The sequence below is a fragment of the Chelonia mydas genome, chromosome 9 (assembly GCF_015237465.2).
Source record: "Chelonia mydas isolate rCheMyd1 chromosome 9, rCheMyd1.pri.v2, whole genome shotgun sequence".
NCBI lineage: Eukaryota > Metazoa > Chordata > Testudines > Cheloniidae > Chelonia > Chelonia mydas.
Genome location: NC_057855.1, coordinates 35,461,271 through 35,935,736, shown reverse-complemented (window position 1 = coordinate 35,935,736; position 474,466 = coordinate 35,461,271). Strand labels below are relative to the sequence as shown.

The 474,466-nt window shown below is 41.3% G+C and overlaps 3 protein-coding genes and 1 long non-coding RNA gene across 56 annotated transcripts; 1 reads left to right on the top strand and 3 right to left on the bottom strand.

The window, feature by feature from the left end:
• Window positions 1–33,157: 33,157 nt before the first annotated feature.
• Window positions 33,158–63,223, top strand: LOC102948195 (guanylate cyclase soluble subunit beta-2). 2 transcript variants are annotated; one of them, XM_043522888.1, is made up of 17 exons: window positions 33,158–33,585; window positions 35,436–35,509; window positions 36,518–36,612; window positions 37,840–38,000; window positions 38,393–38,492; window positions 40,319–40,539; window positions 41,411–41,522; window positions 43,515–43,618; window positions 46,154–46,370; window positions 48,630–48,950; window positions 49,730–49,878; window positions 55,159–55,305; window positions 55,577–55,731; window positions 56,907–57,121; window positions 57,207–57,329; window positions 58,345–58,522; window positions 59,853–60,293. In XM_043522888.1, the coding sequence occupies exons 1-16, from the start codon at window positions 33,583–33,585 to the stop codon at window positions 58,494–58,496; spliced, it is 2,349 nt and encodes a 782-aa protein (XP_043378823.1). In that variant the 5' UTR covers window positions 33,158–33,582; the 3' UTR covers window positions 58,497–58,522; window positions 59,853–60,293. The 2 variants fall into 2 exon arrangements, with proteins under 2 accessions (XP_043378823.1, XP_037764914.1); XM_037908986.2 differs by lacking the exon at window positions 59,853–60,293 and adding an exon at window positions 61,514–63,223 and having other exon boundaries at window positions 33,169–33,585.
• Window positions 63,224–64,446: 1,223 nt separating this feature from the next.
• LOC114019134 (putative coiled-coil domain-containing protein 195) lies at window positions 64,447–93,755 on the bottom strand. Of its 3 annotated transcripts, XR_006283957.1 has the most exons (5): window positions 93,560–93,755; window positions 75,551–75,722; window positions 73,434–73,457; window positions 72,964–73,090; window positions 70,731–70,856 (listed from the first exon to the last, which is right to left on the bottom strand). XR_006283957.1 is itself a non-coding variant. In XM_027820672.3 (3 exons), the coding sequence occupies exons 1-3, from the start codon at window positions 72,611–72,613 to the stop codon at window positions 65,362–65,364; spliced, it is 654 nt and encodes a 217-aa protein (XP_027676473.2). In that variant the 5' UTR covers window positions 72,614–72,810; the 3' UTR covers window positions 64,447–65,361. The 3 variants fall into 3 exon arrangements, 1 of the variants encoding a protein (XP_027676473.2); XM_027820672.3 differs by lacking the exons at window positions 72,964–73,090; window positions 73,434–73,457; window positions 75,551–75,722; window positions 93,560–93,755 and adding exons at window positions 64,447–65,494; window positions 72,349–72,810 and having other exon boundaries at window positions 70,601–70,856; XR_006283958.1 differs by lacking the exons at window positions 73,434–73,457; window positions 75,551–75,722.
• A 20,180-nt stretch (window positions 93,756–113,935) lies between these two features.
• On the bottom strand, window positions 113,936–361,220 carry DOCK10 (dedicator of cytokinesis 10). 50 transcript variants are annotated; one of them, XM_037908361.2, is made up of 59 exons: window positions 316,143–316,366; window positions 266,777–266,896; window positions 258,060–258,149; window positions 248,192–248,274; window positions 238,515–238,587; window positions 238,083–238,211; window positions 237,655–237,789; window positions 228,890–229,073; window positions 226,309–226,394; window positions 224,908–224,991; window positions 223,240–223,395; window positions 220,827–221,048; window positions 217,856–217,978; window positions 216,022–216,104; window positions 208,604–208,726; window positions 207,386–207,487; window positions 206,983–207,062; window positions 200,861–201,048; window positions 200,216–200,281; window positions 198,487–198,579; window positions 196,603–196,726; window positions 196,300–196,421; window positions 195,475–195,561; window positions 194,763–194,855; window positions 192,840–192,958; window positions 190,336–190,405; window positions 185,920–186,033; window positions 184,377–184,448; window positions 184,101–184,247; window positions 178,404–178,487; window positions 175,331–175,427; window positions 173,386–173,430; window positions 172,666–172,841; window positions 172,433–172,549; window positions 171,005–171,116; window positions 170,054–170,175; window positions 169,852–169,966; window positions 169,073–169,139; window positions 168,272–168,319; window positions 167,294–167,395; window positions 163,953–164,077; window positions 162,000–162,112; window positions 160,611–160,748; window positions 158,618–158,800; window positions 157,894–158,004; window positions 153,602–153,817; window positions 152,769–152,826; window positions 152,318–152,416; window positions 149,433–149,539; window positions 148,082–148,204; window positions 146,222–146,335; window positions 145,501–145,506; window positions 135,334–135,480; window positions 133,679–133,889; window positions 130,431–130,621; window positions 129,117–129,217; window positions 128,662–128,800; window positions 126,543–126,618; window positions 113,936–123,523 (listed from the first exon to the last, which is right to left on the bottom strand). In XM_037908361.2, exons 1-59 carry the CDS (start codon window positions 316,302–316,304, stop codon window positions 123,456–123,458), a joined length of 6,741 nt encoding a protein of 2,246 aa, XP_037764289.1. In that variant the 5' UTR covers window positions 316,305–316,366; the 3' UTR covers window positions 113,936–123,455. The 50 variants fall into 50 exon arrangements, with proteins under 50 accessions (XP_037764289.1, XP_043379032.1, XP_043379033.1 ...); XM_043523097.1 differs by having other exon boundaries at window positions 170,054–170,163; XM_043523098.1 differs by having other exon boundaries at window positions 170,054–170,148.
• Window positions 361,221–453,280: 92,060 nt separating this feature from the next.
• LOC122461860 lies at window positions 453,281–461,497 on the bottom strand. Its single transcript, XR_006284078.1, has 4 exons — window positions 461,281–461,497; window positions 460,844–460,941; window positions 459,647–459,792; window positions 453,281–459,511 (listed from the first exon to the last, which is right to left on the bottom strand). It is a non-coding gene; the product is annotated as an uncharacterized LOC122461860 (long non-coding RNA).
• Window positions 461,498–474,466: the final 12,969 nt, after the last annotated feature.

Genomic DNA, 474,466 nt, shown 5'->3' with positions numbered 1-474,466 from the left:
TGCCCCAAAATAGAGGATAATGCACTATTCCAAAGTTCTGAGCAGATCAGTGAAGTACTCATATTTAGACTGTTAACTGGTTACTGCGGTTTGAATAATAATTTGTATCTACTGAAGAGACACTAAGATGGGTTATGTAACACACGCAAGGTTAAAGAAAACAGTCGATCACCTGATTTTGAAATGTTGGCAGTGTTCCCAGGAAAGAAAGTCTCTTTCTGAAAAATTTAGAAGCTTGAAGGTGACAAAACATGCTATGCAGAGTTTAGTGAGCATATCAGGAAACTGAGTAACATTAAAAAAGCTCTGCTACATATTTTATGGGCCCAGAGCAGGATAAAAGAGTGTACTGGAATGCACATATGAGGAATATAGTAAGTGGCAGTTATAGACTCAGAAGCTGTATCTGCTTCTCCGTAAAGAAGAAGAAGAAGAAGATTTAAATCCAAGTGGAAGCAAAATTATCACAGATTAATGAGGCAGAGAGAATTTAATCCAAACAAGGAAAAAATTAATTCAGAACAGTATCCCTACAAATTTAACTTGCTAGAATAGGGGTGGGCAAACTACGCGGCCCGTCAGGGCTTTGGATCTGGCCTGCGGGATTGCCAGCCCCTCGCCACTCCCAGAAGCAGTCGGCACCACGTCCCTGCGGCCTCTGGGGACGGGAGGCAGAAGGCTCCGTGCAGTGCCCTCACCTGCAGGCACTGCCCCCCGCAGCTCCCATTGGCCGGGAACGGGGAGGTACCCATAGGCGAGGGCAGCATGTGGAGCCCTCTGCCGCACCCCACACCCCTCCTGCACCCCAGCCCCCTGCCCTGAGCCCCCTCCCACACTCCGCACTGCTCCTGCACCCCCACCTCCTGCCCTGAGCCCCTTCCTGCACACTGCACCCCTCCCACCCCGCACTCCCTCCCGCACCCCTACCCTGAGCCCCCTCCTGCACACTGCACCCCAACCCCCACCCCAGCCCCACATTCATGGCCCTGCATTCAATTTTCCCACCCAGATGTGGCCCTTGGGCCAAAAAGTTTGCCCACCCCGTGCTAGAAGTTACCAACATTGCCCCAGATACTTCTGTAACAATGTAGAAATTCAAATTCAAAGCAAACATACAAGTATTTAAAGGGACATTATTGACTTTAAAAAAAAAAAGACCACACTCCTTTTGAAATTATATTTATTTGCTATTGTTATACGCAACTCCTAGGATTACTGTAAATGAATAAGATTAGTGAAAATATTTCTCTTTTTTTTAGAATTTGATTTCAATGGAAGTTAGGATCCTAAATACTTCTTTGAATCTGGGCCAGAGCTATCAATCTGGTAAACATTTATACACATGCATAACTTAATGTAAGTATTCCTATTGACTTCGATGGAAGTATTCAAGTGTTTAAAGTTTGATGTGTACCTAAGCTTTTTCAGAATTGGGAGGGGGTCTTATTTTCCTGTTTGTTTAAATGTAGTAACAGGGAAGAAAAGCATTTACAAAAAGAAAGAATTGTGATTGTAAAACCCCAACAATTTGTTGGGGGATTAAAGAGTAGGTATGTCTAAAATTTATTCTGATTTATTTGTTTAATTGTGATTAGATTTCAAGTGAATAGTGTCCCTTTAAATATAACAAATCCTGTGAACCAGATAATATTACAAATTGTATCCTGAAACATTGGACTGCTCATGACTGTGCACTATAGAAATGGTTTATCCTAATTTTTTGGACTTTGAGATGTGCTCAAAGGGATCAGTTCCTGCAATATAAAAATGGAGATCTGTCAGCCTATCAACTACAGAGATACATCCATGTTAGCAGCAGCACAAATGAATTGCTCTCCAGCAGCATCAACAAAAGACTATTAAAATAGCTAGCCAATAACAACATACGAACATGGGAACCAAATCTGATTTCTGATGGTGAGCACCTGGAGAAAAAAAAAAGAGTAAAGATATTTGCTTGCTTATAAAATTTTACTGGTCTATATTTAAATATGCTACAAAACAGAAGTGATGGTAAAACACATGACATAATTTAAATCCATGTATCAAACCATCAGTTTCAAAATAAAAAATAAACAAAATGCAGAAAAGCTTTCAGGTAAGAAAAAGGAGTGTGACTAAGATGCAGTCTCACCCCTACTTTGTCAAGTTATCTATCAATGACCTAACTTCACTGGTGTAAACCACTAGTGTAGTCAGGGTTTCCATCAGTGCAGCATGGTCTCTACTGGTGCAGTTTATTCCAGTTACTCCCTTAAAACATTATGCATCATTTTGTGCTGTACAAGTCAACCCAATACAAACGTCAGTCTTGCAGAACGAGATCTGCACCATGTTCTGATCAATTCCAGGTGGACTGTTGCCAGTCAGCGTTCATGGGGTGAAAGGCAAAGATCATGAGGATGCTGTAATTAGGACATCACATAAGTGGCTCTGAACAGGTTTAACCAGACAAAGCATATTAATAATAAACGCTAAGGCTGTACAACCTACACTACCTTCCCTTTCAGTTCTAGACTCACTTGAAAAAGTAATATAAATAAATAGCCCTTAATGGACTAGGTCTACTCTAGCTCCAGGAACCACTTCTCATTCCAAGATCCAAGATGGGATTTGCAGTCGCCTGGTACAATATGGCTGCAAATACACTAGCAAAGGGAGAACCTGTAATTCACTACCATTGCCGTTCCACTGGTGGTAACAGTGGTGGAAGCTGTTGTGTAGATAGGATTCAGCTGTTTGTTGTTTTTAACAGAACACGGTATAAATGTCTGAGTCCTCACTGCATTACCGTCTCCACCAGAGATGGAGCTGCTGTGCTGATGAATGACAGATCCTCAATTTGCAACTGTTGATAGACTAGCATATTTTGGCCCTGTTTTCCAGCAATGGTACTTTTGCACAAGTGCTAGTATAGAGAAATCTTACCCACTTTCACCATTGCGTCATGAAGATTTGGTCAGAGCAAGTCTTCTACGCTAAGACCATAGCAGAAGAATTAATGCCCATGTTACAGCAATTGCTACCACCAACACTGTAAGGTGCACTGATGGTAGCAATGGTATAAGTGCTAATGTAGAGGGGGCTTTGGCATTTTTACCTCTTTATTTGACTCAATAAAGAATTAAAAGGATGGTACTATAATTAATGCCATGGGTTTATGGAAAATAGATTCTATCAAACTAATTTGATATCTTTCTTTGATGAGATTGCAAGTTTGGTTGATAAAGGCAATAGTGCTGATGTAATATACTTAGACATCTATAAGACGTTTGACTTGGTACCACATGACATTTTGATTAAAAAAATATATATATAAAATTAACCTGGCATTCTTTAAATGGATTAAAAGCTTACTAATAGATAGCTCTCAAAAGGTAATTCTAAATGGGAAATTATCATTGAGTTGATGTGTTTCCAGTGGGGATTGGTTCTTGGCCCTAGTGTAATTAACATTTTTATCAACAACCTGGAAGAAAACATAAAATTACTGATAAAGTTTTCAGAGAACACAGAATTTAGAAGAGTGGTAAATAATAAAGAGGACAGATCACTTGATACCTATAAGCAGGATGTGAGCAAGCAAAGTGTGTTTTAATACAGCTAAATGTAAATGTAAATATCCAGGAACAAAGAATGTAGCCATACCTACAGGATGAGGGACTCTATCCTGGAAGCAGTGACTCTGGCCTTGTCTACCCTGACACTTTACAGCGCTGCAACTTCCTCGCTCAGGGTTGTGAAAAAACATCCCTCTGAGTGCTGCAAGTTTCAGTGCTGTAAAGTGGCAGTGTAGACAGTGCACTAGCGCTGGGAGCCGTGCTCCCAGCAGTGGTAGCTACTCCCCTCATGGAGGTGTTTTTTTTATAGCGCTGGGAATGCCACAACTACACAGCCATGTTAAAGCACTGCCACGGCAGCACTTTAACGTTGCTGGTGAAGACATGCCCTCTGAAAAAGATTTGGGCGTCATTGTGTATAATCAGTTGAAAATGAGCTCCCAGCGTAATGCTATGGCCAAAAACAGCTAATGCAGTTCTGGGATGCATAAACAGGGGAATTGCGAGTGGAAGTGGAGAGATTGTTTTACCTCTGTGTTTGGCAGTGGTGGGACCACTGCTGGAAAACTGTGTCTGGTTCTGGGGCCCACCATTGAAAATTACATTGATAAATTGGAGAGCATTCAGAGAAGAACCATAAGAAAGATTAGAGACTTAGCAAACATGCCTGATAGTGATAGACTCAAGGAGCTTAATCTATTTAGTTTAACAAAGAGAAGGGTAAGGGGTGACTTGGTCACAATTTATAAGTACCTTCATGGGGAACAAATATTTGATAATGGGCTCTCTGCTAGACTGAAGAAAGGTATAACATGTTCCAATGGTTGAAAGTTGAAGGTAGACAAATTCAGACTGGAAATAAGGAGTAAATTTTTAACAGTGACAGTAATTAACTATTGGGACAATATGCCAGAAAATTCCAGTGTGTAGAATAGGAATAGTTGATTTAGTTGGGGTTGGTCCTGCTTTGAGCAGAGGGTTGGACTAGATGATCTCCTGAGGTCTCTTCCTACCCTAAACTTCTATGATTCTATGAATAGTATTAAATAATACAGTCAAAACAGATTTCAATATGCATCATATTTATTTCAGAAGCAGTTGCTACTTCTCAGGAATAAACTTTACTTCAAAAATATACCTTAATTACAATTTAATGTTGTAGAGCAACTATGAATATCACATTAATCCATGGGGGTGCTGGACCTCGCAGACCTGTGGCCTTCCTCCAATTGCTCACTATATTCCAAAGTAGCATTGCATGATCTTTGGCCACGTGTCCGGGATGGACAAAAACACCCTAGCACACTCTGCTCTCAAACTCCATTGATATATGAAGGGGTGCACATCTTTACCCTATGTGGTGTCATCTGTGGGGGCTGTCCCAAAGATATGTGGATTTTCAGGATTAAGCCAGATCAGGGAACTTCAATCTACGATGCCATCAACTGTGGTCACTCTGGCCGCTGCAATGGCCCTCAGTAGACTATGCATATTTGATGATGATGGGTGATGGAGTGTTTTTTGGAAACGGCCAGCAGCCAGGGTGATATGGGTAAAATCCCAGCCAAGCAACTAGTTCACTGTGTAATACTAGGTCACAATGACCAAGTCATTGACCTACAGGTCCATGTACCTCACTGAAGCCTAATTGATTAAAAAAAGAAACAAACAAACAAACCAAGATTTTACAGAACGTCTGATAGTCAATCTCACCTCAGTTTTCCTGATGATATCAATTACTGAAAAGGGGCAAAAGTACGAAAAGTGTGCTCACTAAGAACATTAAGTAGGGAGACCTAAAATGACGAAAAATGTGCTTCATAGCTCACACCGTAAATTATCCATTTTTATACCTTATAGTGCATCAGAGCTGTTTTTCACATTCACTTGGCAATAGGTATTTCTGATTACTTTTCTTTGTGCTATACAAGCATTGGTCAATAAACCAACTATAGACGAAAGCACAGACAAATAGATAAGCCTTTGGTTGTAACATTAGCCAAGACTCTATATATCTAAGTCCCAAATTTTTAGAATTACGTGAGCATAATTTGCAGATGCAGTTGTACTGATTGTACATTCCAGTTACCAGATGGACATCTAACTGGTACTTTCATGCAAAATTACTACCGTTGTCCATGTAATTATGCGTGTATAGTGTGTGTGTACATTTTTTGTGAGCTTATTAATAAGGACATTGAATTGGCAGTGAATTCTAAAGACGAAGAGTATGTTTTGCAAGGCGCTATATACCAAATATTAAAATCAGCACCTTGAAGGTTTTCAGAAGTTCTAATTTAGCTAAGTTCAGTAATTGATCAGGGATATAGGAAACCAACAAGTCTCAAAGGCATCAATTGTGTGAGTCTTCATATAACTTTAGAATTTCAATACATCAATAGACCAGAAGCCAGATTCCTTGTAATTGAGTCAGAAATTATTTGTAATTCAAAGAAAGCCTGCATTGAAATTCCAGATACATTTTTCTTGGGGAACAGTGAAGGGGGAGAAAGAAGCTCTTTCAGATGTTTCATTTTTTCCCTTTTCCAGTGCTTCCAGGAAATATAAGCATTATATTTTACCCTACACAAAGAATAAATCATATACTTTCAGTGTGACTGACTTATTTTACACTCAAGGAAACAACAAAACAAGAAAGCACAGAAGTAATGTCCTCAGAGATGGCACAGCATGTTAGTCCTCTGTAAAATACTTTGTCTCTCCCACAAAATGCTTATTGTTTCTTGAGAGAGCATGCTTTTAGAAATGTAAAGATGCAGTATACAGAAGACAAGCTCGTAACAGTTACACAGCTCTATATATTAGAATAACATTCATCTTGTAGGTTTCAGAGTAGAAGCCGTGTTAGTCTGTATTCGCAAAAAGAAAAGGAGTACTTGGGGCACCTTAGAGACTAACAAATTTATTTGAGCATAAGCTTTCATGAGCTACAGCTCACTGCATCGGATGCATTCAGTGGAAAATACAGTGGGGAGATTTATGTACATAGAGAACATGAAACAATGGGTGTTACCATACACACTGTAACGAGAGTGATCACTTAAGGTGAGCTATTACCAGCAGGAGAGCTGGGGGGGAAAAAGCCTTTTGTAGTGATAATCAAGGTGGGCCACTTCCAGCAGTTGACAAGAACGTCTGAGGAACAGTGGGGGGTGAGGGGGGGGGAAAATAAACATGGGGAAATAGTTTTACTTTGTGTAATGACCCATCCACTCCCAGTCTCTATTCAAGCCTAAGTTAATTGTATCCAGTTTGCAAATTAATTCCAATTCAGCAATCTCTCATTGGAGTCTGTTTTTGAAGTTTTTTTGTTGAAGAATTGCCACTTTTAGGTCTGTAATCGAGTGACCAGAGAGATTGAAGTGTTCTCCGACTGGTTTTTGAATGTTATAATTCTTGACGTCTGATTTGTGTCCATTTATTCTTTTACGTAGAGACTGTCCAGTTTGACCAATGTACGTGGCAGAGGGGCATTGCTGGCACATATCACATTGGTAGATGTGCAGGTGAATGAGCCTCTGATAGTGTGGCTGATGTGATTAGGCCCTGTGATGGTGTCCCCTGAATAGATATGTGGACACAGTTGGCAACGGGCTTTGTTGTAAGGATAGGTTCCTGGGTTAGTGGTTCTGTTGTGTGGTCTGTGATCGCTGGTGAGTATTTGTTTCAGGTTGGGAGGCTGTCTGTAAGCAAGGACTGGCCTGTCTCCCAAGATCTGTGAGAGTGATGGGTCGTCCTTCAGGATAGGTTGTAGATCCTTGATGATGCGTTGGAGAGGTTTTAGTTGGGGGCTGAAGGTGATGGCTAGTGGTGTTCTGTTATTTTCTTTGTTGGGCCTGTCCTGTAGTAGGTGACTTCTGGGTACTCTTCTGGCTCTGTCAATCTGTTTCTTCACTTCAGCAGGTGGGTATTGTCGTTGTAAGAATGCTTGATAGAGACCTTGTAGGTGTTTGTCTGTCTGAGGGGTTGGAGCAAATGTGGTTGTATCGCAGAGCTTGGCTGTAGACAATGGATCATGTGGTGTGGTCTGGATGAAAGCTGGAGGCATGTAGGTAGGAATAGCGGTCAGTAGGTTTCCGGTATAGGGTGGTGTTTATGTGACCATCGCTTATTAGCACCGTAGTGTCCAGGAAGTGGATCTCTTGTGTGGACTGGTCCAGGCTGAGGTTGATGGTAGGATAGAAATTGTTGAAATCATGGTGGAATTCCTCAAGGGCTTCTTTTCCATGGGTCCAGATGATGAAGATGTCATCAATGTAGCGCAAGCAGAGTAGGGGCATTAGGGGACAAGAGCTGAGGAAGCGTTGTTCTAAGTCAGCCATAAAAATGTTGGCATACTGTGGGGCCATGCGTGTACCCATAGCAGTGCCGCTGATTTGAAGGTGTACATTGTCCCCAAATGTGAAATAATACAAATACATCTTGTAGTTTTCTGGCTTTCCCTGTAGCTAATATCCTGTTTTTAATGGTATTTGCCCGTCTTATTCTTTAGTAAGGGTCAGTTTTGATTGTTTCCTCTATGTGCCTCTAAATAATTACTCTTTAATAGACAGTAAAAACTACTGTTGCTTGGTTGACATTTCTTTTCAGATCACTAGTCTTTCCTGTTTCTTAGCCTTTAAGTACTGACTACATTTCATCACCATATTCTGCCCATGTTTTGAAATCAGTGAGAGGCACATCTCAGGGCTAATTTGGCTCTTGTATTTTATTCTGAAGTAACAATTCACTTATCTGGCTAGTGAATTTTGTTTTGATGCCCTTAGTTTTGCTTTATTCACATGAATCAGTTGACTCTTCAGTCACTACTTTGATTTGGAATACTGTTAGAAACCCTAAGGATTTTATTAATACAGTTTATATGCAATTTGGAACAATTCCTCAGATGAGCTGCATTTCACTTGGCACACTGTAAACTTTTATTTCCATTGATTAAAACTCATCCATGCTATTCATTAATTTGGGTCAATGTAACTTCTGACATCAAAATAAGGGTAGCATGAATATGCAAAAAAAGGTCATATTCTAGTGAGGATGGGGATTAATTATGTTAATTCAAGATGTGCAAAAAGATTTTAATTAATCTTTTTGCATACGATTACTCCTTTTCAGTTCATTCTAACTGAACCATAGCCAATTGGTGTGGAAGTGCCTGCAAACCCCCAAATTATATACTTCCATCATTTCCCTGTTTCTGGTTCCTCTAAACCAGGAGCTATAACATTTCTTTTGGCTCTGATATACAGAGTAGCAGATATATTATGTCTACATATTACAAATAGGTCATCTTTAATTTGCCTAGGTAAAGAGTGGTTTAGGGCTCAAACCTGCATCCACTGATGTCACTGAGCAGACACTCCCACTGGTTTCAATCTGTGCAGAAAAAAAACATGAATCACATCTGTGGACCATGAAATCAGATGAGCTTCTGTGGACCATGAAATCAGATGAGCTGGATTAAAGCAATCTAGGGCTCTAGGTACACCATGACACAGGGCTGCCTGTGGTCCTGCACTTGAAATGGCAGTGGTAGGGGGGCCTCTCTTCACCTCCCAGAGAGGCACATGGAGTGGCATGGATCCCTCTTGCTCCCCACAACCACCAGCAAGGGTCTCACCTTTCTACTGAAAAGGCAGGAATAGCAACACAGAAAACCTCAGTCTATTCCACAGCAGCCAGGGAGTATCTGCTTGGGTATGAGCCTACGACATTCTTCCCCTTCTGTCACACACAGAGTCCTCTATGCCAGTAAGTCTTGGAGTTAGCACCCCATTAAGATGAATGAGGCAATTTACACCTCTCAGACCTATAGTTTCAGGCTGTTTGCAGACTCAGGCAGACATGGCTAGAACAGCTATGACCAAGTCATGTTTTCAAGCTGACCCCCAACTATGAGTGCTAGAAACCATTTTTTTTTTTAAATTGAAGCTTAGATTCTGATCTAGTCACGTGGCTCCAGAAACTGAAACACTAATACCTAAGCCTTAATATGGTCCCAGAAGTAAATATAGGGACATGTGATAGCCAGAAGTCCACATTTCCATCAAAGAATATCTGTGGAAAATAAGACAGTCCTCCTTTTAACTTTTGCAGTGAAACTAGTAGGTAGTACTTGTAGGAATATTTCTGTGCCATGAAGTAAATATTCGTGGCACTGGATTATGCAAATATGTGGGCCAATACTTAGAAAAAACCAATCTTAAAGTTAAGCTCCCAAAGTTATAATTAGGCTCTGAGATAAGTTTGGTCTGATTTTCCGAAGCACTGACCACCAGTCACCACTGGAATCAATCTGATTTTGTGCAGCCTCCATTCCCAGACTGTGTGCTTGGCCCTTTTGAAAAGTCAGACCTAAGTTATTCGTAAACCTGACTTTACGCCTCCATTTAAAAAAAAATCTTTGCCGTTGTGTCCAAGAAACATGGTACTGTCAGGACTGAACAAAGTAAGTACAGCTCTTATCATGACAAACTCAATGGGTAAGCAGCAGGTAACAAAATACTGAGAGGCCAGTTTTCAAACTCAGACATGCAGCACGGTATCCAATCATATTCAAAAAACATCTCCAGCTCCTTTCTGCACTATTTTGCAGTCCTGGTATTGAGTTTAGCAGCCTTTTTTTTTTTTTTTTAATTCCATTTGCTCTTTATATAAGGAGCTTCTGTCTGAACCTCTTATTAATTAGTAGCCTCTTCAACATCTCCAGTGACATCTGGTATTGCATTCATTATCACCTATTGGACAGTTTTACTACTGTAACTCTAATACTCTGGCTTTCTAATAAAAATAAATAAATAAATAAATAAACCAAACAAACACCACCACACCTTTCCTCCTAACCTCACCAACTCCTTTTTTGCCTTAAATTAAACAAGCATCTTGAAGAAAGTCCAATATAATTATCTTAATGAGCCCAGTCTGAGGATGGGGACTACAAAAAACAATCAGCTAGAGGCAGCTTCCAGCAAGTAATGAAAAGAAAAAGAAAAAAAAAAAAAAGCACACTTGCAGAGTTTTGCTCAGCTTTGACCAGACTACTCTGAGTGATTTTGAGGTCATGCTCCTAAAACTTTGCACAATGCTTTAACAATACAGAAGTATTAATGGAATAAATCAGAAATGGAAGTTTCCAGCTAAAGCAAACCATGACTAAAAGTCCTGTTAGAGGGGGGAAAAAATTATGATGGCGCATATCAACATTGTACTAATTTAAAAGAAAATACATTGAGGCCAGTTGGTAAATCCAGGATAAGAATTAAAATCTAAAGAACAATAAATGTATCAGTTTAAACTGGAAGCAGTTAATGTTGGTTCCTGCATATTGCGGTCATTCATAGACTGGTTTAGACAATAGATCTTATAAAAGTTATAGGCTCTTCTTTATAAACCTTAGCGTGAGGAGTGTTAAGGGCAACACCCACACATATGGATAAAGCCAGAACAGATGTTTACACCTACAAGATCTAGGTTTCAGCTTCATCACTGTGCACAGAGTTTTGAAAATCAGTTGTAATATACTATATGCATGGTCTACAAGTCACCTTTCTGCTCCCTATGTTTTTGCCTATCTGAGGGGCCTGCCTGGCTGTTCTAATTTATTTTCTGGCTGAAAAAAGTGCCCTATAGGCCATCCACTGGCCTATCATAGCAAGAGTGTATGATGCCCCAGCCATGCACCTCCTTCTCCTCCCTACCCCTGACATGTTCCTTAAGTGAGTGCTCTGTTTCTGCATGTCTATATTAATAGATAATTGCCAGAAGATACTCCTTAAGAACATGAAACACAACTTCTGAGTTTTGCTTGCTCAATAAAACTTGTGCTCTGCAAGTGGCTTCCTCTCCACAGACCCCCGGACAGCCCAAGTACACAGAGGGCAGAAAGGTGACTTACAGCCACCTTGGGTTCCCTGTTTCCCTTGCATCAAGCATAGGAACACAAAGTAACAGATAATTGGGTCCTATGTGGATTACAAGCCCAAGTTTGTCCATTTCAGAAAAGGGTGTTTTTTCACTTTTTTGGCCTGAAAAGGGCCTGGGAGGTTCAGACGGAATCTTTAGTAGATGCCATTTGGTCATTTTATATTTTGTACATATGTTTTGGAAGCTGGTCATGAGTGCACTTTAATCTATACTTGTAAGGCCCTAGAGAAGTTATAGAGTCTGGCCTTGACTGCCTGTGCATTGATGTATAAAGAACTGGTGTTTTTCTCTTTATTATATGGATGCTGCTGCAGGTCAGGGCTGGATACTACTAGCTTAAGGTATGTGTACCTGCAAGAGCAGTGACTGCAGTTCAGTTACTGAAGCTTTCAGAGAGTTACTAGTAAAAGACATAATTTAGGGTCTGTCACTGTAATGGACAGATTAAAGGTGTTGGTACTATAGATTTGGGGTTAGCCTTATCAAACTTTTTTCAGTAATTGCACACTTGCTTTCAGCAAGTAGCAAAGTTAGAAGCACACCAGCTAGCCTATACATGTCACAGGACAACAGAGTTTCCACTGAGTCATCTTACACAATCCAGCAAGCAGTTGGACAAAACAGCAAAGCAGCTGATGGACAGGTTGGGGCAAGCCTCCTGTCTCTTAACTCTGTTTAATGGCTCTGTTGCTCAATTCTAAAGTCCCACCATAATCTTTATGCTTGTATGCAGCTGTTTTAATAAAGTAGGGTGTCCTGAAGCCAGAGTACAGGTCTGGTGCCCAGGAACTCCTGAATTACACTCTTGACCTGCCTCCATCACCCTATGCTCCCTTCAGTAGGAGACACTACATCTCATTTTCCCCCTCCTGAAAATAGAAATACCACCATTTACCAGGCTCAAAGGGGTGTTTTGTGCACTATTTAATATTTGTACAATGCTTCAAAGATATTCTGTACAGAATAGCCAAGAACTAGTTTTTACTTTATACAATGTCTCATAAAAAGTGCTAATTTTTAAACAAATCAGTCATCCGTTTTTCCACAATTACTGTTATTTAATGTCACTGGTAAGAGGTCAGACATCCTAAATACTTTAAGTTTTGTCAACGCCATGAAGTTGCACCATGTTAGAACATGTTAACTAACTCAATGTCAAATGGCCAATGTTAAGGACACATGTACAAAAATATGTAAAAACAATAAGGCCAAAGAAGACTCTCCTGGATGCCAGAAATCTGAAGCAGAAGAGGAAAGGTTAGTAAAAGAGCAAATACCTGTAGTGATCCTTCAGGCATGATAGTAGTTCCATTACATTCTATACAAGATTACACACAAAAACCTATATTAAGAAGATACTGAAGTTGCAAAGTCAAGCACTCAAAAGTCAAGAAATGCCAGAATTAAGGTTGCCTGTGCAACCTTAGTTCAGCTTCTTTGTTCATATTCGTTAGGGTACAGTCTTCCAGCCTCCTTTCTCTTCAGCTTCTAATCCCCATCCCCTCGTCCCACTCTACTCCCTCCACCATTGCCATCCATCACACCCCTCAGGTCTGTTTCCTATCCTCTTTCCATTTGACAGAAACCGCTGCGTGCACAGAAGAAACAATCTCCCTTTTTTCAGTTCCGGTACACAGCACCACAGTGGCCTGCAGCAGCAGCTGGGATCACCAATTGTAGAGCAAGTCCTGCTCAGCCTTGCAACAATGGGCTGGAGCATGCCCAGTGCGGATGGAATCTTCAGAAAATTTAACTGCCATATTTTGAGCATGTGCAAACTAAAATTTTTCAAAGGTTGATAACTTCGCAAAATTTGGGTGGATGAACACGGAACAGCATAAGGCACATCCCCAACTGCAGAGTGACCCTCTCTGCCAAATTTAGAGTCCCTGCTACAAAATGGGGGGACTAGAGCTACTCAACTAAACAGTTTAAAGGTTGTTGGGTTTTTTTAAAAAACATGGACAAGTCACAATTTCCCCAATCTCATTCTCAAACAGCAGAGCCATTTTTGCTGGAACTTTTCGAGGGAAGTTCAGCCTTAGACTAACACCTGGTATGGAAAATATCAGTCTACATTTTTTAAAGTTTGGCAAAGCTATCAACAACTGAAAATAGGGTATTTATAAGGGAAGTATTGGGCAACCTTATACGTTGGCAACACTGGAAGTGATGCCTACAATAATATTTATACCTAATATCCCATATCCATATTTTAAATCTTTTGCTGTTTCCACATGATCCATACAGGTTTTTAGCTGGTAGGTAAGTTTGGCCACCCCTGGACTATACCATCAATCTCAGCTAAAGATCCAGTTCTACAAATCCCTACTTGCACAAGTACTCAGGTGAGCAAAAACTACTCATATGAGGAAAGACATGTGGAATCAGGCTCTAAATTAGTTCACAACTAAGAACCACATTTTCAAAAGGGAAACTTCCCTGGAATTGAGCAAATATTGTTCTTAAAGGTGCTGCAGATGCAAGCAACTTTCTCTGAGTCACAGAATCTTTTATCTTTTGTTGTCAGGATTGTCAGATGCCTTAGTCTCCCTGCTTATCAGTAATCTCCCTCTCACTCATGGGGCAGTTTAATTTATCCCTCAAGCTAAATTAGGAAAACCACACCCCTTACAGAGCAATTTAAAATCCAGAAAAACAATCTCTCCTACCAGCGATTCAGCACCCTGTTTGTTTCCCTCTCTGGGCCACAGCCCTTCTTCACAAGTGTAAACAATTCTCTCTTTTGATGCAGTGGGCGGAAAGGGGCTCTCCTGTCTCTGAAGTCCCAGCTGTGGATCCCCCAAATAGAAAGTGCTCAGTTCACATTCAAAGCCCTCTTGACTCATGTTGTCAACTGCCTCTTCCTCCACTCTGCTAGTCTCTGAACTTCCTTCCTCGAGTTTGGCTACTTCTGGTTCATTAGCCACTCTTCCTTAGTATTACAAAACCCTTTATTAGCCCACCTAGTTCTATCCACTTGAAGGCTTTGTGACAATGTCCACAGAAAATCCCTTTCTCCTTGAGGTTCCTTATCTTCAGTCCATCTGCTCTATGCCTCCCTTGTATCACCTTCACAGGCTTCCACCCAGGACTGTTCAGCAGGTTATACCTCTTCCCTGGTCTCTCATTTACTGGAGAGAAGGGAGATATGTACAGCTGCCCTCTCCCAGTATGCATTGCTGCCAAGCCTACAATTCCTTCCAGTCTTTCCTGGGGATTCTGGGAGGTGTAGTTCTTGATCAGGACTAAAATTGGGAATAGGCTGTGGTGGGCCTATAACCCCCCCTTAGAGGGAAAATATACACTGATACAGCCTTCAGAAAGAGAAATCAGACCTCAGCCCATTAAAAAATGTATCCTAAAATGTGTTGCTCTAAGACACTGTGTCCTATTAAAATCTCAATATTTTATTAACGTCCAGCAAGCTGTAATATTAATTGCATAGATACTGCAGTAGCAATGAGAAAGACTGTTGTTATGTCATAGCAACTATCTTACAGATGTATCACAACATGCGCTACAGGTTTAATGCTATAGTAACAGAACCAAATAAAAAACATATAGGGTAAGATTCTTTTACCTTTATTTCACAAATTGTCCCATCAAAATCAATGGGACCCCTTGGCGAGAAAGGCACTGCTCAATATGAGCCAGGGTGTCTGGCTCAAATAATATAGTTACATAATTATTTGAGAACATTAAGTATATTCCATAATAAAATTTCAAAGTAGTACTGGGACAGGGAAATTAAGAAGCACAAATGAGGGAGAAAAGAAAAATGAAAATTAAATTTAGAAAATCAAGTGAGAGCCAGTGAGTTGTAGATCAACAGGAAGGCTGTTTCAGAAGGCAGGGGCTGCCAAGGAGAAGGCTCTCATGCCACCAGTGGTGCAAGACTGAAGAGAGGGGCATGTGCTGGATTCTGAAATGGCAAGTTTGAGTGCACAAAAGAAGCAGGAGTAGAACAATGACAAGAGGGAACTAAAGACACTGCAGTATCACTGGCTGAACTGCAGTCAAGGAGCAAGAAATAAATGCATTCATTAAAGATTTACAACTTAATGGTCACACAAGTAATTAAGATGCAAAATATGAGATTTGTTTCCATGTCATAAGTACAAAGACGACTGATACTTAACACTCTGCAGTATAGGGTAACTGGATTATCATTTTAACAAGTGACACAGCATTTTCTAATGTTATTCAGGCTAAATTACGGTAACCCACAAATGCTGAGACTACTATTAATTTTGCATTATTAGTGACATGCTGTACATTGCTCTGAGTACTTGAACTGTGAGCATGCTTGGGAATTTCAAGAGATCTCTTTGAATTACATAGCGTATTATGTATAGAATCAATAGATACTAGAAGAGCCATCAGCAGCGATTCGAAAATGTACCTCTTTCTTAAATTAAGAAAAGATAAGCTGGGGAGAAGAGAAATATGCTAAATGCCCATAAAATCTAAGCCTGTTTATCAGCACAGCGTGCATGGACTAATAGTAAATTATTTTATCATCTGACATGAATAAAATAGGTCTAGAGGTCGTGGTTGCCTTTTGAAAGTAGCAATGAAAAATGAGGAATTAAGAAACATTGTCTTGAAATTGTCAAACTTTGCTGTTTTGAGATCAATAAAAATATAAGAACAAGATCAGGGATTTGTAATTGATTTTTTTATATATGTCTCTGTACCGCATTGTGCTAATGATGACATTTATCCCAACTCTTACTCCATTGAAGTCTGTCTGTGAGTTGCAGCAGAAATGAATTTGACCCATGGAGTCAAAATGTATTTATGATTTTTCATAGCCTATTAAAATTATTTTTGTAGACAGAACTGAGACATTTAATTTAGTGGACAATCAGAGGTCAAAATACAATAATTATTAATTTTTCTACCTAAAATAATTGTGGATTTTGGATGAACAGCTGTAGCATGTATTCCGTAAGTGAAGCAACAAGAGTCAGAAACCATAGAGGATATGCCCATAGAAATATTCCCCAGGGTTTATTACACAGGGATCTTGCACAGAGAATGTACACAGAGGGTCTGATTATCCACTTGGCTATACCTGCTTTACATCAGGGTAGCTCTATTGACTTTCCTGCCACATAGAAGAATCAGGGCCAGGAAGTGCAGAAGGAATCTTGCACGAGGAGATTAAATACATAGGCACTGTGCATGGAGGCACGGGGAAAGAAAAAAGGAAGGGAGTGATGACAGAAAGCATCAAGCTGGATGAGCAAATCATTAGGTTTTGTATTCTATCATCATTCATTATGGTAAAGGGCACTTATGAGTGGATTTTGTGTCTGTGATGGTAAATTGTTATGACAATGTTGCAAGTCTGAGTTAATACTGTCAACACGCTCCTCCAAATCCCACTTAAATTAACAGTTAAGCAAAGGGCTTGGGTTTTTTAAAGCTTGCATTTGTCCACATTCTATCCTGGTGTAAGCTGGTGCCACTCCATTGAAGACAATGGAGTTAGTCTACTTACATAATGGCTAAATTTTCCCCAGTATCTTTAGTGAAGGATGGTTACAAAGTTCAGGAGTCAAGGTGCTGGGTTTTTGAAAATACATATAAAAAATGTAGCTATTTAAACTGTGCAGAACAACACATCTTCAGTATTTTTATTTTACTAATGATCTAAGCTATATAAAGTGTCTTGATGGTCTGATCAGACCAGAAAACTACCAACATACATCTCTACATTACTCCTTGATTTTTCTGCCTTTGGTAGAGAGGAATTATTTTTCTTTTCAAGTAGCCTTAAACATTACAGTGAATTTAGATTCAGGAGAAATGTGAATGTGTGGTGTCTGAAGTGCTGGCATTAGATTGTGCTGGGAACAGAATGTGGTAGAAAAAGGACAGCATGCTATGGGTCTTTGACTGGAGCAATGGCTGGAAATCATTTGGAGAAAGTATTCTGTTACTGCTATGATATTTTGGGCTCCAGACTGAAATGTTTAGAATGTGAACTGTTCAGACAGTTGAGTGTTTTGGGAAGTGGCCCTACACCATGGCAACTAACGTATAGTTTTTCATTGCTGCTGCATCATTACACAAGAGAAAGAAAAGAGGATGTGAAAAAAGAAAAGTATATGCACATACAGACAGACAGACATATCCACAGGCAGGCAGGCAGGCAGAAAGATAAACATATCCGCTAGTTCCATGCACATATCTCCCACCATGTAACATTAAGTCCTACATGGCTATATGTTGTATTTGTATCTTTCATTTAACTGGCAAATGCATATAAACTCCTGCAGACAGATAATTTCTTTTGCCTAGCCATCTAAGCCTTGGTCTACACAAGGAGTTGAGGTCGAGTTTAGCAGCATTAAATCGATTTAACCCTGCACCCGTCCACACGACGAAGCCCTTATTTTCGACTTAGGGTATGTCTACAGTACGAAATTAGGTCAAATTTATAGAAGTCGGTTTTCTAGAAAGCGGTTTTATACAGTTGCTTGTGTGTGTCCCCACACAAGTGCTCTAAGTGCATGTAGTCGGCAGAGTGTGTCCACAGTACCGAGGCAACCGTCGACTTCCGGAGCGTTGTACAGTGGGTGGCTATCCCACAGTTCCCGCAGTCTCCGCCGCTGATTTGAATTCCGGGTAGAAATCCCAGAAACCATTTAGTGCCCAATGATGGGGCTAAAACGTTGTTGCAGGTGGTTCTGGGTACATATTTTCAGGCCCCGTTCCCTCCCTCCCTCCGTGAAAGCAAGGGCAGACAATCGTTTTGCACCTTTTTTCTTGAGTTACCTGTGCAGACGCCATACCATGGCAAGCATGGAGCCCGCTCAGCTAACCGTTACCGTATGTCTCCTGGGTGCTGGCAGATGTGGTACTGCATTGCTACATAGCAGCAGTTAATTGCCTTTTGGCAGCAGACAGTGCAGTATGACTGGTAGCCATCATCGACGTAGTCCTGGGTGCTCTTTTAATCAGGTGACTGGGCAAACATGGGAGTGACTCACCCAGGTCATTTCCCTTGTTTCGTCTCATGGTGATTCAGTCCTACTGGCAATGCGCTGTCTTTTAACCTCCAGCCAACAGAAGATGATGGCTAGTCATCATACTGCACCGTCTTCTGCCGAGCACCCAGGAGATGATGATGGCTAGTGGTCGTACTGCACAGTGTGCTGCCAGCAAGTTGTATAAAGATAGATGAAGTGGCTCAAAACAAGAAATAGATCAGATTTGTTTTCTATTCATTTTCTCCTCCCTCCCTCCTTCCTTCTGTGAAATCAACGGCCCGCTAAACCCAGTTTTGAGTTCTATCCTTGAGGTTTTGAGTTCTATCCTTGAGGGAGCCATTCAGTTTCTCGCAAAGCCACCCCCTTTGTTGATTTTAATTCCCTGTAAGCCAACCCTGTAAGCCATGTTGTCAGTCGCCCCTCCCTCCGTCAGGGCAATGGCAGACAGTTCCACGCCTTTTTTCTGTGCAGACGCCATACCACGGCAAGCATGGAGCCTGATCAGATCACTTTGGCAATTAAAAGCACATTAAACACCACGTGCATTATCCAGCAGTATATGCAGCACCAGAACCTGGCAAAGCAAAACCGGGCGAGTAGGCGACGTCAGCGCAGTGATGAGGACATGGACACAGACTTCTCTCAAAGCACGGGCACTGGCAACGTGGTGCTAATGGGGCAGGTTCATGCGTTGGAACGCCGATTCTGGGCTCGGGAAACAAGCACAGACTGGTGGGACCGCATAGTGTTGCAGGTCTGGGACGATTCCCAGGGGTTGCGAAACTTTCGCATGCACAAGGGCACTTTCATGGAACTTTGTGACTTGCTTTCCCCTGCCCTGAGGCACAAGAATACCAAGATGAGAGCAGCCCTCACAGTTGAGAAGCGAGTGGCAATAGCCCTGTGGAAGCTTGCAACGTCAGACAGCTACCGGTCAGTCAGGAATCAATTTGGAGTGGGCAAATCTACTGTCGGGGCTGCTGTGATGCAAGTAGCCAACGCAATCAAAGATCTGCTGATATCAAGGGTAGTGACCCTGGGAAATGTGCAGGTCATAGTGGATGGCTTTGCTGCAATGGGATTCCCTAACTGTGGTGGGGCCATAGACGGAACCTATATCCCTATCTTGGCACCGGAGCACCAAGCCAGCGAGTACATAAACCACAAGGAGTACTTTTCAATAGTGCTGCAAGCACTGGTGAATCACAAGGGACGTTTCACCAACATCAACGTGGGATGGCCAGGAAAGGTACATGACGCTCGCATCTTCAGGAACTCTGGTCTGTTTCAAAAGCTGCAGGAAGGGACTTTATTCCCAGACCAGAAAATAACCCTTGGGGATGTTTAAATGCCTATATGTATCCTTGGGGACCCAGCCTACCCCTTAATGCCATGGCTCATGAAGCCATACACAGGCAGCCTGGACAGTAGTCAGGAGCTGTTCAACTACAGGCTGAGCAAGTGCAGAATGGTGGTAGAATGTAAATTTGGACGTTTAAAAACGCACTGGCGCAGTTTACTGACTCGGTTAGACCTCAGCGAAACCAATATTCCCACTGTTATTACTGCTTGCTGTGTGCTCCACAATATCTGTGAGAGTAAGGGGGAGACGTTTATGGCGGGGTGGGAGGTTGAGGCAAATCGCCTGGCCACTGGTTACGCACAGCCAGACACCAGGGTGGTTAGAAGAGCACAGGAGGGCGCGGTGCGCATCAGAGAAGCTTTGAAAACCAGTTTCATGACTGGACAGGCTACGGTGTGAAAGTTCTGTTTGTTTCTCCTTGATGAAACCCACCGCCCTTGGTTCACTCTGCTTCCCTGTAAGCTAACCACCCTCCCCTCCTCCCTTTGATCACCACTTGCAGAGGCAATAAAGTCATTGTTGCTTCACATTCATGCATTCTTTACTTATTCATCACACAAATAGGGGGATAACTACCAAGGTAGCCCAGGAGGCATGGTGGAGGAGAGAAGCACCAGGAGGAGTGGTGGAGGAGGGAAGGACAAGGCCACACAGCACTTCAAAAGTTTAAAAGTTTAAAACTTATTGAATGCCAGCCTTCTGCTGCTGGGGCATCTGGGTGAGGAGGCTATGGAACTTGAGGGGGAGGGCAGTTGGTTACACAGGGGCTGTAGCGGCGGTCTGTGCTCCAGCTGCCTTTCCTGCAGCTCAACCATACGCTGGAGCATATTAGTTTGATCCTCCAGCAGCCTCAGCATTGAATCCTGCCTCCTCTCATCACGCTGCTGCCACCTTTTAGCTTCAGCCGTCTCTTCAGCCCGCCACTTACTCTCTTCAGCCCGCTAGCTCTCCTCCCGGTCATATTGTGCTCTCCTGCACTCTGACATTGTCTGCCTCCACGCATTCGTCTATGCTATGTCAGTGTGGGAGGACAGCATGAGCTCAGAGAACATTTCATCATGAGTGCGTTTTTTTCACCTTCTAATCTTCACTAGCCTCTGGGAAGGAGAAGATCCCATGATCATTGAAACACATGCAGCTGGTGGAGAAAAAAAAAAGAGGAAGTGGTATTTAAAAAAACACATTTTCTAGAACAATGGCTACACTCTTTCATGGTAAACCTTGCTGTTAACATTACATACACGGCACATGTGCTTTTGTTCCAAGGTCGCATTTTGCCTCCCCCCACCATGTGGCTAGCCCCTCACCCCCCCCACCCCCGGCTAACAGCGGGGAACATTTCTGTTGAGCTACAGGCAAACAGCCCAGCAGGAACGGGCACCTCTGAATGTCCCCTTAAGAAAAGCACCCTATGTCAACCAGGTGACCATGAATGATATCACTCTCCTGAGGATAACACAGAGAGATAAAGAACGGATGTTGTTAGAATGCCAGCAAACATACACTGCAATGCTTTGTTCTACAATGATTCCCAAGTATGTGCTACTGGCCTGGTGTGGTAAAGTGTCCTACCATGGTGGGTGGAATAAGGCTGCCCTCCCCAGAAACCTTTTGCAAAGGCTTTGGGAGTACATCCAGGAGAGCCGCAAATGCCAGGGCAAATGAATCATTAAACATGCTTGCTTTTAAACCATTTATAGTATTTTAAAAGGTATACTCACCAGAGGTCCCTTCTCTGCCTGGCAGGTCCGGGAGGCAGCCTTGGGTGGGTTCGGGGGGGACTATATAAAGTGTCTTGATGGTCTGATCAGACCAGAAAACTACCAACATACATCTCTATATTACTCCTTGATTTCTCTGCCTTTGGTAGAGAGGAATTATTTTTCTGTTCAAGTAGCCTTAAACATTACAGTGAATTTAGTGATGAGAGGAGGCAGGATTCAATGCTGAGGCTGCTGGAGGATCAAACTAATATGCTCCAGTATATGGTTGAGCTGCAGGAAAGGCAGCTGGAGCACAGATCACCACTACAGCTCCTGTGTAACCAGCCACCCTCCTCCCCAAGTTCCATAGCCTCCTCACTCAGATGCCCCAGAACGTGGTTGGGGGGCCTCCAGCCACCCAGCCACTCTACCCCAGAGGATTGCCCAAGCAACAGAAGGCTGGCATTCAATAAGTTTTAAACTTTTGAAGTGCTGTGTGGCCTTGTCCTTCCCTCCTCCACCACCCCTCCTGGTGCTTCTCTCCTCCACCATGCCTCCTGGGCTACCTTGGTAGTTATCCCCCTATTTGTGTGATGAATGAGTAAAGAATGCATGAATGTGAAGCAACAATGACTTTATTGCCTCTGCAAGCGGTGATCAAAGGGAGGAGGAGAGGGTAGTTAGCTTACAGGGAAGTAGAGTGAACCTAGGGGCGGTGGGTTTCATCAAAGAGAAACAAACAGAACTTTCACACCGTAGCCTGTCCAGTCATGAAACTGGTTTTCAAAGCTTCTCTGATGCGCACCGTGCCCTCCTGTGCTCTTCTAACCGCCCTGGTGTCTGGCTGTGCGTAACCAGTGGCCAGGAGATTTGCCTCAACCTCCCACCCCGCCATAAATGTCTCCCCCTTACTCTCACAGATATTGTGAAGCACACAGCAAGCAGTAATAACAGTGGGAATATTGGTTTCGCTGAGGTCTAACCAAGTCAGTAAACTGCGCCAGCGCGCTTTTAAATGTCCAAATGCACATTCTACCACCATTCTGCACTTGCTCAGCCTGTAGTTGAACAGCTCCTGACTACTGTCCAGGCTGCCTGTGTATGGCTTCATGAGCCATGGCATTAAGGGGTAGGCTGGGTCCCCAAGGATACATATAGGCATTTCAACATCCCCAAGGGTTATTTTCTGGTCTGGGAATAAAGTCCCTTCCTGCAGCTTTTGAAACAGACCAGAGTTCCTGAAGATGCGAGCGTCATGTACCTTTCCCGGCCATCCCACGTTGATGCTGGTGAAACGTCCCTTGTGATCCACCAGTGCTTGCAGCACTATTGAAAAGTACTCCTTGTGGTTTATGTACTAGCTGGCTTGGTGCTCCGGTGCCAAGATAGGGATATAGGTTCCGTCTATGGCCCCACCACAGTTAGGGAATCCCATTGCAGCAAAGCCATCCACTATGACCTGCACATTTCCCAGGGTCATTACCCTTGATATCAGCAGATCTTTGATTGCATTGGCTACTTGCATCACAGCAGCCCCGACAGTAGATTTGCCCACTCCAAATTGATTCCTGACTGACCGGTAGCTGTCTGACGTTGCAAGCTTCCACAGAGCTATTGCCACTCGCTTCTCAACTGTGAGGGCTGCTCTCATCTTGGTATTCTTGCGCCTCAGGGCAGGGGAAAGCAAGTCACAAAGTTCCATGAAAGTGCCCTTACGCATGCGAAAGTTTCGCAACCCCTGGGAATCGTCCCAGACCTGCAACACTATGCGGTCCCACCAGTCTGTGCTTGTTTCCTGAGCCCAGAATCGGCGTTCCAACGCATGAACCTGCCCCATTAGCACCACGTTGCCAGTGCCCGTGCTTTGAGAGAAGTCTGTGTCCATGTCCTCATCACTCTCATCACCGCGCTGATGTTGCCTACTCGCCCGGTTTTGCTTTGCCAGGTTCTGGTGCTGCATATACTGCTGGATAATGCGTGTGGTGTTTAATGTGCTCCTAATTGCCAAAGTGATCTGATCGGGCTCAATGCTTGCCGTGGTATGGCATCTGCACAGAAAAAAGGCGCGGAACGATTGTCTGCTATTGCTCTGACAGAGGAAGGGCGACTGACGACATGGCTTACAGGGTTGGCTTACAGGGAATTAAAATCAACAAAGGGGGTGGCTTTGCAAGAAACTAATGGCCCCCTCAAGGATAGAACTCAAAACCTCAAGGATAGAACTCAAAACTGGTTTTAGCAGGCCATTGATTTCATGGCGGGAAGGAGGAGAAAATGAATACAAAACAAATCTGGTCTATTTCTTGTTTTGAGCCACTTCATCTATCTTTATACAACTTGCTGGCAGCAGACTGTGCAGTATGACCGTTAGCCATCGTCATCTCCTGGGTGCTCGGCAGAAGACGGTGCAGTATGACTGCTGGCCATCGTCTTCTGCTGGCTGCAGATTAAAAGCCAGTGCACTGCCGGTAGGACTGAATCGCCATGAAACGAAACTTAAAAGGGAAATGATTTGGCTGAATCACTCCCTTGTTTGCCCAGGCGCCCCTGACCTCATCGAGGTCGGTTAAAAGAGCACCCTGGACTATGTCAACGACGGCTACCAGTCATGCTGCACTGTCTGCTGCCAAAAGGCCATAAACTGTTGCTGTGTAGCAATGCAGTACCACGTCTGCCAGTACCCAGAAGACATACAGTGACGGTTAGCTGAGCAGGCTCCATGCTTGCCGTGGTATGGCGTCTGCACAGGTAACTCAAGAAAAAAGGCGCAAAACGATTGTCTGCCCTTGTTTTCACGGAGGGAGGGAGGGAAGGGGGTCCTGACAATGTGTACCCAGAACCACTCGCAACAATGTTTTAGCCCCATCAGGCACTGGGATTTTTACCCAGAATTCAAATGGGCGGCAGAGACTGCGGGAACTGTGGGATAGCTACCCACAGTGCAATGCTCCGGAAGTCAATGATTGCCTCGGTACTGTGGACACACTCTGCCGACTATATGCACTTAGAGCATTTGTGTGGGGACACACACAATCAACTGTATAAAAATGCTTTCTACAAAACCGACTTCTATAAATTCAACCTAATTTTGTAGTGTAGACAGTCTCCAGCATGTTGTTCATTTCCAGAAGAGTAGCAGTATAACATAAAGTGCCTTGAGAAATTGGCTCTTGATACAACTCCTTGGCTGGGAGCATATAAACAACTTTGGGCTACAACTTCCCACTTTTCAGCCATATAATGCCCGCATATAATGGATTTTATATCACCAGGCAAAAGAACTATATATCTGCCTCACAGAGTTTTTGGAGGGTGGCAGAATCCCAGAGGAGTAAAAGTATAGCTGGGGCTGCTGTTATCCCTTCCAATTATCAATCATTGTAATTCCTAGGGGAGAGATGTAGATGGGTCTTAGAAAGAATAGGTTTCTTAAGGCCAAATCCTCATCCCAGTGTTTAGTACAAGTAGCTGGACTGGCCTCAGGGACAAGGGGAAGCCATTCTTACTCAAAGTCCCCTGCTAAGGGACTGCAGAGCCTGCATCAATCAAAGTGTCCCTGGGCTCTCCCAACATAACCCAGCCCTCATGGGACAAAAGCAGAAAATCTGCACAGCTACCAACCGTGCCCCAGCCCACCTACCCCACTTGTGCTGCCACATCAGAAGCCCTCTAAAGCTAGGCTTAATGAAATGGAGGAGGTACATCCCTCCTGTGGAGATCTCCTGGATCCAGCCTCTCCCTTCTGCTGCAGAACTACACCAGTTCCACTGGCTGCACGGAGGTTGGAATTGCCCTTTAATGCTGACACGCTAACTACAGGGGCCTGCAAGGGTAGAAAACTGAAAACGTAAAGGTAAAATATTAGACAAATGCATTTTTGCATACTCAAACTGTAACTAATTTTACATTTGCCACAACAGCTTTTTGAATTACATAAACTAAATTAAATATTTTCACGGGCTTAAGTGATGCTTAATTAATAAAGATGAGCAAAATGGTTCAAATAGAATAGGAACCAAACCTAGAATCCTGAACATCCCTTGTTGAATCCAGACCTTTATTTAGATTCAGATTGGTTCAGATATCAGCAAATATCCCTTCAACCTGTCTCAATGCCTTTCTCTGCTTCTGTTACTTCTATCTGATCCCCAATCCACTTGCTGGCCACTCCCCTTTTTCCTGACACAATCCCCAAACCACTACCTACCACTGATGTTTCCTCTTGTGTGCCTTTGAAGATTAATGGGGACTAGCAGGTTTAACAGCCTCTCTGCTTGGCCCTGGGCTTTCACTCACAGCAAACTTTCTGGCACTCTGGGTTCTTACCTGTTTGTTGTTCTCCAGGATGCATAGTGATCCTTTGAAGCCAAAGAGGGTACAAAATTGAGCAAGACCTGTTGGGCCTCATGAATATTCAAAGAAAGAGGGGTTGGGGTAGAACTGAACAGGGGCACATGCTGAGAAGTTTGTTGAAGGGCTGGGGAGGATGTTAGGGACTAGGAAAAGGGATTGGGTGAAGGGAGGCTGCTCCTGGATTAGAGAGGCATGAATAGTAAATAAACAGACTTGTGAAGATATTTGCTAATAAAAATGCCACATTTACTTTGTAAAGATTCATGAGGTTATTATAATTATTTAATGTAGCATCTAGAGGCCCCTGTCAGAATCAGGATTCCTTTGTGCTAGGTACTGTATGTACACAGAGGGAGAAACAGTGCCTGTCCCAAACAGGCAATCTTAATGCCTGTACAATCTACATAGACCAGACAGACAAAGTGTGAGAGAAAGGGGCTATTTTTAGCTGAATAGTATAGGTGAGGAGCAAAGGCACAGACAAATTAAATATTTGATCAACTGACATGTATGTGTGAAAATATTTGCATATCTCCAAACTTGTATAAATTTTGTCACTAATGATCCCATGTCTGAAAAATGACACTCAAAGTGGATTGATTAGTCACTGTTCTGTATTTGCTATTCATGACTTTTCATTCTCCTCTTTAAAAAGTTTCAATCATCCATTTAGGGAACAGAAATAATACCATGTGATCAATCTAGGTAATCACGAACAATGGACACTAGTGAATAGTCAAATGACCCATTTGCAAACAAACCATGATCTGAAAATTGTTCATCTAAACTATACATGTGACTAACAAATACATCTGAAGAAAATTTGAATAAATTCACAAACAGTTCACTAACCCAAGAAGGGCTCAGTTCATAATTAGTGAAAAATTCAGCTCTCACATGAGTGTGTTTGTGAAATGAGTTATGCTCAGATAAGTATTTGAATTTTCAGTAGCTCACCTGAATTGAACCTCCAAACTTTTCCAAGGTTTATCTAGCATACTGATTAACTCTTTGAAAGTCACTTTACTATTTCTTTAATTTCTTGCAGATAACCTACAAAAGAAACTAAGGAAAGTACTTTCTTTTCCAAATCCTTATGATCTTTCTTCTCAATGTCCCGTGACCCAGGAATCTGACACTGAAATTTTGAATATGTGATGAAGACTAAAAATTCAAGTTTACAATTTAAAATTAGCAGCATGTGAATCTTTAAATGATGTGGGGTTAATTTCTTACATGTGTATTTTGTAACCTTGGTTTCATGATTCATCACTTCTAAAGTCAATTATTTACATTTATATACAGCATAATAAACAGCAGGATTATGTGGGTAAAATTGGAACTGAAATCAGGGACATAGCTCATAATGAGTTACAGTTGAGAAATACATGGATGGGTGGAAACCTCATACTGGAATCATGTCGCTCATGAACTCAGAACGAAATTATTTTTAGTTGTTTTGTAGGAGTGATTAAGCAATCAAATCTGGTATGCAAATTGTATGCCCATCCCATAAGGTAACTAACAATTATAATATCCAACCTTGCCCATTTTAAGGCAGATTGGAATTTCTATACAAAAACAAATATTTCAAATAAGAACAAATGCTACAACATGTAAATTCTGTCAAAACAAATGCTGCTCATGCTATAAATAATTGTAATGGTGGGATAAATTGGTTTCTAGATGCTAACAGTCCTTTGCTGGGTTGCTATTTAAGAAAAATGGATAATGTAGAAATAAAACAAAAACACTGAAAAATATAGAGGGGATTTTTTTAAAGAAATATTTAAAATTGAGGGAAACTCAAATCAGCTTTTCCAGGTGAAAGTTCTTTTTAAAAGAAAGGCAATTTACAGCTGCAAAGTGTTACAGAAGCAATAGCAACAAAATGGATCCCATTTGGGCCTCAATACAGTCTTTAAAAGAGTGAGCACAATTTTGGCCAGAATTGTTTACACAAAAATGTACATTGCTAGATTTCTCATGTGCAAAATAATTGTATTTGAGCATGCAAAATGGTAAATAGGTGACTGAAGCCATGATTTATGTGTACAAGTGTAGTTTATACACATAAAACAATTTTGCAGAAATCTAGGCAATAGAAATGTAGTGGACTTGAAAGTGGAGAGGACAGAGGAGGACTGATGTGGTCTCATTCCTTGGAATAATAGAATTATTTGAGTGTGGCTGATTCTGGATTCCCTAGAAGTTGGGAGCTGGAAATTAGGAAGGCCGTAATTTTGGTAGGGTCTGACTCATTAAAAATGGGATTCAGGCAGTGTTCTGCTTATGGGCAAGGAAGAAGAATTGTAAATTTGATATCAAAGAGGAGTCCAAGATTTCTTGCCTTGGGACTATGGTTAATATTAGACATAAGTCAAACAAATCTTTTTCTGCAGGGGAAGAATTTTAGATCTTGAGGCATTCTTGTCTAAATATACAAAACTCTGGAATCCACAGATCAGGCATCCTAAATGTGGTTCATTCCAAATTTTATTAATTAATTAATATTCATTCTTATTTTCTAATAGTCTTCTTCTTTGTACGGTTTAAAAAAAACAGCAGTGTTAGATATCAAGTCTAGGTTGGCAATCCAATTAATAGCTTCAGATGACAGAGTGGATCGCAGATATACTACTGGAATATGTTCATTTGGGACATTGCCTGATGAGATATTCTGTACTTTGAGGTCCATTTCTTCAGTCACAAATATGATTGTGTCTCAGTTCCCTTAATGGACAAAGTAGGTGCATCTGCCATGTGATATGTGGATGCTATTCAAAGTGAACGATATTTTCTGTCGGAGTGAAAAGCCACTGGATTTTTCAGATTTTTCCTTGATGAGGTGTTTCTTTGGGATGTTGGCATCCTTCCACTTTTCTGCCATTGATCTGTTCGGTGAAGTTGCAGACTTAACAGCAATAGACATAATTTTCTGAAAGTGTCACAACGTACTAGACATTTTTCAAAATGAAAAGAAAACATGGTCTGTGCCCCAAGGAGCTTGCAACCTAAAAACAGAAAAAGAAGAGCAGGTGAAAGGGGCAGAACTTATTAGGAGAGTGTTCAAGATGGTGCTTAGCCACATCTTGTTCATGTATCATTCTATTTGTCATAGTTCTTGCATCCACTTCTCCAAACAATGAATAAATAAGGCTCAATTATTCCTCAAACTGGTCAATGTAAGTCAGCTAGTTTCCCTGTAGGGTGTCCAAGTGATAGTGGATCTTCGTGCGGGACTTGAGTGTAGAGATGATAGAGGCCTTGTGGATGAACTCAAGAAAGGCATTTCATGCTTAGAGGTGGTGTGGAAGAAGGCATAGAGATGTGTATGTTATAAGCTGACAAATGGGTAGTTAAGGCTAGCATCATTACCGGGGTTGAGAAAGGACAAGGGAAGGGCACAATTATGCAGGATTTTAAAGACATTGACAAGAAACTTGATACGTGAAGCAGAGCATGTGTGTGTGTGTGGACCAGATGTGTGAGAGGAGGGAGTGGTATGGTTGGAATGGTTGGCAAGGAAGGTAGAGCTGGCTGGAACATTTTCAACCAACACCCTCCTCCCACCCCCCCTCCCCCCATTGAAATATCATGTTGTTTCATCAAAGCCAAAACATTTTTTTTTTTGGACATGTATTGATTTTGATGAATTTTTCACTGGGAAGGTTTCTGCAGTGCAGGGTGGACTCCCCAGTCACTTCCTTCCAGAGAGACAGAGAAAGCTGGAGAAAGAGAAACCCAAATCGAAAACCTGATTAAAAATAGATGTTTAGACACAATTTCATTTTCTGAAAACATTTAAAAGATGTTGGTTTTGTTCCAGCGCAGAATGAAAACAAATTTTGGAACCTCAGAGGTTGTAATGAATTGTTGTTCTCCAGCCAGCTCTACAGGAGGGTGAATTGTTGTCAGGAAGGACTAATTAAAAATGGAGTCAGAAGTTGAGTATTTGACCCAAATCACAAGAGCCTACATTAATTGTTCTGGTAGAGTGTCCCACCTAGACTTTAACCACTCATTCTAATATAAGATATAAGGGTTGGTTACAGTGTTTTATGGGAATAATGTACTACTGGGTTTGTGCTTGTATTAGCAGAACTGGATTTTTCAGAATTTTGCACTATGACACTATTCTCTTTACTGAAAGGCTTTAGTGATGGTGACATAGTCATTGCATAATACACACATATTCATCCATTCGGTTGGTGGTAATGTATTCATTCATCTTGTTGTTTTAAAATTAGACTGATTTTTTTTACACTGAAAGTTATGGAGGCCCAGCTCCTGAAAGGCATTTAGGTGCTTAACTCTCATTAAAATTAATTGGAGTTTCTGTGAGAATCTAGGCTCAAATTCATATTTGAGCAGCTGACTAGAAGTGGTCTGATTTTCACAAAGTATTGAGCAGCTGCTGTCCTATTGATTTTAATGGGATTTGAGGGTGCTCAGTGGTTCTGAAAATCAGATTACTTTTAAGTAGAGGCTCAGAATGGATTTAAGAGCATGATTTTAGGCACCCAGATGCCAGATCTCAATATTATAGTCATGTTCCTCTGAGCATAACAGGACCTAAGGCATATAAAGGGATGCATTTTAACCGTAAAAATTCTTAATATATTTTTGGTCTTTATTTACCTCGAATATATTCATTCCTCTGAGTAGTCAAGAATCTGCTAATAATCCTAGAGCAATACACGTTGTGTTGCTCCCTTGCAGTGCGCTTCTAAATTTAAAATTGGGAAGGGACGCCCTCTAGAGGTCAAATTACAAAGAAGTTGATGAAGTGAGCTGCAGCTCAGGAAAGCTTATGCTCAAATAAATTGGTTAGTCTCTAAGGTGCCAGAAGTACTCCTTTTCTTTTTGCGAATAATAGAAACTGACTCTCTTGGCTGGAATAGTGTAGTAAGACTGATGTTTTAAAACATCAGGTCGGAGGAGTTTTACTTCATTTGAATTACTTTGCGAAACAGGAAAGGAGCAACCACTGAACTGAATACATAATGTCAGCAAAAAGTAATTTTTATGCTTTTAAAAGACCAGTTACAAAAGGGAAACTCTCAAGTTCACTGCCAGATATGCTGCTGCTCTAGGGTTCTGCCTCACTGATACGCTTGTATTCTTCGTAGCTGAATGCAGCTTTATAAACCCCCTTCATTAGGTTGAAATTACTGTTAGAAAAATCTCTTCTCCTTTTGCTGGCTATTTACTTTGAACGCAAGAACCCTCAGCGTTCATGTAGAACAAAATATAATGGCCAAATTTAATATCACTGAAGCTTCACCAGAGCTGAATTTGGCCCAGCTGGTTGAATTTAACTTCTTCCTAATTCTAACCTGTTTTTTATTTGTTATACATAACGCCTACATCGAACGTACGACCAATGTAACCCCAGAGACCAGCTATGTATAATGCTCTCACTTTGGTTTTTGTATTTACATTAAAATGTTATTGATTTCCGTTTTACAGCAATTTCATGGTGTGCTCTAACTGCCAAGGTTTTGTTTCACAACTCAGTTACAACACAGTGGGCATTTTTAAGGACTTAGGACAGAGATGCGATGTTTGCCTTGATAGTAATGTTTGTGATTAAAAGAATAACGGGAGTATCCGCTAGATCTGTTGTGTCACGACACTGGAACGTCGTGTCACACTTACCTGAGCGTGATCATTCCCAGATGCTTAGCAGCAAACTAGCAACCCCTTTTTAGAACCTTAAACAACTGAAATGAATCAGTTACATGGTGCTCCGTCCTGGGGCCTTTATGGAAGGTAGCTGGCTCTCAGCTAGTAGTACCGACATCTACAGACTAGGGATCTAGGGCTCAGCGATCAAGAGGCAAGGCAGCTCTTGTGAAGTAAAAGCGTGAAAGGCAAGGCATGAAATTGACTGAAAAACTGCTTGAGCGCACAAAACTCGGATCGCCTCTGTACCTCTCACAGGGGAGCTCAGTATAGATGTTCTCAGAAAGAACAGGAGGACTTGAGGCACCTTAGAGACTAACAAATTTATTTGAGCAAAAGCTTTCCTGAGCTACAGCTCACTTCATCGGATGGATTCGTTCTAGCTCTTACACTGATTAACAGCCTTCTATTACAGGTCGATGTTTAAATAAATATTTGATGGTGCACCAGGAAATGTGGCATGTGTGTATAAATGCTACAGGAACCCTTAGAATCATAGAATAGCAGAGTTGGAGGGGACCTCAGGAGGTCATCTAGTCCAACCCCCTGCTCAAAGCAGGACCAATCCCCAATTTTTGCCCCAGATCCCTAAATGGCCCCGTCAAGGATTGAACTCACAATCACAACCCTGAGTTTAGCAGGCCAATGCTCAAACCACTGAGCTATCCCTCACACCCCCATGTAACTGCAGCAATAAGTCCAATGCAGAAGCTTTAAATTATATTTTTTTTCCTAACTAAATCTGAGTATCCTTTGAATGAAAACACACTGTGAATGTTTTTGATACAATACTTGGCTTATTAATGACAATTACCTATGAGTCATTAAAAAAGCGTTGCAAGCCCGGTGATCTTCTTAGCTATGTTAATCAAACCATGCGGATTTTAGCTTGTAATTTAGGATTTCAGTAAGGGTGTTTGCCAGAATTTGCGATAAGATACCTTCGATCAGGAAAACAAAAACATCACTGGAAAAACTCCATCGTAATGGGGCCTTCGTTTGCATTTTACTGGCTTACTTGTCATTCCTGCAAGGGCTGGTAAATTTCCTTTTCTGCCTAATTAATTGCTGTACAAGCGGCTCGGAAGGCCAGGAAAAACAAAGCCCTTTTTAGAGAGCAAGGCGCAGTGAAGAAGCCTGCCGAAGCCTGCCGTCTTCCACGCTTCCGTGTTTGCTTTGAAGCAGAAGTGTGGGTTTTCTATGGGGTCGGCTTGGCGCCCCGGCAGTGCCCACTCCACTTGCGGAAGCCTCGTACACATGCCGCAGGTGAAACGAATTAGCTCGGGACAGGGGCAGAGGGAGTCGCGCCCCTGTGAGCTCGGCTCTGTTCTCCGGCAGCCGCAGTCAGGGCTGGCAGATTCGGGGCTCCCCCTCCCCAGGCTTCGCTGGGCACGGCGGAATGGGCACTTGGCGGCAGGGCTGAATGACCGGGGCTCGCTCCGGAGCAGCGAGGAGTTCAGCACCCGCGCCCCTTGGACAGCGACCTGGGCTCCCCAGCGCCGCCCAGCGCAGCGCCAAGCGATCGGCACCCACCCAGCCCCGGCTGCGGAGGGGCAGCAAGCCCGAAAAGCTGCGGATGGGCGTTTGCGGGGGAGGGAGACAGGCGCTGCAGCTCCAGCATGAGCCGGCTCCTCCGGCCCGGACCGCTGGGGGGAGATGATCGCCGCCTTGCTGCGGATGGCCAGCGGCTCCTGACTGCCCGTGGGGAGGATGGAGACTCCAGACCCGTCGCGGTGCCTGATTCACCGGGGACGGGGTTGCTGAGGCTTTGCTAGGGGCCGGCTGCCCGCCCATGGGCCACGACTTAAAGCCTTTCTCTCTGCTTGTGCGGAGCAGGGGAACCGCTGAGGACCCCGAGGTACCATGGAGACGGGGCAGCCCTCTCTGTCCTGGGGGATTTCGCCTCTTTAAACGAGGGGCCCGGCTCTGGTGAGATCAGCGGGATCCAGCGCTGCGCCTTCGGTGCCAGGATGGTGAGTGGCGCTTGGGTCCCTTTCCACCCCCGGCCCCACTGGGGGATTCCCCGCCAGCAGCCAGCCTGCCCTGTGCCTGGCGGGGAAGCTTAGGGGGTGTCTGTGGAAGGGCAGATCTGGCATTTCGCCTCTCGCGGTACAGCCCGGAGCGCAGGAACAGCTCTGGAAGTGGCTAAAGATCCCCTATCCCACCTACAGGCCAGATTTAACCGAAATCAAAAGAAAGGCTCCTCGTCACTGCAGTGCCCGAAGGGACCTGGAGCTAGAGCGTAATTGCGGGGTCAACCACTGTTCTAGACAAACCCTGCCCTGTAATAGTCCCATCACTACCCGGCACTTTCAGAGCGCGGTGGGGGCTTAAACTTGGCGCACAAGAGCTCGTGAGTGGGGGAGAAGGCAATTTCTGATAGGAATTTAAGGATGACAGAAATGCAGCGTTGGACCTAGAATCATAGCATATCAGGGTTGGAAGGGACCTCAGGAGGTCATCTAGTCCAACCCCCTGCTCAAAGCCGGACCGAGGATTGAACTGGCAACCCTGGGTTTAGCAGGCCAATGCTCAAACCACTGAGCTATGAATAGAGAGATGGTGTAACCCACCTGTCACAGACAGACATTTAGAGCAGGTCCCTCGAAAAGAGTGATGGATACTTTATTAAGGTTAGAAAGTTATTCATTGGCCAAGATGCAAATGTCTGCCTGGATGTGGCGTGGATTGCACATTAACCACTGATAGACAACATAACTCTTATGGGGAATAGTGTCAATCAAACAGAATAGCTTCTATGGATTTACAAGTTTTCTTGCCCTGAATTTATGTGACTAACTTTGACAGGTTAACATATATATATATATTCTTTAAACATGTGTTTCCATGACAAGCCCTATTCTGATCATTCTGGTGAATATCGTGCATTTTATCAAATCCCAGAAATGATGCTTCTTTCCATTGACCTGCACAGCAGCAATGCAGTATCCCACTGCTCTGTCAAGTACCTGCAGCAAGTAAAATTCCCATTGACTTCTCTGCAGGTTTTGCCTGCTGTATAATGATAATACTGAAGAAATGCAGGATCAGGCCTTCATTGTGAAAATTTAAAAATGTGGCAGAAATGCTTACTGAGGACTTTCCTTTTCTTCTAAGTAAATTCTGATATTAAAATAGTGATTTTAATCATTTTAAGCAGTGGGGTTGGAGGGCCGACTGGGCTCTGCAGTCCCCATTCTCACACCAACTCACCATGGGCCTACACCAAACCCCATTCCTCTCACAGTTGGGTTTAACATTAACATCAGTGGGCTTTGGATCATGCCCATGTGAATTTGGGTAAGTCTCCAATTTGCAAAAGCTACCCCTAACTTCAGGTAAGTATTGCTGTAATGATACTATTTATCTGTATAACTTAATGTTTACTCGCCTTTTTAATCCACTGTCACCTCCATTTTATAGGTACCCAGATAAACACATACACAATAATTGAGACAACAGTGGGGCTAATCTTGCTTTCTGTTACACTGATTTAAATCTGCACTAACTCCTTTCACTCCATGGGAGTGAATCTGGATTGACATCAGTGTATCAGAACAGATTTTAGCCTGCTTTTGCCTGTTTCCTAATCTATAAAACAGGACTAAGAATTTTTTTTACCCTAAATTTTTTTTTTAAATGTACGGATAAATAATACACAACTTTGTAAAGGACTTGGTTGAAAGGAACTAAATGAGTGCAAAGTGTTATTTCTCTATTTTGTATTATATTATAACAGTGGAATTTAAAATATTATGGGCTTGCATGATTCAAGGGCACTTTTGTAAATAATTTTTCCATATTCCTATATTTATTTTTGCAGTATGGATTTATAAACACATGCCTGAAGTTTTTGGTGGTTGAAAAATATGGTGAAGAAACGTGGGAAAAATTAAGGTAACTCATTCCTATGGAATTTAATAAATTAAGAGAAAGTATAAAAAGGAATATAGTACCACAGAATACCAATCTCTCACTGTTGAATGAATGCTGAAGTATTCATTATTCAGTAAGCAATCATTAAAAATACCTATTAAATCAAAGTCAAGGCTTTTACACTGCAACATTTTATCCTAGGATATTAATTACCTCATGTGTTAGACCAAATAATGAAGGATGACGTTTTGTCTGAGGGACATGTGTGCAATAGACACACTGGCTCATTGTATCATTATTGAAAAGTAATTATGCTGAATAGAAGCCACCCTTATTTTGAAATCAATTTCATCTAGGAGCCTCAGGGGAAAGTAATTAAATGTAATAGAAAACATTGATTTTGCTCTCTCTCTCTCTCTCTCTCTCTCTTTAACTTGAAAAGCTTTATGAAATTTTACATAATATAAAGAAATAAAAATAAAGCAAATGTAGATACGAAGAGGCACAGGGCCTGATCCAAAGCCCATTGGAACCAATGGAAAGATTCCCATTGACTCAAATAGGTTTTGGTTCAGGCCCACAGGGAACCAGGAATGTATCAGAATGTGCCACAATGTACAGTAAACCAATGAAACAAAAGCAAAAGCAATACTGTCATCTGTACAGTGCCTAACACAATGGGGCACTGATACGAGGTTGGGGTTCATAGGAACTACCATAATGAATAATATGATTAGCCTTGTACAGCATACATCCTGATTCAGCCAATCACTTAGGCATGTACTTAAGTCTCACCAATGTCAATGTGACCTCTCACATGAGCAAAGGTTGCAGGTTTGAGCCCTAAGTTTAGATTCTGTCCTCAACAGGTACTCATCTATCCAGTTAACATTAATGAAGGGAAGGGTCATTCTCAGGTACCACAGTGAGGGGTGCAAATAGGAGAACTGTGATTAAGGGATGCCAGCTGGGTCTTAAACGTATTCTGTTTAGAATGATATTGCAACATGAATCTCATTTTTGTTTCAGAATCCAGGCAGGAGTTCAGGACACATTTCTGACTTTTGAAGTTTACAAAGATGAGATCACAATGCAGCTAATTGACAAAGCCTGCAAAATGTTAGGTATGTCAATGCAATACAAAACAATACCTGGGCCCAAGCCTCTGAGGTCTTGTGCCCCATATAAGTCAATGGAAGTTTTCCAAATGAGTTCAACAGGAGTGTAACTGGGCTTTCTATAAACCAGGGACTAAGCTGATCTTGGGTTATACCTGCTTATACTGGAGCAGGGTCGGAGTTGGGAAGTCCATCCAGAAGGCAGTTGCACCAACCTCATGATAAAAAGTGCTTGGAGCAGGCCACTGTTTGGAGCTCCCAAAATGGGTAATGTTAGTTAGGATTAATTGACCAGACACCCTCCACTAGTGTGGGGTCCTACAGGGCCCTGAACTCTGTTTAAGACCATCCTCCCCATCTACCCTTTTGGGGGAAGGCAATAGTGAAAACATTGCCTGCTCTTCTCCCAAGAAGATGGCTGCAGCCCCAGGGCTCAGGGAGGTGCAGTTTTCATCTCCAGGCACCAATGGGGAGAACAGAGTCAGAGAACAGTATTAAGAATTAATATTGAAAACATTAGAATTTCAGACATGTACTGGAGATGGCTTTTTTGTTTTCTATTTTAGACAATGGGACAGCTAGAGAAAATACATGTTTTTCCATTTGTAACAGTCATATAACTTTTTTTTGCAACTTTTCTTTAAAAATAATATACAATAAAGATGCGTAATACATAGCCATGGCTTTTGCTGCTAGTTGGAGATCAATACATTTCAAAAGACTGACCAAATTAGACTTGTGGGTTGGGATATTTGGGTGTAGCATGGTTGCTTTGCACTATGTTGCCATAAAGCCAACCTAGTAAGCAATGGATGGAAGAACAACTCAGTGAAAGGAGGATATTCTAGTGGCATAGGGGCTCCTATGTCCCTTTCCTGTTACATATGGGGTCATGGCTGAAGGAAAGGGGGCAAGATGGGATGCCCCTACACTACCCTGATCCCCCATCTGTGGTTTCAGCTTCTTGGGGCTAACAGCTAGTGAGCTAGAGCTGGTCTCAGGATGCTCCCAGTTAAGCCCAGGAATGCACACAAGACCCCAGGGTAGAGAGAGTACAAAGGAGAGCTTTGTACTTTCACCCTCCCTGATCTCTGCTGTGTGTTACACACACATTTCTTAACATTCACTATCTTTTTTACAAACATTTTGCATTTATTGTTAGTCCATTTCTCAGCATTGTTCGAACTCTCACGTCTGTCATGTTAATTAATTAAGGTATCTTTATTTTGCCAGATGTCCCCCCTGATATGGTTCTGAAGCAGTTTGGAGAGTTTTTCTTTGAATTTTGCAAACGGTCAGGCTATGACCATATGCTGAGAACTTTGGGTGGAAATCTCTACGAGTTCATCGAGAACTTGGATGCATTACATAGCTACCTGTCTCTTTCTTATCAGGCAAGTTTAAGTAAGAACTACTGAGCAGATATGGATGTACCCTGCCAGGGTTTACATACCAACGTGTCAACAAAATACTGTGCTACAACCATCCCTCTTGTGCACTGAAATTAATTATTCTGATGCACTAGTGGGGAAAGAAGTCAGCTATTCTAAGTTATCCTTAATACTAGACGTAAAGTTATTCAATACTTTGAATCAAATAAAAGGTATAGTTTCCTTCTAACATAAAGATCTTTCATTTCTGATAAATGCAAATGAAATGAGATCAGCGTTATAAAGTATAACTATTTATTTTGATAAGATACAAGGTGCTTTTATAGAGCTTGCTATTGCACTAGTTCCTTATGATAGAGGATATTTAACTATTTAACTATTATTATTATTTTCAGGAGATGAATGCACCTTCTTTTAGGGTAGAAAAGAATGAAGATGGGTCAATGCATTTACATTACTACTCAGATAGAAGAGGTCTCTGCCATATTGTTCCAGGTAATAATGCAGTTGAGCTAGTAATGCATTACATCTACAGACTCATACATTTGCAGCTATTCTTTGCTTAGTTTTCACAAGGATGAGAATTGACAGCCCGACAGAATCTTGATTGACTTCTAAATATTTTACTGTTATGGTTTAATTTGCAGAGATGCTGAGCATCTGCAACTTTCATTGACTTCAGTGGGATTTGGGGTGCTCAGCAATTCTGCAACAGCAGTCCATTAATGTCTGTCCTGTCATAGCAGTTCTAAAACATACAGATTTTTATGATGGAAGAAGTTGAAACTGCTGATATGCATTATGGAGTCCACCTATGTGCTAGTTGTCAATATCTCATAACCCTAAAATCATTAAAATGGAGTATAAAGGACACTTAATCTGAGGAGAGATGTTAAAAATAGATCATGGAGACATCCTGCAATGAATATCCAGGCAAAACTGCCATTGGACTCAATTCAGCACTAGGCTCTCCATTATCATTTGCAAGAATCTATATCTTCACTCAGAAACTGATCCATGTGAACATTGAGAGAATCACTATATTTCACAATTTGTGCTATGATTAAATAGATCCCTACTCGTAACCTCTAGATGATTAAGCCCCTTCAAAGGAACTTGTAATCTCAAATGGGAATCAAAGCTTCTCCCTTTATGAATACCCATTGCCTTTTGATATTTCAGAATGTATAGCGATTTGAGACTTCACCAGTCTCTAGAAATTCAGAATAATTTTTCAGATCATTGTCACTGTATAATACTGCACTCAGCTACCACATATTACTAAGTACAAATGGAAGCAATAATAATGCATGTTGATGCAATGTCTTATTTCAAGAGAGAAAATTCCCCTTGAGTACATAATCAAGGTCAGACTGTGTAAAATGTTATTCAAAATAAAAAGGAAGAATCATAGCAAAACTTTATAATCTGTCTAAATATACATATTAGAAAATAGCTGCAGTGTGTTTTACAAAGGAAAACATTTTGTACATGCATGACAATCAGCTAGATTGAGACTAATCCGCACAGGAGGGTAAGACGAGTAAAGCCTCAAAGCACCCCTCAACCTAGCAATACAGGACATGTTTGGATCTTGAATCTAGGCATGGAGTGAAAGGGGGGTGGGAGACCAGGGCCTTCTAGCCCAATACTACTCTCCTGGGCCCATATGGGCGAGGATGAGGCAGGCTGATTGAGGCGAGGCGATGGGGAGGCTACCTCCATGGCCCAGCCAGCAGAGTGCAGTGTCTGAAAACGAGCCAAAGCAGAAAATGATGCAAACTACCACTCTTTCCCCGCCACTCCCCACATCAAATGGGAGCTCTGCAGGGATTCCGAATCGGAGAGGTGTCTCTGAGTCACAATTCCTCCTCAGCGCTCTGCTTAGGGTAGTGCAGCTACAAACCCCTTTTTACTTATGGCTCCGTCTAAAGGCTCAATTCAGTCCTTAGAGAATTTTTCAGATTCTACAGATCTTCTGAACTAACTTTGTTTGCTATGTTGATAGTTAAATATGTCTCATAACATCCCAACGTGTACGTCGCATCAAAGCTTAGTGTAAATCGCCCTTGTGCTATATAAAATTACTGGGGGTAGGCTGATTTACACCAGCTGAGGATTTAGCCCAAAATGTACACATTGGTGTACCTAGTCTTATTGATTCATCATGTCATCTTGCGCTTCTGATTTTTTATATATAAACACTCAAAACTGCATAAGTTAGGTATAAATGCTAGAATTAGTACACAGCATTGCACAGATATTTGTTACAATGGAAGGTTTTAGTTCGCTACAGAAATTTGTCTTTTATTCCCTTTCAGGAATCATTGGTGCAGCAGCCCTGGATTTTTTCAACACTGAAATTTCAATGGAAATAGTCAATCAAACAGAGGAGGAAGAAAGAACTGGGAAAAAAGAACATATAGTTTTCCTTGTCACTCAAAAACCTGTATTTTCATACAAAAAGAGAAATAAATTCTCTTCCTCACCACAATACATTGCTGACTCTGGAAGGCAAATTGAGAAACAACTGAATAAAGAGGTATTTTGAAGTTCCTCCTATAAATAAATGTCAGGGAAATAAATATCTTTCATTAATATATATTGTACCTGGGATTTTTTTACCCAAAATACGTTAGATGAATCTGCTGTTACCATTTAAGGTTCCCATCCTGCAAGTTACTTCATGTAGACAGATCCCACTGACTCCACAGAATAATATGCAGGACTGGGTCCTGCAGGTCCAATCTGCAATTTACTGAATGCCTTCAGCTCCCATTAAAATCTGTAGGAAATCAAATATTTCAATAAGAAGTAAGGATGGCTAATCACTGCACAGTTTCAGGCCCTGAGCCTCTGGGAACTAACTTAGGAAGTTTGACATGATTTATTTGCAGTTATTTGTTTAGTCTGGTATAAAAATATAAATGTAGGTACCAAGCTTTCAAAAGCTGCCTCTAAGCTTGCAGTGTGCGTACCCTCATGTGCATACCCACATTTTTGGGCATGTATTTCTGAGTTCCTAAATTTGGATTGCACAAATGGAATTTGCACATGGACATCAGGTAGATGCTAAGTATCTGATTTGGACATTTGTACAAATCTGTTACTGTCTGGGTGTGCAACATCTTGTACACCACAGACAACTGTATGTTGAACTACCAAATTTGCATGTCTCAGTTTAAGTTCAAAGGCTGGGGTCAAGGAATTTTGAAAATTTGGCCCTTTATATTTTTTTATCTCCATTAAAGTATTTTTCTTTGGGTCAGATCCTCAGCTAGTGTAAATTAGCATAGCTTCTTTGAAGTTAGTGGGCCTATACTGATTTACACCTGATGAGGATTTGGCCCTCAGAGCTAGAGTTTTAAGAACTGAAAAAAGAGTTGAATGTTCAGATTGGGTTTATTCCACAGGATATTGAAAAAAACCTGAATAAGATTAGAGACAGAACAAGCCTTGTTTCTATTTGTCCTGCCAAGAAAAATCACTGGGAAACAATCAGAGGAATCGTTACACTAGGAAGAGGTAAGAGGGAGATCATTCAAAGGGAATCTGACATCATCTATTAATACTGTTAATTTAGTATTCTATAAGCCGTACATAACTTCACTTCCATTACTACTCACCAATCATATTTTCCCTGTATCCTTTCAGTAGAATATCGTATTCCATCAAAGTTGTGGACAAAGAAACATGCTTACTGACAGCACATTCTCAAGTGCAGCAGGTTGTGTTAAAGTGTCTCATCTTTAGAGTGTGTTTATACATGAAAAGTGCTTCTGTAAAAACAGCAACATGGAGTTCCATGTTTAATTACAATGATTTCCAGATCAAGTAGTCTCAGTTTATAAATAATAAAATAAAATAAAAGGTTTTCTAGCTGCCAGCTTTGTGAGCTCAGCCTGAGATCTGATTCAAACTGGGTTATTTCCTTTTCAAAGATCAGGAACTGTATTGGTGCTGTGGGTCAAATTATACCCTCTGCTACAGCTATGCAAGTATAATGCTGTCTGATTAATGCCCTAGGTGACACCTGTGTATCAATAGGTATCAGTAAGTTCTCTCAAGGGTAGCTGATTGAATTCTGTTGGTGATCCACAAAGATTAGAATCCAGTTCACTTTCCCACAGCTGTTTTGGTTCAATAGGGCTAATAGGAGTGAAAACTGATGTCTGAATCTAGCATCAACCTAGACTCTAAATATACAGAACGAGCAGATCTGCTGAGTACAAAATTGCCATTTATCACTTTTTGAAGTAGAACTGCATTTTAAAAATCAAAGAAATTAATTCCTTGTGTTAACTTGTAACAGCTCGTCAATTGTTGGAGTTTCCAAGGGTCTGATTTTCAAAGATGCTGAGCTCCCACTGACTTCAACTAGAGCTGCAGAACCTCAACTCTTCTGAAAATTAGGCCTTGCATTCTTAATCTAGCCCCCTTCTCTCCATAGTCACCGGAGAACTTGCTACCTTTGTTCCTCTGGTCCTAATGACAGACATTTGAAAATAGATCACTTGAAATAATCAGCAGTCTGATAGTTATGGGTTACTGGAGAATGCTTAGCTATAAACCATGCAGTAATAATCATGCATTTCCCCACTCTCAGAGATTGTTTATTGTTATATGGGTAAAATAGTCAAAACTGCTTAAAGGTACACCTACACTGCAATTAAACACCCACAGCTGGGGGGCTGTTTAATTGCATTGGAGATGTACCTTTATGTAGAAAATAGATGGGTCGCTGCAGCCCGATCCTGAACATCTGCACCACAATTAAACGGCCCCTCAGCCCGAGCCCGACAAGCCTGAGTCAGCTGACAAGGGCTAGCCGCAGGTGTTTAATCACAGTGTAGACATACCCTAAGTGACTGAGGTGCCTAAGACCTGTTGAAAATCAACAAGACTTGGGCATGTGTTTTATGTAGGCACTTTTGACATTTTAATCTACATGCTTTGTGCTCAGCATGTAATATGAAAACATCACCTTTCTGGTTGCAAGCTGCTACCTTTCCACAGACAAAGCAACTGCTTTCAGAAAAAGCTCAAGGAATGTTTCACACACACTCCTTTTGTTCTCCATTACTTGGACCAGATTTCTGCACATAAGGGACAGCAAACTGTGTCCCTAAACCTTTCCACTGTGAGTGTCCATAAGCAGCTGGCAGACTATATTGAACACCTTTGTTATATACCCTTTGGTGTGAATATCGCAGTGGCAATTGCTATAGTATCTGAAATATTAACAGAGCCACACTGGTACCCATCTATTTTCTGCATAATTTCACACACATAAAAATTCATATTTTTCTGGGTTTAAAGACCTAAACTTTTTCATCCAGATAAAATTGAAATGGATGAGCCGCTTTATATTTATCTACGGCATACCACACCTAGAATTTGCACATATCTATACTCACACATTATTCATATTGATTTACCTTATTGTTTCATATCATCCTGTTAATTATTTTTCTGAGCTGCAATATGATCAAAAGCTTCAGATTTATCTTACTGCAGGTAAACTTCTGAGAGGATTTGATCCTGCTTATCCTACAACCCTCTGGATCGATACAAAAACATTTTGCAATGGACTTCCTTTCCATATTGTTTTTGATGAAGAGGTAAGGCAAGTACCTGGTAAGTAAGTTTTACACACACAAGCCATATAGGCCCAGATTCACAAAGGGATTTAGGCATTGCAATGCTGAGCAATGACAGGGTTGCGTCCTACGCCCCATCCCACTCATAGAGATAGGTGCCCATCTCTGCTAGCAATCCATGAACTGTGTTAAGATAGGTTTTCCTCTATCTCACTCCTGTGTGTGGCCTGATCCAGTAGATGTGCTCAGAGGCCATCTAGCGCCACACAAAATGGCCAGGGAGTGTGTGTGTGGGAGGAGAACCTCCTTATAACCGTAAGGCCAGGGCTCACCCGGTGCACTAACCACTAGGCTATGGAGTGATTCTCACTCTGTCTCTGACCCAGTTAATATTTAATTATTTAACTAAAGTGCAACAACTTCAGTAGGAGAGATTGAGGGAGCCCTACATCAGATTATCACATAGCCCTGTGGTTAGTGCTGAAAGGTAGCAGATACCTGATCAAATCCCTTCTTCTCATCAGTCGGAGGGGGGACTTGAAGTGGGGTCTCCTGCATTGCAAGGGGATTCACTGAGATTTCTGAGTGTGAAGTGGCTGCACACATGCTAACATGGTGCATCATTCTCAGTCACTCAATCATCAAACACCCATTAGTTTCCTGGATTCTCCAACATCTTTCCCTATCTCCTGGACTCCCTAGCAAAGTGACCTCTCCCCTGACAGCCCAGCACTCGCATCTGACTTCCCTTTTACATCCCCCACTCACAATCTCCTGTTCACCCAGTGACTTCAGTGGAGCCTGGCTGATCAGTGAGACTCTGCATGCAGCAAAGGGCTCCTCTTCTAGGAAAACCCAGACACACAGCCACGTGACTGGCACACCACCCCATCCTCTGGGAAGAGGAACCCAGCTTCTTTTCACTCCTAACGGCAGGACTCTGAGCCATTTCTCTTTCACAAACGTATTGCCACAAGGGGACTGGTATGAGCAGCTTTTCCGTTCCCACTGACTGCCGCGATTATGTGCTGGGGAACTCTCCTAGATTTGCTAATTTCCCTTATCTTGGTCCCCGGCAAGCTCCTCAATTTTCTACTCTCATGCTCTGCAGAGAATGTTGGCTTCACATAGGAGATGGATGGATGAGAGAGAGAAAGAGAGCATGTGGGTGGGTAGGGTAAGCAAAGCAAATAACTTAGCCACTTATGGGATGTGTTCCTGCAACTGGGCTAGATACAGAGGTTTCAAAATGTTGATGGGACCCACTTCATAATGTAGTAAATGGTGAATGAAAATCAGGGGTTTTAAGCCTTTTAAGGCATCTTATCAACACCACTGCAACCAGATTCTTTGTGCAGAATAAGATCTTGCTCCCATCAGTTGGGGCAGGTCCTCAGCTGGGGTGCACTTAACATAGTTATGGAAAGTGAATTGCTTGTTGAGGAGAAAGTCCCAGGCCCTGCTGAAATTAGGGTCATATTATCATCAGTTTCAAAGACAGCTCTTAAACCCCTAAAAACTGATCAAAGATACGGCCAAAGAAAGTAACCATAGGTCAATGGTGCCCCTTACAAAGTTAGTATTTGCCAACACATTTGCCACCACAGTTATTTTCTATTCTGAGTGTAGGTCAATACTGTGATATCTCTCAGATCTCCCTTTGTGGTAGCTCCTGGCAAAGGCTGACTGGTTAATTTGTTTTTGTAATTATAGTATTTAACTATAATGAGTGGTATATCTTTTAAAAAGGTTCTAGAAATACCCATCCCAAATGCTGAATGTCCCTTACAAAATTTAAGATTATAACAATCATTTTGAAAATCACAGAAAACAGCTTAAGTCTGCTGCCACTACCATAGCCACCACAATGTGAAACCATGGCCATATGAGGAACAGAAAAGAGATCACAGCATGGCAGATTATAGAAACAAACATAATATAATCCTCTTTAATGTTAGAATTCATTTTTCTCCAAAGTCACCATGACATTGCTATACACCCTAGGGAGCCAGGAATTGTGGGGAGACAAGGAAGGAGCTTAATGAGTCTTAGAAAAAATGGTTCATATAGCAGAATGGAGCTGAACTGAACTGATCACTCAGTGCTTTCTCATTACTAATCATTGATGTTCTACTGCATAGCATTGAGGGGAAAATGACTTGATTCTCCTCTCACTTGCACTGGTTTTTAGCTGCACTGGGATTGATTGAGTTGCACAGGACTTACACTGGTGTAAGCAAGACAAAGATCAGACTCATTACTTGAATATAATTGATATTTCGCTGAAGATTAAAGTTTGGAATCTTAGCAAAACATATACACGTGTATGATTATAACACTTTTTCCTAGTTCTATGTTATGTTATTCTATAAGACAGAAGCAATGCGGAGGAATGAGCCATGTACCTGAGCCATGAGATGGTTGACTGTTTGGCTCTGTGTGAAGCTAAGTCCATTTGAAAACAGTGATCATATATTGCAAATGGTGGTTCAGATGACTGGTAGCTGATCCCAAAGAGGACCTGAAATGTAACCTGTGGCCCATGTTGTTTTTAAGCTCAGAGTAAAGCAATCTGGTGTGAGCATTCAAAAGATTGTCCCTGGCCTTCAGACCATGGGCATTCGCCTGGATCATTACTTCAGTATCGTGCACCCAGAAGTGACATTCACCATCTCTAGCGTTCAGAAGTTTATCAACAGTCAATTTGTTTTCCGGACTAGGAGAGAGATGATGCCAGAGTCATGGAAACAACGTCCAATGCTAGAGCTGAGAGGTACATAATTTTTTCAATGAACATAAATGGCTCTTGCTAAATCAAGAATAACTGTAGAGTTGAATTGGCTGATTTCTCCTCCCTCCCTGCATTAGACAAATAAATGGCCAGCTGTTTGTATAGTATAGGAAAGATGAGTGATACTTTAATACACTCATGCCTGCCCCTCCCTCTGCAGGTATTGTGGGTTTTCTGGCAACAGAACAAATGAGATTCCATTTGTGGAAGGCTGGGGTATTGGGGATGCATAGAAGTGCTCACCCCAAAGCACGGAACCCATCTTTTTAGGGGCTTCCTGAGTTCTTGGGGCAAAGTAGATAGTGAGCAGGGGCAGAATGAGAAGGTAGCTCCCTACACAAACTCTCTGGTCCTTCTCCTTTGTTGTGTATGTGGTAGGATGATAAAACAGAAGCTATTTTAGCCATTAAGTTAAGGCAATCTCTGCTGAGTAGTTCTGCTGCCACTCCATGGCCCCTCCCACTTGTCCCAGTGGATATCCCCAGCACACAGCCAAGACCATCCCCTTCATTGGTAGTCTGGCGTGTGCAAGACCAGGCCCAGCGACCTAAGTTCTGCTCTCAGTACCACCTGCAAGGGAGCTGGAACAATTTGTATAGTGAGGGTATAGGCACCGACTCCGTGGGTGCTCCAGCCCTGGAGCACCCATGGAAAAAAATTACGCTGGCAGCCAGCTTCCCCCCCTCCAGTGCCTCCTGCCCACTGGCAGCCCCACTGAGCCACTCCTCCCTCTCCCTCCCACTGCCTCCTGCCCACTGCAATCAAAGAATAGTCAGTTTCGCTTTTGTTTATAATCATTTATACTTTCTGATTCTCATTTCTATCTTTCTTCTTTACTTAAAAATACAGAACAGTTTAAATTATTGTGACAAAGAAATCACTTTATTTGATTGGTTTTCCTTCAAAGAGAATGGTATTGAGTGGCGCTTTGATTGGTCCATTTAGTTGCAACAAAGTGTATATTTAAAAGGAAAGGAAAAAATGTGTTTTTGCCCTCACTTTGCTTCTTTAAGATATAAACAAGAAGGCCTGAAAAATGTGTTTGCTCACGTTTTGTCTTAGAAGTATCATGCATGTTAAATCTGGTCTTACATTGTTTTGCTGGAGATCTTTTGGAAGGTTTCAGAAGTGTATTGGGAGTTTGAGTAAAAAAGATGTTAACAAAACAAGGAGTTCTAAACAGTCAGAGTGAAAATTACATTTCCTCCGAGTTATTTACATTGAATTTCTATGGTATCTGTTATGTCATAAGCCTGTTAGTTCTCCAGTTCTCCATACAATTTTTCTAGAAAAACACAATAGATAAGACTTGATTTTCTAACACAGAAAGCAAGCAGAATAAGAAAGAAAGAAAGAAAGAAAGAAAGAAAGAAAGAAAGAAAAATCTACCTATCCTTCAGGCATTCTTTATATATCATAAAGAAGCAAAAAAGAGCACAATCTCAATTTTCCCCCTTACAAGTCACCATTAAAACTCAATAATTCTCTCCTGTGCCTACAGACGAAGTAAAAACATATAGCATATCAAGCATACTGTCAAAGGGTCAGAAACTCTCATAGGAAAGGTGGTCATATGCCGTTAGACTGGGTTTCAGAAAATCTGGGTTCAATGCCTGACTCTACCATAGACCTTCTGGGTGAAAATCCAGGCTCCGCTGAAGTCAATGGGAGTTTTGACAGGCATGTTGTAAGCAATGACTAAGGGAGGAGAGTGGTTTCTAGTATAGAGAAGTAGAATGGGTCAGGATTAGCCACCTTCGGTTGCAAAAAGCCACTGTTTCCTACACAGCACAGCACAGCACAGCGTCCGTCATAGTCTGACAGAAACTCTAGGACCTGAGGGTATGTCTGCACTGCAATTAGACACCAGCGGCTGGCCCATGCCAGCTGACTCTGGTGTGCGGGGCTCGGGCTACGGGGCTGTTGAAGTGCAGTGCAGATATTCCAGCTCGGGCTGTAGCCTGAGCTCTGGGACCCTCCCACCTTGCAGGATCCTAGAGCCCAGAGTCCAGCCCAAGCCCAGACATCTACACTACAATTAAACAGCCCCACAGTGAGAGCCCAAGTCAGCTGGCACGGGCCAGTCAAAGGTTTTTAATTGCAGTGCAGACAAACCCTGACAGTCCCCAAGGTGACATACACCTAAAGATAAGCCATTGTCCTAAGGGCTAAGAATCCCATACTACTAAAACTAGGCTGTTGAAAGTCCTCACTTTCTTTTCCAATTCCTGTTCTAAACAGGCCAGATGATCTGGATGGAGTCTCTGCAGTGCATGCTCTATCTCTGCTCACCTTTACTGCGCACTTTGCATGAGTTGGAAGAGAGACAGATGCACATTGCAGACATAGCACCTCATGACGTTACCAGGGATTTGATTCTTCTCAACCAGCAAAGGCTGGCTGAGATGGAGCTCTCCAACCAGCTGGAGAGGAAGAAAGAAGAACTGCGGATACTCTCAAAGCACCTGGAGGAAGAGAAGAAAAAGACCGAAGCTCTGCTCTATGCTATGCTTCCAAAGCACGTGGCCAACCAGCTAAAAGAGGGGAAACGAGTTGAGGCAGGTGAATGAATAGGATATGTGTATTTAAAAACGCAGCCCTGTCCTTAATACTAGGTTTGGGAACTGTGCTGTTATCCAGAGCTGGCTCCAGGGATGTGCAAACTATGTAGACTCAATGATACCCCCTTTCTGGTGGCTGCCCATTCAGCAAGCACAATGCCAGTGCTCCGAGTGGCACCAGTAAAACGGGCTTTGTTCTGACCTCGGCAGAAGGTGGGAGGTGTGAGTGTGGCTGGAGAGCTTCAGGAAAAAGACAGAGTGGAAGAGAGGAGGCGATTGAACAAATTGACTGTACTTCTACAATGCTGTTGTTCCTCTAAAAAAATGTGTAAGCCCAGCACTGGCCGGATTTAGGAAAGCATTTTTATTCTTATTTAGGACAGCATTTAAGCATATGCTTAAATTCCATTGAAGTAAATGGGCCTTAAGCACAGGCTTAAAGTTAAGCGTTTGCTTAAGTGCTGCCTTGAGTAGGGATAGACTAAAAATGTGCGTAAGTGCTTTGCTGAATCAGGCCCAGGTGCTTAAATGTCTGTAGACAGCTTCCTGGGTTGTCTAGGATGTGCTGCAGTTCTTACATTTGATACTTTATTAAATCAGATCCTCCCTTACCAATATGGATCTTAAATGAATCATCTTATTTGCTAAAAATTTGGTTAGAAAAGCAATCTCAGCAAACAAGTCTTGCGTGTGCATAGCAGTCACAGCTACTGATTGGTCCAGCTCATCAGAATTATTTATAAATGGAAGGAGTGCTAACACAGACCTTTCTGTTCACAGGAGAGTTTAAAGAATGCACCATATTGTTCAGCGATGTTGTGACCTTTACTAACATTTGTGCCCAGTGTGAGCCTATTCAGATAGTCCTCATGTTAAATTCAATGTATCTACGATTTGACAGACTAACCACAGTGCATGATGTCTACAAGGTAATTACTTATTTTAAAAGGCTGCAGCTATTTTCATGAAACTGATTTTTGGGAATTGCAAAGGGTTTCAATAAAGCATGCAATACTGGAGTTTATGGTGGCCTTGAAGGGGTCAGGAAACTAAAGGAATTTAAGTTGTTAATAACTGTTGCTGCTGCTTCAGTGTTGCTATAGTTAATTAAAACAATTATATTTTTTTCCACAGTTGTGTAATGAAACATGCAGAGACTGTAATTAAATGTGCTAAAAAGATTCAAACATGAATGGAACCAGGCCTTCCTAGTTTTCTTGACTTCATTTAGCTCATTCTGAACCCACCATTCCCCTTTTGGAGCTATTCAGAGTGGCAGATTTTAATCTCTTTTGTCCTTCACCTGGTACTCCAGCAGTCATTCACTCCTTATTTTGCCATCACTGGGGTAACAACAGTTGATCTCTTTTTACCTCAGAAAAGCCTACCTATAAACCCAAGGTGATAGGACACTTACTATATCACCTTCTGATACCAGTCCAAAGTGGTAAAAACTAGTTGGATTGCCTGTTTTGGATAGCTTGGATCATTCACCTTATGCCCTACCTGGCTTAGATCATTGTCCTGGACATGCAGAAAGAAAGACAAAATGCAAGGGATGTGGCTTAATTAGGCCACAACTTTATACTTAACTCATCTGGGAACTAACTGTAACTCATACAGTGCAAGTCATGATTACGTCCTTAATTGGTTCTACCTGGTGGAGGGCTGCCATCTGCTTCCCCTCACCCAGCTGGTCCTAGGCTGTTGCTGGGACTCCACTGCACTCCCCTCTAATGAGAGTACAGGGGCTGGGAAAAGGGGGTCATCTCTTTGCTGTATCAGGTGTTAGGACCCTCACGCCTGTTTTGCAGCTTCTTTAGGGAATGTCTTCCCCTAAGTCTACTTCCAACTCTTCTTTCTCAGGGAACCAGTCCCCTATGGAATGAATACCTGCATTGGATACCTGCCACCTGTTGAGTTGTGACCACTTGAACCTTACCCCACTGGTCCCTGAGCTGCTGTGGGGAAGGCAAAAAATCTCACCCCACCCTGGCCAGCCTGATGGTGAGGGAAAAATTCCCACCCAGTCCCAAAAAAGGCAACTGATGCAATGCTCACAATAGCCCAAAGAACTCAGTTGTACACTAATCCTAGTGGAGGCTGGGCTCAGGCTCAAGGGCAGAATTTATATACCCTCCCTCAGGTGCACGGGGCCAATGACTTAGCTGAGCTCCACTGGCCTGCCCACCAGGAGCCAATACCAGTCCAGACAAAGCCATTCCTGTGGCTGGGGGCTGCAGTGTCTTTTTAAGTATCCTCTTTTTCTGGCAGTAACATTATCAGCTAGATCCAATTAACAACTTAGAGATGAAACTTTCATCAAAATGGAACGTGGGTATTTTCTCTCTAGTCTGCTTTTAAGGGCCAGATCGTGGCTGGCATAATCGGCTTGGCTCCATGGACTTCTGAAGTCTGAACATCTGGCCTGAAATTTATATCCCTCCCCCTACAGTTGCAAATATTTATGCAAGTAGAGCCAAATCTTAAAGTCCTTACTCATTCCTTACTCAGGCAAAACTCCCAGTTAAACCCATGGGAGCTTGAGGGAAGAGTAGGTTACAGTTTCAAGGTTCCCAGGAGGGAATGAATTCTTGAAACTGATCAAAGGCACTTACCTAGCCCGAACTAATAAATGTCGGAAGTTATGAAAAAATCCAATTAAAGAAAATCTCTTGGCACAGCATAAATATAATTAGAATATCTATTTGCATTAGTGACTTTGGCTGTTTTTTTTTTAAATTTACTATAGTAAATAATAACTGGCATTATCATTAAGTGGACTACCTTGATGGGAGCTATCTATAGCTACACAGTTTTCATGCCTAGCACACGATATTGTTTTAAGTGGTTATGTTAATGGGCAGCTCATTAGGAATTTAGTGCTTGCTATATTACTGGCGTTCAGGAAAAAACCACCAGTAAATCCAATTTAAGCTAATCATTCATGTAATGATAATGAATGAAACACTGAAACGTCCTAAGAGTTGTTTAGAGAATTTCTTCACAGCATAACGGCTTTGTACAATGAATTTAATACTTTTGGGATTTCTGTGGTTCAAACAACCTTCTTATATTCCTGGCATGGGCTCTCCATAATTTGTTTCCAGGGCCAAATCCTGAAGTACTTTCTTAAGCACAACTTCCACTCACTACAATGGGATCTATGCCTGAGTAAGGACTACAGACTTTGTCCATAATAGAGACTATGGGAAATCCATAGGTTGCAGAAAGACAGTCTGGTCCTTTTGTAAAGAAGGTTATGACAGACCAGCACCACACAGGCTGCTTCACACTGCAATTTAATGTATTCCTAACATTTGGATTGTTTTTCTAAACTATCATTTGACTAGTTTAATAGTAAGTGTCACTGAAGAATAGCCCCTCATTTACATTTCCCCCTAAAATATCCTTTTAAAATTCAATTTGTGAATTAGCCAGCCATCTATGAATCGTCATTGCTCCAATAACTGCATTGGTCGTTGGGGCACCATCATTGATGAGCAATCAACCAATTGTCTCCACCCCGATGATTGTGTCAGTGCTTGAGTCTCTGTGAAGTCCATTCCTGTCCACTCTTTTATGTTGTCAATCCATTTCTTCTATCTACCTCTTCTTCTCTTCCTCTGTACTGTCCTTTGGAGGATGATCTTGGATAGGCCAGATGATCTTGTTACATGGCTGTACCACTTCAGCTTGCGCTTCTTCCTGGTCATCAAGAGATCTTCATGTGACCCCGAGCATTGAGTGATGATGTTGCGGACCTCTTCATTAGTGACGTGGTCAAAGCAGGAGATGCCCAGGATTTTACAGAAGTATCTCATCTCTAGTACCTGTATTTTCAATTCAAGTTCTGCCATAAGGGTCCATGTCTCGCATGCATACAGAAAAATGGAGATGACCAATGCATGCAGCAGTTTCAGTTTGGATTCTAGGGGGATGTTCTTATTCCTCCAAATTGGCTTTAGCTTTGCCACTTCTGCTGTTGTTTGCGCAGTTCTTGCCAGAATTTCTGCTTTGGATCCTTCATCAGTGATAATTGCCCCCAAATACTTGAACTGTTTCACTGTCTCCAGCTCTTGTCCACTGACAGTGATAGGTGAGCTGATCCCATCACATTTGTTCATCATCAGCTTGTTTTCTCTGTACTGATTTCCATGCCGTATTTTGCAGAGGTTTCATCCAATTGTTTCACAAGGTTGGCAAGTTCATCTTTGCTGCCTGCCAGGCCATCAATGTCAACAGCATACTGAAGATTTGCGATTGTTCGCCCCCCAATGCTGACTGTGCATATGTGATATTCTAGGAGATCAGTCATTATGCGCTCCAAGTAGATGTTCAACAGCGTGGGCAAAAGAAGGCAGCCTTACCAGACTCCAACAGTGATGCGAAACCACTGTCCTATTGTGCCATTGACGAGAACTGCACTGCTGGCCTTGGCATACAGTTGTTTAATGATAAGAATAAGCTTACGACCAACATTGTACTTCTTCATGGTTGCCCAGAGAGCTTTGTGACCTACCCTGTCAAATGCCTTCTTGAAGTCAACAAAGACGTGGTAGATGTCCTGCTGGTGTCGTAAGTACTTCTCACATAGAACACGAAGGTTGAAAATCTGTTCTGTGGTACTTCTTCCAGCATGAAAGCCAGCCTGTTCTTCAGCAATGATATTCTCCACTTGTGGCTTCAATCTGTTCAATATGACTTTCAACATCACTTTGCTGGGATGGCTAATTAAGCTTATGGTCTGGTAATTTTGACACAATTGCAGGTTGCCTTTCTTTGGCAGAGTGACGATTAGTGACTGTGTCCATGTGGAAGACCACTCACCGGTCTGCCAGATCTTGTAGCAGATCTTGGTGAGTACATCTATTACTATTTCTCCTATGAATTTCATCAGTTCGGCTGGGATGTTGTCAATACCTGTTTCCTTTCTGTTCTTGAGTGATTTCACCGCTGTCTCCACTTCTTCATGCAGTATTGGAAAATCATCCTCTTCTGTTGAATCTGGGCTGTCTAAGACTCTAGGATCTCCATTTGTCTGGTGGTTGTATAGATCAGAGCAGTAGTTTGTCCACCTGTTGATGATGTCCCTTTCTTCTGGAAGACTGTTCCCTTCTTTGTCTTGAATTGCATTAGCTTTGGTCCATCTTTTCTTCATCAGATCTTTTAGAACCTGGAAGGCTCGTTTGCTACTTTCATTATTGATACACTTTTCAATTTTAGAGCATTGTTTTTCAATCCATATCTCCTTGGCCACCTTCATTCCTTTCTTGATCTTTCTGCCAATCGCTCTGTACTTATCAGCTCCCTCAGTGCTGTTCTTGTCTCTCTTAAGTTCTCTTCTAATGTCACACATCTGTAGTATTTCATTTGTGACCCAGGGTTTTGTCTTCTTATGGTGTTTCCCAAGGATGTTCATTGCTGCCTCATTCATTACCGTGTTGAAATTGTTGGTCATTGTTTCTACATCTTCCTCTAGAGCAAGCAGTGGGGCAAATTTTCCGCCAATCATTGCTTGGAATGACTCTGCAATGTTTCGGTCTCTGAGTCTTTCTAAGTCAAAGTTGGTTCTGGTGAACTGTGGCATGACGATTTTCCTTAGAGGCAGCCAAAAATTTAGCATCACAAGGTCGTGATCACTTCCAATATCAGCACCGGGGAAGCTCCTTGTTTTAGCTCTGTTAATCCCAGAACAAAATCAGTTTTGCACCATGATGTAGTCGATCTGGCTGTGATATAGACCATTAGGTGCATGCGATGTTGATCATCTGGATGCTTTATGTGCTCCTAATGTGTTTGCAAGAACCAGATTGTTATAGCTGGCAAACTCCAAAAGTCTCAATCCTCTCCTATTGGTTACCGCATTACAGAAAGAGCCACAATAATCTCGCCAATCTACCTGTGTGTCAGTACCCACTTTAGCATTTCAATCTCCCTGTACAATCAGGATATCTTTCTTGTGTACCTTATAGATGATGTCGTGCAGCTGATTGTAAAAACCTTCAATTTGCAATTTGTCTGTTATAGGGGCATATACTTCTACCACTGTGATATTAAACGGTACTGCCTTTAGATGGATGGAAATAAGCTTGCTGGACATTGGGCGGCATCCTAATAGTGAATTCTTGATATCTTTATGCACAAGAAATCCTATGCTGAATTAGAAGTATTTAGAAGACTCATCTGTGTTTCCCTAAATATTAAAGGTGGAGACAATAGGCGATGCCTACATGGTGGTAGGAGGTGTCCCTGTGCCTGTATCTACTCATGCTGAGCGAGTTGCCAACTTTGCCCTGGGAATAATCATAGCAGCCAAAGAAGTGAAGAATCCGGTTTCTGGAAATCCTATCCAAGTGAGTCAGTACCACAGAGATGTACATATTTCCAAGTGCTATTCGGGTGAAAGCGTTGTTGTGTGGTAAATGCACTGGTCTGGGACTCAACAGAACTGTGTTCTGTTCCTTTGTGACCTTGGGCAAGTCCCCTAGAGCCACATTTTAATAAGTTGCCTGATTTTTCAGAGGTGCGCCCCACTATATTAGGATTAATGGATAGATGGCTGTTTAACATTTTAAACGTACATTAAATAGGTGATATTCTGGGTTTCTTTGTGTCTTTGTAAAGATTAGAGTTGGAATCCACACAGGTCCTGTCCTGGCTGGAGTAGTTGGAGAAAAGATGCCTCGTTATTGCTTGTTTGGAGACACCGTGAATATAGCTTCCCGGATGGAGAGTCATGGGATTCCAAGTAAAATTCACCTTAGCCCCACTACCTATTAGTGAGTAGCTACAGTAATGCTCCTTCTTCTTTACAGCTTTGCTGGAAAATTTTGCATTGGGTTTTAGATGTAAATCCCATTGTCTTCCATAACTTACTCAGTTTTAACAAATATTTCATTACAATAATCAGTTCTTGTAAAACAGTTTTATTTGTCAAAATTATTTTGAGGCAATTACATGAGGGTGAAATTTACAGTCCCTGCACAAAGACAGATTACTCTGATTCTACATTTTAGAGTAAAATATTTCAAAAATATTTTTCCATATCTCATGTGAAAACATACTACATAATGGTGTGATATAAAGGCTCATTAGATCATCTAGGCTGACCTGCTTAAAATAAGCCATAGAATTTCATCCATTTATCCCTGTACTGGGCCGATAACTTGTGATATAACGGTTTTATTGGGATTTATTTAGCATGAGCTATATAAACCACTGTATTTTTTCCACCCATGAGGAATACAGCTTTCTCAATGCCAATAAAACCTTTACACTACACCTCCATGTTGTTTATAAAATCAGAGCTTTTGTTCACCTAAAGAATGACTTAATTGACCCCTTTCCCTAGTTTTTGCTCTCTATTTTCTAAAAATAAAAGACTGAACTCTGTTCATCCAAGTCTGAAGCATAATGATAATTTCTGGTATGTAATAGATGAAGTTTGCCATCAGAAATACTTAGTTAAACGACATTAGGGAAGAAGAATTAGTCCAACTCATGATATGGACAATTTCATATCACCCTATACCCGCTCTATATAAAGCTCTAATTGGCAGGTAAATCCCGCCTCAATCACTCATGTATATTTTACTCTGGCTTCATGGACAGTAAGAACCCTACATATCAAGTGAGAATTTGATTTTGTTAAACTTTATTAAAGTCTGAGACAAAGTCGATTAAATTCATTGACTCCAGTGGGCTTTGGATCACACACTTTGTGTATAAATACATAAGCAAATGAAGCCTTGTTCTGAATACAAAAACCAGCTTCAGAGCAAAATCCTTCTCTCAGTTATTTGTAGGGAACCACAACTGGACTATCCTGGTCTCTCTACCTGTTTTAGTTTAATTGCTGGTATACACCATGTTATTCTGAGAGGAGAAGGCTCAGAAGCTGATAATTTTTGATCTGTATAAGCCCCTTTTAATGTAATTGTTATTGTTGTTCTAGCTGCCTAAAGGACAAAAATTTTGAGATGACCGAAAGAGGAGAGATTGAAGTGAAGGGCAAAGGGAAAATGTATACGTATTTCCTGATTAGAAACAGGACTGCAACTGAGAATGAGATCATGGGAAACCCAATAAAGGAATCAGATTCTGACCATGGATCTGTTCAGTCCTTTCATGAGTCCAGGATCAAAATGATACAAAGTTCATGTCAGCAAGGTAGAGTTGGCATAACAGAAAACCAATTCTTTCCACAGTCTTTTAATTCCAGTTAAAGTAAATATTTGTTCCCATCTTTCCTCAGCTATGCAGCTCAGTTCAGACCAGTATCAGCCTCCAACCATAGCAATGAAATACATTGATGGTCTTACAGAAACACAAGCCAGTTACAAAGGAAGAAGTCAAGAAAGATTTATGGATTTAACAGGTATTTTCTTTGTTACTGAATATTCAAATAGCGGAATTAGAAAGCATTTGAGACTTGATCCTGCAAACTGACTATATTACTCATGTGAACAGTCATTGCTTACATACAGATGCATTATATCAATGGGACTCCTCACATCAGTGGCTGCTTAAGGCTAACCATCCTGCACATTGTTTGGGGCTGACCATAGCCATCTTCACAGTAATCCCAGGCTTCAGGGATGGGCTAGGAAGAAAGAAGGTCACAATGAGACTATTATTACTACCATTATCTTTAAGATTTTGAAGGCCCAATGAAGTTGTTTCTTGGATCCCGTGCAGTGGTCAAAGCCGAGTGAAGCGGGAAAGGGTGTTCTCACTGCACCAGCCAAGGAGGAGGGGGAGCGGCTAACCCAAACCATACAGACGAAAGGGCTCTGTGGGGGTGCATGAGTCATCTTTGCCAGAGACGGGATGGGGAGCTCTGATTCCCACCCCAACCTTCTGTAACTTTATCCGTTGGTCCCATCTCCTCAGTCTCTTTTGACCCAAATGCACTCAGGATTAATTCCTCAAACATGGGGGTCTTCTGCAAATCAGGTGCCCCCATTAATTGTGCATTCCCTAAGTACTGGAAACTGGCTTGTTTGTGTTTTTCCTGGTTATGAGTGGTAAGGTTAATTAATGGTAAGGTCAAATATTATGCCTTAAGGAACAAGCCAATCACCTGTGGTTAGGAAGGATTTATTCCCTCATGTACAGTGTTGCACAGTTTATCAGATGCTTCCTGTGAAGTTGCAGGTCCTGGCCAATGCTGGAAGCAGAATATCAGATTTGATGAATCCTGCAATCCTATGTACAGAACAAAAATATTTTATGGCTCTTAAACAGACTTAAAAAAATACATCTCCCTTTACCTCTGCTCCGCTCATGTGTAACCAGTAATATAACATTCACACCCCTTGGATAGGCCTCACACACCTACCGGTCCATCTATGGTAATTAAGAGCTCACGCAGAAGGAACATTTCTTTACAGGCAAAACACATGACTTTGAAAGCTACGGATGTCTCCATGGTGACCAGCAGCCAGGCAGTGATCCTTATCTACCCAACCAGGAAAGAATCAAATCAGCACCTGAAGAACCACAGAACAGAAATGTCAGATCCAATTTTTGCAATTTAATTTAAGCTGCTGACTTTTAAAGTTAAACGGGGTAAGTACATTACAATCTACTTCATTTTGCTATCTGGGTACTGATTTTGTATAGCAATTAGTACAGGGGTTTTGTAAAAATGACATTTCTTCAGTACTTGCAAAAAATACAAAACTATGGAGGATCTCACAATTTTTTTTATTATGGTATTTACATAATTTAATTGTAGTATATAAACATGAGATGACGCAAGATGCCTTGGACATGGGGTGCTCCACAGCAAGCGACATATTTCTCCTACTTTCCTTCCCCTTGTACCAATTATGTTCACGTTCTTGGGTTCCCATCCAGTGGTCAAAGTACATTGAGACAGGAAAGGTTGGACTCATGTGACTAGTGACATCCCTGCTCTAATGAGCATTCATAATAAAAGAAAAATGCCCTGAAGTGACAACTGTCTTGACTCCAATAGAACTGACCACTCGCCTGAGCAAGGTGAGCAGAATTTGGCCCACATCCTAACTTTGATTCCAGTTTAATAACTGACATGTTCTCTGCAGGGGAATATATCATGTCCTGATAGCAGAGATGGACTTGGATTTAATAAAATCAGTATTTCCATTTCAAAATAAAGATGGTTTTTGCTTTTTAGTATTTATGGGCCACACATCAGTTTATAGTTTTTATACCTGCATTTGTGCTGCACTTAGAAGACCTTAAAAGGAAACGCACTGCTGAATATAAAAGCATTTTGATCCCAGTTCACCCCGTGCAGAGGGCCAGTACAAGGTCTATGCACCACTTGAGTCCTCTAAGTCAGGTTTAAGTGGGATATAAGTGGATTTCAATTTATTTCTGAGCATCCCTCCCCACCTAAACAAGATAAATAAAGATCTGGAGCCCAGCAATGGGGCATGACTTTGCTCCAGACAAGCAGTTCTTTACTTTCACATCCCTAATGCAGAAAATGAGATTCAGGCTCGCTAGATGATTTACCTCCACTCTAATGTACCCTCAGACTACATTTGATCAACAATGGCAGGTAGAAATGACAGGCACAGTTGCCAAAAAAGGATTTGTGACCTATGACATAGAAAGGAGCCATGATGGACATACTGACTGTGAACAAGATAGTGCATGGCAAAAATTTTCCTCTTATTGCACTGCAGCCATCCTAGTGTGGATGTAACACACCAGCCCCCGGTCAGGGGGTTGGCTTTAGACTCCACCCCCAAATTGATTTAAGGTCTGCAACTGTGGATTCCTTAACTACATAATGTGTGAACATGAATACACGTTGATGCACTTTGAGCAAGTAGTCACCAGGGTGGATAATGTGGCTACTGTGCTGACATTCTCCGGGGCATCAAAGTTCCATCTCTGTATATAGGTGCATCAGAGGCAAATGTTCAGATCTCTTTTAAATACCGAAGAAGAATGTGAGACTTCTGTAAGGAATCTTTCCTCTGAAGAAGACCCAAAGGGAAGTAATGTTATTTCACCAAGTTAAATGTTTCTGTTAATATGTAATAAAGTAATATGACTTGTCTGGCCACGTGCCCTAGCACATTAACATTTTAGACACTACACCTGAGCACTGTGGGACAGTCAGAATTGAACTCTGTTTTATTACTGGTATGTTTTTAAGCACGGCCCCCCCTGTTCTCTGAGAACTGTGTATTGTTTTGGTGATGGCCACACCTGCTATAGGTTACAGACCTAAGTTTTGCAAAAAGAAAAGGAGTACTTGTGGCACCTTAGAGACTAACCAATTTATTTGAGCATAAGCTTTCGTGAGCTACAGCTCACTTTCTCAGATGCATAAAGTGGAAAATACAGTGAGGAGATTTATATACACACAGACCATGAAAAAATGGGTGTTTATCATGTTTTATCATGTATATAAATACATGTTTATCATGTTTATACATGTTTATCATGTATATAAATATAAATATCTAACGTGCCACAAGTACTCCTTTTCTTTTTGCGAATACAGACTAACACGGCTGCTACTCTGAGACCTAAGTTTTGTTATTGTAAAACTGGGCAATCTTTGGTGGTGGGTTGTTCCTTAGATCTGTGACATCTGCATTCCAGGCTACATCTTACTAAACCCCTTCTCACTCTGGATACCCTGGAGCCCTTTACTTTCCACACTGAGTATGGACAAACTGTGCTCGTGTATTTATATACAAATCTGTCAAGAGACCTAGGGCCTGACTCTTTCCTCATTCACACTGACTCTCAATCTGAGGGACTGGCAGTGAAATCAGTGGTGTCTTGTCGGTGTAAGAGGACAACCTGTCCTGAAAGCATTTATCTGCCCTACTAGACAATTAATTAGCCTTTCTCAAAGAGTCACATATGGTGGAACAGTGTTCTGTGTTCTTGCCACTTTTCCCAATTTGGACCGGACAGCTGTAAGATTTGCTAACCATTCTGGGTCCCCAGTGGTCCTGGGCAATTGGGAGTGAAACTCCTTTTGCTGGCAATGTTCCACTCTGGCCACTAGAAACAAGGGATCCTAAGGCTGCGGCAGTCAGCAGCTGCCTCTCGTTGTTCCTCAGCTGTCTTGACAGCTCCCCTTGCTCCGAGTGCCTCACTGGAGAAAGAAGAGGATGCACTCTCCCCAATCCCCGTAACATCAGGGCCTTTACAGCTGGAACAATGTCAGGCCCCCTGGCATAGGAAAGGAGGCCATAGAGGGACAGAAGAGGAATGAGAGATCCCACAGGCAGCTATCCCAGAAGGAGAAGGGGCAGATCCTCTAGTAGGGAGTGGAGAGAAGGGAGGGCAGCTTAATAGGAAGAGCAAGAGAGAGCGGGTTGGCAGGGGAGAGAGAAAGAGAACCCAGCACAGCTGGCAGAGAAGAAAGTGGGAAGACATCACAGGTGCCCGAGAAAGAGAGAGAAGAAAGAAAGGGGGTGGAGGAAGAGATATCCCAAAAGAGATGAGAGTTAGGGGAGCAGGCTACCTTGCTCTCCCTGGTGGATCTCCACCAAAAAGATGCCTTCATGCTGTGTAGCCCTTTAAAAATCTTTTTTCCAGGTAACCAGCTATCAGTCATCTCCTTGCTAGGAGGTGTGAGTATGCAAGGCTCAGCGCTGGGCAGAGTATGGGGCTCCACTCTGGAAGGGAATCAGCACTTGAATGGCTGAATAATGTCATTTGCCCCTTCTCCAGTTTGGAAGCTCACACAACTGCATCACGCATGAAGACCTCTCTAGACCAGCAGTCAGTAAGGCAAATTTGATTTATACTAGGTCATTTTCCACTGAAAACACTGTGAATGTTTAAGATGTGAAATATTTTAAATGCTAGTAACTAGTCCAATTCTAAGCGCTATTGAATAATTTATTCCAGGGGTTCTCAAACTGTGGGTTGGAACCCCAAAGTGGGTTGCAACCCTGTTTTAATGGGGTCCCCAGGGCTGGTATTAGACTTGCAGGGGCCTTGGGGCAGCGGGGCTGGACTCAGGCTTCGGTCCCCCTTTTTGGGGTCATGTAGTAATTTTTGTTGTCGGAAGGGCGTCACGATGCAATGGAGTTTGAGAACCGCTGATTTATTCTGTTAAGTTTTATTTCATGCTCTGTGTGTGTGTGTGTCTGTGTATTTTAAATGTACATGGGCAATGGCTTCAGTATGTACTCTCTTATACAAAGTCCTTCTAATGTCTCCCATACGGAGATCCATCCAAGATATCCTATGGGCACCTGGTTTTTAAAAATAAATTATGGCTGCACATCATCAGTTGTTCTTAAAGCAACAAATACCACTAAAGATGTTGAAATAAAGGGGACTAGACACACAACATAAATAGTTTGGGTTTTACTTCACTATTCATGACTTTTTACAAACACTATGGGAAGTTAGTGCAGGTTTGCGCTCCTAAATCAACTAAGTGCTTTTGAAAATCCCACCCATAGGGTCTTACAAAAGAATCAAAACTTCTTGCTAAAAAAGAACCTGGGCTAAAATTTTCAAAAGCACCTAGAGGAGTTAGGCACCTTAGACATTTTTTACCCATAATTAACAATGTAATTTCAAGTAGAACTGGGGAAAACAGTCCCAAACTCTCAAAACCTTCCCATTTTTCAGTAACTTTTTCATTGGTTCTGTTCCCCCCACCCCACTTCTTATGAACATTGAAGCAATAAAATTTTACTTACAAAAATATACAAGGAAATTTAATTTTTAGGTTGCAGCCATATTATTTATTACTTCTACTGTGATCAGAGCCCCATTGTGCTAGGGAATGAACATACACCTAGCAGGAGACAGTCTCGGCTCCAGCGACCTTACAATCTAAATAGACATGTCAGAAAAGGGGTGAGAGAAAAGAAATCTGATTGCCACTTTACAGATAGGAAACCAAGGCACAGAGAGATTTTCAAATTGTGTAAGGGATTTGGATGCCCAATTCTCATTAAACCTGGGATATTCAAAGGAGTCTAAGGATGTTAGATCACAAGGATACAATTTTCAAAAATATCTAAGTGACATAGGAGTCTAAATCCCAGTTTCAAAAGCAACACAGACAGTGACTTTCATAAACAAACATTTTAATTTAGATTCCACATTAAAAGAAAAAAATATTTCTAATTGATTCAGGGAAAAAAAATCAGAAAACCAGTGAAACATTTCAACTGAAACAAACATTTTATTTTGTTTTTAATTTATTTGTGCAAAATAGTACCTATTTTCAAGCAGCCTAACTGAGTTGTTTTAAAAGCCTCACCCTACATTTTCAAGTAACTTATATTTAAATATGCAGGAAAAGGGAACACTCAAATAAATAATAATAAAAAAAACATTGTAGAAGCAGAAACCGATATTGATCTAAAGAAGTCAAAGTTGAACTGCTCAAAATAATTAGGCAAAAGATTTGCAATAGTTACGTGAAACTCTTGCCAGAAATACAGCCCCTTTCAAAGGGCTGGTGACTAAAGCTTAGTAAATAATTCACAGTGTATAGTTTGTTTGATGAATTTAGACTTTTTCCATTTATATTTGATGAGTAGCCCATGGTTCTTGCAGATATATTCATTATTCAAAATCATTTGCCAAATAATTTATACAACTAATTCTTAGTTTTTAGCTCATCCACATGGAAATCACTGTCTACATGCAAGATCTGACATTTAAAATTCAAGCTGTGTTGGTTAGCTTTGGTTGAGCCCATTGGTCATGAGGCATTGCTAGTGTTCTGTGGCTCTGATTCAGGAAAGCACTTAAGCATGTCCTAAAGTCTCACTGATTAGGGATGCTTTCCACAATCCAAGCCTGACTGGATGTACACTTAGAATCTAGTTTCTGGTGAGAGAAAGCTTATGTTTGCAAATATAAAAAGTCACTTTCGGCAAATATTTTCTAAAATTAGCTGTTCATTGGGCTGTCCTGCCAATAAACTTATTTGCAGGCATGTTCACAAATCATGAACAAATGGAGCCAAAAGGAAATCAGTTTTTTCTTAGAGTGACTATCTATGGAAACAGTTTTTGAGCTGTTCACCCAGTTCTACTGGCAACATTACAAAGCATTACTGGATCCAGATTGAACATGAAAAACAACATGAGCAGTGAGATCACACAATCTCATCTCAGTGAGAATATAAAAGATTTTTTTCTAAAAACAACAAACTAAACTTTAAAATTTCAGAAATGAGACATGGTGAGAAACTTTTTTACAAGAACACATTTAGCTGAATGTAAATTGATGGAGTAAACTCTCAGTCATTGCTCTAAAAATATTCAGATAAATATGTTGTTTAAGTGCAGTCAGTTGGAATAAATCCCTTCTGTAGCCACATACTATATTAATCATGTGTATAAACACCTCCTCTTTGTGCTTATGGTTAGTGATATGCATACACCTGGACAGTGTATAGAGAAATAGGATTGTATGTGCAATATTCCAGTCTGTAAATATTTGCAGCCAAATTAAACAATGTTTTGGCAATGTCTGTTTCTTTAAATAACTGGAGCGGGTAAATAGTTCACAATAAATAATTTACTTGATGAGTTTTTCCTCTTTTCCTTGTCATGAATTGTCCCCACTTTTCCTTTTCCTCACATTTTCTCTGTATTTGAAGTTATTTGCTAAATATTTTCAGCAAATAATTCTTGATCTGGAGCTTGTTCACAAATAATTCACTACAAGCGTTTGATATTCAGAATTCCAATCAAAACAGCTGAACACATGGTATGTTTCTGGTTGCTGAACAGATGAGCATAACTTAGAATCAGGCTCTTGATGGCATTTTCATAGTAAGATCTGTCATGGTTTCTATTCTCTCAATAGTCCCTTCATGCAATTTTAGGTGAACATTCTTGCCAGTACCTCATGCGCTAGAATATTCACAGAAAATGAGTAGAAAAGGGATATTGACAGTCAAGGTGAATGCCTATAAATATTCAAATGACTGTTAACATATTATTCTCAACACAGAAGCCCAGCTATATTTCTATTATAAGGTTTTACAGAAAACACAGAAAAACTCGCAGGTCCTTTAATTGTTTCTATTTTGTGATTTCAAATATATATTTTTCTAGCAATGGGAACAACAACAAAACATAAGAAATTGTGTTGCGTGGTAACAGTAACACTGCAACATATGCTATTTAAAAGTAGTTCTTGAGGTATGTGGATCTTGCAAAAATATACTTGGTGGTGGTATATTGTTACCAAGGGATTTCAACATAGTATATAGGCTTCTGACAGGTTTTGTCATGGCTTCCATTTTCTTGCTAAACAACAGGCCAGTGACCTGGAACACAGTCTTAGTGATTCTCCGAAGGCATCCTGCCAAAGCACTTTGCAGAAACATAACCTGACACGCAGCTATCATTAAGGCTAGTTTATCTCAAGAATCAATGGGCCTTTAAAAATTCACCAGCTCACATATCCTTTTCAATAATGGTGCTTAACTGTTTTGTGTCCTGATTTTGTGGGCATTTGAAAGAACCTTGATTTTCGGAATAAGATGACATGTCCATTGGTAACAGGAACCTAACCGCCTTTACTTTACCCCTAGAAGAAAATGAGAAAGAATTATGAGTTGCTATAAATGTACAGGGTGTGCAGAAAACAGTGAGAAAAGGGAAAATTCCCCAAGACTACATACCACTTGTATGTCTACAAAACGTATACAGACTTAGTGAACAAATGATTGCATCATCTGTCAGGTGTGTCCTCCCCATACCTGTGTGTGCTCATATACCTGCATATTCTTTCAATGGTCTTATACTTGTGCACAGAAAGGTCCAACTATTGAAAGTGTGCAAGCAGCTATAAAATGTTTTAAGGTAAACAGACAGTTGCATCTTCCAACTATGTATGTGCATCCTCAATTTTGCTCACACAAGTGAATACCTGGTAAAAATTAAAACATATCCCTTCAAATGTTCAGAAATCAGAAATCTGGAGAATAAATGATCAAATTATCTCTCTCCCTGCCCCCCACTCCTTTGCTGTAAATGCCACTTTTCCTCTGTCCTTCAAGCCAACAGGAGAAAAGAAAATCATGAAAACGGTGAAATATTTTTTCTCCAATAGTTATTGCAGGATAAAATATGCCCCAGAGCAGACGACCTTAACAATTCTTTTTGCTCTACTTAAATTCACCAAAGCCTTGCATTATGGGTGAAATTAATCTCTATGGAGATTAACCATCAGGCCTATGCACTGCTTAAGTCCTACTTATGTCTTCAACATAGGACTTAAGTGGTGTATGGTCATTGTGTGGACCCTATGCATAGACCTGAATGTTACCCTAATGGGTAACCCTTTAAGTGGTGCAAAAGGTCTCATGTGGACCTTCTGTACTCAGGTCAATTTTATGAGTTAAAGAGTAATTTTGACCATACAAGCTACATTCCATTTCCGTGTGTATAAAGCACATGGCTATTATTTGTAAGCTAAAGTGATCTTTCAACTTGTGTATTAACCACCTTCCTGTAACTTGTACACAGATGGAGAATACATATCATGGCAAGATGAATGCTAAGGGCTAGGGACCGTGCCATTTAGGCATTTCGCTGTACACGGAATGCTGTGTAGGTGCTGCTTGATCACAGTTTGTACCACAGGATGTACAATCACTCCCCCAGCCTCTGGAGTGCAGGGCAGTATGCAGACCACGCTGTCCTTTAGCATAAGCCTTCTCTTCCTGCTCTGCCCTTCCCCACCCGCTTTGGAGCAGTGTACACATAGGATTGGACCTCAAGTCAAGGTTTGCTTCTGCAGTTTAATAAAAGGAACCATGTTTATAACCTGCTCCATGTGTGGCACGTTGCTGCAAGTCAGTGGAAATTCTGCCCATGGCGTGCAGGCAGAGTGGCGCCTGTGAATGATTCTAAACAGGCTTTTGTATACTTTGTAGTTTTGCTATAAATCCAAGAGCCAGGAGAATCAATAAAACATCTTCTAATGAGTCTTTTGCTTTTTTACAGTAACCTCTCATATTTGCTTTGCAAAATGTTTATTTTCCAGTACTGAGTGTAAAGTGTTTTGAGATCTGTGGATCAAAAGCTCTATATACATGCAAAATATTAATGTTTAGTCACAGTATTATTAATTTCTACAACTACTTTAAGAAATTGCCACACCAGATAAAACAAAGTCTAGTCCTCCCCAGTCCAGCATCTTGTCTCTGACCATACTTTCAGAGGAAGGTGCAAGAAACCCCCATAGTGAACAATGAATGGAATTGCTTGTAAAAATGATGTATAATTAGCCTGTGGAACTCATTGCCACAAAATATCATTGATACTAAGAGTGTACTAGGATTACAGAAAGTATTAGACATTTACGTGGGTAATGGGAACATCCAGTCATGGCAAAAACATTTAAAAAAATAAGTGACAAAGCTTTGTGATTCAGGGCATAAGCCAATCACCATACTAATGGGGGTTGTGAAGAAACTTCCTCATAAATTAAGATAATCCATAATTGTGTTGGGGTACAGTTAAAGACTTAGGCCTAGCTGAATAAGCCTGTAGGGAGCCAGGGTGGCTCCCCTCCGAACCAGAGGGTAAAGAGCCACCCTCTGGGCCTGAGTGGTCGGGGCCAGGCCAAGCTTCCGCCAATCCCCGGAAGGGGAAGGGTGGGGCAGGAAGTACAAAGGGCGGGACCCTCTGCCCAGTGAGGAGAGCACCAGGGAGGGAGACAGACACAGGCGGCTGGCTGCTCCCTCGCGATCCTGCTGCTGACCCAGGCGAAGCCCTGGGCAAGGAGGAGCCTTACCGGGGGGAAGGCCTGTGGCAACCAGGGCTGCCGGCCGCTGAATACCCGGAGGAACCGGGGCTGCCCGCAGCGGATTATCCGGAGGAACCGGGGCTGCCCGCAGCGGATTATCCGGAGGAACCGGGGCTGCCCGCAGCGGATTATCCGGAGGAGATGGAGGTTCCGGAGCTGCCCTCAGCGGAATACCCGGAGGAGATGGAGGGACCGGAGCGACCCGCCTGAGAGAGACCGGGTAGGAAGTAGCCCAGGGGCCCAACTACACCGTGGGGTGGGTGTGTTTGGTCAGCGGGTGCGGATTGCCCCACTGACCCAGCGGCGGGACCTTCGCCTCCCGCCACTGTCAGGGCCCTGGGCTGGAACGCAGTGGAGTTGGGTGGGCCTGCGTTCCCCTACCCCGGCGCTCCCCTGCCGGCGCTCCCCTGCCCGAGGGGCGCGCTACTGACTCGTGCCGGCGCTCCCCTGCCCGAGGGGCGCGCTACTGACTCGTGCCGGCGCTCCCCTGCCCGAGGGGCGCGCTACTGACTCGTGCCGGCGCTCCCCTGCCCGAGGGGCGCGCTACTGACTCGTGCCGGCGCTCCCCTGCCCGAGGGGCGCGCTACTGACTCGTGCCGGCGCTCCCCTGCCCGAGGGGTGCGCTACTGACTCATGCCGGCGCTCCCCTGCCCGCTAATTCCCCAACGCCCGGGAGGTGGGGCCGAGGCCTGCCACGGAGACCATTGCTCTCCATCGCCCCTAGGGGCTCGGAGGACCGACCGACACCTGTCACAAAGCCCCTCAAAATGCAACAGGCAAAATTGCTGACAAGGCTTTCTAATAATTTACAAAACATAAGTGCTAACTTTGAGCAAAAGTCCCCAAAAACATATGTTTGAAAAAAATAATAATATGCTGACATTAGGGCACGCTGTTCCCCATAAATTTCCTATTCAAATAAAAAAAATACTTCAGGATGCTTCATGGGCACTGAACAATGATACTAAACGATGGACAATTGCTGAATGGTAAAAATGAAGGCTACATTTTGTTAGTTTAGTTACTAGTTCATGACAATGTATGTTGCATGGTAAAAGGATAATTGAGTTGTGCTGTTTGATTTGTAATAACATAGAATGGAGAATGAAAAACAAATTATGAAAGTTTGGGTAAATGTATAATTGGGTATGTGGAATGATAGATGACAGAATGGGATAAATTAATATATACAAACCAAATGGACAAGTGCCCAAACTGGAGAACACCGGCCCAGAGATAGAATTGACCATCATGAAGTAGAGATCCTCACTGTCCCCTGGAACTCAGTAACTTGGGCCCCTACCTGTTCCGTCTTATCTTATTGTCTGTCATAGGTATATGATCAGAAACAGTAAGTGACACTGACTTTGTCAGAACATTTATAAATAAAGGCTAAAAATTGATTAAGCCTAAATTGGGTGGACTCATGCCTCAGTTTCCCATTTTACAATTGTTTCCTGCGCCTTCTTCTGAAGCAGCTAGCACAGGCTACTGATCGGAGATAGGATACTATATTAGCTGGACCATTGCTCTGAGCTGGTATGGAAGTTCCTGTGTTCTCAAAAGCAGTAATAAAATAGTCAATACTACTACTTTGACTAACAAGTAGTTATATAGCAATTTTCAACCATGGATCCCAAAGCATTTGTTAGGAAATATATATTTTTGATCTGTTACCTTTTCACTTTCATCAAATGTTCCTTTTTTTCTTGGATTATGAGAAAAGGTAAATATCTTCTCTATGCCATTCATTGTTTTGTGCACCTCTTTCATGTACCCACTTGTTCATATCCTCTGTAAACTAAATAGCCCCATGGTGAACAGTTCAAAAGCACTTAAAAGTCCTGTTGAAAAGAGCCTAAGACCCAACTGACTTTCAGTGAGACTTAGGTTGAAATCAATAGGAGGTAGATGCCTAGGCACTTTTGAAAATCTCACTGGGTGCTAGGTGCATCTTTAGGTATGTAAATACCTTTAAAAATTTGGCCCTAAGTGACATTTTAAAATGGGACTTATGCACTTTTGTATATTTTACCCCCAGTCTTCTTCAGCCTTTCATACACAAGACTTTCTGTGCTTGTAGGCATTTTTGTTACTCACCTCCGGACTCCTTCTAGTTCTACTATTAATTTTTTTAGCATAGGGTGACCAAAACTGAACATCTTATTCTAGCTGAATGCAAATCACCAGTTTATATAATGACATTATAATATTTCCAGTATTATTTTCTACTGTACACTTTAGATATCCTAACTACTTTTGTGTACATTTTTCATTGCTGCCTTATATTGGAGAGGTTTTCACTGAGCAGTGGACAGTGACACCCAAGACTTGTTTCTGAGCAATTATAGTTCATTTAGTACCTAGCAAAGTGTACAAGTAGGCTTCCCAAGGTGCAAAGTCAACCTATAATGCTTCAAGTGACAGGAAAGAATCAAATTACAGTAAAAAACCTAAATCAACTGTGAAATGTATTAATCAAACTTTCAACAAGTTAATCCGGATCTCCTTAATGTCCTTATGCTTTTCATTCAAATAGAAAAGTGTAGCTTAGCTTGCCAGAACAACACACCAATCTATAAAACTCCCATTGATTTCTCCCAATGGGGCCAGAATTTCATTTTTTTTTTTTTTTTTTTTTGTAATTGTTAGTTAGGCGTCAGTCCTGCATTGAAACCAATATGAGTTTTGCCATTGACTGCACTGAGAACAGGCTTAGGCCCCTTATCTGAGACAGAATTTTCCCCTGTGCCTCACATACATTTCACAAGTTATCCTCATAATAAAGAGCTTTGAATTCAAAGTACCCACATTTATTATCAAATCAAGCGGAAGTAACACTGCTAAGCAACCTACACTTTAAAGGTAAATATTACCTACCTGCACTTATAAACATGCTCTTGAAAAGATCTCTTTTTGCTAGAATTATTGCTGGAGAAGCAATCCGCTGGAATTTTTGCAGATCCTTTTTCTTCTTCGTTGGTTATCACCGAGGAGCCCGCTGGTGGTTTGACAATTCCCTGCACCTCCAGGATTCTGTTACTTGGATGTCTTTTCTCAGCTTTGTGGTGTTTGTGGCCAGAAAAAGATTGCACAGAGGAAGAGATGGAATAACGCCTAACAATCATTCTATTACCTGTGTAGCAGACACAAAATCATAGAGGTAAAACCAAATTAAATAGACGCATCTGCTTCATAGACTTTTATTATGTGGAAACTAAAAACCAATAGCAAAATTATTAAGTCCTACATGCTAAGAAAATATATTTGAGGAAGATTTTCCTAAGCAGAAGTGGCAGTTAGGGGCACTTGGCCATGGAGAGTTATGTGCTATTTTGCTTTCGAAAGATCCCTTCCTGTATTTTGAGTGTAAAGCCAATGACCAATAAAAGCCTAAAAGATATTTACATATGGCCTGAGTGTGAAATCCTTACTCATAATGCTGGGTCGCTGGGACTGCTGGAGTCAGTAGGACCACTGATATGAGTAACTGGTCATCAGTAGGAGTAAGGGGTTCAGAATCTGGCCTAGAGACACACAGCTGTTTAAGCACTAGAGCAGGCCATGAGCCCTTATGCTTGGAACGACGATGCCATCTGATTGTGTTTAAATTTTATGAACAAAGTTTAAGATTTATTTTCAACATTAACAATATTTGTGGGGGGATGGGGACCAAAGGGGTTAAACACACTCTTCCTTGAAAACACCCCTCACCTCCAAGAAATATAGATATGGGAAAGCAAGATAGCTGGAAAACTTCTTGCTCACCAGTTCACCCATCTGAAAGAGTCGCTAACTATTCCCAAGCTATTTCCCAAATTTGTACTCATTTAAGGGCCTGATCCAAAGCCTTTTGAAATACATAGGAGACTTTCCATTGAGTTCAATGGGCTTTGGATCAGACTGTATGTTATTCAATTCCATGCAGTCACCAACTGTACTTAAATACATTAATACCCTTTGACCGCACCACCTACACCACACCTTTCCATCAATTTATCTCCTTATAGTCTTTTTATGTATGTTCTTCCTAACTTAAACCTATGCTCTCAAGAGGCACTTCATCATGGGTATGGATCTTAGCCTCCATCAGGTTGTCAACAAACCCTACTAGATGGCAACCTCTGAAAGGGGTCAAAAACATGTGGAAAATGTGGTGACACAATTATGATTAATTATTTGTATTATTTATTTATACCCAGTCACGGATTAGGGCCCCATTGGACTAAGTACCATGCAAACATATAATAAAAAGACGATAGGCCTTAATTGGACATTTTTGTACAAAGACCTGCAAACCCCAAGCATAAATGTGTACAGTATCCAGTTCTCCACATTTGTATGTCAACAAATGTACTGTCTTTTGCATTAAATCCTGCTCAGTTAACTCACACAGGTGAGTACTTGGGCAGTCACTGAAGGGCTCAAAGTTAAGTCCATGTTTAAGTGCTTTACTAGATTGGGTCCTTGATGAAGGCCAGAGGGCTTCACCCACGTTGGCGAAGTACATAACAAGGGCAGTTTGCCATTCTCTGTCGGTATATAACAACAGTGCAGCACTTTGTGATCCCTGAATGAAAACTAAGTGCAAAGTAATACTATCAATAGTAATCGTGACTCTTCAGTACCTTTCTGTTCCTGCAGTGCCAGAGCTGAGCTGGCTGAGACATTCCTACGCAGGGCCACTGGAGAAGTGACCCTCTCTTCCCCTGAATCAGTGAGGCTTCTGGCTTCCCCATTTCCACCTTGTCCTCTTGCTCCTTCTTCCCGGTTAGTTGCCCTCTGTCCGCTGAATTTCAGTTCCACCCGAAGGGCCCTATTTTCTCTCTCCAGCTTGTTGATCTCCGAGTGCATTTCCTGGATGACCTGAATAAGCTGCGTGTTTCCCTCCATGACCCTCTCCCTGCGGCAGGTCCCCAGCTCCTCCCCAGGCAGCTAAGGCAAGTGCTGCTTGTGCAGAGGAGAAACCATTAATCCAGTGTGGCGGGCTCATCCTGCACTTAAATACATGTGAACAATAGGATCCCTCTTTGCCATCTTTCACCACGAGGAGAGCTTGGATTAAGCTGTCAAACTCTTCAGAGAGCCCAAATGATTTATTCATTCAGGGTTTCATTTTTCAGGACTGAGCTTTTCATTTCGGCATTTACTTTTACACAAGTCAATTACATTTCCATATTGCAGCATTATTAGAAAAACTTATGGGTAAGATCCAAACAAGCATTCCTTTCCCTTCTACTTACCTCAAGCCATCATTTTAGGTTTTCCGCCAAGAGGGGGTGTTTCTCAAGCAGGTACCCTGGAGCTCTGTTTCCTCATCTGGTTCCTAAGGGCCACTGAATGCTTCAGATACAGACAGGAGGGGTTTGTCTGTGCATCAAAACAATTAATCTCTTCAGTGCCATGTGGTGAATTATTTATTTCTGCTTTCAGCATTTGGCAATCTCTTACTTCTCAGAGGTTACCACTTGGAATTAAAACAATAAAACAAACAAAATGTTCCCAACTCAAAGTACCAAGAGCTGTGATAAAACAGTAGGCAAACTAAAGTTATTCCTGAGAGAATAGTCTGTTATTTCATTACCCCCTCACTACTCCTTATTGTTTGCTTTGGGAAGTTTGCCTGAACAAAGCATGGGAAATGTAAGGAGAGAGAGCAAACATGAATCTTGCAGTAGAAAAGAAACACAATCCTTTGAGCTGCTTTCATTACCTGGTCCTGAAAGATGTTTCTCTGCTGGAAATAAAAAGAAAGAACCTCATAAAGCACACTGTGAAACATCCATTTTCCTTCCCTACATTTACATTAATATTTAAACATTAGAGAACTGCCAAACCTGCATGAAAACATTTAAAAATCCTTCTGCTCTGATATAATTCTGCATCTCCTCTAATTTTTATAACTAAGGAACGTTTGAAGGAAAATAAGATATTTGGGCCAGATGCAACCTGCTGCTTAAGTTGACTAACCAATGTGCTGGAACTAGGCCGAGTAATGGGTATAAGTGTTTGTGTTGTACCTGAAGTCTACCAAGCATGCAGAATTTTTCCAGGATCTGGAACCACATACATGATGGTTTTGACAAGTTTTCTCCAAGAGTTTATTTGTTCTAGAATTTTCTACCTTGCACAGAGCTGGCAAAGCTCCAACTGCTTGTAAAGGCAACATTTGCTCCTGCAACAAACCAGGCTTCATGAATACAGGAACCATATTCCTCAGTGAGGCTGGACCCATAATGTTCAGCAGTAAGAGAACAAGCCCTTACCAGCTGGGCTAAGAAGATGCCAATCAACTCTCAGATTGTAAATTTGTTAGGGCAACCACACCCTCTATGCTCAGGGAATCCAGCTCTGGCCAGCCAAGCTGACTTTCAGTGAAAAACAACCTTAACAGACCACAGAATCTGACCCTGTTGTATATAATGCACCCCCCTTGTTCCAGCTAGAAAAACATAGCTGTGTGTTTTTCACTGAATCACCATTGAACAGCTAAAAGCCATTGAACTCAAAGGATAGAGATGTTCAAACTTGAACTAGTTTTCAAAGCCGCCCAAAACAGTTCCAGAGATTCCAAGAACATTGAACTGCACAAAATTTTACCCACTTTCAATCAAAGTCACAGCTCGCTCTTCTAGAAGTGAATAGCTAAATAACACAGATTGCGAAGTCTTGGCATCTGGATGAAATTTAATATCTTCACAAAAAACTCACTCGATTTAACCAATAGGAAGGTCTTTGGTGTGTTCTGTATGGGTTAGTGAAGTGTATGAATTTCTTACAAAGTAGATTTGTAAAAGAAAGGACATGAGGAAAATGTACAAATCTTACAATAGAACTTCATTAAAAATCCAGGATAAATTAAATTTTTATTCTGAATGGCACAGAGATGACTTGAAAGTATATAATATCCCTGCATGCTTATAGCTATAGATGAGAGAGCATGTGTGTGTGCGTGCGTGCACACGTGCGTGTGTAACTGTTGCTGGTAGCCACTGTGGCGCACAAGTAAAGGAAGCGGTTTTGTAGATATAGAGTGTACATTATAAAAGTTGGACAATATTAGAAAATGACATCCACACTGCTACTGGAATAATGAAACAGCTTTTATAGCTGTTTGGCTTGCCAACCTCGTTCTCTTGCTTTTCTAAGGATTAGACAGGCCACATGGGCACTTTGCTGTTCCAATAAAACCAAATTGTGCTGTAAATCGGTCTTTTCCTTGAATGAACTTGAGTGTTTTATATGACAAACCGCAGCCACAAAGATGCAGGCACCGTGACCATCAGTAAGGACGAAACCCAGAAGCTTCAGAACAAAAAGGAAAAGGCTTGATATCACTTGAACTAAAGGAGCAACTCCATTAGAGATGAGCAAGCAGCAGGTTTTATCCTTAACTGGGCCCAGCCACTTGAAGGAAACATGATCAAATGCAAAAAAAAAGCCAGTATACAACATTTACATAGTTTGTATGATTATAGACAAAGCGGTAGCATTGCCTACAGTCAATGAGATCCAAAGACAAACTTCAGTGGAATTCCTCAAAATTCTAAAGCTAATTGAAATCAAAGTAGTTTCATTGTGACCTTGTGCTCCTCCCATCTGTTTATTGCAACCAACTGCTGCATCTGTCTTATTCTCAGATTCTACATTCTTTGGGGCAGGAGTTGTCTTTTTGTTATGTGCTTGTGCAGTGGGGTTCTGATCCATGAATGGGGCCTCTAGGTGTTACTACATACATATAATTTTAAAAAGTCCTTTTAGAAAACTATTAGATGGGAGCATTGTCTGTGTGCCCAGGGTCTAACAGAATAGCAGCAACATTGCACTTACCAGAAGGACCTTGGTTTGATAACTAGATTTAGCTTTTTTCTCCGTAGACCACGCTTCAAGCTTGGGATTACTGTGAAAATGGATGTGCTCAATCCCCAGCAACATCCAGCATGGTTAGCCTGAACCAGCCACTGATGTGAACACTCCCATTGGTATCATGCATCTTCTGTTCCTGTGAAAAAACAAAATTATCCAAGTTATGAGCCTTTGAAAAATCTTAGTTCGCACATGCTCAGTAGAGACTTGTTAGAATTTGGCAGCTAAATTCTCTGAAGATTCTGTCTTCACTGAGCATACTCAAGTGGCTGAGCAGGACTTTCCCTGCCATTTCTGCTCTAGGCATCTTGGGACCTTGAATGAAGAATTGTTCAAGGTTAATCCTAAATTAGCAGCATCTGTCCTGGCCCCCCTATTTACATCAGTCTGGGAAAGGGGAAAAATGCCAGATGAGTGGACCAATGGGGTTATAGTGAAGATACCAAAGAAAGGAACTCTCAGTGATTGTAATAACTGGCGTGGTATCACACTTTTGTCTGTCCCAAGCAAAGTATTGTGTAAGATCATAGTCCAGCATATATCAGAGGCAGTTGATAGCATTCTCAGAAAAGAGCAAGCTGGTTTTTGGAAAAGGCATGGATGCACAGACCAGATCTTTACTCTACAAAACATAATAGAACAGTGCTTAGAATGGCAATAGCAACTCTACATAAATTTCATAGACTTTGAGAAGGCTTTCGATAGTATTCACAGGACCAGCCTATGGCACATTCTGCAGGCATATATAACTCCTTTCCGTATAATCAACATCATTGAAAGCTTCTATTGCAACTTTACATGCAGTGTTGATCACAGTGAGCTCAGTTTTGAAGTCAAAACAGGAATACATCAGGGGTGTGTCAGGTCTGCAATCCTCTTCAACATTGCCATCAACTGGGTAATGCGGTGTACAACAGAAGACATGCCAAGAGGCATTAAATGGACACTCTTCTCATCCCTTGAATACCTGGACTTCGCAGATGATCTCACTCTCCTTTCACATACCCAACACCATAGACAAGAAAAAACAACAACTCGACTCAACGCATTCAGCCAGCAAATTGGACTGAAAATCAACCACAATAAGACAGATATCATGACCTTTAATGTCGCCACACTATCACCAGTACAGATAGAGGATCATGTTCTCACCAATGTAGAAACATTCACATACTTGGGCAGCACCATCAGCCAGGAACGTGGAACAAGCCAGGACATCTGGAACAAAATCAAGAAAGCCAGGAACACCTTCAGGAGCTTAAATGCAGTCTGCAAATCATCAAAATACAACACCAAAACCAAACTCAAGATTTATCAGAACTGTTTACTTTCAACACTACTTTATAGTGCAGAATGCTGGGGAATAGAAGAGTATGACATGTCCAAACTGTCTTAATTCCATACAACCTGCCTCAGAAAATTCTCCATACCTTTTGGCCAAGAACAATCTCAAAACAAGATCTATTGACACAGTGCAGCCAAGAGGATCTAAGTACCATCATTGCTGGGAGGCATTGGAGATGGATCAGTCATGTACTTTGGATGGAAACTGATGCCATTGACAGAGCAGCAATAAGATGGACACCTGAAGGCAAGCGAAAACGAGGCTGCCCGAAAACAACATGGCAAAGAGCTGTGGAATCCAAGCTGAAAAATCCATTGAAAGACTTGCCAGAAATAGACAGGAGTGGAGGAGCTTTGTCACTGCCCTAAATGCCAGAGGCGTAATAGGAACATGATGATGATGATGATGCATCTTGGGACCACTGTTACAGCAACGACCAAAACTGAAAGCAGGGAGACTGCCTCTCCTGTGTTCTCAATGCTCTTCTTGCAGGTGCCCAACTAATGTGAGGGAGGAGGATTCAGCCTGAGTTGAAGGGAGTGTTGGACTGGAGGTAAGGGGAGTTAATTGGGACAAGGAGCCTGGAGGTGAGGGAAGATGGTGATTGGGAGCTGGGGAGAGGGAAGGAGCTGGGATGGGGAGCCAAAGTGGGGTCAGACTGAGTTTGGATGCAGTGTCAGGAGCAAGACAAGGAGTCTGGAATGAGAGGACAGTATGTGATCATGTGATAAAAGACTATCATAATGTGTACAGTAACAGAGGGTGGGAGGGAATGTTCATCTGTACAGGCAACCTTAATTCTGGTGCTTCCTAATTTTTGAGTGCTTGACTTTGTAACTTCAATAATGTTCTTTTAATGTAAGTGGGTAGTATATGTAATATTGCAGACATTGCCTCAGATAGTGTCTTTAATACAGGGAAATGTTTTAGAGTTGTTGCATAAGGAAGGCTATTATGTTGGGAGACTGAATTTACAACCCTTTGCAGGAATTCTCTGGATAGAAATTGTTATTTAAAAGGGCTGAATTTGAAGAATACCAAATGTTTCAGACTGGAGAACCAATATAAAAGTTAATGAGATTTGAAGGCAGTGCTCCAGAATGTGGTAGTATTTCAGACAGTGGTTATAGCTGTCAACTTGCATGTACAATTATAATTATTTTAGTACAACAGACTATACATTTAGAAAGAATAGTGAGATTCTAGTGTAATACACACCTTTAAAACTAGAGTCCATACTCCCAATCATTGTAACTTGAACTTGGAATGACACATGACACTGCTCACCATGACAAATACTTATCTGTCATACAAGATTGCATCTGGCTTTGAACAATGTTCATCTGTGAGAATGCTTTCTCACATAAATAAGTGCATCATTTCTATAATGCAAGGATTTGACAGGCAAGACTTTTCAGCAAGGTTGAGAGTGCTTTAATGGCTATTGATGGAAGGAAACAATATCCAGTCCACTAAATTTTGTCTTTCACTGCAGTTCCTAATAGCTTTTACTAGCTGTGTTCTCTCCAAAGCTGAAGGAAGCAGACTGCTGATGGTGTAAGCATCTTCCTGAAGGAATGAAATTCACCGCACCTCTTCAGAAACTTGAAAGTGAATCTTTTCTTCATATGTGAGAGGGACATGCCCATCCATATCTAGGTGTTTTTCTTTTCACAACTGGTGTTGCTCAGCATAATACAAACTGCCCCTAGCAAGCCGTTCCTCCCAGAACTGAAGTTTCATTTGAAATGCATGCACAAGATCAAATGCAACTTCAATAACCGGCCTTGTCCTGCATCAAAATGATCAGCAGAGTTAATTGCCAGCTAACATCTATAGGACAAACAAGAGCTCTAACTTTGCAGAGATCAGCATTTTCTCATGACATATCCATAGGATTTGTATGTATTCAAACCTTCTCTTTAGCATATCTGTATCCTCCAGAAGCACATAATACATTTACATAGTGATACACTCATCTGTGATATAGAATCTGCACTCTCCGGTATTTCTTGTAGCCTGCTAATTGTCTAGTTTTTCAGTGCAACAATTTAATTAAAATATATGTAATTCTTCATGAGTGTGAAGAAAAACTTAGGAATGTCACCCAATGCCTTGTTGTTTTTCAGAGCCTGAAGTAGTGTGATGTGACTTTCACTCATTCAGCCCAGTGAGTTGTTAACTCTGAAGCCTAATATGGACAATTTCTATGTCAACCGTCTTAACTATTTAGTGCTGATTACTTGGCATAAAGATACAACTAATAAGCATACTCAGTGTGGATGAATGTCACATGAGTTAGAGATGAAGAAGACTTAGACAGTAGTGTATGACCAGAAGTACCAATGCTAATTCTGATTTCTGCATGTTTATGGAAGGTAGGATATTGTCAATAGTGGGTGTATAGGAAAGCAGAAAACTTCTGTGTATGGTAGACAGATTCAAGGATTTTAGTATCCACAAACGAGCTTATTGAAGATTTATTCTGCAATTAACTCTGCAAGGTTCACTACATTCTCAAAGCTCTATTGTCAGCAAGGCTGAGGCCACTTCTTGAGTTGCAACATCTGGCAAATGATTATTTTAGGGGTACTTAAAATATTGCATTGTGCAGTGGCAGCATTTGTTTTTTTCCAGATCCCCATTGTTAAATGGGAGAGATGGGTAGAACACCTGCTCCCCTGAAAGCTGTTCCCCAGAACATTTTATGGAAGAGCATGGGCACTTTTGCTGGACCCTTTGAAGACTACACCTTGGAAAGTAGGCCATTCAGATGCCTCCTGAAGACCCTACAAAAGGGCCAGATGGCCATCCTGACAGTAGATGAAAGGAGAGCTGCAGGCACAGGCAGTGAAGGGTTTAGAGTCTCTTGTGAGAAGAGAGATAAGGGGAGGGAGATATGCAGCAAATCTGGGACGTGGATGCAATTTCACCCATGATTCAATCTGAAACCAGATGTAATTTTGTTTCTGAAAAGGGCTTTTTCCCTCACAGTCTTCACTTTTGCCATTTCCAAGAACACATCAAGCCTGTTTGCACTGGTTTCTCTTTTATAAAGTTTCCACACATTTTAGGCATTGTAAGTTACATTCTCCCCTACTTGCCAGGTGGCATTATCCTACAGCTGAACTGAGCTTTCAGAAATACTGACACTCATTTCAACATTGATTCGAGCCTCAAAATGATCATGAACCTCGACACGTGTTCCTGAAGAGTTTGTGTACTTTGGCGAAAGTTTATCAAACAGTTGAACCTGACAAATGCTAGTGTCCCTCCCCTAAGCTGTCCCCTCCCCCACCCTTTCAACCCAAAAAGCAAGAGACCCCCCTCCCCTCCTTCTTTGTAATGTTAGCTTATAAGCCTTGAGTTCATTTAATTTAAGCCTTTAACTGAACCGCTGGGAAAAGTCTCTTTTTTACCGTCTTGCAATGAGACCTAAGAGACTGAGTGTTGTGTCTTCTCTGAGGGCTTAAAGCACCTTTAAGCAAAAGCATCAGAAGTAATGCAGCTAAAGGCCAAGGGTGCTATATGCCAACAGCACAGTGCCTTGCCAATCACTCTGTAGAAATTGTTTGAAATAGATTTTCAGTTCTATGTGTATGTGTTTCTGAGACACACATCATAGAATCGTAAGACTGGAAGGGACCTCGAGAGATCTAGTTCAGTCCCCTGCACTCATATTATATCCACTCACTTATATCCACTCAGAGAAACTCTCATTAAGGCTAACTACAGGCTTCCCTTGCTGCTTACACAGAACACTGAAACTACTTTGGATGTGACAAATGGCAAATTCTGCCTTGTCTAAGCATCTGCACTGGCAGGAGGGAAAGGTGCAAAAACCTCTTTCTCTTTCCCTGCAGTGCACCAGTAAAAGCCAGGAAACATCTTGACTCAACATTGGCTTGAGGCGCTAACGGGCCTGATCCAAAGCTCACCTAAGCTATTGACTTCTATGGACTTTGGACCAGGTCCAAAGCTAACCAGCTAATAAGCCTAGCAGTGCCCCCAGGGAGTCTGGACAGCTGGCCTGGGTTTGTGGTCAGGGTACCCAATCCTGTCACCTGATGGCATCCACAGGCACTGGGCAAAGTGCATATGTCTCCTTTCTGAAGTTTCAGTGAACTCCTACAAAGACATTCTGCATTGAACAGGCAGAATGGCTCTGAGAAGACAACCTCTGCCCAGCTGATCCAGGTCTACTCTTATAGCTCTGCAGAAAAGATAAGGCACAATTTTTATCTTCCATGCAGAAAATAAGGTGGGGAGACTTGCCCCTTTCACAAGGCCATGATTCTTCCTGGGTGCTTGACTCTGGTCTCCTTTACCCCAGTGCAAATCAGGGGTAACTCCACTCAGTCAGTGGAATAATACCAATGCATGTGAAAGAAGAGAAAAACATCAGTCCCTAAATAAGGATCATTCATGCTAAAGGGATTCCATACAGCCAAATGGACTGAATTAAATTAAATTCCTTTTCTTGCCATTAGCGGGACTAGTTTAGAATCCTACTGCTTAGTTAGGAAAGTTATTATTTTCTTCCGAGCCTCTCTCTGATGTGAAGGGAAATGTCTCTTCTATAGCATTTTGAATTCACCACTCATAAAACCTACATTGTCTGATTCTTTGGTATGTTGTTTCCCTCACTTAAAAATCACACGGTTGCTGAATAGCTTAAGTAGTTAAAGAAAATTCGCACAATATTTGGTGATAATTATTGCTTTTTAATATAAGGTTCAAGTTCATAACCTCTAGTCTTATGACAGTAGCAAAAATTTAAATAATACATTGAAAATACCTTCAACTGAGTGAATATTTAAGCCCTTCTAACAAGAAAGTTTCCTGGTTTAATATAAAATGATTCTGGAGTATAAATTATTTATAGATTAATTGAGGGGTTATAAATGGCAGAATAAAAAAACAGAATAGCAAAATCTCACATTTAGGTAGCAGGATCTGCAAGGTGCAGAAACCCACTCTATTGCTGTCAATCCAGTAACAACATTTTTCTATCTGCATTAAATTATGAGAATTAAGTTGTCAACACTTAATAGTTTTCTATTTTTATTAACTGAGAGGAGATGACCAGGAGTACCTATGGGGCCCAGTTCTGCCACCTTTTTATCAAGCAGCCTCTACTCACAAAAGTCAGTGCTACTTGACATAAATCAGCTCTGATTTATTCTGCTAGGACACAAGAATGCCCAGCTAACACCCCCTCTGCTCTGGGAGTGTCCTCTACACTGGGTAGGTGAAGGGCTGAGACTGGATGGCACACAGCTGCTATAGGCACCCAAGCACTGGACACCATAAAGGGCCAGAACCACCGACTTTACAAATGGTTTGTACCACCAGCTGTATCATGGTCAAGAATTTGGTCCACATTGCTAATCATCCTCCTTGTACAGGTAAATCTGTAACACAAACCAGACCTCCTTTATGGCTTGCTACTGCTCACACTGAGGTCAGTGGCAAAATTCCCATTCAATAGGATCAGGACTGGGCCCTTAGTGTCCCCACATGTGTAACAGGAGGAAGATAGAATACATCTTTGTTTAACTTCACACAGGTGGGCCTTTGGAGCAGATGAGTAACTGCTTAACAGTATTCTATGAGAACCCTGATAGCCACTGGAAACCTCAACTCCATCCATCTGCAGACATGTCAACAGAACATTATGGCCAAGTGAATCAAGGACTACTGATAGATCTCCCAGACACTTAACCCTTGTCCATCACCATAAGAAGATCATTGACAAGAGTTCTCTGCTGCTGCAATGTTCATAATAACTAGAGCTAGTTGAAAAATTCAATTGATTTTTCATGGGATATTTTGGCAGTGGGTTGTCAAAAAACTGTAAAGCCAAACATTGAAATTATTTTGGATTTTGGTAGTCAGAAGAAAAAAATGGTTTTTATTTGTTGAAAACTGAAAGCGTTTCAGTTGAATCCACCTCTTTTGAATACCAGACTTGTGCCCCATTCACTAGACCCTCCTTTCACTAGACCCTCCTTTCCACTAGAAACTTTTTGGTCAGCTGCAATAAGGCCCTTTCCCTAAAAGGAAGACTAAAAGATGGTGAGACTTGCAGTTTTAATAGATGGATTTCTGAGCAGAGGCTTCATACCAGGTGTTTGAAGGAAACTAGAAGTAGGCATTGACAGTCTCAGTTAAAATATTAAAATGCAGATGAAAAGTTATGAAAATTCAAGAATAAATAAATAAATAGCTTTAAGTGCCATATTATTAATGAAACAGATATATTGCTTTTGGAGTAGGGTCCAACTGTAACCCATGTTAACCAGAAAAAAGCAGAGTAGACGTTTCAAATTAGGCAAGTACACATGCTGTTCAGTGTAGGTTTTGTGTATAAGAAAAAACAGCTAAAGGAGTTGGGCCAAATTCTGCTCTGAGTTACCTGGGTGCAACCCCAATGACATCACATCATGTCTGTGGGAAGGATGGGCTAGTGAATGGGGCACTAGGCTGGTACTCAAAAACCTGCGTTCAACTCTTAGCTCAGCCACAGATTCCCTCTGTGACCTTGGGCAAGTCACTTAATCCACCCTGTTGCTCAGCTCCCCATCTGTTAAATGGGGATGAATTTTTCTTCCCTCAGAGAGTATTGATTTTTCTATTGGTAATGATTTTTGAGGCCCTTGGATGCTATAGTAATAACGCCATACAAGTAGAAAGATGTAACAGAGAAGAATGTGGCCTATTATGTGTTTTGTGAAGAGTTTTGAGCATTGATGTGAAGTATATGTTACTTAATGCATTGTATTATAAATTGTTCTGTTGGTGCAGACCCATCTGAATCCATCTACAATTTGTATATAAAACAAAAACAAACTTCCTAAATGATTACTGAAGTGTTTGTAGATGTTCTTTTTTGTAGGCCAAGAGTACCACTGAAATGATGTATAAACTCACTCTGGATATGCTGCCATACAGATTTATGCAATAGTAGCTCTACCCAGCTGTCTAGAACTTTACATTCTTCATCTGAGATGATGTGTTGATTTAGTATTTCTTCTATAAACAGTCAGGCAGAAATGTGGCTAAAAGCATATATGGAGCAAGTTCAGCTATGCACCAGACCGATCTCCCTCACTCAAGTTCTTCCACATCGATAAGGGACAGTTCTGAGAAAATTCCTGCTCTACATAAAAAGAGTGATGAACTTTCTAGGGCCTGTAAGGCCAAGCCCATGCAAAGGGTTGGTGTGGGGTCACACTGCCCCATGGGCAGCAATCAGAGATACTCTGCCTCAGGGACAGAGAACACCTGTATAAACTCCTTGGCATGTTGGAATCTGCCTACTACTACACTTCTTTATAGGATGCAGGGAGGACAGCTCTGCCTGTTCCTTACACTGGCTGCTCAAGGTTGGGGAGAAGGCCATTTGTACCTTCCCTTCAACACACTACACTGTATCAGGGCCTGGGAGTCTCATTCTGCACCCGTTGAAATCAATGAGAATTTTGCCATTGACTTCAGTGGGAGTAGGTGCCTTACTGGCCAGTTTCTGCATTGTTCTCGTAAGGTGCTGTATCTAATGGAGAATTTCTATATATTGACTTAACACCTCCAGTGAACTACCATATAATTGGGGCACTCATGGAGGATATTTAAGTTGACAGGGTGTTTGCTACTTTATTTAATTTGACTATAGAGTAATCTATTTCCCTCTCAATGTGATATGCCTGGGGTAATCAGATTGTAATTTACCCTGGCAGGAGTAACAACATTTTGCAAAGCACTTTACACACTTTGATTAAGTCCTACAATATGCCCGAGAGGGAGACACACTTTATAAGCATTTCATGTGAGGGTAAATTGAGACAGAAGGCCAAACAGTGACCCTTAAATAGAACTAAGGGCCCCACTCCAAGTCCTCTGTTGTCTTAGCCCACCAGTGCTGGTGTGTGTAAAATGCCTGCAGTTGGATGTTTTATGCAAGGTCTTGCTAAATATAATACAAAAGAGTCAGTCTCCCAATAAGTAAAAATCTCACTGTAAATTGTTTATACTGTGAATAGAAATTGAATGTTGTCACATTCTTAAAGATGTTTTCTGATTGCCGGAGCTCTTGGATCGTGATTTCCCAGCTGAATTAGATCACCTAGTGCATCAGTAAGATCAATCTAAGAATGTAATTGAAAGCCCTATGTTGGCACTGTATCATTGACATTTCAGTATGGAACAGCAACATGACAGCAAAATGGATAGGAGAGAGGACATTGACAGCAGGCGTCAATGGGCTACTGACATGATAAGCAGCAATTGGAGTGGAATCTGAAGGAATTGCAGGGACAGACCATGTGTAAAAATTAAGCTGCCGTTTGTATAACCAGCATGAGAGAATATAAGGCTGGCTGCTTTTTTATGCTTGAAAGAAAACTTGTATAAAAGCAGTCATTAATGAAATTACCCAACTGTGGGAAGTGTTTATGATTTTTATTTATCTTTAGCGCTGTTCACCTAAAAGGGCAGCTGTAGAAATGACGTTTCTAGGGTCAAAAGATCTACCAGGATTAATTTGTATTTGAATAAGACTAATTTAAATGTTGTTACATATCTTAAAATGTACAATGGCAGGTGAGCCTGCTCCCAAAATTTAGGTTCACTAAGATCAATAGAACTATTTATAATAATAAAGTGGTTATTATTAGAACATTTTTGTTGGGATTTCAACTCTTTTTCCTATTTTACTGAATCCATCTATCTGATACCTCTCATGGCATCTGAACACCTTTGCTACCTAAATATTACAATTCTGTGTTAGTATATAGATGTAGAAAATGAAACTGATTAGAAACTGACTAACATATTTTCATTTTCCAGGGTGAGTGAAATGCAAAAAGTAAATTATATTTTTAGTGTTGTCAGCTTTAAGAGTAGCAGATGAAGGCTGTTTTGTTTTTAAATGGGTGCTATTTAGCCTGACAGAGTCTATTTAACAATGCTTTTTATAAAAAAAAATTGACTAAACTAGATTTTTCTTGATTTTCTTTTATGTGTAGTTAACTTCCATATATGTACAAATCATCCATCAAGTCCGGTGATAGGGGAGCTCCATTTTTAGTGCAGTATGAACAATGACCTAGCCTCTTAACTCCGGGGGGGAGCCTGTGCCATAACAGCATCCCAATGAAAGAGGACAAGGGGCTGACTGGTATCTGGTAGTGAGTTTCACCTGATCTGATCAGTTTGGTGTACCCTATCTCACTAATGTCATAACCTGCATCTAAAGGGTGTCATGTAAGATACCAGTAGAAAGCTAATAACATAGTGATCATTAATATTATTGGCTGTAGTATGTGTGGAGGACAAATTCAAAATTACAAACATTTTGGGAATTATGTTCTGAAAGAGCATCTCCCAGGTGGGGCTGGAGTTACCCCACCCTAGACAAAGGAAAGTGGGTTCTGCCACCTTGATGGTACTTTCGAGATGCATTAAGAGATTATGGCAATGCCTTTACATAAAAACAATCGAGCTAACAAGGGGAGGGGATAACCACTCAGCATCATGGCAAGGGGAGGAGATTGCAGGAACAGATCAATTCACTTCCATTTTATAAAACACCAGCAAGGGAAGAAACCAGCATGGAACTTTCTTCACCACCAGATTCCATGTCTCCTTCCTCGTAGCTTGAATGACATACTTTGGGGGTAACCTTCAGAAGAATCTATTTCAAAGATTCACTGGACTATAAAATGGAGGGGTGAAGAAACCCATGCTATCTTTCACCTGAGAAGACAAAGGAATGGAGCACTTTGGACTTTGTGGGAGATCCTGACCAGATAGGTGGGCAGCCATCTTGCTGGAAGGTAGATTGGTAAGGAAACTACCTTGAACAAAGGCTGTAGCTTGTTGTATTAAGTTTTAGCCATTAGAAAGGGTTTTCTGGTCTGGACCCCCTTGGCTCATTGACTCAAAGTCTCCCAGGGGTCAGAGTTAATTCTGGGTCCTTGTTTTTGAGTGGCACTCCCCTGCCCCAGCCAATCAGGTTTGTACGGGGAAAAAGGAAGGAGGAAAGAAGGGAGAAAGGAAGGGGAAGGTGCTCTCTATCCGGCCCTACACGTGTTTAATTTTAAGATTGTAAACAGTCCCGCTGAAGTCAATGGGATTACTCAGGTGCTTAAAGGTAAGCAAGCACTTAAGTGCTGTGCTTAACTGGGGCCTAATCCACAACTGATCAAGGGAGTTATTCTCGCCTAGCACCGCGGTCACAGAGAGCAGTATTTGACTCCAATTCTTTCAGTTCATCGCTGGGCTATTTGCTATGGTAAATTTTTGTTGTGCTGAGAACTGAATATGGCCATGGGAGATTTGATTATGGGTTGCTGTGGTTGCTATTCAGAGAATGGTAGTGGCGCGGGCCGAGGGACATACTGGCCGCTGCTTCCCGCAGCCCCCATTGGCTGGGCACAGTGAACTGTGGCCAGTGGGAGCCACAATGGGCCAAACTTGCGGACGCGGCAGGTAAACAAACCGGCCCGGCCCACCAGGGGCTTTCCCTGAACAAGCGGAGTCCCATGTTTGGGAAACACTGTCATAGCAGATCCCATCTTCCAGGAAAAAGACATGCACTTCAATATTTTACAGCGTTTGGGCTTTTTTCTTATTGGGTATTTATATCTCCCTGGTATTTGAGCACTGTATCAAATTAGTGCAGCAGCAAAGGTTGTACAGTTAAGAATAACACTACCTCTCCACTCTTGAGATTCTCTAAGCAATGTTGGGAAATGCAACATACAACCTGTTAGTATCTACATTAGGTTCCAAAGATCAGCACTGCATTTCTAACCTCAGCTTAAGTCTCTAATACCTTCTTGGAGACTATATGGTGAGCTAGGCCCTGTGACACTCTCCCTTCAAAATTCATTTGACTCCCTAGAACTTTGTCATCTGCTAAAGTAATTTTTCTAATACCTATAACATATGCTTGGAGGGAGATTCTCCTTACCTAGTATTCTGCCAAAATAAGGTCATCCTTCCAAACCTGCCCTAAGCTTTTTCCTTATAGTAATGTCAACGTTCTGTATTCTCCCCTTCATTTCTCCTCTCACCTAAAGGCTGAGAAGGAATAATTGTGAGCAGATCCAAACCATTTGGCCTAAAAATGTGTCACTTAGCTCACTGCCATGACTCCCAAAGAAAGTTGGAAGTCATCTACATTTGTGCCCATTTGCCAGAGCAGATCCTATGTGCAAGAAGTCTCTGAGCTGGCTAACCTCCTTTACGTGAAGAAGATGAGAACCCACTCCACAAAGGTGATGCCCGGTTTGTAAGACAATCTGGAGAGAAAGGTATATTGAAGAGCTTCTGTATATAAAGCTGTCCCTCCTGCTTCATTCTCCTTATGTTTTACAGTCATATGTCATCATCTCACCTGCAATGTCCCTTATAACTGCCTTCTGCTGCTGTCTTCTTCTCACCTAGCATTTTAGGGCATTGATATTCAGAATCCCTCAGTCTATAAAAGTGGCAACCAACTTACATGGCAATAAATTCTTACTTACTGTGTCCTGTGAATTAGTTCCACCAATATGATACTCTCCAAAGAGCATATGCAAATCTCTTGTTAGGGAAGTCAGACAAGACTAACCTGTTCTTTGAGCTATGGGAGGAATAATCTCGGAAGTCTGCAAGAAACAAAGTGCAAGGAGGAAGCTAAAAACCCTGAATATTGATTGTCTGTCACTCACCACCTAACTGACAAGAGAGACCACAGACTGTACTGGTGGATCCAAGCCATAGAATAGTAAACATTCATTGCTAAGACTCAAAGTGAGAACTGTTGTGACTGTACTTCTAAATGTCATTAGAATACAGCTCATATACATATTCAGATGTGTCATGATATCCTTCAAGCATATCATTTGTTAATCATATTAGTGCAACACTCTGTTCACACAGTAAATAATTCAGTAAATGCAGGGCATGTGCCACTAGCTCTCAAGCCAGCTGTTGTCATTCCTCGATTAATTAAACTGCCCAGGAGTCTATTGCACTTGGAAAGTTAGTAACCTATTTGTAAATCTCCTCTCACCAAAAGCTACAGAAATCAGTGGAGGCAGCTTAGTCATTTAGCAACATTTTCATCAAATGAATAATTTACATCTTGTATATGTTGGAATCCTAATTATGAAACATTACTAAGAGTCTTGAATGTGTTCTGATTCTGCTTTCTTTTGTAGAGCTGGTTGAAGACATTCAGATGGAATATAGTCCACTGAAATATGCACTTCCATCAAAATCTGATTACTTTACAAAATAGGGTAGATTTCACCAAAATTTCATTTTCAAAAACCATGGGGAAAATTACAAAGTAATGGTGCAATTTTTAAAATGGCTTATTTTGAATTTTTTACAATTTTGCATTACACATTAAAAAGCTGAAATTGAAACAAAATGTTTCAATCCATCCAAAATGATTTGGTTTTTGGTGGCATTTTCCTTCACAGAGAATTTCAAAATTTCCTGCCTTTGTTCCAATCCGGACTGAAGCCAAATTTCAAAATCTTGAAATCCTTCATGCAACAGAATTTCCATCCTCCACACACCTCTGTTCAGTTGGTTTTGTTAAAATAGAGCACTGCACTGCTCAGACTGAGCAGATTTAAGAATGCTGCCTACACATTGTTGCAGTTCTCCCACACTTATTCACACATCATGACATAAAATAGTTTTGTTGATTTCAGAGGGACCATTCGTGGACCAAGATACTGTTGGATAAGAGTAGCACTGGGAGAATTAAGCTCTATTGTTGGTAAACCTGAATTCGTCAATGATTTCATTTGCATTTTTTGGTGGAGCGACTCAGTGAAGGAATGCTCTTTTTTCCTCTTCTCTTCTGACACTGATTTGGGTTTTATCCTTGAAACCAGTGGGCCAAACTTTCCAGCCTGCCTCACTCCCTTTTGCCACTGAGGTGATGCACAGAGATCAGAAGCTTCCCCATAGTCTCTGGGGATATGACCTGAGATGTAGAGTGAGTAGAGCTGGCTTCTTGGCCTCCCTCCCCACCCCATTTCAGGGCTAATGTTAGGGCAAAGCAGGGCAGGCTGGGAGAACAGCCAGAGCACATAATGCTTCAGCCACTTCCAGCTGGCAGATGGGCCCTAGAGTACTATAGCCACCTGGTGCAGTTTAGAACATCCCCTAGGCTGCCCTAAAATGCTCCAGAGCTGGGGCTGGAGGCAAGGCAGAGAATGAGTCCATCATAACTGGCTCAGAGATAATTCTCCCTCTGCTGCACCCAAGGTAAACTGGATGCAGCAGGAAGTCTGGCCCATTATCTTTATGCTGATCCCCAGATTTACTGTCTGAGTGAGGATTCAGCTACTATTACTTTCAAGATGTGTTTCACTAATGCTCAAAACACTGTTTGTTATGGTGCTAAACATGGAGACTGTATTACAGAAAATGTGTCCTAAAATGGCTGTGAATTAGTGATGAGCCTGAACCAACCCTTTTGCTTCCCTCAGTCGGCATGCCCTACACACTGGGCAAGTTTGATTCCAGATCTGAACCTTCCCATAAGTTCCTACCTTTACAATGTGTTAATCCCTACATCCGCATACCCTGGGAACAGTTAGATTTGGATCCAAACACTGAGATTGAGCTCTGTCATTCCTATAGCATAGAGGACCCAATGTAATTTCAGCTGTCAATGGGCATGAAATATTTTTGGCACTGATTTTAGATTACATGCTCTTTGGGGCAAGGATTGTGCCTTCCTCTGTATTTGGAAATCACCAGGCACATATCGCGCGCTATTGCAAAACCAAAAACAATATATAAAGAAAAATGCTAAACAAGATTAGATTTCCACTTACACTCTGGGTTTTATTAGCTCTCGCAGCTGCCAATGCAACATATTTACTATCAGCACAAATCTTATTTCTCCTCATCCCAAGGGGAACATTCTTCACTGGCAAAAGCTACATCATTTCACAGATATGTTTACCTACAGGAATGTACTTTGAATTACTGGAGAAATTATTGCCGTTCAGCTCTGTGTATCTTATCAGCCCAAGAGCCAGCAGTTTCAATAGTTCTTGGTGCTTCAATGCCATCCTTTTGTTCACTAGTCTCTGCTGCAATTATGAAAGAAACATTTTGTGAAGTTCTTATTGTCTCCAGCATTTTTAGCTTCTATTGTTTCTGTTGTCTGCTAATGGGTCAGAACAGCATTGAGAAAATAATGTCTAAAATATAGAAACCATAAAATAAGCAGTTGAACTTATAACCCCTTAATAGCTTCAGAACATTTACAGCAGACCTGCTTTGTTATTGACGTCTAATAGAAAAATGGTACAATGCTTAGTGATTACTGAACATGTAAATAAATGTTCATACATTACTGTTCTGCATACCGAGCCTTAAGACTCAAACTAGACTCAATTAGACAGAGATTAACATGAAGTCTATCTAAGGAGAAGAAACACTTGATCTTCCTTCTATTGCTCTCTGGCTGTATCTACGTTAAATTTTCTTAGGAAATCTCTTCTGTTGGATGTCCAATAGGTGTTATTTCCGAGTGCTTGAATTGGGAGGAGTGGCTAGAGTATTTGCCATATCCACCTTTCTTACCACTGCCAGGCAAGAAAGGTAACAGCTGAGATGCAGAAGGAATTGAGAAACTTGGAATAGCCATCATTTCTTTTTCCCCTGTGAGTAATTTATACCACCCTCAAAATAGCATGCTTCTGTTAGTGATAGGGTCTCTTCAGGTTGTGTACAATGCTTTCCTCAACGGGCAAAGACAAATTGGGAAGACTAGTTTAGGTGTGGTGAACGGGTGATGAGATGGTCAAAAACTGAGGCATTTACTTGTTGCTTACAGTCAAACAGATGGGGAAGTAACTCATCAGAACACAGGAAAGGAGGAGAGCACATTTCCAAATGACTGATTATTAAATGATAATACTCGGAAAGTGTTTCCTGTTAAATTAGCTGTTATAATAAGTGTATCCTGGGGTGGCAAATTCTTCATCCTTTGCACTGGATTTTACTGATCCCAAGGTACAGTTATTAGCCCATAGACAGGAATCACACTAAAGTTATCTGAATTATAAATTTTGTTTATTGTTCTTTGGTGCTTTCATATGCTCCTGCCCAAAATCTTACTCAGACTTCTGCTGAATAAGTCTTTCCACCTTTACCTTCCCATTTTAACGGGGAATCTTCTATAGTGGACTCCTAAAAAGGGCACTACCATATAGAGGAGGACTCCTATAACAAGACATGGGATACCTCCAGGGGAAGATCATTGGAGTTCTCCATAGGATACCATGAGATGAAGAGCTGTAGAGCCATATGAGGGACTCTCCCTGATGTAACTATCAACTTCAGTGCAGTTACATCAGGGATGAATTTGGCTTCTTTGAAGTGAAGCCAATTCTTTTATAATCATGGCTACTCCTAATTGGGGCAGATAAGTAAGTGTCTTGAGAGCAGATTGAGTTGCTCACTCTCCATCAGAACTGGCTCTTATTTTAGTCATGCTAATTTTTACTTTTTAAACAAAGTTAACCCCTCTAGAAACTCTGTTCTCCCTCAACCTGTGACATGTTGCATTTTTAACTCTCTTGGTTCAGAGTTCATTTTTTCACTGTGATTAGTCCATTGAGGGCTGACAGATGTGACTGTTTATATGATGGTTAGTACACCACTGCAAAAAATCCTTTGTATGTGTATTGAGCTTCTAGAGAACTGATAGATACAAATCAAATCCATGCCAATTTTTTGTTTATTTTTTGAATATTTGTGACAGACCATCCATCTTAAAGTTTCAGCCTTATATGTTAGGTTCAGTAGAAGTGTTCCTTTGAACTGGCTGGAGATATTAATTTAAAAAAAAAACCCAAAGAATGAAGTAAAAACTTATATGAAACTTGATATTTTCAGTACATATATGGCCTAATTTTTCAAACCTAAGATCCAAAAAATATATGGTCACAGAAAATATATGTGGCTGAATTTACACCCATTTGCAGTCAGGAATTTGTGCATGTAAATATTTGGTGTTTCTGGTATTTTGCAGGTTTTGCACACAGATACATGTGTAAGTGCAGTTGTTGTGGATTCAAATTTTGAACATTTGGCCCATGAAGATATGTACAAATTCAATGAAAATCAATGCCACAAGCACACACATACACCAGTCACTGCTGATGCAGTTTGTCATCACATTCCTCCATTTGGAAATTATCCAGAACAATCCCTATTCACATCAACCTTGTGTTGCCAAAGTAACATCTCTCTAGTGAACATTAAGACATAATTACCTTGTAAGGAACGATTCCTATTAAACATTAAATGTATTTTCCTCTAATTGAAATTAAAGCCTTTTGGTTGTGGTTGGGTGTCACTGAAGATGTGATTAAATATAAAATATGTATAACTCTTAACTCCTTTAGGGGTGTTGAGATAGCACCAACTCAGGAACAAGCATAAATAATTTCTCTTTAGCTCCATAAAGCTTCTTTCAGGGTTATCAGTTTGTTTTGTTCTGATGCAGCTGATATCTTTCTTCTGATCAAGGGTTTCTCCTGCACTGACTACATTTACAAAGCTATGAAAAAAACAGGAAACTAGAATCCTTTACTCACCCTCTATCTTGTTCTTCCTGGGGTAGAGACTTGTATATTGCCTTCTTCAAAGATGTGACACTCCCCAAAGACTGCCAATATGCAGCATTCTTCACTTTCTGGCTTAAAGTGCCTCCCCCGATTGACAGAGGCAGGAGTTTCTGTTTCTTCATTGGAATCAGGGACGTACCCCACCCAATAGATAAATTATTTGTTTTTAATGTCCTGTTTCTTAGGCCAGACAGACCAATTCCATCTCCCTAACTTTCAGGTTACTCCACTTATGGGGATGTAGTAACTACTGAAGTCTGGATAGCACCAGCAGGGGTGTGAGTAGAGACATAGGTACGAGGTAGTGAGCGTTGATGTGGGAGAAAAGAATGCCTTGCTTCCTTGAGCAGCTGTGCAATGACCTGCTGCAAAGAGCTTGTAGAAGTTTTCACTGGCATTCAGTAACAGCCATCCTGTTTCTTATAAATTGGCCGGCTTCTCAGCATGACATGAAGCCTGCGTGGCTTAGAAGGCCGTAGATATTTTCATCTGGATAGGACCTTGATGGGGCAGATGGTATCAGAAAAAAGGAAGGCAGAGGCTTTAATAAGCTCTGCCGGGCAGCGATTATAGATCTAGGCTTTAAAAAAGATGTTTCTGTTTTTTGGCATTGATCAAAGGCATTCAGGGAGTGAGGAGAAATGAAAGCACTAATGGAATCTAAAATGAGATGAAATACATGGTCACACATTCTCATTTTCCCTCTTATAAAATTGTTACCATATATAATGCATGAAAGGGTGATCTGGAACACTATCACCATCCACATGGAATAACTGCTGCCTTTTCACAGATGACTGATTAAAGATTTGAAACCAGAATGACTTTAATTGAATGGGCTAAATTGTACCCAGTCTATTTCTATATGTGACCTACAAAGACTTACTTAGTTAAAAAGTGCCCCCCGAAAAACCCAAAGCAAATTAATATAGACATATTAACTAAGGAAACTACTGAGGGATGCAGAGATATAACATGTTTTGTATCAGCATTTGAGATGTAATTGGAGGTTGAACAGTTTGATATTTTATTCATGTCACACACTGATTGTTGCCTCCTGTGATTTGAGGCTGGCCTGCTGGGACGCACCTGTCTTGTCCACGGGGGGGCTAGTTTTGATGGTTCACACTTGGGACCTGCTAGAAGTAGAGGGCTACAAGGCAGAGAATGGCTCCTTGACAGAGTGTAATTGTTTTCAAAAGATTCTTTAAATTCTTATGCCATGGTGGGGGCAGGGTGTATGGGGGAAGAAGGAGGAAGGCACAGAGATTATCATTGTCTGAACACAGCTGCTTACTTCCTTCACAGTGCAGACTAATGGGATCTCACTATTTGTGCTCAGTCTCTGGTGCCCTGACTCCCTTTTCACCTCTGGCAACAATTGCAGGTGTTGGTGATTACTTTTAAAGCTCTCAATAGTCTGGGGCCATGAACCTAAATTTTTCAGAGCGACTAGTGATTTTGAGCACCTTGATATTTAGGTGACCAGTAGGGCAAACTTTTAAAAGGTCTGATTTTTACAGGGAGGGTGCTCTGCATTTTCTGAAAATCTGGCCCCTTTAAGATGCATCAAATTGAGCACCCAAAATTAGGGCTGGCTACAAGATAAAAGTTATGTTTCATTACAAAAAATGTGAGTTTTTTGAAATGCGTATTTGTTCTGCAGCAGAACAAAACCAACACCTTTCAGAATTATTTTATCAAAAACACGAGAGAGAGAGAGAGAGAGAGAGAGAGAGAGACACCCGCTCCAGAATAGCTAATAACCCTGTGGTTAGGGCACTCCTGTGGGATATAGAAAACCCACATCCTAGTCAGTCTCTCTCTGGGGCCCAATAGAACAGCTCCAATAGGAGAGAGAGAGACTGACTCAAAGCCAGGACTTGAACCTAGGTTTCCCACATCCCAGGTGAATGCCCTAATCACTGAGCTATTGGGTAAAGAGTCAATTGCTTTCTCTTTATTCCCCCAACCCTCCTCATCCTCAGACCATTGAAACTGACACAGTTCCATGAAAGTTTCACTTTCAACAAATTGCTGTTTTCCGACCCAAAATATTTCACAGAAGAATTCCCGACCAGCTCTACCCAAAACCAACAGACTTGTTTAAACGTAGAGGTTGTCTACACTGCACTGCAGTTTGGACTATGTGGGTATGAATAACAGTGTGCACCAAAGTGTAAATGCAAGGCAGTGTGGGTTTTTGGCTGGGGGAATGTTCCTTTCACACAGCATCCAGCCATAGTGCCATAAAGGAGGGATTGCAGGGAACAGTGCACGGACCCTGGATAGGCCCATGATCCATGCAGGTTTTAAGGGCTGAAGCCTCTGGCAGTTCTGTGGGAATAAGCCCTGCCATTCCTCTTCCCTACTCTGCATGGGAGGATTCCTTTTCAGGGAAAGTCCCCAACAACGTGACCCCAGATGCTTAGACTACTGGAAACAGGTAGCATTCCCACCTATTCTGAAGAAAACACATGCACTGGCTAGAGTCCAAGCTTACTCCCTTCCCGGGGTTTGCCTTCATGAATAGAACAACAAAACAACCTGCAACTCAAACTTTCTCTCAAGATTAGCTGTTACTAGGGTCTCCCAATTCTGGACAGTAGCTAATAAGATCCGCCAGATTTGACTTCAGAATGAGTCAGCAAAAATAATTTATGGGGGCTTCAAGGACAAGAAAAATAACCTTTGCTGGATGCAGGACTGTAGAACTGAGGCTTCAGCATCAGGGAACTAGAGTTGCGTCCTGGTAGCTCTCTCCTGCCCTGGACAGATCTCAGCTTAGAAGAAAATCTCATCCTTTATGGTATATATCTTCAGTTAATGAGAGTTAAAAAAGATTGATGCCCAATCCAACTTTTATAGAAGCCAAGCTTTTCACTGACTTCAGTTGGGGTTAGAAAGCACATACAAGCCTCTGAAGAATAAAAGGGAAATATAAAATGAATACTCACCCGCTGGAAGAGAGAAGCAGCAGACACTTACAAAATGGCTACGTTAGGGCTGCAGCTGCTTGCCTTTGCCAAGTATAAATGGCAAGCTGCAGAAATGCATATTGAGAGAAAACTTCTATAAACATAGGTAAATGTGACAGACAAGAGAGGCAACAGGGAACAGGCAGTTATAAAGGAAGGACTTTCAAGGGAAGGGAGTTGTGTCTGGTATATTACTACTATATTAGCTTATTACTGGTGCTTTTTACTGAATCATTTGTCTGTGTTTGGACGCATAGTACTGTACTGGCTCTTCTCACTAAACATCCTATAATGTAGAGCTAATAAAAATCAGTTAAGCATCAAGCAAGAGGTTATATTTAACGGAGCTGAATTTGATCTTTGTCAAAGTTAGGGGGATATAGATGTGGTGTTTTGTTTTGGACTCTCTGGAAAAGAGCCCTGAGCTACAATATTCACTCTGGGCTTGGTCCACACTTCCTGACATGAAGCTGAATTCAATTCTGTAACTCAGCCCTATTTTGTAATTGTTATTTAAAGTGCCTTCAGGGGACAAAATAAACTCCCAGGGTCTGATTCTGGCCCCTCAGACCCTATACATTGCTTCAGTGGTATATAAGGGCCATAAAGGTGCCACAACTGTCTGGTGGAGAATTCCCCTGGCACAGTAGCTGTGTGGGGCCACCCTACGTAGCCCTGCTCTGCTCCACTGGCAGGTTGTGGTGTAGGGCTACGAATGGAAGGGAAAGTCTCCGTAGTGCTACAGAGATTCTGGGCTGTAGAACAGTCCCCGAGGCAGTCTGATGAAGACTTCTGTAAATTAGACCATACTCTAAGCCAGTGGCGGGCAACCTGTGGCCCCTTCAGGGTAATTTGCTGGCGGGCCACGAGACTGTTTGTTTACATTGACCGTCCATAGGCATGGCCGCCTGCAACTCCCAGTGACCACGGTTCGCCGTTGCCAGCACGACCCTGTAGACAGTCAATGTAAACGAGCGGTCTCACAGCCCACCAGTGGATTACCCTGACGGGTTGCCCACCACTGCTCTAAGCACTATTTTAATTTATGCAGGGGGTTGCATTGATCTGCACCTCCTTAATCTATTCCCAAGTCTTTTATTCTTCATTTCGGAGTAAGAATAATTTGTAATGCATTCACTTTGGGAAATGGATAAACACAGCTCACAGGGGGGAGACTGGCTGTAACGCTTGGGCAGGCTGAATTTCAATCATCACGCAATGCATCTGACTCACTCTCTGAGAGAACCTTTTACCAGTGATTGTGGATTTCCATATTCATGGCCCAACATTCTCATTTATAACAGGACAGGCTTCTCTGGGAAAATTCAGATGAAAGTTTTCACATTAAAAATTCCTTTGTGGTTCTGTAGCACTTTTTATCTCAGGCTCTCAAGGCTTTTTACACATGTTGGACCTGATTCTGATCTCGCTCGTGTGGGGTTAAATGATCCTTTGGACTTCAGTGGAATCGGTCCTGAGCTACATTGTTTTAAATGAAAGAACAGGTTAAGGACTATTTAGAAAAGCTAGACATGCACAAGTCCATGGGTCCAGATCTAATGCATCCGAGGGTGTTAAGGGAATTGATGAGCCATTGGCCGTTATCTTTGAAAACTCATGGCGATTGGGGGAGGTCCCAGACAATTGGAAAAAGGCAAATATAGTGCCCATCTTTAAAAAAGGGAAGAAGGAGAACCCAGGGAACTACAGCCTCATCTCAGTCCCCGGAAAAATAATGGAGCAGGTCCTCAAGGAAACCATTTTGAAGCTCTTGGAAGAGAGGAAGGTGATCAGGAACAGTCAACATGGATTCACCAAGGGCAAATCATGCCTGACCAACCTGATTGCCTTCTATGATGAGATAACTGGCTCTGAGGATATGGGGAAAGCAGTAGATGTGCTATATCTGGACTTTAGCAAAGCTTTTGATACAGTCTCCCACAGTATTCTTGCCAGCAAGTTAAAAAGGTATGAATTGGATGAATGGACTATAAGGTGGATAGAAAGCTGGCTAGATTGTCGGTCTCAATGGGTAGTGATCAATAGCTCAATGTTTAGTTGGCAGCCGGTATCAAGGGGAGTGCCCCAGGGGTCGGTCCTGGGGTTGGTTTTGTTCAACATCTTTATTAATGATCTGGATGATGGGATGGATTGCACCCTCAGCAAGTCTGCAGATGACACTAAGCTGGGGGGAGAGGCAGATACACTGGAGGGTAGGAATAGGGTCCAAAGTGACCTAGACAAATTGGAGGATTGGGCCAAAAGAAAACTGATGAAGTTCAACAAGGACAAATGCAGAGTCCTGCACTTAGGATGGAAAAATCCCATGCACTGCAACACAGGGCTGTCCTTACCCATACGCAAAGCACGCAGCTGCGTAGGGCAACAGGCAAATTTCCTGGTGCCCTGCACAGCTGCGTGCTGCTCCAGCCCCTGCTCCGGCTCTTCCCCATGGCCCCTGCCCCAGCTCCGCCCCACCCATTCCCCGCCCCAGCCCCACCTCTTCCCGCCCCTGCTCTGCCCCAACCCCGCCCCCACTCCCCATAGGACTGCAGCCAGGCTGGACCCTGCACTCACTGCATGGTAAGTGGAGCGACTGGGCCCCAGCCTGTTCCGCTCCCCTGACTCCCAGCCCTGCTCCTGGTGAGTGCTGGGGGGCGGCTCCTCCCTCCCCCCAAGCCTGGGAGCTAGGGGAGCAGAGCACCCTGGGGCCCCAGGTGTCCACGGGCGGAAGGGGGAGCTGTGTGGGGCCCCAGGTCTCTGCGGGATGGTGGGGGGGGCTGGCCCCAGGCCGCCTTGGGGGACGGGGGCTGGCCACTTCCTGTGGGAAATGGAGTGACCTGGCCCCAACCTGCTCCATTCCCCTGCCTCCCAGGCTTGGGGGGAGGGGAGAACCGCCCCCCAGCACTCGCCGGTGGCACAGCTGGGAGCTAGGGGAGCGGAGCAGACTGGGGCCTGGTCACTCCACTTCCCACAGGAAGTGGCCAGCCCTTGTCCCCCACGGAGGCCTGGGGCGGGGCCCCACACAGCACCCCCTGCTACCCCTGACGGAGGCCTGGGGCCACCCCCCCCCAACTCCTCCCTGTGGAGGCCTGGGGGGCTGCATTGGGCACCAAAATAGCTAGGGACAGCCCTGCCGCTACAGGCTGGAGACCAACTAGCTATGCAGCAGTTCTGCAGAAAAGGACCTGGGGATTACAGTGGATGAGAAGCCTGATATGAGTCAGCAGTGCCCTTGTTGCCAATGTAAGCGGGGGAATAGTCCCGCTATTGTGGGGAACTTTCCTGGCTTCTGTACTACCCCGGTGAAGTGGGCTAGCGAAAGGATCTGAGTCCTCACTCCCACTTCCTTTACCCAGTGGCCTCCCTGCCCTTGAGGACTCCCCTTCCACTCTCCTGTCTGGCAGAGTCCTCGTAACCCCAACAAGGCTGGGCCCAGGATTCCTGGGGGGCTTCACCCCCAACCCTGCTGTGGTCACCTAGGACAGGGGCTAGGGTGTCCCCACTCTGGGGTACTCTCTCTGCACTGGGCCCCCCTCGATCTCCCCAGCTGCTCACCGCACCCAGCTCCAGTCTCTGCACTGCTGCTGCTCTGCCTCCAGCTCCCTGGGCTGCTTTTCTGGCCCCTCTGCCTCTGGTTGCTACAGCTCTGCTCCCAGAACAGGTCTGCTCTGCAGGCTGCTTCTGTGACTCTGCTCCCAGTACTGACCTGCTTCCTGGGCTGCTTTTCTGGCCCCTCTGGCTCTGGTTGCTGCAGCTCTCCTCCCAGGGCAAGTCTGCTCTCTGGGCTGTGCCTCTGGCTTTGGGGCTGCAGCTCTGCTCCCAGGACAGGGTCTGCTCTCTCTGGGCTGCTTTTCTGGTCCCTCTGGATCTGGCACAGCTCCGCTCCCCAGCTCACCTCGGTCCCCTGCTTTCTCCTTAGCTTGGCCCCACTCTGTCTGACCCAGGCAATTCCTGCTCACACGGAGGTCAGGACCTCCCTGGCCTCCTGACTCCCTGATTAGCCTGCCCGCCCTGTCATTCAGGCTTACCTGGAGCATTGGCCTCTCCCCATTGTTCCTGGGGGCTGTCAGTCTCAGGGTCCTGATTCCCCATCGACCCTTCCCCCTTTTTAGTACTGGGAGCTAGCAACTAAAACACCCCCACTGAATGTTAGTAAGGGGGCAACAGTCCCCTTACACCAAGAAGGCTAACGCCATATTGGGCTGCACTAGTAGGAGCACTGCCAGCAGATTGAGGGAAGTGTTTATTCCCCTCTATTCAGTACTGGTGAGGCCACATCTGGAATATTGCGTCCAGTTTTGGGCCCCCCACTACAGAAATGATGTGGACAAATTGGAGAGAGTCCAGCAGAGGGTAACAAAAATGATCAGGGGGCTGGGGCACATGAATTATGAGGAGAGGCTGAAGGAACTGGGCTTGTTTAGTCTGCAGAAGAGAAGAGTGAAGGGGGATTTGATAGCCGCCTTCAACTACCTGAAGGGGGGTTCCAAAGAGGATGGAGCTCGGCTGTTCTCAGTGGTGGCAGATGGCAGAACAATGAACAATGGTCTCAATTTGCCTTGGGGCGGTCTAGGTTGGATATTAGGAAACACTATTTCACTAGGAGGGTGGTGAAGCACTGGAATGGGTTACCTAGGGCGGTGGTGGAATCTCCTTTCTTTGAGGTTTTTAAGGCCCAGTTTGACAAGCCCTGGCTGGGATGATTTAGTTGGTGTTGGTCCTGCTTTGATCAGGGGGTTGTACTAGATGACCTCCTGAGGTCTCTTCCAATCCTAATCTTCTATGAAATGAGATCAGGATCAGGACTCATTCATTTCACCTTACAACCCTCTTGTGGGATAGAAGAATTATTATTATATCCAGTACACAGATTGATAAACTGAGGTGCCATTTAATCTCCCTGCACAAGGACACAAAGGGCTTGTCTATAAGATGCATTAGCCTGCACTAGAGTGGTACAAATTCTAGTGCACACTAAGTGGCCTGTGGGAACTCAGCTGGTGCACTAAAAGTTCCCTAGAGTGCATTAATGTAGCCTGTTTGAAACAGGACTACACTATTATGCACTAGGGACCTTTTAATGTGCGCCAGAAGGACCTACACAGGCCAGTTAGTGCATAACATGCTAGAGTGCACAAGAATTTACACCTCCCTGGAGCAGGCTAATGCACCATCTAGACCAGAGGTGAGCAAACTACAGCTCGCAGGCCACATCCAGCCCGCGGGACCGTCCTGCCCAGCCCCTGAGCTCCCGGCTGGGGAGGCTAGCCCCGTCCCCTCCCCGCTGTTCCCCTGCGCGGATTGCACCGGTCCACCTCCCAGGCTTTCCAATAAGCCTGTCCCGCTGTTCTGAGAGGCCTGGTAAGGGGGTGGGGGGATGGATAAGGGGCAGGAGGTCCCAGGAGGCAGTCAGGGGTCAGGGGCAGTTGGATGGGGCGGAGGTTCGGGTGCGGTCAGGAGACAGGGAGCAGGGGGGGTTGGATAGGGGTGCGGTCCTGGGATGGGGGGACAGGGAGTGGGGGTGTGTGGATGGGGGTGGAGTCCTGGGGGGGGGCGGTCAGGGGACAAGGAGTGTGGGGGGGTGAATGGGTCAGGGGTTCTGAGGGGGGTAGTCAGGGAGCGGAAAGTGGGAAAGGGTGGATGGGGGCAGGGGCCAGGCTGTTTGGGGAGGCACAGCCTTCCCTACCCAGTCCTCCATACCGTTTCGCAACCCCAGTGTGGCCCTCGGGCCAAAAAGTTTGCCCACCCCTGATCTAGACAGTTCCCCAGGGAATCATTGGCAGAACTGGGAATAGAACCCAGGGGTGTGATACTCCTCTCACACTGGAGTACATCAGAATAACTCTGTTAAAGTCAATGGGGTCACACCGGTTTAAAAGCGATGTCAGAAAGGGGAGAAGGTGGCCACTGAAATCTGGACTACAGTCCCATGCTGTAGCCACTTGACAACATTTCCTGTATTGTTATTACAACGCCTTTAATGGAGCTAACTTTCCACTGATGCCAATGGAATGTCAATTAATTTTGGCAGCACAGCAAGTGCATTGGCAGGTAAATAAGAAAGGGGTTAAAATATTTAATCCATGAATGTTCAATGGCAGCCTCTCAACAGTGAGTAACGGAGAAAAGCATCTGCTTCCTATTCAGCCCTTTGAGACGGGTACGTCAAGCCAGATCATTAATAACATTAGAGTCTTAAAGCCCTATCAGCTCTGGCTCAGAACTCATTTAGAAAGATAAAATGCATAGAATATCTTTATTATCTTGCGTCCCCTATGACAGATAGAAAGGATGGAAAGCAGCCCACGGAGAATGCAGAATGTAACAGTATGCTCCAGCCTCAATGCTTTATGACACCCGCCTTCCTGCATGCTCATTTTACATCTTAGGTGCTGACAGTTGGCCTAGGAAGGATTAGAAGCAATCATACTATGTTGCAGTCAGACCAGTTTAGGTTAGTTTTGTTGTCTGAGGCTTCCTCTTGTATATCGTATGCTTCTGCTTTCCCTCTCCTGTCTTCTTCATGGAAGCCAGATCTTTTGAGATTCCACAGTCACTTGGATGAGTGGAAACTCAAATGGCCATTTGACCATACAGCAAAGGACTCTTTGATTCTTTTCTTTGATCTGACTTTGGTGCTTGTGAAAGGTGCTGGCCTGACTGTTCCGCAGCCTGAAGCCCTCTCTTTACCCAAAGCCCCAAGACAGTGGAAGCAGGGCCCCTAATACACTCCCCTCAGATGTGCTTCAGTTGTTAGCTGGAGGGAACTATATGTCAGGAGGGAAGGCTGTATTTTTTTCTTACTGTTCCTTTATTGACATTTTTATTACAACTTTCAAGGGAATAAGGCAACTTCGAAGAAGACGTCTTCAGTGGAGGAACCAAGATAAAAGAAAACAAGACTTTGTAGCAGAAGTTGGGCCTGATCCTACTCTCATCAAATTCAGTTGGGCAGGATGAAGGCTTTGGTTTTCAAACTAATGATGCCAGGGACAATTTCAGTGGGATTTTTGCTTGAGTAAAGTCCAAGTGAATAAAGAACATGGTATAGATATTAATGATGTCAGTGCATTGGTGGAGGTGGTGAAAACAACTGATAGGAGTCAAATTATTTTAACATAGGAAATATAGATTAAAAACAGGAATTGTATAGAGAACTAGTAAATAATTATTACAAGGCAGCGATAAACTGGATGATGTGCTCTTACAAGCATTCATTAATCCATCTGAAAGAAAGGGATACACAACACGTGTAGGCAAGGCGGTTCCGAAGGAAAAATCAAAACTAGATCATTATTACTATTTATTAGTTGTATGGTTGTAGTACCCAGAAGCTCAAGCCATGGACTTGGGCTGCATTTTGCTAGGTGCTGTACAAACACAGAACAAAAAGACAGTCCCTGCCCCAAAGAGCTTCACCTTCTAATCCAACCTGATTTGCTTCTGTCCCTAGCTAGTTCTTCTAAACATTACAATCGTCCTCTCTTCCACCTCAAAATCCAGCTATTAATACGACACATGCTTATCTTCTCCATTCTCCAGTTATTGTGTGGAACTCACTGCTTCAGGATTGAGAGCTTAGTGAGATTCCAAAAAGGATCAGGCATTTATACAGATAACAAGAATATCAAGTTATCACAGTGAAAATTAAAACAATTAACAATGGTTTTATAAGGGCATGAGCCAACTTCTAACTAATTGAGGGTTAGGGAGAAACTTTTCCTTGGGGGGAAGGGTTATCCCACAACTGTATACAGCCGGGTTTCTTGCACCTTCCTTGGAAGTTGCCAGTATATGCCAGTATCAGAGGCAAGTTAGAGGACTAGCTAGGCTCCTGGTTTGATCCACTATGGAAATTCCTGTGTCTTATGTTCCTATGCTATTGTTTTTGTTTTTATTGTTTCTCCCCTCGTTTGTCTGCAATCTATCTAGAACATAAAGGTTTTTGAGGCAAGGCCCTTGTCTTATCTATCTGAAAAGCAATTAGCATATCATTGCCATGATATAACTAATTATATAAAAATATGTTAAAAGAATGTGAAGATTGCAAAGTCAAGTACTCAAAAGTTAGGAAATGCCAGGATTAAGCTTGCCTGTGCAACCTTAATTCAGCCCCCTTATGCAGATGTCTTTTGATACAGTCTTTAATTACATGATCACATCCTATTTTTTCCTAAATTCTGAACAGCCTCTGTCTCACCTCTCCTAAAATCTGGCTAAGTTCATGATGGGGTTTTAGCTCCTGTGCAGTTGTGTGGGGCTTGCTGCTTTCTTTCAAATGTGCATTCCTGGGCATTCCCTAGGGCACGAGTGTGCAACAGACGGAGAGGCCCCATAGTATTCTGAGAACTTGAGAGCCAGCCAGGCCTGCAGCTGCTGCCTTACAGCAAGCCAGACATGGCCCTGAATCGCAACATGAGCCACCTCAGGAACCTCCCTCTAGAGGAAGAATGGTCCAATGGTTAGGATGCTCGCCGGAGAGCAGGGTGTTCTGGCCACTGACAGCCTGTATGGCGCCGGACAGATCCTCAAGTCTTTCTGTGCCTCGCTTCCTCAGCTGTCAAATGAGGCTGGCCATGCTTTCCATCTCAAGGGAGTGTTCTCAGCATATGTTTATCGCAGACTGTGAGGCGCTCAGATACTATGGTGTTGAGGACCGTATAACTACCTAAGATAGATTGCTAGGGGTTCCTCTGGATATAAATCTGGATGGTATTTGACTCCATTGTTTTGCTAGCCCTTGGGAAAAGTCAGGCTTTTTCAGCATCCAGCAGTTCAAAACTATAACAAAAAGGTTGTCAAGGGGCCAGATTTGGCAGGTGAGCAGAGTCGGGGGCAGGGAGGGGTGTTAGGAGAGAAAAAAAACCAAGGATGTAGTTGGGAATCTGGTTAGACTGTGAGAAGAATGAGACAAGAAAAAAGAGTGAGGGGGCAAAGCAAAGTGTAATCTCAATAGGGCTGGTGAGCCGCCAGATTTTGCAGCCTTTATCCATATGTAATCTTGGAACACACTGAGCTTCACCTGCTACCAATATATCTGGAGTGAACCTCTGTACTGCCTATAGGAATTCCTTTATAATCCTACAGTAATTAATTACCCAAACTTTAACTATTGTACCGGAAGGCAATGCATAAGATTTCTTTGTCACTGAATCATTATTCTTGTGGGAAGTTACTGGAAAATCAAGAAGGCTGTTATGGATTTCCTTCTCGTCCAGTGCTTGTGCTCCTGATAGTGTGAGAAGGGCATTTTGAAAAAGACACTGTGCAAGAAGTCTGTGTTGGTGAAATGAAGTGTGAGCCTTAATGGTGACCTGATATGCAATCCTACTCACAGTGGGCCAGATTCCGATCCCTTTATTGCAATCCATCCCAAACAATTGGGCAGGTAGTTGCACTGCCCCAGGTGGAGAACAAGGGCTGAATTTTGAATCTCAAAGTTCCTGCTTCTCCCTTGCTCTGCAGGGGAATTAAACTGCACCAAACATTTCCCTTGTGCCGGGGAAGCAGAGCCAAGCTCCACCCACTCCCTCACCCACCTGCATCTAAAAAATGGGGGATAGGTTTGCTATAGTTTTGTGGTGCTGGATGTTGAAAAAGCCAGGGGTGCAGGCCAAAGTAGGTTAACAAGAAGCTGCTTCAAAAGCTGCCCACATCAATATGCAAAGCAAGTGCCATGCCCTGGGTTAAATATAGTTCCTCATTCCTCCCATAGAAATCCATCAATTTTACACATTCCCTCCCCAAAAATCAATCACTCCTCCTCCCCACAAATCCTTCCAATCCATCCCACAGAGCCAACACCTGTCCATCCACCATGCTCCCATCCCTCAGTACCTCAACAAGACTCCTCTGGGTAGATTCCTTCCTGATGGCTGTTCCTCACACCAACAATGGTGGTGTGCGGGTTGTCCTGGTCTGTTGAGGTTCATGGTGACATGCAAGTCATCCTGCAGTCTCTGGCGGCGCAGTGATTGTATGAAGGGGAGTGGCTCCGTTCAGGTGGTAGTATGAGGAAGGGGTCCTCTTTGGTGTTTGAGCTGGAGGGGTTTCCCATGTTGGCTGGAGCGGTCTCTCTCCCCTTGTTTGTGTATTCGTATCTCTCTCTCTCTAGACTGATGAGGGTCAGGGGAGTGAGTCTCTTAAGGCTCTCACCCAGTGCCAGCTCTTCAGACTCAGGGCTGGGGCTAGGCAAGCAGAGACTAGAAGAAGAGAGGCTTGCTACAGTAGCTGTAGAATTCCCACTCAGTGCATAGCAGCAGCTTTGCACTGTGTCCTTTCCTCCTCCTCATGCACTAATGATCCATCTGCCCACCCACACCTGCTGGCACAGATGGGGGTGTGTGCAAAAAAGAGAGTTCCCCTGGCAGCTGTTGCCACAGCTGGAACACTAGTGGGGCATGCACAGAGAGGACCGAAGATTTTAACAAGCAGGGTCAGAGTCTGAAGATGCCGGGATGTGTTGCGTAGGGAATCTTGGGGCCCCACTCAGCCTCTTGCTGCAGAAGTAGAGTCCAACTATGTATCCATTTCAATCACAACAATCTGTTTGCACTGCTGGTCCCCCAGCCTGCCTCACATCCAAGCTTGCTAGGTGCAGCATAGAGAAGACATGGCATAAGAAACAGACCCTGTCTCAGAGAGCTGGAATTCTTCTTTAGGGGACCCAAAGATCAGATCTAACAACACTGGGCTCATGTGTGACCTCTTTGACTACCTGCTGCCCCTTCAATGAAAAAGCTGGAGGGTAGATTTTAATGTATCTTTGGTCCATTTATTTTATTGGTAATTTTAGTTTTTATCATTGCTGAGAAACAAGCGCTTACTTATTTCAAGTTGAATGCAGTCTCACGATGGCATGTATAGCACTTTGAGTGAAATGACGTTTTCGTGGGAGAGCCAAGGTTGCATTAAGAGCTCTTATGGGGCCTGATCCACAACTAAATGAAGTCAAAGGAAAGAATCATATTGATTTCAGTGGCCTCCAGATCAGACCTATGTTGAAAATTTGTGCTGTCTGTGTGTTAAAAGTCAAGTTGAACAAGATAAATGCAGAGTTGTCTAGCTCTTTCATTCTCTAAAATAGTGCCACGCAGTCTTACCAAGGCAAAGCTAAACACAACAGTTTCAGAATATGGAACAAAGGTTGACTTAAGGGGGAAAATCTCTCCTTTCCCCCTCACATCCTGCCTAAGGCCATGAGCCTGCAATGAGATGGGCACAGGCAGACTCCTACACTCTCACAAAACTTGAATAAAATCAGAGGGATGCCTTCGTAAGACAGGGTGGGACTATCTTAGAGAATGAAAGAGTTAGAAAACTCTGCATTTATCTTGCTTAACTTGACTTTTAACACACAGAGAGTGATCTGTCTGCAGGACTGGGGAGAGTTATTTTATCTCACTGCCTTTGGGATAAGAGCATCTCTTGAGAGCTCCCATTAGCTTCCGAGGGACTGATGCAAAGCCTGTTTGAAACAATGGAAAGACTCAGTAACTAACTTCACTGGGCTTTGGATCAGGACCTGTGTGAGAAGCAACATAAGAGTCTGCTCCTTACATGCCCATTGGATGTAATGGGAATTGAGGGAGCTCCACACATCACAGGCAAAAGACAGAGAAAGCTCCTCTAAACTTTTAATTCTCTGCAAGAGATTTGACTTATGTTTCTTGAGACAAAACATATCTAGAGCATGAGCCTAGCAAGACTCTCAGAACGCCAAGCATCTTTTCTCCGAGTATATCTTTTTACTGTCTGCTTGCAAGCTCTGCTTGGCTCCTTTTCATGTCATTGCTCTGAGAAAGGACCCGAACATCCAGACAGTATTTCCTCACATTTCTACTTCGAAGTCAGCAGAAAACTACAAAGTTTCCTGCTATACTCATGTTAATATGCCGTTCAAGTGCAGTAAACAGAAAATCATTTCACAAAAAAAGAAAGCTGCAGCTTGACTCAGTTGTTTCTTTAATACAGTTTTGGAAGATGGGTAGAGAATGCAGGTCAAGACATTTGTCCAACTAAATTTAATACCAAGCATCTCACAACATTAAGTGGGTCACACTTTACATTAAGTTGCCATTTAGAAATAGTTTATAAAAGATTACTAAGGCACAGATTTTTCAAGGTATTTAGGTGCCTAAATACCATTAAAATCAATGGGAGTTAGGCACCTAAATACCTGAAGAAATATAGCCCTGAATGACTCATAGAGGTAATAAGCAAGTTACACATGAGTAGTATGTGTTGTAGATGGTAAAAACAAGCACCTCATTCAAAGGCTTCATGGTTATAATGGAACCTATTGACTTGCTGGGCTCTATAACAAGTGAGTAACCATTTATTTAAACATCTACCAATCATTTATTAACTCTTTATAAACTCTTTATTAATGAAACCGTATTAAAGAGGGTAATTATTAGGACTGTCAAGCGATTAAAAAAATTAATTGTGATTAATGGCACTGTTAATAATAGAATACCATTTATTTAAATATTTTTGATGTTTTCCATATTTTCAAATATATTGATTTCAATTTCAACACAGAATACAAAGTGCACAGTGCTCACTTTATTTTTTATTATAAATATTTGCACTGTAAAAATAAAAGAAATAGTATTTTTCAATTCACTTAAATCAAGTACTGTAGTGCAATCTCTTTATCATGAAAGTTGAAGTTACAAATGTATAATTATGTACAAAAAATAACTGCATTCAAAAATAAAACAATGTCAAACTTTAGAGCCTACAAATCCATTCAGTCCTACTTCTTGTTCAGCCAATCGCTCAGACAAACAAGTTTGTTTACGTGTGCAGGAGATAATGCTGACCACTTCTTGTTTACAATGTCACCTGAAAGTAAGAACAGGCATTTGCATGACCGGCATTGTAGCCGGCGTTGCAAGATATTTACATGCCAGATGTGCTAAAGATTCATATGTCCCTTCATGCTTCAACCACCATTCCAGGGGACATGCGTCTATGCTGATGATGGGTTCTGCTCGATAACGATCCAAAGCAGTGCAGACTGACACATGTTCATTTTCATCATCTGAGTCAGATGCCCCCAGCACAAGGTTGATTTTCTTTTTTGGTGGTTCGGGTTCTGTAGTTTCTGCATCAGTGTTGCTCTTTTAAGACTTATGAAAGCATGCTCCACACCTCCTCCCTCTCAGATTTTGGAAGGCACGTCAGATTCTTAAACCTTGGGTCGAGTGCTGTAGCTATCTTTAGAAATCTCACATTGGTATCTTCTTAGTATTTTGTCAAGTCTGCAGTGAAAGTGTTCTTAAAATGAACAACATGCTGGGTCATCATCTGAGATGGCTATAACATGAAATATATGGCAGAATGTGGGTAAAACAGAGCAGGAGACATACAATTCTCCACCAAGGAGTTCAGTCACAAATTTAATTAACGCATTATTTTTTTAACAAGCATCATCAGCATGGAAGCATGTCCTCTGGAATAGTGGCCAAAGCATGAAACCTGCGATTAATTGTGATTAATTTTTTTAATCAGTTAATTTTTTTGAGTTAATCGTGTGATTTAACGGTGATTAATTGACAGCTCTAGTAATTATTAACTGTACCAACAGCAGCAAAATAGAGTTCAAGGCCAATATTTTCAAAAGTGACTTGGGATTTTGGGTGCCTAATTTGAGACACCTGACTTGGGTTTGATTTTCAAAGGCCAGATGCTGAGCACTTTCTGAAAATCAGAGAGACATCTCAAACTGGACATCCAAAACCAACACTGCCCCAAAATTATTACACTCTTATGAAAATATTGGTCCAGGACCCAGCAAAATAAACTGTTTACCCGGCTATGGCAGGACCCAGCGGATGGTGCTGTTACATTTAGTATTACAAGTTGTTTTCTTAGCCTGCAACTGTTGTTCAGTCTTTGAAGCAATACCGTATAGTTGTTAGTTTTGTGTTGTAGTTTTTTGGGGGGCATCTGTGACAAGCAGCAAAGGAGTTTGCTCTCTGCCTTATTCTCTCTGGCTAGAGGCAATTCTTGAAGCAGAATTGCTCCCTGAGAATCCCTGAAAGAGGGGATTGCCTGCATGCTGTTTGTGACAACCTGTGTTGCATGACTGATGTACATAAAGTAAAATAAACAAGCTGCTTTAAGAATATACCCAGCTTCTGCATCACTGATTTCTCTTCCATAGGGAAGCTGACCTCAAAGGCCCCGACATCTGCTGCTGTTTGGCAGAGGGGAGACAATTCCCTACTGCATATATAGTTTTTGGGAAATATACTTCTCACATCCCATCCTGGAAAATGTAAACACAGTAGGATATCAAGTGTATCATATTGTTATAAATACAAATATGTGGAGATATTGATTTCTTATTTACATTTCATTTGAAAAATGCTGATGAAAATCAGGCAGCAGAGCAGTAGAATATTTCATTACCTTGAGAATATTAGCATTATATACTGCCATGAAGAAAAGGAATGAGAATGTAATGAAAGAAGTATCTAGCTGTAATTAACTTATGGATTGATTGGCTCGTGGCTTGACTGCTTAGCACTAGATTTTCATCCGCTCCCAAATTTGCTGCAAACAAGCACAGTGTATATTGAAAACATTATTTATAACATTTATTTGTACTTGATTTCCTAAATTAAACCATGTATCACTTTCCAGCATGACAGGAGGTGTCACATAAACTGTCTTACACAATCTGCCTGCTGGAGCTGGCTCAATTCCTCAAGGAAACCACTTGCTAGCTAGCCAGCTCATTTCTAAAACATTACTATGAGATTCAAATGATCAGATTCAGTTCTGATAAACTTCTTAGCAGATGTAAGAAAACTTAATATACAGCTCACCTAATTATGGTTTTGCTGTTTATTATCTTCTTAGTAACAATCTAGAGGACCGATGGTGCAGTATTGTTTGCATATGAAGGCCAAGATGGGGGCGTAAATTTTAACTTCTAGATCCTTACTTATGCACCTAAATCAGTGATCTGATTATAAAAGTGCCAAGCGCTCAGCAGATCCCCGATATGGGGCCCAGTCCTGCTAACACGTGTGTGTAGCTTTTAAATCGCGAATAATCTCACTGACATCAAAGGGACTACTCATTTGCATAAAATGAAATCCTGGCCCAGTTAAGTGAATGGCAAAACTCCTATAGAGTTCAACCGAGCCAGGATTTCACCCATAGACTTAAGTACATATCTAAGAGTTTGCAGCGTCTCATTTTTTTAAATTTTGGCCAATATGTTTATGGTGGCCATCTTTAAAAAATGGCACCATTTACAAAGATTCTACAGTTTCCAGCATTACCCACTGATAGGACACATCACCAGAAACAACAGAAGCTTTCCAACTGCAGAAATTTTCGAGTGTGTGCTTTGTTATATGTCACTTCACATCAATCATACTTCTCTAAAAATACACTCGTGTTCTCTGTAGTTTAGTCTCCCAGATCTGCATTATTCATACATCATACTACAGCTTGTCAGAAAATGAAAAAATAAATCACAAACATGTTTGTTTCCATATTTTCTCAAAAGTTTGTTTTTGGCTAAATTTTCTGACAAGGTTAACATGTTCAAAAGCGCCTAGGTGACTTAGGAGCCTAAGACCCATTGATTTTCAATAAGACTTAGGTGCTTTTGTAAACTTTACACCAGATACAAAATAAATCATCCATGTGTAAAAATATGTAATATTGACAACATATATATGATCATGTTGCCTTCTAGTAGCTAGACTACCAAGAATAGAAGCTCCAATACTGGAGCTCCTTATGCAACAGGAATAAGTGCAGATACTAGGAAACTCCACAAGATTAAAGAGCAGTGACTATAAGAAAATGGCATCTTCTTAGTTAAGAGTTCTGCTCATTGTGTGGATCCTGTCCAATTTGACTAGTTTAATGTCAAATGTTAGTGTTTAGTACCTTTTAGTCCTCTTAGCACTGCACAGCCAACACCTCTGTGGGCCAGGGAGCTGGATTCAACTCTGGCTCCTGCATCCTCAACAGAATTGTTAATTAAGTTATAATTACAGGGTCAAGTGGTGTCCTCAGTGATGAAAACTCTGCAACTCCATGTCCCAGTTGGGAAGGAAGGAGCCACATCCATATCTATTACTATCCCTCCCAAATTTGGCAAAGGCTATCTGTCATAGGAGCAGTCAGCCCACAACATGATTATCTCGTCCCTTGATGTCAATGATCAGGACCAAAAATAACATTTTCTAACTGCTCTCTCATATCCATGTTGCAAATGTCCAAGCATGGCAGGTAAGAAGATACCCTCTGGGATAGCTGTCTGCTAAATTCAGATCTAGAGATCTCATAATACAAGTGATCAGGTAAGAGCCAGAAACAGAGCAGGATTCTGAGATCCCCAGATGCGTGTACGAGGCTGGCAGTCAGAAAGCCAGCCCTTTGACATGTGTCAGTGTTGATAAATTCGAAGTGATGCATATTGGAAAATATAATCCCAACTATACATATAAAATGATGGGGTCTAAATTAGCTGTTACCACTCAAGAAAGAGACCTTGAAGTCATTGTGGATAGTTCTCTGAAAACATCCACTCAATGTGCAGCGGCCGTCAAAAAACCAAACAGAATGTTGCGAATCATTAAGAAAGGGATAGATATTAGGACAGAAAAATATCATATTGCCTTTATATAAATCCATAGTACGCCCACATCTTGAATACTGTGTGCAGATGTGGTCGTCCCATCTCAAAAAAGATATACTGGAACTGGAAAAGATTCAGAAAAGGGCAACAAAAATGATTAGGGGTATGGAATGGCTTCCGTATGACGAGAGATTAATAAGACTGGGACTTTTCAGCTTGGAAAAGAGACAACTAAGGAGGGATATGATTGAGGTCTATAAAATCAAGACCGGTGTGGAGAAAGTAAATAAGGAAGTGTTATTTAATCCTTCTCATAACACGAGAACTAGGGGTCACCAATGGAATTAATAGGCAGCAGGTTTAAAACAAACAAAAGGAAGTATTTCTTCACACAACATACAGTCAACCTGTAGAACTCTTTGCCAGAGGATGTTGTGAAGGCCAAGACAATACCAGGGTTAAAAAAAGAACTAGATAAATTCATGGAGGATAGGTCCAACAATGGCTATTAGCCAGAATGGGCAGGGATGGTGTCTGTAGCCTCTGTTTGCCGGAAGCTGGGAATGACTGACAGGGAAAGGATCACTTGATTACCTGTTCTGTTCATTCCTTCTGGGGCACTTGCCATTGGCCACTGTCAGAAGGGCTAGATGAACCTTTGGTCTGACCCAATATGGCCGTTCTTATGTGAACTCAGTGAGTTTGATGTGGGAGTTATTGAGAGACAATAAAAGACCTCATGACAATCTGTACATTTTTCAGAAAACACCTTTATTTTGAGATAAGGCAGTCAACAATTTACAGCATTCCCTGGGTGAACACCACACTACCGAAAATATAGAATGGGATTTTCAAAGATGCAAAGGGGGTTTAGACATTCATTTCCCATTCATATGAATAGGAATTGGGTTTGTCCAAATCACCTTGGTGGCTTTGAAAACCTCACCCATAAAACATGAATCTTGATAAACACAAAGGACGAAATTAATGGCTGGTGTAAAATCAGTGAGGGTAATGGAGCCGGATGACAAATTTATTTGACCTCTTATACTGAAGTTACAACAAGGGTAGCTGATTCTGTTATCTGATCAATGGTCAAGGACTCATTCTATAGGCACTGTTTATGCCAATTCTTATGGACTAATCACTAATTCCATTAGACCAGATCACTGTGCAATTTAATATTATTGTATTATTACGTATAATATAAACTGTGTAAAAACATGAACATTTGAGCTAGGATTTATTCTTTTCAGTAAACCTACTGAATTCCAACAGGGTAGAAACTGAAGGGCAGAGCTGAGCAAACTAGAAACACAAATGTCTGTTCATTTGATGATGTGGCTGAAGCTGATAAGAAGATACACCCTGATTTTCATCACAGAGAAGCACGTCACTCAGTGCAGTGTATTATAGAGGTGGAAGGTTGAGCAATTATCTATAATTACAGTCATGAGCTAACGCTGTCATCACACAAATGGAGAAGAAATTAGCTCTGTGCACGGTGCAGCTGCACAATCCCACATCAGTCAGCCTTCAATTTGCCAAAGTTGCTATATCTAGTTAAAACAAAAATCCTATGAATGGAAATGCCCTTGTAATAATAGAGATGAAAACCAGGGTAAGAACTGAAGTAGTATTTAATTTGGAAACACTTATTCAAATATCGGGCATGACGTTGTCTTCTGTTATTACTTTCAGAAGTTCTGAATTAAAAACAAAACAAATGCAGTGGGGTCTGAATCAGAGCAAATTATTTTTTCCTCTATGTGAAATGTAAATTGACCTCACCCACAGTAAAAGACTTAGGCCCTAATCCTCAGCAAACCTGCGCAGAGAAGTTCCCTGCACCCCTCACCTCCCCCTGCCAGAGTTTCACTGACTTCACAGAAGATTTGTATAGGTGCAGCGGCCCATCTGCATGAGGTCATAGCAGAATCAGGGCTTATTGGGGCATGTAGTCCCAGGTGCTCCTTCCCACACCCCACTCAGGAGTACCATACGGGGCGGGTCTCTGCCAAATTTCCCAGGAAGGAAAGAGTCAGCAGCAGTAGCCACCAGTGCCAGCAGTACCAGAAGGCAGAAGGAGTAGACTAGCTGAGGACCTCTTTCACCCCATCCCCAGGGATCTAGGACTTTGTGTCTACAGGAGCGTAGAAACCACCCCATTACTCCCAGCAGCACTAAGTTGCAGTCCTTTATAATCTCAGTAACCCCAAGGAAGCAGTTCTGGACTCAGACATGTTTGTGGGGCAGAAGGATGAAATGGTTACACACCCTGTGCTGTAAGTGTGGTTCTTCAAGATGTGTCCCTCATGGGTGCTCCACTCTAGGTGCGCTTGCGCTCCCTGCGATTTCAATAGGAGATTTCTCATAGCAATGTCCAGTAAGCCCACGCATGGATGTCTCTCAGCCTTGTGCCATATGCTATTGCTATATAATACTGTTCCTTCTCTACCATGAAGCCCCATGACAGAGAACTCCGAAGCAGAAAAGGAGGGCAGGCAGTGGTGCACAGATAGGGACACACATTTAAAAGAACCACAGTTACTGCACAGTGTGAGTAATCATATCTTCTTCTATTAGTGTCCCTATGGGTGGTCCACTCTACCTGATTACCAAGCAGTTCCCCTTTAAAGAGGAGGGAGCTTCGGAGTTTGGTCCAGAATGGAAGAAAGTACAGCTGAGCCAAACACAGTATCAGAAGCAGAGTTGCGAATTATTGCATAATGTTCAGCGAATGTATGCATATAAGCCCATGTTGTCTTTACATATTTCAGTTATAAGAACGTTCTTAAGAAAGGCGGTGGAGGTGGCGATAGATCTCATGGAGTGATCTTGTATGTCAGTGGGTGCTTTGAGATTATGAGATTGGTAGCAGCTACTAATGCAGCCAGTTATCCACCTAGAGAGCCTTTGCTTAGAGATTGAAGCTCCTTTTGTTCTGTCTGCGACTGACACACACAATCTGGGAGTCTTCGTGAAAGGTTTAGTCCTATCAAGGTAGAAAGCCAGGACTCTCCTGACATCAAGTGTGTGGAACAACGTCTCCCCCTTAGCCCGGTGAGGTTTAGGGTGGAAGATGGAGAGCAGAATGGGTTGATTAATATGGAAATGAAAATGCACTTTTGGCAAAAACTTGGGGTGTGGTCATGTAACCTTGTTTCTGAAAAATATCGTGAATAAAGGGTATGCCATAAGAACCTCTATTTTCCCCATTCATCAAGCTAACATGATAGCAACCAATAAATGGAAGAGTGAGCAGGCAGCCATAGGTCTAAATGGTGGTCTTGTAAGGCATTTAAGGACCAAATTGAGGACCCAAATTGGAGTAGGGTGTTTAACTGGTGGAAAAAGGTTATTGAGGCCCTTGAGGAACCTTGCTTAGTGGGCAAATACAGGGTAACCATCTGTTGGAGAATGGAAGGCCATGATGGCTGCCAGATGAATTGTAATGGAGCTCAGCAATAATCCTAAACTCTTTAGTTCTAGAATGTAGTCCAGTACACCTTGTAATGATGAGGTTGTTGGTGCAATGTGTTTGAGATCACACTACTGTGCAAATCTAGAGACCTCCTCAGCTCTGGCCTCCTGTTCCTCAAAGGTCTCTTCCTGAGGATCTGGTCTCCTGGACAGGGAGGGTGCGGAGGGTTGTCTATCTCTATGAAGGGCAGAGCTCAAGGCTCTAGAGTAGGGGTGGAGAATCTTTTTTCTAACAGGAGCCACTCACTCACAGAAAAAATCAGTTGAGGACCACACACAGCCCCCCAGGGGTGGGGCACGGAGGCTTGGGGCTTCCCCTAGGCTCCAAGGTGGGGCCAGAAATGAGGGATTCAGGGTGTGGGAGTGGGCTCCGGGCTGGAGCAGAGGGTTGGGGTTTTGGAGGGGGTGAGGATTTTGGCTGGGGGTGTAGGCTCTGGGGTCGGGCGGGGGAAGAGGACTTTGGGATGCAGGAGGGGGCTCCAGGCTGGGGCTAATGGGTTTGGAGTGCGGGATGGGGCTCAGGGCTGGGGCAAGGGTGCAGGGTCTGGGAGGGAGTTTGGGTGTTGGAGAGGGTTCCGACCTGGGGCAGAAGGTTGGGGTGCAGGTGGGGGTGTGGGCTCTGGGTGGGACTTAGAGTGTGTGGGGGTTTCGAACTGGGCAAGGGGTTGGGGTATGAGTAGGGGTGCAGGATCTGGGAGGGGGTTTGGGTGCAGGAGGGACCTCAGGGCTGGGGGTTGGGGTGCAGATATGGGTGTGAGGTCTTGGAGAGAGTTAGGGTGCAGCAGAAAGTTCCGACCTGGGGCTGGGGGTTTTGGCTCCAGCTAAGTGGCGCTTACCTGAGATGGCTCCTGGTTGGCAGCTCAGCGGGGCTAAGGCAGGCTCCCTGCCTGCCCTGGCTCTGCATGGCTCCCAGAAGTGGCCAGAATGTCTGGCCCCTAGGCGGAGGGGCAGCCAGGGGGCTCTGTGCAGTGCGTGCTGCCCGTGCCTGTAGGTGCTGCCCCCACAGCTTCCATTGGCTACGGTTACTGGCTAATGGGAGCTGCAGAGCTGGCACTGGGAGCGGGAGCAGAATGCAGAGCTTCCCTGATTGCCCCTCTGCCAGGGAGGGCCACCGAGGCTTGGGGCTTCCAGCCCACGGTGTGGAGACTTGCCATGGGCCAGTTTAAATTAAGCAGCGGGCTGGATCTGACCCGTGGGCTGGAGGTTCACCACCCCTGCCCTAGAGAATTGATGGCGATAAGCCACAAAGGGGTCCCAGTAGGGCCAAGAGGGTGGTTCATACAGCATGGGCGGTGGAATCCACAGGTGCTTGCCCCAGTGGGATGGTAGTTGTGGACATCTGTCAGGAGTGAGCTCACATTCCTCAGGGACTTCAGGAAAAGAACTTTCATGGGGCAGAGTGGAGAGCCTTGTACAGATATTTGTGAGGCTGAGGCAAAATCTTCATCAGAATCCTCCTCCTATAAGTCACTTGGTAATGGTGGGGCAGTAGAAGCAGCTTGATGTACCATCATTGGTACTGGATGGGTGTCCGGATATCTGGCAGTTCTCAGTACTGAGAAGTGATCCAAGCTGAGAAATGGTGAATCAGGAGTCTCGGACGCTGCGAGGTCTTGGGAAAACTAATTTTTGTGTTACTGAAAATGTTTTTGGTACTGTATCCAGGCCTTGAGCTCAAGTAATGATAGCTGAAGGATGCAATGGTACTGTGAGTTTTGAATGCTCTGGGGTATTCTGGACAGAGCCCAAATGGGTTTTTTTGGTAAGATAGTAGAGCTCTTCTTGCTGCTGTGGTCTACTGTTGATACCAATGTTTTCTCTGGGCCTGATATTTCAGAGTTTCTATGCTTAGTGGAGCTCTCAGTATGCAAGGAACCAGCTGCCTTGTGGGTACCATGTCAGAGACCGATGGGATCTAGGTGAGCTGAAAATTTTGACTTCTTTGAGGTAGATACCCTACCTGGAGAACTCAGGGCATGGTCTTTGGAAGACTTATGAAAGGAAGCTTGGATCTTCCTCTTAGATACCCTTGAGGAGTGCAGATCAGAGATAGAGGAGGCAGCTGACTTACTCGGAGACCGATGTATGGTGGGAGCTCCTGGCTTGGGTCAGAAGCTGGACACAGCAAGCTCTCCATCAAAAGGAGTCAAAGTTTTATCTCCCTATTCTTTCTGGTGCTATATTTGAACTCCAGACATAAGTTTCACTTTTTGGAAATATGAGATTCCCCAAGGCAATGGATGCAGTGGGAGTGTCTGTGGCTCATCAGGATTGCCTCCCAACACAACAAGCAATGCTTGAACCCAGGAGAACCGGGCATACCCTTGGAAAGGGCAAAACCTCCCCAGGGATTGGGGGGAACTATCTAAAAGCTATACATAACACTTTTTTGTTTTATTTTAAAAACGAATACAACTATTACTAACACTAACTACAAAATCTAAGAGAACACAGTTGAGGCAAAACTCCACTTGGGCAACTAGCTAAGGATCCATCTCAAGCTGGGCTGGTTGAAAAGGATGGTTAGCCCGTGCAGTGCTACATAACAATAGCATGGGGCATGAGGCTGAGTAACACATGTGCATGGGCCAAACGGACACTGCTATGAGAAACCTTAGATCAAAGGCACAGGGGGCACAAGCACACCTGGAGTGGAGCTCCCATAGAGACATTACTAGAAGAAGAACTGTTGGAGGGGGAGAGGAAGATCCCAATGACATCTTTAGAAACATCATGTGCATAGCATAACTGATCAATTTCAAACCTCTTGCACTCTATTCCCTGGGGGCCTCAGGTACCCATGCAAGGGAGAGGGCATTCTCTAGAGGTAGAGGCATTCTCTCTCATCATTTGAGAGAATCAGGGAGATAGTCTATATAGAAGGGTGAAAACAACCAAATTAATATATAAAAGAATACAAAAAAAAAAGGCCGCCAGCCCAGCATCTATGAGCAAAGGGATGAATGTTATGAGAGTATAGGAGTTATTCAATAGGGAATTTAAAAAATGATATAGTCCAATTCCACACTGTTCCCAATACAGACCAGTAGCTAAAGGCCATAGTCCAGCTCCAAATTTGGAATCTGAGGGGGGAAACTGGAGATCTCTTGAAATGTCCAATTACCTGTGGCAAATGTCTATTTTGATAATCTGTATGGAATATATCATGAACGTATATGACATTTTCATTTCCATTGTTTTGGAGAGCACAGAAATTGCAGTAAACTAGGTTCAATGGGAGTAGGAGACAAAAGCCCACAGGTAAGTCCAGAATACAGAGTCCTGGGTGAAAGGTTGGAAACTGGGGGCACATGGGCAACCATAGCAGGGACAAAAGATAAACAGGAAGGAATATAGAGGGAAAACATAATGAACATTCCAGATATCTGTATGCTAATGCAAAAAGTATAGAGAATAAACAGGAAAAACTAGAAATACTAGTGAATAATCACAATTATGACATAACTGGCATCACAGAGACTTGGTGGGCTAATTCACATGACTGGAATATTGGTATATTGTTATATCCTTGTTCAGGAAGGACAGGCAGGGAAAAAAGGGAGGAGGTGTTGCCTTGTATATCAAAGATGTATATACTTGCACTGAGGTAGAGACAGAAGAGGGAGACAGATGTGTTGAAAGTCTCTGGGTAAGGATAAAAGGGATAAAAAACAAAGCTGATGTCAAAGTAGGGGTTTACTATAGTCCACGTAACCAGGAAGAAGAGGTGGATGAGACTTTTTTTAAACAACTAAAATAATCATCCAAAGCACAGGACTTGGTGGTGATGGGAGACTTCAACTACCCAGACATCTATTGGGAAAATAATATAGCAGGGCACAGATTATCCAAAAAGTTCTTGGAATACATTTGGAGACAATTTTTTATTAGAGAAGATAGAGAAAGTGAGTAGGGGAGAGGCTGTTCTAGATTTGACAAGACAAATAGGGAGGAACTGGTTGAGAATTTGAAGGTGGAAGGCAGCTTGGGCGAAAGTGATCATGAGTTCATGATTCTATGGAATGGTAGGAGGGAAAACAGCAGAATAAAAGACAATGTGCTTCAAGAAGGTAGACTTTAGCAAACTCAGAGAATTGGTAGGATCCTGTGAGCAGCAAGTCTAAGGGAAAAAAAGAATTCAGGAGAGTTGGCACCTTTTAAAAGAAATATTATTAAGGGCATAAGAACAAACTATCCCAATGCTTTGGAACGAAAGGAAGTATAAGACGACACCACCCTGGCTTAATCAGAAGATCTTCAAGGACATGAAACTCAAAAAAGAGTCATACAACAAAGTGGAAACTAAGTCAAATTACAAAGGATGAATATTAAAAAAAACAACACAAGCACATGCAGATAAAAATAGAAAGGTCGAGGCACAAAACAAGATTAAACTAGCTAGGGACATAAAAGGATAACAAGAAAACATTTTACAAATACATTAGAAGCAAGAGGAAGACCAAGGTCAGGGTAGGTTCATTATTCAATGAGGAAGGAAAGACAACAACAGAAAATTTAGCAATGGCCGAAGTATTAAATGCCTTTTTTGTTTCAGTTTTCACCAAAAAGGTTTGCAGTGGTCTGGTAACTAACATAGTGAACACCAATGTAAATGGGGTAGGATCTGAACATGTTAAGAATGACTTAGACAAGTTAGATGTCTTCAAGTTGGCAAGATCTGATGAAATACATCCTAGAATACTTAAGGAATTGGCTGAAGACATCTCTGAGCCATTAGCATTAGCCATTCTCCCATGGAGGATGGGAGAGATCCCAGAGGACTGGAAAAGGGCAAACACTATACATATCTTCAAAAAAAGGGGAACAAGGATAACCCAGAGAATTATAGACCACTCAGCTTAACCTAAATACCTGGAAAGATAATGGCACAAATAGTCAAACAATCAATTTGTAAGCACCTATATGATAATCAGGTGATAAGTAACAGTCAACATGGATTGGTCAAGAACAAATAATATCAAACCAACCTAATAGCCTTCTCTGACAAAGTAAGAAGGCTTGTGGATGTGGGGGAAGCAGTAGATGTGATATATCTTGACTTCAGTAAGGCTTTTGATACTGTTTCACATGACCTGCTCATAAGCAAACTAGGGAAATATAGCCTATAGATGAACCTATTATAAGATGGGTGCACATCTGGTTGGAAAACCGTACTCAGAGAGCAGTTTTCTGTAGTTCACTGTCAAGCTGGAAGGGTATCTTTAGTGGGGTCCCACAGGGATTTGTCCTGGATCCCCTTCTATTCAATATCTTCATAAATGATTTGGATAATGGCACAGAGAGTACACTAACAAAGTTTGCAGACAATACCAAGCTGGGAAGGGTTGCAAGTGCTGTTGTGGAAAGAATTAGAATTCAAAATGACCTTGACAAACTGGAGAAATGGTCTGAATTAAATAGGATGAAATTTAATAAGGACAATTGCGAAGTACAATTAGGAAGAAATAATCAATTGCACACATACAAAATGGGAAATGGCTTCCTGGGAAGGAGTACTGCAGAAAAGAGCCTGGGGGGTTATAGTGGATCACAAACTAAATATGAGTCAAAAATGTAATACTGTTGCAAAAAAAGCAACCATCATTCTCAGATGTATTAGCAGGAGTGTTGTAAGCAAGACACGAGAAGTACTTCTTCCTCTCTATTCAGCACTGATAAGGCCTCAACTGGAGTACCATGTCCAATTCTGGGCACCACATTCCAGGAAAGACATGGACAAACTGGAGAAAGTCCAAAAGAGATCAACAAAAATTATTACAGGTCTAGAAAACCTTTGAGGAAAGATTGAAAAAAATTGGGTTTGTTTAGTCTGGAGAAGAGAAGGCTGAGAGAGGACATGACAATACTCTTCAAGTATGTAAAGGTTGCTATAAAGAGGAGGGTGATACATTGTTCTTCTTATCCGCTGAGGATAGGACAAGTAGTAAGGCCTTAAATTGAAGCAATGGAGATTTAGGTTAGACATTAGGAAAAACTTCCTAACTGTAAGGTCATTAAGCACTGGAGCAAATTACCAAGGTAGGTTTTAGAATCTCCATCATTCGAGGTTTTTGAGACCAGGTTGGACAAAAACCTGTCAGGGATGCTCTAGATACTTAGTCCAAAAGACTTTCCCTCCTACATTTCTATAATTCTCTAATTCTATAAACCAATGAACTGTCTTCAAAGAGAAATCTTTATAGCCATTTTTTGTACACATACACAAATATTTTAATATAATTGTATCTGAAAAGTTATTCATATTTTAGTACACTTATTATTAACTAAAAAGATAGTCTTTTAAATTTTGTAAAAATGACATATTTTACACATCCTCTATTTACAATTGTGACATACTTAAATGTTATAAAACACCCACTTTTGACCTTTAAAATATATGTATACTAGGACTCAGTATTAGATATATTATCATTTACAGCAAACTTAGGGCTTGCTGTGGAGCTAAGCGTTCAATGGAAATTTCATATTCAGCCTCGCTTAATAAAGACTTCTCAATAACAAACAAACAAACAAACAAACAAAAAAAGATAGGAAATGTACAAATACAAGGTTGGGCAAAAAAAATCAAGCTAGCAGTTTTAAAAAATATTATCACTGTGAAGACTCCCAATAAATTAAAACCATACCGCACAATCCATTTTCATGGTATTGTTCATGATCACTTTACATTAAAAAAAAACGTCCTCCAGAGGTATGCAAAAAGTCACAGATGTTTCAGTCAAATGTCAGGATTTGGTTTCACTGCTCTTGCAGGGCTGTGTTTGTTCTACTGAAGGTTCGTGAATAGGTTCGTTCCATTCCTTGTGGCTTTGCTGGATCCTCCTTGTGCATAATCTTTTTATTAAAATTTTTTTAAAGAAACAGATGAAAACAAAATGAACCCACTGAGTATTTATTTCAACAATTTTTACTGTTTTCAATTATCTTATATTTTTGGTTTATTAAATAATGCATTATTTATTTTAGATGCTTGATAAAGGAAACTTGTAGTTCAAAAAATTAACTTCATTTGGAGACCCAATCCTGCAGTTATTACTCAGGCCACTCTCTCATTAAGAGGGTTTCCGGAATTAAGGCAGCAGAATTGGGCCCCTGGTTGGAATCCTCAACATTCTGTCAATCAACATACTGCATACTTCCCTAAACAATGTTTTTTCAACAATACCGTCAAGTAATCCCAAATTGAGTAGTCACCTACACTTTATAAACTCATTAGACTTACCTCTATTTGACCACTTGTAATGTTGCATATGCACACCCCAATCCTGCGATCAGACCCTTGTAGGACCACTGTGCCCATACAGAACCCCACTGATTTGCATGGGGATGCAGGCAGTTGCAAGGATCTGCCTGATAGCAGGATCAGGGCCAGTAATAGAGCCTGCACAATTTTACTCCCCTCGGCAAGCCTCCCTTGCATTAGGAAGGGTATGTAGGGTAAGGCACATAGACAATTAGACCTAGATGCGTCAGAGAGAAACTCAACAGCAAAAAATGTTTCCCCCTGCCGCATGTCACTGTCAGCTGTGATAAAGATATATACAACTGCTAGAAAAAGTTTCCTTTAGTCCCAGTAACATTTATTTTTGCCATTTATTATAATAATAGATTGAGAGCTTGTCTTCTCTCAAGGAAGACTACATGAAGAAGTGAAACATTTCCAGAAATAACATCATTATCATTGTCTCACAACATGTTGCAGTTGGCAATAGTGGATAATAGAATATAACAATGCTTTAATGATGCTCTTTGAGGATAACAACACCACCTAGTTCTTATGTGGTGCTTTTCATTCATAGATATTGAAGTGCTTTACAAAGGAAGTCAATATCATTATCCCCATTTTAGTGACCTGCCCAAGGTCACTTGGTGGCAAAGCTGAGAACAGGACCCAGGTCTCCTGAGTCCCAGGCCAGTGCTCAAGCCACTAGGAATCACCAGTGTTTCTTGTCTTTGCCAACACTTCTTTAGCAAGTCTGAATTTAAAACAAAGATATTGGCAGTAATTGTGCTAAAGAAGTTAGAATTTCTCCTAAACTCCTTCTTGTGACTTTATTTGTTACTTGGGGATTAGCTACCATCAGAGTTCCTAATGAATATTGATCTTGGGGACAAGAGTGACTGAAAAGAATTTTCTCTTGTCCTGGAGCTCATGAAATATGCATTCTCCAGCATATAATGATTACTTAGGCTTAGAAAAATTTAAAGAGACAATCTGGACATAACAGTCACATTTACAAAAAAAAAAAAAAGAAAAAAGACAAAAAAAAAAAAGACAAACCCTTACCTCTGTTACACTGAAGATTATTACATCTGAAAGGATTGTAAAGGACAAACCCGCACGTACAATAGGAAAGCACTGCAAAAAGGGGGCCAGATTCTGAAACTCTTACACTGACTAGTACTTTCTTCTGCAAGTAGACCCATGGACCTCAGTTATTCAGGGAGTAAGATACTACTTAATGGGAATAAGGGTGGCAGAATCTGGCCCTGAGTTTGCACGCATTACACAAATGAAATCCTGCATCTATGCATGCAAACGGGTGTTTGGGTCTGCAAGGTGGGTTACTGTGCATCCAAACCCAGACTTCAGCACACACAATTCATAAATGCAAAGAAAGATTTTGTACATACTAGTGATTGTGCATTTTGCATGACTTTCCTATTGCACCTGAAAATGTGGCCCTAGAAGCCTATTTTGCTATTTATCATTTATGTTGATTGTGTTTACTTTTTCTATTTTACTTAGCATCAATAATGAAAATAGGTCAGTTTTAGCTTACATTCCTGGTTCTCATGAAGTAGCACAAAGATGTTGTGTTTGGTGTCACAAGAATGCAATGGAGTATTTAAACAGAATAGGTTTCTTAAATCTGAATGTTTTGCCTAACACCAGTTAACAGTATCTCTGCATACATGTCTGTATAATCATTGGTCCCAATTCTACCTCACATACTCCCTGGAGCCAATAAGAGCTGTGAACTTATGTCTCAAGGTAGAACTGGGCTATTATCTTTAACTATTAGAAATAAAATAAACATTTATGTAAAGATTAAACAACACAGGCAGAACAAGTACACAGAGCGCAAAAAGAGGTGTTTATTGCAATATTTTGTCCCCTTGGAAACTCAAAAGTTTTCTCCTTCCCCTTTCCTTTTGCAAAGGTACTTCTCAGGCATTTGGCAAACATTATTCCTCATTACTCCTGGCTTCTAGAGAAAGTAAGTACAGAAGGATTCTGAGATCCCTTTCCACCAATACCCCTCCCCACCCTGGAATTCCAAATCACCTTCATACACAAACACAGTGCTTACTCTTCTGTCCGGGGTTGTGGTGAGACAGCTGCCATCCTTTTCCCCAGGACTCACACTTACTGTCTGTGCATGAGCTCCCACAGCCTGTGCCACAGACGACACAATGCTGCTCTTACACCTGTTTTTTTTTTTTCTGGGCAGTTCCTAAGATGTGTGTTCCTGACCCCCTCCTCCAGCCATCACTGCCATCATTGCAGAACTTGCCTTATGGCAAGGATGGCAGAAAGTGATCCTTCTCCAGCCATTTGGTATTAGCAGGTTACCATGCCGTATCATGGACAATGCACTTCCCCACCAAAGACTGAGGATATCACCTTCTGCTAAGCTCCATGATCCTAACAGTGCAAGAATCATTAGTGCCAAGGTTGTTCATGAACTCAGACTGCACATGTATCATGTCTCCCATCCCAACCCCTCACTGGGTTCAACACGAGTTAGACATGACACTTAAATGGACGTAAAATGTAGGTAAAACAAAATCAGCAAGTGAAAGCACGTGACATCAAAGGAAAGTATAGACATAAGAAAAATAAACATACCACTTTTGTCTACAGTATTGAGGGAAATGTTAGACAGGGAAGAAGAGAAGCTGTATAAGCATGGACCATGACAGAGCTGCCAGAAAAAAAAAAAAAAAAGAGAGAAGAGAATATGTAATGAGAGAGTCACTGTCAGTGGGTGTGCTATCAAAACAGCCTCAAATATAACAATGAGCAACACACCAGACCATAATGTCATTGTAGAGAACATGGTACCATTATGTTAGTGCCTCGATGTTTCCCACTGTGAAATAAATATTTCAGCTGCAATTTAGAGTGTGTAAAATGTATGGTGATGGTGCTCTCTGCTCAGAAGTAGGGAAGCAAGAGGGCTCGAGCTGTGCAAAAAAATCATATTGCTTGGAAAGCTGGAAAAAAATCCTGTTTTATTGCTAGATTTTCAGAAAGCAAAATATTTGGTGTTTTTTTGCCCTTAATTATATTTCTGCAACAGCAAAAAACAAATTTCTCAGAGATCTATTAACGGAACACAGCAACTAGAGTGTGAAGAACTTTCCAGAGAATTGGTGTTTTGTGCCCATAAATATTCTTTTCACACTGGTGAGAATATGATACAATGGTTTCCAAAGACACTGGTCAACTGGCAGGGAGAAAAATATTGAAAGCTGCAAAAGGTCTTTCTTTTTGAAACCTGCCAGGTAGGAAAGGAAGCTGGAACAAGATGGCTGTAGGAAGACACACATTTTTTAGTTAGTTTTTTAACAGAGATTTTCAAAACACCTTGGTATTGAGGAAATAACCAACTATCTGGGCTTTTGCTCTCACAGGCTTTGGTGTTACTAAACCCCTTGGAAAAATAAAAGCCTTGTTATGTACAAGTAATTATGTACTAGTCTATCAATATTTTCCTGCACTGAAAAAACGTACAGCTAAATGATATTCAGGTTCATATTTGTATTTGAAAAGTATTCACTGAATATCTTATGCAAATTTCAGTTTGTGGACTGCTAGTATCTTGTTCATTTTGCCTATTCATTTTTCATTATTTGTGGTGCCTAATTTGTTCACCTAAGTCACATGTTAATTGTTTCTGATGAGTGACTGGATAATTAAAACTATTTAAACAGGAGACCCATGAGCAAAAAATGACACATTCAACACTTCTAAATTTAACACAAAACTTTTGGATGACTTTCTTGAAGAATATGATAAAATGTATGAAATGTTTGGAGTTCAACAAACATTTTCACAAATAAACTAGTGGTAATCAGAATCCTGAGATAACAAATCATAGCAAATAATGGAACAGATTCCCAGCTGGTGGAAATAAGCATATTTCCATTTACTTTAACAGAGCTACATTGATTTGCACCACATGAGAATGTGGCGCAATGATAGTGAAGCAAACTTGCCATGTTTATTTGCAAATACATTTATGAGTCACTTCTTATATTATTCAACAAGCTGTAGTTATCATTAACCTTACTCGTGAAGATATATAATATAAATTAGCTGCCATGGGGTTTAGGGGGTGTTCATTAAATATCCTTGTTAGAAAGCAGTAATTATGACACTGATAATTACGTAAACTGGGCAACTCTGTATACAAATGGTACTTATATGTGCAGTTAGCCACTTTTCACGTACAATTACCTGTTCATGTGTGAAAATATTCCAGGTGCAATTTAGAGCTGTTTACATACTAACATGCACCAAAGTAACTAAATTGGTTTTAATTCACCCTTTTTGTTATTTTGGTTTCAGTTTCTGTGTGGAATCTCTTATTGTAGATAAATTATTACTTGACCTAAATCAAAACAAGACACTCTTAATTTAAAGTAAAAGAGTCCACACCCAGCCACTGCACCGAAATAACAAAAGATGTGAATAAAAGGCAGTTTAGTTATTTTGGTGGATGTTAGTGAGCTTTACACATAATATAGCAGGAATTATACAGGTCAGGATTGAGTGGCATTGGTCAAACTGCACAAATAAGTTTGCACAATAATTGTTGCATTGTTCTTGGTTGCAGTCTGCATTATTAGTATTTTACTTGTGGTTAATTGTACTAACCCTGAAGTTAACTGTATTCATTCATCATATGAAACAAATAGCCACCTCCATCCCCACCAGCAAAAGTTAAAATAGAACATCTGACCTGTTCATTCATGACTTCAGAGAGCTCGCTGAGCATATCCTTATAATGAGACTTCATTTCTTCTTGATATTCTAACTGGTCCTCTTTAATAAGGCGTTTGTTAACTTCAAGAGCATGCCCGCATGCTTCTGCAAACTGCCTATAAGCACAAACATACACCAAAGAACATCTGTGCAAAAAACTCCAGTGAAAAAATATTATGCCCCCAACTTAAAGTTATATACTAGTTGGGGCAAATTATGGCACTCAGTTATAAATCCCTAGGAGTACTCAGGCCAATGTGATTTACACAGATGTCAAGAGAAATTTTACGCAAGAACGAATTGCAAGACGTGGCTTTATCTAGTCCTACATAAAACATTCTGCCTAATTTCATGTCATATCACTGAATGTTTCTCATCTGTTTGTACTGGCCAAACAAAGTCTAATGTTTACTTTAAAACCAGTATGTTTACCTGAAGATTTCCTTCAGAAGTTTGACTTGGTTATCAGGATATTTCTTAGCATTTGTTTCTTCAAGAAAAGCTCGGGCGTATGCCATTGGTCCTGCATTTACCTGTTGGGGGAAAAGCACCTGGATTAGGGAGCAGAACAGTACACTTTGACTGTAATTTATAATTCTCATTGTTTAAGGCTCAGGGTCAATTTCTGTGCTTACAGTGCGTGAAATGACACTGACTTCAAATGGATAGTACAGGGTGAATATGAATAGAGATTTTGTTCCGTATTCTGCATCTTGAAGACATTCTGCCTAGCATAAAGCTGCATTCAGGAAAGTGCCAAAAGCATTTCACAACTGAAGCTAAACACATCGGTATTTATCTTCCACACGTTTGTTCTGAATCAATGACTTAAGAGAAATTGTTAATCTTCCGAGGCGCCATTTTCCAAATACAAATATGGTAGGTATTTCAATTTAACAAAAATACCAAAATTAGACTGTAGGTCAGATCCCTAGCAGGTGTAAACTGGAATAGCTCTATTGAAAGGAAACGAGCTGTGCTGATTTACACCAACTGAGGATCTGGGCCCATGTGCCAGATAGATGAATATCTTAGAAAGTTTCATATGCAAACAGTGCACTGGACTTTAGCTAATGTAGTTGAAAAACGAATCACACTGAATCACAAGGGCCAAATATGCTCTTCTCTCTAATCTCAGTTTTTCTACATAAGAAATCATTAAACTGACCTGTACAAGGTTCTCATTAAAAAAGTATCTGAATGCTCATTTGAGTACCAGGCTTTAGTTTAATATGGTCAGGCTGTTCAGGTTAGAAAGAGTTTAACATATATTAGAGGAACACTAAGGGTATGTCTACACGGCAAGAAAAATACCATAGCACCAAGTCTCAGAGCCCAGGTTAATTGACTTGGGCTTGTGGGGCTCTGGCTGCCAGGCTAAAAAAACCCTCCACTCTCTCAGGGTTTCAGAGCCCGGGCTCCAGCCTGAGCCTGAACATCTACACTGCAATTTTTCGCTCTGCAGCCTGAACCCTGCAAGCCTCAGCGAGCTGACCCAGGTCAGCTGCAGCCAGGACTCTTTTATTGCAATGTCAATATACCCTAACAGACTTAATTATAGCAACACTGCCAGGCATCAATCCAACACCTATTGAAGTCAATGGGAGTCTTTCCACTGATTTCAATGGGCACTGGAACAAGACTCGAATACCCTGGAGTAAAATAGATTAAATATGCTCCACAAGTTGCAAAGACCCAAATAAAAAAGGTGTTTGGTACGTAAACATAAAACTGAGCCATTGTTACCTTGACGCTAACACTTCCTTGAAGTTTGAGTTGCAGTCTAATCATGTCCACTTCTTCCATTGTGCAAAGCTGTTTAAGTTCTGAAACCTTTCTGGACATCTCATCAATAGCTACTTCAATGGGGTTCAGTTCTGTACTTGTTTGGCTTATGACTTGAATACGCTTCTTCACGTACGGAAAGAAATGACTGGCTGCTCAAAAACAAATGTAAAACAGTCAAAGAAATTCCACTCCCACAAGCTGGTAATTTTGGAAGCAATGCTAGGGGGTTCATAGTTTAGACTGCACTCATTTTTTCCATTTTATAAACACCTTTGTGGTCCACGAAAATTAATACATGTACAGGATTGGCTCAGCAGGTCTAAACAGATATTTTGATGCAGTCATTTCCGGTTCCATTTTGATCTAGCACTATTTGTCTCGTATATTTGTCAGACCCTGACAGCACATGACTCTCAAAACTGACAGATTTTAAAATTCACATCTTTCTTATTCTGTGTTAGGGCCCTGATTCATAAGCCTGTGTTTAACTTTAGGCCCTTCAGCAGTTCTCTAAAATCAAAAAGACTACTCACATAATGAAAGACAGGCATGAACTTAACCCTTTGCTTAGCTGAGGCCTAGATCTCCTACATTCGCTAACTGTAACAAATCAATCATGAAACAGTAATTATCCGACATGACTGTTGTCATATTCACAAAGAGAAGCAGACTGAGAGGACATGCCTCATCAAAAGCAAGAGCTGGGAAGGAAATCATCCTGTGAGAATTTTTGAATTTCAAATTCTTTTCCTGTCCCAAATTCGGATGAAAAGTCAAAATCTCAAACATTTTCATGAATCGAAAATCTGAAAAAAATATTTGGTTAATTGAAATTTAAAAAAGATAAATTTCAAAATGTTTTTTTTTGGATTTTGACCGTTTTTAATCTTTTTTATAAACTATAAATTAACTTACATTTTGAAACAAAAAAATTCAACATGAAAAAGAGAACTTTTTGATTTTGAAAATATCATAACAGGATGATTTGACAATTTCAAAACTTTTTTTTCCCCCAAAATCTTTTCCAAAATGGGAAATTCTTGAAAACCAGCCCCTTTCCAGGAACAGTTTAGATAATTTCTAACCAGCTCTATCCAACGTACTTCCTTACAGCTCAGCCAGCAAAGTGACTCAGCGAGTTTGTCTCCTGGACCTTGGGAAGTTTGGCAGAAAAAATTGCCCGTCCTAAGGCTCCTTTCTGGTTCTTCTGCATACGTTAGGAAGCCTCCTCAGCCCCATGTAACCCAATGGTGAGCATCAGTTACCGATCAGTTGGAACCCTGGACAAGCCCCAATGTACGTGATGGCTGCCATCTTGGCCCACACACTGGAAGTTGAACAACGGAGCTCCAGAGCTAAAAGCATGAGCTGCTACTGCTGGAGCTAAAGAGCCACGGCTCTGTAGGTGGGGTTGCAAAAGACTCATATCCTTTGTAGACTGGGCACCCATAATACACACTGACCAGTGGCAAAGAGTCCTGTGGTACCTTATAGACTAACAGAGGTATTGGAGCATGAGCTTTCGTGGGTGAATACCCGCTTCGCCAGATGCACGCAGTGGGAATTTCCAGAGGCGGTATAACCTGACCAGTGGGTTACACTTGCCCTGAGTGTCCAGTGTTCTTTCCCCAATGCACATCAGTTGCTGCCTCAACCCCCACAGCTGCTCCTCTTTCCAGTGTTACATCCAGTTCTCTTGTAAACAATAAATGCTTCATTTTTATGTGTATAATTTCTATAAATGTAAAAACTTCTAAAATGTATCCATTTTATCCATGTAAAATCTAATGTATTGAAGCAGTGGGATGAGACAGTGGATGGGAGGGTGGATGTGGGGCGAGCAATGGACAAGTGATAGTGAAGCTGGAGAGAGACATAAGGTTCCAGCCCAGTACATAAAGCAAAGGATGGAGGCTGAGTGCATGCTTTGGAGCAGATCTGGCCAGGCAGCAGGGCTAAGGAAATTAGGGAGCTGATGAAACAACCCTATCTACTGATTAAAAGTTTACACACCAGTAGGCTAATACCCTAACACCGTAATACACGCACTTTCAGTTCAACAGTACTATTCCCTCCCCACCCCAAAGTCAACATCAAAGAACTCAGTACTGCTCAGATACTGAACAACAGCCATTGTTCTCTGTGCTTCATTCCCTCGCCCTTGTAGCTGTATCATAAAAGAGATGCCTCCAGATATCAGGTATTTTTCAACCTTGACTCCACAAAACATTTAGGTGACTAAGTCTGTGCTGCAGGCAGCTTTTCCCATTTGGCCCTTTGGGGAGAATATATATCCTGAAGTCAAATGGGCTCTAAATTTTCTGTCATTTTGAAGTCTTTCCGTGAATGTCAGCCTCTGTATTAATTTCTACTTGTGAGAACAAAGCTCATCAAGTGCATTTCAGACAGTTTCTTGTACACTCATCCAAAATTTCAGATATGTCAAGTTTTAGCAGTAATTTCATGGATGTTTATCACTTTTCTTTAAGATGAGATTTCAATCATGACAAAAAGCTGAACATTTTCTGTTCAGCACCACAGTTTAATCTGATTCAATGGAAACTGGTGCCTGCAATACTTCTTGCAAAAGGGTACCTTCCTGTCTTAGAACACAGGGATTTCTGGGCATATCTCTCACTGACAAGACATAAGATATATGGGGTTATGTTTTTGATATAGTTATTATATATTATATAGTAGCCTTCTGTAAACCTGGTATCATGTTCTAATTTTTAGCAAATACTCATATCTGAAGTGGTTTATTTTTCCAAACAGGTAAATCTTGCAAGGTCCACTCTGCTTTATCTTTAGTCTATGCAAGCTAAGAAGAATAAAGAATGAGGATTCTGATTTCACTAAACTGGTATAAATCAGGAGTAACTCTACTGTGAAAGTGGGGTGAGTGAGAGGAGAGTAACAAGGAAGAATAATGTCAGCTGATTATTCTACAAACAGATCATTTTTCTTCTGTTATTTAATTGTCTGCAAAATCGTATAATGTGTGCAATTTGGGCATATTAAAGACTATGCACAGAAATACGGACACAGTCAAATGATTATTGCTCACTTAACACAAAACTATCGGCAAACAACAGATTGTGGACCATATTATGCTCACTGATTTTTGAGCAGCATTGCCCTTTGAAATCATATGCAATTTTTTTCTTATAGTCAGAACTCTTAACAGAAAAAAGGCAGCAACATACTTGTCAGGATTGTGCGTCTCTTGCATTGCTCTTCTACCCCTCCGTGTTTTTTTCCTGACAGCGTGAAAGGCGTTTCAAATACAAAATGGTTGATGTTGTGATGCATTTCAAAGTCGGTCTTCCTGTCGTCAGCCTCCTTCTCGTCAAAGAAAGGCGTGACATATGTGACCTGGATATAGGCGTATTTTGGATCCAAGTCTTTGGGGTTGACCTGTGTTAACATTGTTACACATGATGAAACAAGGTATCTGATACTGACTTAGTATTATTATTAATACAATCTCTGAGTGTTGTTTACAGGCTTGCTGTTTTTACCCACTGTGGTTTTATTGATATTTGTGTAAACACAGTTCATGATTTTTAAAGGTAATGTTGGACACATACATTAACACTTAGATCACTGACTGTGGGGCATGTTTTTCAGTTGAAGTCAATGGGAGTTTTGAGTACAGCTCAATGGCAACATTGGATCTGGGTTGAATGAATTAGAAAGAAAATAGCCAATTTCTGCCTTGCAATGGTAATACATATTTGTGATGTACATTGTGATCACATTTGTGATTACAATGTTGTCCTTCGGCCACATCACCAGGCCAGTGCAGCCCTAGGCCCTACAAGAAGGCATGGCTCATTTTTGTTATAAAACTAGTGCATACTAGTTCCGTACTTTGCTCATATCCATTAGAAACACCTTCTTGGAAACGTTTATGGTATCACAACAGTGTTAAATCTTTGGCTCCCAGAACAGCCTTACAGAGAGAATGCCAATGTGGTGTAAAGTGTGGTTATGTGATCTTACACTCCAGTGGGAAAACTAGCTTTTTATTTAGTATATGGGTGTTGAATATAAAATAATAGGGTTAAATACTGACCCATGGCACTCACCCATGCAGGGAAGCAGGGGGCATGTGACTCATTACTCCCCTCAATGGACTGCCTACATCATGAGTCATTGTCTACATTGCAGCTGGGAGCAAGCCACCCAGACCAGGTAGACAAACCCATGTTAGTGGGGCTTGAGCTGGAGCGCTAAAAATAGCAGTGTGGATGTGGTGGTTTGGGCTGGAGCTCAGGCTTTGAAGCCACCAGTTTCAGGTGGGATTGTACTCAGCTGCTGCCAGCCATGCTACTGCAGCTACACTGCTATTTGTACTCCTGCTAGCTTGATGAGAGCTAGCATGAGTATGTGTACCCAAGGGGGGACAGGGGACAAGTCACACCCCAGCTCACAGGGTAAGTACAGTCTTAGAGTGGGAGAGCCACCCACATGGGATTTTATTCCTACCTTTGCCCCCCACCCCCGGATCTGAGAAGGATGGGATGGGAAGGGGGTGGAGCTCTTACTATCCCCCTAACGTACCAGCAAGTACAGTGGAACCATTGCAGAAGGTAGACTAAGCAGTGCCAGGTAAAAGGCTTGCACTGCTTAATATACCCCTGGATTAAGAGAGAACCAGGACCAGACTGTAACTCTGCTCCTGCATCACTGCCACTAAGTGCTGCCTCTTACTCAGGGCTTGTGGTAACTCCACAATCCAGCCCATAGTATCTTGAATGAAAGGAACAGGTTTTTCACCAATTACCAAACCAATTCACAGAAGTGCAGCATGTGTTTTTGAAAGAACATGCATCTAAGGGCAGCATTTCTCCCATACCTTGTTGGAATCTTGTATCATCTTCACATTGTCTGCTCCAAACTTATCTGCATAAAGTTTTAGCAGTCTCTGCGAGATCTCAGACAGCCCTGTTAACTTGGGTTCTTTATAGATATATTCTTTACCTTCCTCTTCTTCAAAAAACCCCTGTTCAAAAACAAAGAGAAAAGATCACTCAGTGTAACAGATCTGGCAAACTAAGTGTAAACAGAAAATAACACATACATGTTTACTGTGACATAAGGTTTAATGTATCCAATTGTTTAGATATTGGAGTCATTGATTGGTTTTTCTGAGTGCTACAGCATGTGAATGATGAAGGAACCTAACACATTACACAAATTTCGACATTAGACAGAACATACATCTAAATTTTAATCAGCTGGACAAGACAACTATTGTGAAATACAATGTAAACAACACTGGATATCAGAGGATTTGTTTGATTTGCGTATAATGCATGCTTTTATTTGCCTATGTGGAGAGACTGCCATCTAGTGGTACATTCTAGTTATAAATTACAGACGACCAAATGAGTAATGGCTCATGGATTTACATGAAATACAGTTCTCTCTTCACACAACAAATCTTTCAAGCAATAAGAGCATAAAATTCATTGGGTGTAAAACTATCTTGTTAGGATGCCATGCACAACAACTGTGTGGGAACAACAAATGAACTGATCTGTATCTTAGTTCATTTAAATAGAGTATTCTGCTGTAATCTTGAAAAAACCAATAATACATTGTGATATCTTCGAAGACAATGTAACATCTTATTTACACTGGAAAAGATAAAATTGCACAGACTGTTGACTTTTACAAAAAGACTGCTGCACAGTCTTTGCAAAGCCATGTACTTACAACATTGGACGTAGCTGGCAGTGTATTAATAAAAGGTCTGTTGAAGAACAAAACAAGAACCTGCCAGTTTCCGTAAGAAATGTTGACCTCAGAAAATTAATATATAAAATACACCATATGCAAATAAAACATACATAACTGGCGTATACTGACAGTTTAGGATAAAATCTTTCCTGGCTGAATGAAACAGGTCACATGCACCACACCCATTAACAATAATTGGACTTTACCACTGACTATGATCTTATACTTCAGTGGGAAAACCAGCTTTTTATTTAGTATCCAAGTGTAAATGTAAAATAGAAATAGGGCTAAATCCTGACCTGTGGTGCTCACCCTTGCAAGGGAGCCATGGGCATAAGCTGGATGGGTTGCATACTCTGTTGCTGGACTTTTGGCAATGCAAATATTGCAGCACATACCCAAACAATGCCCCCTTGCTTGTCAATGGAAAATAACTCATTTAGCTTGGATGTCAGAGGAGATCGTCAGTAAAGGTCAGCAGCTACAATGCAGGCAGCAAGTCAGAATGATAGGGATAAAAAGAACAGCAAAAGACATACAAATAAAACCCTTTAGCCCTAACATATTGTGGGACAGATGCCTGAAGTTGTAATATTCCTTCGTAAGCATCAGAGGAAAAGTCCCATCAGTAAGACCTATTGGAAGGCAGAAGAGTACAAATAGAGTCTGGGACTTTCAAAGACGCCTATGGGAGTAAGGCACTGAACTCCCACTGAAAGTTATTGGGAGTTGGGGGAGTCTAATTCCTACAGGTGGAACCTTGGAAAGCGCCAGCGAAAAAGTAGTAATTTTACACTTGATCACATTTCAACCTTGGCGTCAGGAGAAAAAAACAGAGAAAAAAAGATTAATTATTAATTATCTGCAGGGCCTATCATTACAAAATGACATGAGACAGTTACAGCTTTGTAAAAATAAATTAACTAAAAATGCTAATGTTCTTTTAGAACATGTGAAAGAGAAAAAGGAAATGATCTTTATTTCAGCAGAGCTGAAGAGAAAGAAGGATCTGGCCATAACTCATCTTCCCAATTTCTCCAGCAAAGTGGGCCCGCAGTACCTCTAATGAAGGAGGCACTATTTCTGTATGCTACCCTATAACGTAGATATCGCTGTGCAGCATCATTAATTATAGAATGCCTCTGAGATAGAATAAAAAGAAAATTTTGTGATCCCCTTATGGAAACTAGTTCTGATGCATCCGGTAGTTGTGTGCTATACAGGAAGTCAGACTAAGATGATCCTAATGGTACCTACCAGCCTTAAAATCTATGAATCTGGGAATAGGAAATAAAACCTTGTTGTTAAAAGAAAATATGGTACTTGCCACTATGGCTTACAAAAGCTGACTTATACCATACACATTTCTTAGGGGCACAGACAGCAACTAGATTCATGATAATTTTAAGCACCCTCTTCTACACAGAAAACACAGAAAGAAATTTCCCTCTTCTTTCACATCATTTAGTAAAAATTAACCCAACACTTTCTCACATTCTTTGCCTATTTTGTCTCCTTTTCACTGTAAAATGTTCCAGAGGAGTGATTTTTAATTTTATTTTTTTTAAGATTAGAAAGTGCCCAGCACATTGTGGGTATTGCTGAAAACAAATGAAGAAGGAGAATTGTAATAGTAACCTATTTAACCTTATTATTAACCTATTATTATTATTATCATTGAAATCACATCATAGGCATGCAAGGCAGTTTCCAGACAAATGAAGGACAAAACCATGCCTGAGGAGCTTACATCCTGTAAACTCTTAGTCAGGTGATTGATTTTGATGGGACATAAGTTGCTTTCTGATCTCACCCCCACTGAAGTCAATGGAAAACTACTTTGGGTGAAAATAGATGAAAACTCCATTAATTCTATCCAACCCCAATAAAAAGCTAATCTAGATTGTTCTGACTGAAAATCATCTGCTTTATGTAACCATTGAATTAAAAAAAGATATTTTTGAAATTAATCCTGCTCTGAGCTGGGGTAGCATATCCTCTTAGTCACTGGCACTTTATACATTTTTGCTAGCTAAAGCACAGCGTTTACATGTAAGTGTCAGATTGCCGTGCTGATGCAATACAGCACTTTGAGACAATACCTGCGCTAATCATTTCAGTAAAAAAAGATAACTGACAGATTTCTTCTACTCTTTAATGTGAGAGATATTATTTAAAAGCGTGGTCTCTAACAAAACTTCAAATGAGAAGCAGGAGTTCACTGGAAGCCATATAATAATCCTATCTGCCATATGCCACAAATCTGGCAAAGACCATTAAGAGTCAGATTAAAAAAATTTATAGGAATCAAATATCCTCCAGTTTAGGGATTTTAAAATATTAAGTAGCTGAGGTCACATTATTAATGTATAGCAACATCTTGTTTTCATATTGCCTGCTATTGATTTATAAGGACAGTGTGATCAACTGCATGTAATGGTGGAAATGAACTCTCAAACACTGGTTATTGGTTTCCAGTAAACTTTCATTCATTTAGGCCCAGGCTGTGACTGATGTTGAATGGCTATCCAGTGTGGGGACAACTGAAGGAGCTTCTCTTTCCTCATGCAAAGAAGAGTCTCTGTCATAACTCCTAAGCTCAAGGAAGTAAAAGTGCATTCCTTTTGTGCATTCCTTGTGCAGCATATCACCTCAAAGGAGTTGGGCTATGGTGAAGCATGGCCCTATGTTACCTCCTTTCTGCACTGGCTTGTGGGGCAGGTCAGGTGTACCTGAGGGAGCAGGCTGCATCTCTAATTTATGTTGCCTGAAATGGCCCCCATGGGCCATTGCACCAGGCAGGATTGATGGAGCACAGGGCACTCTGGCCAGGTCCCTTTGCCCCAATATGACCATTAACTTGGCAAAGGGAAATGTCTGATCCTACCAGATGCTGAGTATCTCCTACAAGGTCTCAACTCCCACAGACCTCAAGGATGCTGAGCACCTTGCTAAACTGGTCTAAGAACATCTTTAAGACACAAAGCCTTCAAAGCTTCAAAGGAGAAGGGTATATTTCCCATTCAAATACTTCCTGCTCTGCCACAGATTTGTTTGTGACCTTGGGCAAGACTGCTCTGCCTCTGATTCTCCTCCTACTCTTCGTCTGTCTTGTCTATTTAGATTATAAGCTCTTTGGGGCAGGGATTCACTATGTATTTGTACAGCACAATGGGGCTCCCAATCTGGTTGGTGCCTATAGGCCAGGAGTGGGCAAACTTTTTGGCCCGAGGGCCACATCATGGTGCGAAACTGTATGGAGGGCCAGGTAGGGAAGGCTGTGCCCCCAAACAGCCTGGGCCCTGCCCGCTATTCGCCCCGTCCCACTTCCCACCCCCTGACTACCCCCTCAGAACCCCTGACCCATCCAACGCCCCCTGCTCCTTATCCCCTGACTGCTCCCTCCTGGGACCCCCTGCCCCAGACCGCCCTCCCTGGAATCCCACCCCCTATCCAACCCCCCTGCTCCCTGTCCCCTGACTGCCCCCCCAACCCCTATCTACACCCCCGCCCCCTGACAGACCTCCCGGGACTCCCACGCCCTGACTGCCCCAGAACCTCCACCCCATCCAACCGCCCCCTGCTCCCTGTCCCCTGACTGCCCCCTGGGATGCCCTGCTCCTAACCGCCCCTGCTCCCTGTCCCCTGACTGCCCCCCAGCACCCCCTACCCAACCCCCTCACTGCTGCACACGCGCACCGCCACCCCTTACCATGCCGCTCAGAGCAGCAGGAGCTCACAGCCCTGCTGCCCGCGTGGCGGCGTAGCTGCAGGGGAGGGGAGGCTGCAGGGGAGGGGCCAGGAGCTCAGGGGTTGGGCAGGACGGTCCCACAGGCCAGATCTGGCCTGCAGGCCATAGTTTGCCCACCTCTGCTATATGCACTACTGCAGTACAAATAAACAGTCATAATAGTCAGCATTAAATACTGAAGTGCTGGACAAATTCAGTATTTTAGCACAAAATACCAGCCTGTAATTTTTACCTTCTGAGATTCTGAGTGAGGCTGTGCCTTTGGGATGATAAAGGCTATTCCACTCACCACTCCCAGACCACTTAACAATGCATTCTAGTGCAGGAGCATGGGCCCATCATGCTTCTATGGGTGCATGGGGGGAGCACTGCCTGTGGCTTCCTGATTTTTCCTGGCCCTTTCATGGGCCCCATAAAGTTCTTCACACCCTCCCACCCTGTTCACACGTTAGGGCCAGAGACAATCTGGTCCTCACCTTCTTTAAGTGGTATATATTTTTTATTACATTCTGAGATCTAAACACCATAATTCTGCCCCTATTTAAAGGAATGAAATGGAATGGACATACTGTAGTTTAAGATGGAGTTAGTGTACAACAAAGGGACACACAGCAGGTTTGGGATGGCTGTGTGAAATGAATCGCTAAACTGCAACAGCCCACTGGCAAACGTTTATGGAGAGGTTGCTGGTAAATAATTCTGGCAAGTGTAATGACTTGTTGAGCCAGCTGTATGGGTAAAGCATCTATCTGATGTGTTTGTAATGAGCCCATCACCATGTTACCTAGATGCCACACACATATGCAACTTAAAAAGCTTTTGAAAGAGTCACATTTTCCCTCCCCCCTTTGACATCACCACTTTCTGTGGTACATGAGGTTGCTGGTCTCACCTGTTTCCTAGGGAAGATCCTGACAGTGCCTAGCATATTGTGCGTCATTTTTATTGTAAGATAGTTTGGATTGCACCCCTAAAGTGGCAGGGCCCAAGCTCATCCTGATCTTCATACATAAGGGGTTCAACAGTTGCCCTGGCACTGTGAATCTTGGCATTCAGCTCCCAACAGTTATACCTTGAACACCATCAAATTTAGTTTCCAAACTGATCAGTCTCTGAAAGTGAGTCTCAGGGAAGAGTAAACCCCAGTCCAGTGAGGCTTCGAAGAGTAGCACCAAGACCCTGAAGTTTTTATTCTGGCTGGGAAGTCAGTTAAGGACACGAAGCAACAAAATGATGTCTGTAGAGCAGGTTGGCTGCTGCTTGCTGGAATGGCATGACCTTCTGTGTGGCCTTTATGGTCAGTTCCAGGCAGAATGCACCGCAGTAGTATAGCCTGAAGGTGATGAAGGCATGGGTTTGTCATTGCTGGGTTCAGATCAGATAGAAAAGGGCACAGAATCCTAACCAGCCAAAGATGGAGACAATATTTCAGGCATTCACGGCTTTTTTGGGTGTGAAGAACTAGCAACAAATACAACAGGACACTGAGGCCTTGACCTTGACAATTGGTCAATATGACTTTGACAATTGGTAAGAGAATTCAGAGCTGTTCTTATGGTCTTGAATTTCTTTTTTTCTCCTACCAGCAACACATCAGATCTGTCCATACTGAGTCTGAGCTAGCTACAATTCATCCAGGCACTTATCTTGCACAGGTGCTCAGATATCTGAATCATGGCACTCTCTGGAAATGAGACGTTGAGCTGGCTCTCATTAGCATGTTGCTGGTGCAGAAGGCCATAGTGTCTCACCACCTCCCCAGTGCTGAATGCCGCTGGCAGAACTCATAGTGCTTTTGGGAAGAAAGAGCAGCCCCCATTTGTGACCCGTTGGGATCTATTCAACCAAAGTCAAGCTGAACCAGCGTAATGAAACTTTGCTCACCAGTCCTATATCTTACTGGGGATCCAACAGCCCCTCTTGGAATAAACTGCTTCTATGCTCTAGTCGATGCAAAAGCCTGATAATGTGTAAATGCGTCTTGCAGTGTGCATTGTTGAAAGTAGAGAAATTCCTAGCTGCATTGGGAAAGACGAATTTATCTGAATTCATTTTGTAATCTAACTACCAGCTCAGTGAAGATAACATAGGTCACTGAAATGCAGAAGGGAAGCCAAGTTTTTATTGGCTTTATCAGAAATCTCAGGTTTTAATAAATAGGCACAAATCTTGGGGTATCTCATTGCTCAGTCACAGTTGTGCTGTGCTGAAGTAGTAGCAAGTACTATGCAGCTGTGACTAAATGAAAAGACTTAAAGGGTCATTGAGTGGGCTTCCTTAACTGTATCAGCTAAATCAGAATGTGCAGTTCTGCATTGTTAAAACCTGCATTATTCCAAGGCAAGTAGGGACCTAACCTTTTCAATGCTGATTTGCACATGCAGGTACAGGTATTGGGCGCAAATTTTAGCTGGCCCTTGCACAGGTGCACAAAAAGTATGGGGCCTATAAGAACTTCCAAGGGGCTGGTGAGATCCCTTTGTGGAGCTCCTGTGGGTGTTAGCTGTCTAAAAGGGAGCACTGATCATGATCACCACCCCAGCCAACTGGGCTGCAGAGCTTCACCCCTTCTAAGGATGGCAGAGCTGTTGGTTCACATGTGCACTACAATTTCTCCTGAGGGCTCTAGCAGCAATGGAATCCATCTGCAGAGACCTCCAACACACCCGGTAGAATCTTGGCCCTTGCAGGTGGAACTGTGGATTTTCAGATGCCAGTGCAGATTTTTCTCCTATAGAATGGCTGCGCTTGAGAACTTGGGGGGCGCATTTAAGAGGTCTGCACCACGGAGAAGCCAGAGCTCCCATGTAAAATTACTGTAGATTTGATTATAATCTTGACACCCAGAGGCAATCAGAATTGTGCCCATTTTTTATGGCTGGCGAATCTGTCAGATACACTGGAAAATGCTATAGAGTGATTTTTGTCCATTGTTCAGACAGGGTTAAAATAGTGCAATTTTAAAATTTCACTGTGAACCTCTGAAATCCTCACTTGGTGTCAACACAGAACGCACACACCAAGGAGCTGCACTGTTCTAAGAGTATTTTATCCAATCTGCCCTCTATGGGTAGTTTTTGTTGCAGGGGAGAAATACAAATGTGGCACGTCATGCTCCTGCTACTCAGAGGATAAGTAAGTATTTTGCATTATGATGTTTCTGCCACTTTTGAATAGGTATTTAATTTTTAAATGCTGATTTTCACTCTATTGTATCACAGTTATATTATACTGAATAGAGCAATTTTCATAAATTTACATCAGTCTAAACGTCTGTAGTTTTACTGAAAAGTTACTTTTTCACTATATTTTTGTTAGAACTTTTTGCTTATATGGCTAAATACCTATGATATTGTCGTCCAGCATTTTAAAACCTCAGGCTAGGCACCCAAATCCATATGGAGGTGCTTAAATAAAAGTCCTTGATTTTCAGAAATGCTGAACATGCCACAACTTCCACCGTGAATACAACAGTGAAGTCAATAGTAGCTGCCGATGCTCAGCACTTCTGAAAAATAACAGATGCCTAAATAAGGATTTGGGTGTCTAATTTTGTAAAGTTTGGATTTGGTATCACTTAGATGTAAAGGGTACTTAGTCTGCCTGCCGGCCTAAAGTAGGAAAAAGAATGTGTCTATACAGTTTTAAATTAATTTAAACAAGATCAAAATAACCTTTCATTATTGAGGTTTTCAAATACTCTTGGCAATGAATGGATGAAAAAGTCTAAGGTGTATAATGAAAATGGAAGTTATTGGCATGTGGGGCAAAGGAGTTTAGAGAATTACAAAAAGGATACTTTTCGGAGGGAAAAGTATGAAGGCAAAAGCCACAAATGGAAATGGATTGATTTTTTCCCTTTCAGATCAGGCCTTATTCCTAAGGTTGTCATGTACGGTTGGTAATATGGTGCTGAGAATATTTGTAAACCGTTTGCATCCAAGGGATGTTCTTTGACCGACTAAGTGCACTTCAGATTTCCCCTGGTAAATGCTATTACCCATCATTGTTCTTTTAAAGCACTTACCTTTAATTTCACATTACACTCCTATCTTTTGTCACTGGGGCTTTGTTAGGAACAATCGAGGCCAACTTCCCCTCCCACAACATGAAAGCTCTTTACTTCTTAGTGAAACTAAAAATTCCATGAATGTATTTTAAAGCCATGTGTTTGTTCACAGCTTAAATTAAGCATGCTCCAGCGTATAAACCAAGCGGCATTTGTTTGCAAAACAATCATATTCTTTATATCACTAAGGCTGTTTAAATGAAGTTGCCCTTGTTTCACTGGCTGCAGAAAAGCCTTTGCATTGTAATGGAGATTTTAATCCTGTTTGTTTGAGAGCAGCTCAGCTACTCATGCAGGACTAGTTTTAAACTTAAGGCTCATCCTTTACTGAAGACTGGCATGTAGTTGCACTGCCCCAGGAGTTGCCTTGGGAAGGAACTGTGACTTCAGAGTCACAATGCCTCCCCTGCTTCCCTCTTTCTTAGAAAGGTGGGGGAAAGTAAGTCACGGCAGTCCTTTATAGGCTGCACTTTGCTTTTCCCCCTTGCACCTGAAGAGTCCAGTTCCGCTGACCAGCAAACAGGGACAAATTCTTGGTCCCTTCCTTCTCCTCCCTCCCCTCCCCGACTCACAGAGGGGATCATCAGGTGTACAGCGCCACTGTTCCAGCTGTAATTGGAGTAGGTCCTGTGTAGCTGAGCAGAGAGTTAGGAGTCATACTCCATTGAGTAGGTTTCAGAGTAGCAGCCGTGTTAGTCTGTATTTGCAAAAAGAAAAGGAGTACTTTTGGCACCTTAGAGACTAACCAATTTATTTGAGCATAAGCTTTCGTGAGCTACAGCTCACTTCATCGGATGCATAAAGTGGAAAATGCAGTGAGGATGTTTTATACACACAGACCATGAAAAACTGGGTGTTTATCACTTCAAAAGGTTTTCTCTCCCCCCACCCCACTCTCCTGCTGGTATTACCTTTTGAAAACCTTTTGAAGTGATAAACACCCAGTTTTTCATGGTCTGTGTGTATAAAACATCCTCACTGCATTTTCCACTTTATGCATCCGATGAAGTGAGCTGTAGCTCACGAAAGCTTATGCTCAAATAAATTGGTTAGTCTCTAAGGTGCCACAAGTACTCCTTTTCTTTTTACTCCATTGAGTAGCTGCTTAAGCCTAGTGCACAATTTTGCACTTAAAATTAGAGCTACAATAAACATTTCACCAGAAGAAACATGGGGTGCAGTTCTGCTCCCAATGAAGTCAATAGCAACGCTCTCGCTGAGGTCACTGGCAGTAGGGCCCATGGATTCAGCATGGTGATGGATACATTTTTGTAATTCAGGGAAACCAAACAAACAAAAATTAGTTTGCAAGATGTGACAATGAATGAAGCAATGTTATTTAATCTGCCACATTGAATAGTGAAAAGCACAAACAGTTAAGGTTAAATAAACAGTACCGGGGGCAGGGGAGGATGAGTGAGAAGAATTAAAGAAAGCATGCAAGAGAACAGAGAACTTACCACAGCCTTGAATAAGACCAAAAGAAGAAAAGAGCATTAAAAACTAATTAGCAAACAGAATGATTCATATCAATCTGTTGTTTACACACCTTATTATTACAGAGGAATGGAAATTGCAAGGTTGCCAAACATGTCTTAAAGGAACATGCTGGCCTCCCACAATGGTTTCCAGTGGGAAAAAGCGTAAATTCATGCCACAGGGATTGCTCTGAACAGGCTAAAGCACAGTAGATTGCATAAAACTACTGTATAGCATATTGCATAGAATCAGAAGGGGCTGAAAAGCAAAGGTCAGAAAGTCAGGAAGAAACGCAACAAATTAGCTACTGTTCACAGCTCTAGTTTATGGTGCTTAGAAAGATGGGACTGAATACTGAGGTCATTACTAGGATTTATTAAATTCTTATCACACAAAACATCACTGACCTTGACTTCAAAATCAGCTTAGCCTGAGTAAGGAATGACTAGAAATTGAGGTGCAAATTCTGCTCTCAATCGCACCAGTGTAAATCCATTCTAACAATTTACACTGACTTAAAGTAAAGACTTCTGGGCTCAGCCCAGGCTTTTTAATGAACTATTACAACGTAGTTTCATTGTTGACCGCGTTTGCCTAGTTTAATTTCCTTAAGAAAAGTGTGTCCAGAATGATTTTCCCAAAATGTGCACTTTTATATCTATAGATACAAGGACTTACACACGAAATCTGAGGCTAACGTACCTGTCCATAAAAAGCAACACGATAGTATCGCCCGAACAAACGTTTCTCAGAATTCACTACTTCTGCAACCTTCAGATATGATCGATGGATGTCATAGTACAGATCTGACAGTCTCTAAGGTAAAAGGAAACAGAAGAAGTGCAATGTAAAATTAATATTTTTAAAGGCTTTATTCAGGCTAAATTTGCCTCCATAGGATTTCCAATCGTGGAGGTGGCTACCTTCTTTATTCTCAGTAGCAGCTGCAAGAGGTCAATTTCAAGACTCCTGCCTTCTCCTGGCCACACAGTTTTAGGGTGGTAGTAGCCTTCTTGCATAGCTCCATAAGGAAAGAGTTACAGTATAAGTCTGTCCCAACGTGTAGAAAAAGAAATGGGATGGTCCCCCCACATCTAGATGGCCAGTGATGAGGCTACTCATCCTGATTACTGAACTGCGATTCAGTGGACATGGAATGGAATTAAGAGCACATCCTGAGAGACACAGCACAGAAGGGGCAGCCTCGGGGCGGGCATCAGGAGTCTCTTTATACCACTTTTGCACCAAACCGCCCCCACCATCAGATAGAGCACTACTGCCCTTATACGCCATCGCAAGCCAGAATCAGCTCCAGGGTATTTTGGTTGGATACAGTCCTTACTCCTTCTCAGTTTCAGTTATTCTATAACTTTATCATCATAGTGTGAACTTCTGGTAAAAGCCGTGTTTTGCACTGGGGCCATGCTTCCTAAATTACATCGCATGCTGTTACTTTTTTCCAGTTTAAACAAGGAAATCAATGACTTGGATTATTATTAAGTAATTGCTTTTCTACTTGAAATTAAAGAAAAACAAAAGCAAACATGGAATAATTTCAAAATTAAATCCTTTATCCTGTAATTTTGGTTATTTTGATGCTTAGGTATATCTAAACATTTTCACTGCTCAAAATCAACTCTCTGATAAATGCATATAGCAATTCCTATTCAGTTGGTCGAAGGAGTTGTAAAAATAAGAACAGACCTCTAGACGGGTCATATAATGCTAGACATAGACTAAAATCTCTAAATAAAAAATAGCTAGAATTTTGATATAATTTCACCAGGCAACAATATTATGGTTTTAATGAGCTTTACAGGTTCATTTGTCCGAAGAAATTTGCAAGTGTGATTTTAGTGCCTATGAAAGGAACAGGATTGGAAAGCTAAGCCCTTCATTCATTCATGGCACAGGTAAAGCATAGGTGATAGCAATGTGAGTTTCCATCCTCTGTCCCACCAGTGTACCCAAACCCTGAGCTGGTGGGATCAGCTATGTGGGTTAGAGAGTAGATACTTTTTTCCCCCCATCCAGTTAATCTTTCTGCTTTGACTGCCTAAAAGGGGATTGTTTAGACCGCAATCCTGCAATGAACTTCAAATAGGCACAGGAGCCTGCTCACTTTTTGAGCTCATTGCATGTCAGGGCATCAGTCATTATAGTGATGTGGACCCCAGTTCTCTTGGAACTGAGCTAAAAGCCAATATACTCATTTCATGTAGGCTATGGAATAGCCAGGAAGATGGAACAATGTTTGTCACTACCTTCATAGGTGACAGTATATGGTAATTTTACTAACGTAGGTCTGAATAATGAAAACTATATCTATGGGATCTCAGAGCTACAGAAACCATAGAAAATGTATTTTCACAGGGTTTCCATAACCTCACACAGGCTTCAGACAAGATATTTTTAACTCAGTCATCAAAAGACGAAAGAAAACCCTCCAGCAATATTAAAATAAAATTGAAATATGCCAATTCAAAGAACAACACTAGTCTGTGTTTTCCTGCTACTCTTTGTTTTTTTAAGACAGAAATTTTAATTGGAAACCCAGCTTACTTTAAAATCTCTTTGTTTCTCAAATACAGCAATGATAGGCTTGTTAACTCCAGCAATCAGTTCATATCTTTCAGACTTCCACAGGTATTCAACACATAACTCCAGCTGCTTCACAAGGATATTCTGTAATCCCACAAATGAAAATTCTATGGTGACTTGCTTGTTGATAGCATTTGGTAATTATGATGACATCAACAGTACATATACATTGTTTTATTTCAATATGATTTCTTCTATACAGTAGGTTAATATAGTCATAAGAAGTTTAGTAAGAAATTGGTGAAAATCATTTGGCAACCTGCTACAGTCTCATGTAGGACTAAGTACCACTTTAAAGATTCAAAATGCCCAAAATAAGAAATTCCTAAAGCTTCAGAAACCACCAGCTATCATATATCTGCAGCCATACCACCTGGTGCCATGCTTCTGCAAGCTACCACAAGAGAAGTAATGCCAGGCTGGTTCAGTCAGTGCTTGGGCATTTGAAGAACCCACAGGTGATACAGAAAGTGGTACTACCTACTGGATCACTAGCACTCTTCCATCAGAGCCATTAACAAGTTAATGGATGAGATATAAAACATTTGTAGACAGAAAAAGACCCCCGGCACTTTTTTGGAGAAGCAGAGGGATGTTTTAGTAAGGGTTTCCTCCCCATATTCCAATTCTGGTATTTTACAATCCGTCAAGCTAAAATTCCACCCCAGTTATTTAAATTGGATGTTTTTGTGGCTTTATTGTGCATTGTTAAACAGTTGCCATATTTAAGGTGAAAGGAGTCTGCATTGGGTAAAGTGATCCCTTAATATAGTTTATCACATTTATAATGTGCGCAGGTATCATATAAAAATGTTATTGCCCTCCAGAAACATATGCGTATCTTTTAGCAAAGGCTACACTACAGGTTTGGGATAGAACTAAAGAAAAGTTCTTTTTCCCTCACCAATAACAGCCATTGCAAATAATTCAGATCTTAACCCATATCACAAACCAGAGACTTTTAAAGACTGGGAGAGCCATGGAATACATACAGTTGGCCCCCTATTCAGTAAAGAAACGTTTCTAACTTATTTAGTAATCAAAACTATCTTTGACTGTCCCACTCTCCAGTGGTACCAGTGTTTTCAAGTTAGGCATTATAGTGCTCAACTTTCTAGAAAAACTGTTTTATACAGAAAGCTAATTTTAACAGACGTAACGGCATCAGGTGAATTAGGAAAGATATTTACATGACAAGGATTTATAAACCGGTTAACACTTCATAAATAAATAAATAGTTAAAAAAAAACCCTTAAAGTAATAAAGTTAAAAGAATACAGAACACTATTATTTAAATGCTACCATTGCTAACCTCATTATATGGAGTATCTTGCATTCCAGAATCTTCTTTCATAGCTCCTTCTTCTTTAATGTTTGGGGTAATATTTAAAAAAGCTGGCCATCCCATGGAAAATAAGCCTTGAAGTACAAGCCATAACAATACTAATTAATGCTTGTATAACCATGGATTTTAAAAGGCTATAGGATGTTGTAAAATGACAACCAATTTTATTTAGCTAGGATTATTACTTTTTTATTTTTTTACAATCTAAGTGATGAATGCCACAAATGGAACTGATTGAATTTATGACACATTCTTCTAAGTTCCCTCTGTGGCATAAATCCGCTTGTCTAGGCAGATACACTAATATGTATTCATACGGCAATGATCTCAGAGAAATCTTCTCCTTTCCTCTGCGTGTCATTACTCTACTTGTGTTCTATCACTCTGCCAACCCATATAAAACTACACATAGAAGATAGTATTCTACAGTAATGGTACAACAGCATTACGACAGGGCTAGAGTCTCTCACCCTTACTCATGTTGACTAGTACAATCGGCCCTTATCCCTGCAAAGACTTACATACATATTTAACTTGACACACTATGTGTAGTCCTTCTGAAGTCAATGAGAGCACTCATAGTGCATAAAATTAAGCATGTAAGTAGTTCAGTGGTTTTCAGCTAGACTATGTACAAAATACAGTATTACTCACTAAGAGTAAGATTGGCAGAATCTGGCCCATAGTGATTTAGGCCATTAATACCTTAGTGCTTTTTAAAAGGAAAATCTGCCAGAGAAGGTGATGTTAAGACAAACTTCAGAAACACACGATGTTTAGGTTTCAGAGTAGCAGCCGTGTTAGTCTGTATCCGCAAAAAGAACAGGAGTACTTGTGGCACCTTAGAGACTAACAATGAAGTGGGCTGTAGCCCACGAAAGCTTATGCTCAAATAAATTTGTTAGTCTCTAAGGTGCCACAAGTACTCCTGTTCTCTTTACATCATGTTTAGTTTAACAGCAGAAAAATTTGAAGGACGGTAATCTATTAAATTGAGTGAAATATACCGTACCACTGTGCATGGAAACACAGAGGCACACACCACAAAGGGGTTGCTATTACTATTTGTTTTGACTTATTTGACGTTTTACTGCCTCTGAGTTTTGACGTTACCCTTAAGCTGTTCATTCTTTACACGCATGACTTCCTATCACACTCCCCCGCTTGACGAAAAGCATACTTCCCTTAATACATTTGTCTCATTCCTGCAGATGATGTGACTTCACCATTTATGAGCTATCAGACTACTCTCTCCTTTCTAAAACACACATCTTATTCTCCCCCACACCCAAAATATTTATTCTCTTTTCCACAGAAGCAATTCTTTATGGAAGCTGTGCCTATAGAGCTAGCTCATGCTGAGAACAACCCTGAAATGTAAGTTTAATAAACTAACAGAGATTGGCAGAGGAACAATATAATTAAAGACAAAAAATCTTATTTTTTATTTCTCTGCTATGCTCTAAGTAAAATACTCTAGACTGGCAATTATGTGTAGACAATCAGGTATCGGGCCTGATCTTCCTTGCACTGCGGTCAAATGGGAGTTTTGTCACAGACCTCAGTAAGAGCAGGATCAGTCTCATTGCCAGGTTGACTCCCCAGTCACACAATTGATGTTTATATAAGCCTCAGAAAAATGACATTCTGTAGGAGTTTTACATGGCTCCACTCATCTCAGACTTGGTACAAATGAAGACTTTACATTAAAAAAAAAATTTAACGCTTCCTCCTTTTAATAGATTCTAGCCCTAATCGATGCATTTAATGGGTTTTCTCTGTTAATGTGAAAAGGAAATATATTATTGTTGACCCTGAAAATGGTTTTGCAAATGATTGGGAAGCTGAATATATTAATTTGAACATCAATTCTGAGAGGAGCAGCATTACAGTAACCACAACGACATTTCTTTTTTTTCCTTTATTTTTCCCCCTAAAATCAGGTGATTTTATGTAGCCATAAAACTCTTGTGGCCAGAAAAAGTCACCCAGTTGGGGATAGGGTCCAAAAGACCTAACAAAGTTAGGGAATTTAATCCAAAATGCAATCACATATTTTCTTCTGCATGGGCATTTCACTATTACACCAAATAAATGGTTCAACCATAAAACTTGATTTATCATAAACTGTAAAAAAAAAAAAAAAAAAAAAAAAAAGGGAGGGGGGAGAGGGGCAGGGGGACTAAGACCCAATCATACAAACTGCAGTGTCTCTCCTGCAAGACTTAGCTCCATTTGACTTGATGTGGTAGATACAGGCATGTACCATCTTGGAAGAGATACTCCTGCACCTTGCAGAATTGGGCCTTTAATGTTTTATCATATTATAAGGAAGAAAATGAACTCCAGTTAAAAAGCTGTCCATCATGTACTACGTATAATATCATTATCTGGATGTTAATTTTTTCTGATTGTACAATCAAGGTCTTATTTCTACTTCTGTTATTGGACATTGATGATGTATAACTGTCCTTTTTAAGCAGTTTATCTCATTTTGAAATGAAAATTACAGGATCCTTTTATGATGTATTTTTGTGCAAAACTCCCACTGACTAAAGTAGGAGTTCCCTGCATGGATCAGTAGCAGAATGGCTTATTGTTGGTGAACACTGTAACTAGTGACATACTACACAATTCATCAAGATAATTAAATAGTCCAACCAAAATGAGCATCAGAAAAGTATCACACATATTTCCTAGTATTAATTGCTTTCTATTAAAAACATAATCATGCAACATAATTCTTTTCCCTTTTGAGAACATCTTCTTTCTCTAGATCAGTTTAAGAGCAGTAATTCCATTTCCTAAATGATGTTATTTGACCCATAAACAGGCATGGTTAGAACACTCACTTCCTCCATTGTGAGTAGTTAGTAACAGATTACTATCAGAGACTTGAACATCTTCCAGGAGTATACGTGAGGTACAAATCTTTTCCATTTTCCAGTAACCTATGGTAGTGTAAGATGTTATTAGTATAGTGCTACTGGTATGTGTTAATAACATGCATATTTAATAATGACGCACTAACAAATTAAGCATTCTCTTTTAGCACTAAAAAGCTAAACGTTCAATTAACCTCTTATGTATAAAATACATATTTTATTATGCTGTTACAATAAGAATTTACTAGCCTCATATCTTAAACATGTGTGAAGGGTACAAGCAGCAGGATATCTTGAAAAGAACACAAATGTGATCTGAATGAAATAAAACAGTTACAAAATGTATAACAGTTGTATAATGTAGAACAGTTGTATAATTCTCTACATTAATTATTGCATTTGAATACATTGAACTTACCCTTTCTTTTCAGGTATTCTGCAATGAGGGCAGCTATATGGATATAGCACATAGCAGCCTGAAACCAGAGACCATATAAATATATTAAAGTACACCCCAGATCTTGCATTATTAGTTTGCTGAGGGTCAGAAACCCTCTTCATTTTTGGAATATGTTTTGGAAAAGGGGAAACAAACTTAGTTTGACAATTTGAAGAAATCACAGGTCAAATATCAAAGTCCTTACTCAGGCAAAACTATCATTGATTTTAATAGGAGTTTCTCCTATGTACGTATAGAGCAAGGGTTAAACAAGAGCGTCAGGATCTGACCCATAGAAAATACATGGTTACTTTGGAAACAAGATATTATTGGGCTAAGATCTTGGGGTTCAATTAATCAATTTAATACAAATAACATTTTTGCCAAAAAGAAATTTTTTTGCTTTGGCCCAGATCATCTCCTGTGCTGAAAAACAAACAACCCAGAAGGGAATGGAAACTACATAGTTTTGTCTTCATTAGGAAATTACATGGTTTAAACACAATTTTAACAGTTGAATTAGCTAACATGATGCTGGCAATGACCTTGTGGTCACTGTAGACAAGAACAAATCATGCTTAGCAATGTGTCAGCTAGTCATGGTTAATTCCTGTTATATAGTCTGTAATATACAGCATATTCAGGCATTCTTAAACCCAGTCCACATCTTATTTTAGTCATCTTGAGGGAAACTGCACAATTAGCTTAGATGATAATAATCATAATTAATTATACCGAGTTTTTATAGAGTGCTTTTCATCTGTAGATCTCAATCTAAATACAGACTGATTTCTTTGTCTTACGTAAATTACCTCTGATAAATCTCCATTTCTAGCATGAATCTTGGCCATGTTTTCAAGCCAAGTCCTTCGTAATTCAGGTGTACTGGCATATGAGTTTGCTAGGCTGTACTGCAGGTCTACAAGCATCTCTGGGTCTTTCTCATGTTCCTTCATCTGCGCTGTGGCCATTAAAACTGTCCTGATGCGTTTGGTCAGGTCTTTCACCTCTGCTGGAAAGTGACTGTTCTTTGGAAAAGATAAGCAACGAATCAGAGAAAAGGCCTACAAAGCCATACTTTTATTATGTTAAACTATAGTATCACTGGTGATTGGGCCTGAAGTCAATGGATAGACTCCTATTTAGATCATGCTCATAGTCCCATTATATTTACATATTTTACACAGTTCTCTGCCATTTATTTACTGATGTGTCACAGCACCCATTAGAAACCCTAGTCTATATTCTGATTTCAGTTACATCACTGTCTATATGGAGTAATTCCACTCAAGTCAACGGACTGAGGCTGGGGTAATAAGCAAAAATATTATCACATGTTTGTAAAGGGCTGCTAAATTTATTTCCAGATTTGGATACATTTACTGATGCAAGTAATACCTTAACTCCACAGGTAGCCTCACTAACGTCAATGGCAGAAGGTAGTATTCAGTGTGAAAAATGGTATCTCAGCCATTTCAAACCACACAAGATAAAAATTTGGTCTTCCTATCAGCCAGATCATAGATTATTCATCAAAATATTTATGTCAGTTCTGCTGTTTTTCTTTTTGAGATGGACAATAATAAATTCTGATATTCAGGGTTTTGTTTGTGTTTGTTTTTTTGCATAGGTGTAGAGAGCATAACGACAGAGAAAAATAAAATTGTGCCTTTCTTTTGATTGGCAGGGCAGAGAATGCTACAAAAGCAGAACACACAGATACAAGATTAGCAGATCAAAGAAGATCAAAGCTGCCCTTTAACAAAATCAAATACAGGCGAGACTCCCATGTTACTTACACTAATTTTACATCAGTGTAACTATTGACTTCAATGGACTTACTCCTGATTTACACCACTGTTAGTGAAAGGAGAGTAAGCCCCATAAATATAAAGTTGAAAATGTTTCTTGAAAAGCATTTGACAAGAGCTTATAAAAATACACAAGTTGTGATTGAAAACTGTATTCTAATATATTTAGCTGAGTGGGATCTAAACAGTTTTTAAAATAATACTTATTAGGAGTTAAACCCCTTATTTTGGGTTAGCAAATTGTTCACAAACCAATCTGGATTTTCTATTAACATATGTATTATTCATAAGTATTTGCTAAATAGTTGGAAGAATAATTTCTAGCCTAAATATCATTTGGGAACTGTTAACTTCAACTACATGCTATTCATGGTGTTTCACTGGTCATACGGCATAATTTCTGCTCCATGATTGGATGAGTGAAACATTTTCAAAAGGAGAGTAACAAATAGTGAACAAATAATAACAGGTTTCAGAGTAACAGCCCTGTTAGTCTGTATTCGCAAAAAGAAAAGGAGTACTTGTGGCACCTTAGAGACTAACCAATTTATTTGAGCATAAGCTTTCGTGAGCTATAGCTCACTTCATCGGATGCATACTGTGGAAAGAACAGAAGATCTATTTATACACACAAACCATGAAAAAATAGGTGTTTACCACTACAAAAGGTTTTCTTTCACCCCACACCCCACTCTCCTGCTGGTAATAGCTTATCTAAAGTGATCACTCTCCTTACAATGTGTATGATAATCAAGGTGGGCCATTTCCAGCACAAATCCAGGGTTTAACAAGAACGTCGGGGGGGGGTAGGAAAAAACAAGGGGAAATAGGTTACCTTGCATAATGACTTAGCCACTCCCAGTCTCTGTTCAAGCCTAAGTTAATTGTATCCAATTTGCAAATGAATTCCAATTCAACAGTCTCTCCCTGGAGTCTGGTTTTGAAGTTTTTCTGTTGTAATATCGCAACTTTCATGTCTGTAATCGCGTTACCAGAGAGATTGAAGTGTTCTCCGACTGGTTTATGAATGTTATAATTCTTGACATCTGATTTGTGTCCATTTATTCTTTTACGTAGAGACTGTCCAGTTTGACCAATGTACATGGCAGAGGGGCATTGCTGGCACATGATGGCATATATCACATTGGTGGATGTGCAGGTGAACGAGCCTCTGATAGTGTGGCTGATGTTATTAGGCCCTATGATGGTGTCCCCTGAATAGATATATGGGCACAGTTGGCAACGGGCTTTGTTGCAAGGATAGGTTCCTGGGTTAGTGGTTCTGTTGTGTGGTATGTGGTTGCTGGTGAGTATTGCTTCAGGTTGGGGGGCTGTCTGTCTCCCAAGATTTGTGAGAGTGTTGGGTCATCCTTCAAGATAGGTTGTAGATCCTTAATAATGCATTGGAGGGGTTTTAGTTGGGGGCTGAAGGTGACGGCTAGTGGCGTTCTGTTATTTTCTTTGTTGGGCCTGTCCTGTAGTAGGTGACTTCTGGGAACTCTTCTGGCTCTATCAATCTGTTTCTTCACTTCCGCAGGTGGATATTGTAGTTGTAAGAATGCTTGATAGAGGTCTTGTAGGTGTTTGTCTCTATCTGAGGGGTTGAAGCAAATGCGGTTTTATCGCAGAGCTTGGCTGTAGACAATGAATCGTGTGGTGTGGTCAGGGTGAAAGCTGGAGGCATGTAGGTAGGAATAGCGGTCAGTAGGTTTCCGGTATAGGGTGGTGTTTATGTGACCATCGTTTATTAGCACTGTAGTGTCCAGGAAGTGGATCTCTTGTGTGGACTGGACCAGGCTGAGGTTGATGGTGGGATGGAAATTGTTGAAATCATGGTGGAATTCCTCAAGTGCTTCTTTTCCGTGGGTCCAGATGATGAAGATGTCATCAATATAGCGCAAGTAGAGTAGGGGCATTAGGGGACGAGAGCTGAGGAAGCGTTGTTCTAAGTCAGCCATAAAAATGTTGGCATACTGTGGGGCCATGAGGGTACCCATAGCAGTGCCGCTGATTTGAAGGTATACATTGTCCCCAAATGTAAAATAGTTATGGGTAAGGACAAAGTCACAAAGTTCAGCCACCAGGTTAGCCGTGACATAACAGAACGCCACTAGCCGTCACCTTCAGCCCCCAACTAAAACCCCTCCAATGCATTATTAAGGATCTACAACCTATCTTGAAGGATGACCCAACACTCTCACAAATCTTGGGAGACAGACAGCCCCCCAACCTGAAGCAATACTCACCAGCAACCACATACCACACAACAGAACCACTAACCCAGGAACCTATCCTTGCAACAAAGCCCGTTGCCAACTGTGCCCATATATCTATTCAGGGGACACCATCATAGGGCCTAATAACATCAGCCACACTATCAGAGGCTCGTTCACCTGCACATCCACCAATGTGATATATGCCATCATGTGCCAGCAATGCCCCTCTGCCATGTACATTGGTCAAACTGGACAGTCTCTACGTAAAAGAATAAATGGACACAAATCAGATGTCAAGAATTATAACATTCATAAACCAGTCAGAGAACACTTCAATCTCTCTGGTAACGCGATTACAGACATGAAAGTTGCGATATTACAACAGAAAAACTTCAAAACCAGACTCCAGGGAGAGACTGTTGAATTGGAATTCATTTGCAAATTGGATACAATTAACTTAGGCTTGAACAGAGACTGGGAGTGGCTAAGTCATTATGCAAGGTAACCTATTTCCCCTTGTTTTTTCCTACCCCCCCCCCCCCCCCCCCCCCCCCGACGTTCTTGTTAAACCCTGGATTTGTGCTGGAAATGGCCCACCTTGATTATCATACACATTGTAAGGAGAGTGATCACTTTAGATAAGCTATCACCAGCAGGAGAGTGGGGTGTGGGGTGAAAGAAAACCTTTTGTAGTGGTAAACACCTATTTTTTCATGGTTTGTGTGTATAAAAAGATCTTTTGTACTTTCCACAGTATGCATCCGATGAAGTGAGCTGTAGCTCATGAAAGCTTATGCTCAAATAAATTGGTTATTCTCTAAGGTGCCACAAGTACTCCTTTTCTTTTAACAAATAATAAGTTCAGATGTATAAACTTTCATGCTATATTTATTAAGATTTTGGGATTCACAAACATTTACCTAAGTTCCTGGAAGTTGCCTGACTACTTGAGAAAATAATAACACGAACCATGAAAAACTAAGTCAGTCCTTTTATTCATGAAGGTATTTGTGAATCAGTTCTTCCTATCATTCAGTCATCTATAACAGGTAGTGATAGACACAAAACCTTTCTTACTTTCATCTGCTTGTCTCCATTAGCAAAATTATTTATAATTGCAAGTGAATGCTGAAACCGAGATCCACCTATCCCTGCATCTGCGATCAGTTGGCTTACAGCTTTGATGAGCTATAGGTGAAGAGGAACAAAGAACAGTGTATGGTTATTAACGAAAAGCAAAGTTTGGACATAGTTTTAATTCTCTGCTTTAAAAAACCAGCAAGAGGTGGAACTGATAGGGTGAGAGAAAAGGGCTTTCCAAAATATTTTAACAAGACAAAATATAAGCAAATATATAAATATAAATAACAAATCATCTTCTAATTGTTTACATTTTCAAATGTGAGATCCCGTCTCATCATTGTATTACTCCAGTTTTATGTTCATGTATCTGTACTGATTGAATCACACTGCTGTAAAATTAGAGAGGTAAATTAAGCCCACACTGTTGACACACTGGGTCAGATTTGCTCCATCAGCTATGTGCTGTGCCTCTGATGCAACGAAGCCATAAACCTGATTTAACTGGCCAGTTAGCTAAGTTTGCAGCTGTTTTGCATCACCAGCACAAAGCAAAACAGCTGGAAAGAACTGGTGAATATGGCCCAATGTTTTCAGACATGCCAGAAAAATTAGAATGACGCAGAGAAACTGTGATTTGCAGAATTCAAAGAGTCATTTCAGTGGAATATTTTATATAGCCCGTATATATTGTTTAAAGTGCATCTTACACTTCACTCACCTGTAGATGGGACCTGACTATTGACTTCTGCTTGTTAAATTCAAAGTTCTTTCTCATGAAAAAATAAAGAAGAGCAGATGCCTCTGTTTGAGTTGACCGTGACCTATGGTTACAGCATTTCAGGATTTCATAGCAGAATGATCCACACATGTCTGCTTGCCCTTGAAAAAATGCTGGAGGAAACTACAGGGAAAAAAATGTCAAAAATGTTTAGCACTTCTCCCACTCCCTGCTACATTCATTTTGAATCAACGTTCAAACTTTCATTGTTCAAACAACATTGTTTCAAACTTTCATTAACAACAAGCCTCTCTCTCAGACACTCCAGTGTCTAGCAAAAACATCTGCCACTAGCTAAGCATTCTCTTCTGTGTAAAAATGAAAGTAAGTGAAAATGGTGTGTGCAAGTTATGTACAAAGCATTAACCAAAACCTGTTGTGTACAAAGCATCAGTCAAATTGACCTTCCAAATTTGAATCTGATGCACAAATATCATCATGTGCACTGAAAGCATAGTGAGGTGCAGCAGTGGCAATGAAAATAGCATAGTCAAGGGAAGTGGGGAGAGTTCAGACACCATTATAAAAGCTGACCAGTGAGGAGAAAAAAGTTTGGAATAGCACTACAGCTGAGGAAATAACGGATGTTTTGTGGAAGTATGGAAAGGTTGAAAAAAATCATTTCAGTTGGACTGAAAACAAAAATTCCAAAATATTGGTGAATCCAAAAGTTAAAAAAAAAACGTTTTGGATTGAATTCAATGTTTCAGTTGATGTGAAATACAACATTTCAATTTGAGCATTTTTAAAACATTTTTGAATTTATATAAAGACATTTAAAATAAATTTCAAAACAAAAAGTTATTTCAAACCAAAAATTGAAAACATTCTGGGGGAGGGGGTGTAAGGGGAGGAGGAGGTAAGGAGAGAGGGCTAGGTTATTTTCAAAACAATTGGTGAAATTGGCGAAATTGGCATGAATTCATAAAACATCTCAGTGTTGCCAAATCTGATATTTTTGCCAGAAAACATTTTGCTGAAAAATTTCGTTCCTCTCTATTGATTACCATAGCTTTATGCCGCATTAAGCTAGTGTTCCTCTTGTGGCCAAGTCTGAACAGCATTAGAAGGCAGAGAGTATAGGATGTAAAGGTCCAAGTGACTCTGTTTGCTGAGAGCTATTAATCACAGGATGGAGACAGTAGAAAACAGAAGGAATGAGAGGAGGGAGAAGATAAGCACGTTTGGCGCAGATCTAGATTGCTACAGAGATTATTATCCCCAAAGGAGCCACTACTGAGATCAATATGCCTACAGCCATTTGGAGAAAGAACACAACCCCTGCACGCAATGGGATGGATGGATCCAATGATGTTAGATATTTACTCTCCTGCCACTGCACATGTTCCTCTGGCTCCTGGCAGTCTGGTGTGTAATTTAAAGCAGGCTGTGGCTGGTTTATCTTATATTCCTTTGGCCTTTAAGCTATGTGGCTGGGAGAGGCATGACCATATTTCTTTTTTCTTTTTTTTGCAATTTACAACCATTCTGGAAGAATGGCATGTAGCTTAAACTTTTCTCCACTACTGTGTTCCATGCAAGGGACTGGACAATCAGATCTATTTTGTTTAATGTTACAAAATTACAGTAGCATTTCTCCTCAGCCACCACTATAATCCATCTGCCAAATCCCTGATTATTTTTTTGAAAGGTCCTCAACTCCAGCTCTGATTTTGTAGCTTTTAGATCTGGTTCCCAGGCACAGCGAGGTAGTTCAGTGTCTAGAGGTTAGAAAATGCTCCCATAATTATTTGTACCTACAAAACTGCAGATAGTAAATCAGAGGGTGTTTTTCAACACCGATCCCTAAATACCAATGAAACGAAGAGACAGAAAGCACCTTAAAGTGTGAAATCCTCCACCAGGTTGGATTTGTTGCTCCGCCCTGCCAATCTTATGCAACAGCTTTCAAATGGAATAAAAGTATAGTTACCTTGCTCACAAACAACCGCAAGGCAGCAAAGACATGCTTGAGGGCTACTGCCGACTGGTTGACTTGCAAAAAGAGCAGGTAGGTATCAAAGACCTTTTTCATCAGTGCATTCTGGCAATCAGATTGCTGGAGTTGTCTCTGAAAAGTTAGCACACAAACAGGATTGTAATATTTTTAAAATAATGGAACAGAAAATGGCTCCTTTGTTTTTTTTTGCACCAAGTCCTAATGTGTCCAAATGTGGTGGTATCTTTAATGTCAGCCCTACAAGAGCTTAGAGGTTACCAGCAACATGAGGCATTCCCCATGGGCTGTGGTCTCTCCATACCTACAGTAATATGGGACCATTGTTTTCCACTGTTTGTTCTCCCTTCTCATTCCCACAAACTACTACAGATAGCACTTAGGACAGGGAAGTGGGACTCATGAGAACTAGGTTCTGTTGATGGCTGCCACTTTCTATCTGTGTGACCTAGAGCAAGTCACTTAGGTCAACATTTTCTAACTTAAATGCCTACAGTTAGACTTCTAAATCCATATTGCATGAATGGCTTGATCAGTGGCCTGATTTTAAGAGCTGCTGAGCATCCACAACTCCCGCTGACTTCAGAAGAAGCTATTTCAGCATCTCTGAAATTCAGATGACTTTGGCCTTGTCTACACTTAGCACTGCTGCAATCGATACAGCAGGTGTTGATTTAGCAGGTCTGGTGAAGACATGCTAAATCAATGGCAGAGTGCTCTCCCATCAATTTGTGTACTCCACCTCTCTGAGAAGGGTAAGGGAAGTCGGTGGGAGAGTGTCTCCCATTGAGACAGCTTGGTGTAGACACGGCAGTAAGTCGACCTAAGCTACATCGACTTCAGTTATGTTATTCACGTAACTGAAGCAGTATAACTTGGGTCAACTTGCTGCAGTAGTGTAGACCAGCCCTTTTATTCAGGTGCCTCACTAAGAAGTTAGCAGCCTAAGCTTTAGGCACCCAAGTTTGAAAAGTTTGGCCTTAATTTCTCTGTGCCTCAGTGTCTCCATTTTTAAAATGTGGTAATACTTACCCACCTTTGTAAAGGTATTGAGATTTTTTAATGACAGGTTTATATGAAGTCAAAGCATTACTATCATCACACTGTAGCAAGTGATGCTGTTTCCATGGGTCATCCCTTTTCCTAGCTCTTCTGCTCAGTCAGGACACTTTAGGCCAGTACCTACATGAGGGCTTACTACTCCCTTTCCTTCACCCCACCAAAACCCCTCAATAATGGAATGATTTGGCATTATATTTGTTTCTTTGTAATGTGCTCACAGGCATTTTGAAACTTTTTAAAAATTCTCTTTTTGCTCAAACCTATAACACCATTTCAAGCAGAATTTGCAACAACAGAACATACCTGGTGGTTCTGAGTGAAAAGACACAGTAGGTCAAGAATGGTGAGGCAAACCTCTGTGGCAATATTTGCCTCTGTGTCTGCGTAGTGTACAATGTCTGTTTCATTGGAGCCGCCTGCAGCAAAAGAAGTGGGAAGAGAACAACAAAGTGAGCATCAAGATAAATAACCCTCCAATCAGATCAAGAACTGCTTCCAAAGTCAGTACAAACATTCATTCCTGAGTGTGCATGTTAGCTAAAGGGGGGAAGAGGGTTCTTTGCTTCAATTTTGTTAATTTTGTAACAACTTTTCAACTTTGCAGAATATTGTTTCTTTGTTTGCTTTTTCGCATCACAGATTACATTCAGCCTGACAAGAGATTTGAACCATGAATTATATCCTATCATCACATCTCCCTCAGAAAAAATTTATGTGCAATAAACAAATGTATACTTGACATTTTCTGTCACACCGTCTGCCACTAGTTACATATCTTTTTCAGGTCTGCCTATCTGTAACCTTTAGGTCTGTTAAGGGCTAACTGTAGGGTACATCAGGCTGTGTGTGCAGAGGGCATGAAACCACTAGCACCTGATGGATGCACTCTACCTGTAAAGGACAAGGGCATGCAGGTTGCCTTCAGAGAACACGGGGAAAGTGAACTCTTACATAATAATTAGTACTTATAAGTGAGCAGTGTGCATTCATTTTAGCATCACCTTTAGATGTTAGTTGTGCAAAAAGGGAATGGTACACTGTCCTCACCTGTTTAGGGTATCTTAACACTGCTGGAACCAAAACTCCGCCTCACCTTGCAGTCAGGGAGTACAAGCACTAGAATTCTGGCTGTCCACAGCACAAAAACACAGTGGGGGTGGCAATTGGAGAAGAAAGAATCCCTAAGCCTTTTCCCCTCACACAGGCATACAATGACTGCTAAAATCTGGCAATGTTTGTTCCATAGGTGAATTAGCGAATGCTTGACTTGTCTGTAAATGCTATAATTCTAGAATGATATTCTAATGCTACAATTCACTCCAGTGAGTTACAATGCTGATGGGGAAAAAAATGGATATTTATATTTTAAAGCATTTTAAAGCCTCTACTCTCAGAGGTCACATTACTGTATTTGCTCACTGACAAAGAATGCCATTCTTATTGTTAAATAGAGACATGTGTAGGTATGCTTTAAGGATACCTGTTATTTTTTAAATGTCCAATATACACTACATCTTAATGAGCACATAAAATATTACCTCTTGATTTTGGGATTAAAAGGAAAATTGCTGTGTAAAATACTGAGGCATCCATTTTCATAAAATCTGCTTCCTACAGATTAAAGCACCGGGATATGAAAATGACAAGGAGATGACAATTTGCAGCAGTTACAGCCACACTCTATTTTGAAGAGCTTTATTTGTCATGATTAAAGATGGTTGAAACATTCAGAATTTTGAAATTTTTCGATGGAAAACAGGACAATTTTTTCCTGAAAATATTTGCAAACAGAGTCCCCATTTTTTATCAGCTCTAGCGATTATCCTATTTCAGCTGTTGCACACCTGACTGTACAAAACTCCCAGGGGCAGGTTCTCAGATGGTGCAAATTACCATGGAACTTAATGAGCTGGCAAAAAAGTGGGTGGTATGAATCCACTGAAGTCTGTGGGAAGTCAGCACCTCTGAAAAGCAAGCTGCTAATTTCATTTTCAAAATATGTGTTTAAGTACCTATTTTCAGATTCTGATGTTTGAAAGTGTTGGCTTTTTTTTTCTTTACAGGTCTATGGTCCAACTATTAATATTCATAGAAGTTCCATTTCAGCCAGCAAAGCCCATTGAAAACAATGTAAAGACTCTCATTGACTTCAATGGGCTTTGAATCAGCCTCTTATACATTATGGTGCTGTGCTCTATAGAGAAAGCTAAGATAGAGAGACAGACAGATAAGTAGATTCATTTCCTTCATACTTACTTGCCATGCTGCTGTCTATCATTTGCAAGAGTTTGGGGTTGGAAAATGCATTTTTGCCACGGATTATTGGTAACGTTTGAGATCTGTGATGTTTGTGGCCATCATGACTGGAAGTAGAATGCATCCTGAAATTGAGAGAGCACCATTTTTTGTTTAAATGTTGTTATCATATCCCTATAGTTTTTCCATGTCTCTCAGAATTATCTGCAGTATTTCTCAATGACCCAAAGGGAGACCAACCGATGCAAAATATTTCAGGTTAATATAGCGGAAGAACAAAGTCAGCAAGGCATATATAACACAAGTAGATGTTCTGTGATTTCTTGAGATCACAGGAGACATAATAACATTTGCTTATTACTAGGAGAAGCATTGGTTTAAACAGCTGACTAATGTTTACACAACAGCCCTTAGGGGAAGAGGAACTGAGCTGAGTTCTGTTAGTTTAGAATACAGAAAAAACTATTTACACCACAAAGTATTAAACACAATTAATAAATAATGGGGGACTGATGATTTTAGAATGGACATTGATCACAAAAAAGAAAAATTCTTTTTTTGTATTCTGCTAATGAATACAATAGACTATTTTGCTAAATAGAAGACATTTAAAACTAAGGGCATCAAATACAGGCACATCCATTCATACATAGGTTCCAAAATAAAAATGGCCTTATTTTCAAAAGTACGGGGAACCTGCATCCACTGGTGAATTCAGTGAAAACTGACAGCATGTCTGAAAATCAGGTCCCTTTTATTTAGGTGCCTAAATATGGATGCCTAACTTTAAGTACACAGTTTTGAAAATTTTGTCCTCTGCACAATTTATTTTCTGCATACAGGCCTAGAATCTGTATGAGTTTTGACTTGCACAGTTAGCGCATGATCAGTCCTTCAGAAGGAGAGGAGAGAGGGTTACCCGCAACCTTCCTCCATGGTTTCCAACCCCATGCCCTACCACAGAATGAGAAGGAGGCTTGTTTCCTGAAAATCACAAGTCTCCTGAGAGCCACAACACTCAGGAGAGCTGCCAAAAGCCACCCAAGTGGAGTGCTTGTACCTCAGCACTCCTACCCTGACTCCCCACAGCTTCCATTTCAACATGACCCTGAAAGAGATCTTTCTTTAGTAGACTTTAAGGCCAGAAGGTACCAGTATGACAATCTAGTTTCCTACATACCACAGGCCAGGAAGATTTACCTGTATCAGCCCCATAACTACTGGCTGAGCTAGAGTGTGTCATTTAGAAAGACAACCAATCTTGTCTTGTGCAATCTTTAAGGACTTCAACTGACTGAGAATCTACCACATCCAAGTAGTTCCAATGGTAAATTACCCTGACTGTGAAAAATATTGGCCTTTTAGCTGTGCTACCCAGACCGCTCTGATACCCTAACCCTCTTTTCGCAGGGGAGGGGAGAGTTGGCTGCACGGCGTATGATGGGGTCATCAGAATTGTGGGCAAGGGAGCAGGATGCCACAGATGGTGGCTCCACTCCCCTCCATCACCTTCTGTCCTGCTCTCCCAAAGAGTGGAGTCCCATCTCCTCCAAATACATACAGGCAAAGGGTGGGCTTTGCCCTTACCTTTTCCCACCAAGAGTAACCTGCCCAAGAAGAGGCCCTTCTACTCGTGGACATGTAAGGTAGAAAATCAGGACCCAAGGCACTAACAGTTTCAGCAATAAATTGAGCATTTATGTGTACTTTCCGCTCAACTAAAAATGTCTCTGATCTGTTGGTAATTATTTGATTATATTACAAATATTTTTAGACTTTCAAAAGAGCTCAGCTCCCTTTCAGTGGCCAAATTTTTGCTACCCAACATGCTGCAAAACTGGTTCTAAGTGCTGCAATGGGAACTGCTGGCTGAAAATCTGACCCCAACTGTTGAGCACTTGAAAATCTTACCATGGGTTACTTTAAAAATCTGGCTCCACATGCACAAGAAAATATATTGTTGGTCAGCAAATGTAAATAAATAAACATACACTTTCAAAAGCAGAGTGCAAGTTAGAAGGGCCATTGAAAAGTAACAATATTTTATTTATCTCTTAACATATGTCTTTGCCATCCTTACAAATATTTTTTATAGCCAAAAGGGCTAAATGCTGCTTTGGGAGGATGCAGACTGTAGCAGTCGTTTGAAACAGCTGCAGCATGCCTCATTTGTGGTAGTTTTAAAATTTTGTTCCACCATGCTGGTTCTCCTGTAAACGTGCAGCAAAACAATGGCCTCTTCATGCTTTAATTCAAAGGCACCTTGCCAGTTCCAGCTGTGAAATGAGATCAGTGCTTATTCTGGAGGAGGGAAAAAGGAATGTTTCCTTTTCCTCATGTTTCATTTGTTCCAGCCACATGCCACGATACAGGCTTATGATGTTGGGCATTATTGGGTTTGAATCAGATGCGCATAGATAAACAATTTTATCTGAAAAGCACAGAGCAGTGTGAATAGAGCCTTTCTCAGCCTGCTCTTAGACAAAGCCTACAAACCACAGAGAATCAGAAATTCACTCCCTTCAGTCCTTCTCTCCTGGCTTGGCTGCTCTTAGGGTTGCTACCTCAGGCCATGCAGCCCATACCCTTGATCTTCTTTATCTAGAAAGCCACTCCCACTTCCTTGATGTTCAGATGAGGAGATAAGTCACCTGTCTTGAAGAGTCAACAAAACCTGCTTAACCTTTCCCCAACAGGATCAACACCTGGTAACACGGGAGTATGTCAGGTTTCAGAGTAGCAGCCGTGTTAGTCTGTATTTGCAAAAAGAAAAGGAGTACTTGTGGCACCTTAGAGACTAACCAATTTATTTGAGTATAAGCTTTTGTGAGCTACAGCTGAATGCATCCGATGAATGCATCCGATGAAGTGAGCTGTAGCTCATGAAAGCTTACACTCAAATAAACTGGTTAGTCTCTAAGGTGCCACAAGTACTCCCTTTCTTTATGGGAGTATGTGTTATAAACAAACACACTGATTTTCCCTTCAAGAGGGCATTACGGCTATTACTACAATGCACATTTTACTTCATTTTATTTCTGCAGTTTATTCAGATGACATAGGATAGAACCCAAATTCTGCTTAAAATGTACAATTGATTGATTATTTGGAGAAAAAAAGACCAGGAAAAAGAAACATACACCTAGCTTACAAAATGGACACAATAATAAATGACTATACTACATGTAAATGTGGAAGTAACCAGATGGGGGCCAAACATACCCACCCAATAAGTGGCACTGCAAAGGGGTCTTTAGGTGGATGTAAATGAGATTTAGACCATGTGTTTAGACCTATTTTGATCTGGATTTGGTTTAAGATATTAAAAGCTTAATAATTACCATTGCGACAGTATACCAGATGTCTGACAAGATGAGTTAGATCCTTTAAGTGTTCCATTATTCTGGGTGGCCTGAGCAAACTTAAAGGCAGCAGCTATTTTCCTGTTAAGAGAAAATAAACGTTAACTCTGTTATGGTACGTGCCCCTGATTAGGTCATGTCAGTGAAAAACACATATGTGCCTGGCAAAACATAACACAAAGCATGAATTGGTTAATACAGCAACTCTTCATTTTGCTACTGAACTTATGATAGACAGCAAAGTTCATTGTTGTTGCATGAAATGAAAACTGAAGCATCGTAACATGGTGAAACAGAAGTGCACGTTTCATGCTTGACAGCTGGAAAAATGATCTCATGCTCTTCAGCATAATGGGCAGAGAAAAATACTAGGGGCAGGGGAAACTCAGTTTCTAATGCTTTTGAAGCATTCAGCGATTCACGATAGTGCCATTCCCTCACAGTTCTATGGTGACAAACAGAAGGATCTGTTTGTCCTTCTCCGGCATTTGCACTCAAAAACAAGATTGGTACAAGTAGTGTAACTACTACAGCTTACAGAGTAGCAGCCGTGTTAGTCTGTATCCACAAAAAGAAAAGGAGGACATGTGGGACCTTAGAGACTAACAAATTTATTTGAGCATAAGCTTTCGTGAGCTACAGCTCACTTCATCGGACGTTAGTCTCTAAGGTGCCACAAGTACTCCTTTTCTTTTTACTACAGCTTAATGCACTATCACAAGTAATCCACCTGGTTGCCTAGGAAAATGGCTATATTAGTTGAGCTTCAAACATTCATGGGATTAAAAAAAAAAGTGTACATCAGCTACCGTAGCTGTAGGTCAGCTACCATATTTAAGAACGATGCCTTCAGAATGAAATTGATGTACATTGATGACTTTTATCTACGTGTTAATCCCCACTGTAGTACTTAAAATAACAATGCATTCTACATCGTATAAGTAAAAAATAAATTACCTTACTATATTTCGTTTTCCTAGATATCTGAAATTTTGCAGGCAAACCCTGAAAAGCACGAAGTACATTTTGTAATGATTCTGTTTAGTGACACCATACTATTTTTCAAAAATTCTGAGTCTCGATCTTTTTAAGAACCCCCCTGATAAATGCACCACTTTGTTAGCAAATGATCCAAGAACTCCCGGAATTCAGGAAACCGAAGGGGAGACTATCACTTCCACTCTATTGCCCATCTCTTCTCCCTGAGTTTGGGATTCCTGCGTGGTCAGGGGGAAAACCCTGTGGGGATGTCTGCAGGAGGACAGTTTCTCCACCAACCTTATGGAACTTGTGTGGCTAAGTAAATGGTGACCCAGTCAGTTCCATCTTACTCATCTTTCACAGCTGAGCTAGTTAGGGGGTTCTGTTCTAAGCAGGGAGCCTACAGGAGTTGTGCTCAGAAGGAGCCAGAGGAAATTGGGTCAGGACAAGGGCCCATGGAATGTGAATAGCTCTGGAATCCATAGATTTTTCACAAGATCCACTGGTTTGGGAAGGCAAAGACCTTCCTTTTCCCACGAGGAAGAGAAGGGGCAGTGAATCTCAACCCCAAACAGAATAATTCATACAAAGTTCTGTGAGAAAAACCCCAAAGAGTTTCCTATCCTTTCCCTGGAAATAACCAACATAAGGATATGGTCTTTAATCATTAGCATGCCTGAATTTTACCCCAGAGAGTAAAACATACTATTACTACAGCAGCTGCTAGAGAACATTATTATTTAAGAAACCAGCAAACAAACCAGAGAGTGAACTTACTCTAAAATGCTGAAAAAGTCCGTTATCTCTGTGAATGGAGCTCTCTGCCAATAGGAAATCAATGTATCTGGAACCAGACATCAAAATGTAGGAATTCAGCAATTATTGGAAATTGAGGGCCAGATCCATAGCCCACTGAAGACTGTAAGAAGTTTTCCCTTGACTTTACACTAAGTTAACACTGCATGCTTCTTTTGGCTGCATGTAGAGCATGTGCTCGAGAAGCCCCCCAGCACAGGTTTAATAGCAATGTAGACAGTGAGGCACAGCTTAGGCGAGTAGAATACACCTGCAGGTGTGGATCTGTACCTGAGTACATACCCTACATGGCTTTCTACTCATCCAAACTGTGCCTTCCCTCTACACTGCAATTTTTAATCTTGTAGTGTCCCACTACGCAGGAAAAGACTCCAGCAGCAAGGAAAGGCTCTGGCAGAGGCGAGGAACCGGGGAAAGGCTCCTGCCACAGGGAAGAACTATGGCAGCTCCCTGCTGCTGAAGCCTTTCCCCGCTGAAGGGGAAGACTCCAGCAGTGGCAAAAAGCTCTGGCAGCAGGGAGGTAGCAGGGTGTGAGCCCTTCCCTGTTGACTCCCTCCTGCCAGAGCCTTTCACCGATACACATAGCTGTGCACCACAGTGTGGACACAGCCGGCTTGTCACTGCAGCGTATCCCACATGCCGCTGAAAGCAGTGTGTAGCATAGACATAACGTTAGTGAGGCCCTAAGGATTTTATAATATTACAAGTAAAAAAGTGCATTTTGGGGATTTTTTTTTTACCTTCTGAAATTGTTTTCATAATGTGAAGGAAACACATAAGAAGGCTTCTAGTTTCAGCCTGATCTAACTTGTCGAAGCGAAGAGTTGATCCAATCAAAGACAAAGGTCTCACAATCTGCAGAATTGGAAACACACTGGCTTACTGAGTATCAAGACAGACTTTTTAACTCTAAGAATTGTTTTCAAGTGTTTATGCATGTACCTTTTCACAGGTGTCAGTTCTCTCACTGTTTTTTTCACTGGTACTTGGGTTAGACTCAAGACTTGCTAAGGAAGCTCTGGAGTCAGCATGGTTTGCTGCAGAGATAGCTACTGATGAAAAGGCTGTAATCAAAAGTCACGGCAAACATGCTAAAATAATGTGTATGGGTACAAAAACGAACAGTAATAAAGGAAAACCAAAAATATGTTGTATATAGGATGGACAGCTTTGAACTGTCAACCCCTGTCATGAAGCTACTGGTGACTACATTTGGTACTGAAAACATGCAACAAGTTGAACTAAAATGGTACACTTTTGCTGTTATTCATGGCACTAAAAAAAACCCATTACTTTTTATGAAGGCCTGATCCAAAGCTCACTGAAGTCAGTAGAAAGACTCTCACTGACTTCAGTGGGCTTAGAAATGGGCCTTAGATGAAGTAAACAAAGTAAGTTGTGTTTCTTCCCCTCCATTATATTTTGAAAATATAAAAATGCTTGCCTTATTAAAAATTCACACCTGCAATACAGCATGTAATGACTTCTTCAGAGCATGACTTTTTGATGTACCTAGCATACATTGTGAAGAAAGTAGCAACTCCCCATTCCATGAGGTTTTAGAATTACAGGAGAATCTCTGTAAATATTTTTAAAGCATGAGGCAATTGCAAGAATACATTAGGGATTAATAAAACACTAAAGGCAAGGTTGGCATCATCACGAGAGGCAGTACAATAAGAAAACCAAGAAAAGTAGGGTAGCTTCAGAAGAAAAATAAAATGGATCCAAAAATATGGGAAAGGAGGAGAAACACAGGATCGCTTGTTTCACTGTATATCACATAAACGGGCTAATGATGATATTCTCGATGCAAGATACTTTTCAGCAGAAAGCACAATGGGGTGAAATAACACGCACAGAGATTTTTGTGTGTCAGCATTTCTTTAGTACCTGCTATAGAGTTCAGGACATCTTTGGAAAAAGATGTATCCACAGAGTTTGCATATTTCATTGCTGTTTGACTCTGAAATCCTCCCGCAGTGCTCAAGTCATCCCTAGATCCCTGCATTTCAAAAGTGGGCAGAAACAAGAACTCAGCTATATAATATCACTTTTTACGAACTCAAACTCAGACTGTTCATTAATTTTATAGTTACAGTACATCTGATCAGATCACTTAGACACTGAGCTTAAAAACCTACTTTCAGCTGATTACACAAGGCAGCCAGAAGAGATCAAGGCTTACCATAATACATTGAGTAACGATGTGCAATATGAAACCTGCTCATAAGCAGAGTTGCATATGACAGATCAAGTCTAAGAGTGTGTATGCTTCTTAAACCACTTGCCTAAGTGTCAGAAAAAGGGGCATTTTAATACTACTAGCAATTATCAAGTGAAACAGGTTCATTTGCTGGAAGCTGAGGAGGGCCATAGCTTCTGCAGACACTTGCTTCTATTTTTTGGAGATTGAATATGGTCATATAAATAACACATCTAATCTCCTTACGGGCAGAGGCAGACTACAAGTGCATTCTTCTAAACAATACACCTACCAGGTGATTTATAGAGTAGTGCTGAGCTAGATTCTGATCTGTGCTACAGATCAGGTGTAAATTCTAAGAAATTAACTCCAGATTTCTACCTGAGCAACTGAGATCACTATCTGGTCCATTGTGATTAACCTGAGATGAGGCAACACCATTTCTCAGCCACTGATATTTGGTCAGCGAATGCTGAATAGAGATCAACCAAGATTAAAAAAAGCAGCTCTCAGACTTCTCTCTCAGTGCTTCATATCACATCTTTTTAGTATGTTTCCCACAGAACAGATCTTGAACTGCTAATGGACAGCCAAGACCCTGATCCTGCTCACATTTATGCATGTGTTTAAACTTATGCAAGTTAGTGTTCCCACTGGCATCAAAGGAATACTCCTCTGCATAATGTTAAGCACATGCACAGGCTCATGTAGGCTCAGGACTCATGGCTGTACTGAAGTGGTACAGACTTCCTGCCAGGTCTTCTGCTTCTCAGGAGCCAGAGCAGCATCACCACTAGAGGCATGCAAAACCAACACTGCTTTTTATGAACCTGAACTCATGGGTGTTGTTTGGAAAGCTGCCACTAAGGCCAACTCAACATGAAATATCCTGCAAATATCTCTCCCTTCCCCACCCTCATCTCACTCTTCATTCCCATAGTTCTCAAGATGTGTCCGCTCCCTTCTTGATTGTGTTTCTGGAACTCTAGTCTGAAAATCTTCAGTTCCATTGATAACTGTGGGTGGCCTCTCCTTTTGTTAATGCTAGAGGAAGTAAGGGATATCAACAACTGCAATGATTCATATTAAAGTTCTGAAAAATTGCATTAAGTTACCTGATTGGATGTATTTATATTGAAAAGAAAAATATCCTTCATGTAAATCCTTGGGAGATTGTCCAAAAGCATGCCATAGAGAGGCATGTACAGATTTGCTATTTGTGCCTGTTTATCCTAAGAAAGAGAAAAAAATTCAAAGAAACAAATCATTGTAAACTGGGGAGCGAGTAGTCTTCAAATGTATTTCACTGCATGAAAATATCAGTGGAAAGAATAAATAACACACTTACCTGATCTGCATATCGATCATCAAATGAATGTTTTGCCATTAGGTTTTTAAGCACAGCCAAGGCTAAGTGCCTAATATCCTGGTCCTCTTGCAGTGCATAGCCAACCTCCCGAAGCAGCAACCCAATTAAGAAATGTTTATGGCAAAATTCATTGGTCAGGGTGTATTCTGGAATATCTGGATCAGAACAGACAAGGATCTCATTTTATTTTTAAATGAACTATGTTAACATACATTCCAGAAATAAAGATTCTGACAAACATTCTCCAGGCAGGCTTATTAAATTGTTTCACGTCGGAGTGACCCATCTAACCACACACCTGGCACATACAGGATTTCATAGAAGGCCAAATACAGTTTAGCTCATGTGTGAGTTTCAGAACAAATTAACAAACATCAATAACAAATATTTCTTAAGATCATGCAAGTTTGTATAATTTATAAATGAATGATGATTTACACATATTGTTCTTCCCATCTGAGGTTCAATCAAACATGGAATAAGCCTTCAAACACATAGCATCAAGTATTATCCCCATTTTATAGCTGAAGAAACTGAAATACAGAGATGGAAACATCCTATTGTGAGATTATTTAAATGACTCTCCCAAGGTAACACCACAGATCAGTGATAGAGCTGGGAATAAAACTCCTCTTGCCTAATTTTATCTATTCACTGCTAACACTCCACGTGTAGCACTGTAAGAAATTAGGCTCTTACCTGATGCGTGATATTCCTGTGTTGATTCTGAAGATGTCACAGAGTCTTGATTTATCATGAATAAAAAAGAAGAGAAAAAGCAGGAATCATGCATTTTTACTAAATCAAATTTATGACATTATGATGATGTGTGAAAAGTATATTTGATTTTCTTTCTCTCTTTTGATGCTTAATCCAAAGCCCATCAGATTCAACTGAAAGGTTACTATTGTGCTTTAGAGTAAGACCTTGGATAATTGTCTATTTTGTTTATAATGGATGCATGATAAACATAGGGTTTTTTTTAAATTCAGTTTGGAATAGTAGAATAGGTAACTATGAGATACATTTCAGTTTTTTTTTAACAAGAGTCCTCTCTATACGCAGGTGAGATTTTCACACTTCACATTTGCCAAGTTACCCCAGCCAATAGCTTTGGATAACAAAGTCTTGCAGAATAATGTAGAAACCAGAAATCACGGTGTTTGATCCACAAGATATACATTGGCAAAAGTGACTTTGGCTGGGTGCAATTCAACAAAATGTGACTGAAATATCACTCCTCTCCTAGTAAAATATTAATGCAGTAATAATGAATAATTAACACTTTACCCTCCTGTAAAGCCTGCTATGTTAAAGTCTCCCAACAGTTTACCAACAGAAATGCATTTAGCTTCACCACAGCTCTGTGAGGGAAGTACTACATTATCCTTTTGCTGATGAGGAAATTAACACAGAGAGAGGAAAATACTCATGGAGGTACCAAGTAGCTCCTGCCTTCCATGGGAGTTACACTCATGCTCAGCACCCTGCAGGATCAAACCCTAAGTGACTTGCCCCAGGTCAAACAGGATGACTGGGAATAGAGCCTCGGGTGAAATCCAGGTTTCATTAAAGTCAACAGCAAAACTGCTCAATCATGCCCTTTAACCACAAAACCAAGACTAAAGAATTTGTTCCAGATGTAAAGGGGGGTGGGAAGATGCTCCTCTCTTACTCTGTTTTGCAGAAATGGCTAAGGATGCATAAAAGACATGGAGATTAGACAGTGCATCATAAGGCCTCTTCTGCCTTAAAAGGCACTTTATTTGTGACCTGAAGGTGACTCACAGTTGTCAGTATACATGTCTATAAGAGAGTTCAGTAAAGGGGAGGGGGGGGAAGAGTAGTACTGGCCACAACTAGGAGGCCACACTTGGAACACCATATACACTGAGTTTAGCTTTGGAGAGCAAGTATCCTCAGCCTATTGGCAGTGAAACCTACATTTCAGAACTACAGGTTGTTGGGGATCTACTCCTCCCCAAGGATAATCAGCTCATAGATACTAGGGACACAATGGCTTGAATGTACATTCACCAGATGAACAGGAGCAGAAGAGCCTTCCAACTCCCCGAGTTACTGCTTATGGAACCTCACTAACCCCCAGCTGAAGAAGATACAACTTCCATCCTCCTTCACAGCTTTAACTTCCTTCTTTTCCATTGCACCTGCTCTCAAACCTCCTCCCAGTTTCAGATGTCTCGTCTTGCGGTTCCCATCTCTCAACAGATTTTCAGTTTTAGTACTTCTCTCTCTGCAAGCACCCTAGGTCACTAAACCAAAATTTCCATTAAATGACCCACTTTATAACTGGATTTGCAGGCATATTTGGGATGAACAGAAATAAAGAAAGACCTGGAGAAGAGCTCTGTGTAGCCCGAAAGCTTGTCTCTTGTCACCAACAGCAGTTGGTCCTATAAAAGATATCACCTCACCCACCTTGTCTCAGAAATAAACAGACGTTCACACTGGGAGATCTATATTACCCCTTGTTAACATCACATCTATATCCTATTCTCTACTTTCATATCTAATGTCTAGATGTTATTCTTGGAGAGTCTATAGTACTACCCATACTAATTGGCCTGAAAAATATATGACAATTAATACATTTCACAAGCCATTATGTAAGGTGAGTTATTACCTGGAATGTTTGCAGATCGTATGGGCAGGCACAGAGGAATAAAGTGTTCATGGTGACAAACTTCTTGAAGAAAGTCAAATTTGTACTGATGTAAAATCTGAAACACCACAATATTAAATAATTGGTATGGACTTTAATGACAACAGGAAACAAGGTTAAAAATTACATTAATATTTCTCTCTACCTCAAAATCATTCACATCAGCCACTGAAAACTAATGGTCTGTTATGTAACGCTATAGTACAGAATAAGATAAAAAACTTGGTTCCCCCTCCCCCAAATGTTATTAAAGGCATTTGTCATAACCATGCTTGCTTTTTTTTATGGATTCCTGAAATTTAATTTCACACTGATTCTGTATGACTTTAACTAAATGACACATTTAAAGCAGCTGTCACTTTAAGACCCCACACTGGCTCCCTTGGATGGCATATGCTGTTACTTAAACTCTTAGTAGGTATGATGTATCACCTCCACTTCACATAATTCAGGGCTGTAGCAATCATTTCAATAGTCTGTATCATTCACTGACCCAGCACTCTGTGCTCACTAAAAAACAACAACATTACAATGATTTTGTGTGTTTCCTTTCCTCCTCACTCTTTTTATGAACTGAGTACCATGCTTCGGTAGTATCAGGCCTGACCCAAAGGTCAGCTGAAGTCAGTGGTAAGTCTTTTCATTGATTTCATTGGGCTTTGGATCTAGCCCATACTGCTTTTGATAATACACATCATCAACTCCAGTCATTACTTCCAATTGGTAATGGGAGGGCTGCTCATTAAAGTGTTTTAATGAGCATTGAAAGTATAACAAAGTTTATACAAAGGGAACTATACAAACTATAACAAAGAGAAAAACTAATTCCCATGTTGCTGTGTGTGTGCATGTATCAGAGCATTTTAATAAGAATGAATACTGTTTAGCAACAATATTTTGCCTTTCTATAGCACTTTCCTATCCAAAAGCTCCAAGTGCTTTGCAACTGTTAATGAATTAAGCTTTGCAACTCCCATGTGAAATAACTATTCCCATTTTATAGATGGGAAACTGTCTTGCCCAAGGTCCTACAAGGAGTATTTAGATTCATTTCCTCTTCCCAGAACAGTGTTCTAACTCATAAGAAACTGCTTCCCAGGATGCAGTAGGACCAATTCATCAGAGCAACAATAAGCAGATACCACATCAAACGTCCCAGTATCTGCATGTATCTGTAAAGGCCCAAATCTTGCCCCTTTTTAAAGGGTGGAAAGGATCCATGTCACAAGTGCAGTCTTTTAATTTCTGCTGGGCAGTAGAGCTAGGATGCCACAAGCACAGAAAAGGGTCTAGACCAAAAAACCTGGAAACCTTTTGTGGCTTATCTGAACTTTTCAGGACCTGTTGAGTCGAGCTGGTAAGGAACCTTCCATTGGAATGATCGTATCTCCATGATGCACCATGGTCATGGTCAATCAGCCACAGAACTGGGCTGATAAAACAGAATGGGGGCATGAGGCACCTGAACTAAAACTCCAGTGATGCACCACGGCAGCTCAGAGGAACACAAATAAACGTTAAAATGCAACATTACAATATTTCTGAATCCAATTTTTTTTTAATATTTTGGCCCCAATTCAGGATAAAACAAACGTCAAAATATTGAAATTTTCAATGGATCAGTTCAAAGGGAACGGTTTAGATGAAACCGTTGAGTTTCATCTAAACCTAGAACAAATTTACTTGGTACAATGTTATGTACTGACAAAACCACATGTATTATTTCTTCAAATGGCTACATGTACAGTTCAACTTTCTAGAAGACTGGGATCAGCAAATTTTTCTGTAAGTAAACAAGCAGTTAAAAACCAAAGTACGCAAGCCAATGAAAGCTTAACTTTGCTTCAAAACTGAATGACTGGCTCTTGTTTTGCTCTTTAGTTACAAAGCAAGACAAGCCAAGACACTGAGGATATTTTGGTATTTCCTCAAAGTCATAAGAATCTTTATAACTCATTTTATGCATATTCTTTTTCATTGGCGTCAAGTCTGTTACATTGGCACATCTGTCTTGGCTCCTCATTGACTCTACTTTCTACTGGCAGACTATTTGGAAAGGAAGCTATGCTGTAGATATCATACATACATTTATCTTTGAGGATGTGCTAATTTCTGCTATACAGACTGACCAATCTCCGATAATGAACTGCTCTGTTAGCCATTAACTGGAGGTTTTAATTGAACATCTGTTTTTGCTGCTGAAGGCAGTTAGGACTGAAAAATGTGGAAACAATTTGCAGCTTTTATAGAATTCTTTGCAGATTTATGATCTTCATGTATAACACAATAACTAAGGGCCTGATTCTGCAGCTGTTCCTCTGATTATGTGAGAGATCTGAGTACAGCTTGATGTACAGTTAAAAAAATTGTGAATAATTTCACAATCAAAGGCACCAAGTTTGGTTCTTTATAATTCATAGGGTCATCTTATTCATTTAGATCACTACTGAATATTTGTGAAAAAATTCATGAATCATAAAAATTTCACAAACTTTTGCCGGATACCAAGAGTGCACTGTTTATTATTTGCTACTATCCTGCATATGTTTCTCTGATCCAAACATGGAGCAGAAACAAAACCATCTCACTTATGCTTCTACTCATACCACATAAATAGTGAAGAGTTGACCAGACCAGTTTGTGATTGAATCACCCATACTTTGAAAATTATTGGTAAAGCTATTTCAGTGAGTGTTTACAAATACATTAGAGGAAAATGAGCATGCAGTTCACAAATGATTCATTAACCTAAAATAGGGCTAGTGTCCTGATCTTGGAAGGAGCTACACATGGGTTGACCTCTGTGCATCTACATATCCCCTCTGAAGTTCAATTGAGTTCTGCACAGACACAGGAGTCCAGCTATGTGAAGCTCCTTGCAGGGTCAGGACCTAAATTTGTAACACAATCTTTATAGTAAATAATTTGATCAACTCTACTTCTGAGCATGGAGTAACTACAGAATGGATCCTAAATTGTTTCATCCTGAAAATACTCTGCTATCAAGTCCACTTCAAGAAAATATAACTCATACCTTGTGGTCTCCTGGGCCGAACATGCTTACATAGTTGTTGACCATCTTAAATACAAATCCACGATCCATAAATGTAAAACAGCGCTAAGGAAACAAATAGAATGTTTATATTTGTATATCTACTACCAATAACACAGGGCCAGATTTACCAGCACAATCTGCCTGCGTTGTGCCTCTCCAATGATGTGTGGCATCTGTAAGTCTGGGTTAAATGATCGGTGACGCTTGCTTTATAGTTGCCTTGTGTCACCAAAGTAGTGCAAAGCATCCAGAGCATAGAGTGAATCAGGCTTGTCGGACTGTTTAAGAAAATAGTAGTGATAAATAAGTTAAATATTTCATTTTTAATGGGACTACAGGCTGAAATTACTACCATAGTGTACACATAATTAGGAGTGAGTTTATCTGAGGAAATGGCACTTCAAATACTGTAGCACTCAATAAGGGGAGGTAGCATGTGATGCAAGCTGACCTACTTTCAGAGTAGCAGCCGAGTTAGCTGTATCCGCAAAAAGAAAAGGAGTACTTGTGGCACCTTAGAGACTAACAAATTTATTTGAGCATAAGCTTTCGTGAGCTACAGCTCACTTCATCGGATGCATACAGTGGAAAATACAGTGGGGAGATTTTATATACACAGAGAACATGAAACAATGGGTGTTACCATACAGACTGTAACAAGAGTGATCAGGAAAGGTGAGCTATTACCAGCAGGAGAGCCAGGGGCTGAGGGGGGGGAACCTTTTGTAGTGATAATCAAGGTGGGCCATTTCCAGCAGTTGACAAGAACAGTGCGGGGGGGGGGGGGGCGAGGGAGGGAATAAACAAGGGGAAATAGTTTTACTTTGTGTAATGACACATCCACTCCCTGTCTTTATTCTATCTATTCTTTTATTTCTATCAAGCGTTCTTACAACTACAATACCCACCTGCTGAAGTGAAGAATCAGACTGACAGAGCCAGAAGAGTACCCAGAAGTTACCTACTACAGGATAGGCCCAACAAAGAAAATAACAGAACGCCACTAGCCATCACCTTCAGCCCCCAACTAAAACCTCTCCAGCGCATCATCAAGGATCTACAACCTATCCTGAAGGACGACCCATCACTCTCACAGATCTTAGGAGACAGGCCAGTCCTTGCTTACAGACAGCCTCCCAACCTGAAACAAATACTCACCAGCAACCACACACCACACAACAAAAACACTAACCCAGGAACCTATCCTTGCAACAAAGCCTGTTGCCAACTCTGTCCACATATCTATTCAGGGAACACCATCATAGGGCCTAATCACATCAGCCACACTATCAGAGGATCATTCACCTGAGCATCTACCAATGTGATATATGCCATCATGTGCCAGCAATGCCCCTCTGCTATGTACATTGGCCAAACCGAACAGTCTCTACGTAAAAGAATAAATGGACACAAATCAGACGTCAAGAATTATAACATTCAAAAACCAGTCGGAGAACACTTCCATCTCTTTGGTCACTCAATTACAGACCTAAAAATGGCTATTCTTCAACAAAAAAACTTCAAAAACAGACTCCAATGAGAAACTACTGAATTGGAATTAATTTGCAAACTGGATACAATTAACTTAGGCTTGAATAAAGACTGGGAGTGGATGTATCATTACACAAAGTAAAACTATTTCCCCTTGTTTATTCGCCGCCTCCCCCCCCCCACACTGTTCTTGTCAACTGCTGGAAATGGCCCACCTTGATTATCACCACAAAAGGTCCCCTCCCCCCCTCAGCCCCCGGCTCTCCTGCTGGTAATAGCTCACCTTTCCTGATCACTCTTGTTACAGTCTGTATGGTAACACCATTGTTTCATGTTCTCTGTGTATATAAAATCTCTCCACTGTATTTTCCACTGTATGCATCTGATAAAGTGAGCTGTAGCTCACGAAAGCTTATGCTCAAATAAATTTGTTAGTCTCTAAGGTGCGACAAGTACTCCTTTTCTTTAAGCTGATTTAAATATTTGCTTCAAAGCAATGATTCTTGAATCCAGCCAAACTCACTGACTATGAACTAGGCAGGGGTGAAAGTTAAGTTAGAGGGCTTACCGCTACGCCAGAGTCCTGAGCAGGGAGTGTGGCCTCAACTGGAAGGGCGTGGCCTTAACCGGAAGAGACAGGGCCTTAAATACCCAGGACCTTTAAATCTTGATTTAAAGGGCCAGGGCTTCAGCTGCAGTAGTGGCGGCTGGGAGCCCAGGGCCCTTTAAATCACCCCCGAGCTACCAGCTGCAGAGGCGGCTGGGAACCACAGGGCTCAGGGGCGATTTAAAGGGCCCAGGGCTCCAGCTGCCGCTACCGCAGTGGAGCCCCGGGCCCTTTAAATCACCGAGGAGCCCTGGGGGCTCCCGGCTGCCACTGCTACCCCGGGGCTCTGGGCTCTGCTGTGGTAGCGGCTGCCGGAGCCCCAGCGCCCTTTAAATCCCCACCTGAGCCCTGCTGCCCGAGCCCTGGGGTAGGGGTGGGGGGGTGGGCGGGCTCTGGCGGGGATTTAAACGGCCCTGGGGCTCCAGCCTCTGCTACCGCCCCGGCCCTTTAAATCCACTCCGAAGCCCTGCTGCCCCTACCCCAGGGCTTTGGCAGAGGGCTCAGGCGGCGATTTAAAAGGCTCCGGGGCAGTAGCGGCGGCTGGCGCTCCGGGGCCCTTTAAATCCCCGCCAGGGCCCCACTGCTGCTACCCCAGGGCTCGGGCAGCAGGGCTCAGGCGGGGATTTAAAGGCCCGGGACGGTAGCGGCGGCTGGAGCTGTGGGGCCCTTTAAATCCCCGCTGCAGCCCCACCGCTGCTACCCCAGGGCTTTAAATTGCCGTCTGGGAAAGCCGATCCCGGTAAGGCACACAGGCTCTTACCGGTACACCGTACCGGGGCGTACCAGCTTACTTTCACCTCTGGAACTAGGTTGTCACTCTGGGAGCAAATACTCATGTTATTACTCTACGTTATGATGAGAACAGCAGCTTGATGAGGCCAAATGGTTGGGAGTTTATTATAATGCTCAAGCCAACAAACAGTTAGTGATATTCTTCCCCAGAGTGGGACAGTCTTGCAGGGTCAGCAAGGACTGTAATCCTGGGGACCAGGTCCATCACCCAGATCACAGATGCTCTTGAACTGTACAAGAATAAAACCCCCCAGAGTGTACAGTACATGGCATTCAAATCTGGCTGCTACAAAATCTGGTCTGGAGATGTCAAGCCACCTCTTTAGTCTACATAATTTGTTATGGCAGACCAGAAAAAAGCAAAGACCAGATGATTCCAATTGTAGCATAACACTGCTTAACCGCTTGTTCAAATATAGAACATGTAAAAGTAACAGACAGAACTGCAATAGTAATACAAGCGTAATACTGACATGATACACTGGCAAGCAATGTCACCCTCTCAGTGATGTAATGCATTGGGTAAATAAAACTCATGCCAGCTAGGATAACACCAGATAAGGTTTCCACACAGCACCTGAAATGGAGACCATTTCAGAGGACTGCAGATCTATTATTTATTAATTAAAGAGTGCCGAGAGACACTATATCCTCTGTATTGCTGCTTTTCTTGATAACTTCACAGGAACAATTTATTTCCTGTCAATTTTTTCCAAGAGCTGTGTTTCAATCTGCCTCAGAGAGATTCACCCGTTAGTCTCAGTGTATGTTGTACAGGACACTCTATATGTCACTATGTCACAAGGTTTTTTTTGTTCCTGTCCCCAGCTGTCCAGTTATGTAATTGGCCACACTATGTCCTAAATGTTAATTCTTCCCCACCGCATAGTTAATCATGAGATCACAGCAGATATTGGAGAATGTCCAAATGATTGAGGGATACAGGAAAAAAAGGAATCTTATTGCTACTCCCATCCCATACGGGAGCGACAGGAGGAAAAAAAAGTAGGCATGAATTGGTCTATCAAGTGAATGAAAGAATGCTGCAAAACCCATCCTTGGGCAATCAGAGAAAAACTAGCACAAAGGCAGATAAACGACTTCAGATTGCTTTACTTATCCAACACATACATTAGAGTAGTTTTCAAAAGTGCTTAAATGAGTTAGGCATCTAACTCCCACTAAAAGTCAATGGGAACTGGGCACCTAACTTACTTAGGCACTTTTGTTAATCTCATGAGCGGGACAGATTTTTAAAGGTATTTACGTGCCTAAAGATGCAGACAGGTGTCAAGTAGGATTTTCAAAAGCAACTTGGCACAGAACTCCCACTGAATTCAGTGACTGACTTTCAATGAGATGTGAGTGCCTAAATTACTTCTGAAAATGGGACATAGGCACTGCTGACAATTTTATACTGTGCTCAGAACAGCTACTATTTAGGTTCCACAGACAAAACTGATGAGTGATTGTGATGGCAAAAGTCATTGCTGAATTGTGAAAAAATTATCATTCATGACTGGAACACATGCAACTTTTCCGGAGATACAATGTACATACAATTACATGCTTCAGCAGTTTACAGAATACTTGCAATATTTAAAAAGGTGTGTAGAAGCTGGCTACCTATGCTGTTATGATGGTCACATATTAGTCCACTACTTCAGTCCTATAGTTGATCAAGAAATTATAATAGCTTGATTTTGTAACAGTTGTTCCATTCATCTATACACTTCTCCTCTACTTAAATGTTACATCCATGAGCTGTACTATTTGCCAGTGTGGACCCTTTGTGATGAAGAGAGACCACATAGCTATAAGAGAGTGATCCTATTTGGTTCCGGGGGAAGTGCCACTGAGGAGGAGCCACTGGGGAGGAGCCACTGAGCCTAGGACGCAAATAAATATGGGGGACAACAAAGAAAAAAACAGGGACAGATGTGAAGGTCAAAGGGTCAAAACTAGGGAACCTGAAGGGGACACCGAGCAGAGAACACCAGACAGGGCTGACTGCTCCTCAATAAGGGAGTGGTGGAAGGTGGGTATATCAATCCTAGAATGGTCAAGGCCCTTTCTCTATGAAATGAAAAGAGGTTACCTCAGGTTAATTAGGGACACCTGAGTCCAATTAAGGGCTGCCAGGGATCTTTAAAAAACCCTCTTCTGGTAAAATAGTGGGAGGAGGGAAAAGAAATAAGCTGAAGCAGGGTTAGGGGCAACAGGGAGAAAAGGATTCTCCTAGGTAGAGAGCTATATCCTCCTGTAGGGGAATTATTAAGTTTTCTTCTGTCTGGGGAAGGGCTGGTGAGCAGAAGCCAGTGTAACAAGTCAGTGCTCTGGTGGGGGAAAAGAAATGTATGTGTTCTGGGGGGGGGGGGGTTGCTTAAGAGAATGACTTGGGCCTACCCTGAAGCCCACTTTGTAAATACTGTAAATAAACCACACTTAAGAATTAAAAACCTCCAGAGTAGGATTTATTTACTCCTGGGGAGAAACGTGGAGGCTGACATGATGAAAGAGGAGCCTTGCCACATCTTTTATCAGGACAAATATGTACAAGTGAGGCTTTTCTAGTAGATTTATATGCAGCCATTGGACTTCCACAGACGCAGTGGCACACCTAAGAGCACAGAAACAATCGTACTATAAATCAGTGCTGATTCTGCATCTTCAGCCATGATTCGCTTGGATTGCTCTTACTCCCTCAGACTGGAGGTTTAATATCCTTTACTCTGCATTAACTATGACTGAATAACTGCATGCGCTGTAATGACCGAACCTCTCACCTTAAGAAATTTGGCAATGCTGTGGTTTGCATTTTTTGTTTCTTCAGGAGCATCTTTGTGTTTCCAAACAACATGGTCGGACAAGATCATTATCAGTGTGTCTAGTTCAGTCTGGAATGATTCTGGAAGTCTCTGAGTTCGAGGAATCTAAGAAAAACTCAGATTATTACTTCAGAGTAAACAGAGTTAGAATACATTTACTTTACATGGTTAAATGTATTTGGGTAGAAATTAATCTTAAAATTTAGTTTATTACATAATAATGTATATTCTTACCTGTGTTCTGTTTGAATCAACCAAGTGCTGTGCCACTGATTTTAAGATAATTGCAAAGAAAAACCAGGAATGCTGTAAAAATATTATGGAGAAAGTCACCTGATAATATTAGTGTTGAAAAACAGATTATTTTGTCAGACAAGATGGGTGAGGTGAGGTAATACCTTTTATTAGACCAATAGAGGCCTTGTCTCTCTAATATCCTGGGGCCAACATAGCTATGATGACACTGCATAGATTATTTTGTGATATTTTTTACATCTAAGAATTCCTTTTTAGAGGAATGGTCTGGAGTTCTCAGCAGTGTGTATTGATAGAATCTACACCACAGAAAAATTAGAAAGCTTTACGTTTCACTATGACAGTATTTAAGTCACTTGAGTTGAAGCCACACAGCACCTTGTTGGGTCTGGCATTTGGCAATTGTGATTGTGCCTTTATTAAGAAGTAAGGAGTGAACAAATGATCATTTCCATTCATATTTACACCTCTGTCTTAATTCGTGCTTTGTTTGCAAATAGATATGGCAGAAATACATGACACATAATAATTACAGTAGGATAACTGGAACCCTTCATAGCAGTCTCAGTAGAGAGGTCAACGACTGAAAGGGCACAGAGAATATGTCCTAGCAGTCGTTTGCACAGACTGGTGGGCCAGTGATGGGAAGCTTGTCTCATGATATGATGGTACTACAAATGAACAGAGGACTTCAATCTCTAGTACCTTTTAGTAAAAATAAATTGACCTATTAAAACATGTACAGTAGAGTGTACACGTATAACAATAATGTTATATAACAGCCATTTAATTTCTTGCATGTACAGTACACTATGGGCCAGATTGTCTCCCCCTTCTCCAGTTCATTTCTGCCAGTATGGTGGTATACATGAGCTAGGAACTGTCTGGATCAGGACAACGGAGAATCCCCTTGGTGTGGGGACGTCCTCAGCTGGGGTAAAGCAGGCATAGCTAGCTCTTACATGAGTTCCCTGCCAGCCTCGGTACGGAGGATATGCCAGATGTATGTGGCCAGAGTGCTATCCCTCTTATTGGTTATTTAAAAAAAAACCAAAAACATGGGCAGCTCTTCATGCTTATCAGAATAATTATCTTTTACATTTTGCTAATTACAAATCAATAGTAACTGTATTAAAATCATATTATTTGAATATATATCCTAGTTATAAATATGTATCTGAACTGTGATTCCTGGAACCATTTGTGAAGTTAAAAAAAAATCACCCTTAATGTTCTGACTCACTGTATTGTGTAAGAATTATATTTCTCACAGTGGTTGAGCAATAACAGAAAGGAAATCCAGCAGGAGGAATTATACAATGTAAAATCACCATGTACCATGCAATGACTTATGTTGAGAATTCACAAAATTACAGCAAGAAAGCCTCATAAAGCTGTTGGATTATTATGGGCTTTGATATGTGCAAAGCACACAGATGAATGTGAAAGAGAGAGGAGGAAGATGAAGCAGAAATTGTGGTAATATTGAAAACATACTAATTTTTAAAACTGTATCATTCACCTTTAAAACGTGTTTCACTGTTACTTGATTATTTGATTTCAAAAGACCAGTCACATTCTTGGCAAGCTCTTCATGAACAGTCCTTTCTTCGGATGACTTGGTCTTGAACACATACTGAAGAGAGATCAATAATAGTACTGTAAAAAACTGCTATAAATCCCAGCAACAGTTAGTGGTGCATAAGGAACGCATCTTCTAAGAATAGCTGTAGTGCTGATCTTTGCCTACCAAAGTAGCTTGACTGAAAAAAATTAATTGACATAAAGCCTAATTCACTGAACAACAATGGTATAAAAACTCCTCCTCTTGAATCTGACTTTTAAGCAGTACTCCCCATTACTTTCAACTTGATTTGAATCAAAGGGAATTTCTGCTTAAAAATCACTGGCGTGATAGAGATTATTTTTTTCATTAGGGCATCAGAATCTGATTCTTTTGAACTCCCTTCCAAGCCAGTTCACCAGAAAAGGAAGAACAATAAACCTGTAAGGGAAGAAAGGAGGGTTTTCACCCACCCGATCAGGATCACATTTCCCTTGGTCCTATCTTCCAATGGCAACAGCTTACTTGGTAGCAATTCTTCATCATGAAAGGGGTAGAGCACCCACTAGAATGGACAGAAGGGGAACAGCATCCCCTTCCAGGCTGTAGTCCAAGAATTCCTCTGCCACTAGATTGCTCATTGACATAAATCATATATTTGCTACTAATTTGTTTCCCTCACCTATTTTTTTAACTATTTCTTTAGTGAAAGAATCCACTGGAGTCTCAGAAATAACAGCAGCTTAAAACAAATGATACTTTTAAGTAGCATTCCTATTAAATAGGGTGACCAGATGTCCTGTTTTTAAAGGGACAGTCCTGTGCTGGGGGATTTTTTCTTATATAGGCGCCTATTACCCCCCACCCCCTGTCCCATTTTTTCACAGCTGCTATCTCGTCACCCTACTATTAAATATTAAGTCTTCTTGCCACAACTGACAGCTCAACCCCTAATTATAGAGCTGGGTGAGAAGTGGTTTTCCCATCCTGCAAAACTTTTGAGATTTCAAAAAAATTTCCTTTTCTATACCGGGATAAAACTGAGACATTTTGAACTTTTTCTGTGAGAAAGAGAGTGAGCACACTCTGCCCTAAAACAGCCAATAGCCTCGGGTTAAGGCATGCATCCAACATGTGTGAGCATTGTCTACACTGCCACTTTACAGCACGGCAACTTTCTCGCTCAGGGATGTGAAAAATCACCCTCCTGAGCGCTGCAAGTTTCAGCTGTAAAGTGCCAGTGTAGACAGTGCACCAGTGCTGAGAGCTACTCCCCTCGTGGGGGTGGTTTTTTTACAGCGCTGGGAGAGCTCTCTCCCAGTGCTGGTGCCGCAAGTACACAGCCACATTAAAGAGCTGCCACGGCAGTGCTTTAACATTGCTAGTGAAGACATACCCATAGACCCTGATTCAAGTTCCTACATCTTCCACATCCTAGGTGAGTGCCCTAACCACCAGGCTGTTGGCTATTTTGGCTCTCTCTGACTAGAAATTCCATCCTGGACCCGAGAAATCTTTCTCGCTGAAGCTGTCATTGAAGCTGGTATGTTCCCAGAAAAAGTTTCAGTTTCAACCTAAAACCGTTTTGGTGAAAATTTCCTGACCTGCTCTACTTAAGTGGCATGAATGTTCCCAATGGGTCTTGATGCATCCTGGTTTACTTACATAATGATCAATCTAGAAACTGGTATTAGAACACCTCAGAATCTTTAATGCATTTATCCTCACAACACTTCTGTGATGTAGGGAAGTACTATTCCCCCCTTCTTATTTTTTAAACAGATGCAAAACTGAGGCAAGAAAGGGCTAAGGGTCAGATTTTCAAAGATATTTAGGTGCCTAAAGTTGCATATAGGTGCCTAATGGAATTTTCAAAAGTGCCTAAGCACATTACATGCCTGACACCCGTTGAAATCAATGATTACATGCTTTTGAAAATCCCACTGGGATCTGCAGCTTTAGGCTCCTAAATACCTTTGAAAACCTGGCCCTACGTGACTTGCCCAGGGTCATACAGGAAGGTTGTGGCAGAGCAGGGACTTGAACCCTCTCTCCCAAGGTTAGAATAATGAGGAACCACAACATATTTATGACTCAGTCACTGAGCTGAAGCATGCAATGAAAAGTGAAGAGTTATCATTTACATACTGCAGCTGTGCTCACGGCAGTGTGCAATACAGCAGCAGACAGTTGCACTGGCTCACAAGCTCATTTTAAGCACTGCTGAAATATAAACCGGACGCACCCTTCTTTGGCTTTTCACTAGCACATGGTCAGAACCGTGATCAATACAATATTTCAGTCCACTGTGTTTTTAGACAATTAAAATGCACTAAACTGAAAGTTACATAGGACCATATTCTACTCTCATTTATCCCACTGAAAGTCCAAATATTTCCATTAGACTCAGAGAAACTGGATTTATACCAGTGTAACTGAGATCAGAATGTGGGTCAAGGAATGTTGAAAAATATCCCTTGTAAGGACATAAAATATATAAAGACAAAGTATGAAGGCATTTTGCATGTTGTGGAAGTTAGTTCAGCAGCATTTAGCTTCACTGGACTTGAAAGAGTCATTGGTTTCTTTCCTAGTAGAACTTGTCTCATATTTTCATTATTCTGATCATGAAGATCTGAGAGTTTCAGTTAATAGTGTGTGTTTTCATTTTGGTTTCACTGGCCCTGAAGGGCAGTTTTTTATCTTCTATTTGCATACATTCCATTCGGTAGATTATAATTATTATTAGACTTTGTGAAAGCCTCCCTTGTTTCAGGATAAATCAGAATGTCATTCACTAATGTATAAGTCGCTATATATGTCATTCAAACTTATTTCCATAACTACTGGAATGGTGTTCCTTTCTCTTATTTTATATCTGACATTTCCTGTATCTGTTCGACCACCACTGAACATGAGTAGACAAGAAGAAAACCCTCTATGCATAGAGGAGTAGAGGCAAAGCAACAATAACTTCTATTTTTCTCTCCTGACAGGGTTTAAATACTATAGATTCTCCTTTGTTCATTCTGAGATGAATGACTAAATGAAGTAGGTACAAAAATAAGGTGTATTAAATCATTACAGAGTGATTGATATCTCTGCAGGCGATTCAACTACACTGCCAAGTCCTTGATTAATCTAGTAATGTCTGGGTACAAATTTTCCAAAATCCAAGGAAGAGCATTTGCCTTTTCCCTGTTCCTTAGTCAATAACAATATGAATGGTTCCCCTATCTTTCTACTTACAACATACATTTCTGTACTAAGCTCCTCATCCGATGAAGTGAGCTGTAGCTCACTAAAGCTTACGCTCAAATAAATTTGTTAGTCTCTGAGGTGCCACAAGTCCTCCTTTTCTTTTTGCGAATACAGACTAACACGGCTGAAACCTGTCATCTTAGATTGTTACTTCAGATAAACTATTTATTGCTTAGGTGTTTGTTGGTCTGTAGCATTATTTGTGCTAACTCAAGGGGTACTCGATGGATATTGGGAACAAAGATATCATTTTTAAAGACATTGGGGTTTTGACTTTCTCAATGTCGTCACAAGTTCACTGAGATCAAAATACTAGTGTAACTGAGTATAGACATATGCCACCTTCCCCCAAATGAGAACTGGGTGGAAGAAACTGAACAAGCAGTCCCCAGTTACAAAAAATGTGCAAGGAACCATGCCAGAAAATAAAGTATTTCACATCCCAGAACCAGGTACAAATATACAGTTACTTGGAGGAACAAAAGATATCCTGAGAAAACAATAGAAGGCTAAGAATATATAATAGAAGAAACATACAGCAATCTATAAGCACAAAGAAAAGCTTTCAGGAACACCTCCTTAGTAAAAATTATCACTAAGCTTCACTTGACCATTTGTAATGTGTTAAATGCTATTGGAGAAACACCTTCTACCCATACAGTACACATGGCATGTCAATATGAAGCAATAAAACCACTTAACGTGAATGCTGCAAAATACCTCCTTGAACTGTACATAAATCTATCAAACTTAGGTACTTATATGGCCCCCTACCATAGTATCTGAGCACCTCACAGTCTTTAATGTATCCATCCTCCAAACAACACTGTGAGGAAGGGCAGTGCTATTAACCCCATTTTTTGCAGATGGGAAACTGAGGCTCAGACAAGCTAAGTGATTTGCCCAAGGTTAAATACACAGTCTGTGGCAAAGCAGAGAATGAAATCTGGGTCTCCCAAGGCCTAGGCTAGCAACCTAATCACTGCACCATGTAAAAGGTCAGAAGGCAACTATCCAAATGCTGGAAAAACTACAAGAAAGTATCACAAAGAGAAAACGGAAATAATGTGCAACACACAGGAGATGATCAAAGGTCAATTGGATATTTCATACCTTTACATAAGAATGGACACAGTATTCTAGTTGCTCTTCATGGCACTTGGCAACAATGTCAGTAAGAACCCTAGAAAAGAAAGATATTGAGCTATCTTGCAACATGAGGCAGAAAAATATCCTTACATGCATTACATTGTGTCACACTGTTATACATCAGATTCAAAATTACCCGCTATGTGTCTGATCCAAGAAAAATCCATGTGGACAATCTGCTGTGCCCATGTGGAACTCATTGACTTCATGAGCACGACATGTGGGCACAGCAGCCTGCATGTATGGGTCACAATGGTGGATCAGGGCCTTACTCTAAAAAGTTACTATTATTCAACGAAATACACCCAGTTATAACAATTTTAACAGTTGTGATGTTGATCTTACTACATTATTGGGAGATGAAACTACACGTTACTGGAGAACATTTCAACACTTATATGGATCTGGGAATATTATGAAGAAGTTACAATGAAGACAATTAGAGAGAGCGTTAATGAAGTTGAGAATCAAAGTCTATGAAAGGCTGTTGTGTCAGAATTTCTATTCTAACCTTTCAGGGGTTAGAACTCTAGCAAAGACCTAGTGGACCACATTCCAAACTCAAAAGTTCTTGGTATATCTGTTAATCAGTATCACAATAATGGATTCTTATTCTGATAAACCAACCCATGTACCACAGTTTAATAACTGCCGAGTTAGTTTTTTTAAGATGCTTTCTGTGCACTCCTGATATATAATCCAAAAAAGCTTCTATTTTATTAAATTTGTTTTGCAAACCATTTCTCATTTATTATTATTAATGTGATTAGGGCCTTTTGAAAAATAAATAAATAACCGAAATTATTCACCAAGGTTCCAGTCATTCTGTCCTTACTCCTCTACTATTCAGATATCAGTGGGAATTTTGGCAGAGTAAAGACAGAGTCATGACTGCATGACTGTGGCCCAAGGCAAGTCAGTAATCAAGACAAAGTATAAAGAAAGTGTTTTTTCACAACCATGAACAATTTTGAGTTCTTGTTCTGTAGCTTTTAACTTGTTCAACGCCAGCTACTTCAAGTATTCAAAACAAAATACAAAGTGCACACATGTATAGTGGCAAAACAATGAAAGGCATGCACAGCGTTTTGTCAGTGCACAGCTGTGCATGTTGCTGTTGACATCAGCAATGTTGTCACAAAGCCTGTACACAGCGAAGGTAAACACTGAGAAGCCATTTTCTACCAGGTGGGTGGATAGCCAAGTATTTGAGCATAAAAAAGGCTGCCCTTCCAGTTTCTAACCCAACTGTTTCACTACTGTGTTTTCCAGCCACCCCAACTAACACTAACTCTGGCTTGGGACAAAACCATTTATTCCCCCAATTGGCATTAGTGTTAATGAATTGGGCAGTTAGGGGTCATAGGAAAAGGTTTGACATCCTTCTCTTGGAGACTGAGTACATCACCACTGGGATGAGCTCAGTCTCTGCCAGCCAAGGGAATGACACTGCTAAATTCATTCCAGACATAATTTCCTATTCATGAAAGTATTCGGCCTGAAAACCTTTGAAGTGTTGAGCCCCCTAAGCTGCCATTAAAGTCAACTTGAGGAATGAAGCATCAGGAGTCTGAAGTCTTACAATGAATCTCCCTTCAACAGTTAAATACTGCAAACCAGCTTCAGTAAACATATAAAATACATTAACAACACTTGTAAACCCAACGGGATGCTGAGGATTAAGTTGTGTTTGTCTTCTGGTTACTACCCAGGCCTTTAATGGCTGGGGAAAAGCCAACAAAGAAATCTCTATGCAGTACAACTTTTCTTTTTCAGCCCATCCATTGGAAATTACTTTATTCTTTTTATTTTATTTTCTGATTTCACGGCTAATAATAGCAATAAATATTTTATTTTAAACAAATATTTTAGTTGGACATTCCTGGAGGTCACAGACCCTTGGTGCGTCTCTCCAGCTGACTGTTAATTACTTGGATAATGCCTTCCCTGTTGTTCACTGTTACGGCTTAAACATTTCATTGCAAACTGTCCAAAAGGGGGTGACCTGACTCACCTAGTTATAAATTTAATCATAGAAGACACTGACCTCTTTCTTTGAGGTGCTCAGCAGCCGCAACCCACAAGGAAGTCAGAGGGAATTGAGGACACTAAGACCATTCAGGAAGTGCTCAGCATCTCAGAGAATTATACATTTTAAAGCAAACCCTCCTCTTTACCTGTTGGTGCCAACTGATTTGAAACAGTAGCGAAAGCAATGTCTGCATAGGAACAATAATTTTGTGGATGAAGTCAATTATGTGATGTCATATCCTATACTTAGTTACCTGACTTACTTGCCAAGCTCTGTGTTAGATCTAGGAGTCAGACATTTTAGGATAATGAGCTCATCTTCTATTAAAATCTAAACACCAAGTTCAGCCCTGGTTCATAACTAGACTCTTGTCAACAGTCACACACTGGATTGAATTTGGCCCTAATTCTATTATATATAACAAATTTTTGGATACCTTGTCACAGCAGTGGTAACCTCATCCACGTCGTTTTCTACCAGAACCCAAAAGAGTTGATTCAGGATCACAGGAAGAAAGTTCATAATTACATGGATCTTCTCAATTTTCAGTAAATTCTGTATCAGATACAAGGCAGAATAACTATAGATTACGGACATAAACCACAATCCACCAGGGCCTGAATTTCCACTCCTTTACTCCTTTCACCATCTGGTAATTGCAGAGAAGTAAGTGGAATTAAACCAGTGTAAGACAGTGGAGAATCATGCTCCATGTCAAGATATTTTTTAAAGTATGACTTTGTACCCGGAATTTTTATTCCTGAGATTTTATAGTTTCTGTTTATTTTGCGATTATAAAGCAGAAACTATTACCTGCCCTTTTTTTTTTTTTTCAGTGAAAAAGCAGAAAATATGTACGAGTTGTGAAGGACTGAAGTTCTTACTTTTAAAGATTTTTTCCCCTAAAATTTTGAGAAAATTTTTTACCTGGGCTGAGACCTCATATGCTGTGTTTCATTTTGGATAAAATATTTATGACCAAGTCAAAATCACACTTATTAAAAACAGTGTTACACTCTAGACTGACTGGACAATGATACTCCATTACCTTAACTGATAGAGCTAACTGAGTTATTCATTAAAATAATATTGTTATGGATTTAGCTCTCTGATTTTCTGCAAATGCATCTGTGATTTGTAAATAAAAGCCGAAAGTTTGGGCAAATATTTTCTGCCTATTGTTTGTTCATGAACTGTTCACTCTGAATATTTGTTATCTATTTATGTTGTGCGAATGGTGATTTTATTTCTGTTTCCTGATTGGATGATTGAAATATAATACAGAGGCAGACAAAAAGCAGCAAACAATGAACAGTGCACTTCTAGCATGCTTTTCTGGATGTGTAATCACTCATGCTAAAATTTGTGCACCTTTTGGGTATTCACAAACATTTTCCCCAATACCTAGTAACTATCTGAATATATACAAATAATTTATATAATAGAGAAAACTTAACCTAATGCTTTTATTTATGAAAATAGTCACAATTTTTAAATTCAACCAGGACTAATTGCTACTACAGATAAAAAACAACAACAAAAACAACAGCAGCAAAAATCTCACTTTTTAATATGTATGGATGTACCTGATTTCAGGTACATCCACACATATTAAAAAAAAAAAAAAGACATCTTTAAATAGTTGCCCAGAGAAATGTTACGACTATTGGAAAGTTACAGCAAAATTTATCTTTTACTAAGCAGCTTAATAAAATCAGCTTAATTGGGAAAATGGAGCAATGGGGGAAAAATATCCTTTACTTTAATCTCTAAACCTAGAAACTGCCATTAGATTCAGATGATCACCAAAGAAGTTAGTATGTTTCGTAACTTGCCCTTCAGTATTCTAGCTCCTTCCTGCTCCGCTCCAAACTACATATTTTAGGGTGAGCCCATGTGATCTGCCCACTGCCAAATGGATTAAGAATCCATTGTAGGACTGAGCATCCATACAAGAATGCAAATCAGGGTTACCTGTATCTTTGGTCCAGGCATGCAGGGGTATGTAGCACTACATGCCAATTTCTTACCCCCATTTCTTACTGCATCTCTCATGCAGGAAGGGAAGGGGAAGAAGTGGGCATGCAAAAAAATATTACTCTCTGGAGCAAGAGGGGAGCAGCAAGATAACGGTGGCCTCCCAAGCCCCAATTCCTTCTCTGCAATGCTCCTGGAGCAGCACAGCAACATGCCCTCCCTTATGATGATCTGTGTCCTTGGGACACAATCCAGCCCATGGCAATTTAGAACCATAAGCAGGCCATGGGCTTGCTTGGGAGGCAAATTCAAAGAGAACTAGAATTTGGCCCTTTACATTTATTTACCTACATCAACTTGTAACACTTCTAAATTATTTTACCTTACAGGACTTGACAAAGTCTGAGGTACAAAGGTGGGAGAGATGCATTTCTCCTTTTTGGCAGTCCTGGAAAAAGTTATTCAGATATGGATCCTAAAATGGTAAACATATGCTAAAGTTAATGCCTATTTTATCATGGACTGCAATTCAAATATTTGCTAACCATCTTGATGAATTGGTCATGGTGGGTCGAATCCAGGAACTTTACACTTTACACCATACAGCACAAAGGATCACAGAATAATAGGTATGGAAAAGCCCAACAAGGATTAGACCATGTAGTCCATCAGCTTACCATCAGAGAGTGCATTTCCTAGTGCTTTGTCCAGTCTTGTTTTAAGTGTCCTGAGCAATGGGGTTTTCCCACGATCTAACAGATCTCAACATCAGGATGTTTTAAAATGTCTAGTTACAACCTCCTGTATCATCCAAAATAACGCCTCCTTTTTCCTTAAAAGGGGTATTTACCCCCTTGGTTTATCACTCCTCTCTCGTTAGCACTCCTACATTCAGATTATCTTTAATGTTAGACGAACAGATTCATACAAGATTTAAGCTATATTAAGATCATGAGCAGGGGGTTGGACTAGATGACCTCCTGAGGTCCCTTCCAACCCAGATATTCTATGATTCTATGATCATTTGTCAGGTTTTTTCTAGCATGCATTTCTGATTATCAGGTAAGGATATCTGAGAGAAAATGCAAACTCACCTGAGTATTTACAGTCGATACAACAAATGAAGACACCTTGAAAAGCAGCTTCCCATTGTCTACCCACTTAATGTCACTTCCACTCTGCTGTAAAAAATATTTTCTTATTTCCACACTTGCAAACACCATAAAAGTGTAAACATATCAACACTGTTCAGTTCTGCATCACTTTTTGCTGCACAGCTCTGTGATTGTGCAAGTTCACTCGGGCCTGGATATTGCACTATTTTAAATATTCAGCTCTCAGTTACTGTAGAAGCAGTCACAATGGGAGTTCCCCCACTATCCTGTCAATGCCACAAAGCAATAGACTAGATCCACAGGCCTACTCAGCTCTCTCTGCATTGCTCAGTTAGTACAAAGGGAGAGGAAACTGCCCATAACTTTCCTGCTGAGGATTCTTAACCAGGCACAGCTCAAGGAACAGTGGGCAATCCTGGGCACTATGGAAAGGATCACGGGACTTGTGCTAGTCAGACTTTTCAGGGACCCCAGCTAAAACTGTATGAAAAACCACTCTTCACCATGCTCCCTCCAGCTAGGAAGAATGTATGGTTTATCCATGCACCGCCAGTCAGGTGTGGTATCTCCAGCACACCATTGGAAGAGGCATAGTTTCCCCCGATCTGTTGGTACACATATTAACTTAAGAATTGAATGCTATACATATGAACACACTAAGTTGTATGGTCCAGTTTATCATTCATACAATGACTCCTTTACATTGCCAGCAAGGCGTAAATGAGAAGCTGGCCCTATCATTTTAATCACACATACTTCAATCTCTCTATTCCTTTTGAAAAATATATAAATATTACTTAATACCTTTCCACTTGCAGGATCTTGAAGGCTTAAGTAACTGGGCGGCAAACTGGTTGTCACTGGAATGTTATGTTCTTGAGAAGCTAACTGGGCACCTTTCAATAAAGGAAGCCAAGCATATCCAACTGCACAGAAGGGCAAATCAATATGACATTTTTGAGTATAAGATCTTTGGATCATAGGATCATAGTAAATAATAGCCACAAACAGAAATTCTGAAATCCTCAGATGAACATATATCACTATAAATATAATGCAGACAAACATTAGCAAGGAATTATTTGAAAGTAATTCTACTGCAGGTACCTGGTGTTTCCAGAGCCTCTTTCTTTTTGGCATTAGCTTTTGCATGTATGTCACAGGTGACATGATAAAATGAAAACAGAATGTGGTGTTTCTTATGGAGTTGAGTGGGAAGCTCAATTTTCACCTGAAATGTAAAAGGTTACACCTCTCTTTAGTTTAAAGGGAATCAACCAGGAGTAAGAGATGGGCTCTAAAGGAGAAATCTCTCTTTCTATATATCTCTAATTAAAGCTGGCCTTTTGACTGGTAATTGCTTCTTTGTGTACTTGTGGCACCTTGGAGACTAACCAATTTATTTGAGCATAAGCTTTCGTGAGCTACAGCTCACTTCACACGGCTGTTACTTTGAAACCTGCTTCTTTGTGTGTTGCTCTTTTTAATGATGTGACAACTGTTCTTTTAAAAAAATCATTGAGAGGCACCATTTATTACTCTCACTTAAACTGGTTTTTCTTCTCTTTCCTTTGAGTGAATATTTGTGTTTCTAATGAAACAGCACAGAATTGAAAACTGAAGAACCCTGTTCAAACAGGCTGCTTAGAACCAATCATCTCCATACAATCAGACTCAACACTGACCCTACCCAAGAGTCGCCATTCTTTCTTTCTCTTCTCCTTTAGCAGAAGAGAGAGTCAGCCTGGATACCCTTTAAATTAAAAATACTAATGATATGTCATCATAACTGATTTTATTATAAAGACTGAAGGTGAACAAGGATTGATGTGAAAATAAAAAACTTTTATTTATGATCTCAGATGAGTCATACGTCCCATAGGTTGTTAATTGAATAAATATGTGGACAGAATTGGCATCGGGCTTTGTTGCAAGGATAGGTTCCAACTCTGTCCATATGTTTATTCAAGTGACACCATCATAGGACCTAATCACATTAGCCACGCTATCAGGGGCTCGTTCACCTGCACATCTTCCAATGTGATATATGCCATCATGTGCCAGCAATGCCCCTCTGCCATGTACATTGGCCAAACCGGACAGTCTCTATGCAAAAGAATAAATGGACACAAATCTGACATCAGGAATCATAACATTCAAAAACTGGTAGGAGAACACTTCAACCTCTCTGGCCACTCAGTAAAAGATTTAAGGGTGGCAATTTTGCAACAGAAAAGCTTCAAAAACAGACTCCAAAGAGAAACTGTGAGCTTGAATTAATATGCAAACTAAATACCATTAACTTGGGTTTGAATAGAGACTGGGAGTGGCTGGGTCAGTACACATATTGAATCTATTTCCTTAAGTTAAGTATCCTCACACCTTCTTGTCAACTGTCTAAATGAGCCATCTTGATTATCACTACACAAGTTTTTTTTTTTTCTCCTGCTGATAATAGCTCATCTTAACTAATTAGCCTCTCACAGTTTGTATGGTAACTTCCAACTTATCTGTATGTGTATATATCTATATCTATCTATCTATCTTACTATATGTTCCATTCTATGCATCCGATGAAGTGAGCTGTAGCCCACGAAAGCTTATGCTCTAATAAATTTGTTAGTCTCTAAGGTGCCACAAGTACTCCAATCCTTTGTGAGTGTGCTGTCAAAAACACTAACAACTCAAGGCTATGGAGCACTCTGGATTGGTTAGGGTGAAACTCAATTCACCTGCATAAAGCCTGAGGAATGGGGCTTTATGTTGGTGAAGTAGAAAGACTGACCATTATGATGTGTTCAGAGAAATGGTGAGATTTTATTTCATACTGTATGTTTATTTCAGTAAGTAAAAATCTCTCTATCTAATGAAATTCACACTCACCTGGATACATGAACACTTATAGCAGGCAGGTAATGTTTTTTTTCCATTTCTATGCCTTTAATTCAATGCATATTGTCATATTGTTTAATCAGTGAAGAATGAACTGACCTCATCATAGAAATCAGGATTCTGTGAATGATGTAGCACTGCTGTGTAGGCTGCTGTTGTAAATAATGGTCCGCCAGGCTTCCCATAAATACACTGTTAAAATATTATACTTCAGTTCAGTTGTCAAGGCATGCTGATAATACGAATATAGCCATAGCTCAAAGGGGGTTTTAAAAAGTGTCTTTCCTTTATATGGACTCATCCTACACAATTCAACTCCAATGCTTTACTGGGGTCTCTAGGCACAACAACTCCTCCCTGCATTGGCAGGACCAGGGTATTTAATAGGCCCTTTCTATTTCTAGCTTCTATGATTCTTGATTAGCTTATTTTATGTACGGGAAAACTGAGGTGCAGGTTCTCCCACTTTTGTGCCATACTCATTGAACAACTCCGTATACCACAAAATTAGTTTGGAAATCTAACACAGATAATCTTAGTTCCCTAATGCCATTTTAATGCATCATACCTCAACGTGCACAAGCTATACATTTTGCTGTTCACTAAGTGAGCCATGCAGATGTGACGACCACCAGCTTGGCTGATATGCTGAAGACTGAACGGGGGACCTCCAGAGTGAAAAGCCAGAGCTGCTACAGCTTGAACTAAAAAGTCAAGGCTTTGTAGCTGGGGGCTGAACCAACTCATTTACATCACAGATGGAGACCTGTAACACACACCTACCAGTGGGTTACACACAAACGTAAGGATAGTAGGACTAGCCCTGCAGCCCTCACAGAGGCAAAACTACCATATAAATCAGAAGTTCTGCTTGCATCAGGACTGCAGGTTCAGGCTCAATAGACCATATCTACCAGTACTTTGCTTAAAATGAAAGGAAGAGCATGTGAAAAATATGTAAAACAACAAATTGGGCTGTTCTATTTAGGGTGACCAGATGTCCCGATTTTATAGAGACAGTCCCGATATTTGGGGCTATGTCTTATATAGGCTCCTATTACCCCACCCCCATCCCGATTTTTCACAGTTACTGTCTAGTCACCCTAGTTCTATTGTATCTAATCTACTATGTCTAGGGGAGGATTTTCAGTGGCAGTTATGCTCCTTCGTCACTTAGGCGCTTTTGAAAATCCCACCCTTTAATTTTAAGTAGCTCATCATAATGATAAGTAAGGCCTGGATTTTCAGATTTAGACCTAGGCACCTGAATGCACATTTAAGTGTCTATGCCCTAATTTTCAAATGGGCATAGGCAAAAGTATGCATGCCTAACTTTGGTATGCAAATTCCCCCAGTGTGCTCGTGTGAGGTGGAACTATATGCGGCTATACCTAAGTGCACGCACATAGCCTTACTGTGTGGAGATTTGTATGCCAAAGTCAAGCGTGCACTTGCTTTAAAATTTGGACCCTGAATATCAGTTTAGGCACTTAAATGTCTAAGTGTTAAATAAGGATGTAGGTACTGAGATTTCCAAGACAATCTAGGGATTTAGACAGGTGTTCCATTAAAATTAATGGGAAGATATGGAAAAGAGTCATCTTTTGCAAGTTTTTTTGCCTAATCATTGAACTAGCACTGCAGCGTTGACATTTCCAGCTGATATAGTTAATAACTGGTATTAAACAGGATTGTTATGGAAACTTAAAAGAATATATTACAATATTCACACTTTAAATGTTGCTGATTAGAATACTCTCAATTGCAGGGTTTCATATGAAACCGCTTTTGACACATTATTCTGTGAATGTACTTTGTCTTTGCTCACCTTCATTGGCTTGGCTCCTTCTTCATCTGAACTTTTAAATTCAATACATACTGTTATGTTTCGCGCCTGCAATAGTGATGCGTTAAAAGTGTAATTAGAAATCATTAGCCCATAAAAATACATACAAACTAAGATGTGTGAAATAGAACAGGTTCTACTTAAAAGCTGGAGAATACTATGAATGATGAGCCATATCCTAAATACTTGCAGCTCCCCGCAAAAATCACTGGAAATAAATGTGTAAAAAGGAGAAGGACCTGCAGGCACCAAACTAGGCTTCAAATGCATTGTGCAAAGGCAGAGCGTAAAGGGACCAGTATTTAGCCCTGTCTTGAGTTTAATTCATATTCAATCAGTATGAATATGCATATAAGCTCTCAAGGTTCATTTAAGAGAGGATCATCTGTACACATATTTATATTAAAATATATTTCCCTAGAATATTGCCCAAAAAGCAATTACTGAACTACATCTTCTTTGAAATGCCTTCATAGCATAAAAGGTTCCTTTAATCTGTAAAATCACTTCCAGGAAATTCTTACTGTGCTTAAAGGTTCCATAAAGAATTAAATAGACTGCAAGTTAGTTCAGTAATTTAGGATCCTATTCTGCCACCTTTAGCTATGATGAGTAGTTCTACTGTACCTTGCTGAAGCTTTTTTGGCTATCGTACTTGAGATGTTTTGGATAGATGTATACTTGGTTCTTATACACTCTATAAGGCCGGGAATATTTTGTTGATTCTTGTACAAATTCTTCCACTTCCACCGTAGGTTGATGCTCCTCTGTATTATAAAATGGCTTGATTGGGATAAAAGATGATGTTACACAATCTTCAAAAAAATAAAATAAAAAAACAATCAGAAAATGAAGTTGTCATTTTATAAATACACTAATAATAAGTATGTAGGATGTAATATCCAATATCAAGACACAAAGGGCCAAATTCTATCCCCTTTTACAGCAGTGTAAATCTATAGTAATTGCACTGATTTACATTTAAGTTAAACATAGCACCGAATAACCTTTGAATATGCAGTATCCAAGACAAAGCACAGTAGTATCATTCCAACTCTTATAATTTCAGCAAAGTTATAGCTCTAAATACAACTGAAGTGTCATTAAAAGATAGATTGTTTCTACTGGAGTTAACATCTCTATTTAGCCCATTTTTTCATTTACTTTTCAAAGTTCATCTGCTATCTAACCGGCAGCCAATGAAATCAAGAGATACGTTACTTAGAACTAGATTTAATACATTAGAGAATCAGAGTATCTGAATTAAGTTCAAGAGATAGCTGATGAACAGAAGTCTCCTGTCATCCAGACAGCAGAGTAACTCAGCACAGATGTCACAAAAGCACAGATTGGTATTGCAATGTATGCTACTAAATCAGCAACAAGCTTGGTCTCAGTAGGAAAATATCCATGGCTGTCTGCACTACACTAGTCCGAGGAGGACAGAGACACTGATTCCTATTCAAATGAAAAGCAACCTGAGGCTCAACCCTGCAAACTCTAGAGCCAACCAAGAGGTAGTCAGATCATGCAAACAAGCTCTCCCTGCCTCTTTTATATCCTAACTTTCCCCTTTGCTCCCTTCAGAACCTCCACAATGAGAAATCATGCCACTATCAGGCTGGAATAAATCTTCTATGGGACTACAAGATGTAGAGCAAAGGTGAACAAACTACGGCCCGTGGGACACTCCTGCCCGGCCCCTGAGCTCCTGGCCCGGGGAGGCTGGTCCCTGGCCCCTCCCCGGCAGCCTCAGTGTGTTGTGCCGCCGGCGCAATGCTCTGGGCGGCTGGGCAGTGCAGTTGCAGAGCTGCGGCCTGACCTGGCTACCAGCCACCTGTGCTCCAGGCAGGGAGGTAAGGGGGCAGGGAGCAGGGGGGTTGGACAGGGGGCAGGGGAGTTGGGGGGGATGGTCAGGGGGCAGGGATGTGGATAGGGGTTGGGGTGGTCAGAGGGTGGGAACAGGGGGATTGGATGGGGCAGGGGTCCCGGGGGGGCAGTCAGGAATGAGGGGGGGGATTGGATGGGGTGGCAGGGGGCAGTCAGGGGACAGGGAGCAGGGTGTGGTGGATGGGGCAGGAGTCCCGAGGGGGCTGTCAGGATACAGGGAACAGCGGAGATTGGATGGGGCAGGAGTCACAGGGGAGCCATCAGGGTGTAAGAAGCAGGGGGGTCGGTAGGGGGCAGGGGCTGGGCCACGCCTGGTTGTTTGGGGAGACACAGCCTCCCCTAACTGACTCTCCATACAATTTTGGAAACCCGATGTGGCCCTCAGGCCAAAAAGTTTGCCTGCCCCGATGTAGAGCCTGTTTCTCTGATCAATTACTAAGTTTTCTTTTTAACAAACTTAAAGGGTTCAGCCTTCCTTCCAGCCAATTTCTCATGCTTGCTCTCAGTCATTTTCATCCCTAGCTGTCAGGTGTATTCCTGAAATAAGCTAGAAAGTGCCATTCATGGAAGCCTTTGTCCTTTACCTCCCAATGAATACTAGTAGTGTCAAAGGTGAATAGCTGAATTACATTCCCTTAGTACTGATCAGCCAATATGGGCCAATGGCTACCGTAAGTGGTTCTTTATCTGATTTATTCTCATTAGCTCCATGAAGTTGGTCACTTTAGCTGACCTCAAAAATCCTTCCTCAGCCAATGAAAAATTCAATGGTCACACTCAGGCTTTTGAGAGTTCTTTCCCAAATTACTAACATTCCATCATCCTGGAAGATTCTGATCCCAGGTTAGGATGTCTTGGCCTGCATAGTAGAGTCCAGTAATTTTTCCATGAGCACTTGGCTGGACAGAGTCCCGGCACTCTGCTCTGGAGAAGGGGATACATTATTGCTCTACTGCCTCCAAATGATTAGCCCCACTGGGCTAGCAGCCGTGATAGGTATATTTCTGATTGAAACAACCGATATATAAGATAGGAATGAAAGGCCTTAAGAGGATACTGGGATATTGCCTTCAACCTATTCCTTTTATTTTAAATGACCTAGGAAGAACTCTGCTGAAAAAATTAAAATTTTCCAACAAAAACTAAGGAAAAGTTTTGTAAAAGTTTTCAGAAAAAAAAAGCCAATTTTTTCTGCCATCTCTAGAATGAGACCATCTCCATGTTTGAATATCTGCACCACTGTTGTACCAGCAATGGTCTCTGTTAGGTTCTCAGAAAGAGACAGTTTCTATTTTGTTGGTACCCAGTATTACCTAACACAGAATCCTGAGGACTCTTTATTCCAGCCCCTTCCCTGAAATGTATTGCATTTCTAGCAGCTCACAGAATATAGTGATATAGACCCATATATTTCCCTACTTTGTCAAATTAACTGTAAAGGGGAGAAAATAATGCAAAAACATTACAGCTTTTAAAGAGCAATGGCACAGGAACTGTGACAAAGTGGGGGGTTCTCTTGGTTTTTTTTCAATGGTTTTCATGCGGAGGGGGTGGGACTCAGTTTCCCTGGGTGTTACTGGTCTAACAAGGTGATGGGAGAGGGAGTTTGTTGTTACAGAGGACCAGCAAGGGAATTTGGGACCCCAGCCAATGGCCTGGAGAATGGATACCCCAGCAACTGGTGACCGGGAGGCCTAGCTTGGGAGTCACAGCCTGTTCTGGCCAGTGGGAGGACAATGGGCTGCAAAGAGAGGACCCTGGTGACTGACCAGCTGGTTCCAGCCAGAAGGGTGCAAAGGACAGCTGAGAGGAGAGGAGGGTTTACCTGGATAGAAGACAATGGACAGAAGTGGGGTTTGGGGGAGGTGATATCAGACACTCAGCTGGAAAGCATGGGGGCTTGGGACTGGAAAGAGAGAGCAGGCAGGGCCCACTGGATGCAGGAGAGACTTAGATGTGCTGTGCTGAGGGAGGCCAGGCCTGAAGGCCCTGAGAGTTTCCTATGCTGTGTTCAGACACTCAAATAAACCCTCCTGTTTTACACTGGCTGACAGTCACTCTGTTCTAGAGAACAGGGTTGCATTATTCACTCTGGGAGTGGAGGCCCCGGGGGTCCAGTGGGAGGCCATGGCGAGAGACAGGCATGCTAAGGCTCAGAGAGGTACGGTTCCAGGAGGCAGAGGGGCTTAATCCCCGAGAAAGAGTGGACCCCCGGGGAAGGGCTGTCACACTGAAGGGGGTTCCCCCCCAGGGTCCGTACAGGCCAAGAGGGGGCACGACCTGTGAGTCCATGACAGGAAAATTGTACCACACCATCACCACCCAGGAACTGTGGATCCCAGTCAGTGTATGAAGTCATTTTCAGTGCAAACACACACATCCGGTCATGTTGCTATTGACTACCAGGCCACTAGCTATTCTCTGTGACTCCACTGAGTGGAGCCTCAGAGCCCTGTTTTTTTAAATGTGGATTTAGTCTGAGATAAAGGGGGAACACCCCAACTATAGCACTTATTGCTTACCTTCCTACCATACCCTCTGGCCCTGCTCCCTTCCTGTGAATTGTCTGGCAGATGCATGGATATTTTGCAGAAGGGAGACTTTTGGTTATATAGCATAGGAGGGACATCTCACGTAGCTGCCAACACTCCCCTTGCAGGATGTATATATGTTTGGCTCCCTTTCATCAGTCAGCAGAGGGGCCAGGGGTTTTATATCAGGTTAAACACTGACAACTTCTCCTAATTTTCAGTACTTCAGGCACTTGCTGGACATATTGTAAATCAAGCATTATTAAAACAGAGATTCTCCTTCTGATGTCTAATGCAGATTGATGCTAATCCTCAGCAGTGTAATGTCAGTTCTTAGAGAGACAGTCTTGCTGGGATTGCTGGCCAACTCTTTTTTCATTAACTTTCCTTAGCATTGGCTAAGAATAATTAAAATTTTCATAGAATCATAGAATATCAGGGTTGGAAGGGACCTCAGGAGGTCATCTAGTCCAACCCCCTGCTCAAAGCAGGACCAATCCCCAATCAAATCATCCCAGACATGGCTTTGTCAAGCCTGACCTTAAAAACTTCTAAGGAAGGAGATTCTACCACCTCCCTAGGTAACACATTCCAGTGTTTCACCACCCTCCTAGTGAAAAAGTTTTTCCTAATATCCAACCTAAACCTCCCCCACTGCAACTTGAGACCATTACTTCTTGTCCTGTCCTCTTCTACCACTGAGAATAGTCTAGAACCATCCTCTCTGGAACCACCTCTCAGGTAGTTGAAAGCAGCTATCAAATCCTCCCTCATTCTTCTCTTCTGCAGACTAAACAATCCCAGTTCCCTCAGCCTCTCCTCCTAAGTCATGTGTTCCAGACCCCTAATCATTTTTGTTGCCCTTCGCTGGACTCTCTCCAATTTATCCACATCCTTCTTGTAGTGTGGGGCCCAAAACTGGACACAGTTCTCCAGATGAGGCCTCACCAATGTTGAATAGAGGGGAACGATCACGTCCCTCGATCTGCTTGCTATGCCCCTACTTATACATCCCAAAATGCCATTGGCCTTCTTGGCAACAAGGGCACACTGCTGACTCATATGCAGCTTCTCGTCCACTGTAACCCCTAGGTCCTTTTCTGCAGAACTGCTGCCGAGCCATTCGGTCCCTAGTCTGTAGCTGTGCATTGGGTTCTTCCGTCCTAAGTGCAGGACCCTGCACTTATCTTTATTGAACCTCATCAGATTTCTTTTGGCCCAATCCTCCAATTTGTCTAGGTCCCTCTGTATCCTATCCCTGCCCTCCAGCGTATCTACCACTCCTCCCAGTTTAGTATCATCTGCAAATTTGCTGAGAGTGCAATCCACACCATCCTCCAGATCATTTATGAAGATATTGAACAAAACCGGCCCCAGGACCGACCCCTGGGGCACTCCACTTGACACCGGCTGCCAACTAGACATGGAGCCATTGATCACTACCCGTTGAGCCCGACAATCTAGCCAACTTTCTACCCACCTTATAGTGCATTCATCCAGCCCATACTTCTTTAACTTGCTGACAAGAATACTGTGGGAGACCGTGTCAAAAGCTTTGCTAAAGTCAAGGAACAATACATCCACTGCTTTCCCTTCATCCACAGAACCAGTAATCTCATCATAGAAGGCAATTAGATTAGTCAGGCATGACCTACCCTTGGTGAATCCATGGAAAAGGAGATGTTAAACACAGCCTGCTGCTTTAGGGCCTGGTCCAAAGTCCACTAAAGTAAAGAGGTGTCTTTAAATTCACTGCAATGAGCTTTTGATCAGGCCCTTAGAGGAAGGCAAATTTTCTGATGCCAAAGGACTTTTCAAGCTGTTATTAATAGTTCACGGTGGGATTTTCAATGGAGCCAATGGGATCTGGGCAGCTAGATCCCACTGACTTTTGATAACTTTCATAGGCACTGACCCTGGTCGTGTTCTGGAGCTGAAGCAAGCCACGGAAAAAAAATAGTGGATGCTCAGCACCCAGCAGTCACAGCTACAATAACAACACTTCCTACAGGGGCTGATCCAAAATCCACGAAAGTCAATTAGTCTTTCAGTTGATTTCAGTGCATTTTGAATCAGGCCCCTTTACATGCACAGACTGTGACTCATCAAATGAACACAGGACATGCTCTTCCTTCAATACAAAATAGGTTACTTCAAGGCACAGAAAAAGATAAAGAACAGTTGAATATGCACTGGTTAAAAAAGAATCAAAACAAACCCCCAAATTACAGTTCCTTCTTTCCTGTCTTCCAGAACAACACAATAATTAATTTTAAAGGCTCACATTAAATTTTATAAACCCAGAATAATTATAAAATGGAATCATACTTGGGTGTTCCAAAGGGAAACAATTTACTGCAATGTCTAGGTTGCCAGGTATGGTCTGTATTTTGCTAATCTTCTCTGCTCTGGAATGACAGAAATGAAAACATTTTAGGAAGTTGGTGTAGAGAATGCAAGAGGGGATGTAATTTCTGATTTAAGAGAGCAAAATGAAATATCACCAGTTATTTAAATCATGAAATAGTGAAAGGTAAACCGTATTTAACAGAGCTACCAAACTGCATAAGAAAAACAAGTGCATTACTTTCCTAATAAAATTAAAATGGGTTAATAGATATGAAATCAAAATAACACTTTGATTAATAGAAAAATCTTACTTCCAACTAATTCCTACTTGCAAAATAGTTTCATATGCTCCCACAAAACCCTCGGCCCATATTCTCCCTACCGTCTCCTCAGCAAAGGGTGACTGGACTCCAGCAGATCCAAACCCAGGGGTGCAGAAGTGAGAAGTGTTGCTTCATTCCTGCCTTCTCTGTGGAAGTACTTCCTTGGGGATTTTGTGGGGAGAGGGATTCATGGGAAAGGAAGGAGTCATATGGAAGAGAGTCATGAAGGACCCATGGACTTTTGCATCTGAATTAGTGAAGACCTCATCAGCATTAACTTACTGCTTTTCAATTTGCTTACTGCTCTACAGTTTGAAACATGCCCCCCTTTAATGGGAATTCTGAGAACACTCACTTGTGGGGAGCTTAGGGCATCATGGCTCCTGCAGCAGCTATATTGAGAGGGGACAGAGGCACAGGCATTGTGCCTGCATGGATGCCCTGAGGATGCCAAAGTGATCTTGTTCTTCTCTAAAAAAGGAGATGCTTCAGACAAGCTGACTAATGCATCTGTGGCCAACCCCTTAGCTTACTGGGGATGTCAGTGAACGTACTGCCGTATACTTGTAACTATGAGGATTAAGGGCCTGATCCAAAGCCTATGTGAGTCCTTCCATTGACTTCAGCATTGGATCAAATCATAAAGAATTTCCTACAACGGGAATTGTGATGTTTTGTCAAATTAATGTGTTTTTTGAGGGTTGTTTTTTGGATATGAGGAGACAGGAAGATATTCTGGGCCTGATTCTCTTGTCACACTGGTGCAAATATATCGACTTCGATGGAATTACTCCTGATTTACACTTCTGTGAGAGGAGAACCAGCTAAATCAGAATTTCAGAATTCACGTAATGGCAAACATTTGAGAAAAGTAGATGATTCCAATGTCCACTATACAGGTTGCCGTGGAGTTCCCAATTATAAAAAATAGGGAGGGATGGGAGAGCCATTAAAGGATTCTTTTCATTTTCATGTATATTTCTCTTTTTCTCACAGTGTGTTCTTGCTTGTTCTTCCACCTGCACCTTCCCTAATTGACACTAATTCCATGAATCACTATCTTTTAATTGTAATAATGTGTATTAATGTCAAATTCCTTTCCAATTATCCTGGAAAGCTCAGTCAAAAAACACTCTTTGGCAGATAATGGACTAACGTGAAAAACATGCATTTAATATGGCTATTTTGACACACTCGCCAATGTGAACAAGGACACTAATGAAAATAGCATTATAACCTTAGGCCTCTCCCAAGCTGACCTAAAACCCATTCCTTACCTTCTGTATTCGGCTATTAATTTAATCAAATCTTCAGTTGAAATCTTGCTACTTTCTTGCCTGAACAAAGGTGAAAATCGGGAGTCTCTGTCAACATTTCCCTGATTATCCTTAAACACTGGTCTACAAAGAGAGAAAACAACATATATTTGATGATAGCCAAGCATGCTTAGTCATATTACTTGAGAATTTTCAATTCACACATAATTGTTCATCACTGATGACACAGTATGAACTCCTGTGCAAAAGTCAAAGGGAACATATAGTTAAAATTGCTCTCCATGACATATACTTTAAAGTAAACGTGCTATTCTTAGTTCCTGTTAGGGGATGTATCTGAATCATACTTGGGTGTTCCAAAGGGACACAATTTATGTGTGTATGTAGGCGCCAGTCCTGCAAAGATTTAGATATACATTTAATTTTATGCAATGTGAATCGTTCTACTGACTTCAATAAGATTACTCACAGTGCACAAAGTTCATAGATTCACAGGGACCATTCTGATCATTTGGTTTGACCACATGCATAAGACAGACCACAAAATTTCACCAAGTTATTCATACATCAAGCTGATAACTTCTGGCTGACCTAGTGCATATCTTTTAGAAAGACATCCAATCTTGATTTTAAAGACTTTAAGTGATGGAAAATTAATCACACCCTGAGGTAAATAGTTCCAATGGTTAATTGCCTTGACTGTAAAAACAAACAAGCAAACAAACAACAACCCAAACCCCAAATACACACTGCACCTTATTTCCCCTCTGAATTTTTAAAGCTTCAGCTCTCAGCCATTGGCTTTGCTTATGATAAAATAAGCACATCTGTAAGTCTTTGCCGGAGTGGGGACTTAGAATGTGTGGGGACTTAGAATGTAACTTCTTTGGGGCAGGGAGCCAGATTTTCCAGCCCATTAAATCTGCTTTGCACCTCTCCAAAATCACAAGGGTAGATTTACACTGGTGTAACTTGTCTCAATACATGTTTGAAGAGTTCTAACTACACTTTTGATTATATAAACAACTAATTGTAGAAAAAAGAGATATCATATTATAATTAAGAAAAATACATATCAGCTTTTGATTGCACAGGAAATCATTCTCAGATATTTCCACTTCTGCTCATTGCCACTTTCAGGATTTAATTAAGACATTCCAGTGCCCTTTGAATTGCCCAAGGGTTCAAACACTCTGGCTGGATTGGATACTATAACAGCTGTGCAATCAAACAACATTGGATTCAACTGCATCACGAAAAAAGATTGCTTAAGAAAAGTAAAATGCTTTTGACACAAAGGGCTACTCCACAAAGCAAGTAGCCAGTGTTTCTTCCCTAATTTACCTCTCTGTTATACTGCCAGTGAAAAAATAATTGATGTCAGCAGGAAATATTGCCAGATACTAAATAACGGAGTAAACCCCGAGAAGAAGATTCTACTGATAAGGACAAATGTACAATGTCTTAACTCAGTTAGCTGAGGTGGAGGGACCAACATTAAATTTCTCCATAACTACAGGGAAGTAACTTAACTCTGTTTTATCAAATGCTTTTAGCATTGTTTCTATTCTCCAAAGCCTTAGGTCTCCAGATTATCAGGAGAGATGTATGAAATAACCAATAAGTAGCCTCCGTTGTGCCACTAGAATTTGTCGAGTGACTGCAGAGTCACTGTGGGATGGGGGAAGATTTCTTTCTCTCTGTTCCCCATGCATTCAGTTACTTTAGCACAGTGGTTCTCAACCAGGGGTACACGTACCCCTGGGGGCACAAAGAAGTCTTCCAGGGGGTACATCAACTCATCTAGCTATTTGCCTAGTTTTATAACAGGCTACATAAAAAGTACGAGCGAAGTCAGTACAAACTAAAAGACAATGACTTGTTTATACTGCTCTATATACTATACACTGAAATGTAAGTACAATATTTGTGTTCCAATTGATTTATTTTATAATTATATGGTAAAAATGAGAAAGTCAGCATTTTTTCAGTAATAGTGTGCTGTGACACCTTTGTATTTTTAGGTCTGATTTTGTAAGCAAGTAGTTTAAGTGAGGTGAAACCTGGGGGTACATAAGACACATCAGACCCCTGAAAGGGGTGCAGTTGTCTGAAAATGTTGAGAGCCACTGCTCTAGCAACTGAGGCCTTAAAACACAGCATCCAGGCTAGAAGAGTAAGGTGGGGAGATGTCAGTCCAAAAATACTGATGGACTTTCACTGCAGATTAAAAAGAAAAGGTATGTAAGTAGTGCACACAAAATATAAATATATTAATACAAACAGGTAACTGTTGTGGAATTAGGTGCTGCACCTTTAAGGGCTGAGCTTCCTAGACAGAGTTTCAGGGCACTGAGAAGCTCTTGTTGTTATGCACAGCCAGTTGTAACCAAACGTGGAACAAAGCAGATTTCTTGCAAGCCTTGTGTGATCACTGAACACCAAAACTGCATGAAAACTACGCACGTGAATGAACGAAATAGGCAACCGTGTATGCAAATAGATTCTTACATCAGCAATCACCCACCTGCAATAAACCATCTTTACAGCCTATTTTGTTACTATTCATATTTTGTGTATGCAGTTAGAAAATTTGGTCTCCTTTAGGCACATGTTATAATGGGGCTTATGTATATACACTGAGAAGAGAATTATGTGGCTTTTTGCTTGCCAGATCATACTGGTATCTCAGTTATTAGGGTTTAATAAAAGCTGAAGAATTGCTTTTGGAGCAAGCATTATGTGTATTACAGCTCTAGTTAACTAACTTCAGCCTTAAACTTTGCTAGATAGATTTATATTATGAGTCACACTTGCGAGTGAGAGTCCCTGACCATAGAAAGTAATCTACAGTGATTTGATAATGACAGCTGACATTGAACAAAACTTGAGTTAATTCAAAGAAAGGGATGGATCATAAAATGCTCATAAAATCCAGGAATTTAACATTTGAATAATAATTTATTGACTCTCTACTGATCATTCCTTGTGTACTACAAGCCTCCTTTTTGGAAAAGTCCTAGATAACTAAAAAGGAATTAAACTTTAATATTGTTCTATAAAAATACTCTGAAAACCAATAGAATTTAATAAATAATGAGATCCTTTGTTAACCTTTTAAACATTTCTATATAATTTTTTAGTATGGATTTCATTAGCTATTACATTGTAATTATACTGGTTCTGTAGGTTAAAATATCTGTAGAAAGGTCACAATTTAATATTAAACTTGGTATGACATTTCTTAAGGGTTGGCTAAGATACTGTGGAGGGATGGCTCACCTGTTTGGTCAGAGATACAGGGCCAGCTCCTCAGCTGGTATAAGTCAGCATAGTTTCATTAGCTTCAGAGCAGCTATGCCAGTTTACACCAGCTGAGAATCTGGCCCCAAACCTTGCAAAGTGTTAAGAGAGTCATACTATGGGATCTGTGTAGATAGAGGGGGTTCAAGGCAAGAGGGTAATGTAAAAATTAATCCAAGTGAGTAAAGTTTCCCCACATCTATTAATGGAGACCAGACATACATCTACAAATCTTGGCAGGTTTGGTAGGAATATGAGAATGGAAGGCTGATGTATCACACTGTAATTCTAATGTATAGTGTAATTACAGTCACTTGCAAATATCTATAGTGCACCAAATGAGACCAATGCCAGAGAGAAATCCTGGCACAAACCTGAGTCAGCAACCTGAAGGCTGCACACAATTCTGTTATTAAATAAAGTAATCAGAGTTTCAATTGCACGAAGGACAACATGACACATATGCAATTGTCATATTTTGGTTGAGTGAATGAATATGTAAAAATCACACTGTGGCCATCTGTAACTGCTTTAAATTATAATAACTCAAAAGGGAAAATTTCACAATAAAATGTGAACACAGTTAATGCAAGAAAATAAATAACTGGAAAATACATTTTCAACCCAAGATTTTTGCAATTTATCCCAGTCAAAACACTTTTTGTGTGGTGTGATGTGTGTCTTGTGGAAATATCCATTTTCAAGCTACAAAATTAGAAATAGATTTTATTGGATCAAATTCTTTGTTATATCAGTGTTTGTTACACTTCATTGTTCTTATGCTACTGGGAGTATGGCAATAGATTTACTCTGGATTTACACTGGCATAAATGCGAGCAGAACGTGACCTACTGAACCAAATTCAACCCTGGCATAACACCAGTGCTGTCAATGTGTTTATGAATGTAGTGAATTTGGACTAATGTGTTTCTGCTACACCGTGTCATCTGCCATGTTCTCATTAATGATGGAGAAGTTTAAGAAGAGCCAATAATTAGACCACAGCATATTTCAGAGTGGAAAAGAAGTCTGTAGTTTGAGGCCCCAAAGTAGGATTCTCAAATTAAGCAGGGGAGCACCAATCTCACCTGTGGGTCCTGTTCCGGTGGGTGTGCTCAGACCATGCCTAACACCTGTGAGCTGCCAGGCCCCCCCGCCCCACCATCAGGAGGGCCAGAGGCAGGCAACCAATAGGTGGAGGGGCAGCAGACTGCCTTAGTGATCAAAAGACACTGGGGGGCACAGGGAGCGAGCACAAGAGAGATATCAAGCATCAGCAGCAAAGAGGGATGTTTTTGGTTGCTAGGACATGGACTACTTAAGTGGCTGACCTGGCTTAGATGCCTAATTCCAGGAGAGGATTTGTGGCTGAGGATCCTGAAGCACTTAAGCCCCTCTCCTTGGCATTTCTCTCCTTGCGACCTTAGGAAGCTCCCCTTTCAGCTGATCGGCTTCATAAAATCCCTTCTCAAGGCAGGTAACACTCCACACGCTCTACCTGGGGAGCCTGTCACCCAGACTGGAGATGAGTTTGCTTACTAACGACCTGATCCAGAAAGGTGCCAAGAGATTTCACATCCCACTTAGCTCGATGGGTGTGAGGGTTTAGGGATGCTGATGAAGGGCTCGATCATGTCTGCTAGACTCGGCTCACAATGGGGTTATTGCAGAGTAGTGCTGCGCTGGTGGGAGCTCTTGACTGAGTCACCATGCTTCTCAAGCTAATCAATGCACTGGAACAATGCAGCCCCTGCACATGCTCCCCCCTGTGACCAGCCAGCTCTGCCTCTGCCACCCCCGCCCCATGCCTGCAGGGAGTAGTCCCTGTGCAAAGGAGTCTGTTTCTTCTCCTGCCACACTAGTGGTACAGCATTGGGAATGAGCTAGGCAGGAGAGAGTTAATAAAGAAATAGCTTAGGTTTGGCTCCTAGCCTGCATATACCTCCATTGTACCTTCCCTTATATGCTGAAACTGTTCTGCCAAACCAACAGACAACTATTCATGTAATTTTGATGAATGGTCCTTTAGCCATATAAAGCTGATAAATATTGATGTGCATCCTTGAACTGGGTACAGTACAGCAGAACAAATTATCTTCCTTTTCCTTGAACAAGTAAACCCCTCTCCTTACTTTATTGGAGAGCAACCAAACTATCTGCCAATAAAATATAAATGAGTGCTTCTAATAGCTCAGCTTCGTTGTTATTTTGCCTCCCTCCCCACTTCTTCATCTCCGAACCTCTATAATTATAGAATCACCACCTCCATCTGCCCTGGGGGTGGCGACAGTGCCCTCTTGGGGCTCCACAGCTCCAAGTCAGGTAGGAGTATACCCATTCCAGACCCATTCCATGTGCATTACAACTACCCCTGATTGTCCTGGACAGCCCCTCAACTAGAAAGCTGTCAAGTGGGGGGAGGGGGAAGCTGCTGCTCCCCAACTGCTTCTGTAGGGCCTCCATTTAGTGCTCTACCATTCCTGAAACAAAATGGCAGGACAGAAGCTATAGAAGAAAAGTGCTTCTATGTCTAGCAGACCTTACTCCTTTGACCAAGGTTCCATTCCCCACTTGGTGCATATACTACAAACACAATGGGGAGCAGTGTCTGAGGTGCTACTGGACCCCACTGAGCAGTGCTCTCTGGACAGCAATAAATTGAGAAGTAGGACAAAGCTGAGGAGGAGACACCAAAACAGAAAAGGAGGAAGAAAGGAATCAAAGAAAAATAGAGACAGAGGGGAGGGAGAACAATACAGGAAGGGAGGAAACCAAGGCAGAAGGCAGGAATCCAGGTGTCAGGTATCACAAGGTGACTGGCCCCTTTAAGGGGAGACGTGGCCAGCCCTACCTCTGAGAGCAGATCCTAGAAAGGGACTGATACTGGTACTGCCAGGGAGTCAGCCTGGGCGCTGAGTGCTCTAACCCAGGGACAGAAAGACTCTCAAAGCCCAGAAAGGGGCTAAGAACAGGGCCCAGAGGATGGGCTGAAGAGAAGCCGCTGAAGGGCAAAGGAACTTTTTTGTTTGTTGGGATCTTTCAATTGGATTTTTATTACCCTAGAAAGGGTTAAATTTTGTTTGTGACTTGGCTGGAGGACTAAGCGACATCTCCAGTACAGGCCTGTAGAAAGTGGATGAGATGCACATTTGAGAAGGAAACAGGCAGGGAACATCTGCAGTGCCACACTTGGCCAGCAGGGGGGTACTCCAGGACTGGCACACCCCCATGACACCTGGGAAGAGGAGAAGGCAACAAAGAAAGCAGGGAATAGTCCCAAAGGAGAGATGAGGAAGTGAGAGAGAGTAGAATGTGCAGATGTACTATGGAAAGAAAATGGACAGGAAGCAACCAGGAGAAGAGGTAGAGGTCATGAGGGTAAGGGTTACAAGAGAGGGGATCCAACAATAAACACATTATTGTCATTAATTATTACTGAAAAGACAAAATAAATAAAACCTCCAGCTTTCTAATGCCTGCTGAGAATGCTAACAATGCAAGCGCTTCCAGGGCATTCTCCCCCTCCACCACCACCAAGACATAGGCACTGGGGCTACTAGGAGCTTGTGCAACCCCCAGATCTTTGGCCAATGTTTCTCAAAACTCGACAGGTGTAATCACAGGGACAGAGTTCCAATCTTGGATACCTACATGTAGGCTCTTAAATCTGTATTTAGGCTCCTATAGCAGGTATTCAATTCCCATTTCAGAGAAGAATTAGCTTTTTAAAAGTCTCCTGAAAGAATTTTAACTTTCAAACCTCTCTTAGAATATTTAGCACAAAATTGCTCAGAGTGGGTCTGCTCCTGCATTATTGTCATAAACTGACATTGTTCTTGATGCTTTCTAGCAACTTCAGCAGGTGTGTGAGTGATAGATGCTACCACACGAGTATTTAATGGGAACATGACTTTAATTCATTTCCATAAATAAAGGGAAATAGGACAAAAAAGAATTGATTAAAGCCACCAGGATCAGCCAGGGGCATGGATGAAGTAGAAAGTATTAGTTTGAAACTGAAAATGTGGCTCATAATAAAAGTACACGAATCCAAGAGCAGGGTGAGCTGTAAGATGTTGTTAGAAATGTTATATAAAAATAATCAATATACATACCTCACTGACCAAGCAAATGGCATACGGTATTTCCCCAGCTTGCCACAGAACTGTTTGTTGGATTTTAACACTTTTTGTGCACACTAGGTAAAGAAAAATAAATACCATTGGTATCATCAATGTCATCATCACAGTTTTTGAAACAAGGTGCGTACCTATGCGTACCGGAAATGCAATTTAGGTGGTATTTATCTGAAGGGTTAACAAAATCAGACCAGAGTGGTGGAGCATCATCATGGGAGAAGTTTACTAGGGAAAAGTTGCACTCTGCTGGAGGTCCGCAGGGGGTGGCGCTGGCCCTGGGAGGAGGTGAGAACTGGGTAACAGGGATGCACTGTTTACGTACATCCTCTGAGCAACCTCTGCTGGGGGGTCTTTTATGGAGCCCCTGAAGAAATTTAGTCTTCCCTTCCCTCTGGTGGAAGCCACTGGGAAAGGGCAGCAGTGGAAATACTACATGTTCTTCCTGAAAATTAATCCCTTCCATAGTCCCAAGGCTCTCTTGTTTAAATTAACTAAATGGTAAGATTGATATTCTGGTCTCAGAGCTGGGATATCATAGTGCAGCCAGCAGATGTCAACCTCGATTCTGTCTTGCCTTACAATTTCCGCAACCCCGTTAAAATCAATGGGGTTTCATGCGGCCTAAGTCAAGACAGAATTCGGCCTTTCAGTGTAGTGTCTGCAAAGCATTTTGAGTGCATATAAATCCAAGTAGCAGATCAACCCTGGAGTTTAAAATTGTTCAGGCAGACCAACAGAGGAAATTTTTTTTGTTGAAATAGTTAAAAAAATACATGTCAGGAAAATGTGTACCATGGCAGGTACCTTTAGGCGTTTACAGTTTCAATCTCTCTCTCCCAGTTCATTGAAATTAAATTTTCTGAAACCTCTAAAGTGGGGACCTCAAATCTGCTGCGGCACTCTGTGCAACACACTCAAGTCCTAATCATTATGTAGAGTCAAGATATCAGAGTGGTAAATATCTCCTTAGCATACAGAGCCCTTCTTAAACCCTTATGTGAAGGAAGGGCAAGTGTGAACTGGCCACACAGGGTATGTCTACATTGCAGCTGGGAGGTATGCCAGTGCCATAATATCCACACTGCTATTCTTAGACACTTGGTGCCAGCTGAGCTAGCTTGAATCTGTCTACCCCTGCTGGGCATCACACCTCTCAGATGCAGTGTACACGTACCCACAAAGAAGCCTCTGCACCCCATGTGCACCATGGAAGTAGGCTGTACACCTGCCTACTTGGGACTTTAGCGGGAGACTAGCTAGGATCCGATGTTCCAAAATCACTTTATAATGGAAGCAGTCATCCTTTTAGCCCATTGCAGCATTGGTAATGTAGTCATGCTGCCTGCCTTTAGATTGCAGCGTGTGGATGGCTGGAACCAAACACCCACCTAATTCCCCTCTCAAAGGGCAGTTACTTATGCTTTGTATGGGGCTGGGGGCATTGAAATTCACTCAGCTAGAATAATATCAGCACAAGTAGTACACAACAAATAGATTATAATCACACAGTATTTCATCTAGAATGCATATTTACCAACTCAGTTCTATTGCCAGATGTCCTGATGCAAACTACATCTACTATATTAAGTTTATTCTTGCATTACATGTTTAAGGGCTTCATCTTACTTCCACTGAAGTCAATAGGAATATTGCTACTGACTTCAATAGGAGAGGATCCTAAGTGAGCTTGTACAATTAAGCATCCATAAACTCATAAGCCTTGCAAATATAGTGTGCAGTGTTTTCCACCCACAGGGGGGGACATTTACACAAACAATCAAAGAGGCAATTTATGTTTATATTGCATTACCTTATTAGAGTCTGGATTCTTAATGTAAGGTTCAGCACTGCTGGCAATATTTCCCATGAGCACCTTTTCTATTCTTGCCACCAAAACAATCTCAGAATGGGGGTTACTTATGGAGAAAAGAGCCTATGAATAAAAAAAGAGTATAGTTAATAAGCATATAACAATTCTGTAACAAGTGGAGACATTGTGAATGCCCCCAGTTGGTGGAAAGGAAGTTCCTGTTTGAGCCTAAGTGAACCTAGAGGGCTTCTGTGTTGGTGGATCTTGCACTTTCTTCTAGTCCCCTTAATGGGGAAATGTTAGATCGTTTACACAAACTGAAGCCCTTTATGGTTCATTAATCTCTCTTAGAGTTACTCACATACATATGTTCTCTCATAGTTCAAAGCAACCACAGAGTCACATCACAACGAACAGTAAACACAACACACAGGAGTCACTGGCCAGCAATCTTCCTCCTCATCTTTCAGTCTTCACACAGAAGTGTGCCATACTGCATCTCATCCAGTCAACCACCTTGTCGAACCAACTTGCTGTGGGTGCCCTCTGCCCCTTGCACCTGGCACCAATCCCTGCAAAACTTATCTGGCCCATATGTCTCACAACTCAAGTTTTCTTTGTCTGGTCATCTTGATAGTATCCGGTATCACTCCAGTTATGCTGTAAATTTGAGCGATCATCTCCTCGTTAGTCGTGTATGAGGTATAGCTTATGCTCAGCAATCACCTGTAGTTTTCCAATTACAAGGCGGAAAGCTTCTTAATGTCCTGGCTCCTTAGCGTCAATGTGTCACATACATACAGCGCGATGCTGAAGACAAGAGACTACAGCAATTTCATTTTGCACTTCATGGTAATACCTTTGCTTCTCCAAATGTGGCTGCATGTCACTAGGGCAGCAGGAGTGACTCCAATTTTATGTCAGACCTCTAAGTGATGTTTAGCATCCTTTGTGGTCAAGCTACCCAGGTATTTGAAGTGCTCAACACACTCCAATGTCTCTTCAAATTTGGGTAGAAATATCTTCAACTTTTCAACCGTCTTTGTCTTTCCATGTGATATCTTTAGACCTAACAGTCTCGGCTTCCATCTCTACTCTTTCGAGCAATATTTGCACCTCTTATTCCGATGATCCAATCTGGTCAACATCACCAGCAAACTACAGATGACTAATTTTTCATCCATCAATGGGTACACCATTCTGTAGGTTTCCATCAGTGGCTCTTAAAATTTCTTCTAGATAATCATTGAAGAGGGTCGGTTATAGTATGCAGGCTCATCTGAGACTTATCCACAAGTCACTGAGTGTACGTAAACAGCACTAAGGAAGTCTAACTGAACTTAAAGGGAAGTCGAATTAATGCCTCACTTTTGAATTTCTTTGGAATCCCAGAAAGGGCTCATATTGACTGGTTATCTGTTTTGTGATATGTACACATATGTAAGATGAGAATATTGAATATGATACCAGAGTGATATATTTTCAATACAATAAATCAGATCATTTGTATTTTTCATCATGATTCTCCTTTTGCTTTACATACAGAGGAATCTGTATTTCTGGATGTTAAAACAGCAGAGCTGATTTCAAACAAAAATGTAACTAAAATTAAAACTATTCACTGGAAAATATCAATTTTGAGAATTATGTTTGATTCTCTGATTGGAAAATTTGAAATAAAAAATGTTGTTTCAAATCAACATTAAAATGAAATGACATGTTTTGTTTCATTTTCATTTAAAATATTGTTTTGTTTCAGTTTGGGAAATTAAAAAAAAATCTATTTTCAGTTTTTGGAAAACAGTAAAAAAGCTTGAAAATCGGTGCTTTCCCCACTTTTACACACTTCTTTATCTTTTCCCCCGTATCCCATTCGACAAAGGAGGGAAAAGTACAAAAGCGAGAGAAAGGATAAAAATAAATTAATTTAAAAAACAAAAAATGAAAGTTGAAATTTTTCAGTTTCCAGAAATAAAAACGTAATGAAATGATATTTTAAGTTGAAACAAAATGAAAAATGTTTTATCACTTTGACATTTGAAAACTAAATGAAAGTTTTCATTTTGAAATGTTGTTTTGATACGAAATAAAATTAACATTCTTCTTTCATGTCATTTTGAAAATTCCTTTAGAAAACCCACCACTTTTTGGTTGAAAAATTTTGAAAGGACATTTTTCTTACAGAATTTTCTCTGGCAAAAAATTGAGTTTCTGACCATCTCTACTGGGGCAGCCCTATGATATCCCAGGTAACCAGGGAGCTTTCTTTCCATTAAAAATTGCCTCTAATGAGATAGCATAGATGCCTATTTTTTTAAGAAATTTGGTCACAGCCATACAACGTACTCATTTGTATGCAGTTTAATACCTGATTGTAATAGTATCTACAACTGAAATTATAAGGAAATTCTGGAGTCAAAATGTGATACATCATGTTGGAATTTGGCCTGACTATAAAGCCAAACATCCTTTTGCAAAAAGATGAATTACAGAACTTACTGAAGACATGGTCCCATTACCATACAATCTTAGGACCCAGTTCAGGAAAACATCCCTATTCAGGAAATCTCCCAAGCACATGCTTAAGTGATTTCCTGAATCAAAGCCTAAAAACAGATGTAACGTAAATTAATAATATGGAAAAGAAAACAGGTATGGAGAGTAAATGGAGGACAAGAGCTACAATAACAAGACTGTGTCATAACTTAGAGAGTAATGCAGACATCTAGATGAGATTTTAAATTGTGATTTTGTTTGGCTGGTTTGGGAGAGGTCAATGATTGAGCCCAAAGAGTTAGCATAAAAATGGCTGCACACTTCATGGGTTTCTCTAGATGACAGATACTGATAGTTTCAAAGGAGCCATTAGAGCCCAGTTTAGGATGAGTACAGTGCATATGGAACACAAGTACCATTAGTGGTGTGAACAGTCCCATTTAGACATCAGTGAGACACGTCATGCATCATGTACCTGTTTTGGATACTTCAACCATGTCTCTGGAAATCCCTTGACCAGTGGTTCTTCTGCTTCACTTGCGTCCATTGTTTCAATATTGCCATTTTCCAGTGAAGACGAGGAACCTAAAACCATCTGTGTAACAAGTGTGTGGTTCAGATCCACATGAAAATCAGCAGAGATTTTCCTGTTGTCCCTGATATCAAACAGAGCCACGCTCACAAAAAAAGGCTCAATCTAGAGATAAAAATCAGAAACAGCTTGATTAAAATATAATACTATCAGAACACAAGAGGTTTAAAACCTATCAGTTCTATGTCCAATGTGCCAGACTGTGCAGCCACCAGAGGATGTAGGGTGCAAGAAATTTCTCCCACCCTTGCACCACTATGCAGGTGCAGTACATGTTTTTAGTCCTTGAACTCCAGGGCTGCAACTCTAGCTCTGCCTGCAGGGTTAGACTACCCAGAAAGGACTGGGAGAGGTCAGGTATAGTGATAGCTCTGCCTGCACTTCATGTTAGCTAGCAGAGCTGGAATCACAAAGGGCAAAACAAACACAGCACTGTTTTGGGAGGACGTCGCAGCACTCATGCTCTCCTTGATCTTGCTCTTTATAGCAGTGGTTCTCAAACTTTTGTACTGGTGACCACTTTCACATAGCAAGCCTCTAAGTGCGACCCCCCCCTTATAAATTAAAAAAACACTTCTTTATATATTTAACACCATTATAAATGTCGGAGACAAAGTGGGGTTTGGGGTGGCAGCTGACAGCTCACAGCTCACAACCCCCTGAGAAGTCCCGACCCCCAGTTTGAGAACCCCTGCTTTATAGCATTCCTTTGCAATTGTGCATGCAGTAACAACAATAAAGAACTTTGCTGACACAACGTTGCCGTTTTCTCACCAGTCCTGCAATATTTGGTGTTTTTTTTAAAGCACCTGCTCCTAGAATTCAGTGATTAGGCCAAAATCTCAGCTTTCATTTTTTTAAAAAGTGTTTAGCTTCATGGTTGCAGAGAAAAGCATGAAAACATGAACCCTGTCGTTCAAAAAACAAACCAAACATTTAGCTCACTGGATTTTTAAACGAGTTTCGTGAGTTTGGGGGGCCTGACTCATGATTTCTGAAAACTTGGGTTTGACAGTACAGTTGGCATCTAAATCGGAAATGTGAATGAGAAATATGCAGACCAGCTAGTTCACAGATAAGGGTTAAGGTTACCAAACTGATCCCTTGAGAAACACATTTCACAAATGTCCTGACACAAAAGGCTTGGCTGCAGTCATTACAGTTTACAGCTGCTTTGCATTGCTCTGTGGAACAGGAGAATCTGACCCTTAATGAAATTATGGATGCAGGGCGCATTAGCAGATAATCCATTCCATGCTTTCGTAGTTCTGGACTGAATTATTGCATTTCCTTGCTACAATCATCATTACTTTACTTCCCCAGCTCCTTCATTCTGCTGTAAAAGTACTGACCACCATATGCTGATTATGCACCCACTCTAGTGGTGATCTGCAAATGAAAAATCAATGTCTCATATGTAATGGATGGAAGCTGAATTGCCAGAACATGGGATTTGATGAAATATTTGAAATTCTCCCACTTAAAGCAGGAGTTAACAAGATCCAGGGATTGTGCATTGATGGTTTAGGTTTTCTTTCTTTCTTTCTTTTTTTTTTTTTTTTTACAAGAATAAGAGCGGGAGGAGGATATTACAGATTAAGTTTTGTGCCTCAATATTTATTGTGCTTTCATGGATTTATAAAGTCTGTAAGCACTTTAATCAATAAAATGAAAGTTTGTCTACTTTCATTTAGCTTGTATACAGGCCCAGTGCTATTTTCTATCCTAATGCAATAATAATCTTCCATCATCACAACAGATATACACATCTCCTAAAGTCGGAGTGAACTACTGGGTTATGGTCCCACTTTGTACAATGGAGGGAGCACGTTAGCATTACAAAACACTGTGCTTTATCAGATGGAGTGTTGCCCGCTCTACATTGATACCAATTTGTTGTGTGCTTATAGGACCTGATCCAAGGCCCATGGAAGTCAATGGGAGTCTTGATGCCAATGGGCTTTAGATCAGCGCCATAATGCAGAGTGAAGAAAAGGCTGACCGGGATCTTCACAGATTGCTTTCTATTGCACTTAGATCCACAAAGAATCAATACCTCCAGAATATTCTATTGCTACATTCAATACAGTTATTAACCGCAGAACATTGGTCTAAGAACTCCCTAAGTACATGATTAAAGCCTAATGCATACACACAGGGAGAGGGAAGAGCGAGCTTGGAATATGGAAGAAGGAGCTTTCATCGCACCTCCTAATTGCAGCAGTAATGCAGATTTAAGGATTCCCATCCTTGAGGAAAAGAGACATGCATATGCAGAGAAATATACATAGCTTACATTGGTTATAGGATCATTTTCATTCTCAGTCACACAAGCCTGAAGATTCAAACTGAGGGATTTACAAGTTATCATGATCCTCTTTGCATCCTTTTCCTCAAATGGTTTGATCACTGAATCTGTTCCTGGAAACTCCTTTTTCTGAAGATTTGAGGCCTAGAATAAACAATTTGGGCTAATTATTTATGTGTAGTATACACAAAAAAAAATCCAACATTATAAATAAGATTTCTATCTGCACTATTGAGTACTGCAGTATCTGAACACCTCACAAACATTAATAATCTAACCCCATGTAACCCTTGTAAGGAAGGAGAGTATTATTACTCCCAATTTACAGATTAAGAGCTGAGGGAAAGAGGTTGCCTACGGTCACATAGGGTGTCTGTGGCAGAGCTGAGAATTGAATTTACATCCCCTGAATTCCAGTCCAGCACCTTGGTGTCAATTTCTTGTAATTTGAAAAACAGAGACCAATTTGAATTGTTTATTTCCCTGTTTAGACGAATGTAGACAAAACGCTACAGAATGTAACTCCAAAGACATCTGTATAGTAGATTTCAGACCTCTATCACCCTATATTTCAGTTGACTTGAATGTGGGGTGTCCTGACTACAGCTTTAGGCAAGGTTTTTATTTCTCAACAACATAAAGATGACTTAGAGACTAAAAAATTTATTTGAGCATAAGCTTTCGTGAGCTACAGCTCACTTCATCGGATGCATGCATGCATGCATGAAGTGAGCTGTAGCTCACGAAAGCTTATGCTCAAATAAATTTGTTAGTCTCTAAGGTGCCACAAGAACTCCTTTTCTTTTTGCAGATACAGACTAACATGGCTGCTACTCTGAAACCTGTCATAAAGATGACTGTTTTTCCAGTCTTGTTCCCCATTAACCACTGGCAAAACATCCATTCAATGAGAGAAGTAACAAGCCCTGAATCCTGAAGTATAATGTCTATTAAGCTACTAAAGATGTTCAAATAAATTAAAACCAACCTGAACCTTCCAAATCCCCAGCTAAGCTACTTAAGTAGCTTTGGTGAACTTTTCTTCCCATTGCTTATCTTTTCTGTATGCATCTTTGCAGTAAAAGCCAAAGTAGGGAATAACCATGAAAAATGCTATTCTTGTAGTGTTTCCAGACCATGAGGAAGTACCAGGAATCTTGAGATAGCCTGTTCTTGTGAGATTTCCAGTCCAGTTTGGGAGATTCAGGAGGTTGAGACATAGTTCAGAGAAGGAACTAAACTTTGGTATTCTTATTCCAGCTGAACCAAGCTTTGGTCCCAGTGCAGTTTCTTCTTGAAGTCAATAATATTTTGCCACTGACTTCAAGTGAAAGCAAAATTGAAACCTTTTTGAGAATCACCCACTGCTAGGTTTTAATGCCACTCATCTAAAAAGCAGATCAGCTATAAATAATGCTACATAATCAACAAATCAGCAGCAACCATCGCCAAGATGGGTAGCTCAAACACTGTTTGTGGGGAGAAGATGCAACATTCCAAATAGTGTTCAACACAGATGTGGAATTCTGTTGCATAGGTAAGTACCCAACCTGCCTGCTGACCTCTAAACAACCCTTGTGTTTTTTTGGTAACCAAGTCAGTTTGGGCCTCTTTATCTTGAATACCGTTAGAAACTAAAACAGGATTCTCACTTACAGTTATATCAGGATCTAAGGAGAACAGATTTAGTCGTTCCGTATTTCGAGAAGCTTTCACGGTTTCTTCTGTTTCTGCGATGTACTGTGGCAATAGTTAATAAATTAGTCTTCTGTATACAGACATTTTTTCCAGATACAGTTGGTAACACTTAGAAAAATTATTGATGCTTCATTTATAACAATAATACTTTTTATTTTTATCAGTAGCTATCATCTGAGGAGCCCAAAGTGTCAAACTTTAATTAAACCTCACAACATCCCTGTAAGGTAGATGCATTTTATCTCAGTTTTACAGATAGGTAAACTAACGTATGGAGAGGTTAAGCAGCTGGCCCAAGAATCACAGTAATGGGCCAGGAATAGAACCCAAACTTCTAACCATCAGTCTTCTGTGCCGATAAGGGCTGAATAATTTATCTAAAAACAAAACAGACATTTGGATTCCATTTTTTCAAACACGTGAATTCAGTGATACTTTAATATTAATTTTGGAAATTTCAGGTCAATCTGTTTCATAAGCACATTTCACAGTACAACCGGGATCAAATTTTACCCTTAGATTCATGTGCCACTCATAACTGAAGTCACTGGGGAGTTAGACACCCACATATCTGGGCGGAATTTGGTCCTTTATATGTATCATATTATCATCTACTTTAGATAAATTTGTCATGGTGATGTACATTAGAAAGTAGATCAGATAGACAATCATAACTCAGCTGCATTCATTTAAAATAGCTCGACATAATATTTTTATCATAGCTTTTTAGCCATTTGTTACCGTAAATAACCAAAAAGTAGCTGCCATTCACTTTCTGTGTGTGTGTGTGTGTGTGTGTGTGTGTGTGTTTGTTTGTTTTTAAATTAGCTCATCTTGATAGAGAAGTCTATGCCACAGTTTCAGAGAAAGAAAAAAAAAAACGGTACTCCTTTGTCCCCAGCACTACCGACAACTTTCAGTGAAATTAGATAAGATAACCACCAGTACACAGCCAATTTCCTTGGAACTCTGCAGGCAATACAGGAAATCTTGCCTCTTGAGGGCAAAGTTTCCCAAAATGCAGTGATGCTGAATAGAGAAGAGAATGAATCATTCTTGAATAAATTGACTTCAAAGGAGCTATGCTGAATTACTTCAGGGGACAATATGGCCCGAAAACTCTTAGTGTTACTTATGGTTGAAAGCTATTCTGTTTCAGATAAAGCTCCCAAGAGCTCTAATAGAAAATAACAGAACCACTTCCTCTTTTGCTTTGTCATGGCCTTAAAATACAAAATGACATGTGCTGGGGTTTAAAACCTCTCCTTATGTTAGTAATCATCTTACGAATTGTTTGGTACATGTGACCCATGCAGTAATTTATACCAGCACAGCATAGTAAAATGTCATGTTTATTACTTTTGCAAAGTCTGGGTGCAAGGTGTTCTCTGAAGAATCAGTCTCCTCTTGTGGGCAATCATAATTCTCCGAAACTTCTTCAGAATCTTAAAAAGAAAACCATTATTGAGAATGACTATAAGATTTGTATTACACCTGCAATTAACCTCCAGGTTTAAAATCCAGTTCACATCCTATTCATCTGTTCCATATTTTGTCACTTTTAGCACAGCAAATTATCAAGATATACATATTCTGTAACTGTTTAACAGAGTGGTTTTATCACTGTGACCCTTGTCCTTCCCAACGCCATCTCCCACTATTGTTTGTTACTGCCTCTTATTTTGCCATAACTAAAATTGGATGTTATTCTTTACAGGGCAAAGGTCATGTCTGTATTTGTTTTCTGAAGCATCTAGCACATTTATGAGCACTGCATACACAATAAATAATAATGCCCCTACTGAAGGGGCCTTTTCACCTTTCTCCATCCCTCTTGAGGTATTGCACAGGGGACTTACTATAATCTTATGGGCCAGATCCTCAGTTATTATAAACTGGTGTAGCTCCAGTGATGGATTTACACCAGCTAGGGACCAAGTCCTAAGGCTCCAAAAACTCCAAGGGCTTGTCTGCTGTGGACAAATAAATCCAGAATGGGGAGCTGTAGAGAATCATTCTATGTAACTCTGCAATTCTCCAATTGTAGAAGATCCTTTTTTTATTTTTATTTCTCCTTGGTAGTTTAGCCAGTTGTGGTGCAGATGATATGAGTTACTACTAGAACTTACTAAAAGTTGGAATTTCCATTTGGTGAGAAATTCCAAAAACCTTCAAAAATAAATTTGTTCTTTTTAGGAATGAAAAGTAGAATTTTCAAAATTTCCCACAAAAGGGAAATTCTGAGAAAAAATGTTTTGAAATAATCAAAACATTTCATTTTGACTTCAAAGGAGCTACGCTGAATTACTTTAGGGGAGAATATGGCCTGAAAACTCTTAGCGTTACTTATGGTTGAATGCAATTCTGTTTCAGATAAAGCTTCCAAGAGTTCTAATAGCACTTCCTCTTTTGCTTTGTCATGGCCTTAAAACACAAAATGACATGTGCTGGGTTTTTAAACCTCTCTTTGTGTTAGCAATCATCTTTCAAATTGTTTGGTACATGTGACCCACACAGTACTTTATACCAGCACAGCATAGTAAAAATGTCATGTTTATTACTTTTGAAAAGTATAAATATATAAAATAAAAATGTAAAATGAAATGTTATCTGGGAGCCCAAGCACCAAGGCTCTCGGCTCAGCCGTGGCTCCCAGCTCCACTGCAGGAAACTGGGAAGCCCTGAAAGTTTCCAGGGCTTACAGAGGTCCCCTACTGCAGTGCTCTAGCCAGGTCTCCCATAGCTTACAGGTCCTGGCTCCACTGCAGGGAGCTTGGAAGTCCTGGAGTCCATGGCTCCAAAGCAGTCTGCATGGTGTGCTGCCCCAGAGCCATGGACCATGGAAGTCCTAGGTTCACAACTCTGACTGGCAGTCCACCAGGTAGGCTGCCAAATAGTGGGACAGTCAGCTGGCAGGTTTCCAACAGAAAACCTGCCTTTCCTCTGTTGGAAGATACATCACAATCAATTCACTCCCAGGGAACATTTTGATTTTGACTCCCAGTGCTATTTGTTACAGCCTCCAGCTACTGATCTGTGGCTTTTTAGCTCAAGCTGTAGCAGCTCATGCTTTTAGGTTCCTGGTTCAATCTCTGGTATACCAGTGAAGAGGGTGGTCATCACATAAGTGGGGACTTCAATGAAATTTGAACCTGTGGCCTTTGACACTTGGGACAAGGTTTCTTTGAACTGAAAAAGTATGTAACCTACTGGTGAGTGTGTTATGCCTCTCCCTTCACGCCCAATATACAGGGGATATTAGTTGTTACCCACTCCCAGCTCTAGAGCTTTAGCTTATGCTTTTAAGTCTGAAAGTCTTTCAATCCCTGGTGTGTTGGCCAAGAGAGTCTTGTCACATAGTGAAAGGACATTAATACACAAATTCATTCACAATTGCCAGAAATAAATGCTAGCACATTAATGCATTAAGCCTCCATCAAAATGGAAACTTATAACAGCTGGGATTTTGTATTTCTTCCAGAGGTAAAATAAATAAATAAAAACAGAAAAAAAATTGTAAAATCAAAAACTAAACAAACAAACAAAAAAACACTGACCGACCTCTCCAAACTAAAATTCCTTAAAACTTTCAGACAATATCAGGACAGCAAGTCACAAAGTATACATACAAACACATTAAATGGAAGACCGATAGGCAAGACTCAATTTATATAGAACTACCTGTGCAAGGCTGTCACATGACTCAGACTGCTTTATTGGGAGCTGTGATGCTTACATAGCCCTTTGAAAATTACCCCCAAGAGTTAACTGATACTTTCAGTGAATGTAAAAGCTTTGGAGCCATTCTGTCAAAAATCGATACTGCTGTGGGTTCAGAATCCATCAAAGGTGCTGGCAGTTAAAACAATCTGATACCAAAATCTGAAGATGCATTTTTTGTATTCAGCACAAAAAGCAATGCAAATACATTCATTCTTACCAAGTTTCATATCGGTGAGATCTGCGCTTTTCCTTTCCTGAATGGTCCCCTCCGGATTTATTTGCAGGATTTTGTTGAGAGTGGAAATCCAGTCATCCATATCCTGCTCATTTTCAGCTGCCAGCACAAAGTATGTCAGGTCATTCATTTTCAGCTCAAAGGCATGCTTCCTAAGCCTGTTATTCTGTTGTATCAAAAAGAAAAAAATATTAAAATGAAGACAGGAACTATTTTCAAAAGTTATTGAAAAAAGTCACATGGAGTGGTGGGGCTTTTATATGGCAAACCACCTTAGGACTAACACTCAAGGAAATTTAGTGGCATTAAAAAACAAAACATAAATGACAAATTTTGTGATATTAATGTTCATGAAACATTGTCTATGCTCACCAGGAGACTGAAGTCCTCTTTTAGCTATAAAACTGCTATACCATGGGCAGTTCCTACATAACTTCTGGCAGTACTTTCCTACAGTATCTCACATGTGGGTTGTAACTTATGTGATAAATAATTAAAGCTCTCTGAAGACGAAAGCACTATACAAGTGCTAAGCATTGTTATGTGTTTCAGTGCTGTCTGGAGAGACCACCTCTACAGCTGAACTATGCCATACCCATTCAGTCATACAACATTCTGCTGAGAACGCCAGAAGGACACCAATTAGTATTAAATGTAGTTTCTGTGATGTGGATATTTGCCCACTAGGAACTGGACTAGCTCCACCAAACTCATTCCATCAAACAACTACCACATGGTAAGAGTATTCAGTCACCACCAACTTGGGCTGGAATTGAACTAGTGACCCTGAGGTCAAAGGTTCTGCTGCTTATGATGAATCCACTGTTTCATGCAGTCTCCCATTTCAAGACATTTACAAATGCTACCAACTATGTGAAGCTGCTGACTAGTTCCAGAGCAACTAATGAAGTTAGAAAAGTGATGAGCCCCTTTGTTCTTTTTCCCCCACCACAACTGCTGTACTGCTGCATTCCATGGACACTCCTGTAAAATCACTAGAGACTTGAGTCAGTTCCTCTCGCTGACACCGAACAGCTTTTACTAGTGCTCCTCCTACATCCCAAACCCCACCGGAAATGGAAAATTCAAGTTAAAATAACCTTTTTTCACTTTTTAGGGGAAAACATGATCCCTGAACACATCACTCACCTCTCCAAGGCTGAGGGTCAGAGCACTGGGAACAAGGTTGTTGAGCCTTCCTACTTCTGCTCTTTTCATTGAGTCACTATTTTCCCTATGCTTTTCAGTTTGTCTCGCACATGAATATTATTGAGTCATCACAATATAGTATTAAGGTGTCTCTAAGACAATGGAGACTAACAACCATCCCTTTATTATGTAGGGCACTGTCTGTACAGTACTCTCAACCAGTCCTAAAGGCCTGAAGTGCTTGGCATGGCCAGGATGCATCTGCTAAATATAACTGTCCTGTGTGTATGCCATGTGCATTATCCATTCTTCACCCCAATGTTTATATTCATTGTTTTTTAACCTTTACAGAGAGGTAAAGTTATATTTAGAGCCCTTTATGGATACAAAATTTGTACCCGCATCCGATCCACGATCTGTAAAATTGGTCTGCGGATATCCGCATCTGTGGATATAAAGCAGATATCTGCAGATTTGCAAGGCTCTAGATATAAAATTTTGATCCGTGTCCATCCACGATCAGCAAACAAGGTCTGTGGATATCTGTGGCTATAGAGCGGATATCCACAGATTTGCAGGGCTCTAGTGATATTCAAAGAAGTACTGAAGCAGTTACACCTTGTGAATATATAACACAATGCTTAGAACAGAAAAGAACCAGAGGAAGAATCTAGAACACTGACTTAATTTAATCCAACCAACGTTATTGTGAAAAAATGTATTAAACAAAATATGAATGATTAATCTCTACAAGGCTTCTGAACTGCCTGCCAACTCCATTGTATTCCTTATAAACTATTTTTTTTCTGGCAGTACATAACATCCAAAGACTTTGTCTTCAGAACAGGCTTTCAGGGAGAAAACACTTTACTTTAATCTCTGCTCAAATAACATTTCTCCTCTTCTCCATCCACTTTTAAAGTGCAAGGAAAATTCCAGTTTGAAAGATTAAAATGTCTGAGTGGGTTTCACTAATAGGACCTGAATACAGGACCCTTATTCATGTTGGTGAAAATTATCTTACACAAATAGTCCCATTTGAAGTCCCCCTGCGTACATCCAACAGCCATAAAAGAGACTGTGCCTCTCGAAGCACCATCTCTTCCTTCCTTCTTCCAGAACAGTTTGCTCCCTCTATAAATTGCTTTGTGACAATTACATAATTGAGGCCAGTTGTTAATCTAATACAGGCTGTAAATTGTACCATTCCTCTTCATTCTTTCTTCTTACAGTTAAATATTATTTACAGAACCATAAGCATTAGATAGCCTTTAAATTAGATTGTTCCCCCAACAGAGGACTGTTTAAGGAAATTCAAAGATTCCATGGAAAAAACTCAGGTATATTGTCTGCCCATTTTTCTACACAACTCCAGGACAATTTTGTTAATATGAGGTTAAGAAATCAACCAACAAATCTCTCCAGAAGACTGGAAGAACTGACCATTGCGAACAATACATTTTCCCCTTCATGGAAAGAAGACAGTGGGAAATTCTGATGAGATATTACCAGTCACCACATTTTGAAATGGCTTTTTGGAAAAGTGCAAGATGCTGTTGGTGAGCATGTTAGAGTCATTCTAAGAAGAGAAAACTGAATGGTAATTTAAACAAAATGTGAGATAATGTGTATATGATTGTAGCTATATATTTCTTAAATGAAGGTTAAAAAAAATCAATTCCCAATGTAATGGCAACCAGACTTAAAACTGGTCTATATCATCATGATGTACTTGCAGTAAATGTTTAATGCATCAGGCCCAGTTCTGAGAACCAACAGCTCTTTAGTTAATGAAATAGCTTGGTGAAATTGAATTAAATTACATGATTCTCTAATGCTAATACAGTACATTTCTCTCTTCACATTTACCAAATTTACAAGATTTTATGTGATACTCTTATAACACCAGTTATAAGCCTCTTTTATCACACTCTTTTAAACTTCAAAGAGATCTCATACCAGGATGGCCCTTCTTTATTATAAAGCATTAGTAACCATTTACTATAGCTGTCAAAGCTCACTCATTTGTTTTCAGTATTTCAGAAAGATGTCATTAACAAAAATTAAGCCATGACCATAAAGATATCGAAGAACCCTGCAGGTTTCATCCAGGCAGTAGTGCTACCTGGCCTTTTTTAAGTCTGAGGTTTCAATCTTTTTTCAGTTAATAGCCTTAATTAAATCTGATGATTGTGCCATGCTAGTTTTATAGCTCCATACATCATTGTTATTTCCCAATGCAAAGAATAAGACCTCTCGATTGTTTTCTAAGTGTAGCTCTCAAGTCAACCTCCTTGTGAAGTTATAGCACAATGTTCTTCTAAGTAAGAGAGCTAGAGTTAGGAATATGAGGTCAGAGCCTTAGCTGGCATAAATAGATGTCATGTAATTGAATTGGAGAATCTGTCTGATGGTATGGGTTTCCTCTTTGAGGAATAGCTTTGTAATTAGAACTGGTCAGGAATTTTTTGATGAAAAATTTTTTTCATCAGAAAATTCTGATTAGTCAAAACTGAAACTTCCCATTTTGGGATTTTTTTAAATTTAAATTTAATTACAACATATAAATAAAAAAAGGCTAAAATCAAAAAAGAAAGTTCTGATCATTCCCAAATTGATTTTTTTCCAGGTTTACTGATTGTGAAAATTTTCTAGATTTTTTTTCTGTTGTTGATTTGTCACAAGAAAAATGTCCAAACTCTAAAAATTCTCACGGGGCAGAAAAAACATTTTCTACCCAGCTCTATCTGTGATAGAAATAATCCTCATCTTAGAACAGAGGTGTAGACACTTTTTTTTGTTAAACACTATTGATAGAGGCTATAAAAAAATAAGAAAAGGGTTTCAGAATGTGCATTTTGTAACAACTCATTCATGGCTGCTTGATTTGACAGACTGACAATATCCTGTAATACTCTGAAAAAACCTTATGGAATTAAGATAAACTTTACTGAATTCAGTTGAGCTTTATTGATGTAGGATTCATAGGTGCTGAGTTTTTCTTTTCCCCAGGGGTGCTCTGCCCCGAGGCCTCGCCCCTACTCCGACTCTTCCCACCCTCCCGCTCCATCCACTCCCTGAGGTCCCCACCTGCTCACTGCTCTCCACCCTCCCCCAAGTCCCTCTCCCAGCTGTTTGGTGGCACCTCCAATCAGCTGTTTGCGGGCCCTGATCAGCTAATTGCTATTTTTTTTTCCGTGGGTGCTCCAGCCCTTTTAATTGCATTAAAAATGCAGTTGTGTATGTGTTATTGTGGCATTTTATGTACCTCCTCTAGCAGAGAAGGGGATGCTAATGTACTTCTTCTATTATCAGCCTTTGAAGCCACCCCCAGGAGAGGTGTGCCTACACTAGTTCAAACTGGATTCTCCAGGGACCAACAGGCACAGAAAGGATTTTTGCAGAAATAGTCTGGTTTTACACTGCCTCGGGGCCTTCTTCCTGAGCCAGCAAATGGACAGGCCCTAGACTGCTGAAAACGGTTGCAAGGACTGGGCCTACTGAGGCTCCATAAGACTGTGTGCCTGTTCTGAGGAGAAGCTGAACTTGTAACCACAAGGAATCCCCTTGGGTGGGGATTTGAAGGACTGCTCCTGCCGGAACCCATCTTAGAGCTGGGCTGAACCATGGTAAGCTGATTAGCATGTGTGTAGGTTCTTTTATTGTTTTTAATATGTATTCTCTGTAATGTTTTTTACTTTAAGAATAAAATAGGCTTGCCTCGGAAGAGCTATGTGGTAACTTATAATTTTAGAAATTACACCTGTTAACCATCTGTAAGAGAAAGCAAGCAGGTGTACTTGGGCAGCTTGCCTCTATTGGATAACCCAGCACATATAGGGAACTATGCAGCCTGGAAATATACTGGCAGAAGGGAGGGGGATGTTGGTCTCCATCCAGGAGAGGCTGCAGTCCTGGTACACTAAATATCCATGTAAGTGGTTATGTGGGATCTATAAAGAAGAAATCACCTTCCAATTTTCTCATGTGAAAAAGAGAACAAAGATTATTAAAATGAACGCATCTGTTGTCTGTATTATGCACTTCCCTTTACAGCCTGTGCTAAGATGTTTAAATGAGATAATATAATGCTATCAGACTTTATCTAAAAGAGCAATAGAACTCACATGCTGAATCTTAAAGACATTTGGAAGAAAAACATTAATATCCAGTTTTCCATATGCACTTCAAAGTCCTGGCAGGCAGATGAAATCCAGTGCAAGTCTTTGATTCAAGTCTATATCTAAATATTTTCTTGTGTAGCCACTAATAGAAAGAAATGCCTCCTTTCTCCATTTGCTTCTTTATTGCCCCTACATTATGGAAATTTGGCCTGTGACTTAAAATGTTGATATCTTCAACACCTGAAGTTCAGTAATATTTCCTTCTGGAAGAAATCTCAGATTCAGAAATAAGAATCCAAAAGATGAGACAGCAGTGAAATAGAAGGCTTAGCTCAAAGCCTACAGGATCATTCCCCTAAAATCACAGGGTTGTTACAGAGGTGAATCTAATTTAGTTTAGAGATGGTATTATTTCCACTGACTTCTGGCCTTTTCAACATGTATGCTACACCAGCTCAAAACCTCATTCTCCTCTCAGTTACTCAGAGTAACTCCTCAGTTACTCGGAGTTACTTAACAGCAGTCACTGAGGTTACAATGGTGTGAAACTAATGTAGGCGGGAGGACCTGAGTCTTCCTCAAACTTGGAAATGCATAATTACTTACACTCATTGGACCCATTCCTTCTCACTTACTCAGCTTTACACCAGGTTTTGTCCTCTTCATCCATTCCCCTCGCCTCCATTCGTCACACTCTATGAGTGGTGGTGGGGAACAAAGATTGATGATTTTCCTGGTGCTGTTGCACTGCTGCCAGCCTAAGACTCCTGCCTTTCTGCAGTGTGGATAGCTTATGAGCACATTCACTCCATGCTAAGTGTCTTAGTCATGCAATGGGAGAGGCAATGTCTCAGCTGGCTACCTCCCATCTGCCTGCCTCCCACCTGCTCAGCACCTAGAGAGACTGGCTTCCAACAATGGACAAGACATGAAAAAAACAATCTAGGGATATAACCAAAAGCTCTGGACAGCTGGCAGAAAAGCTGGTGATTGAGGGGGTAGGCAAGAGTCAGAAACTCAGAGCCAGTGGCCAGAAGCTGGAGATTAAGCAGGTCTAATTCAAAGGTGTCAGTCTCCTGACCTGTTCTTTTAAGATTTAGACCAGAATGCTAGAAATCTCTTAAAATCCACTGTTCTTGTAATTTCTGCTATCGTGGGCTGCCTCTGAAATGGACCTGGAAAAGAGACACATTCTGGTTTTGGAGGTGGCCGAAGTCCAAAACCATTTTGGTGGTATAGGTACTGGGGGCTAACTCTGAATTTCTGATTGAGGCTTGTCTCTAAGAATAGCACACAGTCACAGCCACCTGGAACAAAACATTCCTTCTCAAGGCTTCTGAACACTGAGGGACTTGGCAAACTCATGCCACCAATGGGGCAGCACCAATTCACAAGCACAGATGAAGAACATAAAATATCACCTAACAACAGAGAGTCGGTAATTGACAGTAACTAAACAGCCCTGAATGCACTCTCCCACCACACATTTTCAAAATAAAACATCAGTTAGATTTCTGATATATCTTGATCTCTGAGATAAAAATCCATGCTGTAGACCCATATTGGGCCCCATTTACTTATTTTAAAAAGCTTCTATTTTAATCCTTTCAGAAATAGCAACAGGTGAAAGGCTTCACATTACTACAGTAAGCTATATGAAAGTGACTGGTTTGGGCCTTTGGTATGTCAAAATATCAGTATTCTTTTGTAACCTTTCAGCAATTATGCTGTCCTCCAAGGAAAGTTCCATTCTTTTCCACAGATGTATTCAATGGCTCAATCTTCAAAGACACATAGCCAAATCATTTTGCCCACACACAGAGTGTAATAAAAGCAAGCTTTACATGACTGTACGAATTGCTAAAGAATGCAGTAACTGTGGAGATATGTGCTTTGTATATGCACTACTGCACACTTACTTGGTATGGACCCTGGTAAATTTAGCAATTCTGTATTATATATTTGATACTCGTGGCCACAGCAGGGATGGGCTAACATTTTTATTTTTCACTCTGGAGGGAACGTAAAGGTAGTTTGAATCATTACGTATCTGTCCTGAAGGCTCTCATGAGTGGCACTGTTCTCCCTCTCTCCTTGCTCAACATGTAGGTGCAGCTGTTGCAAAGGCTTGCAGGCCCATGTAGAAGCTGCAATACATTTAAGGGCTCATGCTTTATTTATCACTATAGATGCTTTATATTTTTTTTCTGGGGTGGGTCGTCAGGATTCCCTTATTCGGACTGAAATCCACTTCCAGACCTTCTGCCCATGCCTTTACATAGATAAAATGTACAGGGATTCCCATATTCCCAATCAGGGACCGTTGTGTTAGACCCAACTGCATGGCTGTCCCTATACTGCCTTATGCCAGGCTGGTACAGAGAATCAGTCTGCACTGCACATGGAAAATGGATAGCCATCTGCTCAGGTAGTGCAACAATGTGGGCTGAAGTAGTGTTTGGAACTTTGAGCTGTCATTTGTCATCAGGGTAAATTCCATCCACTTTCTGCCATTCTTCCCCACTTCAAAGGCCCTGTGTCAAAACAAGCTATCCTTCCAGCCACGAAGAGCTACAGGTGGTCAAGGACCTCAGTGAGTCAGCCGGAAAGGTTTGTTTCACAGCAACTCCAAACGGAAGCTGTACTACACTCTACTCCAGAAGCTGAGCTGCCTTTGAAACATTCCCAGCCTTTCCTGATTCAGGAGCAATGGACCAGAGATATGTGCCAAACTCAAATCCCTCTACATGGCAGCATGTAGAAACTACTTCTTGTCAAGAAAAAGAAATCAGATTGAAACACAAGAAAAAGTAGTCGATGACAATGTAGATTTTAAAGCCTCCCCCCTCAGAAATACAACCGCAGATTTTCAGTGCAAATGTCTTACCAAGATATCAGTTTAGGACTAAGGCAGGCTTTAGCATGCCTGCCTTCTTTAAGATCCTCCATTATCTCAGTACTTATCAGAATGTTAGTCCCAGATCCTTCAATGACATCCACACCGGCTAAGCCTCATGCTAGTGTGGAGTTCACTGCAGTCAGTGGGATTCTGCATGGATATAAATATCTTCCCACACAGATCCTACTGCAGGACCAGAGCCATTTAGTTAGTTTATATGAATGTGTATCAATGTTTGCTTGTAATACTCCTATTTCTACACAAAACATCATGGTTTTACTTTTGTCCTTCTTATACTGGTGTAAATCAAGAGTAACTCTCTGGAATCAGTGGAGTTACAAATGAAAATGAGGCCAGTATCAGACTTATACATATGTTCTCATCATTGACCTGCATCATTCTCTCTCTCTCTTTTTTTTTTACATTAAAAACCCTCCAATAAAATTTGTAGTTAATGATATAAAGCCAGATCTGTAAGAGTGTTCCACTAAAGATAACAGAGTTTACAACCATTTACATAAGCTGGGCCCACCATGTCATTCCAAAATAATAGAATGAAAATAAATGTGACTTACCTGTACAACCCCCGTACAGGAATCCAAAAATATACATCCCTTTGGTTCCTTTGATATTTTCTCATCTTTGTAAAAATTCATAATGTATGAGTTATCTGACAACTGTGTCAGCTGGAAGTAGCGCTTTTTGAATGACTATAGTGAAAACAAAAACACAATTGCTGTACTGCAAATTGTTTTCATAGATATTTTATTCAAAGGGTTTAAACAATACGCCATTGCTAACTGCATTTCAACTGTGCTACTCTGCAGACAATAGTAACATCCACTTTACTATCATTAAATGCAATTTAAACAAACCTAATTTGAGATGAAAACAGCTAAATGAGAATTGAAAACATCAGCTCCCCTGCTGCGGGTGGATGGGGAGGAGCGTGTAGAGGATTAAAGCCAAACAGAACAAAGAAAGAATAACGATGTCCCCTTACCCGAACAGTAATGCTATTGTTTACAGTACTGTTAAAATTCCCTTTATAAAGCCAGCCAGACTTGAAAATTCCTGTTCCAAATCCTCCACCACCGCCGCCACCTTTTGAAGACGAGTGGGATGTGGTATCCTATATAAAAGACATCATTATTGTTGCATTGACTTGCTTTTGTGAGTTTAAGACCAAAGGGAACGATGCATTTGAATATCTACTTTCTCTTAACAATACAATCTTCACATTCCTTTCAAAAACACTTTATTAATTCTCCTGCTGGGCACATGATGACATAAGAGACAAAGCTGTTTCATTAAATCCAGAGTTAGCTAATATATGAAACATTCCACAGAAGATAACGAGACTCTGTTATCCTTACTTATTTGATGTTAAACGAATAAATAACTCAGCAGTGGGGAAAAAAATCAATATACTTACTTCATCTTTATCAACATCTTCATGATCAATTTCAAAGGAATGTGAAGGCAATTTCTCTGGTCTATATTCATTTCTAGGGCAGGAAAAAAGCTTATTAATGTTGAGCTTCATAACTGGAAGAGAGTATTCTTTTTTATGTGACTGCTCTTTTGAGGATGCAAACCTCCCAGGACACCTTCAAATATATCTAATGCTGGACTGCTCTGAGCTTCTGTAAAAAACATCTTTTGAAAGTGTAGCCAATTTTATCTTTAGTTGAAATCCTTCTGGTCTTTGCTTTATAACCGGTAAGAACAGTCAGAAACCCCAAATTATTAAGGATTTTGGATCACTCCCCCCCAAAAAGAAGCATCCCAGCTAGAGCTGGTGGAAAGAGTGGATCAACTGTTTCACTACCATTTTTGTGAAAACAATTATTCTTCTTTCATCTGAAAATTTCAATATTTGATTTTTTCTACCATATTCAATCTCAATACATTTCCCACCAAATATTAGGACGACTCCACACTCAAAGTTGCAATGATGCTTCATGTATTTGCCTTCAGAATGTGGAAGGTGCTCAGGCATCTTACTAATGAGTGCCATAAAACAATTCAGTCCTCTAAGTGGCTAAGCACTCTGGCCCTGATCAGGCTAATCACTTACACATGCACTTAATAATTTTATTAAGGTGATGTTGAAGTAAAAAGAAAACGGTACAGAGTTTAGGCATAGAAGTTTCTGGTTATCAGGGAATAAGGTACAGATTATCAAGGGGTGCAAAATTCGGTTTAGGAACGGGTGGCCTAAGGAATACATAATCTGCAATCTCCCCGATTGGGGGTAAAAGTTTAACGGGTCAAAGTACAGACATTGAGATATGGGGGTATGTTGTTCATATAATGGCTATGTTCAGATGTGGAGTATAATGAGTGGATACAGTGATAAGGATGGATTTACCCTCATTTGGTGGGATTTAATGTTCAGTGAGTTTATGGTTCCAGTTCATATGTCCAATGGAAAAAGTCTCTTAGTCCCTTTCCCATAATGGATGCACGATGTCGTACCGGCTCACGCCTCCTGGTACTGTCGGTGACCGGTGATGTGTTGGATGTAGATGTCCCTGGACCATCGGATGGTGTCCGAGACCATGAGGCGCCACATGAGCCGTGCGTAGTGTCGACCAATCCCACAGGTCTGCAGCACACACTCGTTGCAGGGGTCCCAAGCGCCAGGGCTCTGACGATCAGGGCATCCATCTGCACCTCGTAGCCCTTCGCTCTCAGGGTGTCGGCCAGGGGGGCGTATTTTTCCAGCTCACGAGCTCGGGCTTCGCGGAAGGCCGGGATCCTGTTCTCAAAGGAGACCGTGACATCGACAAGGATGATCTTTTTCTGGGCCTTGTCGGTGACTACCACGTCAGGTCGCAACTGGCTCTCAGTACCGGGGATGGCACCGTTCACGGCGACCTCCCCCAGGCGCGGTGCAATGGCTTTCACCAGGGGGTTCTGGATGGCGTTGTGCCGCAGCTGCCAGGCTCTGGAGTGGGGCTTGCAGCTGCACAGGACGTGGGGCAGGGTCTCGTTGGAGTAGCCACACTTCCTGCAACACTTGTCTCGGTTCCTGTGCCGGACGGCTCCGTTGGGTGGGACGCAGTTGAGCCGGGTGCGGTGGATGAACTGCCAGTCGGCGAAACGGGTGAAGCCGCCCCCAGCAAGGAAGTGGTTGCTGGCGTCCCACTTGCTGGTCAGTTCGAAGGCTTTACCCCGGTCTGGTTTATGCTTCAGGGTTTCCATGTACAGTGAGCGGATGGCTCCTTCAGGGTCCTCGCCAGCATGCCCCGGCGCTCGGGGCATTGATCTGCGGCACCAGGACTCCCAGCTCCTGGCGCTCCTCGCACCACTCCCAGCGGCAGCCGATGCGCTTCCCCAGGCGACGCGTGGCATTGCGAGTGCAGGACCACAGTGAAGCGATGTCATGCCCGTCCCTTCCGAATTCACCATCCAGGGAACTGCTCAGGAAGGTGGCGGTGTCTTGGTTGGAGAGGGCTCTGCCGATCCACTTCTTTGTTGCGTCATGGACGGCGTTTGCTGCGATGTTACTTACCATGGAGTCAGGACATGTCAGCAGGCGGAAGGTGTGGGTGATCACCGTGATGTCACACAGGTCGCCTATGCGGGGGACATTGGCACCGCCATGCCTGTGGGCGATGTAGACCAGCTCGTTGCTGGTTCTCTGGAGAAGGAACAGCCACTTCTTCACCAGCTGCCGGACAATCTTGTCTACCTTGTTGAGGGTACCTTGGCCACGGCGGATCCTCTTAGGACGAACGAGATGCGGGGGATCAGGAAGGTGTTCAGGGCGTTTATCTTCTGCCACGGTGCTAGCAGGGAGGCGTCGATCTTGGCGGCATCCTGCAAGATCTCCTGGATGGTGTCCTCGCACTCTGGCCCTGATCAGGCTAATCACTTACACATGCACTTAACTCTACACACGAGTAGTCCCACTGAGATCCAGTTCGCTCAAAACCTTGCAGGATCAAGCTCTAAATAACAGTCAGCCAGCTACACTATACATCTTGATGGATGTTTTTTATTCAAAAACAAATTAATTTAAATGTTTGCTGCCAGCAAATGGACAAATTTAAATTGTTTTAAACTTGTCCAACGTTAAAGGTCATCACCTTAGAAACCTCTTTGACTATTAAGAGGCAAGCTATTAAGATGGTCACATCAAGCCCCATTCTTAGTACTGTATAAAGAAAAATGTATCTATAGAATCCACACTATTAACCGAGCCATTTAAAACCCTCCACAAAATGCTAAACATGGAACGTCAAACAGACTTCAAACAAACAAACAAGCCAACAATAATCAAAATATTAAAACACCCAAACTCAAGTAAAAGTTCATGACTAACATATCCATTAGTTATTTCCTTCCTAAGGTCCTCACCCGGGGCTAACTTTACCCCAAACATATATCTCATATCCCTGCCTCACATAACTTCAGAGACTTTTTGCAATAACTGTAGTGCAATTTTTAAGCATGGTCTGTGAAGGAAAATAAAATAAAAGGGCTTATGTCCTTTTTTGCTTCTTTATTTTATATGAAGTAAGTCTGAAAGGGTTTAGAAAAAAAAACAAAACAATTTGCTGCTTGTTTTTAACATTAGCAAACCAGTTCCTGTCGAGGTTGGAATGGCCTATTATAAATGAAGTGGCAATGTCACAAGAGCCAAGAGAGTGGAAGTGGAGCAACAGAGACAGTAAGAGTGTTCTTTAATCAGACTGTTTAAAACTCTTTGGCTTAAGTTTGTTTTGGGTTTTTTTTTCACACCTACGTGACTTCATTGACTAATTAACACTTTGAATAAAGATTCAACACCTGTCAAATAAGGTGTTAGTATTCTGAATAAACCCTCCTGGAGGTTATCCATTATAAGCTGGGAAGACCAGATTCAACCTTCCTAAAGGAACAATCATGCTCTAAAACCAAAAGAAACAACGGTTTCAAGCTTTTGTAAATTATAAAGCTGGGTGAGGGGTGGGGAAAAGCAGAACCCTAATTGTTTTCAAATGCTTTGCAGGTCTCTTTTAAGAAATAGTCTCAGCACCTTATTAAACAACTCCCACTCTTACTCACAGGAGTTCTGAGTGTAATCTGCTGTTCAGTCCTGAAAATTTACCATTAAATGTTCTTCGAGAAATTTGGGTACCAAATTGACTAAAGAGCTTTCTCAAATGCAAATGGCTAGCAAGATTCAGATGCACTGGTTCTAGCTAATACAGATTCACTTTAGAATCTGATGTACTAACAGGACAGGTTATTTACTTATTGAACTAAGTAACAATTATTTGATTTTTTTTCTTTTGAGAAAGAACCGAGAGACCAAAAGGATTCCTGTAGTGTTACATCTTTAGATAAAATTCTTAAGCTTCTACCCAACTGCTACAGTCGACAGCGGAGTGAGACAAGGGGTGTGCCATTTGCTCTGGCCCTGCTTGTTATTGTGGAACAGGGTGTGTGTACAGCTGTAGTAACTGCTGCTGTGAGTGAGCTTCCCCCAGCTCTTCGGGAAGTATTATGAATGCTCCTGCCAACGCAGGCCAGCCCTGAGTAGATGCAAGGGCTATACCTTCTAACCCAAAGAAGGTGGGGCCCTGCTCCCCTCTGCACCAGCCAGCAAAGCTCAGCATGTGCTGAACATTTTTAAAGGACCTGCTGATCCATGGTGCACTGCCTTAGCAGCCGTAGATTAATTCCTGCTGAGTTAACCAGAAGTTCTCCAGGTGGACCCTCAATGGCCCCTCCTGAATGCCCATCCAATCAATGCTGTCTGTATCACACTCCACAGAAGAAGTCATTTGTCCTATCTTGATGTATAACCCCTTTAGCCATGCTGTTAACTCTTCAGGACCACTAGAGAGAACATATTGTGTCAGAGAGTTGACCATGTCTCTTCTATTCTGCACACACTCCATATACTCCACCTAAATAGCTATACAAAGATGCAGAACCTCGAGTAGTTTAGCCTGAATTACTCAATTGGGAATTTTGGTTTTTTACTTAGCAAATGAAAAAGAGACCCTACTAATGGCTCAAAGCCTGCTCCTACTGAAAGCAATGCCACAACTCAGGCTCAAAGTCAGTAATATGTTTCCTCCATGCTCACTAAGAAAAAAAGCATAATATAGCACAATATGCACAGTCATGCAAAAAGAAGTAGTGAGGGAACAGACATCAAAGCACCATACAATTTAGCTGGTGGAAAGGTCTGCAAAAAGCCTCAAAGAAGGAACATATCCAGAGGAAAATTAGCGTTTTACATAATGTCACTTCATACTCAGAGGGCTGAATTAATCACCCATGTAACATATTGCATTCAGTGGAACTTCGCCAAGGATGAATTTGGCCCCAAGTTTCTACTCTAGGTATTTATCATCAAATTGCAACCACTTCCCAGTAGAAAGTGCTATTTTCAGAACAGGGAAGTTTTCAGCCTGTTGAAAAGTGCTTCCCTATGCAGCTATCAATCTACATCATGCATAAGTGTGTGAAATGACAAACTGCCCTGATGAAAGTGAGGACCTCAGAGAAGAACTGGTTGTAGGAGACAACTTTGATCTGAGTGATCATGAGCTAATTCAGTCTAAACTAAATGGAAGGATAAACAAAAACAGATTTACAAGTAGGGTCCTAGATTTCAAAAGGGCAAACTTAGAAAACTGAAGGGAATTAGTTAGGAAAGTGGACTGAACTGAAGAACTAAAGGATCTGAACGTAGAGAAGGCTTGGAATTACTAAAGTCAAAGTTGAAGAAACTATCTGAAGCCTGCGTCCCAAGCAAGGGAAAAAAAATTGTCGGGAAGAGTTGCAGACCAACCTGGATGAGCAAGTATCTCAAACAAGTTTCAGAGTAACAGCCGTGTTAGTCTGTATTCGCAAAAAGAAAAGGAGGACTTGTGGCACCTTAGAGACTAACCAATTTATTTGAGCATGAGCTTTCGTGAGCTACAGCTCACTTCATCGGATGCATGCTGTGGAAATCGCACAAGATATTTTATACACAGACACCATGAAACAATGCCTCCTCCCACCCCACTCTCCTGCTGGTAATAGCTTATCTAAAGTGATCATCAAGTTGGGCCATTTCCAGCACAAATCCAGGTTTTCTCACCCTCCGCCCTCCCACAAACAAACTCACTCTCTTGCTGCATTATGCATTGTGAAGACAGTGGTCACTTTGGATGGGCTATTACCAGCAAGAGAGTGAGTTTGTTTGTGGGAGGGCGGAGGGTGAGAAAACCTGGATTTGTGCTGGAAATGGCCCAACTTGATGATCGCTTTAGATAAGCTATTACCAGCAGGAGAGTGGGGTGGGAGGAGGCATTGTTTCATGGTGTCTGTGTATAAAATGTCTTGTGCGATTTCCACAGCATGCATCCGATGAAGTGAACTGTAGCTCACGAAAGCTCATGCTCAAATAAATTGGTTAGTCTCTAAGGTGCCACAAGTCCTCCTTTTCTTTTATCTCAAACAGGTGATTAAGAGAAAGCAGAAAGCCTACAAGGAATGGAATATGGGATGAATCAGCAAGGAAAACTACCTCTTGGAGCTCAGAAAGCGTAGGGAAAAACCAAGCAGAGTTGGACCTTGCAAAGGAAATTAAAAGCAATAGTAAAAGTTTCTGTAAACAACAAGAAAACAAGGGAAAAAGAGGGATCACTAAACTCCGAGGACGGGGTGGACATTAAAGATCATCTAAGCATGATACAACACCTAAACAAATACTTTGCCTCAATTTTTAATAAGGTTAATGAGGGGCTAAGAGATAGTGACAGGGTAGCTAATGGAAATGAGGAAGTAGAAATTACCACATCCAAGGTGGAAGCCAAACTCAAACATGGAGGGCCTGGATAATCTCTATCCAAATATATTAAAGGAACTGGCACACGAAATTGCAAACCCAATAGCAAGAATTTTAACTTATCTGTAAACTTGGGGCTATACCCTATGACTCGAGAATTGTTAATATAGTTCCTATTTTTAAGAAAGTGGTGTGAGGGGGAGAAAGTGTCAGGCTGTAAGGAAGTTACTAGTGGAGTTCCTCAGGGACTGGTTTTGGGATCAGTCTTATTTAACATATTAATTAATCACCTTGGCACAAAACATGGGAGTGTGCTAATAAAATTTGCACATGGCACAATGTTGTGAGATATTGCCAATAAGGAGGATTACCAAAATACCATACAAGAAGATCTGGATGAGCTTTAAAATAGGAGTAATAGAAATAGGATGAAATTTAATAGTGCAAAGTCATGCACTAAGGGACAACTAACAAGAATTTTTGGTATAAGCTAGGGACAATTGGAAGTGACAGAGCAGGAGAAAGACCTGGGTGTACTGGTCGATCACAGGATGACTATGAGGCACCAATGTGATGTGGCCATAAAAAAGGCTAATGCAATCTTCAGATGCATCAGGGAAGTGTTAGTACCATTATATACTCCTGAGGGAATTCTGTGCCAAAAAAAATTAAAATTTTGCACACAATATTTTAAAATTCTGCACAATTCTGCAGATTTTGTCAATAAATAAAGCTCCAGCATGGCAGTGGGGAACACAGGTCACTAGTTGCACTGAGGTAGGAGATCACCCTGCAGCCCCGCCCCCAGAACACAGACTCAGCAGTGAGGCTGCACCCAACCCTTATACAGTGCATGGGCCGGGCTTGCCCCAAAAACACCCTGGGTTCCTGCCCTTCCTTGCCAGGTGCACTAGGTGTGGGCAGGCAGGCTTAGCTTGGCAGAATCCAAGTGTGAAGGGGCTTAGTGTGTGTGGGATCCAAGTGTGGGGGTGAGCTGGTTCTGTGTGGGGCTATCTCACTGCAGGTAGCTTGTTGGGGGGTCTGGGTGTGCGGGGGATTTGGATGTACAGGGGCTCGCTGGGAGGTTCCAGATGCAGAGGAAATGGGACTCTGCAGGGGGGTCCAGGTGAAGGTGGTTGGGGCTCGGCAGGGAGGGTCTGGGTGAGGGAGGGGATGGGGCTCGGCAGGGGGAAGTCTGGGTGTGTGGGGCTCAAGGGGGGTCCAGGTGCTGGGGGAGTGGGCTTTAGTGGGGTGGGCGCAGCTGGTTTGGGGTCTGGGTGTTAATGCTTAGGGTAAATGCTCAGTGCAGTGTGATGGGAGCTCTGTGAAAAATGCTCAAAACTATGGCTGATGGCTAAATGTGAGACACTTAGCATGACTTGAGGCCACCCTTATTTTTAACATAGAGGTGCAGCCTACAAGGATCACAGTATGTGATGCTCTATCATGATATACGCAGATGCTGTTTAGATCAAGTTGGAGCAATGTTTGGCAGGATGTTTTGTCGGTTGTACCTCTGCACTAAAAAAAAAAGAGGTTGTCTGCAATTGGCCTCATTCGGTGCAAATTAGGTTAATTCTCTTGTCCAAATGCCAGTGGAGCTATCAGTCGGGCAATGTTTGGACAGACCTGCTGTAAATTTTCTTTAGAGATTCAAGAGACTGTACACTAAAAGCTCTCTCAGTCATTACACTCTGTGATATAAGCAAACTATTCTGGTTTTGACAATAACCCATTATATGGAAACAAGATTAGAAGACCCCATAATATCCCAGGTGGATGTGAAAAATAGAGAATGCTGAAAGCAGAACAACAGACTGACATAATTCCATGGAAGACAATGTACATACTGACTACAAATTACTTTCATGCAGAATAATGCAAACTCCATTTGAGAAACAGTTCAGCTTGTTGCATATTTCATAAGAGGGACAGTACTTGCAAACTTGGACTGAAAAATGTTGCATTTTCAATTTCCTCTCCTGAGCAGACAGATCATTAGAAAATACAAGCTGTCCCACTGAGTAAAAAGTTACCTAAACAAAACTGCATCTAAGAACTCTAATTACTGTCACTCTTCTCCTTTGCCTCTAGGATTAATACACTCTCTGTTCATAGAAGGATTCATAAACAAGAGAGGAATTGTGGATACAAAGGAAGGCTTATAGTACACGACTTTGTGTGCCTAGCATCTGAAGAAGACTGTAAGAGACAATCTTAAGATTGCTACAAGAATGGATTCAGTTTGTACCACCTCTCATCCTTAATCCAATCAGCGTCCAGAGAATCGATTCCTGTTGTTTGCTATTTATTGCTCTTTTTACAATCTTTTCTACAAGAATACAGTATCACAATTTTATGCCTCAAATTCTGAGAAAGATGGAGTTAATGTTGTTCATTTCAGTGTTCTGTAATTTAATTAGCTGCTCACTATAATTATCCCTAGTTTAAAGCATAAGCCGCTTGTCAGGAAACCGTGATATTGGGAACAACTGCACATGTATTATACCTTGAAGATAAAGAATTTGGCCCAAAGACTTACATTTCTTATTCCTGAAGTCAAGGAACACAATTGTCCTGTACTTTTATACCACTTTTACACTGCTCTTACTCCACTGACCTCAACAGAAATACTCCTGATTTCCATCAGTGTAAATGAGAAAAGAATCATGCCCAATGGCTGCAGAACGTCAGTTTGTTTTATGAGAATGGTTATAATGAAACCATGAATTTATTTTGTGCCCTACGTGTCATGGAAAAGTTCATTATTCACACAATGACCAAATACTGAAAAAGTAGAAGACCACTGGAAGCATCAAAGGTGTTTGTGTGTGCACATACCCTCTTGCATTATACGCATTGGGCAGATTTTGACCTCATTTACTGTGGTGTAAATCCAGAGTAACTAAATAATTAATGGAGTAATTCCAGGTTTACACCACTGTAACTGACAGGAGAATTAGGCCCAGGTAAAATAGTTCTGACATTTATGTTTTTTTAGTAACAGTAAAAAAGCCAGACTTGCCTGAACTAATCAGTACTTTGCACATACAAATATTAATAATACAAGAGTAGTCATTTGATTTGAATGTACATTAAAAGTGTTCAGTAGCTATAAGTGAAGGTGTTTGCAGAGTCTTGAACATTTTGCTCATGGATCTTTGTCTCTGCCTTTTTTTTTTTTTTTTTTTTTTAAATGTGGCCCAGTACGTTTATGGTAAAACAAATAGGGAGCACATATAGGATCGGGGAAAGTGGAAAGATTGACATGACTCAGTGAAACAGTACCAAACTGGGAGAAGAAAATGGAAAACTAGTGAAGTTCTTACTGTGGTAAATGTCGAAAATCTCCTGAATACTTTTCATATTTGTAGTTCACAACGTGCCACTGAGAATTGTAATATTTACAAGCCTAAAAAGAAAGGAAAGAAATAGATTATTTCAACTTATTCACACTCAGGAAAGGCTACACAACAAAGAAACAACCCCAGCAGAAGCACATATTCTCTTGTTTCATAGCTTGGTAGTGCTATTCTTAAAGGAAAATCAATTTCATATTTCTTAGAGTTTTAAAGCACTATTTCCCATTTAAATCAAAGGTGATGTTTTTTAATTGACTCATGTGCGCGGAAGCAACCTAAAGTAGATTACTGACTTTATCCTTCTGCATCATGGAAGGATTTATTAAATTATTACTATATCACCTTGATAGATTGATAGCTTTGTGTCCCTGAATATCTCCACTGACATAAATTATGTCTTCCCTTTGCACCTGGCTTCATTACCTAACTTCCACAGTAACTAGACTTAACGTACTACCTAACTTAAATTTCTCCCTGCTACAGCTTATGCCCATTACTTCTTGTTCTGTCCTCAAGGACTGATCCTTATCCTCTTTATAACAACCCATAATGTATTTCTGGACTGTTATGTCTCACCTGAGTCCTATTTTTTTCATACCGAATTTCTCCAGTTCTCTTAACTTCCCCTCATAGTTCTTACTTTTTAAGCCTTTTGTTGGTTTTGTGGCTCTCTTCTGAACTCTCTTTAATATGTTCATGTCTCTTTTGAAATGTGGTGCCCAAAGCTGAATGCAAGTTGCATTTGAAGTCTATGCTGTGTCAAGTAGAACAGAATTACTGTACCGCTCATTTTTATAGAAAATTATTATTGTGGTAAGTATGGCATGATGTCCTTAGCTGCAACAATATAACATTGTTGAGTCATGTTTAATTTACGACCTACTATCATGTTACTCATTTTAACAAAGATTCAAATTGCCAAGGCAAGAAAATATTGGTGGAGAGGAACAAGAAATGTGTATGTTTATTGGTAGCCTGTAAAGTTGCAACAAGGAGAATGGAGCAGATTATATCATAAACTTCTGGAAATTGTGGTTAAAAAGCACACTGTAGGGATTAATAATTGTATAGTATGTTAAAAAAATTACCCCACTATTCTGTCATCATAAGCAAGCTTGGTCCCTTAGTCAATTTATTAGAGTTAAATGGTATATTAATGGACCCATGCTACTGGCTCCTTGACCACAAGACCATTCTTCCTCTTCCACAGTTACTAGCATCTGCAGATAAAATAGTTATGGCGTTTATGGTTTTTAATAATAGAAAAAAGATTTTGGCTGTACTAATAACTAACAGCCTGATCCTGCAAAGCACTTCAGCATGCATTTAACTTACCCACTGAACTTTCTAATTATGCCCATTTATCTGGTTACCGTCCTGCTCTCCTTATTCTGATCAATCTGTCAAGCTCAACGGGACTACTCACATGCAAAAAGTTAAGCAGAAGTGTTTGCAGGATCAGCCACCTAGAGTTGGCCTCTGGGGCCCGGAAAGCCCAGCACCGACAGTCCTCTTGTTTGGGGGAAAGAAGAACTGGACCTATTTATAGTGGGGATACCCAGGCTAGCCAGATACTGATAGGTATGACTCCCATCATTATAGTATCGGAGTGCCCTCTGAGGAAAAACAGGGCTGCCATCTGCAGCACTAGACTCTGTGACTGCAGGAGTGGTGGCACAGTGGAGATCACTTAATACAAGCAGTTGACATAATGGGACTTAGACCTTGCCCTCTGTGCACACCCTTCAACAGCAGCAGCGGCCCCCTTAGGTGGGACAAGAGAAAACATACGGGGAAGCGGGGGGGAGGGAGATATATCAGTGATGGTGGGGGTTGGGGGGAGAAGAAAGGGAACCACAGGAAGGAGACAGTATGAGGTGGAGGGACATTTCAGAGTGGGGAGAGGGAGAGGGTCTCATGGAAAACAGAGGGATGGAGATGAGAGAGAGAACTGATTGAGAGAGAGCTCAAAGGGGCGGGGGAACAGAGAAATGAGAATGCAGGGAGTAAACGCTTGACAGAATGAAGTTAGGAGAACATGGACAATAAAGAGACAGAAGGATGGAATAGGTCAGTGAGACTAAACCCCACTCCAAGGAACGTTCTGACCATGACCTCTCCACAGCCTGTCCTCGCTTTACTGTGGTGTCACTAAGTGTAGAGCCTTCTGTATTCACAGACAGGGAGGGGAGCAGTCAGGCTTTGGCCATTAATATGGAAAATACTATCAGCCTTCTGGAGTGAGGTCTGATGATCTTCTAAATTGTGGGTGGTATTTTCAAAAGGGCTCAACATTGGCCTAAACTACTCCCATTAAAGTCAATGATAAAACTTCTTAGTAGATGTGACCACATATATATATATAAAAAAAACAAAAACAAAAAACCACCCACAAGCCAGGCACAGGATCATTTTAAATTACTTTTTTTTTCAAATCTCTTTTTGATTTTACGGTATATGAAACAAAATTACAAGGAAACAGCTGCAAATTCATAAGCTGTCCCCTCCCACATAAATGCTGAATGAAATATATTAACATATATGACATCCAAATCGCTATAGTAATAGATTCATTCTGAATGCACAGGGCGAAATTCAGTACTGATTTACACCCTCACTGAATTCAATGGTGCTGCACGAAAAAGTGGGAGAAAACGTGACCAGATCATACAGGCACATAGAATCATATATTATGGCTTAAATGCTAGACAGACAGACTAATGCAATCATTGACTTTAAATGGTAATGGAGGACACTCAGCACCTTGCAGGATCACAGCCCAAACCTGAATATGGCACACTGATATCAGTGGGAATTTTACTATGGACTCCAATGATAGCAAAACTGAGCCCTTTCTGCAGACTCACAGGTGGACAGAAACAATCTCACCATTGTGTTTCTGTGGTTTAAGCTTTAGTTAAGTCAGTCTGGTGACCATCTGGGACATAGTAAGTAAATATTTGCATAGGAGCAATATATATATACTGTATTACATGAGCCAGTGAAAAAGATCATTCAGTGAATTGGATCAGAATGAGTGCAGACCCGCTAATTCATACTTCATACACTGTCTATTTGAGACACAAAAAGAAACTGAGTCCTTTAATGAAAGGACTAATTTTTCCTGTCCTACTTTCATTACTGATTAGAATACTTAAAAGATGCAATCAATTCATGTAAAAGGGACTCAACACAGGACTTTTTCTGTTAACATTATAGGCTCTTTACTGATGTGTTTTAAAAAAGCCATGAACTATATATAGAGCAGGCCACAATGTTTTAACTTATTAAATATAAAGGTTTCTTGTGCTTCTTCAAGAAGAGACTAATCAAAATTAAAATATAAAGGAACAAAAAGCACATTCAAGTAACATTCAGAGAAATCACAGAGGCAAGTAAATTTAGAGCAATGGCTACTCCTTATCTCTAGACAGCCTGTTGTGGTTAGGAATTGTAGTCTGTTATAAACCAAAGTGGGCTGAACATTTTCCAGCCGAACATTTTTCCACCAGAAAATACCGAAATATTTGTATTGATTTCATCAACATCTTTGATGGGAAATTATTGAATTATGGAGGAAAACACACAAGATCCTGTTGATCAGAAGGATGGAACCCTTCCACAGGAACAGCTGAGGCCCTTGGGCCAGATACAACTGCCTATTAACCTTAATGGAGAGTCATTCCAAAAGGATGTTTAGTACTAGTAGGGTGAGGAGATTAGTTATGGGATGGGGAAGGGTTGGCACTCATTTGCATCAGCTCTCTTATTCCATCCACCCGCTGTCAGCTTTGAAGCCTTTTTTTTTTTCCCCCTTCTCTCCTTTCCCCACTGGCCAGACTTTCCCCTAGAGAGATCATCCCGCAAAAACTCAGCACCTGCAGCTTTCCAGTGTTTGTGTTGCTGGTGACAGTGTAATGGCTGCCACAGTGAAAGAGGCACTTCATAGGGAAGCCATGTTACAGGTTTGCTCTGAAATGCAAATTAACATTTTGAAAAAAAGAAAATGAAATAAGAGAAGCAGAACTGAAGAGAGTACCTAGAAACCCCTTGAAAATGGCCAGAGTTCCCCTTTCTTTCACAGTTTACATTGTCTTTAAGATCTCTGCAAGCTTGGGGAAGGTACTCAATTAATCATTCATTTAATAATAATAATAACAGCAATAACATGGAATGATGGATGCAGTGTTTGAATCCTAAAGCACCTTACACACACATTAGCTTCATAAAGCATTATGTCTCTTCATTCACCACTTAAATTCTGCCATCTCTGAGGTGGAAAGCAGCAGCTATTAAACAGAGAAGGGCAACACTAAGAAAGAGTTGTAAAACAGGAAGTAAAGAATCATACTCAAGGGAAACTACAAAGGGATTTTGGCAGAATTTACTAGAATTATCTAGTTTGGAATTTAGCCAGCACTCTAAGGTTAATCCCGCTACTTATATGAAAAGCATGATGCCATCTCTATTGGCCAAAAGCCATCAGGACCTCATTTTTACAACTCTTCAATGTCATACAGCTCAGATATAAAATAAAAATTAGTGATTGAGAATCCTAGATTTTACCAAGCCTAAAGATTAAAATATGCAATTAATTCACAACATTTTAATAAACTGCTTACTTCTCCAAGTAATGTAAATGTAGGCTGTAAGAGAGCCTCAGTACATTGTTGGCAGCGTACTGATACACTACTTCTTTAAAACATTGAAAACACTTAGCTTCTGAACCTGAAAAAAAATCTTCATTATGATGGATAATAAAGCCTTTGATTTATTTTAGATGGTGACACTTACCACTTGTTTTAATTTGACTTTGAAATTTAAAAGAACAAAATGAGTGTCCAGTATGTATGGTGGACAAAAAGGCCTGAGTAATTGACTGCACTGGTATAGAACCCCTTCCAATAATTATAGAGAGAGTAGTAGTAAAGCGGTTACTTCTTTAGCGTTAAGATTAATAAAACTCTTGGTTTAATAACCAATAACATTTACAAGTCCTATGGAGATATGGTACAATATCGTGAATACAGAAATCCTCCACGGTGAATGACTTGGGTACTAAAGGAAAACTGAGTATTACCCCATTTTTGCAGTTAGGAAGCCTGTCTTGACAGACTAAAAGGAACATGCATAATATTCTTACTACAGTAGATATGTTGAAATAAACCACATAAATCTACTACATGAAATTTCAATATTAAGGATATAATAGTTATTATTACTTCACTTTGATATACTGCCTTTCATCTGAATGGATCTCAAAGCACTTTAAAAGAGGATTTTTATGGATTGTAAAGATAATTTACAGCAACAGTTAAAATGCAACCACTTCTGAGGTGGAAGAAGAAAGCTATTCTGACCCAACAACTCTACAAAACAAGCTTGATTTTCTGTTGCCCTTCAGAAATAGGGACATCTGTGCGGAGTGTAAAATGTTGTTGTTCTGACATGGCAGCGCTCTGCACATTCACTGGACAGGTGTAAATGACTCCACAAGGTGCAAGACAAAGGAGAATTGAGCCCATTAGGTTTGTTTTAGGAGAAGAAGCACTTGTAATCCAGTGGTATTTTTATACTCTGTGGTTTATTTACCTAAAATTCCTTTATTCAAATATGCTGGTTAGATTTTTCAGATGTCACATGCAAGGTGTTATCAGCGGCTGTGTCCTGTTAATACTTAGTTTCCAGTTCTCTTATGAATTTCATTTGTCACAGAGTTATAAAGGAATAACTGGACAAAAAACTGCATTTGGAAGAAACTAAGGATAGCTTTTAATGTTACAGCTGTGCTGGGGTGAAGAGCTGGCAGGAGCTGGAGATATTCTGGCTGCCTGAGATATTCTGGCTGAACCAAAGCCCATTGAAGAAGTCTTTCCATTGACTTTAACACGCTCTGGATCAGGCCCTTAGTGCTGAAGAAGGCAGCATGCTTCTGGGAATGTTGGGGAAGCGCAAAGTAGAGCAGCTACTGCTATAGGCATTTAAAAGGTGCAGCATGTGCTCCATCCACTTTGATAAGACCTGGATGGGGTGAGAGCCCAGCTCCAGTCTTTGGGGAGTTCAGTGTGACTGGCAAAATATCTCCTTGGGCTCTGGGTCCTGATCCAATGTCCCCTGAAGTATCTGGGAGCCTTTCCACTGGTTTCTACGGGCAAAGGATCAGACCCAAGGTGCACAAGGATTGGAAGTGCTGCTACCCATTGCAAAGTCTCATAAGCTGGAGAAGCTCAACCCACTTCCTCACCAACTTGCACCATCTTCCTTCCTCCCTTGCACATGATTCAGAATCAGCCACAATCTGTCCCTTCTCAGACAGGTGGTCAGCTCCAGCACAAACACTCCTCCCAAAATATAACAAGGTGATAGACATCATTTTTAAAGAGAACATTGGTCTCACGTTTGTTTGTAAAAGAAGCTGAAAGACAGAAATTAATAGTGACTTCAGCTCCGAATTTTCCCTTCCCCTTTTAGCTGTGCACACCAGTTTGCAACTGGGGAAGAGTATATTACAGTTAGACACCACAGGAAGTTCTGAGCCCCAGAATTGTAACACTAACTGTAACACACCCAATCCCATAATCCTTTACAATGGCAGTGGAAAAATGTTGAGGACCACTAAGCTATCTGCATATTCCAAAAGACAGGACTGTACAAGGTTACATTGAGAATCCTTCCTTTAACACCAAGAGGGGTTGAAATATCCATTTTTAAAATGGATACTTTCATTTAACAAATTGATGGGACCGATTTATATATGTGTGCCTGGATCAACCTGATCCCTACCAGCATTGAAAAGAAAATGGAGGTGACTAGTAGTACGATAAAGGAAGAAGAAATGACAATGGTTTATTTGGATATTTTAGCCTCTGGCCGTGACGCAGTGGCTGAGGCGGTGAGGAAGGATAACAGAGTACTGCAGAATATGAGAGAGAACTTAAACAACAAAGCTGGGGTCCACAATTCAAGGCCTTTAGGGGTGATTTAGAAAAATGGAACCTGAAGACCTTATTTTACTTTGGCTTACGAAGTTTCTGGGATCTTCAATTATCTGGGAATCCAGTTTAGTTTTTCAGACCCCTGTCAGCCTTCAAAGAACAAGCCATTGTTGTGATAGCCCTTTGGCACCGGAAAAAAAATCTACTAAGAGCAACAAGAAGATGAGAACTGTTGGCTCACAAGGCATTCCATTACCATTAAAACAATGAAGAGTCCGGTGGCACCTTAAAGACTAACAGATTTATTTGGGCATAAACTTTCGTGGGTAAAAAACCCCACTTCTTCAGATGCATGGCGTGAAAATTACAGATGCAGGCATAAATATACTGACACATGAAGAGAAGGGAGGTACCTTACAAGTGGAGAACCAGTATTAACAAGGCCAATTCAGTCAGGGTGGATGTGGTCCACTCCTAATAATTGAGGAGGAGGTGTCAATACCAAGAGAGGGAAAATTGCTTTTGTAGTGAGCCAGCCACTTCCAGTCTTTATTTAAGCCCAAATTAATGGTGTTAAATTTGCAAATGAATTGTAGCTCTGCAATTTCTCTTTGAAGTCTGTTTTTGAAGTTTTTTTGTTCTAGGATGGCTACTTTTAATCTGTTATAGAATGTCCAGGGAGATTGAAGTGCTCTCCTACTGGCTTTTGCATGTTACCATTACTGAAGTCTGATTTGTGTTCTGCTATGGGTACCCACATGACTTAGAACAACGGCTCCGCAGCTCTCATCCCCTAGCACCCCTCCTCTACTTGCGCTACATTGATGACATCTTCATCATATGGACCCCCAGGAAGGGGCCTTTTAAGAATTCCACCTAGATTTCAACAATTTCCACCCCACCATCAACCTCAGCCTGGACCAGTCCACTCAAGAGATCCGCTTCCTGGACACTACAGTGCAAATAAGTGATGGTCACATAAACACCACCCTATACTGGAAACCTACTGACCGCTATACTTACCTACATGTCTCCAGCTTGACTCCTCGTTGTCTTTGTGGATACAGACTAACACAGCTACCCCTCTGATGCTCATTACCATTAAGACTATATCCAGCTTGGGAGAGAAGGGGGCTCACCCATAAATTTGTCCTGTGGACCTTCATTTGTAATACTGTTATCTGGTGAAATTATGTGCAGAATGGAAAGGGAATATCTACACCTTTTATCTTCATTTACAAGAAGGAGAATACCCCGGCTCCAGAGGAACTTGGCGTTACGCTCTTGGCAGAGTAAGGAGACGATTGGATATTGGTAACTATTTCCTGCTTGGAACCTAATTGACTTTATATATTTTTTGGCTTTGAAACATGAAGTGGAACACATGTATTTCTATTTTAAAATTTAGTTTAAGGGCTTCAACCTACTATTGTTCCATGCACAGCACTCCCACTGCAGTCCTAAGTCTCTAGTGCTGTTCCTCCCCCCCCCACCCCCCCGTTGTTCTACCGCTCTCTCTTATTCTTGGCTCTCTAGCGTTGCAGAAAAGGCTTAGGGTTGTTCCAGTTTGTCATTAGCACCTCCTTGGAGTATTCAGCAGTAATAATTCCCAGATACTGTGCGCTACATTCCATTTTTAGACTCCATTTTCTGAGCACAGCAATGGGGATAGTGTTGGCTTTACAATTTGTGGAACCTCAAACTGTAGAACAGACAGACCCCACCCTGGTGAAAGGAAAAGAAGGGAAATAATGACTTGCCTCCTCCTCCAACCCTATTGTCAGAATTGGAAAGGTGGCAGGGAGAGAAGGAGTTTGAGCTGGCAGTGAGTTTCTAGTCACACAGATGGAGAGAGAACTAGGGCCAGCTTGTAAAGTGTTATGCTGCATGGGAATCTGTCAGCCAAATTTTCAGGCTGGCCTTTGAGTTTATTTACCTACTTTTCTGTGTACAAGTGAGTTTTCCTGCAGAAATATATATGCAGCCATGGTGCACACAAAAACAGTCAATGCCCATACAAATTAGGAAGCTGGATGTGTAACTCCCTCCTCTGGGTACAAAAAACAGGGCACATACACATTTTAAGAGCTATGGTTATTTGTGCATGCAAGTAAAACCATTGCATGTAATTTGGAAGCTGGCTGAAATTTGGTCTCATATATCTGTGTTTCTAATACAAATGTCAGGCCACATTCTGCCTTCTTTAGCACACAGTGGAAAAGGTGCAGGGAGCTGTCTACCTCTTGAGCTCCTGTGCAAGAGGCAGCCAGAATCTCTCTAAGACAAGCTGCAGGGGAGCCATAAAATCACGAGCAGTGTTTGAAACCATGCATCTCTCCTGCTCTCCCTGGGACCAACCGTGCTCCTGCTTGCATTCCTCAAGTACGTGGGAAGCATTCTGCTTGCATGTGTACCATACAGGTGCAATGCCTCCAGACACTGCTAATACTGCAGAATCCCTCCTCCTCATCCCTAATGTGACCAGCTGATAGGGCCACAACATAGGTCTCAAAATAAAATAAAGATGAGACAAGATCTCACTAGTGCTAAGAGTTCCAAAATGTTCTGCAAAACATCTAATGTTTTTTGAAAGGATATAATTATTTTTGAAGTACAAAACTCCCCAGGTTTTGCTAGCTCCAGAGTTCAGTGCTCATATTAAGAAACGTGCCTAATACAAAAGGATCAGCTGTGCAGGACTAAAACAATGACATCCGAGAGGCAAGTGCAATACAATTGCAAGTTTTCTAGATGCAAACCAGGCCACCCAAAAATATTATACTGGTTAAAAATGTGACTAAAACAAAAGAGAAATCACCATTAGACTCATATAATTAAACATAACAAAAAGGGTGACTGGACTTATTTAAAATCAAGGAGTACAAATGCTGGATATTTACCTCTTTAACAAATAAATTTTCTACATTTTGTTCTGCATCTTCAGGTACAGATGGGTACAGAGTTCTTATTTCCCATGGAATTATGTCTGTCTGACAAGAAATAAGAACAAAAGATTTAGTCAGATCAACAAACAATTAAAATACATATAAAGAATCAAAGGCATGTCCATAAAAGGGTTAAGAGCCAGCATTTTTGCTGATGCCTACTTTCTGTTGGCTTCCACACACACACGCTATTTGCAATACTGTCTATCAGCTGAAGCAGCCATTGAAACAAAGGGCATTGGAGTAGGTTTCTGGGGAATACAGGGTTTGCTCTAGGTTTGCTCCTGCTTCAATCTTTTAAATCCTTGTTCATCAGTGACTTTAAAAGGAAAAATGTGTTTTAGAATTTTTTAACCTTTTCTCCACAAAAAGTACACTACATGCCCCTCTCCGCTCCAGGGCATGGAAGGAGGCAAAGAAGTAGGGAAACGGACATAAAGGGTTTGAAATTCTTGGAATGGAGCAGGGGCTTTCAGACAGAGTCCCAAAAAGCCACAAAAAAACCTTCACGTGACATTGGCAAGAGAAAGACTGGCAAGAGAAAGGGGTGTTGGATCAGAGAGGGATGGATCCAGGAAGTAGCTGTTTTATGTAGCATCCCCATAGCAGCCCCGTGAGAATCTTCATGGACTTATCATGGGCGGTGGGTACCACAGGCCGGGGGAGGCTGTGCCTCCCCAAACAGCCTGGCGTGGCCCCGCCCATGCTCTGCTCCACCCCCCCTCCTGCCTGCTTTCAGTTCCCTTCCTGCTCTTCCATGGTGGAGACAGTGGGATAGGCAGGCCGGGGCTGTTGCTTGCAAGACTGGGGCTGCAGGAGCTGGGGCACGTTGTGCTGCACATTGTGCAGCGCTCTGGGGCTGGAGTTGGGGGCACTGGGACCACGCCACCCGGCGCTGGGGTTGGGGGAGCTCTGGTCACACCACCTGCCTGGTGCACGGGGGGTGGGGATGCTCCGGCTGTGCTGCCTGCCTGGCGCTCCAGGGCAGGGAGCACGTGGGGGGGCTGGTGGCTACAGGGGTGGGTGCTCTGTGCTCCGGCAGTGGAGTGGGGCCAAAGGGGAGGGGCGTGGCCTCAGGCAGAGGGGGCAGGGCCGAGGGCTAGGCTCTCCCCATGGATCGTTCACCTGCTGCCCATGGGGTTTATTAATACTATTTAACTTCCTTTTCACAGCTTTTACCATTTTCAGGGAAAATGGGCATTGCACAGCTGTGGTAGGGACCCGGAGTGAGCTGGGCTGTCAGGACCAATGTGGGGAGCAGAGTGAAGAAGCAGCTCTCCAGACAGCTACCATGAGATCTGCAGGGATGGGCTAGATCTCCTTGTGTTAATTATTAGGTTCTACCTAGTTGCAAATGCTCACACTGCCCCTCTGCATGACTGGGAATCCCTCTTCACTGAGGGAAGGGTGAGGCAACAACTGTAAATTCACACTTGCAAGATCCTGGGGTACTTTTTCCACGTCTCCAAGTTAATCCACAGATCTGTCCCATTGGTTTTCTGTAATTGGCGTGGTGGACCAGATTCTGCTCTCTATTACACTGGAGTGAATCTGGAGTGATTCCAGTGAAGCCAATGGAGTGACTCAGCTTGGAAAAGAGACGACTTAGGCGGGATACAATGAAGGTCTATAAAATCATGACTGATGTGGAGAAAATAAATAAGGACGTGTTTTTTACTCCGTCTCATAACATAAGAACTACGGGTCACCAAATGAAACTAATAGCCAGCAGGTTTAAAACAAACAAAAAGAAGTATTTCTTCACACAACGCACAGTCAACCTGTGGAACTTTTTGGCAGAGGATGTTGTGAAGGCCAAAACTATAACAGAGTTCAAAAAAGCAGGGTTCAAAAGTTCACGGAGGATGGGTCCATCAATGGTTATTAGCCAAGATGGACTGGGATGCAAAACCACGCTCTGAAGTGTCCCTAGCCTCTGTTTGCCAGAAGCTGGGAATGAGCGAGAGGGGATGGATCACTTGATGATTATCTGTTCTGTTAATTCCCTCTGAAGCACCTGGCATTGGCCACTATCGGAAGACAGGATACTAGGCTAGATGGACCATTGGTCTGACCTAGTATGGCCTTTCTTATGTTCTCCATATGTACAGCAATATAACAGAGAACAAAATCTGACTCAGTCGCTCAAATTCTACCCTCAGTTACAGGGCAGCACAGGAAGTTTGGGAGCAAAAGAGGGGACTGTGAGCAGTGGATTATGCAGAATCATTGCTCAGTATACTCTTAAGTGGTTTGCAGCCTCTGCTACTTCAAATTTTGGAGCATTTGTTTCATGGCCTGATTCCAAGTTAAAGGTGAGAATTCCTCCCCACAACCTCTGAGGAAAGTCCATTTACCAGACTTTACATGACAATTTGGCTCAGAACAAAGCCCTCTGTGCATAATCTAAAAAGAAGAGTTTCTTACTTGCATCTAACTTGCAGTACGCAGCTTCCCCTTCTCTGCTTTCCACATGAGCAATTCTGAAACAGTTGGTATGCATTGTATGGCAGGTGCAACCATGATGGGATTCCCCAAACTTTTTCTCAGTTTCATTTGAATGATTCAGGATGGGACGGAGCAAAACAATTTCTTTCCATTTCCAGTCCCATCAGTATCCATAGTTAGCTATTTAGCTCCCTGTGAACAGCTGTGAGGATGTATTTGTCCATTGTTTTTATTCTATTGTTTTATTCCATTGTGTCCAGTTGTGCTTCTTACAAATTAATCTTCCCATTTCCCAACTAAGTATCTCTTAGGAGTGCTTCGCCATTATTACCAAAGAACACTGTCTTATTATTCTAGGTCTATGTACAGTGGAGACTTGCATAAGCTTTCATGAGCATTAAAGAAATGAAGTGGGGACAGATGGCAGTGCTCAGGATGTTACAATTTTAGGGTCCAATTTTATGATAGTGAAGGTCCACTCAGTGGTTTATGGCTTCACAACAGGGCAACTATGGAGAACTCAGTAATGGAGCTGGCTGAATAATGGATTTTTCGGTTCCCTGGCAATTTCAAATTTGTTTCGGGTCAAACTGAAAATGACATTTTTTTCAAAACTATTCAATGAAAATTTAGAAAATTTGAAAAAAAAATAGTGCCAGTCAAAATGAACTTTAACATTCTGATAATGTCAAAACAAAACATTTTGTTTGTACCCAAAACCCACTGTTTAGATTTTCAGGAATTTTGACATAAGCGAAGGAAAGGATTCACAAAATGACCAAAGGAGGATGTGGTGGTGGTGCCACCTCCTTTTGAGCTTTAGCCCAGTGCACATGGGAGACCCAGGTTCAATTCCCCCTCTGCCTGATGTGGAAAAGGGATTTGAACTTGGGTCTTCCACATTGCAAGAGAGTCTCCTAACCACAAGGCCATGGGATCTTCAGGTATGGGGCTTTCTCAGTGTCTCCTCTTGAAGCTGGTGCATTTTGCACCAATAATTAAGTAGTCACTGGAGTATGGATTTGAACTGGGGCTTCCCATATTCTAGATGAGTGCCATAACTACCACACTGTAAAGACAAAAAGAAAAGGAGTACTAGTGGCACCTTAGAGACTAACCAATTTATTTGAGCATAAACTTTTGTGAGCTACAGCTCACTTCACTCTCTTTTGCTGGTCCAACGACTATTTCTTGTCTTCATGAATGACTTTGAATTGCCACTCCTTTACTTTGCTTTTGTCAAAATGCACCTGAAAATCTAAATGAATCCCTGTGCTCCAATGGAGGCCCACTGCCTTCACTGGGGGTCCACTCATACAGAGCTCTTTGCAGGATCAGGGATCTAAGACCCACCAGCAACATAGCTTGTAAACTGAAGTCCATCATTACTAAGGACCATATGCTATCCATGGCTATAAATTTTGCAGATTGAGTGGGGCTGGTGGGTGTAATGGAAAGCCTAATGTTATATTCTACAGCTAAGAATCTTATCATTGTCATGATGGTGGCTGAGCTACAGACCCAAACAAAAGCTCTTCTGCTTGACAGGAATGAGGAAGACCTCAGGTTGAATCCACTCACGATAGCTACTATAGGGAATGCAGAATTTTTAATTGTTTTACCAAGACTGTTCCTTAATAAAGCTTAGGATTTACATTGCTTCTCATCAACTGAGGTCAAGGTGCTGAGCAAAAAGTGGTAAATCTTTATTTTTCCCCATTTTACAGGTAGGGAAACAGAGGCTCAGAGATGCGCCATAATTTGCAAAGGTCACACACAGCAATACAATGGCAAAGCAAGCAACTGAATGCAGGTCAGCTGACTCCCATACCGGTGCTCTATCCACTGCACGTACAACACTCCCTCTCAAGAAGCTTGGACTGTACATAAAGGACTGGAATAAAGCAAATAAAAAACTGCATGCCTTCAAATACAAGTGGATCTGTGTTGCCAATTATTCATCTAAGTGGACTTGGCCAAATCTCCTGTTAAAAATTCTCTAAAGTAAAGGAATACAACAGCTAAATTTACACAGAACCGGGACATGAAGATCTTGTACAAAATTATAGTTAACTCTGTTTTTAAAAGCTGCACAGAACTTCCCTTCTGAGAATTAGCTGTGTTTAGACCACTAGCTACAAACTGCCTTGCCACAAGAGCACTTCCTGTTCAGAGCTTAAACTCTTTTGTTGACTGTTGCTATAGTTCAATGGTTTTAAGGCTGATCTGTTACTGCATTTGATCACAGCAGAGACCCTTTATTTATAACAACAACTGAGTGTGAAGAATAGACACTCATACTCGTGATTGTCAGATGTTGGGACTGGACCACTTGATGATTGCCCTATTCTGATCATTCACTTTGAAGCACCTGGCACTGACCTCTACCAGAAGACAGGATACTAGGCTAGATGGACCTTTGGTCTGACACAGTATGGCCATTCTTATGTTCTGAATGAAGGCCCAGATTTACAGAATTCTGCATTTGTAAATGTGTGCCAAATACAATGACTGTGCATACAATTATGGTTTTTAGATGTTCACATTAGGAGCCTAATCTAATGCCCATTCAAGTCAATGAGAATCTTCCTGTTGAGTCCAAAGGACAAAGCTCCAGGGTCTGCTCCCTGCTACTCTACTGCATGTTCATTTTTTTTTAATAGGCGATTGCATGCAGAGTTCTGAAATTCTGGCCGAACCATAGAGTCAAAAGCACACATAATCATTTTTAAATTATCCTCAGAATATACATGCAAATATAATGCCCCTGCTTCTAATGATGATTTTGTGAAACATTCATATACATGGCTGTCAGCCTCAGGTGTTTGGTTAGTAAAAAAGAGCAATTAAATTAAGATTTGTGATCATCTCTCTTTCTAGATTCAGGTGGGACTGTATTTCAGCAGAAAAAGCCAAATGATAATATTGCTGCTCATTAATAATTGACAAGGGGGAACTGAATTAGGGGCCTAAATCCCATTGCTTTTGATTAAATTTAGGTTTCTAAGTCCCATTTTCAAAGATGACTTAGGTGCTTTTACTCTACATCTGACTCATTTTTTTAAAAACTCTGAGTGAAAGCAACTAGAAATATAGCTTTCAGGCTGATGCACCACAGAGGGTCAGAATTGGTTTTAATTGGTTAGAAAACAAAGACCTTTCAAACTGCTAACCACACAAAACATGTTGGGGTATATTAGGGCTCAGACTCAAACCCACTAAAGAAAAGCAGCTCAATCCTGTTCTCATTTAAATAAACAGATTTACCATAAATTTTAAGGAAAGTAAGATAGAATGAGCCCATAAATTAAAAAGACAGGAGAAGATGGAACCTCAATGATCCCACAGATTGCAGCACATGATCTGTGGTATAAACAGGACTTTTATGCGGACCAAATTCTGTTCTCGGATATGTTTCCATTGGAATCAACAGGAACTGAGAGTACATACTGAAGGGAAAGAATGAGAGATGCAATCTAGAACATTTTAAGGGGAAGCTTCAATATGTGTTTACATAGTGCTTCCCGTACCAATCTAATCTATAGGGTGAAATTCTCTGCTGGTGTAATTCTATTGAATTCAATGGAGTTACTCCAGCAGAGAATTTTGCTCATAGACATTCCATAAGGAGGAGCTCTGATACTAATTCCAGTACATTACCTTCCTTCGCCCTTCTTTTCCCTCCACGCAAAAAATCACTAATTTCATTTTAAAACAAATAACAAGCTAACCCTAACTAAACACTAAATATCACTTCTGTATGAGTGCACATTGCTACACTGAACATGAATGGCTCTATACATATAGTCTAAGGTTATTGTATATTCTATAAACATCTGCAAAGCTATCACATTATCCTCCTTCAAAACGCTCCTTAAAATTCTCCTTTCCCATGATGCTTTCAAAAAGCTTGAGAACAGTTACGCTGCTGATGTGCTGATTCCATTGCCTATCATGCAGCCCAATACTGTCTCGTTTCTTTTCTTGCACTCTCCCGTCTGTCTGTGTGTAGCCATCTGTTGTCTCTTGTTTTATCCTTCGATTACAAGGTTTTTGAGGAAGGGACTGTCTTTTTTGGTCTGGGTTCATACAGCAGCTAACACAGTCCCAGTTTGTGACCAGGGCTCCAAAGCATTCATGCAACAATAAACAATAACAATAATGTTAGACTTGCAGCACTCAGTTTGAAATGGGATCCGTTAATGTGAACTAAGGAACTTTTAGTGCATGCCAGCTGGGTCCATTTGGGCCAGCTAATGTGTGACGTTTGTGCACATTAGAATTCACCTCCCACTGATGCTCTCTACTAAAAAGATTAGACCAGCCCTATGAATTCCTTCAATTTCAAGGTTCAAACTAGATACATGATAATATTTATAGTTCATTTGGGGGAGATTTAATTTAGAATTTGAATGACAGAGTTAACAAAAAGAATTTGAAAAAAGAAGAACATAAATTTTCACATCCTGTTGAGTCCAATGCGTTTTACACTCTTTATGATATCAATGTACCCATTAAATCTAGCCAAACACCTTTTATGATTATTAATACACATTCACGCAGGGCCAAATTTTGCTTTCATAGAAGCAAAGGTGCAGACAGTGAGGAATCAAGCTTGTTGCTCCATTAGGGGAAGGGGCCAGGTTTATATGCTTCATGGAAGAAGTGAGAGCTCAGGAAAAACTTGAAAGGAGAGGACTGAGGGTATGGTGGATCAGCATCAAGAGTGGTAGTGCTGGAGGTGTCCAGCCATAAAGGACCAAATGGAAAGAAATGCAGAGAAGCGGCTGGAGAAGAAAGGGGCAACAAGGCATGAAGGTTGGATAAAGTGAAAGTGGTCAAGGTGGAGGAGTGAAAATAAATCAGAGCAGAGAGGTAAGCAAGACCTAAGGTGTGCAGGGCCTTTGAGATGAAGACAAGGTGCTTGGATGTGATGCAGAAGGTGGTGAGAGGGAGGGATCTGATGGGAGAGTTATATAGTCAAAGCAGCATGCCCATGAGATAATTTGAACAGCAGCACTGTGGACAAATCAGAGAGAGGAAGATGAGAAGCTGGGGGGTTACAGCAGTCGAGGAAGAAGATGACCAGGGCCTGAAGAAGACTTTTGCTAGGGGAATGGAGCAGGACGGACCATTTTGGAGATGGTGGTAGGCAACCTGCAGCCTGCCAGGGTAATCCGCTGGTGGGCTGCGAAACTGTTTGTTTACATTGACCGTCCATAGGCATGGCTGCCCGCAGCTCCCAGTGGCCGCGGTTCACCATTCCCAGCCAATAGGAGCTGCAGAAAGTGCTGCGGGCCCTGCCACCCAGGGCTGAAGCCTAAGCCCGAGCAATGTAGCTTTGCGGGAGCCCCTGTGACATGAGGTCCCAGGCAACTGCCCTACTTGTTACCCCCTAACACGGGCCATGGATTTTATATGCAGAAAATCAGTTATTGTGGCACAGGTGGGCCATGAAGCTTTTATAGCGGCGGGAGGAGGAGGGGAGCTCAGAAAGAGAAAGGTTGAGAACCCCTGTCCTAAGTTGAAACAAAGGGCCAGATCCTCAGGGAGCTCTGCTGATTTATACAGGTAAGGATCTGGCTGTACTGTTTTGAAGCATGCAATGAATTTACTTATTATGGATCCATAAATATTATTTTAATACCTTAACAGCTCAGTTAATTATTTTGGTTTTGCTTTATTTTGAAAATACCCAAACACCCTAGTCCACATTAGGTGACTACAAAGTAAGCACAAATCAGGGCTGGGCTGAGGATGTCTGAGGCCTTGGGCCCACAGAGACTGAAGTACCTCTAATCATCATATTTTAATAATAAGGTCCATAGCTTCCTGGGGTACTATCAGACTGAATATCATTCAGAACCAGGCTGGTTAAGGAATACTCTACGTGAGCCAGAATTGGGTATCTCTGCATACAAATAGTTCCTGCTGCCTGGCAGAGCCAAGCTGAAAATGGCCTACCCTGGCCCATCATGCTGGACACTGTCTAAGACACGGTAGATCTCCTGAGCTCTTGAGATATATATGGCAATCATTGAGGATTTGCACTGTGTCTACTCTTGGAGAATGCGAGGTGTGCAGCAGGGAGAAAGAAAGGAGTAAAAAGTGGCCCCAAAATAAAAGATATATGGACCAGTTAGGAGCCTCTTCTGTGACATTTGACCTTCCCGCCATGTCTAGAGATTAAAAACTGTAAATAAAACACATTTCATTAAACTTACTGAAAAGTCATCATTGGGGAACAATATGAGATCTTTAAGAGGGTTGTCCTCAGTATTTCTTTCAATCTCTGTGATGACAGTTTCATAATCCAAGGGCTCCAAAAGTTTGGGTTTCTCCTGCTGTGGAATAAGAAAGCACAATATTATGTCTTGACTCTCATACTCTCCCTGAATTCACAAACTGAACCGGGTCTCATTTTCCAATACTCTTTGGACATTAAAGTATTAATGAGTTTTGTTATGCTCAGAAACAGCACGTTGCTATTGAACTGAGAATACCCATGTCAATACAGTATAAGCGAGCCAGGCAGGCCACTCAGAATGTTCATTTTCATCCTGATTATTTCCTGATAACCAATATGCCCTGGAGTTAACAGTGCTGTGCAGACATCATCACTGCACCCCACAGCATCATGATAATCTACTCATTACTCTCCGAAATTTTCTTTATTTGAATACAAACCATTTGAACTGCATATGGACAACATTATTTTGAGTGAATCAGCTGCAGAATGAATGACCTACTTTAATTTCAATTGTTTCCATTAGCTGAGTACTGATTCACTCCCTTGCTCTCTTGTTTTTTGCCACTTCTTAAATGCTGGTCGCTTGCTAGCAATAAAAGTACCACTGCACTATTTTACTTGGCAATGATCTAGTTCCTCTGTCAGGATAAACTATTTGGCATTCAGCCCCATAGTTTCTCCAGTCAGGAACTGGATTATTCCCTCGTAAACCATCATAATAGTGCTATTATTGCCCAAGTGTGGGGTTAGTATAGAAAAATTCTCAGTGGAAACAGCCAAGAAGAGGTGAATTCACAGTGCCTCAATATACAGTACAAAAATAGAGATGGAAGAGCCCACGTACCGTGCAAGCACACTTTCAAAAATAAAAACCTCACGGGTCAGACAGAGTGTGAGAAACCATCTTCTCATTCTAAGAGTCTTTTTGTAAGTATCAAAGAGACTAAGATGGGGAGGAGAAAAGAAAATGACAGAGAGGAAGAGAAAGTAGGGAGGCATGAGAGAGAAGGAGACAGCCCCACAGATGCATGTAGTTTGCGCAGAGATAGTTCTAGCAACATAGTGGTTGTCATTGAAAAGTCACCATTTACCCACAGTTATCACACTATGCTATCCAAGGTACTTCAGACCAGCATGTAACCATGGAGTCTCATAAAGGGACCTATCAAACAGGTTTCTCCAACGCAGGATTTATCACTTTGGATCTATAGGTCTCCCTCTGTTCTTTGAACCTGCTTCATAGATATACAAGTCACAGTTATCCCAGAAATTCCTCCTCAGCACCTAGCTGCACCTCTCCCCAGCCCCATTTGTTAAATTGGATTCTTCTCTAGCTTTCAGAAATACCCCTGGAAAACTCAACTAAATAACAATAATACACTGTACAAAAGAGACTATAACACTGGGATCTACCCTAGCAGAGAACCAAAGTTGAATGGTTGATAGTGGAAATCCAATTTATAGGTAGGGAAATTCTCACTTTTTGTTCCTGCTCAAGTAGTTGTCTATGTAGTGCCCACTGACTTGGGAGGGAAAGACCTTTCCTGAGTGGATAAATTGGAGAGAGTCCAGCGAAGGGCAACAAGAATGATTAGGGGTCTAGAGCACATGACTTATGAGGAGAGGCTGAGGGAGCTGGGATTGTTTAGTCTGCAGAAGAGAAGAATGAGGGGGGATTTGATAGCTGCTTTCAACTACCTGAAAGGGGGTTCCAAAGAGGATGGCTCTAGACTGTTCTCAATGGTAGCAGATGACAGAACGAGGAGTAATGGTCTCAAGTTGCAATGGGGGAGGTTTAGATTGGATATTAGGAAAAACTTTTTCACTAAGAGGGTGGTGAAACACTGGAATGCGTTACCTAGGGAGGTGGTAGAATCTCCTTCCTTACAGGTTTTTAAGGTCAGGCTTGACAAAGCCCTGGCTGGGATGATTTAACTGGGACTTGGTCCTGCTTTGAGCAGGGGGTTGGACTAGATGACCTTCTGGGGTCCCTTCCAACCCTGATATTCTATGATTCTATGATTCTATGACAGGAAGACTGACGGGCAAATAAATCCTCGTACTGTTCTGAGAACTTCTTCATAAGAGAGGGGAACTATTTCCAATTCCCTTGGCCAAAGTCCTTTTTTTAAAGAGAGGGAGTCTAGGTGAAAATTGGTTATAGGCTCAAAATGCAGGGAAAAAGCTTTATAACTAAATTTAGACTCCATGGCAGGACTAGGGAATCAAATGTTAATTTTAGATAAGATATTTGACAAGGGGATGGGACTTCAGTATCAACCCATTCATTTTTCTTTGGACGGTCTCAAGGGCAGAAATTTGTTCCTCGAGAGTACTACCTGACAACACAAAACCCACCTCTGCTAACAGAACTCTAAGATCCAAGTGATTTTTAGCTGTCTTGGTGCAATGTTTCTGACGGAACAGATCAATCACCCACATAGTATTATAGGCTTTGGAAGTGATTGGACAGAGAGTCAGCTGGCAGATGTAGTACAGCTGCACAGGGAGAAAAAGTCATGAAAGCAGATGATTGATCTGCCGAGCAAGTTCAAACTGCAAGAGGAACCCCATTGGTCCAGATGTTAAACGAGCTGGGGACGAAATTGTATTGGGGTGATCACTGGTAACTACTGACTTTCTAATGCATCCCTATATGGTGGGCTGGCTCTCAGTCTGCATTCTCTCTTCCTCTCTCTGTCACACCAATCCCCCAAATGGCTTTTTGCTTCATACCTTCTCCTCCACCTTTGCTTATTTTCTTCTTTTATGTCTTCTCTCCTGGCAAAGTAAAACACTTAACTTTTCTTAGATGTTCCTGTTCTGTAAGGTTCTGATCAACCTAGTGACTTTAGTGAGTGATACAGTATATCAGGCCCTAAATCTCTCTGATGCCATAGCTTCTTGCACCCAAACATCAACACTTAATTTGAAAAGATCACGTTGATAGGTGGTGTGCTGATCACCTCATGTCATCAGCCACAGCAGCACAACTGGCTCCCATTGCCATCTCACCACTGAGAGCAGTCTGAGAGTTCCTTTCTAGTTATGGTAGCTCATTTGGACATCAGTATTGCCAACCCCAAGTGTTCAACAATCACAAGTCAGCCTCTCCAAAATTAATATGGACTTAAAAATCATGATTTTTAAAAATAAATAAATAAATCTGTCCTTTTTGTTTGCTTTGATTTTGAGCCTTTAGGGTTCACTTTTCTCTGCAATTACCGGGACTAGAAACTTTTTAAGGATTCTCACATAAACACATGACACCAGGAGCTGGAGCTTTAAGAAAACATTAACTATTATGACACTCATGATAACATCATGAGAGTTGGCAACAATGGCTCTTCACCACAAGTCTAGTGTGTAGAGTTATCTTACAAATTACAGCTCATGAGACTGTAAGGACAAATTTTCTAGTATTCAAATCACTGGAGAAGAGCCAATATGAATCTAGAAGAGGATTACATGTAAGTGCTGGGTTGGAGATTTTTGGTACAAAGTTTTCAATTCTTGTCATACAATCCCCTCCCCCCTTTTTTAAAAATTGACATAAGGCATCTGAGATATAAAGAAGAAATAAGGTGTAACCAACAGCGATGACTAAAAAAAGAGAGTTAAACTAAAAGTGCTATCTGAATCGTGATTGAGAAATGTCTCAGGCATGTATTATTTTTCTCCTGTTTGGTGGTTCTGCGAACATGCAGACTGACTTTTCTCCAGAACATTTATACTAGTGTGATAGGCATCACCTCTCTCCCCAACCCTACACTGTCTCAAGATATTGATGCCCCCCAATCTATTGAAATTATAGAGAATTTTTTGCATTAGGGCTATATGACAACTTCTAGCTCCCTTAGGTTTGCCACACATTAATATTATGGGATGTTGCATTCCAGTCTCCCTGTGTGTGGACATGTCAGGCAATACGACTGTGCAGATCAGGTAAATATGTGCCAAATCATACCCTCCATGCCAATAATCTGAAGAATGACCAAGGCACTATTTGGATATCAACTCACAGAACGTCTTATAAATCAAACTGAGAGTGAGTAGAGCCTAAATCACGAAATGAATAGTCAAAGGGCTTTCCTAAGCTACCAATGCACTGAGATGAGCAGGGGAATTCCACAGATGTCAGGCCATTCTCACAAAACTCAGCATGCTTTGTGATATTCCCCAGTTCTCTATTCAACTAAAGAACACCCTGTCTCTTGGGGAACTATAGAACATCTGAAAATTCCTGTGAGGTTGGAAATGGATTATTAGATCTACTCCTGACCCTTAAAAGTGGAGCTTCAAACTCACAGAGATCACGCACTGGGGCCACTCTGCAGCTCAAGGAGAGGAATGTAGATGCCATATTGGCCCCTCCTTTCTCCTCAGAAACTGAAAGTGCTCAGACTAGAAGATCCTCTAACGCTAGGATCCTGGAGCACATCACACTCAACATTCCAACTTGCTTTCTTTTTGCTCTGACAGATTTTAGGGCATTTAGATGCTACAAAGATGGGTGTTGTAGAAAACCCTAAAGCATAAAGAAAGGGAGAGAGATTTCAACAGATCTTCTTCAACAGGGAGTATTATTTGGCAGAGGATCTTTAACTGAAGTCAGCAGAGATCTTCAGATGAACTTTTAGGGATCAAAATCTAATTCATACACATACTTTGATATCAGTGCAGCAACATGATATTGCAAAATACCAATATGAAGTATAAAATGCACCACAATGTCGTGATGTAGAGTCACTACACAACAGCATGATAAACTCCCACAAGGCATCATGCCATGTTGTCTACACACTATGTCATGACATCCCATCATAGCACTGTAGCCTAGCATAAGAGAGAAAATGAAAATACAGTTGTCCTTCATTCAACTTTTATAAAATATTGATTCTGTGTGTTATTGGTTCAGACTTTGGTGACAGAGAATTAGATGTTAAATAGTGATTTATATTTCCCCTTGATTTGTTTTTTTAATTTTCATGATGACTTTCTTTTCTACAATTTTTTGAATGCACAATGACGTTAACAGGAAGGGGTGAAAAACAAAAGATTACATTAATTATTCTTTGATTTCCAGGCTTTAAGCCAAAGCTCTCTGATGAATGCAGTTAGACTCAACAATGTCAACTGCTGTTTTCAATAATTGCTAGCAGACTATTCAGTGCAGCACTTAAATATTTATGTTGATGTTTTCCCACCAATATACACGGCAATAAGCAGGGACAAATGTTATCTTTTTTTTTGCTACCATGAAATTAAAAGAAGAATGTATAAAAGATGCATCACTGTATTTTGAGGATCATGGACAGCATATGCTATTTATAATTGCAAAGAAACCCTGTTAGCATTTCTGATGATGTAAAATAATCCATTCTCTTCAACACACTGGTTTAGTCCTCTTTAACTCTACGTGCTTTAGAGAGAATTATGTCTATCTGAAATTCCTGACGTCAAAGCATCAGTGTGTAATAAGCTCATGAGCTCCTTCTGTACAGATCCCTGCACCTTGAAATATTAAGATCTCTATGTTCTCATTAATGTTAAGACTGTGCAATGTAAATACCAACTCTACTCTCTATATCAGTGGTTTTCAACTAGGGGTACGTGTACCCCCAGAGATACACAGAGGTTTTCCAGGGGGCACATCAACTCATCTAGGCCTGGTCTACACTATGAGTTTATGTCAGATTTAGCAGTGTTAAATCAAATTAACCCTGCACCCGTCCACACAACGAAGCCATTTTTTTCAACATAAAGGGCTCTTAAAACCGATTTCTGTACTCCTCCCCAATGAGGGGATTAGCGCTGAAATCGACATCACCGTTTTGACTTAGGGTTAGTGTGGATGGAATTCGAAGGTATTGGCATCCGGGAGCTATCCCACAGTGCATCATTGTGACCGCTCTGGACAGCACTCTGAACTCGGATGTACTGGCCAGGTGTACAGGAAAAGCCCTGGGACATTTGAATCTCATTTCCTGTTTGGCCAGGCGAGCTCATCAGCACAGGTGACCATGCAGTCCCAGAATTGAAAAAGAGCTCCAGCATGGACTGAATGGGAGGTACTGGATCTGATCGCTGTATGGGGAGAGGAATCCATGCTATCAGAACTACCTTCCAAAACACGAAATGCCAAAACATTTCAAAAAATCTCCAAGGCCATGAGGGACAGAGGCTACAGCAGGGACGCAACAAGTGCTATGTGAAACTTAAGGAGCTCAGACAAGCACACCAGAAAACCAAAGAATCAAATGGACGCTCCGGGACAGAGCCCCAGACATGCCGCTTCTACGCTGAGCTGCATGCAATTCTAGGGGGCGCCACCACCACCACTACCCTACCCCTGTCCGTGGACTCCGATGATGGGGTACTCTCCGCCATGCCTGAGGATTTTGCGGACGGGGAAGATGAGGAGGAGAAGGACGAGCTTGAGGAGAGCACACAGCACACCGTTCTCCCCAACAGCCAGGATCTTTTTATCACCCTGACTGAAACACCCTCCCAACCCAACGAAGCCGGAGAAGGGACCTCTGGTGAGTGTGCCTTTTTAAAATATAATACCTGTTACAAAAGCAAGCATATTTTAATGATTAAGTAGCCCTGAGGACTTGGGATGCATTTATGGCCAGTACAGCTACTGGAAAAGTCTGTTAACGTGTCTGGGGATGGAGCAGAAATCCTCCAGGGACATCTCCATGAAGCTCTCCTGGAGGTACTCTAAAAACCTTTGCAGAACGTTTCTGGGGAGAGCAGCCTTATTCCGTCTTCCATGGTAGGACACTACCACGCCATGCTAGTAGCAAGTAATCTGGTATCATTCCATGACAAAGCCTGGCAGCGTATGGTCCAGGTGTTTGCTGGCACTCAAGCAACATCCATTCTTTATCTCTCTGTGTTATCCTCAGGAGAGTGATATTGTTCATGGTAACCTGGTTGAAACAGGGGAATTTAATTAACAGGACATTCAGAGGTGACTGTTCCTACTGGGCTGTTTGCCTGTGGCTGAAAAGAAATCCTCCCCGCAGTTAGCCCTGGGGTGGGGGGGAGGCATTGGCGCTGAGCTGTTCGCGTTTGGCTAGCAGGGATCTTCCCTGATACCAGCCACGCGGTGGGGTGAGGGGTAAAGTGATCATCCCAGAGAATTGGATGGGAGGGGTTAGTTTGGTTTCTGTTGCTGCACGTTTACAGGAAAACCGCAGCACTAAATGGCCAACACAACATGCTTTGCTTGGTATGGGAGAGGAGGGCGCTGCTATTATGAAGGTTGCAGAAGCCGAAAGACTATGGCTTACCATGGCTGCCTGCAAGCCAAATTCTGTTGCCTGGCACTGCGTGTGTGATCTCTAACACCAAAGCCGCAGGCACTCAATATAAGATGCAAAATGCGACCTTGTACCAAAATCACATGTGCTATGTAATATGAATAGTGTTGTTCACCGTGAAAGAGTATAACCATTGTTCTATAAAATGTATCTTTTTACATACTTCACTCCCTTTTTTTCCTCCAGCAGCTGCAAATGTTTCAAGCCTCCCTTCTCCGTCCCAAAGGCTATCTCAGATAAGGCGGCAAAAAAAAAACACACGCGCGATGAAATGTTCTCTGAGCTCATGCAGTTGTCCGGCACTGACAGAGCTTAGCAGAAAGCGTGGAGGGACACAACAGCAGAGTACAGGAAAATGGCAGATGAATGTGAGGAGAGGTGGCGGCAGGAAGATCGGAGGAGGCATGAGGCAACACTGGGGCTACTGAGGGATCAAACGGACATGCTCCGGCGTCTGGTGGAAGTTCATGAACGGCAGCAGGATCACAGACTGCCGCTCCAGCCCCTGTTTAACCACCCTCCCTCCTCCCCAAGTTCCATAGTCTCCTCACCAGACGCCCAAAAACGGCGGGGGGGAAGGCTCCGGGCACCCAACCACTCCACCCCAGTGGACAGCCCAAGCAACAGAAGGCTGTCATTCAACAAGTTTTAAAGTGGCCTTTTCCTTCCCTCCTACCCTCCTCTCACACTCCACCCAGGATACCTTGTGAGTTATCTCCCTATTTTTATAATCAATTAATAAAGAATACATGTTTTTAAAATGATAGTGACTTTATTTCCTTTGCAAGCAAGCTGTGATCGAAGGGAGGAGGGCGGGTGGCTTACAGGGAATTTAGAGGCAACCAAGGGGGTGGGTTTTCATCAAGGAGAAACAAACAGAAGCGTCACACAGTACCCTGGCCAGTCATGAAACTGGTTTTCAAAGCTTCTCTGATGTGCACCGCTTCCTGCTGTGCTCTTCTAACTGACCTGGTGTCTGGCTGCACGTATTAAGCGGCCAGACGATTTGCCTCAACCTCCTACTCAGCCATAAACGTCTCCCCCTTACTCTCACAGAGATTGTGGAGAGCAAAGCAAGCAGTAATAACAGTGGGAATATTGGTTTCGCTGAGGTCTGAGCAAGTCAGTAAACTGCGCCAGCGACCCTTTGAACATCCAAATGCACACTCTACCACCATTCTGCACTTGCTCAGCCTACAGTTGAACTGCTCCTTACTACTGTCCAGGCTGCCTGTGTACGGCTTCATGAGCCAGGGCATTAAGGGGTAGGCTGGGTCCCCAAGGATAACTATAGGCATTTCAACATCCCCAATAGTTATTTTCTGGTCTGGGAAGTAAATCCCTTCCTGCAGCCATTTAAACAGACCAGAGCTCCTGAAGACGCGAGCGTCATGAACCTTTCCTGGCCATCCCACATTGACGTTGGTGAAACGTCCCTTGTGATCCACCAGTGCTTGCAGCACCATTGAGAAGTACCCCTTGCGGTTTACTTACTGGTTGGCAAGGTGGTCCGGTGCCAAAACAGGGATATGCGTTCCATCTATCGCCCCACCACACTTAGGGAACCCCATTGCAGCAAAGCCATCCACTATGACCTGCACATTTCCCAGAGTCACTACCCTCATTAGCAGAAGGTCAGTGATTGCATTGGCTACTTGGATCACAGCAGCCCCCTCCAAATTGATTTCCGACTGACTGGTAGCAGTCAGGCATTGCAAGCTTCCACAGGGCTATTGCTATCGTTTGTGAACTGTGAGGGCTGCTCTCATCTTGGCATTCTTGCGCTTCAGGGCAGGGGAAAGCAAGTCACAAAGTTCCAGCAAAGTGCCCTTATGCATGCAAAAGTTTTGGAGCCACTGGGAATCATCCCAAACCTGCAACATTATGCGGTCCCATCACTCTGTGCTTGTTTCCCGGGCCCAGAATCGGTGTTCCACGGCATGAGCCTGCCCCAGTAACACCATGATCTCCAAATTGCTGGGGACCGCGGTTTTAGAGAAATCTGTGTTCACGTCCTCATCACCACGCTGCCGTCGCCTCCTCGCCTGGTTTTCAGGTGCTGGTTCTGCATAAACTGCACGATAATGCGTGAGGTGTTTAAAATGGTCATAACTGCTGTGGTGAGCTGAACGGGCTCCATGCTTGCCGTGCTATGGCATCTGCTCAGGCAATCCAGGGAAAAGGGCACAAAATGATTGTCTCCTGTTGCTTTTATGGAAGGAGGGAGGGTTGACTGACGACATTTACCCATAACCACCCGCGACAAATTTTTGGCCCCATCAGGCATTGGGAGCTCAGCCCAGAATTCCAATGGGCAGCAGGGACTGCGAGAACTGTGGGATAGCTACCCATAGTGCACCACTTGGAATATCAATGCTTGCCACGGTACTGTGGACGCACACCGCCGAATTAATGTGCTTAGTGTGGACACATGCACTCAACTTTATACAATCTGTTCCCCAAAATTGACTTCTGTAAAATCAGAGTACTTTCGTAGTGTAGACATGGCTCTAGATATTTACTTAGTTTTACAACAAGCTTCATAAAAAGGCCTAGCAAAGTCAGTACACACTAAAATTTCATACAACTTGTTTATACTGTCCTATATACTATACTCTGAAATGTAAGTACAATATTTATATTCTAATTGATTTATTTTATCATTACATGGTAAAAATGAGAAAGTAAAAAAATTTTCAGTAATAGCGTGCCATGACACTTTTGTATTTTTGTATTTCAAGGGAGGTGTAATTTGGGGGTACACAAGACAAATCAGACTCCGGAAAGGGGTACAATAGTTTGGAGAGGTTGAGAGCCACTGCTCTATATAGTCAATTGTTAAGATTTGGCAAAGCTTAGCACTGATGTATTTTGCATTTCTGATGGGAAATCCTGGCTGCTTTAGTTAGTAGTATATCTTTAGATGAAGGGGACTGACTGCTCAAGTTTTCTTGTCACGGGCAAACAGAATCTTAGAATGTTAGGATTAGTGTGTTTCTCCCCACCACTTTTGGCAGAGAGATCTGTAATGGAGTAGGGCTGATTTACAGCTTTAACCACCAAAAGATGGTCTCTCCTGAATTTAACTTGTCTGTTTCTTTTGGAAATGGACCAACTAGACAATCTTGCAGCCAAGATTGTATTACTTGGAATTGGATTTTTATAGTGCTTTTTATATTATCTATCTCAAATGAGAAATGAATTATAGTAGCTGTGCTAGAATGATTATGTGAATATAAAAGAGGCACTCACCATCACCCTACCTACTATAATAACTACTTATGACAGCACCTTTTACTATCCAGAGAAAGTGTGTTGTTGAGGACAATGGACTCTTCCATACCCTTTTTGAATAGTGTTGAGAGATCTATCATGCACACCTGGGCCAATACCAGCAATAGATAATCTCCATTTAATTTCACATATGTAAACCAGCCCATAACTTTTCCACCAGTGATGTATTGCTTCATCAGCATTGAGCAAAATCCCACCTCCTACAATGAGATCTAAACCCATAATCTTCTCTTCCAGATGGAATGATGTTACTTTCCCAGCAATAATGACCCAAAATATCCACATAATTGATTTTACAGAAACAGATATGGTACATGGCTGACTACGGCTTGCCAAAGGCTACAGGAACATTGTGTGTTAATTCTGGTACCAATTTCTTCTTCATAATTGTGGGACAAAATGATTTGTAAACCATCTTCTTGAAGAATCTTCTCTTTGAGTGCTAGAGAAATGATGTCAATGAGACTGCTAGTCTCTCAAGAGTCCTTCCAGGCAATGTTCTAATCCTAAAAACCAAACTGAATCCCAACTTCTGGTACTAAACAAAATATAATATAATACAATTCTATTACTATCTATCATTTTAACTGTTATATTATTATTTTTCATAGATACTATTTAAATTATCCAAAAGCTATAGGCCTGTATTCTCTTTTAGAGGCTTCATGCAAGAAAGGCAGAAAATCACCTGAAGTTTAAGTGACACAGATGCAGGGGAGAAAGAATTTAAGTAGGTGGAACATCATTACCCAAACTCGAATATACTCAGGACTCCAGGGTAGACCCTGTCTGCTCATGAAAAGTGCCATGAGATTTTTGGATGACCAACAGAGCCAGGACCTTAATTTTATATCTCATTCAAAATGTGGTGTCTAAAAAACAGTTCATCCTAACACCATGCTGAAACACTGAAACAAAACTGACTTGCAAGGAAAAGGGCCATTTACAGAAATATCACTCCCTCAGGCACTGTGCTTTTTCTTGGTCTCCCACCCAAGTACTGACCAGGACCAATCCTGCTCAACTTCTAAGAGCCCCCGGTGACATGGCTGCAGAATGCTTCAACGATTCTTGCACTGTAACTTGAGCACTAGATTTTTTTTGGTAATCAAGTAGTGTATCTAGCACATTATACAGTTTCACATTTCTGACATTGTCTACCTGGATACATACATAGTTAATATTATGTCACCAGGGTGGGCCTATTTATATTAAATATCTCTTTACCAATCTTGCCACAGTTGAAGCTACTACGTATTTTTAACACCATGCTTTTTGTAAATTTGGGATATTTTAATCCTGGCCTTAGCACCGTTCACTGTAAGTATTCCACAACAACTACATGGCACCACCAGACTTGACAGTCATGGACGCTGGGGCATATCCAAATGGATGACAGTGAGGCCATGTAGTATCTGAGGTGGCCACATAATATCTACGTGGTCACCCAACCCACCTTGCCTTCTACAAGGGCACAGTAATGTGACTGCATAACCTAGCTATCAAATACAGTATAACAACTTGGTCCTGGAAGGTGATGTACTACCATATGCAAGATTAGGAGGCAAGAGTGTGTGTGTGTGCTTGTGCTGGTTCATCCCAACTTGAGAGACAGTCAGTGACAGTGGGACTGAATGGGCAGGATGGCCCAGCACCACTTATGGCTGACAACCCCGAAGTGGAATTTCCATCCAGGAAGTGGAGACAGTGCTACCAAATGGAGATTAAGGTTTACCCAACACTCCACCTAATGGTGTTTGAGCTAGAAGTATCAGAGAGCCCCCCAGCAATATTCAAACCCTCTCTCACACCAGGCAGTTGACATCCTTCTCTTCCCTCCCACACATCCCCATCTTGTTGTGGCTACCACTGAAGAAGCCCTGGGGCTACAGTCAGGGCTGGATTTATACCTTACACACATCTAAGCACAGCATCTTCAGTGCGCCACCCTCCATGTCTACAAATGACCTTCGTGTTTTCCATAAAAAATTAAACGAAAATATATATAAACAATCATTTAAATACAGTAGAACCTCAAAGATATGAACACCAGCGTTACAGACTTACACGTCAACCGGACACCCTGTGGAACCGTAAGTCCTCAATCAGACAGCAGCACGTGCATACACACACATACAAAGCAAATACTGTACTACCTTGGGGCTAAAGCTTCAGCCACGGGGGGTTGAGGCTGCAGCTTCGGGGCTCAGGTCTTTAGACAGGGGGAGCACTGGGGCTCTGGGCTTCAGCCGTGGATCCGCTCCCAATTTCAGCCCACAAGGGAGCTCTGGGGCTTGGGGATTCAGCCCTGCAGCTCTGTTCCCACCTTCAGCCCCAGGAGGTGTGTGTGTGTGTGTGTGTGTGTGTGTGTGCGCGCGCGCCTGGGCTTGGGGCTTTAGCTACAGGGGGAGAGCCAGTTTCAGCCCCAGCACTCCCCCCATAGCTAAAGCCTCGAGCCCTTGGGTCCCCCTCCCCACTGAAGCAGGGAGCAGAGCTGTGGGGAACCCCAGTGGCACTCTCCCAGGTTTAAAGTGCTGAGCCCTGGTGCTCCCATGGGGCAGGAGCCCTGAGCCCCCAGCCCAAAGCTTTGGCACCCTGAGAATCAGAAGCCCCAAATTCCCCCCCACCCACAGCCTGGCGCCCCACACCCTGCAGCTGCAGCACGAACCCCCCATGTGGCTGAGCTCTTCTTCAAAGTTACGGAATATTTCAGAGTTATGGACAACGTCCATTTCCAAGATGTTCGCAACTCTGAGATTCTTCTGTATTAACTTTTAAACTTTTAACCTACTTTTACCTTTTAGGTGCCCCTAGAATGCCAGGCCCCTAGGCACGTGCCTGCTGTGCCTAATTGGAAATCCAGCCCTGGCTACAGCAAGCAGTGAGAGAGAGAGCCAGTTTCCATGAAGGATAAGCTTTCGTGGGCTAAAACCCACTTCATCGGATGCATACAGTGGAAAATACAGTAGGAAGATATACATATACACAAAGAGAACATGAAAAAAATGTGTGTTGCCATACGCACTATAACGAGAGTGATCAATTAAGGTGAGCTACTATCAGCAGGCGAAAAAAACCTTTTGTAGCGATGATCAGGATGGCCCATTTCCAACAGTTGACAAGAAGGTGTGAGTAACAGTGTGTGTGTGTGGGAGGGGGGAAATAAGCAAGGGGATATAGTTTTACTTTGTGTAATGACCCATCCACTCCCAGTCTTTATTCAAGCCTAATTTAATGGTGTCCAGTTTGCAAATTAATTCCAATTCAACAGTCTCTCATTGGAGTCTGTTTTTGATGTTTTTTGTTGTAATATTGCGACTTTTAGGTGTGTAATCAAGTGACCAGGGAGAATGAAGTGCTTTCTGACTGGTTTTTGAATGTTATAATTCTTGACGTCTGATTTGTGTCCATTTATTCTTTTACGTAGAGACTGTCTGGTTTGGCCAATGTACATGGCAGAAGGGCATTGCTGGCACTGAAAGGTGTGGTCTCCCATAGCTTTCAGGGATTTTAGTGACACATAAAGCCACAGATCTTTTCCAGGGATCACGAAAGATGCTTCAGCCTGTGCTTAACTTTAAGCATATAGTGAAATCTTGTTTTGGTACTTAAAATTACATGCATGCCTAAGTGCTTTCCTGCATCAGGGCTATATATTTGTATGTATATCCCATATGGCTAGGACTTGACATGTCTACAATGTCCGAATACTATCTGTAATTCTACCTAATGTCTACAATTAAGTAGAATTACAGATAAGGTTTGGAATAATATTCAAAAGAACAAGAAAATTAATTGTTTGGCCCACTTTACACAGTAGGTGGAAGTTTAGCTCTAAACACTTTGGGGAAAAGGATAAATAAATCTCATACAATAAACCAATTGCTGGAATTACCATTATTATACAAGTGGCATTATGATCCCTAAACATATTGGTGAAATTTTTAATTTAATTCATTAAAAATGTAGACTTTTTTTATTCTTCAATTTAAAATGCTGCTAGCAGGTTTCTAAATTATAAATATTTCACACGTGTTGACTAAATACTTGTTCGTAGGTAACAGGGTGAAAAATGTCTTGTCAATATCCTAGGGTTTATAGTTTTATTTACATAAAACATCCCTTGGCTCCAAACAGCTGCTCCATTTGTTCTCCCTTTATATGACACTAATCAGAACGGAATATAACAACACTGGCAAAATGTTTTCTTTTAAAGCCATCACGTTAATTTCAACCTCAAAGCCATTATGCAGAGGTGACAGAATCCCATGATGAAACTCACTTCACCTTCATAGAGTCTGAACACTTGGGTTGTATATAGGGGACAGGTGGCAGGTTTGGGAGGAGGATATCAAACCCTGGGCCAGAAAATTTGGCTGCAGCAGAGCTGCCCCATAGCAGCTACTTCACGCTGTGGAGGGAGGTGTATCTCTACCTTCCCTATGGATCATAGTGGGGGACTCTGCACTAGCCCTGATTAAGCTATTGCGTAAGGGTTGTTTGACAACATGCTCAAGAGATTCACAATTATATGGATCCACTGTCTCACATAGGAATTAAAGTGGCAGTGGTCCACTGGGCCTGCTGGCAGGTTGGGGTGGAGAATTCTATCAGCGGTTTCAGCACAAAGCTCATTTAAACAGGCATTTTGGAGGTAGTGTAAATTTCACCCATATAATACTTGGAGAATTTACATTAATGATGTCTGCAAAAGCTTAAGAAAGGCTGTCTTGGAACAACAACTTTGCTGAATTATGAATTGACATGGCCCACTAATACTACTGCAAGTATTTTAAATCTGGGTTATGACTAAATAGAGCACATTTCTGTTATTTGCATTCAATCAGGACACACAAGAGAAGTACGACATACACACCTAAATGGATTGAAAGCAGCAGGCCACAACTTTAGTTTATTTTTAATATTAAAGACACAGGTTGGCCACCAAGCATTAATTGGGTCCAGCATGGGTTGAATAGTCTGATGTCATACAACAAAGGAATGGGAGTTAGCTCCCCTACCCAAATCCCAACTTCTGATTCAGCTTCACCCTGCCACCCTCCCACTGCATGGGAGAATGCAGGTACAGAAGAGGAAGACCTCAGTGTTTGAAGATTCAAGACCTCCTCTCACCCCACAGGCTAACAGGGTCCATCCGTCCCTCTTGGGACTGTGATCAGGATCACCCCAGAAGCTGACCTTTTGATTGCACTGGACACCAGCCACAAGTTGCTAAAATATTTACTAACATTTACTAATATTTACTAACATTCCTATTTTATTATTTTACCCAGCTCTGACAACTAAGCCCTGTAGGGCAAAGCAGGAAGGGCAATTTGCACCAGCAAGAATGGCTATGGGCCCACAAATAACAAATGGCTCCCTACCTCCCCTGGAATTGGCCAATGGGTGTTTTAGGGCAGTGGAGTCTGCCCCAAACCAATCTATCTCTCCCCAGCTCCATCCATGGATATTTTCCACCTGTGTTCTGGGCAAGGAGAAAAAGAGTGAGGGCTCTATTGCAGGAGAACATAACTCACTCCAAACAGGACCCCAGGAGTGGTCATTCCTCTGCCAGTCCAATCTGGCACACCTCCTCCACTAAGACAGGAAGTGGCATCTGCACTACAAATAGTAATACGTAGCATTTGGATTAAGAGATGGCATGTCTGTGAATGTGTGCAACACTGCCAATCGGAAATATTTAAACATCAAGAATGAGGCCTCTAAAATCATGAGATTTTTTAAAATGGATTCTTTTTATTTTTGAGTCTTAGGGTACAGTTGGATTATGTTTTCCAGTGTTTGTCTGGAAAAAAGGAGGGCTAGAAACTTCTTTTTTTATATTTTTCTTTTCTTACATGAAAACTGAGAGGCTTTCAACATCAAATGAATCCATAAGTTGGAGCTTTAATCAAAACACCAAATATCATGAGTTTCATGATAAAATCACAATAAGTGGCCAAAGAATATGTTTTGGCAGGGGTAGGTTTTAAATTTTCCTTTAGTTTTGATCTGGGACATTATAAAACTACTGTTAAATAGTCCTTTAAAATGCTGTGCCATCGTATAAATCTCTGTAATCAAAAGCAAAAATACACATAGCACAAACTCTTATATCCACTCTAAATATTTAGCAAATATTCTTTAGAGATTGTTCTATGCAGTATTTAATAATATATCATTGTCATACAATGGAGATCTCTCTTATTTCTTCTATCTATTCTGCAGTCAGTTACAATATAGTCAATTATATCTACTTTTCATGCAGTGTATCTCAATAAATAATTATATTTTACTATGTTTTTCTACATTCTATCAAGGATTCATTTGTAAAAGTGATCACTGGCTATACAAATGTCTTAACAGCCCAGACAGATATACAGGGCTTGTTTCCGCTCTCACACTGATGTTTATCACGAACACCTCAAGTGAAATTAATAGTTACACCATTGTAAACAGGAACAGAACCAGGTCAACTATAGTGAACTCATCCAAAATCTACAGACATTCTAAATCATTCTGAGGTAATAAAGTATTTATAAAATAGTTTCTGGCAGATATTAGACAACCCGTTACAGCAAACACAGAGCCTGATCCTGTATACCGCTAATTGCTTCCTGGGGGGTGCTGAGCTCACTGCCTTCAGGCTGAGCGAAGGGTACTCCACAACTTGGATCCATAGCATCCTGACACACTGAGGATATCTGCAGCTACTCTGGAAAGAACAACTACTGATTGACAGCAAAAACGCCCTTGGCAAAAGAATTTGTGCACTCCAGTTATGAAATATTGGGTTGAAAGACAGGCTGCAAACAGCAGAAGTAAATCTGAGGGAACCCATGTTTTGCTACTCGCCTAGGGACTAAACAAACTATGGAGAAATACACTGGCAGAATAATATGTGACAGTGGTTCCATCTTAGTGTAACCTGAACTTAAAAAGAACACAGTTCAGAGCAGGCTTTGTTAAAAAAGAAAAAAGAAAATCCCGCTTAAATGAACACAGAAATTACAACAGCCAGTCAGCTAAAGGAAAATGTAATAAGAATGTCTGGATGTCTGATTGAAACTGATGCTATGTACTGCTTCTGGATAACCCTTTAGTGCCCTAAGTCCCTTTTCCTTCAGAATGGCTAGATGCATAATTCAAAGGATACTGTTTTTATCATCTTCTATAAATCACTATTTATACTTTTAAGGGCCAGAACTTCAGTTGCTGTACATCAGTGTGGCACCATTAAAAATCAAAAGAATTAGGCCAGTTTACACTAGCTGAGGATCTGGCCACAAATGCGAACAAGTATTAGCAAATGTACTTACATCCATTTAAAAACAATGTGTTTACTTTCACTTCTTCTATTATAGTTTATCACTAGCAAGCTTGCGATCCTATTTTCCTTTAGGCCTGATGCTGCACTAGTGGTCATTATTCACATACATTAGGATTTGCAGGATGAGGCCAAAAGTCCTCTTAGCATAGGATTTTATGTGATAAATCATGCAACAGTGTCCTGAACCCATCAAAGTCTTATTGATTTCAATGGGACCAAGATTAAGCCCTTATTATAAAGCAACAAGGTACTATGAAGCTTAAATGTTGAGATCTATAAGCTATGAGAAATGCAGATTGACTATAAAAGGCTGACAAAAGGTATGAAGTTTTAGATTTCCCTTTATATGCTGTCAGAACAAAACAAGAGAGAGAGAATAATTATCATTAGCAAAGGCTAAAAGGAATAGTACGTTCTAAACGCTTCAGTTTACAAAAATTTCCAAAAAACACAAGTTTATTTCACGTGCCACAAAAACAGTGCTGCCAATTTTAAGACTCTTAAGATGTTTTTGTTTTCAGGCACATACAACCTGATCCTGTACCACTGAGTTTTGCCACTAATAGGAGAAGACTCATAGGGCTAGAATTTCGAAGGACTTCAGCCTAAAGAAGTGCTCAGCAGCACTCAATAGCCCCCGCTGTGATACTTTGAAAACCTGGCCATTTATTTCAGTACCCAAATGGGAGCCAAGATCTTCTGAAAATTTGCCTGCATTTTTGAGTTCACTTGGAAGGCTGGCACACGGTGTCTTCAATTGCCTGACAATGAGCTAGCCCAACAAGAACTACATTTTAATGTTATTTTTGCTTTTATCCTAACAGCCGATTCATTTCCATGTCATAAATATCTCCTACATGGCAGACTGAGAGATATCTCAGCAAGCAGAAACAAAACACTTATCTCGGGGAACTGTGAACCTAAGTCTCAAGTCAACCTGGCTGACCAATTTTTAATGTATCAAAGGTTTGGGATTTTTTCCTCTTGAGGAAGCGCTAGTTAAAATAAATTCACTTCAAGTGTATTAACTTTTAATTAATTTTCTTACAATAACCAGAAAAAGGGGTCTCCACTAATATAAGAAAAAAATACATGATATAACATATAAACCCAGGTCTTCCACAAATTTTCATAATACCTATGTGAGGAAAAGGACCCATTATCTCTAAAAGTAATGCTGTCATCTCAAAGCACTTTACAAAGGCCGGTAAGCTTTGACACCAAGGGAAACTTACATGTAGAGTGGTTAAGTGACTTGCTCAATGTCCCACAGTGAATTAATGGCAGGGCCAGTAGTAAATCTCAGAGATGAAATCCTTGCCCGATTGCAGTCCATGGCAAAACTCCCATTGACTTCAATGGGGCAGGATTTCTACCCAGGTCTTTTTGTCCAGGCCTTCTCCATTTGTCCACACCACTGTAAAAGAATATTGGTTTTCTCTTTTTTTCCCCTCTCAGAAATACAATACAAACACAATCTGTATAGAGTCAGACTGTGATACCCTTATTCACAAAGAGCAGCACTTTACAAGTAGCACCATTGGCTTCAGTGTGTTACAAAGTATAATTCTGCATGAGTAAGAGTATCAGCACTTGTTTTATACACGTTGTGCTATATCATAGGTTCCGTCATACACACTGAGGTGTCAATGCTTTCATTTCATTCAATCATTCCTTGATTTTTTTCATATGGAGACACCAAGGACCAAATCCCATGCCCTTTACTACCCATGAGTAGGCTGCTGACGAGGATTTGCCCTGTGATTTTTAACGAGTCTTGAAAAACAGTAGACAAAAGAAAAATAAATATACATACGCAACTTAATCTGTGAATTTCCCCTTGATTTACTCGCCTAACAGTCCTTCTCTTCCTCCATAGTTCACTGGGCTCCCTTTTGAAAACTTTCCCTCGAAAGCTCATTGTATCAATGGGAACTCAAGCAGCAAACAAATCGTTCTTTAAAAACTGTGTTCCTTTAACCTTTTTGCTTCAGCAGCTTCAGCAACCCGAATGAAGACTGTTCAAGAGGGAAGTGTGTCTAAAACTTAACACATGCTGTATCCACAGTAACTGAACAGAAAGGAAAAGAAAACCAGCAATAACTCATTGCTTCCTGTGAGTAATATTCCGCTATTGGGAAGACAGTATCTCATTAAGCCATAAATAAAAGCTTAGCACCTTGTCTTTACAGCAGATTGAAATAGGAAGCTGTAGAGAAATTATTACAGCTTAACGTCTATCTTTGCCTCCAGAAAAACATTTATGTCCGTTACCCAGCCCCCTCCCCTGCCAAACTCTTCATTGGTCAAAAGCCAAAATGACTGAGTTCAGAGACGATAGTGGGGCGGGAGCACAATTTTAAGGTTTTGATGATCTTCAGCACGGTTCAGGGCAGGGCATATAAACCCTGGCAGAAATCAAGGGAGGGGGCACATGACCCTGCGTAACCGTGCGCCCCCCACCCCACACACACACTATACGCATTGCCTCTGACTGAGTTCTGCTTGTATGGACGCAGCTGCTGTTACATATGCATTTGCAACCTGAATAAACCGAAAAAGTTTATTCTCAAGACAAGAATCTTCTTTGCTATCCACCATAACTCCCATTTTTGAGAACAGTTACTTAGGTCATCATTTTCAGACATCTGATGTTAAATAAACTCTGCTTTTTGTATCTGAATAACAGTTCCTCTTTTTCAATGGTATGAGGTACCAATAAGAGGAAGAAAAGCTCTGTAAAATGTTACATCTATAGACAATAGACAGCTATAGACATTTTTGATATATGATTGTTCAAAGTATGTTTTTGACATGTAAGATATAATACAAGAAATCTCTGCTTTAATTTTTTCTCCCCACTGATGTATAAAATATCTGAATAAAAGAATATTTATTACCAGAGTATGTAGTCTAAAAAAACTATTGAAGAGAAAATATCTTCTGAAAATACTCTCAATTTAAAAAAAAATCCCTCTCTCTTTCCTATTACAACACTTCTCAGAACACTTTCTATATCCTCCTTTTCGTGTTGGGATTTTTAAGCGTATTCTCCCTTTAACAACAGTTTGAATCCAAGGTAATTCTGCTGGCTTCAAAAAGGAATCTGTCCATTTGGTGTCATCTGAATTACTCTGCATTTATATCATTCTAACGGAACAGAATTTGGTCATCTAGCTCTAATTCTACAGGGTCACACACAGGAAGGCTAAAAGATTACCTTTCTGTAACATCCAGGCTGCATTTTTATAGAAGCATTATTAATCTAAGGCTTTGGTAACCATGGCATATAGGAAGTATCACCGATGCATACAGTCCCATGATCTCCCCAGGTCACATTAGATCTACCTGATATGCTGTATAGCCATTTCCGCAAAAGCTATCTCAGTCAATTAACTTGAAGTCCCCTTCACAGGCATTACTGGTACAAAACAGGTTTAGAGCCCACAGAGCTAACCACAGGAGGATCAATCACAGAGTACAGGGATCCTCTGGTGATATAGAGCCATTATAGCAGCTCCTAAACATCTCTGTCCCTGCTGCCAGGGTAGGGGATATACTGGAGGTGGGACCAGGTCTTGGAGCTTCTTACATTCTAGCAAGCCAAGGCTACAGCTTCTTGAAGACAATGGCAGCAATATAATTTAGGGCAGCTGTCAAGCTACTGTAAACTAAGATAGGGGATTAGACAAGTATATAGATATCCCAGGACTGGAAGAGCACAAAGGACACTTTTCCACCACCACTGCTTGGCCATAGCTAAGGATATGTGTCATGCTATATTTTCCCATCACATATTCTCTTTATGGGTCACTCTTTTTTTTTTTAAATGATGTGCTTGATCCAAGACAATTGGCAGTTTTCCTTAATTCTCACTATGGCTGAGCTATGTCTGTCTGTTATTCTCTCTTCCTGACTTGTGGGTGCAAAAGCTAGCTATGCATTCCTCTCTCAAAAAGCTTCAAACTGCAGTAAAAATAACATTCCTATAATTTTTTACAGTCATCATGCAGCACATAGTCTGAGGCCTGTGACTTTGTCCTGAGTGCCATGTTTTCCTTCCAATTTCCAACAAACCCTTTTCAACTCCTGAATGTCTTTAGGCATCTTTCAAAACCTCTGCAGTATTCCATATTTCTAGTAGTAATCCATGTGCAGTATTCCCATGCTAAATGTGAGAGTTCTTGTCTTCTGATGGCCGTTTGGGAGGTTGAACTGCTACAGCACATCCTTATGAAACAGTATGTCAGCTGGATCAGCCCGCTTGTTTTTGTCTATGACATTTCACAACTTAGAATACAGTGAAACCTGAACAACAGACCGCTCTTAATAGGCCACTTTCTGCCTTCAGAGACCACCCCTCCCCACTACTGAGCAAAAATCTGCTTTTTTTTCTTTATTAGAAGACCATCTCTATTAAGCAAATGAATTTTGCTGATCTCTCCAATGATTGCTTAAGACAGGTTTCACTGTACACACATTAAGCAAAGCAGTGAAAGTCTTCACTGTCTGGCAGTAAGAGATGGAAAAGAGAAGTCCTTTGCCAAGACATGCAGAGATTGCCAGTGGCTAACAATACAGAACCACAGCATTAACAAAGCTGGAATTCTTCCTTATTTTCTCTCAAACCACTCTACTCTAGTTGATTTCTGACAGCCTCTCACATGACACAGTGGATGGAACTGCCAAGACAAAACATCCTTGCCAGACAATTTAATTCTGGAAACTTCAGCTCTGTTGAATTAACTTAATTCAGGTATAGATTCCTCTCAGAGACTCTTTAGAATATCGACCACTTTTTCTAACACTTTATTGTGCCAAAGGGCCATAAGGTTTCCTTTCCTCAGACCTCTTTCACTATTGCTTGATTGCAGGAAAATAGGCTGAACATTACTGATGAGTGAAACTGAGAAAGGACAGAAGTGTTGGGCCAAAATGTGACATCTAGTCACTGCCCCAAGTTGGGATGAGCATAGTATTGTTGCCCGCCACCCTGAAAAGGGAACAGTGAGTGATGACCAATGTCTCTGAATTGTTTTTTCTCTGAGGACTATGAATAGTGTATTGCCAGCAGTTACAAGTTACCACACACCTCCTTCTAAGCAAGTACATTTATTCTTAAGGTAAAAGCATTACAGACAAAACATATTTACAAAAAAACAATAAAAGTCCCTATACACATGCTAAAAGCTTACCAGAAGTTACCCCTCAGCCTTATTGGGCCTAGCTGGCCGCTGTCTTTTCAATCCTGCCACAATGGTTGGGGCCCTCTTGGACAGAAGGTCCTGTCCATTTGCTGGATCAGAAAGAAAGCCTTGTGTCACTTCAAGCTCATCCTTTTATATCAAAAGCCATTTCTTTGTCTTCTAGTCTCTGGATAACCCAGCTTGAACCAGTACACATAAACCCCTCCAGGGGCTGATACCACTATAGAGCTGTTTAGTTGCAGTGACTTGCCTTTGACACCTCCCACTGTTTAAATTCCCAAAAGAGCTGTGGTACCCCCACCCCATGAAGTAGAACACAATCATACATAAATCATTTATATATTTAGTGGCCCGAAAGATACAATATCTGTCACACACTTCCCGCCCCCCGCAGCACACATATTTAAAGGCCTGTCAGAGTCTCGTCCTTAGTTTGGCTCAGAAAAACATTCCAAAATCAAGATGCAGATTTGAACTTTATCCAGTCTCTAAAGTCTCTATACTGAAACTGGAGACCTGACAAGAAAGTGGAGGCTCTCTCCTATCCTTCTGGATTCTGGTCAGGCTGGAGATCCTGCAAGGGCAGCAGGGGATATTGTCACTTCTGCTTCCTGAAGTTAACTAAACTTCTATGAACCTCAACATAAATAAAAGGTGATTTTAGGTTCAAGTTGCTTGTTATTCTACTTACACCCATTTTTCTATCCCCACTGAGAATCTTCCTGTCTTTCTTCAATGATGTGACTCCCAGTATTATTTATTATAATTTCTGGTAGCACCCGCAGTGTTACATGCATAGCTGAAGGCACCATCTCTGTGCTGAGAAGCCCACAGTCTGAATACTGAGAAATCAACAGAAAACATGTAAGAGGTGGCGGAACAACAAATATATATAAGTAGGACTGGTACGCTGGTGGGTGTAATAAAAAAAAATCTTTCTTTTACCTTTTTTCTGGTGGGTAAGACATTGCTGTTTTGAGCAGGTATTCTCTGTACCTATAATAGGGAATATCATTGGGACCGGTAATATCTTACCTCCTGGTAAAAGTGTAAAATAAAACTTTCCTGGCACCTACTGTAAATTATATCCTAATTACTCCTCAATCTTGACAGTTGCAGCCAGCAAGTTCCTTACAACCATCAAGGAAATTACGGCTCTTTAGAGATCTTTGGACTTTTACAGATCTTGACCACTACATCATTTAGATTACCACACACATTAATGTTGCAAATAGAACAATAAACTGATGTTTCCGTATAATTGCTGCAAACATTCAGTTGTTAAACTTTTTTTTTTATTGAAAGAATGATAATAGACTTCTCTCAGCCCCCTGGAACAGATTCACTCTGTAGGATCCTGTCAAGCAGATGTTGGAGAGTGCAAGTGTAATGCTGACGGATCCCAGTCATCAGCAGGCAGGGGACCTCTGGAGCTTAGTGCATGAGCCTCTACCGCATGAGCTAAAAGCCAACTGGCTGTTAGCTAAGGCTGTACAGCAGACTCATTTAACTCTCTCTCTTTACGTGGTCTCAGTGCCACTAGCTGGGACAGAACATCACACCCAGGAGGGGTGTGGGTTACACAAGTCTCTCTTGTTTTTATACTTTTGGAAGCTGTTTTATATATACCAGTAGCTGAGTAGGACCATGATGGGTGAGAGCTGGTGAGAGCAGGTTGCTCCATGCAACTCTTCATGGGGCTCAAGGATATCCCTATTATTTCCTCTTCTTCTCTCACCTTTGTCTAAAGGAACTTATTGTTACAGAGGTTCTCCTATCAACACCACTCTTTTAGGTCTTCATCCAAAGCCCACTGGAGCCAAGGGAAGACTCCTATTGACTTTAGGTCAGGCCCTTAAATGGCAGAGACAGTAGCTACCAGACAGCACTGTAAGGTGTTCCTTTCCTCCTGCACTGAGCATTTCTGCCTCTGAAACCTTCCCAATTTCTGCTGGGGCAGGTCTGAATGACTGATCTTGAAATAATTATTAGCTTAAATGTCTATTAAATTGGATAAATTAATATGGCTAAATCCCCTGAACTGCTTTAAAAGTCACAACCATAAAGTGCAATGTAAACATTATTATTTGTATTATGAGCGTCCCCAGGTAGCAAAGTGATGTTACTAAGCCACAATGTTGCCCCAACTATTTTTTTTAAACAGACTGGATCACCACAAGCGGTTCTCCCTCTTCCAGGAGCCTTGCCTGGTAACTGGGAGCTGTTGCATCTGGCTGAGACATTTGGGTTCCAGAGAATGTTGAAGTATTCAGCGAAATGATGAAATGTCAGTTAGTTACTTCAGTGTTTGACTAGCATCTGCTCCAATGTCTTAGCTGAACATTTTCAAAGTTTTCAGTGTTTAGAATGAACCTAACAATATGAAGTATCTGGATATCAATGTGATTCTTTCTTTCTTTTCTAGAAATGGCTATATATTCTTTAGCTTTGTGGCCAGTTGGTATCTGATCTGCTTTATCTTCAATGAAACTCCAATTAAAAAATAACAACTCTCTTTCTTTCTTTGTTTCTGTTCAAATCTTCATCTGATGTAATTTGTTTTCCCCCTAAATCTATGAATTATTTCATGTTGTCATTAACTTCAGTTTGGATTCATGATATGCACTGATGCGCGCATGTGTAGCTGTACACAGAAATGAACCATCAATGTGCTTTGCTGTCCTTTGTTTCATTAATGTTTTGATGGTGGCCCTATAGAAATATGAATATTAAGTGTCAAAGATCCACATCTTCAGTTAACAATCTCAAATATAAAGACACTTTCTAAGGATATCAGGCCAAATATTTAAACTTATAGTTGATGTACTGAACTTGAAATCATGCTGTCCTCCCAAAACTATATAATCTGTCTATATTCTACAAAAATGAATCATAATGTAACCTTAGCTCCAAGTAACAATGCCGGCACTTTCAACAAACTCAGAGTCCTCAATTTCTTTAGACTCATTGGAACTCACATGCAATGATAAGAACTCACAGCAAGTGTCAGGAGAATGAAAGCACTGCAGTCTGCTCAGTACTTTTGTCCCAGAAGGATACTGACACATAAAACATAGAGCAGGTTGAAAATGTGTCCCTGATTTGTGCACCCATAGGAAGAACTTGCACATGCATGCATTGGATATGGACTTTGGAAAATGTGGACTTTTTTTTCCCCACACATTCTTCACAACACAATAAAACCAAATACAATATACAAAACCATAATAAAACATCACACTTCTAAAATGCTCCCCCAGAGAAAGAAACAAGGAAGGGCAATTTAAAAAGAAAAGTAAATAAAGGAAAGAAAAGAATGATAAGGGAAGGTGATAAATATTGGAAGGGAATGCGTTAACTGGCAAAGAGGTGATGACCGAGTGACATGGAGACTAAACACCATTCTCATTTCTAGGCCTTCTCATGCATACATCAGAGGTGAGGAACCTGGGTGAGGTGATATGTGAAAGGCTGCACTGCCACCACATGTGTTGCAGTGTTGTATGGACAGAGGAGTTCATTCTCTTCCATATCAATCTAAATTGGCTTACTTAAAAATAACTACCACTAAAAATAACTAATAAGAATAACACTTAGCTCTTAAAATCAGTGACTAAATCAAAAGGAGAATCTTTTCTGCTCACTCTTATACTGCTTATTTTGCCAAAGTCAAGTCACCTATCTACTCAGAGTATTATATTTCCTGATGTTAATGGCTGCCAAGTGGCAGGGTAAAAACAAAACAAAACAGCACATTACTTAAATTCTTGAGATGTAAAGCCTGGCTGAAGGAATATAGACTATAGCCTCTGTAAAATCAGGCCAACACTGAAACTATATTAATTGTACAGAAATCTTCCATTATTTCCTCCACCAAAAGAAGTACACAATCATTCTCTGTCTCTTTTGAATGGCATGCAGCATTTCCTAATCTGTTGCAGTTCCTGCGTGAGCCACAAAAAATAAAGAGCTAAATAGCAAAGATCATGCCAAATTTCTGACTTCTGCAGAGGAAACAGAAGTAGCTGCAAATTCACTTCCCATCACTCACAGCACGTGGACGTGAACTCAGGAACCAGTAAGAAGTTAAAAAAATACAAAAGATGGAGCCCTGTGGGGAGACTTGAGAGTCTGACACTTAATGCTATTGTGATCATTCCTCTGGCAATCTTCTGCAAGATGTTCAGTGCTACATACTCTATTGGGCTCCCCCATCTTTTCTGGCCAACAATTGGATGCCGCGTGGGAGTCACAAGAGCTGAAGGCTGTGCTAGTATATTTCAGAAACTGAGAATGATAATCTGGATAATAGTGTATAGGTTGCATTAGCCGATAAGCTACATAAATATACACTGCTATTGCTGTTTATATTCATCATCTTTGCTTTCATTTTCAATTCAGAAACACATAATTATTGTTCATCTGATCCTGCGTGCTCCAACAATGCAACATTGCTAAAAGTAGGTCATGCAATTGGACTGACAGAATCATATCAGATATAAATTTGTCAACCCTTCAGAGATTTGTCAGAGCACTACTAAGAAATTAATTATGATCGATGTCATACACCCCACACAGATTCCATGGTCTAAATGCCAAAAATCCAGAGAGAAAGATATCGTATCAGAAATCACACATTAATCTTTCTTTGCCAAAGACCACTATTATCTGCCTCTTCAGGATGTTGAACATGTTAACAGCTCGTTAGTGGTTTGTGAATGCACCAATGGGAACACCATGCTTGTCAAGATCTCCTCCTTAGACAGGTAAACCAAACATTACAGCAGGAGAAGAAGCAGCTATTGCAATTTAAGTTGCATAGTTCTTTCTATTCTAACCATTTGTCTTCAGCTGCTCAAAACTTTACAGAAGTGTCACCTTTGGGGCTGAAATGTTCCAAGTTAGTGTTTGCCCGAAAGCATGTTTTTACTGAGGAAAAAACAGTTCTACCATTTTCGAGAACAGGAAGAGTGAAAAAACCCTACTTCATTATTAAAACAAACAACTTTTGTCAGAACTGCTCTAGCACTGAATCAGCAGGGTGCACAAAGCTGACATTTGCCAGGCAAATAGGGTGTGTTCCTGCTGAGCACCCAGGCTCTGATCTAACCAAGCACTTAAGCATTTGCTTAACTTTAAGCTTGTGAACAGTCCAGCTGAAGGGTTAAACAAGCTCATTCTTTCACTTGCTCTACAAATCTGTAAAACTAGCTCTGACCACATGGAGGGCTGAGAATTCATCATGATAACTGTGACATTAGCACACAAGGTAAGCTCTCCAAGGCAGTGTGACAACATCTCTGCAACAAACAGCCATGAAAGGAAAACACAAGTCTCTTTTATAATATCTGCCAGGGCTCTGCTAATGTGTCTTTCCAGACATTGGCTCCTGAGGTCACCAGCTCCAGCTATGTCAATCCATCTCTTTTCTTCTGAGGCTGACAGTGCACTGATTTCAACTATTCTTTTCACTGTGCTTTTATCTTCGCTTCATGCCCCAGGTATTAGTGTATCTCATGCAGAACAAATATGTGAAAGGTTCCTCTATTTCTGTCCACTGCATGAAAGGTGAAGACACACCCTCTCATGGAAGTAGTGGTGTCATGAGCTTTCAATGGGTTGCACTTGCCAGCTTCTTTGTTCACAGTCAGAGTCCATGGGACTCCTTTATGGTTGAAACTTCCTTCTGAGGGGAGAGGAAGAGGGAGGTCTTGGTGAGGGTATTTTCTCAGTCATGAGTTTGATTTCACATATAGTGCTTAATGGGTCTTACAGTACACACACACACACACACACAATACCTCAAACAGCCTGAACAGCATTCATGGGCGCTTGCCGTTAATACATCCTGAGCCACCTGCTACCCCTTAATTGGTTTTCCAAGTTTCTACTCATGAAAATTCCTCCCAGTTCTCCCATTTGGGAAGCATGGTCAGCTGTGTGTGGAAGGAGCAGTCCCTGCATCCATGCGGATCTTGGGAGGCTAGTAACGGATGCACAGCTATCTGCTGCTCCTATTTCCCCTTCTCAGCATGTCATACATAGCAACCTTGCTGTTATGCTGCAACTCGCTACCAGATGCATCTTGGAGTGAGGCTGCAATGGAAGATACTGTTGGTCTGATCAGCTGCAACTTCTGGGCAGATTTCCACGTTGGAAATCCACCTGCACCCAAAGGGTGCATGATCTGTTCATCTGCTACTTCTCGCCCATGATTCTCTTTTCATTTGCACTGGTGCCAACAAAGAGTAGCTCCAATGAAGTCAATGGATTTATATGTCCATAAAACTAGTGAGAAAAGAGAATCTGGCCCCAAGTCTTTTTTTTCACCACCAGCACTCCCTCCCACATCTCTCAGGAGTAGTAGCAATGGGGGTGGGGGGAAGGGAGGTGAGGTATTGTACAGCAGCTCTTGGTTCCAAGTTGGGGGTGTGGAGTCTCTATATGTGGGTTCTCTGCTATGCTGTCCAGCAGCACAGACAAAACACAGTATTTCATCGGCTTTGGCCCCTAGTGCCCCTGAGTAGGTTGGATCAAAACTGGGCTATATTATTCCCCCTAAACAAATAGAATTCTTTCCCAGCTTTCATACATCAGGAATCGGGGCAGTGAACATAAACCTTCCATTAGCCATTTAATCCTGCTGATTCAGACAAAAACAAAATAAGCAATTACTTTAATTTCTTCTTTAGTTTACTCCATTGGGAAATCTTAAAAAAACATTACTCTTGTTTTCATAGAGTAGGGCTGGAGTCATGTCTTGATAACAAAACACAAATAATGATGAAGGGCCATAAGAGGCCATTAAATAATTTAATCATCTCTGTTTACTATTTCCAGACATGATGCTGTTTGCAGTTTCTGGCTTCCACTGCACGCGGTGGTTCTAATGTGTGCCATTGATGCTATTGTCAGTTACAAAAAGGATTGTTTTTCTTTGTTTATTTGCCCAAAAAAGCTCAGCTCAAACACAACGTCTGGTTTACAGAGAAATTCCACATTTTTACCCAATTTCCCAGCTGGCATGATTGAAGCAGGAGGAGGTCAAGCAACTTGGCCAAGGTCATACAGTCTATCAATAGCTCTATCAGGATTAGACCATGGGATCCCCTTGACTGCTTTGTTCTTAACCACTAAACTGGTCTCTCTCCTTATACTGTACTATGTGCATAAGTCTGTGTTGCTGTGCCTGACAGCTACTCTGTTAAATATTGCATTCTCGTGGCCCCAGACACATATGTGCATATCCTCACAGCTCCTGGGTCTATTCCGAGCAGCTCAGTGGAAATAGACCACACGTGATAATCTATCCTTTGGATACTCTGAAATACCCAGCTCATAATGTGATTTTGGCAGACATATAAAAGGATTAGGAATTTCAAAAGCGGCTGTGATGGACTCCCTTTTTCTTTTACTACATAAGGAATGAATGTGAAGTCCTGCTAGTAAGATTTGCATTAATTTAGTTTAGTGCGCAGCAAGGGGAAAGGAATTCAAAACAAAATGCTCTCTTAGCCCCTCTCCTCTTCTAGATGGTCTGCACGGGTCTGGAGTCAGAACCAGTTTGGGCCAGTGTACACAGTGCTGGACTGGGAGTCAAAAGACCAGTGTTCTATTCTTGGCACTGCCACTGTACAACCTACGACACGTCACTTCACTTCCGTTTCCTGTCCCATCCTTTGGGTGCTTAAACATAAGCTCTTAAAGGCAAGGACTCTCTTGCTATGTGCTTGTAACAATGCCTAGCCCAACACGCCCCCAGCTTCCACGGTGGCGTGTCGGCATTACTGTAATACTACAACTAAAGTTTCAGTCACCTGGACTTATTAATGGCTCATCAGCTCTGGATGGGGGGGCATTTTATGGCTTAGCTGGGATTAAAAGCTGATAACTGGGAACCCTAATAGATATTTGTGATAAATGGGTGGGTTTTTTTTTTAATCACTGATGAAGTAGTTATTTATTTATGAACATGAAGAAAGGCTGGAAGAGACAGACAGGAACAGAAGAAATCCTGTACCCCAGAACTAGCCCTAGTTTTGTGGGGCCTTGTGCGAAGTAACATGCAGGGCTGAACCCAGCTCTGCCTATTAGGTTTCTCCTGATCTCCTACCATTAGGCTCTGAATACTCCCTCCCATCACCCCCCAAACCAAGCGACACCCCAGCAAGAATTTACGGTGGACCTAGTTACTCAACCTGAGATGCCTAGACCTGGGAAGCGAAACTAGCAGAACATCCATTTCCTTGTTCATTTTCTTTGTATTAGGTATATCCGTCTTCAGTTACAATGCAGGCGAGGGTACTTTTATCAGCTATGGGTTTTCTGGGATTTTTGCTACACATTCCCACCAGTTTGCACATAGAACTATGCATGTGAATCTCAGCCAACATTTCACTTCAGCTCCAAGAGGTAAGAGATACATTGTCCAGTGCTGATAATGTTAATATCGTGTGGTTTTATTTCTTATAGGAAGGTAACTTCCTAGTATCATTCCAAAGGGCTCTTCTATCATGGCATTCACAGCGAACGTGCTATACAGTTTTGTTTTGCTTTACAACTGACACCTTTATTAGCGCTTCATAAACATACTTTGCAAACTATTAGCCTGATCCTGAAAGCATTATGTGAGTAGAGCCAATGAAGTACAGGTGAAAACAGGCAAGAGGATACAACAAAGTGCAATAATATTTCAAAAGCTAGGAAAGGAAAAGAATGAATGTTACATTGTGCAGTAAGGGCTAGATTGTGGAATTTACCCTTACTACAGGCCTCCACAGATCCCTGCAGCCCCAAGGACAACTCAAGAGTCAAACCTGCTCTTCTAGGTGCTCCAGCCCAAGCCTGCAGGGGGCTGAGAGAGAGTAGAACCACAGCCGTGTTTCCTCCCCACCTTCCTGGGGGTGATTTTCTCCAAAGGCAATCTTCCCGTTGTGTGGCGTGCACAAAGATGATCCTTTCCTCTTGAGCCTTAATCATCCTACCCTGTCATAAATATAAAGGGAAGGGTAACCACCTTTCTGTCCCCAGTGCTACAAAATCCCTCCTGGCCAGAGAAGAAACCCTTTCACCTGTAAAGGGTTAAGAAGCTAGGATAACCTCGTTGGCACCTGACCAAAATGACCAATGAGGAGACAAGATACTTTCAAAGCGGGGGGGCGGCGGCAAAGGGTCTGTCTGTGTGACGCTTTTGCTGGGAACAGATCAGGAATGCAGCTCAGAACACCTGTAAAAAGTTAGTAAGTAATCTAGCTAGAAATGTGTTAGATTTCTTTTGTTTAATGGCTGGTAAAATAGCTGTGCTGAATGGAATGTATATTCCTGTTTTTGTGTCTTTTTGTAACTTAAGGTTTTGCCTAAAGAGATTCTCTATGTTTTGAATCTGATTACCCTGTAAGGTATTTACCATCCTGATTTTACAGAGGTGATTCTTTTACCTTTCCTTTAATTAAAATTCTTCTTTTAAGAACCTGATTGTTTTTTCATTGTTCTTATGATCCAAAGGTTTGGGTCTGTGTTCACCTGTACAAATTGGTGAAGATTTTTATCAAGCCTTCCCCAGGAAAGGGGGTGTAGGACTTGGGGGTATATTTTGGGGGGAAGACATCTCCAAGTGGGCTCTTTCTTGGTTCTTTGTTTAACACTCTTGGTGGTGGCAGCATAGGGTTCAAGGACAAGGCAAAGTTTGTACCTTGAGGAAGTTTTTAACCTAAACTGGTAAGAATAAGCTTAGGGAGTCTTTCATGCAGGTCCCCACATCTGTACCCTAGAGTTCAGAGTGGGGAAGGAACCTTGACATACCCCCACACACCTACACTGGGGACAGGGACAATCCGGCTCTACCCAGCTAGCTGGGTTATGTACCATGTCAGTCCAATTAATCCATTCAACCAGTACTACAACATGGAACATCCTGCTGATGATTTCAATGAAACAGCATTTAAACACTACAAAGGAGGGAGTGTCAGGAGCTCAGAAGCTAAGCGGTTAACTTCTGATTCTCTACAAATACATCCTGCATCTACCAGAAACAAGTGCCAGTGTAAGCAGGGGAATAATCCCGCTATTGTGGGGAACTTTCCTGGCTTCAGTACTACCACGGTAAGTGGGCTAGCAAAAGGATCTGAGTTCTCACTCCCACTTCCTTTACCCAGTGGCCTCCCTGCCCTTGAGGACTCCCCTTCCACTTTCCTATCTGGCAGGGTCCTCGTAACCCCAACAAGGCTGGGCCCAGGATTCCTGGGGGGCTCGACCCCCAGCCCTGCTGTGGTAACCTAGAACAGGGGCTAGTGTGTCCCCACTCCAGGGTACTCTCCCTGCACTGGGCACTTCTCTGACCCACTGATCATTACATACAAGTTAAAGCAAATGCAAGTTATTTCATCAACAATTAATTTTAAAAAGAATAAGAGAAAATGGGAAAGGTTAAAGGAAACATCTCCCCGCTCTGTGGCAGGGAACATCACAAATAGTGTCTCTGGAATGTCAGGGCACTTCACAGTCTGTTCCTTGTAAGTCCCAGGCCTTCTTCTCAGGCTCTGGCTGTGCTGCAGGGATGCTGTTGGTTGGACACTCGCTCTGGTGGTGGCCACACGCTCTCAGGCTCTAGGTGGCAGGGCCCTTCTTCCCAGCATTGCCCCCGCCCTGTCAGGGTTACCAATCTCCACACACGAGTCTGGCCTGCAGAGCCTCCTGGCTGAGGCGTCTCCCTGTGCTGGGCCCACTGCCCAGAGTCCTCCTCGCTCTCCTCAGTTGCTCACGACACTCGACTCCGGACTGCTCCAGCCCCAGCTCCACTCTGCCTCAGCACTGCTGCTGCTCTGCCTCCAGCTCCCTGGGCTGCTTCTTTGGCCCCTCTGCCTCTGGTTGTTACAGCTCTGCTCCCAGGACAGGTCTGCTCTGCAAGCTGCTTCTGTGACTCTGCTCCCAGCACTGACCTGCTTTGTGGGCTGCTCTTCTGGCCCCCTAGCTCTGGTTGCTCCACCTCTGCTCCCAGGGCAAGTCTGCTCTCTCTGGGCTGTGCCTCTGGCTTTGGGGCTGCAGCTCTGCTCCCAGCTCAGCTTGAGCCCCTGCTTTCTCCTTAGCTCGGCCCCACTCTGTCTCTCACATGGAGGACGGGACCTCCCTGGCCTCCTGACTCCCTGATTAGCCTGCCTGCCCTGTCATTCACGCTGACCTGGAGCATTGGCCTCTCCCCATTGCTCTTAGGGACTGTCAGTCTCAGGGTCCTGATTCCCCATTGACCCTTCCCGCTTTAAGTATTGGGAGCTAGCAACTAAAACACCCCCACTGAATGTTAGTAAGAGGGCAACAGTCCCCTTACATTAGCAAGGGATGTGGATAGTTACTAAAGCAGAGCCTGCTTGCAGTTCTTTCCCAGTCTGTTCCCTTTTGTGTGCTAAACTAAGCAAATATAGTCTCAGCCTAGGAACAATCCTTCCCAAGAAATCTCCTTGCCTCTTAAATATGTATCAGATAATGTACAAGATCACCAGGCTGGAATGCTTTACCATATTTGTATAACTCCAAACTGCTTTTGATTTTGTTTTGAAAAGGAAAATTGACAGGCAGGAGTGGGTGGGTGAGATTCTGTGGGCTGCGTTGTGCAGGAGGTCGAACTAGATGATCATAATGGTCCCTTCTGACCTTAGTATCTATGAATCCATAAATGACTGAAGCATGCAATAGTTTTTGGCAGTTTAAAAATACTGTGTAAAAATTCTCCTTGGGAGTTGGTACAAATTCAACTCACCTCTCAGACATTTTGGGGGAAATTTTTGTTTGTTTGTCAAAATATGTCTTTTTTGTTTAATGAACAAACATTTAAAATATACATAAATTTAAAAATAAACTGCACTAAATGTGAACAGTATCACTCACACTGACAAAAGCAAGGATGTTAACACATGGCTCAGACATCAGCTTTATACTATGAATTGGTGTGTCCTACAGTAATTCTAATATGAATAATGATCTACTGCATAAAGATTAGAACTGAGCACTTGCTCAAACCATTTGTACTATTTACAAATAACTCTTCAGTTTTACTGTGTGCACCGTTTTTGGTTCACTTGCTCACAAATATTCCCACAGATTGTTTTCTGTTTGTATCGGTGTTCGATGAATAAGTGTTCTACATGTGAAAACCCATGTTCAAGGCTGTTTGCACACAGTTATGGCTATATTCATTAGTCACACCGCAAGTCCTTGCCCTTATTAATAAAGGTTCTGTCATGCAGTCAGTGGAAACAAAACCATGCAACTTAGGTGCACACAATACACAATCACGCAATACAAGGAGTTAACAATAAAGAGCTGAAGACATACGCAAAGCAAATAGTTCATCTAAAATCTCAGATTTTTTATTTAACTCAGATTTTATTATTTTGCTATTTAAGTTTAAAAATAAACCTGTTTAAAATGAAATCTGAATTCAATACAAAATATGTTAAGGCCTAACCTTATCATAATCTCTTAAAGCATTTAAATTAAAAATAAGTATGCTGAATCCATGAGCCTCTATCAAAAACTCTGAGTTAAAGGCCGCTTATCTCTATAAAGAAGGAATCAGAGAAAAAAAGTCTAACTTTTGAGGTCAAAAACTTTACAAATATGGCACAATATGTCATATACTGTATTTTAGGATTGTTCTGTTTACTAAAAATAAAATTTATATGCTGTTTTGTGTGTTTAATTAGCCATTCTAATGCGGTTATCATCCCAATGCAGCTTGATACAAATCATGAGCAGAAAGTTAATTATCTAATAATAAGCAATATATCATTCACCATTTTCTGACATACTAAAAATGTACAAGTAATAAGAATCCGAAAATAATAAGCCATTTAATTGCTTAAATAAATGTATGTAGTTATAGTGTACCCAAACTGGTGGCAAAAAGATGTACCAAATCTAGTGTAAAGGTTCTATTTAGTTTTAAATCTACATATGGTGATGGTTATAGCAACCAATGAGAATGCACCATTCTTTAGAAAATAACTGAAGTACAAATGGAAAAGTTAATTAAAATTGATGATTTAAATCAAGGCTTTCCACATGGTGATTTAAATCATGATTTAAATTCCTGATTTAAATAGCCATGATTTAAATCAATCAATCCACCCTGCAAGCCACAGGCTGAAATATGTTCTGCCGAACAATTGTGAATAGCAAATACATTTGTAAATATTAAATTCTGCAGAGACTTCACAAACAAACAAAGCCAATATCAGAACTCAGGTTTCAGAGTAGCAGCCGTGTTAGTCTGTGTTCACAAAAAGAAATGGAGTACTTGTGGCACCTTAGAGACTAACAAATTTGTTAGTCTCTAAGGTGCCACAAGTACTCCTTTTCTTTTTGCGAATATCAGAACTGGCTCTGCCAGGAAATATTCTTTCCTATTATCTGCTCATGTTCAGTTTAAAAAGTGCTTGCTGAAATGTACTGTGTTTAATGAACATTTCCTGTAGTATTCTATGTCTTTAACTCTTAGGGATTGGCCAGTTACAAGGAACTTTACTCTTTTTACCTGGCCAGTTCCAAAAGACGAGAGGAAGCCCATAGCAGACGTTGTGCTGAGAAGAGGTGAGGGGTTCTGAGGTCAGGGTAGGCAGTACCACTCCTGGCAGAACCTGTCTCCAGGCTCATGCGTCGTCCACCTTACTTCCTCGGGGACCCTGTTTTACTCTCTGGCTTAATGCTGAGAACCTGCTGGTGGTAGGTGGCTGAGAGTATCTTCAACAACCCTAGTGTAGCAGGGTTACAGAGCAAATGCATGCTTAGAGGCCACTTGGCAGATGAATGGAGAACAGGGGACTGCATGCTCTATATTGGTGCCTGGTGTTTCTAGGGAGCTGTGGGTGCCCAAGGGGGATGAACAAAAGCTCCTTAAGCATGTTGAAGGGTAGAGTGAAAGCCAGGGAAAGAGCTGGGGTCATGCAACACTGGAAATAAAGGAGGAGGAGAGATGAGTTAGCTTAGTTGTTATCCCTCACTTAGGAACCTGTCGTTAATGTAAGCGGGGGAATAGTCCCGCTCTTGTGGGGAACTTTCCTGGCTTCTGCACTACCCCAGTGAAGTGGGCTAGCAAAAGGATCTGAGTCCTCGCTCCCACTTCCTTTACCCAGAGGCCTCCCTGCCCTTGAGGACTCCCCTTCCACTCTCCTCTCTGGCAGAGTCCTCGTAACCCCAACAAGGCTGAGCCCAGGATTCCTGGGGGGCTCGATCCCCAACCCTGCTGTGGTCACCTAGGACAGGGGCCAGTGTGTCCCCACTCCGGGGTACTCTCCCTGCACTGGGCACTTCTCTGATCCACTGACCATTACATACAAGTTAAAGCAAATGCAAGTTATTTCATCAACAATTAATTTTAAAAAGAATAAGGGAAAATGGGAAAGGTTAAAGGAAACACATCACCCCACTCTGTGGCAGGGAACATCACAAACAGTGTCTCTGGAATGTCAGGGCACTTCACAGTCTGTTCCTTGTAAGTCCCAGGCCTTCTTCTCAGGCCCTGGCTGTGCTGCAGGGATGCTGTGGGTTGGACACTCGCTCTGGTGGTGGCCACACGCTCTCAGGCGCTAAGTGGTAGGCCCCTTCTTCCCAGTGTTGCCCCCGCCCTGTCGGGGTTACGATCCAAGCCTGGCCTGCAGAGCCTCTTGGCTGAGGTGTCTCCCTGTGCTGGGCCCGCTGCCCAGGGCCCCCCTCGATCTCCCCAGCTGCTCACTGCACCCAGCTCTGGACTGCTCCAGCTCTACCACTCTGTCTCAGCGCTGCTGCTGCTCTGCCTCCAGCTCCCTGGGCTGCTTCTTTGGCCCCTCTGCCTCTGGTTGCTACAGCTCTGCTCCCAGGACAGGTCTGCTCTGCAGGCTGCTTCTGTGACTCTGCTCCCAGCACTGACCTGCTTCATGGGCTGCTTTTGTGGCCCCTCTGGCTCTGGTTGCTGCAGCTCTCCTCCCAGGGCAAGTCTGCTCTTTCTGGGCTGTGGGGCTGCAGCTCTGCTCCCAGGACAGGGTCTGCTCACTCTGGATCTGGCATAGCTCTGCTCCCCAGCTTAGCTTGGGCCCCTGCTTTCTCCTTAGCTCGGCCCCACTCTGTCTGACCCAGGCAATTCCAGCTCACACGGAGGACAGGACCTCCCTTGCCTCCTGATTAGCCTGCCCGCCCTGTCATTCAGGCTGACCTGGAACATTGGCCTCTCCCCATTGTTCCTGGGGACTGTCAGTCTCAGGGTCCTGATTCTCCATCGACCCTTCCCCCTTTAGTACTGGGAGCTAGCAACTAAAACACCCCCACTGAATGTTAGTAAGGGGACAACAGTCCCCTTACATTAAGTTTCAAAAGATTAGAGCTACTGGGCCCATTTCCACCCTTAGTCACTCCTACACAACCGATTGCAATGGGGTGTACCAAAGGGCAGATGTGGCCCAAGTTCTGCTATACACACTGCTGAAACATGTTTGCAGATATTATATACTAAGGGCCAACATCTCAAAGGGGATATCCTGAGCAAGCAAGTTACATTTTAAAAATTATTTCTACTAACTGAGTTTATCCTTGTAAATGAAATAATTCCTTCATGTGTACAGGGGAACACTTTTTTGGTACATTACCTTTAGACCAAAACAAAAATCCTGATGACATCAAGGTCATAGATCAAACCCAAGACCTTACAGAAAAGCCAAGGAAAACTGTGAGTGGCACAATCTTCAACTCCTAATAGGCTAGTTTTATAGCTGACCTCTGAGGTTATTACTTATTATTTGTATTATCATAGTGCCTAGGAGTCCTAGTCATGAATCAATATCCCATTGTGCTAGGTGCTGTACAAAACAGTCCCCTGATACAGTCAAGCAGACTATTCAAATTATTATATACACCGTTCTGTATGATAGCGGCCCTGTGTTTTGGTCTGAGGTAGGAACACATCTATTTTCCATTCTACCTCCTTTAATTGTTCCATTCTTGAGAAAAATGTATAAGAATCCTATGACCAGACCATTGCTGTATTACAAAAGCCTAGCCCCAGGGTAAATTTGGCTGGATTTATACCAGTGTAGTTGAGAACAGAATTTGGCTCTGTACTTTCAAGAAAATACCAAAAGTAATGGGAAAAAATAGGGTGTGATAGATGGCAGACAGAGAGAAGGAAGAGGAAACAGAAAATAGATGTTTTATAAAGATGTTTTATACTGTTTCAGAGTGATCCTGGAGACATCAGCAAGTCTGAAAAAAGTCTGAAAAAAATATGGTTATTTTTCATTGGATAATTAGTTTATATACAGTAAACAAACAATCAAATTAATCATTGTCAATATGTGCTTTGGATTAAATAATAGATCACAATCGTAAAATGTTAGAAAAGATTTCAAATCAGTTTTTAGGAGCACATATTAGGGGTTTTTTTCCCCCTCAAGGGGCACAGTCAAGGTTAACAGGCCCAAAATGTACCTTATCATTACTATAACACACCAGTGGCCATCAAGAGTTAATGCCTTTCAATGAGTATCCCAGCCTAGGTCAGATCTGAACCAATGATCTACAGGTGAAAATCTCTATATCCAATCACCACTTTATCCCTCAGCCATTCAGTTCCTAAAATTGATCAACAGCAAAATCTGACCCCTCTACCTCCTCTTCCATTCCCTCCACCCCCCCACCCCCACACACATACCAACCACCCTTTTTCCGTTCTTATAAGAATGAACCCTGGAACTGTTTAGAGGATGTTGTTGTGCAAAGACAGGGAGGAAGGTTCCTGCAGGAGACATTGTCATTTTCCCCTACTCCTCTGGCCAAAATTATGGCTGCTAGGAAGGGTACTTAATAAGGTGCAACTTCTACAAGCATTAGAAGCCATTCATTTGATGGGGGTCAAGTAGAATATTGGGAGAGTAATTGTTTGTTGATTAATCTACCAGTCTTCCAAGAGCAGTGGCCATTTGCATGGGGCCAGATTCTGAAACAAGCCACACTGGTGACTTTGATGGAGCTATTCTGGATTTACATGGGTATAGCAGAGATCAGAATCAAGCCCTGTGAGTTGCGATTGCTTGATGATGAAGAAAAACTGTTTCTGAACCTGGAACAGCAGGAACAGCTTTGGCACACTCCCTTCCTTCAGTTTTCTAACCTAACCAAGAGTGAGCTGGATAAATATTTATCCAGCAATCAAGGCTTTTTTCGGGGGGGGGAGGTGGGAAGAAGGGAAGAATAGGCCTTTAAAAAAAAAAAAAAAAAAAGCCCCAAGCATCTTCCAGGTAGAAAAAGAAGGAAAAAAGCCGTGTCATTGATTGGAACATCTTGCTGCATCAAGACAAAGTAATGAGAGCCAGTGATTAAAAAGTAAATTTTACAAACATATATTTTAACAGCAACATACCAGTTTTATTTGAGATGAGAAGAAAAAAGTATTTTACACTTGACTTCCCTCTTTCTCCTCAATCAGCTCTCCTTTGCCTCTTGATCTCTTTCTGTCTCTCTCTCTCTCCCCCCACCCCTCCCCCTGCCAGTGGCTGGCTTTTTCATATAGTCCATTTCTCTTTACAGTGCTCATGCATTATATCTCTTACAGTGCTTACTTGTTTCCAAGTTAAGTCAACACACCCATGTGTGCAGCCAGAGACTTTGGGACAGAGTCATTTATATCCATTTAAATCCAGCAGAACTCTACTCAAGCTAGTCTGCATTTACATTGGTAGAAACAAGATAAAAAATTGAGCCAAAGTCAAGCAGTGGTATAAACGCTGGTGTGAGATATGTATTGGGCATACAGTACATTGGTCAGGAAATGGATGTGAATGTTAATGGCAAAGTAGTCCAACTGGCACTGCTATGGGATTCTGAGGGTATGCAGAACAACATACATTTACTTTGCCTTCTATTTGAATCAACTTCAGGCTTTTTTAGTGAATAGAAATGGAGACTGGGAGCTCTGATGGTACAGGGAGTAAATTAAATGTGGGCAGGGGCGGTGGTGGGGGAAGTGCTTCTCTACCTTACATCCTCTTTGTCAGTGGCTTTTCCTGCTGCACCCTCTTGGCTTGTAAAATATTCACTTGCCTACGTTTGTAGAACACACCCATCAGTTTGGTATCTGAATGCCACCCAGTTACACTCATTTTGCATAGAGTGTCAAATCAGTTCAAATTAAGTTATACTAGTTTGTCACTTTGGCCCAGAGACTTTTCTAAAAGCTGGACTTGTTTACTGCAGGCTGCTGTTAGGCAGAGTTTTACTCTTAGTACTTACCCCTGGAAGTAAAATTTGCCAATAGATTTCTTGGAAAAGAGATTGAGGAGGCAAGGGAGTACATTAGCCACAAAATAAAAGCCATCAAGCGATAAGTTGAAACTCAGATTTTGGTTTGGTTTTGGTCTAACAGGAGAAGGGTGAAATGGCTTCGTTTTGTCCATACATCAACTACCAGCAAAACATTGCTTCAGTTAAAATCTTTAAGCCATACTTCTAACGATGTATTAACAATGGTAATGGTATATATTTAATAGGAAACAACAGAATCTCCAGGGTACAATAGGGTAAAATGAATGCACTAGCACAGGCTTTTGAATCTAGGAAGATATACAACATAGCCAATTTCACATTGTAGAACTCCTGAGTTCAGATTCTATCTATTGATCTTAGGGTCACTGCATTATCTACTGAAGTGTAAATCTGGGTCCATCTGCAGAAGCCAATGATTCTGCCTCTTTGCACCAAGAAAAGATGGATTCTTTAATTTATTATTATGGAGATTTGGGAATATTAGAGACTGCAGGAAAACTATTTGTGATTATATCTGACTAGTGTGTCCCTGTCTTAATATTTACATCTATATCTACCTCTTTACTGCGAGAAAAGAAATTCTACCCATAGCTGGTCCTCAGGGAATATCGGCCCACTGGTTTACATAAAATTGTTATAAGAACAAGAGAGTGAACAAACATCAATGCAGGAATTGCCTTCTTGGGTAGTTTGGTTTGGGTGGGTCCTATGTGAAGTAATATGTCAGGGTCAAAAGAGGTCCCACCCTAAAGAGTACTCGTTCCCCCAAGTCCAAGAGTCCAGGACATCCTCCATGGGAATCTCCTTCCTTGCATCCATTCTCTCTACATGCACTTGTGTAGCTTTGCAGCCTCAGAAGACATGAACTCATGGACTGGCAAGTCAAGAGATGAATCTGAAGAGCAACTAGAGAATTCAATCTCTTTTATAGCTTATTGGAACTAGAGTCAGACAGAATTGTTGACAAGGAATCAGAGACGGTGGTCCAGATAAGAGCTCAAACACGCATATGAACATATTTGTGTATAAATGTCTTCGCAATGTGAGGCTCTGGGAAGAACAGAGAAATATGTGGCTACAAATGATCAAAGTCAGGAAATCCTGAGTTTTGTTCCCATCTCTACAACCTTCTTGCTGTGTAGCCTTGCACAAGTCACTTTACTTTGTCTCAATTTCCCCATCTGTAAAATTGGGGTAATAGAACAAACAATCTTATCTCACAGGGACATTATGGAGAACAAATTATTTAAAACCTGAAGAGCATTTCAGACCTGTGAATTACCATATATATGCAACATATTATACCATTACAAATTGCTTAAGCACAGCACCCTTCGTTAAACATTGTTGCTTTTGCAGGCTGATACTGCCACAGACTTTTCTCTGTTCCCTTAATTTCTGCCTCCATTGTACAACTGCATATTGCTTAATAATAGATAAGTTACCTCTCACAAACAAGAGACAGGCTCTTCTTTGCCCTGTGGGAGGATGCTTTGCTTATTCAACTCTAGCTTTCTGAACACACACATTTAATACTCCACCACCAGAATTCGGTTAACAATTCCATAAGTGTGCAAGCCAGAATAAAATCCAGTTCATTCTATTGTATTAGAACTGTCTGTGCAGGTCTAACAGAAGGAGAAAATAAATAAATAAATAATAATAAATGTGTCACTGAAGTTATCAGAGGTATAATTAGTGATATCCAAAGGAGAAGATCTGCTCAGAACTGAGTGAACAGTCACTTTTCAGACAATATGCACCCTTTAAGCAGAATTACAGTGCTGTGGAGAATGAAAATGCACCCTACTTTGAAAAGTGACTATGTAAAAATGGCTACTTCTTACTGAGCCAATCTCCTCCCTGCACTTGTTCATCAATTCTTACTGACTACACTGGCAAAAGAAGTTTTTTACTTCTTTTAACACAGCATACCCAACCCAGCTCAGACTGAGTGAGATGGATTCTGTACCTTCTCATCCACCATCAACAGAATTGTTTGTTAAGTTCCAACCAATTACAACTGTGCAAGTCTACTGAACTCAATAGGTTGAGAAGTCATCACTGAGCGTGTAGATCATTTGTTACATGAAAAAAGTCTCTGAAAGGCAATAATCAAGGAATCCCACAATAGTACTGTTGGAGAGTAACTTTTCATGGGACAAATGCATTGTATGTATCATTTACATTACTTCCCCTACTCCCAAACTCTTCTGCCAACAATTTATATAAAGTAAAGGCCTGCTTCCTCCTCAAGTCCATGGCAAAATTCCCATTGTATGCAATGGGAGTATGATAAGGCCCTATATCCATGGATTAAATTCTCACAGAATATTTTCTAGAGCCCCAAGGCTTGGGGCTTCTTCCCCATGAGGCTTGCTGGGGCTCTCATGGGTTTGAAAATATTTACTGAAGCTCTACTCTGGAGGACTTCAGCTGAATTTAAGCCCTGCCTATATCTAAAGCATAAAGGAAAATTTCAAATGTGTTCACAAATCAAGATAAACATGAAAGTTTACCCCAAAAGGAAAAATAATATATATTTTATTTGCACTGTTGATTTTGATCTCTCAAGCCCTAGAGAATTTGGCTAATTAAGAGACAGCTTTTCTGTCACATGGAGTTGGCATCCAGTAGAACCTAGATTACTGACCTTCAGAACAATGTGCTAGTCTCCTCTATTTGGCCAAGGGTTTGCTTAATACTGAATCATGGTTGGGAGATCTTGAAATGATGTGTAGGGATGGGCACCTATTGATGGTAATTATTATAGGGTGTACAGATACTATGTTGGTTTTAATTAAGTAAATGCCTACATATGATGCAATGATGATAAGTGCACCACAGATTAAAATTTACATGTAAATTAATAAGTATTATGCAACAGAACCTGAAGAACACTTTTGTCGAGTTACATTTCAGACACACAACAAGGCTCTGTCTCCAGACCCTGTGAAAACATACTGGGCCTGACTCTCATCTCACTCTCACTCGTTTTATAGATATACAGTTCCATTGACATCCATGGAGTTACTTCTGATTTACATCAATGCAAGTGAGATGAGAATCTGTCACAACAGACTTTCTCCAGATTGTCACCTGTGTAACAGAGAGCCAAATCTGACCTGTACCTGCCACTGACCCATACTGTATACTTGGGAAAGTCACTTCACCTCTCTATTTGTCCATGTATACAAAGCGGAATAATGATACTTCCCTTGCTTTTCAAAGTGCATTGAGGTCAAGGGATGAAAAATGCTATACAGGAGTTAAGTATGATTATTTTGCTATTGCTGAGTTCAAGTCATAGTATGTTGATAAAAGTACAAAGCTTATTGGCTTGGGTATAACTGGACATTGAGAAAAACCATTGTATCCTCAACAAATATCAACCTTTGTTTTTATTCCATCAGCTGTCACAAATACAACAGCATGTATCATCAGAAAAGACAAAGAGCAATCCAGGAGGCAAAATTCACTGTCTTTTCAGTCATGTGCTTTGGAAGCAAAATTTCTCCCCAAATGTTACCCCTCCCTTTCTAAACACTTTACCTATCAACTGATTTGCATAGTTCTAAATAAAATCTACATACAGAGAGGTATTCATTCCTTTTTAGTACTTTTTCCTTTGCTTGAGTCTCTTCTTTTTTTGTTTTTCCCCTTATACACATACTGTTTATGATTGTTTATATTCTGTGCTGATTTTTTTAAGCTCACACCCACACAAGCACATTGTTGATTTCATAGTGAATTGGAGTGAGGTCATCAATGGGATATCCTCCTAAGATGTATGAATTAATGTGATGGACTGCTAAGTGCTGAGCCACTGATCACACTGAATCAATTCATACAACTCCTGAGTGGTCACTGGATGCTCATTTCCTGTGGCTCCAGGATTCTATCCAGGTTCAGAGACAAGGTTATATCCTCAGCCATCAGGCAGTTCTTTCTGTTTTTCTTGTCTCATTTATACCATTTCCCAGATATAAGTACCTTTAGGGATACATCTAAGACAATGATTAATAATCCATCTAATCAGGATTTCAGACTAATATAAATTGAAAAAATCAGCCAACAAAGACATCAGACTGGTCTTCTGTAATGACTAGAATGCTAGAATCCTCTGCTGTGAATGTGATAAAGCTCATGTCAATGACTAGGCAGTTGGTAAACAGTGGTCACAGACCATTACACTTACAATTATCTCACTGTTACCTTGTGTTTCCCTTGTCTGCTTGCTGTATCCTGCTGTCTCTCATCTTATACTGAAAATGTATGCCCTTTGAGGCACAGACCATGTTTTTATGTGGGTGCAGTGCCTAGCACTGTTGGAGCTAGGCTCTAGGTGTTACCATAATACAAATAATAAATAAGAATCAAATGTTCAAGTGAAAGTCATCATGAGCTGAGGAACCGAGAGGACCTTGTCAGTTGATGTGCAATAAATGAACTTCATAAAGAGAGGTTCTCTTTCATTTTTCTGCCTTCTTTTTCTCTTCCTCTCTCTTTTTTCCTTTCACCTACATTTGCCAAATGGCTGAAATCATATTAAAATGGGGAACCAAATCCTCCTGCATCTCCCTGAATCCTTGACCCTACTGAATGTGATGTGGTAAAGCACAATTCCTGAGATAACCACAACCACATTAGAATGTTTGTGTTGATGAATGGAGAGGGATGCAAGTGTAAGCTAATTTATAAAACTGTAGAACATAAAGTACAGGTGCCCAGTTGTTAGAAGTACTTTGGGGGTAAATTGCTGTATTCAGTGCTTCAGAGATTGCTCTCTAATCTAGATCATGTGACTTACAAATTTCACTTCTGGTCCATGTAATAAATAGGCTTGAGAAAACAATTCCACAAGGTATGAAGCAAGAGGGATGCTTGGAGCAGTTATTCCATATAGAAGATACTTTAAAAAATACAATCTTCTCTGAATACCTTAATACTGAAATAAATTCTTATCCTATCGTCTATTTCCAGTGCAACAAAGCACAAAGGTTAAATGGGACTCACTCCCCCCTGAAAGATGGACTAAGTGCCTGGAGACACAGGACCAGATCTTCAGCTGACAGCTCCACTGAAATACTGGATTACAACAGCTAAGGATCCGGCCACAAAATGTAATTATTTTTGGTGTATGTCGTATTGTCGTATTTTTAGGACCTGATCCTGCATTCCTTGGGCATCCAAATCCCTTAGTGCCTTCAAATATGAAAACGTCATAATAAACCAGGCACGATCACTTTAGCTCCTGAAATCATTGCAACGTGACTAATGTTAGCTGGATGCAAATGCTCTATTGCATGTCTGTGTAACAGTCTCTAGGACATTATCCATACATAAACTTCACTGATCTATCACAGACCAAGCAAGATTCTGTTAGGCTCATACATACATTTTACTAGGATTAAGCAGCCTTCAATCCTTCTTCTTTCTCATGCTGCCCTTTCAACGAACATATGAAATCTACTGAAAACAGTACTGTATATTATTGCCATGTCTAAGAATTCTAAAGCAGCTCTTTCTTTTGAAGTTACTCATGCTCCATATCATTACAGAGTCTAATTGCAAAGCTTGATAGCAATTTATTTCAGGTGCAATCCTATTTAACTTAAATGGTAACTAACTGCTTTTAATGGTAGAATGAAATAATCCCTCAGATCTGGGGAAACAGAAAAAACATGCACAAGGGAAAGACCATTTATTTTAGCCTGTTACTGCTCCGTAGCTTTTTTGGTGGGCAACACTCTCAATCTAGTCTAAACCTAAACCAGCCCAAATGGAGAGCTAGACTTTGCACCCAAATCTCCCCTCTCCCACAAGGAAGTGGGGATCAACAATGTCCTCCCCTCAATTTACTAAGACACCTTATGGGGGCTTTTGTGGGACACAGATCCGCACGGTGGGGGAGGGGGAGACTGAGTGGGCTGTTGATAAAAGTGAGTGGCCTCACATTGGATGAAGGTGGGGCCCAAGTAACACACACTAACTGATCTGGCCCATGAGAGGTTACGTCTCAAGTACCTGTTTTGCAGGGCCACTTTTGTAATGTGGAAATCCATTTGAGATCAGAAGGAATCCCTGGAAGCACAGCTCCATGGGGAATGGACATGGGCTGCTGGCAGAGGGCCCTCTGGTTGGCACTGACCTCCTATGGATTCCTAAGAATCCCTCAGGTTTGTAGGTAGACCGCACATTTCATTCCATGTGGGGGTAAATCCCACTCCCCGACAATATGATCTGGGAGGAACACTGCAAACACTGATCGGGGCGGGGGGTGATGCAGCCCAGATTATGTGTAATTTGGGACTGTGACAGGGCTACCAAAATGCATTGCACATCAGCTCCAATCTGAACTGAAACAAGACTCTATGCTTCTACTCTAAGCATTATAACAGATTAAATGGGGTGGTCAGTACTTTCTCACACTGCACTTTCTTTAGGTCCCTTGTCACAGCATATTGTATGCAATCCTAGTAATTACTAGTGTCAGAGACACAATTATTTTTAAATTTCTCTTTGGGAAGTTATTTAACTTTTAACTGAAGGAATAAACTGTGCATTATATGGGAACCAGAGTTTAAAACAACAGATTTAAGATATCAGAGCTACAGTGATGAAAAGAGTCCCTTTTGTTGCCATGACAAGTTATCAACACCATGAATACTGGGCCAGACCTTCAGCCGCTGTAAGCTGGCATTACTAGGATCTGACCCAATGTGTCTTACCATAGTTACCATGACTGCAACACAGTATTTCTAACGCTCTGTTCATCTCACAATAGGTATAAATTACCTATTGTTCCCAGTGTCCACTTATATACAAATCAACGTACATAATGATAAGGTAAGGTATCAGTGAACACACTCTGGAATTCTTTATAATGTGCTTTAGTGAGGAGTCTCTTTGTATCATTCAAATGATGTACATGATGGCTCTGATGTACTGTCTAAAATAATGACTGCAGTGGTTTTCTAATATGATTACTACATAATGGTAATACAGTATCAAATTGTTATATAAGAGATGAAAAGTGATTATAACTCTGCACTTAGATCCAAACCTTTCAAAATTCTGAAAATTATAACAGTGTCTATATCCAGAGAAGAACTGCAGTAACTAAGTAGTTCACGTATTCTTCATCTCAAACAATGCTTTAAATAAGGAAATGCTCTGTCACACATTGATTGATCAAACAGAATCCTAATAAATGACCTGCAGTGCTTGTTTTATTTCAATCACAGCTTAAGTTAAAAATAAATGTCTAATTTAGAAAGCAAACAACACTCATTTAAAGGCTGATAATCTTTCAAAACAAGGAGATACAGAACCAAGAAACTCACTAGCCAGCCAACAAATTTTATTTTTTCATTTAAGGGTAGCTCAGAGTTTGGAACTAAAAAATCAGCAAAGGATTTCTATCATACAAACAGCCTGTTGCAGGACCTATGAAAAGTAATTTGCATACACCTTGCTATACATTCTGTCTGCATCCTGGTTGAGGCAAAGTTTCCTATGATGAACAGACTTAGTGCAGAATTTCTGAGCTGGCTCTTTGGAATTCAGAGTGCGAAATAAGATACTTTAAACAATATTATGGTTCTAATGCTTGCAATATATCTTATAACACAAAACACAAAGGAAAGTTAAATAACAGTGTTGCTTTTTAGGCAGCATATGTGCAGTTCACAGTTCCAGCTATAGATGAAAGTAAAATTTCAGCTCTGTTTGATAACAAAGACAGCAAATCTACCAGAAAGCTAGTACACACTTGCAAACAGTCTATCTAATGCTCTTTTCCTCCATCTACATAGTTAAAGTCAATAAATCATATAACATTTGTAATAATAATCCTGTCAGCTATGTCTGTTTGCTAAAAGTATACTGTACCATTATGGTGAGGGTTCTAGGTCTGTTCATTTCATCATCACTATCCAGTGGCAGAATTTCATGTGACAATTCCTGTTGTCGTCGTCTACAAATATGTGGACAGTTCCTCTGTACCACAGAACGAAAGGCTTGAAGCAGAACAATGCTGGCAGCACAACCCATATCTGCATCCTGAAGCCTACAAAATAACTTCTATGTTTATGCTATGTTTGAAAAACAGTAGCTCCTTGTCCCTGAAAACAGCCTACAATGCAGCTGCAGCCAGTTAGCTCTCCAATCGCCTCCTTGAATTCTGATCATCTGATCACAACCAAATAGCTTGGATGCAGATATAGGAAAGATTTGATCTGATCCACTGAAACTAAACACACGCATGTAGTATTAAGATATTTTTCTCTCTGTGTGCTTCCGAATTCATGTCGGAACATTTGCTTCCTGTCTTTTATAATAATCCTTCTCTGATTCCAGTTTAATGGAACTGAAAGCATTAAAATTCCCAGTTCAAATAAACCAGCTGTTTGTTAAAAATTGACAGGAGCAGTTTAAATGACTGGTAATAATCACGTGCAGGAAAATAATTAATGGCATCAAATCAGTAAACTTAGCACTGACAGACAGACAGATTTATAAAATTCTCCATTTAGGGTGTTTTTCCTGAGAAAAGAAACTGGCTATGGCTCACTGAAAGATCTGAGCTGCAATTTTTACATCTTGTCGTTTACTGAAATACAGTGAGCTTACTTGAGTTGGAAAATGTAATGAGCAATAATAAATGCAAAAATATGGACTGTTTCTCCCAGTTCATGTTAAAATATCAGTGTCTCAATGAGAAATGCCAGTGTTCAGCTCTGCAATGCCTCTCAATAATATAGTTGTTGTGTGTTCCCACACATGCAGTTGTTCTGCAGACTAATACATTTTTACATTTACATAGGCAGCTTGTGTGAAGAAGGATCTTTGCTAATGAGGTCTTAAGCTGAATAAAGCACAGCTGACCTTCTAAGAAAGGTAATTGTAAGCTGTTTTAATGTTTTATCAGTAAGAATTCAGGCAAAGAAAAGAAGCTGTTAGCAGTTAACAACTTAGCCTTCTGACTCCTGCCAGACAAGTCATTCAGAAAGCAGTAAAAGCTGTGCTTAGAAATCATATGATCAGCTTGGAAACATATCAACGTCTAATGATATATAGTGTAAGGTAATAGTGCTTCAGAGGAAGTTAGCACTAAAAATATCTCGCAGAAAATGGATTTCTCTTAAAATGTGAACTAAGAATTTCCAAATAGGGTTTCCAATGCAGCAGCTTTCCCTTAAACAAATATGCATCCAAAAATACAATTAAGGGGCTGTTCATATTGAAGGCAATGAGAGTTTGGCCAGTGATTTGCATGGGGGCATGAGCAGGCCTGTAATTTTCTGTTAATATGATGTTTGGAAATACTGTTCCTTTAAGCATAAAATGGGAATAGGACCCACACTGTTCCATGGGACCATTTTACGCTGGGTTTGATTAGGCTTTAATTGCCCAGTAATCTGTCAAAAGACAACATCGTTTTAATTAAAGCATTTGCCAGAGAAGTGAAATGTGTTCTTTAAAAGCATTGCACTTGCTGCCAGTATTTCTTGTCTCTGTCTCTTTTCAGTACTTATAGAAAAAAGCTATTAGCACATGCAGGCACTGCACAAACTCACTCACAGCTTTGTCAATGCACCTCAGTCCTAACATAAAACAATCCTGGCTCTTCTACCTCCAGCTCTCTCACTGGGCACAGATGTTCACTCTCATATAGACAAAACCATCATACATAAATGTTCACACTAAAGAGGAAGCCCCCCGTCATGAATACACTTATTAGTCTAACTTTTCTAATGGGATCACAGCAGCCCAGTGGCACAGCTGTGTAATTTCCATACCAAATCAGTAATCTCACCTGTTTTGGGGGCATTGTTTATATTTTCATCAATACCCAATCAGCTCCAGTACTGGAGTTGACACCTTGACCAAGCACAAAATACACCTGGAAACCTGTGGGACACAAATTCCTAACTAATTCCAGCAGCATCAATCTGAGTCTGGTTTATTTCCTGCACAGCTTTTGTAGCTGGCTGTTATGGTGACTGCTGTACTGCCTTGTGGTTGCTGTCATAAATATAAAGGGAAGGGTAAACACCTTAAATCCCTCCTGGCCAGAGGAAAAACTCTTTCACCTGTAAAGGGTTAAAAAGCTAGGCTAACCTCACTGGCACCTGACCAAAATGACCAATGAGGAGACAAGATACTTTCAAAGCTGGAGGGGGAGGGGGAGAAACAAAGGTTCTCTCTGTCTGTGTGATGCCATTGCCGGAACAGAAAAGGAATGGAGTCTTAGAACTTAGTAAGTAATCTAGCTAGATATGCGTTAGATTCTGTTTTGTTTAAATGGCTGATAAAATAAGCTGTGCTGAATGGAATGTATATTCCTGTTTCTGTGTCTTTTTGTAACTTAAGGTTTTGCCTAGAGGGATTCTCTATGTTTTGAATCTGATTACCCTGTAAGGTATTTACCATCCTGATTTTACAGAGGTGATTCTTTTACTCTTTTTCTTCAATTAAAATTCTTCTTTTAAGAACCTGATTGCTTTTTCATTGTTCTTAAAATCCAAAGGTTTGGGTCTGTGGTCACCTATGCAAATTGGTGAGGATTTTTATCAAGCCTTCTCCAGGAAAGGGGGTGTAGGGTTTGGGGAGGATTTTGGGGGGGAAAGACGTTTCCAAGTGGGCTCTTTCCCTGTTATATATTTGTTAGACACTTGGTGGTGGCAGCAATAAAGTCCAAGGGCAAAAGGTAAAATAGTTTATACCTTGGGGAAGTTTTAACCTAAGCTGGTAAAAATAAGCTTAGGGGGTTTTCATGAAGGTCCCCACATCTGTACCCTAGAGTTCAGAGTGGGAAAGGAACCTTGACATGGTGGCAGAGCAGTGGGATTAACTTGAAATCATTTTGAGATCAATTTGAGATTTTTTGAACCAGAAGCATAGGTTTTAAAAAGGAAATATTTTTTTTTCTCCTTTGGGCTGCTGGAAAGCAGATTTTAAGCTGAAAGCAGTTAGAGGGTTTTTTTTTTTTTTTGTCTTTGCTTGCGGGCCAGAGCAGAGACTAAAGGGCATTGTCTTTTGTGAGCTGGAGTTTTCTCTACCTAAAAGCAGGGTAGTTATTTCTGCAGGGAAATTCACAAGTCTTCACAGACGTGAAGAAGTGTTTTTGTTTTTTTTTTTACCTAAGAGCAACTAGAGGGGTTTTCTGTCTATTTGACTGGAGACAAAGGTGTTAGGTTGGTTTGTTTGTTTTTTAAGGATTTTTCTGTAGGCTGATAATCACTATCAGAGAATATAGGTATCATATTACAGCACAGCAAAATTTTACAAGCCAAGCTGTTTGTTTGTTTGTTTTATTTCTAACTCTCGGGTATAAAGTTAGTTAAACACAGAAAGGCAAACATGACAGAACCCAAGGCAGAAACAGCCAAAGAGGCTACCCACAGGAGAGCTATGGAGGCAAGGGACAAAGAACTGGAGGAGAAGGAAAAAGAGAGGAAGCATGTACTGGAGATGGAGAAGGCAAAGGCTCAGCAGAATATACCAACAAACCCTAACAATCCTTCTCCAGGTACCACTTCCCATCCCAGAAGGTTCCCCACCTACAAGGCAGGCGAGGATACTGAGGCCTTCTTAGAAAACTTCGAAAGGGCCTGCCTTGGGTACAGCATCTCTACAGACCAGTACATGGTAGAGCTGAGGCCGCAGCTCAGGGGATCCTTAGCTGAGGTGGCAGCTGAAATGCCTAAGGAACATATGAACCAGTATGAACTGTTTAAAACCAGTCAAGAGTCAGAATGGGGCTAACACCCGAGCATTCCCATCGGCGGTTCAGAGCCCTACGGTGGAAACCAGACGTGTCATTTACCCGACATGCCTACCACATCGTGAAACATTGGGATGCCTGGATATCAGGAGCAAGTGTTGAATCTCCAGAAGATTTGCCCTTCCTAATGCAAATGGAGCAGTTCTTAGAGGGTGCTCCTGAGGAAATAGAAAGATACATCCTAGATGAGAAGCCCAAAACTATAATCGAGGCAGGGGAGATTGGAGCCAAATGGGTGGAGGTGGCAGAAAAGAAAAAAACTGGTCACAGTTGGAGCGGATACCAGAAGGGACAACCTCAGATCACACCTTACTACCGGGGGCAGCCCAAGGCCCCAGCTACCCCCCAAGGAACCCTCCAGCCACCTTATCGTCCCGCCACACCATTCTCCAGCAACCCACCTCGCCCCAGTGACCCATCAGTTGGACAATGTTTTAAATGTAATGAGCCGGGGCATGTAAAGGCCAACTGCCCCAAGAACCCCAACAGATTACAGTTCATTGCACCGGAATCGCACCAGAGGTCCCTCAGGCCCAGATATCTCCCAGATATCCTCGTAGCGGAGGGAAACTGAGTGTGGGTGGGAAGAAGGTCACCGCGTGGAGGGACACTGGAGCACAAGTGTCAGCTATCCATGCTTCCTTAGTGGACCCCAATTTAATCAACCCAGAGATCCAAGTGACTATTCAACCCTTCAAGTCAAACTCTTTCAATTTGCCTACAGCCAAGTTGCCTGTCCAGTACAAGGGCTGGTCAGGAACATGGACTTTTGCAGTCTACGATGATTATCCCATCCCCATGCTGTTGGGGGAAGAATTGGCCAATCACGTGAAGCTAGCCAAGAGGGTGGGAATGGTCACCCGCAGCCAGGCTAAACAAGCCGTCACGCCTAGCTCTGTTCCGGAAACTTCTACCAGGACCCGGTCAGAGGTGATGGACCTGGACACCAGGCCAATGTCTGCAACAGCAGTAGTGGATCCTGTCCCAGAGACCCAGACAGAGCCAGTCCCGGAACCGGAACTGGCGGAACAACCAGCACCAGACCCATTGCCAGCACTGAGTCCAGTACTTGCAACCCCAACACCAGAGGGCCCCAGCAAACGTGAACCGGCAGCGGCCGATAACCCTACACCAGAGGCTCAGCCGGAGCCTGAACCCCAACACAGTGCACCAGTGGAGAGAGGTTCACAGTCAACGGAAACAGCCCCATCCCCTACATCGCTTCCAGAGGGACCAAGCCCAGGTCCACAATCCAATGAGGAACTGATGTCTCCAGCATCAAGGGAACAGTTCCAGACCGAACAGGAAGCAGATGAAAGCCTCCAGAGAGCTTGGACGGCAGCCCGGAGCAACCCACCGCCTCTCAGCTCTTCTAATCGATCCAGATTTGTTGTAGAAAGAGGACTTTTATACAAGGAAACTCTTTCTGGTGGACATCAGGAAGACTGGCATCCTCAGAGACAGTTGGTAGTTCCAACTAAATACTGGGTAAAGCTCTTGAGCTTAGCCCACGATCATCCTAGTGGCTATGCTTGGGTGAACAGGACCAAAGACCATTTGGGGAGGTCATTCCACTGGGAGGGAATGGGCAAGGATGTGTCTACCTATGTCCAGTCTTGTGAGGTATGCCAAAGAGTGGGAAAACCCCAAGACCTGGTCAAAGCCCCTCTCCAGCCACTCCCCATCATTGAGGTTCCATTTCAGCGAGTAGCTGTGGCTATTCTGGGTCCTTTTCCGAAAAAGACACCCAGAGGAAAGCAGTACATACTGAGTTTCATGGATTTTGCCACCCGATGGCCGGAAGCAGTAGCTCTAAGCAACACCAGGGCTAAAAGTGCGTGCCAGGCACTAGCAGACATTTTTGCCAGGGTAGGTTGGCACTCCAACATCCTCACAGATGCAGGAACTAATTTCCTGGCAGGAACTACAGAAAGCCTTTGGGAAGTTCATGGAGTAAATCACTTGGTTGCCACTCCTTACCACCATCAAACAAATGGCATGGTGGAGAAGTTTAATGGAACTTTGGGGGCCATGATATGTAAATTCATAAATGAGCACTCCAATGATTGGGACCTACTGTTGCAGCAGTTGCTCTTTGCCTGCAGAGCTGTACCACATCCCAGTTTAGGGTTTTCACCATTTGAACTTGTATATGGCCACGCGATTAAGGGTCCATTACAGTTGGTGAAACAGCAATGGGAGGGGTTTACGCCTTCTCCAGGAACTAACATTCCAGACTTTGTAACCAACCTACAAAACACCCTCCAAACCTCTTTAGCCCTTGCTAAAGAAAACCTACAGGATGCTCAAAAAGAGCAAAAAGCCTGGTATGATAAACATGCCAGGGAGCATTCCTTCAAAGTAGGGGACCAGGTCATGGTCTTAAAGGCACTCCAGGCCCATAAAATGGAAGTGTCGTGGGAAGGGCCTTCATGATCCAGGAGTACCTGGGAGCTGTTAATGATCTCATAGCATTCCCCACCTCCAACCAAAAGCCTAAGGTGTACCATATTAATTCTCTAAAGCCCTGTTATTCCAGAGAATTAAAGGTTTGTCTGTTTACAGCCCAGGGAGGAGATGATGCTGAGTGGCCTGAAGGTGTCCACTATGAAGGGAAAAGTGCTAGTGGCGTGGAAGAGGTGAACCTCTCCATGACCCTTGGGCGTATGCAGCGACAGCAGATCAAGGAACTGTGCACCAGCTATGCGCCGATGTTCTCAGCCACCCCAGGACTGACTGAACGGGCATACCACTCCATTGACACAGGTAATGCTCACCCAATTAAAGTCCAACCTTACCGGGTGTCTCCTCAAGCTAAAACTGCTATAGAATGGGAGATCCAGGATATGTTACAGATGGGTGTAATCCGCCCCTCTGACAGTACATGGGCATCTCCAGTGGTTCTAGTTCCCAAACCAGATGGGGAGATACAGCATTTAGCTTACGGTAGTCCACACAAAAATGTAACTCGCCCAGACAACTATCCAATGCCACGCACAGATGAACTATTAGAGAAACTGGGACGGGCCCAGTTCATCTCTACCTTGGACTTAACCAAGGGGTACTGGCAGGTACCACTAGATGAATCCGCCAAGGAAAGGTCAGCCTTCACCACACATGTCGGGCTGTATGAATTTAATGTACTCCCTTTCGGGCTGCGGAATGCACCCGCCACCTTCCGAAGACTTGTAGATGGTCTCCTAGCAGGATTAGGAGAATATGTAGTCACCTACCTTGACGATGTGGCCATATTTTCGGATTCCTGGGCAGAACACCTGGAACATCTACAAAAAGTCTTTGAGCGCGTAAGGGAGGCAGGACTAACTGTTAAGTCTAAGAAGTGTCAAATGGGCCTAAACAGAGTGACTTACCTTGGACACCAGGTGGGTCAAGGAACTATCAACCCCCTACAGGCCAAAGTGGATGCTATCCAGAAGTGGCCTGTCCCAAAGTTAAAGAAACAGGTCCAATCCTTCTTAGGCTTGGCCGCATATTACAGGCGATTTGTACCGCAATATAGCCAAATCGCCGCTCCACTGACAGACCTAACCAAAAAGAAACAGCCAAATGCCGTTCAGTGGACTAAAGAGTGTCAGAAGGCCTTTCACCAGCTTAAAGCGACACTCATGTCTGACTCTGTGCTAAGGGCCCCAGACTTTGACAAACCGTTCCTAGTAACCACAGATGCGTCCGAGCATGGTGTAGGAGCAGTTTTAATGCAGGAAGGACCAGATCAAGAATTCCACCCTGTTTCTCAGCAAAAAGCTGTCTGAGAGGGAAAGCAACTGGTCAGTCAGTGAAAAAGAATGTTACGCCATTGTCTACACTCTGGAAAAGATACGCCCATATGTTTGGGGACGGCGTTTCCACCTGCAAACAGACCATGCTGCGCTACAATGGCTTCATACTGCCAAGGGAAATAACAAAAAACTTATTCGGTGGAGTTTAGCTCTCCAAGATTTTGATTTCGACATCCAACACATCAAGACCTTCTAACAAAGTGGCTGATGCACTCTCCCGTGAAAGTTTCCCAGAATCAACTGGTTAAAATCGTCCTTGAGATGTGGAAAATATTGTTAGTCTTTATGTACTTGGTAGTATATTTAGAGGTGCATGTGTCTTATTAACTCTGTTTTCCCCTAGAGCTCCAGGAAGAAATCACAGTCAGAGTTTCACCCTATCTGTGATTTGGGGTGTGTGTCATAAATACAAAGGTCAGGGTAAACATCTTTAAATCCCTCCTGGCCAGAGGAAAAGCTCTTTCACCTGTAAAGGGTTAAGAAGCTAGGATAACCTCACTGGCACCTGACCAAAATGACCAATGAGGAGACAAGATACTTTCAAAGCTGGAGGGGGAGAAACAAAGGTTCTCTGTGTCTGTGTGATGCTTTTGCCAGGAACAGAAAAGGAATGGAGTCTTAGAACTTAGTAAGTAATCTAGCTAGATATGTGTTAGATTCTGTTTTGTTTAAATGGCTGATAAAATAAGCTGTGCTGAAAGGAATGTATATTCCTGTTTTTGTGTCTTTTTGTCCTTGCCTAGAGGGATTCTCTATGTTTTGAATCTGATTACCCTGTAAGGTATTCACCATCCTGATTTTACAGAGGTGATTCTTTTACTTCAATTAAAATTCTTCTTTTAAGAACCTGATTGCTTTTTCATTGTTCTTAAGATCCAAGGGTTTGGGTCTGTGGCCACCTATGCAAATTGGTGAGGATTTTTATCAAGCCTTCTCCAGGAAAGGGGGGTTTGGGGAGGATTTTTGGGGGAAAGACGTTTCCAAGCGGGCTCTTTCCCTGTTATATATGTGTTAGATGCTTGGTGGTGGCAGCAATAAAGTCCAAGGGCAAAAGGTAAAATAGTCTGTACCTTGGGGAAGTTTTAACCTAAGCTGGTAAAAATAAGCTTAGGGGGTTTTCATGCAGGTCCCCACACCTGTACCCTAGAGTTCAGAGTGGGGAAGGAACCTTGACAGTTGCTAATGGCTCTCTTGTCTTCCTGGATGGTAATTTCTTTTGCTCATACACTATTCAGTTGTGAGGACTGAAGGGGATTTTTATGAAGTTTGGTTTCCATGATAACACACAGTCCAATTCTGCCATCCATACTCATGCTGAATAGTATCTGAGAGCTTCCTATAGAGCCCAGTGAAATCAAAGACCTCCATTTATTTCAACAAATTTTGAATCAGGCCCATACTCTGCAAGTGGTTCCATGACTTCAGTAGGATTTCTTGTAAAGGAAGGTATTATACCATATAAAGTATGAGTGTAGAAAATTGACCTTTTGTCCTCCACTCTTAAGAGTATGAAGAAAAGAGTCTTAAGGGGAAAATAATTAATAAAAACGTAGTTCCAAAACACAGAACTCAGTAAGCCAACCTCCTTTAAACTGGATTGCAAAGTGTATTCAAAATCCTGGAAAATAAAGCAAAGCCAAAGTAAAAGGACTTTGTTTTAAGGAAATTTTGTTAAAGTGTAATAGGCCCAAGGGAAGGACTCCTCAAATCCAGTAATACAATGGCTACACACAGATGCATTAGAGCCATCAAAATAAGACAGCCCTTTAGATATATTTTAAATTTATATTACACCTATATTATATCTATTAACAGTGTTGAAGCCAATGGCAAAACTCCCATCACGTTCAGTGGTGCAGCATCAGGCACTATCCCATGATAACTAGTACCTTGCTACTAAGCTGAAGTCAATGGGACCATTTGATGATTAAGTTTATGCTCAGTGTGAGAGTATCATAGCTCATTTAAGAGGATTTTGTTCAGAATTGCTGCTCTTACTGTCTGCAGAGTTTGGGGTAGGCAAGCAAAACTGAAAGAGAGACTTCTATTTGCCTTCCTGCACTGTATCAAGGACCTGATTCTGAAAAACAGCACTCTCAAACCCTGCTGACATCAGGATCAGGCCACCAAAATCAGCCAGAGGGAAGGGCTCTCATGCTTCATGCTACCATGCTCCTGGAAAGTGGCTTTAAGTGGTTCTAAATGACTAATTAAATAGTCTATTACACTGTTTTAAACCGTTTTAATATGATAAAGACTATTTGGATTCAGATTGTGGAATTTTAGACTTTGGGGTTTGTGTTGTTTTTTTTACTATAAATGGGTGACCTCTTTTGTCTTTCCCTGACTAAACCAAGATTCTTCATACTCTTTACTGTGATACACTACTAGGTCTGTTTATAAAACTTATTCAAAATGTCTTTATCATCCATCTTCGTATTGTTCACACATTTCCAAGCACCACATTTGTGGAATAGGTTTCACATGGGAACACCCCATTTCCTCTCTGTGTGCACACTCCTCACACATTGGCCTTGGTGGAAATATTGTTCACTTCTCAAATTCTTTCAAGCCCTAGGTGACGACCCTAACCTCTGGACCATCCTTTATTTCTGGGTGTATATTTTTGCAGGCTCCAACCATGAGAATTTTAAGATGCTACCACAAGCTTAATTAATATTTTGTATTAATATTGTATTATTCGTTAAGTCATGATTATTTTACCAATCTCTCAATTTTATTAATCATTATCTGTCTGTTTGTCCCCTCATCTAGCAGGATATAATGTAACTGACAACGATTTGCCCACTCTAGATATAGATTTGTGTCTTCCCCACTTATACTGAATCCAACAATATGCTGAATCTGAATACTGAATCTATCAACTTTAAGTCTTCAGTGACGTATATATCTTCTCCTTCATTCATTCATCATGTGGATACAATATATATCCATTAACAGCTGGTTCTCAGTAATTTGGCAACTGTGCAAATTTACACACACTATGATGTACCTCTCAGAGACCACACCTTCTGTTCAGTTGCACAGGCTCTAACCAAACTCCTGTGGACTTCAGCAGGAGTTTTGTCCCAATAAAGACTGCAGTATTCGGCCCATCTAGAGTAACTAAATTCAATGCCTAAATTCAGTCAATAAATTCACAGTAAAAAGAACACGCATATTCAGGAAGGAAATGACAATGAAATGGGGTTTACAGCAGAGTGAGGCATGAAGTGGTAAACTAATACCAAAAGATCGTTGATAAAAGAATACATATAGCTTCTAACTAACAGGATGTGGATTTATAAACTTAGCTACCTGTTCTGTGTAGACTAGATGGTGGAGCATTTGTGCAGGTTGCTTAGAAGTGAAGCTCATTAATCTCCTTCAACAGAGGATAAGGAGAGACCATCTGTAAGATGTTATCAGAATGCCAATGAGTAGCATGTCTGAGTTCTTAAGTTCACAACACAGTCTCACAGAAGAGAAAACAAACTAGAAAGTATTGTAATATGGGGTCCTTCCCAGAAAGCACCGTTACAAAACACTTCACAAAACCTAAGGGCAGAAAGAAGAGAAACAAAGTTTTGAACTTTACAAGTGCTTGCTGCATTCAGTCACTCATACCTCAAGACAGACAGGAAAGTGAGATAGGACTGAAAAAAAAAGTTAAAAATACTTTAGACAAACCCTATTTTTGCACTGTCTGCAATTTTCAAACAGTGATACAGGAGAATAATAATGTTCCTTCTGGTTATTGTCCATAATACTCACTAGTACTTCTGAGGTTAAAAAAAAATATTCACCACTTACATGGAACATCATCTCTAAAGCACTTCACAAACATTAACTAATTAATCACCACAATACATCTTAGGTAACTAAATATCAGCCAGATGACTATAATTATCAGTCATCAAGCAAATAATACAATTATTTAAAGTTATTAACATATTTTTGATACAACAGATTTATGCCTCCAGGTTTATGACAATCTAGTGGCTCTTTCACCCCAAGCATCTGGTGTGGAAGGGCTGCAAATGCTATTCCATATCTAGCTGCAATAGAAGCCAGAGGGCATTATCTAAGTACTGATATGACTCCCATTGCCAAAGTATTTGGGCACCTTACAATCCTTAATGCATTTATCCTCACTACACCCCTGTGAGTTAAGGCAGTGCTATTATCACCACTGTACAAATGAGGAACTAAGGCACAGAGAGGCTAAGTGACTTGCCCAAGATCAGATAGCAAGTCTCTGGTCGGAAAGAGAATTGAACCCAAGTCTCAGACTAATGCTCTAACCAGTGGACCATCCTGCCTGCAGCACCCCCAAACCCTGGATTGAGGGCATTATTTGGAGAGGAGGAATGAATTCACCTTGAAAGGAGATTATCTAATTAAGGAAATGTCTTTGTAAATGAAGCACTGGCCTTTCATCTCTAATATCTCAGATTGGGACAACTAGGGAATGCTGCAATTTGTATTTGATTGCACACACATCTCTGAATTTACTTGAACTGTATGCACAATCCCTGTTTTATGAATATTTGGGTGATTTTTCATTTGTTTGTAGAAAACACATGCCTCAAATTCCCATGACAATATGTGTTTGCATAAAGATTCACACTAGAAGTGGGTCTGCACTAAAATAAATCTTCAGTCATTTGGTCAGAACAGAAATAGCCCGTGATTTAAGGGACCAACCACACAGCACAAATAAGATTATAAACTCTTCAGGGCAGGGCCTGCAGCTATTACATGTTCATACTAAATCTTGCCCAAGTAGGCATGGAGCCCCAAAGCGATATAGTCATAATAATAATAATAAGTAACAAATTTCAAAGGGTAACATCCATATTATTGCTATGTGGTTACAATGGACCTAGTGGAGGAGAAAGGAACTACTCCATGTGAGTAAAAATGACACAGTCTGTCTTAAATTATACGTACTCAAAGTCATAGTCACAGAGAATGGTTTGCAGACAATCCAAAGACTGAAACCTATTCACAGAATCTGTTCATCAAATATTGAGCAGATCTGTAAAAATCAAAGTCTGTTCACAGAACTCTCAAACAGAGAAAAAAAATGATTCACTGTGAAGAATCTGGACAGCTGTAGTTTGAGACAGCTTTAAAAAGATGGTAGATGGGGGTATCTCAGTTCTTTTGCTACTATGCAGATGTGTGCACAGTAAATTGACCATGTCTTGTTCAACACATCTGGAATTATATGATCAGAGCCCTCATAATTAAAAAGTATGTATTCTTCTGTCATGAAGATAATAACAAATCTTTAGTTCTTTCTATTCTATATGGTTCTTATATCACCCTTATCACTGTACTATCTGAGCATCTTCCAGTAAGGCATTAAGAATTACAATGCTCCTTGCCCAGCATCCTAGACATCTCACCACCATCCACAGCACCCCTGTGAACACAAGTCTGGACAGGGTCTCTTCACCCTTTGTCCCGAGAAAGTCTATTCTTCCTGGCAAAGGCAATTTTCCTCAGACACGCCAGAGGCCCTTGTCTCCAGGACATCCGGAATTTTAAAAGTTTTGAGGTACACAGTTGCAAGAAAAAGAGCACCAGGAAAATTTCTCAAAGTGAGCAAATCTCTCTTCATGCTCAGACACTTCAAACGTAGAATAGTGGGATCTTACCCAATTTCCAAACTGATCAACTTTGAGACTGAGATCATAAGTAGGAAATAGCCTAAAGGATAATCTTTCTGGAAAGCACAGTAAGCCCCTGGAAGCAGAGGCTTATAATTAAAGCATCTCCTCAACCACAAAGATAGTGTCACTAAATGAATGATATAAGGCCAAATCCCCCACTATAGCGTACCCCATTTTATGCATTAGGGATCAAAAGCCAACTAAGCTAGACAAGGGAGTCATACCACACTGTTGGGGGATCCCACAGTAGCACAGAGCCAGCATTCCAGTGTACTTCGCTCAGGATCATGGGAGCAAAAATGTCACCTTGCAATCTCCTCCAGAGCTGCACTGTCCACTTCCTTCCCATAGCCAAAGTTTTGGGCCACAACATCTTGCACAATGTTTTTTCCAAGTATGCCTCTCACTGCAGGTTTAACTTGTACTACAATGATTCAGGATAGCATTTTAAAGCACATTTGTGGAGTGTAAGCTTATTCTGAAGAAAGTTCAAACACTCACAATTAATAGGAGCTACTGATAAATAATATTAATATTTTGTGCTTCTATCATGCCTTTTACCGGAGGATCTCCAAGTATTTTACAAGCATTAAATTCATGAATTCTCAAAACACAACTGCACACTAGGCAAGTATTATTATAAGCATTGTACAGGGTTCTAAACTGAGACACAAAGTGGCTAAGGGCTCTGCCAAAAGGTCATGCAATGAGTCAGTCGCAAAACCAGAAGCAAAACCTTGATGTCTTTTCACCCATCTAGTCAAGCTTCTATGTTAACCTACCCCATCCACTCTAAATAAACTGATCTTCACTAGATATTCTTGGTAAATCCAGATAACTGGTTACTTCATTAACTGGCCAAGATAGTCTCTGTGCAATATATAATTAGTTTTATTTAAATTTATATTTTGTTTATGCTGCATTCACCCTTGGATAACATTAAGGTTTTTTCAATTCATATTTATTAACTTGTAAACAAAATAAAATTTACATAACTTAATAAATTCTTAAGTAGATAGTGAATAAGATGCTGAACAAAATGCAGTCATTTAATTTCTAGCACACTTACCCTATACTACTAAGAAATATTTAGGATGTTATATACTTAGGACATTGTATATCCTAGGATGACTTATCACCCAGCTACTCGATAAACCATTAAATGAGGGCCTGCAGAAAGTTAATATATGGCACCCTCTAGAGAGTAGTAGTTGAAAGACAGATATATCATCAAACCCTTAACCATTGTGGCTGGATATCATAGCAACATGGTTTATTCCATCCATAATGTTTATGAGTTTTTTTTAAACATAAAAATAGGAGTGTAAGACTCAAAACCTGAAATCCTGAGACAGCCCTTTCTTGACCATAAAACTGCTGTTGAATTTAATGGAAGTACAGACTGAGTAAGGAGTACAGGAGTAGGTCTAGAAAGTCTGTATTGAACTGGTAAAAGAACGTAGGCTGAAACAGTTCGAATCTAATCTATGCAGTGGCAAGCACAGCTAGAGATGAGGAAGTGACAATGTGAAAGCTGCATACACAGTTCATCGCTGAGTGTGGTGCAGAGCTACTACACAGTCTTCACAATGTCAGTTAGTATCTTCTTTTGAAACACTCTGGTTCAGACTTCGCCACTGGCCTGTGTTGGGGACAGTGCAGAGCCAACCTTGCTGCATGGGGACTTCTAGAAAACACTATCCTTAGGCAGTTGCAAAGAGGCGCTGATATGGGTCATATAAGCAGGGTGTGCACTGGTTTTTAACTCTTCTCCTTCCCAATATATTTTTTTTTCCTTTTCTCCCTACTTGATAACTTTCCTTTAGTATTAATTTCCAAAAAACTGTATGATGTTAAATAACAGGTGATATATACATACAGTGAGATGTAAATCTACATGCACGTATGCACACCTTAAAAGTAATTGTTGCAATCTGATTTTTAATCTATATGCAACATGCAGGAACATGCTGATTCTCCAATCTTTACTTTGAAAAGTAGCTTGCTATAAGAGCAAACCTATTGAAATCAATGGGACTACTTGCCCAGCAAGGTACTTCTCTCAGTATGCATAAAGTAACAGATCCAAAGCTCAGTGAACTTAATGGAAAGGCTTCCATTGAGTTCAAGAGGCTTTCGATCAGTCCTTAACTGTACTGGCTAAAGAACAGAATGGCTAGAACACTCTAATGCAAAGAAAATAATAGCTCTTACTGAGTTTTCCTTAAGTATATACCAGAAAAACATAAATCCACCATTGGAGTTAAAAAACAAATGTCTTTTTTAGATCCTTTATTATCCAATAAAAGTGTATTATTTAGATCCTCCTAAATCTACCCTTACCGTTGCATAGCACTAAATAAAAACACACATTAAAATAAGCTAGGGGAAGAACATTTACCAGAAGTTAAAAATAATGCCAGACTAATATTAGTGAAGTGAATTCTGTGCAAATAAGTCATATTACAAAACCAGACAATGTACTAGTGGTTCCCAGAAAGGACCTACGTTGCCCCATGAAGTCATTGTAGAGAATTCAAAAAGATTTGAGGAAAATAGAGCATTAAAGTGTCACACTGGACTCACAAACAACCCCACAAGTGGTCTAACAAAGCTGGTCCTGTTCCTAAGATGCTTTCTTTTTACTAGACCAAGAGGATAAGTCCTGAAACGTAAAGTTGGCTTGGAGGAAAAAGGTGCCACTAATACTCCTTTTCTTTTTGCGAATACAGACACACAGGGCTGCTACTCTGAAACCTGTCAGTCTGGTTTCACTCAATAAAACACACTGATGTTTTTGACAGTGCTCACCAATTTTAACAACGAACATTATGCTGTTATCTTTGTTATGGTTTGAGATTCTTTAAAGATTCTTGTATATGTGATTTCACAAATGAAGTTTAAGAATAAAAGTCATAGATACACTAAAAGTCACTCTTCCCACATGGGAACAAATGGATTCTTCACTCACCATCCTGGAACTAAACCTACTCCTTATGGAACCACGGGGGCGGGGGGGGGGGGGGGGGGGGGAAATAAAAAGCTCTTAACAAAAACTCAGGAATGTATGGCAGCTTATTGCTGTAACAGCAAATTTCACTATTCTAAAATAAACCAGCCAAGGGTAATGAAATTTAGAATATAATATAGGGGTTTGGCTCAAATGTCCATAGCACAAGGATGTTCAGAATAGAAGATGGCCAGAATACGGATTCAATACCATGGGAGGTTCATGCACTGTAAGTTCTCTTCTAGAGTCTGACTGAAAACCTGACAAAGTCAATGGACAGGCTCTTATTGACTTCAGTGAACTTTGGGTTTGTCACAACTGAAAAAGATCTGTTATGATCTCAGCTTAGTCCCTATTTGTGTATTTTGTAAAATCACCATGCCTTGCCTTGATTCATAGTTAGCAGTCCCCGTTCAGGTGAGGGCCAGGAATATAAGCATGCATGTTGTTGATCAAAATTCAGAAGTATTGGCAAAGCCACATGGAGGAGATTGTGCTCAGTGCCTGCACACACTTGCTAAGGGAAAAAAACAAAAAGGAGCAGAAACAGAGCTAACCTCTGACATCCAGGACAGTAATAGTTGAAGTCCAGCATATTTGAATGAGAAGCGGAAAGGGCCATGTACTGGGGTGTGCTCCCCACACTGGCCCTGCAAGAGCTGAGTTAGGGCAGGTGGGCCCAATCAGCTGATTAGGCTGCAAACAAGGAAATTTTAGGCTGGATGCAGCTAATTAGAGAGACGCTCACCTGCAAAGGACAGGTGTGGTTTCTACAAGAGGCAGGAAATTGGAAGCAGGGGAGGCAGCAGGGAGAAGTCTGCAGTCACTGCATCCGATGAAGTGAGCTGTAGCTCACGAAAGCTTATGCTCAAATAAATTGGTTGGTCTCTAAGGTGCCACAAGTACTCCTTTTCTTTTTCCTGGGAGAAGTGTTGGAGGGCTAAAATTACTCCCTGGGAGGGGGAAGTGAAGAGACTAGCAAACCCAGAGGAGTTGGGGAAGGTCAGATGTGGAAGCAGCTCAGGGAAAAGCAGCAAGGTGCAGAGAACAGACCTTGGCTGCTGTGTAGAGGGTCCCTGAACCAGAAACCGGAGTAGAAGGTAGGCCCAGGTTCTCCTACCAGCCACTGTCAGAGTGGCACTGTGAGGCAGTGAAACGGAAGACTGCCTGAGACTGCTGGAGAGCAAGAACCTTGATACTCACCCTGGAAGGGGAAACCATAATAGTGACCTGGCCACAGGGCTAAGTCACAGAGAGGATGCTGTGGTTCCCAGAGCAAGAGAGGGGCTGCAGAGGAGAAACTGATGGGTAGAACCCTGCACGGATAAAAAATTTATATCTGCAGATATAAATTGGTATCCACGGAGCTGCAGGGCTTTACCGGGAACCGCACCAATGAAAGCAGCAGCATGTTGAGCTGCCCCACCCACTGGGGCAGGCACCTGGCCCACTGGGGCAGGCACCTGGCCCTGGTCGCACTAATGCGTACAAGTGGCTTGCATGCTCCCAGACAGGAGATGCAGACTGCTGCACGGAAGGGACTCCTGTCCAGCAAAGCAGAAGCTGCTTGCACACACTAGTGCAACCAGGAACAGCTACTGGTGAGCCTGATGCCCACTCCAGTGGGTCGGGCTGGGGGCGGTATAGCCATACCAGAGCAGCTGCCCGGGCTGGGTGCTGGCTCCTGGGAGGGGCAGCCCGACATGCTGCTGCTTTCACTGTTGTGGTTCCTGATAAAGCCCTGCAGCTCTGTGGATACAGATTTATGTATTTATTTATATATCTTCATCCATGGATACAAATTTTGTAACTGCGCAGGGCTCTACTGATGGGGTATAACTGCTGGAAGGAACATTGGCCTGACCGAGCTAATCACCAGAACCGCCAGGAAGTGGCACTGTCCAGGGGTGAGTGGAGCAAACCCGGCATATTTGGAGGAGAATGCAGGCACGATGGTTACCTCTGATACATGGGGTCAATAACGGACTGTGTCTGACAAGAACCATGAAGTGAGTGGCAGAGAGACACTGTAAGGTAGTTGAACTCTGCTGCAAAGGGCCATAACAGAGAGAGAACCCCTAAAGAAGGCAAAAATGGAAATGCTCACAGTACAGACTCTGTCCCTTAGTAAGTTGTCCCTTACTAGGGTGGATGCTGGAGTTGCCGCTCCCACAGAGGGGAGCTGAGAAGCAACAGGGGTGGGTCCATGCTATGTGAGGACCGATATTTGAGAACCAGCAGATACTGTAGAAAGCCCATTTGTATTTACAAGACTGCATGGTGCGGGTACCTAGGCAACAGCAGCAGCTGTACAGAATCCTGCAGGGAAGAAGCAGGAGTCGTCGTAAGGTTCAGGAATGGGAAAGGTGCTCCGGAGCTAGGAGGCCAAAAGCCCAACCCTGAAGGTGCTATAGCTGTGGGAGCAGGGGGCACCTGCAGTGGGAATACCTCTATTTGAAAGGAAGCAAAGAGCCTTACTAGGGGGCAAGGACTGAGATGAGGGACCAGAGAGCCCACCAAATAAGCGATTGTGTTGGAGGACCTGTTTTTGGTGTGGGGAAAGGGCATATCAAAATTGGCTGCAGAGGAGAAACTGACAGGGTGTAACCACTGGAAGGAGCATCAGCCTGACTGAGCTAATCCCCAGAACAGTCAGTAGGCAGCACTGTCCAGCAGTGAGTAGCGCAAACCCAGCACAGGCTGTACACAGGGTGAGACTGGAGGCACACATTCAAAGATGGGTGGCACTGTGGCTACTTATTAGGAGGCAACATCATTATATCAGGATATCCTTTAAAGCCAGAAATCACCTGAGGGATATGCCAACCAAAGACCAACACAGTCTAACAAAAGATTGGGCAACCTTTATTTACTGAGGGTGATGAGCAGCTTCATGATAATGCTTGTAGAACACATGGGTCACACAGAACCCAAAATATCCATGGAGCAATACTGTCCCAGTGATGGAGAACAAAGGGCCATATATTGCTACTTGCATGTACATCTGCTGCATTCATCTAGCTACACCTGACTGCACCAGCCTCAAAGAATTTGTCTGGTTTGCATTTCTATATTGACTACTTTGTGTGCACTGCATCTTTTTATCTTCCTGCACAGAACATGCCAGAGCATTAAATATTAAATCAGTGGTTCCCAAACTTGTTCCGCCACTTGTGCAGGGAAAGCCCCTGGCGGGCCGGGCCGGTTTGTTTACCTGCTGCGTCCGCAGGTTTGGCCAATCGCGGCTCCCAGTGGTCATGGTTCGCTGCTCCAGGCTAATGGGAGCTGCTGGAAGCGGCAGCCAGTAGGTCCCTCGGCCCGCGCTGCTTCCAGCAGCTCCCTTTGGCCTGAAGCAGCGAACCATGACCACTGGGAGCGTGATTGGCCAAACCTGCGGACGCGGCAAGTAAACAAACCGGCCCGGCCGCCCCGCCAGGGGCTTTCCCTGCACAAGCGGCGGAACAAGTTTGGGAACCACTGTATTAAATACATGACTGGTATAAGCAAAAAAGATATGCGCATATTGCACCAGGAGGGGCGTGAGAAAGGATAAATATAAAACAAAACCCCCAGAGTTCCTAGGACCCTAATGCACTTGTTCAGCAGTACCATTCAAGTTTGCATTTTCTGCCAGCCTCTCTCTTACACTCCCTAATGAGGGATTCGCTCACCAGACCAACATTTATTGAGCCAAGAAGTAGTTTCTGAAAGAAGCAACCGAAATTTGGAGCAAGGAGGAATTCAGAATTCTAAAGTACTGACACCTTGACCCACAAAACAATTTGCAGGTGAAATATCTTTCCTCTGTTCCGATCTGCCTTCATTCCAGGCTGATGGTTTCTTTAGATGGTTATATAAGAAAAAAATGCACAACTTGGTTTCTGAAATACAGTTTGAGAGTTATTGCTTTGTAAATGTGTGAACAGAGTAGCTACACCTCTCCATACTCTGCCTAGCAGAGAAACAACTCAGAAGATGCCTTCCATTGACACATAATCATCTTCTCCTGTGCACCTCCCTTATCCATAAAACAATGTATTTGAGTAGGACAAATGTACATGCCTGGGAATCTTTTAGGGGATTTAAAGGAATTCTTATGGTCTAATGCCTTTCCATACAATCTAACAGAGGACAACATAAACTGTTAGCTGCATGCTGTTCCCTTCTGTGCAATGCAATCTAATAAACCATTGAGGCAGGCTTCATTCACAACCCAGTTTGTTTAACTTTAGCCGTTGCAAAGGAGAAACTCTGCTATGCAGCCAGTAAACTCAACAGTTGGGACTACATGAAACAAGAGCACACATGGCAGAAATTCCAGAGGAATGGGAGAATAGCACCCAAACACTGGAGGGGCGGAGGGGAAGGAGCAGAGGAGAAATGTCTAAGTTCCTCTATAGAGGGTTTTGTTCTGCCCTGTGCCTTTCTCATTAGGACCTCAGAGTTGTGATTCTTGTCTATAATCAAACATGGATTACTAAATGAATTATTTAACTACACTGACCTATGGCTATTCCCTGCTTAATACCATTTTTTTTTTTTTTTTTTTTTTAAACAGAATCCACTCTGCTGGCTCCATTTTTTCCTGCTGTGAGTATCATTGTGCCTATTAAAATTCAAGATTATGCGAGGAACTAAATACCAGATTAACCTGTTAAAGTCTTCAAGGTTCAGAAGAGATAACTAGACAAGTCAAAGATCTATTAATCTGATGCATTTAATCCTTCCTGTCCCATGTGATCACCTGTTTAAGGTCTCAGCGTGAATGTCTTAAATTTACAGGGAGAGAAGAAGCTGGTGGAGGCTGCACTAATGAGTAGATGAAAAAAGAGAGAAATTGACTAACCCTCTTTTTCCCTTTGCAGTAGGTTCTCTATATAACATGGAAAGAGAAATGAAATAGGTTACTAGCTGATTTCATCTCTATGCAGAAGCAGATAAAAAGGGGAAACAGACTCCTCTTACTCACTCTGACTTTGTAGTAGGCTCCATACGTGAAGAGCTTTGCCTAGAAGCAAAATGAACAATCACAGGCAATTGCTCAATGTAAGCTTTTACAGTTGGAGACAGGAAAAAGAGGCCCAAAAGTGGGGATAAGGAAAGTAAAGGTGTCAGAAAAGGAAGGATGTGTAATGAAATCAAGGCAGAATAGCAAAGCAAAGGGAAAAAGAAAGGAAAAATAAATCACTTATGGTAAATGAGTTATTCAGTCATGAGTTAGTGGACTGTTATCATGACACATATGGCACCATTTGCATGCCCCAACAGAGCTGAAATTATGAGACCAGTTTTCATTTGTGACCTGGCTCTTTCACTCAGGGGAGTTTTCTGCTCTGCTGATGCTCATCTGGCGTATGATCGCTTGGCTTAACATAGTTCACTTAAACCTAGGCTGGCACAAACAGGTCCACAGAATCAGGAAGTTATACTAAACTCTGATGTTCCTCCACCCCACTCTCCTGTGTTGAGTGGAGTTCAGATACGGGAGAGACTCTGTTCCTATTATCTATTATTAAAGATCCCACAAGCAGCTGCAGTTTACTTGTGCCATCAATGTAGTATTATATATTTCCATTTTTTTCATACCTTTTTATACCTACTGGCCTGACTGTGTAACCCTTACTCAAGGACAATGCCCAAGGACTCCAATGGGAATCAGGATCAGGCCCTTGGAATTCTCAAAAGCCTCACTTTTTAATGAATTACCTAAAAATGAATTAAACTGAAAAATTAATCTCATAAGAAAAAAACATGGCTAAATTGTGTCTAGCCCTGTAAGAGTGCGCAGGGGGAGAGGGCACAAACAAGCCTTCCCCCTGTCTTTGCAGCAGGCACAATCCCAAGCCTGACATGTCTAGTGCACAAGGATTATGGCACTAATCTTGCAAAGGAATCAGACTGTTGCACCCACCTGGAATCCCACGGAAGTAAATGGAACTCTCCAAGGGCAGATCATTTTCCAGAATGGGGCCCCATGAGAATCTATTGCCAGTCAGTAGAAAGACCTGCCTGTAAGACAGAAGACTTTCCTTTGACTTCAACGGACTTTGGATCAGACCAGAGTGGGCAGCAGGTCTAGTGTTGCCAAATAAGGTAGGACTAAGCCAGCCCTGTGCCTTCTGCATTAGCCTGTGGATTGTACAGAAGAACGTCCAGGTTGCTCCCTAAAAGAGAATGCCAAAAAAGGCCTACACTTTCCCAGTGCAATATTGTGCCTCTTTTAGGAACAAGGCATCTGGAAGCAGCTACCGGTGCTCAGCTCTTCTGCTAAGTCTTGCGGCCCAACTAAAGAAGTGCCTTAAAACCACAATTTTGCCCTAAGACAGTTATGCCAAGAAAACATCTTGCACTTTTTACATGTGATCTTGCTCTGCTTTTTTGGCAGCCCAGCAATGCTCTTGCAGTATCGACTGTTAAAATCTAATGAGCCATCTTGTGGTGTTCTGCAGTCTGGACAGCTTTTTCCCTTTTTTGTTCAGCATGTGTTTTTAATTTACATGTCTCCCTTCTGGATTTCACTCGTCATTTCTTTTACTTGGTCTCCAAATGGGGGGAGGGTAACTTTCTAAAACGCAAGACTAATGAGCCTGCCTTGCTGATGGCAAATAATATTCACATCCACAAGGCTCTCTATTCAATTAAAGGCACAGGTAGCAAAAAACAACCCAAACTGTGTATAAATTGTTTGGTCTGCATTTGTCAAGCTGTAACAGTGTGTTTGAAAACACATCTTCTGATTGGTATTTCAAGCTATAGTCTTTAGAAAAATAATAGTTTGATTAGTATCACGGGTGTTATCACTTGAAAGATTAATACTGTACCTTAAATGAGATTAAAATGAGGGTAGTAACTACATGAGCTAAATACATTAAATACAAGTAGTTTTCATTTTCATTCAGTGAAATGTCTGGTTGGCAAAACTTCTTTAACTTTTAAGCTCCTTTAATCACTTATTTTCTTTTTCTTTTATTTGAATTTTTAAAAAAAAAATCATAGCCTTATGGAAAAGTTCTATAAAATTTAGTGGAAAGCTACCAACTTTCTTTAAGTTTTAGACCAATCCTATAAGATTTAATAGAGAATTATAGTCCTTCTGCATAGAATCCTACAAATTGATGCAAAACATTAAAGAAATATTATTCTCTATTATATTCTGAAGGGTTTCAGAGGAAATTTTATAAAACTCGAAAACTTTTGTAAAACCCAGATATTGATTTCATCTCCCTTTAGTTCTGCAGGACTTTCCACAAGGGTAGGAAATGGAGGCCAAAGCAATCAAAGAGTTCTTGTCAAGAAATCCTAATTACTTACACATGTGAATGAACTGACTAATTTAAGGCAAGCAATTAGTTCTCTACTTGTGCTGAACATGCAATTACATTTTTTAAATAGATGACCAACCCTCTTAGACCACCCCAGTTGTTTTTCCGCTGTCATTTAGGCTTTCAGTAGGCTTGTGTTCCACTTTCAGCAGGTGGCACTAAAGAAAAGTGCAACTGCATGACTAACTAGCTTAATTATTGCAGATTGTCACTTCCTTCAACTCGGACACATCAGCCCATTGCTTGTTTTCTAACAAAAAACTCTCATCTGTGCTCTTGGAAGTTTTCACCAGAACATTTTGACACTTTCTCTTCAACACTATTATTTTAAATCTGAGACAGGAATATATTTCATTTCTACATTTGTTAACATCAGGTAAACTGTACAATGCCAGGACAGTGACTGGTGTCGGGTGCCCTGTAATTCACTACAGCAGTCTTAGTGCTCTAATAAAATTAGAAGAAATCTGTGTTACATGTTAACGATCATTTATCACTTGACATGGAATGTTAAATTGACTTCATACTATCTCAGAGATGCAGCTAAACAATACAAATCACTTACTTTACTATACTGACATTTAATCTTTTGTCAAGCTGTATAGCAAATTAGGAGCAGTTTAGCTAGCTGTGAATGAATGCACCCACACACAGGGAATATACGGATACCTTTATTCTCCCTGAATACCATCTTACTCCTTAAGTAGTAACACTGAAATAAATAGGGCTGCTCATGGTGTAAAATATTTCTCAGTATGAGTAAGGGTAACACAATCTGGCCCTTAGTGATTATGAAAATGTGGAGCTATTACCACTGGCTTGAGCCAAGCACAGCAAACTCAAGTATTGTGGCATGGTAGCTTTAGCAACTGCAGCTCAGTCTTGATACTGCTGCTATTCCATGCCAGGATTTGTCATTCACAGAAACTGCCAATTATAACAATTTTGGCCAAATGCTAGGGGCATTCTATGATGTGCAAAAATGAAACCAGAAAACTGAAACAGGAAAGTCATTATAAAGTCAGCTAGGTTACACTTAAAGCCAGACTCTGGCTGGCACTTGCTTGAGTGCTCAAGGGAAAGAAGGATATAAGCCATCACAAAAGGGGCGGGAGAAAATGGAGACATGCCCACCTCATCTGCTGCACACCCAGTCAGTTGATTTAGCAATTCATAAAGGGAAGGACGCAGTGGACCCTCCCAAGAGGCAGTGCAGTGGTTACCCATCTTAGAAGCTCCAGGAAGCATAGCGCCTCCTTAAGTCACAATGATTCCAGGTACTTTGACCTGGGTTAGAGTAGCCCCACAAGCCAGTGTGAGCCTGGCCTTAGTGACAAAATCTGATCCCCAGTATTCTAATCTCAGTTATTCAGGTATGAATCCGGAATAACTCCACGGATGCCAGTGGAGTTACTGGGGAATTATATTCATGTAACTGAGACTAGAATCTGCCCGACACCTTAATTAGAACAATATTTACATTCAGCTGTTACCAGCATTGCCCATTCAGCCCAGCAGATAAGTCACATCAGATGCAAACGTTGAAATGTCACATGAACATATTTATGAGCAAGCTGACAACACATCAAACAGAACAGGAAACAGTAAACCTGTTTCCTGCCAAGCTGTCTAAAATCAGCTGTACAGTCTGCAATTATGCCTCTCTACATTTTCATTATCTCAATCTTAGAGCAAAATTAACTGTTAATTTATGCTGAATAGAGCAGCAGCGTCACTGCTTGGTCATGGCTTGGAGATTTTTTTTTCCCCTTAAACAAAAAATATTTCTAAAACTTCCTTGTAAATAAACACTAACAGAACTAATTTTGTGTTACTAGCTGTGGGGATCCTGCAGTCCTTATCTGGGCAAGAGTCAGGACTACATCATTTGGCCTTATTATTAGCAAATCAGCATATGGGATTGTATGAATGGATGATCATTCCTGAATGTCTTCTTTAAAAAGAAGAGGCCTCCAATGAAACTGTAGGGGATGTGTAATGGAGGGGGTCTAATTACTAGTCTGTCACAGCTACGGGCCTCACATAGGGCAAGGATTTCAATGGGGCTCTTCACAAGGCACAGATTATAGTTGTACTCAGAGCTCTTTGCAAAATCAGGGACTAAACGTTTAGCAGGTCAGAAACGGAAACAATTTTTTTCTGCAAACATTTCACTGTGTCTTGTGGGGAAACTTTTCCTCATCAAAACTTTCCAACCAGCTCCAGTTGTAAGTGACATGAGTTTAGAAATTTCAACATGCACATCACAATAGCATTAGAGCTGACTGTCCCAATCCTAGTCTCGTTGAAGTCTGTTAAAACTCCCACGAACTTCAATGGGAGCACAAGGTAGGTAGGACTTTTCAAACAATGTAGAGACCAATCCTACAATCCTCGCACAGAATTCCCACAGACTCCAGTGAGAGTTTGGATAAAAGAGGTTTTTACCAGAACCTAAAACTAAACAGAACATTTTTTCATGAAATGAGGGGTGGGCACATGTGCTGTTGGGGTGGAAAAATTGTATTAGCAAATATAAATGCTAAAACCAAATGCTGGAAAAAGCACTGGTGCATATGTGCCATTGGCCTATGAAGAAATAACACTGCTTGTGTTTAAACCCATGTTTCTTAGTGTGAATGTTATTTGAACACTTGTGATAAACATGCTAGTGAGGACACAGGGCCAGATTTCCAGAAGTGCTGAGTGCTAACGATGCCTGTTGATTTCAGTTAGAGCATTGGGTGCTAAACATCTTTGAAAAGCATCCCTATAATGTCTGGACTATGCAGGGTTTAACCATACCAGCAAACTTTAGTTTACAAAATTCTGCCGCCTACAATCATTGCACTAAGCTCCAGCACTCACCCACAGACTGGCAAAGAAACCAAAAACCAGATTTCAGCTTTAGAAACAGGAATCTCCTGTTTGAGCCCTTAGCACTGTGATTTGAGATTTCCTCTGGTTAGTGCTACTCAAAAATGCATCAGCAAATGAGAAGAGAAATATACTCTCAAGCATCAAGGGTTTAACAGCAAGAACACAACTTCAAGAACTTGTTTTAGTGTAGGCACATCCCAATACCCCACAGCATGAGGTTTAAATAACAAAGTGTGTCTGTTCCAAAAGAGGTTCTCCTTATATATTATATTACTCCAAGGAATATAAATTGAGACCGGGCAGCTATTTATTTTACATTAATATTTATGTACTTCTCCAAGCTTTCATTAAAACAAGAAAACTTTGTATATCAAGTTTCAGAGTAACAGCCGTGTTAGTCTGTATTCGCAAAAAGAAAAGGAGGACTTGCGGCACCTTAGAGACTAACCAATTTATTTGAGCATGAAGTGAGCTGTAGCTCACGAAAGCTCATGCTCAAATAAATTGGTTAGTCTCTAAAGTGCCACAAAGTCCTCCTTTTCTTTTTGTATATCAAGGTATTCCACCACTATGTAATAAATATGAAGCTTTTGAAACACTAAAGAAGCATGAATATCAAAAATGTATGAGTATATTTTTCCCCTTTCAAAAAGATGCATTAGCTATTATTTGAATTACATTTCAACATCTTATAATGATTATATTAGCAATTATTTATATAGAACCATAATATCATTTGGCACTTGACACTCAGAGAAGGACACATTCCCAGACCCAAAGAGTTTACAATCTAATTTAGGCAACACAAAGACATACAATACACAATATGACACTGAAAAATGGTTTAGTTAAAGTTCAGTTAAAAGAGGGAATAGAGAGATTAGTAGCTTAGGAACAAGGAAGGAAGAATTCCTGGAAGAAGTGGGTTTTAAGACGGGCTATGAAGAAGGGCAGGAACAGGGCCGCCCAGAGGGGGGGAAAGTGGGGCAATCTGCCCCAGGCCCTGGGCCCCGCAGGGGCCCCCACGAGAATATAGTATTGCAACTTTTTTTTATGGAAGGGCCAGTGGCATAGCCAGGTGGAGTGAACAGGGAGAGCAACCACAAAAAAGGCACTCACCCAGGGGCGCTTTTACTGACGGAGCCGTGCTCCGGGTTTTTTCGGCAGCAGGCCCTTCAGTGCGGCCCTGGGCAGGAAGAGATAGGGTGCTTGTCTAGAAAAGCATGAATGAAGGCTCAAAGCAGAATCAGAGAAAGAGACAAAGGAGAGATGATCAGGAGGAGCAAGAGCAGCGGTCTGGGGAACAGAAGGAGAGGAGAGCCAGTAAGTGGGTGTTCGATGTTCATGTGTGAGGATCATGTAAGTGTACCGTACAGGCAATGCAAGACAAATATGGAGGGCTGTCACTGCAAGAGCAACTAAAATACATGGCAGATTTCCTTTTTAATAAGGGGCGTTCGGTACTGCATTGTGCTCCATTCCAACAAAGCACTCCATTACAATGCCTGTTGTCATGTGTTGTGACTGGAGGGATACATAGGGACTGAAGGGAGACATTCCATCAGGGACTGGTGGTCCTACACTTATCCTTACTGACATACTTTTAAATAAACCAGGCGAAAGGTGTTTTTCTCATGTCCACATAGTTCTTTTAAGTGCTATATCTGCTTGGTCATCCATAGTTTTCCATTCTCCGAACAAGCACAGAACCTCACTGCATCTACTACATGATATGAGGTCCAACTCTTTACAAACTTTATGGAGTAATCAGAATCTTTGGAACCATATTTGACTCCAAGAAGAAAGTGGCAGGGGACCTTTGAGAGAGAGACTACAATACTCCTTCAGGTTTAAATATACTGTGGCTACTTTGTGAAGGCTTCCTGAAGCTGCTGATTAGGAACAAGAATAAGCTAAATCTCTGCTCGTGCATTTGTTGAGTTTCAGCTTGATCAGTTCCTCCTAAATTCTCAGATACAGGCAGAGGTGAAAGTAAGCTGGTACGCCCCGGTACGGTGTACTGGTAAGAGCTGGTGCGCCGTACCAGGACCGGCTTTCCCAGACAGCAATTTAAAGCCCTGGGGTAGCGGCGGCAGAGCTGCGGCTTGGATTTAAAGGGCCCCGGAGCTCCAGCCGCTGCTACCGCCCAGGCCCTTTAAATCTCCACCTGAGCCCTGCTGCCGAAGCCCTAGGGTAGCGGCGGCGGGGCTCCGGAGGGGATTTAAAGGGCCGGGGCAGTAGCAGCGGCTGGAGCCCTGGGGCCCTTTAAATCCCTGACGGAGCCCAGCCGCTGCTACCCCAGGGCTCGGGCAGCAGGGCTCAGGCAGGGATTTAAAGGGCTCAGGCAGCCGCTACCACAGTAGAGCCCCAGGCCCTTTAAAGCTCTGCCAGAGCCCAGAGCCCAAAGCCCTGGGGTAGCGGTGGCAGCCGGGAATCCCCAGGGCTCCTCAGTGATTTAAAGGGCCTGGGGCTCCACTGCAGTAGCAGCAGCTGGAGCCCTGGGCCTTTTAAATCACCCCGGAGCCCCGTGGTTCCCAGCCGCCTCTGCAGCTGGTAGCTGGGGGGTGATTTAAGGGGCTCGGGGCTCCCAGCCGCCACTACCACAGCTGGAGCCCTGGCCCTTTAAATCAAGATTTAAAGGGCCCAGGGATTTAAGGCCCTGCCTCTTCCGGTTAAGGCCACGCCTCTTCCAGTTGAGGCCATGCCCCCTGCTCAGGACTCCGGCGTACCGGTGAGTCCTCTAACTTACTTTCACCCCTGGAAACAGGCAATGTTTTAGCTGTGTGATTCTCATTAAGGCCAGTGGGAGTTATAAGACTAACTCCCGATAACTTTGCTTTAAATATATAGGGATTTGTATTATCCAAATAGGATACACAAGTCAAACTCATGTTCCATGACTTGGCCTCAGCCAGTGTTTGCAGATTAAATTGTTTGATTAAATGGTCTCAGTAAGTGCAGAAATGCCATGCAATAACACAGTTTCCAGAGTCAAATGATTCACATCTGGGGCAAAGTCCAGTCAATGCTTTAAAATGAGTTGTGAGCTTTGGAATACACAAGCGCTTCTTACGGACTGAATTTCAATTTAGAACAATATTTTACTTCCATACTTTCTCTGTTCTACATTTGCTCTCCATGTGCCAATGGGATGATGAATTGTCTGTCTGGGATTCATCAACAGGAGAAAAGGAAACACATGTTCAGGTACTGTGAATGGGGCCATCTGATAGCTCAGAACATATTTTAGTACACTTTGCATGTATAAGAATAGGAAAACACCTATACTGATCATGCGCTATTTTGAAAGTAGTACTGAAGTCTATTCATGATTATACTAAATATTTATTGATGAATAAACTTGTATGCCTAATCATGAAAGTCAGAATTGAAAACAAATCATTTACTCATCCAAGTTACCTCCCTGCCAACGCACAATGGTACTGTGCAGTACATTTTGCCATATTTTGTTCAGTCTACATATAAAAATCCCAAATCACGAGGCTTCCTTAAGTGAGACAGTTCCTCCACCTAATGGATCCACCGTCAGGAAGATTCCTCTACTACTCTGCCTAAATTTTCCCATGGTCATCTCACTAGTGCTAGTTGTACACTTCATTGCATAGTATACTCAGTATTTCCTCTCCCTCTTGGGGGTTTACACATCCTTCAAATATTTGTATACTGTTATGTCTCACAGGACAAAACTGTGATTGCCTTACTCACACAAGTACTTCCACTGACTTTAATTGGACTCCTCACATGAGTAAGGCAAGAGCAGTTTTACCTTTCATCTTAGCCATCCCGTATATATAAGCCATACTATCCATATTAGCTCTTTTTAAACCACCTTCATGAGTCAGTCCTTCCAATTCTTGATGATCATTTTTGTTGCTGTCCTCTGAATTGTCTCAAATTTGTCAGTTAGCTGGTGCTTAGAACTGAATGCAACATTGCAGGTACAAAATGTTGAATAAGTATTGCTAAATGCAAACCAGAAACTCTTTGATTTCCCAATATAAGGTAGCAAAACTGCCCTAGCATAGTGTGCTCATAGACTTTAAGGTCAGACCATCTTGATCACGATCATCTTGTCTGACCTGCTGCACACTGCAGGCCACAGAACCTCAACCACCCACCCACTCCTGTAACCGACCCCTAACCTCTAGTTGAGTTACTGAAGTCCTCAAATCATGATTTAAAGACTTCAAGTTATAACCTACCATTTACACTAGTGGTCATTCTAGTGCTTCTGGTGCTACTAAAATTTGCTGCCCTAGAAGTTCCTGCCTGTATGTTCTCTATTGTTGGTGGCCCTATGTACTCTCATAGGATGAGTCAGGGACACACAAAGGATCTTCCAATGAAATAGCTAAAAATCCTGGTCCCAAAGAAGCCAATGAGAAAACTTTCATCGGCCTCAATGGAGCCAAGATTTGGCCCACAAAAATAAATAGAAGTTTCAAACCTCAAAAGAGAGACTGACTGATGCGAATGACTGGTGCCAACACCACCAGTTACTTTATAACCTACAAAATCTGACAGCGGCATTCCTACAAAATCTGACAAAAGAGAAATAAAGATATTGCAAAACAGATGTAGGAGAACTGAAATACAAAGTTCTTTGGTGAAAGAGACTCCTATGGAAACTTATGGCCTAGATACTGCAAGGTTGAGGGCATTCAGCACATGACACGGGGAATAGGGTTGTGATGTTCCCCTAGTGTTATCTGGACTGGTGATCTGCTGGGTCACTCCAATTCTCGACTCTGGGAGCCAGCCTTACCCTCCTTTGCTGTGAGAACCCCCCACTCCCGGGCTGTTCATGCACAGACTCTAGAACGTAAGCTGCTCCCAGCTACATGAGTGCGTGCTTTTGGCCAGCCGCTGCTTGGATTGTGCAACCGAATGACACTAGCCAATACCTCCGGTCCCAGACACAACCCTAGGAATCTCCGTCTTGCAGTGTCCAGTTATGCCCGCTGGACATTGCGAGCCCAAATGAGTTCATCAATTTAACAAAGAAATTGATATGTACCAGGCTTGTTATCCCAAGGGAAGTCTCTGACACACTTCAAACCAAACACACTGCTTCAAGTAGAATAAACAAACTTATTAACTACAAAAGATAGATTTTAAGTGATTATAAGTCAAAGCACAAGTCAGATTTGGTCAAATGAAATAAAAGCAAAAGGCATTCTAAGCTGATCTTAACACTTTCAGTGCCCTTACAAACTTAGATGCTTCTCACCACAAGCTGGCTGGTTGCCCTTCAGCAAGGCTCTCCCCTTTGATCAATGCTTCAGTCACTTGGTGGTGGTGTCTGTAGATGGAGGTGGGAGAGAGAGAGAGTGCATGGCAAATGTCTCTCCCTTTTACCATGTTCTTTCTTCCCTCTTGGCTTTGCCCCTCCCCCCCCCCGCCCCCCACTTCAGAGTCAGGTGCGCATTATCTCATCGTAGTCCCAAACTGACCAAGTAAAGGGGGGTGACTCACTCAAGAGTCCAAAAGATCCTTTCTTGCTGCCTAGGCCAGTGTCCTTTCTTCCTGTGAGGCTGGCTGGGTTTGTCCCATACATGCCCTGATGAGGTGTGAAATGCCCCTCTGCTCCTGGAGAGTTTTGCCTGGGCTTGTTTTAAGCCATGAGGACATATTTTGAGCCTCATAACTATATACATGAAATTACAACCTATAACATTACTATAACAACAATGTTCAGTGCGTCACGAGCCTTCTGAAGACATCCGACATGATAAACTTTGCATTGGATACCACACAATCACATTATAAGGATGAACATGGAGGCGCAGGGTGTTTCCCCAAGGTACAGAAAGTCACAAGGGTATTTCCTCAAGAGGAAAAAAGCATACCTGAACACATAAGAGATTTAAAGTGTTCTTATCTAGCATCCTAAGGGCATTTTGCATGAACTTCTCATATTTGGGAAGAGTGCTGTTCACAAAGTTTGCATCAAAAACCAATTCATCCATGTATGTGTTGCTCCAAAACACCAAGGCACATGAAAATAATGTAAAATGCATCAATTTACTCTAAAAGTGAAATAAAATATTAATCAAGGATAGTAAACAGATAACATGCTCCACTCTAGTTGGATGGCTCTCTGCTAACTCTAAATGGAAAAAATGGGAGATGACTTTAGTCAGATGAAAGGACACATTCACTCATCATGGTAAAGAGTTCATGCACTTTGATATAATTTATTTCACAGCATATTTAAATGCACCATCAGCATAACAACCCACCCAAAATACTTGGCAACCAATGATAACACCACAGACATTGACCATGAGAGGATTTGAACATCCTCAGTTGCTACTGACATCATTGGGAACTGAGGATACTCAGTACCTCTCAGGAAGAGCTAAGCATAGGGCCTATAGTCAGGGCTGAAAAGGAATATGTCTGGGTTAAAACAGAGGTGAGAAATTGGTTTAGACCATTATAAAATGCTCTTGAACACAGTGGGTTTGTCTTGAACTCAAACTTGAAATCAATTTGACTAAGGAGAGAGACTATGTAAAACAGAGCACAGAGAAAAAACAATGGAAAAAAAGAGCGAGGAATGGAGCAGAGAGTGAGCACAATAACATTCACCCCAAGGAGAAAGCCAGAACACAGCCTGTGGACCACTCAAATTTGCCTTAAGCTCCACTTTGTGCTGGCTCGCCTACATGGTACCTCTGCCCATGGAGGGCATGTTAAAAATGGAGCAGAGAAAAACAAAGCCATTAAAATAAAAAAGATAAATACAGCACAGTCTATAGAAATCTATTTGGGAAACCTGCTTGTACCATCCACTAGCTTTGGGGAATTCTTCTAACTCTATTACAAAACGCAGATTTTTCTTTAGCCAGAAAATACATTTGTTTGATTTTTAATTGAATCATCCAAAAGGTCGGAGGGTAATTCCTTATTTTAAATAACAGGAGGGGAGGGAAGCGCTAAGTCAAATTAGTATTGTGAACCTTCAAAATTGTTCCAAAGGTTGATAAAACCTAGACCTCAAAAGGGGATCCCCAACTCAAGACAGTTTTTACCTGAGTCTGTAAAAGTAAACTCAAGTTCAGACCAAAAAAAAAAAAAAAAAAAATCACTGGTGAACTTACATTAAATACAGATATATTTAACATACAGTTAACCTTAAATATTCCTGCTAGCTTTCAGATAAAACCAACAGTCTTATCTCTGACTATCCACTGGCTTAACCACATCATTTTTACTGTATTTTCACATATGTTTAGGAAATGCATATGCATGCTTTATAAAACAGTGGTGAGCCCAACTGTATTCTTACTTATCTCACTGTAACTTAGGAGTTAATATATTAAAGTCAGAGGAGATGCATCAGTTTATAATAAGTGTAAATGGGAACAAGATCGGGTGCCCCTACCAGAAAACAATTTCCACATAGCGGGCAATGACATGTTCAAACAATGAGAGATTCAAAAAATCAACATCTACTATATTAACCGAAACCAAGTACAATAGAGCAAGAAAAAAAAGTTTCTGTGCTAAACATATTTAGTCATTCCTGTTTCAGAAATAGACATTTCTATTTTATTCTTGTTGATAAATGATTACATTTAGAAAGGAAGCTTTCCCCCCTATTGTATCTAACTCAGTTGCATTCATTAAATTTCATTATATCTACATCATTTAATTTAGGTCAACATGTCAAAGCAACCTAGAATCATGTTTGCTTTAAGTCAGTCTACATTACCCTCAAAGATGAGAAAGGCAAACAAGCCAATTTCAGACTCTGTGATAGAAAAGCCTTTTACTTCTTATATATAATGTGGAATTCAGAATTTGGAGGGAATTACACGTATTCCACACATAGAGCAAATAAACGATTCTATGCAGATATATCTTGCTACATTTTGGTGTTTGTTTATATTATATACACACACACCACTAAAATGTAGAGATATAACAGCAATATTATGTAGAGATGTAATAATAAATTAGTTGTTTTAAACAACAATAATAGTATAAGTCATTTCCTTAAATGAGATTTTTAACCCTTTGTTATTAGCCTGCATGAATGAATAGTGCCGTTTGAGATACTGAAAGAATCCTGAAGGAGTTTGGCACCCCACTCCAATTGAATTAGCCTCCTTTGAAAATCCCAGTTGGCAAAGATGCTGGAATGCTGCCAGTACAAGTCTAGTGTGGGTGAAATGAGTATATGCTTACCAATTTTATGTACTTGCTTAAGCTTTTAAAACAAACTCGTATCACAGTATCTAAGGTCTTCAGCATTTTGTTCCAAAACAGGCATAGCAGTTAAGGCCAGATTTTGGCTGGTGTTGTGTAGATGCGAAGGAGCAATGGAAACCCCTTTCCCCCTTACAAGTCCTGGGGAGGAGGGGCTACTTAGCATTGCCTACAGCACTACAAGGGAATGGTCTTACTCTATACTTTTAAAGCACCATGTACAATATGTAAATGTTTAATAATAATCAGCATGAAGCCCTTTCAAGCATCTATCACTTAGAAAAGATTACATATCAAAGATACCAATTAACAGACCCCCAAAAAAGTATTTTGACTACTGTTAAGTTTGTAAATACGTATCAACAACACAAGGAGAAAAAAAAATAATGGAACATGTTAGACTTAGAAGGTTTAAAGGGAAAGAAAATTCTCTGTTCCCCCTATAGAGGAAAAAGAGAAAGCTAGCTCTGGCAGGCTTCGTTGATATGAATCATCATTTTGCTCCAGTGCATTTCTGTATAGTGTTGTACGTGGCATTGATTGGAGTTTGAGTTCTGTTTTGGAAGTGATATTAAATGTTTCATGTAGGTGAATTTATAAAAGGTGGGAAGATTCTGAAAGGTACAGCCTGGGAAAGGTGGGTCACACTGAGCAGACAGGTAATGGGACTCAGATGTGTAGTGAGCCCGAAGTCAACCAGAGACTGTTAGGGAAAAGAAGGACTCTGGGGATCTTGCTTTGCTCTGGGTTTTCTATTCAGAGATTTCGGAGCCTTTGTGGCGCTGAACCTAGTAACATATCAAATGGAACAAGGCTGTTTTGTGGAACAGATCCCAGCAGTAGCTGATCTAATGGAGACTTCGTTGAACAGGACCTGACAGCAGCAGATGTGGCAGAGCAGGCTTTGGGGAACTGATCTTGCAGCCAAAGGACCTGGTGGTTCAGACTTCTGTGGGCTACCCAGGGCAGGCTGAGGAGAGATGCCATTGTATGAGTAGAACACCACTGACCTCAGCGGTAGATGTATAAAGAATCAGATAGCAGATCGCTTCACATGATTGAGGCTTCAGGTAGTGCTCTATTTTGCCTAAGTACTAGAGACAACAATGGGTGAAATCCTGCCCCCACAGAAATTAGTGACAAAATGCCTATTGATTTCAACAGCATCAATGTTTTACTCAGTGTGTGTTTAGTTTTCACCTTTGCTTGTTTTTGAGTTTGTATCACAAACATAACATCTTTGCATATGAATTGTTTTTAAAATAAATCATTACATTTTAAAAACAGTCTACAGGCTAACATGTAGTATCTGCTCTAAATTACAGAGTGCATTCTATCTACAGATAGAGCAATATATACCATACATTTTATATATTGGAAGCATGGCACTAATACTATCTCAAATTATGTCCGACTGATTTCAATACATAATTGATATAAAGAGGACATTAGAACGTTCTCAGAAGTGAAGAGCCCATTCACAGCTCATCTCCAGAATAACCTATGTACCCAAAGTGTTCAAGTCAACACTGTACCTTCCAAATATCAAAAATTCACAATATAAATTCCATTCATGTAAGCATGGTATTTGTAATTATTCTGAAGTCAATGGGCTTTACCGGAGTAGGGACTGAGTAAACACTGAATAAGGACCTCAGGATTTGGCCCAGGGGTATTTCTACTACCCAAGCTCAATGTCTTGATTAGTATTTTGAATACTAGTGGGTTATGTGTTCTTGTTGACACTGTCATCTGAAAACTGATCACTTTTTCTACAAAGTGAATGTGCACAACTTTGTTTTCACACACTGCAAGAGAACGAAAGGAGGAAAAAGGATGTAGCATGAGTGTATTGAGGAAACCACCACATTTAGAAGTGATAACTATCTTCAGAATTAAAAGTTAGACCTGAAACTAAAAATCCCCAGCAACCTGTGAACTCGCCATATTAATGGAATTTGTATTGCTCATTTCAAACCCACTACTCAGAATATACATTTGAAGCATGAGTATTCCAAAGAATCATTAAAGTGGAATACAGGCACAGGATAAACAGTGTGAGAGAGATACCTAACATTTTGTTATAAGAAACAGAACCAAAAGGCCAGAGAGGTCACTAAATACCGTAACTATCTGCACTGGGCTGCACACAGTACAATGGAAAGGAATTTCTGCCAGTACAAATGGCACATGGAACAAGATCCTGATTCCACACTGCTATTAACACAGTTAGTAAGAGTGATTTCTTGTCTCATCTCTTAAGGCTCATTAAAATGAAGGGTAAATGTCAACCATTCCACACTGCCTGCATAAACTGTCAGCCACTGATTTTGTTCGGAAAATAGAGGTGCACCGCGAACATACAAGATATTTGGCCAATAGGTTAGCGATCCAGAAACACCACCTGCAGATGTGTGTCATGACTAATATTGGCTCACATATCAGGAGCTCCCACCTAAGTATTACTACAACTGCACATACAAACTGAGTGACAAACAAATTAACTTGCTATTTGTGTAAACAATTACCGAACTTGCATGGACAATTATAGTTAACTCGTACCTAGCAATTTCAAAACAAGCCCACATATTTAAGACAAAGTAACAAAAAGTTTGCAACATTTTTGGAACTTTGTTTTAAGAAGAAATGTGTGGAACAGTTTAAGCAAATTGTTTAAACTTGACTGTTTCATTGAGCAGATTTGTAGATTGCATTTTTTAATTATAAAGAATTAAAATAAAAGAAATAATTAAGCATTTTGCAATTATTGGAACAGCATGAGTAATATTACAGACCTTTCAGACAGCATGGTAGGTTTCTGGAAAAAATGCTTGTGCAACTAATGCAGAATACGTTAATGTTGAAATATTATGTTCTCTAAAACATGCCAAGAAGTGTTGCACATACACTTGTCCTTCAATCTCTGCTTCCTCATTCACCATTTTTGGGCACTGGAGAAGTCTCTGATTTACATAATATAACTCCGAATAATAAATACAAATTCACACTTCTTCCCAGATTATGCAGAGGCACTTTCCTGTGCCTCCAGTACATGAACAGAATACTGTGCTAAGTTTTAAATGGCCCTTGACATTTTATTTTCAATGACAGATAAAAGCGAGTGTATGAAAAGGAAATGGACATTTTTTAATTTTCATTTTTAATTTTTTTTACAGTGGTTGGAGGAACAGCATCCTCTGAGTAAAGGGAAAGCAGATCACCTAGGAAGAAAGTGATAAATGTGAGGAGAGTAAAGAATTGAGAACAGTGGTAAGGTCCTCAGCAGGCGTAAACTTCATTGTCTTCAATGGAGCTATGACAATCTACATCAGCTGAGAATCTGTTCCAATGGCGCATAGCTTATTCATAAGGCCCAGTTTCAGCAAAACACTTCCACACCCGATGTCATAAGCCATGCTACAAGAGCACGATAGGGAGTGGGAAGACAGGAACCAGTGCAAAAGCAAGAAAGGCTACATACTACTTTAACCCACCTTTACTTTACCACATATGTTCAGCCAGCCAGAGGCCTACCTAATCCCTCACATCAGTTACAGCAGCTTTAGAGCTGCTCTAACTACACTCTGCTGACCACAGCCTGCACAGGGAAGCCCACAAGTCAAAAAGAGCCAATAGATTCTGGCCATGCCCTCTTTCCCCTGGCACACTTCTTATGCCATGGCAGAAAGCCATGTTATTCCACAGTGGCCAGGGCTCCCAGATTTACAGCTCCTTGTCACTATCAGAGTGTCATAAAGGGATCACAACACATGGGGATTTTGTCCCAGAATGTCACATCTTAGGCAGTCATAGTACGGAAGGAAGATCAAGCGGAACATGACTGCAATAGTTAAAGATGCTGCTATACTGTGAACAAGCTGCACATGTCCCATGGAAATTCCTAATAAGAATGATTTACAATAATGGAGCCTCATCATCATGGGATAAATAAGGGCACAGCCTGCGCAAATTACTCCAGTAAACAAGAATAGAAGCCAGGATTCACACTGCACACGAAATAAAATAAGGTAACTTTGTTGACAAATAAGCATGTTTACTCCATCTGAAGAGGCTAAGATAAAAGAAACAAAATAGCTACCATAATTTCTTGCCTAATACAGGTCACATTTCCTTTTCTTTTCTAGACTAATATTCACCCATAGTGCAGAAGACCGATGAAGGTATTCCACAATGCTTGGGCCCTGCATTGTGGCTGAAGGGGAAATGCAGCAATGCCTACACACACCTTGAGCACTGTAGAAAGAATCTCCAGCCCTGCATAGAAGACCATGGTGGGAGCCAGCCAGAGAAGGTTCCATGGAATCTGTCTGTACAGATCCAGTGGCTTCCAACACTGCCCAACAGGTGCAGAGAGGCTGTGATGACTATTCCAGCAAATAGTTTTGTAGCCATGCATCTTGGCCCTGAGTTCAGGTGATCAGGGTGGATTACACCTATTCTTCCTCCCTACTCCCATGCTGGACGCATACAGAGCCCAGCTACTCAGGTTTTATGTGAGTAGAGTGGATTTCACCCTTAAGAGAATAGCTTTGAATCCTGGCTTGGGTTTCTAAGCATAAAGAATAAAAATATGTACTTTGGCTTTCACAGGCAAAGTTAGTGAAGGTACAATCCACCTATCCCCGCCCCCCACAAAACCATTGTAAAAAGATGGTAACTTCATTAATATTCCCAAAGACAGGTACACATTCAAAACACCCAACACACCTTTAGAACCATTATTCCTGCTGATGGTGAATGGAGCTCAAAAACTGAATGTCCCTAAGAGCCCCCACTAACACATCTAACTGAAAACTCAATTTGAACAGGCATCTGCAACCTTCATATTTGGTAAGAGACAAAAATCTTGGAGGATCCCTTTGTATTTTGTTTTAGAAACCAAACTATAAATTCTGACGTAGCCCAGCAAGATTATATTCCACCAGCCAACAGAACAAGGCTCTCAGAAATTACATACAAAAGTTCCTGACTCCTGTTCAAGTATAAAGGGATATTTTAAAGGGATATTGTTAACTTTAATATAGGATTTGTATTTTATTGCTTACTTAGGTCACTAATACACTTTATGTTACTAAAGCTGAAAGAATTTTTTAAATCTAAATTTGCTTGCCACCATTTATGCATCAGGTTTACTGTTTTGCATTTTATTCACCCTGTTCAGTTAAACTAGACTGCTCCGTTTCATTTTTGCTTCTTCTTCAGTAGTATTTTCTTCGGGTAGAAAGTATTTCTAAAATACTGTCAGTTTTAATAATCTAAGTTGTAACTAGAAAATATTACAAATCAGGCCTTGTTTACAGTACACAGTTTGTAACTCTCCTGTAATGCCTACGTAATAAAACCACTCTGGTGAGAGCCGTAGGGCTTATGTTGGTGTAGTTAGGGCAATGCAGTGTCTGTGTAGACACTGCATGCCTTACACTGGCTGTTGGCTGTCATTCTTGTCAATTTTCAGGGCTCTAATGGAGCCGTGCAATTGACAAGAAAGCCAGCTCCTGGCTCCCCAGCTGGGTACCCACTGGGAATCCTGCTGTCTCCCCCACCTGGGTGTCTGGGGTCCTGGCTCCCCGCCAAGAGCACAGCAGCTGACCCAACTCCAGGTGCAGAGCTTCCTGCTAGAGATAAGAAGCCTCAGGCCGCTGCCCCCCTGCTCCTAACTGGGAGTGGGAAGGCGAGAAGCCCTGAGGGACAACTCGGTTCCCAGTGGGGAGCTGCATGGAGCTGAGAGCCCGGGCTCTCAGTCCCCCACACTGCCCCTCTTCAGTCGATGGAAGTGCTCCTGGTGAAGACGCGCACTGCCAATAGAAGGAGGGTAGTGTGGACATCAACCACCACAGTAATTAACGTGGAGGCTGTAAACTGACCTAACATAGGTCAACTTAAGGTTGTAGTGTAGACATAGCCTTAGTTTGCTTACAATATCTGATTTTAAATTGACCCCCTTTAAAATTATATCTAAAAATGAAAAAGCAAAGACTATAGCGTTGAGCAATGTTCTCCTTGAAGAAGAGACCACATTTCTTTAGCGCGTGTGTAAGCATGCTTTGTGCTACCTATAAAGTTCTTCAGGTCTAAAAGTTTGCACGTTCAACACGTGAAAACTGCATGCATAGAGATCTGGCACTTCCAAATGGTCCAAATTCTAGTCCCCAGCTTTCAGCAGTGCAGAGCTGGCTGCAGTGAAACAGTCTGCCCAGGTTATGGAGACTCCTTTAGTTCTTGAAAGGATGGTTTGACGAGTGGAACTGTCTTCGGAAGGCAGCACAGCTCTTATGCAATCCACCTCACTCATGACTCAGTGTCAGAGGTTATGAATCATTTCCCCTAGACCCTGGAGGATGACTAGGGAAAGCACTGCAAATTCAGAAAGCAATGGGGTAGGGGAAAAGATGAATTGTATTTGGCTCTTAGATAGCTAGGAAGACTGAACTGGCTATTCTCTTAGTAGACAGCTCCATTTCCAGGGCCCATTAAACCAAACAAACTGCCCACCAGCCTGTGGGGACATTGCTACTTCAGTTATTTCCTATTCTAAGTACAGGGGGAAACTGCAGTGACTTAGGCACCAGTGTGTGGTAACCGATGACAAATGCTAGCTTTTTAGTGGCAACTGCTGTTGATTTTCCCTGGTCTGTCAAACTCTTTACCCTATTTGAGTCAGATATCTTCTCCTAGAACATCAAAAGGGAAATTCTTACCTGTATAAATCTGATCAATCACATAAATTATCCTCCGGTTATTCATCCAAGAGGGAGCCATTTACCCCCTCCCTTTAACGGATTATTTAAAAATATATAAATGAATAAATAAATCAAAGAGGGTTCTTAATTTTGAAAATGCTGCTAACATATCTTGTCTCATTCTAAAAGGTAAATTGATAGTTCTCTGTGAACTTCAGCAATTCTAATTATGTTCTTTCCTGCTTATACAGCATGGACCTCATTCTCCATTGTCCTGCAGTTTACACCAGTACAAAGAGGATGTAAATGCTACCAGGTCATTAAAAAGCATTTTACACCCTCTTTGCTCCAGTATAACAACTACGTAAGATGCAGGGAAATGATGAATCAGGCCTTATAATTATGATTTTCAGGAATGTATTAACATGAGGGCAAGAGTCTCTGTGTAAGTGTCATGTCTTTGGTCTTTTCACCCAGGGGATTTCCTATGGCAATAACCAGGAACTTAAAAGCATTTCAATAAAAAAATAACCATAAAGAAAATATTAAAAATATCCTGTGAAGTACCTAAAATCACATGGGAATGAGAACAGCTTACTCAGAGGTATCCATATTTAACCTTTGTGCCCTTGTGTAGCAAATGAAAATCAGTCTAGGTACAAGATACAGCTTGACCCCCAAAAAGACAAATTAAAAGTTTAACTTAAAAACTTCCTGCTGTACTTACTGTACACTAATGCTAAAAACCATGCAGGCTAACATCTTTAAAGTGGCCTTCATTAGAGGTACCTTTATGCTCTAAGGAGCGCGTTATAGGTGCATGTTTTATACACTCCAAAAGGCATTTTTACCTTGCAATTTGTCCATTCCTTTACCCTGATCCCGCAAAGACTTGTCTACACTTACCGGGGGTTCAATGCATGGGAGACCCACTAAATTGACCACAGATCACTCTTCTGTGTATGTATGCATCCGATGAAGTGAGCTGTAGCTCACGAAAGCTTATGCTCTAATAAATTTGTTAGTCTCTAAGGTGCCACAAGTACTCCTTTTCTTTTCACTCTTCTGTCGACTCCTGTACTCCACCTGAACAAGAAGCGCAAGAGGAGTCGACATGAGAGGGTCTCCAGTCGACATTGTGTAACGTGGACCCCACGGCAAGTAGATCTAAGTACGTCGACTTCAGCTACATTATACACATAGCTGAAGTTGCGTAACTTCGATCGATCGATCTCTCCCCGTAGTGTAAACAAGGCCTTAGGCATACTTGTTTAATTTTACAGACTCTGAATAGCCCACATGAATAAGACTACTCACAGTGAATTAAATTAAGCATGTGCTTAAGTCTTTACAAGATTGATCTTACAGTACAGAAAACAAGGGCCCCAAACACACACATAAAAATGGTTGAAAAACTTTCTTCTCCACCTAAATCATGGATATTACTGGTCCACAAACTTGCCACATGTGACTCATTTGGAAGGAGAATCCCTCCCGGCAGTTTTTAAGAGTATCTCATTTTTTGTGAAAAGGTGCATATGCAGTGTGATTTTGTAATGTGCACTGAAACTGTTAAAATCTCATTCATTAAAATTGTTCAGTCCCAAAACAGTCCTAGATGTATGACAGCCATAAACCCTACCACAAAGTCATCTGAACTGCTTGAAGATCTATATACAGTTTATACAAGTACATAAGTCACACACATTTTAGATGAGACACAGATCTATGCAATTAAAATATCTGTATATCATATAATGGTACACATATTATAAAAGATTGATGGATGAAATCTCCATATAGAAGAGGTAACTATGGAGTATATGCTGGCACATAGAGCCATACAATGGAGATCTCTAAATTGATCAATATAGTGAGTATTTCTATACAATATATACTAGTACATACTAACTGATACATTGCACTCTATACTCTAGAGACCTCCTTGCCCACTCTAACATGCCAACTTCTCCATATGGAGAATTGTACACTATAGATCTCTCTGTACCCTTGAACATCTCCATACTAAAAGGTACACTATAGACCGCTCACTACCCTAGAGCCTCCATACCTTACTGCACACTGTACACCTCTCTATATACTCGAACTCTGTATACTCTGTATACATTATAGACCTCTCAGTACCCTACTATACACTACAGAGGGCTTTAGGGCAGTGGTTTTCAAACTGTGGGTCGCGACCCAGTACTGGGTCACGGAATGTAAGGCACTGGGTCGCGGCGTCTCTGGTCAGCACCACTGACCGGGTCATTAAAAGTCCCGTCGGCAGTGCTGCCCAGCTAAGACAAGCTAGTCCTTATCTGTTCTGACACCGTGCTGTGCCCTGGAAGCAGCCAGCAGCAGGTCCAGCTCCTAGGCGGGAGGAGCCATAGGGCTCCGCGTGCTGCCCCCCTCCGAGCACAGGATCTGGGGATGGGACGACTGACAGTGCCTGCAGGCAAGAGCCACACAGAGCCGCTTGCGCACCTCCACCTAGGAGCCGGACCTGCTGCTGGCCACTTCTGGGGCGTAGTGCAATCCGCGTTGCCAGGACAGGCAGGAAGCCTGCCTTAGCACTCCCGCTATGCCGCTGACCAGGAGCCGCCCGAGGTAACCCCATGGCCCAATCCCCTGCCCTGAGCCCCCCCATACCAGAGCCCGTTCCTGCACCCCAAACCCCTCATCACCGGCCCCACCCCAGAGCCTGTATCCCCAGCCCAGATCCCTGACCCCCTCCCGCACCCCAATGCTCTGCCCCAGCCCGGAGCCCCCCCCCCAAACCCAGAGCCCCCTCCTGCTCCCCAAACCCCTCCTCCCTGGCCCCACCCCAGAGCCTGCACCCCCAGCCCAGAGCCCTGGCCCTCTCCCACACCCCAACCCTCTGCCCCAGCCCAGAGCCCTCTCCACAGCCCAAACCCCTTATCCCCAGCTCCCCTGGGTCGCAGGCATCAACAATTTTCCTCAACTGCGTCGCCAGAAAAAAAAGTTTGAAACCCCACGGCTCCAGGGCACAGAGATCTCGCTCCTTCCGCACAGCGCGGAGCGCTCCCGCCCAGCTCCACACCGCGGCGTTCTGCGCGCCATGCCCCGGAGCGGGCGAGCTCCGCGCTGGGGAGCCGCCGGGGAGCTCGCTCTGCCCGCCCGCGCGGTCCCGACCCCGCGGAGAAGAGGCTCCAACTCACGCGCAGCTGGTGGTGGGCGGCGGCTGCCGAGGCGACGCTCTGGCGGAGCTCCGCCGCCAAGCCGGGTCTCAGCCGGCTGCGGGTGAAGCGGCGGCTCCGCTCCCCTGCCATGTGCCCAGCGAGCCCCGCGCCGAGTACCCGCAGCAGCCGGCTCCCCTGCAGCCCGTCGGGCGCAGCCCAGACCAAGGCGCCTTCAGGAAGCGGAACTCGGGGCTTTTTTTTCCTCCCTCCCTCTAAGGCGTGTTCCCCCCCCGCACGCGCCTGCTGGGCTCGCGGAGCAGCGGCGGCCGCCAAGCGCGGCCCGGGGCTGGGCTCGGCTCGGCTGCCCGGACACCTGCGGCTGGCGAGCCTGAGCCAGAAAAAGTTGGGCTCAGCTCTCCGCAGGCGCGTGACAAACGTGCCCCCCTACGCCCCCACTCAGCCGGGGCGGGAGGGCGCAGCAGGGCTGGGGACCAGCTCAGATGCTTTGCAGGAGGCCCAGGCATCGGGTTCCAGCTCAGGTGCTTTGCTAGAGTCCTGTGGGTGAACCAGCAATCTGGGACTGGAAGGGTCTCATATATTGCACTAGCATAGTGGTTTTTAACCTTTTTTCATTTGCGGACCCCTAACATATGTCAAATAGAGGCGTGCACCCCTTTGGGAGTTCAGCCTGTGGTCAGCAGACCCCTACCATCCAAGTCTTAGACTGAAAATTGATCGAACCAAATTCAACTATACATGTTGCCACAAGCTCAGCATGGCATTTGACAGGGCACTAAACTGTGGGCTGCTGTGGTAATGCCAACAGTTCTGGGTTTTGCCCTGTAGGTGGGGGGTAGTCACTTACTTTTGATCAGAAAACCAGAATGCCTTTTCTGGGTTCTGAAACTTTATTTCCATAGTCACTTTTTGCAGACCCTTAAGACATAGGCTGTGGACCCCTCAGGAGTCTGGAGACCACAGGTTGAAAACCATTGCACTAGAGTTTCTGAGGTAGCCATTAGACCGGGGTGGGCAAACTTTTTGGCCTGAGGGCCACATCAGGGTTCTGAAATTGTATGGAGGGTTGGGTAGGGAAGGCTGTGCTCCCCCAAACAGCCTGGATCCCACCCCCTATCCGGCCCCTCCCACTTCCTGCCCCTTGACTGCCCCCCTCAGAACATCCAACCCTGACTGCCCCTCGGGACCCCCTGCCCCTTATCCAACTCCCCCCCTCCCCCCCCGCACCCCACCCCCTTACCATGCCACTCAGAGCAGCAGGACTGGCAGCCACACGCCCTGGCCACCATGCTGCCACACTATCCAGCAAGAGCTCTCAGCCCTGCCGCCCAGAGTGCTGGCGGCATGGCAAGCTGAGGCTGTGGGGGGGAGGGGACAGGGGCTAGCCTACCCGGATGGGAACAAAAGGGCCACGCAGGATGGTCCCGCGGGCCGTAGTTTGCTCACCTCTGCATTAGACCAAAGTTTTTAGACTCTAACAAGGCAGCCAACAGCATATACTCTGGACTTTTCAACAGTAATTAAGGGATTTAAGTGCCCAAATTCTACTGAATTTCAATTAGATTATGGAGACTATCTTTCTTCAGCCCCTTTGAAAATCCCAGCCTTAATGGAGTTTTTCCAGTAAAATGAAAAATTTGATTTCCCAGCTGTTTGTTTATTTTAAATAGTGTGAATAGTAGAAACATAGGTGGCAAGTTTTCATTGCCTTGCTATTTTCCTTTCAACTTCTGCCTTCAGGAACAACACAAGAAGACTTCAGTCCCAGGTTCCTGTGCTTTTTGAGTAGCAGGATTGAGCTGCAGTTTATGGAAAAATTGACCAATATCTCATCAATTAGTTAATGTCTGTGATCTGGTATGAATACTTATAACACTGCACATGTGGTAAGTCTTAGTGTGGCACATATACCAGTCACTCCTGAGATGTAATTCTTTGTGCAAGGCCTTAGCTGTCACACTCATCTACCAGATAGGTCAGTGGGGGAGAGGATGGGCACTAGTTAAGATAGTCAAGATAGTTAAGCCCAAAGCAGTATGCAAAGGGATCTCACAAAACTGGGTGACTGGGCAACAAAATGGCAGATGAAATTCAATACTGATAAATTAAAAGTAATCCACATTGGAAAACATGATCCCAACTATACATACAAAATGATGCGGTCTAACTTAGTGCTGAAACAAGGTGCTATGTGAGAAGTATCTAATTACTTCTAGCTGATCCAAGAAAACAATAAGTTTTGCCTACCTTGTTTTAAGTCAATGCCGTCATCTGGCTCTGAAAGCACCTTCGTCAGTTTTTCTTACCCACTCTTGTACGGCACCAGGATCTACAGCTTCTGAACTTCGTATTTTTGGTAGCTGATCACCGAGACTCTAGAGCTACCAGCATCTGGCCACAATAAATAATTTAGCCAACACTTCCTAACACTTATTTGCTTAGCAACTAATCTTTCAATTCTGAATTAATGGGAAGATTTTGAAAACCACCAAAGGAAAGTAGCTTGCAGTGTGTTTCATTTCACGTTGGCTGAGTGAGGATTTTGTTATACTCTCCCTCAGTTAATAATTTTGTTTTACAATATGTTCATTGTGGAAAGCTGTATTAATGCAAGGCTACAGTTAAGAATTTAAGCAGACAAAAATTAAGACATACAGAATTATAAGTTCTTACATCAAGGAGAATTATTATATTTTGTATTAGTGGGAATGTTATTTAATGCCTTAATAGAGAGGTGCAATATGGCCAAGTTGCACTTTCTGTGGGACCCCACGTTTGAATTTCATCACAAGAGCACTTAAGTTCCCATCCATATTATATCATAGTTTTGTTGCATTTGGGTATCTTTGGATTGTCTGGAAAAGAAAAAAAAGAGCGGGAGTTATCACATATACAAGTATGACTGACCATCAGTATAACACAAGATGTAAATAATGTGAAAAGACCCTCCAGTTTACACCTATATAACACCAATTACATCAGTTGTGTTGCACATGTTGAATTGAGGGAAGAATTTGGTCTGAGGAACAGCTTCAAAGGTACAGGAGTTATCTGCATACTCTACTCGTGAGGGCATTCTGTGCCAAAAAAATAAAAATTCGGCACACAATATTTTAAAATTCACATTTTATTTGTCAAATAAATGTGTAGGCTCCAGCATGACATAGGGGAGCACAGGCCACTGGCTGCACAGAGGTGGGAGATCACTGTACAGCTCCCCACCTCTTTTCCCCCCACCCCTCGGGACACAGATTCAGCAGAGAGGCTGCACCCAACCCTGATGCAGCGCAAGAAATGGGCCTGCCCCAGAAACACTCCAGGGCCCTGCCCCTTCATGTGAGCAAGCAGGATCAGCAAGGCAGGATACAAGTGTGGAGGGACTTAGTGTGGGGGGATCCAGGTGTGGATTGAGAGGGTTCTGTGTGAGGCAATCTGGGTGTTGGCAGCTCTGTGGGGGATTCAGATGCGGGAGGTCGGGGGCGGGTCTGGATGCACAGAGGCTTGTTGGGGGTTCTGGATGCAATAGTAATGGGACTTTGAAGGGGGGTCCAGGTGAAGGTGGTTGGGGGCTCAGCAAGGGGATCTGGGTGTGGGGGGGCTAGAGCTTGGCAGGGTGGTCTGGGTGTGGGGGCTCAGTGGGGGGTCCAGATGCTGAGGGAGTGGGACTCTGACGTGGCGATCCAGGTGCAGCTGGTTGGGGCTCGGGGTGGGGATCCAGGTGTGGGTGGCTCGTTGAAGTGATCCAGGTGCAGGGGAAGTGGGGTTCATGGGGGGGGAGGTGAGGCTCAGCGGGAGGGTCTGGGTATGAGGGGGTCTGGATGCACAGAGGTTGGGCAGATGGGGGAGCAGCTCCCTATACAGGGATCCCTCCCCCTGCATCTGAGGAGCGGTGGGTGCAGGAAGTGGGGAGGGGGAGTTTGCAGAGCTTCCTGCAGCCAGGGGAGAAATCTGGGAGTGGGTCTGACCTGGCCCCAGATGCTGTGCAGGGGAAGAAGAAGTCCCGTCCTCCCCAGCCCAGCCAGGACTAGCAGCTGAGCCCGGCGCAGGGTAGGGTTGCATGACTGCTCTTGTGGCTTCCCTTTGCTTCCCTGTCAGAAAGTCATTTTTCTGCAGGGAAGCAAAGAAATCTGCGGGGGACATAAATTTTGCGCACACATAGTGGCACAGAATTCCTTCCGGAGTAATACTCAAGACGTCAACAGTACATCACTTTTCATTCAGCATGCATTGGACTAGATTTTTTTTAAAGGAAATGTTAATGTTGCAGAAATTGCTGGTCTACACCCTCACATCATCAAGGAAAGTTTCCTATTTGCCTTGGGCTTTTTTGAGCATTGTGCAGCATGGGGCAGATCCTCAGCTGGTGTCAATCAGCATAGTTCTACTAAAGTAAATAGAACTACACCAACTGTGAACCTGGACATGTATTTTTGTGGATAATCCACAGGCATGCCCAAAACATGATTTTCTGACATTTGTAATTTTGGTATTTCTAATCCAATTTTTTCTGATATACCAAAAGCATTTGTCTGAAACAATGTGATAAAATTAACATTTTGAAAACAAGTTACTTACCCATGTGTAAAAATGTAAAAAGCAGAATTTCTCTCCCTGCTTCACACATACTTTAATGATTGAAATATGATTTTCAACAGTTTTACCACATTGGAGCTGTGAAGAGGTAGGAGAAATTTCAGCTAAGAGGGTAAGCAATTGCTAAAGTTGTTATAAATCAGTTTCCAGATGCTTAAAACTATAGAGTCATTAGTGCAGCATTAACATTTCAAGAAGCTCTGACTGACTTTGCAGCAGAGTCTAGTGTCCCCAGGATGTAGGAAGCAATGGCCTTTCATTATTTTTTCAATCTAGATGTTTCTCATTATACATCAGACCTTGCCTTGTGATATCTAGGGGCCCCTGCATTTCTGCAACCTTGAAGACCCAGAGTCTCTTAATCTTAGTCAGCAAGAACGCATTACATTTTGGTTGGGATGTCTTTCTTTTTGCTATTTTCATATCAAATTATTGTCAAGACACTAAAAGATGTCCTAGCTGTTAAAGTAAAGACCCTATTCTCCTTGCAGTTGACGGATGCACTTGCCCTTGAACAGAGCTACCGGGGAACACTGGGGGTGGGGAGAATGAAGTAGCAAGCTCAATACCTTAACAAAATCAGGAAAGAGCAAATGGTCAGTTTTTACTATGGTGCCATAATTTATACTATATTTGACTCTAGTTGGATGCAGACATCAAAGAAAATACCCATTGCCTCTGTCAAAAAGAATCAGCATGAAAAGTCAAGTATTCAGCCATTGGATAGGCATATAGACATCCTGGAAACTGAAGTTCACTAAGTAATAGGCATTGTCAAAATAAAACCCAGGGGCAGTCCCTGCTTCATGGCAGGGATTGCCCTACACCCCTCCCCCCATGAGGGATTTACACCCCCCCCCCCAGTTGAACTAGTTACATGCAGTGTTGCCAATTTAGTGATTGTTTGGAAATTTGAATTGAAATTGAAACAATATACACTTTAAAAATATATAAAGTGTGTGATAAACTACATGTATCTGAAAAAGTATAATAGATTTGAAAAGTATGAACATAGACTAGCTTCCTTATACAGCTGTTGTTTTTATGACCATGTCAGTGCATTCATTTCAGTGATTATGGCCACCACTGGTTCTCCATTTGTAAGGTAACTCCCTTCTCTTCATGTGTCAGAATATTTATACCTGCATCTGTAATTTTCACTCCATGCATCTGAAGAAGTGTGTTTTTTACCCACAAAAGCTTTGCCAAAATAAATCTGTTAGTCTTTAAGGTGCCACCGGACTCCTCGTTGTTTTTATTAAAAAGTAAGTTTTCAACCATAATTATAATTTTGTATAGACTTCCTTAAAGACGTGAGTTGGGACACTCTTCCCCTCCCAAGTGCCAATGGGGGTTGAAAAGATGCTTACATTCTTCAGTTTAGCTAATGTGTAGCAGCAGAAAAGCCCAGTTTGAGAAGCATTGCCAAAGTAGCAGTTTTATATTGTTGTGGTTACCCAGGGGTCCTAAATAAACCATATACAATGTGATAAGTTGAATATCTTCAGTTTTTTTTATGTGAAGTGGAGATTATTTTGCATTATATAAATGTAAATGAATTAGATGATAAAATCAGCTTGATATGTAAATATCCTTTGTGTTTGTCTCTGTGACTACATTTGAGGGTATATTCTGTAACTTGGGCATTGTGTTTCTGGGATAGTAATATAATTTACAGAGTTTTTTTTATAAAAACCCCCACAAATTAGATATTTAGGGCCTGATTTAAAGCCCATTGAAGTCAGTGGGAATATTTCAATTGACTTCACTGGGCAGAGAATCAGGCCAGAGCTAGTGTGTGATTTATGTGAAAACTTTACTTGGCCAGTCACAACAGTATGCATCATGGACACTATGGGATTTATTCTCTTTTCAATATCAATTCATGCATAGACCCTAATGTCCTCTGTCAGTAATTTTAATCAGAAGGCATGAACATACTTCAGAGGAAGAATAGACCATTATTCCAGTTACCTACTGAAAGGAGCTGTGCATTGTAAAGAAGTCAGGAAACATCTCCAGAATGGTGACCCTACCACAGGCAGAATTTAAATTAAGCAGCTTTCCCCTGAAAGCAGAAATTTGAGGGGAAAAGTTCTATGCATTAGCTCTTGCTAATGTTAACTCACTCCCCGTGCTGAAAAAATGTATCTTACTTTAGTAGGTACTTCAGGTAAGCATGAAGATTAATATTCGTTTATGTAGAAGTGATAGGTTCAGGCTTCAAATTTGGATAGCAGGGTGGGGGGGTGTTAAATTTGGGGTTACAAGGATATAGTCCATTTGTAAAATGGTTGAGGGGCCCAATTCTGAAAACATTTACGATGGTGTGTAGTGCTTTCTGCTGTAAATTGTGCCATTTGACATTATTCTTGGTAGTATTTTGCCCAATAAATAGTGTTTGAAAGATCTGGTTTGTATTTTCTATTTGGAACCCACATTTGGATTTTGAACCTTTTCCCTCAATGCTAAGGAGTGTTTTGGTTCAGTTCATCACTAATTAGAAGCAAAACCTTTAATGTGCAAATACATTGTTTTATGCTTCATTGTATTTGGATCTTCTGCATTATAAGATCTCACTTTGACACAGTGAGTTAATTAATTAAACTCCAGCTCTGTTATGGCTGCTTATAACATGGCTTCTTCAGCCTCATGGCTTCCCAGACAGTTCCCCATGAGGTGTCTCTTCCAAACAGTTCCCCCCAGGCAAGAATATGCTCCCTGAAAGTGTCAGCTAGCATTTTTGTATGGTTACATGCCTAAAAAAGTAAAATCATGTAAATTTATTTTTGCTACAGCATAAAGTAGGGTTGCCAACCCTCCAGGATTGTTCTGGAGTCTCCAGGAATCAAAGATTAATCTTTAATTAAAAAAATATGCCATGTGATGAAACCTCCAGGAATAAGTCCAACCAAAATTAGCAAGCCTAGCATGAAGTCAGCTTTCCTCCATCACTATATGGTAGATAAAATACAATAATACTTCCACTCTCTCAGAACTGAATTAAAGACTTCCCCCAGCATTCACTCCCCAAAGGTAAAGAGGGAAAGATAAACATCAAGTCAATTTATTTTTGCTTCTGAAATTTTAGCTTGTCAAACCTATCAAAATTACTGGTTTTCCCAGTTTTACTTGAAAGATGCCCAATTCACTGCTTTTTTCTCTTGTAGGGCTCTGACCTCAGTCAGTGGGGATTTAGGGATGTTAATAGCCTTAGCATTAAAATGTTTAAAAGTAATCTATTTTCCTGAAATCTCTCATAATTTAGACTATCCAAAGCCAGATTCATTAGCTTTTTTCCACTACATTTTAATAGTTTCAAGTATGATGCATTGTACCTCAAATACCACCCTGTAACCCCTATGTTCATCATTTGTATATGGTTGTGATATTTCATACAAACCATGCATTGTAAGGTACCATATGCAAGGTCATGATCTGCTGAAACCCACTGTTCTGTCAAAATATTTATATTATTAATGTGTATGAAGTTATGAGATTTTTCTATATGGTTGTTATTGAAATATGTTGTGAGTTTGGGAGATACCCATTGCTAGTTCTCCAGTGACAACAAAGGTGGTGACCCACACCCAAACAGGTGTTAAGCAACTGTCAAAACCATTGACTAACTGGGGAACTGTAAACAAGAGATTTACAATTCTATAAGAGACAGTTGCACAGGCACCATACAATAAAGATTGCTCAATTCTGTGACTCAGCAAGGCCCACCAGGACATGCCTGGGCCAGTATCTTCCTTGGGATATGAATTGAGAGTATAAAATAAGGGATAGTGGCATCATGAAACCACCTCTCTCCTCTCCCACCTACTCTGAAGGCAACAAGAATGCTGGGAAGACAAAAGACTTTGAACTGAGGAGACTGATCCCAGGCTGAGAAGGAAATTTAGCCTGTGAGTTGCCTGTAATATCCAGTGGGATCAGAAAAGCTGTTTGATTTAACTCTTGCTCAGTCTGATAAAGGTTGGAATTTAGACTGTGATTTTACTTTTATTTCTTTTGTTACCATCTTTGTCCTATATGCCTCTTATGATCACTTAAAATCTATATCTGTAGTTAATACATTTATTTAAATACTTTATCCTTACCAGTGAGTTCGTCTAAAGTGCTTGGGGAATCTGCTCAGATTACAAAAGCTGGTGCATGTCTACTATCCTTTGACAAAATGGTGAACTAATTAATGAGCTTGCATTGTTCAAGAGAAGGTCTTGAGCAGTGTAAAATGGTACATTTCTGGATGCAAGGCTGCGGGAGTTTGCTGGTGTCTCCCTCTGTATAGTTCATTAGTGGCTTGGAGACCATTCATGCAATTTTAGCTGGGTGTGTCTCTGCATGCTGGTGGCTGAGTGATAACAGCGCCTAAAGAGGTTTGCTGTTTGTCACTGGTAAAGCATTGTGAGAGAGAGAGTCCCGGCTGGAGAGTTAAGGGAGCACAGTGGGCCCACAGTTCCATGTTGTACCCCATGGGGTCCCGTCACAATGCAAACAGACTTTTGAGGGGAATTAAACACTCTGCTGTAGTGTTTGCAACCCAAGCTTTGTAGCAATCTGAGAGCGCATAATAACTGGAAATTGGAAGTGACTAGTGTGGTTTCATTATCTGAGCTGAAAATACTGCAAAAAGTAAACAAGAGAATATAAAACACAAGTACAGCCATCTCACTGTCCCAGAGTGCCCCCTCAGCATTGTGGCATTTCTGCCTCATCTCATCCTCAGGACTCCTTTGGTCTGGTTTGGTGACTTGACCATCTGGACAGGTCACACAATAGTGCACCCCTTCCAGGGTCTCAGCATCCCATACCAAATGTCCCACAAAACTCAAACCATCCATACAACATTTTCCAACCTTCAAGGGCTCCTCTTCATTCCTATTTCTTTTAGAGTAGGGGGGGTTCATGTACTTCTTCCCAGCCTCCTCCAGCAGAACTAAAAAAAGACCCCAAACAGAACCAAATACCATGCAAGCCTCTGCCCATCTCGAGGTTCAGCTTCTTTGTTCTGGGTACTCCCCTTCCAGAACACCAACCCACTGGGTTGTCTCCTGGGGTCTGACCCCTTTGTCAAGGCCACCACAGAAGATCAGTCCAGTCCTGTAGCTTTTATTTCTATCTCCTGTCCCTAGCCCTTTGCCAGAGCTCTTATTGGCAGGTGATCCTGAGATCTACTCTCTGTAGACCTCCTCCCTCCTGGGGCTCTTTATTACTGCTCTGTGTGCCTTTTTTAAAATGAAGACAACCCAGCTTCTCCTCAGTTGGGTCTGCTGAGGAGTTATACCTAACACATTGTCCAGGTACCACCAAGTGGGCTAACTGAGCCCTCAGACTTCCTTTAACCCTTTTGCTGCCACTGTGGGGTGTATACACTCCACTACAGTAGAGTTTAATATTCTTCCAGTTTTAGGACACAATCTTGCACACAAATTGAACAACCCATAGCCTCATGGAGTCCCACTGAGTTCAATGGAACTTCCAGTTGGCACTCCATGCTGATATGCCTCTGTTTGCAGGATCTGGGTTTGAATAATCAAAAATGTTATTGATAGAACTAGAAAATAAATCTGACATGATTTTTAACTCAAATGTCTCCGTTTAATCTGGTTCATCACTTCATGATCTTGCAAAACCATATTATTCATTTCCTAGCTAGATACCATCATCTTGTCCTCCGTCATCTGATTTATTATACATAGTACCACTGCACCATCCATAAAGGTTATGTTCCCTACAGTACATTATACTCTGCCATTCTGTAGGCATTCTTTCTTTACATGAAGATTTAGGTTGTTCTTGAACATAGGCATGAGCTATTACAGTAGAACGCATCCTCATGCTCACTGTGATTTTCTCTCTATAGCGAAGAATTGCAATTCATTTGGGTTTCCTTTCAAAGCCTTGGTTTCCCTAAGATCAGGGGTTCCCAAACTGTGGTAAATGAGACATCTTCGGGGGAGGGGGCAGTACATGGGAGAAATGGTGTAATGGTGGATTTTATTTATTATTTTATTTATTGCATTTTTATAATAGGCAACTCAGACACAGCTTTAAAACTCTGTGGGAATTTGTTATATAAAATACTGCAGTTAATCTACTTCGAGATGTAACAATGAGAACGCAGAGACACTGACATACAGAGCCCTCACCTCCAATCACCGTACAGCATGGGTTCAGTTGCCCAGCATCTGTCCAATCTAACTGAGCTCAGAACTTAGTGGTGAGGTTTTTTTGGTTGTGTACATCATATTATAACATAACAGTGAAATATGGACAGATAGCTAAAGAGAGGTCCCAGGACATCAGAGAGACAAGATGGGTGAAGTAATATCTTGCATTGCAGGGGTTCTCAATCTTTTTCTTTCTGGGGGTCCCTCCCTCCCACCCCAACATGCTTTAAAAATTCCATGGCCCATCTGTGCCACAACAACTGTTTTTCTGCATATAAAAGCCAGGGCCAGCATTAAGGGGTAGCAAGCAGGGCAACTATCCAGGGCCCTACGCCACAGGGGGCCCTGTGAAGCTAAGTTGCTCAGGCTTCGGCTCCAGGTGGCAGGGCTTGGAGCCCCGGGCTTCAGCCCAGGTGGTGGGGCTTTGACTTTCTGCCCTGGGCCCCAGCAAGTCTAATGCCGGCCCTGCTTGGCGGACCCCCTGAAACCTGCTTGCAGCCCCCCAGTGAGCTTCGGACCCCTGGTTGAGAACCACTGTTGTATTGGACCAACTTCTGTTGGTGAGAGAGACAAGCTTTTGAGCTGAGGAAGAGCTCTTCCAACAGAAGTTGGTCCAATAAAAGATATCACCTCACCTACCTTGTCTCTCTAACATCCTGGATACAACACAGCTACAACACTGCATACAACTGTCTATGAAACATTTTGTAAACTTAAAAATGCAGTGGTGTAGGAAGTACAGGGTTCAAAATGTGTTTAATTATCCTCACGAAGGCCAAGCCTACACAGTGTTTTTGTACCCATTTATTTCTGTTAGGGGGTGACTTTTACAAATATACTTAAATCAGTGCAACCTCTAGTGTGGACATAGTTATATTAGTATTCAGATGTGTTTTAGCAACACAGCTTATTACTGTAAATATACAGGAAAAATTCTACTGATAAATACCTTTATACTGGTATAACTGTGTCCACACTAGGGATGCAGTGCTTTAACTATACTGGTTTCAAATCAATATAGTTGTACCAGCACAAAAACTGTGTACATATCATCGTTACTGAATGAGCTGCATTTTGGACCCCGTAACAGTCCCTCTCAGGTGATAGGTTTTACCACTGTCACCTCTCTGTGGGTGGAAGCACATAACTCCACGGATCTCAGACTGGCAGACCTCTAACTGTGTTTATACAACAGGCCCAGCTATGTTTGGCACCTGTGAGCCCTCTTCCTCCAGAGGGCTGTGATGAGCAACAGATTAAATTCACTCAGAAACAGCTTCTTCAGAACAAAGCATTTACTCACTCAAAGCATTTATTCAGGGGGGCTGCCACATGCAAGCAGAGCAAAGACAGCTTTGTACTGCTGGCGTTTTCTTTTATGAGGGAGGAGGCAACATATATGCTGCTCTCCTTCCCAGGGTTGGGAAGGAGGGCAGCAGTTTGGAGGGCGAGAGGGGAACTTTGTCCCACCCTGCACTACAAGGTTCCTTGTCCCAGGCCTTTAAAGAAACAGTATCCTGCGTTTTCCCTACCACCAAGCACTATTCTCCCTGAATCATCTTCCCCTCTATCAACATACCTATACCCTTCACTAGACATTTGTCTGCTCTAAGAATCTCAGAACCTTTAAAGGAATATCCATGGACCAGTGGTTGACTGATCCTAGTCCCTACTTCCCTTAAAAGGCACAGTCTTCCTGTTACAATCTGCTGTCATTTCTCTTTTAAAAAAACTTTACTCTGTTGGTATTGTGCAATTTTTAGAAATTCTTACAAAAATGTTTGAAATGGAACCTGCAAGGAAAATAGTTAATAATTTTTTAATGTTCTTAAATTTACCTTGTGCATCGGGATGACCGACTGGAGGTGTATGTTGTTTCAAAACATTTTTTCTTTATTGCCCACATCCAAGATGTGTTGCTGAAAGAAAAATTGGAATGATTGTTGGATAAAATTTGGTTAATGAAGTACTGTATTACACATAGACAGAACCTGTCTGAATCAGGGTTTTTTCCTTATCACCTTTACAAACTTTCAATAGTATAAAATAACCCAACAGATCCTACACTCTCAGTTACCACATGGATGGAAAACTATAAGAATCTAGTTGGGAGGGGATGAGATTGGAGGAGATGAGAATGATTGGATAGATAGATTAGATCATTTTAATGTGACTTTAGCAACATGGGTACCACCTTAAAGATTGATATAAAAGAAAAATATTGGATTTTTGAGTCTATCAGTTTGCAAGTTCCACACACAATAGAACCTTATTAATGTGTACATTGCCAATTCAACAATAATTCACACAAAATACATTGTTTTTTCCCCATAGCACAGACTTAGAAGCAAAGCACTTTAGTAAGGTCTTATATGACCAAAACCTTTACAAAATACATCTTGGAAATTCAGAGGTGGGCGATGAAAATGAATCATGGAAAAACATTCCTATGAAGAAAAAGTAGAAAGCCTAGGACTGTTTAGCTTAGGGATGAGATGAATAAGATGGGACATGAGAGAGGCATAGAAAATGAATAGTATGGTGAAGTTAGAGTAATCCTATTAACTCTTTTAAAAAATATAAGAACAAGGGGATATTCAGTGAAGGAGTCAAAAAAAGATTAGCATTCATATTGATTTTGGGAATAGCCATACATATATTAGATGGAATTTAAAACCTGTATGTATAAAGGACATAAATTCTAGTATCTCTGGGCAGAAACCAGCCAACTAACTGATGAGGTTAGGAATAAACTTCCTCTGTGGGCAAGTTATTCCACAATTGTCACTATGGTTTCTTTCATCTTCCTGTAAAGCATCTAGTAAGGACCACTGTCAGAGTTATGCTACTGGACTAGATAGACCATTCATCTGATATGCCTTCATAACAGGATATCCATTATATAACCATAAGATTAATATTCCTTTTATTTATATTAATATATATCATCTGTGTGGGATTTTTAAAAACACTCAACATTGGGTTAACTGCTTTCATTTAAGACAAGAGTAAAACTCCCTCGGCAGCAGAATTAGGCCAGCACTGGTCACTTTTGAAAATCCCATCTGTCATGGTTACAAGATTAGTTGTATCTTTGACTTCTCTCTCAGTCTCTCCATAGGCACATCTCTCAAGTGACAGCCCTACAACTGCAGTTCTCTCAGAGTGGAATCCCACAATTCATCCTCAGCAGGTCCAGTTTGGCCGCTGAAAGAGACTTGTCTTCATGAGCTGTGACCAGCAGGTGAATGTGGTAACACAGGATAGCTTCTTCAAAACCAAGTATGTATTTATCCACAGAAATCAGAGAGATACAGCTTAAAACATCGAGAGGGCTACACACATCCGTCTTACCTAAGAGTTTAAGTAGGCCTAACATCCCAGACACTCCAACATCTGGGAATGGAGCACAGTCTCCTTGCCTCCAGACACTGCCTCTCCCCTGTCATCAGGTGCTCAGATTTTTATAGTTCCAAAGTCTTTTGTTCCAGTGTTTCTATCTGAAGACTTCCTCCTGTGTCAATGTAGGGGAAGGGAAGTCTACCTCAGACAATACTACAAGAGTTTGACACCTGTACTGTCCCCTTAAAGACCAGTAGTAGGCATTAACTAAAGCCATTGACTGTCTTCCTGCAGATGTGCAAAACCAGAACTGAGAGGAACCCATGTAGCAAACAGCATGATAGTAATTAAATAAACAGAAAGAATAAAACATATTCCCCTTGTTCTGCATACCATACTTTGACAATAAATGTCCACAGCATCGCTCCAAGAAAATACATTGATACAATTCATGAAGCATTTACTTAGGGTGCAGTCTTGCACCCATGGACATCATTGGGAGTTTTGCCATTGGACTTCAATTGATGTGATATGGATCTCAGTTTTTAATCAGTCTCTAATGAGAATTCTGAAAGTGAAAGGATTTAAGCATTTGGTTCATTGATAACAGTCCAATTCCAAATTCCAGTCCTTTCAGCAAAACCAAACCAAATATGATGTACTTGCCTTCTTATTGATCTTAACCCATTTTAGATTTATACTGAATTACTATTCTTTTATTTTCAAAATGTTGAGTAAAATTTGGATAAAGGCTTTTTATGCCATACTACACATATCATGTACAACACCTGGATAACATGATAATATTAGAAGTGCTGGCAAAGTTTAATAAAGAATAACAGAAATGAGAGATAATTCCATAAGGTCACAAATTTAATTTAGGAACATTAATAACACCATGATCAGAATTCAACTAACATGAAATCCACTTATGCCTTTCGCACACTACTTGTTACAGATAACAATAAATGTAAGACTAGTTGTCATGTTACCAGCAGGTTTCAGTTCTATGCTCCATGCCATACATTCTTCTTCCATAGTAAGCAAGTTTTGCCATTTGTGGAAGCAGAGTGGGTCAAGGTCTTCTGGCCTTTCTATTTTTAGCTGCTGTTTTTCTGTGGTACTTTATACAAAGAGTACTTGGCATAAAGAGTTGCGTTCCAGGAGACTTTTTTTTAAACACACAAAGTATTTTAAAAGTCTCTTTTATTTTTCCAGAGTCAATGCAGTTCTCAAATAGCTCTAATCTGTTTTCAGAGGTGAAAGTAAGCTGCTCCAGTCTGGTACAGCAAAGTGGCCACTGGTACACGGCAGGGCTGCTGATGGGGGTGGGGGCAAAAGGGGAAGCTGCCCCAGTGCCCAGTGATTTAAAAGGGCCTGGGGCTCCCGGCAGTGGCCAGAGCCCAAGCCCTTTAAATTGTGGGCACCTGGATGACGACGACAGTACCCCGGGGCAGAGCCCTGGGCCCTTTAAATTCGCTGCCGGAGCTCTGGGCAGTGCAGGCCAGGCAGCGCTGAAGAGCTGGCTGGGGGAGTCTGGCCTCAGCCCCACCCCTTCCATCTGAAGCCCCGCCCCTTCTGGGGACACAGAGTTGTGCCCCCCACCTTGCCCAGGACCCCGGCCACCCTGTGTACTGGTAAGTCCACTCTGCATCCCATAAAGAGCTATGCCTTTAAGATAAAATCTAATCCTTCCTTTACAGACAAACTTTCCTTAAAAAAAATAAAAACACTACCACCAGGATTCGAACATAAGCCACAGCATCACATGATCCTATTGTGAGCTTTGTCCTCCTTTCCCTCTGCCTCTTATCCATGGTTTGTCATCATCATTTATCTTGTACCATGTAAAGCACTAATGTTCTGGAGGAACTGCTCCTTGCTAAAGTTCTTCCACCAAAACTAAAAAAGAGTTAAGATGGTTTCTCTGCTTCCAGAGGAGTTCAATCCCTCTCTGAAATTGACAGCCTGGAAGCTACAAAATCACCCTTGCCAGCAATGACTTATCCCTGGCTGGGGCTCAGAATACTTTGGAAGAGTGAACTGATATAATCTGGTACACTGCAAAGCATCAAACAACCTGAATTTTAACTAAAATATTCCCATGGTAGAAGAATTCCAGGCCCTCGTCTCTCATCCTCCTTCAAGTTACACAAATTGAACAATGTGCTACAATATAAACATTTCTCAGACAGAAGGTATAAACACGCCTAGTGAAGTGCACTTAATAGACGTTTGTTTGCCAAGTAGTGTTTCATCGTTCTCGTTCTTCTGCTAAGGGAAAGCGTTTTTAAGTGGGAAAACAAATGTATATAATCTCTATTGTAACACACACATACACACACTCCACTCCCCTGTCAGCAAGCACACACACCCAGGTTCTCAGGGTTTATTCACAAGAGAAAGGGGGAAAAGTTGTGGGAGCTCCTTGTTAAAATATTGGCTGCAATCAGTGGTGTAAATGTAGGCCTGTAGCCCTCAAACATTTACACAGGTGAGTAGTCCCAATGAACTCAAATGCATAAGTATTTGCATGGTAAGTGCCCAGATTGTCAGCTCTTTGTAACAGGGTCCCTAGCCAGATTCTGACCTTACTTACACTGGTGAGAAAAAGCCTTGAATAGCTCTGCTGCATCAGATTAGAATCAGGCTCCATGCCCGATTTGTTTGCAAAATACCCATGGAACCCTATAAATAATAACTAAAATCTGTATGTCTTTAAATAACCACGTGTGGTTTACAAAGGGCAATATGTGGCTAGGCAAGTATGCCATAAATTGGCAGTACATGGATTTTAACTCAGATCTGGATATATAAATAAGCCAGTTTTTTCCCTATTTGTTCCTTGACAGAATAGTTGTATTAAAAAAAATGCAGTCTTTTAGCCATCCAGCCTCAGAGTCAACAGGAGGTCAAGCTCAGATTGTTAACTCATATGATGTAAATTAAAGTGGCAGACAGTGTGAGCAGATTACACATGGTACAGACATCCGATATTGTCTCTTTCTGATGGATTGCTTCAATCATTTGGAGGAATGATAACATCTATTAATAGAAGTACTAATAGAGTCATGGTACAAAAATTCTAATAATGTTAGAAAGCAATTTGTTATAAGATGAAAGGACAGCTGGGAGTGATATTTGTGTAACTTTTAAAGAGAAAGCATTAACAAGAGTGCAATTTATGATATCATCAGGTGACATTAAATAGTTCTGTCCTAATGGTGCTGACATTAACAAATACCAACATATCTCCTGTTGTACTGCATTCTGAAAAAAAATCCGTGAAAATGGAATTACAAATATTCTGTTCAGGGCACTTTGTATACACACAGCCCTAAAAAGGTAACTAGAGAAAAGAGACAGTTACCAAAACACTTAAGACCCATATCTGATTCTGCTGTCAGACACACAAGTGTAATTACCATTCTAATCAGTGGGGGTTGTATATGCATATCTGAAGCAAGAATAAGACTCTTAAGAGGTAGAATGAAATTTCTGTATGTTAGTGAACTATTGATCTTAGTTGATTCTAATATACTATGCGACTGACCAAAAGCTGATAAATGTCAATGGAAGCCTTTCCATTGACTTCAGTGGGTTTGGATCTGGCCCATGTACATAAACATGCATGTATGATAACTGTACAATTTTAATATTAAGGGCCAAATTCTGCCTTCAGATGCACACACGCGCACACACACACAGCTCTGATTGAGTTCCATGGGATTCACATGAAGGCAAATGGAGGATAAATTTGGCCACATAGTTTTAGAGTTTTACCAATAACTACCAGACCTTTTTTATATATTTACATTTGATTCATCTCAAGCACTCACCACTACCACCCACACACATGCACCTTGCCATAGAAATCAAATCAAAAACAGAAAACAAAAGAAAAAATGTTTTCTTGTTACATCCTCCAGCAAAAACATCCAGGCAATACATATCTTGTCCAGCTTTTGTCCTCGTCACCTTTGATCCTAAACCAGAGATTTTCTACTGATGATGCAATTCCAGAATGGTTTCCAAATCCCTCTGAAATCTTTGATTTGTTTCTAATCCATAAATAACTTTTCTTTTCATATGCAGCTGTTTGTATCAGATCTTCAACATACTCCCACCCTAATGGCCAGGTCTGTATTTCCAGTAAACTGAAGGATTCTTTGTTGGCTACTTAAATGTAAACCATCCAATTTGTCATGCTCATAGGACCAGACTGTGGCTGAACTTTGTGCAGGTTTGTAACTAGAAGGATGAAGTGAAAGGAGAAATCCTTCTCCTTGTGCCTTCAACCCTCTAAGTACAGTGTCTTCTCCATTCTACAGCTCCCTGCAGCCCCAATCTTTCCTCAACATCAGCCAGCTGCAGAGAGGGGAGAACACTAGACAATCCTAAGGATTTGTACAGACATTTAGTGAAAGACAGGCCCTGCCTCAAAGAATTTATAATATTATTTGATGACAGCATTCAACAGGTAAATGAAATTAACTAGCAGGGGATTGGGGAAAGGAGGGTGAGGAAACAATACATGTTTGTGCATCAGGGTGTGTGCCTAAATTGCAATAAGTAAATCAGAGGCAGCTGGTAACTACTAAACATGATGGCCCTTATTAGACAGATCTGAGAATCCTATGACCCATCTTCATCCCTCTTTTCCCGAAATGTCAGTTGTCCCCAGAACCTTTCTATAATGTTCTCCGTATTTGTTCCTTCATATATTTCCCTGGGTTTGGTTGTGACTTGATGTAGATCTCATTACATATTCTCCCTCTAGTGGCCAGCATCAGTGCTTGTTTCACTAGGGCATAGTAGGCACCTGTCACTGTAAGGAAACATGATCACATGCTCTGCCTGACTACGCTAAGCTACCTTAACTTACCTTTGCTTACACTCTTCTTTTAGCTGCTATTCCTCTTACAACCCTCCCTTCCAGCACCTTAGCAGGTCTGATGTCTGTTTAGATTCTCTTACACTTATTAGACCAGATCTTAACTGAGATCTGGACCCTTTAACCCACTTAGATGGAACAAAGAGACCATATTCTATTCCGAAATAGCCATCAGGTAATTCCCAAGGCACAGGAGCACTTCCTGCTGGCATAAAGCTGGCAGAGATGGCTTCTTTTCTTGCCCCACCACCTCTCTTGCATAAGAGTATGCTGGGAAAGGAGGAGGAAGGATCATGGCAGAACTGTGTTCTATTATGTCTATCCTCCACTGACATAGGGTCCACTGAGGATCTAACTCTCACTGGGACCAGCACAGACCAGCTCTCAAAATCATCATGGAGCTGTAACCACAGAATTTAGCTCACTGTGTCTTATTAAGGGGTGTAAGTTAAAGGTTGTTGATGAAGGTGTCACCTGGAGGAGTCTACAGTCTAAGGTGGAATTCATATATTGAGGCGATTGGACATGGTATGCTGCAGCATATTGTCACATCTGAATTTGGTCTGTATTGTATAAAATGAACACAGAATAAAGGGTAATTACTAATAATTTTGGTTTTAAAATTTGTATTGTGTAATTATAAAAGCAGGATACCTATGGCTCTTATGTTTTCCCCCCATGCTCCTGAAAATTGAGAGATTTGTTTTCACCTTATATATTATCAGTGGGATCTAATCAGGGAGCTATGAAGCTTTTACATTAGTAATTAGTTTTTTCATTTCCCCAGCCTCACTTCTAAAGTTCTGTTTCACATTGTTCAGAGCCTCGCTCTGATTGTGTGTTTACACAACATACTTCACTGGGAGCTGCTCTAGGAGAAGTAGAGTTGGGGAACACATTTCCTGTCTTTTACCAACCATTAGGGCCATGCTTATTGGGCACATGCCCTCACTGGGGTTAGCTCAGAGCACTACATTTGCCAGAGCTCCCAGGGCGATAGGGCACAGAGCTCCACAGAGTGGAGGGGATTGTTATTATAATAGTGCTAAGGGCTCCACTGTGTCTACAGGCATGACATAAAAAAGCCAGTCCTTGCCCCAAAGAGATTACAAGTTTGGTTCATGACAAGACCCATCAAAGGGATAAGAGGGCAGAAGAGAAAAAGGGAAGGATAAGGGAACAATAAAACGAGCACAGTAAGCCATAGTCACAATCACCAGCTGTCTGGCCATGGGGATGTAAGTGAGACTGACTCCAGGGCATCCAAGCAAGGGTCAGTCCAAAGCTGGCCCTCAGAGTCATTTCCTTATTCACATAGGTTTTTTTTCTGCTAGGTTAAGTATTTTCTTGTACGCTATATCTACCTCTTGCAGTTAGTGATCATTTTCCTCCTGTTGTCTCAGAATCCTGTCTATTCTAATGACAGTGTTTGTGACAGACTCTCAGTAGGAATACTTATAGGGTGTACACTTAAGCACATGTACAAGTGTTTGCAGGATATGCGCCTAAATTGAGTCCACAGCCACACCAGTGTAGCCCCACTGTCTCCAGTTGCACAGCTGTAACCAACTGGAAATTAGTAAACAATTATGTTGACGATAGACCTAAAGGAATGGGAGCCAATGTCCTTTCTGTTACCCCTGCAGAGCAGGATTTACAGGAGTAAAAAAGCAGACAACACATTTTGGCACTAAAGTCAGAAGCTGTAACTCTGAATACGAATAGAGGGCAGATCTATTGAGTGGGAAGGTGCCATTGTTATATACATCACTTTTCAGATTGGAACTGCACTTTAAATACTAAAAAATTGCATGAGTGTAACATTTAAGTGACAATGTACACACCAAAAAAAAAAAAGCAAATGCAAGTACTTAAGCTAAGGTTGTATTAGTGTAGTTCTGGAGATTTAATAATGCAAATATACCTATATTACAAGTATATATGATACAATATAGAATACACCCTACAAGAATATCTATATCTATATATATATACACACACATATATATATACACATGCGCACACACAGAATGCATCTCCTAGACCTCTGGACTCAGTAGCTAAATGCCAAACTGTGAAAAGAGATCTGTAGCATCAGCATCTGTCTACTTGGCAAATTTCCTAGGTAGCTGGATTTGTTGCATTGGCTTTGCGTCTAGGTCTATCACATGATTAGACTAGTGCTATGCTTTCTGAACTACTTTGTCTTCCTAAAGGCCATTTCTTTTACTTTTCTTTGGAATACAAAATATTTTCTGTTTATTTGGGAATAAGACACCACACGTTTCTTGTGAAATATGCTCTTTTGAGATAAACCAACAGCTGACATGACAGGCAAACCTCAAGATGACTAATTATTAGAAAGAGTGTTTATCATTAACACCACATTAATTATTATAACTCTCTGCAGTTACAGTTTATTATTCAATGAATCCTTGACTGTTATTTTTCAGGGATACGGTCAATTTAAAACTTATAGGCCCAATTCATCACTGTGTTACATGGGCATGAAACTGGAATAACACATACAAATTAGGCCCCATATATATTTGTTTGTTTACAATATAAGTGTAGTAGAGTCTCCCCAAGCCCAGCATTAGATCACCCCGCCTTTCTGCCTCATTTTCCCCACTGTCATATAAGTCATGGGCCAACTGACAGGCCAATGCATCAGCAAAGCTCCCAGAAGCATCAATACTTCATTCCCTTTTCTGAGGGATACATTTATTGTGCAAGAAGCATCAAGCAAGACAGGTGAACCAGGTCCTGTAGCATGGCTCCTTCTAAGTCCTCTGCCTCAGAAGGTGTCTACTGAGTCCTGCCCAGCGAGTATCCCCAGTCAGATCTTTCACCTCCCTGACCCTGGCATGGAAAGTTCCCTTCCAGAAACTTTCTTTTACCCCCAGGGTCTACTACAAGCACTTCCACGTAGCTTTTACCCTGAAGTGAGTAGCTTGTTGGCCTTTTAATCTCACCAGGAGGGAGGCAGCTGATTAGTCACAGGTGGCAGCTTAAACCCAACTCCCTTAAAGGACCATTCCACTCTGTAACACTAAGTTATTAATAGCATCTTAAATGATTAGAAGGAAAAGAATATTAAAAATCAATGTACTTGTCACTATTTATACTCTGTTTAATTTTTTGCATTTTCCTCAGCTTGGGCAATAAAAATCAATGAAGATAGGTTCAGGAGGGTTTATTTTATAGCAAGCTTCACTTTCAGATTCTTAATGCTGCCAACTTTGGCTTTCTAAGCAGTTGTCTGTGCTGCTCATTGTTTATATTACTCATCTTTTGTTACTAGTAGACCCAAAGCGCAGTGAAGTCAATGGGAATCTTTCTATTGACTTTAATAGGCTTTGGATCAGGCCTTCTTGCCCCAACTTGTTCCATGCATGACCTTCTGGGCCTGCACAAAGCCACATTACAACTTGCAGGGCTGGAGCCTAAGACTGTAAATGCTTACTTGCAGGGACCAAAGGTAACTTTTTAAAATGTGCCTAAGTGACTCACGAGCCTAGATGCCATTTTCAGAAGTGACTTAGGCCCAACTTCTCAAAGGTATTTTGCTCCTAATTGTCATTGAAATCAATCTAAGTTCGGAGCCTGGTAGGATTTCACACTTCCTTTGCACAGCATTAAATGACTACACAAGCCCACAAGGTACTGGAGAACCATGCCAATTCTCTTAGAGGTACAGCACAGAATCTCACCTCCTGTGTCTGAGCAGCCAAGGCAGAATTTGGCCTTTGTATTTATGCTTGATAATCTTGAACATTTCCTCCATTCGGAAAGTCTCCCTTTAAAAGAAGGAGTTGGCTCACTCCAGATCTTTTGTTACCCTACTGCCCTCACCTCAATACAGCTACTTTCTTAGAGAACCCCACATCCACTGTGTTAAGTTCCCACTTTTTTTCCAGACTCAGAAACATAACTTCAGTGAGAACCTGAAGCCCTATAAACTTCAACACTGGTTACAATCAATGCTTAGGCTTTTGGGTATCTCTGTTGTGCTAGTCTCTGTCAAGATCATTTCTATATGGTGTTCCCGCTCTCAGGCAAATGCATTGTGATCCACATTGAGGTTAGAAGATGCAGTTAGCAGTGCACTCCTCAGGAAACAGAATGCTCAACTTTCACTGTAAAAGAGACAAACTTTGGCCTTAATAGGAGCCTTGTTTTTAACAACATAACAAACTTGCATTGGTTGTTCCTTCATAATTTGATGTTATTCTTTAAAACAATTTTTACTCCAGGAATTGTTTAGTCTATTTTTATATCTTCTTATTCATTTGTTTTGGCTAGGTACCTAGCAGATTAGACACCTCTGCTGATTCTCGTTTTTCTTTTATTCTGTGCCTCTTCTATCATGCTGAACGCTTAGCAAACATCTTATTGGAAAGGATACAGATTCAGCTGTTTCTGATTGCTACTTTAAATTCCTCACACTACTCCTTATTTTGTATTTATTCAATAAATGGTCTCCCAAAAGCATGCTATCTGCCCCCAAAACAAAAAAGGGCATGGGATAACATTTTCATAAGTGCCTTAGTCCCATTTTCAAAAGTGACCTGGGGCCAGATATTCAAAGGTATTTAGACACCTAAAGATACAGACACCTAGTGGAATTTTTAAAATTGTCAAAAAGGTTAGAGCCCAGATTTTTAAAGGTTTTTAGGCATTGCTGTGCTCAGCGTCTAGAAGTAGATGGGATTTAGATTCCAAAGTCCCTTTTCAAAATGAGATTGGTCTTGTTGCATCAAGAGCCTTCTTCAGCAGCAGCAGAGGAGAGGGTAGTATTTACTGTATGCAGAACATTTTTTAAAAAGGGAAACAGAAAACTAATGAATAAAATGTGGATTTTAAGCTATTTTAGATTCAGGACTTCCATGCCCCATGGAGTGAGTTTCTTACTTCACATTCTGGGACTTTGATCCTGTGTTTTATTTTCCTGATATATTCTCAAAAATGCCTACCCAATGTTTTTATATTCTTGTGATATATTTTCCATCTCTATACAACATACTGTCTACCCAATTCCTATGGAGCCATTTTGTTAAATCAGGAGCTCTCCATCTCTCATCTAAAAATTATTTTATTTGCTAACATTAGGCTCAGAGTAACTCCTTTGATGCTCTCAGAAGAGAAATCTTTCAATTCTGAGCTTTTGCTAATATACTTAAGGTGCTATAGCAGATGTCGGGGCCCTTGCTTTTGTGATATTAATTAATATGGCTCTTATTCCAGAATTCTCTGGGTTAGAGTAGTCCCAAAACACATGCTTATAATTTCCTCCTGAGCTGAAAATGCTCCAGCATAAATTACTTTCTTGTGATCCCAATTTGTGTAAGTGTTTGGGTGTCCAGTACCATCTGTGAAGTGCACTGAATTGTATTTCCTTTAATTTAACAACCCTTGTTGATGAATAGCTCTTAACCCATCTCCTGATACAATTTCCTCTAAGTATTAGACCCTAATCCATCTTCCGTTGCCTATTTTAAATATGGACATCATCCTCCCCCCAGAGAATGACACTGAGAGGCTCCCAGCTCCACCAAACTAATGCAATATTCCACATTGCTTTCTCTTAGCTGTCCTTAGCCATGCTATCCAGTTCTTTATTTATTTCTACTATCAGGTCACTGATCACTTGCTGCTCTTCAGAAGCTTTTCTTTTTCTTAACCTATCCCCAGCGACATTTATAATTGGCACCAGGTAGAGCAGATATGGTACCCCGTGATTCTATGATTTGATTACTGGTACAGAAACTAAATGGACAGAGCTGAGGAATAAGAAACAGAATCATGGTTCTGGACAATATTTTCCTTGGGCTTTTTCTACTTAGCTCTTCAGTCAAAGATATCACCATTTCAAGCACTCGTCACTGGGAAAGGCAGATCACGATATTGCAAGCTAGGCCTGCACTGAGTACATTGAAATGGCTCCAGTCATGCATGAAAAGCCAGTGCCAGGGAAAAGAACCATGTGAGAAGCTCCGTTTGGCTTCCTCACATGCAAAGCTTTTCCCCATTCTCTCTTCTGGTCTCTGATTATATATATAATATATATATATTAATTAGACAGCTCTATGTATACCCATATTCAGATACTGACTCATATTGAGTTAAGCAACTCAACTACTCCCACAATTCATTGGCAATAAGGGCGCTAGAACCTGACCCATAATAATTAGACATGGGTCTAGATCACAAGGTTAGGATTTGGATCTGAATTTCTTGAAATTCAGGTCTGGGATTGCAGTTCAGGCCCATCTTTAACTATAATTCAACAAACCTCCAAGTACATTATCCTACCCTTTGTTGCCCGTTTATTGCCCTCCTTTCATTTCAGGTGTCTTTCTTTATAGATCATTTAACTGTTGTAACTAAGACGTGTCACTTATGCTGTAGATCGATAACTCTCATTGGAATAATTGGTTCACAGGTGTTAGCCTAAATGCAGTAAGACGTAATAAACAAACAAATATAGTACTTAAGAGTTCTGTCTTGAGGTCTGATCCTACAAACCCTTGTGCATGTGAGTAGTGATTAGGTCAGTAATCCTATTAACTGCAATGGAATGGCTCACAGGAGCAAGGGCTGGCAGGGTCAGGTCATTGCCATGGTAGCAATGCTCATCCCTTTCTTCTCTCCTCTCCCAGGAGCTAGTCCTGAGATGCTGTGTCCCCTCAACTCCCACTGAAGTTACTTGCAGTTGCATGTTCTGTAACTCATGCGTTCAATTTCTTAGTCTCTGACCAGAGATCCGATACTACTCCCCTTTATCTGAAATGACAAAATGACCTCAGGATGTAAGATTGGGCTCCTAACTAACACTCTAGCTCAGGTCTCAACTTCCATGCACTTTCCAACCTCCAAAAGTCCTTGTTTTAAGATTTCACTCTGCAAATAATCTTGTTCTTAACATTATTTTATATTCCAGCAGTGCAGGCCAATCTTTTGTAGGTGCTAGATGCTTTCAACTCAGACTGATGTCAATGTCAATTAAGGGCATGATTTTTAAAGGTACTTAGGCACCTAAAGATGCAAATAGGCACCTAGTAGAGTTTTCAAAAGCACCTTGGCACCTAACTACCATTGAGATCAATAGGAGTTAAGTGCTTTTGAAAAACCCATTATTTACCTACTGGCACCCGTAGGTGCTTAAATACCTTTAAAAATCTGTCTTGAAAGGTGCGCAATATCTTAAAAGAGGTTATTAGCACCTTGCAAAGCTGGAGCATATATTGCCTGTGATTCTAGAAAAAGTTTGAAATTCCCAGTGTCTTGGTATCCTGATTTTTCCTTTTTGCTAATCCATCCATGCATGCACTTTTTGTCACCAGGAACTCAACAGAAACAAATTGGGCCTGCATGAGGAATAAGTCTGCCTACACAGTGATGCCTTGCAAACTGTTTTCAAGTTTTATGGTTTTATTCATTGTTTTGCCCAAGCCAGATGAAAGTTTGCTGAAGCTCTGAAAGTAACACCGCACTGAAGGAAACAATTGGTCATGTTAGTAGCTTTGCTATTTGATGCTCATTTTTGCTGGACACATGAAATCCAACAGTCATTCCAAGATTCTGTAACTCATTTGTCAGGTTACATTAGGAAAAAAAATTCAAAACTATCAACATCAAACCGAAAGAACATTTATCACCAAAATAGCGATTACACATATAAAGAGCTGAAAACAGAGCATTTAAATTTATTTAAACTCTAATGCTTGAAAAAAATATTGCTAATATAAATGGGCTGCCAAATCTGTAGTTCCTTGATGCGTCACTAGGTTGCAGCAGAGTGCTGAATACAGTCTGAAATCAACACTAAAAGATACCTTCAAGGCAGGGGATTCTCTGACAAAATGTGTGTGAAGTCAGCATGGCAACACTTAGCTATCTGGAAGATTTTGTGCTAAATGGACTTGCATATCAAGACCTTGGCTCAATATAACACACACACAAACATACACCTTTCCATACTGTAGTAAGAGCTGAATGTTGTGAATATTAATTGTACAGCCTCTTTGCTGGATTATGGAAAGGCAATACTGACTCTGAAATGTGACATTTTCTTCTATTTCCAAGGTCCAAATACAGGACCAAATTCTGCAGTTTGGGTTTGCTTGATTAAGGATTGGGGATTTTTTTTTCCAAATTGCTGTAGGGGAATCCAGCAGTTTATGAGAAATTAGATTAATTTGAGAGATGTGGCTGTACAAACTGGTGAACGACGCAGCTAAAAAGTGAAATTTGGCAGAAAAGAGCCTAATCTTTGATAATAAAGCCACCATATGAAATTGTTTCTCTCTTGATGATGCATTTGGATATCAGAAGAAAGAAACACTATTTCAATCAAAGCTCTCAGCGGTTATTAGTGGAATCTCTGTTCCTGTCAATTGTTCTTTTTCTCTAATTTGGTTGTAAGTAATAATTCCACAGCTGTGTCTTGTGAAACCAATTGCATATCTATAGGTCTCTATATTTAGATTGCATACAAACACACACAAAAATTAACAAAGATATAAAGAATGCTGCTTAGCCTTTAGCAAAATCATACAAAAGAGCTAATGAAGCTTACTCTAATAGGCTATGCAGAGTGACCAGCTGTAAACCTGCATTTGTATTCCACAACGGGATACTCACTGTTGAGGAGAAAGTTACTCTTCTTCAAAAGAGATCAAGTTACTCTTTCAAGGTATCACATGAGCAGGCAGCACCAGTTCCTTGCCCCCATAAGAAACACGATCCAATGAGTCAATATATCTCATCTCAAAGCTGGTACTGTTCCCCAAAACAGCAAAGCTTCATGTGGTAAACATGGCACTCACTTTTACTCATTGTCTTTCTAGTTTAAACCAAGTAAGGGTTTAACTGGTTACCTAAGCCTGTCCAGTACTACAGGTGTGCTGGTGTCAGAGGTGATGGTGGTATTCATGCATTCCTCCATAACTCCCTGATCTCTTCTAGCCACCCACCTCAGCAACCACCCAATCCTCTACATGCATCACATCCTCCTCTTACAGTCTTTCTATTTCTGCTTTGTTATGTGGAATGACAAGCTGAACCAAGTGGGCACGAATTCCAAGGGCAAAGAAAAGAGCTTAAGGCCTAGCCTCTTGGTAAATGCGACTCTGCCATCCACTTAGACATGGAGCCCTTAGCCAGCACCTTCTTATATTATGCCTGAGCTGTTCCTTGTCTGCAGTAAAAAAGAAGTTCCTTCTCTGGTTGTGCATACTGTTTTGTCAGACAGTTTATATACCAGTGTTGTAACACTGAAGTCAAATTTAAAATCAGATTTTAAAAAGGATATAGAAACATAAGAATTACCTTGCCATTTCAGGCCAGTTACACCTGCCTACTGTCAAATCTGTACACCCATCTACTGTCAAATCTGTAGTTCCCTGATGTATCAATAGGTGGGAACAGAGTGCTAAATACAGTGGTAAATCAACTCCTTCCCACTAAGTTTCTGGGCCAGCACGTGATAAAAAGATTGTGGCTGAGCTGATGGATAAATTCTTCACCCATAGACTGAAGGGAGGATGACCCCTACTCATGAGGTCAGGTATTCTGACAGTGCAGAAGATAGGATACTACTATCCATCTTAGAGACATAGCAGATGACTGTCATCCATCACTACTTCTTTGGAGTGATGTGAATGTTAAAAGTGGATCCATTTCATACGTGTTAGCTCCTGCTAGTTGTCTGACATGGGACACAATTATCTCACTGTCATGCTTCAGAATAGGGTAGTATCCCTTTAAATAGTCTGTGAGCCCTCTAGTGATGCTCACTATGTTCTATGTCGGGGTGGCCAACCTGTGGCTCTGGAGCCACATCTGGCTCTTCAGAAGTTAATATGCGGCTCCTTGTATAGGCACCGACTCCGGGGCTGGAGCTACAGGCGCCAACTTTCCACTGTGCCGGGGGGTGCTCACTGCTCAACCCGTGGCTCTGCCACAGGCCTTGCCCCCCACTCCACCCCTTCCCGCCCCCTCCCCTGAGCCTGCCATGCCCTTGCTCCTCCCTCCTTCCCCCCCAGAGCCTCCTGCACCCCATGAAACAGCTGATCGGGAGGGAGGGAGGGAGGGGGAGGCGCTGATCGGTGGGGCTGCCAGTGGGTGGGAGGCGCTGGGAGTGGGAGGGGGGTGGAGGAGCTGATGAGGGGCTGCTGACATATTACTGTGGCTCTTTGGCAATGTACATTGGTAAATTCTAGCTCCTTCTCAGGCTCAGGTTGGCCACCCCTGTTCTATGTTTTATAAGCCAGCAGAACCCAGCTGTGTGTGTGTGTGTGTGTGTGTGTGTGTGCACGCGTGCGCATACATATTGCTAGGCATAGCATGTTGTGTATATTCAACAAACTTAGTTAATTTAGGCTCGACTGTGCCCATGTGGCTCCTCCATTTTATGTTAGTCCTATAAAGATAAAAGGACCAACACCCATGGTCAGCAGAGTCAAAATTCTTTCTCTCTCCCATCTTATTTAGCAAGAGCAAAAACAGAACATCAGATCTGTAAGCATCTGCGAGGTTCTTAACTCCTCAGTCCTGGATACTTCAATAGCCATGGCTACTAAAAATGTCTTCTTCCATCTGCACCTGGAGAGGTGACTATGCCTTGTCTTGTGGGACAATGGCTGGGCCACAGTGAGCCACAATTTGTTGACCTCCACATTGGCTTATTCTATCTCACTCTACCTAGGAATGAGCACACCAGCACAGAAGAAGCTTCCATTTGGTCTTGTATTCAACAACAGGCATCAACTCAGTGCACTGTTCATTACAACACGAAGAGGACTAAGAACTGGGAATAGACAAAGAAGCTGGTAAGGAAGTATAATCAGCATATCTCAAGCTGATAGCATTGTTGAGTATTTCAATGGGAGGTGCTGTATGGGGAAAGATTCCATGTCCTCCACAGGTTTCAGAGTGATAGCCGTGTTAGTCTGTATCAGCAAAAAGAACGAGGAGTACTTGTGACTCCTTAGAGACTAAAAAGAAAAGGAGTACTTGTGGCACCTTAGAGACTCCTTTTCTTTTTACGAATACAGACTAACACGGCTGTTACTCTGAAACTTAGAGACTAACAAATTTATTTGAGCATAAGCTTTCGTGGGCTAAAACCCACTTCATCGGATGCATGCAGTGGAAAATACAGTAGGAAGATATATATACACACACACACAGAGAACATGAAAAAATGGGTGTTGCCATACCCACTAAAACGAGAGTGATCAGTTAAGGTGAGCTATTGTCAGCAGGAGAAAAAAACCTTTTGTAGTGATAATCAGGATGGCCCATTTCCAACAGTTGACAAGAAGGTGTGAGTAACAGTAGGGGGAAAAATAAACACCAGGAAATAGTTTTACTTTGTGTAATGACCCATCCACTCCCAGTCTTTATTCAAGCCTAATTTAATGGTGTCCAGTTTGCAAATTAATTCCAATTCAGCAGTTTCTCATTGGAGTCTGTTTCTGAAGTTTTTTTGTTGTAGTATTGCAACTTTTAGGTCTGTAATCGAGTGACCAGGGAGATTGAAGTGTTCTCCGACTGGTTTCTGAATGTTATAATTCTTGACGTCTGATTTATGTCCATTTATTCTTTTACGTAGAGACTGTCCGATTTGGCCAATGTACATGGCAGAGGGGCATTGCTGGCACATATCACATTGGTAGATGTGCAGGTGAACGACCCTCTGATAGTGTGGCTGATGTGATTAGGTGCTATGATGGTATTCCCTGAATAGATATATGGACACAGTTGGCAATGGGCTTTGTTGCAAGGATAGGTTCCTGGGTTAGTGTTTTTGTTGTGTGGTGTGTGGTTGCTGATGAGTATTTGCTTCAGGTTGGGGGGTTGTTTGTAAGCAAGGACTGGCCTGTCTCCCAAGATCTGTGAGAGTGAGGGATTGTCCTTCAGGATAAGTTGTAGATCCTTGATGATGCGCTGGAGAGGTTTTAGTTGGGGGCTGAAAGTGACGGCTAGTGGCGTTCAGTTACTTTCTTGTTGGGCCTGTCCTGTAGTAAGTGACTTCTGGGTAGTCTTCTGGCTCTGTCAATCTGTTTCTTCACTTCAGCAGGTGGGTATTGTAGTTGTAAGAATGCTTGATAGAGATCTTGTAGGTGTTTGTCTCTGTCTGAGAGGTTGGAGCAAATGCGGTTGTATCGTAGAGCTTGGCTATAGACAATGGATCGTGTGGTGTGGTCTGGATGAAAGCTGGAGGCATGTAGGTAGGAACAGTGGTCAGTAGGTTTCCTGTATAGGGTGGTATTTATGTGACCATCGCTTATTAGCACTATAATGTCCAGGAAATGGATCTCTTGTGTGGACTGGTCCAGGCTGAGTTTGATGGTGGGATGAAAATTGTTGAAATCATGGTGGAATTCCTCAAGGGCTTCTTTTCCATGGGTCCAGATGATGAAGATGTCATCAGTGTAGCGCAAGTAGAGTAGGGGCGTTAGGGGACGAGAGCTGAGGAAGTGTTGTTCTAAGTCAGCCATAAAAATGTTGGCATACTGTGGGGCTATGTGGGTACCCATAGCAGTGCCACTGACTTGAAGGTACACATTGTCCCCAAATGTGAACTAGTTTGGGTGAGGACAAAGTCACAAAGTTCAGCCACCAGGTTCGCCGTGACATTATCGGGGATACTGTTCCTGACAGCTTGTAGTCCATCTTTGTGTGGAATGTTGGTGTAGAGGGCTTCTACATCCATAGTGGCCAGGATGGTGTTTTCTGGAAGATCACCAGTGGATTATAGTTTCCTCAGTCTCACCACTGACTTCCTGAGGAAACTGCAATCCACTGGTGATCTTCCAGAAAACACCATCCTGGCCACTATGGATGTAGAAGCCCTCTACACCAACATTCCCCACAAAGATGGACTACAAGCCGTCAGGAACAGTATCCCCGATAATGTCATGGCAACCCTGGTGGGTAGCGTAGGGCCTGAGGAGGGAGTCTACAAAACCAGATAATCCTGCTGTCAGGGTGCCAATGCCTGAGATGATGGGGCATCCAGGATTTCCAGGTTTATGGATCTTGGATAGCAGATAGAATACCCCTGGTCGGGGTTCTAGGGATGTGTCTGTGCAGATTTGTTCTTGTGCTTTTTCAGGGAGTTTCTTGAGCAGATGGTGTAGTTTCTTTTGGTAACCCTCAGTAGGATTAGAGGGTAATGGCTTGTAGAAAGTGGTGTTGGAGAGCTGCCTAGCAGCCTCTTGTTCATATTCCAACCTATTCATGATGACAACAGCACCTCCTTTGTCAGCCTTTTTGATTATGATGTCAGAGTTGTTTCTGAGGCTGTGAATGGCATTGTGTTCTGCACATCTGAGGTTATGGGGCAAGTGATGCTGCTTTTCCACAATTTCAGCCTGTGCATGTCGGCGGAAGCATTCTATGTCGAAGTCCAGTCTGTTGTTTCGAACTTCAGGAGGAGTCCACCCAGAATCCTTCTTTTTTGTAGTCTTGGTAGCAAGGTCTCTGTGGGTTAGTATGTTGTTCAGAGGTGTGCTGGAAATATTCCTTGAGTCGGAGACGTCAAAAATAGGATTCTAGGTCACCACAGAACTGTAGCATGTTCGTGGGGATGGAGGGGCAGAAGGAGAGGCCCCAAGATAGGACAGATTCTTCTGCTGGGCTAAGAGTATAGCTGGATAGATTAACCATATTGCTGGGTGGGTTAAGGGAACCACTGTTGTGGCCCCCTGTGGCATGTAGTAGTTTAGATAGTTTAGTGTCCTTTTTCCTTTGTAGAGGAGCAAAGTGTGTGTTGTAACTGTGAAGTCTCTCTGGCAGGAGATTCTGCAGTGGGCTAGGGCAGGCCCTCACTTACCTGTGGGACTCTGGCTCCTGGCAGGGGGTGACTTTGCCTGGAGCTGGGAAATGTCATAACCCACTCAGGCAGCAATGTGTTAGGGTGAGGGGTCCTTGAGTTGATGGGAGAGGTGGGCTGTCCACTCTCAGACTAATTCCCTGGATCCTACAGAGAGGGCTGAAGGGGGTTCAGTCCAGGCAGCTATATGGTCTTGTGTGGGGTTTCCAGGGGCAGTGGGAGGGATGGCAGCTTGCATCAGCCATCGCACCCTGGTTCCTACTCACTGTCAGAATGGCCACAAATCTCAGGCCCTGCAGAGCTAAATGTAAAACTCACTTCAACTTTCCTTCAGTCACAGCAAACACAGCAATAAAGATTATGGCCAGAAGAGGAAGGCTAGAGAGAGAAAGGATAACTTAAACAAAATGTCCCTACTGTTTGGGGAAGTAGAGAGGAAACTAAAGTACAGACCCATTTTGATTATCACAGAAGTAAAAAGGCCAACAGTTCAATGCTGTCTAGGGGGTCTGCTTAAAATGAATAAAATGTTTGGCTCAAGCAGTAATTTAATATGTTATCCACTCATAGAACTAAAAATCTAACACCTCTCACCCCAGTTACCTTACCAAGCATTTCTGCCCACTTGGAATCACTCAGGAGTCCTTAGGAACATAAAAGGCATTTGTTGTTGCACTTGAGAAAAACACAATAACCACATATTTACATATAATAAAATGGACAAAGTCCAAACAGTGATGTAGGGATGTGGCCAGCTCCCAAATCCTACTTCTTAATTACCTGACTTGCTGAGGCCCAAAATTCTCATTTGCAATGCAATTTCCAACCACCGAAAACCTCACTCAAGAACCCTAGTAGACCCAGCACATAGAGCTAGTTGGAAAATGATCCAGCAAGTTCATCAGTCAGCCAGTTAAAAACCCTTGGATGCGATTTATATGAAATGTCTTACTTTAGTAGCTTGTGTTTAACATCCTCCAGAGATGCTAGTGGAATGGAAAGAGCATCATCCTAACCATATGATACTATATCATCTGTTTTTTCCCCAAATACAGAACAGAAATATTTAGTGAACACTTCTGCCTTTTCTGCATTATTATTGATGATTTTACCATTTCTATCTAGTAATGGACCAATATCATTCTCAGGATTCTGTTTATTCCTAATATATTGAAAAAACTCCTTATTGTCCTTAACTTTGCTGGTCATTGGTTTCTCCTTGTGTCCCTTGGCTTCCCTGTTCAATTTTCTATAATTCCTAACTTGTGCTTTATATTCATTATTATTTATTTATATTTATATTTATTATTATGAATGTCCACTTTTTCCATTTGTTGTGTATTTTTTACAGTTGCCTTCACTTCCCCTGTAAGCCAGATTGGTTTTTTAACTAGCAAGGCCTTCTTCCTCAGTTGTGAGATTGTGCCTTTTTGGGCATCTAATAAGGTGTCCTTAAATGATTCCCAATTATCATTTACATTTTTCTGATTTTTCCTCCCAGCAGATTTGGCTCACAATCCTTTTCAGCTTTATGAAACTGGCCCTATTAAAAAACATCAGATATCCTTCCTCTTAACCTTTATTTATACTAAAAACCCTACCCTTATTAACAAAACTTCATTTCAAATGATCCCAAAACCATGTTTAAAAGAATAAAATTATCTCCAATCCACAGGGAAACTAATTACATTAAATATAATCCACTTATTACAAAGTATGTATAAAAAAAATTCCAATAGATGGGAGAGCTTTAGTCTGGCTCTCTAGAAATTAAATGATTTATTCAAGATGTGCATATTTTCACGTTACTTGCTTTCTCTTCATGAATATTCCAGTAGGTTTCCCAAAGTCCTGGTTGAATGAATATGAAAAGATGTTCACACTATTTTTTTTGTTAAGGAAAAATGCCAAGAATATAACTAAAGAGGTGAGGTTTGTAATGTGGGAGGGACAGTTTGGGAATTCCTAATTTCCCTCTATTTTTTTGGCATCCAGTACTGGATTTCCAGTAGAAAGGACCCTCCATTCAGAACTGAAACAACTCTCCCATGGTTTTATATTGAGAATACAGTTTTGGGCTCAAAATGTGATGGCTATATTTTAAAGGCTCTTTGGCACCCACAAAGTCCCTTAAGAAACCTGAGCTCGTTGATGTTTAGTAAATCTGTTCAAGTGATACTGTTGCTAAAAATTGGAGGGCCTCTTCTTGGCAGCCTACCACTCTGGAGAGATATGAAGCTCAGGGTCGACAGACAGCAGTGCAACTTTCAGAATTGGGAAATAAAAAGAAAGCGGAGACTCGAAGATATCCTCCAGAAAGAAACTTTAAAGAATTTCCAACAAATGCTATTAGAATACCAGATAGGAATAAAGCAGTCAAAGTAGTGAATCAGTGTTAAAGTCAAAACACCACATTCTCCTCTCACTTACAAAGGTGTAAATTTGGAGTGAGTCCATTACTGTGCATGGTGTTACTCTGGGTTTACCCTGCTGTAATGGAGCAAAATTTGGCCAAAGGAAGGCTTTATTCCCTGTACACATACACATTATGTATAATACACATAATGAAGTATTGTGCTTAGAATATATATCTTTATAAAGAATCAAAGGATGGTAACATAATTGCTATTTAAAATGGGTTTACGGAAAATAGATCCTGTCAAATTAATTTGTTTTTTTAAAGCAATTACAAGTTTGGTGGATAAAGGTAATATTGTTGATGTAATATACTTAGACTTCTGTAAGGCACTTGACTTGGTACCGCAAAATATTTTGATTAAAAAAACTAGAAAAAACGTAAAATTAACAAGGCATGCATTAAATTAATGAAAAACCAGCTAACTGACAGGTCTGAAAATATAATGGTCCACAGGGAATCACCATTGAGCAGGTGTATTTCTAGTGAGGTCCCTCAGGGATCGGTCTCGGCCCTATTCTATCGATCATTTTTATCAGTGACCTGAACAAAAACACAAAATCATTGCTGATTATGTTTGCAGATGACACAAAGATTGGGGGAGTGGTAAATAATGAAGAGGACAAATCATTGATATAGAGCAATCCGGATTGCTTAGCAAATTGGGCGCAAGCAATCAATACACATTTTAATGCAGCCAAATGTAAACTTATACATCTAGGAACAAAGAACATAGTCTGTATTTGCAGGATGGGGGACTTTATCCTGGGAAGCAGTGACTTTCAAAAAGACTTGGGGGTCATGGCGGAGATGAAGATGAGCTCGGAGTGCAGTGCTGTGGCCAAAAGGGCTAATGCAATTCTTAAATGCATAAACAGTAATCTTGAGTAGGAGTGAAAAGTGTAAGTAGCACTAGTGCAACCTTGACTGTAATAGTTCTGGTGTCCGCAATTCAAGACAAATTGGAAAGGTTCAGCAAACAATGATTAAAGTATTGTGAAACATGCCTGATAGCGATAGACTCAAGGAGCTCAATCTATTTAGCTTAACAAGGAGAAGCTAAGGGCTGACTTAATCACAGTTTATATGTAAGTACATGGGGGAACAAATATTTGATAGTGGGCTAACAGACAAAGACAAACCTATAACGAAGTCCAATGGCCAGAAGTTTAAGCTGGACAAATTCAGACTGGAATTAAAAAATACTTTTAACAGTGAGGGTAATAACTGGAATGATTGACCAAGACTGTGGTGGATTCTCCATCACTGGCCATTTTAAAATCTAGTTAACAGGCCTTATTTGAGGAAGTTCTACGGCCTGTGTTATGCAGAAAGTCAGACTAGAAAATATCACAGTAGTCCCTTCTGGCCTTAGAATCTGTGAATCTATGTAGTCTCTGCTCCAAGAGACAATCTAAGGACCCAAAACTACATTCCTTGCACACCCAATACTGCCATTGGCTTTACTGGGAATTTTGCAAGCAATTCAGGATCAAGCCTACAGCACGTATAATTTTCTAATTCCCATTCAAAAACAAGGTTGAAGAAAAGGCATCCCAGGAGTTGAATATTTCATTGCACACTTTGGATTGAGGAATATAGAAATAACTCATGAAAGCCTCACACCCAGCAAAACAAAAACAAATTAGATGCTAAGATCTTCGGAACTATTTCTCCCTATGCATTGGTACAGTGCCCAGGGCAGTGGGACCCCAATTTTGATTAGTGCCTCTGGGTAGAAGCATAATAAAATAATAAACATTACAGCATACTGATCAGGTCATACATGGTTCCACAAACAGTAACAAAATTCTCAAAAAAATATAGAAAAGTACATTACAAGAAAATTATTAGACCCTTAGGTATTGCGTAATTTGGGGTCTGTCATATTTCCTCCAACTTTTTTGACTCTTGCAAGTCCCAAATACAGCAGTATTCATGATTCAAGGATATAAATCTAGAAACCAATAGACTGTGTTCTAACAGCTCAAGGCATCACATCACATTTTAGACATACTAGACCAAATTCACTCCAGGATAGTGCCATTGCAATACATTGTTTAAAATCAGTTACAGTACTTCTTGGGTGCGATAATAGCATACCGTCTCAGGCATTATTATCAATGCATGTAAAAAGACTGGTTGACAGTATGGGGTTGGGAGGAATCAACCATTAAATGCACGTTCTGCATGTTGTTTAGGGCTTTATAATTTACTGAACATTAACAGTGTGCTTAGCACTGTACTGATCAAAGATCACTTCCTGTGATGCAGTGGGTTATTGATACTGAAGGTTAAGTTGGAGAAATGTCAGAAGAAGTGAGAATTAAGTGGAGGAAAAGAAGAAAAAAATAGTGCAAGTGTAGAATAAAAAAAAGTATGGATGTCAGGGGTGAGAGGTAACAGAGATTTCTGCTTCTTAGGGGAGATTTATGAGCTATTCCATTTTGTAGGTGCTCCCAGGAGAAAACAAATTGATCCAAGTTGTTTCCTGACAGGGTAATTATGACAGGGTGCAGGTGGCATTATCTGCTTTCCAGTGCAGAAAGAGTTCACTCTAACTTCACTTTCTCCGGCTCCCCTTGCACATGTGTGTAGGTGAGTAGTTGTAGCTTAGAGCAGCTGCAGCAGAGACAAGAGGAAGAAAATGCCGAGTGGAAGGCAGGTTTCCACACCAAGCTTCTGAGTGATTCCCCAGCTGGGGGAATCTCATTTGTTATGTTTGTTTTGCTGATGGTAACTTCGTTTGATTTCTTGCTCTTGCTGAGTCCTGCTGTTCAGTTTCTGCTGAGTCAGAATCACCATCGTGCAATGATCTTCTGCATGATGAGTATTAAGAACATCTCTTGTCTTGGTTCATTTAAAGAGAAAAGGTCTTGGACTTCCCAAACGTTTCAGAAACTTCCTTTGAAGAGGTCATTTTTTTAAAAAGATGCTAGAATAGACAACGATGATGGAGAAACAATTAACACCATGTGAAAATTCCTCCAGGAAGCAATAAAATTCTGATTTCAAAAGTGCTGAGCCCCGACAAAACCAGTCGAAGGTGCTTTGCATGTCTGGAAATAAGATCCTAAATTTCTCAGAGATGAAGACCAGACTGGGCGGAGAGAAGAAGAGCTGGGGGGAGGGGAGTGCCCAAATCTCCCATTCTATACATTTTCAATAAATAGAATTTTATTCATTAATCCCATTCCTGACAAGTCTCCCACCTGAATTAATAGGGATCTTTCTCTCACTCTCCCTACAATCCTTTTACCTTCTGCCAGTTGCTCACCCCCTACTACCAGTTCTTACTTACCTTCTCCTGTGAATAGGAAAGTTAAACTCACCAAAGCCAGTCAGTTTCACCGTGAAGTCATGTAGAGCAGCACCTGGGATCTGTGCTGGGTCAATTGCAGGAGAATGAACAGTGGAAGGAGGAGAAGGGGCAAACAGGGAAGAGGAAACGATGCAAAAGGAGAAAGAGGGAAAGAGTAAGTGGGAAGGAGGAGGACTGAACAGAATTGAGATGAAAAGGGGAACGATAGAAAGAGGAAGAACCTACGAAGAATCGAAGAATAGTAATGTGTAAAGCATTAACTTACAGTAAAATGGGGGAAGTATTCAACTGAAAAAACCAGACACAGAGTCCTGGTTTGTTTGCCAGCCACCAGTGCAAGAATGCTGCACCATAAGAATGCAGGAAGAGCATCTGCAGCTCTCTTCCATTCACTCCGGTAATCAGTTGGAACTCATAGGCAACTCTGCTCTCTCACTCCAATTAACACATAGTAGTGCTCTTTGTGGCTTCCTTTCTCTCGCCAGCTGTGATTTACATCCCCACCAACCTCCCTACCCTCCCTTGGCGTTTCTGCCTTCTCTTGTGTTTGCCTGCCACAGCCTGATAGAAGTACAGCTCATTGGGGGTGGACACCTTTGCCCAAGCCTCTAGACCAAGACTGAGAGGTGTGTGAATAGTCCAGAAACTCTTTATCCTTCATCAGATCTCCTTAAAGATTACAGGGTATGTCTACACAGGGAAAGCCATGTTTGGCCTTGGTCAGCCGGCTGGAGTCTGAGCTCTGGAACCTTGTGAGGGTGGAGGGTCCCAGAGCTCAGGTTCCAGCCTGAGCATGAATGTCTACATAGCAATTTTTAGCCCCGCAGCCCAAGCCCGATGAGCCTAAATCAGCTGACCAGGGCCAGCCATGACAATGCCACGGGGCTTTTATTCCCATGTAGACATACCCACAGAATTCTCAGCTCTTTGAGGGCACTTGCCTGAAATTACCCATGACAGTAATCTTAACAAAAACAGCATTTGTTAAAAACAGAGAGAAACTGAAATTAACAATAAAATAAACAATTTGCTTAATGTATCTAGACTTACACTTACCATAGGTCACAGTGCCACCTAGAAAGAGACAGGTCTGCCTCCCAAACTCAATCTCCATATCTGCCCCCATCAAATATAGTTATCCCAACCCTGCTTTCCAAACCATTTTTTTCCCCAATGACCTTGGCCTTAAAAATTAGATCCACATAGCTATATTTGTCAGGCATGTAAAGAAACCACCCCACAATTGACATAGCTATTTCAACAGAAGAATGCTTCTGTCAACCTATCTACCATTGTTCTCACACCAACTGAAAATCCCCACTCTTTTGGTGTAGGCTGGGTCTACACTACAGGGTTATGCTGGCATAGCTACAAAAATGTAGCTATACCCGTGCAGTCTCTGTAGTGTAGACATACCCTTACCTAAAAAATAGGATCATCATTCCCACCTTCCAGGAAACGGTCCACTGAGAAAAAGAAAGTCCTTAACAGTGATAAATGTTTTTTAATGGGTTAACGACCTAGCACAGACAATGCTTTGAACAGACTGTGACCATAACAACCCCTGACTGCCAACTGGCAAAGGGTTCACTGTTCTGTCACCAAGTCTTATCAGGCTTGACATACTCACTATACCTAATACATCGCTGTCATATTTATCTATAAAGAATGTTGTTTGAGGTATGAAGTGAAAGCCAGTGACATACTGACCATTAATATCATTGTGAAATGTATGTATTAACATTACATGAGGAATATATATACCTACTGATATTATGCTTTAAAGACTTTACCAAACAAAGGGAGAAACAGGTCTCTTCCAGACAGGAGGGAAGGCAGTTATCGCTATGTCAAATGCAAATTAAGTATGGTAAAGCTGACACAAAGGAAGCCCATTTGCATTCAGTCAACAGGAAAAACAAGTTGACATGGGGATGTGAACTCAACATGGTGCCAGCATGCTGGAGAACAAGCTACAGGGGAGAAGAGTCTTGTCTGGGGGTGCTCTTCAAAAAGACCCATTTCAAAGGTTTACAGACTAAAATATGAAGGGAAACAACTCCCTTTGTTATCCATTTCCCTGAGGAACACCCTTGTAGGAGAGGCCTGTGTGATGTGTGAAGGAATGGATTCTGGACTGACTGAAAACAAGCACGTTCTGCACAAAGACTTTGAGGGTGAGAAACTGAGGTGTAGATGAGGGGTGTAGCTTTAGTTAAACTTCAGTCGCTTAGAAAGCATGTTAGACTTTCATTTGTAACCATTTATGTTTCCATTATTCTTACTCAATACTCACTAGAATCTGTGAATCTCTGTTCTTTGTTAATAAACATATGTGTTTTCATATACTTGTTGTTATAAAGAATTTGATCCTAAGGTGCGTGTACATGTCTTTTTGGGAGCTGTGTGTACATGTCCTTTTGGGAGCAGCTTACCTGGTTACTGAGAGTGCCCGGCGTCAGGGGCTGCTGACACTGCAGGGGATGCTTCTGGAGAGTTTGGGGACTGGGGTACACCAAGCATCACCCTGAAAGGCAAAGTAAGAGCTGGCATAGTCCTGAGGAGCTTGTTGGGGTGGCTAACTGACTGAGAGTGCCAGGGAACTAGCACACAGTTTAGCACCAGCAAGACTCTCTGTCCCAGAGGCAGAGGGGTAACACAGTAACCTGTGGTTCTAGAAATATCACACAGACCATCTTGTAGCCAGTTTCAGTCAGACTTCTTGGCAAACTCCCTAAAGCATTATTTTTTTTTCTTTTCTCATGAACTATGAATTATGGACAGAGGCCCAGGCCCTTTGCATCACCAGGTTTTTCAGGTGAGGAAAGTTGAGGTTTGGAGTGACTAATGGAGAAGAGCTCCTGGATGATGAGTGGCCACTCCACCAAGAGAAGTGTGGTGAAGAAGGAGATAGATATGCAAAAGTGGTAGATGGAATTCAATCAAAGTTCAAAGGACGAACTGAAATGGAGAGGAGGGGAAATATATCAGAATAAATAACTGACAAGTCTCTCCTTCTCTCTTTTCCCCTTCCCCCTACACAGAAAGTGAACCTACAACATTGCATTAGCTCTCATAGAACCTTTTGTGACATTATGGACCACATTTCAGCCCAGCCATATTGTGCCATGTGCATACAAATAATTACAAGCACAAACAAATGGAAAAAGGAGAGGCCAGAGTTTGTAAATCTGGCTGTACATCAAAGACCCCCAATCCCATAGGACAGCAACAAATGAAGGATGGAAAGCCCATGCCCCTGTAGGGATGTGTTAAGGAGTTGCCTGAAGGTTGAAAATTTCAGCCCAGAGTTGTAAATCCCAGCAACCCTACCAAAGGGGTCTTGGTCCATAGCTAATGCTCCTCGGAGCTATGGTAATACAAATAATAAATAATTGCAAACCCAAGCTGTACTTCAGGTTGGTAAGAAAACCATTCTGCAAAGGTAGGCTCTAGGGGCACATCTGATTTGTGAACCTTTGTGAATGAGAGTTTCTGGATGATAAAGAGAATTTGAAATTAAGCAAGTTTCATCTGGATTTTCAGTTTCACTGTGAAAGGCACACAGCTTTCTGAGAAGAAAAAAGCTGCTTTTTGTTTATTAAAATGCTCAGCTCCTCAGCCCCAAAAAATTAAGAATATTAAATAATTAAAATAATGACAAATAACATGGTCTAAAAAAAATCAAATCCTAACACACAAATATCCACTGAAGTTCCCATCTGTTCAAGATGAGAATGCTAATGAGAACTGGAAAAGGCAATTGTATTTTTATTTTGTTTTTAGTTGCTCTTTTCATCTATTCATAAAGTGCAAATGGGAAAACGAATAAATTGTCACTGTTTTATATTCTTGCATCCGATCTCCATAAACACCAAGGATCCCTTTCTCTCCTAGTTGTCTCTTTTCCCTCTAGGTCCTCCAGGCTCTAGGAGAATCTCATATCTTTATATTTTCATTCACAATCCTTTGCAATTTGGCTGTTGACTCTTATCCTCTCAGTTAGCTCTGGTTGCTGACCTGAGTCCCCAAAGTTCTCAAATCTGCCTGAACTGTGACATCTCAATCAGAGATCTTCTCTATTTCCCTGCAGGCAGCAGCTAAAAACTGCTCTTCAGTTAAGGACTGCACATTTTGCACTCTTACCAGGGGCACGACAAGGCAAAGCATCACAGAGACAATTTCTCCTTCCTTCTGGATAACCCTGAATCCTATTGGCCACTTGCACCCAATCAGGATTTTTTAATGGGGAGCTTTTGGTTACTAGCCCACAGGAGCAACTCATGACCCAACCTGGGGTTGAGACCTCAGTGTTGGAAAACCATGACATAATGCTTCTAATATGATACTGTGCTGCAGAGTTTTGGTGGGTGGATTTTCTGTAAGTTGATCTAAAACGCTAGCGTATCTCTAGCTAGGCACAGATTTGCTCTCGCTCTTGCTCATCTACTCTTATTAAAAACACTTAATTTTTTAATTCAGCTCTGTAATCTTATGTACTAATACTCCAAAAAACAAAGAGGAAAGATGCCATTGTAATTAGGGAAAAATTTCATTAATGTAAAGTCTGAGAATAAATTATGATAATAAGAGTGACAGGTTTACACCAAAGGCAATATCAGATATATCACTCAAAAACTATTCACATTACAAATGACAGACCCTAACTTTAAATACAGTATATGCAGAGAAATAATTAACTGCTCAATGTCTTCACAGCTGAGCTGTTGCACATTGTTTATTGCATTGTACCCGACTGTCATTTGAAGTTGTATTATGGTCAGCAGCAAGTGGTGTGAAAGATTGTCTCTGTTTTCCCTCATGGTCTTTCACAGCCTTGTGTATTCAGACTGTAAGCTGTTTGTCTCTCACCATGTGTTTGTATGGTGCCTAGCACACTGAGGCTCTGATCTTCAGTCGAAGCCTTTAGGGGTTACTGTAATTCAAATAATAATACACTCAGTTAGTAATATTTTATTTTAATTGTAACAGAAAAAATAATAGATGCCTGTCTTGGTAAATATCCCATGGCTTTGCCTCAAGCTAAAATACATGGTAAGTGGGCTAGAACTAATAATGTCATCTTTGTGATCACTAATGCCTTAGTTAAATGACTATAGTTACAATGAAATAAATATCTGAATCTCATTGTATGAAATGCACAAAAATTGTTTTAATTAAACCTGATTACAAAACAACCTATACTAAAGAAACACTCTTTAGTACTTCAGCTGTTTAATGGAGTATATTAATTACTTTGATCTTCACATTTGAGATACTACACAAATAACTGGCAGTAAATGGAATTGTTTTCATGTCCTATATAAATTAATTGCCAAAAAACTATGTTAATGGAAAGTTATAGCTGAGAAATGAAATATAGGAGTCTGAAAACTCAGTAATGGTTTCCCCAGAAAATAGAACTTTTTCTGTGTACATGTAATATTTTGGATTATTACAGACAGTGTTAAATTTTTAGGTTTTAATAGAGACCATATGCATTTTGTATATGTGGTCTTTGGTGGAGTTACAGTTGCTGTGGGAACAATCACTTTGAATTTCCTAACAGCTGTGTTTATATTCTCAACCAAATGGCTGAATTAAAATAGTGTTTGGCATTGATGTCTTTGTTTGCTTTTTTATAAAGTAAAAAGAAAAAAAATGTTTATTTCTGCGACTGTCCAACTGCCGATTCAAATCAACAAACTAGTGAATTGTGACAATTTGAATATTCTCTCATCGCTAGTTGGCCAACCACTGAAATAAATGCACTTGGAAATCAATTAATTTCTTTGACACATTGACCTAAATGACCTTATTTCACTATGCTGGGCTTTCAATCTGGAGTGACATGCCTCAGTGTGCTAAGGTGATTGGAAAACCTCAGACTGTACATGGGCAGTAAGAGCCTGATTCTGTCTGTGCCTTTATTTCTCACTGAAGCTAGTGGAGGAAGAGAAGGCTTAAGAGATCCCTGACAGGCAGTATTGTTGAAGTTAGTGTTGAAGTTCGACTCTTCCAGAGCCTCTTGCCTGCAAGAAAACTATAGTAAAATAGGGCCTGTAAGTAGGAAACAGGAATAGCTATGAAGAGAGAAGACAGCAAGCTTTTCATGCAATTGCTTACAGCACCCAATCCCTGAACTTTAATACTGAGTTCATTTTCTCCTCTACAACACACATATCAATTTACAGGTTCAGGTCTGGGAGGCTTTCTTTGCAGTCACAATTGCTAAAAATTATTTTTGAAATGAAAGTTTTAAATTCTGCCAAAACCAAGTATTCTCCATAGGTTTAGGCTATTGATGAACACATGACAATATTCCACCTCTTAGTGACTACCTGAATTGGTGCTTCCACCATATACATTCAACTTCAACTTTTATTAAAAGACATTAAATGTAGCTGGTGACCTCAGCTGAGCCTATTTCCTGCTAGAATACCCAACAGAACTGCCTCACATAGAAATTGATGGGGGTTTTTTTTTGGTAGATTATTAGAATGAAGCTTTTCTGATGAGCTGTGAAGGAAATGTGAAATTTCAAGCTTATGAAGTCAAGATCTCAGCTGGTGCACATCAGCTCCAATGTGGGTATGTCTATGTAAATTAGCTGAGAAACAAATGGTAGGTTTCTTTCTATGGATTAGTGGTCCAGCGTGCAGGAGGTGTTATAGAAGTATTGATGTCTCTCCCTCTCTCATCAGCTTTCTGTACCAAACTGTCATTTAACTATTCAAATTGAAATTTCACTCCAACAATGGGATTCTGGTTTTAATTTCCTAGCCAGTGCAAAACTGTCTTCCACTGCAGCTCATTGAGACTAAAAAACCAATGAAGTCTTTCTGCTGCAATATTTGTCTGCAGTTATCATTGCTGTTTCTGCAGCCCCATTAGCTAAAAGTAATGGTAATGAGCACTTGTGGTCAGTGGGCTGATCTCTTATTTCTGTAGCTCTGAACCTTTGCTGATATAAATTGGGTCCCTGACTACTGTTAATTCTTTTGGCATATACCACAAGCATATGTACTTTTGAGCTTTCCAAAAACCTGGCTCCTGGTTATCCCAGGTAAGCTACCCTATATATCTGGAAAAAGAGAGTCAATAACCACTAGATATTTCTACTCTTCTTGTTCGCACAAGCTACCATTGACCTGGAAAGGGGCTCCATTTTATGGTTCTTTTCTTCTAGCCCAATATAAGAACCTGACAAATGTCATATCATAGAAAAAAATGTCTGTCAGATCATTACGGTTGTCACCATCATACAGCCATATTATCTTGTTTGAGGAATTGTGTGAGCCCTGTCAGGAAAGGTGACTGTCAGGAATCCAAACAGTGAACTTGGTATAATAATCCAATGCCAGTAAAGCAGTAAGTTTCTCAGTGTTCAGACAGCACCGCCCTTACTGCATAAAGTTTCCTTATGTTTAAGGAACATGACTTGGACAACCCTTGGAGTATATTAGAGGAGAATTTATAGACTTCGTTGACCTTATGCTGTTTTCCCCATTAGCCTTTACTTCTCTCTTGACAGTTTTTTAGTCACAACTTTTTCCACAAACAACCCACAGGCTGACTTGAAAGTGAGTCAGTGACATAATTTCCTTGGAACATGGTCTGTCTTAGCACTAAATCTTGTAAAGCAAATCAAGCATCAGTGATATCAGAGAAGCACTTTATTTTTACATCTAACACTGTAGCCTCTGTCTCCCACAAGTCCTGATAACCCCACCGCACTCCACCCAGAAAAGGCTGAAATGCTAGTATAATAGTTACTACTGATGTTCTGGTGCCATGCCATATGAGCTGCTTCCTGCTGATTGAGTGCCCAGGAAAGATATTAACTTAAGCATCATGGGGAATCAGCTGGCATGTTAGTCCTAGCTATGGCAAATCCCTAGGTCTCCTTTCCTTCCCTTCCCTGCCTACTCAAACAGGAAACCTCCACTCACTTCTCCCCTGTCTCCACAGACACAAAATTTTGGATACATTCTCTCTTGTTTATACCTTCCCCTGATTTGTCATTCCAGGCATCTGAGATGATCACACGCGAACATGTAAAAGAAGATTTATAGTTGAACAACTTCTAATTGAGGTCTAACTTTGCTTGAACTGACCCATCATTTAACACAGCACATAGACTCTGAGCTTCTCTGGCAAAACAACAAAGGAATCCTTCCGGAACTTACTGTTCTCTCTCAGTTCAGTCCAAGAGAAACTGTAGGCTTTGGGGCAATCCAATGGTAGAAGTATCTGTGCTTCATTTTGCTGTCTTGTTTAGTCAGAGCAGTGGTACTGATCAATAATGGAAAGTACATTGCTCTAACAATAAAATGCGATTCACATGAAAACTATTATATGCCCTGGCTCTATTCTTTCCTTAATTTTGCCCATTTCAAACTTCAGTCTTTGAATTGTTCACTTCATCCTGAGGACTTGATTACATTTCCTTTGAAGGTGTGGGGTTCCATATTTATACAGTCAGTCAATTTAACATAATGTGAATAACAACTCTCACAGAAAAGGGCATAACTTTTATTCCATAAAAAATTCCATCGCTTTTTCAAGCAATTTTCTGATATTTGTCACATAGCTGTAGCCTCTCCCTTTATGCACCTTAGAGACTAACAAATTTATTAGAGCATAAGCTTTCGTGAGCTACAGCTCACTTCATCGGATGCATACAGTGGAAAATAGAGTGAGGAGATTTTATATACACAGAGAACATGAAACAATGGGTGTTACAATACAGACTGTAACAAGAGTGATCAGGAAAGGTGAGCTATTACCAGCGGGGTAGAGGGGGGAGAACCTTTTATAGTGATAGGCAAGGTGGGCCATTTCCAGCACTTTACAAGAACAGTAGGAGGGGAAATAAACAAGGGGAAATAGTTTTACTTTGTGTAATGACTCATCCACTCCCAGTCTCTATTCAAGCCTAAAGTTAATTGTATCCAATTTGCAAATTAATTCCAATTCAGCAGTCTCTTGTTGGAGCCTGTTTTTGAAGTTTTTTTGTTGAAGAATTGCCACTTTTAGGTCTGTAATTGAGTGACCAAAGAAATTGAAGTGTTCTCGGCTGGTTTTTGAATGTTATAATTCTTGATGTCTGATTTGTGTCCATTTATTCTTTTATGTAGAGACTGTACAGTTTGGCCAATGTACATGGCAAAGGGGCATTGCTGGCACATGATGGCATATATCACATTGGTAGATGTGCAGGTGAACGAGCCTCTGATAGTGTGGCTGATGTGATTAGGCCCTATGATGGTGTCCCCTGAATAGATATGTGGACACAGTTGGCAATGGGCTTTGTTGCAAGGATAGGTTCCTGGGTTAGTGTTTTTGTTGTGTGGTGTGTGGTTGCTGGTGAGTATTTGCTTCAGGTTGTCTGTAAGCAAGGACTGGCCTGTCCCCCAAGATCTGTAAGAGTGATGGGTCATCCTTCAGGATAGCTTGTAGATCCTTGATGATGCGTTGGAGAGGTTTTAGTTGGGGGCTGAAGGTGTTGGCTAGTGGCGTTCTGTTATTTTCTTTGTTGGGCCTGTCCTGTAGTAGGTAACTTCTGGGTACTCTTCCAGCTCTGTCAATCTGTTTCTTCACTTCAGCAGGTGGTACTGTAGTTGTAAGAACGCTTGATAGAGATCTTGTAGGTGTTTGTCTCTGTCTGAGGGGTTGGAGCAAATGCGATTGTATCGTAGAGCTTGGCTATAGACAATGGATCGTGTGGTGTGGTCTGGATGAAAGCTGGAGGCATGTAGGTAATATAGCGGTCAGTAGGTTTCCTGTATAGGGTGATGTTTATGTGACCATCGCTTATTAGCACCGTAATGTCCAGGAAGTGGATCTCTTGTGTGGACTGGTCCAGGCTGAGGTTGATGGTGGGATGGAAATTGTTGAAATCATGGTGGAATTCCTCAAGGGCTTCTTTTCCATGCATCCAAATGATGAAGATGTCATCAGTGTAGCGCAAGTAGAGTAGGGGCATTAGGGGACGAGAGCTGAGGAAACGTTGTTCCAAGTCAGCCATAAAAATGTTGGCATACTGTGGGGCCATGCGCGTACCCATAGCTGTGCCACTGATTTGAAGGTATACATTGTCCCCAAATGTGAAATAGTTTGGGTGAGGACAAAGTCACAAAGTTCAGCCACCAGGTTTACCGTGACATTATCGGGGATACTGTTCCTGACGATTTGTAGTCCATCTTTGTGTGGAATGTTGGTGTAGAGGGCTTCTACATCCCCATCCATCCCCCAGATATGAATTGCACAAACTGGGTTATATTATAAACAAGAAATAAGTTTATTAACTACAAAAGGTAAATTGTATGTGATTATAAGGGATAGCAACAGAACAAAGCAGATTACTGAGCAAATAAAACAAACACGCAAACTAAGCTTAATACACTAAAGAAACAGGTTACACATAGTAATTTCTTAGCCAAAATGTTGTTTTAGGCAGGCGTAGAGTTTCTGCAGCTCAGAGTTGCAGTTAAGTCTCTTCACATTACAGGCTAGGCTCCTGTTCTCAACCTGGATTCAGCCCTTGCCTTCCCCTAGCTTAGTTCCTTAGTTTCTTCAGAAGCTTTCAGCAGTCTTCCTTCTTGTGTGGGGAGGCAATGGAGAGCCAAGATTGCCTTGCTGCCCAGGCTTAAACAGAGTTTACATAAGGTGGGAAGTCTTTGTTTCCAGTGGAAAAGTACCAGCAATGTCCAAGGTGGTATTTTGTACCAGGTGACATTATCACATGACCTTGCAGTGTCAGGGCAACCATGAGACAAGGTTTATTTGCAAGATCAACAGGAAGGAACTCCTGGGAAGATAGGGGATCCACATCTTCAAAGACTCGTTGTCTTTTCCTAATGGCCAGGGGTGAAAGTAAGGTGGTACAGGCTGGGACGGTGTATCGGTAAAAGGTAGCTGCCAGTACCAGCCTGTACCCATGACTTTAAATCTACGGTGTGTGGGGGGACAAAAGTAGCAGCTGCCCCGGGGCCATGATTTAAAAGGGCCCAGGGCTCCGGCTGCTGCTGCTGCTACCATGGCAGTGCCAGCTGGAGCCCTGGGTCCTTTTAAATTGCCACTGGAGCCGCAGGCGGTGCAGGCCAGGGAGCTCAGACGGACTGGCTGGGGAATGCTGACCCCCCAGCCCCGTCCCTTCTGCCCAAGGCCCCACCCCTTCTGGGGGGGCCAGAGCGGCCCCGTACTGGTAAGAGCTCCATTTTACTTTCATCCCGGCTAATGGAGCATTAAGGCTGATTGCTTACCGTCTGGTGGGCGTTTCCCAAGCACATACTCATACAGTTGTAACTGTTACATAGACAATATTCCTAACTTTAGATACAGAAATAATACATGTATACAGATTATGAAGAATATGGGGTATAACATCACAGACACTTCCAGACAGAAGCAGCAACATCTTCCTTCAGATTTGATAAAGACGTTGCTGCAGACATTGTTTAGCAGAGTTTAGTATTAAGGCTGTCTTCCAGTGGGCAGTGGAATAATCCACTGCGATTCAATCAGTTTTCACCAAAGAGATGCTGGGTACTAGGAACATGCACTGGATTCTGGAGTTTAACTAGCTCTCTGTGTACTGATGCTGCACCATTAGCTTAGTTTAACAAGCCATTATAATTATGGAAAGTGCAAATTCTCTATTAAAGGTCAGAGAGGAATCACTGCAGCTTTGGGTAGGATTAAAATGGGACATTTAATTAAATGGGTCACTCTAAAGCTCTTTTCCCTTTTCACCAAATTTATTTGTGAGGTTAAATTAACATTTTGAAAGATGTACTGAAGCTCAAGGTTGATTCTGTTTGGCTTTATGTTGAAGATTTTTTTTAGACTTAATGCTTTAATTAGCAACTCCTGCAAGTAAAACTTTAAGTATTAAAAATAGAGAAATAGTAATATATAATAATAGTGAATTATATCTATATAGCATGGCCCAAATTGTCAAACTTTGGTGCCTACGGTTGGGCACTTAAATAAATGGCCCAATTTTAAAAGGTGTGGAGTATCCACAGTTCCTGATAAAGCCATTAGTTGCATAACTATAGATTTAGTCCTTAATTTTAGGCTTTCAAATTTTAACTTTCAAAGTTAAGAATTGGTATTCTGGAAAAACCTTGATTGTTGGAATCCTGATTTTCTTACATTCAGAAGTGGAATTCTGAAATTAGAATTCCCAGTTTCTGAAATTCTACGTTTTGGCTAAGCCTCCAATCATCTGGATAATTAAGGTGTACCTGTGCATATATGAGAACTTAGATTATGATTAGTAAAAGCTTTGCCCACATTGTGGCTTAAACTACATTACAAAACCATGCTTAAAACTCTCTCAACAGGGGAAATAATAATTTGTCTCTTAAATGAAGCACAAGGAGGAATGGCCACCCCTGAAAGATCCAGAACATGGTCACCAACCATTGAGACCCTTCCCGCAAGGAGACCTGACAATGTGGTAAGAGCAGGAAGTGGCAAGGGCAGATGAATGACTGAACCACTGGCATCTCTAAGTTTGCCTAAAGCAAATCAAAATGAAAATAATAGGCTCAGGTCTAGTTTTAGGTTTGTGTGAAAATTCCTTTTTTCTTCTTCTTCTTCTCTTTCTCCTTCTCCAGAATGAGATGGATATTTGAATGCAGTTTGCTATGACCCTGATCCAGGGAAGAATCTCCATTCAAGAATTCACTTAAAACACACAGTTAAGCACTTTCCTGAATCAGGGCCTATATCTTCATTTTAATAGTGCTTTCATGCAGGCATATGTTGTTGAAGAATAAAAATTTGAAGAATGTAGTTTGTTTCTAACCTGCTGGAATTTTGCCAGCAGTATTCTGTTAAGAAGGATTTCATAACTCTTTATTCTTTAAAAAGGAAACTGCATAGACCATTAGATTATGAACCTTTTACTCCCATTGGAAATGGGACTAACTGCTGTCAGGGGACTGCTCACCCATGAGCGAGAGGGATTATCCATCCGGCCTTCTATTATTAAAATAAAACACTCTCTGCTATATTTCTTGTCTGGTGCACTATGTGTTCTACTGAATGGTAAAAAAAAAAGTTATTTTATATAATTCCTGCAATCTACCTTATTTCAAAACTAACTAGGCATTTGTGTGCTAGGGAAAAAAAAAGCAAAGTGCACAAATTGATTAAAAAATAAACCCACTATGTACACAATGTTTTAACTGACATCTGAAGGTATTTTCTTTATCAGGGTAATTGAATGATCTTCTGGCTGTGTAGTCCCTCGGCAGCAAGCCTTTAAGTAATCTAATAGTGTAAAATAATATAGCTTTCCCGAATAAGTTTGGCATTCTGCCATACTCAATCTGCCAGTCAGTTGTTCAGTATGCAGTATGTGAAGCCCTCGAATGTGATCAGATGAATCCTCTTCTTTTGTCTTAAATTCACCTTTCTGTTCACCATTTATAAGTGCAAATAAAGGAATTGAGCCAAATTCTGCTCTTAGTTACACCTGTGCAATCCCACTCAAGTCAGATCAGAAGAGCAGAAATTGGCCCGGTTTGTTCAGTCCTGCTTTGATAAACATGCAATACAATCAAGCAAGATAGTAGCTTCTTGTCTAAATTGAGTATAGTGTCTATTACTACTAATATATAGTAAGTGCCAGCAGTGGGCGTAGTGCTGCAGAGATGCAGAAGAGTACAATCCCTTCCTGAAGGAGCTTATACTCTGGGGTCTTCTCTACATACAAACTTGCATTGGGTGAATGAAAGAGGTGTAGTTACATTGGTGCAAATCTGTGGGCACATTCTTTTTTCAGTTTGACAGTGATTTATTGCAGTGGTTTAAATCTCTTCCTAATTAACTTAAACTAAACCCAAATAAGGTTGGTTTAAACCAAAAGTGTCCACACATCCAATTTAACTAAATCAATTTATAAATCACATCTTCAGTGAAACCCATGCAACATGGAATGTAAACAAGCCCCAAGAAAGAATGAGGATTAGATTCTGCTGTCACCTCTAATATAGTCACTCCACTTTGGTGGAATTATTGCAGATTGATATCAGTATATGAGGGAAAAATTTGGTCCAGAAAGTACAATCGAGATATAGTTGTATACATACAGTAAAGCACTGTGGACTTGTGGGTAAAACTTTCACTCTTGATGGAGTATTATTAATTTATAAATTTATGTTCAGTATTTGATGGATCATTAAAAGGCCTCATGGACAAAAAGTTTCTTGAAGGAGGGGTCCAGGGAGAGAGAAATTTCATAGAAACCAAGAGCCATGTGAAGTATCATACTGTCATCTCTCTACCAGGCGACCAGCTTGGCTAAACATTGAAATCCTTGCTGATCTTAAACACAAAAAAGAAGCTTACAAGAAGTAGAAGATTGGACAAATGATCAGGGGAGAGTAGAAAAATATTGCTCAGGCATGCAGGAGTGAAATCAGGAAGGCCAAATCACACTTGGAGTTGCAGCTAGCAAGAGATGTTAAGAGTAACAAGAAGGGTTTCTTCAGGTATGTTAGCAACAAGAAGAAAGTCAAGGAAAGTGTGGGCCCCTTACTGAATGAGGGAGGCAACCTAGTGACAGAGGATGTGGAAAAAGCTTATGTATTCAATGCTTTTTTTGCCTCTGTCTTCACGAACAAGGTCAGTTCCCAGACTACTGCACTGGGCAGCACAGCATGGGGAGGAGGTGACCAGCCCTCTGTGGAGAAAGAAGTGGTTCGGGACTATTTAGAAAAGCTGGACGAGCATAAGTCCGAAAGTGCTAAAGGAGTTGGCGGATGTGAGCCATTGGCCATTATCTTTGAAAACTCATGACGATCGGGGGAGGTCCCGGATGACTAGAAAAAGATGAATGTAGTGCCCATCTTTAAAAAAGGGAAGGAGGAGGATCTGGGGAACTACAGGCTAGTCAGCCTCACCTCAGTCCCTGGAAAATCATGGAGCAGGTCCTCAAGGAATCAATTCTGAAGCACTTAGAGGAGAGGAAAGTGATCAGGAATAGTCAGCATGGATTCACCAAGGGCAAGTCATGCCTGACTAATCTAATTGCCTTCTATGACGAGATAACTGGCTCTGTGGATGAGGGGAAAGCAGTAGACATCTTATTCCTTGACTTGAGCAAAGCTTTTGACATGGTCTCCCACAGTATTCTTGCCAGCAAGTTAAAGAAGTACGGGCTGGATGAATGGACTATAAGGTGGATAGAAAGCTGGCTAGATTGTCGGGTAGTGATCAATGGCCCCATGTCTAGTTGGCAGCCAGTATCAAGCAGAGTGCCCCAACGGTCGGTCCTGCGGCTGGTTTTGTTCAATATCTTCATTAATGATCTGGAGGATGGCGCGGATTGCACCCTCAGCAAGTTTGCAGATGACACTAAACTGGGAGGAGAGGTAGATATGTTGGAGGGTAGGGATAGGATACAGAGGGCCCTAGACAAATTAGAGAATTGGGCCAAAAGAAATCTGATGAGGTTCAACAAGGACAAGTGCAGAGTCCTGCACTTAGGACGGAAGAATCCCATGCACCACTACAGACTAGGGACCGAATGGCTAAGAAGCAGTTCTGCGGAAAAGGACCTAGGGGTTACAGTGGACGAGAAGCTGGATATGAGTCAACAGCGTGCCGTTGTTCCCAACAAGGCCAATGGCATTTTGGGATGTATAAGTAGGGGCATTGACAGCAGATTGAGGGGTGTGATCGTTCCCCTCTAATCGACATTGGCGAGGCCTCCTCTGGAGTACTGGGTCCAGTTTTGGGCCCCACATTACAAGAAGGATGTGGAAAATTTGGAAAACGTCCAGCGGAGGGCAACAAAAGTGATTAGGGGATTGGAACACATGACTTATGAGGAGAGGCTGAGGGAACTGTTTAGTCTGTGGAAGAGAAGAATGAGGGGGGATTTGATAGCTGCTTTCAACTACCTGAAAGGAGGTTCCAAAGAGGATGGATCTAGACTGTTCTCAGTGGTAGCAGATAACAGAATGAGGAGTAATGGTCTCAAGTTGCAGTGGGAGAGATTTAGGTTGGATATTAGGAAAAAAAATTTCACCAGGAGGGTGGTGAAGCACTGGAATGTGTTACCTAGGGAGGTGGTGGAATCTCCTTCCTTTGAAGTTTTTAAGGTCAGGCTTGACAAAGCCCTGGCTGGGATGATTTAGTTGAGGATTGGTCCTGCTTTGAGCAAGGGGTTGGACTAGATGACCTCCTGAGGTCCCTTCCAACCCTGATATTCTATGATACCACTCTAGGAAGAGGAGAGAAGATCCTGTCTCCTAGCTCAAATGGAGAGAAAAGAAGCACAGGGTTCCAGTCAGGCATGGCATAGTCCCTTGACCCAGATAGAGATGGATGAAGACAATGCACATACAAGATCCTGTATATCCCTTCTGCTTGCCCCTGGGAACAAACAAAGTGGAGTACCTCACTCTTTATCTGCAATCCTGCACTCCTTGGACCAAGGTATGGAACAAGGAAGAACCCCCAAACTTGATAAATACCATTTCCTTGGTCCAACGGGGTCAGAAAGATGAGGACATTTCCATCCTGCCCCGCCCACCCCCACACCTTTTCCAGCAGGTTGTTAATTTTCACTCTCTTGACTCAAAGGTGGAGGAGGGGAATGGGCAAGAGAACCCCCGATGGCCCAGAAACCCCATTCTACTGCCTTAAGTGTCTCAAATCACTATGAGCCCAATTGTGGACCCCTTATGAGCATCAGTGGGACTAGCCAGAAGAGGAACTGCTCACCATTGTTTAAAGTTTCCTGTTATATTCAGCCTTGTATTTGAAAGTACATTACCTACCTGTAGCGGGGTGAACGCCCGCTCAGGCCCAGAGGGGTTTAAGATAGCCCTGGGAGAGGGCTGGGGCAGGGGAAGAGCTGGGCTGATTGGCAGAGCAGCCGCAGCTGAGAGCCGCGCCCCAAACAGACCCAGTGGGCCTTATAAAAGCCAGGGAGGCCAGGAGCGGAAGAGCACTCTTGCTTCTGAGAGGGAGGGACCTAAGCTGAGTACCTAGATTGAAGCAGGGCTGGGGAGCTCCATCCAGGAAAGCCCCAAGCTGGGGCCTAGCATTAGGCCCAACAGGTACTGGGGTTGCAGGGGACCGCCCAAGGTTAGACAGAGGCAGCAGGTCCAAACCAAACCTTGCCTGTGATGAGTGGCTCATATTGCAGTCTGCCCAGGGCGTGGGGGGGGGTGGGGCGCTAGCTGGTGACTGGCAGAGCCTACGACTGAGGCAAGGTAGGGATAGTGGGTGGGGGGGTTCCCCTGGGAGGGGGAGACCCAGAACTGTGGGGTACTGCCAGGGGGCTGCGCCCAGTGAAAGGGGCACTGGGGTCCTGGGACAGACACGGGAGCCAGCAGAAAGGCGAGATACCAGCCTGAAGAGGGCGCTCCGGAGGCTGGAATGCTAATTCCCTGAGATGACCAGCAGGAGGTGCTGCTGGTGAGTCTGTGCCCCATGAGACTACACATAGCTGCATGAGGAAGTGATTCATTTTTACAAACAAAACTAAAATTAAAGAACAAGAACCTAAATCTATGGAAAATTAAAAAAATAAGATCTCCCCCTGCCCCGCCCCCGCCCTGGATAATGAGGGACTCTTGTTTGATGGATTCTCATTATCGTACCTGAGGCAAAACTACATCTGTGACCCTCAGAACATATTTTGCATAAGCTGAAGTAAAATACTACTTCAAAAGCACACAGTCTGAAGAGGTAGTTATTGTACATTACTGTCCAAGGACTTTTTCTTTTTCCAATTTCTGAGTGTGAAAAGGATTCGGATCACATCCAACTACTTATATATTGGATTCCTTGCCGAGTTGGCTTCTGGTGTATTAGATATTTTGCAAACAGCTATTGCTTAGGATCATCTTTGCCCCCTGCACTATTTGTTAATTAAAAATAGTTAAATCCCAAACACTAAGAAACCTGACCTTCCTATTTTCAGTTTCTAAATTCCTGTTTTTAATAAAATTTATTGAAAACTAAACATTGAAGTGATTGAAAACATTCAGCTTCTGATTCAGTTTAAACACATTGGGCCAAGTTAATCTCTCCTATAGCTCTCTTGGAGTCACTGGAATTACACAAAGGACATTAAATTACACAAAGAGCATTAAAAATACAAGTCCTGCCCTAAATTGCTGGCAGACAACAAAGACCAGCAGAAAGGGTGTTACTTTTTTCATTATTGCTTATAGGGTATTATCAGACAATTATTGTTTGATGTACTGGAGAAAAAAGGTAAGTTTTAAGGAGGGATTTGGAGGGGGAAGGAGAGGCTGGGTGAAATACAGGTTCAGGGAGGGTATTCTAGTAATAGGGGAGAGAATGGCATGGGGTGGAGGAAAGGTTGAATTGGCACAACAGAATCTGAATGGAGAGTAGTGGGTGGACTGGTAAGTGGCAAGATGTGGGTGGGGAAGAACTGCTCAGAGCATTGAATGTGAGGATAAGGAGTTTGAAATGAATACAGAAGGAGATGTGGAGCTAGGGAAAGTTGAAAAAGGATTATAATGGTATGTGGGAAGATGGCTGGAACAACAGGAAAGGGGAGATGAGTTTGGTGGCAGCATTTGATACAGAAGAAGAGACTCAGATGTTGAGAATTTGGTCCATGATTTAGACTATTAATTCTAGTCTGCTTCCTGTCTAGTTCTTAACACTAAGAAAACCTTGTATACATTTGCAATGACAATAGCAAATTTTTGTTCCTCCCATTTAACTTGCAGAATTTCAACATTTCTGACTGTTAACTCTTGTTACAACACCAGCATCATTAGATTGCTTATCTGGCACTGATTGGTAGGGTTGAAATGTTAGCTTTTGACAGTTCACAATAAATCATCATTGGTCTTCATATATCTAACATTTTTGGATGCTTTAGTGATCCTCAGGGATTTATCTTGAATCCCATTTTGTTTTACTTTTCCTGCTCTTACTGTGTGGTATCATTCAGGCCCAAGGTCTCAGTGCCAATAAAATATGATGATGATACATAGTTTTTCTTCTCTGTCTAGACTTCACAAAAGTGCTCTCAGTGCTATATGATTGTTTGTGTGACACCAAGGCTTTGAAGTCTTTACATTTTCTGAAGTTAAATGTCAGGCAGTTTGAATTATTATCTATTGGTCCCCTGCAGCATCCAACTGATTTGTCATCTTTGACAATAAGTCTAAAAGTAGAGTGCTCAAAACCTTTGGGTTGCATTTGAATTGTCTTGCTGAAAGATTCAACAGTGTCCTCTTCAGCCTTTACTTGGATTCAGTTTTATTGAGTGAAGCCTGCGAGGCATCCAATTTACTCAAAAGGGTAACTTCTAGCCTTTCCATTGCCCTAGACAGAATGGTCAATGGACAATTAGCTTCCACCTCCAAAGCAACAGATTCCACTGCTTTATTTCTAAGAACAAAACTATGGTGACACTACAGTCCCACTGGCTTAAAATGCAGAAATAACTGGGTCTGGGGGCAGAGGCTTAGCTATCTATAGTGATCAGACATCAGGTCACACATGCTTCCATTGCCCCTTATCTTGTTGACTCAGTTTCCCCCTCTTCAGGTATTTGGATGCTCAGGCACATTAGTGATTGTAGCACCTTGACCCTCAGGCCAAAGCAAAAGAGTCCTCCCCTTCCAGGATCAAAGCCCAGTTAAAATTCCAAACAAAATGAAAAACCCACAGTCTTCTCATCAGTCTCTTCACTGGGTCACAGCCCCCCGACAAGAGCCTAACCTGCCGTCGCCCATCTCTGGGCTGTAACAACACTTCTGGACCACAGTTTCCTCTCCTAGTCCTTCCTTTGTTGCCATGGGCTTCCACATCACTTCCTGGTGGCACTGTAGTGGAGCCTGGGGCCTCCATCTACTCCAAGGTCTAACCCTCAAACTCCAAACCCAGCTTTACTCTTTCCAGTGCAGCTTCTTAGTGTCTTTTTCTAGGCCATCTATCCAGTCTGTTTCCTGTAGTCCTCTGCCAAACTGCTGCTGTTCCCCAAGTCTCTTTGGCCACTGGGGTGAACAACACACCAGATCTTGTCCCAATCCATGTTTCTCTCTTACCAAAAGACTGCCTTTTGGATTTCCCAGCATGCCTCTCAGTCATGTGATGTGCGTGTGTGAGTATATGGCTGGGGGTGGGGAGAATGGGGAACCAGGTTAAGTTCCAAGCTGGGAATTGAACCCTCCAAGGCCCAGCTCACCCTGTTACAGAATCTCTGAGGACTCAGTGTGGGGAGTTGACTTTGGAAAAGGCAGAAAAGATTTTCTCTTACTGCTGCTCATTTGTCCTCTTCCAATAATACAGGGAATAAGTGACAAGAAAATGGTAAGAGTAGGGCCAGCTAGGAAGAGCACAGTAGCAGCACAGCTCATGGGTAGCCCAGTGTTGAGCAGAATCTGTTGGATCCATTACACCCCCAACTCTTACATGGTCTATATTTAACACATGGCACTTTGATACTAACGGAATGGAATAACATAATTATGCAATTAGAGTAATTATGTATTGTCATAAATTCTAACTAGTGTAACTCTGCCACTCCTCTGTTATTCATGAGTGGATCTGCTCTCACACTTGAAACTTTAATTTTCCTCTTTCAGACACTCTCAGCACCAACCCTACCAACTCCAGTTTATCCAACATGCAGTGGCCAGGTCTCCCACCTGCACCTGAAAGCACCAGCTATATCCTGAGAAATCTTGACTAGCTTCTTGTTCATTGTAGGATAAAGCACTAAATATACATCCTAACCTTCAAAATCTTTCATGGTTATAATCCCCACTTCCCTAAACGTCCTTCTATTCTCTGCCCGTTGCATGTACTACTTGAAGGCTACACCTTTCTACTGCTCTCCCCCCGCCCCCCACCTTCCTTTTAAAGAGCTGATGTAAAGAGCTACCCAAAAGAAGCCATTTGCAGTCCACAACAAGTAATTTTATTGATCAAAACCCAGGAGCTATGCTACATATTCTTAAACACCACTTACGGGCACCTTATCTATTTACATATATACGAACATAGAGCATTCTCATAGCATTCTTGTTTCTCCACAGCAAGCACAGTTCCTTCTCCAACTATTTTTCTTCCTACATAGAAAAGCCCTCTTGCACCTAACTAAACTACTCTTCCAATTCCAACTCAGGATCCATCTTTCCCCTGCCCCGTGACTCCTAAAATTATCTATAACAAAACAATCACATCTTATATTATTATTCCTGTGCTTGCCTCTTTCTCTTCAACTTGGCCTTTCTATCCTTCTTACCTGCAATTGACCTATAAGGGCTAAGTATTTTTCTTATGTTATTGTTATGACACAAACATACAGTATCTTCTAACCTACACATGATTCTTGTAATTATGTGTATGGATTGCGGTCAGCTGGGAAGAAGCTTTTGATATTTCTCAGTGAAAGCAGTTCTTCAAAAGTAAATAGAATTGTAATATGTTTCTCATAGATGTACAATTATTTTACTTAACACTGTTTGCTTTTGAAAGCACATAGAAATGATAAATGTAAAATTTTATTATAATAAATATATTTGTATTATGCTTATATTCTCAGGGTGAAGTATTTTCTATGCTTCTGGTAGAGTAATAATTTCATTTTTAGCCATTATGTGCTCCCCAACTAAGGCCCACTGTCAAAGTTATGGTACAGACTTCTGTCCAAGAAGGAATGGCTGTGGCACCCATCCCAGTTCATCATGGCCTCTCCTTAATGAATGCCCAAAGCACTCTGACTACCATGAACTGAGTGCACTGCATACATAATACTTACACAATTTCTGCTTGGTTTAAGAAAAAGAGATACCAGAAGTGGGTCCTCTTGCATGTGAGTACAGAACTGTATCACTGCACCACCTGTGCAGCCTCTTTTCCTTTTATCTATTTGTTACTGTTTTATATTTTCTAATTTAAAATCTGTAACTCCCTGATTTTCCTAGTTCAACAAAACACAGTGTCGCTGCTAATCTCTTTCTCATCCCTGAACAGCACTCAGAGTACATGAAAATGTATAATCCCTGCAACCATACTACCTTAAACTGTGATCTTGTCAAAATTCATAAGAGCAACTGGATTTGTATTTGAATGGCAGGTCTCCACAAGAAACCCAAGCAAGGCTAAAAGTTATGTTGGTAAATCAGTAGGTGGCACTCTACTTTCAGAGGGACAAATTCTGCTCTGATGCACACTCCTCGCAGCCCAATTGAACTCAACAGGTGAAATTCAACCCTTCTGTAAGAGGCTACAATTTGGCCAAATAAGATCACATAGTATGTAAAGAGGGCAGAAAGTGGCCCAATGGCAATGCTAAATCAGTATCCCAGCTTTGTGTAGGGAATCACTCTAGGGAAGTGCTATCTTTTGCATGAGATGTAAAACTAACATCCTTGAATGTGTGTGCCATCAAAGATCCCATAAGACTATTAGCAAGAAAAGGGCTGTTAATCCAGGAGTCCTGTCTGAATTTTAATTTGGACAGTTCTTCCTCTAGAAATTCCTTCTGTAATTCCAAGTGGCTATGCTGCTATTCTTGAGATCATTAACTACTAAGCTGTTAATTTATGTTTTCCCCAGAAATGGCTAAGTGATTTCTAGACACTACATATAGTTTGTACAATCTGTTAGGTTAAAGTTTGTAAAGCACTTAGCGATCCAGTTGGATGAAAGCTGCTATGAAAATGTAAAATTATTATTAATATTCATTGAGTGGGTCAAAATATGTATTTAGAAAGAGCTACTAAAATAAAATCTGTGTAACAGTAATATTCAATATTATAGATTTAAACAGATTTTTCACCTATCACTACAGCTATGGGGGGCATGGATCAGTGTTCATGTTGCACTCCCCATTGGTACCCAGCTCAAGCCGGGGAAGCTAATGATCCAAACAGTGGACCGAATTCAGTGATATGTCCTGGTCACATGCCACCTGAGGCACGTTGCGCATATGCTAAGATGACGACTACAGCTACAGATAGAACACAATGTCTCCTCTGGTGTAATCACGTATTTAACCAACTCCTCTGGAGGCATTAAAAAAGGGCTTAAGTCAAAGCAGGTGCTAAGATAAAAAGTTCTCTCAAAAATGAGGTTTTCAAATTCTACTTGCAACATCTCACATTTCACACAGCTCTGATCTAATGGACCATATTTAGAGTTTATTTTTGCATCCCAGATATCATCCCCAATCCTCTGTTTCTACCCAATAGTGCTTGGCAAAACTTCAGGGATGGGGGAAGGCAAAGATAGCTTTAAATCCACACTTCCCTCAGCCAATTCTTGGATCATGCCTCACTGGATCGCCAAACCAGAGCAACCTGCACTGACAGCCAATGGCCACACGGGGATGCTACAGCAGCCAGGGATCTGCAAGACAAACGTCAGTCATGGACATGTCTTTTTTTTCTTGGCCACATTGGATAAAAGCCAGGAGCCGCATAGGAGCTGCAATGGCAGCTCTCCACCTTCCACAGATCTCCTCTTCACTACATTGGGATGATTCTCCCATGGCCGTGTGGCACAAAGCTGCCCTTATACTGGAGAGAATCAAGCCCAGCATATTTCGCTCTGACTCTGTGTGGTAGCAAGACATCTAAAATGGTTTGAAAAAACATAATGAGGCCCCTGGGCACTGTACAGTAAACCCAGTAGTAAAGAAAACATATCAGTCATTTATTTTTAAATACCCAACAGCATTAACTCATTTTAGGGATAAAAAACTCTCTTAAAATACAAAAAAATCATATGGCAGTTTTGAAACTCAAAAAGCAGATTCATTAAAGAAGATGTGATATCCAAGATGAGTTCTCATGCAAGATTTCAGTCTGGAATATTTTAGGGCAAAATGATAAATCTATGAAAATAGAAATTTAAAATGGAAGCTCTGGCTACTAGAGTCGTGTTAAGAAGGCTTCCTCCATAATAACTATTAATTTCTGAGCCAGTAGTCATGTATCAAAGCAATTAATATGTATAATCATTACTCAGTGGATTTCATAGATACAATGGAAATTACATTTCATATTTTAAAGATGCATGTCATTGGGTCAAATTTATGTCAGGTGGAATAAAGGACATCTGGAAATCAGTGTTAACCCTAGGGATGTATTTGGCCCATAAGGTTAACAGTCTGATTAAAATAATATCCTTCGCAAGTGCCTGCTTGCTATTTATTCATACACCCCTCATTTTTAGAACATCCTGAGGATGGCTGTGCACATGAGGTTAGGTTAACTGAAGGATTTGATATGGACTACATCAACTTTTTTTTTTTTTTTTTAAATACTCTACCTCTTTTCATTCAAGGGTCTTAGAACATGTTACAAAGATTCATGCACAAAGTATCACAATGCTCCTGGGAGGTATGAATTAGAGACTTAAAAACAAAGTGGTTAGCATCGTTGAAAAGGTTTCTGGAGTCTGTAGAATTGTAATTAATTCTAGGCTTGGGTATTTCATAGGCCCCCTATTCTGGACCCAATCTAAAGCCCACTGAAGTTTATGCAGCACAGCAGTTTGTTTAGTTCAGTAGGCCGGGATTTTCAAAGGACAACAGATGCTGAAAGCCCATTGAAATTGGTCACCTAACTCCCGTAGACCTCTTTGGAAGTACCATCCATGGTGGTGGTCTCCATTTTTATATATTTCCTGGGAAGCATCTATATTTTATATTAACTGGCTCTAGTGTCAAATTCTGTATGGCCAAGTAGTTCATTTTATCATCCATGTATCATTGTATTATGTGGTGCTATGATCAATTCATATGCTATTTCATACATATATTTAGCATACATTGATTATATAAGTTGTAGAATTATAGAAGTATAGGACTGATACATATTTAGGAGTGATGAGTGTGTGTTTGCTAGAAAGTAAAGCATGGCTGGAATGCAAAGCGTACAGGCTGAGAACTGTAAGGCTGTTTGTTTAGCCATATTAGGCCATAGAATTAAGGATGCCTGACATGAGTGAGTGACTAGGAAAAACCCTATGCCATCAAGATCACTGCATCTGATGTGCCAATAGGTGAGATTACAGAAAAATAGATTGTAATAGACCAATGTATTATCCAAGACCACGAGATGCCCGATTGTAGCATCTTCGAGTGTTGTGTGTAGATGCTAATGAGACTAAGAGGAACTAAGAACAAACTATGAAAAATGGGGTACCCCAATATTAATGGGGTTGGGAAGTATAGATATGCATAAGGTGTTAGGTGTGGTCACAATTACAATATAAAAGTGGGTTCCATGGTTGGATAAAAGTGAGAAGACCCAAGGGATGACCCCATGGGAAACCGCAGCAGGAACCATCCCTCCAGCAGTGATTGTCTATTGGGAGGTCCATCAGACCCTAGAATATCTTTGAGAATGTCAGTATGACTACAGTTATAATTATTGTATAGGTTTTTGTAGGATTTTTATATGCATGGATAATTGTAACTTATTGCTTTAATAAAACTTGTAGTACAGATAAGACTTTGTACTTGTGATTGTGTCTGTGGTCACTATCCTTGGACTTCATGTGTTCATATAGTCTCCAAACTAAGATCAGTACCAGAGGTTATTTTCACTCTGAGCTTGAAACTGTAGCAATCAGAGCTGAACCCATGGTTGTGTAATACAACGTCACTAAATTCACTTTAAGCAAAATAAAAGGCTACACCTTGACTGGCCATTGGGTCCTGTTGTTCCTTAGCTGGAAAGGAGCGTTGCCTGGTAGGGCACACAGCGTTAGTCCTCTGATGGTGAACAATGTTTGTAACCTACTAGCACTTGCTTCTGCTCACAACATATACACTAGCTGGCTGGAGACCAGATCACACCACCTTACCTGCTGACTACACGCCCATGGTGATATGTGGTGTAATCCTGTACCGATACAAGTCAATGGAGTTATGTCATTAACTTCAGCAGAAGCACGATGAAACCTATGAGGCCCAGGCTAATGTATTCATCATCCTTTCTCCAATGGCTTTCAGGTGCTATGAACAGCTCCTTCTCTTCTGGTAGCATGGGAATAAGAGACTCTGCTTTCCATCTTCCTCCTGTAAGTGCAGCAGGATTTTGCTTAGTGTTTCAGGACACAAATTTGAGTAGTACAGATTGTTAACCTTATCACTGAGTTCTCCAGAGCAGGAGGTGTGTTTAGTCTGTCATTTTGTTTTCTGAGCTGAAGCTAAGTTAGGGTATGCTCATTGATCTCTGTCTCTCCAGGTACTTCTAAAATGCTTATCAGCGTGGTACCAGAGCTGCTGCTGCTATTGGCCTAAGATTCCGTCATAACTGGGACAATGCTATATTTTGTTTGTGATTATAGATGACCATCCTAGAAAATATTTACAAACAGAAATATGTAATATATTCATAAATACAGTGCCATACAGTGCAAAATGTGACAGCCATGCAGAACGCGCCACTGATATTTGCTGTCTCTCCCAGAATTTCCTTTTCCTACATGCAGGAAGTCAATGATGTCAACCTGCATGACAAGTGAGAAGAACTTACTTGTCCTGTGATGATTATATAACTTTTGCAAGATTATCAAGTCCCCCAGACTTTTACAGTGACAGCATTATAGTTTTGTTATGTATGTGCTATATCTTATTTATACTGTCCCATGTTTAGAGTTCTTCCAAATGCTTCTGGTTTGATGCACAACGGTTATTTAATAACGGTTACTGATATAACAAACAAATATGCTGATCTTGGTGAGAGACAGAAAAAAAATGTACAGTACAAAGATATACAAATTAAACAGGGATTTTGTTTCTGTACCAAAGAGACCTAAGTTAGGGACCTTTGTCCTTGGATTTATTAGTTTTCAGCATCATTCTTGTTTTAATATTCTTTTAGACTCAGATTCAAATGCGCAGGAATTTGATAAACAAAATGTAAAATACTGTAAGCTACACCAGAGGATACCGTTGAGGCCAGACGAGCACATTCACATTTCATTTCTGCTTTTGTCCAGATTGTTGACTGGAATGTGAATGATTTTTTTTAAAACTTCTTTCAAGATAAAAACGTGAGTGGATCTTAATTTTTAAACCAAAGAGGTTTATTATTAACATAACTGGATTTGTCTAAAGAGCTGCTCCTTCAAATCTGCCTTCATAATCAGATGAGTCATTTGTTTACTTCATTCCTTTTTCAAACCTGCAAGGGGGTTTCCAAGCTGTCCCTTTTTCAGCAGATGGAATACTCCTATGATTCCATCCCCATAGCAACCACAGCTGCACCAGGCAACCAGTGCTCTGTTGATTTCTACACCACACGTGAGGTCACTGGAGCTTGCAAAATCTTCTTTATACCGACCGGTGTCCTCTTTGATTTAATACAGTTTAACATTTGATTTGACCCATATCCCAGAAAATATAACACACATCTTAAAAAATATGGCTGCATATTTAATCCTAGGAAGTGTAAGGACGTGTGATTTTTTTTTTAATGCAAACAAATGTATAGCCAATAATAATTAATATAGTAGCAATTATATTGAACTTTTCATTTACAAAGCACAATTTATAAACAGTATTTAAAGGAAGAAATTTCATTTCAGTCCTGTACAAAAGTAGTAGCTGCATCACATTACCTTGTTTCAAATGAAATTAAATCAAAATCTGATGACCATTATGTAAATATACAGTACTGCTGTTCTGCTCAACTAAGTTTATTTATATTTTTCTGCAGAAAATAGCTAGTCTTAAACAGACTATGAACTAGAACACTAAAGATTGTTATGTGTTTTTTGGGGGTTTGTTTGTTTAGGTCAGTTGTATTTTCCTTTTATAAACATAAAATTGCAGTCTGTGACACCTTTCTATGGCTTTATTTAACGTTGTTGTAACATGTCAGTTACCATTTATATTAAAAATTAACCATTATCCTCAAGTGAAATGTTCTCTTCTGGTCAGATAATTCCCGGATAGAGTGATTGTAAATATTCTATACCAATGACAGCATTTGTTAATGCATTACATCACCTTAACACGCTCTCTTTGTTATAAATTGTTACCAAATCCTCTTCAAGTGACAAATTGTAACATTTTTAAAAATCATGTGTAAGACATAGATTTTACAGAATGCAGATTGGGTGAAGCCCTGACCCCACTGCAGTCAATGACAAAACACCCATTAACTTCAGTGAGGCTTGGATTTTACCCATAATTCCTTGCGGAAGGAGCGCTTACATAGTAATGAAGCTGTGATAACTTTTTTTCCCCTGTGTACTACAACTTTTAGTTCTAGACACCATTCCTGTATATGGAGTCCAGCAAAACTCATGCAGGCTGTCAGAGGAAGCATTATGTCCAATCCTATGTCCCTATGTAAAATACAGATGTGAAAAAAAAGGCGAGAATTCTGTGGGATTTGAAAATTTACAAAAAATTATCACCAGATTTCTATTGGGCCTGGACAGATGTGTCAGTTCTTTGAATTGTGTAACACAAGGTATTCATGATAACACCAGATACTATTAAAAGGCATTCTAGATTGACAGTATTTCCCTAGGCATCATGCTGATTGTTTATGGCTAACTGTAGGGTCCATTGACTTTTGTATTGATAATTTTAGATATGCTAAGGTTAGTATTACACAAAATGATGTGTGTGCAGCAGATGTGCACACAGTTGCACTAAATTAAAGTATGATAGATTTAGATTTCGATTTCACATCTGTTTCCAGCCTAACAGTGTCTGGAAGATTGTAAATGTGTGCACTATTTAAAAAAAAAACACCCCAGTGTTTAGATGATACAGGTTTCTAAAGTGTGGATGAAAATTGTTAAAGAGAAGCAATAATGGTACTTTGTGAGTTCCAAAGAGATAATCTAGCATAGTTCCAGTTGTTGTTATGTCACTAAGTCTTCACAAGTCATTTTAATAAATACTTAAAAAGGAAATGATTTTATTAATAATCCTTGGACTCACACATGCACACAAAGGTCAGCAATTAGATACATACACTGTCAGGATTATAACACACACAGCATTTGCATATTAAACATTGCACATGGGTCCTTCGATTTAGGTTTGTGTTTGGATGAGGCTTGGGAAAGTCTGGCAGTTGAATGAGTGAGATTATTATTTGCATTATAGCAGTGTCTAGAGACTCCAACCAACATCAGGGCCCCACTGGGATAAGCACTGTGCAAACACAGAGTAAAAGACAATCTCTATCCCAAAGAACTTCCAGTCTAATCAGAAATAAGCAGACAATAAACAATTGTCAACCCACATCTATATAGTACAACACTGGCCACTGTCGGAAGACAGGAAACTGGGCTAGATGGATCTTTGGTCTGACCCAGTATGGCTGTTCTTATGTTCTAACGTATCAGAAATAGAGATTGTTATTTGCATGTTCCCCCCCCTTTTAAAATTTCCCTGAACCAAATCCTCCACATCCACCTGCTTCAGCAAACCCCAAAAGCCCTCCATTCACCCTGCTCACACCACATAAACAGCATTCTGGTGCGTGTGTGTGTGTGGGGGGTGCACAGGTGGCAACCAAAAAACCTACCAATCCAACCAGAAGCGTCTAAAGGCATGTTCGCTGGCTGCTTCTCTTCCCCCAACCCCCTTGCAGGAATGGGTTGTGCCCACTGGAAGGGGACCTAGGATAATAGGCAATAGGTTAGCTAAGAGCTGAGTCAGCTGAACTTTGAACAAATTGAGTTGTACTTCAATAAGAAGCTTTATTAACTGAAGCACTTAACAGAATTCCCCAGGGCAGCAGTGCCTGGGGGTTCCCTGGCAGCACTGTTCCAATTATCATTTATATAGTGGTATCACCTAGAAGCTGCAGTTATGGACCAGGACCCCACCGTGCTAGGCACTGTACAAACGCAGAACAAAATAAATGATCTTTGTCACAAAGAGCTCCAGTGGAGTACTGATGCTCGGGCAGGGGTGAGCCCTGGCACCAGAGCTGTTACAGAAACACTGAGTCTCTGCCTGGATAGCTCTGGCCTCTTGCTGACAGTACAGGGAGTTCTGGGCAAACCCTGACCCACGGTAGAGCTAAGTGAGGAAATCTCAGAGGGTTTGTTTTTTTAATTGCAGGAGGAAAGTAATCCAACTCATGGAGTTTGGGGGATTTGTGAATATTTTCACAAATACCGGGGACCTGCATGAATACCCACGAAAAAACAAATATGACCTGGCAGCTTTATTCACGAATCACTGTGCATTACATTCAACCCACTATACCAAATGCAGTGGCATGTGCCTCCCACATTTAAGATTCCTATTCACCTCTTCCTTCTGAAGCTTACTGCTTGAATTATTATAAAACAAGTCTCCCAGACAGTCCTTTGATGTGATTAGAGAGGAGATATGGATAGAGCTGAGTCTTAAAGAATGACCATAGACCATGCTATTTATTTAGTATTGTTACTTTAAGAGATTGTTTGGACACACTGTCAGAACTGATCCAGGAAAATCTATCTCAAGCATTTTAGGAATCGGCTAAGTGGTGATCAGCAGACATTAGAAAAAAAGAGCTTTCAAACAAAGCAAGGTGTGTAACTACAAAATAAATGAATGAATGAACACATACCATCAATCTCAGGGCCTCTCCATACAGAGGTATTAGTACCCAGAATGATATAAAAATATCCCCTGTATAGACAGACACCCCTCTGCTAACTTGGAAGGCCCCTATGAGACCTTTAAAGAAAAAAGATGTCAATTATATTTGAACTTTTCATTGCTGTTTGTTATCCAAGGCCCTCATGACATTGCAGTCAGACCTGGAAAATGAAGATTTGAACACAGAAATTATATATGTATATAGATAAATATGGGAGGCAGTACAATCAGGTAAGTACAGTATGTTGGAATGAGTTCAATTAGAAATCAAAAAGAAGATAGACACTCCCTTTCAATTAATGTCACTTACTGAAGTACAGCCAGTAGATTGATGGCTCAGGAGATGTTAGAGCTTTTCACCTTTATTTTGCCAGTTCAAATCTACCTCAACTCACTATTGGCCAAAAGTTGTTGGATACAGATTCTACATTCCCAGCCCACTCACCCTTTGTACAAGATAGTGCGTGAAATGAGTAGACACAAAACAAAAAACAAACAAACAGAAAAACTCAGTGCAGGACTCTTTAAACATTTTGTTTTGTCAAAATCAAGGTGTTTCCTGTGAACACATCAATTCAATGAAATTTTAATATTTAATATTCTATTATACTGTCCAGAGACTGTTGAAAACAAAATGTGTATCATCCTATAGAAATGAAATGTTTGTACCTTATCAAAACAAAATATTGAAATGGTCCTGAATTGAATATATATGTTGAAATTGTGTGTCATGGAAAATTATGGCTTTTCGTTCTGATTCGAAATTCCAGTTTCTGACCAGCTCCACACAAAGGAGTTTGGAAGATTCATTCTTTTTCAGAGTGGGTAATTTCTCCACATCACTATACCACCATTAGCACTAATTGGTATCTTTGTTGGCAGTCTCTTCTGAGAGACCAAGAACTAACACTCTTAGAGAGAGTATACTGTTCTTTTATTTCTTAGCAGGTCTCTTAGCGTGTCAGGATTGAAGCTTGCATTGTTATTTCACAGGAAGTTACCTAGTCTGTGATTGAACAGAGGACTTTATAGGGCTGTCAGTTTGGCACCTTCCATCAGCACAAAAGTAAACAAAAACAGAGAACAGCATTGGATAGCTGAACACAGAGCGCTGTGTTAAGTGTGACATGACTAATAAAATACAGTTGTCAAAATGGTCAATTTTTGGACCAGTCAAAATCTAGCTAGATTTTGACTGATCTGAGATGCCAGATGCAATGTGTGACTAGATTCTGCTGCAGCTCAGATCTGCCTTTAAGGCATTGGCCTGCCCCAGTAGGGGTTCTGGGAGGCACTGTACTCACAAGCACTGGGGCTTGGGAAAGCTAGCCTCTGATCCCCTCTCCCCAAGAGGGTTAGCATTCCAAGGAGGGCAAGTAAAACAACTGAAGCCAGCCTCTGCACAGGTGCCTCTGTGACCTACCTTTACTTACGAATCCATACGCAAGGGCTGACCATGATTCGGCCCAAAAATCACTGTATGTGAAGAAAAAACGAAAGGCCTCACATAATGAATTGATATAGATTTTCATGTCTGCAAAAAACTTAGGGCCTGATCCAAAGTCCATTGACACAAAACAAGAGTCTTTCATTGACATTGATTGGACTTTCAATTAGGCCCACCGCAGAGCCAGTTGTCTTAACCATATAGAGCAACTGTGGAGAGGAACTGCGAAACTCAGAAAGAATCTGTATTCAGATAGCTATATTTGTAATCATGCATTATCATTTATAAAACACCAACAGTCTACAAGGATCCTCCAAGCTAAGTACCAGAAAAGACTGCCACAACTAGGTCAAAATGGGGAAAATTTGGTGGTATTTTTCCATCCACCAAATAAATTCCACCCATATGAGTAGTAAAATAAAATGCTGCTCAAAGTAGATTGTGCAGATGTTCAAAATACAGTTGTGCAAATAGCCTAGTGGAGCTCAGAGAGCTGATCTGAGCTTCCCCTCAGTGGGGCTTGAACCTGCCAGGGGCTTTGGTAATCTGCTTGGACTTGGCTCTTCCTCAATTAGGCAAAATTAAAAAGTAGTAGTATGTACTTCCCAAACACCATCCACTAGTGGCACCAAAATGAGGTCTCATAAACATCTGTAAGCCTCCCTCTTGTCTCCTGTATGAGAAATGAAATAGATAACAATAGTTGACATTTAAATCATCATCACTGGGAATCTGAGCTAATGTCCTCATTGAGAAGAACGGGGCAGTTCTTGCCTCTCTGAGTTGTTGTTTCAGGCTCTCTGCAGACTCATCCAGATACATCTAATTTAGTTTTGCTCAATGCACAGTTCTGATTTTTTCTGCACAACCGTAACAGCTAAAGACTTTTAAAAAAAACAAACTTCAAAGCTGAGGTTCTGGAGAGTAAGATAAATTGCTTCCATGCAGTGCAGGTATGCTGTACCACTTTGCACCAGCCATATCTGAGCCCTGCCCAAATGCACTGGAGTAGGGTCTTCATAAATAAAATGTATTAATATTAAACAAATATATCTAAATTTGACAGTTTTTTAATTTTGGGTTTGATATATAAAATCCCAGACCCACACAGTGTGGTACTCTGTCCTCCTCTACTTGTGGCTGGGCCACATATGGAAGTTGAAGTGTCAGTTACAGCCTTGGCTAACAGAGTTGGGAGTGGGACTCATGTCTTCAGTTCAGAGGTCCCATCTTCAGTTTCTGCAGCAGATGACCCACCCAGAGAGCTTTTCTTTATATATATTTCAGTCTTTTAAAGAGGCATCTCATTCCAAAATTATAAGATTTAAGCATGCTTTTGCAGTTAACTTAAGAGGCTATGACAGCAAATTTTGATGCTTTTATTTTTTATTGTAGAAACCTGTTATAGTAATAATTTTTCTTAATCCCACAACACATTTTTTAAAGAATATGTTGTGTTTACTGCTGCACAGACAGAAATGCTAGCTGATAGTACAGTGATGTCTCCTCCAGACAAATTGGCATTCATCATTCGAGCAGAAAAATAAAGTGCAACATTTAGATTCTCTACATGATGCTGTTAAAAAGCAACAAAAAGACAACAAATCTTATGTCAACTATTGAATATAGAAATGGGATAATTGAGGAAAATGAATTGCCTACATTTGTACAGTCATATAATTCAGTATGTACGTAGAAGTACGAGAGTTTTTAATAGTTTTTGTGGGGATTAGCATTATGCTTTAAAAAATTTGGGATCTGCTTTATAAAAGACAATTTTAATGAGAGTACCAGCCAATTTAAATAATTTAATTAAATAATGTAATAAATTAGAGTAACAGTGTTATTAGCACTGAAAATTTAATGACTATTAATTTTGTTTTGCTTCAAACTGTTAAATTATAATAAAGCTATATCTCACATTTCTATAATGTCATCAACACTTCAACCTCTGCAACAGCAAAGTACAGGAATTGAAGAGTATTGTATCCATCTGAAACGGGAGGGGGGAATTATTTCACAATGCGCTCCATTACTGAGTTTTCACGTATTCGGTCTTGATCTTGCAAACACTTACTATGGAGCATAGTGCTTATTATCACAAGTAGTTCCACTAACTACAGCCATCATCATTAGATATTTTACATCACCCCAAATGTATGCTAGTTACCTATCAAAAAATAGAAAAATATACAATTTTGAGTAGTTCAAATGATTTCTTCTGATGTGCATTGCTGTGTCAATACTAAATTTCATTTATCACCGTGCTGCCCATTCACTTAGCTACATTTAGAAGTTCCTCACTCCTGACTATCCTAATTAATTTTGTGTCATTTTGTAAGTTTTGTCACCTCACTGTTCAGCCTCTTTTCCAGATCACTGATAAATATATTCCACACTGATCCTAGTACAGAACCATGGGCCAGCCCCACAATTAACCTCTATCTCTCTGAAAACCCATCACTTATTCCTACCCTGTGTGGTTGTGGTGGTGGCCATATGTCCTTGACCAGGGGTTCTCAAACTCCATTGCACCGCAACCCCCTTCTGACAAAAAAAATTACTACATGACCCCAGAGAAGGGACTGGAGCCTGAGCCTGCCCAAGACCACCTCCCTGGGTGAAGGGGCCAAAGCCAAAACCCGAGCCCCAGGCCAGAGGCGCAAAGCTGAAGCCTGAGGGCTTCAGCCTCAGGCAGAGGGCCTGTAATTTGAGCCCTGCTGCCCAGGGCTGAAGCCAAAGCCTGAGCCCCACCACCCAGGGCTGAAGCCAGCCCTGACAACCCCATTAAAACAGGGTTGCAACTCACAGTTTGAGAACTGCTATCCGAGACATAACTCTGACCCATGATAGTGAGAAGCAGCCAACTCGCACCCAGCCTCTGATAGGACTGACAATTTTAACAGGCAGAAACTGCTTTCATAACTTTGGGAGGGCTGTGGAAAATTTGTTTCACCTGCTCCCCCACCAACTTCATCCATTTCTGTCCACCATAATCGCACCACTACTCAAAACACCAGCCTAATGGTTTTGGGCAGGGTTAAGCCACATGATTTTTGGAATAAATCCCAAACTTAATTGACTTATTTTATCTGAGGAGTATGTCATCCCACTGCGGAATCTGAGCCCAGTTGCTCCTTCCTTTCCATCCTAGCAATCAGCTCACGGGGTTTGCATTGGGGTGCATCACTTTCTGTTTTCAAGGCTTTTGGCAGCACAGGATGGGGCATGTAATCATCAGTGCTCTGCATGGCTACAGCTATAGTATAACACTTATTGAGTGCACTAACAAAGCTGATATAGTTGCCAACATCTGAAAACTGTGCAGGGACAATTGTCCAAATAAGCCAGGGGTCTGGGAGATGCCAAGCCCCTAGCCATTGGAGGGTTGTATGTGTATCCTGGTGAATTTTAGGTTATTTGGATGTGAATATCGTAATTATATAAAGGTTGAGGTTCACAATTATTAGAATTTGTGGAGCGTATACAATGGACAGAAGCTCCCAATGCGTACAACATTCTGTTCCTAAATGATATGGTCTCTCATCTGCAGCTTTCTAGGGAGGAAGGACAGAGAACCTCAGTGACGCGTTTGATCCCCTTCCATTGGCATCTTCCACGTGAGGCTGGAAATCCTATTACTCCCCTCTGCCACCTTTAAAGGACATCTCTCCTCTTCTCTCATCCCAGGGGATAGGCACTTCTCCTGTACTGTTTCTCCACTGGGGGCTTTGGACTTTTCACCTCTTTATCTATCCTGTGGGATTGAGGAACTGGCATTTGCACTGTCTCCATCTACCCACTTTCCCCTTGTCAAATTCTACAACTTTGTCCTCTTACCTCCTGTATCCGTCTATTTCTTCCCCTATCTCTCCATGCCCTTTTACTTTCCCTTTAGCCTCATCTCCGTGGCTCTTAATAGTCCCACCCTCAATATTTCAGGTGCAGTACAGCTCAAAACAATCTATTTATGTAGCTCCTGACATTTTCACATGTGGCATATACAGGTGGCATAAATCCACAGTTGATGCCTGTGTTCCAAATGTTCTCAACAGAGAAACTCAAACCTAAGAAAGTTCAAGTTAACACTCTTTTGGACTGGCAAGTGACTCTGACAGTGTACTCCCTCCTTTGCCACCAAGAACCAGTCATTTTATGAGCAGGAAAAAAGGTGACAAATGTAGTAAGTGGCAAAGGTAAGTAACATGATGCATTATCACTACTTAGCAGTAGTACATTCAGTCAGAATTGGAAGCACAACAAACTTGATAGGGAGGAGAAAGGTTGTACTAGCAAGGTAAGTGTGACAGAATAAGTGGATCACAGAGGCTGAAACTGGGAAGCTCCAACCAGAGACAGACACAGACACAAAGATAGAGGTAGGACAACCAAACGTGGGGGCCTCAAAGACATAGGACTCAGAAAATAGAGAGACCATGCTATGGTGGGTCTAGAAGGCAGAAAAAAATAACCCTGGAAGCATGTGTATGAAAATTTTCCTTCATAATTGTAGTTTATCATACGCTACATAAACTCCTTTCAACACCACTATGGAAAGGTTAGCCTTACCAAGTTTATTCTGTTTTGAAAGGTTCTACCAGTTCAGTAACGTTCTCTATATTTAAAATTCTTTCTGAAAATTGAAGAGATGATTTCATAAGTGTGATCACCGTAGCTATAGTGTCTGGCAAAGCTGACACCTTCTAAATATATTAACAGAATGCAGGATTTCTGGCTTTTACATACACCTATTAATCTGACATACATACAGAAGCCTACGTTAGCCATCTCACTGCCTATGTCCGGGGCAATGCCTTAGTGAAAAGCCCTGCCAATCTACCACCCTCAAGGGCTAGGACTACCACAGGAACTTTTTTCTATAAGCTCCACCTTGCATATTAGTTTCTGACTAGCAATTGTCTCAAACTTGATGCTGTTTTACTTGTTGGAGTGGAGGAGGAACTCCTGTTTCTTCATCCTTTTCTAGAGCTGCTCAGTTGCTATGCTGGGTAATTCTCTGCTCAGCTCTACAGATGGCTGAATGATATTTTGGCAATAACTGATTCAATGACTTTTTTCTGTCAATGTTGAATGATTCAATTTTTTTCCTTCTTATTTGACCAGTTCCACTATGCACAAATTGCCCTGCGACTGTACAGCACAGCCTAATAAAAGGCACATCACTGCTGTTTGCCTACCTCATCCTAGAGAGTATACATAAACCACCTCTTGCCAACACCTGCCCACTACGAGTTCCATAGCCACTTGCCTGATGCACTGTGTGACTGGGGTGGAGATTAGAACTGCTGCTTGCTTCCTATGTGTATCTTCTCCTTGTTCACAGGCACATTTCCAGCCCTTGCCAGCAGGTACAAGATTTTCCCCACAGTACACTGTTTATTCTTCTAACTCTTAGTCAGACAGCCTGACTAAAAGCCTAATGCATCTCCCATTAAAGTCAATGGAAAGACTCCTATTGGCCTCAATGGGAGAGTAGCTGTCCATGAATTTTGTTACACAGTTTTAAATGAATAACACTGTAGTTTTCCTTGCTTGAAGTTGGTCATCATATTGTAATTTAATTTATTGTGAATGAAAAATAATTGGCTGGTAAATTTGAACATTTTCCTTAGCATGTAAAACTGACTTTTGTAGTGCAGAGAACTGTATTGAGAAGCTTCTATATAACTGGAATACAGTGCAGCCAACAGCTGTTATTCAAAAGGCCTGAGGAAAAAACCCCAGACACTTATAATAATTCATCTGACCTACATATTTTTGTTACATGATATAAAATATATTTAGCAGCCAATTTGCCAACTTTCTTTTGCCTTAATATAACACTGATTATTAACAAAAATATATCACATATGTAATTCTTATGTTTAACATTGTAATTAACTGCTGTTCTTTAATAGTCTGTATATATCATTCACCATATATTTGAACTCTAGATGTTGAAGACAGATGGACAAGCAGATGGACCTTGGACAGTATTAGGTAAAATGTCAGTGATAAAATAACAAAATGAAACACAGTAAATTGAAGAGGGCATTCAGCTGAAAAGCTTGTCTGCAGAAATGGGTTTTATTCAGATTCATTAAAGTACCCGTCAACTAAGCAGTTTTGACATTTTCTGTTTAGCAAATCTTGAACTCACGCAGCCTTCACTAACTCTTTTGCAGATTCTTTTGGTTGAATTTTCAAAAAAGTGACCTCTATTATTATGTTTGCACCTATTAGCCTGTACAAAAAAACTTAAAACATTTGCACATGCAAACAGGTAATTGTATGCCCAGGCACCAGATTTGCACTTGTGATTTGAATACACATATTCAGATTTTGAGTATACAAGTCAATGTGTGTGCAAAATTTAGGGGCTGGCTAAAAAAAATAGCACTCAAGGATAAGCATGAAAGCTGACAGCCTATTAACTTCTGAGTGATCCTAAGGTGACTTAGGCCCCTGATTCTGCAAAGACTTTGTATGTACTCAACTTTACTCATGAGAGCAATTGTATTGACTTTAATTGGACTAGTCTTGTGAGTAAAGTTAAGTGCATGTGAAAATCTTTGCAGGATCATACCTGTGGCATGATATGTATATTTTTTTCATTAAATGTGCATCAGGAAGCAAGGCAGGATGGGGCTAAGGTAGATTCTAAGCAGATGCCCAGCAATGACATACAGAGAGTTAACTTACACGATAATACAACCAGGATAATATTTTCCTGATTTTATAAAGTTGTTAGTCTATTCTTTGAGAAAAATGACTTTCAGCATGATTCTTTACCGTTGTCAAATGACTGAGATTTAGGTACACTCAGAAATATTTATGATCTCAAGCACAAGTAACAAATCTTTGGAGATACAGGGAAAGATCATTTTTCACAAGGCTACTAGTTGCCATGCATTTAACAGGTGAAGAGACAACAAATACTTTCTTCTAGGGGGCTGGGAAATAGAAAACAATTTTTGTGGAAAATTTGGCAAATTTGAAATCATTTTCCATTTTATGGAGTTTTTAAATGATTGTTTCATTTCCCAAATATTCTTCCCTTCAATCTGGACATTTGAGATCAGGAAATATTTGAAATAAAAATGTTTTACTATTTGACACGATTTTATTTTACTATTTAGAAGCTTTGTGTCCTTAGGATTGCACCCTAAATAAATAGCATAAACTCTTTATTTTTATACATTTGCAATCACTCGGTCAATATTTTTGTCACCATTTTGTTACCACCCTGTAAATCAAACTTCTGAGACCAAATTAACTAAATTACTAGTGTTAGACTGGTATGAGCTCAGAATCAGGAACCTTTCTCAGTCTTTGGGGTGTCCTTGGGTCACGTTTTCAAGCTTTTCTCTACAACCATGAGGTCTAGAAACTTACCTTTTTTAAAAAATGAATTCTCACATTCACATGACTGCAGGTGGCTTTAAGAAAGCCACCAAATAATGTGAGACTCAGGATAATATTGTGAGTTGGCAACACTATTAACTCTAGCAGCTTGTATGCAAACATTACAATACAGTTTTTTTAGTACCTGTATATGGAAGAATTGGCAATATCTCACTTTTATAAGGTGGTGCTTAGACTAAGAGAACCTATGATGTTCTACAGGGGGAGAAGAGAAGACTTTTTATAATTAAATCTCCATTTTGCCTGCATGTTGTATTCAGAGCTGAATGTTACTATCCCCAAACTGGCTTCACTCCACAACTCTAGTCACCACCTTGAGCTTTCTGCATGAGGTACCCAATGATTGGATTAAAAATGGCTCAAGCGGCCTGTCCAGATTTCTTATTGAATAGATGGACCAGATACAGAAGCCAGATCTACAGGGTTCTGCAGCAGGGAAGAATATCATTTCCACCGAATATAGCTACGAGTTATTAGCTTCCTCCCGTAAAAAGTTCTGGCACCTCATATCATTCTAAATTAAATGAGAATGCAAACAACAGTAGGATTTTCAATCTGTAAATCACAGAACCATACTAGAGGAACTAATAGGATTTGAACATGACTCATGAGTTGCATTTTGAAGTTCCTGATTATTATTTTGAAATGTCACATTTCTTTGCAGCATGGAAGGAATTACAATCTTAAAGACCTTTAGCTTTAGGTAACAGCCCAATTTAGGAAAATACCCACTGAAACTTTAACATGATGTAGAGAGACTTAAAACAATGCAGGAATGTAATAAGTCAAAGAAATAATATTTTTTTTGAAAATTTTTATAAAAAATGTAGATTTGTAGTAAAAATATAGCCATGTTTATTTACAATGTAGATTAATAGTAATATAGCATATACTTAAGATGTAGATTTATGGTAATGAATAAGGCTGTCACATTACTATGATTTATATAAGGAATTTTTTTTATAAACCCTGTGACTATCATACAATATGTGTGTCCATTGTGTATTTGTGTGATGGTTCTCATGGTCCTCAAGGGACTGTGAGTCACCTTGTTACCCCATGCCTCCATCGTGAGGGAGACTTGCTTGAGGTAACTGGGTGAATGGATACAAAATGCTTCTCCTCACCCTGTTATACTGAAACAATCTTTTGTCTTTATTCATCAACACCACCATCTCATCTCTGACATAATGTTCCTTTCATACCTCAAGGAGCTTTGCCTGTCTACAGTTGCCTCTGATGGGTTTCCATTGGCTGTTCTGTGATGGGGCAATGGTAGATAACTGAGCCTTGCATACGCTAGCTAGCCAGGGAGGGGTAGCAATTCCCTCCTGCATGACTAGGCTGTCACCAAGTAATATCACTGTCTAGTGAATCCTTTTAATCTTAAGGGCATACACTTCAATATAGTTACATTATTCCTTAAATATTACCCATGCACACATCACACCACAGCTATAAACATCGATAAATTGCAAGTTTTCAGTGGAGATCTTGCATGTTGCCCTTTATGGACAAATACCCTGTAAGAAATGTATTTGATGCGGTGAGTTTATCAGGTCTGAGATGAGAGTTGTTTGCAAAGAACAGTGGACCCTTTGTTGTTTGCAAAGAACAGTGGGCCTGTGTGTCACAATCTGTCACACAATCTCAATCGTGTCTCTGATTTCCTATATTTGATAATGAAAATGGTTAATAATTTTTGGTAATCACTGTTAATGGGACCCAATATTAGAACTATGGAACATTGTCTAGCAGTGCCAGCAGTTCTCAAGTGAGTAGAATAATAGATTCTTGGACATTAATAACCAAGTAGTCTTAGCTATTAGCTATAAAGCAGAAAGGCTGTCCCCTCAGCCATCCATGGAGCGTGCACACCTACTGCATGGTTTGAAAATGGAAAATCCTCTGGTTAGCTTGCCTCATGGAATTAGCACAGAAAATCATGGCTCTAGCTTTCAGACCACAGAAACCTCATATAGGTATAAAATTATGCTAATTTGATATTTTAATCCCAACAGGTTTTTATATAAATTGTAGGGATTAATATATCAAATTAGCATAATTTTATTCTTCATTGTTTAGTGAAAGGTCCCGCTGACTTGTTTGGGGTGGTTTATTACAGTGAGCACTACACCTGACAGTAATAAGCAAATGTCACTACTAATCAAACCCATAAGGTAATTCTGACATAGAGATGGTAAGTGCTGATTATCAAATTCATTTTATTAGTGAAGGTACCACATTATCTCTGCTTGCTTAGCAGTGAGGCTGAACACACTTCCATTGCTTAAACAACAAGGTGTAAAATTTTCGAAAGCACCTAATTGATTTGGAGGCTAAGTTCCATTGACCTTCAAAGAGATTTAAGTGCCTAGATCCCTTTTGAAAAATGGGATTTAGGCCTCATCTAGACAGGGCGTCAAGCCAGGATGTGAATGAATCTACAGCATACCAGCTTGCTGTGAACCAACATCCTGCATAGACACTGATACAGTGCAGTGGAAGTCCTGGAATGTGGGCCAGGACAGTCAGTGAACGGCAGCAGTGTCCACATGAGACATTATTATGTAGCAACCTAGTGCACTGTAGATTCATACCTTGGCATGTTACGCAGTAACTTGCCATGTAGAAAAGCATTAGCAAAGGTTTTCAGGCGTAGCTATATAGATTTAACTCTCCTAGTGGAGGTGCAGTTTACACTGGCAAAAAGGTGCACTCAGGGCCGACTCTACCTTTTTTGCCGCCCCAAGCGGCGAAGCAAAGAAAAAATAAAACGCAACGAACGCTGAAGAGCCGCTGAAGAGGAAAAAGTGAAGAAGCTGCCGCCGAAGTGCCGCCGAGAATCCAAGCGCCGCCCCAAGAGCGGCCGGAGTGCCGCCCCTTTGGATTTGCCGCCCCAGGCACCTGCTTCCTTAGCTGGTACCTAGAGCCGGCCCTGGGTGTGCTCATTTGCCAGTATAACTGCATCTACACTAGAAATTTTGCTGGTATAAAAATGTCTTAAAAACCATCACACCACTAACCAACATTACAATACCAGCAAAAGGGTAAGATCTGGCTTCAGGCACTTCTGAAAATTTTACCCTAGGTGTAATTTCTACTATAAAAACAGAAATGGACCATGTTTTGGTAGGGTTTAGAGACAGCTCCAGATTCAGATCTGAATCTGGAGCTGAACTCTGCATCTTAAGCCAATTAACACTGTATACAGCCTTTTTTCTTCCTACAGAATTCTTTACACCCTTTATGCAGGAATTACGAACTATCTAGCGGTAACTCCTCATCACCACTGAAATGTCTGCCTAAGGTTGAATAGTGAAACTGTTCAACAGCACCCAGAAACATTATACAGTTATTTAGGTCAGGGAGAGAAGTAGAACACAACACACAGCTGAAAGTGTAGGAGTAATTTAGATAGGCATGGTAATAATTACTCAATTTGGAAGGCAGCCAGGAGAATGGGATTAACACACTACTTGTAGGAAAGGGCAATGAGATCTTTAATTACCATAAGAGCCGAGCATTAGTGATGTGAGAATATTCTATTATTTGGATCTTCATATATGGGGATGTTAGCACTAGGGAAATATTCAGACCCCCAAATATGAACAGCATCCAACTGATTTGAGTCCCATTGCTCTCCAGCAGACCTTCCCTTCTTCCCAGACTCCACTCCAAAACCCCAAGAAAGGTCAATCTGGAGAGCCAGCGGCAGGAAGGGCCATCATGTGTGGATACACAAGCACCCACCCTTTGCACGCCTTTGTATCCCCATCTGAGCGTGTACCTACTACCCTCCCATCTGCTATCCTACTCACCGTACATACCTCAAATGATTAATTGGGGGTCAATCACTGCTTGCCATCTAGTGACTTATATATAACATCTCCCCCCTCCCCACCAGCTTCAGAAACCCTACCTGCCAGTGACAAACCTGGTGATTCTTCTACCCACAGAACAAAACATTCTCACGTGCCCCTTATGTCAGTTGCCTCTAACTCAAGTGTTTTCCATCATATACAGGGTTTAGTTTGGTTCAATGGCTCTCAGCACCCCCACAATACAAATTGTTCCAGATCCTGGGCCAGCAGTTCACTCTGCTTATGGCTGGAGGAACAACAAAGTACATTCAACAGCATGTTCCACCATTGCTATCAGGATTCTTGTAGCAGAGCATGCACTGTATCGTGTCTCTCTTCTCTATCAGTGCTGGAGGGAGAGTTGAACTTGGCCTACAGTGCATAAGGCAGCACTGCAGAGGTTAAGTAAAACAAAAACACACAGGGACAGATTCTGTTCAGTAACACCCGTGAGACCCCTCTGAAGTCAATAGGGTACCGAGGATTGAATGGGGCTGCTAATTGTAGGTGCTCATTGACAGGAGGGCATAAAAGTCATTAGTATTAGTCACACAACTATACTGAGGGAGGAGTATACCCATAGTGTCATTCATAGAATTCCTCTGATGTTTGATAACATCTCTAAAAATTTATGAGAACTGTAGGCTGTTTCCCTAAAAATAGCATCTTCTGCTTTGCTATCTTCCGCAGTAGCTGACAGGATTAAATATATGATAATTCCATGGAGACCTCTTCATTTGCATTTAGTCTAATTCTTAGAATGGAAATTTGGTCAGGTTTTTAGAAAGTCTGATCCAAAAAGGATGATGAAGTTAGTGTATTATGTAGCAATCTCCCTGTGGACACAGAAATAATCAAATTGGTAGTTGTGTAAAGAGAGGCAGTGACCTTTCTTTTATAAATGTGAATTATTCTTTATTATTTTTATATACTACAGTAACACCTGGAGGCTCCAACCAAGATAGGGCCTCACTAGGCAAGGGACTGTACAAATATGTAATGAGAAAGACTCTGTCCCAAAGAGCTTGCAACCTAAGTAGAAAACACAGACAAACTGGAGGAAACAGAGGAGCAAAATAACCTATCCAAAGTCTCACAGAAGGTCAAATGATGGAGCCAGGCTCAGAACTCACTTCTGCTGAGTAACAATCCAATGCTCAATCAACTGGACTACACAGGCTCTCAATTAGTCAGAATTGTGTACTCATGTACCCTATATTTCTCTCATGGGTAACACTCCCAGTGAAGTCTGACACCTGTGAAAGTTAATTGGAATTTAATCCTCAGCAAGGAGTGCAGGATCAAACCCTGAGAACATTATATCATTTGAATTCATTACCTCTGGCTAATATCTTGGATCAGATATCTGCTTCTTTAAATGATTAAAGTTCAATTGTCATAGTTGCCATGCGTGAAAGCATTTGTTGGGATTTTGTCATGCAAGAAACATTTGCAAGGATTTTTAATATCCTTGGCCAGATTGCTCTCTGTGCATATTTGTTATTCCCACATCTTGACTTTTAATAAAAATGGCTAAGCCACTACATCTGCATAAGACAGAGACAACCTGTTTTTGACTTTCATTCATTATTAATGAATAGGATGTCCAGTTATTTATTAGAACTTTATCCTTTTCACTTGCACACATCTCTCTTTTCCTTTTATACATACAAAATGAACCACCCTCACACAATAATAATTATGGAATAATCTTACTTTTAGTTCTGTGTAGCCATGTGTTCTGAAATGGCTTTTTCTTAGTAGAGGATTTAGGATACTCACATACATTTTGAAACCATATTAAGTTTTTGTTGTCCCCCAGCCCAGTTATTTACTTACAAGCCGGGAACAGGATTCATAAATAAGATTAGAATTCTGTTAGTACTGAGAATATGATCAATCATAGCACTTGTCTTTGCTACAGTACACAAGCACTGGCTGCTTCGTCTCATTTTCATATACATTGTGCACTCATTTAAATGTAGGACACGTTGATGCCTGGCACACATGAAGGAATTCAAGATTTTTATATTTTGTAGGGCCAGCTCCTCAGGGGGTGTAAATCAGAGTAGTGCTGTTGACTTCATTGAAACTATGCTGATTTACACCAGCTGAGGGTGTGGCTCAATATTTTTGTTTTTAAAGACATTTAAGGATATACATTGTTCTATAGTGGTCACAATGTATTGTGGACACTTTCTGATATACAAATCAAGGCCCTAAACCTGCAGTAAGCTCTATGCAGTCAGACCTCAGTGCCTGCTCAGAGTCCCATTGACTTTCTTCAGGCCCCATGTGGGAACAAGAGTCTGACTGCGGGGAGCTGCTCCATGTGGACATGGCAGGGCCAGATTCATCCGTTATTGGACCTTGGGCAAACCCCTGACCTGTCCATTCCGCCGGGGCTCCCTACCTCCCCTCTTCTGGCCAGCTTTCCTATGCCACAAATCCCCATACTTGTAGCTGGTCTTAATGCTGATGCTGAGCAAGTCCTGCAGGCAGAGCAGAAGGGACACAAGCTGTTGGAACCAGGTGAAAGCCAGGCAGGCCCTCAGATGGGCCTAATTTGAGTGAGTGGCATTATGATATGGTATCTCGGGTCAGAGCAGCACTCAGGTTGACCCCCTCCCCACAAACTGGGCTCTAGGCATGTACCTAGGCTGCCTATGCCTTAATCCAGCCTGCCACGTGAAGAAACAGATCTCATCCTGCAGGATTGTTCACCCAGAAACTACAGAGGAAGGATGGTCCAGGTTAGGGTGCTAGCCGAGGCTGTGGGAGACTTGCATTCCCAGCTCTGCCCTAGTCCTCCTGCATGGCCTTGGGCAAGTCACTTCATCTCTCTGTGCCTCAGTTCCCCATCTCTAACAGCACTGCCCCACCTCCCTGTGGGGTTATCTGGCTAAATACATTACAGACTGTGAGATGCTCAAGCACTATAGTGATGGGAGCCGTAAGTATTTCTGATAAAGAGATGGCAATTTTCACAAGGCTAAATTCGCTTATAATTCTAAAAATAAGAAAACCTAAAGTGTTGTGTATATTGCTGAAAACAAGTAACATTGTTACCTTCCCTCCTTCCTTCCTATTCCCAGCCTGATGTCACCCCATCCTGTGCCTTGTATCTAAAATATGTGATAAATCAGGACCATTATGAAGAGAGAGGAATAAAAAACTATTTGGATCCTAAAAAAAAGAGTAAATGTAGTGTGATTTGGTGTCTTATAAATAAATCTAATCTTCCTGAAGAAGGGCAGTCTAGCAGATAAAGTACAGGACCAGGAGTCAAAAGAGCTGGCTGTTTCTGGCTTGAGCACATACCTTTGTGTGGTCTTAGGTAAGTTGCTTCAGGCTGTTCTAACCACAGATTTTGTACCAACTTTAACTACATTGATTTCAAAAACAATATAGTAAATATTGTGCAACCACCTAGTGTGGACACAATTATACCAGTATAATGGGGCTTTTATTACCATTACTTATTTCTGTAAATTTACTGGTTCTAAACTGATACAGTTATAGCCATACAAAAATTGTGTGTAGACGAGCCCTTAGTCTCTGTGCATCAGTTCCCCACCTGTGAAACGGGGATAAAAATACTTAACTATTTGTATAGAGAGCTGTGAAGCTTTCTAGACATTAATGAACTATGACTATTTAGTTGTCAGATGGCAGATGCTTTGAGAGTGCAAATTATTATTATTCAGATGCAGAAGTTAGTAAGCAGATCCTCAGCTGGTGTAACTCTAAATAGATGCACTGAAGCTACATTGATTTATATCAGGTGATGATCAGAGGAATTTTTTTAAATAAATGATTTTTAATAGGAATTAGTTTATTATAGTTATATATAGTTTATTATGGTTATATCTCTAAAGTATCTACAGTTGCTAGGATATGAATCTTTGAGGCATAAACACTGATTTTGGAAGTAATTTCACAAAATGCTAAAGGAACCGCCTCAGAAATCTAAGTAAAGAATAAATGCCACTGTTAAACCAAAAAATTATCTTTTGTTGCTATTTCAGTGACTTATTTAAGAAGTTACTATTTCATTTAGAAAGTGCTTCATTTGGTTTCTGTGCTATCAAATCTATATGCAATTTTGTGTGCAAATGACATTCTGGATAATCCTGTCTTACAAACTTGGGAGACAATCCTGCCATACACCCTCTGCATTTTCAGGATCAAGCACGCAATTATCTATTAAAGATATACGAGCTGTTTGCAGTGCAACCAGTTTATTTGAAGTTAGGGGGGGGAAAAGATGTAAATAGTTCCATGGGAAACATTCACAATGAACTTCACACTTACTCTAGGGCAGCCTGGGCTGGAGGTCTGAAATATACTGCAACTAATGACGAAAGATTTTCATATAGTGCAAAATGTGTGAACTGTCCAAAGATTGAGGAAGAAGTCAACTGGCAATATGAAGAAGTAAGGAGGAGACTACTAGGCATTTCCTCCCTAATCACAATCTTCCTCTACCAAGACATCTAAGTTAAATAGTGGATTCCTGGAGCCTTTTTGGAGGGAAGGGGATCAATTGATGAATACCAAGGCCTCCTCCACATATGCAGGGAGACACAGAGGTTCCTTTTGGATGCTAGAGTTTGAATTCAGGCCTCCAAGCAGCAAACTCTCCTGGACTGATTTATTTTCAACCTAATGCAAATTGAAGTGGAGGGTTCACATAGTGAAATCCATAATGAACTCCGTCCTGCAGGATATGCTTAGCTCACGTCATAAGACTGCTTTGTTCTTGGACTTTGTCTAAACAATTTTGGGCTCTTATTCAGAGTTGCCTCCTGGGATGCAGAGAGTCCTCTGAACACCCACTGCGGTCAACTGGAATTGAAGGTACTCAGCTCCACACTGAAACAGGCTTGTAGACATTAAGGTCTGTTCTTATTTCAAGGCATGAGGGAGTTATGTACTTAATTCACCTGCATATTGATGCAGAGCATAGACCATTAAGTAAAAGGCAGCTAAAGGCAATTATTCTGATCATTAAAAATTATAATCAGAATATCTTTGAATTTAGTGTTATGCTACAGATACCAAGAGAAATGCGGATAATCATAGGCTTAGTCACCTTTCCAGTTTCAAGGAGACTTGTATTAGACTTTGGAGTATTGAGTAAACCACCTCCAATGACTTTGTAGTATTTAAACAAGAAAGGTTTTGCTAAGGAATGTGACTTGCTTTCACAAACAAACAGAAAATGGATTCCAAAAACCTTGGGAAAGTTTGCACTAGTATTACAGCTGCATTTCTTGCATTATTAATTATATTTTAGGAATGAAACTTTCACAGAAAAATAATAACACCCTTTCAGCAAAAGACAATGGCTGCAGTTTTAATTAGATGAGTCTGAATTAGAACCCTGGATCCAAACATACTCCTCTAGCAGGGGCCTTAAGTACATCACAGTAAACCATATTACCAGGTGCTTTCCTTATGTTAGACTGATTCACATATAAATCTGAAACAGATAAACAAACAAAAGAAGGAAAAAAAAAAAAAAGAGTGCTACTCCTTACATGAACTGAAACACTGTTAAAAACCAAACTATATTGTGGGGCAGGATTCTAATTGATTTAAAAGTCACCTTTCAATTCAGATTCTGGTAGCTTTTCATACACAGACAGTGTTGCAATCTCTTATTTCTCTTACATTTTTAGAAGCTTTTCTTTTCTTGTTTGACAGAAAGAAAATATCATGCAAATTATCTTTCTAAATCACTCTCTTTAAACATTTGCCTTCTTTTTCATGTTTGTCACTGACCTACTGTAGACCCTCTTTACATGAAAAATTACTCAAGCACTTCTTCCACATCAGCATTCATTAGCAGCTAAGGGTTCCTGGCACACAACAGGGGTTTTGCCTATTATGCAGTTTGGGAATGTTCTAGTCAGAAACACGGGCAGATAATGAGGACGAGAAATACAAATCTATACAATTTATATCACCATGCTCTCTTTTCCCTAGGCAAGCAGTAATGGGGAAATTTTTCATAAATCTGGCTTCTTTTTGTACACTTTTTATTGTCTTAAAGATAAATATCTTTGAGTCCTACTTCATGAGCTGTTATTCTATTTCCCATTTTCTTATATAGGCTCTGGTTCATCAAGGTACTTGTTGCACATATTTAACTTTAAGCATTGATTTCACCAAGGCTCAGTATGCACATAAATGTTTGCAAGATTGGATTATTCATTAAAAATTATTTGCTTACTTCAGTTTGAGCAAAAGACAAAACATCCACATTTGTAAAAAGAGTCAAAATGCAGTAAAATAATCACTGCAGAAAACAGTCTTCCAAGATTTCGGAAAAATGGGTTCCAACAAAAAGGATTTCATCTCAAGCCCCCCTATCAGTGCTGAGGTGGATAGAAAGTGGATGTCCCTCAGAGCTGAAGCTGGCACAGGATAGAGGCAAGTACACAAAGTGAGAATAGAAGGTGAATACCTTGATCTGGAAACATCATGTGAACTGGTCTGAAACAGAACTACAAGGAAGTCAGTGGTGCAAGTGTCCTATGCTAGATAATCACGTTTTTAACCAGGAGGATTATATTACTTTTGTAACCGGTCTGCCAGGTGGAGCAGGCAGCAACCAGGTCCAGGTTCAATGTCTAGGGGTTCCTTTTCAACAGTACAACAGAGAACTGACTCAAGCCACTACCCAGTAACCTTGGAAAATTACACACCACCCCCGGGCACCTCTGAGAGCAATACTTCCCCACTCGCAAGCACAAAGTCTGAGTGTAGAAAAGAAACTTTTAATGAAAGGAGGGAAGTCACCTGACATTAATTAGGGAAAATGCCACAAGTGGGATTCATAATCATAACACTGTGAGCAGGACACCCACTCCAGAGAGCATGGGGGAGTGCCTTCCGCCTTAGGTTCTTGAGTTCCACAACCAAAAGTTCATTTTCTGTACCCTTCTCTGCTCCCTCACCATACCCCACTCACAGTGGTTTTCCTTGGTCAGTGAGGACCCAGGGTTCAGAGGTGCATATATGTGAGTTCACCTCCCCCTGGGGAATAAGGCACCTTGCTTGTGCCTGCACTGGCTGGCCGCCCTGCCATCTGCAGTTCCTATCTGCTGGCCATCCTGCCAGCCACTCATTGCCTCATCAGCCACTAGTTCGCTAGCTGGCTGTCAGTCACCTTCTGATGCCACCTGCCTCTCTGCTGTGACCTCTGCACATCAGTCTCTTAGTAATTTTCAGCTCTTTGCAGGCTGGGTAGAAACACTGCCCCATCCCAAGTGATTTCAGCTCTCATTTGAGCACTTTAACATAACAAAGATGCTCCTAATAAAGCCTATTTAGCTCTTTCTTTGAACAGTGGGGAAGAACAGGTTAAACCAAAGTCGTGACCCTTAGAGAGAGTCCACACTTCCTGGCTGGCACACCAGTCTCCACCCCCTCTTAGTGTCACAGGGGTCTGGATTTGAGTCCCTGGCTTATTGAGGTTCTTTCAACTGAGGGTGACCCCCTCATTTGGGACAGGTTAAGTACAGTTCTGCTCCCCTTTATTCATACAACAATGACAACAACATTAATAACAGCATTTCAGTACCCCTGCATTCAATACTAACATGATTTGTAACCCAACACCTGCCAAAGTTGATTACTTTGAGCAACATCTCTCTATCTGCTGGATATCTAAACAGAGTAGGTGTGTTCATGTAAATACAGTTTGCTCCTGAAGTCTGTCCCCCTCCCAGCTAGCTGTCGGGGAGAAGTCATTCAGACCCTGCTTACACTTACAGTGAAACCTCTTCAGTGACTGCCCTTATTAGCAACCTAATTTCTTTAGAGACTTCCCCAAACCTATTGAGTGAAACTACATTCCATTTTTATTGGAAGGCAAATTCTTTCAAGAAACTGATTTTTGTTGCTTCATGGAGAGGTGCAGATAAACAGGGCTTCTATATGAATGAACCTTTGTTCCCAAATCTGGCAGAAATATGGGTGATGGCACCTAAACTTCTACCAAAGGGAAGTAAACCCTGCTCCCCCACCCCCAGCATGTTTTGGGGTAATCTCTGCAATGGAAAATATCCCATCCTGTGGCTTTTCATGCAGGGGCCAGAAGGCAACAATCCAGCCTCTTGTTTAAAGAGCAGCTAATAAAGGGAAAATGTACACTAAGTGCTGGGAAACGGCAAGGTGAAGGAGTCAGGTTAGTGCAATACACTCCAAAGTTTGGGTAAGAAGGTGAACTGTGGTTCTAAGAGAGACAGTGGTGGTAAGCACATGAAGAGAATACCCAGAATGAAGAGATGGGCTTTCAAAGCCACTTCAGTCACATTGTTTTGCATTGCCAGGCTTATTGGTCTTGATGAAGTCAATGGGAGTTCACTGAATGTTGATGAAGTCAATGGGAGTGATACAGATTATCAGGTCCTTAACAGAATCTCAGCCATACTACACCTAAAGGGCACAAACCCTTGAGAATCCCATAACACCACCCATTGTTTCTTTCTTCCTTGCTTTGCCCATGTACAATGCACATTGGTAACTTTTAAAATGATTTCCTCCTATCACTTTACAAGCACTCTGTCCTTAAATGTCCTGAGTCCCCCCCAACCCTTTTCTTGCTATTTTGTTTCTAGAACACAGCAAGAATGTCAGATGACATGCTTATGAAATTTCCCCAATCAAATTGTTCTTTTAATACAAATCAGCTTAACATTTCCCATATTCCTTCAGAATAGCATATTCTTTACATTTTGCAGACTTATTCCAACATGCTAAAACTGTTTTCAAAAGTGACTTGTCAGTTTGAAAAATTAGCCTTACTTACCATGCTCTCTATAATGGAAAGGAAAGCTGACTGGTGCATCAGCAGCAAGTAGCCGAGCATTTCTATGATTAAGCCTTTGAGTTCACGTCAGAGCAGATGAAAAGATTAAAAGGCTTAAATCCTTAATTTTTTTTTTTATTCCTAACCGAACTTTAAATATTTAATGATTCTTAGAAGACTTTAGGTTTTTATATCTTTTTTATAAAGTATTTTAAGAACAATTTCAGAAGGTCTTCAATTTGTTTTTCTTTTTCTAGCCCATTCCTTTGTTTTAACTGGAAGAGCCACTTATCTAGTTGGGAGAGAGGTTTTGATAAAAATGATCTAGGGCTTAAAAGTAAAGCTAGGTAGAATCAGAATTCAAACAAGAATTGCAAAATTATCTAAAAATAATCTTAAAAATTGTTTAGCTATATTTTACCCCACTTAGTATAACACTTTTTCCAAAAAAACCCCAAAACAATCAAACAAAAAACCTATTTTAAAAGATATTTTGTCTTCTTCATTTTCTTGCCTTCTTAACTGCATTACATTACAAAATACATAGTAAAATTATATAAATAAAAAGAACCACCTCATCACATATGGCACCAGTTCTGGACACCTTATGTATGACCAGCTTGGCCTTTCAGAGCATAAAGTGATGGTCTCTGTGGGCTTGGAAGTGACTCTTCCCCCTCTGGTAAAGTACTGAATTGTCGGCCAGATGCAGTCAGAGCCTAATCTAGGGATCAGCAACCTTTGGCAAGCGGCCCGCCAGGGTAAGCGGCGGCCAGCACATCCCTTAGCCCGCACCGCTTCCTGCGGCCCCCATTGGCCTGGAATGGCGAACCGTGGGCACTGAGAGCTGCGATCGGCTGAACCTGTGGACATGGCAGGTAAACAAACCGGCCCGGCCCCCCAGGAAGCTTACCCTGGTGGGCTGCGTGCCAAAGGTATCCAAACGCATTGAAATCAATGGAAGGACTCAGTGAGCTTTTGATTGGGGCCTTATCTTGTTGTCTTCTTCTGAAGTATTGAGTATTGCTGTTGGAGATAGAATACCAGACTAGATGGACTAATTGTCTCCTCTGTATGAAAACATTGCTACTTGCACTTGGCCTTGATATTGTTAACCAGGAATAATAGTATTCTAATTAAACAATATTTTTCTACACAATCTAAGATACCAGCTAGTATTTTTATGCAAAGTGCTATTCAAAAAACAAACAAAGAAGGCATGTGCCATTCTCATTTTAATGAAACTCAGTTTCATAAAATAATCCATAATAATAAAAAAAAATCACATAATGAAACTGATGCCCAAATTGCTCAGAGAATGAAGTTCTTATCAGATAAGATACTCCACTAACCACAGATTCCTTTACTAAAAAATGTCCCTTTGAAATCAATGATGTGGTCACTCTCCTGATTTGTAAAGGAACTTGCATAGTAAAAATGTTATGTGATAATATTTTATAAAAGAACCATACAAAAAGGGAAAACATGTTGTGAAAACTAACCACTCTGCCTACGTGTTACCAATTAACCTCTGGAACATAAATCACTCAGCAAATTCATTTTTCATAAATGTTTTTATTTAATTCTCTTTAAAAAAAATCAAAATAAACCAGGCAGAGGGAAAAGTTGTTAGAAAAGAAAAGAATCATAATGTGCTGAGCATAGACTGTGGCACGGGTAGGTTGGGGGAGTGTAGGTAAGAGGGTAGGTAGAAATACCAAGGTGACATGCCTACACTTAATTATGTTCTAGCTATTTTTACTATCTATAAGGATCCATAGGAAGCTCTGACTTATGCTGGTCAGCCCCAGAATCTTTACGTCACCTTTGCCTGCTACCTTCTTTCCTGTGACTAGCTCAGCCTCAGACAAAACAGAGAATTGGGGCCAAGATATATAATGGAAAGCATGAGCAAGCGTTAAAAGAAGTGGCTTCCCCAGCAATGTGATATTTAGCATATTTTTTCCAACAATTACTTTTGTATTTTTTCCCTTTTTTCAATTAAAAAATGAAAAGCGGTCAGTCAAAAAGGTAAAAAGAAAACAAAACCCAGAAGCCTTATATTTTTCTGAAGTCTCTTTCAGCAACCATGGTATATCATATTAGGAACCTTGCATCAGCCTGATTGCTACATCCCCCACCACATACAATATTATCATCTACTGGTCTCAAGTTTGTGTCTATTAAACAAACAGATTTAGAGGGGTTGCACTTAGCCTAGCTCCCCAAAAGTGAGACAAAAGCTCAAAGACAAAGAAATCGCATGTCACATATGAACAGCCTATCTAATTATCTGGCTGAGGCAATAATGTTACATTCCAGCAACAAAACAGCATTTAATTACATGGGCATGAATATTACAACCAGAACTATACTTAGAATACACACAAACCAAATGCTGGCATAATCTTTTCATAATGTACTTAACAGTCACAGTAACAAAATTGATTTGTTAAAATGTTATCTCACAAAATAAAAAATATTCACTAAAAATACCAGGCCACATGTTCCCTCCCTGGAGGAAAGCCCATGGGAAGGGGAATTATACTCAAGAAACATTGCGGTTTACCTACCAGAGTTTCTTTTGCATTTTTCTCTCAAAGAAAGGGGCTTGGGGAAACCAAATAACTGGCAAGACCGGGGCCCGGGGGGGGGGGGGGGGGGGGGGGGGGGGGGGCAGAAATCTATGGAATGCTAGGCTATGGAGATATGGTGAAATCCTCTACTCCGACAGTGAAATCTATAACAAAATGCCCATAGACTTCCATGAGGCCAGGATTTTCACAAAGTGGTCATATGAGAGACCTGGCACCTTCATAGTACTCCCAGACATTCTGTTCACTTGGCAGTATGACTCTCTCAGATCCTCTTAATTATGCTCTGGGGCCTATTTTTAGTTTGTACCTTCTTCCATCCTCTAATGTTCAGCAATATTCCATGTCTTGCCCCTCTAGTTACATGCTTGCAGGACCCATTTCAGACATTTAGAAAGGAGGTGTCATTCAGCATGAGTTCTAACGGGTCAACTAAGAGGAAAGCCCACAACAGGATGAATTCACACAAAAAAGGTAAACTGCTCAAAGTGGGAGTTAGGCACAGAATGGTAACCTACTAACAGAGATAAGTGGTACTAAGTACAGATAACTGAAAATGTTAGTTAGACAATGGACAGGAGATTGCAAACAGAGGCGTTGCAAAAAATCTTGGCCTTATTTCTCTTTTCACTTGACTTACCCTGGTTTTACAGCCATGTAGCACTGTTGGCTTAAATGAAGCTGTTCTTGATTTGCACAGGTGCAGTGAGAAGAGAATCAGGCCCCTTGAAACTGATAGGTTCCAACAAGTAACAAGAGATTCTGAATTAAGGAAGCAATAGCACTTGTAAAGAATAGCATTGAAGAATCCCAACAGCTTGATGTGCTATGTTCCTCTTTATGCACAAAGACTACAAGGGGACAAAATAAAAGCTGAAGGGAAAAGGTGGAGATGCTGGACTGTTAGGTGAAGTTAGAGGTAGAAACAAAGGAAGCTAAACTACAGAGAATGAGATGTTCCACCTTTGTTAAAATGGAGGAGGCTAGATGGTAAAAAATCCAAAGAAGGTCAATAGTCCAGCCAGTGAAAAAGAAGCAGGCTCTGAAAGGGAGTCATCAGCAAACAAAGGGGTAAGCAAACCTAATTAGTCACTCAAATTTGCTTAAAGGCAGGCTGGGCGGAGGTTTGGGGAGTGGAAAAGGACAGGCATAATGAGCCAAGGAGTGCCCAGACTAAAAAGTAGCCTCCAGTTTTAATTCATCTGGAGCAAAGGGCAGATTTTGCAGCAAATGATTTGGCCAGAGAATATAGGCTCCAGGCTGCATGTCTCAGACACCAGGTGCCATTTTGCACATGTTACAAGCAAGCAGAGTACTTCCAAGTTAAACCCAGTGAGGCTCCAGAAACCAAACAATAGAGGGTATTAACATAACAAGCACTCTGTATCTTTACCTTGCCCACAGAGACCAAACATTTCATCTCCATCATCATGATCTCTCTCTATTAGCACAGGACCACTTGTCTGTTCCCATATTGCTTGTGTCATCTCTGTTATTTGCGCTGCTGCTGCACATTCACAAATGTCCATAGCATGGTTTGTATAGGGGAAAAAAATGGCTAACTGATGCGTCCTAGATGCTAAAAATCTAATGTTAATTAGGTATTGCTTTTTAAAACTACATATAATATTACTTTACACAAGTGTCTTTAGGTTCTTAAAGGTGAATAAGAAATGTGGAGATATGCACTCTTCTAGGCCCTTTTCTCTCTTAAAATATATAGTATTTTACCACTGCAGGAGCACAAGTCTGTCATTTCCCTTAAATCATCCTGTGCTTTTAGTGTCAATTCTAATTCTGCGGGGCTGCAAATGACTCAGTTGTCATAGGAGACCGATTTAGGCATGATATTGCTTGCAAATGATTTATTTCCATAAAGTACATAAGTCATTTTCAAACACATAAGTTTAATATGCCGGGGGGGGGGGGGGGGAAGCTATCGAATAAAGAGAAAAAAATCTTAATTTGTATGAGGGATGTTGAGAGAAAATCTCTTGTATTACAAGAACTACTGATAAACTGGGTCAAGGCATTTTCACATTTTAAAAGGCCCATATGATTAAATAATTGGAGTAGGTGGAGGAACAAAATAATGCTACACCACACTGGACCTGCAGTCCATGAAGTCTAATGTCTTACTTGTCAGAGCAGCCAACACTTTATCAATCAAAAGAAGACATTTTCCCTTCCCCATCAAAACCCTCACTGAACCTGGGCAGTTGTGAAAAGTGATATAATCCACCTTTGATATGATAGAGAATCAGACTATGAAAGACCAGCTCAACTCCCTAACCTTCTTTCCTGTCCCCTTTGAAATAATTTTGGATTCCCTCATTTTCCCCTTTTATCCTCCACATCCTCAAAGGTACTTCAGAGAGATAACTTAATTTCCTGCCTCAGAAGGAGGGCAGGAGGCAGCTGTCTCTGTGGTGTATCAATATTACAACTGAATCAGAGAAAAGAGGTCACTTAAGAACAATACAGAATGCTCCCATTCCCCATGGACTGAATGAATTTCATCTGCATACTTCCAGCTTCTGCCAACCCAGGAAACTCAGGCCCTGAGCTCCAACCTTTGAGAACTATAACAGTACATTGCATTGCTGTTAGACTGCCAAGCTGGGCCATCAGGTTTAGTTTTGGAGCTTGTTATTTTTTAAATCCATGAAGCCCACCATGTTGTTTTTCTTATTAATTTAATGGGTTATTGTAGGGAAATTGGTAATTACTGGAGATCAGTTCTGCCAAAAGCTGATGGTGAGGCCTGGTAAATTTCACACTGTTAGAAGCTAAAACAAAAGCATTACCCCGTATAATAGCCCAGGAGCATTTGACTCCAATTCTCATTGTTTCCCTGGGAAATAATGGTTTCTACTAATTATCATGTGCAGATGTAACATGGCATGCAAATTTGCAAGTATCTAGAATGAAAGGTAGCAGTTATGCCTTCAAGAGACAAGGTGTATGCAGGTTAGAGCTGATGGCGGGGAAGTCATGTGACGTAGGCTCTTCTCCTGACTACTGCAATAAGATTTGGAAACCGTTTGATTCAAGGCCTCTCGCTTACTGACCAACTACTGTGCCGCAAACACTGCCCTTTCTTTCCTGTGGTTTCAGGTTATCTTGGCAGACTGACAGCTTACTGTCCTCTCTCCTCAACCCATCAGCCACTAAGAAGGTTTCCTTTTTCAAGGGTCAGCTCAGAGGCCTCTTCCATCCCTTGCACTGCTCTGTGTCGTCTTCACTTTGAGTACCTTATTGCTCCCATTCTCCGCTGTGGGTAAGGCTCTCTGACCAGACTACATCTCCTAAGATGCACAATGACCAGAGACTTCTATGACACTCACCCCTCCCACATCAAGCAGGGAGAAAGTGATTGTCGTCATCATGGTGCGTCCTCACAATCCCATTGTGGATCCCCAGTACCCTCTTCACCCCTCTGGCTCCCCAGTGTCTTTCTCCTGCTTCCCAGGTGAACAGTGTTATGTTTTTATGCATATAAAGAGCATATTCAGGCACTGGCGGGGAAAGTTGAAACAATTGGGTATTCCAGAGCCCAGAGGAAGCTGCCTCAAATATGAGGAGGGCTTCTTTGGGCTCTGGGAAACCATGCCTAGTGAGAGAATTCCTAATGTGATCTGGAAAACTGCTCAATTCTGTAAGAGAAAGGGCATATGGTTACTTCCATGAAGATTCCAGTTTTAAGCATGGAATAAAATCTACACAAAATGGGAGACATCTGGTGAGAACAGCTAATCTCAACAGATTTCTATCATTTTGGAATGTGAGTAAGAACAGAATGCAAGACTTCAATGACATCGAATCCCAGCTCCATCCTTTCTATTACATCAGCTTTGAACCTGAACTTTGATCCTTTGTGTAAATTTAACACAGATCCAGATTACTGTCCATCTCCAGTCTCTATTTATATATGGCTCCAGTGATATATATGGCTCCTGACCCTTCCCAGGAGATAATGTTCCAGTCATTTTCCTGAGAGGTTGTCAAAATTTTTCTTTTGGTTAATTTTACCTCATTACTTCTACCTTTGCATGTTTGAAGCATCATAAACAATTCATCTCCCTCCTTGGCAGTCACACCTTTCAACTGCTTGTTGACAGTTGTCATATCTTCTTCTTTGACACTATTTAGCTATTTTATACATATTTGATTCTTTAGATCTTACCCCTTAAATCAGTCCCTCCATATCTTTAATCATTGGAGTTGAATTCCATTTAAAATGGATGGAATGTTAAGATGTGACAAGCACACCCCATCACACTGTATAAACACCTCAAATGGGATGTTTCCGGCTAACAATATGTAGTTGGTAAGGATAATAATAGGATTTCACACTGAAAACCCCATGGAAATAACATTTCTGTTATGGAGATTGCCCCTCACCATTGCTCAGGTGTATGGGCTGGGGGTAACCTCCCCAGTTGGCCCCCACCCTCCCTACACAAGGGCTACAGACGACAGCAATTCCTGTTCTCTGGGGAGTGCAGGGCTGTCTCCCAGTGGAACAATCCATCCCAGATTGGACAGGGAGGAGGGTCCCTTCCCTGCTTCACACCACAGACTGGGCATGCCAGGGGAAAGACATCATTCTCACTCCTGTTCTACATGCTGTCGAGGAAATTATGCTTTCCCCTAGAGGTGGCTCCTCACCACACCCTGAATGAGTAAGTGGCTAAATGACACAACCTGGCCTTTTGTGTTCTTATTTCAGTCTGATGGAGCACTTATATTCTGATGTGCACTCATCTGACAGCAGAATTTGGTGATTAATACATATATGGTCAAGTCCCCAAATTCAGATCTGGCCTTTGAATCCCAAATTTCAGGAGTATTTGAATCCGCAATTTGGTTTTGCCCTTTATCAGGATAGGAGGCATTTGCAAATCTGAGCTTCAGATCCAGGTTTGGATTTCAGCCCCTCCTGTAAAATATGAAGCTTGATTTGGATTAATTTCTATGCATTAGAAATACAGTATTTTAAAACACCCAAAAGCTTAAATTCTAGAGAAAAATGCCATCTAAAGAAAGCCTGTAGGGAGCATCCTAAATGCTCAGATTTTGTGCACTTTCCATATCTCTGTGTTGTTATAATCCTTTTCCATCATCCTTGATTGTGATGCCACAGAAGTTGTGGGAGGATGTTTTTGTCTGTCTTTCGATGGCTCTAGAAATTCATATGCCTTCAAGAGAACCAATTCAAGGTGCTCATGTATATGTTACAACTACAAGGCAACTGACCAAAATAATTGGGAGGTTCCCAGAATCCATGAATGAGAACACTTCATTGCCCGCCTTCATTTTTAAGTGCCTTAAAAAAATGAGAGAGAGAGAGAGAAATAGGGGATCAGAAATGTATAGTGGAGCAAGTCTGTTTTTACTATCAACAGGAAAAACCTCAAACTGTAACTGCTTTGTTGAAGAAAAATTACGTGTTACCACTTACTTGGGGATAGGGGGTGGGGAGGGAAGAGTTCCATTGTTTACATTTTGCTGCATGTACAGCATGAGGGGCTGTGACATTTCATTCACAGTTGCATAGAAACAGACTTTGTGATGATGAGGTCTTTTGAGTACACACTTCTTAAGAATCTAAAAAAAAAAAAAAAAAATACACAAGGAATGTCTGTTTCTTTATCAGAAATAAATTACCATGTGAGAAACATTTTGCATACATCCAAGAATATTTTTGACTAGTTAACAGCTGAAATCCATAGGAATTATTTTAAAATAATATTGAAAGCTTTATCCCCTGGAAAATGCTGTGGCTTTCAATTTTTCATAGCTCCCTCTTGATAGACTAAAGGTAAATGAAAAGTATTCCCCCAGCTGCATTAAGGTAAAGTAGGATTCATTCTGCTCCAGTTACTGGAAAGACCAGAGTAGTGGAAATAACTGAACTCAAAAATCCTATGTAATATACAACTCCTTCAGCTTCTGTAACCTAGGATGCTTTTCTGAAATCAGGATCTTCAAAAGCTCCTATAAAATCCTAACCAGACCAGCAAACAGTGTTTCAGACAGGACTGTGACTGCATAAAGCTGCAGTGGAGTTATTAAGCATAAATCCTTTTCAGGATTAACTATTTATTTGACAGGCAAATTGCTACTGGTTATCTAAAGGAACCATTTTACTGAACAGAAACATCAAAGAAACCAAATCCACAGTTAAGGAGAGTGCAATGAAAACTTAGTATTTATAAGAATTGTTGTTATCCACTAAGAGAGCATTCACCCTCTCTGAACACGGCTCAGGTAAACAAACATTATACAGTAAACTAAGCATAGGTTTGGGGGACAAAATGCCCCTCCCCCACCAAATGGCCTTAGACTGCAGCATAGCTTGTTTCATGCAGCTATTCAATCTATGAATTGTTTTCCTTCATCCACTCTAAGGAGAATGCCAGTCAACAATACTGAACATTAAGTGTTTAGTGTTCATTGGTCAGCTGTCACAGGGGCAGGTTAAAACATAACTAAAAGCAGTACTTATAAAGTGAAGCATAGCCCAGATATACCATGGAGTGTAGCAAAGAGGAAAAGAGTTATATGAGGTGGAGCTGCAAAGGTCAGTCAGGCAGAAAAATACTACAAGAGGACTTAAAGGTATCAGACGTCCGAGTAGAAATAAAATTTGATTCACCTTGAAAAACTGCCAGTCAGTATATTGAGAGGAAAATGATCCAAAACATGTACTTAATTGGTGTTAGAAGCCTGGAAAGTAGTAAGGTTGAAAGATACCTAAGTGTAAGAATAGGCGATAAATCAGGCATGAGCATGAAATGTGATATAGAGGCAAATGCAAGCAAAAGTCAATATGATTTTGCGTTACATACAGAAAGGGATCACCTCACAAGGCAAACAAAGTCCCCCTCTATATAGCTCAAGAATGACTGTGCCTGGAATATGGTATTCATTTATGGACACTATTTTACCAGCATAATATTGAGAAATTGGAGGCAGTTCAGAGAAGAGCAACAGAAATGAATCAGGGACTGACGGAACTAATATGTAATGTCAAAATGTGCTCCCTCTCTTTGGGAATAAGAAAGGGAAAACATACCAGAAATTAGTACTCACCTGCTGAAAGAAAGGAAACTGTAGCAAACAGTAACCATTTAGAAAATGGCTGCTTTAGGGCCACAGCTACTCAGCTCTCCTGAATGTAAAGGGACAGTCCCTGCAATGGCAACTGGGAGGTGGAGTGGGGGGAGGTGAAACCTATAAAAAGGTTAACCTGAACTAGAAGGGTGTTGTTAGTGAGAAGGTAGTCACCTAAAGTAGGTGTGTCTCTTGTGTTGCATACCATTCCTGTATCACATGGAAAGAAAGGTTGAGTTAAATATGCATAGTTTAGCTAATTGAAGGCAAAAGAGCAACACAATAACCTACAGATACAACATATTTAAAGGTAATAAACATCACTGAGAACAAGGAATTTTTAGTATAATACACATGTATATCTAGGTCTAATGAGAGGAAAGGAAAAAATATATTCTCAATATCAGGAAAAACCTTGAGAGTAATATTCATTAGGCTGTAGAATACAGCCTCTAGGGAAGTGGTAGAAACACAATCACTTAACTCTTAGAAAACCAGACTGAACAAAACTGTAGGGAACGATAATATACTGGCAAAGGAATATTCAAAAAGGTCTTCTCTATCCTAAATGTCTCTAATTCTGTGCTTATTATTTTGAGTGAAATAAAAAGTGCATGACATACTCAGACTACATGCATAAAATTAAAAAGGAATCATTTTTAAAATCTATCTTCATTTATATATGAGCCTTGGTGATTTCCAGGTTAGATTTAAATCTGTGTTTATTTTAGCCATGTTGTATTGTGAGTGTGTAGTTCAGGTAAGATACTCCAAGGACTGTGTATTTATTTAGCTGATATTTTTTGTGTGTATAGTGTCTGGAGTTAATAAAAAGGATATCTGGAAGAGCCTGGGAAAGAATCCAACAATTTCTTATACTCCCAGTAGCCTACTCTAAGCACTAGATAATATTTTCCCTAGTGATATACCAAGATGCAATAGCAATAATGATAAACATCGACTCCTACTAGTACGCCATCAGTGAGGTTGAGCAAAAATATCTTGGCTTAAACAAATAAAATGTATAATACTATATAGTTGCCTTTGTATGTCATGAAACTCTACAAGAACTCAAAAACCAGCTGTAAGATCTTTTGGTTTCTAAAGCTGATTGGTGACCTGCTGTTTGCAAAATGAGCTGGTAGTGCAAGTTCACTCTGGGTATATGTCACTAGCACCACTGAATCTAGTTGGCACTCAATACCTAGTTCCTACATAGCCCTTTTCATAAGTAGAGCTCAAAGTGCTTTAGAAATAAGATAAATATCATTATTCCCATTTTACAGAGGGGGAAATTGAGGCACAAAGACATGCCCATCATCAGCCAGCACGATAGTAGAAAAGCCAAGAATAGACTTCCAGTCCAGGGCTTCATCTACTAGGCCACACTGTTGATAGTCTCAGCAGAGAGATTAAGGATTGAACTGGCACAAAGTTGTGGGGTGAAGCACATTAGCTGAAGCATGGGGGGAGCTTGCCTTGTTGCTTTCTATAGTGTGTCTGTTCCATGGTCAGAGAACTTTAAACTGAGGCTGCCTAATGGATATGGGTGCCCAATTCCCATTAAATGAATGGAACCAAATCCTCCAGGTAGCTTTGAAAATCCTACGCTTGGTTTCCAGTGCTATCCATCTGTCACCTTTCACAAGCACTACATTCATTGAAATAAAATAAACAGTTATAAGGAATGCTGACACAAGACACGAAGCAATATGTCCCAGAGGTCGTTAAGACTGATAAGCCAATTTTTAAGCAGCGTGGAAGGGGTTGAAACAAAACATCGTATAAAAACATTCTCTAGAGGTTCCCAGGATAAAACGCTGCCTCTTGTGTAGCGTGAGATCCCTCACCCCAGAAGTCTTTGCATAGTAAAATCTTCCACTGAAGTCCTTGAGCAATCGTCTCATACAAGGAGCATTGAATTGGACGCTTACTATGTTCTCTTACATATTAGGACATCCATGATCACTTTATTGCAAAAGAAAGGGTTATGGTACAAGAGAGTGCACTCTAAGGCTAATATAATAATTTCTGTAATTGCATTTTCCTCTGTACTTGATATGATTGTGTTCTTTATGCTCATGCCTTCCATTAAGAGGCATTTCTGTAGGAATGAGTAACAACTGGGAATGCTAATGGCATTCATCTCATTTATCTGCTAAGTGTGTTGTACGCATGGATTTCTGAGAGAGGGTTCTGTTTTAATGGCTATTTGAATATAGTGGATCTTAGCAGTATATTTAGACAATGTAATATCTTATGTATCATATGCTTTGAGAAGTAATCCATGCTTTTCATCATCAGGTAATTAATATCATAGTTACATTCCTCAGCTCTCCATTCAGCAGCACCCACTGTTTAACAATGAGGACGTTAAAACCATGAAAGAAGCATCATTGGGGGGAAATAAAGTAGATTTCTCTGACTGAATCTGCTACAGCCCAAACTATCATCACTCTAATGTCCCAGGGATTCATTTCCTTTGTCCCCTGGGAAGATTCCTTTTAGCATATCAAGAATATTATTTCTTTGGAGTTCCCGCGATGCTGTATCTGTCATTTATACCCAGTCACTTTAGTTACTGTTGTGGGATGAAAATTTGCTTTTAAAAAATAATCAAAAGCTATTCCAAATATTGTTACTAAAACTACAGCTCCCCACCTTCCATTTCACCAAGGAATTCCTTTGGGACAGAACAAACTAACAAACACGCTCCCTTTCATAATTACCAAACTTTTCAATTGCAGCTTCTGCATGTTTAAACACATTGAAATATTGACCCTGCAGTCTACCTCACAGCAGCTTGCAGTCAAGTACCGTTGCCTCTGAAGTAGAAAGCAAGGTTAATTTTCTCCTCCTTAACCTCTGTGGAGAAGCCAGAGGCAAGTAATGTTCTCAACAAAAGGCGGCCAGAGAAAACTGTTATCCCACCACAAAATAGTAAACAAAATGCTTCAAAGAGCTGTTACTGTAACTGAAACAACAGGAAAAGAGGAAAACTGTTCAAAATGCAGTTCTAGATTTTATCCATTCTTCACTGAACACCCTAAAATGGTTCAAGAAATGAAGCAGAAAAGCTCCTTAGAGAAATATAACACTCATAAAACAACTCCATTTCCAGGAGCAAGTGAAGAGTTGTCACAAGTGAATTGTTCCTTATACTCGCTCTTGGGACATTCACCACCTGTTTATTTTCTTCCTTCTTAGACCAAAGAAACACTGAGAGTAAATATAAAGGCAGGAGCTTCTTGGATTATAGCCTGTAGCCATACAATCTCAAGCTGTGATCTCATCAGCTCTCATAAATTAAGCAGGGGATGCTGTGCCAGAGCTTGGATGGGCAACAGCTAGGGAAATCCCGCATACTATAGTAAATGCTGCTTGTAATTCAGACGGGGGCACTCTCTTCTCTGAGGCAGAACTGAACTGGTGCCTGGCTATAGTGTTTAGGGAGAATGTGCTGCTGGAGTTTGGTTCTGACTCCTGACCATTTGTGGTCCATAAAAGATAGATTTTTCAGCTCCGTGCCTGCAAAAACACATGGACATTTGGACACACAATTACCATGGTTGTTTAGATGTAAAATTGAGATAATAATAGTAACTAGTTGCTAATAACTGCTTCTTTGTGCAGGCATTGCCAAAATAGTATGTGCAATCATGGCAAATGTGCACACAGCTGTATGCATGCGGTTCTGAAAATCTGGCCGTTAAATATCTCATGGCAATATTCAGAAGGAAGAGTATTAGTCCTAATGATTTGGCCATATATCAACTTGTATAACTGCATTCTGCCTAACTACACATCCTGCTACAGTTTCAGATGGATTTAGGGCAGTTTTCTTCATTTCCCAAACTATGACCTGCTGTTGCTTTGTATTGTGAAATGGTTGTTGCAGAGCCCCACATAGGTAGGTAGTAGAAAAACCAAGTCCTATATACAATTGTTGCTAGTAAAGTTTGTGTTGCACTTTGGGATTCCTTTGGATGTGGAACACTATATAAATGTCTAACAGTAACTATTGGAATTCAGTGAGTACTATTGACCTCTATCATCTGAAAGATTGGTTGAAAATTTTCAACTGAAATAGCTTTTTGATGGAAAACTTCCACAAAAAGTGGCTGCTTTCCATGGAAAACGTTAAGTTTTCATAGAAAATTTTGACTGAAAACTTTTGGTCTTCATTTTTTAAATGACAAGTCACAAATTTTCACCCAGCTCTAGTATTAACCTTTTTAATCCTGATCCTGGGATGGTGATTGAACCCAGGAACTAAAGTTCAGTCTCTCACCCTTTCAGCTCTTCTGCCTGCTGCATCTTTATTACAAAGTTTAAGTTCACAGGACAGTGTTTCTAAAACTGTGGTGCAATGCGGACCATAGTGTAGATGGAGTGCGTTGGGAAAGTAATCCATAAGAAAAGGGGTCTTATAAAGGGGTCCAAAGAGTGAAAAAAGAAACTTCACTGGGCCTACTCAGCTGTGAAATTAAGCATGTGTGTAAGTGTTGACGGGATGGGGATCTAAGTCTCTTCTGTGCAGAGTTGCCCTCTTATGGGAACTATTTCTTTGCAGGCCTTTCTGAGGCTGTCCTTTTGAGTTTGGCAGAGCCAAGGAGCTCTGATCCTAAGTAGCCATGTTGTAGCTGGACATTGCAAATCTCAACTGGTAAGTGTTCTTAACTTTTGTAATATTTCCCCTTTCTTTTCTCTGATGGTACATGCTCACACAAAGTGACTCCAAGTTCATTAAAATTAATAATTAAATTAAAGGCAAAATTGTTCCCCATCTTCTGCAGATTGTCTGGAGGTGGGAGAAATACAAGGCACAGGTTCTGCTTGTCCCTTGCCTTGTGCCTTTATGCAGCAGCTGAGTAATATTACAACCCCAGGTTCCCCTGAGCCCTCTGGAGGGCCAGGGGTTCAAGCTGCCCTCCACAGCCCCAAAAGGAGGTCAGCTGAGCATTTGGGGTGTGGTTGTGACTTTTGGGTGTATAATAGTGACATAGATGCTTGAGGTTCTTTACTACTCAGCCATGGCTGCATCCTTCAAATAAGCAACAGGGAACCTTGTCCATCACTAATTGCTCTCACAGAAAGAGTTTCTATTCTATTGGGTTCCAGGAACATCTGATCCTCTATAGGCATATATATCAAGTCATAAGTCATATATATATATATACATATATACACACACATGACATACATGCCTATTTACTTTTATCAGATATGTTAGCGGGGCAAAGGCAGGGACAGGGATTTAACCATGTGGAACAGCTTGCAGGATCAGAGCCTAAGTTCCACAGTATATTATTGCTTAGTTTGTTTTTTCTTGCAAGTGCTTTACTATTTGAAGTCCTAAGGCATACAGTGAGAAATCAAAGCCTAACGGGCTTTGTCCTGAAGCTGTACTCAAGATTGTATTAAACCCTAAGAGGCAGTGATATAAAGAGTGGTGGTGTTTAATACTGCTCGAGATATATTAGAAGTTGAGGTTTCAAAGTAACATTCTGAACAGATCTTCCTCTTCTGTTCTGTGTGTGTGGTTTCCCTCCATTTACTTTTAATTATTACTGTTCTAGATTCCTGTGCCTTGCAGATTAGCTTCATGGAGTGTTTTCTTTTTGAAAAAAGATTGATTAATTGGTGCTACTGTATTCTGTTGTGGATTTGTGTCTGTAGATTATGCATTTTCACTCACATGTTTATCAAAAGTTAATACATTGTGTAAATAAATTAGCATGCACCTTTTATTTATTGTATTCCAGTTGACACATCCATTTTATTTGGTAAAATAATATTTTGTTGTGGGGGAAAGAGGGACATGATGAGTTGGCAATTAAAAAAACAAATTCACAGTATGAATCCTGGCTGTGTTGCCTAGATAAATTGGGATATCTTCTCTAGTTGAAGTACGATTGATAACCACATAAGAGGAATGAGTCAGAGGAGAAAAATGTTTTCTATAAAAGTGAGGGAAACTAGGTAGACAAAGTAATACCTTTTACTGGACCAATTTTGGTTGTTTGAAGGGACAAGCTTGAGGAAGAGCTCTGTGAAGCTCAAAAACTTGTCCCTTCCAACAACAGAACTTGGTCCAATAAAAGTTATTACCACACCTACCTTGTCTCTCTCATAACCTGGGACTAACGCTGCAAACATTCTATAAAAGTGTAACTTTTTGGCTACAGCCTACACTTTATGGTAGTTATCAGTGATGAGCAATTTGTGTTCATAAGTTCTTTGTCCTAGAAAAGATTGTTAAATGAGTTCTCATAAAAGGAAGATTTCAGCTGATCAGCATCCAAAAATAAATATACCACCTTGGTTTCACCACCATCTTATGGTGAGTATGGCATATCACCCTTTCTTACCAGCTGCCCAGGTGTCTCCCAGAATCCGTTGTGTGACTGAAGAACAAATAAAAGCAGGCCTGGACTAGAGTAGGAGCAGAGGCCGTAATTTGTGGGGGCTGGGACAGCAATGAGAAACTGCAATGCAAACCTGGTACTTTAACGAATGTTATGAAAGGCCTCTCTTTCCCCTTTATTAGACACACTCTTTTTCCAGGTCTCTTCATTGTAAAATTTTAACAGTTTTAGGACTTATCTACACAGAGGTGTAATGCACACTATGGGGTTGTGATTCGTAAAGTGCACTCGCATGTTGTGCATTACTTGGTCCGCGTAGACCCTGCTGGTACATATTAAAGGTTCCCTAGTGTGCATTAACAGAGTGCAGACTAGCCGGTCTATATGGGCCAACTAACGCGCAACCCACTTGTGAGCTTTAGAAATCACACCCCCATAGTGTGGATGGCCCCACTGTGTAGACAAGCCCTTTTTTTAAGTTGAAAGGGTATCTGTGCTGTTGTAGTAATTTTATCTCATTGTGTGTCTGAGCTATCTGTGTAGCATCTAGGAGGCTACACCAGACATGGACTGTGATTTATTATTGCTACCACATCATTGCCCCAACTGTCTTGCTTTGGTGACAGTATGGTAACCCTATATGACAGTATTGTCCCCGCTGCTCCCACCTGGTCTTGTGTCCCTGCAATTCATTTGTCAGGCATTTGCAAACACAATGTATCCATCCCAAGGTGCACAAGGGTGGAAAGGCATAGTCAATAATAAGTAAAATTATTAGTAACTCCTTGAGAAAAAGGAGCTGTGTTTGGGGCTACAGATTTAGATAGTCTGCACTCCCTGTCTGGAAGGAGGGACTTTGGGCTAGTAAGCCCAGAGAGCTGGGGGTGGACTAGAAGACCTAGGAAGGAGTCCTGTGAAATTGCAACAGGGGCTGGGAGAAATCAGCCACAGTTGCTAGTCAAAGGGTCCCTGGACTGGAATCTGGAGGAGTGGGAAGGCCCAGGTTCCCCTACCAGCCCCTGAGGAAGTGGCAAAGACTGGGCAGTGGAGTAGAAGACTGCCTGGGACAGTTGTCCAATAGGACTTGACTACCCTACAAAGAGATACACCCCACAGCCTCTCTATGCAGGGTGCTGAGAATGAGCAGCAGATGGGGTATCAGAGCTGGAAGGAGATAATCCCCATAGCAACCAGCAGAAGGCTACTTAACAGTGAGTGAACCCCATCATAGGGCCTTAGGGAAGATACTTACTATTTTAATTATTACAAGTTTTCTACACTACAGCTGTTCTCCAGTAAATCTGAACATCTTGCTATTGTCTCACACAGTGTCTGCAAACTTTTTTTTCAGAGTAACAGCCGTGTTAGTCTGTATTCGCAAAAAGAAAAGGAGTACTTGTGGCACCTTAGAGACTAACCAATTTATCTGAGCATAAGCTTTCGTGAGCTACAGCTCACTTCATCGGATGCATACTGTAGAAAGTACAGAAGATCTTTTTATACACACAAACAATGAAAACTTTTTTTTAAATTAAACATAAGGTATTACAGTCAGAGTTTATGATTTCTGATTGAAACTCTAGTTAAGTTTTATGAGGGTGGGTAGAGAGGAGAGGAGAATCTTGACATGGGTAACATAATGTATTACTTTTCTGTAGATCATCAGAACACATTTAGTGAGGAAATTATATATGGTGAGCAGTCATTCATGCATTACATTCACATATGAGCATGGGGAAAATCACCGCATTCACTATGTAGAAAATAATATGGCGGCCACATCCTCTATATGTAGAACTTCCTTGGGGTTAGGGTGACCAGACATCCCGATAAAATTGGGACTATCCTGATTTTTAGTTCTTTGTCCCGTGTCCCAACCGATGCACGGTCTGGACGCCATTTGTCCCGATATTGCGGCTTTGGCTGCTCCGGTGTGTTTTTTTTTTGTTGCTTCCCCCATGTGTCTCGATATTTTGTCCGTTTCATCTGGTCACCCTACCTGAAAACAATGTGAGGACTGGAAGAAGGGACTTAAAAAAAGAGGGGCTTAGGTCAGCTGGCAGCAGCCTTGTGAGGAGGAAAGACCTCCAAACTTCAGCCACTCTCTAGTCCAGAAGCTGGAAATAGGGGCTATTCATGTGACCATTGCTTGTCTGAATACCTTGAGGGAAAGGGGACTTAACTGATAGTCCAGAACTCTTACCAGTAACTCTCCAGTGGATGTTTAACTGTGATGGGGCCTGCTGAGAGTCCCTAAAAGGAAGAGAGGTCCACAATGGGCTGAGGGTGGTGGTTCATATTTTCAATGACAATAACCCTAGAAAGGGTAGACTCCTGTGGGACTTAGCCAGAGAGCTGAATCTCCCGTGGCTGGACCTTTGCCTTTTGACTGCTGGATGCTGAGGACTGGAGTCTGGAAGAGTTCAAGGCCTTGACTCACCCAAAAGTGGGGGTGCATGTTAAGCCAATCACATGATAGCTTGCCTCAGTGCAAAATCATGAGGTGTTTTCAGTGTTCTATTTGCATTTTGTTGGTTCTTCTGAGAATATTGCTATTCCTTCTTTAAATCTGAAGCATGAAGCCAGGCAGAATAGGGTTGGGGAAGCTCCTAAGCAAAAATTCTGTAATGAAAAAGAGAGAGATGGACTTTGCAGATAACTGTTCCATTATTCTAATGAAGGTAGAACGTTAGAAAGAGATTCTGTGATTCTTTATATTGTCACAAAACATGTACGCTGTCAAGTTTTTAATTTTCAAATTCATTATTAAAATGTGCTTTTCCTGCTTCACACGAAGACCAATACACGATATGGGAGCATCGTCCAAGTGTAAAGGGTAGCATGGGAAGCTTGGAGTTGCCTCTGGAAGAAGGGGCAAAGGCTATGAGAGATAAATTGGCTGTGACTATAAGGTTGTGATTGGGGAAATAATGAGATGAGAGACTAGTTGAAGAAATGCAGGAGGTATGTAGGGCTTTGAACATGATAGGGAAGGAGTTCAGAAGTCAGTCCAGGATTTTAAGAAGAGGGTAACATGGTCAGAGCAGCAGGTAACTTAACTTTAACAGCAGCATATTGGATAGTCTGGAGAGACTGGATAGTCTGTTTGAGTGGAGGAGCACATAGCAGTTCATGTCATGGAACAAAGCTGTAGTTATAGGGATGGAGAGGAAAGGAGGGATTTGGGAAATACAACAGAAGCTACACACTTGTTTACTTAATTTGTTTGGTAAATGGCACATGCTGCCATGGGGACACAAAGATATAGAATCAGTCTGGTGGATATGCTCAGATGGAATGCTAGAGAGGAAGAATGAGGAGGCCCTGACCCAAGGATTCCCCAGGAGGATTGCCACGGCTGGGAGCAGATTGTTGAACTAGTCAGAGCCCCTATGGCAACACAGTCATTAACTGAAGTAGAGAATTTGTTAAGAGAGCCTTTTCAACCAGGTGAAGCATGAGGTTGGTTGGTTGTTTTCCCAAGTTAATTACAATTGTTAATTGACTCTTACAGTCACCCAGCCAAATATATTTTCTATGCATGTAGATTTCTTGCTTCTATTCTTTCATTTTCCTTTCTTTTTTGTACTTTTTTCAAACAAGAGAATGTGCATACTGCAAGAATAAAATTCTACAAAGGTCTTCTGATTAATAAGTGACTAACTATATCACTTTACCATCCATAAATTGTACTTTTAAGGATGATATGTTAATGCAACATATTGTAATAGTCAGATGGATCAATACATCCGGTGAGTCTTATGGTGTACAACACCATATTTGTCATTCGAAAAATATTCTTTAATATTACACAGACTTTCTGAAGTTCAAACAAGGAATATATTATAACTACATTAAATAGCCTGACACTGTTCATACCGTATATTTTGCTGTTCATATGTACCACTGCCTCCTAAAAGCATGATTAAGAGCTTGAAGGACACAAGTGCATGATAACAGCAAGTTTACACTGTAAACATCATCTTTTGGGCCTTTCCATCATTTAATAGCTCTGTGGGTACATCAAGTTCTTGAAGTTTTACTAGAGCTTTTCTGCATTTTCCTGGGTGATTGAGTGGTTTAATTGTTCCCATTCTTGTACTTCACCAAGCAGGAGACAAATTGTGAAGTGAAACTCCTGGAGTCCTTCAGATCATTGAACTCTCCCCTCTGCCCACAGTGGCATATTTCAGAGTCCCTTGGGTCACTGAATGGAATCTCCATTCCCTTTACAGCTTATTCCAACTGTGCTTTCACTTCTGAATTGATCTTCCCAGAGTTTCTATGGAAAGAAGCATCTGGGCTTGCCAGTGATAACCCCTAGCTCTAGTCTTCACATCCAGTCCCAGTTATCTTCCATAAAAACACAAGTGTTATTGATGGAGCACAGAAAACAGAAAGACATGCTTCCAATGAAAGGTGATTAAAAAATGCCATGGTAACTCAGCAGGGCACTGCAGAATGCGTCCTTCATTAGATCCCAGGACACTCTGACAAAGTTTTCCTTTTTAGCTAAGCAGTATGGTTGATCTGTCCAGTTCCTAAGAAACCAGATATTATCTGTTGCTTACTTCACCCAGCCCCTGTCTGCAACCTCTCTTTCCTGGATTTTCATTTCGTCCATTGTACCCCCAACCTACTTGTGCCCAACCATTACTGCAGAATTTTTCCCTGTTAAGGCAACAAATGGGATTGTGTATCCTCAGAGGGTCCATGAACTGACAAGAATAGAGTTTTGTAAGAGCTGTGCAATTGGCATCTTCCCTCCAGTGACATAAATGACACCTGTGTCACAACTGATCACCACCAGTGCAGAGAGCAAAGTTACCCAGGTCTCGCTTGCCCTGTCTCCTACAGCTGATACGGGGCGGGGGGACGGACGGTGTAGACTTGATGCTTCTTTTTTTTTTAATATGAAGGACCAGATAAGTGTGGAAGCATTATAGTGAAATTGGTATAGTGTGAATAATCCTCTACATGGTGAAGGTTTTCTTGTAGTGTATTTTAAAGAGATACGCATATCAGACAAAGCTCTTTCTGAGTTATGCAACCAATAAGCCTGTGAGAAACATTCCTGTCAAAATCTTCCTGTTTGTTTGTTTTTAAGATCTATTAGGAATGTCATGTGTAGATCTGCACTGTTTCTGAAGTAAAGCACTCAAGTATCCTGCATACATCATGTGTAGGTTGTTGGGTTTTTTATGAAAATGGCCCAAAGGCTGGAATTCAGACTCAGGCTTATGCTCATCTCTTCATTAACTGCTTGAATTGCACTGTCATTGTTACTAATAGATAATAATACTCAAAATGACACTATTCCAAAACTCCAAACAATTCTGCATTCTGCAATTGTTAGCTTTAAATAACAATGCTTTGCTTCATCATAGCTGTCCAGCATGGCAATAGGGGTATCACTGTTGATATTATAGTAATGAGAGTGGGTTATGAAATAGTAGGCAACCAGTATCTGAGATTGTCCATTTATCAGCTTTAAAAACCAATTTGTGGTGAGATAATCAGATAGCACTTCTCTGTTCTGACCAGCTAAGGAAGTCAGATTGGGGGATAATGAACAAAAGAAGCATTTTGAAAAAAAGACTTAAAATCAAATGCATTTGAAAAAGCTGCCAAGAAGAAACTCACGTTAATTACCTTTCATCTAGAAAGTTTAGAGCAAGCTCTAGGTTGACCTCTAGGTCAGTCATTTTGCAATAATACAAATGCCTTACTTAAGGAATATTTTAATATTGCAAGATGGGAAAATATCTAGAAATTTTTACTGTAAGTGTATTTCTACAGCTACATTATTGAAGAGCTAGAAACTCAAAACACATTAATCTCAAGAATCAAAATTAGATCTAAAGAAGGTTTCTACAGAAGTCTTCAGAATAGAACAGCAGCAAATTTGCCTGCTTCACTGCTGCGGCCACATGGAGCTACTCTAACTAGCTGAGCTGTCTTACCTCAGGCAATTTAATCAGTCCTTACGATCATTATGAAATGCAATGCTTTCAATGTGGGTGTAAAAGGAGGCTCTCTGAGGTGCCTCCCTAGCTGACTTGAGGCCCCTTGCCACACTCAGTTAGCACCAGCAGGTCCCCCAGTCCAGGCCCCAGCCTCTTTGGTAGGTCTACACTACAGACCTACATCAGTATAATTATGTCACTCAGGGTGTGAAAAATCCACACTCCTGATCAACGTAGTCATACCAACCCAAACCCCCATGTAGACAGCTATGCTAATGGGAGAAGCTCTCCCGTCCAAGTGTCCTCACTTACGTGCTATAGCAACGCCGCTGCAGGATTTTAAGTGTAACTGCTCTTGATCTTTGCAGTGGGCCCACCCTTGCAGGCCTACTTACTTTATTTACAGGTGGGAGTCCAGACTCAACACAAAACATGCCCCTCTCAGGTGAACACCCTTACTTCAGGGGTGCCTGGGATCACCTTTACTGGAGTCCTTACAGCCAGGTAGCCAAGCCAGTCTCTCCCTACCAGACTTACCCCTTGGGTTTGCTGGACTCCTCACAGAACTGAGAAGTCTCTGGCATGGGGAGTTCCTCCTGCTGCTTCAGGAACCATTCCCTTCTCAGAGCTTAACCCTTGAAAACTGCAACATCCTCCTTTTAAAGCTCTCCTCCCTACCATGCGTGACTCTCAGGCCAGAGGGCAGGGCTACCTTAGTACAGAGAGGATCCCCAGCCCTGTCCCTATCAGTGTGGGGTTTATACATCCTGTCACAGGGGCCACACAGCAGCAAAGATCCTGCGCTGACAAGCAATTTCCTCTGGGATGATG

Bases quoted from the DNA above. Each gene is read 5' to 3' on its own strand.
- LOC114019134 (XM_027820672.3), bottom strand. From the start codon at position 72,613: ATGGAGGGAAACACGCAGCTTATTCAGGTCATCCAGGAAATGCACTCG. The intron at 70,857-72,348 runs GTACTGAAGAGT...TCTGCTACACAG, and splicing joins GGCACTGCAGGAACAGAAAG to GTAATAGAATGATTGTTAGG. The intron at 65,495-70,600 runs GTAGGTAATATT...ATTTTCTTCTAG, and splicing joins GAGCATGTTTATAAGTGCAG to GGGTAAAGTAAAGGCGGTTA.
- DOCK10 (XM_037908361.2), bottom strand. From the start codon at position 316,304: ATGGGTTGTGCTGCCAGCATTGTTCTGCTTCAAGCCTTTCGTTCTGTG. The intron at 196,422-196,602 runs GTACCTGCAGTA...CCTTCTGTGCAG, and splicing joins AGAGGCTCTGGAAACACCAG to TTGGATATGCTTGGCTTCCT. The intron at 169,140-169,851 runs GTAAAAAAAAAA...GTCTGGTTCCAG, and splicing joins TATGAAAACAATTTCAGAAG to ATACATTGATTTCCTATTGG.
- LOC102948195 (XM_037908986.2), top strand. The intron at 57,122-57,206 runs GTAGAGTTGGCA...ATCTTTCCTCAG, and splicing joins ACAAAGTTCATGTCAGCAAG to CTATGCAGCTCAGTTCAGAC. The intron at 57,330-58,344 runs GTATTTTCTTTG...ATTTCTTTACAG, and splicing joins AAGATTTATGGATTTAACAG to GCAAAACACATGACTTTGAA.